General features: G+C 42.1%; 1 protein-coding gene and 3 long non-coding RNA genes across 6 annotated transcripts; 1 reads left to right on the forward strand and 3 right to left on the reverse strand.

The window, feature by feature from the left end:
* Window positions 1-404: 404 nt before the first annotated feature.
* tmem161b (transmembrane protein 161B) lies at window positions 405-55,041 on the reverse strand. The gene is made up of 12 exons (XM_033017247.1): window positions 54,816-55,041; window positions 47,835-47,938; window positions 37,246-37,329; window positions 34,325-34,422; window positions 29,001-29,157; window positions 25,789-25,940; window positions 21,335-21,395; window positions 20,497-20,637; window positions 12,171-12,284; window positions 11,382-11,556; window positions 9,471-9,567; window positions 405-4,015 (listed from the first exon to the last, which is right to left on the reverse strand). The coding sequence occupies exons 1-12, from the start codon at window positions 54,816-54,818 to the stop codon at window positions 3,738-3,740; spliced, it is 1,464 nt and encodes a 487-aa protein (XP_032873138.1). The 5' UTR covers window positions 54,819-55,041; the 3' UTR covers window positions 405-3,737.
* Window positions 55,042-82,535: 27,494 nt separating this feature from the next.
* LOC116970763 lies at window positions 82,536-90,365 on the reverse strand. The gene is made up of 3 exons (XR_004411305.1): window positions 90,355-90,365; window positions 86,563-86,564; window positions 82,536-82,649 (listed from the first exon to the last, which is right to left on the reverse strand). It is a non-coding gene; the product is annotated as an uncharacterized LOC116970763 (long non-coding RNA).
* Window positions 90,366-182,102: 91,737 nt separating this feature from the next.
* LOC116970764 lies at window positions 182,103-472,551 on the reverse strand. 3 transcript variants are annotated; one of them, XR_004411308.1, is made up of 7 exons: window positions 471,780-472,551; window positions 462,524-462,573; window positions 381,266-381,374; window positions 264,303-264,381; window positions 215,648-215,787; window positions 188,384-188,484; window positions 182,103-182,289 (listed from the first exon to the last, which is right to left on the reverse strand). It is a non-coding gene; the product is annotated as an uncharacterized LOC116970764 (long non-coding RNA). The 3 variants fall into 3 exon arrangements; XR_004411306.1 differs by lacking the exon at window positions 471,780-472,551 and adding an exon at window positions 464,547-465,497 and having other exon boundaries at window positions 182,105-182,289; XR_004411307.1 differs by lacking the exons at window positions 188,384-188,484; window positions 471,780-472,551 and adding an exon at window positions 464,547-465,492 and having other exon boundaries at window positions 182,107-182,289.
* On the forward strand, window positions 299,534-321,162 carry LOC116970765. The gene is made up of 3 exons (XR_004411309.1): window positions 299,534-299,572; window positions 315,404-315,410; window positions 321,150-321,162. It is a non-coding gene; the product is annotated as an uncharacterized LOC116970765 (long non-coding RNA).
* Window positions 472,552-525,820: the final 53,269 nt, after the last annotated feature.

The raw sequence follows: 525,820 nt of genomic DNA on the forward strand, positions 1-525,820 counted from the left end.
TTGGAACTGGAGGTATATTCAGGCTAGATCAGGGTCTGATTCGTACAGAAGTCTGGAAATGTCATGTTTAATATAAATAACTACTTCTCCAGATTTGTTTGCTTTAGATAAAACTTGATCAAAATTCTGGATTACTCCACTACAACTCCATATTCCTCAATATGACAGAAATAAATGGAATTGCAAACTTGCATCATTTAGGAGAGATTTACATTGTAAAATGTATTAAGTAGGTTAAAAGAACATCTATCTTACGTAGACAAAAGTGCTGGAGAAACTCAGCGGGTGAGGCAGCATCTATCTTAGGTAACCAGTTCAGTACAGTCCTTGAAGTGACCAATTTCCACTAGTTTTACCGAAACATATCATACCGAGAAACAGATGAACACAAGAAAATACCCTGCTGCATTCAAATCAGTAACAATTATTTTATTAAAAGGCATCAAGCCACTTTAGTGCATTTCAGCACAAATTAAACACCAAATGCAAATACATTTCTCCAGAAAGGCCTCAGACATTTACCGCTGGCAATGGATAGCTAACCATATGTCAGATAATATCCAATTCTATTTTCTGATTGGCGTACCAACATTAGGACTATGATTCAGAATCAAAATAATGTTCAAATGCTCTCCTAGTATCTTGACCACAGAATATTGAACCTCAACCACTTGATACCACTCGGGTCAAGATAATTTTTGACACTGAATATTCACGTACGAAAAATGAGACATAGTCTTTAATATTTTTCAAGAACACTATATTCTTTGCTTAATTACATATCATATAAATTTATTTGACTCGCCTCCAATCTACAATCGGCACATAGGTGGGATTTCAGCTTTGCCTGGTCACAGTTGAAGGTACTTTGTTTTGGTGATGGGAGTGTCTTAGCTAGTTTGAGTTGCAGTCACCGAATCTATCTTGTTCACTCTCAGTTCCATGCCTGATGTCACTACAGATCACCTACAGCATTGTAAACATTGCAAATGCTGACTTCAGCTACCATAGAAAAGTTCCTAACAAGCTAGATGAACTGGGAAAAAAAAATTACATTGTCAATGGCTTTTGGTAGAACAATCAATGAGTTAGCAATTTTCACTAACGTGTCAGTATTACTTGAAAAATATACTATTACTTTATTTCTATCTTTTGGGTGAAAGAGGGATAAATAACTACATATTTTTGCCTATAACGAACAATTTATAGTGCATAAAGTTAAACAAAGTAGAGACCAATTCCAAATACAGATAATACAGATTTCAGTTATGACTTCAGTTCCATAACTATGATCATACTTTAAATTTAAAATATTCACAAAGGAAGTTGTAATTACATAAACAAAGAATAATTTATTTGCTTGGAAACATACAGCTGTATAGTGTAGTAGCCATTACAAATGGATATTAGTTTGAGATCAGTCCCATTACAAATGATCAATTAAGATTACTTGCTACTTCTAGCACTCTATTCTATCAAGTGGATTTCAATTTTACTTGTCTGATATGTTTTCATTATTTAATTTGCATTATAGTAATTGCACTTTTAACTTTCAAAGTAGTTAAATAAATATGGAATTTGCCTTTCAAAGAAAAATCATAAAAATGGCCAGAGATGATAGTTTACCAATAATGTATTAAAAATGTGCTTTGTACCGCAATAATGCAACTACATTTTGTACTGTTTGATCAGACTGTGATCTGTCTGGAACAGCACCATTGGAAGATGCTACACACAATTTGTATTTAAATGATAAAATCCAATAGGATTATTGGAAACTTGAAACAAATGTATTATTTGCATGTCCTTAGCCAACTGGATTAAAATCTATAGCCTGAGGGCTATTTCAAGTGTAGCATTCCCATCCATTGCTTGCCATAGAATGTAAAGTTTCATGTTTTTCCTGAACTTGTAGCACATAATTGGCTCTCAAAAAAGATGCCACTCTACAGCAAGGACAAAATAAAGAACAAACAAATATTCTTGGCACATTACATTTTCTCGAGGAAATATTAAACATTGCTGAATCAATAGCTGAAATTCAACTTAACGAAGGGGTAGTGAAATAGTTAGCATGTATACACTGTATTTAATGATCAAACATGTAGTGAAAAATCAAAAGTATTGTCTCAGCTTTTGAATTTGATAATATTTTAAACATTAGAGATTCAATAATTAAATAGCTAGTGGAGGCTGCTCTAATCAAAGTAGCATTTTCTTCATTCATTTCGCCTCATATTATACAATCTCCCACCATTGTCTTTTGCAATGTTTTCAAATGTGTAAACTGCATGGTGCTGTTACAGGCAGTGAAGTGCATATCACAAAGATTTTAAACATTTAACCTGCAATTTTGAGGCTTTGATCAAATTGAATGGCGGTGCAGGCTCGAAGGGCCGAATGGCCTACTCCTGCACCTATTTTCTATGTTTCTATATGTTTCTATGTTTCAATCTACAATGGTATTCAGTAACATAATTTGTGGTGGAAAGGTTAAGATGTTACAGTATCAAACAAAGAAAAATAAATCCATCAGCTTGCAAGTTAAATTTCATTCACTGGATCTGACAATTATGAATTCCAATTCGTCCATGTGATGCAGTCACATAGCTGAGGTGCTTTCTCAAATATGTTTCCTTCACTAATGCAAGACACAATATCAGAGCTTCATTGTATTGCAGGGTTTTTTCAGACAATGACAACAAAAAATAAAATCACTATTTTAAAATACAATTCATTCACTTAATAGCAACAACAAGCAACAAATCAAATTCTCTTACAGCAACAACCACAACTTCAAAGAAATTTGTTCCCTTAAAAATCTGAAATATTTAACCTTTACTGTAATATACAGTAGTTATATTCACATTCCAACTGTAAAGGTTACCCTACAGTGAAAAATGCTGGACTTTCCAACAAAAGGATAAACAGACGGCTCAGTTATTGCTACGAAATCTGTCACTATCAGTTGTTGTTCAAACTGGAGTTTCTTAGCTCAACATTTACAACCAACTAATGTTACAATTGTAACAATGTTACGCTCAATATCATTCTGGGCTCAGAATTGATAAAAAATAAAGCACATATGCAACTGTGTGGGTCAGCAGGGGAGAGGAATAGACTCACCCATTATCTTAATGTTTGAATAATTATGCATATCAAGTTAGTGAACATGGAGAAAAATTTGAAGGGACAACAAAAGATTAAGATTCAAATCACGCCACACATTAACTAGAATGTCATTTTGCAAAGCTAATTCTAAAAATAAGTTTATTTACTTTGCTAACTTTTGGACATAAAAATCCGATCAGGTATACATAGAACATAAAATTAAAATTGATGTGGAGTTGGCGAATTAAGTCTATCGATGTTTCATCTTATTCATGGTTATACCATCAAATTGGCCCACTGGTTTGCCAACCAATTAGGCCAAGTAATCTTTTGTTGATAACCTCCATCAATTCTAAAGTTCCATCAAAGATAAATAACCCATCCATGGTATTAGTAACAAGACATCATCCCAGCTCCTAAGTTTCAAACTGTTAAGACATTTATCCACCCTGAGAACCAGAGGAAGCATTTAAAATGAGCAGATAAACTGTGCTCAGTACTTTAGCAATATGCTGTTTCTGCAACGGTTTAAAATATCCTTTTGTTTTAATCCCCAAAAAATGGCTTTGATTTTATGTTCAGATCTAGGAAAATATTTGGACGTCCAGCTTTGTCATGCTAGTCACTCATGCGATTGTCAGGTACTGATGGTAGAACAAACCAAAAAGACTTGTGGAGAACAGGCAAGCTGCAATCCACCAGGTTAGAAAGGAGAGGAGGCCTCGGAAGAGCAATGGAGTGAAAACATTCTGCAGGCCATCCAGTGCCATTGTTATTTGTGCAACTGTCAGCTTCTGGTTTTCATTGTCTGCAAGGGCAGGTGATTGGACAGAGTTAAAGCCTTCAACGATCTCCTTAGGAGACACATACGAAGATTCTGAGAGGAGTCCCCAGGAATGGTGACCTGTTTTATGAAATATAAATGAAAGTCATTTTCCAATCGTTACTTTCAAACTCATAACATTTTCAATTAACAAAGAAACATGCAAAGAAACAGATAAAGGCATTATTGCCCCAATAAAGGTAAAAAAAATTACAAAGATTATCACAATCTCAAGAGATGAATTTGAATGATATAAATGCAAAACAACAGTCTGCTTGTTGGAAAGATTAAATAACCTTACAATATTTATAGAGTCATAGTTATACAGTGTGGAAAAAGGCCCTTAGGTCTAACTTGACCACACCAGCCAACGTCCCAGCTACACTAGTCCCACCTGCCCGCATTTGGCCAATATCCCTCCAAACCTGTCCTATCAATGTACCTGTCTAGCTGTTTCTTAAACGTTGGGATAGTCCCTGCCTCAACTACCTCCTCTGGCAGCTTGTTCCATACACCCACCACCTTTGTGTGGCAAAAATACCCCTCAGATTCGTATTAAATCTTTTCCCCTTCACCTTAAACCTATGTCCTCCGGTCCTCAATTCACAAACTCTGGGCAAGAGACTGCGCATCTACCCGATCAATTCCACATGGTTTTATAAGATCACCCCTCATCCTCCCAAGCTTCAAGGAATAGAGGCCCAGCCAACTCAACCGTTCCCTACAGCTCAGACCCTCTAGTCCTGGCAATATCCCCGTAAATTATCTCTGTACCCTTTCCAGCTTGACATCTTTCCTATAACATGGCGCCCAGAAACACAGAACTGAACACAATACTCTAAATGAGGCCTCACCAAAGTCTTACATAACTGCAACATGACTTCCCAACTTCGATACTTAATAATCTGACATATGAAGGCCAATGTGCCAAAAGCCTTTTTGACCACCCTATCAATCTCGACCTTCAAGGAACTATGCACCTGTACTCCTAGAGCCCTCTGCTCTACAACACTCTCCAGAGCCCTGCCATTCACTGTGTAGGTTCTGCCCCTGTTAGACATCCCAAAATGCAACACTTCACATTTCTGTGTTCCATTAACCAGTCCTCAACATACCTGGCCAATCGATCAAGATCCTGCTGCAATTTTTCACAACCATCTTCACTATCTGCAAAACCACCTACTTTTATATCATCTGCAAACATACTATTCTTACAATATATGTTCTCATCCAAGTCATTGATATAGATAAACAGTAACGGGCCCAGAACCAAACCCTTAAGGGGCTTTCCCACTGCGGCGACCTAATCCGCGAGTTCTGGCGAGTTTGCCCTCGACTCATACTCGCAGCATGGTCGACACGAGGTCGTAGGAGGTTTTTGTAACTCTCCTTCATGCTCCAGAGTAGCCCCCTCCAGCATCTCCTCCAAACTCATCTATTGCATCCGCTGCTCTAGATGTCAGCCGATCTACATCGGTGAGACCAAGCGGAGGCTTGACGATCGCTTCGCCGAACACCTCCGCACGGTCTGCAATATCCAACCTGACCCCCCGGTAGCTCAGCACTTCAACTCCCCCTCCCATTCCGTATCCGACCTCTCTGTCCTGGGTCTCCACCATGGCCAGTGCGAGCAACACCGGAAATTGGAGGAACAGCACCTCATATTCCGCTTGGGGAGTCTGCATCCTGGGGGCATGAACATTGAATTCTCCCAATTTTGTTAGCCCTTGCTCTCTCCTCTCCTTCCTCAGCCCTCGGGCTCCTCCTAATACTTTTTCCTTTCTTCTCCCCGCCCCCCCCCCCCCCCCCACCCCACATCAGTCTGAAGAAGGATTTCATAGAAACATAGAAAATAACTCCCTCTTAAATATAGCCAATGAACTGGCCTCGACTACATCGGTGAGACCAAGCGGAGGCTTGACGATCGCTTCGCCGAACACCTCCGCACGGTCTGCAATATCCAACCTGACCCCCCGGTAGCTCAGCACTTCAACTCCCCCTCCCATTCCGTATCCGACCTCTCTGTCCTGGGTCTCCACCATGGCCAGTGCGAGCAACACCGGAAATTGGAGGAACAGAACCTCATATTCCGCTTGGGGAGTCTGCATCCTGGGGGCATGAACATTGAATTCTTCCAATTTTGTTAGCCCTTGCTGTCTCCTCTCCTTCCTCAGCCCTCGGGCTCCTCCTAATCCCTTTTCCTTTCTTCTCCCCGCTCCCCCCCCCCCCCCCCCCCCCACCCCCCATCAATCTGAAGAAGGGTTTCATAGAAACATAGAAAATAACTCCCTCTTAAATATAGCCAATGAACTCGACTACCTTCTGTGGCAGAGAGTTCCAGAGATTCACCACTCTCTGTGTGAAAAATGTTTTTCTCATCTCGGTCCTAAAGGATTTCCCCTTTATCCTTAAACTGTGACCCCTTGTCCTGGACTTCCCCAACATCAGGAACAATCTTCCTGCATCTAGCCTGTCCAACCCCTTAAGAATTTTGTAAGTTTCTATAAGATCCCCCCTCAATCTTCTAAATTCTAGTGACCCGATCGGCCTGAAACGTTTGACTATTTCCTTCGCTCCATAGATGCTGCTGCACCCGCTGAGTTTCTCCAGCACTTTTGTGTACCTGAGGTCTTCTACATAGTTGAAGGAGGTCTTCAAAATGACATTTTTTCCAAACTCTTCTAAACTCGCCAATTAGGTCGCCGCAGTGGGACACCCCCTTAAGGCACACCACTAGTCTCAGGTCTCCAGTCCGAGAAGCAGCCTTCCACCATTACCCTCTGCTTCCTTCCATGAAGCCAATTTTCTATCCATTCAGCTATCTCTCCTTAGATCCCATGTGGTTTATGAATGATGTTGTTTAGTCTGATTGAATGTATGTGATCACCTTGTTTCCATATCCCTTAATTCTTTCCCCACAAACACCTGCCCCAGCTATTGTTCACAATTGCCAAATTGTCTCCATCAATCTCAAACTCTGACAACTGTTTCACTGTGCTGCAAAGCTGCCCTCCTGTCCATGCCACAGCTTCTGCCAGCAGCCATGTTGTATGGTGCTTCCCAGAGTTGAGACCACTGACCCTCCTACCCTATGGTATACCTGCAAACCACCCTCCCACTTTGAGCTGCAGTCAATGCCCATCTTTCTGTACAGTTCATGTTGTGCTCTCTAAACATATCCACTTCTCCCAAGATTAAGCTGCATTGATTTCCCCTTTCTGAATTGTTAACTAAATCTGGAAATAGTTGATATGGATTGTATATAATGTGAGAATACAATTATTTAAAAAAAAACAATCACAAATAAAAATCCAATATGGCTTAATTGATTTGTATACAAAATTTGGAAATTGCATAAAATTGCAGTGGAAGATCTGCCCTCAAATCTGTCAATTGACAAAATCTCACGCTACTCAGAAGGGATGGACCATGAATCAGGAATGAAACTTAGCTAAAAGCAGGCATTTCTGCAGTTACAGAAACTGTGCGTGCAACTAGCCAACAGAGGGCTCTCTCACACGTTCTGTAGCAGTGGCTCAGCAAAAGATTGGATTTTACAATATTTGTAACATAAAAATTGCATTGTTTTCAATTGTTTCCATATCATTAAAGCAGAATCAACAAATTGGTGTCAAAGCTACAGCTTTAAACAAAATACTTGCAGATTTTGATAGAAGTAAATAGCATGCAGCAACACAGTTTCCATTTCCACTTCTCCCCTAGCTACCTAGTTTTCATTCTCCTTAGAAACTGCCAGTTTGGTGGAGTACTATTGCATGGATGCATGCAAGCCCCATGGCAACATTACATATAACTGTGTAGCCCTGCTCAAAGATTGCTGTCATATTGTTCTTACCTCATGTTCATACAGTACGGAATCAGGTCCAGCAGCCCAATTTGCCCGTGCTGACCAAGATGCCCCATCAACACTAGTTCCATCTGCCTGCATTTGACCTATCTCTCTAAATCTTTCCAATCCATGTACCTGTCCAAATGTTTAAATATTGTTATAGTACCTGCCTCAACTACCTCTTTCTGCAGCTCATTCCATATTAGGACATTATTGCCATAGAGGGAATGCAGAGAAGGTTCACCAGACTGATTCCTGGGATGTCAGGACTGTCTTATGAAGAAAGACTGGATAGACTTGGTTTATACTCTCTAGAATTTAGGAGATTGAGAGGGGATCTTATAGAAACTTATAAAATTCTTAAGGGGTTGGGCAGGCTAGATGCAGGAAGATTGCTCCCGATGTTGGGGAAGTCCAGGACAAGGGGTCACAGCTTAAGGATAAGGGGGAAATCCTTTAAAACCGAGATGAGAAGAACTTTTTTCACACAGAGACTGGTGAATCTCTGGAACTCTCTGCCACAGAGGGTAGTCGAGGCCAGTTCATTGGCTATATTTAAGAGGGAGTTAGATGTGGCCCTTGTGGCTAAGGGGATCAGAGGGTATGGAGAGAAGGCAGGTACGGGATACTGAGTTGGATGATCAGCCATGATCAGATTGAATGGCGGTGCAGGCTCGAAGGGCCGAATGGCCTACTCCTGCACCTAATTTCTATGTTTCTATATAACCACTACCCTCTGTTCAAAAAAATATTATTTTTTTTCTGCTCTCACCTTAAACCCATATCCATTGGCTCTTGATCCCACTACTCTGGATAAAAGACTGTTCTGTCACCTTATCTATTCCCCACATGATCTTATACATCTCTAAGATCAACCCTCAACCTCCTGTGCTCCAAGGAACATAGTCCTAGCCTACCCAACTTCTCCCAATAACTCAGCACCTCAAATCCTGGCAACACACTCATAAATCGTCTCTGCATTCCTTCCACCGTAACATGTAAACAGACTTTCCAAGAGAGACAATCGGGCAACAAATGTAGGCAGAAATGTTGCATTTTCCTTCATGGTAAACTTGTAATTGCAGTGAATTAAACACTATGTTGGCTGATATCACGAGAGAACTAGATAGGGCTCTTAAAGATAGCGGAGTCAGGGGATATGGGGAGAAGGTACTGATTGGGGATGATCAGCCATGATCCCATTGAATGGTGGTGCTGGCTCAAAGGGCCGAATGGCCTACTCCTGCACCTCCATTCAATGTGATCATGGCTGATCATCCCCAATCAGATCCCCAATCTATTGAATCAAACTCAGGATATTCAGGTAAATTATGGCCAAAGAGCAGGTAGATTCTAGTTTTTACCACCCAACTACCGAGGGAACAAAATTAACAAGAATTGAGCAAAAAAACTGTTGAAGGAACTTCGTGGTTCAGGCAGCATCTTTGGTGCGAAATGGACAGACAATATTTCGGGTCGAGGCTCTTCATCCACCTTAAGGGATCTGACCCAAAATATTGGCCATTCATTTCCCTCCACGGATGCTGCCTGGCCCTCAGTTCTTTCTGCAGTTTTTTTGCTCCATATTCCAGCATCTGCAGTCACTTGTGTCAATCAGGAATTAAAAATCATCAGTATTTCATACCAACAGAAGTTGAATTGAAAATGAACCAACAAATCACTTACCCATGGTTTTTAAAAGCAGTGTTGTATGAAGAAGCATAATCGCAGGTGCCACATATTGAAGTGCAATTACACAAAGATAATAAAAAACCCGGGCAACCTTTAAGCAAGAAAAACAACTTTATTTTATCTTCATTGACAGGCTGTTTGCCTTAAAAACAAAGCATGCCTTTGATACATCACCATCTCAAGCTCAATTCTTAGCAAATATTATTAGTTATTATATTGTGATTCTTCACTAAACTCACTGACAGAATGGCATCCTCTAATATGTTCCTCATCAAAAACATTTCAGATGTTTGTATAATATGAAGCTATCTGTTTTTCCCTACCTTTACAAAATTTACAATGTTCAAACATTAACACACCAGTCCATATAAATTGTCCATTCAGCACTCAGCGTGGGAGCTGACTGTGCAGTTATTACAAACTCATGTTTAAGAATTCTCCAGTGAGTGCAAAACACCAGCATGGTACAGTAAAATCCAAATTCCTCTCCCATGCTAAACATTATGACAATTTCAGCATTTTTAGTACAGTCCGCTGGCATCTGCCATTTCACTGATGGCAACTTAAAGAGTTTTTGTTCCTGCACAAGCGTGCAAAATAATCCTAACATGGAATAATGTTGACAAATAGTGACAATATTCCTGTCATTGCCTTGCAAAATCCTGTTCATTCTCTCAAGTATTTTCCTTTCTAGAGAAAGTTAAAACGTAATCAACTTAATCCGTCAGAGTTCTGTTTACAGAACTCCGACTGCACACCTGTACATGGTACTAACACCATCATCAAGTATGCAGATGATACAACGGTGATTGGCCTCATCAGCAACAACGATGAGTCGGCCTATAGGGAGGAGGTCCAGCTCCTAGCAGCATGGTGCGCTGACAACAACCTGGCCCTTAACTCCAAGAAGACCAAGGAGCTCATTGTAGACTTCAGGAAGTCTAGGGGCGGCACGCACACCCCATCCACATCAACGGGACGGAGGTGGAACGTGTTTCCAGCTTCAGGTTCCTGGGGGTCAACATCTCCGATGACCTCTCTTGGACCCACAATACCTCAACTCTGGTCAAGAAGGCTCACCAGCGTCACTTCTTCCTGAGGAGACTGAAGAAGGTCCATCTGTCTCCTCAGATTCTGGTGAACTTCTACCGCTGCACCATCGAGAGCATCCTTACCAACTGTATCACAGTATGGTATGGCAATTGCCCTGTCTCCGACCGGAAAGCACTGCAGAGGGTGGTGAAAATTGCCCAACGCATCACCGGTTCCTCGCTCCCCTCCATTGAGTCTGTCCAAAGCAAGCGTTGTCTGCGGAGGGCGCTCAGCATCTCCAAGGACTGCTCTCACCCCAACCATGGACTGTTTACCCTCCTACCATCCGGGAGGCGCTACAGGTCTCTCCGTTGCCGGACCAGCAGGTCCAGGAACAGCTTCTTCCCTGCTGCTGTCACACTACTCAACAATGTACCTCGGTGACTGCCAATCACCCCCCCCCCCCCCCCCCCCCCCCCCCGGACACTCTTCCCACAGGAAAAACACTATGACTGTATGCATGTAAATAGATTTCTTTATTGAAATCATATTCTATGTCGCTCTTCCAGGGAGATGCTAACTGCATTTCGTTGTCTCTGCACTGTACACTGACAATGACAATTAAAGTTGAATCTGAATCTTAAGAATAAATCTCTCAGTGAGCATGCAGGATGAAACAGTCAAAGTAAACATGCGTTACAAATGTTCCCCTATAAATTCAACACTATCACAACATTTAGTTAGCTTGCCCCAAAGTCACGGCTTGTGTTCTCTTTTCTCTAGTATCAACAGATCTCTCTCCTGCCATTTTCCTGTGCAACACTTAGTTGCTCGCATTCACCTTAATCCTTTTGGTATTCCCCATTTTCTTACCATCTTTTGCAGATCCTTCGTACTGATCCGCCCTGCCTCTTTCTTCATTTGTTCTATACTCTTTTGTGCTAAGTTTAGGTATGCTTGCAGGTGTTGGCGAATTAAGGCCAGTCGGAGAACACAGAGAAAGATAATAATCCACAGTCGCAATGAGTCATATGTAGCCTCTGACATTCTGTAAATCATTTAACAAAAGTATTTTTTAAACAAATGAGAGTCACAAAAATCTTGATTGGAATCTGTGAGTATAGCCCCTTCATCAAAATTCAATAAAATAAATGATTTTGTTTGTCTTGTTCAAAAAAGATGAATTTTTATGTTGATTTAACTTTTAGCTCTGTTGAATATCAAATGATAAATTAAAATAAGAAATGAATGTAATATAATACAAGACTGTTTTTCCTCAACTAAGATAGTTCAATAAGTTTGGGTTTACCACCTTCATGTTCAAATGAGAGGAAATCAAATAAATGTAAGGTTGAGTTTTCATCATGATTGCAACATGCAAATTATTTCTCAGCAATATCAGGATGTAGTTAATCAGGCTGACCTTAACTTAGCATAAAAGCCCATGGAACCGAGCAATGAATCACTTTGGAGCTACAGATCAGAAGATCATACAGATTCAAAAGCCAAATCTTAAATTATTTTGTTTTGTTAAGGCTCAACAAATAGAAACTGGTTATTAAAGCTAGTGCACTGTAATGTCAAACTAGTGAAAATCACCAAAGGTAATATTCTTGAATGGAATTTGTTATGCAAGAAAATTAATCAAACAAATATACTTACAAACCAATATTTTCTTTACCAAGTGGGGGATTCACGATATAGTCCTTTGTGATAGGTTTTACCCACAGAAGTACCATGATTAGTGGTGAAAGGAAATTCATATGAAGTAAAGTCCTAAAAAATCCAAACAATGACATTTATTATTAGTGAATATTTTGACCAACTAGAAAAGCATTTTTTTAAATATACTTAATTACATTCATGAAGAATGATTCATTAACTATATTTTAACAAATGCATCCCAGGAACTGGTGAAAATACTTTGATCTTAAGCAAATCCATAAAGCCATGATAGAAACCTAAATGTACCTACCTGCACCTGACAGCATCTCACAGAACTGCTAACAACTATCAGCCATTCTATGGCTTGTGTGTAGGCACATTGAAACTTCTCCAATAATGAACAATAATGAAACTGCTCCAATAATAAACTCAACCTTCCAATAGTAAAGAAAAGCGCAAGATACATTTTGCATGGTTAGGATTATTTTACTTTGCATGTTCTCCAAACATATTAGATATACCATACATAGATGCAATCAGTGCAAACTGATGTACAATAGATAGAGCAAAGGGGAATATGCAGAGTGCAGGATATAGTTCTCAGCATTGTAGCACACCATTTCCATAGTTCTCAGATATAGGACAGGATATGACTAGTAGCATAGATACATTTGAACAAATGGGTGTGGCGAATTTAGATTTTCAGAACGTTTTTTGAAAAGGTTCCATGCAAGGGATTGGTCAACAAAAAGTTAAAGGTCTTGGAATTATGAGTACTGATGTGGACTGAGAATTGGTTAACAGAAAGAAAGCAAAGAATGAGAATAAAATGATCTTTCTCAGATTGGCAGACTGAAGTAAACAGTGCATGTGCTGATCTACATCAATAATTTGGTTGAGGAGAGCAAAAGTTCACAAATTTGCTGATGATACAGAACTATATGGGATGCAAATGAGGAGGGAGGGGTATAAAAATAACATGCAGATATTGACAAGCTGCATGAGTGGGCAAGAAGATAGCAAAGGGAATAGATACAATGTTAAAAAAAAAAGTGAAATCGTCTATTTTAGGCCATTAAAATTAAAAATTAAAATAGATTATGTTTTAAATGGTGACAATTGGGAACTTTGATGTTAAAAGGTACTAAGACAACTTTGGACACGTCATTGAAAGTTGAAATGCAGATAATAATTAGAAAGGCAAATGGTATGTTGGCCTTTATTAAGAGAATATACAAGTACAAGGGTAAAGATATTTTTTTTCCAATTCTACAGAACCATCATTTATTTTCTTGAATGGGCACATTCACATATCAGCAGTAAGCTAATATTTCAGAAGTTATTCAATCAGTACAACTCACACATCCTTTCCCTTTTTCTTCACATGTATAAATGTTCTGGAATCTGGACAACTTTAGATCGGCCACCATTTATTGTCCAAGTCTAATCAAGAAGGCTGTGCAAAGCTGTCTTTTAGACTCGCTACACTCTGATATATCTAGTTCTAGGTGACCATAATGGTGCAACCGAGTGGGCTTTACAAACACAATAACTGCTAAAAACACTCAGCATCTGTGCCAAAAGAATTAATGCTTCATGCTGAAGACCTGTGGACATTTAACAGACACCATTTGGCATATGTTTAGAAGCCAGACAAAGGTGGCTAATTTCTTCTTAAGGCATCAGAGAACCAAAACAGGTATTGGTATATTATTCGGCGAGACTAAGTGGAGGTTGGGCGATCGTTTCGCCGAACACCTCCGCTCAGTCCGTAATAACCAACCTGACCTCCCGGTGGCTCAGCACTTCAACTCCCCCTCCCATTCCCAATCCGACCTCTCTGTCCTGGGTCTCCTCCATTGCCAGAGTGAGCAACAGCGGAAATTGGAGGAACAGCACCTCATATTCCGTCTGGGGACCTTGCGTCCGGATGGCATTAACATAGAATTCTCCCAATTTTGCTAGTCCTTGCTGTCTCCTCCCCTTCCTCAACCCTCTAGCTGTCTCCTCCCACCCTCCCATCCGCCCGCCCTCGGGCTCCTCCTCCTCCCCTTCTCCTTCCTTCTCCCCCCCCACCCCCCATCAGTCTGAAGAAGGGTTTCGGCCCGAAACGTCGCCTATTTCCTTCGCTCCATAGATGCTGCTGCACCCGCTGAGTTTCTCCAGCAATTTTGTGTACCATTGGTATATTATTGTCCTGTGCACAGAGATACAGTGAAAAGCTTTGTGCGATATCCAGGTAACTCACAAGTGCAATCTATAAATATTGGAGAATTATGTAGATACAAGGCTGTATATCCACCTATCACTCGCCAGACTTTCTCCTGCCCCCCATTCTTCCAGTGCCTCTTGTCCCTCCCCCTGACCCGCCAAGTTACTCCAGCACTGTGTCTTTTTTGGGAGAATGAGGTGTTGGATGCGCAGTTTGGAGAGGTGAAAGGCATAGACCAGGGGGACTCGATCCTTGTTTTGTCTGGGGGGGGGTGGGGGGGAAACAAGAGCAGAAGTGTGGGAAATAGGGACTACAAGTATGAGGGCTCTACCCACAACAGCACAGGAGAAACTACAATTACAGAAGATGGACTGGTGGGGTTAGGTATGGGGAGCAATTGGACAGGCTGTTACTGTTTTTCCTGGAGATGATGAGGCCGAAGGTTGATATTAGAGGTTATAAAACTAACAAGTTATAAAACTAAGAGGTTATAAAACTAAGAGCATAGCTATGATAAATAATAATGGTCTTAAATGGCAGATAATGCACTTTCTCCTCAGGTAAGCAAATCTAAAATGAGAGGCCTATGTATAAGGTGAGGAGGGAATCGTTTCACTTAGAGGATGGTGACGATATGGAACGAGCTGCCAGAGGGTTGAGGCAGGTACAATTACAATGTTTAAATGCTATTTGGACAGAAACATGGATTGACAAGGCTTCGAAGGATATGAGCAAAATGCAGGCAAAGTGTTTAGTATTGATAGGCACCTTGGTCAGTATCGACAGGTCGGGCTGAAGGGCCTATTTCTATGCTGTACAACTAAATGAATCTATATGTGCCTACATGGAAAATAAACTAGATTAAATGCAATTTATTACAACACAATTTCAATGATAAATAGTTTAGGCAGGAGTCATGCTTATTTTGGTCAGGATGAGCTAACTTTCATGTTCAGTGTACTGTATGATAGTTATGTAGCATCTCTTTCACATGAGTAAGCATCACCATGATCCAAGAAATGCAAACTTTTCTTTATGACATAAAAGGAGGCAATTTTAACCCATTTAGTCTACACTAGCTCACAAAGCAATCATAGACTCCCAACTTTTTTATTCTCCCCAGTAATATATTCTTCCCACATTCCCATCAAGAGAGAGAGAGAGGGAGGTGCAGAAATATCAGTGAAACAGTAATATATTTTCTGCTGTATCAATGGAAACATCAATGCATGTCACTCTCAATTTGCATTTTGATGTTCTAATGATATTGCATGCAAACAAAAGCTGTAGCTAATTTATACACCAGTTATTGGAATTAATAAATAATCAGTTTCAATAATGTCAATTGAAAGATTACAAAAACTAAGTTTTCAGAAGATAAATGCTCTCATCAAATAATTCTATATGTCCTTTACATCCAACTAATAGAAACGATGATGCTTTCATTTAAGGTATCATTATAAAGATTACAAGAGTAAGAGTACAAAAGGTTACACTGCAGGGAAGGGTTAGCCTCGAGTGGAGCCTAAATCCACGACCTTCTCCTCTCTAGGCTTGTGGTGTTAAAATATTACATTTGTTACCACTGAGTCAGAGTTGATACCTTCAAACGAAGTTCACAATCTGCTTTCCAAAACATATATTACTTTTCCTATATTTGTTATTTTCCATTTCTGCTTTCTGTTGACTTAGTTCAGTGTCATGATTTAAAAAGCATATTATTGAGTCACCTGTAGGACAACAGTAGTACAGGTGCACAACCTTTTATCCGAAGATCCAAATAACGAAAACCTCCGAATAGCGGCCATTTTTTCGGTCCTTGAAGAAAGGTCCTTGAAAACGTTCACCGAGGGCGGCCCGCAGAGGTGACAGCGGAACCTCCGGTCGGTCCTCGAAGAAAGGGGAACTAAATCCCCATTCATAAAAGAGAAGGTGAGGGTATATTGCGCGGGAGGGTTAATAATTGACAATATGCTGCTGCCTGCCCGCTGAGTTAAAAAGTTCCCACGGTAGACTCACGATACACAGTGTTTCGTGAGTCTTGCATGGGAACTTTTTAACTCAGCGGGGCAGGCAGCAGCAGATTGTCGCTCCCTTCAGTTTCACCCCACCTACACCCCTCTGCTTCCCGGCCATGTGTGTGACCCCTTCCCTCTCCTCTCCAGCTCCCCGCCCATTGCACCGGCGCGGGGGCTTTGCACTGTCACCGGAGACGTCAGGACCAACGGGACACCGACCCCAGGCCCACCGCAAGCACGGAGATCCCAGAGACCCACAGCCAACAGCAGCCCAGCCCCGTTCCAACTCCAGAGGAAAACTGCAAACTGGCCGGAGACGTCAGGACCACCAGAAGCCGTTCCCCGAGCTGCGCCCCCTCATCGGGACACCGACCCCCAGGCCCACTGCAAGCACGGAGATCCCAGAGACCCACAGCCAACAGCAGCCCAGCCCAGCCCCGCTCCAACTACAGAGGAACCTGGGTTGCGGATGACGGGGCGCAGCTCGGGGCGTCGTAGGGGCCCATCGGGGAGCGGGTTCCTGTTGGTCTTGACGTCTCCGGCCACCTGCCATCCTCCGGGAACCGTACCGCCCTTGCAGGAGAGTGGGGTTGTTTGCAGTTGCAGAGGGAGGGGGCAAGGGCGGTACAGTTCCCAGTCTCAGCTCCAGTCCAGGGGGGTGGCCGGAGACGTCAGGACCAACGGGACACCGACCCCCAGGCCCACTGCAAGCACGGAGATCCCAGAGACGCACAGCCAGCAGCAACTCCAGCCCAGCCCCGCTCCAACTCCAGAGGAACACGTAGGGGCAGAAGCTGATGGTGTGCAAGGTACGTCTTGTTCTTCGGGTGGCGGATGAGGGGGCGCAGCTCGGGCTGTGGGCATACTGCCACTTGTCGCCGTAGCGGCCCATTAGGGAGCGGATTCCTCTGGAGTTGGGGGGGGGGGGGGGGGGGGTATTGTGCTGTTTGATCGCCCCCCTGCTATCCCAGGGACAGGGAGACACAGCGGCTTTTTAGACTGGTGGGCAATCACTTCCAAAGTTCTGCCCACACAGTCAGTACACCTCTCCTACACTGCATTTCATACAAACATTTATTCTGCAAGAAAAAACTACATTGAAGGCTCAAACTCGCGACCGAGTTTACTGCCGGGATCAAGGCGCAAACTCGCGACCTTGCGGATATGAGCCGAGCACTCTACCACTGAGCCAGCCATTAAAATCTACGCTAAAAAAATTCCATTCCGAAGACCGACAAATTCTGAATTACGAAAAGTGTCTGGTCCCAAGGCTTTCGGATAAAAGGTTGTGCACCTGTATTGTCAAAGGGTTGTCACTCACGTTTGTACCGAGGTTGACAGGGGAAAAGTTATTATGGAATGTATACCGCGGCCACATTCCAATCAGCACAAAACCATCTAAAATAATGGGAATGTACTCGACAAAGACTATATAGTGCAGTAAACACAAAAGTAAAGCTGAATAATTTGCAATATTAAATTGCAATTACAGAATGTATAGCTGCAATTTGACATCCTTGGAAAATGATAAATTGGGTCTAGCTTGAGAGAACAATTTGCAAAAACCAAAATTAACACATTGTGACTGTATATGGATCAACAGGTATGGAAGAGCTGCAAAAGGTAGATCAAAGGCCAAGGATGGTTCAAACGGTACAGTGGCACCTGTGGCCAGATTGGTTACTCTGGAAGTAGAATTTCACTACCATGTTAGAAATGTTGACTCCAAACTGCAAGCATGTTCTACAACAGTATGATGGTTAAATAGTTGTGAGGGAAAAACCTGCACCAATAGGATATTTACCCCTTATGCTTCACTTACAGCTAAAAATGCTTACATTTGCTGTAGTGCTGAGTAATTTGCTTAACTTCTAGGCCAAAGTAAATTATAGGGACCCATATCCATCCAGATCCAAAATCTGGGGCATGGATTTAAGCATTTCACAGGGGAGGTTGGAAAGGAAAATAAGATTTGCCTATAGTAGAAATTCAAAGCTTATTGCATGAAAGGGAATAAAAGGCAGAACCCCTCACTCTATTTAATAGGCACTTGTTTGTGTACTTGCAAGGCTGTGATCTGTAGAGTTAAAGATCCACTGTTGAATTAAGCTGGGGGAGCATTAACATCTTGTAGGGTTTTTGCCAGCCCGACTGGCAAAACCCCCCAGTTAAATGGTCGAAACATCATTCAGCAAGAAACATCATTCAGATAAGGAAACCGAGGACAAGCTGATGTACAAGAAAGTATGAATGTTGGAGTGGTAGACAGCTTCAGAACATCAGAATATAGTCTGCAGCTAATGAAATATTCAAAGTACGGTCATTGTTTAAATGCAGGAAATCGACTAACAGGACGGGACGACAGATGGCACAATGGGCTAAGTGTTCGGCTGGCAACCGGAAGGTAGCTGGTTCGAATCCCGCTTGGAGTGCATACTGTCGTTGTGTCCTTGGGCAAGACACTTCACCCACCTTTGCCTGTGTGTGTCCTTGGGCAAGACACTTCACCCACCTTTGCCTGTGTGTGTGAATGTAATTATGTGAAGCACTTTGGGGTCAATGCAAGTTGACTAAAAATGTGCTATATAAATAAAGAAAGAAAAAAAACATGGAGGGCAATGGACAAGCAACACCATATTACCAGTCTTGGTTATGTACTTGCTGTACATAAACATACAATTGACATAAATGTGACATCCAAAACGGACCAGCATGAGAATCCAAAAGGTCAGTGCCAATATATTGTTGCCATCCAATAAGAATATTAATACATAAGAATATTAATCATGTTTCTAAACATCTAAACCACATTGTCATTGGAAAGGGACACAATGCCTGAAACACCAATGAAATTCTTCTTGCGCAGCAGAATAAATCATAGCTCTTGACCACCTTGTCAGTTATGATGCAATGATTAGTCTTCCAATACGAGAAAGATTTATTTACACTGGTAACAGGTGCCCAGTCTATCGAACTTCTCCCTGAATAGAAGTGGAGATCTTAGTCATAGAATCAATCCTCAAGAGAGATTGTGCATCCATTACAGGTCTGAGGTTTACTGATGTTTTGAAGAATGTTGTAAAGAACAGTAACAATCACATTTCATGGAATATTAATTTTAGCAGGGATCCAATCAGAATGGGATAAAACCTCACTTGGTAACCAATATTAAAATAATTCATAGGGCTGAGTGCATCAATTAACTCATTGTAATGTTCCAGATTCAATCCTGTACCTGCACAAGAACTCTAAACTGATGCACCAGTTTCAGAATGTCAATCACACATCAGTGATAATGTCAGATCTCACCTTTAAAAGCACCACTTTGCAGGAACAAGTTGACATATCCACCAATGATTGTCTCTTTAATGATCAATCTGGATTGAGAGAAGGTAGAGTCTGCATCTATTCTTCCTCAGCACAAGTACTTTGTTTCAGATAGTTGAATCTGAAAATTAGAACTAATGAGTTGGTTCCAATGATGCATGTCGATTTACCTCAAGTTTATTGAAAAAAGGGACAAGTCATTGGCCTGGCACAGAACTTGCTGTGCAGTGTGGCAGACATAAGATAGTTTTTGTCTTTAACTTCTTTTAGGTTTAGGAGATAATTTTGTTTTGCATCTGATCTGGAATATGCAGCAAAACTCATGCATTATAATTATAAATAGGGGGAATAGTGTAACATAAACTAACTGAAACAAGTCTTCCTGAGAATTGAACTGATTTTCCCACTGGTTTGTGCCTACACCGTGCTGCACAAATCCTTTTTACAGAAGGTTAATACAAACACAAAACCAAAATGATGATTAAGGACTGATGGATGGCAAGAGCTACTTACACAACATGCAAGATATTAAAAACATTGGATGATGTTTCAAAAGAGCACCCAGAGTCCGCAGATTCATTTGGCTTTGATTAAGATACGAATATAAAAACAAATAAATTCTCCACTGCTAATTATTTATATCAGATTCTGGCCAAGACATGCAATTTGCTTAGACTTAAAATTATTGTAGATAAATGCAATTTTGTTTTGTTCAAGTAGTGAAGCTTCAGTTAATTTTAAATATAATAATTATAAAGTTTCTTACTGCGTTAACTTGTCTTTTGCAAGATTCAGGGCATCCAGGTGCATCTGAGCCAGTCGCAGGCCAGGAAATGTCAGAAGAGCGCCAATGAAAGCACAAAGAACAGCCAGGACCATTTTAAAGGTCAGTTTTGAGATAGGACCTCTGGAATAAATTATTAAAGAAAATAAAAACAATCACGCATACAAATAGTGGAAATGATTCATCCAAAAGGTATTACAAGATGAAATTAAAAAGATGAAGCTAAAACATTTGTTGGGTACAGAATATTAAAATCTAATTAGTTACCATAAATTACACAAAACTTCAACTTTAGATGCTGATTCATCGACTAAGACATTTGCTGACAAAAGATACTACTGTAAAATCAATTTTTGATTTAATGGCATTTTAGTGACACATTTGCAAGTGGAAGTTCTAAACTATAAGCACCTTTTTACTCAAATATCAACATGATAAATCGAGGTAAGCCAACTTCAAAATTCCTCTTTGGCAGATTGAATTACAAAGTGTGTAAATTTTAGCAAACATTTTCTGAATGTCAACTGTTTTTGAATAGAGCTTTAAACCACAAAATGGAGACTGCACATGGCTACATTAAATCTTCAGGTTTTAATTTTTTTATATATTTTGCACACTGGAATAAATACGGAAGTGATACTGGTATTAATTGCATCTATAGACATATTGGAAAGAAAATCAACAATAACAATTTGATAAATCATTAATTTAATTGTCATCTGAAAAGCAAGGTTACGTTAGTATTCCCATGAATAGTGGAATAAACTGACAACCAAAATATTAAAGCAACAATCAAAAATGTAAAAATTATGAAACCTACTGGGATTGCAGGCCTTGTTTCTCAAGAAACTGCATAGCACCGCCAGAAAAGTTTGAAAACCCTATACATGGATAATGGGAAAAGACAGAAGAAAAAAGTTAATTTGAGAGGAATTTCATTCTGTTTTTCATAAACCATCGAGGCAATTTCAATAGGCACATGAAGTGTGCTTTTTACAATGCACAAAGCTAGTGCACCTTGGTAAACCTAACAATTCCATTGGGCTGATTTTTTGTTTGTTTTAAATACCAACCCATAATTAAAGGGCAATGGATCAACATTTTCCATCTGCATTAATGTAAAGGGAACAATTAAGTTCTCGTAAAATTCTACAAAAATAAATTATCTACCTCAGGAAATAATAAATCAACAAATGGTATCCGAGTGAAAAGACCACCTATTGAAAAAGTAACACCAATAAGATGTTGGTGAGGCTTCACTTAGAGTATAATGTTCAGTTTTAATCAGCCTGCCATACAGCTGGAAAGAGTGTAGAGAAGATTTACTAGGATGTTGCCAAGTCTCGAGCGTCTGATTTATAGGAAGGGAGTTTATTCCTTGAAGTGCAGGCAGCTGAAGGGTGATCTTATGTAGCTGGACAAAGTCACGTGGGGAATAGATACAGTGAATGTAGTCTTTTTCCAAGGGTGGGGGAGATCAAGAACTAGAGGGAAAAAAAGAGTGCTGGAGTAACAGTGGTTCAAGAGGCATCTTTGGAGAACAAGCGTATGTGACATTCCTTCAGAGTAGAATGCATAGGTTTAAGATGAGAGGGAAAGATTTAATAGGAGCCTGGGGCTGACTTTCCCCACAGAGGGGGTGATATGCATTTGGAATGTGCAACCAGAGAAAGTAGTTCAGGCAGGTACAACAACAACATTTAAAAAAGATGTGGACGGCTATATGGATAGGAATGTTTGAGCAAACGCAAGTGAATGGAGCTAGCTTAGTTGGAGAACCTTGGCCACATGAACAAGTTGGGCTGAAGGGCTTGTTTCAGTCCTATATTGACCATATCAACAGAAGATAGGACAAAACTGCACCAAAGGAGCCATCTTGTCTATGATTTTATAAACTATTATTTCCTTAATGGGTTTTACATAACCTAGACAAATCTTATCATAATAATTTTCGTTCAAATACAGATGGTCAGTCATTCAAATACCCGTTTATTAAATATATATTTTTTACACATTATATTTTATAAAGTACAAAGTACACAAAGCAGGTCAATTTTCCACTCGGTGAACTAAGTTAGAATCAGTATTTATTTTCATTTATTTATGTTTGTAGTTAGGTCAGGTGCTTTTCAGTTCTCATCCTCTAATTCTCAAATACACACTCTTACATAGAAACATAGAAAATAGGTGCAGGAGTAGGCCATTCGGCCCTTCGAGCCTGCACCGCCATTCAATATGATCATGGCTGATCATCCAACTCAGTATCCTGTACCTGCATTCTCTCCATACCCCCTGATCCCTTTAGCCACAAGGGCCACATCTAACTCCCTCTTAAATATAGCCAATGAACTGGCCTCAACTACCTCCTGTGGCAGAGAATTCCAGAGTGTGAAAAATGTTTTCCTCTTCCCATCAGAAAGATTTATTTTTTAAGTTGCAATTATAAAATCTAATCTAATCTAAAGGAATCTAATCTAAAAGGGTTTTTTTTCCTTCCTTAAAACTTAAAAATAAAATATTGGGGTAAATCAATGCTGTAGAACAAATAGATAAGCAATACCTTTCCTTATGATTTGTGGATGCAACATATTTTAAATAAACATTACAATCCAACAGCGAGAAGGTGTAAAGGTTCAAACTTTAGAAGGCACTCAACCATTTAAAAACAATCAAATAATAATTCAACATTGATGGTTGAGCAATGAATAGAAAGTTGAATAAATATTGCCCAGAATATCCAGAACTCCCAGCTCCTGTCCAGTGTAATGCCATAGGATTTTACTTGTATATACAATATCACATCCAATAAATGGCATGTTCAACAAAGCAGTAATCCATAGAGGTGCCTCAATAGCAGGCTGGGGATATTAGAGGTGACAAATTAGCCGATTTACTGCACTATTTGGATGTTATTTCTATTAATACCCTAATACACTTTTAATTGTGTTTTAATATGCTACATAGCAGAATAATAAATTTTCCAGTGAGTTTCAATTGACAAGGAAGCTGGGCCAGCCTCACTTTAAAGGGACAGCAGGAGCTGTATTTGCCATACATTAAAGGGAGAGCAGTCGCTCTGTCTGCCATGCGTTACAGAGAGGCCAGTAGTTGGAGCTGCCCAGTGTTAAAGGGAAACCAGGAAATAGGGCTGCGCAGAGTTAAAGGGAGGGCAGGAATTAGTGTCTGGTGAGCCAGTAGGAAAAGATGAAAGTTCTCCAAAGAAGCAACAGTTGTACCACAATCTGGTTATTAAGTTCTGATCTTCTACCCTCAAAGCTATTCTTCTTTAAAGGGTTTAGAATAAGTCTGCTGCAAATTAAATCTCATGGTCTTTCTATGGAAACTATGCCTCAACAAAATCATTTTGGTAGCCCAGAATGACCACGCTAGTCCCAGTAACTACAGCTTAGTTTGGTTTAGTTTAAAGATACAGCGCGGAAACAGGCCCTTCGGCCCACCGAGTCCGCACCGACCAGCGATCCCCGCACATTAATACTATCCTACACACACTAGGGGCAACTTTCACATACACCAAGCCAATTAACCTACATACCTGTACGTCTTTGGAGAAACCGAAGATCTCAGAGAAAACGGGCACGGGGAGAACGTACAAACTCCGTACAGGCAGCATCCGTAATCGGGATCGAACCCAGGACTCTGGCACTGCAACTGCTACAAGGTGCAGCAATTCTACCGCTGTGCCACCGTGGCCACCCATTCACAATCGCACTCACAAGGTTATACTTGCATAATAGAAGCTGGTGACTTCTGCACAGTTGTTAACTTTTCAGGCATACATTCACTGTTTTGTACAACCATGCAACATGTTCAAAATAATGCCATTCCCTTCATTCTTTTGACAGGACCATCTCTCTCTAGTTTGGAAATAATAGCTGTTGGAATTGGTTATTTGACCCTTGACCACCGAGTTCTACATTACTGGGAATATAGTGACAGTCTCTTACAACAGTGCAGGAGTCATTTACCAATGTGAAGTATTCAAAGGTATACAATACGAATAAATAGAATTATAATTACTGTGGTGGGTTCAATTTTTATCCTAAACTTTGTTCTAGTTAAAAGAAAAGAAAATATGGGTAGATATCACAGCAAAGATAAAAAATTACGCAACTCATTAAAATTATGTACAATTTAAGATTGAATTATATAATTTTATATAAGACAAAGACAGCTTTCTTGACATTCAATAATTTGTTAACATAATTACCAGAAATTGTGTAGTTGTGCCTAAGTAGTTTTGATGCTAAACCAGCTGCACTACTATTTTCCACTGCTTTGTTAATCTCTGTATATTTGTCATTACAAACTGATTCACCAGACTGATTCCTGGGATGTCAGGACTTTCATATGAAGAAAGACTGGATAGACTTGGCTTGTACTCACTAGAATTTTGAAGATTGAGGGGGGATCTTATAGAAACTTACAAAATTCTTAAGGGGTTGGACAGGCTAGATGCAGGAAGATTGTTCTCGATGTTGGGGAAGTCCAGAACAAGGGGTCACAGTTTAAGGATAAGGGGGAAATCTTTTAGGACCGAGATGAGAAAATCATTTTTCACACAGAGAGTGGTGAATCTGTGGAATTCTCTGCCACAGAAGGTAGTCGAGGCCAGTTCATTGGATATATTTAAGTGGGAGTTAGACGTGGCCCTTGTGGCTAAAAGGATCAGGGGGTATGGAGAGAAGACAGGTACAGGATACTGAGTTGGATGATCAGCCATGATCATATTGAATGGCAGTGCAGGCTCGAAGGGCCGAATGGCCTACTCCTGCGCCTATTTTTCTAAGTTTCTATGTTTCTATTACCTCTGTGTGAAATTATCAGTATCGTAACATGTACAAAACACTACTGATTCCTTGTCAATTCAACTTAATCTGGCCAACCTCAATCCAATGCCTGTGCATACTTGCTGGTAATTTCATCTCATCAGTTTCCTCAGGTTCTCCTTTCGTACTATTTCCCCAATACTTACTTACGCTGTCAGGCACCAATTTATTGGTATCTGACAAAGGCAACTTAGTGCGCAAGTGTGCACCCGAGGGAGAGAACAATCGACAAGGAGAAAAGCATCTCGGAAGAGTAATTGAAAAAGGGAGCAGCATTGCAGGAAATTAATTCGTGAAAAGTATATGAATAGATTCTAAAGATTGATAGTACTGCAAACATGGAATGGTATTATTAAAAAATATGATATTTCAAAGTACTGTCATTAGTTAAAATGTTTAAACATTTCAGCATTAGCAGCTCAAGTACCTGTTTCCAATCCAAACTCCAAGTAGTTCTCTGTTACAATTAGGATTGCCATTGCTTTTACAAAGAAGAAGCAGCCAAATGTGATGCAGACTGACCTCTCCCCATCTTCTTCCACTTTGAAGTAGTGAGTGGTCATAGAAAATAATACCTTACTGAAAAACAGTTATTAAGGAAAACGAGATCAAATAAAAGTAACATTTCAAATAACTACCATGCAAAAAAATTGTTCAGCGTGATATATAGACATTGTGCCAAATAGATATTGATTTCTCAGAATTTCAGTGTTACAAATGATTCCAGCCAACGTACGTTACTAAAACATCAGATATTTCATTGCTTCTGGTATTCATAAAACAAACCTAATCAATCTTTTTTTTCCCTTCCCTCTTTCTTTCATATGAATACTGTAAATGATAGTGCTGTTTTGTTATGAACTACAATTCAGTCTCTAGAGGGAATTGCATATCAAGTTTCCTTGAGATAATGTTTATGCTGTGTTTTTGGTCTTCAATCGCTTGATAGCTTTCTCGTACCTACAAGTTAAAAGATGTGTTACTCTGCAAGTGGCAAACTTAAAAGGATTAAGAAAGAAGAATGTTTGCAAATAATAATCGAGTATGAAAAACCACAGGTTTTCTAGTTGTTGGCTTCAGTATGAATTTGTTTTAAAGTTTTCAATGAAGTTCATTGATAGTTAATATCTGTATATTTGTCGTTCCTTTGTGTAAAATTATCAGTATCGTAACAAGTACAAAACACTACTGATTCCTTGTCAATTCAACTCGCTCCTGCCAACCTCAATCCAATGCCTGTGCATACTTGCTGGTAATTTCATCTCATCAGGTTTCCCCAGGTTCTCTTTTCGTACTATTTCCCCAATACTGAATTATTTAATCTTGTAATGCATATTGTTAAAGCAGTGAAATGCATTACGTGCAAGTTGCCAACTCTTAGCTCCACGGTTTCTACAATAGGACATTTTTGTTTAAAGTGGCCACATTTGTTCTCGGCCTCATATTTTCCTCTATTTAGCTACTTGCCTTCACTCTAATTTAACAGCTCATTTCGTTAAATTTTCTTAAGTTCTATCAGTTCTCATTTCTTACCAGTTCTAATGTACTTGAGGTGAGATCCTGGCCACTAACCATCCTTCTGATCCACTACAAACTGTTCCAAAGCTAACCAAAGTCTACCAATTTTTTCTAAATTCAAAGAAAATGCAATTTTGTAGAAAACTAAAATTCCAGCAGAAGAATAAACTACCTTAGGGAAGAATCAATTCTGCATTATATTTCCAAATAAAACACTTGCACCATTCATTGAGTAGACAATTATAAGCACATGTCATAACAGTGATACGGTTTAATTTATTTTCTCCAATGTAATAAAAGTTTTAGGTATGTCCACACAAAGGATTTTGCACACTCTGTCTCAACGCATTCCGCGACTTTATATTAAAATAGAACACTACATTTAAAAAAGGTTTTGAGAAATAGTAATTTAACCACATGTGTTGCAGTAAGAACGATCAACCTTGCAACACTGCATCTAGGGAGTAGCATTACATTCCTGAGGGCATTCTGGGTACGATTATATCGCCATGGATAGATTGCTTGCCTGCTCAAGAAAGATTTGGCTCATAAATAAAATACATTTACACAAAGCCAAAAAACATAGAATAATGACCATGGTGGAAGGAGTTACAGGACTGTTATTCAATCATGGAGTTCTAATAACATCAAAAACCACCAGAGAGCACAAAACAATGTTTTAAATACAATCTAATGTACCCTCCATAACAAGGCACAACAGTTCTATGCAAATCTCATCATCACTTAGTTTATAAGTTCTGAATAGCAAATGTTTGGGAATAAATTTTAAAATATTCACACCTAATTTTAGGAAATTAACAATAAGTAAATACCACCTGGCAGATGAGATTTTAATAATTTTGTATATACCTTTAAAAGTTCACCACCTAGCTTCAGGGATAAACCCCCCACCGATCCAGTCTCCTCCATCACTCATGTCCTCCAGTCCTGATAACATCCTTGTGAACCCTTCCTGCTTCCTGACCAGAACTGCAAGTGTGGTCTCAGCCACATTTTGTAAATTTGTAACATGATGTCCCAACACTTGTACTTAAAACCCTGACCAATAAAGGCACTACTCTGTCTACCTCTGTCACCACTTTCAGGGAACTATGTACCTCAAAGTCCCTCTGTTGTACAACATACATCTGGGTCCTGCCACTTACTATATATCTTCTCTTCTGATCCCACCCACTACTCCCTGTCAAATGGCTATTTCTATACAACCACTGGAGATTCAACATATTTTCCATTTCCAACATCCATGGTCCCAGCCAGTCTTTCCAGGTGAAACTGTTTACACAGTCATAGGGTGATACAGTGTGGAAACAGGCCCTTGGGCCCAACTTGCCCACACCGGCCAACAATGTCCCAGCTTTAATTTAATTCATCATTACACCCCCACATTGACCTGTCTGTGACATCCTACATTACACCATGAAGACCCAAATCAAACTCAAGGCACAACACCTCACTATCAGCCTGGCCATGACTCAATATATTAGTCTCCAACTTCAGATAACGGGTACACAAAAATGCTGGAGAAACTCAGCGGGTGCAGCAGCATCTATGGAGCGAAGGAAATAGGCAACGTTTCGGGCCGAAACCCTTCTTCAGACTGAAGAATACGGGCTCAGATAACGGGCTCTTCCTTTCTATTTGAGAACTAAACATTTTGCAATTATTCCTTTATCTTTCTTTTTTTTTAATGTACATAGTCTGGCCTGTGGGCACGTCACAGTATGCTAGACTACACAACATTACACAAATTATAAAACATTAGGAACACATTACACAGGCAAAGATGACTAATCTGATTTTAAATGCCACATTATTTTGCCTTATCAAATAAATTCCTTCAGTTCTATCCTTTCCACCTCCCATACCCATTCTGCACTCAGGATCAACGTGTATCCCTTTTGCTCAGTTATAACCTTTGCAAAGAACCAAAACATTAACTGTTTCTCTGTTCACAGATCCTGCCAGTCATGTGAAATTTTCCAGTATTTTCTATTTTTATTCTAGATTTCCAGAATCTGCATTTTTTTTAAAATGTTCAAACACCAAAATAATCTTCTTTGTCTTTCTGTAGGAATAACACTTCAGCAATCAAAAGGATACAATACAAAGGTAAGGACGAGCAGGCACCAAACAATACTAATATTCATCTCATTACGGGGATTTGTCAGACTGTAGTATACTTCTGTGATGGCGTAGACAGCTGTGGCCGATACTGTGAAATCCACCAGCCACTGGAACTCGGGGAAGTAATGCAAAACTGTAAGAAAAACAATAATTAACCAAATAAATATTTTTGCAGAAAAAAAACTTGTACATTATTTACACTATTTCTAGTTTTTAATGGTTCTGTATTTAATTCAAGTTGTCATGGATAAATTTACACAATAATGTGGATCAAAATTTATTTCACTTTTCATACATAATCCAGTTGATCAAAGTACACAAATAATGTTTACTTTCCAATCTATTATCACAGGCAGATTTACTTGTTTGAGTCAGTACTGCACTTTAAAAATGACATAACCATATAACAAACAATATAATAATTACAGGACGGAAACAAGCCATCTCGGCCCTACAAGTCCGTGCCGAACAACTTTTTTCCCTTGGCACATGGACATGGCACAAAGTGAATTTCCAGTTGAAAATACCTGTGACAAATTCCAAGACAACATCTAATAAATATGTTTAAGAAGGAACTGCAGATGCTGGCAAATCGAAGGTACACAAAAATGCTGGAGAAACTCAGCGGGTGCAGCTGCATCTATGGAGCGAAGGAGATTAGGCAACGTTTTGGGCCGAAACGTTGCCTATCTCCTTCGCTCCATAGGTGCTGCTGCACCCGCTGAGTTTCTCTAGCATTTTTGTGTACCATCTAATAAATATGGTACAGATAATCTTTCAACTTCCACCACAAATGTGATTTTAGAACATGCAGGACCATTTTGGAAGCCAAGTCTTGGTGCCTACTATTTACTTATTTACCTTATTGAACCTTAGTTAGAATATAAATTACTTTGTTGAATTCTTTGTTCAATATAATATACTCAGTGTTCAAAGTCTGATTGAAGCCTTTTCCTGAATTGTACATTCTTCAAGTATTCTTTCACATTTTTATGTGAATAAACCAATGAAGATTCCAACCTTTTACAATTTTTATAACTTTTTAGTAATCCCTTTAGTCTTCCAACCCCTGCTTATCATGTGTCTAAAGTATCTACAATACTTTATCATGTGCCTCCCTATTAAACATAATTAATTTTACATTTTTGTGGGTCTGCGTTGGTACTTTAAAGGATTTTATTTTAAATCTTGTCCAACTCAAGCTTCAATTAATCATAGAACCTTTATCGATAGAGAAGATTAGGGAGAATCCAAAGAGATTTTATGTTATGGGAAAAAGAAAATAGGGCCGCTCAAAGATGAAAGTGGACATTGTGCGTAGAGCAGCAGATGGGCGAGGTCCTCAATGAATATTTCTCCTCTGTTTTTACTGTGGAGAAAGACATAAAGAGTAGGGAACTCAGGACCGTTAATGAGGATATTTGGGGAATAGTGAATAATAATGGCAGAGGTGGTGCTGGATGTCTTAAAAAGTATGAAGGGAGATAAATCTCTGGGTCCTGATCAGGTATATCCAAGGACACAGTGGGAACTCAGGGAATAAATTGCAGGGAGCCTTGGCCAAGATATATGCATCTTCACCAGTCACAGGTGAGGTCTCGGAAGACTGGACGGTGCCTAATTTTATGCCTCAATTTAAGATGGGTGGCAAAGAAATATCTGGCAACTATAGACCAGTAAGTCTAACATCTAGACCAGGCTAGTAGCAGGAGGTGATCCTAAGAGATATGATATATATGCATTTGGAAAGATTTAAAGGTTAAGGATAGTCAGCACAGCTTTGTGCATAGGAGAAGATATTTTAGGAATTTGATTCAAACACTCAATTTCAAAGAAGTTGCCAAGAAGGTCAATCAGGAGAGGGCAGTCGATGTAGTCGATATATGGTACGGTTCAACATAGTAGGCTGCTCAGGAGTAGGCTGCTCAGGTTAGTTCACTCTGGATCCAGGGAGGGCTAGCTAACTGTAGCTCTAGTAGCTGTAACTGTAGCCAACTGTAGTGGAAAGTGGTGAAATAATTGGACAAAGTCAGCATGGATTTACGAAAGGTAAATCATGTCTGATGAATCTTATAGAATTTTCCGAGGATGTAACTAGTAGAGTGAATAGGGGAGAACCAGTGGTAGTGTTATATCTGGACTTTCAGCAGGTTTTCGACAAGGTCCCACATAAGAGATTAGTATACAAACTTAAAGCACACGGTATTGGGGGTTCAGTATTGATGTGGATAGAGAACTGGCTGGCAAACAGGAAGCAAAGAGTAGGAGTAAACGTGTCCTTTTCACAATGGGAGGCAGTACCGCAAGGCTCAAGTGTTGGGACCCCAGCTATTTACAATACATATTAATGATTTGGACGAGGGAATTGAATGTAACATCTCCAAGTTTGCGGATGACACTAAGCTGGGGGGCAGTGTTAGCTGTGAGGAGGATGCTAGGAGGCTGCAAGGTGACTTGGATAGGCTGGGTGAGTGGGCAAATGCTTGGCAGATGCAGTATAATTTGGATAAATGTGAGGTTATCCACTTTGGTGGCCAAAACTGGAAAGTAGACTATTATCTAAATGGTGGCCGATTAGGAAAAGGGGAGATGCAACGAGACCTGGGTGTCATGATACACCAGTCATTGAAAGTAGGCATTCTGGTGCAGCAGGCAGTGAAGAAAGCGAATGGTATGTTAGCATTCATAGCAAAAGGATTTGAGTATAGGAGCAGGGAGGTTCTACTGCAGTTGTACAGGGTCTTGGTGAGACCACACCTGGAGTATTGCGTACAGTTTTGGTCTCCAAATCTGAGGAAGGACATTCTTGCCATAGAGGGTGTGCAGAGAAGGTTCACCAGACTGATTCCTGGGATGTCAGGATTTTCATATGAAGAAAGACTGGATAGACTCGGCTTGTACTCGCTAGAGTTTAGGAGATTGAGGGGGGATCTTATAGAAACGTACAAAATTCTTAAGCGGTTGGACAGGCTAGATACAGGAAGATTGTTCCCGATGTTGGGGAAGTCCAGGACAAGGGGGTCACAACTTAAGGATAGAGGGGAAATCCTTTAGGACCGAGATGAGAAAAACATTTTCACACAGAGAGTGGTGAATCTCTGGAATTCTCTGCCACAGAAAGTAGTTGAGGCCAGTTCATTGGCTATATTTAAGAGGGAGTTAGATGTGTCCCTTGTGGCTAAAGGGATCAGGGGGTATGGAGAGAAGGCAGGTACAGGATACTGAGTTGGATGATCAGCCATGATCATATCGAATAGCCGAATGGCCTACTCCTGCACCTATTTTCTATGTTTCTATGTATGTCTCCCAGGTTCTGCACACCATTCTCTCTCACCTTGACAGCCAGAAGGGGGGCTACGTGAGGATGCTGTTCATAGACTTCAGTTCAGCCTTCAACACGATAGTCCCCACCAGACTGGCTGAGAAGCTACTGGAATTGGGGCTCAACACCCCCCTGTGTGCCTGGGTCCTGGACTTTCTCACCGCCAGGCCCCAGGTAATCAAGATGGGAGGAAATACTTCGAAGTCCCTCACCCTGAGCACAGGATCCCCCCCAGGGTTACGTCTTCAGCCCCCTACTGTACTCCCTGTACACACATGACTGTGTGGCTAGGTTCAGCTCCAAATCTATAATCAAGTTTGCTGATGACACTGTGGTGGTGGGACTGATCTCCGATAACGATGAGAAGGCCTACCGGGAGGAGGTGGCTGATCTGGAACTCTGGTGTGCAGATATAACAGCCTCCTCTTGAATAACAAAAAAACAAGGAGCTGATCGTGGACTTTAGGAGGGCACATCATCCGAGGATGTACACACCATTGAGGATAAATGGGGATCCTGTGGATAGGGTGAGCTGCTTTAAATACCTGGGAGTCCACATCTCAGAGGATATGACATGGACATCACACGCTGCAGCACTGGTGAGTAAGGCAAGGCAGCGCCTTTACCACCTCAGGCAATTGAGGAAATTCAGAGTGTCTCTGAGGATCCTCCAGTGCTTCTACTCAGCGGCTGTGGAAAGCATCTTGTCCGGAAACATCACGATTTGGTTTGGGAATTGCTCTGCCCAGGACAAGCAGGCTCTGCAGAGAGTAGTGCGTTCGGCCGAACGTACTATGGGAACTTCACTCGCCCCCCTGCAGGAACTATACATCAGAAGGTGCAACACCAGAGCCAACAAGATCATGGGAGACCCCTTCCACCCCAGCAACGGACTGTTCCAGCTGCTACGGTCAGGCAAACGCCTCCGTTGCCATGCTGTGAAAACGGAGAGGATGAGAAGGAGTTTCTTCCCAGAGGCCATTAGGACTGTAAACTCCTATCTCACCAGGGACTAACTTTACTGGACCATTTTACAGTTGTATCGTGCCTTTTCAAATTGCTGTTTTTTCTTTTTTTCCTCCCACAAATATGTAATATGTGAATAAGTGATTCTGTTCCATTCCGTTTTTTTGCATAATCCACAAGCATTGGCACTTTTCATTTCACTGCACATCTCGTATGTGTATGTGACGAATAAACTCGACTTGACTTGACCAGTATTTACACCTGCATTAAATAAATGAATCTGGGCAAAGATACAAGCCCATTTAGCTTCATGCAAACAATATTTGAATTATTGCGAGATAATTTCTAACACAATGAAATTCAATTTCAAAGAAAACCAGGCAAAGTCTGAAAAATATAATTGCAATGTTGTAAAATCTATCTCATCGTTTGGGGGTCCACACGATCTGAGGGATATAATCAGGTATCTTTGAATACCAGCTACAAATCAAATAAATCAACAGTGAAAAGAAGAAATGAAAAATAAGTTTTCCTACAGGGTATTGAAATTCCATGTTCATGAATTGACATGTAGTATAGTGAAACTAAAAGGCAAGAATGAGATCTTTGACATTTAGAAGCACATCTCAACAGTTAGCATTGTGCACTGGAGTAGAAAGTGTGTGGCATCAACAAAAATAAATTGGGTTATGGACAAGAACTGTCAATGGCATGGAGCTTGCTGACAGAAGCTAGAAAAAAGGCTAAAAACGAGGCAGCTTCTTTTACAGAACATGGGTATCAGAAAAGTCCAGTGTACAACATGCTTGAAGAATGCTATAGCAATGACTTGGTTGAACCTGGTGAATAAACAACATAAATCAGTTAAAGACAGCAACTGACCAGAAGTGATAGGTTTTAATACATCTCTGTCACATTCCTCAATTATAATTCAACATTTTAATCACCATACAAATCGAAAGAGAATTTTCAATACACTCATTAAATGTGCATCTTCAGGTGTATATCCTACCTTGTGTATCCATTTCTGTGATGCTCTTTGTTTCCAAATGCAGATTGATATCCTTAGGAACAGTCAGCGGCTTGCTTTCTATGTGCCCATTATATTTCCTGGTAAAACCATAATACAAGCGGCTGTAAGTCTACAATTGGAAACCTGCATTCTTTTGTGTAAACAGACTAACATGCATCCAAATGTTTATTTAACTTCTTGGGAGTGAAATAAACATTCTTACTATCACCATAATTTGCTTTTATGGAGAGAGAATTAATAACAAATATAGGGTGGAAACAACATTCCTGGCCACACACTCATCTCCCTGCCACCTTCAGGTAGATGGTACAGGAGCCTGAAGACTGCAACAACCATGTTCAGGAATAGCTACTTCCCCACAGCCATCAGGCTATTAAACCTGGCTCGGACAAAACTCTGATTATTAATAACCCATTTTCTGTTATTTGCACTTTATCAGTATATTTATTCATGTGTGTATATATTTATATTATGGTATATGGACACACTGATCTGTTTTGTAGTAAATGCCTACTGTGTTCTGTGTGCTGAAGCAAAGCAAGAATTTCATTGTCCTATACAGGGACACATGACAATAAACTCACTTGAACTTAAACATTCTATGCATTAAACTAGATGGAGAAGGACAGGTAGAGGAGAAAAAAGTGGCAGGGCATGAGGAGTTCAAAAAAATAATGTATGCAGAATGCATAAAAGGCTAAAGTCAAAGGACAGCACATGGGAATCACGAGCATTATGGAGCTAGATGCAGGACAGATAAGGAAATCAAGTATAAATGTTTTATGCTGGAGGAGAAAAATACATGATCTGTATTGTGATTGAAGTATGTGAAATCTGTCGTGGGGAGAATATAGGATTGGATACACAATTCAGGTTAAACACAGGTTATTTTGCAATCCTGAGAGTGAGAGAGTGGTAAGAAAAAGGGAGAAAGGAATGGGGCAAAAAGGAGGAAGACAAAGGGCGAGAAAAACGAGGGATTAGCATTTATCTTATTATCGTGTGAGAAGACAGAATCACCTTGACATCTTAAGAACATGCACTGTAACTCAAGAGATAAACTTGTCAGATTGATGGTTACATTTGACAAAAAAAACCTTTTAAACTTATTAACTTTATGCTTTTATTGATTCTCTGGCATTTTAAGAGACTTCAACCCAAAGCAGTGTTGCAAACTATTGGGCTATGCTTTTCGTGGTAATTTCCTTTACTTTCTGATAAATACTCGATTTGAAATTAGAGGTTTCAACAGAGGCTGATGGTAGTGACACTGGACCACTGGGCCACCCAAATTATAAACTAAGTAGGCTTCATGTAATGAAGCAGAGGATGGAGGTGGTAGGTTGTTTATCAAACTAAAGGCCTGTACTAGTAGTGTGCCTCAGGGATATGTGCTGTTTGCAATTAATATCAACGATTTAGATGTAAATGTACAAGGCATGTGTAGTAAGATTGCAGATGAGACTAAAGTAGATGGTATTAATAGACAGTGGAGATGGTTATCAAAAATTGCTGCAGAATCTTGATCTGCTGGGCAAGTAGGCTGACGAACAATAATTGGAATTTAATGCAGATAAGTGCAATGTGTTGCATAGAAATATAGAAACATACAAAATAGGTGCAGGAGGAGGCCATTAGGCCCTTCGAGCCAGCACCGCCATTCATTGTGATCACGGCAGATCATCCACAATCAGTAACCCGTGCCTGCCTTCTCCCCATACCCCCTTGATTCCACTAGCCTCAAGACCTCTAACTCTCTTTTAAATGCATCCAGTGAATTGGCCTCCACTGCCTTCTGTGGCAGAGAATTCCACACACTCACAACTCTCTGGGTTGCGTTTTGGGAAGACTGTAGGAGCTTCACATTAATAGGAACCGTACGGACAACCTTTTCACTCAGAGTCGTGGGTATGTGGAACATAGAAACATAGAAAATAGGTGCAGGAGTAGGCCATTCTGCCCTTCTAGTCTGCACCGCCATTCAATATGACCATGGCTGATCATCCAACTCAGTATCCTGTACCTGCCTTCTCTCCATACCCCCTGATCCCTTTAGCCACAAGGGCCACATCTAACTCCCTCTTAAATATAGCCAATGAACTGGCCTCAACTACCTTCTGTGGCAGAGAGTTCCAGAGATTCACCACTCTCTGTGTGAAAAATGTTTTTCTCATCTCGGTCCTAAAGGATTTCCCCTCTATCCTTAAGCTGTGACCCCTTGTCCTGGACTTCCCCAACATCGGGAACAATCTTCCTGCATCTAGCCTGTCCAACCCCTTAAGAATTTTGTAAGTTTCTATAAGATCCCCCCTCAATCTCCTAAATTCTAGCGAGTACAAGCCGAGTCTATCCAATCTTTCTTCATATGAAAGTCCTGACATCCCAGGAATCAGTCTGGTCCCAGGAATCAGTCTGAACGAGCTGCCATAGGAGGTAGTTGAGATATGTGATATAGCAGTATTTAAAAGACACTTTGATAGGTACATGGGTTACCATTTACACCCTGGGAAATAGATTCTGACTTTCTACCCTATCAATCGATGCCTCTCATAAATTTTATAAACTTCCGCCAGGTCTTCTCTCAGCCTCCAATCCTCCATAAAAAAACTATCTAAGTTTGAAAAACAACGGAATTGGCACCCAAAATTAAGATAGCGAAATAAAGAATACAGATCCATCAGATGGGAGAGCCTTGAAAGAGTAAAAAATCCTGGACATTCAGAGGAGCCTTGAATATTTTATATTCTGAAAGGTTAATCTAATGTCAGACAGATGAATCAGTTCAGTTTAGTTTATTGCCACATGTACCGAGGTACAGTGAACAGCTTTTGTTGCGTGCTAACCAGTCAGCAGAAAGACAATACATGATTACAATCAAGCCATTTACAGCATGGGATTACCTTTCTTTCTTAGATTTAGCTTTCTGTTGTTTTCCAGCAAGGACTTGCAGTTGTTCTTCTGACGGATGCTGGTACCATTGCAGGCTGCAACAATACAAATCAAATATTTTCCATTTTTAATACAGCATTTACTTTCCAACAATCAGCATTTTAAATAAATACAATCGAATGATGCATTATTGATTGTAATTGCAACTTTATGTGCAATGATTATCCCAATGTGTTAATTAGAGCGTATTGGCCATAAGGAGAGATTGGACAAACTTGGATTGTCTTCTCTGGAGCGGAGGTGTCTGGGGGAGACCTTAAGCAAGTATGTAAAATTACGAGGGGCATATATATATGGTAGATAACCATAAACCTTTTCCTGGGATTGATTTGATGAAGAATGGAGGGCATAGCTATAAGGTGAGAGGGGCAAATTTCAAAGGTCATGTGCAGGGCAAGTTTTTTTTAAACAGAGTGATGGGTGTCTGGAACATGCTGCCTGGGATAGTGGTGCAGATAAGATAATGGCATTTAAGATGCTTTTGGATAGGCACATGAATTTGGAAAGCATGGAGGGAAGCAGATCATGTACTGTTAGAGAAGATTAGTTTAACTTTGCATCATGTTCAGCACAGACATTGTGGGCTGAAAGGCTTGTTCCTGTGCTATACCTTTCTATATTCCATGTTCTAAGAAGAACGTAGATATTAAGTGCTTTTTTGAGGGTAAGTGTTGAGGTTTCAGCAAAGTGGTTATGCGGAGGCTTGGAGCCCATTAAATCAGTTGTGTTATTATAGCAAATTAACTTTTTTTTAAACTCATTATCACAATATTGTAAAAACACATCTGTTCACTAACATCCTTAAGGGGTGGAAATCTATCATTCCTATTGAGGCCAACGTGATTGACACAGTTGGAAGCACTCATAGCCAGAGAAATTAATAAATAAAAGAGGGGGATGTCCTAGAGAGATCAAGCAACATTGCCAACATACTGGCGAGTCTTTCGAAGAATGAAAAATGGTTGCACTGAGACATGTAATATTCTGTGTTGCATGGGACAGGGCTGCCAACTCTCACGCATTCAGCATGAGACTCACGCATTTGACGAAATTCTCACGCTCTCACGCTGAAGACATAAGTTCTCGCGTTCAAAAAAAGTTTTAGATATATATAAATAAATAAAGTCATGCTCCTCCATTCACCAATGAGAATAGTTTTCTGTCGGCAGAATAGTTTCTATCGCTCACCATTTAAAATGACAATGTAGACAAAAATGCTGGAGAAACTCAGCGGGTGAGGCAACATCTGTCTGAGTTTGACCATTCTTCAGACTCAAGCATTTCTCCAGCATTTTTGTCGACCGCTCTATGGATGCAGAGAACTAGACCCTTCTTAAATCTGACGAAGGGTCCAGACTCAAAATATCACCTGTCCATTTTAGTTTAGTTTAGAGATACAGCGTGAAAACAGTCCCTTCGGCCCACCAAGTCCACACCGACCAGCGATCCCTGCACATTAACACCACCTGTCGGGACCGGCTGGGACTACAGCTTCGGCGGCGGTGGCACAGCGCTGGGATACCAACAAGGAGCGGGCGATGCCTACCGGGTCGCCGTGCGGTAAGCTCCGGAGTGCTTTGGTCGCCGACTTCCAACATCGCGGAGCTGTGGCTGCGGGCGTTCGGCCGCGGGCGGCGCTGGATTTGGATTTGGAGCGCCGCAGAGCCAGAGATCGAGTTCGCCGGGGTCGGAGCTCCAGCCGGCGCGGCCGGAGGACTACGAGTGCCGCGGTCTCCGGGGAGGGGACAGCCACTCCAGACTTTTCCAAGCCGCTGAGGAATGTTTCATCCGACGTCGATGTTTCATCTTTACGGCAAGAGGGCCCTGAAAATCATCGGACTGGCTGCACGGCCACAGATGGGCCCTGACCTCGGGATGTTTCACAGAGGAAGAGGACTTAACTTTCTGGTGCCTTTCCCCCGCAGTGGAAATGTTTTGATTCTGCTGTGGGGGGATGTTTGTGTTGAACTCTGTAATATGTTGTGTCCATTTTTATTCATTTTTTTAAAAAACCTTTTTCTATGGTTTGCAATGGAACTTATTATTATTTAAATTATGTGAAGCGCTTTGGGGTCAATGCAAATTGACTTAAAATGCGCTATATAAATAAAGTTTACTTACTTACTTACTTACCCTACATATTTAATAATGATGATATCGCAAAAAGGGACTTTCTCCATAGGCACATTTGCTGAAGTTATACCGTGCATTAATTCAAATGAACGTAATTTCAGATTTGATCATGCAAAAAACAAGCTTTTTAAGGTAAAAATGGGAATATTTAAAGAAAAAATCCTTGAACAGTAAGATACCAAAGAACAAGAAATAGCCCAATACCAAAGCAAATAATGAAGTAGTGCACAAAGTTATTAGAAGCTAAGAAAGTTCTTAACTTTAGAAAGATCTCTGTATGGAATCATTGGGAGTTTCATCCCAAACCTAGTGCAGATGAGGCTCATCACTATGCCCACTAGATAAGAGGGTATTAGCTATGAGGAGAGGTTGTTTAAACATTGTTTGGTTTGTCTGGAACATTAGAGAAACCTGATAGAGATTAATGAGATTTGAGGCATAGATAAGGTTGAGTCAGGATCTTTTCCCCAGTGTGAAATTGTCAAATACTAGAGGGCATCGCGTTGACAAGCAGGAGAAAGCTTAATGAGATGTGTGGGACTTTTACCCAGAGGTGGCAGTGCCTGGAAAATGATGCCAGGAAGAAAATATTCGATAGTGGCGTTTCAGAAGCTTAAATAGGCAGATGAATATGCAGTGAATGGAAGCCAATGGATCATGTTCAAGCAGAAGGGATTAGGTTAATCTGACAATATGTTCAGCATTGACATCCCAGGCCGAGGAGCCTGATCTAGCACTACATTGTTCATAGTTCTATGTAAAGGGCAATGCAACATTCTCTTTGCCATATGGATCACAATTAAGTAAAATCAAAAGCCAGAAATGTTACTCTTAGGACTGACATTCAGATTGGTTGAACACAAATACTAAAAACTGATCAGAACAATTAAAATTAAAGGAAGTATGTTAATGTTCTGAATATATAATTGTTAATATGGGCTAAAATAGTAAGATTAAACAAGAACTTACCAGTTTGAAGTTTGATCTTTATTTTATGAGGAGTAACGTTGAGGGATTACGTGAAGAACCCGCCAGGCCGCATGCGTGTCAATCTTCAAAGCAGCGGTGTGAAATCACAGATAACAGTAAATGAACTGAACATAGTAAGATTAGAGAAATAGGATACCAGTTGAACTTTATGATCGAGGGTGGGCGTGGAGGGCACGTAATCCCTCAACGTTACTCCTCATAAAATAAAGATCAAATTTCAAACTGGTAAATTCTCGTTTAATCTTACTATTTTACTTCGGTGTCACGTGAGTGACTACGTGAAGATTTTAAAGCTCTGTGATTTCATGCCGTGGAAACAAGTCCAGGCATCATACACAGCATAAGTAGGCCAATGATGAGTGAACATTAATATAGCATTCAGACATGACATTGATATAGACATGTTGATGCTATTAATGAACAATAGTGGGAATCGTAACCGCCCTCAACCTGGAGGAAGTATGAACCATACCTAACATAGAGATGGCAAATACCCCCGATCTGGCAATGGGTTTATTCTGAATATTTGTACAGATTAATAGTTTGACCATCCTGCAGCAGCTAGGATGTGGTCCATGAGCCTGCTGCTGAGGTATAGTGGTCGGTAGAGTGGGACTCAATTTCAATGTACACTCCTGTATATGCCAGACCCATTTAACCCTCTGGAGAAGATTTGTAGTGATTCCTTCTAACGAGGTTTTATGTAACTAACAATATTGCTAGTCAGAGTCTATGAGGCTCTTAGGGACCTTGACATACTGGTGTAGATGCGTGTTCACACGCAACCCAAGGTCCATGGGATATGCAACATCTAGTTTGGTCTGTGTCCCTGTCTACTCTGCTTGACTAATCATAAACAAAACATGTTATTATAGTCCACAGATATGATCATTCTATCCAGTGTAGCAATGACTGGACCCGTAGCGATGTACTCAATGCTATGGCATAACCACTAGTACGTGAGTTTGACCAGGACAGGGATGTTGCTGGTGCCTATCGGCGAAGTGACGTAGCACAATGTTAAAAATGCATATCTCTGTGTCCTTAGGCCTAGGAGGTTTTTAGTTGACGATACCCTTCATAATCTAGACGTCAGAGGGTGAGACCGGAAAGAGTGGTTTATATTCTCCGCAGCCAAATGATGAGGAGGTACTTCAGGCACAGTAAATGGAATTTTAACTTGATGTTATAATCCCATAAAACTGAATTTTAATGTTTCAGTCATCCGTGCCGAGTTAAACGTAAAGAAGAATAAACAATACTTCCCATCTCCTATTCGGTTTGTTGCTATTTGGTGCTATCCCTGCAATCTGCAGTGGGCACTCCTAATGCTTATGGTTAGACAACCCAAGCCGCAGGAAACAGTCTCTCAGAGTCTGTAAGTCTATGAATTGATTATATCATGCAGAGGATGGTTTCAACATCACAACTGAACCAGCATCTTTTTTATCCGGAAATAACCATGTGTGGTTTTATGCTCATTCCCCACATCAGCAGGACTCATGGGTATATAACCCAGGCAGGGACTATGAAACCTGGAAGCGGGAATCTTGCTGAATTTTGCAAGACCCGTCTATTGAGGCCAAATGGAGGAAGACATAAAGAACATTCCTCCCTTGTGTAGCGAGAATGCACCCTTTGCCACTAATATGCCTTGTATTTTTTGTAACTGTTGATTGAACCTGGATGCAAGCATCTCAATCGTTAGTGTTCCATCGATCCACAATGTTATTAAATGCTTTGTGATCACACATTCATTCTGTGTTGTCATTGATTTTGCATGATAATACACCAGTGTTAAATGCGGTTAGGTAAAACTATCACCGGATACTTTGATTTGATTGTACCTTTGTGATTAACATATACCACCACCAAAGTGTATCACCTTGGACTTGTGCATGCAGGTTATGCATATCCACATGCCCTTTAATGCACAAAATGCACCTTGTGTCCATTGGCAGTTGATACCATAACTGAACACTTGATAACTCATGCTAATCCCATCTGCCTCTGTAACTAGAGATGATATTAGTAAATTACCCATCTTTGGGCAATAGCATCAGTTTGGAAATGACTGAAGATTTACAGATGAGAGGTTTTTAGAGGAGCAAAGCTGAATACTGTTCGTCCATCATTGTGACTTTGTTAGTTTCAGCTGAGAATAGCAGAGGTCTAATCTTTTGTCTTAGAGCTGATCCCAGACAAATAAATGGTTTGATTATATCCCAATAATCAATAGTTTCAGTTGGTATCAACTTAATTTGAATTTAATTGGACGGGTGAGAACCTCAATTTCTCAAATATAGCAATGTGGCTGATAAGGCTAATTTAGTAAAATACAGTATGTTCAATATCATCCAGATTGGCCAAGCCACTTGTTTGTTAGCTGTGTGCAGTCGAAGCACTGATTGTAGTGATTTAGTAATAATCTGGAAACTGAAGTTGGCCCATTTTGCAACGCCACCGAATGTATCATTGCCTCATCCAGTTAAATTTCAAATATCTTCTGTGAAAGGAAATGATCACATGGAAGTTATTCAGAAATGTCTATACTGCACATGCGGGTTGAGGCTGTTGACATTGATCAGTCCACATCCCATATTGCGAGCCTGCCTTGAAAGGCAAACTCCACCATACCTGTTGTGCAGTGTAAACTAATCTTATGTTATCCCAAACCAGTGTAAATATTCAAACCAGTTTAAGATTACCAACTTGTATCCGTGACGGGAGACGTCATCGATGTGGCTCCATACCTTTATCCGGATGGGAGGACTTATGCAACCCGACCCAGGAGCTGCCTCAACCATGTGTGCTTGATTTTGCTCTTCTGCTCCTGGGAGGTAGAGGAGCTCGAGTACGAGGTTGGCGCATCTTCCAGGAAGGCCGTTCTGGGCTATGGCCTAAAAAAGACCTTTGTTCTGGTTGTACGGCCTTCAAGCTTTCACCAGCTTCAGTGCATCGTGGTTTGCTGGTGGGTGCGTAGGGGTGCTGCCGTCGAGGATGTAAAGTCTTGCGTGATGATGTGGCCTTCCTGAGCCCGATGGCCCTCGTCAGGCTCCTGCTGCTGGTTGTGTTGTTCCTGCACCCCCTGCACACTTGTGGTATCTTCAGCCAAACCCCTGTCTTCAGTCAGCCCAGAAGTGACTCCTAATGCTCCCCTCTGTCGAGGGAGATGCATTATGCAGCCCTTAATAAGGTGCTGCCTTGGGCGTCCATGGTGACTAAACTCCATATACCGGAGCATGTCACATTGGAGCTTCTGCACCATCAACCGCTCCATGCAGGATATGCGATCACAGTTGCTCTCGCCGGGGGTGAGTCTTCACAGCCCGACTCGTCCGAGTCTTCGGCCTATCCGACTTCTGCTTGGCCTTCCCACCAGTCTGTGGTGTCGATTCCGACTGTGCAGGTGCCAGGTCGGAGACTGCTGATCAATAGCGATCCAGGTGCAGTCTACCGCTGCTGACTGCCCGCAATTCCGCGGTCCTCCACAGTCAGTCTGGATGCGGTCCATTCCTGTAACATATTCTCACAAAATAGCATAAAACGACCTTCGAGTAAGGAATTTACCTGCATGTCCTTTTTAAACCTTCTGCTGCAGGGGCAACGCTCCTCCCGAGCCTGGTCTCGTGGTCGTAGTTTGTTACAGCTGGGGTTCCCTCTGTGCTCCTTGTAGAAAGGCTTCCATTGCGGGTATTTCTCCCCTGAGCTTTCTCTCCGCGGTCCCTTATAGCAGGGCCCTCCCCCTGATCTGGGTATCCCCGCAGTAACTGCAGCCGGGATATCCCCGCGGTCCCTATAAAAGGGATAGCCGCGTTACAAAGTCGGGGGGGGGGGGGGGGTAATCCTACTTCGGGGGGGGGGGGGGGTATATGAAGCTGCTGGTTTTATTGCCAGCGGCTCAGTAGCGACTTACCGCCGTCCGCTCCTCGCATCCCCGGTCTACGGAGCGGGTTGTCCAGGTGCCTCCGGCTCCAATATGAAGCCGCTGGCTCCACCGCCAGCGGCTCGAAGGCGAATCCACCGCCGCCCGCTCCCCGTGTTCCACGGTCTCCCGAGCGGGTTCTCCACCAATATGAAGCCGCTGGTTCTACCGCCAGCGGCTCAAAGGTGAATCCACCGCCGCTCCCTATCCGCATTCCGAGCGCCTAGGTCCGTGGGCGGGATACCCCGTGACCGGGGTTCCCTGAAGTTCGAGACTGGGGTCTCCCCTCCGTCCAAACTTTGCCCCGGACTTTTAGCAGGACCTCCAAGTAGGGGTTCCTGCAAGAAGATTTAACCTGAAAAGTTTTTTAAAAAAACTTACCTCAGGTCTGTTGCTGGCAGGTGAATCACGTCCAACCTGCCAGTCGTCACGCAATGCGAAAGACGATATGACACGCATGCGTCCTGGCGGGTTCTTCACGTAGTCACTCATGTGACTCCGAAGTAAAATAAAGTCATAAAATGGAGTATCAGGGCATTTGAAAAACCTGTTTGGTCAATTTCTATGCAAAGCTGAGAGCTGCAAATTGGTGCCAGGAAGTCTAGGTCCTAGATTGAACTATCAGATAAGGTGAGGTCCAGATGTCCTCACAATTGTTAAAATGTACGAGTACTTTGCAGAGAAACCCCAAAGGTGTTGCAACGGCATTAGCATGATAGGCTGGCTGCAGAAGGATTGTAAATACTGTTAATAATGTTGTACGGTGTTTATGTTACTGTTTAAGGATTGTCTGAAGTGTGAAGCCTTGTTTGAATTGTTTATACTCCCCGGGTGAATGTTGCATTACTTGGGTCTGACTTCTTTCAAGAAGCTTCTGTAGAAACATGGTAATGGGACACCACAAACCCCCGGTCCATGTCAACTCTCACCCCATAACCTCCACGAACTCATTTAAGTTTCTAGGCACCTATATCTCCAATAATCTAAAATGGCACATCAATGCAGACCACGTCATCAAGAAAGGTCAACAACGTCTATATTTCCTCAGACAGCTCAAAAAGTTCAGAGTTGATAAACACCTCCTGGTCCGTTTCTATCAATCAATCATTGAAAGCATCATCACCTCCTCAATCACAGTCTGGTACGGTAACACCGATAGTCACTCACTACACAGAATACAACGCATTGTCTCCAAGGCCTCCAGGATCATCAACTCCCCCCTCCCCTCAATCCATTCAAGTTATCTCCAACGTACCTCACAACGGGCAAAAAAGATCATCTCGGACCACTCCCATCCAGCAAATCACCTTTTTCAGTCTCTCCCTTCGGGGAGGCGCCTCAGGTCACTTGCTACTAAAACCACCCGCTTTAAAAACAGTTTCTTCCCCTCAGCAATAAGAACTCTCAATTCCGTCCAATAATCAGACAATAATATGACTTTTGATGTATACAGTGTCTTGTCTATGGTCTTTGTTTGTTCTTTTGCACTATGTATTGTTGGTGAGATTTGTGATTTGTGATGTGGTATGGATGCACTTTATTACAGTGATCTGTGTTATTAGTGGTATGTAACAAAAGCAGTGTACCATCATGTACCGAACCCAAATACCACCAACCCTGGTTGCGTGGCAATTAAAGATTCTATTCTATTCTATTCTATTGTAATTGGGTTGGGGGACTGTCAATAACACTTTAATGTAATCGATAACTGTGATTGGTTTGTAGGGGTACCACACCCATGTAGATCTGCCCCACAGGGTTCGATGACCTATAAAAGGTAACCCCCACGAGGTTCGTTATCGATCTTCTGGAGGAGCGCTTGGGACTGTGCAACCTTTTGGAAGTATCTGCTTGCATGAGGCTGAAGGGCTTGGACAAGCAGAGACAAGGATCGATCACGCAGTGTGGCTAGGTATCGTATAGGGAATTAGTAATTGTTTCATAAAACAAAAGATTTTGTTTTCTGCGAAGGATGCGCAGCATCGTCAAGGACTGCTCTCACCCCAGCCACAGACTGTTTACCCTCCTCCCATCCGGGAGGCGCTACAGGTCTCTTCGTTCCGGACCAGCAGGTTTAGGAACAGCTTGAATCTGATTTAGTGGTCCAGTGCTTGACTCAGTGTTTTACTGAACTAGACTAAGGGGGTTCGCTCTAGGAGCATAATTACATAATGTGGCAAATATTTATTGTTATGTATGGTAAGCGGTGTCATAAAAGTCAGTATTCTTAGAATACTACTCCATGAAAAGATTGCTATACTTTTGTAGTTGTGCATGCAAGTGGGCAAGGAAAGATTTAATCTAAATTCTTCCTTAATAAGTACAGGAGATGAGGGAATCATTCCAAACTAGATGAGATTATAACAGAACAGATAAATTAAATAGCACTGTGCATCAAATCAGATATAAAATGTCCATGGAGAATGTCAAGGGAGGTTTTGCTGATAAACGATTGATATTTTGTTCACCAGCAAACAGGTAAGCGGGCTGTCTACATTAACCCTAAGTAACTAGTAGAAACAGTAATAACACAGATGATCATTCTGGGGATGAAATCTCCTTCACTAGAAGTTTCAGATGGGTGGCATTTAAAAATAAAACAACATTTAAAAAGGAAGAAAGAGAATTTTATAAATAATTTGTTTAAGAAAGAACTGCAGATGCTGGAAAATCGAAGGTACACAAAAATGCTGGAGAAACTCAGCGGGTGCAGCAGCATCTATGGAGCGAAGGAGATAGGCAACGTTTCGGGCCGAAACCCTTCTCCATTGGATAAATGTTCAAATACCTGTTGAAGATCATTTAAAATTTGAGCAAAGGAAATTGTTAAATGATAGCAATATGAACATTATGTTAAAGGAGACAATATAAAATAGAAAATGGATTTGCAAGATCCAGAGTGTGCTACCAACTAAAAGGGGATAGGTAAAGAGAATGTCAAAAGAATTGGCAAAGAAAGCCAGGATCCCAACAAAAGCCACAGACTGCTGACCACTTCACTGGCGCTAATGTTTTATAATAATTTAACATTCACATGTACATTTTACCTCTATTTTCTTTACTGATTGTATGAGTATTATGTATTATGATTCTTCTTTTGTTTGTTATTAATCAGAAATATCTTCTAGTTATACCCCAAACACTGGGCTGTGTTTATCTGACAAACTTCCAAATGTTATGATTGTTTCAAATGTCTTCACCTGTTGTACCGTACAAACATCTGCAAAATTTGATTTGTCTTTTATCCTCTGGACCTCAGAAAGATCAAACCATTTTCTCCTTAACCAATATTGTGTGCAGTAATAAAACTGAAAGAAAGACAACCAGTAAATTGCACAAACATGCTTCTGATTTCTTATGTCATGCACACTGGTATGGTTTGAATGGTGTAAGATGGAAATGGAGGAATTGTTAAAAATCCATTTAGATTCAGCAGCTGCAAATGCCAAAAAAAAAAGGCCCACAACCAACATTTAAAAATAGTCTCCATACCTCCCATTGCAAAGCAACCAACGAGCAAACGAGTAGTGGGGTGTAATCTTCTGTATGATGCTGGCCATTACCATAGTAACCACCAATTGAACGCCTATCACACCCTGGAATGGAAAAGTATCAAGGTGAACAATAGCTTTTTTATAAATTGTACAACTAAAATGTATTTAAAAATTAACAGCAGCAGCCAAAGTATTTCTACATGTCCGTGCATTGATATCTGTCTTGACAAGCAACAGGTTACTCACTTTGTAAAGCATCCCAACGATGCAGATTGGACCCAAAGCTGTTGTGCTACAATCAGACTAGCTCAGAGCATTAAAACAGACACTGATACAGAGCTAATCCATGGAAAATATTCTGCTTGGAATCACGGGATGGCAGTTCAGGTCATCGGCCTGAAATATTAACTTTTCCAAACTACTAATACTTCCAGTTATACTGTAGAAAGCCTGGTTAGGTTTTTGTCACGTTAATCCTTGTGATTGAGGCAGTGCAGCGTAGGTTCACGAGATTGATCCCTGGGATGGCAGGACTGTCATATGAGGAAAGATTGAAAAGACTAGGCTTGTATTCACTGGAGTTTAGAAGGATGAGGGGTGATCTTATAGAAACATATTAAATCATAAAAGGACTGGATAAGCTAGATGCAGGAAAAATGTTCCCAATGTTGGGCGAGTCCAGAACCAGGGGCCACAATCTTAGAATAAAGGAGAGGTCATTTAAGACTGAGGTGAGAAAAATCTTTTTCACCCAGAGAGTTGTGAATTTATGGAATTCCCTGCCACAGAGGGCAGCGGAGGCCAAGTCATTGGATGGATTTAAGAGATAAAGCTCTAGGGGCTAGTGGAGTCAAGGGATATGGGGAGAAGGCAGGCACGGGTTATTGATAGGGGACGATCAGCCATGATCACAATGAATGGCGGTGCTGACTCGCAGGGCCGAATGGCCTCCTCCTGCACCTATTTTCTATGCTTCTATGTTATTATGTTAAAAACAAATATATAGATGTCAGAACATAACAATGAAGACTAGCATTCAAACACAAGTGTGAAGCAGAGATTAATCTAAAAATATTGTCAGAACTTCTGGGTCAAATTTATATATAATTATTTAATTAGAGGCAGAGTCACACAGCATGGAAACAACCCCTTCGGCACAACTCTTCCATGCTGATCAAGATATTCCATCCAAGCTTGTCCTATTTTGCTGTGATTCGCCCATATCCCTCTAAACCTTTCCTATCCACATACCTGTCCAAGCATCTTTTAAATGTTGCTATTGTTCCGTCCTCACCCACTTCCTTTGGCAGCTCATTCCATATACCAGCCACAGGTGGGCTAAATCACAATGGGCCAGAATATAGAAAAGAGATAGAGAACCCAGTGACAAGATGTCAGGACAATAGCCTCTCCCTCAATGTCAGCAATATGAAGGAGCTAGCTATTGACATCAAGCAGCGTGGTGGTCTACATGCCCCAATCAGCATCAATTGTGCCAAAGTGAAATGGTTGAGAGTTTCGAGTTCCTTGAAGTTAATATTGCCCACGATCTGTCGTCGCCAGCCAAGAAGGCATACCAACACCCTCTGTATGAAAAGGTTGCCCATCTAGTTTCCATACCTTTCCCCTCTCACCTTAAACATATGCCCTCTAGTTCTTGATTTTGATACACTGGGAAAATGACTATGTGCATGCACCCTATCTATTCCCCCTCATGATCCTATACACCTCTACAAGATCACCCTTCAACCTCAACCTTGTATGCCCCTGTCCCCCTTAGGAAACCTGAAGGGAAACCTCTGGAGACTTTGCGCCCCACCCAAGGTTTCCATGTGGATCCCGGAGGTTGCAGGTGGTTGCCGGAGGTTGCAGGTAGGGAGACTGACAAAAACCTCTGGGAACCTCCGGGAACCGCACGGAAACCTTGGGTGGGGCGCAAAGTCTCCAGAGGTTTCTGTTCAGGTTTCCTAAGTGGGACAGGGGCATTACATAACAACTCCATTGCTGTACTCAATTCTCTGACTGATGATGGCCAGCATGAAAAAATCCTTCTTCACCACCCTCTCCACTTTCAGGGAACTATTCCTCTGCTCTACCTACCCTATTTAATAGAAGATTGCAAGAGCTCACTAGGAGATTTTAAAGTTACCCTGATTATGAGTGTTCAACATAGCTAAAGGTTTACATACAATTATAATTCTTACATTTTTATTTGGGATATATAGAGAGAAAAACAGAATAGCGATGAAAACTGTCCACCCAGATCAAGTAGATGTCATTTTATTTACCATCATTGTGAATTACATAATTCTAATCCCTTTTCTTCGAATCCTTTTGTATTCATACATTATCTAATCTAATCCTGTATGTTTCCACACTAACTGTGAGGATTGAACCAAGGTCTCTGGCTCTGAGACAGCGACTCAACCAACTATGCCGCTGTGCTACCATTACCACTCCCCAGTAAAACTGGCAACAATCACATCACCTCACCATTATAAAAGCTACTTCCTGAGAAGATTACGGAGATTCGGCATGTCAGAGGATTCTCCTGAACTTCTACAGGTGTACAGTAGAGATCATACTGACTGGTTGCATCGTGGCCTGGTTCGGTTACTTGAATGTCCAGGAACGGAAAAGACTGCAAAAAAGTTGTGACCACTGCCCAGTCCATCACCAGCTTTGACCTCCCCACCATCGAAGGGATCTATCGAAGTTGCTGCCTCAAAAAGGCAACCAACATCATCAAAGACCCACACCATCCTGGTCACACTCATTTCACCATTGCCATCAGGAAGAAGGTACAGGAGCTTGAAAACTGTAACGTCCAGGTTCAGGAACAGCTTCTTCCCTACAGCCATCAGGCTATTAAACACAACAACAAATAAGCTCTGAACTGCAACAGACTATCATTATTATTGCACTATATTTATTGAGAATGAATGTGTGCATGTGTATACACACACTGAACTTTTTTTCTTCTCCCGTTATGTACTATGTTTACATATTCTGTTGTGCCAGCGCAATAACCTGGCCCTCAACACCAGCAAAACCAAGGAACTGATTGTGGACTTTGGAAGGAGTAGGAGGGGGACCCACAGCCCCGTTTATATCAACGGGTCGATGGTTGAAAGGGTCAAGAGCTTCAAATTCCAGGGCGTGCACATCTCTGAAGATTTTTCCTGGTCCAAGAACACTAATGCAATTATCAAGAAAGCTCATCAGCGCCTCTACTTCCTGAGAAGATTACGGAGAGTCAGTTTATCAAGGAGGACTCTCTCTAACTTCTACAAGTGCACAGTAGAGAGCATGCTGACCGGTTGCATCGTGGCTTGGTTCGGCAATTTGAGCGCCCTGGAGAGGAAAATACTACAAAAAGTAGTAAACACTGCCCAGTCCATCATCGGCTCTGACCTTCCTTCCATCGAGGGGATTTATCGCAGTCGCTGCCTCAAAAAGGCTGGCAGTATCATCAAAGATCCACACCATCCTGGCCACACACTCATCTCCCTGCTACCTTCAGGTAGAACGTACAGGAGCCTGAAGACTGCAACAACCAGGTTCAGGAATAGCTACTTCCCCACAGCCATCAGGCTATTAAACCTGGCTCAGACTAAACTCTGATTATTAATTACCCATTATCTGTTATTTGCACTATATCAGTTTATTTATTCATGTGTGTATATATTTATATTATGGTATATGGACACACTGATCTGTTTTGTAGTAAATGCCTACTATGTTCTGTTGTGCTGAAGCAAAGCACTAATTTAATTGTCCTATCAGGGACACATGACAATAAACTCACTGGAACTTAAACTTGAACTTGCTGCAGCAAGCAAGAATTTAATTGTCCTATCTGGGACATGACAATAAAACACTTTTGACTCTTGAAGTCATAGGAGCAGAAGTAGTCCATTTGGTCCATCGAGCCTACTTTGCCATTCAATCATGGCTGACCTATCTTTCTCTCTCAACCTGCCTGCTCTCCCCCATAACCATTGACACCCTTATTAATCAAGTACCTGTCAATCGCCGCTTTAAAAAATACCAAATTCTTAGGCCTCCACAGCTGTTTGTGGCAATGAATTCCACAAGTACACCATCCTCTGGCTTGAAAATCCTCCTCATCCCCTTTCTAAAGGTATGTAATGTTATTCTTATTATATCATTATAGATATCTTGGTTGGCATGGACGTTGGACTAAAAGGGCCTGCTTCCATGCTGTATACCTCTATGGCTATAAAAGCAAGAGTTACAGGACTCGTCTTTTCACCAAGCCCTTCCCATGACCAATGCTCTGAACACTCTTGCCAGGTAAAACAACAATTGACTGGTAGCGCTTTCAAGTCTTGTTTGACCTTGGCCTTCTTCACACTCCACATTGAGGACACTGAATGGAGATGGGGCGATTGCTTTGCTGAACATCATTCATCGATTTGCAATCTTTTGGTCTTATGCCATTTTAATTCTCTACCCAAATTCATAAGATCATCAGTGATAAGAGCAGAATTAGGCTATTCGGCCCATCAAGGCTACTCCGCCATTCAATCATGGCTGATTTATCTATCCCTTCTAACCCCATTCTCCTGCCTTCTCCCCATAACCTCTGACACCCATACCCATCAAGAATCTATCTATCTCTGCCTTAAATATATCCATTGACTTAACCTTCACAGCCTTCTGTAGCAAAGAATTCCAGAGATTCACCACCCTCTGACTAAATAAATTTATCCTCATCTCCTTCCTAAAAGAACATCCTTTAATTCTGAGGCTATGACCTCTAGTCCTAGACTCTCCCCTAGTGGAAACATCCTCTCCACATCCACTCTATCCAAGCCTTTCATTATTCTGTACATTTCAATGAAGTTCCCCTTATTCTTCTAAACTCCAGCGAGTACAATCCCAGTGCCATCAAACGTTAATCATAGGTTAACCTACTAATCCCTGGGATCATTCTTGTAAACCTCCTCTGGACCCTCTCCAGAGCCAGCACATCCCTCCTCAGATATGGTGCCCAGAATTGCTCACAATATTCCAAATGAGGCCTGACCTGTGTCTTATAGAGCCTCAGCATTCCATCCCTGTTTTTGTACACAAGCACTCTCAAAATAAATGCTAGGATTGCGTTTGTTTTCTTTATTACCAATTCGACTGGCAGATTAACTTTTTGGGAATCCTGCACCACCAATTTCTGATTCTCTCCCCTTTTAAAAAATAATCTATGCCTAAGGTGCAGGAGTAGGCCATCGGCCCTTCGAGCCAGCACCGACCGCCATTCAATATGATCATGGCTGATCATCTAAAATCAGTACCCCGTTCCTGCTTCCCCCACCCCCCCATATCCCTTAATTCCTTTAGCCCTAGGAATCAAGAGCTAGATCCCTTAATTCCTTTAGCCCTAGGAATCAAGAGCTAGATCCCTTAATTCCTTTAGCCCTAGGAATCAAGAGCTAGAGCATTACTTCATGCCACATAAGTATCCCAGCCACCACTTTCATGGATTCTCTTCACTCTTTTCTCCCCTCTCACTTGCCTCTGTAGTTCCTATGAACATTACCAGTGTCTATTTAATTAAAATTTCAGAAATATTTTACTGATTAAACATTGATATCCAAAGAAAACTATTTGAGAAGTATTTTTAAGACAGGGGCATACAATGAAGCAAAATATTCAAGAAAGATTGAATTTTGGCAAGAGATCAAGAACACCTGATAGAAAATAGCATGCATGACACTGAATGACCCTCACCGTAAACGAAAGGCAACCCTTTCACAAACAATTCGCTACATCGCACACTCTAAATCGACTTACAATTTCCTGACAAAGTTTACTATATTTTTGAAGCGTAAAGATGGCTTATTTCTGACATTGAGGGTGCGCGTCCTCGCATTTCCCCGACCATTTCTCGCCCCCCTGCTGTTGCCTAACTTCCTGAAGGTAACCTCTGCTTTCGTTTTTGGCTCTCACACTGAGAGGTCACTGTCACCTTCTTTCACCGATGAAGTCTCGACCTGAAAGGTCACCTATTCCTTTTTCTCCAGAGCTCCTGCCCGCTGAGTGACTCCAGCGGCATTCTGTGTCTGTCTGTCTGTCTTCGGTTCACTTTGTTAATGTGTTGTGAGGGAGAGGGACCCCTCTCGTCTGAAGAAGGGTCTCGACCGGAATCGTCACCCATCCCTTCTCTCCGGGGATGCTGCCTGTCCCGCTGAGTTATTCCAGAATTTTGTTTGTGTGTCTATCTTCAGTATAAACCAGCATCTGTAGTTCATTCCTCCTAAGGTCGTAAGGGATAGGAGTAGAATTAGGCCAATCGGCCCAACCAGTCTACTCCGCCATTCAATCATGGCTGATCTATCTCTCCCTCCATTCTCAACACCATTCTCCTGCCATTATCCCCCTCCAATAACCTCTGACACCCGCACTAGTCGCAGAGTTGTGAATTTATGGAATTCCCTGCCACAGAGGGCAGGTGGAGGCCAAGTCACTGGATGGATTTAAGAGAGAGTTAGATAGAGCTCTCGGGGCTAGTGGAGCCAAGGGATATGAGGAGAAGGCAGGCACGGGTTATTGATAGGGGACAATCAGCCATGATCATGATGAATGGCGGTGCTGGCTCGAAGGGCCGAATGATGGCCTCCTCCTGCACCTATTGTCTATTTAGATTAGATCCTTTATTTGTCATTCAGACCTTTCGGTCAGAACGAAATGTCGTTGCCTGCAGCCATACATATAATAAACACCAAAACACACAATAAACACAAATTAACATCCACCACAGTGAGTTCACCAGGCACCTCATCACTGTGATGGAGGCAAAAGTCTTGAGGTTACTGTCTCTTCCCTCTTCATTCTCCCTGTTTCTATGTAGTCAAGGTGTGCTTCATACACCCCTCTGTCTTCCCGCAGCCCGGGATCCACAACCACGTCGACTGCGGCCAGGACTAGATCAGATCAGACCAGACTAGACTAGACTCACCATATTGCCGGGTGTCTCCGCTCGGGGAAGGTGGGTGCAGGGACCATGGACACGTCTCGCCGTTCCGGGTCAGGCCGTGTGTGTCCTCTGTGGTGTGGAGCCTGGCCAGGCGGTGTGGGGCCGGGCTGTGTCGTGTGTCCGCTGTGGGCTGTGCTGTGGGGCCGGGCTGGGCTGTGTCGTGCTGCTGTGGAGCCGGGCTGGGTCAGGCCGTGTGTGTCCGCTGTGGGACGGGCTGGGCTGCAGTGGGGCCGGGACCGGCTTGAATCAACACACCGGCGCCGTGTCTGTGTCCGCTGTGTCGTGCTGCTGTGGTGCCGGGACCGGCTGTGCTGCTGTGGAGCTGGGCTGGGACACGCCGTGTGTCCGCTGTGGGCTGGGTCGCGCTGCTGTGGGGCCGGGCTGTGCTGGGCTGGGCTGGGACAGGCCGTGTGTCCGCTGTGGGCCGGGCTGATGTGGGGCCGGGCTGGGCTGGGACACGCCGTGTGTCCGCTGTGGGCTGGGCTGTGCTGCTGTGGGGCCGGGACCGGCTGGAATCAACACACCGGCTCCATGTCCGTCTGTCTCCGCTGCAGCTGGAGGTCACCAAGGACCCACGCCAGCCGGCATGCCCCCGCCTCCGCCTGCACAACCCGAGCAATACCAAAGATACACCCGCCCCCCGCGCTAACCAACATCATCACCAGCTCAGCCTCGAAAATATAATTATTCCCGGCTTCTCTAAAGAGCAGAAGATGGGACAGACACAAAATGTTGGAGTAACTCAGCGGGACAGGCGGCATCCCTGGAGAGAAGGAATGGGTGGAGACCCTTCTTCAGGCCGAGGGGGAGACTAGAGATAAGGAAGGGCGAGGTGTGTAAACGGCAGGTTATGGTGGGGAGCGGGGAGACCATCGCGGAGGAAGTTGGGCAGCAGATGTCTTCCACATGATGGGTGACGGTGTCCATCCGCGACAAGGTGGTTGAAAGGCCCCCGGCGGGCGACGACAGCGAGTTAAAGGGGCCGCGCGGCCGCCATCTTGTTGAGGTCGCCATCTTGGTGAGACCGCCATCTTGTTGAGGTCGCCATCTTGGTGAGGTCGCCATCTTGGTGAGGTCGCCATCTTGGTGAGGTCGCTGGTCCCCACCAGATTGAGGGCAGCGGCATCAACACGAAGCTCCTGCAATCAACGTCCTTCTGACCAAAGATTATACAGCTCTGCTCTATAATCTTTGCTTCTGACGACCCTGCATAGTTATATCCACCTTCACCGCCCGCTCCCGTTTGCATTTGCCCCCAAAAGGACAATATTGTTTTATTTTTGCAGAGCAATAACAGTTTGTTTGTTTGTTTGTTTGTTTGTCTTTTTGCACAAAGTCCACGAGCATTGCCACTTTTCATTTCACTGCACATCTCGTATGGTGGCCGATTAGGAAAAGGGGAGATGCAGCGAGACCTGGGTGTCATGGTGCAGCAGGCAGTGAAGGAAGCGAATGGTATGTTAGCTTTCATAGCAAAATGATTTGAGTATAGGAGCAGGGAGGTTCTACTGCAGTTGTACAGGGTCTTGGTGAGACCACACCTGGAGTATTGCGTACAGTTTTGGTCTCCAAATCTGAGGAAGGACATTATAGCCATAGAGTGAGTGCAGAGAAGGTTCACCAGACTGATTCCTGGGATGTCAGGACTTTCATATGAAGAAAGATTGGATAGACTCGGCTTGTACTCGCTAGAATTTAGAAGATTGAGGGGGGATCTTATAGAAACTTACAAAATTCTTAAGGGGTTGGACAGGCTAGATGCAGGAAGATTGTTCCCGATGTTGGGGAAGTCCAGGACAAGGGGTCACAGCTTAAGGATAGAGGGGAAATCCTTTAGGACCGAGATGAGAAAAACATTTTTCACACAGAGAGTGGTGAATCTCTGGAACTCTCTGCCACAGAGGGTAGTTGAGGCCAGTTCATTGGCTATATTTAAGAGGGAGTTAGATGTGGCCCTTGTGGCTAAAGGGATCAGGGGGTATGGAGAGAAGGCAGGTACGGGATACTGAGTTGGATGATCAGCCATGATCATATTGAATGGCGGTGCAGGCTCGAAGGGCCGAATGGCCTACTCCTGCACCTATTTTCTATGTATCTATGTATGTGACGAATAAACTTGACTTGACTTGACCTCAATGCTACAGAACTCAATGTTAAATCTTGTACATAGCCAGGCGGTTACACTTGAGCTGCCAGAGTGTTTCATTGATTGCGCACTGATTGGTTGTAAATGTAATATGTTATGTACTCTGTTCTTTTTTTCACTGCAGTCACCCACTGGAGAAGTATTTGCATTGGGGGAAAAAATAGCGAATTCACCCACCAGCAGCTCAATGAGTTCATTAAAATCCGTCTCATGACATTCAGTTGACGGTAAGTCAAGGCGATATGTAGATGCAGTATAATGTGGATAAATGTGAGGTTATCCATTTTGGTGGCAAAAACATGAAAGCAGACTATTATCTAAATGGTGGCCGACTAGGAAAAGGGGAGATGCAGCGAGACCTGGGTGTCATGGTACACCAGTCATTGAAAGTGGGCATGCAGGTGCAGCAGGCAGTGAAGAAAGCGAATGGTATGTTAGCTTTCATAGCAAAAGGATTTGAGTATAGGAGCAGGGAGGTTCTACTGCAGTTGTACAGGGTCTTGGTGAGACCACACCTGGAGTATTGCGTACAGTTTTGGTCTCCAAATCTGAGGAAGGACATTATTGCCATAGAGGGAGTGCAGAGAAGGTTCACCAGACTGATTCCTGGGATGTCAGGACTGTCTTATGAAGAAAGACTGGATAGACTTGGTTTATACTCTCTAGAATTTAGGAGATTGAGAGGGGATCTTATAGAAACTTACAAAATTCTTAAGGGGTTGGACAGGCTAGATGCAGGAAGATTGCTCCCGATGTTGGGGAAGTCCAGGACAAGGGGTCACAGCTTAAGGATAAGGGGGAAATCCTTTAAAACCGAGATGAGAAGAACTTTTTTCACACAGAGAGTGGTGAATCTCTGGAACTCCCTGCCACAGAGGGTAGTCGAGGCCAGTTCATTGGCTATATTTAAGAGGGAGTTAGATGTGGCCCTTGTGGCTAAGGGGATCAGAGGGTATGGAGAGAAGGCAGGTACGGGATACTGAGTTGGATGATCAGCCATGATCATATTGAATGGCGGTGCAGGCTCGAAGGGCCGAATGGCCTACTCCTGCACCTAATTTCTATGTTTCTATGTTTCTATGTAACCAGATCAGATGCAATATGAACTGTGTCTAATCAATCACAAAATGCGAACTGAACTTCTATCCAATATTTCACAAGATATTTCACATCCGACAAACGCAACACACTCTTTCTGAATCTTTGGCACTCCCTACAAATTCTGTATGTTAGTAGCAATGTTACAAAATTTTGAGATTTTAAAAATCAAGTCTGCAATTTATCCCATCAGATAAAGCATAAAAAGAAGTTTAATTTGACACCTAATTCACTTTCATATCTTCAGTATTAAAAAAGTCATGGCCATTTTAAGGACTTTCATCACTGTGAAGAGATGCATGGTAGACTCACTGTGGTGAATGTTAAACCTGTGTTTATTGTTTGTTTTGTTATTTTATTCTATGTTATGACTGCAAGGCACAACATTTTGTTCAGACCGAAAAGTTTGAATGACAATAAAGGATACTTTACTTCATACTTGGAATTAAGCATCCATTGATTCCACTAGACCCTAGAGCTCTATCTAACACACTCTTAAATCCATCCAGTGATTTGGCCTCCACTGCCTTCTGTGGCAGGGAATTCCACAAATTCACTACTCTCTGGATGAAAAGGTTTTTTCTCACCTCAGTCTTAAATGGCTTCCCCTTTATTCTAAGACTGTGACCCCTGGTTCTGGACATGCCCAACATTAGGAACATTTTTCCTGCATCTAGCTTGTCCAGTCCTTTTATAATTTTATATGTTTCTATAAGATCGCCCCCTCGTCCTTCTAAACTCCAGTGAATGCAAGTCACCCACCTTCTCTCATCCAGTGCCTTTGGTGTAACATCTTGCTGTAGGACACTCTGTAGACTTTTCATAAAAGAATAACCATCGTCATTTGAGTTACATTTCTAAAGTGAATTTATACTTCCGGTGGCGCTGGTGCCAGCAGCCTCCACCTTCAGCCCGGTATCTTTTTGTTTTTTTGTTTTTTTAGTTATGTTAAAGTGTGTTTTTATGTGGGGGGAAGAGGGCGCGACTATTATTCGAGTCACGTCCTCACCCCCCCAGCGGCCTACCTAGTGGATTGGCGCGGCCTTTCCTGCCGGGATCGACCTGAGCTCCAGCAGCGGCGGGACAGCGCTGTAACATCGCGGGGCTGGCGATGCCTTACCGGGGATCGCCGTCTGGAGCCCGGAGTGCTGGACCTGCTGCACCGACATCATGGAGCTGCGGTTTGCGGAGCTCCCAACGCGGGCGGCGCTGATCAACAACGCGGGGTCCTGCGACTCCGCCCGGCTCGGCCTGCGGACTCGGGAGCTGCACACTCCGGCTGCGGGAGGCGGCTGATCAGGAGGTCCGGGCCGCTGAGGAGGAGGATGTTCATCGTCGGGGATCGGCGTCGGCGTTCCACCAGCCCGGCGTGAGGGCCTGAACATCGGGCCACCCGGTGCGGCGACTGCGGGTGCTCGGAAGGCCCAGACCACGGATGAACATCTGGGAAGATCGGAGGGGAGGCTGGCTGGACTATGGTGCCTTCCTCACCTTGGTGCCACTGTGTTATGTTGTGTCGTGGACTTTCTGTGTTTGTGCTTTTCTTTTTTTTAATTCAATTTTATTTTTAATATGTTTTATTATTTATTATTTATTTATTTTTATGATACTGCCTGTAAGGAAAATTCATTTTGTTGTCTCTAATTGAGACAATGACAATAAATTTGAATACAATACAATACAATAGTATGAAAAAATAATGAAATAAATAAAATCATTTTGAATGTTATAAATTTCACTGTTTTAAAATTTAAAGCAAAGCAGGTATATGAATGAAGACAGAATGGACTTTCTGATATCAGAGCCGTGGCAAAACTGAAGTTGATGGGTACCAACTGGAAAGCCCTCCAATGCTTGGAGTCGTACCTCATGTAAAGGAAGATTGTTGGGGTGTAATTTTGTAAACACTGACTATTGCTACACAAATTCATCAGGGCAGTGTCCTAGGCTCAACTATCTCAATTTACCTTATTGATAATCTTCCTTCTGGCCTTAAGCCTGAAGTAGGACTGTTCACTGATGATTCTACAAGCGCCTTTCCATTTTGAACTTCCGTAGAATGTAAGAAATCCATGCGTGCAAGGCTCGGGCAATATTCAGTCATTGTCTGATCAAAAGCAAGTAACATTTGCACCACATAAACAGCAATTAATTACCAACTCCAGCTAGAGAGCATTACTACTTATATTGTAATTAACTGTGATCACTGTCACAGATTTCCCACCATTCACATCTAGGATAACATTTGGGCAGTAACAATTGAACCAGCGCATAAGTGGTGTGGCTGTGAGAAATAGCCAAAAAAGCTTAAAATTAGGTTTTCTGTGATGAGCAGCACACCTAATTTCCCCAATGCTTTTCCACTGTTAGAATTGCCTGGGTGAGTCAGCTGCATCAACACTTTAAAAGCTTGAATTCAGGACAACATGGTTCACTGTGTTGCCGACCCTGATTTGTCCTGGCCTTTTCTTGCTTCCAGTTCCCACCATCTACAATCAGTCTGCAGAAGGGTTCCAACCTGAAACGTCACCTATTGATTCTCTCCAGAGATGCTACCTGACCTGCTGAGTTATTCCAGCATTTTGTGTTTGTAACTTGAATGGACAATCTGTCCATAACAATCAATCTGTCCATCATTGGCACATTATGATCATAGCTTACCATCAACAAAAGTATCATGTCACCTAAGGACCCGGAACTGCACCTCAATACCTGCAAGGTCTATGAGCCAGAGGGAAAATGGCAGCAGATTCCCTATTAAGTCAAATATAATAGCAATAACCCCATTACAATGAGACTTCAATAATCTGGTACATGGACAGTATTAGAATACATTTTTCCCAAGAATCAGTTAAGTTTCAAAAGAGTGCGTGAACAGAGCCATGTGACTAGAATTGACACGGTGTGCAATGGTTTACAACTGGTGTGACATTTAACGGAATGCACAGAGAACACATATAGATCACATTTTGGGTCGAAACCCTTTTTCAGACAGTGTCTTGGTGTCTGAAATCGATCTCTATTTGAAACAATGACAGGACACCCAGCAGAAATAGGGGAGGCAATGACGGGGAGGAAATAGGGGAGACTAAGACTTTTGCCTCCATCACAGTGAGGAGGTGCTTGGTGAACTCACTGTGGTGGATGTAATTTGTGTTTATTGCATGTTTTGTTATTTATTATTATTGTGTATGACTGCAGGCAACGGAATTTCGTTCAGACCGAAAGGTCTGAATGACAATAAAGGAATCAAATCAAATCAAATCAAAATCAGTGTTCAAAAGGGAACTGCAGATGCTGGAATATCGAAGGTACACAAAATTGCTGGGGAAACTCAGCGGGTGCAGCAGCATCTATGGAGCGAAGGAAATAGGCGACGTTTCGGACCGAAACCCTTCTTCAGACCTTATCACAGAGGGTGTGCAGTTAGAGAGGAGGTTGTGAAACTGTCTCCGGAGAGGCCCGAAACGTCGCCTATTTCCTTCGCTCCATAGATGCTGCTGCACCCGCTGAGTTTCCCCAGCAATTTTCTGTACCAAATCAAAATCAGTGTTTGATATCTTCCTTCCCACCAGGACCCCCCTGATCTATTCTTTCCCCACTTTTCTGCTCTTACTCCAATTGACCATTACCTCTTCATCTCACACCCAACCCTCATCCTTACCCTTACCCCTTACTCCAATTGACCATTACCAACCTTCATCTCACACCCAACTATTCATCGCCCCTGATTCGTTCTTCTGTACAAATTTTCAACGCCCATTTCTATCCTCAATGAGAGGAGGCTGCAGAGAAGGAGACATTGTGGGTATTTAGTGTAAGTTTTATTCAATCAAGCATACATTGGTTTGCAATGCAGCAGAACATTAGTGATTCCCACACACCAAGCCACATGTAATATACCTCCAGTTGCATTTGTACAATTACAATGTTTGATACCCAGCTCACTATTCAAAGTTGTACTATCAGCACCATTAGAAAAAACTTTATCGGGTAGTTGCGATCTGTTTACACCAGCAATTACAGTATATGGAAATAGTGTATGGAAGAATACTTTAAATTTTACATTTAAAGATTGCAAACCTTTACTGACCTGAATAACATCACTCTTCAACCTTTTAATGCCTTGACCATACCTTGGATTTTACTCTCCCATTTGCCCTCAGAGTCCTACAGGTATCTCTACTTCTTCACTCAACATCTATTGTCGAGTGAAGAAGGCCCCGACCACAGGTAAACAAAGGAGGAAGATGACTGAATTTTATTGCCTTCCATCACAGTGAGGAATATTGATTCCACTGTGGTGGATGTTTATGTTAAATGTTATTTTATGTGTGTGTTGTGTTCTTTTCACTTAGTATGTCTGTATGGTAACTCAAATTTCACTGTACCTTAATTGTTTAAGTGACAATAAATGGAAACTTGAACTTGAACTATTACCTGGACACTCCTAGCAACTACTCGATCTGGTATCCTTTGCAGCTGGGTGGAAAGATACCCAAGAATCAGTATAATAGGCTGCTCATCTCATTTAGGTGGACTTGCTCAAAATGTAATTAATTGTCGAGGAGGACTGAAATAGTCTCAAATGCATGCAGCTTTCAATTTGACAGTATAATTCAAGTTGCACTGATACCACAGCAACTAAGGTTGGCTGAAATTTAAACTCCCAATATGTACCAGTGTCTTCAGTGTTAAAAAGTGTTTGCGAATAGTTATGGAGGCTTGTTCAAAACCATGAGAAAATCTTACTGTTGGGTTGATCAATGCCGCGTAAATGTAAATATTGGGACCTACTTTCATAATTAATGTAACACATTAATAAAGATTTATTCTTCCCATGTTTTATTTCAGCTTTTCAGATCAAGCACTATGTTTTTTTGATTTTCAAATAAAGTCACTGAAAAAAAATGTGTTAAAAGAACAATCTAGTTTTCTTTGTGGCAGTATCTTTGGTGCTATGCATTGATGGTTACCAGGGAAATGAGCGGGTTGTTTAAGCCTTTGATATCATCACTCACTGCCGTCATTCACATAAAAATCTGGCTCGTGTTAAGACTCCAGGATAACAGGATTTGCTGACCCAGTTGCTTGCCAAAATAAAAATATCACTGGAATACACTTCCGCCCAGCGTCAGGTGACTATTTTGCATGTTGTTCATCTACTGTTGATAAATTGCATTAAATGTCTAATCTTTGAATAATAATTGATTAGAATTATGATTCCAATCATGAAAATGCACAGGAAAAATGTTAAAACCCTCCTGTGCACCAGTTACAATTAAATTTAAATGTCCATAAAAGATTGATTGGAATATTACTTTCTAGAATTTTCAGAATGTCATTCTTGTCCATGGGAACAGTTATAGAGTAACGTTTTAATACATTGGTATATAGGGAGCTCATTGAGTAAGTGGTTGGAGTACTGTTCCTTCGCCATAGGCTTGTGCTTGAATCAAATCAAGATGTATACCTCTTCAATACCTGTAAAGATCACATATGAAATTAGACACAGATTGCTGGAGTAACTCAGCTTCTCTGGGTAAACATGGATAGGTGATGTTTTAGATTGGGACCCTCTTCAGACACTCTTGTTTCTACATATGAAATCAGTTAAGGTTGCACAATCAGTTGCTTATAGGCAAGGACATGTGGAATGAAGTGTCAATATGTTGTATATTGTCACAGCCACAGCAAACATAACGAAGAAAACAAAAAAAACAAATCATATTGGTGCATTGAATAAACTTAATAGGAGAGCACAAAAAGTTTTAGAGTACAACTGATTTTGAAAACATGTACAAGGTACACTTGATTCTGTTGTTGCAAATTTCCGTCAATACCATCCTCTTGAAAACATTAAATTCATATATAAACCAAGATATTGTAATATTTATATAGATTCAGCAGCTGGTATCAGTGCATTGTGGAAGTATCCTATTTTCAATGGTGCTATGGATTAGTCCAGGCGTGATATTTCTTGCAAGAAATAACTCGTCATCCATATGAAATGGACAACGCATATTCTAGGGTCTCATCGTCCAATGTCAAGAGAAAATAAAATATCTTACAGCAGCAACATTTTACGATTGCTGAAATGTTTTAGCATTCTGACCCATTAGTGATTGATTCGTAACTGTCTCTGGAATTGTTCAAGCAAGGAATTCAGTTGCATTAAAACTACTAACTAGTAGTTCAAAAGAGCACACAACCAGCTCCTGAAGGTGACCTTAAATGCTGGCATAGCAGTGATGCCAAAATCTAAAAATAAAAAAAAACTTATCCAGCACCTGAGGAAAAGTGCCATTTTATGTCGGAGGCAGTGACAGGATTTGATATCTTTTCGACTTTAACCTTCACCGCAGAGCAATGTCATTGTAAGGCCACCACAGTCCTGGAACATTTAAGTCCATACCAAGTTGCTGTTTAGAACATTAAAAAAAAAAAATTTAATTTAATAATAAACAGACCTAGGGCAAAATATTTCATTTTTTAATTGGATGCCAATTTTGATAAATGAGAGGACACAGCTAATTGTTCAAGTTGCATGTTTTGCAAATTTTAGAGCTTTATCCATGACACATTGCAATAAGGACAATGGCTATAAGGACATAAGCGTGTAATCACATGGACATTATGAATCATTAAGTTCAACTTTGTAACATGAAGACAGTCAAATACTATCTGTTTTGGATGGGTATCACTGAAAGGGAGAGACCAAATGACTTAAAGTAGTGGACACCCATTATTCTTTTTCTGTGTCGGCAAAGCCACACATAATCAGAAGGCCTGAATATACAATTAGAGAAGCAAAAGTTTATAATACAGTTTAAGAATAAGGGGTAAGCCATTTAGAACGGAGACGAGGAAACACTTTTTCTCACAGAGAGTGGTGAGTCTGTGGAATTCTCTGCCTCAGAGGGCGGTGGAGGCAGGTTCTCTGGATGCTTTCAAGAGAGAGCTAGATAGGGCTCTTAAAAATAGCGGAGTCAGGGGATATGGGGAGAAGGCAGGAACGGGGTACTGATTGGGGATGATCAGCCATGATCACGTTGAATGACGGTGCTGGCTCGAAGGGCCGAATGGCCTACTCCTGCACCTATTCTCTATTGTCTATATTGTCAAAACTGTGATCATGGCTGATCATCCACAACCAGTACCCCGTTCCTGCCTTCTCCCCATATCCCTTCACACCTCTATCTTTAAGAGATCTATCTAACTCTCTTGAAAGCCTCCAGAGAATTGGCCTCCACTGCCTTCTGAGGCAGAGAATTCCACAGATTCACAACTGTGTGAAAAAGCTTTTCCTCGTCTCCGTTCTAAATAGCTTTCCCCTTATTCTTAAACTGTGGCCCCTGGCTCTGGGCTCTTCCAAAATCAGGAAAATGTTTCCTGCCTCTAGTATGTCCAAACCCTTAATAATCTTATATGTTTCAATAAGATCCCCTCTCATTCTTCTGAACTCAAGAGTGTACAAGCCCAACCGCTCCATTCTCTCAGCATATGACAGTCCCACCATCCTGGGAATTAACCTTGTAAACCTACGCTGCACTTCCTCAATAGCAAGAATGTCCTTCCACAAATTAGGGGACCAAAACTGCACACAATACTCCAGGTGTGGTCTCACTAGGGCCCTGTATAACTGCAGAAGGACCTTTTTGCTCCTATACTTGACTCCTCTTGTTATAAAGGCCAACATGCCATTCGCTTTCTTCACTCCCTGCTGTACCTGCATGCTTACTTTCATAGACTGATGAACAAGGACTCCCAGATCCTGTTGTACTTCCCCTTTTCCCAACTTGACGCCATTTAGATAGTAATCTGCCTTCCTGTTTTTGATACCAAAGTGGATAACCCCACATTTATCCGCATTAAACTTCATCTGCCATGCATCTGCCCACTCCCCCAACCTGTCCAAGTCACCCTGCATTCTCATAGCATCCTCCTCACAGTTCACACTGCCACCCAGCTTTGTGTCATCTGCAAATTTGCTAATGTTACTTTGAATCCCTTCATCCAAATCATTGAAATCAGTGATGAATCATCCAATCAGTCATGAATCAATACTTTTCCAGCGTTTAGAAGAAGCATTGAAAGGGGCCAAGCTACAACATGTACTCTGGTATGGAGACAGCATCTGTTATCCAGAAGGGCTCTGTCCCATCACCAGAGGCTGAGTTACTGAGGCTTGACATAGCTGACAGACTGCTCCCATTCCTGGGAATAAAATAACCAACATGACAGATGCATTGCCCTCACTCATTTACTAGCTGCAGAACCTGCCAGTCTATGACAGTATTGGTAGGAATAACCACCACACAATGTTTATCAGAACAAGCTCCACCCTTCACTCTGAGGACATCCTCTTTTGTGAGGAGTGGCATTGAATGGATCCAGAAAAAGATCTAGTAGATCGAAGCTGGCTATGTCTGAAGGGTTCTTGGTCACCATAACATCAAACAACACGGTTCCATATTCCTGCCTGTCAATATTATCTGCTATGGTTCATTGAACAGAAGGTGTCAAGAGCTTTTAGAGATATTGATTTACAGTCATCTAATATGATTTTTGAGAAATAAGACCAAGGGGAATTTGGCAAATTGAATCCAGTATTAACTTGGATCGAGGGCTGCTTTTGTGATTGAAAGCCTGGGGGAAGTGATGCACTGCAAAGATCAATACTGGGACCCTTTAGTTTAGTTTAGTTTGTTATTGTCACGAGCACTGAGGTACAGGAAAAGCTTTTGTTTGCATGCTATCCGGTCAAAGAAAAGACTATACAGGATTACAATCAAGACGTCCACAGTGCACAGATAAAGGGTACGACAAGGCAGGTAAAGTTCGATCAAAGATAGTTTAATGGTCTTCAATGAGGTAAATGGGACGCCAGAACCGCATCAGGTGTGAGGACCTTTCAGTTGCCTGATAACAGCTGGGAAGAAAGTGACAGGATCTGGAGGTATGCCTTTTCAAACTTCTGTACCTCTTGTCTGATGGGACTGGGAAGAAGAGAGAGTGACAGAGGTGAGACTGGTCCTTGATTTTGCTGGTGGCCTTGCCATGGTGTAGATGGAGTAAATGGAATGGAGGTTGCTTTCATGATAGTTTATTAATATTTACTCTATTTAAATATTAAAAATATTTTCATCTTTACTTCAAATGCAACCAAGGCCTTGCTTATCCTTATCCATGTAACTTCTTCAAAACCTCTGATAAGCCAGCTTTATATCCTGTCCTGTGATCATAAACAGATATAATTGCTCCATGATTTGGTGGCTTTGCTTACAGCTACAAAATCTCTAACTATTGGAATTAACTCATTAATCCTCGCAAATCTTTTAAGGCAATTTTTCTAATCTGCTTCTTTGACCAAATGTTTTGAGATTTGCCTTAATGTCTCCTCACAGTGCTACGTATCAAATATCGTAAAATAAAATTCCTACATTTGAGGATGCTTTGATACCAAGTGGCTGTTTAAATCCTGAGTTGATGATGTTAAATGCCTATTTCCTCTATCATTGATGATCCTGCTCACCTCTTCTGGATTAGGGGGTATTAGAAACATAGAAACATAGAAAATAGGTGCAGGAGTAGGCCATTCGGCCCTTCGAGCCTGCACCGCCATTCAATATGATCATGGCTGATCATCCAACTCAGTATCCTGTACCTGCCTTCTCTCCATACCCCCCGATCCCTTTAGCCACAAGGGCCACATCTAACTCCCTCTTAAATATAGCAAGATATAGCAAATACTAGACCAAGTACAGACCCGTTGGGTCTTTTCCCCCAACGTGCGGTTGTGGGGGGGGAGGCGGCATGCAGCATCACACACTAACAACCCCCCACTCCCGCACTCACGCTAATGGAGGGGAGGAGGGGGGAGAGAGAGAGAGAGAGGGGGGGGGAAGGAGAGAAGGAGGGAGAGGGGGAAGGAGAGAAGGGGGGAGAGAGAGGGGGAGAGAAGGGGGGAGAGAGAGGGAGTGCTGAGAGGGGGGTGAGATGAGGGGCGGGGGAGAAGTGGGGAGCAGGGGTAGGGGTGTGTGGAGGGGAGGGGGGTTTAGGGGAGGGACGGTGGGGGAGGGGATGGAGGGGGGAGGAGAGGGGGGAGAGGAGAGGGGGAGAGGAGAGGGGGGAGAGGAGAGGGGGGGAGAGGAGGAGAGGGGGAGAGGAGGGGGAGGGAGGGAGAGGAGAGGGAGGGGGGAGAGGAGAGGGAGGGGGGAGAGGAGAGGGAGGGGGGGGGAGAGGAGAGGGAGGGGGGGTGAGGAGATGGATGGGGTGGAGAGGAGAGGGAGGGGGGAGAGCAGAGGGAGGTGGGGGGGGAGAGAGAGTGCCTTTTTACTTCAACCCAAACCCAAACAACCATTTGCAGGCAGTGCTTTTTTACCTCTAACCATATTTTCATTTTCAAACCAAATTAAGGGTACTCACAGTGCTGTAGACATTAGTCAGTGTCATTCAAAGCTGTGATTTGAGGCACACGACTTGCAGAGACTGATTGAGGCACACCACTTCCTGGTTTTATAGTCCCTCCCCTTCCCTCCAGCAGGGGCAGCAGAGAGAATGGGGAATGTTGTAAAAACATTAATATCTCTGTCAATTTTCATCGACGGGAAAAATCCTCGGCACACATGCGGCTGGAGGGGGGCTCTGAGCGAGGTGGCCAAAAATGACGGCCGTAGGTGGCGGCGTACTCTCGGAAACCGCAGCACAGAAAGCCAAAACCGGTCAAGAACAGAGTTTTAGTAATATAGATATTAGCTATAACGTGTGGTTGAACAGACTTGAATTTTTTTCTCTGGAACGCTGGAGGTTGAAGGGAGACCTGATAGATGTATATAAAATTATGAGAGGCAAAGAAAGATACGGTTGAAAATCAGAACCTTTTTCCCAGGGTGGAAATGTCAAAGATGAGAGAGCATAGCTTTAAGGAGAAAAGGGACAAAGAAGAGCAGGGCAAGTTTTTTTTCATACAGAGGGTGGTGGCTGCCTGGAAGCCACTGCCAGTGGTGGTAGTAAGGGGCAGATATGATAATACCATTTAAGAGGCTTTCAGAGAGGCATCTGGATATGCAAGGAATGGAGGGATATAGATCAAATGCCGGCTGATGAGATTAGTTTACCTCTGCATTGTTATCACCACAGACATTATGTACCAAGGGGCCTGGTCCTGGCTATACTTTACTATGTTCTGTGTTCGGGTTAGTACGGGTGTCAGAGGTTATGGGGAGAAGGCAGGAGAATGGGGTTAGAAGGAGGAGATAGATGTCATGATTAAATGGTGGAGTAGACTTGATGGGCCGAATGGCATAATTCTTCTCCTTTCACTGATCTTGTGATCTTCCATCCCGCTTCCTCTGCACCAATACCATACAATCTTCTCACTTTCACAATGAAGTTGCTATAAACATGAATCTCAGTCTTCTCAATTCACTTTTAGCACCACCTAAGGCATCCAACTTTACAGCATCTGAAGGCTTTTAACTCAGCATTCATTGCAGCACTGAGAAGAAACAACCCAACATCTAAGTATTGCAGTTGAACTGCAGACCATTTGTCTGCCACCCTCTCTTCCTTTAAACGTTTCCAAGGTTTGATGTCACATTAACACACCTGTCTGAATTTTTGAATAACACAGAATGGAAACAGGTCCTTTGCCCAAATGAGTCCATGCCGGCCATTAATCACTCATTATGGACTGAAGAAGAAGTTTCTCCAGCATTTTTGTCTACCTTCGATTTTCCAGCATCTGCAGTTCCTTATTAAACACTTTGTCTACTCCACTGCGAAATCTCCTCAAGGTATGCCTACTTTGAAGAAGTTCTCCTCCTCGCTCCGGAGACAGTTTCACAACCCCCTCTCTAACTGCTCCCCCTCTGTGATTCCCCCTTCCCTCCAACTCTACGCCCAGCGCTCCCTCAGCCCTCGGGCTTCTCCTCCTCCTCCTGTTTCCTTTCTTCTCCCCGCCCCCCACCCCCCATCAGTCTGAAGAAGGGTTTCGGCCTGAAACTTTGCCTATTTCCTTCGCTCCATAGATGCTGCTGCACCCGCTGAGTTTCTCCAGCATTTTTGTGTACCTTCGATTTTCCGGCATCTGCAGTTCCTTCTTAAACGCACCGTCTATCTATGTTCTCCACAGATGTTGCCTGACCTGTTAAGCTACTCCATCACGTTCTGTCCTTTTCTTGATCACCCATTCACACTTGTTGTATGTTATTACACTTTTGCATCCACTCCCTACACATTGGGGCAATATACGGAGGCCAATTAACCTACAAACCTGCCCGTCTTTAAAATGTGGGAGGAAACCAGTGGACCTGGAGGGAACCCACTCGGTCACAGGGAGAACATGCAAATTCCACCCAGATAGCATCTGAGGTCAGAATCAAACCAAAGTCTCTGACACTGTGGCACACAGGGAAGTTTGTAATGCTGTTGATGCTATGCTGAAACTTAATCCAACCAAATGAAACAAAATCCAACACTGAAGCTTCCTCAAGAGATGCTGAGCTAGGAACCAAGAGCTAGGAATGAGTGTTAACCCAAAATATACCTTTAGTTGGTAAGGACAGGGCAGGACAGACGGCCTCCTTGACTTCGTTTCAAAGGTGCTTTGCCCATAAAATGCATTCAATTCTAGGGCTGGAGTTAAACTAGTGTCTTAAAGAGATTTAGCATAATCCTAGTTATTTTGCTTTGTTTTATAATCCAAGTATCTTGTATGTTTTATTGAGCATTTTGTCAGCAGTCACCCTCAAAAATCTATAAAGTAGTAAAACAAGCTTAAAACTTCTGATGACATATTCAGCCAATAATTGATATCAAAACAATGGATCATTTGGTAATGTTACCAAAGTTTGGGTCAATAATTTGTAATTTCAACAGTAATTTGAAGAAGAAGAAATGAAGGCAAAGAGATTTAGTAAAGGAAATCCAGAGCTCTGGGATTAGATAGTTAAATCCCAACCAACAATAGAGGGATGAAGGATATTCTCAGATACAGTTCTAAGATGATTCTAGGACATTAGATGCTAAACCAAGGTGGATTTTGAATTTGTTCCTGTGTTGAGACCCAACAAAGATCACCTTACACAATGGCAGATGTTTAGCAGAGTAAATGTAAATTAATGTATGAGCCAAAAGCAGCATTAACTATCCTATAGATGAATATGTTGGTCCACTTAAAGCACCAGTTATAATTTTTTGCTAACATCAAAATCTTTTAAGGGCAAATATTTAGATTTGAAAAGAGTTACGAATATGTATCTAAGCATTTCCAAATGGGGGTTCCCCTCTTCCATTATAGATGAGGCTCTCACTAGGGTTTCCTCGATATCCCACAGCTCCGCTCTTGCCCCCCCCTCCCCCCATTCGTAACTAGGACAGAGCCCCCCTTCTCCTTACCTTCCACCTCATCAGCTGTCGCATACAACATTTTCGCCACCTCCAACGGGATCTCACCACTGGCCACATCTTCGCATCTCCACCCCTTTCTGCTTTCCACAGAGACAATTCCCTCCGTAACTCCCTGGTCAACTCGTCCCTTCCCACCCAAACCACTCCCTCCCCAGGTACTTTCCCCTGCAACCCGCACCTGTCCCATTACCTCCCCAATCGACTCCATCCAAGGACCCCAACGTCTTTCCAGGTGAGGCAGAGGTTCACTTGCACCTCCTCCAGCCTCATCTACTGTACCCGCTGTTCCAGGATGTCAACTCCTTTACATCGGCGAGACCAAGCGCAGGCTCGGCGATCATTTCGCTGAACACCTCCGCCTAGTCCGTCTTAACCTACCTGATCTCCCGGTTGCTCAGCACTTCAACTCCCCCTCCCATTCCCAATCTGACCTTTCTGCCCTGGGCCTCCTCCATTGTCAGAGTGAGGCCCAGCACAAATTGGAGGAACAGCACCTCCTATTTCGCTTGGGTAGCTTACACCTCAACGGTATGAACATTGACTTCTCTAACTTCAAATAGCCCTTGCTTTCCCTCTCCCTCTATCCCCTCCCCCTTCCCAATTCTCCCACCAGTCTTACTCTCCGACTACATTCTATCTCTGTCCCACATACTCCCCTGACATCAGTTTGAAGAAGGGTCTTGACCCGAAACGTCACCCGTTCCTTCTCTCCAGAGATGCTGTCTGTCCCGCTGAGTTACTCCAGCATTTTGTGTCTTCCTGACAATTTCCTGATTGTCCATTCTAACTGGATTCTTATACTGCCTGGCTGATTTTTATAACATACAACTGCTCCTCATCACTTTTTGTCTACCATTTCATTTTAGCTCTCTACCCAAATTGGTAAGAATTTCATAATTCTTGCAGTTAGTAGCAACATGCCAACATAGTGATTTTGAGAAAAGCCACTCACAAAGGCATACAACTCTGAATGTGTCACTTTTTAAAATTCCATTATGATTTTATTTAGAGAAGTGGGGCAACCGACAACAATGAAGCCATGAAGTGCTTTATCTTATAAGAATGAAAAGGTTTTATAGATAGCAAACAGATTTGAAAAATATATGCCTCACTTTTAAAATTACAGCTCTAAATTTGAGGGAATGACACTACAACTGTAAAATGAGATCTTCGGGTTCAGAGGGCTGGTTCCACATTTCACCCCCCCCCCCCCCCCCCGCCATCTTCCTTCCTTATCAGATTATTTTTTCTCCATAAAATCTCTCCAGCGATGAATGCACCTGTCAATCCCTCCTCACCAAAAACACTTACCAGTTCTTGCCAAATCTTTTCCCCTCACCTCTCTCTACCAGCTCTCTACCCTCTCCTTCATCAGTCTGAAGAAGGGTCCTGACCTGAAATGTCATCTCTCTACACATGTCAGGCTGTTGCCAACGACTACTATTCGGTATTCGACACCATCATCCCCTCTAAAGTTAGCGTAATATTCAGGGAACTGCATTTCAGCATGTTCCTGTGCAATTAGATTCTTGACTTTCTCAATCAGTAAAAATTGGAAACAAGACTTCCTCCTCAATGACTATCAGCACAGCGGAAGCTCATGACTGCCTGCTGAGTCCCCCCCGCTACTCTCTATACCCATTTCTGGAACTCTCTGCCACAGAGGGTAGTTGAGGCCAGTTCATTGGCTATATTTAAGAGGGAGTTAGATGTGGCCCTTGTGGCTAAAGGGATCAGGGGGTATGGAGAGAAGGAGGGTACGGGATACTGAGTTGGATGATCAGTCATACCATATTGAATGGCGGTGCAGGCTCGAAGGGCCGAATGGCCTACTCCTGCACCTATTTTCTATGTTTCCATGTTTCTATGACTGTGTAGCCAGACACTGATCCAATGCCATATTTCAATTTATTGATGAAACCACGATTGTTGGCTAAATAAAGTGTAATGATGAGTCAGAGTACAGGTGGGAGATCAATAATCTGATTGAAAGGTACCAGAGCCACAATCTTGCTTCTAACATTAGCAAGACCAAAGAGCTGACTGCCATCTTCAGGAAGAGAAACCTGAGGATTTGTTGCTTCATGACCTGTTTCAGTCACTCAAACTCAAGATGGTGGCTACTGAAAGTGATCCGCGTGGACATCACGGGTATTAATTTTCAAGCAGGTAGCTAATATCATCAAAGGCCTACATCACCCTGGTCACGCACTCACCTTGGGACCATGGGCAAGAGGCCTGAGAACCATTACCACCAGATTCAGGAACAGCTTCTTCCCATCAACCATCTAGCTCTTGAAGTACTCTACATAATCTTAACCACAAACCTAGCTGAGGAGAGAATCACAATGTACTCTGGTTAGCACTATTACGATCTGGTTACCTTGTATAAATAATAATTTATTATATTATTTTTATTTGTATTTTTACCTATGTGTTCTCTCTAGTTTTAGACTGCCCTGTGAGCATCCACTTTGTCTAAGCCCTCCATTAATTTATAAACCTCATGGTAACCCCTCAGCCTCTTTCGCTCCAGGGAAAACAGTCCCAGCCTATCCAGTTTCTTCTTATAACTCAAGCTCCCCAGTTAGAAACATAGAAAATAGGTGCAGGAGGAGGCCATTCGACCCTTCGAGCCTGCACCGCCATTCATGGCTGATCATCCAACTCAGCATCCCGTACCTGCCTTCTCTCCATACCCCCTGATCCCTTTAGCCACAAGGGCCACATCTAACTCCCTCTTAAATATAGCCAATGAACTGGCCTCAACTACCTTCTGTGGCAGAGAGTCCCAGAGATTCATTGTGATCATGGCTAATCGTCCCCTATCAATAACCCGCGCCTGCCTTTTCCCCATATCCCTTGACTCCACTAGTCCCTAGAGCTCTATCTAAGTCTCTCTTAAATCCATCCAGTGATTTGGCCTCCACTGCCCTCTGTGGCAGGGAATCCCACAAATTCACAACTCTCTGGGTGAAAAAGTTTTTTCTCACCTCAGTCTTAAATGACCTCCCCTTTATTCTAAGAATAAAGAAGTTCCAGCAACATCCATGAGAAACTTTGTTTCACTGTTTCTAGCTTAAACACACCCTTCCTATAGTATAGTAACCAGAACTGCATTTAATATTCCAGATGAAATTTTACCTATGTCTTGTGCAGCTAAAACGTGATGTCCCAACTCCCAACCCTATCCAATAAAGGCAAGCAAGCCATGCACCTTCTTCAATACTTTATCTTCTTGTGTTTTTTTCTGGGAACTATGCATTTGTACCTCTAGGTCTCTCTATTCTACAATACTCTGCCGGTTTCTATCCTTCATTGTATATGCCCTGCCCTAATTTAACTTCCCAAAATGCTTTATTTATCACTTGTATGAGTTAAAATTCATCTGCCATTCCTTTGTGCAATTTCTCAGTCAATGTAGATCATGTTATAATCTTAGACAACCCTCTTGATTCTTCACTATTCCTCCAATTTTGGTTTATCCACAAACTCACTAATCATGCCACCTTAGTTGAATTCATGACCAGTAGGTACAGTCAATTGGATCTTGACCCTCAAGTCTTTACTATTCACTAAGAGGTTGCAGAGTCTAATGAAACGTAAGAAAAGGTAATACTAAAATTTATTTTTGACTTTCAGTTGTGGTGAAATAGTTTAAGAAGGAACTGCAGATGCTGGAAAATCGAAGGTAGACAAAAATGCTGGAGAAACTCAGCGGGTGCAGCAGCATCTTTTGAGCGAAGGAGATAGGCAACGTTTCGGGCCGAAACGTTGCCTATCTCCTTCGCTCAATAGATGCTACTGCACCCGCTGAGTTTCTCCAGCATTTTTGTGTACCTGTGGTGAAATAGTTTGCCTTGCAGTTGAGCGTTGGCAACTGAGGTGGAGGCTAATTTTATGGGAAGCTGGAATCAATCAAAAATTAAATCCGAGATTCCAAAAATAAGCAGCTTTTTTTTATTCTGGAAGGGAATCAAGAGAAAACCATTGCAGGATCATCTTTAAATACCGGGCTTAGACAAGGTAATGATACGAAATTGGCCAAAAGGGCCACGTATATCACTGCAAAGTCAGTCATCACGTTCAGTAATAAAGTTCTTTGGTTGTCGGGGGGGTAGTGGGATAAGGATGGGCACATTGTGTTTTGAAGATCCAATAATCTCCAAGATTGAATTGTGTCAAAAATTCACCTAAAGTTGTCATTGGTAAACAAAGCGTTTATCGTGGGATCTTGCTGTACGTGGGCGCGGTATCGCTTGTGTTATCGGTATTATATCTGATGGAAAGGTTGCACCTCCAGTTGCAGCTAAACGATGCATGTGCAACTGAAATATATGATATTTTTTTTCCTTGGGATTTGCAAATAGCTCCCTCAGAATCTCGCCAAGTTTTGCAACATCAAACCTAATGATTTAACATGGACAATATATCAAACTTGACTGGCAGTGTAACGCCTATCTTCGGTTTAAACCAGTTCCTTCCTACATATTACATAATGACACACTGAACTAACAACTATTGCAGCTGAAGTCCAAATTACTATTGCGTCCGATATTTACCAGTATATGGAACGTAAAATTGGTTATTTTCAATATTTTAGACCAGACATAATTTATTTTGGTTTTAAAAACAATGGGTTTGAGCAAATTGTGGGATAAATTAGTTGTTTTATCTCATTCTACATCATGGTCTGTTTACTGATTATTGAATGATGCCTGACAAGCTTTCAAATCCATAAACTGCAACAACACCTTCCCTGCAAGAGGTTCAGCCTTTGAAATCGTTAAAACAGTTAATAAATAAGTTGTTTTTAAAGTCAACCTCCGCATAGACACAAATGATAATTGGATATAAATATCATTTAGTGTGCGAATATATAGTACAATCCAGTGGGTGGGAATGATCCGATCATCTTCGGAGACATTGGCGGCTGTGTTTTTCATTTAGTTGCAACGTAAAAAACTACGCACAGACATCGTTTACTTGGGGTTACTTTATTTGCGTAGATATGAAGCAACAACAACCAAGGTATGCAGCGCTACAGCTGACAGTCATTGATTTCAGTATTAGCAGAGGGCAGTGCAGTACAGTAATATGAATAGCTGAGATCTTTCAGCACACGGAAGGCACAATGACCCAAATACAGTATGCATGAAAATAATTAGCATTTCATGACTGTATGTTAATTAGTTTGATAGATCTGCGGTTTATACCAAAAAGCTGGAATATTCACCAGTATCTTACCTTCGTGACAATGCCATTTCACATCTGCATATATTCTAACCTTTTAATTGTCTCACTATGACAAGTAATAAGTACATAAATAAATAAATGATTTCATCGTTAAATATTTTATATTACAGAATTAATTCGTGCTCGTTTTGATTTAATACCTACTGGTTGTAAAATAGTTTTTTGGGGGGGAAGTAAAGCAAAGAGCTAACGAATACAAAACGACACGTAGCATAATTTTACAGGCGAAGCCGAAAATGCAAAGATTACATATTGGTGCGTGTCATGGCTTCGTGCTATCATTTCAACGAGCTAGCATTAAATTGGGGACCGTGTTTTCATGCCGCTCATATCTCTAAATCTTCCTCCACCACCAAGGGAGCATGTTTTAATCTGCATTTCGCACTCGACGTGACCACATAAGAAATAATTCGATATTGTACATTTTATAATGTTACTTCTCACGTCCCAGAAGGGAAAAAAGGATAAAGCAACATCAATCCTCAGCACCCGTCCTATAGGATATGGCTTTGGTGTTTTCAAAATGTGAAACAATTCGGGAGAGAAACGTTTAGAATTGTACATAATTGGCAAGTAATGCAAAGTCTGACAAACCCAGAGGTAGAAGATGCTGCCTGTCCCGCTGAGTTACTCCAGCTTTTTTGTGTCCAGAATTGACCAATACACAGATGAAAGCACACGTGTATATTCCGATGTTGTTGTGCTCATGTGCTCCTGCATATTGTCTGGATACTTAGATATATGTTGTGTTCGTAGTTAAATCCTATCGTACAAAATATAATACAACATAAATATCCTATGTGTTCTGAACAATCTCAATGCCCATCGCAGTTATACTTGCAAATATTTAAGTTCCCGTTCACTAGATCTTCGCAGACTCTCGACACGTTCTTCATTTTATTTTGTCAAAATGCTTTACTCTGAAATATTTAGCACAGGTTTTGCATATGTTAATTTTTTTTTCAAGTATCCACATTTGCTAACGAAATAGAACGCCGCTGCAGAACAGAATATCTAACGAGGATTTAATGAAATGTAATGCAATGTTCTGTGTAGTTAATTATTTGTTAGTTGGCGATGCAATCAGCATGCTGATTAAGGTTGCTTGGTTTCACCAACATTAACTGAATCTACGCCGAATGCCCTTGTTTAATGCTTTGGGGGGTTCCGAACAGCAAAACGGACTTTAGGAGAAAAAAAAGGTTATCAAACAAAGGTGAGTACCCAGGTGTCAGTATATGCAGATTTAATGTATCATTAATACATTATATATTTCAGCATTCTCAGTGGAGTGTCTATGCATATGATACGTATAATCTCATTTTGGGAGGTGTCTTCTTTTCAGGGTCTGCCTTCGATAGTTTTTTTTTAAATGGAATTCTACCAAATATGTAAAGCAGATCCTGATCCAGTATAGATTATTATTATCAATTTGGGTAACCGAAACACCAACCGAAACACCAAGCTTACATCAGCACAGAAGCATTCGTGGCCGTACATAAATGCAGAATATCACAACATTCATTAACATATTGCATAATGTTAAAGCTATATAAACTGGAATCATATTTCATTTTATGCATTTCAAAAAAATCGCAAAAAGGATTCTCTTTAGTTCTTGTAATATAATCGAATTGGATTAATTACTATATCACAAAGAAAATGACATTTTTTTGTAACATAGCTGATGTTAAAATGTGGTTGCAAACAGACTTATTTAAATGAAATCGACTGCTTTGTTTGATAGCAGCGAAACCAACCTCCTTTGAGAAAGTAGATGTATATCTCATATAAATGTCATTATTATATTCTTCATCTAAGATTGTTCACTTTAAAAAAGATTGAAATGAAGAAACTTGAATATTGATATGTATGCTTCCACTACTACTGTGTTACAGTTGTAATGACATGTGTGTCATTTCCGGCTGGTTAAAGTAGCCGAGTTCCAGGAACTGAACACCAAATAATTCTGGGAATCTTCTATAGATATTTCCAATTTAATGCTCTTGACATATTAGTTATCTGTAGGCCCAAGCTTACTGGGTTCCCACTTTATAGTGTAATCAATTCTGCAGAACATTTATTTAATGCGCGTGGTTATTTATACCTTGCAAATGCTGAAAATCTAAAATAAAACAGAAAATGGTAAAAAAAAAAAATACTGAGCAAGTTAGGCCGCATCTTGAACTGCTGAGTATTTCCAGCATCATCTGTTTTTTTTTTAAATTTTGCATTAAATGTTTCTCTGTCCAAAACGAAAATTATATACCCTACAAAAACACAAGGTGGAGCGAAGGGGTGCAACATAAGGGTAGGTGTGCCCTGGGCAGTTGTGTAATTATGTGCCGATGTTCTACACAACACAAAGAACTAAAGCTGACTGCAAATCCTACACAAAATCAAAAATACATACACCAGAACATCCCTGCAAGGACAACATTTAGAAAGTGACCAGGACACGCCTTTGTGTAAAGAATGAATAACAAAGTTGACCATGTTTATACTCAAGTTGAGACAGCGATGAAGCTTACCTATGGAACATATACAGTGGGCTGGTCGCTAGGTGAGCGCGGACGCCTGCGAGCCAAACTGATCTATTGGGATTTCTCACTTAATTGATCAAGTCTCCGCTGTTATATACACAGATAACTCTTAACAAACCGTTAACACGCAAGAAGCACAACTGATTTAAACTCTAGTGTAAGATGACATGCAAGGGTACTCTCTGCTGGGATTTCCTTCTGAACCCCCTTTTCTTTCCTTCCTCGTTTAAACCGCTCATTAATTTAAATATTGGACTAAGTTTGTGGTCATTTGTTCCAATGCCTCTCATTGCGGCCAGTTGTCTCATTTCTTTAATTACTCCCCTGTAAACTGTCCTGGGACATCTTATAGTGTTGAAGTGGCTGAACTTGTTGTCACTAGAAATAGCCGTTTTAGGAAGCGCGTTCTATCGTGATACCACGATAGCGCCAGACCAATGTCGAAGCAAAACTAAACACCTTTCTGGTTTAATTCAAAGACAGCATAACGTTTGCAAACAAAAGACTTGTGTACAATTCGGGAATTTAATTTCACAAGCCATGAAACGGTTCCCACATTATTCAAATCATTTCTTTTCGTAAGATAATTTAAAAAATCTAGATGGAACTACTGATGGTGCTAATTAGTTTATATATGTGTCGCGGGGAACACATGATATTCTGCAAATGTTCCAATGTAAGAACCTGTGGAAGATTTGGTTTTCACCTGTGATCTTTTTTGAAATATTTGTGTGGAACTGTATTCAGCTTAATCAAGTATTTCACATGCATGCAGCTCAACTATGTTCCAGAGACATCACGTGTTACTACAAACCACCCTTGTTTAGTAATAAACTATCGTATTAATATATAACAACTAATAAATTAAATAGTTCTCATATTCATTTATACAACAATGCTGTTCCGTTGCTTGCATGTGTTATGAAAAGCATTTTTTTGGTTGCAAAATCAGTGCGTTTAATATAATTTATGCATGCATTTCTACTGTCATTAATTCTAGTTTCCGGTTTCAAATTGCACTACTGGCTTCGTTAAATATAGAAACTAAGAATGCGGATCAACCTCTCTAAACGATTGCATATATATTGAGGTCTATCAATATAGGATCCACCGTATCAAAATTACGCCATCAAATGGCATAAAATTATTTAAATATCCGCCACGATGGGCATAAAATAAAAGAAGATGTGTGTTGTATAGAAATCCATATTTTCCAGGATTGGGACAGTTTGGTCAACCCCATCTGAAATAATTCTAACTTGATTGAACCATGTTCCTGAATAGAACGCGTTTTAATCAAATTCGAACCTAAATCCCTGAAATGAAACGAGAAACAATTTTACAAATACTAATAATCCTGACAGTAAAGATATCCAATGTCAACGCCCCAGTTAAGTGTAACTAATACTCTGCGGTCTGGATAGTAACTGCGGGGCCGATTACAAAACGTACCTCAACTTTAAGGAAAATTATCCTGAAACGAAAACATCGTTTATAAAATGAACGATACACTCTATAACAAATGCTTAAGTGACAATACTCAATGAATATTTAACTCGGTATTTTCCTGTTGATATTGTTTCAACAAGAGCTTTATCTTAGTTTTTCATCTTTTGACTCCATGCAAATAATTATTTAAATGGTAAAATATTTAATGTACAGAGTGGGAAAACTGCTCTGTCTTAATATAAGGCAATTATGCCCGAACTGGTTACAAGAGCAAAACGTCACAACCTTTTTCCTAAGGTGTTGCGATATAAAATGGTAAAATGATTAGATTTTGGGCACTTCATTGTGGAATACTCAGCCTCTAATTTTGCTGTTTGGCGTCACAGCTAAACTACTGTACATGGATGGAAGTAACTATAAAATTTAATCAGTAGTGACAGAATTAATGTTTGTCAAATACACTTAAAAGCATGGTTTTGCCATCGACCCGTATTGCATTTTCTCATTAAAGAAACTAAATTCTCATAACCACGGCGATTAAATGGAAACAATATCCATCGGTATAATCGTAAACTATCGACGCTACTAACTTTAGAACCAAATAAGCTAATGTGGATGTATTCCGAAGCATCTTGGAAAACTCTTAGTATCTATGACAACATTTATTTAGAAGCAAATAGACATTTACAAAATATTTTTCAGGTATAAACACTAGAAAATTAGATGTCCACAAGTTATCTCCACCCTCTCACCGCCCCCTAAAATATAAAATAACAATTGTATGAAACTATTTGCAGGCAATGCGTTAATAAAGTGATTCTCATAATGAACTATTGTGAAGAGTAACAAAACCAAAAGACTATGGTGAAAAGTTGAATAAGTCTGACATATGCCTTTCTAAATACTTCACCGTTGCTTTCTCCAAAACTTTAAGTACACAATTTTCCAACCAAGTATCAGGGAGACAGAATCAATGAAACGCAGAATTTAGTTTACGTATTATTGTATTAAAACATTCATTCCAAAACAAAACGTCGGCACATTTGAATGCGCAATGGCGAGGGCACAGAAAACTTCGAGCATTCTCACCAAATAATAAATTGGATGTCTCCGTTCAACTAATTAGTATATTTCGACCAGAGAAGTCGTTATGCCCGATATAATGATTTGTTGTGTCCAGGCCACTTGCCATTAACTTCTATGCCTACATATAATAATGGACCTTGCCCCCCCTTCATTTTCTTTTTGAGGGTAACTTTATTTGTTTATCCGTTATTATCATAGATGGTCACTGAATTCCACTTTTCTGCGGGAACATTACCGAATTATTGAATGCACAAGCATAGCCAAATCTCTATCGACATCTGCGAATCTCAGAAAGGTTGAATCTAAATGGGATTTTGCAACAAACTTCATAACGTCTGGACATTGTTGGACTGCGTTGCCGATATTTTTTGAGGTCGGGGTGTTGTTGAGAGGGGGGTGGGGTTGGTACTCGCAAAAGAAATAGTAGCAATGGGACAAAGGCGCAATCTTTCTTTCCCGGTATTTATGAGATTCCTTTACAGATAGGATGACTGCGAGCTGGGTCCCCGCAATTTATTTTTTATGCTGAAGTTGTGAGTCTGACTATCAGTTTTGCAGTGAATCACTTGGTGGTTCGTTATAGATACCCTAGCATCCTGCAGTTCGCTGTTAACTGTTTGTGATGAGAAACCTGACACCAATTTCAAATCATCGACCCCTTTTGAAAACTTCCAACCGATGGAGACTTGGAGACTTGGCTTTGTGTTGTGATTTAAAAAATAAATTAAAAAAAGCTTCATAAACAAGCTAGAACATATTTGACATCTTCTCAAATAATTATTCCACCACAAATTCGGGTTATTTTTAATTAGGTTTTCTATGGGACTGCATGTACAAGAGTCTGACAAAACTGAGGGGACAACATTGGTATTTCAGGACAGCCTGACATGTTATTCGAAGTTCTCAAGGAATCATTTATATTTCACGGTCCACTGAGCAGCTGATTCTATATTGTCTGTTAGCATAACAAAAGAGCGAGCCTGTGAACTTCAGAAACCTTTCGACCTCTTAGCTGCTGGCATGAATAGTCCCCAGTCCTGGGTATAAAGAGCGCAAACCTCCCATGTTCGTGGCTAAATTGTTAATCAGGGTAATTTAATATAGTTTTCAATATGCCTCATCTCTCATTTGAAAGCATTCACAGACTGCTCTTCATCCTACTCCCTTCCAAAAAAAAAAAATACACGCAATTTGAATGAAGCAGCTGCAAGTCCACAACTCAAAACTGTCCCTTTCAAAATGACTCCAGTGTTCCGAAAGTTATCCCACAGTGGATTTAATGTCCATACAGTGTGAAACAAAAAAGTTCCAAACGCCTGCCTGGAGGTTGGCCACATTCTGATGGGAACTAAAGCCTATTGTACTTGGTTAAGATTTAACACTTTTAATCAAATTTTTTTTTAAAAACACCCTTAAATTTGCGTTCAGAGTTGCTAAGCTATCAACAATTTTGAAGCCCTTTAAAAAAATATGTGGTTAGTTCTTTGGGGTAAATATTATAAACGTTTTCATTTGGGATGCAGACCATTGAATTTCGCGGAAGAAAGTGAGAGCAGGGCGAAAATAATGTTGGAGAAGTCTATAAACTCAGTGAATATTGTCAGTATTTGGCATTTATACCGATTTCCCATTTGGATATTTAACGTTTTTCATTTTTGACGTTAGACGTGCAATCTCCAAAGTGACTATTACTAAAATATTGTACAGAACACCACTTCTTCGCCACCGCCACTCCCGCCCCCCCTCGCTCCGCCCACTAACAACTTTCAATAACTTTCTTATGGCTGATTGTTGAATGAGCAAAATCTGGCACCTCGGACTTTGGCTGATTATCCTCAGAAAAGTTTCATAATGTATCGATGCTCGCACAAACAAGCGTTGTCCGCCGTTTTGCTTGTTCATCGGACGAACTGCCCGAAATTAAACTTAAACCAGTCCTGCCTTGCATACTGTGGCCTTCTTTAGCATTATATCTAAATCTTGAGTGGATAAAATGTCAATTGCGTTAATGTACCGTCCGTTGTGTGACTCGAAAATGAATCTCTAAAGAAATCTATGTTTTTTTTAATGCGCTATCGTCCTTGGTTAAACCTTTGGGGAAATGAGGAACAGGAAATTTAGAAATGCAATTCTGCTAAATCAAGCACAAAAAAGAAAGACCTTTGAATGGTTTGAATTTTGGCAAGGTGTTTATCGTTTGTGGCGCACTGCAATCAGCCTTAAATTGCTGTAGTCAGTGGGGTTTTTTTGCCACTCAGATGCATTCCGAATGGTATTTAGCTCTGGTAATGAACATAGACATCAGAACAATTATATTACAATCCCTATGGGAATGACAAGAAAAAATTGGCGAGACTGATGAGGCTTCGTCTAGACTGGCCCTTTGTGGATCAGCTGTTTTCCTTATGTTTTATTGTGGGTCTATCAAGGTCTTTGGGTGGTTAGTACATTGACACCAGTTCTTCTATTTGATTGATCGATGTGAGTGGAAAATAAGTTAGTCTGTTTTATTTTGAGTAGACACTAAACAAAGAAAAGTTATTCCTTAATACATGCGCCGCAATGTGTAAGTGGTAAATCTGCGAAGAAAACTATACTTCATTTTCAGCAAAACTGATCTGTTTTGTACAGAAAGTATTTTTGGAATACACGTTATGAAAGATGATGTGGATATAAATAAGAGTAATGAGGGGACGTGTGGGTTAGGGTGTATTTGGTTGATACTAAATGGTGCTCAGGCCAAACTACTTCATCAAAACCAACGGTAAATTATTAATAACCCACGTCCATGTTGCCTTAAAAGATTATAGGGAAAAGCTTGTAAATCTGATATTTTAAAAATGCTCCAAGCACAACTTTGTATCTAAATTATAAAATACCAAACGCTCTAGTAAGACTGCTTAATAAGGAAAAGAGCGTTTTTTTTAAACTCATCATTTAATTTTAAAATTTTCGCGTCTGCTATCACTGCATTAAATCACTTCTGATGGGATAGATTAATTATCAACACGCACCCCAGATTATGTTAAATTTATAACTAATTGCAATGGATTAGTTAGAGAGAGCAAAAATGCCATTCAGACTCCGTCAAACTAAGTACAACATTTTTGAGTTACCCGGCGTTGTGTTTTAATTGCCATCTACAATTAATCTTGGAATCGCAGCTCCAGATGAAGATAGTGACTTCACACATTTTACCGAAGAAGAAAATGTATACAGACGTTTGAGGACTTTTATTTCTGAGGAAAAAAATGTCACCCTTCTAAATATCGAAAGATTTAGAGTTTGTCTTTTTTTTTTTTAAATGTGGGTGCTTATTAACCATATGGCCTACCAACGGGGTTATTTATCTTCTGTAGCTACGATTCCACGCATGTTATGATGTAGTATATAAACCGAGTTTCTTTTTATTTGAGACATTGTATTAATTGCAGTTATGTCAAAAAGAGCTGTGTTGGGTTAGCATATGGAGAGGTCAATTGATAAAAATATTTTGTTAGGATTAACTACAGAATTCTTAAAAACCTTCATGAAACCTGCTTCTGGTTTCTAGCGAGCCACCTGGTCATTCGAAGTCAGAACCAGGTTTATATTTAAAAGTGCTAAAATAGAAACATTTAAAAAAAATCTCCAACTTTGTTTGAACAGAAGTTATTTGCCAACAACATCTCCCCATGGAAGATGTTATCACCATTCCCTCGAAACTCAAATGTGTATCTTCTGAGACTTGTCAACTTTACACATAGTTCACTTGGTTTCAAGTAGGTCAAGGTGACAGGACTTTGGGGAGTCTGCATTTTCATACTGTTTTTGTCGAAGGTCTGTCTCTCTTTATTGGTGATTTGGAACAAATTTCAATGCCACGCTGAATTCGCAGAACACTCATCATGTGAATATTCACCGGATCTTGAGGTGATAGCGCCCAATATGTATTTCATTTACGTAAACAGAACAGGTCTACCTGAGTCTTAAAACCCTGCGAAGTTGCTGATTTATTAATAAGCTTCTATATCCAGTTGTCACGTTTACAATAGCGACCTTCACAATCTGAGGCTGAGGGTGGCTGGTCGTTTATTTGTGTCGGCTTTCAGTGTGAATTCGGTGGGGTGCGATGGAAACGGGATGAAACATTTTGTTTTAAGTAACACTGCGCCTTCAGTGAAAGAAACCCTGTGCATTATTAAAATGTTTAGAAAGAATGATCACATGGAGGCATCAACAACCGGGCTCCCGTGTTCATTAGCGCTCGCACTCGTTTCCATTCGAGTTGAAATCATTTGCATATTAATTCCCATGTTGTTTCCGACATGGCACCGTAATATTGTGTGACTGCACTACTCAGCGAATGGCGAGAGGACCGCCGCTTTATTATTGAAAGAATATAGCATCAGCAGGACTCTTTGAGTTCAATTCTATCCTGTCAGAGAACATTATACAGAATGAGCGAAGCACAAATGTGAGCTATAAATGCAATCTTGGGTATATGCATAATATATACTTGAACGGTTTTTTTTTCTCTTTGACTGGAAACGGATATGTAAATGGTAGCATCCACTTTAATTTCATACACTTGTACTTGGCAAATGCCATTTTGTCAGCATAGAGGAAATGATTACCCTTGTGGGGAATGCGTCTGCACACGATGGCGTGATTTTGCGTAATAAAACAACCCATTTCACGTATTGTCACCAAGTTTCTTCTGGAAAATAATTGCAATTGAAATAAAATTCTACAAAACATCTTTCAAATGTTATTTATATATATTTTTAGTTCTAAGCTGCTCATAGTATTGGCTACATCACGTGGTGATCCTAGCTGTATGAGAAGTTTATAAAAACGCGTTTTTAATCCCTAAAGTCTCTATAAAATATCCCACCAGCGTTAACAAAAGGGCCGCAAAATAATGAGTTTTTCACGTAAAAGGCTATTTTTGCGTGTCATTGCAAAGTCGCTTGAAAAGGCATTAGAATTGCGCTGTAAACATGAAATGAACCTCAAGACCTGGTCGTGAAGGGCCACAGCATGGGTGGGTTTTTTTTAAATGTACTTGGGTAATGAGTACCTGAGGGTGACCATTCATAGGGCATTTTAGCATGACATGTCGGATTCAAGAACACACCCCTTGCATTGTGTGACTTATCGGAGATTCCTAGTTTCCGTCTAAATGACAGAAACACAGACATTTCGTGTGTAAAATGGAAGTATGAGAAACAGCTAATGCTGGAATCTTGAGATGGAAAAGACATGGAGGAAACCAGCGGGTCAGGCAGCCTTTGTAGAGCAGACTGATGGAGTAATGGGATTGGGGTGGGAGAGAGTTGGAAAGAGACTGAGGGTGGGGCAACGCCTGGCAAGTGAGAGGTGGGGTTAAATTGAGGTTGGGGGGGGGGGGGGGGGGCAAGATGATTGGAGATGGCCAGAGTAAGTGACAAATGCCAGAGGTGAAACAGAGACAAAATAATGTCATGTATGGAAAGAAGAGGAGGTATGAAATGTAAAGTTGGCAGAAGGTATAGAGATGGAAGGAGACAGGAGACAGGGGAGTGAGGGTGAATAAAAGGGAAATTTGAGACTCTGGGATGGGTGTATAGAAATATAGAAAGAGAAAACAGAAAAATAGGTGCAGGAGTAGGCCATTCAGCCCTTCGAGCCAGCACCGCCATTCAATACCATGGCTGATCATCTAAAATCAGTACCCTGCACCTGCCTTTTCCCCATATCCCTTGATTTATTTAGCCCTAAGAGCTAAAACTAACTATCTCTTGAAAGCATCCAGTGAATTGGCCTCCACTACCTTCTACAGCAGTGAATTCCGCAGATTCACATATCTCTGGGTGTAAAGGTTTTTGCTCATCTCAGTCCTAAATGACCTACCCTTTATTCTTAAACTGTGACCCCTGGTTCTGGTCTCCCCCAACATCAGGAACATTTTTCCTGCATCTAGTCTGTCCAACCCTCAAAGAATTTTATATGTTCCGATATGATTTCCTCTCATCCTTCTAAATTCCAGTGAATACAAGCCCAGTAGACTTATTCTTTCATCATATGTCAGTCCCGCCATCCCAGGATTTAACCTGGTGAACCTACGCTGCACTCCCTCAATAGCAATAATGTCCTTCCTCAAATTAGGAGACCAAAATTGCACACAACCTCACCAGGGCCCTATACAATTGCCTTAGGACCTCCTTGCTCCTAAACTCAAATCCTCTCGCAATAAAGGCCAAAATGCCATTGGCTTTCTTCACTGCCTGCTGTACCTGCATGCTTACTTTCAGTGACTGATGTACAAGGCCACCTAGGTCTTGTTGCGCCTCTCCTTTTCCTAATATGACACCATTCAGATAATAATTTGCCTTCTTGTTCTTGCCACCAAAGTGGATAACCTCAAATTTATCCACATTATACTGCATCTACCATGCATCAGCCCACTCACCCAACCTATCCAAGTCACCCTGCAGCCTCATAGCATCCTCCTCGCAGCTCACACTGTCACCCAGCTTTGTGTCATCCGCCAACTTGGAGATGTTACATTTAATTCTCTCGTCTAAATCGTTAATATATATCGTAAATAACTGGGGTCCCAGCACCAAGCCCTGTGGCACCCCACTAGTCACTGCCTGCCATTCTGATAAAGACCCATTAATTCCTACACTTTGCTTCCTATCTGCCAACTAGTTCTCCATGGATGATAATACCCTACCCCCAATACCATGTGCTCTAATTTTGCACACTCATCTCTTGTGTGGGACCTTGTCAAAGGCTTTTTGAAAGTCCAGACACCACATCCACTGACTCTCCCTTATCCATTCTAATGGTTACATCGTCAAAATTTTTCAGAAGATTAGTCAAGCATGATTTCCCCTTCATAAAGCAATGACCAATCCTGTCACTGCTTTCCAAATGCGTTGCTTTCACATCGTTAATAATCGACTCAAGCAACTTCCCCACTACCGATGTAAGGCGACTTGGTGTATAATTCCCTGTTTTCTCTCTCCCTCCTTTCTTAAAAAGTGAAGTTACATTGGCTACCCTCCAGTCCATAGGAACTGATCCAGAGTCGGAGAACATTGGAAAATGATTTCTCGGGCCACCTCTTTAAGTATTTTGGGTTGCAGACCATCAGGCCCTGGGGATTTATCTGCCTTCAGTTCAAACAGTTTACCCAACTGGGAGGGGAAAGGAACAGGATGACTAGGGTGGTGGGAGAAATGTGTACCCACAGGGATGGGGCCAAGGAAAGTGTTGGAGCTAAGGTGCAAACCCAGGCCTAAATATTACATTGAATGGTTTTGATGTACTCAACCACCTCTGGTTGGGAGAGAGTTGTGCTCATGTCTGATGTTGGCTAGGACAGAGACAAAGACTTATGACTTTTGCCTTCCATCACAGTGAGGAGGTACCTGGTGAACTCACTGGGGTGGATGTTAATTTATGTTTATTGTGTGTTTTTGTCATTTTTACTATATGTAGGACTGCAAGGCAACGAAATAAAGGCTACTTTGACTTTGACTTTGACAATTTTACCAATCAGTGCGGTAAGACAAACACTGATTTAGGAAGAGTAATCTCCACACTTCCTGAAATGTGTAGGGAGGAACTGCAGATGCTGGTTTAAACCAAAGAAAGACACAAAATGCTGGAGTAACTCAGCGGGACAGGCAGCATTTCTGAAGAGAAAAATGGGTGACGTTTCGGAAGGGTCTCTACCCGAAACGTCACCCATTCCTTCTTTCCAGAGATGCTGCCTGTCCCGCTGAGTTGCTCCAGCATTTTGTGTCTATCCACACTTTTTGAATACAGGAATGTGTCCAGGTGCTTAACGGATTGAAACCCTGATTGTTTTGAAGTTGAAATGGATCTGAGGCTGGTCCCTGTATCGATTCTCTGCTTTGAACTGGAGTCAGGTTGGTTCTGATTCTAGATCTACACTGCCATTATTGGTTTGACATTATTGTGAAACCAAAATCATTTCTCATCAATGCAAAGGCTTGCATTGGACAGCCGCACATTGTTATAAGAGAAACAGTAAAGAAATTATGATTTATTTTGTGGCCAAGCTAAAAGTGACAATCAATGAAAACAATGCACAGATTGGATGTCAATTTTGTTTCAGGGGGCCTTTATCAACATCAGCATTGGTTCAACATAATCAATGTTATGGTCCTGGTATTGTTCAGAAAGTAATGCATAATGAATATATGTCAATTCCATATCTATCAGTACAAGCTTCCATCATCAATGTTAATTGTCTTGCATGTGTAGGAAAGAACTGCAGATGCTGGTTTAAATCGAAGGTAGACATGCAGAATCGAATGGTGGAGTAACTCAGCGGGACAGGCAGCACCTCCGGAGAGAAGGAATGGGTGACGTTTCGGGTTGAGACCTTTCTTCAGACTGTTAATTGTCTTGGAACCATTCTTGTAGGAAAACATTCTCTGGGACATTTATGATGCTAATATTCTGAAAAAAAATATTTCAAAAATCTTTGCAGTTGCACAGTGTTTTCAGTATTACATGCATTTCTGGTCACAACATGTCAGGAAAGACATCTGGTTAGATACATGAATGGGCAAGACATTGAAGGATATGTAGAAATGAAGGCAAATGGGGTGGCACGGTGGCAAAGCATTAGAGTTGCTGCCTTACAGTGCCAGAGACCCGGACTTGATCCTGACTATGGGTGCTGTCTGTATAGAGTTTGTACGTTCTCCCTGTGACCGCGTGGGTTTTCACTGGGTGCTCTGGTTTCCTCCCACATTCCAAAGACATGAGGTTTATCGATTTATTGGCTTCGGTAAATTGTCTCTATGTGTAGGATAGAATCTGTGGAATTCTCTGTGGAATTCTCTGCCTCAGAGGGAGGTGGAGGCAGGTTCTCTGGATACTTTCAAGAGAGAGCTAGATAGGGCTCTTAAAGATAGCGGGGTCAGGGGATATGGGGAGAAGGCAGGAATTGAATGTGGATGATCAGCCATGATCACATTGAATGGTGGTGCTGGCTCGAAGGGCCAAATGGCCTACTCCTGCACCTATTGTCTATTGTCTAAGTGTATGGTGGATGATTGGTCACTGCACACTCAGTGTATCTCTTAACTAAAGTGAGATTATTATAGATATGTATGATGTTTCGGCAGACATGCATTGGGCCAAAGGACCTGTTTCCATGCAGCACAGTTGCATGACTGAGATGTGTCGAATGATTAACTCTTTGAATCTATATTACACAGGTATAGCCCATGACACCTGGAATAACATCAAATAACAGAACAAAATCTGTAAAAGTCATCTGCTCCATGGAGAACTAGTTGGCAGACAGGAAGCAAAGTGTAGGAATTAATGGGTCTTTATAGGTTTGACAACAGATATTTAGAGATTTGGAATGAGGCTTCTAAAGTTTAGAAACCTTGCCATACCCTGAGTGCATCGGCAGATTGATAATGGCAATCTGCATGAACTATCATGCAATCAACAGAAACCTAATCATTTGATTTTTCAAAAACCTTACACTATCTCCCATTTAGACAAAAAATGCTGGAGAAACTCAGCAGGAGAGGCAGCATCTTTGGGGAAAAGGAGTAGGCAACTTTTCGAGTCGAGAACCTTCTTCAGTCTGATTCTGGATCTACACTGGGTTGAGATGGGTGGGCGGCGCGACTCACGTCGCAGCGGCCTCTGCAGTCCGTCTGTCGTTTTTTATTTATGTTTTTTTTAATTTTATTTTTTTTGTCTCGTTTGAATGTAGTTAAAAGTGTTTTTTTTTATCTGGGTATGTGTGCGTGGGGCGGGGGGTGGGGGAAACTTTTAAAATCTTTCCCCTGCACGGAGAACCCGACCTTTTCTCTGTCGGGTCTCCGTTGTCGTTGGGGCCTAGCACCGTGGAGCAGCCTCCAACCGGAACGACCTGGGGCTCCAGTCGCGGAGCTGCGGACCTACTTACCATCGCGGAGCTGGCCGAGTTCGGAGCGGGTGGAGCAGTGGTGGCGCGCTGCTGCGACCCGACCCTGGAGATTCGGAGGCTCCAACTGCAGGTCTGGTGGACAGTGACACCGGGAGCCCGCGGGTCCCTGCTGGGAGACCGCTTTTCGGGGCCTCCGCAACGGCGACTTCTCCCGCCCGAGTTGCGAGGTTGAAAATTACCTGGAGCGGGGCCTTACATCGCCCGGCGCAGCTTGAATTGGCCGCAGGACTTGCTGGCGCACGCCGGGGGCTCCAACACCAAGACCCGGAGCGCGGCCTTGCATCATCCGGCACGGCTTTAATGGCCGCGGAACACTTACCATCGCCCGCCTGGGGCTTTGACTCTGACATCGGGAGCAGAATGAGGAGTGCAGGGGAGAGATAAGACTTTGCCTTCCATCACAGTGAGGAGGAGATTCACTGTGATGGATGCTTGTGTAAATTGTGTTGTATGACTGCAGAAACCAAATTCCGTTTGAACCTCAATGAGGTTCAAATGACAACAAATAAATTGTATCATTTTATTGTATCACTGCCATTATTGGTTTGACATTATTGTGAAACCAAACCAGATTTTTCCAGCATCTGTTGTTCCTTCTTAAGCACTACCTCCCATTTTGTCGCTTGTTAGGATTCTATCCCTTTCAGTTTCCCCATCTCTGCAACAACTGATCTCAAGTTGAGGCGTTCAGGGCCTGTCCCATGAGCATGCGACTCCATGCGGCAAGCGCGACTTAACATGGTCGCTTGAGCCGTACGGCCTCGCGGGGCCGGTCCCACTTCGATAGTCGGAGCCGTATGGAGTTGTGCGGAGCTGGTCCCAACATCGCGCGGGGCTCCGAAAAACTGACCGTGTTCAAAAATTACGCGCGGCAACGGCCTGCCGGCCCGCAGCCACATTGAGGCCGTACGCATCGCCTTGACGGGCGTGCGCAGCGTCTTGATGCCATACGCAGCATCTTGACGACGTACGTCACGCACGAACTTCCCGTGGACTTCGCTCGAACGTCACGTCACTCACACGACCTCCGCGCGGCCCCTGCTTCCGGTTTGGTCGCGCTCGCCGCATGCAGTCGCCCTTTCCTCTCTGGGACTTCAAAATTGTCCTTTTTTAAAATTTGATTTGATTTGATTTAATTTATTGTCATTGTCTTCAATGAAGAGACAACAAAATTATTTTCCCCTTACAGTCATACAAAAAACCCCCCTCAAAACACAGAACAGAGTAGTCCACAACACAAACATCCTCACAACGGCACCAACGTTCCCCACTGTGAGAGAAGGAACCAAAGTCCAGTCAACCTACTCGCAGATGTTCCCCAATGTTCACCTGTGGTCGGGGCCTCCCGAGCACCCCGCAGTCGCCGCTAAGGACGGCCCGATGTTCAGGCCCCCTCGCTGGGAACCCCTCGTCAGCCACATTCCACCGGAGTCCGCGGCTCCCGATGTCCACAGGCCGCGCTGGGCGGAGATTCGCGCTGGCGACCCCCGGCAAAGGGTCCCAAGTCTCCGCGATGTTAAAGTCAGCGCCGCCCGCGTTGGGAGCACCGCACCCACAGCTCCGCGATGTTGGAGCAGCGGCCCAGCACTCCGGAGCTCCAAGCGGCGATCCCAGGAAGGCCTCACCCGTTCCGCGATGTATCCAGCGCCTTGCCGCCGCTGATGAAGCTCTGGCCCTTGTAGCTAAAGGGATCAGGGGGTATGGAGAGAAGGCAGGTACAGGATACTGAGTTGGATGATCAGCCATGATCATATTGAATGGCGGTGCAGGCTCGAAGGGCCAAATGGCCTACTCCTGCACCTATTTGCTATGTTTCTATGTTTCTTCCCGTCCTCTGGCATTTTGCTCTGCAGCCTCAGGACGGAGATGCAACACTTGTCCACTACACTAGTTTCCTCACCACCATCCAGGGATCTAAACACTCCTTTAAGATACAGAAGACATTCATATGCCCCTCCTCCAAGCATGCCTATTGCATTCGGTGCTCTTAATGAGGCCTCCTCCACATGCTGAGACCAAGTACAGACTAAGTGGTTGCTTTACAGACCAGTTGCGCCCTGTCCACAACAGTCAACTTGCGCTCCAGTTGCAGACCACTTCAAATTCCCTTCCCATTCCCATGTCTGACCTCAACCTTCTAAACTTCCTTGTTAAGGCTAAAAGCAAATGTGAAGAGTGCACCACAGGCGTAGTATACAACCCAATGGTTTGAATGTAGAATATTCCAATTTCAGGTAATTCACCCTCTGTGTGTTGCTTTCCCACTCCTGATGGTCCATCTGGGTTCTCTATCCCTTTGTTTGACTTTGCCATTCCTCTCTGCCCATCACCCACCCACCTATTCACCTGGGGGTTCTATTTCCCTGGCCTACCCTTCCCATCCCCTCCCCTATATAGTTCCATCTGCTAATCATCACTCCCTTATCTGGTTCCACTTAACCTTCGTCTCTTCCTTCCTTCCCCCCATCTACCTTGCTCCATCCTCTCACCATTCCCCACCTCACCTGGTTCCACAGGGCTCCACGGAGGCGCTGCGGTAGAGTTGTTGTCATATAGTGCCAGAGACGCGGGTTTGATCCTGACAACCAGTTCTGTCCATACGGAGTTTGTACGTTCTCTCCGTGACCGCATGGGTTTTCCCTACATGTACAGGTTTGTCGATTAATTGGTTTCGGTAAAAATTTTAATTTATCCCCTCGTGTGTAGTGTGTACAAGTGTAATGGGGATCGCTGGTCAACACATACTCAGTGGGCCGAAAGGCCTGTTTCAGCACTGTATCTCTGTACCTCTAAACTCAATTAAACTAATCATTCAACTACTTACCCTTTCTCACCCCTTTCTTTCACCTCTTTAAACTGGTTATCTTCCCTCTACGCTCTCAGTCCAAATGAAGGGCCATGAATCGAAATATCAACCATCCATTTGCCTCCACAGATGCTGCTTCACCCATTGAGTGTCCCTGTGCTAGAATACCTAAAAGACATATTTGCGATCTAGTTGAGGGTTTGTCAAATCACCATCTTCCATCCTATCTGCAAAAGATATGGGCAACTATGAGAGATGCCTGCCTTTTTACACATTTTGTACCTGGAGATTGTATTGCAGATGTTAGTTACATTGTCAGAGTGTCAATGATAGTCTGAGGCCACCCACAGAATAACAATCTAACATCAGTGATAGAAATAAGAGTCAGAATATTGTGTGGTGAACACTAAATTAGCCACTTTTAATTTTCTTGGAACTTTTAAAAATCTGATGAGGGATTACATGATTTTACATGATTTAACTGTGCACATTTCAAACCAGTTTAGTGGGGCACATTCCTTGAAAATAAGAATTTGTATTCAAGAATTCATATCAGAAAATATGTTTGCAGCTATACAGGAATACACCTCATTCAGGAAATGTGTTACCTTCCAACAGATATCTATATAATTAAAAGTCTCAACTTGGCCACTTCTTGTCGGCTCTGTATATTGATTTTAGAAAAAACGCTGCCCTATATCGCTGTGATTTTTGGCCATCTTACTCACAGTCCTCCTCCGCGGAGCCAGCCCCGAGGATTTTTCCCATCGATCAAAAAAAAGTTATGAGTGTTTAACAAACCTTGAGATCAGCTGATTGGTCATCTCGCCTGTCAATCACCGCAATGAAGGTAACGTCCCTTCCGGAGGGGTTCTGGGGGGGCAGGACTATAAAACCCCAGATGCCTGGACGTGAGTCAGTCACTCTACAAGATTGCGAGGGAGAGGCCATTCTAAACTGTGAATCAACTGAACTGTGAGTCTGCAATGTACTTGCAATAAATGATTTGTTAGCCCTAAATGACAATGCCATGAGTTGTTTGGCCTACTGCCCTGCCTGTGCTTGAAAGTGCAATTCTTAATTGGAAATGAAATGAAATGACAATGCCATGAGTTGTTTGGCCTGCTACCCTGCCTGTGCTTGAAAGTGCAATTCTTAATTGGAAATGAAATGAAATGAAATGACAATGCCATGAGTTGTTTGGCCTGCTGCCCTGCCTGTGCTTGAAAGTGCAAGTCTTAATTGGAAATGAAATGAAATGAAATTACAATGCCATGAGTTGTTTGCCCTGCTGCCCTGCCTGTGCTTGAAACTGCAATGCTTTATTAGGTCCGACTGTGTTTGGAAGGAATAAATGCTTTATTAGGTCCGACTGTGTTTGGAAGGAATAAATGCTTTATTAGGTCCAACTGTTGGAAGGAATAAATGCTTTATTAGGTCTGAATGTGTTTAGTCCAAAAGTCCCACTCATTTCGTGACTTCCGCTTAGTGGCAGGTCACTCTGTATGCGTAATTTCCGGTGAGTGCAGAGGTCACACTGATTGCGTAATTTCCAGTAAGTGCAGAGGTCATGCTGATTGCGGAAGTGCCGCTGACTGCGGAAGCCCCACAATGGAGAGGCCGTGTGAGTAGATTCAAGAAAGTTTACTGTCATATATATGGTGTGTGACTCAGTGTGTGTGAATGTGTGTGTGTGTGTGTGTGTGTGTGTGTGTGTGTGTGTGTGTGTGTGTGTGTGTGTGTGTGTGTGTGTGTGTGTGTGTGTGTGTGTGTGTGTGTGTGTGTGTGTGTGATGAATGATGATGGAAAATTGTTTTTCAGACTGGAGGCTTGTGACTAGTGGTGTGCCTCAGAGATCGGTGCAGGACCCACTGATGTTTGTAGTTTATATCAACGATTTGGATGGGAATATACAAGGCATGTTTAGTAAAGTGGTGGTATTGTAGATAGTGAAGGTAGTCATCAAAAACGGATCTTGATCAGTTGGGCGAGTGGATTGGGGAATGGCTAATGGAGTTTAATGCAGATAAATGAGTGTTGGAATTTGGGAAATGAAGCCAGGATAGGACCTTCACAGTGAATGGCAGGGCCATGGGGAGTGTTGTGTAGAAGAGCATGTATGAGTGTACGTACATAGCTCCTTGTAAGTGTTGTCACAGGTAGATAGTGTGGTCAAGATGGCTTTCAGTACATTGGCCTTCATCAGTCACGGTACTGAGCACAGAAGTTGGGGTGATATTTTACAGATGTTGGTGAGGCCTTTGTAGTGTCATGTTCAGTTTTAATCACCCTGCTATTCAAGCTGGAAATAATGCAGAGGAGATTTTCAAGGATGTTGCCAGGACTCGAGGGTTAGGCTAGAGGAGAAGGTTGGACAGGCAATAATGTTATTCCTTGGAGTGCAGGAGGATGAGAGGGAATTCTTATAGATGTGTCTAAAATCATGAGGGAAATAAATAGGGTGAATGCGCAATATCTTTTATCCAGACTAGGGTAACGAGAACTAGACGACAAAGGCTTAAGGTGAGTGGGGAAAGATTTAATAGGAATCTGAGGAGCAACCTTTTCATAGAGAGGGTGTTGGGTAAATGGGATGAGCTGCCAGAGGAGGCAGGCAGTTGTGGCAGGTACTATGACACCATTTAAAATAAATTTGTATAGGAACCATGTAGAGGAATATGGGCCAAATGTGGGCAGGTGGGACTTGCGTAGATGGGGCGTTTTGCTCAGCATGGACAAGTTGGGCTGAAGTACCTATTTCTGTGCTGTATGACCCTAAGACTCTATGGCTCAACGAGTCTGTAACCAAATCACCACATAAACATGGGTTCCACATTATCACAGTCATCGTGTTTCAACAGGTTGCAATGCAATTTAAATGTAGCAAAAGCAAAACTCTGCATTTCAAAGTCAATCCATCGTGGTGTGCTCCCTTGAGGTTTACTGAAAGACCAATCACTCTTGTCAAGTGCATAGTAAGGTGGCTGGGTTTTCTTCAGTCTCTTAACTTCCATGGTTCCAATGTTTCTGTTTACTCTGTAAGAGTTTTGGTTGGAGATGCAAGGAACTGCAGATGCTGGAATCTTGCATGGAACACAAAGTGCTGGAGTAACACAATGGATCAAGCAGCACATTTGAAGAACATAGATAAGTGAGGTTTGGGGTCAGGACCCTTCCTCAGAGTTTTGGTTTATCTGCTGGAGACAGACGTGGAGTTGCAGAATTGCCGTGCCCAGTACCCTTTGTTTTGATCAACCTGAAATAAAAAAGAAGGCAGTTTAGATAGTATTTCCACTTATCCATATGGTTCCGCCATTAGCAGCAAGTGCAACTGTAGTGGTAAATTACAATTACTTTGTAGGTTAAACCAAAGACGCTGCAGAGGATGTTTACGAGAATGATAGCAGGAATGATTTTGGGTCGAGAGCCAAAACGACACCCATTCCTTCTCTCCAGAGATGTTGCCTGTCCCGCTGAGTTGCTCCAGCTTTTTGTGTCTATCTTCGGTTTAAACCAGCATCTGCAGTTCCATCCTACACATAATTATTATCTTAAGCTCTTAAGTTCATAAGTTCTCGGAGCAGAATTACGCCATTCGGTCCATCAAGACTAAGCATCTTGACCCGAAACGTCACCCATTCCTCCAACCTCATCTATTGCATCCACTGCTCTAGATGTCAGCTGATCGATATCGGTGAGACCAAGCGTAGGCTTGCCGATCGTTTCGCCGAACACCTCCGCTCGGTCCGCAATAACCAACCTGACCTCCCAGTGGCTCAGCACTTCAACTCCCCCTCCCACTCCGTATCCGACCTCTCTGTCCTGGGCCTCCTCCACGGCCAGAGTGAGCAACACCGGAAATTGGAGGAACAGCTCCTCATATTCCGCTTGGGTAGTCTGCATCCTGGTGGCATGAACATTGAATTCTCACAATTCCGTTAACCCTTGCTGTCTCCTCCCCTTCCTATCTCTCCCTCAGCCCTCGGGCTCCTCCTCCTCCTTTTTCCTTTCTTCTCCCCGCCCACCCCACCCCCTATCAGTCTGAAGAAGGGTTTCGACCCGAAACGTTGCCTATCTCCTTCGCTCCATGGATGCTGCTGCACCCGCTGAGTTTCTCCAGCATTTTTGTGTACCTTCGATTTTCCAGCATCTGCAGTTCTGTCTTTAACACCCATTCCTTCTCTGCAGAGATGCTGCCTGTCCCGCTGAGTTATTCCACCTTTTTGTGTCTATCTTTAAGATAATAATTATTGTGGAAATAAAATTCAATGGTAGCTGAAGCACTAAGAGAACACCAACTTGCTACAGCATAACTTTGATCACTGAAGGGAATATTTGTGCTTCAACTTTGGTATTATAGTACAGCAAGCATTCCAATGCTGAAATTTAGGTACAAGCAGACACTGAAGATAACATTCTTGGAGAGGAAAGCTCTGAATTGCATTACAAAACCCTTAATAGTTAAAAGTTTTACATGTGAAGTGCAAATCTCTGGCCCCAGTGTTACCTTCTTCAGGCTGATTACAAAGTACATCCAGAGCAAGGAGCAGATGGAACGTTGCTAGCCAGGCAGGTAAATTAAATCTTTATTTCAAAATGCCTGAAATATTTGATGGCTGACAAATAAATAATTTTAAATTATGGTAAGCTTGACGTATTGTAGGCACTCTAAATATGGTGACATCACCATGATTCATATCAATTGGCATCAAAACACTTCCAGGAAGTAGGAATAAGGTTTAGGAGAAACTCAGAAATGAACATTAAACCCAAAGAGATGGAAGGAGTAAATAGCGTTCACATTGCTTAGAACAAGGCCTGTGCCCTTGGAAAATGTTTTCCACAGAGCTTAGTGTTTGATTCAATGTAGGAGAACTTTGAGTCCCATTTTCCTCATTGGTACTTTATGCAATACTAGATGACCTTGTAAATAAGTTAAAAAGTGAATTTCATTTTGCTGGGAAGGAATGGCTGCTTGCGCCTTGGGTTCTGAATATGCTAGCATTCAGAACGAGCCTATGTACTACTACCCACACCATATTTGGTATGTATCTGATTTATACTACTGGAAGGTATATGCATTGAAAACTTCCAGACACATGCATCAAGTCCAAACATAACGTGGATAGCTTTACAAATAAATTACAGCAAAGCTTGAGTAACACCATCTCATAAAAGAGGTATTAAAGTGGTTGAGAAAGATGTACCAAGGTTAATACTTCAATAGCATGAGTGCCTTTTTGGTAGACAAAAGGGTGTCAGTACACCTCTTTAATAAACATACATGTCACGTGGCTGGTAAACAAAATAATGGGATGTTTAACCTTTTTGAGATGCCAGTACAAAAAACACTGAATATCAAACACACACGACCAAAGAACTTCAATGAAAATTCCTGACTGCTATATGAGAAATAATGTCTCTACTCAATGTTAAAAGTATGTAGAAGGGAGGACTGGGATTATTTGAAAAAATGGTGGGAGAGTTTGAGATGCTGGAATAGGTAGCTAAGAAATGTTTTCGTGTCCCCATTTCTGACATTTTGTTAAATGTGGTCATTCATAGAGTCATAGAATCTTGGAGCGATTCCTAGCCTCTGCCTACCGTCAAGAATCCATTTTAACAATAATCGTACCCTAATCCATTTTATTTTCCCTGCATTTCCATCAACCATCCCCTAGATTCTACCACTCGTGTATACACTAGGGGGCAAATTTACAGTGGTTGATTAATCTACAAGCCTAATTTTTTAGGGTATATGGGAGGAAACCGAAGAAACTGGGAGAAACCGATGCAGTCACAAGGGCAGCCTGCAAATCTCACACAGTCAGCACTGAGATCAAACATAGATAGACATAGAAACATAGAAACTAGGCACAGTAGGAGGCCATTCGGCCCTTCGAGCCAGCACCGCCATTCATTGTGATCATGGCTGATCGTCCCCTATCAATAACCCGTGCCTGCCTTCTCCCTATATCCATTGACTCCACTAGCCCCTAGAGCTCTATCTAACTCTCTCTTAAATCCATCCAGTGACTTGGCCTCCACTGCCCTCTGTGGCAGGGAATTCCATAAATTCACAACTCTCTGAGTGAGATTTTTTTTTCTCAGTCTTAAATGACCTCCCCTTTATTCTAAGACTGTGGCCCCTGGTTCTGGACTCGCGCAACATTGGGAACATTTTTCCTGTTTCAGTTTTCAACTTTTCAAGTTTAAGAATAAGGGGTAAACCATTTAGAACGGAGACAAGGAAACACTTTTTCACACAGAGAGTTGTGAGTCTGTGGAATTCTCTGCCTCAGAGGGCGGTGGAGGCCGGTTCTCTGGATACTTTCAAGAGAGAGCTAGATAGGGCTCTTAAAGATAGCAGAGTCAGGGGATAATGGGAGAAGGCAGGAACGGGGTACTGATTGTGGATGATCAGCCATGATCACATTGAATGGCGGTGCTGGCTCGAAGGGCTGAACGGCCTACTCCTGCACCTATTGTCTATTGTCTATTGTCTAAGACGGAACATGGGGATCTGGAACTGTGAGGGAGCATATCTACTAACTGCACTAATGACCTGATCATGCTTACTACAGTTGTATAAGTTATAATTGAATTTTAAGTACAACTTTGATTCATATTGAGACTATGATTTCTTCAGATCATTCATCTTCAAAAGTTACAGTCAGCCCATTCATTATCTTAGTGATGAGCTGCCACCTTCATATTCTGCACTGGGTTCCTTTTGATGACCTGAATCTATCCCATCACTTATCTAATACACCCTTCACATGCTTCAGCTAAGGACTATACATTAGCCTATTTGGTTGTTGCCTTCCTTTGGCTTCTGTCTTAAGCACAGGACTTAAGCACAGGAGTAGCATTCATAATTCCTAAATTTCAAATATTGTAATTCTAATGCCCATGGTAACAATTGCGAAGGGCAGGTGAAATGTTAAGTTGACTGCATTGAAAAAACAGACAAAATAAACATCATAGCAAAGATCTACAACAGTTATTTATCCCATTTTGTCATGAACAATATAATTAAGTCTGAAGAAGGGTCCCGACCCGAAATGTCACCCATCCTTTTTTTCCAGAGATGCTGCCTGACCCGCTGAGTTACTCTAATGCTTTGTGTCTATCTTTGGTATAAACCACCATCTGCACGTCTTTGTCTCTATAATTAATTTTGGACTGGAATTTGTAATTGAGAGGAAGGTAAAAATGTCAAAGTTCTTTGTAACTAACAAGAACATTCCAGAATGCCCAATTAATGTAAGTGATTTTTATTTAACCTCCACAGGTTCTGCAATTTTTAGAAATCAATCTGACGATAATGCCATTGATTTGAAACAAAGAAATATTAAGTTTTGTTTCTGTAGGTGGAAGTGTTTTTATTGGCATACTAAGCCATAATTACTGCCTAACAACCTTTTTATATGCCTATGTTGTCTTTCAAATGTATATTTAAAGAATCACGTATTTTTAAAAGTCTATATATATAAACTATACTTTGTTATAATATTTCAATTTCTGCGGCAATCATTAGTATGTTCCAATATTTATTTTGTTTCTCACAAAAGTTAAGCTTGTGTTTTATTTTTCTTCTGGTTATGCCATCTGAGAAATCCTCAATGCTGATACTGCTGGATGCATAATGTTCCCTAGAACTAACAAATACAAGGAAACAACATCACGGAAGATGACAGCCATGCTTAAGTATCCTTGTGGGAATCGTTCTTCAGTTGTAAAACCCAGGTCAAAGTCTTTACATCGTCTCTGAACTAACAAATTAACTCGAATTCTGAAATAGTGCATCCAATTTTCCCATGGGGACTGTAATAATTTTCATGTTGAAAATCACCATCACCATCCCGGCTTCCAGGGTCCATTGAATTTTGCCCCTGTGTTGCCGACCCTGCCAGCACTTGTCTATCTTGCATCATTTTACAATGTTACAGTCATCTTAATTGAGCCATGGAGCCACAGAGCCCTTTGGCCCACAAAACCATGCCATCTACATGAATTCCATTTATCAGCGCTTGGTCCATAGCCTTCTCTGCCATGGCAATCCGAGATTGCATTCACAAAAAGAGCTTGTTAGAATATTCATTTCTCTCAAAAGTGTTATGGATCCTCTCAAGCAACGTATGTTATTGAGTTAAAATAAAACCTTCTCCGAGGCAACAAAGAAAATATGATTGTTTGCTAAATGATGAAGCCTGCGATTTCAAAGCGTAATGGCCGCAGCAAGATATTTTGGACATTATTGCATTGCAGTGTTTGCCTTCAAAAACCCATGCTGTTATAAAACTGCACAAATAATCAGCTTTCATGGGTTTACTGCCAGCCATATTGAAAATTCTACAGTGCAAAGCTGCAGACTGTAAGCAAATTTCAGAACCTCTTCCCTCGTGCATCATTTAGATAATTTTTTTTCCAGCTTATTTGAAGCTCAGTGCTGAACTTCCTCGTTTTGAGAGTTGGTGCCAACCCATTCTGTCCCCTGTTATGAATTCTACATTTCAGATTTATTTGGACATGGCTGAAACACATTTTGATATCAGTTTAAAAAAAAGCAAGATGCTTTGCTCATTTGTTTCCAATCATAATGAAAAAATAGATAGAAATCATTTTAAAATAAAGATGTTTTGTTTTTACATTCATCCGTTGATTGCTAATTCATATATTAAAAGTAATTTTGTTTTTTTTTTACATTTGCTTTGGACATATGGAATTTCATATGTATCGCTTAATCATTGGCCCAGATATTTTATATTTAAAATTCTTAACTCTTTTTTTTTTTAATAATCTTTTTATTAGAGGCAGGTACATATCATATTAAAAACATTTCATGTATATCATTCCTACATTACTAATATTATCAATTGACATTAACTCTGCTTCTAGTATTTTTTTTTTACATAGATAGAAAATAAGAAAGAGAAATAAAAAAATAAAAAAGTATAATGAAGAAGAATGGAATAATTTACTAAAAATACAACTTTGGAGATAAGTTCGTAAATTATAACATTCTTAACTCTGGGGCACTTATTTTATGTCACAACTCTACAAAGCAAACTGGGTTTCAAAGTATTGCAGGACTACAGTGATATGATTTTGTTTACATTTAGTCTGCTAAATAAAACTGCAGTGGGTTGAAGGTTACATGGCCGCACACAGCAGATATGGGAAATAAATTAATTTCTACCCTCAAAATGTACCAGGCATAAGTCATTCTCAGCGTCACATGGTTAATTCATGTCTGAGACTGTAATTATGCCATCTGCAGACTTGCAGAGGAGGATTGACAGCCAGCCAGTAATGGTTAAAATATTAATCAGGCAAGAGTCCATTCCTTAAAATGCTACCTTCAATATCTGAGCAAATTCAGCAAAAGTACAAAAGAACAGATAAGAAATGTTTCCAACAAAGATTCCAAGTGGATAAAAACATACATTGTGTACACGGTTCAGTGTTCACTGATCAGATTTCTCCAGCATATTACTGTACATTTTGATGGTTTTTTGTGTTTGCTATTATTCTGCATAGAAGCAGAGCCTCGTTCCTTTGGCCTTTCTCTGTTGCAAGCACTTTGTGTTTGCTGTTAAGAGCCTGCCCCTTTATTTTTGTTCCTAATCATATTCACTATGTATACACTTTTACCTAAAATATGAAGCAATTGTTAATGAAAATGTATTCATATGATTCATCCCTACAAGATTGACCAGCTTCAAAAATTAATGAATATCCCTTGGTGAAGCTATTCTCTTTTCTGCGATTATTTCAGAATTTTAACACCATATGTGACGGCAGGCAGCATTTTAAAAAGCACCAAATTCCTGAAAATCAGACTAGGGGGCAGTGGTCTTCTTTATTGTTCCTTACTCCACTAATGTTAACGTTGCATACCAATCTTATTTGCACGCAAATCCTGATTACTTTCAATAATTTATTTCAGCCAATTGTAGAGAGTGATGGTGACAGAAAGTGTAAAAAAAAAAAGCATGGTTGGCTGCCAGGTTGTCAAAGCTAGATTCCCAGACTATGATATGGAAGACCTTGCTAATGAAATACTGCACAAAAAGAGTGGTCTTTTTGGTGATGCAGAACACCTATGACTGTAATGGACAGGCAATTAGCCCAGCTATCCATCTGGGACCAGATAACTCAGGATTACAAACAGGAACTGATAGAAATCAGTAAAAACACAGCAATATGGGGAAAATCTGGCAAGACTACAGTGTTGCTATATTTATGAATTTGGCATTTTCACTAGCAGCTTTTTTACCGAAAGGAAATAAGACACATAAATGGTGTTGAAATTAGCTGTTTTGCATTGACTCAGAAATATGAATATCTCACCAATACATTTTGCCAAATGCATGGCATTGTAATATTTAGGAAGAATTGATACAAAGACAACCCAAGAATGCATCAGGAGCTTGAATAGTACTGAAATTATGATATTATAAAGAAAACATATCACCATATAAAAATTACAGCACGGAAACAGGCCATCTCGGCCCTTCTAGTCCGTGCCGAACAATTATTCTCCCCTAGTCCCATCTACCATCATCCCATAATACATGAATATGTTTATCATGGCTCTATTTCTTCAAATGTTCTATTATGAGAACAATGCACATTAATGGTTATTAGATTGCATAATGATAAAATATAGACATGGCTGTATGTATTTGTGTATTAACAAATTTCCTCCATTTACAAAACAGAAAAAAATAGTTTGAATGAAATGAAATATAATATCAGTTATCCACATTGATATTTGAACAACATCCTGCTAACTTTCAAGCCAAGTTTGTGGATTACTGGAATCATTCACTTGTTATCACACTGAAGGAATTTTTCAGTTTATCAAGTCAGATCTTTGTAGTGCAATACAAACAATTCCGCCCCTAATATCCTTGCAAATATTTCACCTTCAGCCATTTATACAATTCAAGCTCAGGTTTCAGCATAGACTTCTTACTGTCGTGTACTGAGGTACTGTGAAAAGCTTTGTTTAGCATCCACTCAGATCAGATATGTCATACAGAAATACAAACAAGTCAAATTCAAGTACAATAGATAAAGCCAAGGAGAAGATACAGGGAGCAAAATATAGTTCTCAGCATTGTAGCGTATCAGTTATATAGACAAAGTCCAATGTGAATTGGATACTTAAGGGCCTGTCCCACGAGCATGCGACTCATGCGGCAAGTGCGACCTAACGTGGTCGCTTGAGCCGTACGGACTCGCGGGGCCGGTCCCACTTCGATCGCCGGAGCCTTATGGAGTTGTGCGGAGCTGGTCCCGACATCGTGCGGGGCTCCGAAAAACTGACCGTGTTTTCAAAAATTCTGCGCGGCAACGGCTTGCCGGCCCGCAGCCGCCTCGACACCGTACGCACCGCATCGACGGCCGTGTGCAGCGTCTCGACGCTGTACGCAGCGTCTTGACGTCGTACGTCACGCGTGAACTTCCCGCGGACTTCGCTCGAACTTCACGTCACTCACTCGACCTCGGCGCGGCCCCCGCTTCCGGTTTGGTCGCGCTTGCCGCATGCAGTCGCATGCTGGTGGGACCGGCCCTGTACGGGGATCACTCGACCTCCGCGCGGCCCCCGCTTCCAGTTTGGTCGCGCTTGCCGCATGCAGGTCGCATGCTGGTGGGACCGGCCCTGTACGGGGATCACTCGACCTCCGCGCGGCCCCCGCTTCCAGTTTGGTCGCGCTTGCCGCATGCAGGTCGCATGCTCGTGGGACAGGCCCTTAACTCTAGCTAATGGAAGGACCATTCAGAAGTCTCATAACAGAGGGGAAGAAGCTGTTCCTGAATCTGGTGGTGCACACTATTAAATCTGTACTTTCTGCTGGATGAGAATAAGGAGAAGAAGGAATGTGTATAGTGGGACAAGAGTTTGATTATGTTGGCTGCTTTTCCGAGGCAGTAAGAAGTGTAGAAGGAGTCATTGTTGGAAACTCTGGTCTGAGTGATGAACTGGGCTACATCTGTAACTTTGCACATTCTTGCTTTCTTGGGCAGAACTGTTCGCAAACAAAGAGGTGATGTAACCCAACAGTATGCCCTATATCCCCTCCCTCGACTCTGTCCAGGGACCCCAACAGTCCTTTCAGGATAGGCAGAGGTTCACTTGCACCTCCTCCAACCTCATCTACTGTATCTGTTGTTCAAGATTTGGACTCATACATCGGTGAGACCAAGCGTAGACTGGGCGATCGTTTAGCTGAACACCTTCGCTCAGCATGCCTGAACCAACCTGATCTCCCGGTTGCGAAACACTTTAATTCCTCCCTCTTCCCATTCCCTCACTGACCCTTCTGTCTTAGGCCTCCTCCATTGTCAGAGTGAGGCCAAACGCAAATTGGAGGAACAGCATCTCATATTTCGCTTTGGCAGCTTACTGCCTAGTGGTATGAATATTGATTTCTCTAACTTCAAGTAACCCCTGCATTCCCTCTCTCTCCATCCCTCCCCCACCCAAGTCACACCTGCTTATTGTTCTCACCTATAATGTATTCAAGAGAGAGTTAACTACAGCTCTTAGGGCTAACGGAATCAAGGGATATGGGGAGAAATGGGTTACTGATTTTGTATAATCAGCCATGATCATATTAAATGATGGTGCTGGCTCAAAGGGTCAAATGGCCTAATCCTGCACCTATTTTCCATGTTTCTATGTTTTTATGTTTCTAGAAAACAGCTAACATTGGCCTGTTTCCTTTATCTTTGTTACTATTTTGCATATTTTCCATTCATTTGTTCTATATTTCTCTACATCAATGTCTATCACTCTGAAATAAATTTAGAGTGTCTCTGAGGATCCTCCAGTGCTTCTACTCAGCGGCTGAGGAAAGCATCTTCGTCCCCTATAGGATAATCGTCCCCTATATCACGATTTGGTTTGGGAACTGCTCTGCCCAGGATAAGAAGGCTCTGCAGAGAGTAGTGTGTTCGGCAGAACGCACAATGGGAACTTCACTCGCCCCACTGCAGGAACTATACATCAGAAGGTGCAACTCCAGAGCCAATAAAATCATGGGAGACCCCTTCCACCCCTGCAACGGACTGTTCCAGCTGCTACGGTCAGGCAAACGCCTCCGTTGCCATGCTGTGAGAACGGAGATGTTGAGAAGGAGTTTCTTCCCAGAGGCCATTAGGACTGTAAACTCCTATCTCACCAGGGACTAACTTTACTGAACCACTCTACTGTTTTTTTTAAATTGCTGTTTATTTTCCTTTTTCCTTCCGCCCACAATATGTAATATGTAAAAGAACATGTGATTCTGTTCCATTCTGCTTGTAGTTTGTTTGTTTGTTTGTTTGTTTGTTTGTTTGTTTTTTGCACAAAGTTCGCGAGCATTGCCACTTTTCATTTCACTGCACATCTCGTATGTGTATGTGACGAATGAACTTGACTTGTCTATATTTCTCGTTTCCCTTTCCTGTGACTTTCAGTCTGAAGAAGGGTCTTGACCCGAAATGTTACTCCTTCCTTCTCTCCAGAGATGCTGCCTGGAGTTACTCCAGCATTTTGTGTTTATCTTCGGTTTAAACCAGCATCTTCCTACACAGTATGCTTTCTATGCTGCATCACCAGAGGTTCATGAAGGTCCTTGGAGACATGCCAAATTTTCTCAGACTCCTTTGGAAGTAGAGGTGTGGGTGTGCTGTCTTGGCTGTAGCATCAATGCTTTTGGTCCACACAGATCATTTGTAAACACATTTTAAGGTAATATTTCCCAGATCAAAGATCTTTCCTGGAGATTTCTTTGCACAGAATATTAAATTACTAGCCTCTGGTACATAATCATTCCACAAATGGGAGCTGTATCTCCCTATTGACCTCATCTAAACCAGTCAAGGTTTTGTATAACTCTGTTAAATCTTCCCTCAAACTTTTACTTTACAGTGAACAATTGTAAATTGTTTTCTGACTGGACGTCTATGACCAGTGGTGTTCCACAAGGATCATAGAAACATAGAAAATAGGTGCAAGAGGAGGCCATTTGGCCCTTTGAGCCAGCACCGTCATGGCTAATCGTCCCCTATCAATAACCCGTGCCTGTTTTCTCCCCCTATCCCTTGACTCCACTAGCCCCTAGAGCTCTATCTAACTCTCTCTTAAATCCACCCAGTGACTAGGCCTCCACTGCCCTCTGTGGCAGGGCATTCCATAAATTCACAACTCTCTGGGTGAAACTATCAGTATTGATACCTGTTGTTTGCCATGTTAATGAGTTGGATGAAAACGTCGATGGTTTGGCAAGTACGTTTGCAGTTGACGCAATATGTGATGGAGCTGAGAATATTGAAGAATGTTGTTAAAGGATACAGTGGGGTGTAGATCAGAAGAGAAATTGGGTGGAGAAATGGCAGATGGAGTATGGACAAGTATGAGGTGATATACCTTGTGACGTCAACTGCAAGCGGAATTATCAGTTATTGGGAGGATCATTAATGTACAGAAGGATCTTGGCATGCAGGTTTCTAGATTCTTGAAAGTGGCAACTCAAGTGGATAGGGTGAACAACATGCTTTTCCTCATTAGTCAGGGCATTGAGCAGAGAGGTTGGGAAATCCATGTATAAAACTGGATGGGAGTATTGTGCGAAGTTCTGATTGCCACACTATAAGAAGGATGTGGAGGGTTTGGGAAGGGTGAAGATAATAATAATAATAATAAATACTTTATTGATCCCCTCAGGGAAATTCAGATGTCCAGAAGCCCCCAACCAACATAGATTCAAAACGAACGCAGACAGAAAATACATAGAATACAACGTGGACACTACCTGAGAGCAATAAATACTTAAAAAGACCAATAATTAACAATTAAAAATTAAAAATCTCAAAATGCATCCCCCTACAGCCTAGCGGTCCGAATTATAAAATCTAATGGCTGCAGGGGTGAAGGATCTCCTGAACCGCTCCGTTCTACAGGGCAGGGATGCTGATTAGATTGGAGAGTATTGACTATAAGGAGAGGGTGGACAAACATATCTTTTTTTTTAGGATTGGAGGCTAACATGAGACCTGATAAGATTATGAGAGGCATAGATAGGGCAGATAGAGTCCTTTTGGCGAGGTGGAAATGTCAAATACTAGAGGGCATTGCTTTGTGAGAGAAAGTTTAAAGGATATTTGCAAGCAAGTTCTTTACATGGTAAGTTGTAGGTGCTTGGAGCGTACTGCCACGGGAGATGGCAAAAGCACATACGATAGGAACATTTAAGATTAATTTGGACATCCACATGAACAGGTAGGGAATAGACAGATACAGACCATGCACAAGCAAGAGAATAGTTTAGACTGGCATCATGGCCAGCACAGGCAAGACGGGCTGAAGGGCATGCTCCTGTGCTCCACTGTTCTATGTTTGAAAACAAGGGGCTGATATCGTATATTTGACCGGGCAACTTCAGAACTTATTATGAGTTATTCAAACGTTTTCTGAAGTCCGCAGTGTGTGCTAAAATTTATAATGAGCATTATTCCAGGACTGATTTGCAGTTTGGAATAACCATACTTTATAAAGAGTTTAATCAATATATTTTATCGTAGTTTTCACCGATTGCTACTTTTTTTACTGATGTGAGCAGAAGGGAGTTCAATGCAAATCAGCCTCTGGATCTTCCATGAAACACCTGAATATTGTGTACTGTATGTGGATGTGCAGAAATTAGTTCATATGGGAGAATACCATGACTGGGATTGCTGGAAAATATCTCTCACAGAAGCTGCACATAAAATCACAGTGCATGGCTCACTGTAGCAGTGTGTCACTGTATCATGCCTCATAAGTATCAGTGTGAAAGATAATTCTATCCATCCAGTTCAACTCTCCATAAAGACCAATGTTCCTACATTTATGCGTTTAGGATTTTGATTCGTGAAGAATAAAACTGCTTGTGCATTGTCCAGAGGTGGCTGGAGAATGCAAGCCATTTCATATATAAAATGAATTGGAAGTTGTAGTATATTTAATATCAGCCATAAAAGGGTGACCATGGTTTTAAGACTTCTACCTCATTAGGCAGTGTCATGTGATTGATTGCACCCTGGGTTATAGCAATTGTTTGTTGAGGCTTGCTGAACCAGTCCGAGGGCCCCTTAGCAAAAAGATTCACGCTGTGCTTAGCTCCTGATCTGTGAGTGTGTTCAGTGCTCAACTATAAGGTTACACAAAGAACCAGATGCTACATTGATGAAAATGATGGGCGTCAGAAAGTGAGACTAAGTGAGCTGGGAGCCTCAATCAGATTCCAGAAAAGCATCCCAAGTCCAAAGGTTTGTATATGCAGTTGTTGGCTGCCAACGTTTTATCCCAAAGTCAAGTCAAGTCACATTTATTTATATAGCACATTTAAAAAACAACTCTCGTTGGCCAAAGTGCTTTACATTTGTTATAAGAATAGTATAAACAAACAAACTACATACATATATACATACAGCCCTCGCTCAATTATCAGGAAAGGCTTGGGAGTACAGATAAGTTTTTAGTCTTGACTTAAAGAAGTCGATGGAGGGGGCAGTTCTGATGGGAGGGGGGATGCTGTTCCACAGTCTAGGAGCTGCAACCGCAAAGGCGTGGTCGCCCCTAAGCTTATGCCTAGACCGCGGATAGACAAGGGATAGGTTGTAAGTCATTTGGTTGTGTGCAGCAACAATACAAGGGTAACCGTACATCAACACTGTATGAATATTTGTGAAATAAGTGAAAAAGAAACACAATATAGCATTCGCCAATAATCGAAAATCAAAATATAGGCAACAAACGACAGAAATCTGAAATAAATTAAAACAATTTCTGCAAATCAGGCAATATTTAATCAACGGCTTTTAATCAGAATTGTGGGTGGGAGAAAATATATGTGCTTTAAGTTGCAGAGAGAAGTGGCAGAGAAAAGAAAAGGAATGACTGTGATAGGGTAGAGACCAAGATTGTTCTTGTGAAGCAATGTTTTCAGAACCATCTAGTCAATAGACAATAAACAAGAGAAAGCTGGAAATATTCAGAGATCATAGAAACATAGAAAAATAGGTGCAGGAGTAGGCCATTCGGCCCTTCCAGCCTGCACCGCCATTCAATATGATCATGGCTGATCATCCAACTCAGTAGGGCCACATCTAACTCCCTCTTAAATATAGCCAATGAACTGGCCTTTTGTGGTAGAGAATTCCACCGATCATTTGCGGAGAGACATTAAAACTGAGTTAAGGCGGATGACATTACGTCATAACTGGACATTTCTTACATTTTTTTAGTTTAGTTTAAGGATGCAGCACGGAAACAGGCCCTTCGGCCCACCGAGCCTGCAGCGACAAGCGATCCCTGTACACTAGCACTATCATGCACACTAGAGGTCATTTACATTTTTTACCAAGGCCAATTACCTCACTAAGCTGCACGTCTTTGCAGCGTGGGTGGAAACTGGAGCTCCCGGTGAAAATCCATGGGGAGAACATAGAAACTCCGTACAGACAGCACTCAGAGTCAGGATCGAACCCGTTCTCTGGCGCTGTAAGGCTGCACCTTTACCACTTTGCCACCTTACATAACGAGTCGTCTGAAATTGCTGAATTCATTAGTGTCCCACTTGTTTTTCAGCTTTTCCTACTTGTTCCAGTATTATTGCCCTTTGGTCCTTCTATTGTACTTGAGTTTGACTTGATTGTATTTATGTTTAGTATTTCTGATATATTTGGGTAGAATGCAAAGTTTTACACTGTACCTCAATACACGTGACAATAATAATCCTAAACCTTATTGAGTTACCTCCTTTATCACCATTTACAACACATGTGAGTGGCACAATGGAATGATCGCCACATAGGTATATGAGTGCAATTCCAACAATACTCAAGAACCTCCATTTCATCCAGATTACAACAGCTCTCATGATGAACAATCCTTCACCGGGATTGTTCTGTCTGAATTTCCCTGAGGGGATCAATAAAGTATTTATTTATTATTATTAAATAATTATTTATTCTATCCACCCTAAACATTTATTCTCTTCACCGCATGTGCATCATAGTTGCAGGTAATACCGTGTACAAAATGTACTGCACTTCCTCATCTAGGCTTCTCCAGGAACGCCACAACCACCGAGAAGGTTCTGCACATACTTTAGGAACATTACAAGTATATACTGCACCGCAAACTGGAAACTCCATTTCATGTTGCACACGATCACAATTTGGAAATATATCGCTGTTCCTTTATCATCAGTTGGTCTAAATCCTGGAAACTCAGACCCAACAACACTGTGAAAGTGTCTTCTCTTGGAGGAGCAGTGGCTGAAGAAGGTGGTTTACATTATCATAACAATGGTAAATAGAATTGGGCTTTAAATAGACACAAAATGTTGGAGTAACTCAGTGGGTCAGGTGAGGAAGAAAAGCAATAGGTGATGTTTTGGGTCGAGACCCTACTTCAGACTGAGTCAGAAGAAAGGTACAAAGAATGAAATGAATGAAAGGCATGAAAGCCCACAATGGTCCATTGTTGATTGTGGAAATGGTGATAACGAATGGATACAACTGTGAAACTCCCCTGACTCAGCCTGCACAGGGTCTCGACCTGAAACCTCACCTATTCCTTCTATCCAGAGATGCTGCCTGACCCGTTAAGTTACCCCAACATTTAGTTTCTATCTTTGGCGTAAACCAGCATCTTTAGTTCCTACCTATATATTTGGCCTATAAATAGATGTTTGAAGTAAATGGGATGTTTTATGATGCTAATACATTTGTCCATGTAATGGACGAACATCACAGTGGACATAATCTATTTACCTGGGTGAATGCGGATTCTGCAATACTCAAGAAGCTTGACATCATACATGATCATATCATAATCGCTGGTTCGAAGGGCCGAATGGCCTTTCCCTACACCTATGTTTCTAAATGGCAGCATTTTGAGTTATGTGGAATGAGGGCAATGTGTGTTCACAGATCGTTAAAGGTAGCAAGATATGTTGTCTTTTTGATTGCTTTTGATAACTAGCTGAACCATGGACAGTCTGAAGAAGGGTCCCAAACAAAAACGTCACCTATCTATATTCTCCAGACATGCTGCCTGACCCCCTGCGTTACTCCAGCACCTTGTGTCTTTTTTGTAAACCAGCATCTGCAGTTCCTTGTATTTGTATTTACGGAGTTTTATGTTTTGCATTGGAGCGGGTACAGGAAAGATTTAAAGACCTGACTTGAAGACTTGTTGTAAGGAGAAACTGAAGAGGCTTGGTTTACTCCCATTGGAATGTAGGACGCTGAGAGGTAATCAAGAGGGACTTGCCACGGGAACTAAAGGGGAATCCCATGTCCCACCCACTGAATAATGGCCTGTCCCACTTAGGCGATTTTTTAGGCAACTACAGGTGACTGGTTTGTCGCCACATGTTCACCAGTGGCCGCCGGGAGTCGTCTCCTCAGTCGCGCAAAAAGTCGTAGCGCCTTTCTGGTCGCCGCTAAATTTTCAACATGTTGAACATTTTTCGGCGACAATGGATTTGATGCCAATGAGCATAGCTTAACTTCTCCTGACATAGGTGCTGTCGTAGGTTGCCGCCAGAATGACGTAGGTTGTCGCCGGTTTTTCGGTGACTTACTATGACTATGACAGTCGCCAGCAGTTGCCTAAAAAATCGCCAAGTGAGACAGGTCCATTACACAGTGACAGCAACATTTTTGGATCCAGGACTAAGAGTAGGTGGTGCACATAGTTGGGATAAAAAAAAAAAAAACTGCAGGTACTGGAAATCTATATAACTAAAAGTCTCATCTTGACCACTTCCTGTCTGCGCTGCATATTGATTTTAGAAAAATCGCTACCCTATATCGCTATGATTTTTGGCCATCTTACTCGCAGTCCTCCTCCGCTGCGGCAGCCCCGAGGAATTTTCCGATCAATGCAAAATAGAAAAGTTATGAATGTTTAAAAAATCATGTGATCAGCTGATTGGTCCTCTCACATGTCAATCACCACGATGAAGGTAACGCCCCTTCTGGGGGGGGGGGGGGCAGAATAGATGTTTGGACGTGAGTCAGTCACACTGGAAGATTGCGGGGGAGAGGCCACAACTGTGATTCTGCTGTGAATCAACTGAACTGCGAGTCTACCGAACTGTGAGTCTGCAATGTACTTGCAATAAATGATTTGTTAGCCCTTAACAGGAAGCAAAGAGTAGGAGTAAACGGGTCCTTTTCAGAATGGCAGGGAGTGACTAGTGGGGTACCACAAGGCTCAGTGCTGGGACCCCAGCTATTTACAATATATATTTATGATTTGGATGAGGGAATTGAATGCAACATCTCCAAGTTTGCGGATGACACAAAGCTGGGAGGCAGTGTTAGCTGTGAGGAGGATGCTAGGAGGCTGCAAGGTGACTTGGATAGGCTGGGTGAGTGGGCAAATGCATGGCAGATGCAGTATAATGTGGATAAATGTGAGGTTATCCACTTTGGTGGCAAAAACAGCAGGAAAGTAGACTATTATCTGAATGGTGGCCGATTAGGAAAAGGGGAGATCCAATGAGACCTGGGTGTCATGGTACACCAGTCATTGAAAGTAGGCATGCAGGTGCAGCTGGCAGTGAAGAAAGCAAATGGTATGTTAGCATTCATAGCAAAAAGATTTGAGTATAGGAGCAGGGAGGTTCTACTGCAGTTGTACAGGGTATTGGTGAGACCACACCTGGTGTATTGTGTACAGTTTTGGTCTCCAAGTCTGAGGAAAGACATTCTTGCCATAGAGGGAGTACAGAGAAGGTTCACCAGACTGATTCCTGGGATGTCAGGCCTTTCATATGAAGAAAGACTGGATAGACTCGGCTTGTACTCGCTAGAATTTAGAAGATTGAGGGGGGATCTTATAGAAATTTACAAAATTCTTAAGGGATTGGACAGGCTAGATGCAGGAAGATTGTTCCTGATGTTGGGGAAGTGCAGGACAAGGGGTCACAGTTTAACGGGAAATCTTTTAGGACCGAGATGAGAAAAACATTTTTCACACAGAGAGTGGTGAATGTCTGGAACTCTCTGCCACAGAAAGTAGTTGAGGCCAGTTCATTGGCTATATTTAAGAGGGAGTTAGATGTGGCCCTTGTGGCTAAAGTGGCTAAAGGTATGGAGAGAAGGCCCCCTATGGCAGGATACTGAGTTGGATGATCAGCCATGATCATATTGAATGGCAGTGCAGGCTCAAAGGGCCGAATGGTCTACTCTTGCACCTATTTTCTATGTTTCTATGTTTCTATGTTAATGAAAATAAAATGAGTTGGTTGGCCTGTCCTGTACTTGAAACTGAAATGGCAATGGAAATGAAATGAAATTAAAATGAGATGAGTTGTTTGGCCTGCCCTGTGCTTGAAACTGAAATGGCAATGGAAATGAAATGAAATGAAAATGTGATGAGTTGTTTGGCCTGCCCTGTGCTTAAAATTGAAATGGCAATGGAAATGAAATGAAATGAAAATGAGATGTGTTGTTTGGCCTGCCCTGTGCTTGAAACTGAAATGGCAATGGAAATGAAATGAAATGAAATGAAAATGAAATGAATTGTTTGGCCTGTCCTGTGCTTGGAACTGAAATGGCAATGAAAATGTAATTAAATGAAAATGAAATGAGTTGTTTGGCCTGCCCTGTGCTTGAAATTGAAATGGAAATTGAAATGAAATGAAAAAGAAATGAGTTGTTTGGCCTGCCCTGTGCTTGAAATTGAAATGGAAATGGAAATGGAAATGAAATTAGTTGTTTGGCCTGCCTGAAACCACTCATATCAGCCCACAAGGCCCCTATTAGCCAAAGAAACCCAGCCCATTTTGTCCAAAATTCCCGTATTAGCCCAGGAATAGCATTTTAGCCCAAAAGGCCTGTGCCAGGCAAGGAAAAGTCCAGAAAAAGTGCCTTTCACTAAGATTTCACTCAGCATTTTTTTAAAGCCCCTTCAGCCCATCAGGCCTGTACTAACCCAGGAGTCCCTTCATCCCACCAGTATGTATTTCCCCTGCAAGTATTAAACCTCACCCCAGTATTTTTCTCCCTCCATTCATTGGCTCCCTGTGAGATCCAGGCTAGGATAGACTTTTCTCCTTCATCGCTGTGATCCGCAGAAAAAGATGAAAAATGTCTAAAATTGATTCTCCACCCTCTCCCCCTTCTCTCTCACTGAGTCTCTCACCTGTTTTGGGCAGAATTTCTGACAGGTTCTGAGCTGCCAGCCCACGAGGCCTGAGTGACTGAGCTGCCAGCCCACCAGGCCTGAGTGACTGAGCTGCCAGCCCACCAAGCCTGAGTGACTGATCTGCCAGCCCACCAGGCCTGAGTGATTGAGCTGCCAGCCCACCAAGCCTGAGTGACTGAGCTGCCAGCCCACCAGGCCTGACTGACTGAGCTGTCAGCCCACTAATCCATTTGGCCCACAATGTCCATACTAGCCATGTGGAAACCAGTCCCTTCAGCCCACAACACCCATACTAGCGCTCCAGAAGCACCCCCCCCCCCCCCCCACTGGCCACCAATATTGGAATTGGTGGAGAGGTGGAATATTGCATTGGGGGACCAGCCCTCCCATGTAAACATGGGACCCAACGGATCCCACTTAACTAAAAATGCTAGAAATACTCAGCAGCTCAGGTCCGGTCCACCATTGAGACAAAATCCTAAACTCCCTCCCAAACAGCAGTGTGTATATACATGCACATCAAGGTGGCTCATCTGTAGTTGTTCAAGAAGACAGCTTACCACCACCTTCCCGGGTGAGGGATGGGAAATTAAAAGCTGGTTCAGACTGTAATGGGCCTGATATTTTCGGCGACTGTCATAGTCGTGGCAGGTCGCAGAAAAACCGGCGACTGGTCCCCTCTACGACATTGTCTGAAACAATGTCTACAACAACCTACTTCAACGGCAAGCTACCGACAACCGGGCGAGCCATAGGATGTCCACCTACGACCACACCTACGACAACCTATGTCCACCTAGGTCGACATGCTACTACAAGGTAAGACAATTCAGTCACTGGTACCTGTCGCCGGTTGACGTAGGTTGACGTAGGTAGTCGCCAATGGAATTCACCGGTCAGCACTGGCGACAATCTAGATCATCCTGGCAACAGCACCTACCTCAGGCTACGATCGTTGGCGTCAAGACCACGGGCGCCGACTGTCGCCGAAACGGTTTGAACATTTCAAAATCCAGCGGTGACCAGAAAAAGGGTACGACTCTTTGGGCGACTGAGGAGACCATACAGGTGACCATGTGGGGACAGCCTAGTCGCCTGTAGTTGCCTAAAAAATCGCCTGTGGGCAGGGGCATAAAGCCCACACCCCTTGAATGAATTAAAAAATACCATTGTGAGTGTAAGGAGCCTATCCATTGGGAATCTTGCTATAGTTGGAGTGAGGTCAGATGCCATTTAATATATTAGCATCTCAGAAGACAATCAATGTCTTATTCAATTCAGCTGTTGAGGTACGGCAGAAGAACCTTCACTCAACACCCTCATAAATTTTTGAATGTTATGACCTAATAACTCACATCCAGAAGCATGAAGAACCAATCGCCTATTAAATTGTTGAGCTAAAAATTTTACTATGGAAATATAATGTAGGTATGATTTACACTGTGTTAAGGAATAGTTTTGATTGCAGACCTGCAGGGATTTAAAGTAACATTTTTAATACTCCTGGGGTCAAATTTGCAAAGGCATTTAAAGTCTAAAGCTAAAGAAGGAGATTAGACTTGGAGCAGCAGACTACGAAGCAGTTGAATATTGTGGGTCAAACGTCATCTGGTTTGGATTACATCATATTGTTGATGGGGAAAGTGGAGACTTGAGGAACTGCAGTTGTTGGATTCTTGAACAGAATGCTGGAGGAGCTCAGCGGGTGAGGCAGCACCTGTGGTGGGAATGGAAGGACAACGTTTCGGGTCAGGACCCATCTTCAGTCGATGAGAAAACATCAGGTCACATGAGTCGGGGCATCAAAGGGAGACAAACCCATTATCATTTTCAGAGCAACCACTCAGCTCAATTGTGCCCTGTTATAACAGCTCAATATTGCGATATATTGTGGCATAAATCACTGGTTTGCAAAGGTAGACAGCTCAGCAAATACAGCTATGGCAGTACATATGAATTCAGAGAGCATAAAAACAGTTTTATGATGCAAACATTAAGGGATGATTGATGTAAATGAGGACCACGATGATTTACTTAAAATGGCATTTATGCCACAGGCATTTTGCCAAAGGCAAACACAGCAATTTAAAAACCTCCATGAATGTGAATGACAATGAGTTAAAGATTAGTGCAGATAACATTACACTGTTCAGACATGGCGATGGTGTGCGTACCTGGAGATGTTTAGTAATGTTTCTTTAACTGAGCAGCACAGTACCATGCACATACTCAGGTAAGTACTCAAGACATTGGACAAGAATGTACAGTACATAACTGCCCTTTGCAAGCAGCTAACCAAAGATCACTCAAGTCAAGAGTCAAGAGAGTTTAATGTCATGTGTCCCAGATAGGACAATGAAATTCTTGCTTTGCTTCAGCACAACAGAACAGAATATAGTAGATATTCTCACCCCCGATCATTCTCTTTTCTCCATTCCACCATCTGACAGAAGCCACAAAAGCTGGAGAACGTATCATCAGCTTCTTCCCTGCTGTTATCAAACTCTTGAATGGACCTTGAGAATAAATTTCCTATCTAACAATCTACTTTGTTAAGGCCCTTGCATTTTTCTCTGCACATTTGCTGTAGCTATAACACTATATTCTCTCTCTGTTTCGTTTCTCTTTTGCACTACATAGAAACATAGACATAGAAACATAGAAAATAGGTGTAGGAGTAGGCCATTCGGCCCTTCGAGCCTGCACCGCCATTCAATATGATCATGGCTGATCATCCAACTCAGTATCCTGTACCTGCTTTTTCTCCATACCCCCTGATCCCTTTAGCAACAAGGGCCACATCTAACTCCCTCTTAAATATAGCCAATGAACTGGCCTCAACTACATTCTGTGGCAGAGAATTCCACAGATTCACCACTCTGTGTGTGAAAAAATGTTTTTCTCATCTCGGTCCTAAAAGATTTCCCCTTTATCCTTGAACTGTGACACCTTGTTCTGGACTTCCCGAACATCGGGAACAATCTTCCTGCATCTAGCCTGTCCAACACCTTAAGAATTTTGTAAGTTTCTATAAGATCCCCCCAAAAACTTCTAAATTCTAGCGAGTACAAGCCGAACTACCTGACATATTTAAGTATGGTATAATTTGGTTTGGTTAGGTTTTTCCACTACAGTTTCTATGGAAAGATGCACGAGGAACAGCAATGTTTATCACGCACGATTTACCTGAGGAAACGGAGTCATACTATAGGCCATAATTTCAATTAATTCAGATTTACTTTCCTGTATAGTCCTGCCACAAATGGAGAAACCGAATGCTCTGCTCATGATTGTAATCATGTACAAGTATTTTCACTGATTGGATAGGATGCAACAAAAAATCACTTTGCTGTACCTCAGTACACGTGACAATAATAATAATAATAATAATAATAATAATAATAATAATAATAATAATAATAATAATAATAATAATAATAATAATAATAATAATAATAATAATATTCTAAACTAAGCTAAGCTAAGAATTATGCTCCTGTCTGGCCCACACTGGGTGAGACCCTATCGATAACACTAGTTATTCACAGGATTAACTAGAGCACAGGAAAGGGAGCTGAATCAGAAAGTATGTGTTTGGATGAGGTAGAAATGATGTTAGTTCTGAATAGTTGATAATGCTTTTAGGTCTGAAAATGCTGGAAACATTCACCAGGTCAGCCAAAATCAATGGAAAGAGAAAAACATTTAACATTTTAGGACAAGTGCCTTTGTCAGTTCTTTCCCTACAAAATATTAAACTCTTGTCACACAGAGCCTCAAATGTCACATAGAGCCTCAGATATATCACCGAGATTTATGGATCTAAGAAGAATTTGGTAAATGGTGATGGCAGGGAGATGCAGAAAGGTTCACTTGGACTTGTTGCAAACCGCATACAATTCAAACTGTAAGAGGGACTAAGTTATGATGCTTAGGATCAAAGAGAAAGTGTCTGAGAGACCAATGGAGCTGCACATTAATCTGTGGCGACAGGTCCAAGAGAAATTCTGATGAATCCCGAAGGAGTTGACCAGTTGATATCTTTGGAAAACCAACTGAGGCTTCACACATTTACATATTTGTAATTTATGAACTTTTTTCTTTTCTATTTAAAAGGGGGAAGCTGTGTGAAGCATTTTGCATTGGCTGTCTTCTTCTTCTGTTGCATGTCTTTTAGACCTGCAGCTCCGTTGGTGCGAGCCAGGCCAACGTGTCATCGTCCAGGTCAATCAGACCTTGTTCGCATTCGGTGGCCGGTGTTTGGGGCAACTGGTGACGATGTGCTCCGCTGTCTGTGTTGGGTCCCCACACTCGTAGGAGGCACTGTCCACGAGGCCCCGCCTCTTCATCGCTACTCCATAGCGTCCGATGCCCGTCCTCAAGCGGTTGAGGATTGTCCACTGTTTTCGGGGCAGGTCCTGGCCAGGGACATCCATGGGGTCATCCATGTACTGGTGTAGCCTAGATGGTTCCGCTGACTTCCACTGGTCTCTCCATCTCGTCTTGACCCAGGCGGCCTTAGAAGTGTCAGCCGGTGTGCATTGGCTGTAAAAGGGTGTGTATGGCTTTATGCACAATGCCATTGATCACAATGCCATTGAGCTGTGACAATTGTATGCAGAGTCCCGACCAAAAACATTGCCTATCCATGTCCTTCAGAAATGATGCCTGACCCACTGAGTTACTCCAGCACTTTGTGTTCTACTTGAGGAATGAGTCGGGAGATGTGTCTATGCCAAGTGCCTGTCTCTTCCAAGTGTCTGTGTCTGTTCCATTCCCCATCTGCAAGAATACCCAAATAAACTAACCACTATTGAAGTTCTAAGTTAGTTAGTGGTAAGTTAATGGTTTTGTAGATGGTGAAGATGGTTGTGAAAGATTGCAGCAGGATCTGGATCGATTGGGCAGGTGGGCAGAGGAATGGTTGATGGAAATTAATATAGAAAAGTATGAGGTGTTGCATTTTAGGACGTCAAACAAGGGAAGGACCTACACAGTAAATGGTAGGCCTCTGGGTAGTGTTGTAGAGCAGAGGGATCTAGGAGTACAGGTGCATAGTTCCGAGAAGGTCGAGTCGCAGGTAGATAAGGTGGTCAAAAAGGCTATTGGGACTTTGGCCTTCATCAGTCAGAGTATTGAGCATAGAAGTTTGGAGGTCATGTTGCAGTTGTATAAGCCGTTGAAGAAAATGGCATTTAAAATATTGTGTTCAGTTCTGGGCACCATTTTATAGCAAAGATATTGTCGGGCTTGAAAGGGTTGAGAAAAGGTTTACGAGGATGTTGCCAAGACTAGAGGGTGTGAGCTATAGGGTGAGGTTGAGTAGGCTGGATCTCTATTCCATGGAACGCAGGAGGATGAGAGGAGATCTTATAGAGGTAAACAAAGTGATGCGAGGAATAGATTGGGTAGATGCACATAGTCTTTTGCCCAGACTAGGGGTATCGAGGACCAGAGGACATAGGTTCAAGGTGAAGGGGAAAAGATTTAATAGGAATACGAGGGGTAACTTTTTCACACAAAGGGTGGTGGGTGTATGGAACAAGCTGCCAGAGGAGATGGTTGAGGCTGGGACTATCCCATCATTTAAGAAACAATTGGACAGGTAAATGGATAGGACAGGTTTGGAGGGATATGGACCAAGCGCAGGCAAGTGGGACTAGTGTAGCTGAGACATGTTGGCCGGTGTGGGGGCGAGTTGGGCCGAAGGACCTGTTTCCACAATGTATCACTCTATGACTCTATAGAAGTTCTAACTTTAGAAACAGTCTACACTTACTGACCAACAGCCAGAGCTGAAAATTTTATGTCATAATTTGCAGTGATAATGATTGAAAATTATGAGTATGGAGATTATGAATTGTAAGTAAGTTTGCATCGTAATTGTGAACTTTGTACAAATGTCATAATAATAAATAATGTGATTTAATATATCAGACCACTTAAGGAAGTTGTTCCTTGCTGGTGCAGCTCAGCGGACCTCTTCTCTGGATCCAAGATGGTGCCCAAGGCAAGCGACTCTTGTGTGCTAGTCACACAAAGCGGATCTGCAATCTCATAGTACAATTGCTCCACTCTTTTAAATCTCTACTCCGACAGCAGACACTGTCTTTAGGTGGCTCAATTGTAAACAGTATAGTCTTTCCACTGGTACACAAAAACGCTGGAGAAACTCAGCGGGTGCAGCAGCATCCATGGAACGAAGGAAATAGGTGACGTTTCTGGCCGGTTACCACACAACAAAAGCCTTTCACTGTACCTCGTTACACATGACATTAAACTCAACTCAACTCAACCCCTTACTGTATCAATCCCAATGAGTGAAAAGCAAATACCTCTGCTTTCTGAAGATTTTGTGTAATTCTCCCATGATATAAGAACAGAGGCTTCTAACCCAGATCAACAAGTTATTTACAGAGCACACGGAACAATAACCGGCTCCTCTCCCTGCGCTGTAGAACGGAGAGGTTCAGGAGATCCTGCAGCCATTAGATTTTATAATACTGACCGCTAGGCTGTATGGGGATGCTTTGCATTTTTAATAGCTAATTATTGGGTCTTTTTAAGTATTTATTGCTTTCAGGTATTGTCCATATTGTATTTTATGTATTTTTTGTCTGCTTTCGTTCTGAATGTGTGGGTTTGATGGTTGTTGGCTTCTGGACACCTGAAACATTACATCTTGCCCCAGGTGTAGCTTGTCAAGGGCAGACTGAGATTGTGGATACGTCAGCCAAACCAAGCTGTGTAGAGTGGCAAATATTGATGGTAGTGGAATCTACGTGTTTTGGAGCCTTTGTAACTTCACCTGCTGCTGCCCCTGAATCTCATTTTCCCCACCTGCTTGAAATGTTTCTCAAAATGATACACATTAGCCCAACTACATTTTTAAGGTGGAGCCTTGCCTTTATCTGCAGGGACTTACATTGTATATCAACTAACTTTTTAATTCTGCTTTTTATTGTTTCCTTTTCAATGGCTGGAGGTTGTTTCTGCAGAACTTATTTCAACTTTATTTTTCAAGGTATTTGGATTCCTCTGCCATCAGAATTGTTCGGTTTCCAGGTCAACATTGCAAGTTTTAGCTTCCTTGACACTAAGATTTACAGCTTGCCATAGAGGGAGTACAGAGAAGGTTCACCAGACTGATTCCTGGGATGTCAGGATTTTCATATGAAGAAAGACTGGATAGACTCGGCTTGTACTCGCTAGAATTTAGAAGATTGAGGGGGGATCCTATAGAAACTTACATTCTTAAGGGGTTGGACTAGATGCAGGAAGATTGTTCCCGATGTCGGGGAAGTCCAGAACAAGGGGTCACAGTTTAAGGATAAGGGGGAAATCTTTTAGGACTGAGATGAGAAAAACATTTTTCACACAGAGAGTGGTGAATCTCTGGAATTCTCTGCCACAGAAGGTAGTTGAGGCCAGTTCATTGGCTATATTTAAGAGGGAGTTAGATGTGGCCCTTGTGGCTAAAGGTATCAGGGGGTATGGTGAGAAGGCAGGTACAGGATACTGAGTTGGATGATCAGCCATGATCATATTGAATGGCGGTGCAGGCTCGAAGGGCCGAATGGCCTACTCCTGCACCTATTTTCTATGTTTCTATGTTTCTATGTTACATCTAGATTTGGCACTATTCCAGGGATCATTCTTATTTGATATCCTGCTGCATTCCTCTTTGTTCCTTCCATTATTTATCCCAAATATCCTTTTTTGGGACCAGTTTAGTTTAGTTTAGATTAGGGACACAGCATGGAAACAGGCCCTATGGCCCATTGAGTCCACGCTGATCAGCAAATACTCGTACACTAGTTCGTACATTCTCTTCGTGGCCACGTGGCTTTTCACCGAGACCTTTGGTTTCCTCCCGCACTCCAAAGACGTACAGGTATGTAGGTTAATTGGTGTAGTGTATGTGTAAATTGTCCCTAGTGTGTGTAGGATGGTATTAATGTGCGGGGATCACTGGTCGGCGCGACTCGGTGGGCCGAAGGGCCTGTTTCCGCGCTGTATCTCTAAAACTAAAAACTAAAACTACACAAGTTGCAGAAGCCAATTAACTTACAAAATCTGCACATCTTTGGAATTTTTGGAGTTAGCACAGCCACCTCACAATTCCCGGGACCAGGTTCGAAGCCTGCCCGTGGCAGTGAGGTGCATGCATTTTCCATGTTCCTCCCAAATCCCCAAAAAACTTGCGAGTTGTCTAGTGTCTCCTCTAAATTTAGTTGTAGGTAAGTAGCAAGAAAACTGAAAGGGGAGTAATTGGACATGACTGAGAAAGAATAAGGTATAGGGAAATAAGATGAGAGGAATAAGACTAATGGACAAGGTTCCCTGAAACATTATGTGGGCTGAATGGCCCTCAAATAAATTATCAGAAGATCCTGGAAGGACCTACACAGTGAAGGGTAGGGCTCTGGGGAGTATTGCACCTCAGAGGGATCTAGTAGTAGAGGTGCAGGTTCCTTGAAATTGGCATCATAGATACTGTAGATAAGGTGGTCAAGTAGGCTTTTGGCACATTGGCCTTCATCAGTTAGAGTATTGAGTACAGAAGTTGGGAGGTCTTGTACAGTTGTAGAAGACATTGGTGAGGCAACATTTAGAGTATTGTGCTCAGTTTTGGTCACCTGTTATAAGAAATATGTTTTTAAGCTGGAAAGGGTGCAGAGAAGATTTACAAGGATGTTGCCAGGACTTGAGGTCCTGACCTGAACTATAGGGAGTGGTTGAGCAGGCTCGGACTTTATTCCTTGAAGCGCAGGAAGTTGAGGGGTGATCTTATAAAGGTGTACAAGATCATGAGAGGAATAGATATGGTAAATGAACAGTCTTTTGCCCAGAGTAATGGAATCAAGAACCAGAGGACATAGAAACATAGAAACATAGAAACATAGAAAATAGGTGCAGGAGTAGGCCATTCGGCCCTTCGAGCCTGCACCGCCATTCAATATGATCATGGCTGATCATCCAACTCAGTATCCTGTACCTGCCTTCTCTCCATACCCCCTGATCCCTTTAGCCACAAGGGCCACATCTACCTCCCTCTTAAATATAGCCAATGAACTGGCCTCAACTACATTCTCTGGCAGAGAATTCCAGAGATTCACCACTCTCTGTGTGAAAAATGTTTTTCTCATCTCGGTCCTAAAGGATTTCCCCCTTATCCTTAAACTGTGACCCCTTGTTCTGGACTTCCCCAACATCGGGAACAATCTTCCTGCATCTAGCCTGTCCAACCCCTTAAGAATTTTGTAAGTTTCTATAAGATCCCCCCTCAATCTTCTAAATTCTAGCGAGTACAAGCCGAGTCTATCCAGTCTTTCTTCATATGAAAGTCCTGCCATCCCAGGAATCAGTCTGGTGAACCTTCTCTGTACTCCCTCTAGGTTTAAGATGGGAAAGATTTAATAGGAACTAGGGAGGCAACCTTTTTTACACAAAGGGTGGTAGGTATATGGAACGAGCCATTGGAGGAGGTAGCTGAGGCAGGTACTATCACAACATTTAATAAACATTTGGACAGGTACATGGATAGGATAGGTTTAGAGGGATATTGGCTAAACACAGGCAGGTGGGTCTAGTGTGGATGGGGCGTGTTGGTCAGCGTGGGCAAGTTGGGCCAAAGTGCTTGTTTTCGCACTGTGTAACTCTATGATACTATCACTCTATTACATCCCCTGATAAAAACTGGAAATCAAATAGAATTTGTTATTCCGGGATTATTCCATACTCCCAAGGAAACAGCTTTCTTTTTATCTTCACTATACAGTATGTATAATTAATAGACAAAAATGTTCAAAGGAAATATTAGTGAAATAGCCAAAAACATGCCATTCAGGAAAGGTTGAAAGGACACACTTTGGGAAGACTGGTCCTGGCCATATAAACACATCCTTAAAGATGTTATGGCACATTGGTAACATGATGAATAAGGTAGCTTACTTAGATTTATGTATAGAAACAGAATATAAAAGCAAATGTGCTAAAATGCACAGTGCTGATGGACAGGATGTGCTATTATTGATTTAAAAAACAAGTTATCCTGATATCCTGGTGGCAAAATTGTTGGAAACTTTAGTTTTTAGATTTAGAGATACAGCGCGGAAACAGGCCCTTCGGCCCACCCTTCGAGTCCGCGCCGACCAGTGATCCCCGCACATTAACGCTATCTACACACACTAGGGACAATTTACTCATTCACCAAACCAATTAACCTACTTACCTGTATGTCTTTGGAGTGTGGGAGGAAACCAATGGTCTCGGAGAAAAGCCACGTGGCCACAAGGAGAATGTACAAACTCCTTACAGAAAGCACCCATAGTCAGGATCGAACCTGGGTCTCTGGCTCTGCAAGCGCTGTAAGGCAGCAACTCTAGCGCTGCGCCACGGTGCCGCCCAATAAAAACCAATAGATGGCAAAAAATCTGCATTAAGAGAGGAAAACAGATCTGGGTCACAAGAAGAAAGAATGGACTGCAAGGTGGCCACAAATGTGGTCCGAGTCATATAATGAACTGCAGAAGGCAAACAGGACAATGCCCTACACAGTAAATGATAGACTAGGAAGAAAGGTAATGGAACAGCAAGGTCTGGAAGCGACTATCCATGGATTATTCCAACTAGCAAACAGATTATGAAGGCAATTATGAAGGTACATGAGATTCACAAAACAATGAAGTCATGCTAGAACTGCATAAAAAGTTCATTTTGTCACACCTTGAGTATTATATTATTGACTCACCAGGCTGCAGCAAGCATCCAATAACTGCAATGTTGTCTCACTTGGGGAATTATAGTAAGATGAAGAAACTCTCTTGGCTGGGTTTTTTTTTCTCTTTTAATTAAACAAAAGAAACTGAGGGGAGATTAAAATCAGTGAATACAATTATGGAAGGTTAAGAAAGTGCAAACACTAAAGGATCTATTTTTCTTAACGGAGGCGTCAGTAACTACAGGACAGTGGTAAATGGTAGAAGAGTTAGAGATTTGAGAAAAAATATTTCACTCAATGAGTGGTCGGGTCTGCACTGACCAAAAGATGAATGAAAGGCAGAAATCCTCACCAAATGGAGGAGCACTTGAATCGTCATAGTGACTATTCCAATCTAAGGATTGGGAAGTGGTAATATTTTAAATTCCATTTAAATTGATTACCGACAGGCTGATCTGGGTGTCCACTTTTTGTGTCATACATTTGTACATTTCTATAATGTACATGATATACCTCCGCTGGATGTTGTGAGTAATTCTGAACACCATACCAGGACCTGATGAAGGACTTCTCTCCTGACTCAGTCTGAAGAGGGGTCTCGACCCAAAACGTCATCTATTCCTTCCCTCCAGAGATGCTGCCTGACCAGCTGAGTTACTCCAGCCTTTTGTGTCTATCTCCCTATGAAGGATGCAGGTATACCAGAATGGTACCACAGCCAAGTGACTTTAAGCATGAGGAATAACTGAAAAATATTACAGCTGTTTTCTTTGGAACAGAAGGAGTGAAGAGCTACTATGAAAGTGCTGCTCCCTAATCTTTTGGCTTCAGAAGAACAGCATAATTAAAATGTATTTTAACCAACAGTACATCACCTGCCTCTCTCTGTGCTTGCTTGTAAATGTTAGTATTGCAGAGTATGTTTGCTCAGTGTGTCCTTAACCTCGAATGAAGGATAGTATGGCGCAACACAAATTTGGATTTAAATCCAACTACGGGTTGGGTGAGGTGGGTGGGGGGGACGAGGGGCAGGTATATCTCCACTTTTTTCTTTTTTTTTTTCCTTTTCCTCTCTTATACCTTTACTCACTCTTTGGGTAGACTACTTTGGTAGTCTACGGGTCCTATCTTTTCACTTTTCACCTTTTCACCTTTTCCTTCTACATAGAAACATAGAGACATAGAAAATAGGTGCAGTAGTAGGCCATTCGGTCCTTCGAGCCTGCACCGCCATTCAATATGATCATGGCTGATCATCCAACTCAGTATCCTGTACCTGCCTTCTCTCCATACCCCCTGATCCCTTTAGCCAAAAGGGCCACATCTAACTCCCTCTTAAATATAGCCAATGAACTGGCCTCAACTACCTTCTGTGGCAGAGAATTCCAGAGATTCACCACTCTCTGTGTGAAAAATGTTTTTCTCATCTCAGTCCTAAAAAAATTCCCCTTTATCCTTAAACTGTGACCCCCTTGTTCTGGGCTTCCCCAACATCGGGAACAATCTTCCTGCATCTAACCTGTCCAACCCCTTAAGAATTTTGTGCGTTTCTATAAGATCCCCCCTCAATCTTCTAAATTCTAGCGAGTACAAGCCGAGTCTATCCAGTCTTTCTTCATATGAAAGTCCTGACATCCCAGTAATCAGTCTGGTGAACCTTCTCTGTACTCCCTCTATGGCAAGAACGTCTTTCCTCAGATTTGGAGACCAAAACTGTACGCAATACTCCAGGTGTGGTCTCACCAAGACCCTGTACAACTGCAGTAGAACCTCCCTGCTCCTATACTCAAATCCTTTTGCTATGAATGCAAACATACCATTCGCTTTCTTCACTGCCTGCTTCTCTTGTTTTCTCTCTTGATTTCTCTAATTTTCAGGTGAAAAGGTCAAAATTGAAGCTGTACAATAATTGTATAATTTTACATGCCAAATGTTTTATTCTTGTACAATTGCTTCTAAAAAAAAAAAAAAAAACCTTGAATGAAGCTCATGACAGGACATACAGACTGCAGGCAAGAGGGAAAATATCCAGTGAAATATCTTCACATGAAGTCATAGGGACACAACTTAGAAACAAAAGAGGGGGCTGGGGGTGCACCATAGACCTTCAAACAATCAATGGGAGAGAGAGGAGCAGGTATGTATGCAGAGAGATATAACAGTAATGTGGTTATAATAGCAGGGGATTTCAATTTCCCCAATTTTAGTTGTGATTACCTTAGTGTGAAAAGCTGTTAATATTTTGAGCCAGTACATGAAATGTCCTGCGATAGGAAGGGGGGGTCACTGGATCTATTTTTAACAAAAGGGCAGCACGGTGGCTCAGCGATAGAGTTGCTGCCTTACAGCACTTGCAGCGCTGGAGACCTGGGTTCGATCCTGACCATGGGTGCTGTCTGTACGGAGCTTGTACGTTCTCTCCAAGACTGCGTGGGTTTTCTCCGAGATCTTTGGTTTCCTCCCACACTCCAAAGATGTACAGGATTGTAGGTTAATTGGCTTGGTATAAGTGTAAATCGTCCCTATGTGTGTAGGATAGTATTAATGTGTGGAGATCGCTGGTCGGTGCGGACTCAGTGGGCCGATGAACTTGTTTCCGTGCAGTATCTGTAAACTAAACTAAACTAAACTACACTAAACTAAACTAAACTAAAAGCAACCGGGCAAGTGGTTGGAATATCAGTTGTGAAGCAGTTTGGAAATAGTGACTGTTACTCTCTATGTTCCAAGGTCATTATGGAATAAGATAAGGGACCCAAAATTAAAATTCTGAATAAGGCAATTGCCAATTTCAATATTGTAAGATGGGATCGAGCAAAGGTAAACTGTGGAGAAAGCAGATTTTGATAAGTTCTTGATTAGTAAAGTCATAGTGGTTATGGAGAGAAGGCAGGAGAATGGGGTTGAGAGTGGAAAATAGATCAGCCATGATCGAATGGTGGAGTAGACTCAATGGGCCAAATGATTTAATTCTGCTCCTACATCTATGGTCCTCCCTTCCATCGAGGGGATTTATAGCAGTCGCTGCCTCAAAAAGGCTGGCAGTATCATCAAGGACCCACACCATCCTGGCCACACACTCACCTCACTGCTACCTTCAGGTGGAAGATACAGGAGCCTGAAGACTGCAACAAACAGGTTCAGGAATAGCTACTTCCCCACAGGCATCAGGCTATTAAACTTGGCTTGGACAAAACTCTGAACATTAATAGCCCATTATCTGTTATTTGCACTTAATCAGTTTATTTATTCTTGTGTGTATATATTTATATAATGGTGCACAAAAAAGCTGGAGAAACTCAGCGGGTGCAGCAGCATCTACGGAGCGAAGGATTATATACCATTTATATAATGGTATATGGACACACTGATCTGTTTTGTAGTAAATGCCTACTATGTTCTGTGTGCTGAAGCAAAGCAAGAATTTCATTGTCCCATCAGGGACACATGACAATAAACTCACTTGAACTTGAACTTGAACTTGGTCTTATAGATCATATTTGCAAATCCTGGTATTTGCAAGTAAATCAATACCCGACAAGAGGGAGTCATTCAAAAATTGAATTGCGAGACTCCAGAGCCAACATTTTCCCAAAGTATGAAAAATAAAGATGACATGACCCCAAACAGCCCAGGATGACCTGAGGTATTGAAGATTGGATGGACGAAAACAAAATGGAGGCCTGTGTCAGGTAAAGTGGACTGAACATTGTTGAGGCCTATCAGAAGCCTAGATAGTGGAAGGGGTAGTTGAGAAAGTAGGTCACAAAATACCATGATTAAGAAATATTCCAAAGCATTTTAGACAATAGACAATAGACATTAGGTGCAGGAGTAGGTCATTCGGCCCTTTGAGCCAGCACCACCATTCAATGTGATCATGGCTGATCATCCCCAATCAGTACCCCGTTCCTGCCTTCTCCCCATATCCCCTGACTCTGCTATTTTTAAGGGCCCTATCTAGCTCTCTCTTGAAAGCATCCAGAGGACCTGCCTCCACCGCCTTCTGAGGCAGAGAATTCTTAAACTCTTATTCTTAAACTATCATTTTAAAGTATATTATGTGAAGAATTGTAACCAAGCAAAGAGTAGGGCCAATTGGGGATCAAAGGGGCAATTTGTGTGTGAGGACATTCAAAATCTTAAATATGAATATTTCTCATCTCTTTTCACTAAAGAGAAAGATATCGTATTTGCTGAATTCAGCGAAGGGGATAGTGAAATCCTGGAACGTTACCTTCAAAAAGGAGTTATTAAATGTTTTATGAGAGCTTAAAGCTGGATAAATCCCAAGAGCCTATTGAGCTCTATCTGAGGCTGCTATGGGAAATATGGGGCTCAGGCAGAGATTCTGATACCTTCACTGGCTGTGGATGAGGTGCCAGATCAACAGATGAATAGAAAACATGCTATCTTTACTTAAGAAGGACAGCAAAGTCAGGTCATTTCAGGCCTGTGGGTCTAACGTCAGTTATTTCTGGAAATTATTTTCTGGGGCATTTTGGTTGTGAGAAGGTACTGGATAGGCTGGGTTTGTTTGCCTTAGAATGGGGAAGGCTGATTGGGGACATTGAGGCGTACAAATTGTCTGTTGTATATCGTGTTTTTAACCTTTTGTGAACAAAGCACCCAGGCAAATTCCTCGTATGTATACCTACGGCCAAAAAACTTTAAATTAATTTATTCATTATTCAATATTATGAATGGCATAGACAGGATAGATTGTAAGCAACTTTTCCCCAGAGCAGGGTTATCGAAAACCAGAGGTCATACTTCTAAGAGTAAAAGGGTTAAAGGCGACGTGAGGAAGAATCTTTCATCCAGAGTCTGGATAAAATGTGGTACACCCTGTCTGAGGGGGTGAGGAAGGTTGGAGTCACTCACTATTTTTAAGAAGTCGCCAGACAAGCTCTTGAAGCACCAACACATCGAAAACCTTGGGTCAAATGATGGAAATTAGTGTGTTGGCAGTTGGCATGGACATGGTTAGCTGAAGGGTCTGTTTTTGTGCTGTATGAATCCATGACTCTTGCTTTTGAAAAAAAAGTGTTCAGGAAACTTCTGAGATACTTTCGAAATAATTATTTCAGTTATTGCAATGAAAGATGTCTGGCTACAGGTGTGCTTGATATTTGAGAGTACAGATTGCAAAGGTGACTTAAGGCAAACCAGTCTTGCAGTGGGGATGTCAGATAAATGTTCAGACATTTAGTGACGCATGCAAAAAATAATTCTGCTTATTTCAACGTTTTGGCCTTTAGAGATGAGGGTGCAATCACTTACTAGTTTGACCTGCAGTCTCCGCCAATTTACGAACCTACTTGCATTACTCCTGCTTATCAGTGCTGGAAAATGGGCACTCTGCATTCTGGAGCATGTGGACTGCAGATAAAGTCACTCATTGAAGGCATTGGTTCAGAGAAGATTTACGAGGATGTTGCCAGGTCTAGAGGTTCTGAGCTATAGGGAGAGGTTGTGTAGGCTGGGTCTCTATTCCATGGAGTGCAGGAGGATGAGGGGTGATCTAATAGAGGTGTATAAAAACCTACCATATTCTGTTGTGCTGAAGCAAAGCAAGAATGTCATTGTCCTATCTGGGACACATGACATTAAACTCTCTTGAATCTTGAATCGTGAGAGGAATAGATCGGGTAGATGCACAGAATCTCTTGTCCAGAGTAGGGGGATCTAGTACCAGAGGACATAGGTTCAAGGTGAAGGGGAAAAGATTTTAGAGGAATCTGTGGGGTAACCTTTTCACACAAAGGGTGGTGGGTGTATGGAACAAGCTGCCAGAGGAGGTAGTTGAGGGTGGGACTATACCAACATTTAAGCAACAGTCAGACAGGTACATGGATAGGACAGGTTTGAAGGTATATGGACCAACCAGGCAGGTGGGACTAGTGTAGCTGGGACATGTTGGCCGGTGTGGGCAAGTTGGGCCAAAGGGCCTGTTTCCACACTGTATCACTCTATGACTCTATTCCCTTCTGTACTGGTGCCAGGGAAGAGCTTTCCAACTGGTCCCTCTCCCTTGCTCCTCTGCCACAGCCTTGCCTTTCACACTAAGGTATTATATTGAGTGTGTACAACGACTGGTTAACTACTGGCCTGCTTTGGGTATTGATCTGGCTGCCCATTTCAAGCCTTGTTGAAGAAAAGAGTTAACTCTGTATTGTCCCATTGCCCCATTTTTCATTCTGGTATCAGAACACTGTACCAACTTGTACCAATGTCATGTGGCAGCAGATACAATGATCCACAACACCTCATGATAATGGTTAAACATACTTTCAGATACACTGCAGCTGAGGCACTAGTTTCTGAGATTTAGGCTTCAGAAGAACAGAACAAAGAAGATTGCATTGACAAACATTTTAGCTCAGCTTTGCCTCCCTCTGTGTCCTTGCTTGATATTTTTATTTTGCTAGTGTGGTGATTGTGCTCTTGTTTTGGAGTCAGTTTGAAGAGAACCTATACCCTTCTCCAGATACCTGAGTATATAATCCAGGCTGAAGGTCCACAGCACCATCTTTCTGTTGAAGCTGATTCTCCCTCTGCCCGATGAATTGAATGCAGAATGCTCCATGGCACTAATTGAAGATAAGCCTCAGCATTCATCTGCTCTTCTGGGCAACATTTATCCCCCCGTCCACTCCGTCATTCAATCATGGTTGATCTATCTCTCCCTCCTAAAGGGGCTGTCCCACTTGGGCGACCTAATCACAATGAATGGCGGTGCTGACTCGAAGGGCCGAATGGCCTCCTCCTGCACCTATTTTCTATGTTTTTCTAATGTTTCTCATTGGCGAGTTTTGAAGAGTTTGAAAAAATGACATGTTGAAGACCTCCTTCGACTATGTTGAAGACTAGCTTCGACTAGCTGTGACTAGCTACGATTAGCTACGACTAACTTCGGGAAAATTGGACACCGAGGAGTGGAGAGTGAAGACGATCTCCTTCGATCTCCTTCGATCTCCTTCGACCTCCCTTCAACTATGATGAAGACTATCTATGACTACCTTCGACTACCCTCCATTACCTACGACTAACATGCCGACCTAATACGACCTACTAAGACTAAACCTACGAGTAAAAAAAGTATCGATTTTTCCCATGGAGACCTTTTTTTACTCGCGGGCATTTTTTTAACATTGAAAAAACCGCCGCGACCTAGCTGTGGCCTCGAGTACGCGGAGACCACTCTCGAGTATGAAGGAGAGTTACGAAGACCTCCCACGACCTTGTTGCGCCATGCTGCGAGTATGAGTCGAGGGCAAACTCGCCAGAACTCGCGGATTAGGTCGCCCTAGTGGGACAGGCCCTTAACCCCACTCTCCTACCTTCTCTCCATAACCCCTGGCACCCGTGCTAATCACGAATCTATCTATCTCTGCCTTAAAAATATCCATTGACTTGTCCTCCACAGCCTTCTGTGGCAAAGAATTCCACAGATTCACACCCTCTGACTAAAGAATATTGGAAATGTGTAATAAGAACAAATATGCTAAGAATTTTCAGCAAGACAGGCAGCATCTATGAAGAGAGAAATACAGAAGATGTTTCATGCTCACAATCTTACATCAGAACTTTTGGATGTTCATACATCAGGCAAGAGAAAATTATCTAGAAATTGGATTGCACCATCTGTTTAGTCTACAAAAGCATGGTTGAGCTAGTTGGTTTAGTGGTGGTGAATGAATGATTGAGTATTGGTTATCAGCATGCTTCAATGATGAATAATGTATTTTCTTTAATTGAATTCAAAATATTGTAGTGGACTGCTTGCATTTGGTGCCAGTCCTGGGCACTTTTGGTTTTAGTCAAAAAGTAAGACCATAAGAATAGGAATCTGATCATCTTCCACAAACACCATTTTCCTGTTCTTCCTCATCGACATTGATTCCTCCAATATGCAGGAAAATATCGATCAGTGTTTTGAAAGCAATCACTGAAAGAGGTTGTAAAAATGTTCTGCATTTTGAGTGAATCAAATTTTCATTATGTCAATCCTAAAGATCCCACGCCTTTCCTTGAAACAGTGACCCATTATTTTTAGACTGCTTAGTTATGGAATAATTTCCCCTGCATCCACCCTGTTGAGTTCGTGAAGAATTTTGTTCATTTTATGGTTATAACCATCCGTTTTTCTAAACTCGCCATAGAGGGAGTACAGAGAAGGTTCACCAGACTGATTCCTGGGATGTCAGGACTTTCATATGAAGAAAGACTGGATAGGCTCGGCTTGTACTCGTTAGAATTTAGAAGATTGAGGGGGGATCTTACAGAAACTTACAAAATTCTTAAGGGGTTGGACAGGCTAGATACAGGAAGATTGTTCCCGATGTTGGGGAAGTCCAGAACAAGGGGTCACAGTTTAAGGATAAGGGGGAAATCTTTTAGGACCGAGATGAGAAAAACATTTTTCACACAGAGAGTGGTGAATCTCTGGAATTCTCCGCCACAGAAGGTAGTTGAGGCCAGTTCATTGGCTATATTTAAGAGGGAGTTGGATGTGGCCCTTGTGGCTAAAGGTATCAAGGGGTATGGAGAGAAGGCAGGTACAGGATACTGAATTAGATGATCAGGCTCGAAGGGCCGAAAGGCCTACTCCTGCACCTATTTTCTATGTTTCTATGTTTCTAACAGATGCCCAGCCTCTTGAACTCATATTTTGAAAGATCTACCATTCCAGAAACCAGCACAATGAACTGCTTATCCAAATATTTCTTAAATGCCATTATTGTACATGCCTCCAACTCCCCCTCAGCAGCATATTCCAGGCACTTACCACCATGTGAGTAAAAAACTTGCCACGCACATCTCCTTTAAACTTCGCCCATCTCATCATAGAGAAATGTCCATCAATCATCAAACATCAACATCAAAGAGTATTTAATATTTCCATCCAAGGAAATAGGTTCTGACTGTTTGCACTATCTATGCCTCTCATACATTTTATAGACTTCTATTCATCTCACTGCAAACTCCAGTGCACCAGAGAAAACAGGGGAGAGACAAGACTTTGCCTTCCATCACAGTGAGCAGGAGATTCACTGTGATGGATGTTTGTGTGAATTGTGTTGGTGTGTGTCTTGGTTCTTTTCTTGTTGTATGACTGCAGAAACCAAATTTCGTTTGAACTTCACATGAGGTTCAAATGACAAATAAACGGTATTGTATTGTATTGCATCTGTCTGTCCAATCTCTTCCTGTCGCTAATACCCTCTAACCAGGCATCATTCTGGTAAACCTCTTCAGTAGCCTTTCCAAAGTATTCCCACCCTTCCAGTAACAGGGCAACCAGAACTGCAGGTAATACTCATAATAATAATAATAATAATACATTTTATTTATGGGCGCCTTTCAAGAGTCTCAAGGACACCTTACAAAAATTTAGCAGGTAGAGGAAAAACATGTAAGGGGATTGAAATAATTGGTAGAGACATGACTAGTACACAAAGTAAAGACAGAATACATTTCAAAACACAATATGAGGCAATTAATGCACAGATGAAAAGGGAGGGGGACGTGGGGCTAAGGATAGGCAGAGGTGAAGAGATGGGTCTTGAGGCGGGACTGGAAGATGGTGAGGGACACGGAATTGCGGATCAGTTGGGGGAGGGAGTTCCAGAGCCTGGGAGCTGCCCTGGAGAAGGCTCTGTCCCCAAAACTGCGGAGGTTGGACTTGTGGATGGAGAGGAGACCGGCTGATGTGGATCTGAGGGACCATGAGGGTTGGTAGGGGGAGAGGAGGTCAGTGAGATATGGGGGGGGGGGGGGCAGATGGTGGAGGGCTTTGTAGGTGAGGATCAGGATTTTGTAGGTGATCCGGTGGGAGATGGGAAGCCAGTGAAGTTGTTTGGGGACTGGAGTGATGTGATGCCAGGATTTGGTGTGGGTGATGAGTCGGGCGGCTGCGTTCTGGACTAGTTGGAGTCACCCCAACCACAATCCTATAAAGTTATAAATGTTGTTGTCTGCTCATTCAGCTTAACTATATCCATGGCATACATCAATGACTATAATCATACACCATTAGACATTGGTCTGCGATTTATTAAGCAGTGGTGATGCTATGGGTGTTGCAACTTAATGACCTCAGAAGTTTCGATTGTTATGGAACTCAATTCACTCGGGCTTTTGTTTTAATGAGAAGCGAACATTTTTCAGATTATTTGAGAGACTCACAAATCAATTGTGCAGCTAATATTGCTAATTTTGACCTTCAGTGTAAACGTCCTCCCACGACTAAATTGTTCCCAAGAAGGAAACACCTTGGGGAAGCAGAATAGGTTCAATGCATAAATGAACCTCTGGTGTCACAATCTCTGGATACATTATGGGGATGCTACTAGGTGATCAGAAGCCACAATATTGCACCAGCACTAACATTTAAACCTGTTAATTTGTGGCCTCTTTACTAGAATAGAAGATTAAATCCTCCAGTGAACTTACTGTAAATGATAGTTGCAAAGCTAACTTTACAATAAACTACTGCTAAAGCAATGTGAACTGGCATTTGAGGCTTTGAAAAGCAGAATTATTATGATGACATTTCTCTGGTGAATGTAAAAATAAGTAGTTACCATCATTATTTTGTGGATGATCAGCCGTGATCACAATGAATGGCAGTGCTGGCTCGAAGGGCCAAATGGCCTCCTCCTGCACCTATTTTCTATGTTTCTATGTATTATCAAAAATATTTCCTCTCTATCTTAAGCCCTACTCCTACCATAGCCTGAAGGAACACACAGTACTGCCAATAAAAAAAAATCTGGTTTGAATCCCAGGGGACCAAGTGGAGCTGGTTGTTAGGTTTATTTTTTAATATTTTATGGATTTTCCATTGTCCTTTAGTGAGTGCTGCTCTATACTTAGCATTGCTAAATACTAATTACTGCTTCAAAAATGTGATCCTTTTTCCACAATCACAACAAGCACCTTTTTAACCGTTTTTATATTTCTGCGGCTCACATTTGCAGCTGCAAGTCTTCAGATGAGAGCATTTGCAAGTCAACATGGAACGGAGCTGGTTATTATATTGCTGTTTCACCTTGGAGCAACTACCTGGAGGCTTCAGATTTCCCCAAGGAAAAAATATGTACACTCCCCTTGTCAAATACCTCTATAGTGAGGGTGCCATTACACTCTGAAATCTGAGGAAAGACATTCTGAAGAATGTCTTTCCTCAGATTTCTAATCTGCCCCTAATCTGAGGAAAGACATTCTTGCCATAGAGGGAGTACAGAGAAGGTTCACCAGACTGATTCCTGGGATGTCAGGACTTTCATATGAAGAAAGACTGGATAGACTCGGCTTGTACTCGCTAGAATTTAGAAGATTGATGGGGGATCTTATAGAAACGTACAAAATTCTTAAGGGGTTGGTCAGGCTAGATGGAGGAAGATTGTTCCCGATGTTGGGGAAGTCCAGAACAAGGGCTCACAGTTTAAGGATAAGGGGGAAGTCTTTTAGGACCGAGATGAGAAAACATTTTTTTTACACAGAGAGTGGTGAATCTCTGGAATTCTCTGCCACAGAAAGTAGTTGAGGCCAGTTCATTGGCTATATTTAAGAGGGTGTTAGATGTGGCCCTTGTGGCTAAAGGGATCAGGGGGTGTGGAGAAAAGGCAGGTACAGGTTACTGAGTTGGATGATCAGCCATGATCATATTGAATGGCGGTGCAGGCTCGAAGGGCCGAATGGCCTACTCCTGCACCTATTTTCTATGTTTCTAATTTTCTCCTTTTCAAGGGCTCAAATTTGCAACAGGAGTGATGTGAGGTTAATGTAAAATATAAGGTTGATTTTTGGATAGTAAGTAAAGATTCCTTACTAAATATAATGCATGAACTGGATATGTTCTGTACTATTCATATTCCATGCTTTCTAAGACCATAGCTTACATATTGTATTTCATTTTCATTGTGCAGTTCACAACTGGTGTAAAAAGGGGAAAAGAAATGGGAAGTCACTCTTTAATCAATACATGTTCCATGAGCATTTGATTATACATAGGTTTATAACATTAGCTACTATACATCATACAATTTGTCAGTCTCCCTACCTGCTTCCACTACCTGCAACCTCCGACATCCACCTGCAACCTCCGGGAACCGCACGGAAACCTTGGGTGGGGCGCAAAGTCTCCAGAGGTATCCGTTCAGGTTTCCTAAGTGGGACAGGGACATAAAGCTGCATAAATTAGTAAATTTGGTCAGAAGGAAATTGATGCTGAGAAGGAGGGAGCTCTTACCACTCATTTCCGTTATATGGTGGATGTTATATTATGTGTGGAGACAGCAGAATGTAGCAGCTTTGGACAGAAAGTCAGCTTTGTGATTGTCTGTTTGTTCATCAACTGCAGGCATGTGTGACTGGTAATCTCAAAATCTGCTTCATAGAATTTAACATCAGACTTTGAAAATTTTAGTTGATCAGTTGATTGGATGGATTTTATGGCTGAGATACATCTCATGAACTTGATCGAACACTGTAAAGAAGTGACCAGAATAACTGAAAAGCAAACACCAACAAAACGATGATATCCAGAAAGACAGCCCTTATCATTCCTTATAAGGGACTGTATTTTGAACACCAATACACAAAAGCAAAATATTGACAGTCTTGAAAAGGAGTCTGTGTCAAGAAACAAGATAATGAGCAGCTACTCAAATTGGCAGGATGTTCATATACGTGGGGCAATCCTGCAAGGATCTGTGCTATCACATCTCTTCAGTGTATGTATAAAAGGCTCAGATGATGAAATTGGCATTATCACATATTTAAGTATTCAAATATTGCAATGATGGCATTGATGGCATTGGTGGAAGTTGTGACTAAATGTCTTGGACCCAAAACATTATTTTCCCTCCACAGATTCTGACTGACTTTAGTGTTTCTAGCCTTTTCTATTTTTATTTTAAGGTTCCAACAACTGCAATATTTTTGTATTTTCAGCAAAGGTGATAAGATTAAATAAATATGAACAAATAAAACAACAGTCAAAACTGTGACAAATGATTTCAATATCAACTTCCACTTTGGACTTAAAAGGGAAAGAAGAGAATACTTTCTAAATGATGATAAGTGTAAATAGCCAAAGTACACAATCTGAAGTTCAAGATCATCTTTAATCAGTATCCATATTATAACGGTACAGCAGGTCGTTAGTTGTTAGTACATCGTGACCTCTTCCAAGACTGACTAATGTAGGAAGTGGGTGTTAGCATGAATCATACAATGGGGTGGGTTTAGTGATGCTATTCTACTATAATTGGCTTTCATGCATAAACCAATCTACTATAAGCTACAAGCAAATAAACTTGTGGGTCCAAGTAAATAAATTGTTCAAAATGAAGGGTAGATACAAAAAAGGATTAAAGGAGTGTAATGGCCAGTTCTCACGGTGCGACCTGAAGCAAGATGTCACCCGAGTGAAGTGGTCGTGGTCCAGCACGAGTTCCGCACGATATAACGGGGGGTAGATAAAGAGTTCCCACGGTACTCGGCAATTCTGTCATGTGTGCGAGTGACTTGTCCGTCTCCCGATCTTTCCCGTTAATCGTGAATGAACATCGTGGACTGTAGTGTAGTTAATCATGTGGCACAAATGATGTCACTTTTTTTCACACACTATATAAATATCCTCCGTTCGTAGAATTGGCTCATTTGCAGACATGCCTATACAAAGTTGGTTCGAGTACAGGCTGGTTGTTATTTTCATTGACGTGCTGTATGCATTAGCGCAACATGTGCATCGAAAACGCTTGCGTGAAGGCAGAAGGGTGAGATTAATTAAAAAGAGAATTAAGAGGAAGTCTCACTGGGTTAAGCCCATGTTTCAACGGAGACCTCAATTAGGACAATATGAGCAACTGCTTAATGTGCTGTGCGAAGAGGATAAAAGTGCATTCAAAAACTTTGTCAGAATTTCACCCGAGCTCTTTAATGAGTTAAAGAATAATTTGGGACCTCTGCTGAAGAAGACTGACACTGTAATGAGAAAGGCACTGGAACCAGGGTTGCGCATAGCAATCACACTCCGCTACTTGGCCTCAGGCGATTCTTATAAAAGTCTATCTTACAACTTTCTTGTCGCCACCAACACCATCTGTGGTATTGTCAGAGAAACCTGTGAGGCGATCATCCAATTTTATTCAGCTGAAGTGATGGAATGCCCCAGTACACCAGATGCGTGGAAGAGAGTTGCACTGGGGTTTGAAAACAGGTGGAACTTTGCTCACACATGTGGGGCTTTGGATGGCAAGCATCTGGCAATTCGTAAACCACCCGGAGGTGGCTCAAATTATTTCAATTACAAGAAATTCCACTCAATTGTACTCATGGCGGTGGTTGATTATAACTACAACTTCCTGTATGTGGATGTGGGCACACCTGGAAGTGTTGGTGATGGCCGTATTTAGAAAGAAACCTGGCTTGGAAAGAAAATGGAAGGTGGAACAGCAGGCATGCCTGATCCAGAACCTCTGTCAGGAGAAGACAGCCCGGACATCCCATATGCGATGGTTGCTGATGAAGCCTTTGCACTACGGCCCTGGATTATGAAGCCATATCCACAGAGGAATCTAACTAGGGAACAGAGGATCTTCAATTACAGGCTGTCTACTTCAAACGAAGAGGGTGTAAAAGCTGTCCGCCACTACTTTTACATTGCAGCTGCAGGGAACAGACAGACTTATAAGATAAATTAAAGGTGACTGCAAAAACAACACTTTTACATCTGTAGCACTGTATGTTTTTAAATCATGGATAACATTAAATTGTTCTCCTGTACATAAACTAATATATTGTTATAGTTACTCGCATGAGCACCGGGGATACTCAGCAGCCTTCGTCTCCAGCAGGTTGCGCTTTCTCTCCCTATTTTTATAATCCTCTCTGGATTTGTCATAGAGAATCTCATTGCATTGGTACCACTCCACCAGTTCCCCCTCTTGTTCCCTGTTGAAGTTATATGGCCTTACCTTCTGCCATCTTCCCTTTATGTTATCGTCTGCTGAGGATATTGTGGAGGCAACAGCTACTGGGGAGGCAATCTCAAATCCACCTTGATCACCCTCTCCCTGCTCCAAGGAGCCCACAGGCAGTGGTATCTCTGGCATCTCTCCACCTGTCTCTCTTGCTGAGTCTTCTCCTCATTTACCTGCATGGCTAAAAACTTTCTGACTTTATTTGACCCCTTTCTTTGCGCTTTTCTGAGAGGCATCTCTGCAAGTCTTACTGTGAAAAAGATTATCAAACAATGACAATTAGGTGGGACGTCCTCGATGGACACATGGTCCATTGGCGATATTGAGACCACCTTTTTTACTCACCTTATGTCCCTTCTGTCAAGCCTCCGGGTTTACCGTTCGCAGGAGTTCCCACGGTACCCGCAAGTGTCATTACGGATATCGCACGGATATCGCGCTGGCATCTGCGTTCATACAATGTTGCAACGCTGCTCAAGTCACTCTTGGAGAAATTCAAAAATGTTTTAATTTTCTCCCGACCTTACAAAGTCACACGACTACCTGCCGTTAGCGCCACGGAGGTCCTCGGTGGTCCACGAATGCCGTACTGCTATCGCAGAAGGTTCCCACGATGTTAAATCTTGTTAAGTCTTGCTTCAGGTCGCACAGTGAGAAAGCCCTTTTAGCCTTTATATGGGGAGAACTGCAATATAAATCAATAGAAGTTATACTCTTGGGGACTCTGAGATAATCAGACATAGTCCAAAAATTAGAGCCAATTTTCTTTTGGCATCAAACAAGGAAACATTTCAACTTACAAATGTAAGTAAGTGGTAACGTTTGGAACTCTCCTTTACAAGAGGAAATTAAGATCAACTGACAAAGTTACTGTAAATTCAAGATTTATAAATTTGTGTCGGTAATGTCGTTTGATGGATATAATGAAAAGCATGTAAAATGGCTACCGAGTGGCAATGGTCTCTTTGAATGGTGGTGCAGACTCAAAGGCTAAAGGGCCTGTCCCACGAGCATGCGACTGCATGCGGCAAGCGCGACCAAACCGGAAGCGGGGGCCGCGCGGAGGTCGAGTGATCCCGTACGAGTTGACGTGAAGTTTGAGCGAAGTCCGCGGGAAGTTCGCGCTAGGCGTACGGCGTCAAGATGCTGCGTATGGCATCGAGACGGTGCATACGGCGTCAAGACGGTGTGTACGCGCGGGCCGGCAGGCCGTTGCCGTGTGGAATTTTTGAACAGTGTCAGCTTTTCAGAGCCCCGCGTGATGTCGGGACCAGCTCCCCACAACGCCATACGGCTCCAGCGATCGAAGTGGGACCGGCCCCGCGAGGCCGTACGGCTCAAGCGACCACGTTAGGTCGCATTTGCCGCATGCAGTCGCATGCTCGTGGGACAGGCCCTTAAGTTATCTGCTCCTGTTCCAACGACAGATTGCCAATTGATTGGACAGATTTTTTCAGGATTGTTTATAAAGGAAGGAAGAGAAGAAGAGAGACAGGAATGCTTAGCGAGAGAGGTTTACAGGATGGCTCTTGACAGCTGAGTGCCATAGGCATGGACTGGCAATGAGGGAAGGTCAGAACTAGAGGGACAGTGATATTATTCAGGGATCTATGATCATAAAGGATTTAAAAACAAGGGTAAGACTTTTTAAATTGAGGCTTCCTAATTGGAAGCCCAAGCATCCTGTCAGACATTTGAGTAACATAATTTAATTTTGGACCTGAACCGGAGAATTGTAGATGATGCCTGCCCTACTCATGCTTCAATGTCTTATGTTCTGAGGTGGAGGCGATGTTGCAGAGGTAGGAAAAATAAACTCATGATGTTGCTGCCTTGCAGGCTGAAACTTATTTTCAAGTCAAAGAGCTTGCAATCCATCTATTTCATTTTCAGATAGTTACCAGGATGAGGTGTGCAGCTGGTGACTGAGTCTGAAGTCAATGCCGGTGGTCTTTCTGATATTTAGACAGACACATTTTCCATTTCTATGACAATAATTTATGAACAGTGGAGGGATTGGCAGAGGTGGTTCTGAGCAGATGATTGCAGTGAGCATAAATGAGAACTCATGCTTTGCCTTTGGTTGATTTTGCGATAGATTTTAATGTATTGTATGAGTAAGATGAAGCTACCCAATGGATCCTTGGGGGATACAGAGGTGTGAGTGTAGGAATGAACAGAGAAGTCATTTTTTTCCAGCGACTCAGGGGATATGGGGAGAAGGCAGGAATGGGCTACTGATTGGTGATGATCAGCCATGATCACATTGAATGGCAATGCTGGCTCGAAGGGCCGAATGGCCGACTCCTGTCTGTTGTCTATTGTCTATTGTATATTCCAACAAGTGTGATTGTACCCAGCTGGAGGTCAGTAGAGGGGCATTGTGGGAGGAAGGTCAAACACTGAGGAGAAGGGCAAGGGTCAGATTACTTTGATACAATAACATTAGCTATTAGACTCAACTTTGATCAAAATGATTTTGGTACCGTTAGAGTCCAGAAACCCCATTCATAAGATTCAAACATAGATACTATCCATTTAAAATCAAGTACAATCGACAGAGCAAAGGGAAGAGCACAGAATATAGTTCTCAGTATTGCAGCATATCAGTTCCTTAGACAAAGTCCAATGCCCTCAATGGGGTAGAGGTAGATCGAACAGTACCCTAGCTTATCAAAAGGCCGTTCGTAAGCATGACAATTAAGGGGAAGAATCTGTTCCTGAGTGGTGGCGCACGCTTTCATGCTTCTATACTTCCTGCAGGATGGAAGCAGGGAGAAGGAGTGATCAAGGTGGCAAAAATCTTTGTTAATGTTGGGTCCTTTTCTGAGGCAGCGTGAAGTTTTGATGGAGTCAATGGTGAGAATTCTGGTATGTGTGATGGACTGAGCTACATGCATGGTGATTTCATGGTGCATTATCTGATTTGTTTGGATAGCACGGATAATTTCACTGTACCTCAGTGCATGTGACAATAACAAATCTAACCCTATAGCTGGTTTCCGCAAGATAATATTTATTGTATGCTGGCGAGGAATATAGAATATGAGATTAATTTAGTGAGATGTGAGAGAGAGGACAAAAAGATAATCAGGAGGAGGAAATGAATCAAATGAACAAAAGGGCAAGATTTTTAGATACATTAATGTATGTAAGACAAAACTTTTAGCCTATAGAAAAACCACTTTTGTATTTAAAGTTCAATTCTTTCACTCCTGTTAAAATTGGTTCATCCTCTTGCAAATGTGCTGTCAATAATTTGTATTTATATTACATTATCCACACACGCCTATTAACAAGCCACATCATGGATGCATCTGCAAGAAATCTGCCAATGGAATTCATCAATAGATGAAGAGAAACTGGCTGTCTTTCAACATTTGAGTTGTCATTCAGGAAGAAAGCTCCTTGCAATGAATGGAACATCTTATTTCTCATAACTGAAGTTGGCGAGAGCAGTTTCACTTACTATTTAGGATGGCAAGTAAACATCAAAATGACAACTGTATCTCCCCTCAAAAATGTGGACATTACTTGCTCATCACTTGAAAGCCAATTGCATAATAGGCTGAAAAGAGGAAACAAAAAGTACTGGCAGAAGCTGAAGTAGAATGATCTGATGCTGTAAAACAGTGGGGGGCTTCAACTACTCTGTACATTCTCCCTGAATGGTTTTGTGCTTCTTTTTGAACAAGGGAATCTGGCACCTTAATGGACAGGGAAACTGCCAATTCAGTCATCAAGTTACAAACCAAAGAGAATAATTAAAAATTGCAGGCTCATTACCCTTTATTTCATGGACTAATATTTTTTGAGAGGTCACCAATATTAATTTTTCTCTGCAGAAACATTTTCATAGCCTCACCAGCCATAATATGGTTTGATTCTGATAAAATTAGACCATATTTTGATTCCCCTGTGTATGTGCTATTGGTACCTTTCATCTTAATGCCAGGGAAGCTGCATTCTTCACTCCTCTGAAAATGTTCTCTTTTGTTTCTGCAAGAGTCCTTTATTGCCAATATTTTTGGATTTGACTCCTAGATGCCACCTGCTTTCAAAATCTCTTGAACACCTTTCTTTTCTCTGACCTAATCCTCTTCACATATCTCTTCTGGCTCCCCTTTCATCCTCATGCTCAGCATCTGCTGATTTTCTTTTTCTCTGAGGTATCGTTCAGTTTACAAGGACCATCGGTGAAAAGTTTTTTTCAAGGTTTAGGCAAGTGGTAACAATATAGAAATAATATTTTATAGCAGAGAAGAAGGCTACAACCCACTTTATTTGTGTCACTCTTTGAAGGAAATATTCTGGATTTTCATTTTACTAATATTTATCCATTTTTGAAATGTTTATACAATTTTTCTTTCAAGATTGTATCTTTTCTTTGTAGGGTATTCTTGTTGTAAAATGGCTTTCCTGAGATCATTTTATCTTTATAGTGTTATAGTGTCACCTTTTACTTTGCGCTTTCACTACTTTAGCCTTTTAATCTCTCCTATATTCAATTCTATCACAGAACCTCTCCTCTTTCTCTCAATCTAAAACACATTTCTTTTCTTCCATCTTTACAATGTCCTTATGAAAGGATGAAATGCCAACTCTGTTTCCTTCTGAGGTGATGCTTTCTGACCTCATCAGTAATTCCAGTTTTATTTCACATTTTCAGCATCCACGGTATTGCATTTCTTTAAGGACAGAATGTTTTACCTTTTGTACTAAAGAAGTTCAGTTTCCAATAGAAATCTGATCGTTTCATGGTCATATTAGTGATACTAGCATTGCACCAATGTTTATTGTTCATTATCTGAATTTAAAGTTCTCATGGGGGTATTTGGTGTTGCTTTGTTTTGGTTTATTTGTGTCAAATGCACCGAGATACAGTGAAAATCTTTGTTTTGTGTGTCTTGGCAAATCATACGATGGATGAGTACATTGGATAACGCAAAGGAAAAAATAAATAGGGTGCAGAATGTGGTGTTATAGCTACGGAGGAAGTGCAGATAAAAAAGCGTCACAGCGAGGTAGGTTGGTAGATTGGGAAACTCATCCTTAGCATATAAGAGGTCCCGAGTCCGGGAAGAAGGGTCTTGACCTGAATGTTGATATGTTTCTATAAGATTCCCTCTCATTCTTCTAAATTCCAGTGAATATAAGCCCAGTCGATCCATTATTTCATCATATGTCTGTCCCAAAGTGTTGATGTGCTTTCTTGGCAGTAACATCAATGTGGTTGAACCAGGACAAGTGGTGGTGATATTTACTCCTTGAAACCTGAAGATAATGCCTCTAGGTCAATAAGTCAGGGATCTGGCTGCTGGTCTAGTAACAACACACTGGGCTCTCACAAGTTGACAAACAAGAGGAACATGAACCGATAAAGCAGTGGCTGAAAAATGGCGCCTTTTGACAATGTGAAATTTCTCTCTTTTTGTAATGTAGCCTCATGATTTAACCTCTTATATTAAAATAAAAATTGAAAGGAATCATCAATGTTAGTTTGCGTAGGAAAGAACTGCAGATGCTGGTTTAAATCGAAGGTAGACACAAAATGTTGGAGCAACTCAGCGGGACGGGCAGCATCTCTGGAGAGAAGGAATGGGTGAAGTTTCAGGTCGAGATCCTTCTTCAGACTCTGACGTTTCGGGTCGAGACCCTTCTTCAGACTAGCATAAATGTTAGTTTTCAGGGTCTAATATCTCACAAGCACGAGAATGAAGTGGCAAGAGAGTAAACTTTCAGGATGGAGGTAGAACAAGAAACTCGACTGAGAATTGGATACAACAAAAAGTTTAAATTGCTGATTTTGTTCATTCAGTTTCAAAGAAAATATGTTTTTCTCAATGTTTATTACATTAGGATAACATGCCAGAAAGTGCTGGTGGTGATATTAGGAGGTGAATTCGTAACAGATTTGACTTCATTACCCATCCCTCCCCCCCCCCCCCCCCCAACCCCCCCCCAGGCCCTCCCCCTGTGTATCACATCAAATCCTTGCTTCATAAAAATATTGTTCTGATTATCAAGATTATCTATCTGATGGGAATGAGAGCTGGTGCATTGAAAATGACAGCTCATAACATCATATTTCTGCTCATAAGCCAGATCTGATCTGAAGTAAAAATTGGATCTAGAAAGGCATCATGCTTTAGGCAGAAACCACCTTTAGAAATTGTAGTTGGAATTCTATCCTCGTACTGGAATGGTATTGGAATTTAGAATTAATCACTACTGGCATTAAATGATCTAAGCCAGATTTCTTAAAGGAGAAATGTGAATACTAGCCCTGGAGCCTCACAAAACATCTAGGTCCTGACAACCTTTCTACCTGTTACTCATCCCATTCATTCCTTGCACCCTCATAACATGTGCCTCCTTCTCTGGCCTTTCAGATACCACTCCCGGTTTAGGACCATGCTTCATTATGGTCTTCACGTTTCTTCCTCTGCCAAACCCATCGTGCCATAACAGTGAGAGCTTCAAACAAGACCCATCCATCCATCCATGGAATGTCAACCATGATTCTGAGGATTCTTGGCTTTATCCACCAATCTCGACAAAGTAAAAACCCATCAGTAAAGACTGGAATCAAAGCTGAGAATATAATAATGGAGCCACAAACAAACCTTGCATCAGGTTTCAACCCAGAAAGTGGGCATGCAGGTGCAGCAGGCAGTGAAGAAAGCGAATGGTATGTTAGCTTTCATAGCAAAAGGATTTGAGTATAGGAGCAGGGAGGTTCTACTGCAGTTGTACAGGGTCTTGGTGAGACCACACCTGGAGTATTGCGTACAGTTTTGGTCTCCAAATCTGAGGAAGGACATTATTGCCATAGAGGGAGTGCAGAGAAGGTTCACCAGACTGATTCCTGGGATGTCAGGACTGTCTTATGAAGAAAGACTGGATAGACTTGGTTTATACTCTCTAGAATTTAGGAGATTGAGAGGGGATCTTATAGAAACTTACAAAATTCTTAAGGGGTTGGACAGGCTAGATGCAGGAAGATTGCTCCCGATGTTGGGGAAGTCCAGGACAAGGGGTCACAGCTTAAGGATAAGGGGGAAATCCTTTAAAACCGAGATGAGAAGAACTTTTTTCACACAGAGAGTGGTGAATCTCTGGAACTCCCTGCCACAGAGGGTAGTCGAGGCCAGTTCATTGGCTATATTTAAGAGGGAGTTAGATGTGGCCCTTGTGGCTAAGGGGATCAGAGGGTATGGAGAGAAGGCAGGTACGGGATACTGAGTTGGATGATCAGCCATGATCATATTGAATGGCGGTGCAGGCTCGAAGGGCCGAATGGCCTACTCCTGCACCTAATTTCTATGTTTCTATGTTTCTAAAACACTGAGCAATGCCTTCCATCCATATATGTTGCTGGACCCACTAGGTTCCTCCAGCTGATTGTTATTGCACATTACAGCAATGTAATCCTTGCATCTCAAATAAAATAATGTCCTAAAGATGCAATAAACATTCATAATCATAATCATAATAGTACTTGATTAGCCAAGTATATTTTGCAACATATGTGGAATTAGATTTGCCATACAGCCAAACCAATGAAGAGCAACAAGACACCCAAATAATATTTTAACATGAACATCCACCACAGTGACTCCCCCATATTCCTCACTGTGAAGGAAGGCAAAAAAAAGTTCAATCTTCTTCCCCTCTTTGTTCTCCCGCGGTCGGGGCATTCGAGCCTTCCGTTGTCGGGGTGATCTTGTCTCCTGCAGTCTGCGTTGGGGCGATCATGCTCCCGCATCGGGGGGGGGGGGGATCTCAGCTCCCTGCACTGAGAGATCGGACCCCGGGTCAGGGCTGGTGGAATCTCCTGCGACTTTGGAGCTTCCCGACATCAGTCTCTACCCGAGACTGCGAGCTCCTCGATGTTGAATTCCGTAGGCCGCTGTTGGAGCGTCGATCCCAGGCAAGGAACCACGGCCCCGCGGTGGGGCTCAAAGTCCGTCCCGAGCAAAGCCACCAGCTCCATGATGTTAGGCCACAGAGCGACCGGAGATACGATCTGGAAAACAATCGCATCTCCGGGCAAGGTAAGAGATTGAAAAAAGTTTCCCCTGACCCCCTCCCCCATTCCCTACATAAAACAAACCAGAGAACATTAACAAATACTTTTAAAAACACACTAAAAATAACAAAAACGATGAAAAGACAGACACTGTTGTCGAGGCTGCCATTGCTGACGGTGCCACCCAGCATTTTGTGTCTACCTTCGATTTAAACCAGTATCTGCAGTTCTTTCCTTCACAGAGAAGACTTACTGTTGATTCCTGAAAAGAAGGGATTTCCATATTCCATTATGACAAAGAAGAAGACCATTTGGCCCAAGAGTCCTTGTCCAAGGTCAGCTTGTTCCACGGGCAACTATAGTGGTTGTTTAGCATTCATCATTCACTTACAGTTTTGTCTGTGCCTTTACTCAGACATTTTCTTCTCCTTTAGACATCATACCTTTCTCACTCATTTACAACTCCTATTTACCGTTTGTCTTAATTCATCGTGCTCCCTTGTCCTCTGAGTGGATTGCCCTTCCCTCTTCTAATTTCCACCCTCAATGTGAAATCCACAATCCATACTCATGACCACTTATGCCCCTGTCCCACTTAGGAAACCTGAACGGAAACCTCTGGAGACTTTGCGCCCCACCTAAGGTTTCCGTGCGGTCCCCAGAGGTTCCCGGAGGTTTTTGTCAGTCTCCCTACCTGCTTCCACTACCTGCAACCTCCGGCAACCACCTGCAACCTCCGGGAACTGCACGGAAACCTTGGGTGGGGCGCAAAGTCTCCAGAGGTTTCCGTTCAGGTTTCCTAAGTGGGACAGGGGCATTACCATCCGTGAAGTCTGCCAGCTCACATATATTACCATATAACCATATAACAATTACAGCACGGAAACAGGCCATCTCGACCCTTCTAGTCCGTGCCGAACACGTATTCTCCCCTAGTCCCATATACCTGCGCTCAGACCATAACCCTCCATTCCTTTCCCGTCCATATAACTATCCAATTTATTTTTAAATGATAAAAACGAACCTGCCTCCACCACCTTCACTGGAAGCTCATTCCACACAGCCACCACTCTCTGAGTAAAGAAGTTACCCCTAAACTTCAGTCCCTTAATTCTCAAGCCTTGTTTGAATCTTCCCTACTCTCAGTGGGAAAAGCTTATCCACGTCAACTCTGTCTATCCCTCTCATCATTTTAAAGACCTCTATCAAGTCCACCTTAACCTTCTGCGCTCCAAAGAATAAAGCCCTAACTTGTTCAACCTTTCTCTGTAACTTAGTTGCTGAAACCCAGGCAACATTCTAGTAAATCTCCTCTGTACTCTCTCTATTTTGTTGACATCCTTCCTATAATTAGGCGACCAAAATTGTACACCATACTCCAGAATTGGCCTCACCAATGCCTTGTACAATTTTAACATTACATCCCAACTTCTATACTCAATGCTCTGATTTATAAAGGCCAGCACACCAAAAGCTTTCTTTACCACCCAATCTACATGAGATTCCACTTTCAGGGAACTGTGCCCAGTTATTCCCAGATCCCTCTGTTCACCTGCATTCTTCAATTCCCTACCATTTACCATGTACGGCCTATTTTGATTTGTCCTGCCAAGATGTAGCACCTCACACTTATCAGTACAAGCGTGTACAAGCCGAGTCTATCCAGTCTTTCTTCATATGAAAGTCCTGACATCACAGGAATCAGTCTGGTGAACCTTCTCTGTACTCCCTCTATGGCAAGAATGTCTTTCCTCAGATTAGGAGACCAAAACTGTACGCAATACTCCAGGTGTGGTCTCACCAAGACCATGTACAACTGCAGTAGAACCTCCCTGCTCTTATACTCAAATCCTTTTGCTATGAATGCTAACATTCGCTTTCTTCACTGCCTGCTGCACCTGCATTCCTACTTTCAATGACTGGTGTACCATGACACACAGGTCTCGTTGCATCTCCCCTTTTCCTAATCAGCCACCATTCAGATAATAGTCTACTTTCCTGTTTAGGAAAGTAGACTATTTAGGAAGGAAGAATGAAAAAATAATAACTATTTAAATAAGTGAGACAAGAAAAATCTTCAATGCAAATGTATCTGTGAGTATCTGTGAGTCTTAATACAGGAAATGCAAAGAGTTAGTATGTGGGAAATTCGGAAGGCTAGTGGAGAGTTCGCAAATTGGTAGATGTATGGAATTATAAAATATAAAAGTAGGTAAGTCTTGATACAATGTTACAGAACATTGTTGGGGTTGTAGCTGAGATACTGCTTACAGTTTTGTGCCACATTTAATAAAGAATCTATTCGCATTGGAGACAGTGCAGGGGTTTACACAAAATGCTGGAGTAACTCAGCAGGACAGGCAACATCTCTGGAGAGAAGGAATGGGTGACGATTCGGGTCATAGACTTCTTCAGTCTGAAGAAGGGTCTTGACCTGAAATGTCACCCATTCCTTCTCTCCAGAGATGCTGCCTGTTTTTTTGAGTTACTCCAGCATTTTGTGTCTACCTTCGATTTAAACTAGCATCTGCAGTTCTTTCTTACACAGAGAAGATTAATGGGCCTGTCCCACTTACGCAACTTTTTCGGCTTCTGCCGCCACCTGTCATAGGTCATTGCAGGTCGCCGAAAATGTTCAACATGTTGAAAATTCATCGGCGACCAGAACAAGGTACAACTCTTTGGGAACTATTCACGACCATACAGGCTTCACCCCGCGACATGTCGTCAGGGTGTCGCCTATATGGTCGTGAGTAGTCTTCTCAGCCGCCCAAAGAGTCTTAAGGGCCTGTCCCACTTGGCCGTCATTTATGCGACAGGCCGATAGTGACTGACCCGCAACGGTCGCGCGCGTCATCATGCGTACGCACAGCCGTCTGGAGCGCGTGACGTCATTTGAAGATAAACACAAAATGCAGGAGTAACTCAGCGGGACCGGCAGCTTCTCTGGAGAGAAAGAATGGATGATGTTTCGGGTCGAGACTCTTGTTCAGTCTGAAGAAGGATCTCGACACGAAACGTCACCCATTGCTTCTCTCCAGAGATGCTGCCGGTCCCACTGAGTTACTCCAGCATTTTGTGTCTATCTTCAATCGCCTTGGCCCCGCTCTGGGAGTAGAAGTGGGGGCGGATCCGGACCGCAACGGCCGTGAGCCCCAGGCCGAGCTCGGCGATCGTTTGCCTGCTTCTGCTGCTGTTGGAGGTGAGACGTTGCGTCGCGCCAGGGTCTTGGGCCTGTCCCACTTTGGCCGTCAGTTCTGCATGAAGATTTAATGCAGGACGAAGTCCATACTCCTCCACACCACTCCATGCGCCCGTCCCGCGCTATCCACGTGCTACCCACACGCTAGCAGGTCACATAAATGGCGCGCGAATGACGGCCAAGTGGGACAGGCCCTTTAGCGTCTTTCTGGTCGCCGCTGAATTTTCAACATGTTGAAAATTTCCGGCAACCTGCAACGTCCTATGACGGGTGCCGGCAGTCGCCGAAAAAGTTACGTAAGTGGGACAGGCCCATTACTGTTGATTCCTGAGAAGAAGGGATTTCGTATTTCATTATGACAAAGAAGAAGACCATTTGGCCCAAGAGTCAATGTCAGCTTCCAGTACAATTGCATCCCCTCATTTATTTTCGAATTATCTCCACACTCCCATTTACTCAACTATATGTTTATATTGGCGCGTCATCCTACCATGCACATGTTTTGGGATGTGAAAGGAAACCAGAACAGTCAAAGGAAACACATGGCCAGAGGAAGATTGTGCAAACACTATAATGGACAGTAACAGATGGCAGAAATGAACTTGGGTTGCTAGTGATATCAAGTCCAGTGGTTATGCCGCAATACCACAATACGTTGATGCAGGACTAGAAGTTAATGTACCTTTTGAATGGTGGCGCCATAGAGTGTGGCAGCCTCGCCTGCAGCTGTTAGTTTTTCACTCTTTTTAAAAATTGTTAGTTTGTTAAAAGTTTTGTTTTGCAGGCCCTTTTAGTCTTCTTTATGTGGGGGATGGGGAGGGGGGAAGGGGGAAAACATTTTTTACCCTGCCTGGGCGAGGACGCGTCCTTCCTCCGAGCCGCATCTTCGCCCCCTCCTCACGACCTACCACCTGGATTGCAGCGCTGAGTTTAAACACCGTGGAGCCTGGGATCTTTCACTGAGATCGCCACTATTGGAGCTCCGTCCAGCGCGGCCTGTGGACTTCGGGAGCCGCGATCTTTGGTAGCTAGCGGGCGTTTCGGAACTCCAAGCCGCTGAAGAGTGTTCTTCCGACGCCGGAGTTCCATAATTCCTGCGAGATGGCCTGAAACATCGGGCCGCCGTAGCGGAGACTGCAGAGGCCTCACTAGGCCCCAACCATGGTTGAACATAGAGGAAGTGGACTGCACTTTGCTGCCTTCCCTCACAGTGGGAACCATTGTCGGGGGATGTTTTTATGTTTAATGTTAAATTCTTTAATGTTGTGTTTATTTTTATTGGTGTGCTGCAATGGCAACTCAAATTTCACAACTCCAATTGGAGTATGTGACAATAAATGTCCTTTGTCCTTTTGTCCTTTGTAGGACTCGAAGTTGATGTAGGAGTAGAAGTTGAACAAGTTGGGTCTGCATTCATAGAAGAAAAATTCTGAAACATAGGCGATTCTGGGAGGAATTGACAGGGTAGATGCTAACAGGATGTTTCCTTTAGGGTTTATTTCCTGAGTAAACATTCACCCAATTCAGTTGGAGATGAGGAAGAATTTCTTCTCCGAAGGTTATGACTCTTAGAATTCTCTACTCTCCCAAACTTTCATGGTTATCAAAATATTTAGTCAAACATGTCGAATTCAGAGATAAATATCTTCTTGTGTTCCACTGTAAAATAATTTGTTGTACAAACATTGTTTTTATGTTATCATTTATATTGAAATTATATAAGACCAACATGATTGAAGTTGCAGAAAAATGGGCCGGGTGGAGAAACAAAAGTAACATTAAAAAGTGCATATGATGAAAATCTAAAATAAGAATAAAGTGCTAAAAACACCAGCAGGTCATGTGCGGAGAGAAATAGAGACCATTCCAAGACAGCAACTGGCGTGGAAGTACAGCAGGCAGTGAAGAAAGCTAATGGAATGTTGGCCTTCATAACAAGAGGATTTCAGTATAGGAGTAAAGAGGTTCTTCTGCAGTTGTATAGGGCTCTGGTGAGATCACATCTGGAGTATAGTGTACAGTTTTGGTCTCCTAATTTGAGGAAGGACATCCTTGTGATTGAGGCAGTGCAGCGTAGGTTCACGAGAATGATCCCTGGGATGGCGGGACTGTCATATGAGGAAAGATTGAAAAGACTAGGCCTGTATTCACTGGAGTTTAGAAGGATGATGGGGTATCTTATAGAAACATATAAAATTATAAAAGGACCCGACAAGCTACATGCAGGAAAAATGATGGGTGAGTCCAGAACCAGGGGCCACAGTCTTAGAATAAAGGGGAGGTCATTTAAGACTGAGGTGAGAAAAAACTTTTTCACCCAGAGAGTTGTGAATTTATGGAATTCCCTGCCACAGAGGGCAGTGGAGGTCAAGTCACTGGATGGATTTAAGCAAGAGTTAGATAGAGCTCTAGGGGCTAGTGGAGTCAAGGGATATAGGGAGAAGGCAGGCACGGGTTATTGATAGGGGACGATCAGCCATGATCACAATGAATGGCGGTGCTGGCTCGAAGGGCCGAATGGCCTCCTCCTGCACCTATTTTCTATGTTTCTATGGTTCTACTCCAACCCTTAATCAGCACGAAAGAGGAAACAGGTTAGTACTAAGATGCAGAGAATGTTAAGGGAGTTAAATAAATGACAAAGGAAATATCTCTAATAGGGTTCTAGTAGATAGGGTTTATATGCATTTGGAAGGACAATGACTAAATAGGCTTTGTCAACATGGCATTGTGCATGGGAACTCGAGCTCATGAATTTCATATTTGTTTCTTGAAGATGTGACCAAAATGATTAACAACAAGGATTTTTTCTACATGACAGTTAGTTAGGCTTTTCGCAAGGTCCTGCATGGTAGGATGGTCCAAAAGGTGAAATCACATGGGATTCAGGATGAGCTGGCTAATTGGGTACAAATACCCTACAGAATATTTCCACACATTTTTATTTCCATTTATAAGAACATAAGGTACGGGACACAAATTGCCAACAGGGTTTTGCTGAGGAAGGTCCCAACCCAAAAGGTCGCCTGTCCATGTTCTCCAGAGACGCTGCCTGGCTTGCTGAGTTACTCCAGCACTTTGTGTCCTTTTGTGTGAACAGGCATCTGCAATTCCTTGTTTCAACATGAAGTACAGTTTGTTTGGTAGCAAAAGAGACTGCAGATGCTGCTGAGCAAAATACAACCAAATGTAGGATCTCAGTGGGTCAGACAATATCTATGGAGGGAAAAGACAGATAATGTTTCAGGTCATGACTCTTCTTCAGACCATTCACCATTTCCCTCTGCAGATGCTGCCTGACCCACTGAGTATCTCCAGCCGTTTGTGTTTTGCTCCATAAAGTTTATTTCCTGTGTTATAGTAAAAAGTTAACTAGCATGTGTTTGGATGTAACCAGATGTTGGAGTTAATATGTTGATGAATGTGGAGTACAGAAGCAGTGAAGTGGCTGAAACCTTGGGTGAATAAGAAGGATCTGCATTAAAACAGATAAAAAATGCCGTGAACTCTAGGCAGTGTGATAATTATTGCAGCAATGTGATCGTTGTAAAATCCATGTCGAGTGGATTGTCACCAGACTGACAGCTACATAATTGTGATATGGCAGATTCTGCAGATGTTGCAGCTCCTGGTACCTGCATTAAGAATAACCTCAAGGGACAAACACCAGGCCCACTGCATCTTTATAATAATGATGTCACGTGAAATAGAGTTGGCCTGAATCTTTTTTTTTTTAATTAATAAGTTTAAAACCTTTATCTTAATCGTAAAATGTAAAATGGTACTTGTGTTTATTGTGCAAGAGATTGTGGTGATTAGGTACTTTTAATAAGCAGTTTAATAATGGAAGATGCTGTTGTTGATTTCATTCCAATGTCTTAAATAATAAATAACAGTTCTCCAACCTCAACTCAATGCAATTCCGTTTTATGTGTCACTAAAGAGTAGTCAAATAAACAGGGAGAACTGTGGAGATAGCAAAACATGCGATCACGGAGAGATAAGCTGTAGGCGAGTGATGTGACAGCTGGAAAGGACACGGAATTGATGATGGCACCAGGTTTTCTGCAGCGGAAAAAAAATAACAGTATTTGTTGCCTACATATTGCTGATCATAAAAGCTGCATTATTTAAAAGTTGATAAACTTCTAAGTAAGGTCATTACTTTTGAAATAAGAAACCAGGATTTAAATGGATGCATCCGTTCCATTTTGGAATTCTTCATTGGCAGAGGTGGGGTTGGGAATGACTTATTTATCCTGCAAATTTAAGGAATAGAGGATGTCTGCACTTGAATTATTTTAATGGAAGATGGGCGTTGATGCAAGAAGTTACTGTAACAGCTGAGGGGACCACACCTGGAGTATTGCGTACAGTTTTGGTCACCTAACCTGAGGAAAGACATTCTTGCCATAGAGGGAGTACAGAGAAGGTTCACCAGACTGATTCCTGGGATGTCAGGGCTTTCAAATGAAGAAAGACTGGATAGACTCGGCTTGTACTCGCTAGAATTTAGAAGATTGAGGGGGGATCTTATAGAAACTTACAAAATTCTTAAGGGGTTGGACAGGCTAGATGAAGGAAGATTGTTCCCGATGTTGGGGAAGTCCAGAACAACGGGTCACAGTTTAAGGATAAGGAGGAAGTCTTTTAGGACCGAGATGAGAAAAACATTTTTCACACAGAGAGTGGTGAATCTCTGGAATTCTCTGCCACAGAAGGTAGTTGAAGCCAGTTCATTGGCAATATTTAAGAGAGAGTTAGATGTGGCCCTTGTGGCTAAAGGGATCAGGGGGTGTGGAGAGAAGGCAGGTACAGGATACTGAGTTGGATGATCATTCATGATCATATTGAATGGCGGTGCAGGCTCGAAGGGCCGAATGGCCTACTCCTGCACCTATTTTCTATATTTCTATGTTTCTATGACCAAGTAAAGTCTTATGGGAAGGAGGTCTGTGATGAATGCAGACCAGGTTCTACTACGTTACATTACACATGCACACACACATACATACACGCACCCACAAGTGCGCATGCACACGCACACGCACACGCACGTGCACACACACACACACACACACACACACACACACACACACACACACACACACACTCACACACACACACACACACACAAGTATACGGATGTGTGAACATGTAAAAATTAACGTGAATGCAAATCATAAGCTGACATCCACTTATCTTTGGGCGGCAGGTAAATGGGAAAACAACCACCTCTTGGATCTCCTCCATGTCACTCACTATTCAGATATGAGAATATAACTTTCAGGTAAATCCTTAATCTGGACTGCAGGAAGGCAGCCAACACCACCTTCTGAAGAGCGATGAGGAAAGGACAATGGAAACTGGCCAAGCCAACACTGCCCAGAAACCCGAAAATGAATAATTAAAATAAAAACTCCCCTTCACTTAGTCCCCATTCAGCACACATCCATTTCACTCATTCCCCAGCATTCTCCCCTTCAATCATCCCCTCTCTACATTCCTGTCTCAGTTCTCTCTCCCTTCACCAACCCCCTTCATCTTAGTCCCTCCATAATATGAGAAAAATAGGAATATGATTACATCATACAATGTGCAGGAAGGAACTGCAGATGCTGTTTTAAATCGAAGATAGAAACAAAATGCTGGAGTAACTCAGCGGGACAGGCAGCATCTCTGGGGAGAAGGAATGGGTGACGTTTTGGGTCAAGACCCTTCTTCAGACTGAGACTGAAGAAGGGTCTCGACTCAAAATGACACCCATTCCTTCTCTCCGGAGATGCTGCCTGTCCCGCTGAGTTACTCCAACACGTTGTGTCTATCTACATCAAACAATTCCTTGTTTCTGGAGAACCAGTCATGAAGATCATTGCTGGCCTCTACCGTGGAAAAGGATTATGAAGAGAATAGACAAAAGACAATAGACAAAAGGTGCATTCGGCCCTTCGAGCCAGCACCGCCATCCAATGTGATCATGGCTGATCATCCCCAATCAGTACCCCGTTCCTGCCTTCTCCCCATATCCCCCGACTCTGCTATCTTTACGAGCCCTATCTAGCTCTCTCTTGAAAGTATCCAGAGAACAGGCCTCCACCAAAGGCAGAGAATTCCACACTCACAACACAAAAGTGTTTCCTCATCTCCGTTCCAAATGGCTTACCCCTTATTCTTAAACTGTGCCCCCTGTTTCTGGACTCCCCCAACATCGGGAACATGTTTCCTGCCTCTAGCGTGTCCAAACCCCTAATATTGTTATATGTTTCAATAAGATTCCCTCTCATCCTCAACTCCAGAGTATACAAGCACAGCCGCTCCATTCTCTCAGCATATGGCAGTCCCGCCATCCCGGGTATTAACCAACGCTGCACTCCCTCAATAGCAACAATGTCCTTCCTCAAATTAGGGGACCAAAACTGCACACAATACTCCAGGTGTGGTCTCACTAAGGCCCTATACAACTGCAGAAGGACCTAATTGCTCATACTCAACTCCTCTTGTTATAAAGGCCAACATGCCATTTGCTTTCTTCACTGCCTGCTGTACCTGCATTCTTACTTTCATTGACTGATGAACAAGGACCCCCAGATCCCGTTGTACTTCCCCTTTTCCCAACTTGACGCCATTTAGATAGTAATCTGCCTTCCTGTTTTTGCTACCAAAGTGGATAAACTCACATTTATCCGCATTAAACGTCATCTGCCATGCATCTGCCCACTCCCGCAACCTGACCAAGTCACCCTGCATTCTCACAGCATCCTCCTCACAGTTCACACTGCCACCCAGCTTTGTGTCATCTGCAAATTTGCTAATGTTACTTTGAATCCTTTCATCTAAATCATTGATGTATATTGTAAATAGCTGCGTTTCCAGCATCGAGCCTTGCGGTACCCCACTAGTCACTGCCTGCCATTCTGAAAGGGACTCGTTAATCCCTATTCTTTGTTTCCTGTCTGCCAACCAATTTTCTATCCATGTCAGCACTCTACCACCAATACCATGTGCCCTAATTTTGCCCACTAATCTCCTATGTGGAACCTTATCAAATGCTTTCTGAAAGTCCAGGTACACTACATCCACTGGCTCTCCCTTGTCCATTATCCTAGTTACCTCAAAAAATTCCAGAAGATTAGTCAAGCGTGATTTCCCCTTCGTGAATCATGATGGCTTGGACCGATCCTGTTACTGCTATCCAAATGTGCCGCTATTTCATCTTTTATAATTGACTCCAGCATCTTCCCCACCACCGATGTCAGGCTAACTGGTCTATAATTCCTTGTTCTCTCTCTCCCACCTTTCTTAAAAAGTGGGATAATATTAGCTACCCTTCAATCCACAGGATCTGATCCTGAATATGTAGAACATTGGAAAATTATCACCAATGCATCCACGATTTCTAGAGGCACTTCCTTAAGTACCCTGGGTTGCAGACCATCAGGCCCTGGGGATTTATCAGCCTTCAGTCCCATCAGTCTACCCAACACCATTTCCTGCCTAATGTGGATTTCCTTCAGTTCCTCTGTCACCCCAGATCCTCTGGCCACTAGTATATCAGGGAGATTTCTATCCATAGAAACATAGAAACATAGAAACATAGAAAATAGGTGCAGGAGTAGGCCATTCGGCCCTTCGAGCCTGCACCGCCATTCAATATGATCATGGCTGATCATCCAACTCAGTATCCTGTACCTGCCTTCTCTCCATACCCCCTGATCCCTTTAGCCACAAGGGCCACATCTAACTGCCTCTTAAATATAGCCAATGAACTGGCCTCAACTACCTTCTGTGGCAGAGAATTCCAGAGATTCACCACTCTCTGTGTGAAAAATGTTTTCCTCATCTCGGTCCTAAAAGACTCCCCCCTTATCCTTAAACTGTGACCCCTTGTTCTGGATTTCCCCAACATGGGGAACAATCTTCCTGCATCTAGCCTGTCCAACCCCTTAAGAATTTTGTAAGTTTCTATAAGATCCCCCCCCCCCCCCATCCATGGACAGAGGAGGGCAAAAGATTCAAAGATGAGCTCAAACCCTCCTTGAACAAATTATCGACCTTACATAAGTTTCTTTCACCATCTATCGAAGAGTCTTCAGATCACACATTGGCTCCATCTGTCACCCACAAAACTGGAGTTGAAGCAAGATATCGCCGTCACAAAGAACAGCCTCAGAAGGATTATCTTTCATTTTAGTGCTGTTTTCTGCTGTTTTAGGAGGTGCAGGAGGAGGCCATTCGGCCCTTCGAGCCTGCACCGCCATTCATTGTGATCATGACTCGATGGGCTGAATGGCCTAATTCTACTCCTATATCTTGTGGATGTGAACGTGTAAACTATTTGAGATGCCATCTTTTTGGTGTGATATCAGTATAAGGCTCCATCTGCTATGTCAGATGGTGATAACAGTTTATCACCAAAAGATGGAGAATTTGAAGAAGATAAATGAGATTCCTCAAACAGCATCGTAATATGAATCTCTCAATCAACATGACCTTAAACCAACGATAGACACAAGATGCTGGAGTAACTCAGTGTCTCCAGCAGCATCTGGAGAAAACGGGTCGATGACATTTTGGGTCGGGAACCTCTTCAGACTGATTGTAGTGGAGAGAGGGGGGGGACTGGAAGCGAGGACAGAAAACATGACACATCGAGGCCAGCAACAGATGACCTCAAGCAAGGAGGTTCCCTGATTGTTGGATAGAGATGGTGTGAGCCCAGGAGGGATACATTGTCACAAACTGTGAAACTAGTTAATCGTCATTCAGTGGAGGAAAAGGAGAAGTGGGGAGGGGGGGAGGGGGGAGAGGGAATGGGGAAAGGAGGTATTTCCACGTTACCTAAAATTGGAGAATTCAATGTTCATACTGCTGGTTTGTAAACTACCCTAGCAAAATATGAGGTGCTGCTCCTGCAATTTGTCTGTTGCCTCCCTCTGGTAATGGGGGAGGTCCAGGACAGAAAGATCAGTATGGAATTGGGAAGAAGAGTTAATGTGATTAGCAACCAAGAGGTCCGGTGGGCCTTGTTGAGTGTAAGTGTTCAACGAAACGGACATCAACTCTATGCTTTCTCGCACCAATGTACAGGAAACCACATCGGGAACATGCAGGAGATGAGGTTAGAGGAGGTGCACGTGAATCTCTGTCTCACCTGGAAGGACTGTTGGGGTCTCTAGACACATTTGAACACATTACACCAATTCTTAAATCCTTACATTGGCTCCCTGTATGTCAGAGAATTGATTTTAAAATCCTGCTGCTCACCTATAAATCACTACATGGTTTAGGGCCAAAGTATATCACTGACATGCTTCCACTATATAAGCCTTCTAGACCTCTAAGATCTTCTGAAACCAATCTGCTAGTGATTCCCAGAGTAAATACAAAACATGGGAAAGCAGGATTTAGTTACTATGCATCAAATAGCTGGAATAAACTTCCTGAAGATTTAAGACTTGCCTCAACTTTGACCACTTTTAAAACAAGACTGAAAACTTTTATGTTTACTTTAGCTTTCAGCTAAATCTTAACTACATTGCACTTTTAACTTTTGCACTTTTTATAATGCATTTTTAATTTTGCTTTTCTTTTCTTTTAGTTCTTCTATTTTATTTCACTTTATTATTTCATTTATTGTATGACATGTTTTTATGTGAAGCACTTTGAGTCTGCCTCGTGTATGAAATGTGCTATATAAATAAAGTTGCCTTGCCTTGCCTTGCCTAGACGGAGTCGAGGGAGGAAGTATAAGGACAGTTGTTGGGAATGTACATGGGGAGGGTGTGGTTTGGGTCAGAAGGAATGAGTGAGCCAAGTAGTTGGGGAGGGAATGGTCTCTGTAGGAGGCGGAAAGGGTGGAGATGGGAAGATGTGATTAGTGGTGGGATGCCGTTGGAGGTGACAGGACCTTAAATCAAATTTGGTCAAAATGTCCTACCACTGGTGACCAGCTTACTATTGAGTTTAGAAGGTTGAGGGGGGACTTCATTGAAATTAACAGAAACTTACAGAATAATGAAAGGCATAGATGGAGTGGATGTGGAAAGGATGTTTCCACTGGTGGGAGAATGTAGGATCAGAGGTCACAGTCTCAGAAATAAAGGGTGCTCTTTTAGAAGAGATCAGCCATGATTGAAGGGCAGTGTGGATTCGATGGGCTGAATGGCCTAATTCTACTCCTATAACTTGTGAACCTGTGGTATTAGAAAAAGTCTGAACTCACCTTTTACGATTGTTGTGTGCCGTGGAGTGCAGGCCTGACCTCAACGATAGAGCCTTGCAATGAGGCAGAACCTCGTACACACATATAGGAAAAGGACCAGGCAAAGCCTGCCAGAGAACAGCCTTCTGTCAGAACTGTCACGAATTAAACATTTCTGATTCAGGAACACAGTTCCATCACCGTTGAATCTATGGTGCCTCAGTCTCCCAGCCTCCTGACTGCCAACCCAACGTCCCCCTTTCTAAGCTGCATTATTTCTCGACTGTTTGTCTCTTGCTGAACGTTCTGCAGGGTCCATGCCCAGGAGCAGATCAGTCTGTTAGTCCAAGGTATATAAAAATGCTGGAGAAACTCAGAAGGTGAGGCAGCATCTACGGAGCGAAGGATTAGGTGACGTTGCTTGCACTCGCTAGAATTTAGAAGATTGAGGGGGGATCTTATAGAAACTTACAAAATTCTTAAGGGGTTGGACAGGCTAGATGCAGGAAGATTGTTCCCGATGTTGGGGAAGTCCAGAACAAGGGGTCACAGTTTAAGGATAAGGGGGAAATCTTTTAGGACGGAGATGAGAAAATCATTTTTTACACAGAGAGTGGTGAATCTGTGGAATTCTCTGCCACAGAAGATAGTTGAGGCCAGTTCATTGGCTATATTTAAGAGGGAGTTAGATGTGGCCCTTGTGGCTAAAGGGATCAGGGGGTATGGAGAGAAGGCAGGTATGGGATACTGAGTTGGATGATCAGCCATGATCATATTGAATGGCGGTGCAGGCTCGAAGGGCCGAATGGCCTACTCCTGCAGCTATTTTCTATGTTTCTATGTTTCTATGTTGCGGGTCGAGACCCTTCTTCCGTAAGTCCAGCTGCTTTCTGGTGGGACATTTCAATTCAATATTGGAAGTTTAGCAGTATCTCCTCATTCTCAACCTTTTCACGTTTTCTTCCTCACGCACCCCATCCATGGAGGTGCGCTACATACCAAAGGGATTGAGCAATCGACAGAAGAATGTATGCTTGTGTGTTTATGCTTGGTTTTTTCATGTTATTTATTTTAGTTGTTTATTTCAGATATTTCTCTTTTACATACATGTTTACATGTTATAATGACAATAAAGAACCTATTATTACTATTATTATTTCTCCATAATCATTAGAGTCTGTGATCATTGTTGGGCCAAATGGTCTAATTCTAAGGAGTAGGATCACTCCAAAGACGTACAGGTTTGTAGGTTAATTGGCTTGGTAAATGTAAAAATATTCCCCAGTGGGTGTAGGATGGTGTTAATTTGCAGGGATCGCTGGTCGGCGTGGACCCGATGGGTCGAAGGGCCTGTTCCCGTGCTGTATCTCTAGACCAGACTAAACTAAACTAAATTAAACTTATCTTATGATCTTATGCCCTTAGTCATTGTTCACTCTATTAGCTTCGAAATACATCGTGGCAACAGGCCCATCAGCCCACGTAGTCCGCGGCGACCAGCGATCCCCGCACACTAACACTATCCTACACACTAGGCACATTTTACAATTTACAAAAGCTAATTAACCTACAAACCTGTTCGTCTTTGGAGTGTGGGAGGAAACCAGAGCACCCGGAGAAAACCCATGCAGTCACAGGGAGAACGTACACACTCTATGCAGACAGCACCCGTAGTCAGGATCCAACCCGGATCTCTGGCACTGTAAAGCAGCAAGTCTACCTCTGCGCCACCATGCCTAAAACAAATTGTACCTCAATGTGTGTGGAGATAAAGGCTGAATATTTAATACTTACTCGCACACATCACTTTGGAGTCCGATTCAAGAGTATCACTGGCTGCCATTTGGAGAGAATCCCTCGTGTAGTGGCCACTTGGCCTGTTTTGCATGTCATTGAGGGTGGCATGTGCCTTTAAATTTTAGACTGCCCGTTATATTGTGGGTGGGATTTATGACGCGTGTTTGGGCGTGTTTGGAGCTTAGATGCTTGCGCAGGAGCTTAGTTTTGAGATTAGTTTGGAGAGACCATGGGGAAGGTTTAACCCTTCTACCATGCGAGCCACATGCCAGATCTTGCCAGTGTTACGGAGACACGAGGAGTTTTCTAATGTCTAAAGTAATAAGCTGGAGTTCGAAGAAGATTGTAGTAATGAGTCGGAAGAAACTTGGATGTATCTCACTGTTTACTATCAACAATATTCAATTCAATTCAATTCAATCCAATTCAACTTTAATGTCATTGCACAAATACTGAGTATGGGTACAACGAAATGCAGTTTTGCGTCAGTCCGTAGTAGTGCAATATAGAAATTAAAAAAAAAAAAAAAAAAAAAAAAAAAAAAAGAATATACAGAATAATAAAAAATACAGAATAATTAAACAATGGGGAGGGAGGGACCGGAGGAATCTATCGGCAGGACTCCGAGTTCAGCAATGCGACAGTATGATTGTAGAAGCTGTTCCTCATCCTACTGGTACGAGACCTGAGGCTCCTGTACCGTCTCCCTGATGGGAGGAGGGCAAACAGTTCATGGTTGGGGTGGGAGGGGTCTTTAATGATCTTCCCAGCCCGTCTCAGACACCGTTTTCGGTGGAGGGCATCCATGGCAGGGAGAGGGGCACCGATGATGTGCTGCGCGGTTTTCACCACCCGTTGTAGTGCCTTCCTGTCCGCAACAGTGCAGCTGCTGTACCATACCGTGAAGCAGGTGGTCAGGATGCTCTCGATGGTACACCGGTAGAAGTTGGTCAGGATCTGGGGGGACAGGTGGGCTTTCTTGAGCCTCCTCAGGAAGTAAAGGCGCTGCTGTGCCTTTTTGATCAGCTTGGAGGTGTTGAGGGACCAGGACAAATCCTCCGAGATGTGTACCCCGAGGAATTTGTAGCTGGAGACGCGCTCCACCTCAGTCCCGTTTATATGGATGGGGGTATGTCTGCCCCCTCTGACCTTCCTGAAGTCGACAATAATTTCCTTCGTCTTCTTGGAGTTGAGGACGAGGTTATTGTTGGCACACCAGGTTGTCAGGTGCTGGACCTCCTCTCTGTAGGCTGACTCGTCGTTGTCACTGATCAGTCCTACCACCGTGGATGTCGTCAGCAAACTTAATGATGGCGTTGGATCCGTACTTAGGGATGCAGTCGTGGGTGAAGAGGGAGTAGAGGAGAGGGCTGAGCACACAGCCCTGTGGCACGCCGGTGTTCAGTGTTATAGTGTTACAATAAAGCATTTATTCATCAAAAGACTGTGTTTTGAAGCCATATCTGAGAAGAAGCTCTGAAGGTCTCTGTGAGTGAGCTCACATGCGTTTCGAAGACTATTCTCATCCAAATAGCAGCTAGGGTGGTAAAGATATGAAACTCTACCGCTATACCTGGTTTCCCACTTGGACTAAGTGTGAAATGCAATTACGATATGGCCTTAATAAAGATAACTTGTGGTTTGAAATTTAGCCAGTTGAAATTGCAAATGTTGTACCAATATGGGGAGAGTCAGTCTTGAAATAAAATATCTCAATGTCAGTAAAATAAAAAGTGATAAACTAACCTTCATACTAGAGCAGAGATTCTGATACCATGGTTCTTCAGATAAATAGCTCATATTTTGCACATGGTTGAGTTATGGCAGTGTCCCCATGAATTGTTTCCTCAAATTACCAAGATGCAAAATGTAATCTTAATTCACTGTGGTTTAAAATAAATCAATGCTTTAAAGCTACCAATATCTACTTTCAAAATTAACCTTTTATTTTCATCTTGTAAGTTGTAAATTGTCCATAGTGTATAGGACAGTGCGAGGGTAGCTAATGTAACCCCGCTTTTTGAAAGGGAAGGGGGGGGAGAAAACGGGGAATTACAGACCAGTTAGTCTAACATCGGTAGTGGGGCAAATGCTGGAGTCAGTTATTAAAGATGGGATAGCAGCACATTTGGAAAGTGGTGAAATCATTGGACAAAGTCAGCATGGATTTATGAAGGGTAAATCATGTCTGACGAATCTTATAGAATTTTTCGAGGATGTAACTGGTAGAGTGGATAAGGGAGAACCAGTGGATGTGTTATATCTGGACTTTCAGAAGGCTTTCGACAAGGTCCCACATAAGAGATTAGTATACAAACTTAAAGCACACTGTATTGGGGGTTCAGTATTGATGTGGATAGAGAACTGGCTGGCAGACAGGAAGCAAAGAGTAGGAGTAAACGGGTCCTTTTCACAATGGCAGGCAGTGACTAGTGGGGTACCGCAAGGCTCAGTGCTGGGACCCCATTATATATTAATGATTTGGATGAGGGAATTGAATGCAACATCTCCAAGTTTGCGGATGACACGAAGCTGGGGGGCAGTGTTAGCTGTGAGGAGGATGCTAGGAGGCTGCAAGGTGACCTGGATAGGCTGGGTGAGTGGGCAAATGCATGGCAGATGCAGTATTATGTGGATAAATGTGAGGTTATCCACATTGGTGGGAAAAACAGGAAAGTAGACTATTATCTGAATGGTGGCCGATTAAGAAAAGGGGTGATGCAACGAGACCTGGGTGTCATGGTACACCAGTCATTAAAAGTAGGCATGCAGGTGCAGCAGGCAGTGAAGAAAGCAAATGGTATGTTAGCATTCATAGCAAAAGGATTTGAGTATAGGAGCAGGGAGGTTCTACTGCAGTTGTACAGGGTCTTGGTGAGACCACACGTGGAATATTGCGTACAGTTTTGGTCTCCTAATCTGAGGAAAGACATTCTTGCCATAGAGGGAGTACAGAGAAGGTTCACCAGACTGATTCCTGGGATGTCAGGACTTTCATATGAAGAAATACTGGATAGACTCAGCTAGTACTCGATAGAATTTAGAATATTGAGGGGGGATCTTATAGAAACTTACAAAATTCTTCAGGGGTTGGAATGGGCAGGCTAGATGCAGGAAGATTGTTCCCGATGTTGGGGAAGTCCAGAAGAAGGGGTCACAGTTTGAGGATAAGGGGGAAATCCTTTAGGACCGAGATGAGAAAAACATTTTTCATACAGAGAGTGGTGAATCTCTGGAATTCTCTGCCACAGAAGGTAGTTGAGTCCAGTTCATTGGCTATATTTAAGAGGGAGTTAGATGTGGCCCTTGTGGCTAAAGGGATCAGGGGGTATGGAGAGAAGGCAGGTACAGGATACTGAGTTGGATGATCAGTCATGATCATATTGAATGGCGGTGCAGGCTCGAACGGCGGAATGGCCTACTCCTGCACCTATTTTTTACGTTTCTATGTTTCGATGTCTACGGGGATCGCTGGTTGGCGTAGGCTCGATGGGCCGAATGGCCTGTTTCCGCGCTGTGTCTCTAAACTTATAGAGTGAACGGTGACTTCGCTTTTTCATCTACATAATGAAAAAACTTGAATGGTTTTGTTTTCAGATTGGCACAAATATAATCAGGGATTAGGAATTAGTGAATGAAAGCGTTTATGTGTAATTGGCATCCAGTTTACTTTATGATAATTGTGTCAATTACAACTGCTCATACAATTGGTCAAGTTCCTCCTCAAAGCCAATTCTCCTGCTTAAGTCATAAACATTTATTATGAAGGAAAAATATATATGTAGTTAATCTTCTTCACAATTTTGTTTTTAAGATTGGTGGTGCTTATTTTGGTCAATTGTTTGACATTGTCCTATGTATAAAATATTCATATATCACTGGGTGTGTTTGGAATAAGGCTGTTGACGAGGGAAAGAGTTAATAAGTGTGCAATCACATTAGGATCGCTATTAATACTAATGATAATACCGAATGCCAAATGTTAGGTACATCCCAAAAGAGGTTTTTTGAAAGAATATATAGCTAGTCCAATCAAGCAAGGGGCTACAGTAGCTCTTGTGTTGGAAAATTAACCTGGCCAGGTGATTGGTGATTCAGTGGGACAACATTTTGTGAATGGTAATCATAACTCCTGATGTGTTAAAATCGTTATGGATAAGGATGATAATGGACATAGAAACATAGAAAATAGGTGCAGGAGGAGGCCATTCGGCCCTTCGAGCCAGCACCGCCATTCAATATGATCATGGCTGATCATCCCCTACCTATAACCCGTGCCTGCCTTCTCTTCATATCCCTTGACTCCACTAGCCCCTAGAGCTCTATCTAACTCTCTCTTAAATCCATCCAGTGACTTGACCTCCACTGCCCTCTGTGGCAGGGAATTCCATAAATTCACAACTCTCTGGGTGAAAAAGTTTTTTCTCACCTCAGTCTTAAATGGCCTCCCCTTTATTCTAAGACTGTGGACCCTGGTTCTGGACTCGCCCAACATTGGGAACATTTTTCCTGCATCTAGCTTGTCCAGTCCTCTTATAATGTTATATGTTTCTATAGGGTGTCCCCTCATCCTTCTAAACTCCAGTGAATACAAGCCTAGTCTTTTCAATCTTTCCTCATATGACAGTCCCGCCATCCCAGGGATCAATCTTGTGAACCTACGCTGCACTGCCTCAATCACAAGGATGTCCTTCCTCAAATTAGGAGACCAAAACTGTACACAATACTCCAGATGTGGTCTCACCAGAGCCCTGTACAACCCCGGGGGAATCTCTATAAATTATGGGAAGATAATTTAAACAGGATAAGGTAGGGGCTGTGAATGTAGATTGGGAGCGGCTATTATTGGGTCAATAAACATCTAACATTGAGGATGTTTAAATGCCAGGTGGTCAGAATCCAGGACCAACATGTTCATGTGGGTAAGAAAGAAAATGATGGCAAGGTTCAAGAACCTTGGATGACAAAAGATGTTATACTTTTAGTGAAAAGGATAAAGGAAATATAAGGAAAGTTTAGGAAGCTAAAATCAGACAAAGCCCTTGAGAAATATTAATAAAAGCAGGATAGAATCTAACTAGAAATAAGGGCCAATGATTTCCCCTTGCGAGCTGGATTAAGGAGCATTCCAGGACATTTTATACATGCATTAAAAAAAGAGGGTGGCAAGAGTAATGGTAGGGGCACTATAGATAAAGGATAACCATATAACCATATAACAATTACAGCATGGAAACAGGCCATCTCGACCCTTCTAGTCCGTGCCGAACACGTATTCTCCCCTAGTCCCATCTACCTGCACTCAGACCATAACCCTCCATTCCTTTCCCGTCCATATAACTATCCAATTTATTTTTGAATGATAAAATCGAACCTGCCTCCACCACCTTCACTGGAAGCTCATTCCACACAGCTACCGCTCTCTGAGTAAAGAAGTTCCCCCTCATGTTACCCCTAAACTTCTGTCCCTTAATTCTGAAGTCATGTCCTCTTATTTGAATCTTCCCTACTCTCAGTGGGAAAAGCTTATCCACGTCAACTCTGTCTATCCCTCTCATCATTTTAAAGACCTCTATCAAGTCCCCCCTTAACCTTCTGCGCTCCAAAGAATAAAGACCTAACTTGTTCAACCTTTCTCTGTAACTTAGTTGCTGAAACCCAGGCAACATTCTAGTAAATCTCCTCTGTACTTTCTCTATTTTGTACTCCTCTATAATTAGGCGACCAAAATTGTACACCATACTCCAGAATTGGCCTCACCAATGCCTTGTACAATTTTAACATTACATCCCAACTTCTATACTCAATGCTCTGATTTATAAAGGCCAGCACACCAAAAGCTTTCTTTACCACCCTATCTACATGAGATTCCACCTTCAGGGAACTGTGCACAGTTATTCCTAGATCCCTCTGTTCAACTGCATTCCTCAATTCCCTACCATTTACCATGTACGTCCTATTTTGATTTGTCCTGCCCAGATGTAGCACCTCACACTTATCAGCATTAAACTCCATCTGCCATCTTTCAGCCCACTCTTCCAACTGGCATAAATCTCTCTGTAGACTTTGAAAATCTACTTCATATAATGTGGTGTCCACATAGATTTTAGAGCAGCGTTCAACAAGAGCTCTCATAGTAGGATGATCCAGAAGAATAAAGGACATGAGATCCATGGAGACTTAGAAGATTGGATTCAACACTGGTCTGGCCACAGGAGACAGAGGCTAGTGATGATTTGGTGTTATTTGCCAGGAGATCAACGGTGTTGTACAAGAATCAGTGCTGGGACTTCTGTTCCTTGGATATATTGGATAAACATGTCGATGGGCTAATCAATAGGCTTGTAGATGGAACACAAATCGGCAGAGTTGTAGATAGGGAGAAAGGTTTTCTAAAGATACAGCAGAATATTGACTGCAAAAATGGGTGAGAAATAGCAGATGGAGATGAATTCATAGAAATGTGAGATGTTACACTGGAAGCATTGATGTACAGAGGGATCTTAGAGTGTGAGTTCCGAGCTTCTTTTAAGTGGCAGCACATCTAGATAGGGTGGTAAATATGGTATATGGCATTCTTGTTTTATTGGTCGACACATTGAGCATAAAAGTAGGAATGTTGTGTACCGTTGTTGGTGAAACGCAAATTGGAGGAACAGCTTCTCATATTTCACTTGGGCAGCTTATGATATGAATATTGATTTCTCTAGCTTCAAGTAACCCCTTCATTCCCTCTCTCTTTATCCCTCCCCCATCCAAGTCACAGCAGCTTCTCGTTGTCACCTAGCAAATAGCTAACAATGGCCTGTTTCCTCTATCACCATTACTTTTTTGCAAATCAATGATTTAGATGAAGGGATTCGAAGTAACATTAGCAAATTTGCAGATGACACAAAGCTGGGTGGCAGTGTGAACTGTGAGGAGGATGCTATGAGAATGCGGGGTGATTGGACAGGTTGGGCGAGTGGGTAGATGCATGGCAGATGCAGTTTAATGTGGATAAATGTGAGGTTATCCACTTTCGTAGCAAAAACATGAAGGCAGATGGTATCAAGTTGGGAATCTAAATGGTATCAAGTTGGGAAAAGAGGAAGTACAACGGGATCTGGGGGTCCTTGTTCATCAGTCAATGAAAATAAGTATGCAGGTACAGCAGGCAGTGAAGAAAGCGAATGGTATGTAGGCCTTTATAACGAGAGGAGTTAAGTATAGAAGCAAAGAGGTCCTTCTGCAGTTGTATGGGGCTCTAGTGAAACAACACATGGGGTATTGTGTGCAGTTTTGGTCCCCTAATTTGAGGACGGACATTCTTGCTATTGAGGGAGTGCAGTGTAGGTTTACAAGGTTAATTCCCGGGATGGCGGGACTGTCATATGCTGAGAGAATGGAGCGGCTGGGCTTGTATACTCTGTAGTTTGGAAGGATGAGAGGGGATCTTATAAACCTATAAAATTGTTAAGGGTTTGGACACGCTAGAGGCAGGAAACATGTTCCCGATGCTGGGGGAGTCCAGAACCAGGGGCCACAGTTTAAGAATAAAGGGTAAGCTTTAGAACGGAGATGAGGAAACACTTTTTCTCACAGAGAGTTGTGAGTCTGTGGAATTCTCTGCCTCAGAGGGCGGTGAAAGCACCGTTCTCTGGATACTCTCAAAAGAGTGCTGGATAGGGCTCTTAAAGATATTGGAGTCAGGTGATATGAGGAGAAGGCAGGAACGGGGTACTGATTGGGGATGATCAGCCATTATCACATTGAATGGCGGTGCTGGCTCGAAGGGCCGAATGGCCTACTCCTGCACCTTTCGTTCATTTGTTCTATATCTTTCTATGTCACCATCTATACCTCTGCTTTCCCTTTCCCCCGACTCTCAGTTACTCCAACACTCTGTGTTTATCTTTGGTTTTAAGTAAGTAAGTAAGTTTATTGGCCAAGTATTCACATACAAGGAATTTGCCTTGGTGCTCCGCCCACAAGTAACAACATGACATACAATGACAGTTACGAATGACTCAGAAAACACTAAACATTAATGATAAAACACCATTGATCAAGCATGTGAACCAACAAAATACCAGATCAAAGGGAGACTACATATTTTACTTCGGAGTCACGTGAGTGACTACGTGAAGAACCCCGCCAGGACTCATGCGTGTCATATCGCTTTCACGCTTGCGAAACGACAGGCGGGGTGGAGCGTTCCCCCGCACCGGTAAGTTTGAAACCGCGACCTGCAGGTAAGTGATTTACTCTGCGGTAGTTTTTGTCCCCGCGCTGTTTTTACACAGGGGGAGAAGCTGGACAAAATAGTGTCCACAAGTGCTGCGAGTAAAGCTGGCTGGGGAGGACCGCGAAGTTGCGGGAGCCAGCAGCAGCTGAAGGCACAAGCCCCGTAAGTGGGATCAGCTGTGCCGACTTTTGGTCCCGCGCCGGCCAGAACACCACGGCCGGGCGGGAGACTATTCAGAATGGGGCCGTCGACTTTGACAAGTCGAAAACGGCAGGAGGTGGGGTGGAACGACGTTCCCCCGTAGCGACAATTTAAACCAGGACCTGCAGGTAAGTGTACACTGCGGTCTTTTTGTGTTTTCCCATGCTGATTACAGGTAGGGAGCATGGAAAAGTCGAAGAAACCAACGAGGGCTGCGACAAAGCTGGTGGGCCAGCAGCGGCCAGCGGCACTTGAATCACCTATAATGGGATCAGCTGTGCCCGATGTCGCCTCCGCACCGGCCAGATCCACTCCGCGGCCGGGCGGTAAGGCAAAACAAAAAACCATCAAAGTCGTGGACTCAGATGAGTCCGACTTTGAGCAGCCGCGGGCGGCCAGCGACCGTGAGCGCTGGAGCCGGATGGAGCGGTGTGTGGAGCATTTGCTCCAACGTGACAGGCTCCGGGAGATGGAGTCGAGTCACTGTGGGCTCTATGTAAAACCCACAGCAGCACCTCTTGTAGGGCTGCACAGTGCTTCTCCCTCGTCAGAGGGGAGTACTGGGGGTCAGTTCTGGGCTGATCCTGAAGAGGGGTTTGCAGAACAGAAATCAAGTGTGCAGGGGGTGCAGGAACGTGAAAATCTACTGGACATGGTGTCCAACTTCATACAGCCAGACCAGACTGGCCAAAACCTGGAGGACACCTGACACCGGGTAACTGTATATCCCTGAATGTTCCTGTAATAAATAATTGTATATGGAAACTCCTAAACAGCGGGGATAACAGCTTTCACCCGCACAGTGGATAAGAAGGACATGTCGCAGGACCAACAGGATGCACTGGCACTGCTTTGCAACACACGGCCATAGACAGCACCCTTACGCACCCACCAGTAGAACAAGACCGACTGGTGAAAGCTCGAAGGTCCGGTACACCAAACATGAGTCTTTCTTAGGCCATGGCCCAGACCGGCCTTCTTGGAAGATACGCAAACCTCCAACATCAACCAAACCACAAACCCAGACACCGACGCCTCAACATCAACAAAGGATTTACAAAAAGAAGTAAACCTGCCACTGGTAACTATGGAGGTAGGTGGGTCTGGTTCCCTACAAATTGCAGGGAGCATGGAGGTTGGGGGGGAGATTACTTTCCTTTCTGGATGCATGGAGTATGTTAACTACCGATACTTATATTTTAAGCAGTATCCAGTTCAACATATACCGAACCGAATGTTCGTACTTTCCGGTAAAGAAAAATCAGAAGCGCATGCTGAACTGGAGCGGCTTTACGCAAAAGGGGTAATTGAAAAATCCCAACACGAACCGCTAGAATTCGTGTCCAATATCTTTACCAAAAACAAAAAAGATGGTGGTTGTCGCATCATCATAGATCTGACCAAATTGAATACATTTGTACAATATATTCATTTTAAAATGGAAACCTTTGTTACTACTAAACAATTGATTTCCAAAGGTTACTTCATGGCTAGCATCGATTAAAAAATGCTTACCATTCAGTGCCTATATGAGGTGACCACAGATGTTACTTAAAATTCAACTGGATGGGACAACACTGTCAGTATAGAGCGCTGCCAAATGGGTTAACATCAGCCCCCAGGCTGTTCAATAAATTTTGAAACCAGCCCTAGCGTTTCTACGGAAACGAAAACACATGGTCATGGCATATCTAGATGACATACTTATTGTGGGCAAAACTTTGGAATTGGCCAAACAAACTGTAACAGCCACAAAACAGTTATTTGAAAAACTGGGGTTTATTATCCATCCAGTTAAATCTAAATTAACGCCTTCCACTACTATAGACTATTTGGGGTTCACCATTGACTCAGTTCACATGTCGGTGACTTTGCCAAAGGGAATGGCTATAGACTTAATAGAGGCTTGCAATAACCTCATTGACATCAGTAACCGTCCATCAGATTGGTAGCAAAAGTAATTGGCAAAATGGTGGCTGCTTTTCCAGCCACACAATTTGGACCTTCACATTACCAAAATTTACAGAGAGCAAAAATACAAGCACTCAAAATCAATGCTGGTCATTTTGACAGACCAATGAAGCTACCAATCAAAGCTATAACGGAACTAAAATGGTGGATAGATAACATTTGGCTTTTTTTCAATCCAATCATTATTAGCAACCCTTCTATGGTGCTACAAACTGATGCCAGTGCACTTGGTTGGGGTGCCACCAATTCCATCTCCAGCTGTGGAGGTAGATGGACTGCTCAGGAGGCATCATAATTACTAACACTGGGCATAAATTACCCGGAAATGTTGGGTGCATTCTATGGCCTAAAGTCATATTGTACTGGGTCATATCACCAGCATGTTAGACTACAGATTGACAATACCACCGTTGTAGCATATACCAACCACATGGGTGGAAACAAATCGACATCATGTGACAATCTGGCTAATACAATTTGGCAGTGGTGTATCCAGAGAGATATTTGGATATCAGCCACTTACCTACCAGGTAAACTAAATTTAGTGGCAGACACCAGGTCACGCAAATTTAATGAAAACACCGAATGGATGTTGAATAAAAAGTATTTGCTGATATTACAGCACGAAATGGAACACCAGATATCGATCTATTCGCATCCAGGCTTAATCACCAGTTATCAAACTATGTTTCGTGGGAACCAGACCCTGGGGCAGCGGCGACAGATGCATTTTCGCTGCATTGGGGGGGGGGGGGGGGGGGGGGGGGGGGGGGGGAATTGTTTATTTATGCATTCCCTCCTTTCTGCCTCATCAGTCGGGTATTAAGGAAAATACAGCAAGACTCTGCGTCTGGTATTTTGGTAGTACCCGATTGGCCTACTCAACCATGGTTCCCAGTGATACTGAACATGGTATTAGAACCATGTATCACCATCCCAAATAGACCAGACTTATTGGTTCATCCCGTAACAAGGGATAGCCACCCATGCCATAACTATTTGAATTTATTAATTTGTAGAGTTTAAAAATACCACTACTACAGCTGGGACTGACGGACCGAACAGTGAACATGATTTCGGCGGGCCACAGACAGTCCACCAAAAAACAGTATCTGGTCTATATCAGGAAGTGGGAGATGTATTGTCACAAAAACAGCATCACCTACAGAGATATGAACATCCCGTCTGTTCTGGAATACCTGGCAGGCCTCCATTATGATAAGGGGCTCAGTTATAGTGCCATCAACTGCGCCAGAAGTGCCCTATCAACTTATCTATGTCAAGGAACAGAGCGTCACTCTGTTGGGACTCACCCACTGGTAACAAAACATATGAGGGGAATTTTTAATACCAATCCCCCAAGAACCAGGTACTCCCAAATATGGGATGTGAGTATTGTCCTGAAGATGCTCAGGAATTGGTCTCCAGCAACAGCTCTGTCCCTACATAGACTGACATTAAAAACAGTCATGCTAATGGCATTGGTCACGGCACAAAGGGTACAGTCATTACATAAATTAAGACTGGACAACATGACTTCTTCATCTGAAAATATTACGTTTCATATTTATGAATTAGTAAAGCAGAACAGACAGGGATCAGCGGGCCTCAATATAGAATTTAGGTCTTACCCAACAGATGATCGTCTCTGTATGGTAAGACATTTGTCGTTATACATCGAGAACACGAAAATCATCAGAGGCAATGAGAAGGCACTTTTAGTCAGCCATAAGCAACCACACAAAAGAGTGACGTTCCAGACCATCTCAAGATGGCTGAAACAGGTTCTAATACAGGCTGGGATGGATACTAATATTTTTAAATCTCATTCCACCAGGGCTGCAGCTACATCGGCAGCTATGCAGTTGGATGTACCAATGGACCAAATCCTCAAGGTAGCAGGATGGTCAGGGGAAAAACATTCCAACTATTTTATCATAAACCAGTCATTAAACCTGGAACATTTGCAGAAACAATTTAAGTTCTGTAATTTAATTACCCCATACATAGGGGCTATAATTTGTGTTAATCAATTCATGGATTTCAATGTCGGATTCATGTCTAAAATATGTTGACACAATTCCTCCTACAGTCATTAAGGCAGATGTGATGCATGGACTCGTTTCCACGGCATGAAATCACAGAGCTTTGAAATCTTCACGTAGTCACTCACGTGACTCCGAAGTAAAATAGTAAGATTAAACGAGAACTTACCAGTTCGAAGTTTGATCGTTATTTTATGAGGAGTACGTTGAGGGAATACGTGCCCTCCGCTCCCACCCATGATCATATACTCAACTGGTATTTCTTCTCTAATCTTACTATGTTTAAGTCATTACAGTTATCAGTGATTTCACACCGCTGCTTTGAAGAATGACACGCATGCGTCCTGGTGGGGTTCTTCACGTATTCCCTCAACGTACTCCTCATAAAATAACGATCAAACTTCAAACTGGTAAGTTCTCGTTTAATCTTACTATTTTTCGCTGTTGAGTAGAGCAACTACTCGTGGATAAAAACAGCTTTTATGTCTGGTTGTGGCAGCTTTGACAGTCCGGAGTTGCCTTCCAGAGGGAAGTGATTCAAAGAGTTTGTGGCCAGGGTGAGAGGGGTCAGAGATGATCTTGCCCGCTCGCTTCCTGGCCCTTGCAGTGTACAGTTCATCAATGGAGGGAAGGTTGCAGCCAATAACCTTCTCTGCTGATCGGACGATTCGCTGCAGCTTCCAGGTGTCGTGCTTGGTGACTGGACCAAACCAGACCATGATGGAGAAGGTGAGAACAGACTCTACGATGGTCGTATAGAATTGGACCATCATTGCCTGTGGCAGGTACACAAAATTGCTGGAGGAACTCAGCGGGTGCAGCAGCATCTATGGAGCGAAGGAAATAGGCGACGTTTCGGGCCGAAACCCTTCTTCAGACTGTGGCAGATTGTGCTTCCTCAGCTGCCGCAGGAAGTGCATCCTCTGTTGTGCCTTTTTGACTGTGGAGTCGATGGTAGCCCCCCACTTAAGGTCCTTGGAGATGATGGTTCCCAGGAACTTAAAATACTCCACAGATGTGACTGTGGTGTTGTTGATGGTGAGTGGGGTGAGGGGAAGGGGAGCTCTCTTAAAGTCTACAATCAATTCCACCGTCTTAAGAGCATTGAGCTCTAGGTTGTTGAGTTCCTGTCTGTAGGCAGATTCCTTCCCATCCTGGATCAGTCCAATCAGGGTTGTGTCGTCCGCAAACTTGAGAAGCTTGACAGAGGAGTCTGTGGAGGTGCAGTCGTTGGTGTAGAGAGAGTAGAGGAGAGGAGAGAGTACGCAGCCTAGCGGTGCTCCTATGCTGAGCATTTGTGGGTTCGAGATGTGCTTTCCCATCCTCACCTGCTGCTTCCTGTCTGTTAGGAAGCTGGTGACCCACCGACAGAGGGGTTCAGGCACAGTCAACTCAGAAAGTTAAACCAGCATCTGCAGTTCCTCACTACACAGTTGTTTAAAACTTTGATTAGGCATCTGTGGATGTATTGTGTAAATCTGGTTGTCTCATTACAGGAAGGATGTGGAATGTTTGGAGTGAGTGAGTGGAAAAGAGATTCACCCGATTAGAGGTATTAGTTATAAGGCGAGGTTGAAAAAACAAAATAATTGTTTTCTCAGGAGCATTGGAAGTAGTAGAGCCTCCTTATAGAAGTATATAAAATTATGATAGGCATAGGTAGGGTGATGGAATCTATTCCCAGGATGGAAATATGAATGTGAAAGGGGGAAAATTTAAAGGAAATTTGTAAGACAATTTAGCTTGGACAGAGAGTGGTAGTTTTTTGAAATGCAATGTTGGAGAAGCTGGTGGAAACAGATACAATAGCAGCATTTAAGAGGCATTTAGATAAACCCATGAACAGGCGGGGAGTAAAGAGATATATACCATATGTGGGCAGATGGGATTGGCATAAATTAGCATCCTGGTTTTATAGATGGGTGGAGGTTCCTACTGTGATTTACTGCATTCTATGTGTGCTTCTACAAGTGACATTTTTAATTTGGACAATTAAGTATAAGGACATACACTACCACAGAATATTAAGTCCATTCAAATCAAATGTGCCCAATTCTCAAAGATATTTGAGAGCAGAATTTTCAGCCGATGACTTAGACAGCAGCGCTCATGACAACCTTGAATAAAGCTCGTCGCAAAGGTCCTAAGGCGGGATCTTCCACGTTTCTAACACTGTTACCAAGAAGGCATCAATTCACAGATCCTCAGCTCCGAGCAATGTTGTTAAACTAGCCCAGCAGCAAATACATTAAAGACTTATCACAGATGGCTCATGTACATCAGTTAGTACAATTCATTTTAATTAACTCTGTTCCTGTTATACAGTGCTAAATAAAAACTGCAGCATCTACATTTGATTAAAATAGAGGCTGAAAAAAACATACAAAACTGGAATAGTCACTTAAAGCACAGGCTGTTCCCATGATTCTTTAACTAAATACAAACAAACAACACAACCAAACTCAATGTGTATACCTCAGTGTTAATTAGCATTAACTCTAATAAACGAGTGGAGTTCGCTACTGGTTCCGTGGAGTTATGATAATGAGCACCATGAGATTTCTTATATGTCATTCCTACCATAGTAGGCTTGTATTCACTGGAGTTTAGAAGGATGAGGGGGCACCTTATAGAAACATATAAAATTATAAAAGGACTGGACAAGCTAGATGCAGGAAAAATGTTCCCATTGTTGGGTGAGTCCAGAACCAGGGGGCCACAGTCTTAGAATAAAGGAGAGGTCATTTAAGACTGAGGTGAGAAAAAACTTTTTCACCCAGAGAGTTGTGAATTTATGGAATTCCCTGCCACAGAGGGCAGTGGAGGCCAAGCCACTGGATGGATTTAAGAGAGAGTTCTATAGAGCTCTAGGGGCTAGTGAGTCAAGGGAAATGGGGAGAAGGCAGGCACGGGTTATTGATAGGGGACGATCAGCCATGATCGCAATGAATGGCGGTGCTGTTTCGAATGGCCGAATGGCCTCCTCCTGCACCTATTTTCTATGTTTCTATGTTTCATACCAATTGTAGAGCAGGATTCAAAATGAAATACAAAATGTACAAAAATAAATGGTGTATTGGATACTCTGATTAAATGCAGTTGCATATCTGGATTACAAACAATGTTTTATGAAGGGATTAGGGGAATATTGCAAAATTGAGGGTTCAAATCATTATAGAAATAGACCATATGTTCCGCAGTATCCATAATCCAACATACTATTTTGACAGAATTAATTGTTAGAAAGACAGGCACAGTAATTGCAGATACTGGAATCTGGAGCTACAAAGTATCTGTCGGTAAACTCAGTGGATCGAGCAGCTTCAGTGAGGGGAAAGGAATTGTTGATGCTTCAGATTCAACCCGAAACATCGACAATCCCTTCCCCCGACAGACACTGCTGAACACATTGAATTCCTCCAGCTAATTGTTTGTTAATTATTAGAGAGTCTTTTTTCAGAGACTGAAATTAGATTCACCCACACAAATCAAAATACATGTATCTTTGTTTCCATTTATTAAGACAAAAATTGGATTGGATTAGATTAGATTCCTTTATTGTCATTCAGACCTTTCGGTCTGAATGAAATTTTGTTGCCTGCAGTCATACATATAATAATAAACAACAAAACATACAATAAACACTAATTAACATCCACCACAGTGAGTTCACCAGGCACCTCCTCACTGTGATGGAGGCAAAAGTCTTAAAGTCTCTGTCTCTTCCCTCCTTGTTCTCCCTCTGCGCTGAGGCGATCCAGGCTTCCGTTGTTGTGACCCCGCCGGATGATGGTAAGTAAGTCCCGCGGCTCAACCGAACTCCGCGAACGGGGCGGTTCAAGCTCCGTGGCCCGGGGTGGTAGAAGCTGCCGAAGATGCCGCCCTCCAGTCCAGCGGACGCAGCTGTAGTTGTGGGAGCTCCGGAAAAACAGGTCACCAACCTGTGACCTGTGAGCTCCCGACGATGTCGTCCACTGGGCCCCGAATTCAGGTCGCCGCCGAATTACAAAGTTTATATCAAGCATTGTTGAAATAATTGACAAAATATTGCTGGTATATCATCATGTTGGACACCATTGTTGAGATATGTTACTTCATTGACCTAAACAAAAACAACAGATTTTATATTAGATGGGTTATGTAAGTAAAGAGTACTCCTCAAACTGTCCTGCAAAACCTGGCCAAATATGAAGAAACCAATCAAAAACTTTACAGTTGATTTCTAGCATTTTGTAACTTTATGATCAGATCTTTATACTATTGAGATAATCCATACCAAAAGTAATTCCATAATGCCATATTTACACAGATGTATTACATATTATTGTTGTACACAAGAAAGCCGTTAGTGAATTTGGAAATAATTTAAGGATTAAAACAAAAAGATATAAATATTACAATTTAAAAGAATCAGGAAATTATGGCTTTAGACATTGACTCTTGAAATGTTTTTGTTATTTTTACATATTAAAACTTGCATTCAGACAGTGTCTTTCAATGTCTTTACAAATTAACACATCTGTTCAAAGCCAACACAGTATTTCCAAATCTTATTTTTTTATGGAGGTGCAAGGAAATTTACCTCCAATTTGTGCAAAACAAACTTTTACAAGCAACATTGTGATATTGGAGTTCACTTAATATTTAGATCAATGGATTGGCTGCCATTATGCATGTAGTCTTCTGTATTCACTTGAAATATCTGATGGGTAGTTGTTCCAGGATTTTCAGTTTTTTTAAATTTTGTCTCCACCACATTCTCTGACAGCTCATTTCATATAACTGTTGCCCTGTAATAGCTATAACATTTCTCTGCTCTCACCTTTTCGTTTTGGACACCACACACTAGGAAAATGACTGCCTATCCATACCCTATCTATACCCCTCCATATAATAACCATATAACAATTACAGCACGGAAACAGGCCATATCGACCCTTCTAGTCCATGCCGAACACATAATCTCCCCTAGTCCCATATACCTGCGCTCAGACCATAACCCTCCATTCCTTTCCCATCCATATAACTATCCAATTTATTTTTAAATGATAAAAACGTACCTGCCTCCACCACCTTCACTGGAAGCTCATTCCACACAGCTACCACTCTCTGAGTAAAGAAGTTCCCCCTCATGTTACCCCTAAACTTCAGTCCCTTAATTCTCAAGTCATGTCCCCTTGTTTGAATCTTCCCTACTCTCAGTGGGAAAAGCTTTTCCACGTCAACTCTGTCTATCCCTCTCATCATTTTACAAACCTCTATCAAGTCCCCCCTTAACCTTCTGCGCTCCAAAGAATAAAGCCCTAACTTGTTCAACCTTTCTCTGTAACTTAGTTGCTGAAACCCAGGCAACATTCTAGTAAATCTCCTCTGTACTCTCTCTATTTTGTTGACATCCTTCCTATAATTAGGCGACCAAAATTGTACACCATACTCCAGAATTGGCCTCACCAATGCCTTGTACAATTTTAACATTACATCCCAACTTCTATACTCAATGCTCTGATTTATAAAGGCCAGCACACCAAAAGCTTTCTTTACCACCCTATCTACATGAGATTCCACTTTCAGGGAACTGTGCACAGTTATTCCCAGATCCCTCTGTTCATCTACATTCTTCAATTCCCTACCATTTACCATGTACGTCCTATTTTGATTTGTCCTGCCAAGATGTAGCACCTCACACTTATCAGCATTAAACTCCATCTGCCATCTTTCAGCCCACTCTTCCAACTGGCATAAATCTCTCTGTAGACTTTGAAACTCTACTTCATTACCCGCAACCCCACCTATCTTAGTATCATCTGCATACTTACTAATCCAATTTACCACACCATCGTCCAGATCATTGATGTACATGACAAACAACAGTGGACCCAACACAGATCCCTGTGGCACCCCACTCATCACTGGCCTCCAACCTGACAAACAACCATCCACCATTACTCTCTGGCATCTCCCATTCAGCCACTGTTGAATCCATCTTGCTACTCCACCATTAATACCCAACCATTGAACCTTCTTAACCAACCTTCCATGAGGAACCTTGTCAAAGGCCTTACTGAAGTCCATATACACAACATCCACTGCTTTACCCTCATCAATTTCCCGAGTAACATCTTCAAAAAATTCAAGAAGATTAGTTAAACATGACCTTCCAGGCACAAATCCATGTTGACTGTTCCTAATCAGACCCTGTTTATCCAGATGCTTATATATATTATCTCTAAGTATTCTTTCCATTAATTTGCCCACCACTGACGTCAAACTAACAGGTCTCATAATTCTTCGAGCTCCATATGGTTACCCTTCAGCAGTTTGCAGAAAATCAAATTGTGAAAGAAATCGGCAGGCCACCAACCTGCATTTATGTCCTAGGGTTATTGATGCTCAGATCATAAGATCCTTCCTCAATCCACAATAATCTAACACCCCCATCTCCCAAAATCCCTTCACCTTTCCATACTGACGAGAACTCTCATCCATCAATCACCTCACTGAAGCCTGCACCATGAAGAAAACACTTTTTCTCACAGAGAGTGGTGAGTCTGTGGCATTCTCTGCCTCAGAGGGCGGTGGAGGCAGGTTCTCTGGATGCTTTCAAGAGAGAGCTAGATAGGGCTCTTAAAAATAGCGGAGTCAGGGGATATGGGGAGAAGGCAGGAACGGGGCACTGATTGGGGATGATCAGCCATGATCACATTGAATGGCGGTGCTGGCTCGAAGGGCCAAATGGCCTACTCCTGCACCTATTGTCTATTATCTATTGTCTAATCACCTGATTAAAAGCCCTCTCAAACACTGACAACTCTCAAATACAAAATCATGAGAGGAATAGATCAGGTATATGCACCAAGTCGTTTGGCCAGAGTAGGGGAATCGAGGACCAGAAAACATAGGTTCAAGTTGAAGGGGAAAAGATTTATGGATTCCTATTAAATCTTTTCACACAAAGGGTGGTGGGTGTATGGAACAAGCTGCCAGAGGAGGTCGTTGAGGCTGGGACTATCCCATTGTTTAAGAAACAGTTAGACAGGTACATGGATAGGACAGGTTTGGAGGGATATGGACCAAGCGTAGGTAAGTGGGACTAGTGTAGCTGGGACGTTGGCCAGTGTGGGCGAGTTGGGCTGAAGGGTCTGTTTCGACACTGTATCACTCTATGACTATGACTATGACTGACCACTTGACCAGAGTCCTCCTTGTACCAGTCACCCTATTTCCAAATGTGTAGGAAGGAACTGCAGATGCAGATGCAACTGAAGGAACTTCACACTGAAGAAGGGACTCGACCTGAAACGTCACCCATTCCTAATCTCCAGAGATGCTGCCTGTCCCACTGAGTTACTCCGGCTTTTTGTGTCTACCTTCACCCTAGCTCCAAATCCCCCAACCACTCTTGCCCTTATCTTGTTCGGAGAAAGCCTGGCAATTGCAGGCTACCTCCTCTCACAGGCAACTGTTCCATTCACTAATCCTATGTTCTACCCCAGCCATCTCTCCCCGCATCCTACCACATGTGACTGTGGCCTCGGACATAACCGGCTTGGTTACCATCCTTCCACACAAAGAAGCGCAGCCATTGTCCCATGCAAGGCCAATTCAAAAGTTCCTGAAGCCTTCAGTATTTCTAAGTGATGTCCCATAACGATAGTAGACATTGATGTGCTTGCAGCAGTGGTTTAAAATAACTCTGCAGGCTTTGAAAGAATTCTAAGCCACTCAACATAACTTTTTAAATAATTTGCTAATTATAACCAGAATATTTATCATAGGTAACAAACATTGTGCACAGTGAAACCAGCATATTAGTGTAGCAGGTTTTATTTGCAAAGCATTCATGTATCAAAATATTTTTTTTAATATATAGACGGTTGCATCTTTCTTCTAAAGGAAGCAATGTTCTACAAGTCCTGAGGTGCTTCATTTACTCCATACAAATAGTATTGTTATGAACTTCTTTACAGCACATTTTAAGTCCAGCAAGAATGTACTTATGCTGGAGATGGAACAGAATAAAATTGAATACAGTAAACCTAGTCTTAAGCATGCTATTGCAAAATCAATTCCCTTTTCAATAAAAATCAAACTTCTCAAAAAAGTATTAAACATAGAATATATATTAATTATTTTCAGCCTTCAGTGAAGTGTTCCTTTTTAGGGGGAGTTACATGTATCAACTGGTGTCCATTCCAACACAATGAAAATTACAGCCCATTGAGTGTCACAAAAAATAAAAAATAAACTTCATGCCACTTTCTTCTGAGGATCTTATAAAGTTTTTCGGCATCTAGATTTTGTGATTGATTAAAGGGACCGATTTGATTAAATACATGTGAATAATTGTATCAAAATGCAAACAAAATTGCAATACTAAATTTGAAATGAAAACTGAGAATTCTGGATAGACTAAGCAGGACAGGTCAGGATTACTGGAGAAAGAAACAGCATTGTTGTACAAAGGGATCTTGGAAATCAAGGACAAAACTTCCTGATATTAGCAACACAAGTGGCTTTGTTTCACTAGTATTGTGGTTGTTGATTAATTGCATTTTTTGTTATTATATATTAATGGGCCAGTCCCACTTAGGCGACTTTTTAGGCGACTACAGGAGACTATTGCATTCGCCACATGGTCGCCACATGTTCGCGGGGGGTTGCCGGGGAGTCGCCTTCATGGTCGTGAGCTGTCCCCGCATTCTGGGAACTAGTCGCGGCTTCATTCTGGTCGCCGCTAATTTTTCAACATGTTGAAAATTTTTCAGAATGAAGCCGTCATGGAGAGTAGCGAGAATTCTCGTGCCGTAGGTGCAGTGGTAGTGGGTCACCAGGAGGTCGAAGGTTGTCGTCGGTTCTCGTAGGTTGTAGCCGGTGCTGACTGGTGTATTAGTATTAGTATTAGTATTAGCTGGAAGAGAACTTTACATTACGTTTATCTGGAGTATTGGATGTTGAGGGGAAACCAGATAGAGGCATGTAAAATTATGCATAGTTTGGATAGGCAATCAGAATCTTTTACTCAGGGTGGAAATGTCAAAGGCTGGAGGCATAAGTTTAAGGTTAGAGGGGGAAGTTTAAAGTCAAGATATATTTACAGTGAGATTAGTGGGTGCATGGAATGTGCTGGCTGGGTTGATAGTGGAAGTAGAATCGATAATGGTGTTTAAAGACTTTTAGATTGGCACATGGATATGTAAGGAATGAAGGAATAAAGACCACTTGCGGGCAGAGGAGTTTAACGGCATACTGTTCGGCATGGGCATTCTGGGCTGAAAGGCTATTCCTGTGCTGTGCTTTTCTGTTCTAGAATAAAACCAATTAAAAATCTTAACTCTGGTTCTTAACTTTGAATTTATCTCCCCCTCTCTCCCCCTCCCCCCCCCTCTTTCTCTCTCTCTCCCTCTCTCTCTCTCTCCCCTCATTTATTTCTGAAAAATCAATGTACATTATACTATATACCATGCTCATTTCAGTAAAAGCTTGCCAACTAGTGAGTCATGCCATCCGTGGAATTCATTGCCACAGACGTCTGTGGAGATTGTCAATGGATATTCTTAAGGTGGAGATTCTTGATTAGTATGTGTGTCAGGAGTTATGTGGAGAAGGCAGGAGAATTGGGTTGAGGGGAAAAGATAGATCAGCCATGATTGAATGGCAGAGTAAAATTGATGGGCCAAATGGCCTTATTCTGCTTCTATAACTTATGAACTAATGCAACATCCTTTAGATTGAGCAATTGAAGGTTCTGAATGATCCTTAAAGAATTAAAAAGCCAATGTGGTCTCACATGTGATGTGACGCTGATTCAAGGCTTTATTCCCAGTGTACTTGAAAGAGAGCATAGAGCATCTTACATAGAAACATAGAAAATAGGTGCAGGAGTAGGCCATTCGGCCCTTCGAGCCTGCACCGCCATTCAATATGATCATGGCTGATCATCCAACTCAGTATCCTGTACCTGCCTTCTCTCCATACCCCCTGATCCCTTTAGCCACAAGGGCCACATCTAACTCCCTCTTAAATATAGCCAACGAACTGGCCTCAACTACCTTCTGTGGCAGAGAATTCCAGAGATTCACCACTCTCTGTGTGAAATCTTATAGATGAGAAGCATGGCTCTCAAATTTAACTAGGTGAAACACAGCCCAAATCTCAGTTACAATGTTTCTGTGCTCAAATAAATTACTAATACTCACTTTCCTGAATCAAATGTGAAGATTATAGATTGGAAATTCATTTTCGGTTTCCTTGGATTAATGAGGTGTTGGAAGAGTCAAGCATAAAGTCAGAAGAACAGCTGGAGAGTAAAAGAAACAAGTTTTATGCAAAGGTCAAATAGTTTTGCCATGAGGCAGATTTTCATTTTTCACCACCTGGTTGGTCGACTATAGGCATGTTTAAGAAAGAACTGCAGATGCTGGAAAAATCGAAGGTAGACAAAAATGCTGGAGAAACTCAGCTGGTGAGGCAGTATCTATGGAGCGAAGGAATAGGTGACGTTTCGGGTCGAGACCCTTCTCCAAGGACCCAAGTAGTCTTTCCAGATGAGGCAGAGGTTCACCTGCACCTCCTCCGACCTCATCTATTGCATCCGCTGCTCTAGGTGTCAACTGCTATACATCGGTGAGACCAAGCGCAGGCTTGGCGATCGCTTCGCCCAACACCTCCGCACAGTCCGCTTTAGCCAACCTAATCTCCCGGTGGCTCAGCACTTCAACTCCTCCTCCCATTCTGAATCTGACCTTTCTGGCCTGGGCCTCCTCCACGGCCAGAGTGAGTCCCACTGCAAATTGTGGGACTCTGCAAACCCCAGCGGTATGAACATAGACTTCTCCAATTTCAGGTAACCCATGATTTCTCCCTCCTTCCCCTCCCCTTCCCAGCTCTCCCACAGCCCACTGTCTCTGCCTCTTCCTTTCTTTTTCCTTCCCCCCCTCCCATCCACACATCAGTCTGAAGAAGGGTCTCGACCCAAAATGTCACCTATTCCTTCGCTCCATAGATACTGCCTCACCTGCTGAGTTTCTCCAGCATTTTTGTCTACCTTCGCCTATAGGCATGGGTCATAGGATGGAAATCAGATGAATTCTAAATGACTGAGCAGTGTAGTTGGCCTGACTACTGCCCAGATAGTAAATGGGAAATCTATCTCTTCTGCCCCGACTATCAAATATCAATTATCTGTGCTGCTCCAAAGATTAGCCGTGCTGCATGAGAAGAGACTGCAAATATTGCCAAAAGAGGCATTAAAAGATCTAAAACAGACAACTGGAAACCAGTAAAGGACCTGTCCAACTTGGGCGACCTAATCTGCGAGTTCTGGCGAGTTTTCCCTCGACATACTCACAGCATGGTCATTACAAGGTCGTAGGAGGTCTTCGTAACTCTCCTTCATGCTCAAGAGTAGTCTCCGCGTACTCAAGGCCTCAGCTAGGTCACGGCGTTTTTTTCAATACATTAAAAAATGGCCATGAGTAAAAAAAGGTCGCCATGGAAAAAATCAATACTTTTACTCGTAGGTTTAGACGTAGTAGGTCGTAGTAGGTCGGCATGTTAGTCATAGGTGATCAAGGGTAGTCGAAGGTAGTCGAAGGGAGGTCGAAGGGAGGTCGAAGGAGGTCGTCTTCACTCTCCACTATTCGGTGTCCAATTTTCCCGAAGTTAGTCGTAAGCTAGTCGAAGCTGGTCTTCTACATAGTCGAAGGAGGTCTTCAACATGTCATTTTTTGCAAACTCTTCTAAACTCACCAATTAGGTCGCCCAAGTGGGACAGCCCCTTAAGTCTACAATCTGGAAACCTTACTTTAACTTCATGTAAATTAACTTAATGACAAAAATGTTTTATACCTCTTAACTTTTGGAATTATTCCTTGGAGATCGCTAGTCATGAAGATACTTCTCAGATGAAGTGAAGTAAATAACATCTAACATTTTCATTGTGCTAGTCATATATGAAACATTAATAGCCAGTATCATTTTCAGAGCTACTTTCACTGAAAATTTATCAATAGTATAAACACTTAACTGTTTCTCCTGCCAGGTTATGGTAGAGAAGACCAAGATGCTCTGAGAAAACTCCAGGATACTGCCTTAGATCCCATATAACCATATAACCATATAACAATTACAGCACGGAAACAGGCCATCTCGGCCCTTCTAGTCCGTGCCATATCCCTTATCACATGTGAACATCAGCCATTTTAATTTTCAGTCAATCATCAACTTTCCTTAACCATTTCAGTATAGTTTAAATGATAATTCACCTGTCATAAGGCAGAAATATTAGTTTCCTGCCAAGCTTTTAGTTTAGCCACATAAGAACATGCATAGTAATGTTGCATCAACAAATTTCTGCTATCAATGTCCCACTCAGCCTCAGCCAGGGGAAAAATAAACTTTTGATAATGTTACTTCAAATGTTCTAAATTCTGAGTTGATACGCCTGGACAGTGAAACAATACAATACAATATTTATTGTCATTTGAGCCTCAGCACCGTTTCCACAGCCATACAAACAAAGACAAATTCCTACAGACATACACACAATTTAATTCACACAAACATCCATCACACAATGAACCCACTGTGATGGAAGGCAAAGTCTTTTCTCTCCCCTGTTCTCCATTTCTCTCCCGATGTCCAAGCCCCAGGCGGGCGATGATAAGTCCCACGGCCATTTTAGGCCGTGCCGGGCGATTTACGGCCCCGCTCCCGGTCTAAAAGTCACAATGTTGGAGCCCCCAGCGGGCGCTGTAATGTCCCACGGCCTTGAAGCCGCGCCGGGCGATGTACGGCCCTGCTCCGGATCGTTCCAACCCCGCGACACGGGCTGGAGAAGTCGCGTTGCGGGAGCTCCGGGAAGCGGTCTCTCCACCCGGACCCGCAAGCTCCCGATGTCCCAGTCCACCGGACCTGCGGCTGCGTTGCTGGAGCCTCCGAGCCCCAGGAGTCGAGTCGCAGCAGCGAGTCACCACCGCTCCCCACGGTCCGAGGCCGGCCAGCCCCACGATGGTGAGTAGTCCGCAGCCTCCCGAGCCCCCGGGTCGTTCAGGTTGGAGGCCGCACCACGGTGCTAGGCCCCAACGACAACGGAGACCCGACAGGGAAAAGGTCGGGTCTCCCGGACAGGGAAGAGATTTTAAACAGTTTCCCCCCCCCCCCTCCCCCCACATATACACATTTAAAACCAGTATTAAAAAACACCAACACTACATTTAACTAGACAAAAAAAAAAAAAAGACAGAAAGGCTGTTGGGGTCGCTGCAACGGATGAGCCGCGCCGCCTTAGAGATAGAAACTGTCCAAAAGCTACAATTCCACTTATAGCATCGGGTTTTAGAGATGGCTTGGTGATTTATTGTTTTATTTCCTTTCTGCTGAATCTCTGCTAATCTCACACCATGTGCACTGTACTAAAAGGCCAAGCTGTCCATTTGGGAGGAGCCATCTTGGGGAACGGCTGCTAACCAGCAGCCGTCCGTTTAATTCGCTTTTTTTAAAGGTTTTGAGTAAGTCCTGTGTTTCGTCCGTTGGAGCAAATGGACTTTTTAATGTGGGGGGTAGGGGGCAATTTTACTTCTAGGTCCCTACCTGGTCGGTGAGGCAGCTTTTTCTCCGGGCTGCCCGTCGACCCGTCCTCGCGGCCTACCAGCGGGCTTGGAGCGCCGTTTCCTGGCGGGGACCGCCCAGCACCTCGGCCTCGGTGGCGGCACAGCGCTGGAGCGCCATCGCGGAGCGGAGCGGGCGATGCCTTGCCTGGGTCGCCGCGCTGGATCGACGCGCTGGAGCTCCGGTGAGCTGTGACCGCCGAGTTCAACACCACCGGGCTGCGGGTCTGCGGAGCGGACGGCGCCGACTTCAACATCGGGAGCCTGGGAGCTCCAAACCGGCGCGGCCTTGTTGGCTTCGGAAGCTGCGGTCTCCAGCTAGGAAGCAGCCGTTCCAGGTGGCCCAGCCGCTGAGAGGACTCTCCCGACGCCGGGGCAAGACCACCCGGTGAGAACGGCCAGGAACATCGGGCCTCCGTAGAGGCAATAGGCCTCAATAGGCCTGACTTTGGGTGAATTTGGGGTTGGGGACTGGGCATTGTGCCTTCCCCCACAGTGGTATCCATTGTGGGGGGATGATTTTTATGTCTGTACGTAATCCTGTTAGTCTTTGTCCAAGATGGCTGTCGTGAAGGGAGAGTGGACGCTGGCGCGCTTTAGCTGCCGCTGCTCTCTTTTCACATTGTGTTTTTGATTTTTTGTTTTTGAACTGAATTCTGTTTTTAATTTGTGTTTCTGTGATGTCTTTTTTATTTATTTGATTCTGATTATATGTTTTTTATTCCTGTTAATCTCTGTAAGGTGTCCTTGAGATGTCTGAAAGGCGCCCAAAAATAAAATTTATTATTATTCTTATTATTATTTCTAAGCCTACCAGTGATCTATTACCATTTCCTTACTTGCACGTCAATCTTTTCTCTGATTTCAACTTATCTTTTATTAAAAAGTAGAAAGTTGGAAATCTGAAATATCAACAGAATATATTGATGATTCTCAGCAGGTTGGACAGTATCTGCGGAGAGAGTTACATTTCAGATCAATGGCTGTTCATCAGAACGGGGAAAGTGATCAGCTCCTAAACCCTGTAACAAGTATACCTGATCTGTGATGCAATTCTTTCCAATTAGAATTTCTCTGCCTGCTTCTTTCAACCACTAGCTCTTTACCCTGCTTCTAAAGCACCAAGTCATAGAAACATAGAAACATAGAAAATAGGTGCAGGAGTAGGCCATTTGGCCCTTCGAGCCTGCACCGCCATTCAATATGATCATGGCTGATCATCCAACTCAGTTTCCTGCACCTGCCTTCTCTCCATACCCCTGATCCCTTTAGCCACAAGGGCCACATCTAACTACCTCTTAAATCCAGCCAATGAACTGGCCTCAACTACATTCTGTGGCAGATAATTCCACAGATTCACCACTCTGTGTGTGAAAAATGATTTTCTCATCTCGGTCCTAAATGACTTCCCTCTTATCCTTAAACTGTGACCCCTTGTCCTGCACTTCCCCAACATCGGGAATAATCTTCCTGCATCTAGCCTGTCCAACCCCTTAAGAATTTTGTAAGTTTCTATAAGATCCCCCCTCAATCTTCTAAATTCTAGCGTCATCTCTAAACCCCGATGCTATGTGGAATTGTAGCTTTTGGACAGTTTCTCTGTCCAGGCGTCTCATCTCAGAATTTAGAACATTTGAAGTAACATTATCAAAAGTTTATTTTCCCCTGGCCGAGGCTGAATGGGTCATTGATAGAGGATGTACTTCAAATATATTCTTCATTCTGTTGTGCTCTCTCTGTCTCATTTAGACCATAGGGTTCCGAGCAATATTTATTCACAACATGCCAATACTAAATTGATCAATGAGGATTAATCAATTATTACTGACATTTCAATTCACTTTTGCCTTAAAAACTAATACAGGTGCACAACCTTTTATCCGAAGATCCAAATAACGAAAACCTCCGAATAGCGGACATTTTTTCGGTCCTTGAAGAAAGGTCCTTGAAAACGTTCACCGAGGGCGGCCCGCAGAGGTGACAGCGGAACCTCCGGTCGGTCCTCGAAGAAAGGGGAACTAAATCCCCATTCATAAAAGAGAAGGTGAGGGTATATTGCGCGGGAGGGTTAATAATTGACAATATGCTGCTGCCTGCCCGCTGAGTTAAAAAGTTCCCACGGTAGACTCACGATACACAGTGTATCGTGAGTCTTGCGTGGGAACTTTTTAACTCAGCGGGCAGGCAGCAGCAGATTGTCGCTCCCTTCAGTTTCACCCCACCTACACCCCTCTGCTTCCCGGCCATGTGTGTGACCCCTTCCCTCCCCTCTCCAGCTCCCCGCTCATTGCACCGGCGCGGGGGCTTTGCACTGTCTTCACGTCGGCGATGACAGCAGGTCAGTGCCAGTCACCGGAGACATCAGGACCAACGGGACACCGACCCCCAGGCCCACTGCAAGCACGGAGATCCCAGAGACCCACAGCCAGCAGCAGCCCAGCCCCGTTCCAACTCCAGAGGAAAACTGCAAACTGGCCGGAGACGTCAGGACCACCAGAAGCCGTTCCCCGAGCTGCGCCCCCTCATCGAGACACCGACCCCCAGGCCCACTGCAAGCACGGAGATCCCAGAGACCCACAGCCAACAGCAGCCCAGCCCAGCCCCGCTCCAACTACAGAGGAACCTGGGTTGCGGATGACGGGGCGCAGCTCGGGGCATCGTAGGGGCCCATCGGGGAGCGGGTTCCTGTTGGTCCTGACGTCTCCGGCCACCTGCCATCCTCCGGGAACTGTAGCACCCTTGCAGGAGAGTGGGGTTGTTTGCAGTTGCAGAGGAAGGGGGCAAGGGCGGTACAGTTCCCAGTCTCAGCTCCAGTCCAGGGGGGTGGCCGGAGACGTCAGGACCAACGGGACACCGACCCCCAGGCCCACTGCAAGCACGGAGATCCCAGAGACCCACAGCCAGCAGCAACTCCAGCCCAGCCCCGCTCCAACTCCAGAGGAACATGTAGGGGCAGAAGCTGATGGTGTGCAAGGTACGTCTTGTTCTTGGGGTGGCGGATGAGGGGGCGCAGCTCGGGCTGTGGGCAAACTGCCACTTGTCGCCGTAGCGGCCCATCGGGGAGCGGATTCCTCTGGAGTTGGAGGGGGAGGGGGGTATCGTGCTGTTTGGTCGCCCCCTGCTACCCCAGGGACAGGGAGACACAGCGGCTTTTTAGACTGGTGGGCAATCAGTTCCAAAGTTCTGCCCACACAGTCAGTACACCTCTCCTACACTGCATTTCATACAAACATTTATTCTGCAAGAAAAAACTACATTGAAGACTGAAACTCGCGACCGAGTAACTGCCGGGATCAAGGCGCAAACTCGCGACCTTGCGGATATGAGCCGAGCACTCTACCACTGAGCCAGCCATTAAAATCTACGCTAAAAATTTTCCATTCCGAAGGCCGACAAATTCTGAATTACGAAAAGTGTCTGGTCCCAAGGCTTTCGGATAAAAGGTTGTGCACCTGTAGCTGGAAAGAATAGCTCAAACTTGTATCAATGATGTAGCTAATGCATTATTTATATGATTTACCCCTTGTTCTGGACTTCCCCAACATCGGGAATAATCTTCCTGCATCTAGCCTGTCCAACCCCTTATGAATTTTGTAAGTTTCTATAAGATCCCCCCTCAATCTTCTAAATTCTGTATTTCTGTATTTTCCTTTGGATCATTTTTCTCCAAAATAATGTTTAAATTGAAAATTTGGAAATTATATTCATACTATGTGAGTGGATTGTGTGGTGTTAGCAGGATACTTTGACAGTCCCTGGACTGGAGTTCAAACTTGTACCAACCCAAGAATATAATTCTTTGCTTGTCCTCTCAAGCATAATAAGAGTAAATCTTTCTCAGGTAGGCAGCCTGTTAGTAGCAAGGGTACACAGTGCTGAACACCAGAGTCCCATCTATTCACAATCTACATCAATGGTTTGGCTGAGGAGAACAAATCCGTCAGGTCAATCAGTCTGAAAAAGGTTCCTGACCCAAAATGTCAAATATCCATGTTCTCCTGAGATGCTGCCTGACCTGCTGAGTTACTCCAGCTCAGTATGGAGTAACTCAGGAGTTACCGGCATGGAGTAGACAAGTTGAGTGTCTTTCTTCCATACTATAACTTTATGGGCATTCTGTGACATTTACTTGCAGTGCACTTGAGATAGAGTAAATCAAATTCTGTGACTACCATTGCTCCAGCCAGCTCAGTATAATGATTTATGACGTTGCTAGCTGTTCCAGTTGACTGCTTGACTGCGACTCTGTTCTCACCACTGAGCCCGTTTTATTCTGTGTTTTGAACTATGAAAATCAGTATCGCCCATTCACTGTGAACTGTCAATGGAACTGGTGTGTTACAATGCTGAAAACTATATTCTGCACTCTGTATCTATCCCTTTGCTTTATCTCTTGTACTTGAGTTTGACGTGATTGTATTTACGTGGAGTAGATCTGATCGGTTTGGATAGCATGAAAAACAAAGCTTTGTGCCTCAGTGCATATAACAATAATAAACTCTGAACCAGCTTCATCACAAGCTGGGTAGCACAATGGCACTGCGGTAGAGTTGCTGCCTTATAGTGCCAGAGACTGCGTTCAATCCTGACTACTATGGCTCTTTATATGGAGTTTGTTTGTTCATCCTGTGACCATGTGGGTTTTATCCAGTTGCTCCAGTTCCCTCCCACACTCCAAAGACCTTACAGGTTTGTAGGTTAATAGGCTTTAGTGAAATTGTAAAATTGTCGTTAGTGTGTGGGATAGTGTACAGGTGATCGCTGGTCGGTGGGGACGCAGTGGGCCAAAGGGGCATGTTTCAGCACTGAAGTGTAAAACTCCATCTCACTCCAATTCCTCTTCAAACTTCTCTGCTTCCCAGTTCAGCCAAAAGGAATTATGACCCGAAATGTTAACTGTGTTTCTTTTCCCACAGATGTGCCTTGACCTGTTGAGTATTTCCAGCATGTTGTGTTTTTGTTTCTTCTTCAACCTGCATCAGGAACCATCTTTCCCTTCAGAATACAGATGGCTATATTTAAGCCTTTTTAATGGCATCATAGGAATTGTTCAATATGACTTCTTAATTATTCAATAGGGGTCCAAACATGATGTTTCCTTTTCCAAACTGAAAATATTTCCGTTATTCATCTTCAGTTCCCACAGCTCACCATTCCCTTTCAAGGATGGTCCATTCTAACAATAGGTAAAATCATAGATTGGCAGTTACATCAAGCATTATATTTATTCCAACATATGTAACTTTTATAGTTACAAATATTTCCTGAATATGTCTTCAATTGCACTGCTTTTCCGGAGAGATAATGCTTAATGTATGGCACAAAACCAAGCAGACGGCTACAGTTTTGATCTTTATACTGTTGTGCTGTGTTTTGAAAACTTGATTCATCTGGGTTTCATTTCATTTTACCAAACTACAGCATGTAAACGATATATATATCAGATTACCCATTATTCTCAGTTATGCAATGAAATTTAATGTGGCCATCTGACCTCAACTTAGGCTCTAACCTGCTGGTTGCTGCACTATGATTCTTACATTGACATCGAAAGGCAATGGTCATTAAGAAAGTGGATTGAATTACCATATCCTATACCTCCCCCCCCCCCCCCCAAGCAAACAAAAATAAAAGGAAATGCAGCAGATATTGCAAATATAAAAGAAAAACAAAAAATACGCAAACAAAAATTTAGCTGCTTAGCAACATCTGTAGAAGGAGAAGTGGAGTTATGGGGCTGTCCCACTGTACAAGTTCACCCAAGAGCTCTACCGAGTTTAAAAAAAAACAAACTCGTGGAAGCACGTAGAATGTACGTAGCTGGTACGTCGGAGCTCAGGACGTCTCTTAGCGGCTTGTAACGCTAGCGGAAGGTACTCAGGAAACGCGGTAAGCTTGGGAAGACTCGGGAAGATTTTTCAACATGTTGATAAATGTCCACGAGAGCCCCAAGGACCTACGAGCGGCTATTACCATAATTCACTGAGTTCGAATCAGAGGAAACTCGGGAAAACTCTTGAATTAACTCGTACAGTGGGACAGCCCCATTAATATTTCAGGTCGAAGATCTTTCATCAGATCCTTCATCAGATGCTGCTGACCTGTTATCTACTTCTAGCTACCTCTTGCACTAAACACTATTCCCTTATCAAGTGTCTATACACTGTAAATGGATCGATTGTCATGACACACTGGCCTTTGTGCATCCCCAATCCTGGGCTTTACACTCTTCACTTCAATTTAATGTTTCATGTACCTTGTGTTTTATGACTGTTGGCAGACCAATTTCCCTCCTGGGATAAATAAAGTACTATCGTATCTTATTGTATCGTATATTATATGCATTGTCTTTCTGCTGACAGGATAGCACACAACAAAAGCTTTTTACTGTACCTCGGTATACATGACAATAAACCGCACTGAACTGAACTAAACTGAATGCATACAGGATTTTCTGTGTTTATTTCTCTTTTCTCTGGGACTGGTTAGATGACAATGGCATACTCCACTAAAACAGTGTGAGCCATTTGGGAAAGATGAAGCTCTTTTCTATTTAACAGTCACCTCTATCAAAGTTACTATCGGACACACTTTGTCAAAGGAAAGCTCAGATACACGGAGTAACTTTGATTAAATCGTTTCATCAGTCAATTCACAAACCTCTACCTCTCGGAGCTCTGATAACAAACTCACCAAAGCTGCACCATAATGGAAGGTTTTATTTAATGGCACAGAAATAATCACTGATTGACTCACCAAATTTCCGATTTCATCTTGCAGACTGATATCTTTCACTTAGCTCTAACGGTATAGGTTGAGGTACTGATGCAATTACCATATTTATAAAAGGGGGATCCACAGCTCTTTGAGATTGAATAAATAGATCAGGATGTTGCATGTCTCTAATCCGAGTTCAATGAAGAGGATAAAGGGCCTGTCCCACGAGCATGTTACTCCATGCGGCAAGCGCGACCTAACCAGAAGCGGGGGCCGCGCGGAGGTCGAGTGAGTGACATGAAGTGCGAGCGAAGTCCGCGGGACGTACGGCGTCGAGGCGGCTGCGGGCCGGCAGGCCGTTGCTGCGCGGAATTTTTGAACATGGTCAGTTTTTCGGAGCCCCGCGGGATGTCGGGACCAGCTCCGCCCAACTCCATACGGCTCCGGCGATCGAAGTGGGACGGGCCCCGCGAGGCCGTACGGCTCAAGCGACCACGTTAGGTCGTGCTTGCCGCATGGAGTCGCTTAGGTTGCGCTTGCCGCATGGAGTCGCATGCTCGTGGGACAGGGCGCTTAGGTCGCGCTTGCCGCATGCAGGTCGCAGGCCCGTGGGACAGGCCCTTAACTTTCTTCACTTTAGCTGCTGCGCATTCTAATTCTAAGATATGACTGGCCTGAATAAAAAATCCCCACACACAAATATACAAAGTACAAATGCAAGCATGCAACATTCCCCAAGGCTGCCCATCTCCCCTCCCCCAACACAACCCCTGCCAATTCAGGGCAATTAGTTATGTCAGTTGAATCACTTGACCTATTGAACCATCAGCATCATGTTATTGAACATAATCCCTATATATACAAAACTTCCTGGGGCCCTGTAAACTGCTTTGCTACCATGGACATGATTGCCTTGCACAACTATCTGTGTGCAAATTGTGCCAGTGAGTGCTCAGTGTAGCACTGGCTTTTGTAAACATGATCGCGCCTTCATTACCAGCCCACAATGCTCCCATAACAATCCCGAGAGAACGACAAATATCACTCCCACAGTTGCAGTATGGGCATTTGGAACCACCCTTGACACAGAAACTAATGCAGGCCTCCTGCCTAGTTCATCAGAAACAGGAGCTGATGTCGGCCTTTTGACACTCAACCCTTTTCTGACTTTCAGCAAGAGTGTGGCTGTTCTGATTGTGTTGTCTGCTTCTTTTGTCGGCCTGCACCCATAATCTTCAACTCCCTAAAGGTTTAAAATGTGTCTCTCCTGGCATGTATAATTCTAAAGATTCATGAGCCTCTGAGAGACGTTCCTTCTCCTGAAGAAAGTGAATGGCATGTTGGCCTTTATAACAAGAGGAGTTGAGTATAGGAGCAAAGAGGTCCTTCTGCAGTTGTATAGGGCCCTAGTGAGACCACACCTGGAGTATCGTGTGCAGTTTTGCTCCCCTAATTTGAGGAAGGACATTCTTGCTATTGAGGGAGTGCAGCGTAGGTTTACAAGATTAATTCCCGGGATGGCGGGACTGTCATATGCTGAGAGAATGGAGCAGCTGGGCTTGTACACTCTGGAGTTTAGTAGGATGAGAGGAGATTTTATTGAAACATATAAGTTTATTAAGGGTTTGGACACACTAGATGCGGGAAACATGTTCCAGATGTTGGGGGAGTCCAGAACCAGGGGCCACAGTTTAATAATAAGGGGTAAGCCATTTAGAGCGGAGACGAGGTAACACTTTTTCTCACAGAGAGTTGTGAGCCTGTGGAATTCTCTGCCTCAGAGGGCGGTGGAGGCCGATTCTCTGGATACTTTCAAGAGAGAGCTAGATAGGGCTCTTAAAGATAGCGGCGTCCGGGGATATGGGGAGAAGGCAGGAACGGGGTACTGAAACATAGAAATATAGAAAATAGGTGCAGGAGTAGGCCATTCGGCCCTGATCATCCAACTCAGTATCGTGTACCTGCCTTCTCTCCATACCCCCTGATCCCTTTAGCCACAAGGGCCACTTCTAACTCCCTCTTAAATATAGCCAATGAACTGGCCTCAACTACCTTCTGTAGCAGAGAATTCCAGAGATTCACCACTCTCTGTGTAAAAAATGTTTTTTCTCATCTTGGTCCTAAAAGACTTCCCCCTTATCCTTAAACTGTGACCCCTTATTCTGGACTTCCCCAACATTGGGAACAATCTTCCTGCATCTAGCCTGTCCAACCCCTTAAGAATTTTTTTTATTTTTTATTTTTTTAAATTTATTTTTATTTTTTTATTTATTTTTAAAATATTTTTTTTAAATTAGAAGTACAGTAAATTACATTAATACACATCACATATATCTTATTACATTTGTTGTACCACTTCGTTTTTCGAGCTTCAATAGGTAGAAATAAAAGAAGTAAGGAAAGTGAGCAATAATCGTGAAGGTGCAGGAAAGTGTTGAGAGAAGAAAGCCCCTTGGTATTAGAAGAGACTGGGAACAAGAACCAGCTATAAAAATTTCAAAAGAGAGCTGGGATAAACACTTACTATATGTGCATAAATGCTCGATCAACGTACGCACTGCTCTAATTCAATTTAAAACATTACATAGACTATATTATTCAAAAACTAAAATAAGTAAACTTTTCCCCAATGTCTCACCCACTTGTGATAAATGTCAGTCACAAGAAGCTACCATAGCGCACTCTTTTGTTTTTTGTATTAAAATCCAAAAATTCTGGAACTAAATATTTGAAATCTTCACAAAATTAATTAAAATAAAACTTGTACCAAAAGCAGAATGGATCATTTTTGGAATATCGGAAGGTAACCCCGAATTAAACGTGTTTCAAAAGAACTTACTTAATTACGGGCTAATAATGGGGAAAAAAGCTTAGACTCAAATTTTGGAAAAATGCTCCAATACCAACAATAAAAATGTGGATTTCAAACATGTTCGAAACACTACACTTGGAAGAGATGAGACTCCTAGCAGGCAAAGCAGACCACTTCCAAAAGACGTGTTCTGCATTTATGGAACTATTACAAGTATAAGGTGCAATAGTAATTTAAAATATAAATGGTACCAGGATCTGGTAACGGGGGTATAAAATAAAAAATAAAAAATAAAAATACGGTTGGTACATCCTTTTTTGCGGAGTTTTGTGTTATAATAGAGCGATTGTTTTTTGTTTTTTTTCTTTTCTTTCTAGGGTCTATTTTCTTTCTTTACTTCCTTCTCTAACTTCTTCCCCCTTAAAATTTTTGTAAGTTTCTATAAGATCCCCCCTCAATCTTCTAAATTCTAGCGAGTACAAGCCGAGTCTATCCAGTCTTTCTTCATATGAAAGTCCTGCCATCCCAGGAGTCAGTCTGGTGAACCTTCTCTGTACTCCCTCTATGGCAAGCATGTCTTTCCTTAGACTAGGAGACCAAAACTGTACGCAATTGAATGGCGGTGCTGGCTCGAAGGGCCGATTAGCCTACTCCTGCACCTATTGTCTATTGTCTATTGTCCTCTCCTTTTGAATACCAACCCTGCATTCTGAAACCATGCCTCTGAGATTCTTCAGACTGAAGAAGGGTCTCGACCCAAAACGTCACCAGTTATTTCTCTCCAGAGATGCTGCCTGTCTCGCTGAGTTACTCCTCCTTTTAGTGTCCATCCATGGCAGATACTATTTCCCTAACCTTACACTCATCCCTGGAACATCTGGATAACAAAGACATCCATATCAGACTTCTACATATTGACTATAACATCGCTTTTAATGCCATATTTCTCCCCAAACTCATCTGCAAACCCTTAGACATAGACATCCTGGGATGTCAGGACTTTCATATGATTCCTGGGATGTCAGGACTTTCATATGAAGAAAGACTAGATAGACTCGGCTTGTACTCGCTAGAATTTAGAAGATTGAGGCGGGATATTATAGAAACTTACAAAATTCTTAAGGGGTTGGACAGGCTAGATGCAGGAAGATTGTTCCCGGTGTTGGGGAAGTCCAGAACAAGGGCTCACAGTTTAAGGATAAAGGGGAAATCTTTTAGGACCGAGATGAGAAAAACATCTTTCACACAGAGAGTGGTGCATCTCTGGAATTCTCTGCCACAGAAGGTAGTTGAGGCTAGTTCATTGGCTATATTTAAGAGGGAGTTAGATGTGGCCCTTGTGGCTAAAGAGATCAGGGGGCATGGAGAGAAGGCAAGTACAGGATACCGAGTTGGACGATCAGCCATGATCATATTGAATGGCGGTGCAGGCTCGAAGGGCCGAATGGCCTACTCCTGCACATATTTTCTATGTTTCTATGTTTCTCTAATTCAGCTGGACTCATCTCTGCAGCTGGATCTTCGACTTCTTGACCCAAAGATCACTGTCAATGTTCCAAGGTAATTCTCAACACCAGCGTCCAGCAAGGTTGTGTATTCAGCCCTATACTTGCTACACACTCAAAATTGTGTAGCCAAATCCCTGCTCTAGCCATATTTACATGTTTGCAGATGAGTTCATCACATAAACCAGCCTCCCCCCAATGACTCCGAATACAATTCACGCTATCCTGGGAAAGCAGCCAAAATAACTAAAGATCACTCACACCCTGATCATTCTCCCACCAGGCAAAAGATACAATAGTTAAGGGCCTGTCCCACTTATGCAACCTTTACAGGCATCTGCCGGCACCTGTCATAGGTCGCCAAAATTTTCAACATGTTGAAAATTCAGCGGCGACCAGAAAGACGCTACGAATCTTTGGAGACCTCTCACGACCATACAGGTGACCCCTGGCGACATGTTGCGGGTGACCTCTCACGACCATAGGAGACCTCTCACAACCATACAGCCTATGGTCGTGAGAGGTCTCCAAAGAGTTGTAGCGTCTTTCTGGGCGCCGCTGAATTTTCAACATTTTCAACTATGACGTGTGCCAGCAGTCGCCTATAAAGGTCGCGTAAGTGGGACAGGCCCTTTACAATGCACTCAAATACACCTGGATAATTTCCGACTTTCCCCAACCATTTCTTGACCTCACTATCTCCATCGCAGGTGATAGACTACTGACCGACATCCACTATAAACTCACTGACTCCCATGGCTATCTGGACTACACTTCTTCCCACCCTGCTTCGTGTAAGGAATCCACCTCCTACTCCCAATTCCTCTGTCTATGCCGCATCTGCACCCCGGATGAGGTGTTCCACACCAGGGCATCGGAGATGTCCTCATTCTTCAGGGAACGGGGGTTCCCCTCTTCTACTATAGATGAGGCACTCACCAGGGTCTCTTCTATACCCCGAGACTCTGCTCTCACTCCCCATACCCCCCCACTTGTAACAAGGGCAGACTCCCCCTTGTCCTCAACTTCCACCCTACCAGCTGTCACATACAACAAATAATCCTCCGACATTTTCGCTACCTCCAACGGGATCCCACCACTGGCCACATCTTCCCATCTCCTCCCCTGTTGGCTTTCCGCAGAGACCGCTCTCTCCGTAACTTCCTGGTCAATTCGTCTCTTCCCACCCTAACCACCCCCTCTCCGGGCGCTTTCCCTTGCAATCGCAGGAAATGCTACACTTGTCGCTTGACCTCCCCCCTTGACTCCATTCAAGGACCCAAGCAGTCGTTCCAGATGCGGCAGAGGTTCACCAGCACCTCCTCCAACCTCATCTATTGCATCCGCTGCTCTAGGTGTCAGCTGCTCTACATCGGTGAGATCAAATGTAAGCTTGGCGATCGTTTCTCCGAACACCTCCGCTCGGTTCACAATAACCAACCTGATCTCCCGGTGGCTCAGCACTTCAACTCCCCTGCCCATTCTGAATCCAACATTTCTGTCCTGGGCCTCCTCCACGGCCAGAGTGAGGACCACCGTAAATTGGAGGAGCAGCATCTCATATTTCACTTGGGCAGTTTACACCCCAGCGGTATGAACATTGACTTCTCCAATTTCAGGTAGTCACTACTTTCTCCTCCCCTTCTCAGCTCTCCCTCAGCCCACTGTCTCCGCCTCTTCCTTTCTTCTTCCCCACCCCCCCCCCCCCCACCCTCACATCAGTCTGAAGAAGGGTCTCGACCCGAAACGTTGCCTATTTCCTTCGTTTCATAGATGCTGTTGCACCCGATGAGTTTCTCCAGCATTTTTGTCTACCTTTGAAAGCACTACCACCAGATTCAGGAGCAGCTTCATCCTCACTGTTATCTTGAATGGATCTCTCTTATACCACGGATGAATTCCTGATCTTCCAATCTACCCCGCAGTGGCTTTGACATTTTTTATCTGCACTTTCTCTGTAGCCGCAACACTGTGTTCTTTAATCTGTTTCTTTTATCTTTGGCACTACCTGATGTACTCATGTATGGTATGATTTGCCTGGATAGGATGCAAAACAAAGTTTTTCACTGTGTCTTAGTACAGGTGACACCAGTAAATCAATACCAGTTTGTGATGAATTACCAGCAACAATAAGCAAAACCAAGTCAAATCATCTAGACAATGCATGTTGGGCACTCAGTAGCTGAAAACTTGTTCCTTCCATCACCAATCTCTTCTAATTAATCCCCACCAATCTATCCAAAGCAGAGTAGTCACAACACATGCATATACAATATTAATGAATTACAATGCAGGTAGTGTTCCAACTTTGAACTGCCTGCTTATTTCAAAAAGCTTTAAGGGCCTGTCCTACAAGCATGCGACCTGCATGCGGCAAGCGCGACCAAACCGGAAGCATGGGCGCGGAGGTCAAGTGACTGACGTGAAGTTCGAGCGAAGTCCGCTGGAAGTTCGCGCGTGACGTACGGCATCAAGACGCTGCGTCCGGCGTCGAGACGCTGCGTATGCCCGTCGAGGCGGTGCGTACGGCGTCGAGGTGGCTGCGGGCTGGCAGGCCGTTGCCGCGCGGAATTTTTGAACACGGTCAGTTTTTCGGAGCTCCGCGCGATGTCGGGACCAGCTCCGCACAAGTCCATACGGCTCCTGCGATCGAAGTGGGACCGACCGGCCACGTTAGTTCGCGCTTGCCGCATTGAGTCGCATGCTCGTGGGACAGGCTTTTTACTGCCTTCCCAGAACTACCTGTACTATTGATTGACTGGACACATCAGCAGGGTGCCAATATCATGAGTGGCTCGGTTTATTTAAAGATCGGCAACACTGCAAATTGCTAGCCTTTGCCTCTTTTAAAAGGGAGCTGTATTGAAAGCAGCAGCACATGCAGTCGATAAGGGAATCTGAATTGCAAAACATTGCGGAATGACAAAGCCTGGGAGAGGGGGAGGATTCCAAAGTTTCCAGACGCTGCTCAGGAAGTCTTGTTAAGAGAGACATTGTCAGAGGGCAAGAGAACTGTGAAAACTGTAACGTCCAGGTTCAGGAACAGCTTCTTCCCTCCAGCAATTATGCTATTAAACACTACAACCTCAAATAAGCTCTGGACTACATAGATTGTTATTATTGCATTATTATTGTTTGTTTGTATTTTATGTGTATGTATGGCGTGTGTGTGTAAAAACACACACTGAACCTCTTTTTTCTAAATTATTATATTGTTTACTGTACTATGAATACATATTCTGTTGTGCTACTGCAAGTAAGAATTTCATTGTTCTATCTGGGACATCTATATACTATTAAAAGTCTCATCATGTATGTATGTATACGTGTACGTGTATGCGTACGTGTCTTTCTACCTTAGTCAAAACGCCACGCGCTAATGCAGAAATTTTCACAGATTATTAATGACAAAATAAACTGCTTCACTTCACATTTCATGCTGTATTTCACAAGTTATAGCGTTTGAAAAATAGTCAAAAGCAAGGACATGTTTGCCAGTGTGGGCAAGTTGGGCCGAAGGGCCTGTTTCCACACTGTATCACTCTATGACTCTATGACTCCTGCTCTGCATTTCAGAAGCATCAGGAAGTCTGTTAATGTCCAAGAATTTGGAGGAGTCTATAATTAAGTTGCCAGAAAGCTGTGCACAAAGTATAACCATCGTCATAGTTATACAACACAGTGCCATTTGATCCAACCATGATCCAACAAAGACTTTGAACATCAGTCTGAAGAAGGGTTTCGGCCCGAAACGTCACCCATTTCCTTCGCTCCATAGATGCTGCTGCACCCGCTGAGTTTCTCCAGCTTTTTTGTGTACCTCCAACAAACACTTGATGGTTGGATCATTCCAAACCTGTTTTAATCCTATTTTATTCTTTCCACATTCCCGAATTATTGCCAGGATTATCGGAGACGAGGAAACACTTTTTCTCCCAGAGAATTGTGAGTCTGTGGAATTCTCTGCCTCAGAGGGCGGTGGAGGCCGGTTCTCCGGATACTTTCAAGAGAGAGCTAGATAGGGCTCTTAAAGATAGCGGAGTCAGGGGATATGGGGAGAACGGTACTGATTGGGGATGATCAGCCATGATCACATTGAAAGGCAGTTCTGGCTCGCCATGGTCACATTCAATGGCCTACTCCTGCACCTATTGTCTATTGTCTATTAATTCTATCTCTAGGCAGCACACTAAGAACAATTTTGAGTGGCCAATCTTCTTTTTATCGAGTCCACACACAAGATTAGAAGCTGTTCAGCCAGAGCTCAACACACTTCTCGGCAGCTGCATACAATGGTCTCTCGCTTGTCGTTTCTTGTGCTTCTTGTGCGTGGTGGTGGAAAGATTGGTGGCAACAGGGCCGCGACGTGAACACTCTTACTTTGACCCCAGTGTCCAATTAACTGTGGGAGAAAACTAGAGCATTTGGGGCAAACCTTTGCAGTATTGTGGACAATGTTACAACCTCCACACTAAAGCATTGGAGTTCAGGATTGAACAAGGTCACCAGCATTGTGAAGCTACAGCTCAGCTAACTGTGTCATTCAACCTCTACCATATTCTTTCCAGCAAGGGAGTGAAGGCCAGCTTGGTTGATAAATACCGTATTGTAGTGTCTGAGAGTCCACAGATTTAACTTCAGCATCAACGGCATACACCCATTATGTGAGGGTTACTATGGAAACTCATGAATAACTCTGATTACTTGTCTGGCAATCTGCTCTTGAGCAGGCTACCACAGGATTGCTGAGATGCTGCCCAGGGTGAAAGGCAGCTGATCCAATAGACAATGGTGCAGGAGTAGGCCATTCAGCCCTTCGAGTCAGCACTGCCATTCAATGTGATCATGGCTGATCATCCACAATCAGTACCCCGTTCCTGCCTTCTCCCCATATCCCCTGACTCCGCTATCTTTAAGCGCTCTATCTAACTCTCTCTTGAAAGTATCCAGAGAACCGGCCTCCACCGCCCTCTGAGGCAGAGAATTCCACAGACTCACAACTCTCTGTGAGAAAAAGTGTTTCCTCATCTCCTTTCTAAATGGCTTACCTCTTATTCTTAAACTGTGATCCCTGGTTCTGGACTCCCCCAACATCGGGAACATGTTTCCTGCCTCTAGCGTGTCCAAACCCTTAATAATCTTACATGTTTCAATAAGATCCCGTCTCATCCTTCTAAATTCCAGAGTGTACAAGCCCAGCCGCTCCATTCTATCAGCATATGACAGTCCCGCCATCCCGGGAATTAACTTTGTGAACCTACGCTGCACCCCCTCAATTGTAAGAATGTCTCTCCTCAAATTAGGCGACCAAAACTGCACACAATACTCCAGGTGTGGTCTCACTAGGGACCTGTACAACTGCAGAAGGACCTCTTTGCTCCTGTACTCAACTCCTCTTCTTATGAAGGCCAACATGGCATTCACTTTCTTCACTGCCTGCTGTACCTGCCTGCTTACTTTCAGTGAATGACCCCCAGATCCTGTTGTGCTTCCTCTTTTCCGAATTTGACACCATTTAGATAATAACCTGCTTTCCTGTTTTTTTTTGCCACCAAAGTCGATAACCACAGATTTATCCACGTTAAACTGCATCTGCCATGCATCTGCCCACTCTCCCAACCTGTTCAAGTCACCATGCATCCTCATAGCATCCTCCTGACAGTTCACACTGCCACCCAGCTTTGTGCCAATGTTACTTTTAATCCCTTCATTTAAATCATTAATATGTATTGTAAATAGCTGCAGTCCCAGTACCATGCTTTGCAGTACCCCACTAGTCACTACCTGCCATTCTGAAAGGGGCCCGTTAATCCCCACTCTTTGTTTCCTGTCTGACAACCAATTTTCTATCCATGTCATCACTCTACCCCCAATACCATGTGCTCTAATTTTGCCCACTAATCTCCTTTGTGGGACCTTCTCAAATGCTTTCTGAAAGTCCAGGTACACTACATCCACTGGCTCTCCCTTGTCCATTTTCCTAGTGACATCCTCAAAGAATTCCAGAAGATTAGTCAAGCATGATTTCCCCTTCGTAAATCCATGCTGACTCGGACCGATCCTGCTACTGCTATCCAAATGTGCCGCTATTTCATCTTTTATAATTGACTCCAGCATCTTCCCCACCACCGATGCCAGGCTAACTGGTCTATAATTTTCTGTTTTCTCTCTCCCACCTTTCTTAAAAAGTGGGATTACATTATCTATATTCCAATCCATAGGAACTGATCCTGAATCTAGAGAACATTGGAAACTGATCACCAATGCGTCCACGATTTCTAGAGCCACTTCCTTAAGTACCCTGGGATGCAGACCATCAAGCCCTGTGGGTTTATCAGCCTTCGGTCCCATCAGTCTACCCAGCCCCATTTCCTGCCTCATGTGAATTTCTTTCAGTTCTTCTGTCACCCTAGATCCTCTGGCCACTAGTACATCAGGGAGATTGTTTGTGTCCTCCTTAGTGAAGACAGATCCAAAGTACCTGTTTAATTCATCTGCCATTTCCTTGTTCCGCATAATAAATTTGCCCTTTTCAGTCGTCAAGGGTCCAATTTTAGTCTTAATTAATTTTTTCCTCTTCACATACCTAAAGAAGCTTTTACTATCCTCCTTTATATTCTTGGCTAGCTTACCTTCGTACCTCATCTTTTCTCCCCGTATTTCCTTTTTAGTTATCTTCTGTTGCTCTTTAAACATTACCCAATCCTCCTGCTTCCCGCTCATCTTTGCTACATTGTACTTCTCTTTTATTTTTATACTGTCCCTGACTTCCCTTGTCAGCCACGGTCGCCCCTTACTCCCCTTGGAATCTTTCTTCCTCTTTGGAATGAACTGATTCTGCAGCTTCTGTATTATTCCCAGAAACACCTGCCATTGTTGTTCCACTGTCATCCCTGCTAGGGTATCTTTCCAGTCAACTGGACCAGCTCCTCCCTCATGGCTCCATAGTCCCATTTATTCAACTGTAACACAGACACCTCGATTTACCCTTCTCCCTCTCCAATTGTAGATTAAACTTGACCATATTCTGGTTACTATTGGCTCCTTAACCAAGTTCCTTTATCAAATCCTGTTCATTACATAACATTAAATCCAGAATTGCCTTCTCCCTGGTAGACTACAATACAAGCTGCTCTAAGAATCCATCATGGAGGCACTCCACAAACTCCCTTTCTTATAAAGTGGTGTAATCTGTCCTACTGAGTATTACAGGGATTCTCTTGAGTAGCGCAGCAAGCGGAAGCATTGTTCAGCAAGATAATGATCTGCTTTATTTGTTGAAGTAGCACCACTATATAGATGTGCTGCTTTGGAACCATCCATCATGTTTTGTCACTATCTACCTACTCTTTTTGGTTTGCTGAGTTGGCGCGAATGGAACATAAAATGGATGCTAACTATCCCAATTTTCCACCAACAGAAAAGAAAGCTCCAACCAGACAAATTAGTTATATGTTGAAGTAATAGTATTCTCCATGGTTCAGGTACAAAAGTGCACTTTATATTCGCCTGGATTTCTTTAAGCGGAAACCTGTGAGCAGGAAACCTGTGAGCAGGAAAATACCTGGCCATCAGCAAAGTGTTGTTGTGGCTATCAGTGGTGCCATGTCACAGAATAAGCATTAATATGGCGATAAAACAACTAAGAAGTCAGGAAAGTCATTGCATTGCATCATTGTCTGTGAGCTACCAAATTATAAGTTGCAACACCGGGTAAAATGAAAATGGAAATTTAGCTCATATTTTTCTTTTTACGTCCTCTGATTGTCTCTACAATACACGGCTGTTAACCGTTTCACACATGGAACAGAGTAGTCACTGGCAATATTTATTGGCCATTATTAATGAGGAAAAAGTGTCAGGCTACCTTATTGAATCCAGATGATGAAGATACTGCAGGATGCTGACACAGTAGCATTGAAGGAAAGCATGTGACCGAGAAGGGAACTTGCAGGTGGAGGCACGCCAATGTTTTGTTCTTCTGGATGGTAGAGATCGTGGGTTTGGGAGGTTCAGATAAAGGCAGGAAAAAAACAAGCTTGGGCTAAACTTCGATTTTCATGAGAAAGTAAACAGCAAATGGCAAGACCCTTAACAGCAATGATGTGCAGTGGGATTTTGGGATCTAGGTCCACGACTCACTGAAAGTGGTAACACAAACAGATTGAATGATAAAGAAGGTATATAGCATGATGGCTTTCATTGCTCAGGGCTTTCAGTGTAAGAGTCAGAAAGCCATGTCACAGCTTTATAAAACATTAGATTGGCTGCATTTGTGTGCAGTTCTGGTTGCCCCATTACAGGAACAATATGGAGGCTTTCAAGTGGGTGGAGAAAGGGTTTTCAAGATGCTGCCTGGATTAGAGGGTATTAGATAAAAGGAGAGGTTGGAGAAAATTGGATAGTTTTTCTGGAGGTTTGGAGGTTGAGGTGTGACCTGATGGATGTATATAATAACTTTAATAATAATAATAACTTTATTTATAAAGCACTTTAAACAACTGCAGTTGCCACAAAGTGCTGTACATGAGAACTCATGAACAAAAAGCTGTTACAAACAATTAAAAACCATTAAAAACCGTAATACGAAGGACTATAAAAAACACACTAAAAATTAAAAGACATTAAAAGCACTAAAAACAGGAGCAATGCCTCAGCCAGTGTCGAAAGCCAAAGAATAAAAATGTGTTTTTAGGGAGGATTTGAAGATGGACAGTGAGGGGGCCTGTCTGGTGTGCAGCGGCAAGGTGTTCCAGAGTGCCGGAGCAGCAACAGAAAAGGCTCTATCCCCTCTGAGCTTCCGCTTAGACCTTGGTACCTCGGTATGAAATTGTGAAAGGCATATAGATAGGGTAGACAATCAGAATTATTTTTTTATGGCAAAAATGGCAAATACAAGAGGATATAGATTTAAAGTCAGAGGCTGTAAGTTTAAAGGAGATGTGTGAGACAAGCTTTTTTCTCTCAAAAAGAGTGATGTGTGCCTGGAACTTGCTACCAATGGTATTGGTGAAAGCAGATACGATAGTGGTATTTAAGAGGTTTTTAGGTAGGCACATAGATATGCAGGAAATGGAGAGATACGAGTCACATGCAGGCAGAGGAGATTGGCATTGTGGTTGGCCTGAGGGTCCTGTTCTATGCTGTACTGTTCTATGTTCTATCTTATATAGGCTAGCTTCAAAACAGACCAAGCAGCTCAAAGTGGGTCATTTATCATCTTAGCAGAAGAAATCCATTCCAGTTAACTATGCCATGGGTAGTTTCATTGCCATCATTACCAATGCCAACATTATCCTATATTCTACAGCATTGTACAGTATTGGTGCCTTTATTCAAGGAGGGATGCAGATGCATTGGAACCAGTTCATTGAAGATTTAATGTGCTAATAACTAGATTCTCTGGCTTGCCTTATGAGGAAAGGTTAAATCAGCTAAGCTGATATCTTTCACGTTCACAAGTTCACGCTATAGGAGTAGAGTTAGGCCATTTGGCCCATCAAGTCTACTCCACCATTCAATCATGACTGATCTCTGCCTCCTTATCCCATTTTCTTGCCTTCTTCCCGTAACCCTTGTCATATGTTCTAATCAAGAATTTGTCTATCTCTGCTGTAAAAATATCATAGAAACATAGAAACATAGAAAATGGGTGCAGGAGGAGGCCATTCGGCCCTTCGAGCCAGCACCGCCATTCATTGTGATCATGGCTGATTGTCCCCTATCAATAACCCGTGCCTGCCTTCTCCCCATCAGCCCTTAACTCTACTAGCCCCTAGAGCTTTATCTAACTCTCTCTTAAATCCATCCAGTGATTTGGCCTCCACTGCCCTCTGTGGCAGGGAATTCCATAAATTCACAACTCTCCGGGTGAAAAAGTTTTTTCTCACCTCAGTCTTAAATGACCTCCCCTTTATTCTAAGACTCTACCCCCTGGTTCTAGACTCACCCAACATTGGGAACATTTTACCTTCATCTAGCTTGTCCAGTCCTTTTATAATTTGATATGTTTCTATAAGATACCCCCTCATCCTTCTAAACTCCAGTGAATACAAGCCTAGTCTTTTCAATCTTTCCTCATATGACAGTCCCGCCATCCCAGAGATCAATCTCGTGAACCTACGCTGCACTGCCTCAATCACAAGGATGTCCTTCCTCAAATATCCACTGACTTGGCATCCACAGTCCTCTGTGGCAATGGGTTCCACAGATTAACTACCCTCTGACTAAAGAAGTTCTTCCTCATCTCCTTTCTAAAAGAGCGTCCTTTAATTCTGAGGCTATGACCTCTGGTCCTAGACTCTCCCACCAGTGGAAACATCCTTTCCACAAACACTCTATTTACGCCTTTCATTATTCTGTCTGTTTCAATGACGTCCACCCTCAACCTTTAAACCCCAATTATGAGGCAAAGATTCACGTGTTTTTGGAAATCTCTTCCTCTGAAAGAGGTGGAAGCATAGTCACAAAGTCACATAATGGAAACAGGCCATCCAAACCAACTCGGTCCTGCCAACCAATTTGCTCATATTTGGCCCATACCCCTCAAAACCTTTTCTTTCCAGTACCTGTCTGTTTCTTTAAAATATTGCTTTTGTAGCTCTGCCTCCAATACCTCCTCTGGAAGAATGCTCCATATATCCACCACCGTCTCTGTGAAAAAGTTGCCTCTCAGGTTCCTATTAAATCTTTCCTCTCTTACCTTAAAAATATGTCGTCTGATTCTTGATTCCTCCAGCCTGAGTAAAAGATTGTGCATTAACTCTATGAGTTCCCCACATGATTTTATGCACCTCTATAAATTACCCCTTAGCCACATGCGCTCCAAGAATTACAGTCCTAGCTTGCTCAATCTCTCCCGCTAGTTCAGACCCTAGCATCCTGGCATAACCCTTGTACATCCTCTCCGCACACTTTCCAGCTTAATGCCATTCTTCCTATAGCAGGTTGACCAAAACATAGAAACCTAGAAAATAGGTGCAGGAGTAGGCCATTCGGCCCTTCGAGCCTGCACCGCCATTCAATATGATCATGGCTGATCATCCAACTCAGTATCCTGTACCTGCCTTCTCTCCATACCCCCTGATCCCTTTAGCCACAAGGGCCACATCTAACTCCCTCTTAAATATAGCCAATGAACTGGCCTCAACTACCTTCTATGGCAGAGAATTCCACAGATTCACCACTCTCTGTGTGTGTGAAAACACCAAACACAATACTCCAAATTCACCTACACCAAAGTATAACTGTAACATAATGTCCCAACTTCTATACTCATTACCCTGATGGATGAAAGCCAATGTACCAAAAGCCTTCTTTACCACCTTACCTATCTGTGACACCATTTCCATCGCAATGTGCACCTGTACTCCTAGATCACAACGTTCCACAATTCTCTCCAGCCTCTTTTGGGGTTGTATTCAAATGGTTTCATTAAGTCTTTAAATGTACACATCACACTCATAATTACTCAACAGCTATCTTTAGTGAATATTACTGGAATGCAGACACAAAACACAAGAGCAACTCAGCGGGCCAGCATCTCTGGAGAAAAGGAACAGGTAACATTTTGGGTCAGAACCCTTTCTCAGACTCCTGAAGGTGTCTGAAGAAAGGTTTCAACTTGTTTCTATTCTCCAGAGATGCTGCGTGACCTGTTGAGTTGCTCCAGCACTTTGTGTCTATCTTCAGTAGACACCAGCATCTACAGATCCTTCCTACACATTACTACAATATTTGACTTTGAGTTTAGTCATAGAGTTTAGGAGCAAAGAGGTCCTTCTGCAGTTGTACAGGGCCCTAGTGAGACCACACCTGGAGTATTGTGTGCAGTTTTGGTCCCCTAATTTGAGGAAGGACATTCTTGCTATTGAGGGAATGCAGCTTAGGTTTACAAGGTTAATTCCCGGGATGGCGGGACTGTCATATGCTGAGAGAATGGAGCAGCTGGGCTTGTACACTATGGAGTTTAGAAGGATGAGAGGGAATTTTATTGAAACATATAAGATTATTAAGGTTTGGGCATGCTAGAGGCAGGAAACATGTTCCTGATGTTGGGGGAGTCCAGAACCAGGGGCCACAGTTTAAGAATAAGGGGTAAGCCATTTAGAATGGAGACGAGGAAACACTTTTTCTCACAGAGAGTTGTGAGTTGTGGAATTCTCTGCCTCAGAGGGCGGTGGACGCAGGTTCTCTGGATGCTTTCAAGAGAGAGCTAGATAGGGCTCTTAAAGATAGAAAGGGCTCTTAAAGAGTCAGGGGATATGGGGAGAAGGCAGGAACAGGGTACTGATTGGGGATGATCAGCCATGATCTCATTGAATGGCGGTGCTGGCTCGAAGGGCCGAAGGGCCTACTCCTGCCCCTATTGTCTATTGTCTATAGTCTATGATTACGTGTACTGAGGTACAGTGTAAAGCATTTGTTGCACACTAACCGATCAGCGGAAAAAGATATGTAGCTCATGTTAGATGTAGCTCGTCTAACTAGAGTGTAACTAATTATTTTTAACATTGCAGAAAGGGCTATGCTTCAAAAGTACTTCCGTGACTTTAAAGTGGGTTAGGACGTCTTATGGAAATGAAAGATACTATTTCAATGGAAGTATTTTCTGTTATGTTTGTAGACAGATATCCATGCACTTTCATGGATTGCTCACCTGCAGAGGCACTTAGAGAAATATATGTCCCATCATACTAACATCTACAAAGATATCCATGCACTCCCACCCTCACACATCTGCCCATAGAAGTGCTCTCGTAAATAGTCACTTATTCTATTTGATATATGTATAAATATTAGGATGAAAATGTCACTAACCTTAAATAGAACCGTTTTCATTCCTTTGGGTTCTGCCCCAGTTTCACTGCCATTATGATCCTAAAATTGCAACTTCATTTCACATTGTCTCCAGGTGTAATATGGTTCTAGAATCTGCTGCATTTTAAAGCTCAGGTTTTCTGAAATGAAGCAAAATAAAATGTCAATAACTTCTTTATGCAGTTACCACTTTATTTAATACAATTTGCAGAATAGCTGGTTTTATAATTGAATAAAAAAATTGGTACATCAATTAATGATGTTAATTAATTTTTAGAAGAGTAAACAGAAATTTAGTTGAAATAATATTACAGACATGAATTATAAAAATGAGGCAACTTATATGTATGTATTTATATAAAATTAATATTAGCGGTGAGTTGGCAGCCTGTTTTGAAGTCAGTGGAAACAAAAGGAGCGATGTAAAATGTATTATACAATCAGAACACAATGTGTTCTATCAGCACAGCATATATTTTTTATAGCTATTCCACTGGTAAAATATCCTGGGCAGATGAAGATACATGTCAATGTAATCTTCCATTTACTTCACATTATTTCACATGTTCTATTGAAACATCAGTTTATAGAATTCTTTGTTTTGAAATTACACCTAATCTTAATAGAGCATACTGACTGAAGATGATTTAAACATTTTAAAATATCTCAGAGCCTAGGAAGTACTGAGATACAGAATATGTTTATTCAGAATGCCTGATCTCATGGGTCAAGCATTATGAATTTTTACTTTTTAAAATGATACATATCTGTCAAAATGTTTTGACATCACAGCTACTGCATTGAAGGATAGTGATGTACATGACAAATAGCAGGGGAAATTGCAAGTGGTCCACACTACACCATCCTTTGCATTTCCTCCCTTTTATTTGTAAGAACTACACTCAGGATGTTAATTAAGGTCCTCTCCTATGGGTTTCAGTACAGAATAATCATCCAACATACTTTAATACAGCAGAAAAATTGTTACCCTATGCTGGTGTATGTGAAAGCTGTTTAAACCCGACACAATCATAGAAACATAGAAAATAGGTGCAGGAGTAGGCCATTCGGCCCTTCGAGCCTGCACCGCCATTCAATATGATCATGGCTGATCATCCAACTCAGTATTCTGTACCTGCCTTCTCTCCATGCCCCCTGATCCCATTAGCCACAAGGGCCACATCTAACTCCCTCTTAAAATATAGCCAATGAACTGGCCTCAATTACCTTCTGTGGCAGAGAGTTCCAGAGATTTACTACTCTCTGTGTGAAAAATTAAGAATTTTGTAAGTTTCTATAAGATCCCCCTCAATCTTCTAAATTCTAGCGAGTACAAGCCGAGTCTATCCAGTCTTTCTTCATATGAAAGTCCTGACATCCCAGGAATCAGGACAGCAAATATCATAACTTGTGATATAACTGCAATTAAGTAACACATTTAGCATTTTCAAAATGTCTTAATGAATTAAACCTATAATTAGCAAATGTAAAAAAAAGCAGTCTGATAAAAAGATCGAAAACTGATGGTTAGAAATTGACAGCCAACCTTATATTTGGGGCTAAGGATAGAAATATTAAGGCTACTGTGTTTTCTTGACCGTATAAACTTGATAGAATCTTGAGGAGGATATAAAAGGACTCCTTCAACCATCAAGTGACACAAGGAGGAACCTTTATATAGATACTTTTCAATGAATAAAATGGCATATTAAAATCAAAACATAGGAAAAAGTCATGCTTATTATTCTAACCCCACCCCCTCCCCCACCCTTATAGAAGTTGGTCTCATTTTCAAGCTCCTTAAGACCACTGATAAATTGTTCCAATTTTTATCACATTTTGATTTAAAAAAAACCTTCCTTCTATCTGGCTTAAAATATATCCCATTAATTTAAATTCACATCCTACGGTACTCCATTTTTGACATAATTAGAAGTAATCTCGTGGGAGTACTTTATCCAAGCCATTGAATATTGTTATTCCGCAACAAAGTCTCCTCTTAAAAGATTTAAAAGTCGATTATACTTTCCATTCAAAGTTTTATTCTTACTAACTCTTGGGCGGTGGGTGCTAGATCAGAAGTTGTTTCCATTTTTAATTGTCCTTGAGAAGGTGACTTGTGGTTAAGGAGCTTCCGAGGTGTTTGGGTTAGGTTGTGTGTTCTATGGGTTTTGGCCAGTGACAGTGAATGTACATGGAGCTTGGTGTCTTATCATTCTAAGTGATATTTTTGGTGGGTTTCGGGCATGTTGTTGAAGAAACCTTAATAGGTTCCTGCCGTATGTCTTGTAACTAGTATATAATGCAACTACAGTATATCATTGATGGAAAAGTGAAAATTAAAGATCATGGATGGGGTGGCATTCAAATGGATTGCTTTGTTTTGAAAGGTATGAATTTTAAAATGTTGATGGAGTCCGATGCATCTGGATGTGTACAATTGAGATGTGCCTGTTGTAAATAATGTACCAACTGTTAGGAGTCGGGTAGTTAGCGACTTAAGAGAGAACATCCAGCTTCTAACATCCAGAACAAGGGGGCACAGTTTAAGGATAAGAGGGAAGTCTTTTAGGACCGAGATGAGAAAAACACTTTTCACACAGAGAGTGGTGAATCTGTGGAATTCTCTGCCACAGAAGGTAGTTGAGGCCAGTTCATTGGCTATATTTAAGAGGGAGTTAGATGTGGCCCTTGTGGCTAAAGGGATCAGGCGGTATGGAGAGAAGGCAGGTACAGGATACTGAGTTGGATGATCAACCATGATCATATTGAATGGCGGTGCAGGCTCGAAGGGCCGAATGGCCTACTCCTGCACCTATTTTCTATGTTTCTATGTTTCTAACCTCTAGTAAGGTGGGGGAATTCTTCAAAGTTAATTTCACATAATTTCAAGGGTGGAGGCTTATTATTTGGCAATGTTTCATGCAATTCAGGGTGTAAAGGGCTGTTGCAAATCCATTGAAGTCAGAATGCAAAATCCTTTCCCCTTTGATTGTGGATTCCTGTAAGATTCCCGCTTGCACTGTGCAAAAAGCCATGTTAAGAAAGCTAAGTTGCAACAGCAGTGAAACTAAAGTCACAATGCAGTTGAGTGAGCATAATTGATACTGTTCTGATCAGACATTTACACTTCAAACTTAGTCTTGTACAGCATCGTATGGATGCGACACATGGGAGAAATGTGTATTTAAACTTGCTAGGAGGCTGAATGCTTAACAAGACCATGAGAGACATCTCCAAAGTGACGTTTATCTTTCAGGCCACATAAAGAATTCTCATTTATTATATTCATTCAAGGGATGTCTCAGGATCGGTATCGCTGGCCAAGCCAGCATTTATTGCCCATCTCTAATTGCTCATGAGAAGTGGGTGTGAAGTCTATTCTTGAATTACTGCCATATGCATGAGGCTGGTACTATTCCCATTGTACTAGTTCCAGGACTTTGATCATCAATGATCACAGAATAATGTTTTGGTCCCTAGCTGGGATAGTGTGATTTCAAAGGGAATTTGAAGGAGTTGGCAATCCTTTACGTCAAATAGAACATAAGAGATAAGAGTAGGATCATACTGTAGAACCCATCGAGCCAAATCCACTTCGTAATTAAAATCATGGCCGATCTGATCCTAATAATAAATGATCAACGTAATATTTCCATTTAATACATATAGCACTTCATTCCCATACAGCCCAAACATCTGTCTATCTTGGGATTTAATATGTTGAATTACTCACCACTTACAGATTTCTGGAGAAGGATTTCCAAAGATATATACAATTTCCAGACTCCTCCACCATGTGAAACATCTTCACAGCATTGGATCTATAAAGCCTCCTCAGCATCTGATGTTTCAATGAGATTCATTTATGCAGGCCTATGTTCCAAGTGCTGGGAATAACCCAAAATCGATTTCTAACTAGCATGGACTTTATGGACTGAATGGCCTCCCACTGTGCCATACATTTCTGTGATTTTCAGCTTCTTCTTCTGAGGAATTCTGAGGAATTAAGGACCATTATTTCTCTGGAATATTTTTACACGTCTTCATTTCTTCATCTAAAGAATAAGATGAATCGAGCTTCACTGCACCATTTTGAAGGCATGTTTTACCTTCATTAAATCGGAACAAAAACTGGATGTGATACTCCAAGTTTACTCTCACACCAAACCCTTTACATGTGCAGCAAGATGCCACTACACTTGTAAACTGCCCGTTGACATAAGAGCCACTCTTAATTACTCATTAAACCAGCATGTATACACAACTGTTCTCTTAATGTTAGGCACTCGTTAATACAATTTAAAATACTGGAGAGACTTTATTATTCAAAGTCTAAACTGAATAAGATCTTCCCAAATGTCTCCTCTATTTGTGATAAATATCTCCTTCAGGAAACAACCATAACCCACTATTTTGTCTCCTGTATAAAGTTACACAATTTCTGGAGGGGAATTTTTGAAATTTTTTCTAAAATAAATTTGGACCCCGACACAGAACTGATCACACTAGGTAGGTCAGAAGCCTGTTCTGAGCTAACATTATTTCAAAGACGTTTCCTTAACTATGGCCTGATAACTGCGAAAAAACGAATACTTAAATCTTTGGAAACACACATCAGTCCCTACAGTGAAGATGTGGATTACAAACATGTCCGAGACACTACATTTGGAAAATATTAGGCTTGTCTTGGCAGAAAAAACAGATCAATTTTTCAAGACATGGACACCCTTCACTGAATTCTTACAAGGATAATATGGCGTAATGCAAATTTAGAGGGGGGGGGGGGGGGGAACGAGGGGTAGGTATATCTCCACTTTCTTTTATTCTTTTTTTTCTCTTATATCTATATTCACTTTTTGGCCACACTTCTTTGGTTAAAAGGTTAAAATTGAAGCTGTACAATAATTGTATAATTTTAGATGCCGAATGTTTTATCCTTGTACAACTGTTTCTAATAAAACTAATTAAAAAATAAAAAGTAAATTAAAAAACCCAGCATGCTAACATTCGGAATTTGTTTTATGAAGAAACAAAATCTCCCAGAACAACATTTAAGATCCTCACAATATTCACATATGTTTTAATCTTCCTACCAAAGTAACAACTTTGCAATTCTCCACATTGTGCACAATCTGCTGCTTTTTTTCATTCTTTTTGATGACAGAGCTTTGGCAAGAGAGGAAGAAACATATTCAGTGCCTTTTGAATGGAATCTCCATTTTAACCTGTCCTCTCTGCATTCTTGTTACATAGCAGTTGTTTTCAATGCATCATATAGTGGAAGCAACAGCCATAAACAATTCAAATGTAATACTTTGCTTTTTTAATGGTGATTGTTGTAAATGGTCTTGAGAGGCTACCACCACCTCTGGAGGGAGCAAGAATAATAATCTATTCTTCAATCATTTTAGAAGTTACATGTCACCACTGGAGCAAGAACAGTGGTCACCCATTACTGTTGCACTAATTGACTTGTTTGGACATTATGCGCTGAGGTATTTCTATATAGTAATATTAGATAGAATATCAGTAAGCTTTGCGATCCAAACCTCAGTTCATGGCTAAAATTGAATGCAAACATCACAGCGATGTGTCTTGGTCCAACCACATTGACACCACAGCCAAGAACATATACCAATGCCTCCACTTCGTCAAAAGACAAAGACAATTCAGCATTTCTCCTTTGACTCGTACCAATTTCTACTGATGCGCTATATCAAGCATCCCATCCAGGTGCATCAATGAGACATGAGAGAGTTAAATTTAGCTTTTAGGGCTAATGGAATGAAGCGATATGGGGAAAAAGCAGGAGCAGGGTACTGATTCTGGATGATCAACCATGATCATATTGAATGACGGTGCTGGCTCAAAGGGCCAAATGGCCTACTCCTGCACCTGTGTTCTATGTTTCTATGTCTATATGGTAACTGCTCTACCTAAGGATGCACGAGGGGCAAGTAAGATTTTGAGGCTTATGGACCAAATGCAAACAAATGGACTATTTCAGCTAGGCATCTTGATGGGCTTGGACAGGTTCAATCAAAAGGCTTGTTTCTGCACTGTATAATTGTGTTTCGGTCTATATCCTCTTAAAAATCTACTACAACACAGCAAGATAGGTGATTAATGCCTTTTCATTTAGATTAGTTTAGTTTAGTTTAGAGATACAGCATGGAAACTAACACTTGGGCCCACCGAGCCCATGCCGACCAGCAATCCCAGTACACTCGCACTATCCTACACACTATGGATAAGTTACAATTTACCAATTGACTTACAAATCTGTACATCTTTGGGTTGTGGATGGAAACAGGAGAACCCGGGGGAAAACCCACGCGTCGACGGGGAGAATGTACAAACTCAGGACAGGCAAGCCCCGAAGTCAGGATCAAATGTGGGTCTCTGGCATCGTAAGGTAGCAATTCTACCGCTGCGCCACCGTGCTGCCCCTTATTAATTTAGCGTTAGTAATTAATTATGGCATTTTATTTTCATGTATTGTAACAGGAAAATATACTTATAAAGTCTACACTTCCATTCATTTGAAATACTTCATCGTATAAACTAATCACTATAAACTAATTACAACGGTTTCCACCTATCCCTCGCCAATCACCACTTAACACCGAATTACAGCCTGACTGCAAAAGACTGCGGCCTCGTCCACTGCCCACCCCCTCCGTGCTGCACAACATCACTTCTTCATCATCAACAGTAAAAATAGAGGCTGTTCAGAAGACAGAAAATCCGTAAATCTCCAGGAATGGACAATGTTTCCCCTCTACTCTCAAGCTGTGTGCCGTACAACTGGCACCGGTCTACACAGACATTTTCATTCAGTCCCTACAAATATGCCTGCTTCAAAGGCTCCACTATTGTCCCTGTACCCAAAAAGGCAATGATTGCTGGTCTTAATGACTACAGGCCTGTTGCACTGTAGTCCTGAAGACACTCGAAAGGCTTGTTCTGGCCAACCTTAAAAATATCACAAACCCCCTGCTGGACCCACTGCAGTTTGCATATCGGGCCAATAGATCTGTGGATGACGCAGTCAACCTGGGCCTGCACTTCATCCTCCAGCACCTAGACCGCCAGGGGACCTATGCGAGGGTTTTGTTTGTTGATTTTAGCTCTGCATTCAACACTATTGAGCCAGAGCTACTACACTCCAAACTTTCGGTGGATCACCAGCTTCCTGACAGACAGGAAGCAGCATGTGAGGCTGGGAAAGCACATTTCGGACCCGCAGACCCTCAGCATAGGAGCACCGCAAGGCTGTATACTCTCCTGTCTCCTTTACTCTCTCTAGACCAATGACTGCACCTCCACTGACTCCTCTGTCAAGCTTCTCAAGTTTGTGGATGACACAACCCTGATTGGACTGATCCAGGATGGGGAGGAATCTGCCTGCAGACAGGAAGTGACACAGCTGGAGGTCAATGCTCTTAAGACAGTGGAATTGATTGTAGACTTTAGGAGGGCTTCCCCTCCCCTCACCCCACGCACCCTCAACAACACCACAGTCACATCTGTGGTGTCTTTTAAGGTCTTGGGAACCATCATCTCCAAATACCTTAAATGGGGGGCCACCATTGAATTGAATTGAATCCTTTATTTGTCATTCAGACCCCACCATCGACTCCACAGTCAAAAAGGCACAACAGAGGATGTACTTCCTGCGGCAGCTGAGGAAGCACAATCTGCCACAGGCAATGATGGTCCAATTCTATACGACCATCGTAGAGTCTAACCTCAACCTTCTCCATCTTGGTCTGGGCTCAGCCACCAAGCACGGCACCTGGAGGCTGCAGCGAATCGTTCAATCAGCTGAGAAGGTTATTGGCTGCAACCTTCCCTCCATCGACGAACTGTACACTGCAAGGGCCAGGAAGCGAGCGGGCAAGATCATCTCTGACCCCTCTCACCCTGGCCACAATCTCTTTGAATCACTTCCCTCTGAAAGGCAACTCCGGACTGTCAAAGCTGCCACAGCCAGGCATAAAAACAGCGTTTTTCCACGAGTAGTAGCTCTACTCAATAATCAAAAATCTGTAGCCTCCTTTTGCTCTGGTATTTTATTTAATTCACATGTTTAATCGATAATGTGTTATTATTAATGTTTAATGTTTTATGTGTCATTCCTAGCTGTTACTGTTGTCACTTGCGGGCGGAGCACCAAGGCAAATTCCTTGTATGTGAATACCTGGCCAATAAACGTATTCATTCATTCATTCGTTCATTAAAGGACAGCACCAAGTGAAGAAATTCCCAAAAGGAGGGAAGGTTGCAGCCAATAACCTTCTCAGCTGATTGAATTCCCAAAATGGAGGTAAAATTCCCAGAATAACATGATTTAATTAGAATTTAACATATTTGGTCACTTAATGTCACTAACTCTGTATAGATTAAAGCTACAAATAGATAGAAATACAGAACCAACTATCGACCTTGCTGTCTTTTAATTTAGACATATTAAGCAGTTATTTTACAGGTTTAATTAGAGTATATATTGGATCAATATACAAAAAAAATGTACTGTTAACAGTAAAGATCTCATTTTAATCCATTTATCAGAAGAAGAAAAGAAATGTCAAGAACATCTGAGGCCTTGAAATTCTACTTTATGAAGATTAGCATCCAGATGCTTATTCCATTTCATATGCAATTCCTTTGTCAGCTGTTTTAACAGGCATTACCCCAATGGGAATAAATACAAATATGAATGGGAAAAACACTGAAAACACACACAAAATTAGTCCATTGGGACATCATTCTGCAGACCCTTTCAATTCTGGAGACATAACTATTTGAAATTATAGTAATATCCATGGGCCAGTACCCTTCTATTTTATAGGCATTCATTTGCATTAGAAATACACTGATTGTGACACAGTCGCTGATATAATGCTAATAGTATTGCAGTCACTTCAGTCAAAAGAAGTCAGAAATGCCACCATTATTTTATTGATATGCTTTTATTAAAATGAACATCATTTGTATGTAATACCCATTGAAGATATAATTGAAGAACAATGGGATGAGGGAAATCAAAAGTGTTCAAACGTGGGCATAACATGCTTGCTCCAAGCTTGAAATCTTTCTTTTTTAAGTCACTTTATGAAATAATTTACCATCCAGATACTGCAGCTCAGGAGATGAACTCCTTCAGCTATTTTTTGGAAATTGTGGATTAAGGTTCTGAAGACGAATAAGAGGAACTCAATGGGTCAGGTACCATCTAAATGTTTTGCTATTTTGCAGAACAGCCAGGGAGTGGATAAAATATTTATTTGTCCACCAAAATTATTAAAAGCAGCTTAGCAGATCATAACCACTATAGAAACATAGAAACATAGAAAATAGGTGCAGGAGTAGACCATTCTGCCCTTCGAGCCTGCACCGCCATTCAATATGATCATGGCTGATCATCGAACTCAGTATCCTGTATCCTGTCCTGTATCCTGTACCTGCCTTCCCTCCATACCCCCTGATCCCTTTAGCCACAAAGGCCACATCTAACTCTCTCTTAAATATAGCCAATGAACTGGCCTCAACTACCTTCTGCGGCAGAGAATTCCAGAGATTCACCATTCTCTGTGTGAAAAATGTTTTCCTCATCTCGGTCCTAAAAGATTTCCCCCTTATCCTTAAACTGTGACCCCTTGTTCTGGACTTCCCCAACATCGGGAACAATCTTCCTGCATCTAGCCTGTCCAACCCCTTAAGAATTTTGTAAGTTTCTATAAGATCCCCCCCTCAATCTTCTAAATTCTAGCGAGTACAAACCGAGTCTATCCAGTCTTTCTTCATATGAAAGTCCTGCCATCCCAGGAATCAGTCTGGTGAACCTTCTCTGCACTCCCTCTATGGCAAGAATGTCTTTCCTCAGATTAGGAAACCAAAACTGTACGCAATACTCCAGGTGTGGTCTCACCAAGACCCTGTACAACTGCAGACCCTGTACAACAGCGAGCTTCCGCTATGCTATTGTGGAAGCTTGCTGTATGCAGATTGACTGCAGTACAACTGCAACAAATCTTCAAAGGTATTGTATTGCTATAAAGCACTTTCTTATATCCTGAGGTATTACAGAAATTGTAAAGATACCCAAAGGCTGGACTGGGGAAGATCAGGGGAAAGGCATCAGGAAGATTTTTGTATCTTATTGATCCCATAGAAACTGCGTGAGTGAAACGTCTCTGTAATGTGCATAATGATCTTTGTGTTCTTCTTGACATTTTTAAACTGCTGTCGAATTACATCGTTGGACCCCAATTACCACTCTGACCTATTTCCTGCCAGCTAGAGGAGGTCAGAAGAGGAGATGGCAAGTCCATTTTTTGTTTTCATTAGTGGAGCCAAGCAGTTTCTAACCCTTCAAAGAAAGTTTAGGGATCTCCTGTTACTATCTTGCCAGAAGCATTGAGTTAAAAAACAATTATAATGGAATAAGCAAATAACACAATTGGCAATGTATTTGGATGCAGATTGGTTGCAGTGTGTGGTACACATTGTATGACACTTTTGTCTTTGACCTATAAAATGTAGCATAGAATCCTTTGTAAATGTTTATAAAAAATAATAGTAGCGGTCCCAATCCACGTCTCTCCCGATATGACAACTCTGACATTCCCTTCCATCAATCCAGCAAATCTCTATGGCAAGGACATCCTTTATTTGGAAAGAATCCCAAAAAGTCTCAACAAGGCCCTAAACAATTAAAATAAGACTTCTGAAGTCCAACAATCAAACCGTACCATTATATATGTTAGACAACATACCATTTGGTTTAATTTCCAGGAATGCGGGACTGACATATGATGAAAGAATAGGTCGACTGGGCTTGCATTCACTGGAATTTAGAAGGATGAGAGGTTATCTTATGGAAACATATAAAATCATTAAAGGATTGGACAGGCTGGATGCAGGAAAAATGTTCCCGAGGTTGAGGGAGTTCAGAACCACGGGGTCACATTTTAAGAATAAGGGGTAGGTCATTTAGGACTGAGATGAGGAAAAACTTCTTCACCCAGAGAGTTGTGAATCTATGGAATTCTCTGCCACAGGAGGCAGTGGAGGCCAATTCACTGTATGTTTTCAAGAGAGAGTTAGATTTAGCTCTTAGGGGTTAAGGGGTCAAGGTGTATGGGGAAAAAGCAGGAACGGGGTAGAGATTTTAGATCATCAGCCATGATCATATTGAATGGCGGTGCTGGCTCAAAGAGGCGAATGGCTTACCCTTACAAATTGGCATTCAGTGATGTGTACAATTACACTCAGCCACTTTAACATTAAATCTACCTAATCTTTCACCCTTTGACGTACTCTGATTTCCTGTTATGTTCACGTGGGATGACCTAATGTTTTCCACATTATTGAATCAACCATGCTTTTGCTCACCTATTCACTTCATCCTATCTCTGAAGCTTCCTCTGCACGTACAAACCTGCCAAGACCTCAGATTCAGATTCAACTTTAATTGTCATTGTCAGTGTACAGTACAGAGACAACGAAATGCATATGTCAGTCCCGCCATCCTGGGAATTAAACCAAATGGTATGTTAGATAATGGTAATGGTAAGGTTTGATTGTTGAACTTCAGAAGTCTTATTTTAATTGTTTACGGTCTTGTTGAGACTTTTTGGTATTCTTTCCAAATAAAGGATGCCTTTGCCATAGAGATTCGCTGGATTGATGGAAGGGAATGTCAGAGTTGTCATATCGGGAGAGACGTGGATTGGGACCGCTACTATTATTTTTTTTAAACAATTACAAAGGATTCTATGCTACATTGTATAGGTCAAAGACAAAAGTGTAATACATGCTCGACATGCTCGAACAACAAACTTGGAAGTATGATATTTGATCTTCTCAGCCATAGTACCATAGACTCATGCAGCACAGAAACAGACCCTTCAGCCCATCTCCTCCACACTGACCAGATGTCCCTTTTGCCCACGATTGGCCCAAATCAGTCTGAACCTTTTCCATGTATCTGTCCAAATGCATTTTTATGCTGTTATTGCATCTGCCTCAACTAGAAGAGACTCTGGAAGTGTGTTCCATATAACCACCACCATTTATGTGAACAGGTTGATCCTCAGATATCTATTAAATCTTTCCTCTCTTAACTTAAACCCATGTTCTCTGGTTCTTGATTCCCCTACTCTGGATAAAAGGCCCTCAGCAGCTACCCTGTCTATTCCCCTCATGATGATACACCTCTATAAAATCAACCCTTACCCTCCTGCGCTCCAAGGAATATATTCCTAGCCTTCCCAACCTCTCCCTGTAACTCAGCCCCTCAAGTCCAGGCAACATCTTTGAAAATCTTCTAACCTTCCAGCTTAATGGCATCTTTCATTGAACAAAAGTGAACACAAGTGCGACCTCACCACATTTTTTTACAACTGTAGCATAACTATAGCATAATGTCCCAACATTCATACTCAATTTCTTGAATGATAAGGACCAGTGGTCCAAAAGCCATCTTCACCACCCGATTTGTGTGTGACGCTACTTTCAGGGAACTGTGTACCTGTATTCTGCTCTCCAGCACTCGCCCAATCACTGTGATGGTTGCGGCCTGCTTTGATTTCCCAAAAGGCAAATTCACACTTACCTGAAGAATTTACAATTATACCAAGCCAATTAGCCTACAATCCTGTACGTCTTTGGAGTGTGGGAGGAAAGCGGAGATCCCAGAGAAACTGGAGATCCCTTATCTAACTACTGATTCCATTTTTATCATAAGGTCGTAAAGGATAGGAGCAGAATTAAGCCATTCGGCCCATCAAGCCTGCTCCGCTATTCAATCATGGCTGATCTATCTCTTCCTCCTAACCCCATTCTCCTGCCTTCTCCCCGTAACCCCTGACACCCGTACTAACTAAGAATCTATCTATCTCAGCCTTAAAAATATCCATTGACTTGGCCAGCACAGAATTGGTGGTAAAGAATTCCACAGATTCACCACCCTTTAACTAGAGAAATTCTTCCTCATCTCCTTCCTAAAGGAATGTCCTTTAATTCTGAGGTTATGACTTCTACAGATAGACTCTTCCACTATTGGAAAAATCCACTCTATTCAAGCCTTTCACTATACTGTACGTTTCAATGAGATCCCCCCTCATTCTTCTAAACTCCAGTGAGTGCAGGCCCAGTGCCGTCAAATGCTCATCATATGTTAACCTACTCATTTCTGGGATCATTCTTCTGAACCTCCTCTCCAGAGCCAGCACATCCTTCATCAGATATAGACAATAGACAATAGGTGCAGGAGTAGGCCCTTCGAGCCAGCACCGCCATTCAATGTGATCATGGCTGATCATCCCCAATCAGTACCCCGTTCCTGCCTTCTCCCCATATCCCCTGACTCCGCTATCTTTAAGAGCCCTATCTAGCTCTCTCTTGAAAGTATCCAGAGAACTGGCCTCCACCGCCCTCTGAGGCAGAGAATTCCACAGACTCACAACTCTCTGTGAGAAAAAGTGTTTCCTGGTCTCCGTTCTAAATGGCTTACCCCTTATTCTTAAACTGTGGCCCCTGGCTCTGGACTCCCCCAACATCGGGAACATGTTTCCTGCCTCTAGCGTGTCCAAACCCTTAATAATCTTATTTGTTTCAATAGGATCCCCTCTCATCCTTCTAAACTACAGAGTATACAAGCCCAGCCGTTCCATTCTCTCATGATATGACAGCCCGTCATCCCGGGAATTAACCTTGTAAGCCTACGCTGCACTCCCTCTATTGCAAGAATGTCCTTCCTCAAATTAGGAGACCAAAACTGCACACAGGTGTGGTCTCATTGGGGCCCTGTACAACTGCAGAAGGACCTCCTATACTCAACTCCTCTTGTTATAAAGGCCAACATGCCATTCGCTTTCTTCACAGCCTGCTGTACCTGCTTGCTTACTTTCATTGACTGATGAACAAGGACCCCCAGATCCCGTTGTACTTCCCCTTTTCGCAACTTGACACCATTAGATAGTAACCTGTCTTCCTATTTTTGCTACCAAAGTGGATAACCTCACATTTATCCACATTAAACTGCATCTGCCATGCATCTGCCCACTCACCCAACCTGTCCAAGTCACCCTGCATTCTCATAGCATCCTCCTCACAGCCACCCAGCTTTGTGTCATCTGCAAATTTGTTAACGTTACTTTGAATCCCTTCATCTAAATCACTGATCTAATACACAGAAACTAAACAACCTTGGAAGAAGGTTTGCGGGATTTATGAACAGACAGAATTAAAATGCCACGACAAGTACCAAATGCAAACAAAAAGCAGCAAATGGAATGCCTGCCTTTTGATATTAAGTGAGAAGAATTTCTGCATATCCGGTGGAGCGTGAGGACAAGAGATTCTGTGCAACAACCCAATCTATTCCTCTCATGATTTTATACCCATCTATAAGATCACCCCTCATCCTCCTGTGCTCCAAGGAATAGAGACCCAGCCTACTCAACCTCTCCCTATAGCTCACACCCTCTGGTCCTGGCAACATCCTCGTACATCTTCTCTGAACCTTTTCAAGCTCGACAATATCTTTCCCATAACATGGTGCCGTGCCCAGAACCATACACAATATTCTGAATGTGGTCTCACCAACGTCTTATACAACAGCAACATGACATCCCAACTTCTATACTGATAAATTGATAAAAGTACATCTAATGATGAAGGGTCTGGGCAGATTGGATAGTGAGAGACTATCCCCTTTATTGAATGGTCATTTAAAGGCCACACAGTTTATATTGCAGTTTCAATTGTGCATTCCAAACTGACTGGGATCACTACTTTGTGCCAAACAGCCTTCCTGCATAATCATGTGATATGTTCCGAGGGTCAAGCCTATTTTCTATGTTTCTATGTTTCTAACAAAGGTTGTGTCTGTGATAGGATGTCAAAATGGCTTAATAGGGATAATTATCAGTATATTGAAGCTGCTAGACCTGAGTAATGAATGGTGGGACTTGCCTACAGGCTAGACATGTATGTGTAAGATAACAAATAAAAATCATAACATTGAAAATGCTGAAAAAGTAAACAGATAAGGCGGCATTTGTGGAAAATGCTGTATTTAATGTTTCAGATGAAGAACCTGAAAAAGAGACATATGTATGGGTTATTCTGGGTACCAGACAAAAGTGGCTGAAACCAAGGGGATGGCTCTAAATGAGTGAACCCATGCAGCAGATGGCATAACATAGTGTGGTTGTGTAATTTGTGGCTAAAGTGGTCCTGGCACACTGGCTTACTGTGACACCGAGATGAAAATAAAATAATGATGGCATGTGAAATGGTTCTGATGTAGACAAGAAGAAAGCATGTTGCCCACATTGGAGAATTATATGATTAATATGGAAACCTGAAATGCACTTGCATGAAGAAGTATCTTCTATTTATCTTAAACTATCATTATCCTAAAATCCAGCACCAGATCACCATTTATTTAGATCATATTCTCTGTGACTGTGAAAGCTATCCTGATATATGCAGTTTTCTATTCTGGTGTCACCTTAGTAAAATTTGATCACATATTTTCTCACACCAATATTCTTTTCACATATGGAAATATATGTACCTTAGATCTCTCTAATTAACTAAAAATGAATTGCTGGAGTAATTCAGTGGATCAGGCAGCATCTCTGGGGAACACGGATGTGATATTTTGGGTCGGGACCTTATATTTGTAAACCAGCATCTGCAGTTCGTTTTCTCATTATCTATCCCATTTAGATACTGCTTATTTCGTAATATATATCTTCCTTGTTCCTAAACTGTACTGCCTCGTATTTATTTATATCAAACTTAATTTGCCATATTCTTGTACATTTTAACACAATTAGCAGAATCAAAAGCAGGCAGGACAAGATCTTGAAATGAACTATTCGCAGATCAATAGTAAAAAAATGGTACTTTAGGCATTACGGGAAAAGGAATAATTAACCATTGCAAGGTAATTAAACCAAGAGAGGAAAATAATGTAATGTCGGAGTAAAAACATTAAATTAGAGAACTTAATTCTTTACACAAACACATGGAGTGCAAACTGACTCGACTGGAGCCACTGATTCAAATCGGAACATTAACATCTGGATAGACTCGGCTTGTATTCGCCAGAATTTAGAAAATTGAGGGGGGATCTTATAGAAACTTACAAAATTCTTAAGGGGTTGGACAGGCTAGATGCAGGAAGATTGTTCCCGATGTTGGGGAAGTCCAGAACAAGGGGTCACAGTTTAAGCATAAAGGGGGAAGTCTTTTAGGACCGAGATGAGAAAAACATTTTTTACACAGAGAGTGACGAATCTCAGGAATTCTCTGCCACAGAAGGTAGTTGAGGTCAGTTCATTGGCTATATTTAAGAGGGAGTTAGATGTGGCCCTTGTGGCTAAAGGGATCAGGGGGTATGGAGAGAAAGCAGGTACAGGATACTGAGTTGGATGATCAGCCATGATCATATTGAATGGCGGTGCAGGCTCGAAGGGCCGAATGGCCTACTCCTGCACCTATTTTCTATGTTTCTATCTCTGAGATCTGACATAAAGATAGACAATAGACAATAGGTGCAGGAGTAGGCCATTCGGCCCTTCGAGCCAGCACCGCCATTCAATGTGATCATGGCTGATCATCCACAATCAGGAAAACTGTGGAATAATAGTCAACTTTTGTGATAAAATCATAGCAATGGTAAGAATATATGAAGAGGTAAACAACAAGTGAAAAGTAATCTGGTTGAATGAAGAAATAATATATTTTTTAAATATAGTGTAAGATGCAAGAGGTTCTGTTTAAACCCTGCGTACAGCTTGTGGTAGAATGTATAAATGATGAAATTAGATTAGCATACAGTAAAGGAAGCATGGTTTTAATGAGAGGCTTTATATAGATAAGGATAAGCAGAATAGTTCATGGCTAAAATGGAAAACTATTCTGGTGCATATACTGGATACTTTTCATCAACAATATAACCTAAAATTAACATTGAAGCAGGCTATATTATGTTTCTTGAATGATTAATCTGGTTTAATCAACAGTATAACAGTGCATGCATTTCTCTAATTACATTATTAAAACATAACATTTATTGTTAGAATGTTAGAAAAAAAGCACCCAAAACATAAAAATCCATGTGGATGTTGGTAACTGGCGTGCAACAGATGTTTAAAGTTGTTATTCTTACAGCGAAGCATTAATATGTGCTCAAGAAACACTCATTTTTTTTCGGGGGGGGGGGAGGGGAGATGAAAGTAAACCTTTCCAGGACAAAGAGGGACTGCTGGATTCTGAGTTAAAGGGACAGTCATTGCCTAAACCACCAATATGGAGTCTGTTACAGGATGAGCATGAAATCTTCTCCAAAGTACGACGCATATCGAAACATAGAAACATAGAAACATAGGTACAGGACTTCAGTAAGGCCTTTGACAAGGTTCCTCATGGAAGGTTGGTTAAGAAGGTTCAATGGTTGGGTATTAATGGTGGAGTAGCAAGATGGATTCAACAGTGGCTGAATGGGAGATGCCAGAGAGTAATGGTGGATGGTTGTTTGTCAGGTTGGAGGCCAGTGACTAGTGGGGTGCCACAGGGATCTGTGTTGGGTCCACTGTTGTTTGTCATGTACATCAATGATCTGGACGATGGTGTGGTAAATTGGATTAGTAAGTATGCAGATGATACTAAGATAGGTGGGGTTGTGGATAATGAAGTAGATTTTCAAAGTCTACAGAGAGATTTATGCCAGTTGGAAGAGTGGACTGAAAGATGGCAGATGGAGTTTAATGCTGATAAGTGTGAGGTGCGACATCTTGGCAGGTCAAATCAAAATAGGACGTACATGGTAAATGGTAGGGAATTGAAGAATGCAGGTGAACAGAGGGATCTGGGAATAACTGTGCACAGTTCCCTGAATGTGGAATCTCATGTAGATAGGGTGGTAAATAAAGCTTTTAGTGTGCTGGCCTTTATAAATCAGAGCATTGAGTATAGAAGTTGGGATGTAATGTTAAAATTGTACAAGGCATTGGTGAGGCCAATTCTGGAGTATGGGGTACAATTTTGGTCGCCTAATTATAGGAAGGATGTCAACAAAATAGAGAGAGTACAGAGGAGATTTACTAGAATGTTGCCTGGGTTTCAGCAACTAAGTTACAGAGAAAGGTTGAACAAGTTAGGGCTTTATTCTTTGGAGCGCAGAAGGTTAAGGGGGGACTTGATAGAGGTCATTAAAATGATGAGAGGGATAGACAGAGTTGACGTGGATAAGCTTTTCCCACTGAGAGTAGGGAAGTTTCAAACAAGGGGACATGACTTGAGAATTAAGGGACAGAAGTTTAGGGGTAACATGAGGGGGAACTTCTTTACTCAGAGAGTGGTGGCTGTGTGGAATGAGCTTCCAGGGAAGGTGGTGGAGGCAGGTTCGTTTTTATCATTTAAAAATAAATTGGATAGTTATATGGACGGGAAAGGAATGGAGGGTTATGGTCTGAGCGCAGGTATATGGGACTAGGGGAGAATACCTGTTCGGCACGGACTAGAAGGGTCGAGATGGCCTGTTTCCGTGCTGTAATTGTTATATGGTTATATGGTTATATGGTTAGGAGTAGGCTATTCGACCCTTCGAGCCTGTACCGCCATTCGATATGATCATGGCTGATCATCCAACTCAGTATCCTGTACCTGCCTTCTCTCCATACCCCCTGATCCCTTTAGCCACAAGGGCCACATCTAACTCTCTCTTAAATATAGCCAATGAACTGCCCTCAACTACCTTCTGTGGCAGAGAATTCCAGAGATACACCACTCTCTGTGTGAAAAATGTTTTTCTCATCTCGGTCCTAAAAGATTTCCCCCTTATCCTTAAACTGTGGCCCCTTGTTCTGGACTTCCCCAACATCGGGAACAATCTTCCTGCATCTAGCCTGTCCAACCCCTTAAGAATGTTGTAAGTTTCGATAAGATCCCCCCTCAATCTTCTAAATTCTAGCGAGTACAGGCCAGCATTTTAGGTAAGGCATTATGCCTTCTTTAGGAAGAGATTTCAGCAATTCGAATACATCCCATTCACTCCCAACACTCAACTTTCTGTTTAAAACCTGCCATGCCCGCTCTCATCCCCAAACTCCTACTCCCAGTTAAGTGTTCAAGTTGCTGTCAACTATTGAACAGAGCTTCCCTTAGAGAACTATCAGTTTAATGGCTTCTAACACATCAATAAATACTTTTTAAAAATGATTTTGTGCTTCTCGAATGAATCTTGAAGTAGTGAGTAGTTAATGTACACTCTTCATTGAAGGCCCAGGATTCACAACATTACTCTTTGCAGAATAAAATCATTCCCCCAAGACCTGTATGAATTTGAAGACTATCCCTTGTGCATCTACATAAAAGCACATATTTCATAGCACATTGGGATTTGGGTGACCTAGTGCTAATTATTAGGAGACATTTTAAATTAACCAATACCATACAGAATTAAGGGAAAAAGACCGTAATAAAAGTTGAAGAGATAACAGATTTGACTATTAATGCCAAGACATTAGATTAACACATGCCTATTCATGCAATTGCAGATTAGATACATATTTGATTGGAAACCTGGTGAAAATGTCAATGTGCATTTTGAATGCAAATCACACCTTTGTCATTATTATTCACTAAAATCCATGCATCAAATCAAATATTGCCTCATGTTTTCATGCGCTGAATATGTCCTAGCAAATGCAACAGTGATTAATTTGCATTTTTTTCCCAATCTTGAACATTGCATCCAATGTTCACCATGTGATCCCCTCTACATTGGAGAAACCAAATGCAGTTTGGATGATCACCTTACAGACCATCTGCATTCAGTCCACTGGAGTGACCTTGAGTTTCCGGCTAACTGATACCTTAACTCTGACTCGCGTGTCTGTGGCTTCCGGTAAATAGAGGTCCAACACAATGTTTCATTTGCCCATGCAGCAGCCTCTCGGCTAAATATCAACTTCTCCATCTTTAAGTTACACTGCCTTTCCCTCTATTTATATCAGAACTTGCCAGTTCTGCACACAAAATGCTGCAGTAACTCGATGGGACAGGCAGCATCTCTAGAGAGAAGGAATAGGTGACGTTTTAGGTCGAGACCCTTCTTCAGACTGCCATCCATCCATGATTTAGGTTCACTGTATGTCTTTCCATTTGTGTAGCTTGGCCTGCTCTATATGTCCCATGAAACTATACAATACAATACAATATTTATTCCATGTCATTTGAACCTCAGTGAGGCTCAAACGAAACTCTGTTTCTACAGCCATACAAACAAAACAATTCCTACAAGACATACAAACAATTCAATTTACACAAACATCCATCACAGTGAATCTCCTCCTCACTGTGATGGAAGGCAAAGTCTTTCTCACCACTGTACACCATTTTCCCCGATGTTGAAGCCCCAGGCGGGCGATGGTAAATCCCACGACCATGTTAGGCCGCGCCGGGCGATGTACAGCCCCGCTCCAGGTCTAAATGTCACAAAGTTGGAGCCCCCGGCGGGCGTTGGAATGTCCCGCGGCCGTTAAAGCCGCGCCGGGCGATGTACGGCCCCGCTCCGGGTCGTTCCAACCCCGCCACTCGGGCTGGAGAAGTCGCGTTGCGGGAGCTCCGAAAAGCACTCCCACCCGGACCCGCGAGCTCCCGATGTCCCAGTCCACAGGTCTGCACGCTCCGAGGCCGGCCAGCCCCACGATGGTGAGTCCGCAGCTCCACAGGCTCCGCGACTGGAGCCCCCAGGTTGTTCAGGCTGGAGGCCGCTCCACGGTGCTAGGCCCCAACGACAACGGAGACCCGACAGGGAAAAGGTCGGGTCTCCCGTGCAGGGAAAATATATTAAAAGTTTCCCCCCCCCGCCCCCCACATATACACAGTTAAAAACAGTATTAAAAAAACACGGCAACTACATTTAACTAGACCAAAAAAAAAGACAGCCGCTGCAACGCGAGTCGTGCCGCCAACACAAGCATTATGTGATATTAATCCATTTGGTCTCAACTTATCAGAGTTTTTCTGCTTGTTCCATCTAACCTCCTCCATCGTCTCCACAACTGAAGACTCTTGTTTTCTCTCTTTCCCATTTCTGACAAAGGGCTTCAGACTTCAAGCATCTGTTTCTTTTCCCACACATGCTGGCTGACCTGAGTGTTATCATCATTTTCTGTTTATTTTTATTCTGTTTTTAATTTCAGCTATCAAGCATCAGTTAGATTTTATTTTGTCTCAGAAAGTTGCTTGAAGACGATATTGGGTTGGGGATTAAAGATGAAGTCAATTGATGACTCAGTGTTGTGCCACAACCCAAATAGTCAATCCAAGCAATTGGATGAGCACCGCAGTGTATTTCCTCAAACTATGCTGAGCAAACACGTTTCTTCCCAATTGAAGTTCAGCTTTGGACAACCACACTTTGGACTAAGTTGCATTATGATGGAATTACCATTTTTCCCATTGGTTTCAATTCTAGATATTTAACATGTAACAATATACATTTGCAATTGCCAGAATCCATTTTGTAGGTTGACTATGCAGATGATAGCGTGTCCAGTGACTGCAATCTTTTTTATAGTAAAGGCCAAGGTATTGAACACCTGCTTTGCTTATCACTGTATTGCAATTGATACTCTGTGTGGAGAAGCTTGATTTGTCAAGATCATGGATTGCTATAAAAGCTCATCCTTACTTGTCCCTTGCTCTGAGCTCAATGCTCAACCAGGATATCTTGCCAAACAGCATGGATTTGCAGTTGATAGAAAGAAAATGCTGGAGTGACTCAGCGGGTCAGGCAGCATCTGTGGAGAATGCTGCCTGACCTGCTGTGTTACTCCAGCACTGTGTCTATCTATGGTATAAACCAGCGTCTGCAGTTCCTTTCTACACATTGATATTCAGTTGCTCAGTTTGACATAATGTAGCTGAGTGAGTCACAGAGCACCAGCCTAGAGACAGCAAATCTGTCGATAATGTTTCTATGCACAAAGTAATTTTCATGAACACAGTTGTTTTTGATGAAACATAGAACATAGAAACATAGAAAAATAGGTGCAGGAGTAGGCCATTTGCCCTTCGAGCCAGCACCGTCATTCAATAAGATCATGGCTGATCATCTAAAATCAGTACCCCCTTCCTGCTTTTTCCCCATATCCTTTAATTCCTTTAGCCCGAAGAGCTAAATCAAACTCTCTTGTGGAAAACATCCAGTGAATTGGCCTCCACTGCCTTCTGTGGCAGAGAATTCCACAAATTCACAACTCTCTGGGTGAAGAAGTTTTTCCTCATCTCAGTCTTAAATGGCCTGCTCGTTCGGAACATTTGCATTTTTCAGCTTGAAATTGTGCAATATGGTGCATACTGTAGCGAGTCTTTTAACTTACACTTGAATGCAATATATATGCTTTAAATTGGATTGGAGCGTTTTTGAAAGGGGGGAGGCTGTGCGATCACTGATCACTGGCCTTGGGGATACCCGGTGAGCGAGTGGAGCAACCGAGTGGGGAGAGGGTGTGGAAGAAGGGTGTCCCCCCTCCCAGGGTAGGAACTTTTTGAAATTTGATGTATTAAAATCATGTTTTAGTGCACTGTAGAAGTATGATTTCAATGTTTTTTGTATGAAGTATTTTTAAGAGGTAAATTTTTAAGGGGTAACTTTATCCACACAAAGGGTGATGGGTGTATGGAACAAGCTGCCAGAGGAGGTAGTTGAGGCAGGGACCATCCCAACATTTAAGAAAAAGTTAGACTGATACATGGATAGGACAGGTTTGGAGGTATGGACCAAAAGCAGGTGGCGTAGCTGGGACATGTTGGCGGGTGTGGGCAAGTTGCACCGAAGGGCCTGTTTTCACACTGTATCACTCTATGACTACATTATACCTCCACCATGCATGAATGCTTCAAAATCAAGTGATCGAGTTTTATTGCCATATACTCAAGCATAGAAACATAGAAAATAGGTGCAGGAATAGGCCATCGGCCCTTCGAGCCAGCACTGCCATTCAATATGATCATGACTATTCATCTAAAATCAGTACCTCTTTCCTGTTTTTTCCCCATATCTCTTGATGTCGTTAGCCCCAAGAACTAAATGTAACTCTCTCTTGAAAACATCCAGTGAATTGGCCTGCACTGCCTTCTGTGGCAGAGAATTCCACAGATTCACAACTCTCTACATGAAGAATGTTTGTCCTCATCTCAGTCCTAACTGGCCCCCCCTTTATTCTTAAACTGTGACCCATGGTTCTGAGCGCCCCCAACATAGGGAACATTTTTCCTGCAGTTACAGTAAGTGAAAATCTAGCAGGCAAGCAGGATGCTTTCACCAACCACCCCCATTTGAAGTCCACTATCTTCCACCGTATCTACCCAGTGCTTGGTACTTACTTCCAGCAGCCACTGGTTGTCCTCCAGGATGCACCGAGCCGCAGCCTGATCCATGCCGGTCACCTGGGCGAATTCGGCACAGAGACTCTCACGGCAGCGGCGCAACACTTCGACACCTCCGACGGCCCGGGACTCTTGCACTGAGGCTGCTCCATGGCCGGAGCTGCAGTGAGCGACTCGCCAGCCCGGAAAACACTCTCCAGCCCCACTCCCCATCCGCATCTGTCCCCGCCGCTGCTTCTGCTTCCAACACCCGCGGCCCATGCAGTTGATAAGAGTTTTGAAATTTACGTTGATCACAGAATTTCTCACAACAGAGCGAGAGAAATTTGTGATCAGCGTGAGAATTTGGTGAAATGCGTGATTCTCACGCTCAATGCATGGGAGTTGGCAGCCCTGCCTCTCTATCCCACTCTCCCTCTCCCCCTCTCTCTCTCCGTCTCTCTCTCTCCCTCCCTCTCTCTCTCCCTCTCTCTCCCGCTCTCCCTCCCTCCCTCTCTCTCCCCATCTATCTCCCCCCCTCTCTCTCTCCCTCTCGCCCCCTCTCTCCCTCCCTCGCTCTCCCTCACTCTCCCCCTCTCTCGTCCCCTCTCTCCTCTCTCTCCCCCCTCTCCCTCTCTCTCCCTTCTCTTTCTCCTAACTCGCTTCCCTCTCTTTCCCCTAACTCTCTCTCCCCTCTCTTTCCCCTAACTCTCTCCCCCCCTCTCTCTCTCTCTCTGCACCTCTTCTCTCTCTCTCCCCCTCTTCTCTCTCTCTCCCTCTCTTCCCCCCCTCTCTCTCTCTTTCTCCCTCCCTCTCTATCTCTCCCTCTCTCTCCCTATCTACACACTCTCCCCTCTCTCTCTGTCTCTCCTCCCACCTCTCTCTTCCCCCCTCTCTCTCTCATCTCTCTCTCCCTCCCACCTCCCCCTCCCCGGCTCTCTCTCCCCTCTCTCTTTCTCCTCTGTCTCTATCTCCTCTTTCTCTTTGCCCCCCCATCTCTCTCTCTTCCCCCCTCTCTCCCTCTCTCTTGTACCACCCCTCTCTCTTCCCCCTCTCTCTCCCACTCTCTCCTACCCTCTCCTCCCTCTCCACCCCCTCTCTCTTCCCTCATTCTTCCCTCTCACCCCTCTCTCTCTTCCTCTCTCTTCCCCCCTCTCCCACCTCACTCTCCCCCTCTCTCTCCTACCTCTCTTCCCCCCTCTCCCTCTTCTCTCTCTCCATTCACGCCCCCTCTGTCTCTCCCATCTGTCTCCTCCCACCCCCCTCTCTCTCTCCCCACTGTCTCCCTGTCTCCTTCCCCTCTCTCTCTCTCCACCTCCAGTTGAGAGTCTGTCCCTTCGGCACAGAGACTCTCGCAGCAGCGGCAGCGGCAGCGGAGCTTCCGACGGCTCCGCGGCCCGGGACACTTGCACTGTCCGGAGCGCTCCATGGCCAGAGCTGCAGCGTCAGCTCCGCAAACTCTCGACAGCGCCGCAAACACTCGCAAGTCCCGGCTCCCCGCATCTGTTCCCGCCGCTGGTTCTGCTCCCATCCCTCCCGCGGCCCCGGCTCTCCAACACCCGCAGACCATGCAGTTTATCCGAGTTTTGACATTTTTTCGGTGATCACAAAATTTCTCACCACTGAGCGTGAGAAAGTTCTGATCAGCGTGAGGGCGTGAGAGTTTGCTTGAGGGCGTGAGTCTCACGCTCAAAGCGTGAGAGTTGGCAGCCCTGGTTTTATATGTTTCTATAAGATCCCCTCTAACCATTCTAAATTCCAGTGAATACAAGCCCAGTCGACCCATTCTTTCATCATATGTCAGTCCCGCCATCCCGGGAATTAACCTGGTGAAACCTCTGCTGCACTCTCTCAATAGCAATAATGTCCTTCCTCAAATTAGGAGACCAAACTTGCACACAATATTCCTGGTGCTGTCTCACCAGGGCCCTGTACATCTGGACCTCCTTGCTCCAAAACTCAAATCCTCTTGCAATGAAGGCCAACATGCCATTAGCTTTCTTCACTGCCTGCTGTACGTGCATGCTTATTTTCAGTGACAGGTCTCGTTGCACCTACCCTTTTCCTAATATGATACCATTCAGATAATAATCTGCCTTCCTGTTCTTGCCAAAAGTGGATAACCTCACATTTATCCACATTATACTGCATCTGCCAAGCATTTTCCCACTCACCCAACCTACCTAAGTCACCCTGCATCCTCATAGCATCCTCCTCACAGTTCACTCTGCCACCCAGCTTTGTGTCATCTGTAAATTTGCTAATGTTACTTTTAATTCCTTCATCTAAATCATTAATGTATATTGTAAATAACTACGGTCCCAGCACTGAGCCTTGCGGCACCCCACTAGTCACTGCCTGCCATTCTGAAAGGGACCCGTTAATCCCTACTCTTTGTTTCCTGTTTGCCAACCAGTTCTCTTTCCATGTCAATACCCTACCTCCACTACCATGTGCTCTAATTTTGTACACTAATCTCTTGTGGGACCTTGTCAAAGACTTTTTGAAAGTCCAGATACACCACATCCACTGGCTCCCCATTCTACTTGTTACATCCTCAAAAAATTCCAGAAGATTAGTCAAGCATAATTTCCCCTTCATAAATCGATGCTGACTTTGACCGATCCTGTCACTGCTTTCCAAATGCGCTGCTATAACATCTTTAACAATTGACTCAAGCATCTTCCTCACTACCAATGTAAGGCTAAAGGGCCTGCCCCACTTAGGCACCTTTTTAGGCGAGTGTGAGAGACTCTGCGCTCGCCACATGGTCGCCACATGTTCGCTGGTGGTCTCTGGTGAGTCTCCTTCATGGTCGCGAGGAGTTCCCGCATTCTGGCATTCCCGCACTGGTTGCAGATGCTGGTTTAAACAAAGGCAGACTCAAAATGCTGGAGTAACTCAGCGGGACAGGCAGCATCTCTGGAGAGAAGGAACGGGTGACCTTTCGGGTCGAGACCCTTCTTCAGACTGATCACAAACTAAACTCCCTTTCTTTGACTCCATCTACATTTCACGTTGCCTTGGCAAGGCCACCGGCATATTCAAGGACCAGTCTCATCCTTGCTCCCATCAGGCAAGAGGCACACGTTTGAAAACGCATACCTCCAGATTCAGGAACAATTTCTTCCCAGATGTTATCAGGCAACTGAACTGTCCTCACAACAACTAGAATGTGGTCCTGATTTTCCATCTAGCCAATTGGAGACCTTTGAACTATCTTTAATCGGCATTTATCTTGCACAAACTTTGGACCCTTGATCTGTATTATGTGGATGGTTCGATTGTAATAATGTATAGTTTTTCTTTGAATGAACAGCATGCAACTAAAAGCTTTTCACATTATCTCAGTCCACATGACAATAATAAACTAAACTAAACTAATTTCGTCCCCAGCAAATTAACCACAGCTGTGAGGGTAACCAAGGAATGTTGAGCTCTTGAGAAGCTGCTGGCCCACTGTCATGGTAAGTTTTCTGCAAATTTGTTGTAGGTTTTGCTGAAGAAAGGGTTGAGGTTTACAGAGCAGAATACAATCGAGATCTAATGCAGTTGAAGACCAGATTGTCAGCCTGACAGTAAACTCTCAGCATGGGACCTCAGCAGTTAAATAAGAGTGTGAGGCAGCTCTCGTATTACCTATCTGACTGTGCACAGAACACAGGGAGGGGAGTGCTCAAGGGAATAACAACACAAACAGATTGGTCCCAATAGCATAGCCGAAGAGATTATCTTCATCTCAATTTGCTAAGCCCCTTCTTTACTATTACTGCACTAATTCCTTCTCCTAGCTAGATGCAGGAAAAATGTTCCCAATGTTGGGCGAGTCCAGAACCAGGGGCCACAGTCTTAGAATAAAGGGGAGGTCATTTAAGACTGAGGTGAGAGAAAAACTTTTTCTCCCAGAGAGTTGTGAATTTATGGAATTCCCTGCCACAGAGGCCATATCACTGGATGGATTTAAGAGAGAGTTAGATAGAGCTCTTGCGGCTAGTGGAGTCAAGGGATATGGGGAGAAGGAAGGCACGGGTTATTGATAGGGGACGATCAGCCATGATCACAATGAATGGCGGTGCTGGCTCGAAGGGCCGAATGGCCTCCTCCTGCACCTATTTTCTATGTTTCTATGTTTCCAACTCATCTTTCCCTTCCTGCTGGCAACCTGAAGCAACACGGATGCCTGACATGAATCTTGTCGTTCCTTGTTACATTCCCCATTAATTCCCTGGTCATCAATTGATACATTGTGATAATGTTGCTCATTTGCAGAACATGAAACACTTTCTGGAATAAAAAAATTGGGATGAAGCAAAGCCTTTATCATCGTGTGGGATGTTGGCTGAAGTGTGTAACGGGCAACCCAGATGGCTGAGAATAGGAGTCATGTAAACTTCCTGAATATGTGACATTATCAAGAGACATTTCAAGAAATATGTCAAATGCAGTTGACAAAGAGGCCTTGGTTCTAAAGGAAGGCCTGAAGCTTGTCACAAGTCCACTTATCACTCCCTGAAGCTTTAGGAAACAAATTGTCCTTACTAATCGACGTGGCTATTCTGTCTGGAGGTCTCTTATCTGTGAGTAAGAAGCATCAATATCTCCGTAATGCTACTGTGCAGAGGTATACTGAGAACTCTGGCAGCTGATGCCTTTGGTAATATTGGAAGGTCAGAAGGTTCGGGGTGACAGAGACCTTAATTCTGTAGGCTGAGATGTCCAGGCATAATGGTGGGTTGAGACACAACCAAGATCATAGATCTACATCTCTACGTATTATTCCTTGGCAACTGATCTTTAGCCCCATGGATGTTCATGGGTGAGAGCAGCATAACTCTTTCCCCCCTGCTCCCACACGGCTCATGGAATGTCTCATTTGTTCTAATGCCTCTCCAGTAACTCCATCTTATGTAAAACACAACGCCTGACAACATCGAAGCACGCATGGCGAGGTGATATATTTCACATGGTGGTGTGAAAACGCACAGCACCAGATTCAGCGACAGTTTCTTCCCCGCTGTTATCAGGCAAATGAATCATCCTACCACAACCAGAGAGCAGTGCTAAACTACTAAATCTACCTCGTTGATGACCCTTGGACTATCCTTGACCGGACTTTGCTGGCTTTACCTTGCACCAAACGTTATTCCCTAATCATGTAAATGGATAAATTGTAATCATATATTGTCTTTCTACTGACTGGATCGCACGCAACTAAGAGCTTTTCACTGTACCTCGGTACACACGACGACAACTAAACGGAACTGATCTAAACAAACTGATCTAATAAAATAGGAAAATGGAAGTGTGGCGCGCCAAGTGTCACTTTGAAAGTTCGCAACGTCCTTGTGGATGCTCAGTCAGTTTCCAGAATATTCTTCAAATGACTACGGAAGTGTCTGAGGATGAGCAGCACTTTTTAACAGTGCAATTGCAGCGAATGGAGTGATGTATAAACATGGTTCTCATCGTGATTAATGACTTGTCTAAACCATGGAAGAGTGGCCCAATTTCAGCTGGCAATATTCCGAATAAGCATTGTAGGAAAGATGATATCATTTGTTTCGTCCTCTATGCCTTATAGGTAGCCATGAACCACAACCAGAGGAGCTGGTTCAAATCTTTCAAAAAACATGATTCTCACAAGGTTTTGTGACACATTTTTCTCACAAAATATTAATATTCACAGGTGCAGTTTTGAAAGACACAATGTTTCTGGGAATATACTGAAACATATTGATGTAACTTTTAAGAGGACATTTAATGGTTTACAAGGGAGGTGACACAATAAGCCTTCAGCTCCATCCTAATTTTCACTCAGGGGAGGTCTATGTACATCCAAAAACAACCTGGATATTTGGTGTTTAAAACTCCATGTTCAAGCACATTGACTAAAACTGTTTAGAGCGCTAAAATTCTGACGAATTTAGCAAATGTACATTGAATGGCAACACATTCAGTTTTGTTTATTAAAAAAAAACAGAAATAGTATATTTTCTGATAATTTCAGTACTGTAACATTTCCCTCATCACAATTTGCATAAATATTACAACTGCATTTGATATTAGCAGGGAAGATAATAATGAGAAAAAACTTTTTCACCCAGAGAGTTGTGAATTCATGGAATTCCCTGCCACAGAGGGCAGTGGAGGCCAAATCACTGGATGCATTTAAGAGGGAGTTAGATAGAGCTCTAGGGGCTAGTGGAATCAAGGGATATGGGGAGAAGGCAGGCACGGGTTATTGATCGGGGACGATCAGCCATGATCACAATGAATGGCGGTGCTGGCTCGAAGGGCCGAATGGCCTCCTCCTGCACCTATTTTCTATGTTTCAATGAGCTCTGAAAAAAAGAAGTAATTTTGGCTGTTTCTAGGACTTCCAGTACGGGTGGGCGGCGCGACTCACGTCGCAGCGGCCTCTGCAGTCCGTCTGTCGTTTTTTTATTTTTTGTCTCGTTTGTATGTAGTTTTTATTTTATTTTATTTTATTTATTTTTTAAACTGGGTATGTGTGTGGGGGGCTGGGGGGGGGGGGGAACTTTTTAAAATCTTTCCCCTGCACGGAGAACCCGACCTTTTCTCTGTCGGGTCTCCGTTGTCGTTGGGGCCGAGCACCGTGGAGCGGCCTCCAACCGGAACGACCTGGGGCTCCAGTCGCGGAGCCTGCGGACCTACTCACCATCGCGGTGCTGGCCGAGTTCGGAGCTGGTGGAGCTGTGGTGGCGCGCTGCTGCGACCCGACCCCGGAGATTCGGAGGCTCCAACCGCAGGTCTGGTGGACAGTAACACCGGGAGCCCGCGGGTCCCTGCTGGGAGACCGCTTTTCGGGGCTTCCGCAACGGCGACTTCTCCCGCCTGAGTTGCGGGGTTGAGGATGACCTGGAGCGGGGCCTTACATCGCCCGGCGCGGCTTTAAATGGCCGCGGGACTTGTTAGCGCACGCCGGGGGCTCCAACACCAAGACCCGGAGCGCGGCCTTGAATCACCCGGCGTGGCTTTAATGGCCGCGGGAAATTATCATCGCCCGCCAGGGGCTTTGACTCTGACATCGGGAGGAGAACGAGGAGTGCAGGGGAGAGACAAGACTTTGCCTTCCATCACAGTGAGGAGGAGATTCACTGTGATGGATGTTGGTGTAAATTGTGTTGTGTCTTGGTTCTACTTGTTTGTATGACTGCAGAAACCAAATTTCGTTTGAACCTCTGGGTTCAAATGACAACAAATATATTGTATTGTATTGTATTCAGGACACTCTAAAGCAATTCTTGCAAATTAAATATTTTGGAAGCGAGTATATTATGGATTTTCAGGAAAGCTCAACAGAAATTGTTTGCAAAGATGGTTCCCAAAAAACAAACCAGTGGTAGATGACCGAATAATCTGATCATAATGGTTTTGATTGAGATATGCATGATGTTACTCTTCCAGATGTATGCCTCAGACTGGAGAAGTATGGATAATTCTGCATATATTTTGTGCTGAGGTATCTGGAGGAAGACTATGCCATAACCAAAACAGTCAACCCAAGCAATTGGATGAGCAGTGCAGTGTATTTTCCCAAACTAAGCTGAGCAAGCACGTTTCTTCCCGGTTAAAGATCAATTTTGGACTCTCAATGTACTTAGTTGTATCATGATGGAATGAACATTTTTCCTGTTGGTTTCCATTTACAGATCTTTAACATGTAACAGTACGGAATGTCAATTTGCAGTTGCCAGCTTGCATTTTGAAGATTGCTTTTGATCCTAGGAGGAATAAAATCACAGAACAGTTACCACATAAAACAGGCTATTCAGCCCATTATGCCTGTGCCAGTCAAAAAGAGAACTGTCTGGCTTAATGGCATCTTCTGGCAGTAGGTTGATGGCACTGAATGTCACAGCTCTTCATGCACACATCTAAGTCGTATATATCCAAGTGGGTTTCTGCATCTACCATGCTTTCAAACTGTGAATTCCAGACCCCAACACTCTCTCTCTCTCTTCTTTCTGAACTTGCCACCAATTATTATAAAGCTACGTCATTTGGTTTTTGGTCCTGCTGCTAACAGAAATAGGTCTTTCCTATTTACTTTTCCAAGGTCCCCCATGTTGTTGTATGCCTCAATTACATTTCCTTTCAACCTCCTATGTTCCAAAGGAAACAACCCAACTCATCAAATTTCTTTGGCCCTGTGCTTTGAATAAACCATGCATATACACCCAGATCTCTCTCTTCCTTGTACTTATTTTGCAATGGTGACCTTGAGTTTATATTGCCTCTTCATATTTATTCCTACCAAAACACAAAACGTTCACTTCTCATCATTAGCTTTCTTAGACCGACTATCCTAACTTTACATTTGTTTCTCTCCATCTCCCTGGAAGTCTATTACTACCCTCTTCACGGTTCACTACATCTCCAGGTTTTGTGTCATCTGCAAATTTGGAAATTGGGCCCTCTATACACATCCAAATCACGAGAAATATATTAAAAACAAGCAGAGGTCCCAGTGAATAGCTCCAACACATACTTTTCTCTTGGCCAAATTAAAACTTTTCACTCCAACTTTCTGTTTTCAATAGATTAGATTAGATTAGATTAGATTAGATTAGATTAGATTAGATTCCTTTATTGTCATTCAGACCTTTCGGTCTGAACGAAATTTAGTTTCCCTGCAGTCATACATATAATAAAAAATGACAAAAACACACAATCATCACAAATTTAACATCCACCACAGTGAGTTCACCAAACACCTCCTCACTGTGGTGGAAGGCAAAATCTTAAAGTCTCTGTCTCTATCCTCTTTGTTCTCCCTCTGCGCCGAGGCGATCCAGACTCCAGATGTTGTGACCCCACCGGGTGATGGTAAATCCTGCGGCTCAACCGTGCTCCGTGAACGGGCCGGTTCAAACTCCACGGGTGGTCGCTGCCGCCGCCACGGTTCCGGGGCCGAGTCGGGTCTCCGTTGCCGCTGCCGCCTCAGCTCTGAGGCCGAGTCGGGTCTTCGCTGCCGCCGCTACAGCTCCAGGGCCGAGTCAGGTCTCCGCTGCTGCTGCCGCCGCCGCCACAGCTCCGGGGCCGAGTCGGGTCTCCGCTGCCTCTGCCGCCGCCGCTACAGTTCCGGGGCCGAGTCGGGTCTCCGCTGCCGCTGCCGCTGCCGCTACTGCTCCGGGGCCGAGTTGGGTCTCCGCTGCCGCCGCCGCCGCCGCCACAGCTTCGGGGCCGAGTCGGGTGTCCGCTGCCTCTGCTGCCGCCGCTACAGCTCCGGGGCCGAGTCGGGTCTCCGCTGCCGCTGCCGCCGCCACAGCTCCGAGGCCGCCAGCTCCGCCATTAGGCCTCGGCGCAGACGGAGACGGGGACGGGGAATACGACAGAAAAAAAGTTGCATCCCCCGAAGGAAGAGACCAAAACATGTTTCTCCCACCCCACCCACACACATACACAACTTAATAAAACAAAATTAACTAAAACATGACAAAGAAACAAAGAGAAAGAAAAAAAACAGACGGACTGCAGGTGGGCCGCAGCTGTTAAGCCAGCGCCGCCATCTTGGATGGTAGTAATGGCCCTGTCTCACGGTGCGAGTCCACCCACGAGTGATCCTGAGTTTAAAACAATTCAAACTCGTGGTAATCACGTAGAATTCACTTAGCGGGAACGTCGGAACTCGTAACGCTAACGGCAGGTACTCGGGAAACTTGTTAACTCGTTAAAATCTTTCAACACGATGAAAGATTTCCACGAGTCAAATTTACTCTTGAAGTAAAAATGTTAAACTTTTAAACTCGTTGTAAGAACCTAGTAGCCCGTGAGTTTACCGTAGTGACTCGTGAGTCTACCGTGGGCGCTCTTTAACTCAGCGGGACAGGCAGCATCTCTGGAGAGAAGGAATGGGTGACGGGATGACGTTTCCAAAATTCTGCTGCATCTTTGTGTTACTCCAGCACTGTGTGTTCACTTTTTGTCAACCAGCATCTGCCCTTTCTTGTGTCTGACATTATTTGTATCCGTGGCAGTTAATTGTTGCTCCCTTCAGTTTCGCAGCAGAATTTTGGGAGACCGGGTTTTACTTAGAGAATGCTGCTACTACCCATTTTATTCCACAGCTCTAGATCTTGATGATGTCTTATCCATATATGGCATATCAACTACACTTTCCCCATTGACCCACTCTCTTCCTCTATCTAATTAGCATTGGTTTTCTCTGGGTTCTCCGTTTTCCTCCCACACTCCAAAAACGTGTGGTTTTGTAGGTTAATTGGCTTTGGTAAAGATTGTAAATTGTCCCTAGTGTGTAGGATGGTGCATGTATTGGGTGATCGCTGGTAGGCACGGGCTCGGTGGTCCGAAAGGCCTATTTACGCTCTGTATCTCAAAACTAGACAAGATTTTCCTGTAACAAATTTCAGCCTGGCTCTCTCTAGTCACACTTCACGCCTTCAAATAACTGTTTAAATCATAAAACATGTTCTACCACCAAGGTTAAACAGATTGATCTGTAGTCTACTTCCACAACCTTTTTTGAAGAAGAGTGGAACATTTGCAATTTCCAGTCCTCTGGCAACACACCAAAATCTATAGGTTTGAAAGATTATGACCAGCGCGCTAGTATTTTGTTACCTTCCTTCCATCAACAGTACAAGGTATATTCCATCTGGATAGGCTAATCTACCTACTTTAGGTGCAGCTAGATTTTTTAATACCGCCTCTTTATTGAATTTTTAGCCATCTCATTATCTCATTTCCATTTCTTTTGTTGAGACATTCGAAGGACGTTGTTTTCTTGGTAAATAATGATCTGAAAGTTTTCATTTACTACCTCAGCCATGCCTTTTGCCTCCATAATTAGCTTTCTATTTTGTCTATGATCAGTCCACCTCTTCAACTATAACCCCTTGCTTGGCATATGCCAACAAATCATTTTTCCATTCACTAATATGTTGTTTTTTCTCAAGCACTTCCATTACATCTTTTATTTTCTAATATATTTCCCTTCTGAACTTACTGTAATCAGACAGCCAAGGACTTCTGTTAACACCCTGCCATTTATTTTTTCTATTCTAGTTTACTATCTGTTTATTTTGTGAGGGCGGGGGTGGGTGTACCTTGGGAGCAATGGCTTTCATTTTCCCACCCTTTTCCCTCATGGAACTGCACCTACTCCACAGATGAAACACATTCACCTTAAAGGCTTCCATTGTTCACCTACAGATTTTCCTGTTAAACTTTGATACCAATCACCGAATATAGATTTGAAAAATTCTCTTTTAAGGGGCCTTCTCTTCTATTTCTACTTTCTACTTTCTCTTTTTTATTTAATTTTTTAATTTTTTTATATACACACTTCATGTTTTTCTACTCTCTACCATCTATTTTTCCACTTTTTCCCCTTCCTATTGGTTTCTTTTTCTTGTCTTGCTTACTTCCTTCTCATAACATAAAACTAGAGGTTGTACATAGAATGGATTACGGTATGACATAGTTGGCACCTAAAATTAGGTGCCACTGTATTGTTTTGTACTGTATTAACTTCTAATAAAATAAACAAAAAAAAACAAAAACAAAAACAAAAACAAAAAAAACTTTGATACCAATTTACTCAGGCCAGATCCGTTCTAATCCCATTAAAACTTGGTGAATTTGGTGAAACTGGAAGGATAACAACAGGCTTTGATCTTAGTAGTGTTCACATTAGCATCCCAGGGAAAATTGCAAGTGATTTTACAGTGACATTTTCCAAATTCAGTAAACAATTAAATACATTTCAAAATCTAACTGCTGTGTAATAAACCTGAAGAGTCCTTGTTGTAGTAATATCCTAAAAATTAAATTCTGTAATTTGTGATGTATAATATTATAACATCGTCTGTAATCGACCTTGATGTTTGTAAGATTTCAAGTGTATTAGAAATAATTATTAATTGCAAAAATATGTCAGCAAACAATATCCCTGACAAAGGATTATGTATTTGTTGATGGGACATGTGGAGCAAGAAAACCCCCCAAAATATCTCAATGAACATTACTGATTCATTCTGCCCATGTAGATGTAACAGTACAAATGCTGACAAATCTGCACACACCTGGAGTATTGTGTGCAGTGTTGGTTCCCTCATTTGAGGAAGGACATTCTTGCTTTAGAGGGAATACAGCGTAGGTTTACAAGATTAATTCCTGGGATGGCGGGACTGTCATCTGCTGAGAGAATGGAGCAGCTGGGCTTGTACACTCTGGAGTTTAGAAGGATGAGAGGCGACCTTCTTGAAACATATCTTTTTTTTTTTTTTTTTTTTTTTTAATTCTATTTTATTTTTAATATGTTTTATTATTTATTTATTATTTATTTATTTTTATGATACTGACTGTAAAGGGAAATTCATTTCGTTGTCTCTAATTGAGACAATGACAATAAATTTGAATACAATACAATACAATATAAGATTGTTAAGGTACACAAAAATGCTGGAGAAACTCAGCGGGTGCAGCAGCATCTATGGAGCGAAGGAAATAGGTGACGTTTCGGCCCGAAACGTCACCTATTTCCTTCGCTCCATAGATGCTGCTGCACCCGCTGAGTTTCTCCAGCATTTTTGTGTCCCTTCGATTTTCCAGCATCTGCAGTTCCTTCTTGAACACATAAGATTGTTAAGGGTTTGGACACGCTAGAGGCAGGAAACATGTTCCCGATGTTGGAACATGAACCAGGGGCCACAGTTTAAGAATAAGGGGTAAGCCATTTAGAACGGAGAAGAGGAAACACTGTTTCTCACAGAGAGTTGTGAGTCTGTGGAATTCTCTGCCTCAGAAGGTGGTTGAAGCCAGTTCTCTGGATGCTTTCAAGAGAGAGTTAGGTAGGGCTCTTAACGATAGCGGAGTCAGGGGATATGGGAGAAGGCAGGAATGGGGTACTGATTGGGGATGATCAGCCATGATCACATTGAATGGCGGTGCAGGCTTGAAGGGCTGAATGACCTACTCCTGCACCTATTGTCTATTGTCTATTGTCTAAATCCAGTTGTAATGAGTCGACTCGAAAACACATCAAGATACAACACATATTTTTTAAATCTACATACAGCAAGAATCTGCAGTCATCACATCTTCTAACTAGCGTAAGCAAGCTCTTGATAATATGAAGTACATAGTAGGCGGAGTCACTACTAACAAACACTATAATTGGCTAGTATGAAATAGCCAATCTACATCCCTCCTTGTAGAACCAAAAGAAGCATCGGTGACTAAGCAATATAGGAGGGATGATAATAACACGTTTGCAGAATTACACAAAATCGCCGTATCTAACGGGTGGCCTACAAACCCTTTCCGGCCCGTGTGCGGTATGAGTCCGCCTCACCTCCTTTCAACGGAGAAGAAACCAGGGAGGGAAATGGGGAAACGGCTGGCGGCCGGATGAGATAGGCGAGCTAAACGCTAAACGCCACGTGGAGTCTGCAGTGGAAACAATAGGCAGTAGTGGGGACGCGGGACCAACGGTGCGAGTGGATACAAAACGCGAGACATCGGGATACGGAGTCGCAGGACGCTGTTCCTTCACTGGAAGGATATGTTGACGGTTGTGTCTGTAGATGGCTCTGTCCGCTTCGACCAGATAAGAACGCGGCTCTTTGGCAGGGCTATAGATGTGTCCCAGACGTGCTTAGCCCTTGTTTGTCTGGAGACGGACCACTTGTCCACGAGCGAGAGGTTTAAATGGCTTGCTGGACTTGTCGAAGAAGCGTTTCTGCGTGTCTCGTTTGGATTGTAGTTGCTTCTGAACTGCAGACCCCCCCACTGGCCACCTATATTGGAATTGGTGGAGAGGTGGAATATTGCGTTGGGGGACTGGCCCTCAATGGGTCACACTTAGTCTAATATTTATTAAATCTACATACAGCAAGGATCTGCAGTCATCACATCTCCGAGCTGAGATTCATTCTAACTAGTGTAAGCAAGCTCTTGATAATATGAAGTACATAGTAGGCGGAGTCACTACTAACAAACACTATAATTGTTTAATTGATACCTCCGGAAGTGGCGGCGCTGCCTTGCAGCTGCGGCTCGCCTGCAGTCCGTTTGTCTTTTCTGTTTTTTGTTTTCTCTTGTCCCATTTTTTTGACTCTTCCTTCGGGGGGGATGCGACCTTTCTTGCCGTATCCCCCGTCTCCGTGTCCGTCTGCGCTGAGGCCTATCGCGGAGCTGGCGGCCTCCAACTGCGACCAACCTCGAGGCTGCGGAGGCAGAGCCAGGACTTACCAACGCGAGGCTGGCCGACTTCGGGGCTGTGGTTGTGGGGCGACCCAACTTCCGACCCGACTTTGGAGCCTCGGCGGCTCGGCCACGGGCCTGTGGACGACATCATCGGGAGCTCGCAGGTCACAGGTGGTGACCTGTTTTTCCCGCAACTTCAGCTGCGTCCGCTGGACTGGAGCTTCGGCAGCTTCGACCGCCCCGGGCCGCGGAGTTTGAACCGGCCCGTTTGCGGTGCATGGATTCAGCCGCGGGACTTACTTACCATCACCCGGCGGGGTCACAACATCGGAGGCTTGGATTGCCTCAGCGCAGAGGGAGAGCAAGGAGGGAAGAGACAATGACTTTGGGACTTTAAACTGTGTTGAGTGTTTGTTATTTATTCTATGTTATGACTGCAGGCTAAACCATTTTGTTGCACTGAAGAGTGCAATGACAATAAATTGAATAAAATAAAAAATAAAATAAAATAAAAATTGGCTAGTATGAAATAGCCAATCTACACCAGTATATAGGCTGGGGGGTGGGAGGAGGCAGCAGAAGGGCTGAGGAAAATTTGTTCGGTGTCGGAGATGGGGAGGTCGGGTGGGATGGTGAACACCCGGCAGGGATGGGGGTTGGGGCCGGAGGAAGTGTCAGGCCATCATCTGGCAAGAGGGCCTGAAACATCAGGCCGCCGTGGCGGTGACTACAGAGGCCTCAATAGGCTCCGACCACGGGTAAACATAGAGGAAGTGGACTGAACTTTGGTGCCTTCCCTCACAGTGGGAACGTTGATCCCGCTGTGGGGGAGATGTTTTTTATGTTTTATGTTAAATTCTATAGTGTTGTGTTTATTTTATTTGTGTGCTGCAATGGCAACTCAAATTTCACTGCACCAATTGGTGTATGGGGCAATAAATGTCCTTTGTCCTTTGTCCTTTGTTATTTAGGCCCTGATACGAATCGCCCTTGTCTTGTCTGCTGATATCGGGCCTTAAATCATGGCAGCGGCCACATTCTAATCGATAACAATCCAGAAACATCCACTCTCAAGTTAATCAAATCCATTATTTTTTTCCACAATCTTGTCATAAGACCATCTTAATCATCTATATTTTGTGTTAGTGTCTATCCATGATCAATATTTTCATACTAAATATCCACTACAGTTTTAGTCAGATGTATTGTGTAAAAAAATAATGATTTAATTATCTTGAGAGTGGATGTTTCTGGATTAATTTATGGGAATTAAACATTAAATTCCTTCCATTTGGCATATAAATTCATGACAAAGTGAGATTTCAAAATCATGTTATATTGTGAATTGTTGGGTGAATGGGATCCGTTTATTATTTGTTATTTGGATACTTTGGCTATTTAAAAATGTTAGCCTTTCCTTAGGAAATGGATAGATGTTTAGATTAAGTAATCGAATTTAGATGATATTAATTGATTAGATGAATTTAATTGATTTGATGAAACTGATGAATATGAATTTTTTGGGGGAATTTACTATTTGTTTTAACGTTTAAAAAGCATACACGTTTTGTAAACGGCTTTTGGAAGCAGATTTGATTCAGATTTTGCAATATAATTGTCAATAAGGAACAATTCTTTAAGAATTATTTTCCAACTATTCTTGCTATTAAGGGAGTGCAGCGTAGGTTTACAAGGTTAATTCCCGGGATGGCGGGACTGTCATATACTGAGAGAATGGAGTGGCTGGACTTGTACACTCTGGAGTTTAGAAGGATGAGAGGCAATCTTATTGAAACATAAAAGATTGTTAAGGGTTTGGACACGCTAGAGGCAGGAAACATGTTCCCGATGTTGGGGGAGTCCAGGACCAGGGGCCACTGTTTAAGAATAAGGGATAAGCCATTTAGAACGGAGACGAGGAAACACTTTTTCTCACAGAGAGTTGTGAGTCTGTGGAATTCTCTGCCTCAGAGGGCGGTGGAGGCCGGTTCTCTGGATGCTTTCAAGAGAGAGCTAGATAGGGCTCTTAAAGATAGTGGAGTCAGGGGATATGGGGAGAAGGTTGTAACGGGGTACAAATTGGGGATGATCAGCCATGATCGCATTGAATGGCGGTGCTGGCTCGAAGGGCCGAATGGCCTATTCCTGCACCTATTGCCTATTGTTTATTGCCTATTATATAGATTTTTTTTTCTTCACTCAAGTGGACCCCATTTTGTGAGCACGCCCCTTCATGTTTTCCTTTCTAATAACTGTTGAAGATTAATTTTACTTTTTATTTTCAGATTCTAATCTGAGCATGAGTAAAAGATTTGAATGTGGTGCTCGCAAGCGCAAGAGAAAGAGACTTGAAAATGATACGGTAAAGAAGTTAAGCCCAATCACTGCTTTCTTGGATCAGCCACTGACAGAGGCAACAAGTGCCAGCGGTGAAGGGGATACATTGATACTAACACAAGGAAATCAGTCTGGTGGAGCTATCTAGCCAACTACTAGCATTCAACCAGAAGAAAACCTCCCTGAAACAGAAACAGCGAAGCAGGACGTGGAACAGTAAGCTGAATATGAGGAAGCAGCCATGATGCCGGCTCAAAATGAAAATATAGAACTGATTCAGGAGTCACTTAATGGACAGGGAGGCTAAAGAGTGACAAGAAAATAATGTGGATAGTCAGAATTTTCAGCTCACACCAGCTCTCAAGTTCAGCATTGTTGTAGACCATTTTCACATTCCAGGCGAGTGTATAAAAAGCAGTCTAGGTTTTGCACAAAAGCTCTTTTTTATTCAACAAATTTTCGGTGGGCGGCGCGACTTTCGTCAGCAGCGGCCTCTGCAGTTCGTCTGCGTTTTTATTATTTTATGTCTATGTTTTTATGTAGTTTTTGTTATTTTTTGTTGGGGTATGTGTGTGGGGGGGGGGGTGGGGGTGGTGTGGGGGGGGTGGGGGTAACTTTTAAATCTCTCCCTGCACGGGAGACCCGACCTTTTCTTTGTCGGGTCTCCGTTGTCGTTGGGGCTGCAACGAGGAGCGGCCTCCAACAGGAAGACCGGGGGCTCTGGTGCCGACTACTCACCTCACCGTCGCGGAGCTGGCCGAGTCCAGAGCGGGTGGAGCTGTGGTGGACGCTGCTGCGACCCGACCTCCGGAGATTCGGTGGCTGCAACTGCGGGTCTGGCGGACGGCGGCACCGGGAGCCCGCGGGTCCCTGCTGGGAGACCGCTTTTCGGGGCTTCCGCAACGGCGACTTCTCCCGCCCGAGTTGCGGGGTTGAAGAGCACCTGGAGCGGGGCCTTACATCATCGCCCCGCGCGGCTTGGAATGGCCGCGGGACTCTGCGAGCGCACGCCGGGGGCTCTAACATCAAGACCCGGTGTGCGACCTTGCATCACCCGGCGTGGCTTTAATGGCCACGGGACAATCGCCATCGCCCGCCGGGGGCTTTGACTTTGACTCTGACATCGTGGGGGAGAGTGCAGTGGAGAGATACGTTTTTTTGGCCTTCCATCACAGCAATGTGATGGATGTTTATGTAAATTATGTTGTGTCTTGGGTCTATTTGTTTGTAATGTATGGCTGCAGAAACGACATTTCGTTTGGACCTCAAGGGGTCCAAATGACAATAAATTGAATTGTATTGTATTGTATTGTATTGTAAAGTACAAGGTATTCCAGACTCGGATGATATAGATGATGCCAAACATAGATCTACTGTAACAGACGTTGGTTTGTGGACAGAATTATCTCATGAGGACATATCCTATTGGGTAGAAAGGGGCCCTCTCAAGTTCAGCATCGTTATGGACCATTTTCACATTCCAGGCGAGTTTATAAAAAGCAGTCTAGGTTTTGCACAAAAGCTCTTTTTTATTCAACAAAAGTCAATGGAGAAACTTATAGCCGAGAGTGGCTTGTGTATTCTCCCTCAAAAGGCCGGATATATTGCTTTGTTTGTAAACTCTTTCCAAACATTGCATCTTCTGCTACATCTTTAGCTTCTGAAGGGTTTGATGATTGGCAAAACCCCTGTCTTATCCAAACTTATGGAAACTCAGAGAAGCGCAGGAATGCCATGTTGACCTACTTAACAAGAAAGCGAGGGCAAACGTTAACTTCAACGTGGGGGTGGGAGATTGGGAGGGGCCTCACAAGTGGAATAGCCTAGGGTCTCTCTTCATCTAATCCGGCTGCCCGCCAGGCTTTGTCCTGGCCCTCCTCCCTTCCAGCTTTCTTTCTCCCCCCACCCCTAATCTCAATCATTCAAGAAGGGTCCCAACCTGAAACATCACCTATCCATGTTCCCCAGAGATGCTGCCTGAGTTCCACCGTCACTTTGTGTGTGTGTTTTTTTAATGAGTGAAGAATCCAGTTTGCATTTCATGAAAGTGAACTTTCTGTATCTGAGCATTCTTGAAATTTCATGAAATTGAAGTTTTCTAATATTATATTTATTCATTCAGAGGTTGTGGACATCATTGGTAATGCAAGCATTTATTCACCTTCTGGGATTGTTCCAGTTTGGAAAATACCTCTCCTGGCAGAATTTCAGAAATCAAACCAGCATCTTTTTTTTTAAACGCGAGTTTCTTTTTTGGAAAATATATATTTAGATTATTACCTGATGGCATCACAATTTTTGGCCACTAATATAATTCACACAACCTAAAAATATAAGCGTACACTTCTAAGAGGTGTGGGCATACGCTGATATGTACTTTTTAGTTTAGTTTTAGAGATACACAGTGCTGAAACATGCCCTATGACCACTGCGTCTGCAATCGAACAGCAATCCCCGCACATTAACACTATCCTACACACACTAGGGACAATTTACACATATCAAGTGTAATTAACCTACAAACCTGTAAGTCTTTGGAGTGTGGGAAGAAACGGAAGATCTCTGAGAAAACCCACAGTCATGGGAGAATGTACTAACCCCGTACAGACAGCACCCGTAGTCGGGATCGATCCTGGGTCAGCAGCTCTACCACAGCGCCTCCATGCCATCGTTCAGTGATTGTTCATGAACTGAGGAGGGCATTAAGAGTCACCACTTTGGTAGGTCTGGAATTGCTATGGACCAGATTAGATAAGGCTGGCTGAAAGGGTCAAGAGCTTCAAATTCCTGGGCGTGCACATCTCTGAAGATCTTTCCTGGTCCGAGAACACTAACGCAATTATCAAAAAAGCTCATCAGCGCCTCTACTTCCTGAGAAGATTACGGAGAGTCGGTTTGTCAAGGAAGACTCTCTCTAACTTCTACAGGGGCACAGTAGAGAGCATGCTGACCGGTTGCATCGTGGCTTGGTTCGGCAATTTGAGCGCCCTGGAGAGGAAAAGACTACAAAAAGTAGTAAACACTGCCCAGTCCATCATCGGCTCTGACCTTCCTTCCATCGAGGGGATTTATCGCAGTCGCTGCCTCAAAAAGGCTGGCAGTATCATCAAAGACCCACACCATCCTGGCCACACACTCATCTCCCTGCTACCTTCAGGTAGAAGGTACAGGAGCCTGAAGACTGCAACAACCAGGTTCAGGAATAGCTACTTCCCCACAGCCATCAGGCTATTAAACCTGGCTCGGACAAAACTCTGATTATTAATAACCACTTTCTGCTATTTGCACTTTATCAGTTTATTTATTCATGTGTGCATATATTTATATCATGGTATATGGACACATTTATCTGTTTTGTAGTAAATGCCTGCTATTTTCTGTGTGCTTAAGCAAAGCAAGAATTTCATTGTCCTATACAGGGACACATGACAATAAACTCACTTGAACTTGACATATTATTGGACATTAGTAAAAAAAACTGAAGAAGGGTTTCGACCCGAAACGTCGCCTATTTCCTTTGCTCCATAGATGCTGCCTCACCCGCTGAGTTTCTCCAGCATTTTTGTCTACCTTCGATTTTCCAGCATCTGCAGTTCCTTCTTAAACAGTAAAAAAAAGTTTTTTTTTACAACAACATAGAGGTTCCTAATTATTTTTAAGATTCCAGGCTTATCTCATTGTTATCATTTTAATTCCCAACCTGCCAAGGTGGCATTCAAATTCAATTCTCTGGGTTAATCATACAAAACTCTGGCTGCCAGTTGAATAAGATGATCACCAAACTAATGTACCATGCTGAAAATCCTTACTGTAATTTACCTGTTAATAGTGACGTGGTGAATAGATTGGCTATTTTTTAATGTTTGATATGATAGACTGCCATCATGCATAAACAGTTAAAATCCATTTTGAGATAGTCATCTAGAGCTCCCAACATGGATTTTCATTTAAAATCACAAACAGATGAAGCATCAAGTAAGTTCCTCGGCTTATGTTTTTAAAAATGCAATTTTGTATTTTCTTACTGCCCTCTGATTTGCACCCAGCTCCTGGAGGTAGCAACAACGGATGGTGTACAAGTACTGATCAAAGTAAACATAGAAAATAGAGGATGCCAATCGGCCCTTCGAGCCAGCACCGCCATTCATTGTGATCATGGCTGATCGTCCTGATCGTTGGGACGACAGATGGCGCACTTGGCTAAGTGTTCGGCTGGCAACCGGAAGGTAGCCGGTTCGAATCCCGCTTGGAGAGCATACTGTCATTGTGTCCTTGGGCAAGACACTTCACCCACCTTTGCCTGTGTGTGAATGTGTGTGAATGTGTGTGAGTGACTGGTGGTAGTCGGAGGGGCCGTAGGCGCAGATTGGCAGCCACGCTTCCGTCAGTCTGCCCCAGGGCAGCTGTGGCTACAGAAGTAGCTTACCACCACCGAGTGTGACTGAGGAGTGAATGAATAATGCGATGTAAAGCGCCTTGAGTATTAGAAAGGTGCTATATAAATCCCATCCATTATTATTAATATTAATAAACCGTGTCTGCCTTCTCCCCATATCCCTTGACTCCACTAGCCCCTAGAGCTCTATCTAACTCTCTCTTAAATCCATCCAGTGACTTGGCCTCCACTGCCCTCTGTGGCAGGGAATTCCATACATTCACAAGTCTCTGGGTAATCACATCATGTTTGTTCGAGGTAGTATTGGGAAACTTATCCCAATTTTTGTCATCTCTGCAGTGAGAAACAGGGACCTTGGTTGATTTGTTTTCCTCTATCTTTCAAGGATGCTCAGAACATCCGCTGACTAGTTGAATTCAGGGGCAAAAACTGATTGGAGACCTTCCAAGATTGCAACGTTCAGTTAGAAACCTTCTTCACCAAGCATTGGAAAGCATGTTTGAGTTGATTAATTTAAAAAGTGGTTGATAAAATCTTTTAAGAATTTTCAATGGAATGAATTAATCTGTCTTAGTGCAGTTCCAATTCTGCAGTGATTGTATCCTGCAGTTAGAAGTTAATTAAAAGGGGATAGCAGAATATGTTTGTGTGGTATGGCAAAATATGATTGGGAAGTGACCAAACTTATGTAACAATGCCTGTTTAATTCAGTAAACTTGCATTTATTAAATAATCCCAATTCTCTCCTGTAGTTGGGTTAATTATGTTAATACAGGGCAAAAACCAAAAACAGTAAGGTGTTACTCTTACTTAGAGTTGATATCAAACCCAATACTGAAGGTAAATCTCGATACTATATTGCAGATTTCCTCTACAGCACAAAGTGGATGACATGGCTTCAAAGGGCATTATGGCTTTAATTAAAGTCACCTTGATGTTGTTTTTAATCTATCCTCAGGACTTTATGAAAAATGCCTCTGTTATTTTGTACCAAACATTTTTAATAGTTTTTAATGTTGTCATGACTAAAATAATTATTACACAGAAGGAGGCCATTCAGCCTACTAAGTCTGTTCTAAATCCCAGGTAAAGCAATCTTGTAAATCCTAGTCCCCCCAAGCTCTCTCCATAACATTTTCACATGTGTATCCAATTCTCCTTTGAAAAGCCTATTTGATTCCATTCCCATCAGTCCAAGAGGAAGCAAAATCCAGATCATAGTTACCCTCTATTTAACAATCTTCTCACATCCCCCTTGAATCTTTTGGCCATGATTTTAAATCTGGGCCCAATGATTCTTGAATCATCCACTAATGGGAGCGGTTTATCTCTGCTTACTCCATCCAAACCAAATATAATCTTCTGCATGTCCAGTTAAAATATAATTGAAAAGGATCTACTTCTAATTGACATTGATTTCAGAATATGGAGCTGCTTTGTCATCAACTCATTTAGTTCTGGCATCTTCCATCCTACTTCTGGATCAGTTACAATACAACCAATTGTCTGTCTGCTAGAAGCTGCCTTGGTTGCCAGGGCCAGTTTGAAAGGGACGAATCGCACAATTGTGGACTGTTCATTCAGAGATCAACAGTTTGGAAAATTCTTCATTTGGCTGCTAGGCAGGTCCCTCATCTCTTCCCGCTTTCTTGTCCCACAGACAGACAGACAGACAGACAGACAGACAGACAGACAGACAGACAGACAGACAGACAGACAGACAGACAGACAGACAGACAGACAGACACACACACACACACACACACACACACACACACACACACACACTCTGGTACTTTGTGTCTTTTTGTTTAATGAATTGATGTTAAATTTATATTTCAGGAAAGTAAACAATATGTATCTAAGCATTCTTTCATGAAATGGAAGTTTTCTGATTATTCATTCAGAGGTTGTGGACATCACTGGCAATGCAAGCATTTTTTCGACCTTCTGTGAGTGTTCCAGTTTGGAAAATACTTCTCCTGGCAGAATTTTAGGAGTCAAACGAGCATCTTGATTTTTTTGAAAAATATATATATTTCGATTATTGCATTGATGATGACACAACAATGACAATATTTTATATCACAACAGTGACAACTGCATTGATGACAGCCAGTAGTATGCATACAACATAAAATATATACATACACTTCTTAATACAGCCAAGACGCTGTAATTTCATGATTGTTGGGTGCTAAGCTCACTATCTGTCCTCTCTCTCTCTTCAGTCCACACCTCTGTCTGTCACTTCAGCTATGTTTTTGAGAGATTACTATTAGAAATAGAAAGCTCCCAGCCAGAAGAGAAAGAAATCAGCACACATTGACCCATTATATAATATAAATTTAAAAATATTTTAATTAATGTTTATTCTGGATACAGTATATTAACTATTTTTTATATTGCTACTCAGTGTATTTGGTGTCTGTAACATGCTTTGGGACTTTCTGTGTATTCACTTTTGCTTTGTATGTTACTATTTTTAGCATATATCTCTGCATTGTTAATAGTTATGTTAAATAATTACAGCTACTTGTGAACAATAAAACCAATCAACTAGTGCAAGATGTTGTTCTCCGTTCGAATAGTGGGATTGGTTATCAGAAACTAGTTGAAAAAACTAAAATAAACCCTTGGCAATTAATATTAGAATAGCACTACCACAGTACAGAATGAATGTATTCACATGTTTCTAGTCCCAAGGTGACCTTATTGTATTCACAGAGAATACTATAGAATACTATACTTTCATTCTATAGAAAGAGAAACTCCAGATTGTGTTTTTCTATGCCTGGTAAATCCAAAGTGAAATTTGCAGTGACATTCATCATACCTGGAAACAATGCTTTAGACAGGACGTAACATATCCTCCAAATTTGCTAAAGGCTTTTATGCTTCTAACATCCCAAGGTTATCAAATAGCTTCAATTAAAGAAAAAAATACACTCCTTCATGGAGGAGTTTAGTTTAGTTTATTTATTTTTTAGTTTAGAGATACAATGCAGAAACAAGGCCGTTCAGCCCACCAAGTCTACGCCAACCAGCTATCCCCGCACACTAACGCTACCCTACATACACTAGGAACAATTTACACACACCAAGCCTATTAACCTACAAACCTGTACGCCTTTGGAGTGTGGGAGGAAACCGAAGATCTCAGAGAAAACCCACGCAAGTCACGGGGAGAACGAACAAATTCCGTACAAGGCAAGCACCCATAGTCGGGATCGAACCCAGGTCTCTGGCGCTGCAATGCACTGTAAGGTAGCAACTCTAACACTGCGCCACTGTACTGAGATCTCAAGAGAACGTGCTGTTATGGTTTGTAAATCTGTTATGGTAGTCTTCTTTGTAACTTTTCGCACATTTTCACTTATCCTGCAGTTGTCATTACGGGACACCCCTAGTTATGAACACCTGACATGGAGACTTGTATCTATGAATCATCTCTCCTAATATTAATAAATTCAAAAGTCCGTGCAGATGGCAGAACTAGTTTCTCTTCTCTCGCTCCAATTTTAACGATTTATTTCTTATCAGTCTTATGTACTTTTGATTCCATTCATTAAAATACTTTGGAGATACTCTTACCACCTTGAGTGAGTATTGTGTATTTTCTGACCTGTGGACAAAATTGTCTGATGACTTATCTGTAAAAATGGAACATCCATGTGTCTCCATCTTGGAACCTTATCACTGGCCTCAATCATAATTGCCCTGAAGGTATCTGGGAGTGACCCAAGATGAGACCTTACTCTTCAAGCCTTTTCCTATGACCAATTTCTGTGATGAACCAAACATGTGGACAAATCATCTCTAACACACCTCAACATTTTGGGGCAATCCATGGGCTGACTTTGAATAAAATTGCAGATGGCTGAATATCTGAAATAAAAGCAGAAAAATGTTGGATACACTCTGGAGCTCAGGCAACAATTCTAGACTGGGAAATAGACTTAATGTTTCAGGTCACAGGTCACTACAGAGTGTTTCCAACATTTTCTGTTTTTGTTTAAGGAAAGATTTTAATGCATAAATAAATCAGATATTCGATAAACTGAAATTCGGGGACTTTAAAATACTATTGTTAATTTGTGCCCATATTGTGTTTCTAGCTAAAAAGGTATTTTGTTTTATAATTGACATTGACTCTTGATCCCAACTTATAGATATTTGCCTGGCATCCCTTTTTCAGAATGTAAAGTCAATTTCACAGTAATTTTCTCACACCAGAGAGGACAATTGTTAGCATGGATAATTGAGCTATTCGTTCTTTTCTATAAGTTAGGTTCCATTTTACCTCTTCCCACAAGTACTTACATTTATGATGTCACTTTACAGGGACAGGCAATTCTGTGTTCTCTCGCCAAAGCAACCAAACTCCAGGCATGTTGAGTGTCTGTCGGAGACAATGGGTATATTTCATGTCAGTTGCTGGACAATCTTACAAATAAGATCATAAGTTGCAGGAGCAGAATTAGGCCATTTCGCCCATCGAGTCTACTCCACCACTCAATCACGGCTGATCTTGCCCTCTCGACCCCATTCTCTTGCCTTCTCCCCATAACCCCTGACACACGCACTAATCAAGAATCTCGCAATCTCCGCCCTAAAAATATCCATGGAATTGGCCTCCACAGCCTTCTGTGGCAATGAATTCTGCAGATTCACCACCCTCTGACAAAATAAATTCCTCCACATCCCCTTTCTAAAGGTATGTCGTTTTGCCCTTTTATTCTTAGGCTAAGACCTCTGGTCCTGGACTCTCCCACTAGTGGAAATGTGCCAAAGGCCACTCTGAGAGTTTTGGACGTATTATCTTCTGTACTTCAGGTCCTTTGCTTCAGCATAATATCAGAGACCCTGGGGTTGTAAACTCTGTGCGGTCGTATTTCTGGAGGATTCAACATGTCTTCTACTGCCCCTTCCTATCTATTTCGATCAGTGAACATGCCATCTCATGGTACATTCCCACTCCGCTGGCAATCAGCAGCATAATATATCGATCTCCATCGTTTTTGAGAATACTGCCAAAAGATTTTCAAATAATTTATTATGATTAATGTACCCATGATTTTTATCTTAGTTTGTTTGCAGCACTGAATAATTACTCTGTACTTTGATGAGATATAGTGTTATTCTTGAAATTTAGCCTAAAATTTGGCCCAGTGAAAAACATAGAAACATAGAAAATAGGTGCAGGAGTAGGCCATTCGACTCTTCGAGCCGGCACCGCCATTCAATATGATCATGGCTGATCATCCAACTCAGTATCCTGTACCTGCCTTATCTCCATACCCCCTGATCCCTTTAGCCACAAGGGCCACAGCTAACTCCCTCTTAAATATAGCCAATGAACTGGCCTCAACTACCTTCTGTGACAGAGAGTTCCAGAGATTCACCACTCTCTGTGTGAAAAATGTTTTTCTCATCTCAGTCCTAAAGGATTTCCCCCTTATCCTTAAACTGTGACCCCTTGTCCTGGACTTCCCCAACATCGGGAACAATCTTTCTGCATCTAGCCTGTCCAACCCCTTAAGAATTTTGTAAGTTTCTATAAGATCCCCCCTCAATCTTCTAAATTCTAGCGAGTACAAGCCGAGTCTAAAACAAGGTTGATCCAGGAGGGGAAAAAAGATGGATAGGGGGTGGGGGCCAAAGGTCACTGGAAAATAGAGTAGCAACAATTTTATTCTGGAGGAACAAAGTGAAACATTCCTGCTTCTCCTGACCCAACAAAGTAAGTTTAAAGCTTGACTTTGCTGAGCTCCTCTGATATAGCAGAGGTTTTATTGGAAGTTGCATCAACAAACTATGCCTCACAATTCCAAATTGCACTGTGGTCTTATATGTATCACAGATTCCTGATTGATTCTCACTCGATTCAAGCAGGACTTCTAGGGTGGTTATCTCTGGGTTGCTTGCAGTACCTCGTGCTAGTGACGGTAGGAACAGGGAGATTGGGGATCTGAATGTGCGGCTGAGGAGTTGGTGCAGGGAGCAGGGATTTAGATTTCTGGATCACTGTAATCTCTTCTGAGGTCAGGGTTACCTGTGCAAAAGGGACGGTTTGCACCTTAATTGGAGGGGGACCGACATTCTGGCAGGCAGGTTTGCTAGAGCTACACAGGTGGGTTTAAACTAATCAGTGAGGGGGTGGAGTCAACATCGTGGAAGCGTATGCGTGCAGTTAACGGGAAAGGGAGTGTAGGAAAAGTCACGTTTAAACTAACAGGGCAGGGGGATGGGAACCAATGTAATGAGACAAAGGGACATAAAAGGAGGACAGAAGCAAAAGGTAGAAGGGAGATAAGAAAAACAAACCTGAACGCTTTGTGCCTTAATGCGAAGAGCATTCGTAATAAGGTGGATGAATAGAATGTGCAGTTACTAATTAAGGAACATGATAAAGTTGGAATTATGGAGACATGGCTCCAGGGTGACTAAGGTTGGGAGATACACATGCAGGGGTATTCAATATGCAGGAAGGATAGACAGAAAGGAAGAGGGGGTGGGTGGCATTGCTGGTTAAAGAGGAGATTAAGGCAATAGCAAGGAGATTGGATGCTGTAGAATCAGTATGGGTAGAACTGTGAAATAGCCAAGGACAAAAAACGCTTGTTGGAGTTGTACACAGACCACCAAACAGCAGTAGGGAGGTTGGGGATAGAATCAAGCAGTGAATTAGGGATGTATGTAGATTGGGCCAACCAAATTGGTAACAGTGCTGAGGAGGAGGATTTCCTGGAATGTATATGGGATGGTTTTTTAAACCAATATGTAGAAGAACCGACTAGAGGACAGGCCATCCGAGACTGGGTATTGTGTAATGAGGAAGGATTAGTTAGCGATCTTGTTGTGCAAGGCCCCTTGGGCAACAGTGACCATAATATGGTTGAATTCTTCATTAGGATGGAGAGTGACATGGTTAATTCAGAGACTAGGGTCCTGAACTTGAAGAAAGGAGACTTTGAAGGTATGAGACGGGAATTGGCTAGGATAGACGGGCAAATTATTCTTAAAGGGTTGACGGTGGAGATGCAATGACAAAGATTTATAGACCGCATGGATGAACTACAATAATTGTTCATCCCTGTCTGGCGAAAAAATAAAACGGGGAAGGCGGCTCAACTGACTAATGAGGGACATCGAGGATAGTGTTAAATCCAAGGAGAAGGCATATAAATTGGCCAAAGGAAACAGCAAACCAGAGGACTGAGAGAAATTTTGAACTCAACAGAGTAGGACAAAGGGTTTAATTAAGAGGGGGGAAAGAAAGCGAGGGGAATATAAAAACTGACTCTAAAGGCTTCTTTAGATATGCAAAAAGGAAAAGATTAGTGAAGGCAAATGTAGGTCCCTTACAATTAGAGACAGGTGAATTTATAATGGGAAACAAAGAAATGGCAAAAGAATTAATATGAGTACTTTGGTTCTTTCTTCACTAAGGAAGACACAAACAATCTCCCAGAAATACCAGGGGACAGAGGATCTAGTGGGAGGGATGAACTGAAGGGAATCCACATTAGTCAGGAAATGGTGTTCGGTAAACTGCTGGGACTGAAGGCAGATAAATCCCCAGGGCCTGATGGTCTGCATCCCAAAATACTCAAGGAGGTGGCCCTAGAAATCGTGGATGCATTGGTGATCATTTCCCATTGTTCTCTCGACTCTGGTTCAGTTCCTGCCGACTCGGTGCTGGGACCCCAGTTATTAACAATATATATTAATGATTTAGACTAGGGAATCTCCAAGTTTGCAGATGACACAGAGCAGGGTGGCAGCGTTAGCTGCGAGGGGGATGCTACAAGGCTGCAGGGTGACTTGGATAGGTTGGGTGAGTGGGCAGATGCATGGTAGATGCAGTGTAATGTGGATAAATGTGAGGTTATTACCTTGGTGACAAGAACAGGAAGGCAGATTATTATCTGAATGGTGTCAGATTAGGAAAAGTGGAGGTGCATACTGGGTATGCTTGTACATCAGTCAGTGAAAGTAAGCATGTAGGTAGAGTAGGCAGTGAAGAATGTTGACCTTCATTGCGAGAGGATTTGAGTTTAGGAGCAAGGAGGTCCTACTGCAGTTGTACAGGACCCTGATGAGACCGTACCTGGAGAATTGTGTGCAATTTTGGTCTCATAATTTGAGGAAGGACATTATTGCTATTGAGGGAGTGCAGCGCAAGTTCACCAAGTTAATTCCCAGGATGGCGGGACTGACATATGATGAAAGAATGGGTCGACTGGGCTTGTTTTCACTCGAAGTTAGGAGGATGAGAGGGAATCTTATAGAAACATATAACATTCTTAAAGGATTGGACAGGCTATTTGCAGGATAAATGTTCCTGATGTTTGGGGTCCAGAACCAGGGGTCACAGTTTACGAATAAAGGGTAGGCCATTTAGGACTGAGATGAGGAAAAACCTCTTCACCCAGAGAGTTGTGAATCTGTGGAATTTTCTGCCACATAAGGCAGTGGAGGCCAATTTACTGGATGGTTTCAAGAGAGAGTTAGATTTAGCTCTTAGGGCTAACGGAATCAAGGGATATGGAGAAAAAGCAGGAATGAGGTACTGATTTTAGATGATCAGCCATGTACTACTCCTGCTCCTATTATTCTGTTTTCTATGTTTCTAAGCTATCTCACAGTGCCAGTGATCTGGATTCAATCCTGACCTCCAGTGCTGGCTCTGTAGAGTTTGCACGTTGTCCGTGAGACCATGTGAGTTTCCTCTAGTTGCTCCAAAATCACACACTGGTTCAGGCTAGAATGTAAACTGGCCACTTTAAATTTGTCCTAGTATATAAAGTGATAGAGCATAGTTGGGAGTTGATGGGAATCTGGGGAGAATAGTGAAAATTCAACGTGTAGGAAGGAACTGCAGATGCTGGTTTACATCGAAGATAGACACAAAATCCTGGAGTATCTCAGCGGGTTAGCCACCATCTCTGGAGAAAAGGAATAGGTGTCGTTTTGGGTTGAGACCATTCTTCAGAAGAAGAACATCACCTATTCCTTTTCTCGAGAGATGCTGCCTGACCCGCTGAGTCACTCCAGATTTATTTTGTGTCTATCTTCAGTAAACATTCAGTGCAGGTTTGTTCTGTGACTAGCATAGACTTGAGTAGCCTTTTCCAATGTTGGAGGAAAATATGCAAATATGGCGTCAGAAATGCAAGTGTTTTTATATCTAGCCTAATCCAGCAGCAGAGAGTTCAATTGGTGTTGTTCTACTGTTGCACAATCCAAAACATTTTTGTTGAGTACTGTGTGAGTTTATGTGTCATAATAATTTATCAAAGATTCCCAGAGGTGGCAAGCCAAATTTTGATTTGAAAAGCATTTTGATTTATTGAGAAAACCTTTACGGAGAGCCACAGAACTAAATGCTGATGCCCCAAAATTGAATTGTATTAGCATTATGTAAAGGAACCTTGATTTTTTTTCCCCAACCCAAGATATGAGAAAGACCATTTCTTGGTTGTTTCCTGTATGGCATGAAGTTTTGCCTCACGTGTCACTTTTTTGATCATGTTGGGAAATCTGGACCTTGTTGCCCTGAAGATTGAGCACTTCGGGTACAATGAGGTCTCAACACACCTGCAGCATAAATAAATTACAGACCTGCATCCTTGGGCTTTGCACATTTAACAAACTCCTTGGCCTGATCGCCAGGCAATACTTCAAACCGTCATTCTGCAGCCTTATTCCAGAAATCCTCCCCAAACCCTTTGTTGTGGTGCCCCCAACACTCAGGTCTCCCAGCGTTATGGTGGCCCCTTGATTCCTCATTCCCCAAACAAGGGATCAGCTCTACCATTCTCAAATACAACATGCCACTCTCTCTCCCTACTCCATCTCTGTCCCCATTCAATATGTTCTTGGCTCCAAGCAACCTGCCACTGGGTTTCTTCCAGTAAGTAATGCGGCAACCATACGATAACCCACTTACACTATATGCAATATACCAATGCAATACCCACTTTGTAATAAACTAGGTGATGAATCATATATGGGTTACACCATGGAAGGAGGCCATTTGGCCCATACTATTCTCTGCAACAGCAATCCAACCGATCGCACTCCCCTGCCATCTCCCCATAATGCTGCAATGTCTTTTTCTTTTCAGGTACATATCCAATTCCCCTTTGAACACGATGATTGAATTAGCCTCAATTCAATTTGCCTCAACTACTTCCAGGTTCTAACCATTCACTGCACAAAACGGTGTTTGCTTATGTCACTTTTGATTCTTTTGCCAATCACTTTTATTCTGCGTCCTCTGGGGCTCAACGTCCTTGTCGTCCTATCTCCCGCACACACCAAATGCTGGCCCTCCCTTTTCCTTTGTGTGCAACTGAAGTTTTTTTTAAAGTGGGACTAACAACTATCACATTTGTTGGTGGTGCCATTCCAGCAGTTTGCAATAGTTGCATTAAAATTCCTAGGCATAAACCTTCGTCAGTATATCATATTGTAATGTGTGTTGAAGTAATATTGTGAATTTTAACTTGTATAATCTTGCAGAGGGAGGCAGAAACCATGCAATGTTGGACGGACTCGTGAGATGGTCACGTGACCTACTGAGACATACCAACGCATACGATAAAAGAGTAAAGATTTTCATCTTAGATAAAATGCAAATTGTTGACTTGCTTTTAACTATTCACAGTGTCATCAAGACAACAGATAATAAGCAATCAGTGGAAAAGGCACAAGAACATTTGTAAATTACTGAATATCTATCTGTCTTTATTATGAAATAATTTCAATGTCTTCCATTTTCTCCCAGCACCAATAAATGCAATTAAAAATAAGGGTGCCAGTGCATATAGTAGTTAGTCATGCTGGGATTTCCTTAAGAATTCTTATTAGTATTCAATCACAAATAGAGAAAAATGTAATTGATATAAATAAAAACAAGCATTTAGCAAGTTTTAGTGGAAAGAAAAGGTTAATGAAATAATCCACATTTATGAGTTTAATACTATATTAATAAAAATTTCACACATAAGCTATTGATGTGATGCCAATTAATCACGCAAATGCACACAAATGCCAAATTTGCACGGGATTTACTTTATTGTTGAGGTAAGGTTAATTTTTGAGATGTAAAAGTGACTTGCTATATGGACACACTAAGTCATTTGAAAATGTTTATAATGACAAAGTTATTATTATAGCATTTGATAAAATTATAGGTTATAATTAATAATTTACGTCAAACGGTAAGAAATCTTTACTGTTCTGAAAATTAATCATCTAATGCCAAGAAGAAAAGTTTACTACTTATCATTCTAAGCATGCTACCCTGCTCCCAGCTTCAAATCAAGTTCAGTCTGCAAAAGGTTAATTCAATGAAAGAGAATGCTCCATAATAATTTACATAATAATGTCACTGGTGTACGGTGACAGCTGCACCTCATGGGAGCGAAAGCTGAAGACTCTGTATTCAGAATTTTTAATAATGCAGAAATTGTTTAAGGACATTGGTAAATAGTTGTCAAATATCTGGATAACTAAGAAAGAAGGGAACCAGATAACATTTGTGGAAGAATTATTTTAAGACAAGTGGATGTTACTTAAGATTTCAGCCTGAAGTGAAAAAACGCAACCAAGTGCTCATCGTTGGTTAAACCTAGTTTTCAAGTGTGTGGTAGATGGAGCTTTTGAATGTTTATACAAATATAGACAGTGTTTAACTGTGGCATTTGGCACATTCCTGTGCTATAAGGTCCGTTCATTGCATTTCAAGTGGACGTTGTAATTCTTATTCCTTTCTAAATTATGTTAAAACACATTCATAAATCTTAATTTATGTAATTTTCTTTGCATCGCTAAAGAAATAGTTTCCCCAAACAAAAGCACAAGTAAAGACAATTCCGTGAAGAGATTTGCACACAGAACCTCACACAGGGAGTTAATTAAATGTGTGGACTTTGTGAGCAACTGTTCAGTCTGAATAAGGCCAAGATGTAAACAGCAGCAGTATTGTGCATGAAACCCATTGAAAAGCTTCATAATTCTCTCCGCAGCTCTGCTGCTTTTGTTTTTTTTCCCCCCTCACAAAATGGCGTTGGTATCTTATGTGTGCCAGCAAATGGCTTTCCTCAATTTTCACATGCAACTGTGATTCCTGAGAGTCACCTGATTATTTATATGCTAATTTGGTTGTGGTATCCATCACTTTTAGCAATCCATTTCCAGCAATCCACAGTGCTGTTCATGCTTTTTCGAGAGGCTCCATTTAAAAAAAATATCAAACACAATAAATCGTAGTAGATTTGTTTCAGTTTATTGTTTCAAGTTTTTCTGCAAGATTTCCATTTGTAAACTATCCAGATACATAGTGCAGCATATTTAACAAAATTATTTTTTATTCAGTATGACAAATGTATCTAGTTACCTTGCAAAGATAAATTGGCTATGCAGGATATGCAAATGATATTTACTATCTAGCATTTGCTTTATCTTCTCACACACATACAAGCTTATTCTCAGTCAACTTCAGAAAGCCTATTAGCAGCCACATCTAAAACCATAAGTAGAAAAAGCATCAAATACTCCACGATGATTGTGTGCAGCTGAAGCATAACTCATTACAGCAACATTTGTTTTTAGTTAAAATGCTCCCTTTGTATCCAGATTATTTTTAGGATACAAATGCTATCTCAGAGCAAAATTGAGCAATGCTTTCAAGAAAATACCAGTTTAGTTGCTGGTCTGCCCTAACTGACCTGAGCAAAAATTGAACTTGCAAACAATCTGTGTCCATCAGTTAAGGAATGTAAAGATGCAACTATGGTCCTTGCTTCAAATTGCTCTGTCATTACTATACACAATTCTGAACATGGGGACCTTGGGAAGAATTAGTCTTGACCGTGATAATAATGTCCATAATTGATTTATCCATTATTCCATCAGGCATAAAAATATAACAGCCGGAAGGTTATTCTATATAACATTAGCATATAGCACTATACTAAAAAAACTGAGTTAGGCTGTATCTTCAGTACTGCAAGCATGTCTACTCACCATATAACAGAATAGATATGATTACTCGAAAGAAGATGCAGAGGAGATTTATGAGGATGTTGCCGTATGGAAAATTTTAGCTATCTGGAAATATTGGAAAGGCTGAGTTACTTGATTTGGGGGGAACAGAAGTAATTACAAGCCAGGGAGTCTTGCATCAGTGAAAGGGAAATTGGAGAATATTCTAAGCAGCAGGATTTATGTTCATTTGCAAAGCTAGGGACTGATTAGAGATTTTCTGAGGGGAATATCCTATCTCACTAACTTGATTACATTTTTTTAGAAGGTAACAAGGGAGATTGATAAAGGCAGAGCGATTAATGTTGTCTATATGGGCTTCAGTAAGTATTTTGACATGGTAGGATGGTCCAGTAGGTTAAGGCACGTGGGATCCAAGGTCTGCTGGCTAATTGGATCCAAAATTGACCAAGTGATAGGAGATAGAGGGTAGTTGTGGAAGCCTGCTTAGATTTTTCTGATTTGAAGTCTTTGACTAGTGTATCACAGGGATCAGTGCTGAGAACTTTGCAGTTCATAATATGTATTAATAACTTAGATTTGAAGATAAATCATATGAATAATAAGATTGTGTATGACAGTCTTGTAGTGGACAGTGAGGAAGGTTGTCTAAGAATAGACATAGACATAGAAAATAGGTGCAGGAGTAGGCCATTCGGCCCTTCGAGTCTGCACCGCCATTCAATATGATCATGGCTGATCATCCAACTCAGTATCCTGTACCTGCCTTCTCTCCATACCCCCTGATCCCTTTAGCCACAAGGGCCACATATAACTCCCTCTTAAATCCAGCCAATGAACTGGCCTCAACTACCTTCTGTGGCAGAGAATTCCAGAGATTCATCACTCTCTGTGTGAAAAATGTTTTTCTCATCTCGGTCCTAAAAGATTTCCCCCTTATCCTTAAACTGTGACCCCTTGTTCTGGACTTTCCCAACATCGGGAACAATATTCCTGCATCTAACCTGTCCAACCCCTTAAGAATTTTGTAAGTTTCTATAAGATCCCCCCTCAATCTTCTAAATTATAGCGAGTACAAGCCGAGTCTATCCAGTCTTTCTTCATATGAAAATCCTGACATCCCAGAAATCAGTCTGGTGAACCTTCTCTGTACTCCCTCTATGGCAAGAATGTTTCCTCAGATTAGGAGACCAAAACTGTACGCAATACTCCAGGTGTGGTCTCACCAAGACCCTGTACAACTGCAGTAGAACCTCCCTGCTCCTATACTTTTGCTATGAATGCTAACATACCATCCGCTTTCTTCACTGCCTGTTGCACCTGCATGCCTACTTTCAATGACTGGTGTACCATGACACCCAGGTGTATGACACCAAATTTATTGGTGTTGTGGATAGTGAGGAAGGTTGTCTAAGGGTGCAGCAGGACAACGATTAGTTGGAAATTTGGGCATTAACAGGTGGAATTTAATCCAACCAGAATGAGGAGATGCACTTTAGGGACTGAAATCACGATAAGGCACATGCAGTTAATGGGGTATGGGGATCATGTAGGAATGTTGATGAACAGAGAGACTTAGGAGTCCAAGTCCACAGTTCTCTGAAAATGGCAACACAGGTGGATAGGGTGATGAAGAACATATATTCTATGTCTCCACATCCTGTCAGGACACAGAATATATGTTGAGGCATCATATTGCAACTTTACAGATCACTGCAGAAACAAGGGACTGTGGGTGCTGGTTTACAAAAAAAAGGGCATAAAGTGCGGGAATAATTCAGTGGGTCAGTCAGTATCCCTGGAGATAAGCGACATAGATAAGTCCCATTCATTTGCTATGTCGCTCTTCCAGGGAGATGCTAAATGCATTTCGTTGTCTCTGTACTGTACACTGACAATGACAATTAAAATTGAATCTGAATCTGAATCTGAATCTGAATCTGACTCTCTCTCCCATCGATGCCTCTCATTATCTTGTATACTTTTATCAGGTCGGGACCCTATTGCAGACATAGAGGAGTCTGAAAAGGGTCCTGGCCTGAAACATCACCTATCCATGTTCTCTGGAGATTCTACCTGACTTGCTGAATCACTCCAACACTTTGATCTTCTTTTTCATATAACTGGTTCGTGCCATACGTGGAGTATTGTATGTAGTTCTGGTCACCCCACTAAAGAAAGCATGTGAATGCACAGAAGAGAGCGTAAAGGAATTTCACCTGGATAGAGTCAAGGAGTATTACAGCATGGAAAGAGGCTCATTAACTCAACTCGTTCATGCCGACCAAGATGCCCCATCTAAGCCAGTCCCATTTGCCCGCACTTGGCCCATATCCATCTAAAACGTTCCTGCTCAGAATGTTAGTTGATTTGGGGTACTTTAAACACGGGAAGAGATTGGATAAGATGGGCTTGGTTTCCCTGGAGCAATGGCGACCTGATAAAATTTACAAGATAATGAGAGGCATAGATGGGAAAGAGAGTCAAATGCTTCTAGCCAAGGTAGGGGTATCAAAGACATAAGGGCATGTTTTAGTGCGTGAGGCAAGAATTTAAAAAGAGATCCAAGGGGGAATGTTTTTATTTACATAGAGAATGGTTGATACTTGGTACACACTGTCAGAGGAGATGATGAAATCAGATTAGATTACTACATTTAAGAGGCATTTACTTAGATACTGCAGGAAGATTATTCCCGATGTTGGGGAAGTCCAGAACTAGGGGTCACAGTTTAAGGATAAGAGGGAAGTCTTTTAGGACTGAGATGAGAAAATCATTTTTCACACAGAGAGTGGTGAATCTGTGGAATTCTCTGCCACAGAAGGTAGTTGAGGCCAGTTCATTGGCTATATTTAAGAGGGAGTTAGATGTTGCCCTTGTGGCTAAAGGGATCAGAGGGTATGGAGAGAGGCAGGTACAGGATACTGAGTTGGATGATCAGCCATGATCATATTGAATGGCGGTGCAGGCTCAAAGGGCCGAATGGCCTACTCTTGCAACTATTTTCTATGTTTCTATGTTTCTATGTTTCTAATAGACATAATAGTGCAGTTCATGGTCCTAATACGAGTAAGTGGGATTTGTGTTGAAAGACAAAAAGGTCAGCATGGACATCGTGATCAAGAGAGAGTGGAGATAAGATGTTGGTCTGTGATTAAGTAAATTAGAATGACTTTCCTTCTTAGCAAAGGGTGGTTAAAACCAGAAGGCATGCTTTGAAAATAATGAATAAAAGGATTTAGAAGGTTGATGAGTGAAACCTTTCCACCCAGAGGGCTCTGAAACTCACTGCTTGCAAGAGCTGTGGGGAGTGAAACCTTCAACAAATTTAAAAAGATTGTGACGTGCACTGGAGAACATCACCTGCAGTGGGACATGCCTAATGGCATTTGGCCGAAGAGCTCAGAGTCAACTAGCACAGGCACAGTAGGTTGAAAGTCTGCCATAGATTGTCTACGGTATTCACGTTTAAAGGATGGCTGCTCAAGTAGACTCTCAAAGGATGGCTGAGGCAAATTTAATGTTCAAGTATTTACAATAGATCATTATAATCTTATCGTGCAACTGGCCAAAGCCATGGCACAAAACAGAGTTAAGGTTTAAGTCAGCAGTTAGTTACTAACCAAAAAGAGCAATGTATAAAAACTTACCTTGACAGTACTCAGGTTGGTTTGCTCAAAATGCAACTTCAACTAAATTCTTGCTACATCATGAAGACCATTTACCAAGATCAGAAGTAGGCTCCAAATCATTGGTTATGCCCCTGTCCCACTTAGGAAACCTGAACGGAAACCTCTGGAGACTTTGCGCCCCACCCAAGGTTTCCGTGCGGTTCCCGGAGGTTGCAGGTGGTTGCCGGAGGTTGCAGGTAGTGGAAGCAGGTAGGGAGACTAGCGAAAACCTCCGGGAACCGCACTGAAATCTTGGGTGGGGCACAAAGTCTCCAGAGGTTTCCGTTCAGGTTTCCTAAGTGGGACAGGGGCATTAATCATCCTCTTCTCAAAACAAACAATATCATTTAGATTTATCCTGCCTCTCATGCAAATGACAAAAGAATGAGTGATAATTGATGCATGGATCCCTTCTGAATTTACCGTACCCTCACTCACCCACCCCCCGCCCCACCTCCTCATCCCCTTCCCCCCTTCCCCTCCGCCATGACCACAACAAACCAACTTGGCTTCCCTATGCTGGCAGATACAATTGAGAAAACAGTTGATGGTGAATCATGCACAATTTCACCTTCTAAATATTTGACGTATTGGTTGCTTTGGAAAAAACATTTCCATCAAGAAAATCAACCAACCAAATTATTACAGATAGTCCGTAGGACGCATTTTATCCCAATATTGGTTTACCATTGTTCATTAGACATTGTTGTTTATATGCTCATCAACCTCCCTTTATGCAGATGCAGGAGGAGCCATCTTGGGGAACGGCTGCTAACCAGCAGCCATCCGTTTAACTCACTTTATTTTGGAGTTTTAGTAAGTCCTGTCCTTTGTTTGTTGGAGAATGGACTTTTTAATGTGGGGGGAAGAAGGTAATTATACTTCTAGGTCCCTACCTGGTCGGTGAGGCAGCTTTTTCTCCGGGCTGCCCCGTCGACCCGTCCTCGTGACCTACCAGCGGGCGTGGAGCGCTGTTTCCTGGCGGGAACCGCCCAGCACCTCGGCTTCGGTGGCGGCACAGCGCTGGGGCGCCGCGCTGGATCGACGCGCTGGAAATCCGGTGAGCTGTGACCGCCGAGATCAACACCTCCGGGCTGCGGGTCTGCGGAGCGGAGCAGGCGGCGCCGACTCTAACATCGGGAGCCTGGGAGCTCCAAACCGGCGCGGCCTTGTCGGCTTCGGAAGCCGCGGTCCCCAGCTAGGAAGCGGCCGTTCCGGGTGGCCCAGCCGCTGGGAGGACTCTCCCGACGCCGGGGCAACACCACCCGGTGAGAACGGCCAGGAACATCGGGCCTCCGTAGAGGCAATAGGCCTCAATAGGCCTGACTTTGGGTGAACTGGGGATGGGGACTGGACATTGTGCCTTCCCCCACAGTGGTAACCATTATGGGGGGAGGATTTTTTTTTTGTGTGTAAGTAAACATGTTAGTCTGTGTCCAAGATGGCTGTCGGAAGGGAGAGTGGACGCTGGCGCGCTTTAGCTGCCGCTGCTCTCTCTTCACATTGTGTTTTTGATTTTTTGTCTTTGGATTGAATTCTGTTTTTAATTTGTGTTTTGGTGATGTCTTTATTATTTATTTTATTCCGATTATATGTTTTATTATTCTTGTTAATCTCTGTAAGGTGTCCTTGAGATTTTTGAAAGGCGCCCCCAAATAAAATTTATTATTATTATTACTATTTATACTTATCCTTTAACCCTTCCTCCTAGATAAACATATTTTGATACTATTCAATGTCACACCCTCCATCTTGCCATTTCATCTGGCCTTGCTACTCCAATCACAACCATCATTGAAACTTCACTCAATTATTGCATTCTGATTTCATTGTTCAATCATATTCCTCTTTCAAACCCAACGTGTTTCTGCATCTTGAATACAATTTCTTGAATACAATTTTGGAGCAAAATCTTTGAGATTTTTACAAAATTATTTAAGATAAAACTTGACCCTAACATTGAAATGATTATATTCGGATCAATGGAAGATGGGAATAAACTGAATATGCTTCAAAAATCCTTCCTTAATTATGGTTTAATAACGGCAAAAAAACTTAAATTTTGTAAAAATACATCCATACCAACGTTGAAAATGTGGATTTCAAACATGTCGGAAACCTCACATCTTGAAGAAATGCAACTCCTCCTAACAGACAAAGCAGACCAATTCTTAATGATTTGGTCTCCATTTATCGACTTCTTACAAGCATATGGTGCAACATAACCGTAGTAATTAACCGTTTCAGGATCGGGTGAAGGGTGGTCAAGAATAATAAATAGCTATTTCTCCTTCAATCTCCTGTTTTCTATCTCTTTTTTCTCTATCTCTCTATTCCCTCTCTCTTTTCTTCGTTCCTTCTTCTCACTGTTCGGTATCATGCACTTCTCTATTTTTCTACTATTCTCTTTCTTTTCTTTCTTTTACTGCTAAAAAATAAAATAAGAAGCTGTACATAAAATGTAACATGTCAATATATATTAGGTATCTACAAGGTACCACATTATTGTACTTACTTATGTTGTGTCTTGGGTCTATTTGTTTGTAATGTATGGCTGCAGAAACGACATTTCGTTTGGACCTCAAGGGGTCCAAATGACAATAAATTGAATTGTATTGTATTGTATTGTATTACTTCTAATAAAAAAAATTAAAAAAAGAAAACAATTTCTGAGTAATTCCCAATCATTGAACCTTTACATTTCCAGCAGTCAAGTTTCTGGTCCATTATTCCTTGCGATATTTCCTACAATGCTTTTAACTCACTCTTGGATACATTTGATTTCATTGTCCCCTATAAGACCATCGCCTTCTCTTATCCTGGCACAGTAGACAGCTAATCTACATTTTCTTAAATCCAATGGATTAAATCTAACGGACATAGCTTTTTACACCTTCCCAGAAAATTATCTTAACCATTCACTATCAGATTTGGCTGGACTATATGAAACAATATTGGGCCGTGCTTACATTGCTAAAACTCATAATTGGTCAAAGATCATCCACGAGACTATCAATAAATGCAAATTACTTTTTAATTGATTGTTGAGTGGATTGCGGTGGGGGGGGGGGGGGGGGGGGGGGGGGGGGCGGGCTTCACCCCAATCACCAACCTCCAGGATGTTTACTTTACCTGTAATAAAGCTGGTGAGAATACTCATACCTTTCTCATTCTCAAGCCTAGCTAGTCTTGTTTTTTTTCTCCAAATTTTTCATGTATTGGCTTCTTTTGTCAGCTTATTACCTCTAACAAATCTATTTAGGATGGGTTTTTTTGTAATCACCAAAAATTGGTGCTTTGTCAACTCTACCAACCCTTCAATGCAGAGTACCATATTTTGTCAGGGGAAATATTTTGCCCTAAGTCAGTGCTCTCTTTTAATTTCCATCACTATCCATAGTAATGTTATAATCCTTCTACAATGCTGGAAACCCCATATAAAACATGTGATAGCAAAAGTAGCACGGAGTATTGGAGTGATGTGGAAAGCAAGGCATGTTTTGAATGAGAGAGCACTGTATATTCTGTACAGCTCACTTGTGTTACCGTATTTAAATTACTGTGTGGAAGTATGGGGCAACACCAACAAAACCACCTTACAATCACTAAGCACACTACAAAAAAGAGCTATTCGTATAGTAAACAATGTAGGATATCATGAACACACCAATATACTGTATTTAAAATTACACACCTTAAACATTAAGGATCTGGTAGAATTCAAGACTGCACAAATAATTTATAAAGCAAAAAATAAACTGCTACCTGTAAACATACAAAAACTGTTCAAAGACAGAGAGGGGGGTTATAACTTTAGAGGGAAACTAAACTTGAAACAGCATTATGCTTGGACCAATTTAAAAAGTATGTGTATTTCCATTTGTGGGGTGGTTTTGTGGAATGGTCTTGACAAAACGATTAAACAAAGTATGAATATAATGCAATTTAAAAAAATGTACAAAAGATATATCTTTGAAAAGTACAGTAATGAGGAAGGAGAATGTAAATCTCACAAGTGTTAATGGTGCTTGGTCTTTTTGTTCTTTTTTTCTTAATAGCTTGATTGGAGTAGTTTTATTTGAATTGTCTGTTTAGTTTATTTTATTGAATTTTGCATTTGTTAATGGTGAAGAATGGGGGTAGGACTTGACAAGCATAGGCTTCTTCCTATCACTTTTCGAACGAGTCTAATGTGTATTATGTTGAAATTGGCTTTTGATTTTTTAATTTATGTATGTACATGTGTATGTGTGTATATGTGTATATGTATGTATGTATGTATATATGTACATGTATATGTATGTATGTGTGTATGTATTTATGTATATATATATGTGTATATATAATTTTCCTTTTATTTATTAATTTTCATCTTTTCTTTTCTTCTTTTTTTTTTAATCGTTCGAAATAAAGATATCATATCATATCAATGATATGAGTGAGTGGTTTTCCTTGAAGTAGGTGAGGATAACTTAAATCCAGAACAAACTGCAGAACTGTTTAAATAACATTTCAAACAAAAATATATCTACCAATAAAATACTTCCTTTTCTCAATGTTGTCCCATATATTCTATTATAAACTTGCAAAAGGCATTGGCATAGAATGTAAATATGATGTGCACAGGAATTGTAATACACAAATAATGTCTTGCAGGTTGCATCTGAAATTCACGTATGCATTTTAGTCACATTCAATTGCCGCATTCAACCAATGTCAACTGCACAGTGAATTTGCTTACATTAATCTGGTATAATTTCAGGAATTCAAAGCATGGCATAGTGGAAGAGTTGCTGCCATACTGCGCAAGACATCCTGGTTCGATCCTGACCATGGTTGTCGTCTGTATGGAGTATGTACATTCTCCCTGTGACTTGCATGGGTTTTCTCCAGGAGCTCCGGTTTCCTCCCACACTCCAAAGACGTACAGGTTTGTAGGCTAATTTTGGTAAAATTATAAATTGTCCGAAGTGTGTGTAGGATAATGTTAGTGTATGGGGATAGCTGGTCCGAGCGGACTCAGTGGGCTGAAGGGCCTGTTTCCACGCTGTATCTCTAAACTAAACTAATCTAAACTAAACTAATCTAAACTAAACATTAGCTGAATCTAACTCCATTGATTGAAGTCATTTGTGCATAGTGCTTATTATCTAAAATTTGAGAAGCTTGCCTCAAGCTATATCGGAGTTTTATGGTGAGAAGACAAAGATTTAATGGGAACCTGAGGGTCAACTTTCTCACACAAAGGGTGGTGGGTATATGGAACGAGCTGCCAGTGGAGATCATTCAGGCAGGTATTATGATAACATTTAAAAGACAGTTGGACAGACACACAGATAGGAAAGGTTTAGAAGGATATGGGTCAAACGCAGGTAGGTGGCACTAGTGGAGATGGGGCATCTTGGTCGGTGTGGGCAAGTTGGCCAAAGAGCCTGTTTCCATGCTGTATGACACTATGACTTAAGGCAAGAGTAGCCAACCTGATTTTCTGATGGCGCTCTTGATTTGGCTGGTCAAAGAGGTGGACAGGAGGAGTAAAATACTCTGAGCTCAGGCATTCAGGTAGCTATCGGTATTTATTCCAAAGTGTTCCCAGGAGCAAGATGCAGTGCCAGAGAAAAGTTTAATTCCTTATATATGTGGTCTAAATCAATAAATGAATCAGCAATTCTCATCTCTCAACAAATGCTTCACTCCCCATGCTATATACCTCCATCATTCATCTGGCAGTCATCTTCAACAATCGTGACTCAGGCCGAGTATTTCTTTGCCTCACGGCGTTATTACGCAATTACCACTACCACCACACATTATCTAGATCTCACACCTTAAACGCACACATCGTTACTCACTTTAGCCTTGAATACCTAAGGATGTTTTATTTCATTCCTGTATTATATGAATTTAAGTAGTTGTTGCAGTAATTGTTGATAAATGGTTGACCAGAAAAGCAAAAAGAAGCAGATTTTATAAAGATGTCTTAGTGAAGGGGAGAAACCAAGTGAGATGAAGAGATGAGTATTTCAAACTTCAGGGTCCCAGCAGCTGAAGACATTGCCAACAATTTTAGAGTGATGAAAACAGAGAATGGGGAAGAGGCCAGAATTGGAGAATCACAAAGACCTTGGAACAATGTAAGGATGGGCAAGAGTCTGGGGGGGGAGGGTTTAAAAACAAGGATGAGAGCTTTAGAATTGAAGCATTTCTATTAGGGGAGCCAGCATAGGGCAGCTAACTCAAGAGCAATAGACTTTGGTTACAGTCAACAGAATTTTTGAAGCAGTCTTGGTGGGAGGACAATTGAATAGTCTAGAGTGAAAATAATGAAGGCGTGGATGATGGTTTCATCAGTACAAGATTGCTCTCTACAAAACAAAGAGATGAAGAAAACATTGAGAATATAGGCTTATTTTTAAATAGCTAAGGTTATGGAATAGTTGTTTAAATTATGTAAGCATAACAAGAATATTTTCATGCCAACCCCTAGCTTTTCCTTTTTAGCTAGCATTTCAGGTTGAACGCCCTTCAATATATGGCATGTTAACTATGGTTTCTTTCCGCAAATGCCACTTGACCTGCTGAGTATTTCCAATATCTTGTTTGAATCGGAAGCAAGGTAATTGTTGACCAAATTACTGCAGCGAGAGATAAACCTTAACATACTGAAGATATTATTCATGATAAGTTTATTCCTTGAAGTGGATATAAATCCTGGTACTGAAGGTGAGGTAGAATTCAATAGTGTATTGAGTCAGGATGTCACAGGTTGTAGTGTCTTCAGAACTAGAAATAACTGTGATGCCTGAGACGAGAATACATCTAAAAAAGTAGGAGAATGCCAGTCAACAAACTGAATAAAATATTTCTATACCGACACGAGACACTTTTTCAAACAGAATGGTATAAATGTATGTAAATATGTGAGTGAGTCAGGTGCAAGTATGATGCAACAATACCATAATATGAGTTGTCATTAGTTTGCAACAATGAGTGGCCGGAAGCTTCGGCTCTTTCCTGATTATTATTGATAGCACTTAACAGTTCTACAGTAGTGCCTTACAGATTACCGCCCAATACCTTTTAGATAGGCGCTGGGTATAAAAGGATATGGATCATGTGTAGACAGAAGAGATCAGTTCCACTAGTTATCATGTTCGGCAAAAAACATTGTGGGCTGAAGTGCCCATTTCTGTGCTGTTCTGTTTCAATGTTCTATGTACACAACACATACAGCGCAGAAACTGGCCCTTCAGCCCACCAGGGACAATTTACAATCTTTACCAAAGCCAATTAACTTACAAACCTCCACATTTTTGGAATATGGGAGAAAACTGGAGCATCTGGGGAAAACCCACTCAGTCATGGGAAGAATGGCTGATCATCCAGATTCAATACCCTGTTCCAGCTTTCTCCCCATATCCCTTGACTCCCTTAGACCAAAGAGCTATATCTAACTCTCTCTAAAATACATCAAATTACATACATTGCAAACATGTTGATTAGATGACAAAAGGCATTCAATTATTTACTTACTTTGATATTTTAAATTTATTCTTTGGTATTTTAATGTGTTATTGTGTTTTAATGATGTATCATCAGTGGATGTAGTGTACCTGGACTTTCAGAAAGTATTTGATAAGGTCCCACATAGGAGATTAGTGGGCAAAATTAGAGCACATGGTATTGGGAGTAGAGTGCTGACATGGATAGAAATTGGTTGGTAGACTGGAAACAAAGGGTAGGAATTGATGGGTCCCTTTCAGAATGGCAGGCAGTGACTAGTGGGGTACCGCAAGGCTCGGTGCTGGGACCACAGCTATTTACAAAATATATTAATGATTTGGATGAAGGGATTAAAAGTAACATTAGCAAATTTGTAGATGACACAAAGCTGGGTGGCAGTGTGAACTGTGAGGAGGATGCTATGAGGATGCAGGGTGACTTGGACAGGTTGGGTGAGTTGGCAGATGCATGGCAGATGCAGTTTAATGTGGATAAATGTGAGTTTATCCACTGTGGTGACAAAAACAGGAAGGCAGATTATTAGCTAAATGGTGTCAAGTTGGGAAAAGGGGACATACAACAGGATCTGGGGGTCCTTGTTCATCAGTCACTGAAAGTAAGCATGCAGGTACAACAGGCAGTGAAGAAATTGAATGGCATGTTGGTCTTCATAACAAGAGGAGTTACGTATAGGAGCAAAGAGGTCCTCCTGTGGTTGTACAAGTGAGACCACACCTGGAGTATTGTGTGCAGTTTTAGTTCCCCAATTTGGGGAAGGACATTCTTGCTATTGAGGGAGTGCAGCGTAGGTACACCAGATTAATTCCCGGGATGGCGGGACTGTCATATGTTGATAGAATGGAGCGGCTGGGCTTGTACACTCTGGAATTTAGAAGGATGAGAGGAGATCTTATTGAAAAATGTAAGATTATTAAGGGTTTGGAAACGTTAGAGGCTGGAAACATGTTCCCAGTGTTGGGGAAGTCCAGAACCAGGGGCCATAGTTTAAGAATAAGTGGTAAGCCATTTAAAACAGAGATGAGGAAAAACGTTTTCACACAGAGAGTTATGAGTGTGTGGAATTCTCTGCCTCATAGGCCGGTGGAGGCTGGTTCTCTGGATGCTTTCAAGAGAGAGTTAGATAGGGATAGCGGAGTTAAGAGGCATGGAGAGAAGGCAGGAACGGGGTACTGATTGTCGATGATCAGCCATGATCACATTGAATGGTGGTGCTGGCTCGAAGGGCCAAATGGCCTAGTCCTGCACCTATTGTCTATTGTCTTGTTTCGGTTTATCGATTTAGGTCACATGTATCAAGGTACAGTAAAAAGCTTTGTCAACTCCCTATTCAACACAAGGTGTCAATTTGTTTAGCCCTGCTTGCATATCTGACCCAGATAAGTATGGAGGGCAACTATAGACAGTTTGATCAAAACTTTAGTTGATCTTTAGTGCAATTATTTCAACAGATAAAACAAACAGGATACACAGCAGGTGGTGTTAAATTGACTTTCTATCACATTTGAAAGTAGCCCACAATGTATTATGTTGTATAGAACTAAAAAAACCTTCTTAATAAAAATTCTTGCAAACACAATGGCTAACATCACCCATTTGTTTTATCCAGAGATGCTGCCTGTTCCGCTGAGTTACTCCAGCATTTTGTGTCTATCATCGGCTAAAATTACACCAACATTCAAATATACAGCACATCATTTAAAATTCTTCCTGTTCCACTTGCATTGAATATTCTAAACCATTTATTTGAAACAGGTTAATTAGTGCCCTACTGAAATGAATGAAATATTTCTGATGAACCTTTGTAATAATATTGGAACTGAAAATGGAGACACTTATGCTTCTATTAAAGGAATTCTGCAAAATAATCGATTAAAAGGTGGTGCAATACTGGCATTTTTGGCATTGTCAAATGTCAGTTATATTCATTCGCATTTAAAGGAAATGACTCAGTACTTCAACGCGGTGTAAACTATATTGCCACCGAACTGTCATTCAATGTATAAAAATAAATGCTCATTTGATTGTTTGTAGTATAAACTTACAGGAATACATGCGGATGTTTTGGATATGAATGCTACTAGGTGTATTCACAAATCATAATAATCGCAGCTGAATGTGCATTTCTCTATATGCATGTAAAGACACATCCATAATCTTCTCTCTTGAGGGGGCTGCATGTGATTTGCGATCCATCGTATAAACATGTCATTGCCAGCTAAGAGCTGCAAATATAACCATATAACAATTACAGCACGGAAACAGGCCATCTCGGCCCTTCTAGTCCGTGCCGAACACTTACTCTCACCTAGTCCCATCTACCTGCACTCAGATCATAACCCTCCATTCCTTTCCCGTCCATATACCTATCCAATTTATTTTTAAATGATAAAAACGAACCTGCCTCCACCACTTCCACTGGAAGCTCATTCCACACAGCTACCACTCTCTGAGTAAAGAAGTTCCCCCTCATGTTGCCCCTAAACTTCTGCCCTTAATTCTCAAATCAGGTCCTCTTGTTTGAATCTTCCCTACTCTCAGTAGTGAAATGTAATTGTAGCATAAGGGATCTAGAAAGGATCTATAGGTTCTCTCATCAGACATCTGATAGGCAGGCTGGGATTATCTTTGTGCCTTTGCTGAAAGGAATCTATGTTAAATCTGTTGACCCTAGTACGAAAAGGGTATACCTTGTTGTCTATCCAGATAACATTTTATGATAGAATCTGATTTCAAAAACAGGGACTAAAGAAGATTTAGAGTATGATCGTTCATAAAGTTTGAGTAATGGCCTGAGCTTTGCTATTTGTAAGAGATAGTGACCTGACAACATTACTCAAAGTTTAAGTAAGTAAGTAAGTAAATAAGTTTATTGGCCAAGTATTCACATACAAGGAATTTGCCTTGGTGCTCCGCCCACAAGTAACAACATGACATACAGTGACAGTTACGAATGACTCCGAAAACACTAAACATTAATAATAATAAAACATTAATGATAAAACACCATTGATCAAGCATGTGAACCAACAAAATACCAGATCAAAGGGAGGCTACAGATTTTTGGCTGTTGAGTGGAGCAACAACTCGTGGATAAAAACAGTTTTTATGTCTGGCTGTGGCAGCTTTGACAGTCCGGAGTCGCCTTCCAGAGGGAAGTGATTCAAAGAGTTTGTGGCCAGGGTGAGAGGGGTCAAAGATGATCTTGCCCGCTCGCTTCCTGACCCTTGCAGTGTACAGTTCATCAATGGAGGGAAGGTTGCAGCCAATAATCTTCTCTGCTGATCGGACGATTGGCTGCAGCCTCCAACCATACCATGGCTTCTCAATGGTGGTGCAAACTCAGAAATTGCTGCTACAGAATAACAGTATCATTCATGCATTTCTGGTATAAGATTAAAAGTTGCTGTAAAAAAAAAACACTGGAAGAAATCAGTGGGTAATGCCCCTGTCCCAATAGGAAATCTGAACGGAAACCTCTGGAGACTTTGTACCCCACCCAAGGTTTCCGTGCGGTTCCCGAAGGTTTTTGTCAGTCTCCCTAACTGCTTCCACTACCTGCAACCTCCAGCAGCCACCTGCAACCTCCGGGAACCGCACGGAAACCTTGGGTGGAGCGCAAAGTCTCCAGAGGTTTCCGTTCAGGTTTCCTAAGTGGGACAGGGGCATTAGGCAGCGTATGTAGATGGAAATGAACAGATGTTTTGGTCACAACCTTTCTTCAATTCCCTCATCCAGGGAAACTGGCAGGGAACATTAAAACTGACTGCAAAAGTTTTTATAGATATGTGAAAAGAAAGAGATTAGTTAAAACAAATGTAGGTCCCTTGCAGTCAGAAACAGGTGAGTTGATCATGGGGAACAAGGATATGGCGGACCAATTGAATAACTACTTTGGTTCCGTCTTCACTAAGGAAGACATAAATAATCTGCCAGAAATAGCAGGGGACCGCGGAGTTGGAGGAATTGAGTGAAATCCAGGTTAGCCGGAAAGTGGTGTTGGGTAAATTGAATGGATTAAAGGCCGATAAATCCCCAGGGCCAGATAGGCTGCATCCCAGAGTACTTAAGGAAGTAGCTCCAGAAATAGTGGATGCATTAGTAATAATCTTTAAAAACTCTTTAGATTCTGGAGTAGTTCCTGAGGATTGGCGGGTAGCAAACGTAACCCCACTTTTTAAGAAGGGAGGGAGAGAGAAAACGGGGAATTACAGACCAGTTAGTCTAACATCGGTAGTGGGGAAACTGCTAGATTCAGTTATTAAAGATGGGATAGCAGCACATTTGGAAAGTGGTGAAATCATTGGACAAAGTCAGCATGGATTTACAAAAGGTAAATCATGTCTGACGAATCTTGTAGAATTTTTCGAAGATGTAACTAGTAGCGTGGATAGGGGAGAACCAGTGGATGTGGTGTATCTGGACTTCCAGAAGGCTTTCGACAAGGTCCCACATAAGAGATTAGTATACAAACTTAAAGCACACAGCATTGGGGGTTCAGTATTGATGTGGATAGAGAACTGGCTGGCAAACAGGAAGCAAAGAGTAGGAGTAAACGGGCCCTTTTCACAGTGGCAGGCAGTGACTAGTGGGGTACCGCAAGGCTCAGTTCTGGGACCCCAGCTATTTACAATATATATTAATGATCTGGATGAGGGAATTGAAGGCAATATCTCCAAGTTTGCGGATGACACTAAGCTGGGGGGCAGTGTTAGCTGTGAGGAGGATGCTAGGAGACTGCAAGGTGACTTGGATAGGCTGGGTGAGTGGGCAAATGTTTGGCAGATGCAGTATAATGTGGATAAATGTGAGGTTATCCATTTTGGTGGCAAAAACAGGAAAGCAGACTATTATCTAAATGGTGGCCGACTAGGAAAAGGGGAGATGCAGCGAGACCTGGGTGTCATGGTACACCAGTCATTGAAAGTAGGCATGCAGGTGCAGCAGGCAGTGAAGAAAGCGAATGGTATGTTAGCTTTCATAGCAAAAGGATTTGAGTATAGGAGCAGGGAGGTTCTACTGCAGTTGTACAGGGTCTTGGTGAGACCACACCTGGAGTATTGCGTACAGTTTTGGTCTCCAAATCTGAGGAAGGACATTATAGCCATAGAGGGAGTGCAGAGAAGGTTCACCAGACTGATTCCTGGGATGTCAGGACTGTCTTATGAAGAAAGACTGGATAGACTTGGTTTATACTCTCTAGAATTTGGGAGATTGAGAGGGGATCTTATAGAAACTTACAAAATTCTTAAGGGATTGGATAGGCTAGATGCAGGAAGATTGCTCCCGATGTTGGGGAAGTCCAGGACAAGGGGTCACAGCTTAAGGATAAGGGGGAAATCCTTTAAAACCGAGATGAGAAGAACTTTTTTCACACAAAGAGTGGTGAATCTCTGGAACTCTCTGCCACAGAGGGTAGTCGAGGCCAGTTCATTGGCTATATTTAAGAGTGAGTTAGATGTGGCCCTTGTGGCTAAGGGGATCAGAGGGTATGGAGAGAAGGCAGGTATGGGATACTGAGTTGGATGATCAGCCATGATCATATTGAATGGCGGTGCAGGCTCGAAGGGCCGAATGGCCTACTCCTGCACCTAATTTCTATGTTTCTATGTTTCAGACTGAAATCATCTCCTTCCACAAATGCTGCCTGACCGACTGATTTCCTCCAGAAGTTTGTTTTTTACTCAAGCTTCCAGCATCAGCAGTCTTGTGTGTCTCTGGAAGTTGCTAGAAATAGGCATTGCCTCAGTATTTAAAAATACCACAGACCAGTTAATGTCTGAGATCAGCTGCCTGACTAGAATTCACTCACGCATCTCTGGAGAAAAAAAGTGCAAGATTGTTGAAAAAAAACTGTGTGACTTGCATTAGATCTGCCTGGCTAGAATTCGCTCACAGAACTCAGGAAAAAAAAGGTGCAAGATTGTTGGAAAAAATGCAATATAGCAATTTTGTACATATTTCTGTGCGAGTTAGCATCTTCTGGAAATTCACTTCTTTGCCTTTTGGCAGGATTTGCATTTTGTTAACTACTTTCCTACAGGGTAAAGTCTCAGAAATGACACAACAGTCACGCAACCAAAAAAACAAAATCTGCAGTGAGATTTCCAACTTCACGGGTGTGAAAACAACAATTTTGAATTATATACCGAATGAACAGGTTTCACAAACTCCATATTAATACCAAAAATACTGGAAACATCCGTAGAAAGAGAAGACGCGTTGATTCTTCAGGTTGAAGACTCCTCAATAGAACTGGGAATCAGAATAATGTGTTACTTTTAAGTTGAAAAGATGTGGGGGAGAGGCCTATGAGAACAGAGGATATACTAGGATTCCCAAATGCAGCCAGACCCATTCAATGTTTCCAGTACTTACTTTTTTATTTACATGTTATTGGCCACTGCAATTGTTTGATTTTCATTTACTGATCTCATTTCCCCAGAAGGCTGTGCTCTTTAATTGGCTAATATTCAGGCTACATTGGCTGCTACAGAGCTGCTGCCTCACAGCACCAAAGACCCTAGTTGGATCCTGACCTTGTGTACTGTCTGTTTGGAGTTTGCGCGTTCTCTGTGTGACTGTGTTGGTTTCCCCCAGTATTTTCCCAGATCCCAAAGATTTGTGGGTTTGTAGGTTAATTGCCCTCTGTAAAAATGCTCCACGTGTCTAAGGGGCAGATGAGAAAGTGGGATAACATAGAACTAGTATGAAGAGGTGATTGATGGTGGGCATGGACTCATTGAGCAAAAGGGCCTGTTTCCATGTCATATCTCTAAACTACATTGGAAACTCAAGAGACTTCAGGTGTTGGAATCTTCAGCAACAAATAAAGAGCTGGAGAAACTCTCCTCTCCACATTTCTCCCCACTGCTCCATCTGTCTGAAGAAGGGTACTGACCAGAAACATTGTCTGTCCATTTCCCCCTACAGATGCTGCCTGTTCAAACTACATTATTTTCCCTTATTCAAATTTACTGCACTACCACAACTTGAAGTTTGCTGCTCACTGTCTAATAGAGACGTCAACTAAATTCCACTCTTCATTTACATTTTCTTTAGCTCATACACGAGTTCATGCAGAGACCTGGGCAACATTTCATCCAGAGCACCAAATGATCCAAATGTTCCAAATGATCTCCCTGGCCTTCTTTCCAAAGAATATCTCCTCCAAACATTGTTCATAACCAACGAGTCCAAGTTCTTTTGACGGTCTGGAAGTGCACTCTCATTTCCCCCAATTTTTGTTACATCCATTCACTCAGTAGCAATATTCCTCATTTATTCTGATGCGTTCCTCTCAGAGGTGGCTGCAAAGATCACGACTGCTGGGCTTCATGTTGGCAACTGCAAGAGTACATTATGGGGAATGCGACATTGAAACCAAAATGGCAATTACACAAGGAGATCTGACAATCCCTGTTCTGTCAACTTTGCAATTGAAGATCTTTAGCTTTGTGTTTCTTTCAGAAATGTCATTACAGAGATTTATAATGTTATTTTACACCAAAGAAACAATGCAGAGAGAGAGAGACGATTGCTCCACAGAGTTAAAACGGAGAACTGGGAGATATGCAACCTCTATTTGCAGTCAACCATATTATATAATGGATACACAATGCTGACTGAAGAAGGGTCTCGACCCAAAACATTACCACTCCTTCTATCCAGAGATGCTGCCTGTTCCGTTGAGTTACTCCAGCATTTTGTGTCTATCTTTGGTTTAAACCAGCATCTGCAGTTCCTTCCTACACATTTTATAGAATGGGTTATTTTATCTTCCATCTTTGAGTTCTGATAAACCATCTACCTTTGTACATTATCTAAGATTTTTCCTCATGGGTTCTGAAGGACATGTACTTTCAATATACTTTTAATGTTTTATTTTTTATTGACATAATGTTTGTTTTAGCATGAATTTTACTATCTTCTTCACAATTCTTTCTTGCTTGTCTGTCAGCAGTTGAGGTAGCTGGGCATCCTCCTTCCTTTCCAGTCAACATTGAAGATGACCAAATGATTTTCCTTTACTTGTAATGCTTAGTAACTGATCTCCACTTAGCATTATTTGTCTTTGCACAAACCCTCTTTACAATCCTCCTTGCTGTAACAATACATTTTTGTTGCTACAAGCTTCTCAGTGGAGTGGAGTTAATCGACAAAGATGAATAGGAGACTGACCAACATATGTCTTCTCCACTACAGCAATAAGATTATCCCAACCTCTGTCATCAGATTTTGTTCAAACTATGATCTTCATCATTGTCGACTCCTTCACTGAAGTAGGAAGGCTAAAGGATGGGCTTTACACTGCAGATCTGGCAGACAAATGTCCTCTTCCAACCTGCTCCTGATTCATCATACCATTCCTACAAGATCCATAGCAAGACAGAAAACATGAACTAATTTTCATATCTTGGGAAAAGGCCAATGCTAATGTTGAAATTCACAATCACTACAAGTGCGTCAACGGGGCTTTTGGATGACTGAAGAAAATGTGTTCACAAAGACCTCAAATTTCACCCCGGGCTCATAGTTTACTGAGGAACATCGATTGCCTGCTCTTTTGTATGTGTTGGAGACATGGACCGCCAATAGTAGGAATACTAAAATACTGGAAAATTAGCACCGTTTCAGAATTGGACTGGAAACAGGCCATCAATAATCCCAGGGCACTGCCTAGGAAGAAGAGGTCATCACTCATGATCTCACGCTAAAACAGCATTACTTCAAGTCAAGTTTATTGTCATTTCAATTCAATTAAGAACTTATGCAGCCACTCAGTCATGTTTCGCTGCTGTAATGGGTTGATCCCTAATCTAATTTTTATATATCTTTGACCCCTTTGAAATATTTAAAAGTTGTTAGGTGATTAAAATCAGTGCTATCTTGAACACCACAATGGCCAATTAACATTCAAGGGTTACCTAAAAAAATAAAATTAAAAAATGAAATTTGACAACCTGTATGAGAAAATACCTGCGCTGTACTATGTTACATATCAGTAGCTTATGATTTGCTGCTTTCAAATGCTAGTCAAGCATTGCGTTGAATAAGATTATTTTGTTGACCCATACAACACATATACATTTGCAATATACTTTAATTATATGTTCAGATCCAGAAAATTCATTAATATTGGAGAAAGCCTCCTTTAAAAACAGCATGATTAGTGATAACTGTGTAGTCTGATACAATTATAACTTGAAGCTGAATTAAATGTTAAAATAGGATGGGATCTTTTTATTCCAATAACTGAAACCTATTCCACTGCCTCCTCCGTTTCAAAACTCTAGAGGCAGAAAATGAGCCGTTGGCATTTATCTCAATTACCCGCTCATTGTCTTTTTATAGAAATGTGATAACAGCACAAAGAGCTGCTTGATATTTTATTTCCCCATTGCACCAATGAAAACATTATGAATGAGTACAAAAAAAGCAATTATTTACATAGAATCAGAAAAATAACCGTTTAAGTTTTTCTGTTTCTAACAATTGAAATGTGCTCAAGAATCATGCTGACTGTGCAGAACACTAACTGGGACATTTTTGTGCTCTGCCTATAAAAGTTGCCTTGCACAATGAATGGCCCCCATTTTCTGCACCAAACCAGAAGTACATAAAAGCCTTACTGTGTTGCAACTATCTGCAAAGAGACTAGACATTGTCACTGTTATAAAAATGCAACAGAACCACCATTGTGTCCAAACAACACTGCCTGTAATAAAGCTAGTACTATTCGTCCTGTCATCAATATCATTTAATGTCCAATTTCCCTCCAAACTAGACTAAATGATGGATTTTCCAGTTTCCTCTTGATTTGTATAAATTGTATTAACTGTAGTAAAGTTAATTTACAACAGATTTAAACTTATGAACAATGCTCATGAAGCGTGTTCCAGTATATTACAGCAATTTCAGCAGGACTAGCCAAGAGGCTTGAGTCTGGAGATAAGTTTAACTGAATTGTACAATTAGCCTTATACAAATACACGCAGGCAATTAGGGATTTTACTTGTCAGTGCTGCATGGCATAGAATTTCAATGGGTACAATATCAAATTAAAGATGTCAAACTTGAAATTAAGTTTGGACATATCCACGATCCTTGGTGTGAATATCTATATCAGATACTTTTACCACATTTCTTCCTCCTAAGAGGAAGGACTGATCTGTGTCCTGAGCCAAGTTTATCTTTGTGCAGAGCAAGGATTCTATTGAAAAGAAAGATCAAGCATTTTTGGTTTGCATCTTGTTACATGCTGACAATGAATTGTATTGAGGTAAACTGTAAATGGAGACGAGCCAAGTAGGCATTTTTACCTATGATAAAGTACAGGTTGGTGAATGAAAGAACGCATATGTTCCCTATAAACAAAGGCAATATCATTTAACTGTTTAATTCCCATTCGATAGTAAATCATACTTTTTCTGAGTAAGTAAGTAATAGCCCTGTCCCACAGTACGAGTTCATTCCAAGAGCTCTCCCGAGTTTAAAATAATCAAACCCGTGGTAAGCACGGAGAATGAACGTAGCGGGTACGTCGGAGCTCGGGGACGTCTCTTTGCGCTAACGGCAGGAACTCGGGAATACTCGCTAACGGCAGGTAAGCATGGGAAGACTCGTGAAGATTTTTCAACATGTTGAAAAATGTCCACGAGAGCCCCGAGTACCGACGAGTGGCCATTACCGTAAATCTCAGAGTTCGAATCAGGAAAAACTCGGGAGAGCTCTTGGAATGAACTCGTACCGTGGGACAGGGCTTTTAGTAAGTTTATTGGCCAAGTATTCACATACAAGGAATTTGCCTTGGTGCTCCACCCACAAGTAACAACATGACATACAGTGACAGTTACGAATGACTCAGAAAACATTAAACATTAATAATAATAAAACAGACTTTGATCAGACTTTAGTCTCCAGTCTTTTGATGATTGCCAACTTCAAATGTTATACTGGCCAGACTTTTTCCCGCTCATCTCTTATTTTCCAAATCTTTCATCCCTCCCTTTCCTACTCCAATCAGTCTGAAGAAAGAGCTCAAATCAAAACACCACCTGTCTACTCCCTCATCAGATGCTGCCAATCTCGCTGAGTTCCTTCAACACTTTGTGTTTTTGTTCAAATATCATTCATTTGTTTCTCCCTTTAGAAACATTTTATTGAGAAAGCAAAATCTTTGCAAACGCTGAAAATACTCATTAGGTTAGACAGCCACTGCAGAGAGACAACAGTTAACGTTTCAGGTTGATCACTTTTCATCAGGACTAGGTAAAAGTAGAAAATGAGTGTGCTTTAAGTTGCAGAGAAGGATTGAGCATAAGGAATGTTTGTGATAGTATGGAATCCAAGAAAAGCTGACATTCAAATTTTTAGTTTACTCTAGAGATACAGCGTGGAAACAGACTCTTCGGTCCACCGAGTCCACATAACCTACGATCACCCCAGACACTAATTCTATACTGCAACAACAGACAATAGACAATAGACAATAGGTGCAGGAGTAGGCCATTTGGCCCTTCGAGCCAGCACCGCCATTCAATGTGATCATGGCTGATCATCCCCAATCAGTACCCCGTTCCTGCCTTCTCCCCATATCCCCCGACTCCGCTATTTTTAAGAGCCCTATCTAGCTCTCTCTTGAAAGCATCCAGAGAACCCACCTCCACCGCCCTCTGAGGCAGAGAATTCCACTGACTCACCGCTCTCTGTGAGAAAAAGTGTTTCCTCATCCCCGTTCTAAATGGTTTACTCCTTATTCTTAAACTGTGGCCCCTAGTTCTGGACTGACCCAACATCGGGAACATGTTTCCTGCCTATAGCGTGTCCAAACCCTTAACAATCTTATATGTTTCAATGAGATCCCCTCTCATTCTTCTAAACTCCAGAGTGTACAAGCCCAGCTGCTCCATTCTCTCAGCATATGACAGTCCCGCCATCCCGGGAATTAACCTTGTAAACCTAGGCTGGACTCCCTCAATAACAAGAATTTCCTACCTCAAATTAGGGGACCAAAGCTGCACACAATACTCCAGGTGTGGTCTCACTAGGTCTCTGTACAACTGCAGAAGGACCTCTTTGCTCCTGTATTCGATTCCTCTTGTTATAAAGGCCAACATGAAGGACAATTTACAGAAGCCAATGAACCTACAAACCTATATTCCTTTGGAGTGTGGGAGAAAACAGGAGCTCCCGGTGAAAACCCATGCAGTCCCAGGGAGATCGTGCAAACTCCATACAGACAGCACCCGTGGTCAGGATGGAACTTGGGTGCTGTAAAGCAGCAACTCTACCTCTGCGCCCCTGTGCCACACGAATGGTGATGCTTTTGGTTGAGAGAAGTTGGTGAAAGCTTGCAATATACAAGATTGAAGGAGAACATTGAGAAGAGTGGAAGTGGAGAAACATGCTAAAACTGGGAAATGCAGCACAGCACAGCTGCTGGAAACCTGAGGTAAAATAGATGCTGGATAGGTCAGTCAACATTTGTGGAGGATATGGACTGATGGCATTTTGGGTTGGAACCTCCAGCGCTTTGCTTTTTGCTTCTTATTTACCCTCTACAATTTTTGGACGTACACTTCAAGATCCCACTGTTACAATTCTTGGCATCTGACTATTTATTGTTTATTTCATTATCTTGTTGGACGCTCCTGTCCCAAATGAAATGTTTTGCTTGTTTTTGTATCTTTACCTTACCAGCCCATTCATAGCTTCTAAGACCGATAAACCTTTTTCTTCACTATCAGTTACCCTATTAAAATTGGTGTCATTGTTAAACTTGTTAATTGTTCTTATATATTTAACCTTACATCATGAATGTAAAACAGGAAAAGCAAGGGATCAAGAACTGGGCACAGGGAAATCCAATGTAGAGCACCGTTCAATTACTAAAACTTGGACTGACTTTTACCCTTTATTTGATCTCACAGAATCAATTCTTAGTTGAACTTGCTGCCATTTATTGTATTAATTAATATATCATGCCGAATGGCCCTTGATTAATCAGTGCCTGTCCAACTTCAATGTTATTATACACTTTCCAACATGTTGCCAGTCCTGGCATCACTAATCTGTAATTCCTCAATTTATCTATTTTTCCATTAAAAAAAATATTATCACATCAGCAACCTTTCAGTCCTCTGACCTCGCATAAACAAACAGCATTGAAACATGATGATTAGGGCTCTCATAGAAACATATAAACATAGAAAATAGGTGCAGGAGTAGGCCATTCGGCCCTTCGAGCCTGCACCGCCATTCAATATGATCATGGCTGATCATCCAACTCAGTATCCTGTACCTGCCCTATCCATACCCCCTGATCCCTTTAGCCACAAGGGCCACATCTAACTCCCTCTTAAATATAGCCAATGAACTGGCCTCAACTACCTTCTGTGGCAGAGAATTCCAGAGATTCACCACTCTCTGTGTGAAAAATGTTTTTCTCATCTCGGTCCTAAAGGATTTCCCCTTTATCCTTAAACTGTGACACCTTGTTCTGGACTTCCCCAACATCGGGAACAATCTTCCTGCATCTAGCCTGTCCAACCCCTTAAGAATTTTGTAAGTTTCTATAAGATCCCCCCTCAATCTTCTAAATTCTAGCGAGTACAAGCCGAGTCTATCCAGTCTTTCTTCATATGAAAGCCCTGACATCCCAGGAATCAGTCTGGTGAACCTTCTCTGTACTCCCTCTATGGCAAGAATGTCCTTCCTCAGATTAGGAGACCAAAACTGTACGCAATACTCCAGGTGTGGTGTCTCACCAAGACCCTGTACAACTGCAGTAGAACCTCCCTGCTCCTATACTCAAATCCTTTTGCTATGAATGCTAACATACCATTCGCTTTCTTCACTGCCTGCTGCACCTGCATGCCTACTTTCAATGACTGGTGTACCATGACACCCAGGTCTCGTTGCATCTCCCCTTTTCCTAATCGGCCACCACTCACTACGCACTCGTTGCCTATTTCCTTCGCTCCATAGATGCTGCTGCACCCGCTGAGTTTCTCCAGCTTTTTTGTGTACCTTCGATTTTCCAGCATCTGCAGTTCCTTCTTAAACACTCACTACGCACTATGCACTCCCTTGCTTCTATTAAAAGGTTGGAATAGATTTTATCCAACTGTTGTTATTTATCTACTTTTAAATATGCCCTTTACATATGTCCTATCTCTATATTTATCATTGGCTATATGATCCCTCAATTATACATTCATAACTTTATACTTCAATCTCTACAAGTAGGTTATTGTTTGATTGTTTGAGTTAACGGAAGGCTCAGGTTGAAACTATGGGGCAGCTCGAAGAAAAGTTGAATAACAGATTACATTTTATGATTAAGCCTTAAAGATTATGGCTGCTCTGGGGAAAGAATGAAGCAAAACCATGTCAATATGGGATCTGGAACAACAATGGACATAGAATATTACACAGCCTTCAGACTAAAAACAATGTATCTGGCCTACAAGATGCCAGACCATGCATTCAGCACAGCCCCAAGAAGATGAACCCAAGGAGGTTAGATGATTTAATATCAGCTATCATGTCAGTTCTCTTTAGAAGTTAACATTTTTGAAGATTGCCATTTGCCAAGATTGCATTTATCAAGTATTGGTATTGTTGAACTTAAGTTTGTAAAACAGTAAGAGGGGTGATAGTAGTTATAATAATAAATAAGAACAAAGCAGGAGGTATTGATGTGTAAGAAGGAACTGCATATCTCTCTACATCATCGTCTATATCTCTCGTTTTCCTTTTTCAGTCTGAAGAAGGGTTTCGACCAGAAACGTCACCCATTCCCGCTCTCCAGAGATGCTGCCTGTCCTGCTGAGTTACTCCAGCTTTTTGTTTCTATTTTCAGGAGGTACTGATGATACATCGGGTCTATTTGTTCATAAGAAGTTCCATGTATGACATCAGAGATACCAGTCAGAAAATAGAAAATAGCTCTGATTCCTAGGTGGGTTTTGCTGTTGCATTTTTCCCAGATTTTACACTAACTATAATGTTTATGTCCAATAACTGTCATTAACCAAAGCAAACTGTTCAACATCATTGAGCCCTATCCATCCCTGATGAATGCTTATGAACCCATTTCCTCTCTGAAACAAAGACCACCTTAACCTCTCTACTGCCCTAATTTGACAAAATGAAGCAACTGACAATTTTGTCAAAATTGAGTTATTGCTTGTTTTGGGATATTTGAGATATGCTCCACAGAATGGTGAACAAAATAAGTCTTCTCTGAGTACAATTATGAAAATATTTATACCAGAGAAGTAAGGAATTCCATCACAGAGAGCTGAAAGAAAAACTCGTTTTCCTCATTTACAAGAAAACGCCTTTCTGTCAGTTGCTCCCTTTTGTCAAAGTAGGGCAGTGTAACATTGCCCAGATTGGTCTTGTTTCAAACTATCCCTGCTGAAATTATCATTCCTGCATTTGTTACAAGCCCATGAGTTTCATTGCCTGCCTTCCATCCTCCACTCTACCTTAAAACAATAATCTCATTCAAAATAATTCTACCCATAACCTTAACTGCGAGTCAGTATATTAATGTGACACATTAAAGGTTATAGAGCTGTGTATAGAGCAGGACAGAAGTACCTTGGAGTATCCTTCCACAGATTCCTAAATGTAGTAGAAAAATAAGGTGGCCAAAATGACATTTAGGATACTTTCCCCTTATTAGTCAAGGTATAACCAAGATGTTAAATTAAGAATGTGTTACTACTTCGGCCACAGCTTGATTACTCTCACCACATTACAGGGAAGTGTTTATAGAGGAGATAGTACAAAGTAGATTTTTGAGGATATTGCCAGAACTAAAACATTATAGCTATAAAGAAAGCATGAATATTAAAAACCCCCCATCATTATTGGCATCTAAGTTTTTGCACATACCATGCCTATTATAAGAAAATTGGTATATTTGTTACCTGATGCATCAGTCACAATAATGTTTTGCTAAATTAACTTAGAGTGGTCAACACTCTGTTAACTAGATTTGTTTTATTTTCATATCGTTTCTGTAAATGGTGCATTCTGGTGACATGGGATAGTTTCATTACAGGTTGGGGAAATCTGCACAAACATACACTTATTTTATACTAAGAGCAGGAGGAAGGCACAGGAAGAGCAGGAAGCAGGTGGCACAGTGGTACAATGAGTAGAGCAGCCATCTCATGTCTCTGATGACCAGGTATCATATCTCATCCCTAGTGTTACCTGTGTGGAGTTTGAACATTCTCATGCATGTTTTTTTTCTGGGTGCTTCAGTTTTCTCGCACATCCCAAAGATGTGCTATTTGAAAGATTAATTGGGCGCTCTCAGTTGCCATTCCGGTAATATTGACCATGAGTATAAGTACTATGATCTTTTCCATAATCTTCCTCATCACACTATTTGCACCTCACCTCCAATAGGTTTTTTACTAAAGTTGAACTAACATACAGGACAAATTGAAAACCATTGGACCTACATTACTACATATAAATAGCACTTGCTTATGTGCACATTCAAAGGCTGAATGCAAAGTCATGGCCGATTTCTTTGTTAAACATTAGGAGTGATGGGCCTTACAATGAGCCAGGGTCCTCAGCCAACCTGTCCCTACTGCATTATAATTCCCTTTGACAATCAAGGTTCATGTCATGACCCTGGCATATGTGGTCCCATTCCCATATCTAGATTGTTACTTCTCAGTGAAGAGACACAATATCAATAATGAAATTCAACTTGTATAGGAAGGAATTGCAGATGCTGGTTTAAACCGAAGGTAGACACAAAAAGCTGGAGTAACTCAACGGGACAGGCAGCGTCTCTGGAGAAAAGGAATAGGTGATGTTTCAGGTCCGAAGAAGGGTCTCGACCCGAAATGTCATCTATTTTATTTCTCCAGAGATGAAATACAACTTCATCTGCGTTGTGCCAGCATAGCCTCTGGCCAACTGGGCAAAGGGTTGAATGAGAATCAAAACCAACATTCTCACATTGATCAAATGAAGCCTAATATATGCTCAAGTAAAAGTATGGAATAATCTGACACGCTGTTTGGGACTCAACATTGAATTCAGACATTTCAGATAACCAACATGCTAACTGGTTCCTGTGAATCTATGGCCCATAACTACTTGAAGCATAATTGATAAAAGAAATAGAGGAAAGATGTTGAATAATTTTCCCACTCAATATATAGTAGGATTCTGAAGCTCATTGGTTGAAAGGTTGCCTGAGGATGAGCCCTCTTCATTTACATAGATAACTGCTTGATGAGCCACAACCTAATGCCCCTGTCCCACTTAGGAAACCTGAACGGAAACCTCTGGTGACCTTGCGCCCCACCCAAGGTTTCCGTGAGTCGCCAGCGGTTTGGTCACTCGCCTGGAAAGCCTCCACTGAAGCGTGAGCTGCATCTAATGACCAAAGATCCTACAGGATCATTGCTACCGACCACACACACACACACACGCACTCACACACACACACACACACACACACACACACACACACACACACACACACACACACACACACACACACACACACACACATCGCGAAGGTGGGGGCCAGGGACAGCGGAGGAGCGCTATCTGCGCGATGAAGAGGAAGGTAAACGGCTGCCACAGAGCATGGTAAGTCCTTTAGAGAGCGCGGGAGGGAGGGAGAGAAGGGGAAAGAAGGGGAGAGAAGGACAGAGAAGGGAAGAGAGAAGGGGAGAGAGAAGGGGGAGAAGGGGGAGAAGGGGGGGGGGTGGGGGGAGAAGGAGTGGAGACAGTTTTACGAAGTTTAATAAAGTTAGCGGGTATTTTACCATCCGGCGGATCTTCTAGGTCCTGAAAACCAAAGAACCTGTAGATCTTTGCTGAAAACTCCAATGAGCCAATCAAAATGACCGGTCAGCGAAGGAGATGGTCTTCGGCTGCCTGTAAGTAAATAGCGATCCCACTCCACTGGCTTCGACCAAACGGCAACCTATGTTTAGCCAAGGCCGGTTTTGAATTTGTTGAAATTATCGCAGGAACATAGAAGAAGCCTCGACTATGCAGAAACCACTTTCGACCATTAGGGAGAGTGACCAAAACCTCCGGGAACCTCACGGAAACCTTGGGTGGGGCGCAAGGTCACCAGAAGTTTCCGTTCAGGTTTCCTAAGTGGAACAGGGGCTTAAAGGAGCAGGTTGAAGAGCCAGGAGGTGGTGTTAACTTAAAGGATCTTTTTGGCTGGCAAGGACAAAAATGGGTCCCCAGCTCTCCTTTGTATTATGGATTTTTATAATTGCACAATGTTTATGCATTTACATCCATCATGCATCCAGGAAAATAGCATTTATATTTTAACATGTTCTGTAAAAGGTGTAAGCCTTTATAACATTGTTTTGTGCTTTTTTTAAATGTTGAACTACAATATGTAGGTATGTTGCAAAACCTACCTTAAGCGTCGCTGCAGATCTGTCCCAGCCCGTGTGTGCGATTTTGGCGTCGTTTAGAGGGGGGCGGGTTTAAAACGGGATTTTCCCTAGGCTGTTCAAATCGAGCTTGTTCAGCCTAGTTAGTTGGTGACGAAAAATCGCTGGGAGATTCTATCGCTGGAGCTATTTTTACTTTTAACGGTTTTATTTTATTATTATAGTAAGTTAAAAATTAACCTCTAAACCCGCGACCGCCGACAACGGGCCGGATCTTATACAGGGGACAACGGAAGGTAGGTTGTTTATTTTTACATTAAAAAGGGCTTCTTAAGATCCCTTTATACAAAGTTTTATGTTGCGAGTAGCTAATTTGGGGCCCATTATATCCCGCAGTATTTTTCTGGGCATTTGGGGGTACAAATCTACCGCAATGTGAACATTCTAAACCAGCGTGTTCCACAGGATCCCACTCGAAAGCTGATTTAAATGGCCATTAATTTACAGCAATTGAACACTAAATTCCTTCCATTTGGCCTATAAAATGAATGTCAATGAGATTTTAAAATCATGTTTTATTGTGAATTCTTTGTGAATGTTATTTGGACATTTAGACTATTTAAAAATGTTAATCTTTTCTTAAGAAATGGATAGAAACATAGAAACATAGAAATTAGGTGCAGGAGTAGGCCATTCGGCCCTTCGAGCCTGCACCGCCATTCAATATGATCATGGCTGATCATCCAACTCAGTATCCCGTACCTGCCTTCTCTCCATACCCTCTGATCCCCTTAGCCACAAGGGCCACATCTAACTCCCTCTTAAATATAGCCAATGAACTGGCCTCGACTACCCTATGTGGCAGAGAGTTCCAGAGATTCACCACTCTTTGTGTGAAAAAAGTTCTTCTCATCTCGGTTTTAAAGGATTTCCCCCTTATCCTTAAGCTGTGACCCCTTGTCCTGGACTTCCCCAACATCGGGAGCAATCTTCCTGCATCTAGCCTGTCCAACCCCTTAAGAATTTTGTAAGTTTCTATAAGATCCCCTCTCAATCTCCTAAATTCTAGAGAGTATAAACCAAGTCTATCCAGTCTTTCTTCATAAGACAGTCCTGACATCCCAGGAATCAGTCTGGTGAACCTTCTCTGCACTCCCTCTATGGCAATAATGTCCTTCCTCAGATTTGGAGACCAAAACTGTACGCAATACTCCAGGTGTGGTCTCACCAAGACCCTGTACAACTGCAGTAGAACCTCCCTGCTCCTATACTCAAATCCTTTTGCTATGAAAGCTAACATACCATTCGCTTTCTTCACTGCCTGCTGCACCTGCATGCCCACTTTCAATGACTGATGTACCATGACACCCAGGTCTCGCTGCATCTCCCCTTTTCCTAGTCGGCCACCATTTAGATAATAGTCTGCTTTCCTGTTTTTGCCACCAAAATGGATAACCTCACATTTATCCACATTATACTGCATCTGCCAAACATTTGCCCACTCACCCAGCCTATCCAAGTCACCTTGCAGTCTCCTAGCATCCTCCTCACAGCTAACACTGCCCCCCAGCTTAGTGTCATCCGCAAACTTGGAGATATTGCCTTCAATTCCCTCATCCAGATCATTAATATATATTGTAAATAGCTGGGGTCCCAGCACTGAGCCTTGCGGTACCCCACTAGTCACTGCCTGCCATTGTGAAAACGACCCGTTTACTCCTACTCTTTGCTTCCTGTTTGCTAGCCAGTTCTCTATCCACATCAATACTGAATCCCCAATGCTGTGTGCTTTAAGTTTGCATACTAATCTCTTATGTGGGACCTTGTCGAAAGCCCTTATGTTTAGATCTAGTAATTGAAGTTTGGAATTAGCTACAATTGGGTAACTAACTAATTATATGCTTTTATTTCAGGTCATCCAAGTAAGATTGTTTTATATTAAGAATGCTTCAATCTGTGATAACTGAAAATTTCATTCAGTTCCCTTAATTTTTAAGAAAGTTATGGGCTTTTGACTGTCCACGATTCGCAGACTGTCACAGCTTTTTTGTTATGTCCATAGAAAATCAATAGGGAACAAGATGCTAATTTCCGAGTATGAAAATGGCCATAACTGTTTTAATACTTGAGATATGAAAGCGAATTAGGTGTCAAATTAAACTTATTTTTATGCTTTATCTGATGGGATAAATTGCAGACTTGATTTTTAAAATCTCAAAATTTTGTAACCTTGCTACAATATTATGAATTGATTCATGTTAAGAATTTTTTGGCATTATTTAGAACTGATAACATTCAAGTGGTAGAATTTTCCACTTTTGATGCATGAGATTCGGTGATGGTGGTAAATAGTTAAAACAATTTTCTGCAATGCTGAATCGATTTTGCATCTCTGATAGTCAGCTCACACTTTGCTATTGAGTGTTTGCTATTTCAGTGCTGTAATAAAAAGGCATTGTTATTGAAAATAGAAAGGTGAAGCATTTATCCCTTTGGCAAAGATAGAGCCAGATACATAACCAAACTAAAATATTATTTAACATCTTCCCTGAATTTTGAAACTTAAACTGTATATGCTCAATGTTCAAAAAAATACATGAAAAAAAAGATCTTTATTCCACACAACAAACCCTGTTTCTAATTGCTATCTTTATTTCTCCCAAGTTGTATTGATTTGAAAAAATTATAAAACTGCTGTGAATGAATGAATGAATGAATGAATGAATGAATGAATCTCTTTATTGTCATTGCACATGGTACAACAAAATTTAAAAGTCAATCCCACGGTGCGATTCACAAGAGCAATTTTAAATATATAAGAAAAGGTAAAAATATATACATATTAAAAAAAATTACAGATAAATAACAATAGCAGCTGAGGTAGAACCATTCAGTTGAATGTGAGTGTTATTTGTTATTTTGCATTGTTAAGTTCACGTATGGCTATGGGGTAGAAGCTGTCTCTGAGTCTGTTTGTGCGAGTTTTGAAAGACCTGTACCGTCTGCCAGAGGGCAGCAGGTGGAACAGGTTGTGTCTAGGGTGGGAAGGGTCCTTCAGGATGTTGGCTGCCCTGCCAAGGCGGCGAGAGCTGAAGATGCCCTTCAGGGAGGGCAGTGGGCAGCCAGTGATTTTTTGTGCGGTGTTGATGACCCTTTGAAGGGCTCTCCTGTCCACTGCAGAGCAGCTGGCATACCATATGGTTATACAGTACGCCAGCACACTCTCGATGGAGAAGGACACCAGCAGCTTCTCCTCCAGGTTGTTTTTCCTGAGGATCCTCAGAAAGTAGAGTCGCTGCTGGGCCTTCTTGACTGCTGTGGTGGTGTTTGTAGTCCAGGAGAGATCCTCTGTAATTTGTGTGCCCAGGAATCTGAAGTCTGAGACCCTTTCCACACAGTCCCCATTGATGAATAGGGGTTTGGGGTCTGCACTGTTCTTACGGAAGTCTATGATAATTTCATTTGTTTTTGTGGTGTTTAGGATGAGGTTGTTGTCTGAACACCACGCTGCCAGTCTTTGAACTTCCTCCCTGTAGGCTGTCTCATCTCCTCCTGAGATACGTCCAACCACAGTCGTGTCGTCCGCAAACTTGACGATGGTGTTGGTGGAGTGGGTGGGGGCACAATCGTGGGTGTAGAGGGCGTAGAGGAGGGGGCTCAACACACAGCCCTGTGGGGAGCCGGTGCTGAGTGTGATGGGGGTGGAGAGGTGATGGCCCAGTCTGACGGTCTGGGGGCGGTTAGACAGAAAGTCCTTGATCCAGAGGCAGATGGGTTGGGAGAGTCCTAAATCCATGAGTTTGGTGACCAGTCTGCTGGGGATGATGGTATTGAAGGCGGAGCTAAAGTCAATGAAAAGCATCCTCACCTAGCTCCCCTGGTGTTCGAGGTGGGTCAGTGCAGTGTGAAGAGCAGTGGCGATGGCATCCTCAGTGGACCTATTTGCTCTGTAGGCAAACTGGTGTGGATGGAAGGTGGGCGGGAGGCTGGCTTTGATGTGCTGCTGATCCAGCCTCTCGAAACACTTCATGATGACTGGTGTGAGAGCGACCGGTCGGTAGTCGTTAAGGCCGCTGACAACAGGCTTTTTTGGTAGTGGGATGATTGTGGCAGACTTCAGGCACGGTGGGATGATGGATTTGGACAGGGACAGGTTGAAGATTTTCGTGAAGACCTCGGAGAGCTGGTCTGCACGTTCCTTCAGAACCCTTCCTGTCACGCCATCCGGGCCGGCAACCTTCCTCGGGTTCACCTCCCTGAGCACCCGCCTCACTTCATGCTCCTGCACAGTGAGGGTGTAGTTGTTGTTGTTAGGGGCTGGTGGGAGAATGGTGACAAACTCTTCTGGTTCTGCCTCGAAGCGAGCAAAGAAGCAGTTCAGCTCCTCTGCCAGTTGGCCGTCGTGCTGTTGCTGGGCTTGTAGTTGGTGATGTGCTGGATGCCCTGCCACACCCGCCGTGGATCGTTGTTGTTAAAGTGAATGAACAGCCCCAATGAGCATTTCCTGATTATTGTGTTTTTCTCACAAGGTCAACAGGCCCATTAATGCAAGAAGCAATGGCAAAATATCACACTGACGAGGAGAAAAATTATATGCCCTCTTTTAAAATTTTAAACCCTTTCTCTTCTGAGAGTGTAGGAGTGATGGTGACATTTGTATGGATGTGTGTGATCCTTTGTGACTTTCACAAGAAGCTATCAAAGATGCAACAATAAATGGGGGTTCAGTATTGATGTGGATAGAGAACTGGCTGGCAAACAGGAAGCAAAGAGTAGGAGTAAACGGGTCCTTTTCACAATGGCAGGCAGTGACTAGTGGGGTACCGCAAGGCTCAGTGCTGGGACCCCAGCTATTTACAATATATATTAATGATCTGGATGAGGGAATTGAAGGCAATATCTCCAGGTTTGCGGATGACACTAAGCTGGGGGGCAGTGTTAGCTGTGAGGAGGATGCTAGGAGACTGCAAGGTGACTTGGATAGGCTGGGTGAGTGGGCAAATGTTTGGCAGATGCAGTATAATGTGGATAAATGTGAGGTTATCCATTTTGGTGGCAAAAACAGGAAAGCAGACTATTATCTAAATGGTGGCCGACTAGGAAAAGGGGAGATGCAGCGAGACCTGGGTGTCATGGTACACCAGTCATTGAAAGTGGGCATGCAGGTGCAGCAGGCAGTGAAGAAAGCGAATGGTATGTTAGCTTTCATAGCAAAAGGATTTGAGTATAGGAGCAGGGAGGTTCTACTGCAGTTGTACAGGGTCTTGGTGAGACCACACCTGGAGTATTGCGTACAGTTTTGGTCTCCAAATCTGAGGAAGGACATTATTGCCATAGAGGGAGTGCAGAGAAGGTTCACCAGACTGATTCCTGGGATGTCAGGACTGTCTTATGAAGAAAGACTGGGTAGACTTGGTTTATACTCTCTAGAATTTAGGAGATTGAGAGGGGATCTTATAGAAACTTACAAAATTCTTAAGGGGTTGGACAGGCTAGATGCAGGAAGATTGCTCCCGATGTTGGGGAAGTCCAGGACAAGGGGTCACAGCTTAAGGATAAGGGGGAAATCCTTTAAAACCGAGATGAGAAGAACTTTTTTCACACAGAGAGTGGTGAATCTCTGGAACTCTCTGCCACAGAGGGTAGTCGAGGCCAGTTCATTGGCTATATTTAAGAGGGAGTTAGATGTGGCCCTTGTGGCTAAGGGGATCAGAGGGTATGGAGAGAAGGCAGGTACGGGATACTGAGTTGGATGATCAGCCATGATCATATTGAATGGCGGTGCAGGCTCGAAGGGCCGAATGGCCTACTCCTGCACCTAATTTCTATGTTTCTATGTTTCTAAATGTTACAAGGTATTCAACTTTGATGGTCATCATGAAGGGTCTCGACCCGAAACCTCACCCATTCCTTCTCTCCAGAGATACTGCCTGTTCCGCTGAGTTGCTCCAGCATTTTGTGTCTACCTTTGATTTAAACCAGCATCTGGAGTTCTTTCCTACACATGGTGGTCAGCATGTTCTGTTGCCAGTTGACACTCATACAGATGCCATCTCAGTAAGCAATCAGGGGGACACTGCCTGAAAATGCTCTTTCCCAGCTCAAGGGAACTGAAATACATTTTACAACTCTAATTCAACTTGCTGAGATCAGTCTACAGAAGGGTTTCGACCCAAAACGTCATCTATTCCTTTTCTCCAGAGATGCTGTCTGACCTGCTGAGTTACTATTGAGATCAGCTACCCCAGTACAGAAGAGGCCATCAAATCTTGGCTATTTTGTGCTTGAGGTTCATAGTGCCAGATAGGATATACTGGGCTTACATTTTACTTTTGGTAAAGTATTACTTACTCTATCTAGCCATCAAATAAAAATGTGTACATCCAGGCACCACATTCCACAAGTTGCTCATTAACGATTGAAAATAATCTGAAATTGCTATGCACACATGAGCTGCAAATAAAAACTGATAAATACATTTGTTCTATAGTTCATTGACCAAACAGTTAAATTGTTGGATGACCTTCAAGTCAAGTCAACTCATGTCTATTGTCAAATACACAAGCACAGTGATGTACAATGAAACTCTTGTTTGCAGCAACATCAGAGGCATAGAGACTTAGACAATGTGCAAAGCATCAATTATACATAAATTATACAAGACATTGAAAAGAAAAAGTGTGCAAGGAGATATTAGTGCAAAACACATTAGAAAACAAGTCCATGATAGTGCAAGAGTTACTTGCAGATGATGGATGCCACCTTTTACAGGTAGCACTTCATGTAAATACTTTCAATGGTGGGGAGGACTGTGTCTGTGATAGACCTGAGTCCACCACATTTTGCACCCTGTTTTGTTTCTGTGCATTGGAATTACCATCCCAGGCCATGATGCAACCAGTCAGGATACTTTCCACAATGCATTTGTTGAAATTTGTTAGAGTATTCACTGACATGCTGAATCTCTTCATACTTTTAATAAAGTTGAACATGGTTCAATCTTATTTGTGATTACTTCTTGTACTGGGACCAGGACAGGTCATCCAAGATGTTAATACCCAAGCTGCTAACTCTCTCCCACTGCCCCACTAATGACCTATCCAATATGGGCTTGCAACCTCCTCTTTAGAGTTGACTCCCTGCCATAGAGGGAGTACAGAGAAGGTTCACCAGACTGATTCCTGAGATGTCAGGACTTTCATATGAAGAAAGACTGGATAGACTCGGCTTGTACTCGCTAGAATTTAGAAGATTGAGGGGGGATCTTATAGAAACTTACAAAATTCTTAAGGGGTTGGACAGGCTAGATGCAGTAAGATTGTTCCCGATGTTGGGGAAGTCCAGAACAAGGGGTCACAGTTTAAGGATAAGGGGGAAATCTTTCAGGACTGAGATGAGAAAAACATTTTTTACACAGAGAGTGGTGAATTCTCTGCCACAGAATGTAGTTGAGGCCAGTTCATTGGCTATATTTAAGAGGGAGTTAGATGTGGCCCTTGTGGCTAAAGGGATCAGGGGGTATGGAGAGAAGGCAGGTACAGGATACTGAGTTGGATGATCAGCCATGATCATATTGAATGGTGGTGCTGGTTCGAAGGGCCGAATGGCCTACTCCTGCACCTATTTTCTATGTTTCTATGTTTCTTTCCCATCGACAGTTAGTTAATTAGTGTTGTTGACCTTGAGGGAGAGGTTGTGGAGACAGCACTCAACTAGGTTTAGTTTAGTTTAATTTAGAGATACGGCATGGAAACAGGCCCTTTGGCCCACCGAGTCTATGCCAACCAGCGATCCAAACACACTAACACTATCCTACACTCACTAAGGACAATTTACATTGTATACAAAGCCAATTGGCCGATAACCCATCTGCTCATCACAAAAGTATCACCACAGGAATCGTGACATTAAGACTAAAGTAAGCACAGGCACATCCATGGAACAAGAGTACATACATTAGGCTGCTGTTCATCAACTAAAGCTCGAGAACACCATTATCCCCTGCAAGACTTGGCCTCTCTACCTCCCTTTACAATTGATCCTTATCTTACTCATGTGCAGACCTCTATCAGTGAATATTGATGACATTTCCTCTGAGATTTCATCAACAGTGGTGCACCTCAAGGCTGTGTGCTTACTCCCCCCCCACCCCCCTGCTCTAGTCTATTTACACCCAAGACTATGTGGCTAAAGGGCCTGTCCCACTTTCACGGTCTAATTCACGACCTTTTTTACTCGTGGACATTTTTCATCAGGCTAGAAAAACGCCCCGACCTACTTGATGCCACAAGTGCCTACGACTAGCATCACAACCTACCTACGACCTCCTACGACCTCATGACGACCATGCTGCGAGTATACTCCAGTTTAAATTCCATTTGGAATATTTTGGAGGACCAAGAAACCAAGAACCAAGGGCGAGCTCGGCAGAGGTCGTGAATTAGGTCGTGAAAGTGGGACAGGCCTTAAGCAGACCTCCAAATCCAATTAGCCAGTAATGTGCACAATTTTGCAGAGAGTTCAAGTTCAAGTTCAAGTTCAAGTGAGTTTATTGTCATGTGTCCCTGTATAGGACAATTAAATTCTTGCTTTGATTAAGCACACAGAAAATAGTAGGCATTTACTACAAAACAGATAAATGTGTCCATATACCATGATATAAATATATACACACATGAATAAATAAACTGGTAAAGTGCAAATAACAGAAAGTGGTTATTAATAATCAGAGTTTTGTCCGAGCCAGGTTTAATAGCCTGATGGCTGTGGGGAAGTAGCTATTCCTGAACCTGGTTGTTGCAGTCTTCAGGCTCCTGTACCTTCTACCTGAAGGTAGCAGGGAGATGAGTGTGTGGCCAGAATGGTGTGGGTCTTTGATGATACTGCCAGCCTTTTTGAGGCAGCGACTGCGATAAATCCCCTCGATGGAAGGAAGGTCAGAGCCGATGAAGTGATAGTGTTTTGTGCCTGCCAGAAAGATTTACCAACTTTTGTGGCATGGACTTCTCTCTTATGGTGACAGTCATTATCAAAGCAATCCAAGGCATCCAGCAACCATGATGTCATCAAGCTGGCTGTGTAGCTGATTACATTGCAGAACTGGTACTGTCAGCAAACCAGGAAGGAAACTGCTTATTTTCAGCAAATATTGTCAACATTTTATGGAGTGTGAAGTAAGCATTGGAATGCACCCATGAGATTAAGATAGAAATTGAAATTTAAACAAAACTTTTTATAGAATAAAAACAAAATGTTCTTTTGAAATCAATCATATTTTTAAATCTTTAACTGAGGGAATTGTAAATTCATAAAAATTAAATGTTTAGTGCTGAGGAAAGACTAAAAAAGTTATTACATAGTGCACTATTAAAATTCATGCAATAATGTGAAAAGTGACATTCAGAAAAAGAACCATTTGTTAAAATGTGTTTTTGTTTTGTTCAATTATTGTCTTTCCTTGAGTAGTCCTTGAGAAGGGTGGCATGGTGGTGCAGGGGTAGAGTTGCTGCCTTGCAGCGCTGGGGAACTGGGTTCGATCCCAACTACGGGTGCTGTTTACATCGCGTTTTTACGTTCTCCCCGTGACCTGCGTGGGTTTTCTCCGAGATCTTCGGTTTCCTCCCACACTCCAAAGATGTACAGGTATGTAGGTTAATTGGCTTGGTAAATGTAAAAATTGTCCCTTGGGTGTGTAGGATAGTGTTAATACGTGGGGATTGCTGGTCGGCATGGACCCAGTGGGCCGAAGGGCCTGTTTACCCGCTGTATCTCTAAACTAAACTAAACTGCTCTAAGAAGGAAAACTGTCCAAACAAAGGGTATATTTATTGGCAGAAACTGGGAATGTTCTGTGGGACCATGAGTTCCAAGCAATCAGTACACATTTATTGATAACATTTTCTTCCATTTTTCACTAATCCTTCTATCATTTAACTGAAATCTATGCATCCATGTCATTGTTATGTGGAATAGCTAATTCTCGCTAAGTTGTTTATGCCTTAAAATGTTGTGTACCTTAATTAAATCTTCCCTCAGTCTGTGTCAGATTCAGATTCAGATTCAGATTCAACTTTAATTCTCCTTGGAAGAGCGACATAGAATATGGTTTCAATAAATAAAACTATTTACATGCATACAGTCATAGTGTTTTTCCTGTGGGAGGAAGGGGGGGGGGGGGGTGTGGTGATTGGCAGTCACCGAGGTACATTGTTGAGTAGAGTGACAGCCGCAGGGAAGAAGCTGTTCCTGGACCTGCTGGTCCGGCAACGGAGAGACCTGTAGCGCCTCCCGAATGGTAGGAGGGTAAACAGTCCATGGTTGGGGTGAGAGCAGTCCTTGGCGATGCTGAGCGCCCTTCGCAGACAACGCTTGCTTTGGACAGACTCAATGGAGGGGAGCGAGGAACCGGTGATGCGTTGGGCAATTTTCACCACCCTCTGCAGTGCTTTCCGGTCGGAGACAGAGCAGTTGCCATACCATACTGTGATACAGTTGGTAAGGATGCTCTCGATGGTGCAGCGGTAGAAGTTCACCAGAATCTGAGGAGACAGATGGACCTTCTTCAGTCTCCTCAGGAAGAAGAGACGCTGGTGAGCCTTCTTGACCAGAGTTGAGGTATTGTGGGTCCAAGAGAGGTCATCGGAGATGTTGACCCCCTGGAACCTGAAGCTGGAGACACGTTCCACCTCCGTACCGTTGATGTGGATGGGGGTGTGCGTGCCGCCCCTAGACTTCCTGAAGTCTACAATGAGCTCCTTGGTCTTCTTGGAGTTAAGGGCCAGGTTGTTGTCAGTGCACCATGCTGCTAGGAGCTGCTAGGGGCTGGACCTCCTCCCTATAGGCCGACTCATCGTTGTTGCTGATGAGGCCAATCACTGTGTAGGAAGGAACTGCAGCTACTGTTTTATACGAAAGATAGACACAAAATGCTGGAGTAACTCAGTGGGTCAGGCAGCATCCTTGGAGAAAAAGAATAGTTGTTGTTTTCAGGTCGGGTCTGTTGAAGGGTTCCGACCCAAAATGACACCTATTCCTTTTTTCCAGAGATGCTGCTTGACCCACTGAGTTACTCCAGCATTTTGTGTCTATCTTCCCACATTCTCTTTATTTGAAATAAAACAAGCCAAGCCAAGCCTAGCCACTTTCTCCACTTAACTATCATTCCCCTTGTCATAAGTCTCATAAATAGAATCTGCAAATTTTCTCATTATCAATCCTCTGCTCTAACTTTGGCCTAACTCCCACTCATGTAATCTATATCTCAGCCATTAAAGGCAGCTATAGAAAGCCCCTCTTAATTACCTTATTGCCCTATCCTGTTACATTCAAGAGTCTATGGACATACTCTCCAATGACACCTCACTCTCTGACTTGTTAGCAACCCAACATTTTTGTGCAATTGCTTGCATTGAACTTGGAGAGTTAATTGAACTCCATTCACCACTTGTACAACCACTCCATAGTTATTTTTCTGCAGCCCAGAACATCCTTCAACACTTGTAACCGAACTGTCAAATTTAGTATCGTCATTAAACTTCTTAATCATGGTCTTTAGATTTATTCAAATAATTTATGTATACCACAAGGAGTTTAATATTGATCCACGTGAAACTCTTTTTTTATACAACCCATCAGTCTCTAAATATTCAGTCAACTATTACTCTTTGCATTATCACCGAGTACCAATCTTACATCCAATTTACGTCACCTCCAGAGTCCAGTGCAATTTTATTGTGGGATTTTGTCAAATGATGTACTAAAATCTGCTTTAGCTGGATCAAATACAACACTGTCATCAATAATTCTTGTTATTTTCAGAAGAAATTCAATCAAATTAGACTGACCAAACCTTCCCTTAACAAAACTTTATTGACCATCTTGGATGAGCCTGTTCCTCAGTACAAGTGGATCTAGGTTGGGCCTAGTAGTGGGCCTTTAAAAACAGTTTGGCCACCATTAATAACTAGGCTGAAGGTACAAGGTCCATCTCTTACTCTTACTCTTTTTTTAACCAACAATACTTCATCAGCATGCTTCCCATCATCTGCCCCACATTTGCAGCTAAATAGCATTGGAAAATAATGGCCAATCTCCTTATTTTGTTAAGATCTTGGGATACATTTGTCAAGGCTGGTAATTTTGGATCGATTTTTAACCCTCTTTCACAATGTTTATAATTCATCCGCCTTAATATCAATGCATACATCATCCCCTCCTCTGTGAAAACATGCAAATATTCATTCAGAAGTTCACACTCTCTCTTTCTTAACATTCAAGCCATCTATATAGAACTTTCGGGTCATCTATGACTTTAGTTCCAAAATTTTGATGTACCTTCCAATTTCATTCTTAATCATTCTGAGTCATTCGTAACTGTCACTGTGTGTCATATTCGGAGTGGCGGCGCGGCTCTGGCTGCAGCGGCTCACCGGCAGTCCTGTTTGTTTTGTGTTTTTTGTGTTGTTTATTTCGTTTTGGTTAGTCTAGTTTTGGTTTTTAGTTTGTGTTGGGGGGGTTGAAACGGGGCTTGCTGTCTCTCCCTGTCTCTCCCTGCGGGGGAATGCGACTTTTTTGTCGTATTCCCCTTCTCTGCCTCCGTCTGCGCTGAGGCCTAATGGCGGAGCTGGCGACCTCGAGGCTCAGGAGGCAGAGCCCGCCAGGACTCGCACTGAGCTCGCTCCCGCGAGGGCGGCCCGGCTCGGGGCTGGAACATTGCTTCCGTGAGAGGCTGTGACACTCCCGTGAGGGCGGCCTAGCCCGAGGAAAGAACGGTGCTCCCGTCGGAGTGGCCGAGTTCGGGGAGGTATGGCGTTCCCAGCCCGAGGGAGGAGCGGCGCCCATGTCGGGGCGGCCCAGCCCGAGGGAGGAGCGGTGCCCATGTCGGGGCGGCCCGGCCCGGTGAAGAAGCGACGCCCAAGTCGGGGCGGCCCAGCCCGAGGGAGGTACGGCGCCCATGTCGGGGCGGCCCAGCCCGAGGGAGGAGCGGTGCCCATGTCGGGGCGGCCCGGCCCGGTGAAGAAGCGACGCCCAAGTCGGGGCGGCCCAGCCCGAGGGAGGTACGGCGCCCATGTCGGGGGCGGCCCAGCCCGAGGGAGGTACGGCGCCCATGTCGGGGCGGCCCAGCCCGAGGGAGGTACGGCGCCCATGTCGGGGGCGGCCCAGCCCGAGGCTGAAGACGGCACGGTACTCACGTGAGGGTGGCTGGGACGGTGTTCTGGCGGTGGTGGCCTGAGTCCGGGGTTCGGCCGCGGGCCAGCGGCTGCGTCTGCAGGACTGGTGGGCGGCAGCTTCGACCACCCCGGGCCGCGGTGTTTGAGCCGCGGGACAGTTTTTAACATCGCCCGGTGGGGTATCGCCTCAGCGCAGAGGGAGAAGAGGAGGGAAGAGACTGCAGACCTAAGACTTTTGCCTCCATCACAGTGAGGAGATGCTGGGTGGACTCACTGTGGTGGATGTTAATATGTGTTTATTGTTGTTTTTTATTGTATTGTATTGTATGTATGACTGCTTCAATTTAGTTCAGACTTCGGTCTGAATGACAATAAAGGCTATCTAATCTAATCTAATCTAATATTGTTACTTGTGAGCGGAGCACCAAGGCAAATTCCTTGTATGTGAATACTTGGCCAATAAACTTACTTACTTACTTAATTAATTTCACCCCTGCACTATCTCACCTCATCCAAGTTATCTCTACTGTTAAGGTCACATTATCAAGCCTTAAACCTCACTTTTTGGTTTCTTGGGCTCACAATTAGGGAATATAAAGACAACATATATCTTCCAAACTTGACAATCTCCATTTTAAATGCATCCCACAGCTCTGCTCCTGATTACTCTCACATAATTCTTCCCAGTCCACATTTGCTGAATCAAAGTAAAACCTAGCTAACAATAAACAAATAAAAAACAGGTACTAGGTATCTGAAATTAAAAAAATGAAAATGCTGGAAACACTAAATCAGGCAAAATTCATGCAGAGAGAAAGAAAATTAATGGTCTGTCATTGATATTTCATCAGAGCCAGGAAAAGTTAAAAATGAAACATGCTTTAAATTGTTGGAATGGGGTGAGAGGAGGAAACAAAAGGGATTGTGTGTAAAGGAGGCTGCGAGAGAGGGAATGACACAAAACGTGACGGTGCTGGTAAGGAGTGGGTGATTATTCATTGCTGATCTGCCTGGAGGAGATGCAGCAAAGGAGATGAATGAGGGAATTAAAAGGAAAAGCTGCAACTATGGGAGGTAAAATTCTGCAGATGCTGGAAACTTAAATTAAAAGGGAATTTTGCAGATGTCCAGAATGACAGGCTGTGTCTGGAGAAAGAAAACCTGAACTAACATTTCAGATAGAAGAACATTCATCAGGCCACCTGAAATTGCCAAATACAACATTGTGGACTGAGTGTTTACAAATTACCTGGTTGGGAAATTATTTAAGATTTTCAAGCTTTTCAAGGCTTTGGTGAAACAGTGCGAGAGACTTAAGACAAAGAGGTCGGAGTGGGAGTGGGATGGAGAATTAAAATGTCAGGATCACCTAATAAAATGTCAGCCACGGCAAAATATTACCTCAATTGAGAGCATTTGCACATATTCTATGTTTAGCCTTTTTCATAGTATGTTAAATCCAGCTTAACCAATGCTACCTCAAATAAGATCGTCAAATAACCTCATCCACTAGACTAGGTTAATTCCTAAATTAAGTTGAGTCTGGACCTGTTGACACCACACAAAGTGCTGGAGCAATTCCGTGGGTCCAGCAGCATCTGTAGAGTAAATGGATCAGCGATGTTTTGGGTTGGGACCCTTCTTCAAACCAACCCGAAACGTCACCTGTCCATGTTGCCTATCCATTCAGACTGCAGAAGGGTCCCAACCCAAAACAGCACCTCTCTAGATATGCCTTCTACATTTGCTGCCTGACTCGCTGAGTGATTCCAGTGCTTTGTGTTTTGCTCATTGCTTCCTTGACTCTTGTTGAGTTTGCTGTGTACTTGTTGATATGGTTTTCCTGAATGCTTATTTAGGGAGTATGTGGTTATGGCCATTGCAGAAACGTGGTTGCGAGAGGGACGATTGGCAGTGCAATGTTGCGGGGTTTTGATTTTACAGACGTGATCGAGAGAGAGGCAATAGAGCTGGAGGAGTTGTGCTACTAATCAGGGAGACTATCACGGCGGCACAGAGAGGACATACATAGAAACATAGAAACATAGAAAATAGGTACAGGAGTAGGCCATTCGGCCCTTCGAGCCTGCACCGCCATTCAATATGATCATGGCTGATCATCCAACTCAGTATCCTGTACCTGCCTTCTCTCCATACCCCCTGATCCCTTTAGCCACAAGGGCCACATCTACCTCCCTCTTAAATATAGCCAATGAACTGGCCTCAACTACCTTCTGTGGCAGAGAGTTCCAGAGATTCACCACTCTCTGTGTGAAAAATGTTTTTCTCATCTCGGTCCTAAAGGATTTCCCCTTTATCCTTAAACTGTGACCCCTTGTTCTGGACTTCCCCAACATCGGGAACAATCTTCCTGCATCCAGCCTGTCCTACCCCTTAAGAATGTTGTAAGTTTCTATAAGATCCCCCCACAATCTTCTAAATTCTAGTGAGTACAAGCCGAGTCTATCCAGTCTCCCTTCATATGAAAGTCCTGACATCCCAGGAATCAGTCTGGTGAACCTACTCTGTACTCCCTCTATGGCTTTCCTCAGATTTGGAGACCAAAACTGTACACAATACTCCAAGTGTGGTCTCACCAATAACCTGTACATCTGCAGTAGAACCTCCCTGCTCCTATACTCAAATCCTTTTGCTATGAAGGGTGAAGGGTTTGTCCGCTGATGTACTATGGATAGAGCTTAGAAATACGAAAGGGTGAACATCATAAATATAATTCATTCTTCGGACCTTAAGTTAGACGTGGTGAACATTTGAGGAGTTACAGTTCCTTGTTTCTATCTTATTGAATGACAGAACTGGCTGCCTGCTCTTGCTCTTGCCTTTATGGTAAATGCAGAACAATCGTTGCAGTATCTCGAGTGGTAGTTACTCACTGTTAATCTGTTCATTGTGCTTGTATTTAGTTTCACCGCGACCACTCTACGCCACACTGCATTACAACCTTAATCTAAATGAGCCCATGATCTTAACTGTAGCATTGTGGTGAAAGTGAGTGCCTTCGACATTGGCAGGTTTTGGCTGGGGGCAATATCGAGGTGATTTGGTAAGACTGGATAATGGGCATCAAGCAGAAAAGTCTTCTATCGTATGTCAAGCACTATAAATGTATTAATTTCATCAGCAGTGGCTGTTCTTTCTTCTTTTATGTTATTTTTAGTATGTGTTCAAAGTATGTTTTAGTGTTCCTTGGGTTGTTTTATGTGGGGGAGTTGGTGGAAACTTTTTCTCAATCTCTTACTTCGACGGAGATGCCATTTTTCCCCATATCATATCTCTGTCCTCACTGCGGCCTATCATCGTAGAGTTGGCGGCCTTTCTTGGAGACCGTTCCAGCGCTCCAAGCCACGGGAGTCTGCGGGACTAACATTGTGGAGCTTGCAATCCCTTTGTCGGGGATCGAAGCTCCAACCGCGGGACCTGTGGGCTTTAACATCGTGAAATCCGCGGTCTCTGGTAAGAAGAGGCCGATTCGGGAGCTCCATGCCCGGAGAGAGTTTCAACCGCCCCGACGTGGGAGTTTCGATCACCCCGACGGGGGCTTCAATCGTCGGCTGCGGGGGCTTTGATCGCCCCGACTGCGGATGGTTTGACTGCCCTGACCGCGGGAGAACAAAGAGGAAGAAGTTGAAACTTTATTGCGTTCCAGCACAGTGAGGAATGTGGAATCCACTGTGGTGGATGTTTATGTTAACTTTTATGAGTTTGTATGTCTTGTGGCTTTTCACGTAGTATGGCTGTACGGTAACTCGAATTTCACGTGACAATGGTTCATGTGACAATAAACTGATCTTGAAACCTTGAAACCCTTGAAATCTTGAAACTTCACCAAAGCTGAAGCAGTCCATGCCTACATAGAAACATAGAAAAATCGAAAATAGGTGCAGGAGTAGGCCATTCAGTCCTTCGAGCCTGCACTGCCATTCAATATGATCATGGCTGATCATCCATCTCAGTATCCTGTACCTGCTTTCTCTCCATACCCCCTGATCCCTTTAGCCACAAGGGCCACATCTAACTCCCTCTTAAATATAGCCAATGAACTGGCCTCAACTACCTTCTGTGGCAGAGAATTCCAGAGATTCACCACTCTCTGTGTAAAAAATGTTTTTCTCATCTCGGTCCTAAAAGATTTCCCCCTTATCCTTAAAATGTGACCCCTTGTTCTGGACTTCCCCAACATCGGGAACAATCTTCCTGCATCTAGCCTGTCCAACCCCTTAAGAATTTTGTACGTTTCTATAAGATCCCCCCTCAATCTTCTAAATTCTAGCGAGTACAAGCCGAGTCTATCCAGTCTTTCTTCATATGAAAGTCCTGCCATCCCAGGAATCAGTCTGGTGAACCTTCTCTGTGCTCCCTCTATGGCAAGAATGTCCTTCCTCAGATTAGGAGACCAACACTGTACGCAATACTCCAGCTGTGGTCTCACCAAGACCCTGTACATCTGCAGTAGAACCTCCCTGCTCCTATACTCCCACCAACATGTGGCATGATTTAGACATTGTGCAAACACGGGCTGATATTTAAAATACAATATTGATTTCTCCACCAAGAGCAGAGCAGGAATGCAATGTGGGTGATCAACAAAATCACTGCACCCTCCAAATCTTTGACTTCTCCCACCAACATACAGGGAAAGCAGGTGGATGAGAACAGCAACAACCGCAGGTTCTGCCGTTCTGATTCAGAAATATATCACATTTCTTTCATCATCACTAGATCTAAATCCTGGCAGTCTCAAACCAACAAAACCCCGTTATCTGTTATCAAACCAACAATCGCTGTTATCAGGCAACTGAATCACCCTACCACAACCAGAGAGCAGTGCTGAACTATTATCTACCTCTTTGGTGACCCTTGACTGAACTTTGCTGGCTTTACCTTGCACTAAATGTTGTTCCGTTATCATTTATCTGTACACTGTAAATGGCTCGATTGTAATCATGTATAGTCTTTCTGCTGGACAGCGCACAACAAAAGCGTTTCACAGTACCTCGGTACACGTGACAATGAACAATAAACAAACAATACTCTCAGTATATTTACTAGAGTGGTTACAATGTTTCAAGGCAAGGACATCCTTGTGATTGAGGCAGTGCAGCGTAGGTTCACGAGATTGATCCCTGGGACGGCGGGACTGTCATATGAGGAAAGATTGAAAAGACTAGGCTTGTATTCACTGGAGTTTAGAAGGATGAGGGGGATCTTATAGAGACATATAACATTATAAAAGGACTGGACAATCTAGATGCAGGAAAAATGTTCCCAATGTTGGGCGAGTCCAGAACCAGGGGCCACAGTCTTAGAATAAAGGGGAGGTCATTTAAGACTGATGTGAGAAAAAGCTTTTTCACCCAGAGTGTTGTGAATTTATGGAATTCCCTGCCACAGAGGGCAGTGGAGGCCAAGTCACTGGATGGATTTAAGAGAGAGCTAGATTAGGGGCTAGTGGAGTCAAGGGATATGGGAAGAAGGCAGGCATGGGTTATTGATAGGGGACCATCAGCCATGGTCACAATGAATGGCGGTGCTAGCTCAAAGGGCTGAATGGCCTCCTCCTGCACCTATTTTCTATGTTTCTAAGAATTGGGCTAACCACCTTCTGTGCGGCGGTGGAATTATTGGTGGAAACAGGGTCGCGACGTGAACGCTCTTTCCAAATAAAGTAAGACAAACCTATCTGATGCAGCTCAGTATGGATCTCCTTTACTCAACAGGTTGCACACAGAGAGATGGAGTGAAGGAGAATTTGGTGACCTACTGTGTGAGCATACTAGCAAAGAAATGCTAAAAGGTGTACCACAGGCAGAGTGTAAGCAGTTGGGTTGGGATGGATTGTGTTGGAAGAAACTGCAGATGCTGGTTTAAACCGAAGATAGACACAAAAAGCTGGAGTAACTCAGCGGGACAGGCAGCATCTCTGGAGAGAAGGAATGGATGACGTTTCGGGTTGAGACCCTTCTTCAGACAGAGATGGACATGGGAGTAGGGACATTTTAAGACAAGAAGATTGCCGCTGATTTTGTGGGAACCAGAATGAGTAATTATACAACGCTGTTGCTGAATGGCTGTTTATTCCTTGGAGTAGGGACAGGACTTGTCAATCACTAATGTCAAATAATTAGGTTCACAAATGGAATCAGGGTTTTATTTATGTTAAAAATGCCTATCTCTGGCCCAGAAGGCAGTGGAGACCAATTCACTGGATGTATTCAAGAGAGAGTTAGATATAGCTCTTGGGGCTAATTGAATCAAGGGATATATGGAGAAAGCAGGAACAGGGTACTGATTCTGGATAATTGGCCATGATCATATTGAATGGCGGTGCTGGCTCGAAGGGCCGAATGACGTACTCATGCACCTACTTTCTATGTTTCTATTAACCTATAGTAATAAATCTCAGTCCAATTACCAACCCACTCAGAAATAGAACCATCAGCATGGATGAGTCATTTCTTGAGTCAAGAAACAGAGAAAGCAGGGACCAAAATCATCATCTTTGAAAACAAATGAAAGATCGAATTCTGTAAACTTTATTTTATGTGCATGAAGATATTTAAAGTTATTGCCAAATGCTAAATATAAATTACCAACTGCTTACAAACAAACAACACCTCTGAGCTTCTTCTTCCTGCGTATGGCGTGCACAGCTTAAAGTTGTAGGACAACTTGTTCTATTTCATCTTATTTGATTGCGTACACTGGGTTGATTGCATTCGTCGAAACAGGGACGGTTGCAATCTCCCCCCCCCCCCCCCCCCCCCCAACTCCTCTGATAAGGGTGGTTCAATGATAGAACTGTTGCTTTAAAACTCCAGCGAACCATCTCCAATCGTAATCTCTGGTGCCCTTTGTGTGGAAATCGCACATTTTTCCTGAGACCATGTGGGTTCCCTCTGGGTGCTTTTCCTTCTCCCAACCCATGGACATGTGTTCATAAGTTCATACGTTGTAAGAGCAGAATTAGGCTATTCAGCACATCACGTCTACTCCACCATTCAATCATGGCTGATCTATCTTTCCCTCTCAAACTCATTCTCCCCTTCTCCCCTTTACAGATATGGGTTTTTTTTGTTGGGCACAATAACATAATTAATTTCTTGGATTCCTGTTGTTGTCATTTCTCTCTATTGTGGTTCAAAATTGAACCGAGACTTTAGTCATCAGATGCATTTCTGTGTCACATGAATTTATGTTGCACAAATTTTTGCAAAGTTGATTACAATCAATATTTACTGTTTATTAACAGTAGTTACTGATTTAGAAAACTCATTACTAATACAGTCAAGGGTTATTTTTACATGTTATACGCACATGGGTACATTTTGGGAATGGACGTCGACAAAATGCAATACAGTGTGCCCAAGTATTCTTGTGCCCATGCTTCTGTGTATAAGGAAAATATGAGTTTCCAATTCAATGAAAATTTATGGGAACAATGATAATAGAAATCCAGACTCGGGACAAATTTTATTCCATTTGGTAACAATAGTGATGGTGCAGTGGTGAAGCTGGTAGGGCCGTTGCCTAAAGTTCAAAGAATCAACGTTCATGAGTCAAAGCTCTCTGTGGATGGGGAACTGTCAATGCTTGCTCTTAATATATGGGATAAGTTAATCCTTCATCTCATTTGAGTATTGGAGCAGGGAGTTGTACAGGGTCATGGTGAGACCGCACCTGGAGTATTGCGTATAGTTTTGATCTCCTAATCTGAGGAAGGGCATTCTTGCCATAGCGGGAGTACAGAGAAGGTTCACCAGACTGATTCCTGGGATGTCAGGACTTTCATATGAAGAAAGACTGGATAGACTCGGCTTGTACTCGCTAGAATTTAGAAGATTGAGGGGGGATCTTATAGAAACTTACAAAATTCTTAAGGTGTTGGACAGGCTAGACGCAGGAAGATTGTTCCCGATGTTGGGGAAGTCCAGAACAAGGGGTCACAGTTTAAGGATAAGGGGGAAATCTTTTAGGACTGAAATGAGAAAAACATTTTTCACACAGAGAGTGGTGAATGTCTGGAATTCTCTGCCACATAATGTAGTTGAGGCCAGTTCATTGGCTATATTTAAGAGGGAGTTAGATGTGGCTCTTGTGGCTAAAGGGATCAGGGGGTATGGAGAGAAGGCAGGTACAGGATACTGAGTTCGATGATCAGCCATGATCATATTGAATCGAAGGGCCGAATGGCCTACTCCTGCACCTATTTTCTATGTTTCTATGTTTCTATGTTTCTATGTTTCTATGTTTCTATGTTTCAATCACTGAAGCAAACAAGCTGTTGGCCCTTACACTCAATATTCACAAGACAAGGGTCCTTTACCAAACAGTCCCTGTTGCACCCCAGTGTCCTCCAACAATAAAAGTTCACAGCAAGACCCCTGGAAAAATGGACCATTTTCCATTTTTCAGGAGCCACCTCTCCGTCAACAACTCATTGAAAATATTTCGCTCCATAGTGGGAAAAGAGTCTATCAAATGAAGGATCGTAAAGAAATCAAGAAGTCCTTGATTTTCATCCTTGGCTTTTGGATGTGTTACTGGAGGAGATAGAGAGGAAGTCAGAGGTCCTTTGTGCATTGGGACCGACAAAAAAATCAAAATCATAATCAAGTCGCAGATGGAAGGTGTCAGCACATTGCAAGTTCATCGGTGGAATGCTTCAAAAACTTTAATAGCCTCAGAGGTGAGACTGAAATCAGTTGTTCCCCAAACCACATCTCCCAACAATGACACCGCTGTTCTATGTAATCATGCCCAATTGAAATCCAACAGCAATCTCTGTCAATCACATATATTTTCAAACATTTAAGTGCCTGTACACATCTGAACCACACATAGCACTGCTGCAAAACATACACCCTCATTCCACACGTGAAACACCTAACAAATATGCAAAGGACAAGAATGGAAGGGACATCATCCACGCTATATCATGCCCACTTCTCTCGAGCAATTTACCACATAATCAACATCAGAAGCAGCAGACAAGCAGACAACGCTCTGCATAGGAGCACCGCAAGGCTGCGTACTCTCCCCTCTCCTCTCCTCTCCTCTCTCTACACCAATGACTGCACCTCCACAGACACCTCTGTCAAGCTTCTCAAGTTTGTGGACGACACAACCCTGATTGGACTGATCCAGGATGGGGAGGAATCTGCCTACAGACAGGAAGTGTCACAGCTGGCGTCCTGATGCCGTCGCAACAACCTAGATGCTCTTAAGACAGTGGAATTGATTGTAGACTTTAGGAGAGCTCCCCCTCCCCTCACCCCACTCACCATCAACAACACCACAGTCACATCTGTGGAGTCTTTTAAGTTCCTGGGCACCATCATCTCCAAGGACCTTAAGTGGGTGGCTACCATCGACTGCACAGTCAAAAAGGCACAACGGAGGAAGTACTTCCTGCGGCAGCTGAGAAAGCACAATCTGCCACAGGCAATGATGGTCCAATTCTATACGACCATCGTAGAGTCTGTTCTCACCTTCTCCATCATGGTCTGGTTTGGCTCAGCCACCAAGCACGACACCTGGAGGCTGCAGCGAATCGTCCGATCAGCAGAGAAGGTTATTGGCTGCAATCTTCCCTCCATTGATGAACTGTACACTGCAAGGGCCAGGAAGCGAGCGGGCAAGATCATCTCTGACCCCTCTCACCCTGGCCACAAACTCTTTGAATCACTTCCCTCTGGAAGGCGACTCCGGACTGTCAAAGCTGCCACAGCCAGACATAAAAACGTTTTTTATCCACGAGTAGTTGCTCTACTCAACAGCCAAAAATCTGTAGCCTCCCTTTGATCTGGTATTTTGTTGGTTCACATGCTTGATCAATGGTGTTTCATCATTAATGTTTTATTATTATTAATGTTTAGTGTTTTCTGAGTCATTCGTAACTGTCACTGGATGTCATGTTGTTACTTGTGGGCGGAGCACCAAGGCAAATTCCTTGTCACAAACATAGTCACAAAATGGTGGAGTATCTGAGCGGGACAGACAGCATCTCTGGAGAGAAGGAATGGGTGATGTTTCGGGTCGAGACCCTTCTTAAGACTGATGTCAGGGGAGTGGGCGGGACAGAGATAGAATGTAGTCAAAGACAGTAAGACAGTAGGAGGGAAAGCAAGGGGTATTTGAATTTAGAGAAGACAATGTTCATACCTCTGGGGTGTAAGCTACGCAAACGAAATATGAGGTGCTATTCCCCCAATTTCCACTATGCCTCACTCTGACAATTGAATTGAATTGAATTGAATTGAATTTCCTTTATTGTCATTCAGACCTTTCGGTCTGAATGAAATTTCATGCCTGCAGTCATACATACAACAATACAATAATAAACAACAGTAAACACAAATTAACATCCACCACAGTGAGTCCAACAAGCACCTCCTCACTGTGATGGAGGCAAATATCTTAGGGCTGCAGTCTCTTCCCTCCTCTTCTCCCTCTGCGCTGAGGATGGACTTTAGAGTGATTTTGTGCCGTCATTCTACACCTCCACCCCCACCAGGAAGGTCTTAAAGCCCTCAGTTTCTTCCTTGACCACAGAACCAGCCAATTTCCGTCTACTATATTGTATTGTATTGTATTGTATACCTTTATTGTCATTTTCCTGAGTACTCACATACCCAGAGGTAACAAAAAAACGTTACTCAAACCAGTGTCCATTCAGTGTGCAGTAAAAAATAAATAGAAATAAAAATACATATATCATGAACAAGTTTAACACTACTCTCAACTAAACATCAACAAGCATTCCGATCGGCAGCGGCACGACAGTGGCTCTGTCCAGGTTGGTGGTTGGTGCGCGATACTTTGGCAGGGGGCAAAGTCCGTTTAACAGTCTTATAGCCTGCGGGAAGAAGCTGAGGAGCATCCTGCTGGTTTTGCAGCTAATGCTCCTGTACCTCTTCCCAGATGGCAGGATGGAGAATATGTGATGCGATGGGTGGTAGGGGTCTTTGATGATGGAGATCGCTCTGTTGATACACTCTCCTCTGCATAGCAGATCTGGTCCTTACGGTTAACAACTTCTACTTCTACTTCGATTCCTCCAACTTCCTCCAAATCCAAGGCATAAGTATGGGCACTCGCATGGGCCCCAGCTGTGCCTGCCTCTTTGTTGGGTACATCGAACAATCACTGTTCCAGGCGTACACGGGCCCTATCCCCAAACTCTACCTCCGCTACATTGACGACTGCATCGGTGCTGCCTCCTATATCCATGCAGAACTCACTGACTTCATCAACTTCAGGACAAATTTCCTTCCTGAACTCAAATTCACTTTGACCATCTCCAACAACTCCCTACTGTTTCTGGATCTCAACATCTCCATCACAGGAGACAGACTATTGACTGACATCTATTACAAACCCATTGACTCCCAAAGCTATCTAGACTACACTACTTTCCACCCTACTTCCTGTAAAGACTCCATCCCCAACTCCCAATTCCTCCGTCTACGCCGCATCTGCATCCAGGATGAGGGTTTCCATACCAGATCATCGGAGATGTCCTCATTCATTACGAAACGGCGGTTCCCCTCTTCCATTATAGATGAGGCTCTCGCTAGGGTCTCCTCGATATCCCGCAGCTCTGCTCTTGCTGCACCTTCCCCATTCGAAACAAGGACAGAGTCCACCTTGTCCTCACCTTCCACCCCATCAACCATCGCATACAGCATATAATCCTCCAATATTTTTGCCACCTCCAATCGATCCCACAACTGGCCACATCTTCCCATCTCCACCCCTTTCTGCTTTCCGCAGAGACCGTTCCCTCCGCAACTTCCTGGTCAACTCGTCCCTTCCCACCCAAACCACCCCCTCCCCAGGTACTTTCCCCCTGCAACCACAGGAAATGCAACATCTGTCCCTTTACCTCCCCCTCAACTCCATCCAAGGGCCCCGACAGTCTTTTCAGGTGAGGCAGAGGTTCGCTTCCACCTCCTCCAACCTCATCTACTGTATCCACTCTTCCAGGTGTCAACTCCTGTATATCGGCGAGACCAAGCGCGGGCTCAGCGATCGTTTGCTCAGTCCACTTTAACCTACCTGATCTCCCGGTTGCTCAGCACTTTAAAGGGCCTGTCCCACTTAGGTGTTTTTTAGGTGACTACAGGCGACTAGGCTGTCGCCACATGGTCGCCAGGGTTTCATGGTGTGCCGTGAGTTGTCTCCTCAGTCGCCCAAAGAGTCGTAGCTTTTTTCTGGTCGTCGCTGGATTTTGAAATGTTCAAAAATTTTCGGCGACAGTGGGCCTGACGCCAATGTGCGTAGTTTGACTTCTCCTGACGTAGGTGCTGTCATAGGTTGTCGCCAAGATGACGTACGTTGTCGCCGGGTGACGTAGGTTGTCGCCGGTGCTGACCGGTGAATTCTATTGGCGATTACCTTTGTCAACCTACATCAACCGGCGAAAGGTACCGGCGACTGAATTGTCTTCAGTTGTCGCCGACAGGGTCGTAGCTTGTCGCGGGTAGACATAGGTTGTCGTAGGTGGATGTCATAATGTGTCGCTGGGTCATTGTTCATAGATACATAGATACATAGAAAATAGGTGCAGGAGTAGGCCATTCGGCCCTTCGAGCCTGCACCGCCATTCAATATGATCATGGCTGATCATCCAACTCAGTATCCTGCACCTGCCTTCTCTCCATACCCCCTGATCCCTTTAGCCACAAGGACCACATCTAACTCCCTCTTAAATATAGCCAATGAACTGGCCTCAACTACCCTCTGTGGCAGAGAGTTCCAGAGATTCACCACTCTCTGTGTGAAAAAGTTTCTTCTCATCTCGGTCCTAAAGGATTTCCCCCTTATCCTTAAGCTGTGACCCCTTATCCTGGACTTCCCCAACATCGGGAACAATCTTCCTGCATCTAGCCTGTCCAACCCCATAAGAATTTTGTACGTTTCTATAAGATCCCCTCTCACTCTCCTAAATTCTAGCGAGTATAAGCCAAGTCTATCCAGTCTTTCTTCATATGAAAGTCCTGACATACCCCAGCGGTTTGAACAATGACCTCTCTAACTTCAAATGGCCCTTGCTTTCCCTCTCTCTCCATCCCCACCCCCTTCCCAGTTCTCCCGCCAGTCTTACTGTCTCTGCCTACATTATTTCTCTGTCCCGCCCACTCCCCTGTCATCAGTCTGAAGAAGGTTCTCTTCATGAAACGTCACCCATTCCTTCTCTCCAGAGATGCTATCTGTCCCGCTGAGTTACTCCAGCATTTTGTATCTATCTTCTATAATTAACATGTTATGTAACTATTTAAAGTCTATTTCTGTCATTTATTAGTTTATTTACCAATTGCCTATAATAAAACGAAATTTACTGTTTATTATCATTTCTCTACTTTATTCAAAAATGTTCTTCATGTTTTAACTACCAAAAATTAAGAGCCAATGGTTCAGGATCTTGATACATGTGTTCATACAATGTTTAATTAAAATGATAATTGAAACAAAACTGCAATAGTTTTCCAAATAATGATCATTGACAAGCTAAGATTGTGATATAAAAAGACTAAAACTTCAGTGTTTTTGGATTCCTGTAAAAAGTCCAATGTAAGTCCACAAAGTTTCACAGGAACTTAGAACCAAACAGAAACAATTGAGAAACAATGCTTTCGTTTCATCTGTGTATGTAAGTACTCAGTTAAAATGACATTAAAGTAAATACTGAATACTGAATACTGAAAAGATTATTGGAATTGTCATAGTTTGTGTTGGATTAACTGATCTGAGTGAGGGGAAAGATATTGGCAATCCAATTGTCCGTAGCTGGGGAAAGGAAATAAAAAGTATATATAACATCTTTAAAATGCATTGATAGCTGTGTTGCCCACATTTGATACAGGTCTATCAAGTTTACTGCTAATATTATGTAGTTATTGGGTTGAAATGAACACTGGGTTGCCACAGTGTAATGCTTTCTTTCATATTTTCACACTGTGTTTTTGATTTTCTGTTTTTGGATTGAATTCTGTTTTTAATTTGTGTCACTGTGATGTCTTTAATTACTTGTTTTATTCCGATTATATGTTTTTATTCCGATTACTATGTAAGGTGTCCTTGAGATGTATGAAAGGCGCCCATTAAATAAAATGTATTATTATTATTATTATATTGAAGTACCATTGTCTGGTATGCTTTGTACTGCAATGACATTGAACACTATACAGGTGCACAACCTTTTATCCGAAAGCCTTGGGACCAGACACTTTTCGTAATTCGGAATTTTTCGGCTTTCGGAATGGAAGATTTTTAGCGTAGATTTTAACGGCTGGCTCAGTGGTAGAGTGCTCGGCTCATATCCGCAAGGTCGCGAGTTTGCGCCTCGATCCCGGCAGTTACTCGATCGCGAGTTTGAGTCTTCAATGTAGTTTTTTCTTGCAGAATAGGAGAGAATAGGGAGGGTTAGGCTGGGATCATTCTCTGCGAGATGATCTTAGTGCGGGAGACAAGTGTAGGAGAGGTGTACTGACTGTGTGGGCAGAACTTTGGAAGTGATTGCCCACCATTCTCAAAAGCCGCTGTGTCTCCCTGTCCCTGGGATAGCAGGGGGCGATCAAACAGCACAATACCCCCCTCCCCCTCCAACTCCAGAGGAATCCGCTCCCCGACGGGCCGCTACGGCAACAAGTGGCAGTTCGCCCACAGCCCGAGCTGCGCCACCCCAAGAACAAGACGTACCTTGCACACCATCAGCTTCTGCCCCTACGGGGAGCGTGTTCCTCTGGAGTTGGAGCGGGGCTGGGCTGGAGTTGCTGATCTGGGATCTCCGTGCTTGCAGTGGGCCTGGGGTCGGTGTCCCGATGAGGGGGCGCAGCTCGGGCTGTGGGCGAACTGCGGCTTCTGGTGGTCCTGACGTCTCTCAGCCGCTGTCCAGGGGGGTGGCCGGAGACGTCAGGACCAACAGGAACCCACTCCCCGATGGGCCGCTACAGCGACAAGTGGCAGTTCGCCCACAGCCCGAGCTGCGCCCCCTCATCCGCAACCCGGGTTCCTCTGGAGTTGGAACGGGGCTGGGCTAGAGTTGCTGCTGGCTGTGAGTCTCTGGGATCTCCGTGCTTGTAGTTGGTGTCCCGTTGGTCCTGACGTCTCCGGCCACCCCCCTGGACAGGAGCTGAGACTGGGAACTGTACCGCCCTTGCCCCTTCCCTCTGCAACTGCAAACAACCCCACTCTCCTGCTCACCTGCAAGGGCGGTACAGTTCCCAGTCTCAGCTCCTGTCCTGTCTCAGTGGCCGGAGACATCACAGCCCGAGCAGCGCCCCCTCATCCGCAACCCCAAGAACAAGACGTACCTTGCACACCATCAGCTTCTGTCCCTACGGGGAGCGTGTTCCTCTGGAGTTGGAACGGGACTGGGCTGCTGCTGGCTGTGGGTCTCTGGGATCTCCGTGCTTGCAGTGGGCCTGGGGGTCGGTGTCCCATTGGTCCTGACGTCTCCGGTGACTGGCACTGACCTGCTGGCATCGCCGACGTGAAGACAGTGCAAAGCCCCCGCGCCGGTGCAATGGGCGGGGAGCTGGAGAGGGGAGGGAAGGGGTCACACACATGGCCGGGAAGCAGAGGGGTGTAGGTGGGGTGAAACTGAAGGGAGTGACAATCTGCTGCTGCCTGCCCGCTGATTTAAAAAGTTCCCACGCAAGACTCACGATACACTGTGTATCGTGAGTCTACCGTGGGAACTTTTTAACTCAGCGGGCAGGCAGCAGCAGATTGTCAATTATTAACCCTCCCGCGCAATATACCCTCACCTTCTCTTTTATGAATGGGGATTGAGTTCCCCTTTCTTCGAGGACCGACCGGAGGTTCCGCTGTCACCTCTGCGGGCCGCCCTCGGTGAACGTCTTCAAGGACCTTTCTTCAAGGACCGAAAAAATGTCCGCTATTCGGAGCTTTTCGTTATTTGGAAGTTTGGATAAAATGTTGTGCACCTGTATTACAATATGTTTCAGAAAAATGGCAAATCTTCCACAAGGTATAAAACCAGCTCATTGGATGAAGAGCTCATCAAAAAGCTGAAATGCAGGTAATCTTATTCGTTTTGATCAGTTTTCGCTGTAATATGAGACCAAATTGACAACTTTCACTGGAGGCCTTGGTTTCTGACTTTCTCCTGAAATCACATGTCTTGGCTAGCTCAATAGATATTTCCCCTTAACCTCTGTCCATTATGGGGAAATATTTGTTGAGAAAGGATAAAAAATATGCATAATTCTAAATATTAAATAAACACTTAGTATTTTTCTTAAAATCAATACTTTTACTGGGAAGGTGTTATTGATAAATTAATAAAAATGAGAACCATTAATAAATAGGTTCACACATTCTGTAAATCATGTCTTCAACTGGAAGAGCTAGTTATTTGAGACAATAATTTTATAAATTGTCCATGAAGTGATGACATTTATCAATGTGTCACGTACAACCAGTTTAAATAGGGGTATTTTTAAATTGTAGCTAAATAAACCAGAAATAGTGTTTTTAAAAACCTAAGATAAAATCCTACTATTCAGCTTTTTTTAAATTTCAGAATGACTATAAATTGGTGGCCTACCAAGCTTTATTTCCTTAACAGAATTAAAAAAAATAAAATAACTATTGTAAGTAAGGCATATAAATTCAACAAAATTGTGTAATGTTTATGTACTGTACCTAAAACTCTTTTTTGTTAACCTGTTTTAACTTTATTTTTTGTTGCTGTACCCATAGTCCATGCACATACAGATGATGTCATGCAAAATGTTACTTGCATTGTTTATGAGATGGCAAAATTACCCTTTATAGTATAAGTAACAGAATTCAGCATGCTGTGACTTGCTGTTCCATGCAAAGATAAAACTTTTATTAGCCTTTAATGCTGGAAGTGCAATGGAACAATGAGATGTCCGTAAATCACACAAACAAAACGATTAATTAATTTGCAAATTAAATTTAATTCTAAAAAAAACAATTAATTTAAGTTATTGGCAGCTTTTTTAAATTATTGATTGACATTATGAATATCTAAACCTCAATTGTACAAATTTCCCAACCTACAAGTACTGTGAGCAAGTACAAGGGGTCACAGTTTAAGGATAAGGGGGAAATCTTTTTAGGACCGAGATGAGAAAAACATTTTTCACACATCTGTGGAATTCTCTGCCACAGAAGGTAGTTGAGGCCAGTTCATTGGCTATATTTAAGAGGGAGGTAGATGTGGCCCTTGTGGCTAAAGGGATCAGGGGGTATGGAGAGAAGGCAGGTATGGGATACTGAGTTGGATTATCAGCCATGATCATATTGAATGGCGGTGCAGGCTTGAAGGGCCGAATGGCCTACTCCTGCTCCTATTTTCTATGTTTCTATGTTTCTATGTGAGCTTCTAACTGTGCTGCATATATTACTGACTAAACATACTTTTACATAATACAATGTATTAGTCAGTAATATATAAGATCATAATCACTTCATGGAGAAATATATCAAAGTTACTTTCAGCAATTCAAGATAAAATAAAAGGCATATTGATGAATCTACCACACACTAGATAACAATTAAATATTTTCCACCATTAATGAGTTCCAATATTTTCGCAACTATTGGAAAATAATTTCTCAATTTATATAATATCAAATATAAGATAAACACAGGACTACAACATCTTCAATGAGCCAAATGCTTTGTATTAATAGACAAGTGTAGGCCATAGTAGATACCTTATATGAATACCTGTTGCAGTCTGTCCCAACCAGCAGCCCTTGTGACTAATGGTAGAGGCCCTGCTGAATATCTTCTACTGACGATATGTTCAATTTAATCCATGATTCATTGATGATGGCTAGTTTATCTCAGCTAAAATGGGAGTATGGATTTTACAATTTCTCTCAGTGCCCCTCATCATCTAAAATAAATAAAAATCAGTGCATCCTGCTTTTGAAAATCTCTGTTGAAAATGTCATGCTTCGTGCAGTATAGTTGTACATCTTTGTATAGATGTTTGTCTCTTTGCCTGCACATGTTATAAGGTCGTAAGGTCATAAGTGATAGGAGTAGAATTAGGCCATTCGGCTCAAGTCTACTCCGCGATTCGATCATGGCCGATCTATCCCTCCCTCCTAATTCCATTCGCCTGCCTTCTCCCCATGACCTCTGACACCTGTACTAATCAAGAATCTATCTATCTCTGCCCTAAAATATCTACTGACTTGTTCTCCACAGGCTCCTGTGGCAAAGAATTCCACAGATTCAACACACTCTGATCAAAGACATTTCTCTTCATCTCCTTCCTAAAAGAACGTCCTCAAAAGAGGCTATGACCTCTAGTCCTAGACTCTCCCATTAGTGGAAACATCCTCTCCACATCCACTCCACCCAAGCCTTTCACTATTCTGTATGTTTAGAAACATAGAAAATAGGTGCAGGAGTAGGCCATTCGGCCCTTCGAGCCTGCACCGCCATTCAGCCACAAGGGCCACATCGAACTCCCTCTTAAATATAGCCAATGGACTGGCCTCAACTACCTTCTGTGGCAGGGAATTCCACAGATTCACCACTCTCTGTGTAAAAATTTATTTTCTTATCTCGGTCCTAAAAGACTTTCCCCTTATCCTTAAACTGTGACCCTTTGTTCTAGTCTTCAATGAGGTGTCCCCCCCATTCTTCTAAACTCAAGCGAGTACAGGCCCAGTGTCGACAAAAGCTCATCAACAGTTAACCTACTCATTCCTGGCATCATTCGTGTAAACCTCCTCTGGACCCTCTCCAGAGCCAGCACATCCTTCTTCAGATATGGTACCCAAAATTGCTCACAATATTCCAAATGCGGCCTCACCAGCGCCTTATAGAGCCTCAATATAACACCCCTGTTTTTGTATACAAGCCCTCTTGAAATAAATGCTAGCATTGAGTTTGCTTTCTTTCCTATTTGTGATTTGACTTGCAGATTAACAGAGTCCCTGCTTTCTCTACACTACCTGCCCTTCCACCTATCCTTTGTATCATCTGCAAACGGCCACAAAGCCCTTCAATCCCCTCGTGTCTATGTACGTACGGTATCTATATATGTCTATTTGTGGTTATTTGTGTGTGTGCATTTCTATGTATTTTTATTATGTGTGGGCATATATGAAGAAAACATTACTAACAACACTTACAGAGGCAGGTTTTAATATTTCTCTGACTTGTGGTTAACTCTCTAGTTGTAAGGTATCATCAATTTATGTCAGCAACTGATTGTTTTTGTTTTACAGATGTTTCAGAGTTTACATGCGTCTGGTGTTCCTTTAAATCTGCAAAGAGGGAAGTGGTTGGTGCTTAAGGACATAACTTGGTCAAAGCTTTTACACAAAACAAATGGCCAAGACCCGAGTACAGTAGGAGATGTTCTCCTTGGAAAGGGCAGATATAGTTTAGTTTAGTTTAGTTTAGAGAGACAGCATGGAAACTGGCCCTACGGCTTATCTCAGTCTGAAGAAGGGTCTCAACCTGAAACGTCACCCATTCCTTCTCTCCAGAGATGCTGCCTGTCCCGCTGATTTACTCCAGCATTTTGTGTCTACCTTCGATTTAAACCAGCATCTGCAGTTCTTCCCTACACACCTACAGCTTACCAAGTCCACTCTGACGATCGATCATCCAATCACACCAGTTCTATGTTATCTCACATTCACATCCACTCCCTACACATTAGGGGCAATTTCCAGAGGCCAATTAACCCAAGCAGCCACAGGGAGAATGTACAAACTCTACATAGACATCACCGGGTGTCAGGATTGTACTCAGGTTCCTCGTGCAGTGAGATAGCAGCTCTTTATAAGTCCTGCCCCTGGTTCGTCCACCAACATACTAGGGTGAATTTGCAGAGGACAATTGATCTACAAACCTGAACATCATTGAGATGTGGAAAGAAACTGAGAGACCCAAGAGAAACCAATGTGGTCACAGGGAGAATGTTCCAATTCCACATAGACAGCCTCCAAGTCAAGATCGAACCCGGATAGCCGGCACTGTGAGGCAGCAAACCATGTGGGTAAATGTGAAGTCATCCACTTGGTTGGAAAATATAGATCCATAGTATTCTCTGAATGGTGAGAGACCAAAAAATGTTGGTGCTTAGGGATTCTACATGGGTCACTGAATATCATTATGTCAGAAAAAGGGTTTCTTCCTATCTCCTTCACTCCATAGATGCTGCTGCACCCACTGAGTTTCTCCAGCAATTTTGTGTACCATTATTATGTACATCCAGCAAGCAACTGGGAAAGCAAATTGCCTGTTTTTCTTTATTGCAAAAGGATTAGAGTGCAAAGATAAATATGTCTTACTGCAATGACATAGGATTTTGGTATGACCATGCCTAAACTATTATTATCTCCACCCAAAGATGAATATACATGTTAAAGTGGGAGTGTAACGAATCAGCTGCATCAGTTTCCATTCAGAATGTTGTTTGAATGATTTGCATGCTTTTTCCACACAAACACCAGGATCAAACTGAAAATATCAATGTCAATACTGATAACTGATACTTGGTTAAAACAATTGCTTCAGATATACTGCAATTGGTTTCCTAATCAGAAGAAATCACACTACCAAAGAATGCCACGCTCAACTACATTCAATGACATGTAGAAAGACTTGGTGATGTTTCACTGAACACTCGTGCTCTGTCCGCAAAGGCCTACTGAATCTCCCGGTTGTTAACTATTTCAACTCCTCTTCCCTTTCCATGCTGTCCTTTCTGTCTTGGGCTTGTGCTTGTGCTTGTGCTGTGCCTCACATGCAAACAGGAAGAATGGCACCTTCTATTCTGCATGGGGAGCTTACAATCCAAAAGTATCAACATTGAAATTTCCAATTTTAGGTACCTGTAACTACCAAACCTCTTCCGCTCTTCCCTTCCCTACCTCTCCTGTGCACCACCTGGACTTGCAACTACTTCTCCCAACCCCCTCACAATATTCCATCTACAATACTTCTAGCTTCAACATTTGCCACTCTTCAATCATCTTTTCTCATACCTTCTGTCTTTCTGCCTTTGGCCTTTGTCCAACCATCTGTCTATCACCACCACCCCCCCCCCCCCCCCCACCCCACCACCCCTCACCTATATTATATTATATCTCTAAATATGAATATACATGTTCAAGTGGGAGTGCAACAAAGATTATTTCCCGGGATGGGGAGGAGATAATCTTATGAGTAGTGATTAAGCAAATGCCTCATGTGCATGGTTCTGTAAAATAAATATATATAAAAAGTTTTTAAAAAGTGTCGATATTTAAAAAGTTCTAGCCTCGGTTTTGTTGATTGTTGAGTAATCTTATGGCCTGGGGGATGAAGCTGTTGCGTGAGAGTGAGGGAGGATTCGCATCAAACATGCACCATTTTCACAGACTTGACAAGACGGATGCAGAGAAGATATTTCCCATCGTGGTTGTCTAGAACCAGAGATCACTAGCTCAAGATAACAATGCACAGATGTCACGTGGGGGGGAACTGACAGAGATTAATCCCCAGCAGAATCTCAAGACTGTACTGGAAGCGATTCTCCTGCCCAAATCTCTGTGAGAACAATATGCCAAACATCTGCTTTTCAGGAAGAAGACCTTCAACAGAAGCCCACCACCTGCTCCAACCACTCTACACCTCGAAGAGCCGCAGACTGGCTAGTATTAAGTGGTGCTAGCCTCTCACAGTTTGGACCTCCTGCTGAGAAGTGCAGCCACTCAACAACACATTAGCCGCTCACAGCTAGGATGTTAATTAGCTGACACCATGGACTTGGCACGATGCCTGCTTCAGATGCTGTGCGTGTGTGGACTAATTGCAATCACAATTTCCGTACTCTTTCAGAGTAGATGAAAATTAGCCATAAGGAAATTTAAGAAAGAAAATGCAAAAAAAGTAATTGGTGGGAAATAATGCTTTTAAAAGGAAATATATTAAAGACGCATGAAAACTTTTTATTTGTGTTTAAAGTGCATTACTTCACTGCACTAACTCACCTGAAGTGGAGCTCAGCTGTACACGGATTGTACACGCATTAAACAGCCACCTGTTTCAAGCATTCATAGACTATCTGTCCCTCGGGTGACTACTTAATATTGTATAGGATTTCCTGTGTAATCACATTAAAAAGCTTTATCTTTAAATTATGCAAACTTCATCTGTGTTCAACATTTGTAGTCAGCCTTATAAACTGATAAGAGAATATGTAAGTCACAGATGTATGCTCGGTACCAGAGAGTTATTGGTGAGCAATAGTATGAAATTACATGTACAAAGACATTAGGTACAGATATTTTGTTACCCTTCTGTGACAAGAGTTAAAATGAAAGGTCTTTGAAGTATACACTCTCTGCACCCAGGCGTTTTACTTTTTACTGTAATTTGGGATTCATTATGAATATATGTCATACACATCAAATTTAACGTGAATCTTTTTCATTTAGAAGTGACTGCTATTATAAAATGAATAAACATCCCGTCCAGGAAAACTGATCTCTATTCTCAGTTGTTAGTCTCTCGTGGGAACCAGCTGTGATACAATGAATAGAGCCTATCTATTGTTGTAACTCTGCGTACTCTGGACAAACCCAGATTTATGTCTGTCAGGCTCGCTGCTCCTTACAACTTGGTGGTTGCTGGTCAAAGGATTTGAAAACAGGAGAGAGAGAGAGAGAGAGAGAGAAAATGTGTTTTAATTTTAAATTCTATTTACAGCCTTCTCTTTACAGGCGTTTACAGTTTACGGTGTGAAGGGCTTCTAAGGAACTGCAAAGTAATCCTGGGAACAAATGTATGTAAAAAATAAAGAATTGTCACCATGCCTCCAGCAGCACAAAGTGAAAGGGAGTGAAAGGGAAAAAAAGGGGCACATGAATCAATCAGAGAAGGAGATCTGCTCTGAATTAAGGAAAGCTGATTGGAATTACGATAGGCTTTGTTCATAACTGCAAGGTACAAGGAAAGGACTTTTGATTGGGACAGAAAAGGGGATTTGGGAGTGCTTGGTATGCTTAGTGCCACAGTGGCTCAAAGTCCATGTGAAAATGTGTTACTGCCTATTAATCATTATTGTGCCCCTGCAAAGGAGCTGTTACAATGATGACTATATGTCATTATATTCCCACTGTAAGCAACGAATCAGGGAGCTGGGAAAGTTAAGCAAGACTGTCTGGCAAAGTTTGGAGCAGCAGAATCTATTTAAATAAATTTACATCGCATTTTCTGTTTTCACTTGTATGGGAATCATACTTTAAAATGAACCAATATGTTGTGTTCATGGGGCTTGGTCTTTTATTCTCCTGTCTCAGCATCTTCTCCCCAGGTCAGCCTCAGTCAACACTGACAGCACGCTTTTCTCATAGCCTCTTTCTCATAGCCTTTGGTTGCTTTCAAGTTCAATTTAGCACAATGAAGTTGTTATGCATGACAGTTTTGAGAGCAGAATAGGTGGTGTTTGAGCCCTCTGTGTTGGTACAAAGTGGGCTCATTCTCCGCAGACCAGCTCAGTTACTGAAGCTGTGCTGGTGGGACACGGCAATGGTCTTCCAGAAGTTCCCATCCTGACCAAAACAATTAGCTTCAAACTGCAAGAAGCCGTAGGGTCACCCGTTCCTACAATGAGACTGCACCACTTAATATGCTGCAGTGGATTTCAAATTCAAGTTGATTTACCTTGTTGTATTCCTCTCCTTTTTTTGTGTGGCTTTATTTGGAGATATTTAGTGGAATAGTGAAAAGTTGCAGTTTATAATGAATTAAGAGTTAGACAAGAAATTGGATCTTCTGGTTTGCTGATGTTTGAAGGATTGGGGGAAGGGCAGGGAAAGAAAGTTGTGACATGTCAGACATGATTGCATGAGACTCTGTTGCCTTCTACACTGCCCACAGGTTTTTCTTACAGATTTCAGAGAAGATGTCTCTTCAGCTAAATATCAGAGATAAACTAAACATCAGACATTCACAGAAGGGCTGCCAGTGCAGTTTCCAAGTTTTATTCCAAATATTAGCTTAGAACATGTGAAATCTGATATGGCTTAAATGCAACTGTTTAACTTAAGCACATTTTCCAATTTTAGAAAATAGTCCCACATTTACATTAATATCCACATAGTCCCACATTTACATTAATATCATAACACTTCTATGTGTTTTGTTAAAATATTGCTTTAATAAATTGTATAAGCATGCAGTCTCCTAAAAGTACTCAGTGTTTTCTGGATCATTTAAGAGAAGAAAACTTTATCAAACACAATAGACAATAGATGTAGGAATAGGCCATTCGGCCCTTCGAGCCAGTACCGCCATTCAATGTGATCATCCCCAAATAGTACCCCGTTCCTGCCTTCTCCCCATATCCCCTGACTCCGCTATCTTTAAGAGCCCCATCCAGCTCTCTCTTGAAAGCATCCAGAGAACCGGCCTCCACCACCCTCTGAGGCAGAGAATTCCACAGACTCACAACTCTCTGTGTGAAAAAGTGTTTCCTCATCTCCATTCTAAATGGCTTACCCCTTATTCTTAAACGGTGGCCCCTGTAATCATGTAATGGTTTTATTAGTTATAATCAAAGATGCACATTATGAAGAAATAGTTTTGGACAGAAAAACTGTTTCTATCGGTAAGGCTGATAACAATGCCAGACTTCTACTAATTTTGTGACCCAACTAAATGTTCATTAGGACTGAAATATAAAAGTAGGTTAACATTTCAGTGAAAGGCCTTTATTAGAACTGATAAAGTGTCACAAACAAAATCCACTCTGCATTTTGATGGCAATTGTTTTAACTTGAACCACCATTTTTCTATTGTTTAAATAGTAATCTGCTTTCAGTAACTGTTCGTACCATTTTCCCTCTTGCTATAGTAATCTTCACATAAGACATTGATGGAAAACTAGCAAAAACTATTCTTGTAAATGGAGGCTAAATGGAATTGTACACAAATGTTTTATATACTTACTGCATACCCCAGTGCTGTGAAAAAACAGTAAAACTTGCCTTCAATGCAAAATTCTGACAGATAGATAGATTCATGAGTGCTGTTTTATTTGGGACCAATGAAGCTCAAAGTGCCTTAAACAATGGACCTAATCACCATTGGTACCCTGACCTAGACTTGCATTTCACTTCTTTTCATTGCACAGTCTTATATCATTTCTGAGCAATTTGACTTCCCTAGGTTCTTTATGAAACCTGTGAGAAGATAAATATTATTTTACCACTTCTTCCCTCAGTTCTGTTTATTTTGTGTGTTCAAACTGTTGGGTTGTCTCAAAATAAAGTCATTACAAGTTTATGTTAGCACTTTCCAGAGGCATTTCTAAACATCGATGAATACACTTTTTTTCCTTTATTTTTTATCATGGTTACACTTGATGTTCTTCCAAAATTCCTTTGCTTAAATAACACGAGGAGGGCATAATGTGAATCAATATTGGACAATTCCATCAATATCATGTTCCATATGCATCAGAGTCCATGCATCTAAAGTGCAATAGCATTCATTGATTGCTGCTCAGTAGATGGCATAAAATATTCTTAGATATGTCAGTGAAGGGAAGACTCCTCCGCATTATAGGTTCTGACAGCTGACATTGAACCATAACAATTTTCACCATTTCTGACTTTGCTAAGACTTTAGATATGCACAGCTGATGGACATCCCCACCATCCCTTTCATCTTCCCTCCAGTGTCTCAACAGCATCCTTCCATCCTTAAAGCGCCCAACGAGAAATATTTCTCTATGTCTCTATTATCTAATAACTATAAATATACAATTATATTTAAAGCTTTAATTTGCTTTTTTACATCACCATTGAAAACTGTCAAAGCAGTCAGCAAGATAAAGAAGGTTAAGTATAAGGAGCTTAGAAGAACTCAATAATCTGTTGTGCTTTATATTACGCTTTGCATGAGTATTTTCAATGAAAGGTAACCATGGTACTCTGCAATATGATGGCATACTCCATTCAAGGATTTTTTCTTCTTGCTTTCAAATGCAAGGTATTAATGTTGCTGCCAGTACCATAATCAATAAGATATGTTTCAAGTCAAGAATTATTAAAAATATAGAACAGTAACGATCACATCTGTATTACACAGCATTCCTTAACTTATGCGTACAATTTTATTTTTAATATGCATATTGAAGGGCTGAAAACAAAATATAATATGGTCCATATGTGTCATATTTACTGGTAAGTCACGCAAAGCTAATCAACACTTTAACAGTAACATGCATTGCTTACATACGTGCTCATTTGGAAGGTAAAATATCTCATTAAAATGTTGCAGTAAAAGATGAACTAAACACCTGTACATTCTGCATTGGAAACTTGGTTAAAGAAGCATTGATAACATAAGGAACAGGAGGTGATGGAATCTTCAGCAAACTATAAAGTGCTGGAGTGATTTAACAGATCAGCTGGTACCCGGACGGGACGTCGAAGGTCGAGAAGCCGAAGCGAAGAAGTGGAAGCCAAGATACCGAACGGACACGACGCCAAAAAGCCTAATAACCGAACGGACATGACGCCTAAAAGCCAAATAACAGAAAGGGCACGACGCCTAAAAGCCAAATAACCGAACGGACATGACGCCTAAAAGCCAAATAACAGAAAGGGCACGACACCTAAAAGCCAAATAACTGAAAGGGCATGACGCCTAAAGCCAAATAACCGAAAGGGCACAACGCCTAAAAGCCAAATAACCGAACGGACACAACGCCAAAAAGCCAAATAACCGAACGGACATGACGCCTAAAGCCAAATAACCGAAAGGGCATAACGCCTAAAGCCAAATAACCAAAAGGGCATTACGTCGAAAGGATACAAACCCGAACAGACTCCACGCCGAAAGGACATGATGCCGAAAAACCGCCGAACGGACATTGCATCTCCGGGGACGGAATTTGTCCGAGACCTTGTCAGCGATTGGTCCAAACCCCTCATCCATCACATCACTGGCCGGGGGAGACGGGAATTTAGGATGAGAGGGAATCTCATTGAAACATATAAGATAATTAAAGGTTTGGATATGCTAGGGGCAGGAAACATGTTCCCGATGTTGGGGAAGTCCAGAACCAGGGGCCACAGTTTAAGAATAAGGGGTAAGCCATTTAGAAAGGGGATGAGGAAAAACTTTTTCAAACGGAGAGTTGTGAATTTGTGGAATTCTCTGACTCTGAAGGCAGTGGAGGCTAATTCCCTGGGTGCTTTCAAGAGATAGTTAGATTCAGCTCCTAAAAATAGCGGAGTAAGGGGATATGGGGAGAAGGCAGGACTGGGATACTGATTGTGGATGATCAGCCATGATCACAGTGAATGGTGGTGCTGGCTCTGAGGGCTGAATGATGCACTCCTGCACCTATTGTCTATTGAATGCATCCAGTGAATTGGCCTCCACTCCCTTCTGAGGCAGAGAGTTCCACAAATTCACAACTCTCTGTGTGAAAAGGTTTTTCCTCATCTCCGTTCTAAATGGCCTACCACTTATTCTTAAACTGTGACCCTTGGTTCTGGACTCCACCAACATCGGGAACATGTTTCCTGCCTCTCGCATGTCCAATCCCTTAATAATCTTTGTTCAAGAAGGAACTGCAGATGCTGGCATACCTTGAGGAGATATCGCAGTGGAGTGGACAAAGTGTTTTCCGTTGCAACCGCAAGAAATGCAACACCTGTCCCTTTACCTCCCCCCTCGACTCCATTCAAAGACCCAAACAGTCGTTTCAGGTGTGACAGAGGTTCACCTGTATCTCCTCCAACCTCATCTACTGCATCCGCTGCTCTAGATGTCAGCTGATCTACATCGGTGAGACTAGCGGAGGTTGGGCGATCGTTTCGCCGAACACCTCCGCTCGGTCCGCAAGAACTTACCTGACCTCCCGGTGGCTCAGCACTTCAACTCCCCCTCCCATTTCCAATCCGACCTCTCTGTCCTGGGTCTCCTCCATTGCCAGAGTGAGCAACACCGGAAATTGGAGGAACAGCACCTCATATTCCGCTTGGGGAGCCTGCATCCGGCGGGCATGAACATTGAATTCTCCCAATTTCGTTAGCCCTTGCTGTCTCCTCCCCTTCCTTAGCCCTTGAGCTGTCTCCTCCCATCCCCCAGCCCCCGGGCTCCTCCTCCTTGCTTTTTCCTTCCTTCTCCCCGCCACCCCCTATCAGTCTGAAGAAGGGTTTTGGCCCGAAACGTTACCCATTTCCTTCGCTCCATAGATGCTGCTGCACCCGCTGAGTTTCTCCAGCATTTTTGTGTACCCTTTAATAATCTTATATGTTTCAAAAAATATCCTCTCATCCTTCAAAATTCCAGTGTATAGAAGCCCAGTTGCTCCATTCTTTCAACATATGATAGTGCCGCCATCCCGGGAATTTACCTCGTGAATCTACGTTGCACTCCCTCAAAAGCAAGAATGTCCTTACTCAAATTTGGAGACCAAAACTGCGCACAATACTCCAGGTGTGGTCTCACTAGCAGGGGCGGAAACCGCTATCAAAACATAGGAGGGGACACAATTTCTTGGTGGTCGCACACGCACGCGCACACACGCGAGGCTGCGGAGGCTTCGGCCGTGGGCCCTGTGGATGGTAATATCGGGAACAGACTTGGTTGGTGACCAACTCCGAACTCTAAGAACAGCAGCTTCATCCACCCCGAATCGTGGGGCTTGAATCGGCCCATTCGTGAGGCCTTTCATTGCTCGGCGCGGCTTAAAACTGGCCGCGGGATCTTCCATCGCCCGGCAGGGGCTTCAACATTGGGAGCCTCGATTGCCTTGTTGCAGCAATTTGGCCGCGGGGCGATGGAAGATCCCGTGGCCGATTTCAAGCCGCACCGGGCAATGAAAGGCCCCGTGAACTGGTTGATTCAAGCTCCGCTCTATGATCTTTGCTCCACCAGGATGTCTCCCTCCTCCAATCACCATGCTCTCTCCTCAGTCCCACCCCCCTACTTCCCACTCTGACCGAAAACTCCCTCCTCCAATCATCGCGCTGAATCATCATGTACCGTCCCCCCCACACTGCCGACTGACGTCTCTCTCATCCAATCAGCGCCCTCCATCATCAGTTCGACCCCCACTGTCTCGCGTAAAGCGGAGATTTTTAATAGATTTTTTCACTGAATTTCAAAATCCGGATTACAAAATACGGGGGGGATTGTCCCCCACCTCTCAAAACATGGATGGGACGTGTCCCCCCCATCTCCCCCGGGATCTACGCCCATGCTCACTAGGGCCCTATACAACTGTAGGAGGACCTCTTTGCCCCTATACTCAACTCCCTAGTTATGAAGGCCAACATGCCATTAGCTTTCTTCACTGCCTGCTGTACCTGCCTGCTTACTTTCAGTGACTGATGAACAAGGACCCCCAGATCCCATTATACTTCCCCTTTTCCCAACTTGATACCATTTAGATAGTAATCTGCCTTCCAGTGGATAACCTCACATTTATTCACATTAAACTGCATCTGCCATGCATCTGCCCACTCACCCAACCTGTCAAAGTCACCCTGCATGCTATGAGATTACATTTATTCAAAATTGAATGCCATAATAATATGTAATGCAAAATAATATGATAAAAGAGTACTGATTTTCAACCACCTTGGGATAGGATGCAGCGGTTCTTCGCGTACTGGTTTGACCTTCCTTGATCTCATCAAACAGTAGATAATTTTTTATTCTCGTTTTCTGCGGAGAAATGTATTTCTCTAACACAATAGAATAAAAGCTGCTCAAACAGTTGTCCAGTCCTTGAATATAGTTTCTACATCACTCCCTGGTGGAGGAAATCAGTCGTCATGCTCATATAATGTGCCAGTGCAGAGATTTCTTCACAAATACCTGAATACTTGCTGCATTTTAACAGTGACAAAGCATGAAAAGATTAGTCCTAAGTGGTGAAAGTTCCAGTTTAAAATTTTTTCCATATAACATATAACCATATAACAATTACAGCACGGAAACAGGCCATCTCGGCCCTTCAAGTCCGTGCCGAACACGTATTCTCCCCTAGTCCCATCTACCTGCACTCAGACCATAACCCTCCATTACCTTCCCATCCATATAACTATCCAATTTATTTTTAAATGATAAAAATCGAACCTGCCTCCACCACTTCCATTCGAAGCTCATTCCACACAGCTACCACTCTCTGAGTAAAGAAGTTCCCCCTCATGTTGCCCCTAAACTTCTGTCCCTTAATTCTCAAATCATGTCCTCTTGTTTGAATCTTCTCTATTCTCAATGGGAAAAGCTTATCCACGTCAACTCTGTCTATCCCTCTCATCATTTTAAAGACCTCTATCAAGTCCCCCCTTAACCTTCTGTGCTCCAAAGAATAAAGACCTAACTTGTTCAACCTTTCTCTGTAACTTAGTTGCTGAAACCCAGGCAACATTCTAGTAAATCTCCTCTGTACTCTCTCTATTTTGTTCACATCTGTCCTATAATTTGGCGACCAAAACTGTACACCATACTCCAGAATTGGCCTCACAAATCCCTTGTACAATTTTAACATTACATCCCAACTTCTATACTCAATGCTCTGATTTATAAAGGCCAGCACACCAAAAGCTTTCTTTACCACCCTATCTACATGAGATTCCACCTTCAGAGAACTATGCACAGTTATTCCTAGATCCCTCTGTTCAACTGCATTCCTCAATTTGCTACCATTTACCATGCACGTCCTATTTTGATTTGTCCTGCCAAGATGTAGCACCTCACACTTATCAGCATTAAACTCCATCTGCCATCTTTCAGCCCACTCTTCCAAATGGCCTAAATCTCTCTGTAGACTTTGAAAATCAACTTCATTATCCACATCACCACCTATCTTAGTATCATCTGCATACTTACTAATCCAATTTACCACACCATCATCCAGATCATTGATGTATATGACAAACAACAGTGGACCCAACACAGATCCCTGTGGCACCACACTAGTCACTGGCCTCCAACCTGACAGACACCCATCCACCATTACTCTCTGGCATCTCCCATTCAGCCACTGTTGAATCCATCTTGCTACTCCACCATTAATACCCAACAATTGAACCTTCTTAACCAACCTTCCATGTGGAACCTTGTCAAAGGCCTTACTGAAGTCCATATAGACAACATCCACTGCTTTACCCTCATCAATTTCCTGAGTAACCTCTTCAAAAAATTCAAGAAGATTAGTCAAACATGACCTTCCAGGCACAAATCCATGTTGACTGTTCCTAATCAGACCCTGTTTATCCAGATGCTTATATATATTATCTCTCTGTACCCTTTCCATTAATTTGCCCACCACTGACGTCAAACTAACAGGTCTATAATTGCTAGGTTTACTCTTAGACCCCTTTTTAAACAATGGAACAACATGCGCAGTACACCAATCCTCCGGCACCATTCCCGCTTCTAATGACATTTGAAATATTTCTGTCATAGCCCCTGCTATTTCTACACTAACTTCCCTCAATGTCCTAGGGAATATCTTGTCAGTTGACCGGATTCTCAGATAATAATAATAATAATAATAATAATAATAATAATAATAATAATAAATACTTTATTGATCCCCTCAGGGAAATTCAGATGTCCAGAAGCTCCCAACCAACAAACCCACAGATTCAAAACGAACGCAGATAGAAAATACATAGAATACAATGTGGACACTACCTGAGAGCAATAAATACTTAAAAAGACCAATAATTAACAGTTAAAAATTAATAATTGCAAAATGCATCCCCCTACAGCCTAGCGGTCCGAATTATAAAATCTAATGGCTGCAGGGGTGAAGGATCTCCTGAACCGCTCCGTTCTACAGGGCAGGGAGAGGAGCCGGTTGTTGTTCCGAGTGCTCTTTTGACTCTCCAGAATTATATGGAGGGGATGCCCGGGGTTTTTCAGGATGACCTGCACCTTGTGCCTCATACGCCTCTCAAGCACCTCCATCCCAGAGTCTACTCTCCCCTCCAGCACTGAGCTAGCTCGTTTAACCAGTTTGACCAGCTTCCTATTGTTTTTTGCACTAATGCTGTTGCCCCAGCAGACAACAGCGTAGAAAATAACGCTTGCAACCACTGTGTTGTAAAACATGTGCAGCATATCCTTACACACATTGAAGGATTTGAGCCTTCTGAGGAAAAAGAGTCTGCTCTGGCCTGATGACCAGCTTCTCAAATTTGCTTTTTACTGATTGTTTATTAAAGCCCATGCAGTCCATGCTCATAATATTTACCTACAATTAAACTAGATAAGTTTATATCAAAGTTGCATAAACATTTTGCATGGATGCCATGCTGAAACTGGTTATAATGACCAAAACATATAGTATAATGCAGTTGTTAAAGCTACAACATAAGTCTTTGCAAGTGAATATTGAAAATAATGCTCAGTGATATTGTCTTGTTTACCTTCTTTAATTCACTTTTAAGGGGATGCAGTTATTACTGTTATAATGATAGAGCTTCATGTATTGGGCTTTCTGTCTTCGAATCGCAATTTTCATCCATATTCATTTTCAGCTTAGGATGGCAGAGAACAATTATTACATGTATTTCATGTAATAATCTTAAGAATCTTAAGAAAGAAATTAGAAAAGCTAAAAGAAGATATGAGGTTGCTTTGGCAAGTAAGGTGAAAGTAAATCCAAAGGGTTTCTACAGCTATATTAATAGCAAAAGGATAACGAGGGATAAAATTGGTCCATTGGAGAAACAGAGTGGGCAGCTATTTGCAGAGCCAAAAGAGATGGGGGAGATATTGAACAATTTATTTTCTTCGGTATTCACCAAGGAGAAGGATATTGAATTATGTGAGGTAAGGGAAACGAGTAGAGTAGTTATGGATACTATGAGTTTCAAAGTAAAAGAAATACTGACACTTTTGAAAAATATAAAAGTGGATAAGTCTCCAGGTCCTGACAGGATATTCCCTAGGACATTGAGGGAAGTTAGTGTAGAAATAGCCGGGGCTATGACAGAAATATTTCAAATGTCATTAGAAACGGGAATAGTCCCCGAGGATTGGCGTACTGCGCATGTTGTTCCATTGTTTAAAAAGGGTTCTAAGAGTAAACCTAGCAATTATAGACCTGTTAGTTTGACTTCAGTGGTGGGCAAATTAATGGAAAAGATACTTAGAGATAATATATATAAGCATCTGGATAGACAGGGTCTGATTAGGAACAGTCAACATGGATTTGTGCCTGGAAGGTCATGTTTGACTAATCTTCTTGAATTTTTTGAAGAGGTTACTAGGGAAATTGACGAGGGTAAAGCAGTGGATGTTGTCTATATGGACTTTAGTAAGGCCTTTGACAAGGTTCCTCATGGAAGGTTGGTTAAGAAGGTTAAACTGTTGGGTATAAATGCAGGAATAGCAAGATTGATTCAGCAGTGGCTGAATGGGAGAAGCCAGAGGGTAATGGTGGATGGCTGTTTGTCGGGTTGGAGGCAGGTGACTAGTGGGGTGCCTCAGGGATCTGTGTTGGGTCCTTTGTTGTTTGTCATGTACATCAATGATCTGGATGAAGGGGTGGTAAATTGGATTAGTAAGTATGCAGATGATACCAAGATAGGGGGTGTTGTGGATAATGAAGAGGATTTCCAAAGTCTACAGAGTGATTTAGGCCATTTGGAAAAATGGGCTGAAAGATGGCAGATGGAGTTTAATGCTGATAAATGTGAGGTGTTACACCTTGGCAGGACAAATCAAAATAGGACGTACATGATAAATGGTAGGGAATTGAAGAATACAGTTGAACAGAGGGATCTGGGAATAACCGTGCATAGTTCCTTGAAGGTGGAATCTCATATAGATAGGGTGGTAAAGAAAGCTTTTGGTATGCTAGCCTTTATAAATCAGAGCATTGAGTATAGAAGCTGGGATGTAATGTTAAAATTGTACAAGGCATTGGTGAGACCAAATCTGGAGTATGGTGTACAATTTTGGTCGCCCAATTATAGGAAGGATGTCAACAAAATAGAGAGAGTACAGAGGAGATTTACTAGAATGTTGCCTGGGTTTCAACAACTAAGTTACAGAGATAGGTTGAATAAGTTAGGTCTTTATTCTCTGGAGCGCAGAAGGTTAAGGGGGGACTTGATAGAGGTCTTTAAAATGATGAGAGGGATAGACAGAGTTGATGTGAGCAAGCTTTTCCCTTTGAGAATAGGGAAGATTCAAACAAGAGGACATGACTTCAGAATTAAGGGACAGAAGTTTAGGGGTAACATGAGGGGGAACTTCTTTACTCAGAGAGTGGTAGCGGTGTGGAATGAGCTTCCAGTGGAAGTGGTGGCGGCAGGTTCGTTGGTATCATTTAAGAATAAATTGGATAGGCATATGGATGAGAAGGGAATGGAGGGTTATGGTATGAGTGCAGGCAGGTGGGACTAAGGGAAAAAAAATTGTTCGGCGCGGACTTGTAGGGCCGAGATGGCCTGTTTCCGTGCTGTAATTGTTATATGGTTATATGGTTATATGGTTATATGGCTATCCCCTGCAATAGAAAATCCCTTCCTTAACTTTCCCACCTTCCCATCCTTTCAGAAGAATCTTCTTACAACCCATCGCTTTGACCCAACATCCAGATGTCCTATCCAGTCACTGTATGTCATTCATTTTCCTCTGCCCCTCTTCAAAGAATATTTAAAACAAAATATAGGAACAGGTAATTGAATCCCCTCATTGACTAAGAACACGGCTGATCCATGACCTTAATGCCTGCCGTTTCTCCAAATCTTTTGTTTAGCAAAATATCTCGAACAAAATGCAATCGATTCCAGACAACTGACCTACCGTCATTTGGCAATTCCACAAAAGCATCTCAAATTTTTACCTGTGTCTTCGTGTAGCTGCATTAAGAAATCCCAAGAGGTCTGGCTCCAATGTTTGGGCAAAGACTTTCCGCCACTCAAATCCCCATCCCACCCCACCAATCTGAGATACAATAACCAATAGGGTCTTGAGATCTAGAAATAGACTTTAATATATTGGACAAAATTAGTCCATTAACCCATAATTTTCAAAAGTCTGGGAAATGCAACCTTTGGTCCAGCTGGAATCCAGATAAATGAATATTACATTCTCTCCAAGGACAATAAGATATGACCAGAAATGCTCATTGAAGAAGGGTTTCGACCCAAAACATCACCCATTCCTTCTCTCCAGAGAAGCTGCCTGTTCCGCTGAGTTACTCCAGCATTTTGAGCGTATCTAATGGTCAGTTCTCCAGGTATGGTCTATCCTTGGTATTATAAGCCAATGGCATTATTCCCATCCTCTGGTTATCATTTATATTAGCTATATTAGATGGCATCTTAGTCATCAACCGAGGTTCTCTGTGCTTGTCAGCCATGCCCTTCACCCTAACAGGAATGTGCCATCTTTTGAACCTTTGCTATCACACTTTTAAAAACCTTCGACTTGCCAGACATCCCTTTACCTGAAAACAGTCTCACCTAATTAACTCTGCACGTTCCTATCTAATTTCTCCAAAGTTATCCTTGCTGCACTGTAAGACCTTAACTTGTGGACCAGTTTATCTATCTAAATAACTATTTAAAAATTCATAGATTTATGGGCACAATCCCAAAGTGCTCCCCCCCTGGCACTTCAGTCAATTGCACTGCCTTGTTCCCTGAGGGGAGGTCCATTGCTGTGCCTTTGCTAGCAATGCCCTCACTTTATTGATTAAGGAAAGTTCCACCCTGTCCAAGCCTTTTTGCACGATATTCTATCCTTTGTAGGCTCAATGTAGATTTAATATTTGCCAACGCTAAATCAATTTGTGATCATGTTGGCAGTTTGAAAAAGTCACATCAAAGTCACCAATATGGTGAATAGGATTGCCCCCAAAAAAGATCTTGTAAGCACTCACTAGTCACAATCTGTCAATGTAATTACTGACCCATTACATCACTTCTCTGTCTACTGCCACTCTGCATTTCCAGACCTGGTGAATTAATCATCTGCTATCCTCAGTTTTAGCTGTCAGTTTCTGGTGAGAGACTTTATCAAATGCCTTTCATGTCCATCTGAATAACATCCACATATATACCTCTGGCCACTACTGTTAGCAATGGAATGAGGTTTTCCCCATTGGCACAGTCTGAAATTTTATCCAAATTGTTTTTGAAACAGTGCTGATTAAGTTACAGTCAGATTTCCACTAAATTCCGTTATCCCCCAATCTAAGATCACCACAACTTAATAAATTATAATCATTTATTTTCTTGTTTGCAATAGGAAACTGTTCCTTTATAAAAATGACACTTATTTGATCCAACTTACAAAGAAAATGATTTTATTGCCAAAGCTTTAAGAAAGAACTGCAGATGCTGAAAAGATGGGAGGTAGACAGAAATGCTGGAGAAACTCAGCGGGTGCGGCAGCATCTATGGAGCGAAGGATTAGGTGACGTTTCTGGTCGAGACCCTTCTTCAGACCGCCTTCAGCTTATTACCAACGCTGGTATTTTTTATAAGCATCTGTACATAAACTACTTTAACTCAATCATACAGAGACATTAATGGTATTTTGGCAGATTATTCCAATTTCTTGGTAAAGTATCCATTTAAAAAATATATCTTACTAATAATTGTTTATGTTAATGGATTAGCAGTCCAGAGGCCTGGACTATCATTTGGAGATGCAAGCTCATATCATATTTTGACAAATTGGAAAACTAAATCAAATAAAATGTTTCCTTCATTTTTAATTTATTCACTGGAGATTATGGAGAATCTGGAGATTGTTAGAAAGATCTCTACTTATTGTTTATCTCCACTATCACCTTTGTAATTCAGAGTGATGGTGGAGAGCCAAAGGTGGTGGCGAGCTGCCTTCTTCAACCATTGTTAACCTCCCTTCTTTAGAAGGTCTTTAACTAGGCAAAGTTTAGAATGATATGGCCCAAATGCAGGCAAACAGATTCACTGTAGATGTGCAAAAAGGTTGACGTGGTTGACATCCTAAAGGTTAGCCAAAGGACCCATTTCTGTGCTGTAAAAATCTATTAGTCTCTACGTCTCTACGACCTCCTGTTGAGTAGACTATTTGGGTTTCAGATGCAGTGGTGATGGAGGAAGAACAATATACCTCTAAGTCAGGACAATGTTGCCTTGGAGAGGAACATAGATGATTGCGTTCCCTTGTATTTGAAGCTCTTCTCTTTTTTGGTGGCAGGAGTTTGCAGGTTTGGGAGCTCCTGCCGGGGTCATCTGACACAGTATCTGCAGTGCATTTTGAAAAAGGTACGGGCTAAGTAACTAAGCACTAGTAGTGGAGGGAATGAGCGCTCATTGGAAACCCTAAGTCCCGAGTTTTAGCCCTTCACCACTGGCATTGAATTAGCAGATCCGATCACAACAGAAGATCAAATGAAAGATCATCAATTTGAAATGTTAGTGCATTTTCTCTCTCCATAAATGATGCCTACCCTGCAGACATTTACAATACTTTCCGTTTCATTTCAGATGCTGGTACGTGACTCAACATCTTTTAACTAAAGGATGAATTAAGCTAGATCCATACAGGTAACGGGTACTCATGCAGAAAGCAGAGGTGTTGAGATGCTAGTTAAAACTTGGTTGTTTCATCCTTCATGGATTGCTGGTCCTTCAACACTCTGTCTGCCTATTACACATAAAAAAATGATGACTTAAGTGAGCAACCAAAGGAAGGTTGAAATGATATCTCATCAAAAATATTTATGTTTAAGAAGGAACTGCAGATGCTGGAAAATCGAAGGTAGACAAAAATGCTGGAGAAACTCAGCGGGTGCAACAGCATCAATGGAGTGAAGAAAATAGGCAACATGTCTTAATATGATCGGTGGGGGCGCTGCAAGCCGGCGCCCCGTCAGCAGCGTGTCTGTTTTTTTTCACTTTTTTAGTTTTTTTAGTATGTTTTGAAGTATGTTTTTAATGGTTCTTTGTGTGTTTTGTGTGGGGGGTGATGTGGGGGGGTAAGGGGGAAACCGCTTCGGTCGCCTCCTCCATGGAGAGGCGACTTTTTCCAGGTCGCCTCCCCCGTGGCCTAACAACGAGGATCGGCGCGGCCTTTCCCGAAGTCGCGCCTGGGGCTTCAGCGGCGGGCGCAGCATGGACTCTCGTCGTGGAGCGGGTGAGCCCTCGCTGGAGGGGAGCGCTCCGTTTCGCTGGTCCGAGGCAGCCGGCAGCCTGAAGCCGCGGTCTGCACAGCTCCAGCTGGCGCGGCATCTGCAGCCCGGGATCCCTCGTGGGGGACCCGGGGGAAGAAGGAGCTTCCACCGCCGGCCCGCGGCCAACTTCTACCGTGGGCCCGGCATGGACTTACCACCACCCCTGGAGGGGAGCTTCGACCGCCGGCCCTGCGGTCTGCGGTGCTTCTGGCTGCGGCACGGCGGGGACTTTACATCTTCGACCGCCGGCCTGCGGCCTACACCATCCTGAAGCCGCGGTCTCCGGTGGGAAGAGCCGACTATGGACTGGCTCTGGACTCTGGTCACGACCACGGGGGAAAATGGAGGAGGACTGGCCAAATTTTGTGCCTTCCACCACAGTGATGAATGCTGTGGTGGATGTTTGTGTTAGAATTTTATTGTGTATTGTGTGTTCTTTCTCACTGTATCGCTGCTGACAAATTCATTTCACTTGCACTTTATGTGCAATGTGACGAATAAACCCGTATTGTATAAGAAGGGTTTCGGCCCGAAATGTTGCCTATTTCCTTCGCTCCATAGATGCTGCTGCACCCGCTGAGTTTCTCCAGCATTTTTGTCTACTCTCATCAAAAATAAACTGATAAACAACTACATGGGAAGAGATTAGAAATTTCCCATCTCTATATGCATCAACTTCCTGCTATTATTACCCGAACTTTTTGTTCTCATGTTTCTGGATATTCAGGGTAACTTTTCTATTTCCATTTCACCCAGCTGTTTTATGCGCTGCTTGTAAAACTGTTTAGAATTTGGCTGTGTGCTGTAAGACATATTTCTTCCTATTAAATGCAGTACATTTTCTTTATTGCGCTATAATGTCCCTTTTCTGATTCCCATCTTACTCCTGTAACGGTTCTCATGGCCAGCCAATACTACTTTCCTCTCAAACACTCAGCTATTCTCTTCATTACCTTATACTTGGATACCATATTCGCGACCTACAAGCCATGATTGCTCTTCATAAGAGGACCACTTCACACACACACATAACAATGCAAAATAGAAAAGCAAATCTCACAACTATCTCCTGAAGATTCTCTGAATGTGAATGGATTTTGAGATACCTATTATGCATTAACTATGATATACAATTCACAGAATCACAAAAGGCACAGCACAGTCGGCCATTTGGCCCACCAAGTCCATGCTGGATAAATGCAAAAACATAGAAACAGAAACATAGAAAAATAGGTGCAGGAGGGGGCACATACGTGCATACAGACAAAAATAGGTGCATGCAGACAATGTTTCCCCCTCTACCCTCAAGCTCTGTGCCAAACAACTTGCACCAGTCTACACAGACATTTTCAACTGGTTGCTGCAAACCTGCACTATCCCTGCCTGCTTCAAAGTCTCCACTATTGTTCCTGTACCCAAAAAGGAAAGGATTACAGGTCTTAATGACCACAGGCCTGTCGCACTGACCTCTGTATTCATGAAGGCCATTGAAAGACTTTCTAACACCACAGTCTCATCTGTGGAGTCATTTAAGTTCCTTAGAACCATCATCACCAGGGACCTTAAATGGGAGGCCACCATCGACTCCACAGTCAAAAGGGCCCAACAGAAGATGTACTTACTTCCTGTGGCAGCTGAGAAAACATAATCTGCCACAGGCAATGATGTTCCAGTTTTATCCTACCATCATAGAGTCTGTCCTCACCTTCTCCACCATGGTCTGGTTTGGCTCAGCCACCAAGCACGACATCCGGAGGCTGCAGCGCATCATTTGATCAGCAAAGAAGGTTGTTAGCTGCAACCTTCCCGCCATCGACGAACTGTACACTGCAAGGGCCAGGAAGTGAGCGGGTAAGATAATATCTAACCCCTCTAATGCTGGCCACAAACTCTTTGTAGCACTTCCTTCTGGAAGGTGACTACGGACTGTCAAATCCGCTACAGCCAGACATATAAACAGGTTTTTCCACGAGCAGTAGCTCTACTCAACAGCCAAAAGTCTGTAGCCTCCTTTTGCTCTGGTATTTTAATTTCATTTTTCACGTATTTATATTATGATGTTTTATTTTTAATTGTCTACTGTATATTGTGTTGTTACTTGCGAGCAAAGCACCAAGACAAATTCCTTGTATGTATACATACTTGGCTAATTAAAAAATTATTCAATTCAATTCAATTTAATTAATTTTGGCCTTTCGAGCCAGCACTGCCATTCAATATGATCATGGCTGATCATCTAAAATCAGTTCCCAGTTCCTGCTTTTTCCCCATATCCATTGATTCCTTTACCCCTAAGAGCTAAATCTAACTCTCTTAAAAACTTCCAGTGAATTGGCCTCCACTGCCTTCTGTGGCAGAGAATTCCACATATTCACAACTCTCTGGGTGAAGAAGTTTTTCCTCATCTCAGTCCTAAATTACCTACCCCTTATTCTTCTGGTTCTGGACTCTCCCAACATCAGGAACATTTTTCCTGCATCTAGCCTGTCCAATCCTTTAAAAATTTTTATATTTTTCCATAAGATCCCTTCTCATCTAAATTCCATTAAATACAAGCCCAGTCAACCCATTCTTCCATGATATGTCAGTCAAGCCATCCCAGGAATTAACCTGGTGAACCTACGCTGCACTCCCTCAATAGCAATAATGTCCTTCCTCGAATTAGAACAAAATTGCACACAATACTCCAGGCGTGGTCTCATTAGGACCCTGTACAACTGCAGTAGGACCTCCTTGCTCCTAAACTCAAATCGTTAATATATATATTGTAAATAGCTGGGGTCCCAGCACAGAGCCTTGTGACACCCCACTAGTCACTGCCTGCCATGCTGAAATGGACCCGTTAATTCCAACTCTTTGCTTCCTGTCTGCCAACTAGCTCTCTATCCATGACAATACCCTACCCCCAATACCATGTGCTCTAATTTTGCTCACTAATCTCTTGTGTGGGACCTTGTCAAAGGCTTTTTGAAAGTCCAGATACACCACATCCACTGGCTCTCCCTTATCCATTCTACTTGTTACATCCTCAAAAAATTCCAGAAGATTAGTCAAGCATGATTTCCCCTTCATAAATCCTTGCTGACTTTGTCCAATCCTGTCACTGATTTCTAAATGCGCTGCTATAATATCTTTAACAATCGACTCAAGCATGTGCCCCGTAACCGATGAAAGGCTAACTGGGCTATAATACCCCGTTTTCTCTCTCCATCCTTTCTTAAAAAGTGGTGCTACATTGGCTACCCTCCAGTCCACAGGAACAGATCCAGTGTCGAGAGAACATTGGAAAATGATCACCGATCCAGTTTGTTCCACTGCTCTTCCAATTGCTCTGCAAATTAGTTATTTTAAATCCAATTTCCATTGAATATCATGAATAATGATGTTTACACTATACCTATTGACAGTACTTTGCACATTGTAATGACTCAGTACATACAAAGTATTTCTCATTTTACTTTGGTTCTATGTCTTCTGGTTCTCACCGCTTATACCAATGAGAAAAGTTTCATTCCTAATCTGAGGAAAGACATTCTTGCCATAGAGGGAGTACAGAGAATTTTCACCAGTTGATTCCTGGGATGTCAGGACTTTCATATGAAGAAAGACTGGATAGACTCGGCTTGTACTCGCTAGAATTTAGAAGATTGAGGGGGGATCTTATAGAAACTTACAAAATTCTTAAGGGGTTGGGCAAGCTAGATGCAGGAAGATTGTTCCCGATGTTGGGGAAGTCCAGAACAAGGGGTCACAGTTTAAGGATATGGGGGAAGTCTTTTAGGACCGAGATGAGAAAAACATTTTTCACACAGAGAGTGGTGAATCTCTGGAATTCTCTGTCACAGAAGGTAGTTGAGGCCAGTTCATTGGCTATATTTAAGAGGGAGTTAGATGTGGCCCTTGTGGCTAAAGGGATCAGGGGATATGGAGAGAAGGCAGGTACAGGATACTGTTGGATGATCAGCCATGATCATATTGAATGGCGGTGCAGGCTCGAAGGGCCGAATGGCCTACTCCTGCACCTATTTTCTATGTTTCTATGTTTCTATTCTATCTATTTTGTCTAAATATTTCAGGTTTTATAATGCCTCCGTTGGGCTGGAGCTACTCAGCATGTTAGGCAGAGGCCAGGTCACTGGATGGATTTCACTGTGAGGCAGTATCTGTGGAGGGAATTGGACAGATCATGTTTCAAGTTAATCCTCTTGTTCAAACCGATGGAGGCTCCTGACCTGAAACATTGGCCCTTCATTTCCCTTCAGAGATGCTGCCCGACCCATTGAGTTCCTCCAACTATTTGTATGTTACTTTATAATGGTTCAAGATGACTTCCTTCCACTTGTATACTGAGCTTCTATTTATAAAGACTGGGAATAGATACTGTTTTTTTTTTAAACAGCTTTCTCTAACTATTTTGCCTTTCAATTTGGTACATTAGTGTAGAAATAGCCATATAACCATATAACCATATAACAATTGGGGCTATGACAGAAATATTTCAAATGTCATTAGAAACGGGAATAGTCCCCGAGGATTGGCGTACTGCGCATGTTGTTCCATTGTTTAAAAAGGGGTCTAAGAGTAAACCTAGCAATTATAGACCTGTTAGTTTGACGTCAGTGGTGGGCAAATTAATGGAAAAGATACTTAGAGATAATATATATAAGCATCTGGATAAACAGGGTCTGATTAGGAACAGTCAACATGGATTTGTGCCTGGAAGGTCATGTTTGACTAATCTTCTTGAATTTTTTGAAGAGGTTACTAGGGAAATTGACGAGGGTAAAGCAGTGGATGTTGTCTATATGGACTTTAGTAAAGCCTTTGACAAGGTTCCTCATGGAAGGTTGGTTAAGAAGGTTCAACTGTTGGGTATAAATGCAGGAGTAGCAAGATGGATTCAACAGTGGCTGAATGGGAGACGCCAGAGGGTGTTTGTCGGGTTGGAGGCAGGTGACTAGTGGGGTGCCTCAGGGATCTGTGTTGGGTCCTTTGTTGTTTGTCATGTACATCAATGATCTGGATGAAGGTGTGGTAAATTAGATTAGTAAGTATGCAGATGATACCAAGATAGGGGGTGTTGTGGATAATTAAGAGGATTTCCAAAGTCTACAGAGTGATTTAGGCCATTTGGAAGAATGGGCTGAAAGATGGCAGATGGAGTTTAATGCTGATAAATGTGAGGTGCTACACCTTGGCAGGACAAATCAAAATAGGACGTACATGGTAAATGGTAGGGAATTGAAGAATACAGTTGAACAGAGGGATCTGGGAATAACCTTGCATAGTTCCTTGAAGGTGGAATCTCATATAGACAGGGTGGTAAAGAAAGCTTTTGGTATGCTAGCCTTTATAAATCAGAGCATTGAGTATAGCAGCTGGGATGTAATGTTAAAATTGCACAAGGCATTGGTGAGACCAAATCTGGAGTATGGTGTACAATTTTGGTCGCCCAATTATAGGAAGGATGTCAACAAAATAGAGAGAGTACAGAGGAGATTTACTAGAATGTTGCCTGGGTTTCAACAACTAAGTTACAGAGAAAGGTTGAATAAGTTAGGTCTTTATTCTCTGGAGGCCAGAAGGTTAAGGGGGGACTTGATAGAGGTCTTTAAAATGATGAGAGGGATAGACAGAGTTGACGTGGACAAGCTTTTCCCTTTGAGAATAGGGAAGATTCAAACAAGAGGACATGACTTGAGAATTAAGGGACAGAAGTTTAGGGGTAACATGAGGGGGAACTTCTTTACTCAGAGAGTGGTAACGGTGTGGAATGAGCTTCCAGTGGAAGTGGTGGAGGCAGGTTCGTTGGTATCATTTAAAAATAAATTGGATAGGCATATGGATGAGAAGGGAATGGAGGGTTATGGTATGAGTGCAGGCAGGTGGGACTAAGGGAAAATAATTGTTCGGCACGGACTTGTAGGGCCGAGATGGCCTGTTTCCGTGCTGTAATTGTTATATGGTTATATGGTTATATGGTACATTCACCTCCAGATCTCTCTGTTCTTGCATCCCTATAAAGAAAACTGAACCCTCTTATTTATACTGCTTCTCTTTGTTATCCCAAAATAAATGCAACTGAGTGCATTTCTTGTACATTTGTTTGTTGTTTCCACCATCCTGTTGATATCTTTATAAAATCTACTAAAATCCTCCTCATAGATGAGAGATTTCCAAGTGTTGTGCCATCAGAAAATGTAGACATGATGTCGCATAAACAGAGACCCACACACACCACCCTGGCCACACACTCATTTCACCCCTGCCATCGGGAAGAAGGTACAGGAGCCTGCAAACTGTAATGTTCAGGTTCAGGACATGCAGGAATTGGTAAAAAATAAAAATAAAGCTGGAGTAACTAATCAGGTCTGGCAACATCTCTGGAGGACATGGAAAGGTGACGTTTCATGTCAGGTCCTTTCTTCAGACGAATAGTAGGGGGTTTATCAATGTCGCATATACCAAGGTACAGTGAAAAGTTTTGCTAGCTATCCAATCAAATCAGATCATTCTATGCATAAATACAGTCAAGACAAACTCAAGTCCAATAGGTGGATGAAATGGAAAGACACAGAGTGTAAGATATAGTTCTCAACATTGTAGTGCACAGGTTCCAGAGCCAAAGTCCAATTTCCGCAATGGGATAGAGCTGAATGGGATGAGGCCCTAGCTTATAGAAGGTCCATTCACAAGCTTGATAACAGAGGGGTAACAGCTGTTCCTAAATCTGATGGTGCGTGCTTTCAAGCTTCTGCACATTCTGCCTGACAGGAGCAAGGAGAAGGGGGAATTACTGAGGTGGGATAAGTCTTTGATTATGTTGGCTGCTTTTCTAAAGCAGCGTGGTGTAGATGGAGTCAATTGTGGTAAATCTGGCCTCCGTGATGGACTGGATGACATCCACAACTCTCTGCATTTTCCTGTGGTCTTGGGCAGAGCTGTTCCCAAACCAAGCTGCAATACAACCCAACAGTATGCTTGCTATAATGCATTATGCAGAAGTTCCTCCATCACCTGAGGAAGTAGAAGTGCTTATGTTTCTTCTAGGCTGTTGCTTCAATATGGTTAGTCCATGACAGATAATTAGTAATATCTACGTCAATGGACTGTGCTGCATTCACAGCTCACTTGTGGTCTTTCTTATGGTCTTGGGCAACGCAGTTGCCATTCCAAACTGCACCTGGATAGGATGCTTTCTATGACAGTGGAGTGAGGAGGTTGTGAAACTGTCTCCGGAGAGAGGAGGAGAACTTCTTCAAAGTAGGCATACCTTGAGGAGATATCGCAGTGGAGTCTGAAGAAAGGTTTCGGCCCGAAACGTCGCCTATTTCCTTCGCTCCATAGATGCTGCTGCACCCGCTGAGTTTCCCCAGCAATTTTGTGTACCTGCTTTCTATGACAGTTCTGTAGAAATCAGCAAGAGCTATAGAAACATAGAAAATAGGTGCAGGAGTAGGCCATTCGGACCTTCGAGCCTGCACCGCCATTCGATATGATCATGGCTGATCATCCAACTCAGTACCCTGTACCTGCCTTCTCTCCATACCCCCTGATCCCTTTAGTCACAAGGGCCACATCTAACTCCCTCTTAAATATAGCCAATGAATTGGCATCAACTACCTTCTGTGGCAGAGAATTCCAGAGATTCACCACTCTCTGTGTAAAAAATGTTTTTCTCATCTCGGTCCTAAAAAATTTCCCCCTTATCCTTAAACTGTGACCCCTTGTTCTGGACTTCCCCAACATCAGGAACTATCTTCCTGCATCTAGCCTGTCCAACCCCTTAAGAATGTTGTAAGTTTCTATAAGATCCCCCCTCAATCTTCTAAATTCTAGCGAGTACAAGCCGAGTCTATCCAGTATATATGAGACATGGTGAATTCCCTTAGCTTTCTGAGGACGTAGATGAACTTAGTGTGTTTTCCCAGCCACGAAATCAATATGGTTGGACCAGGACAACATTTTTAGCAACATTTACATCTAAGAACTGGAATCTTAACAATTTTCACTTTAGCACTATTGATATCGACTGAGACATGTTCCTGAAATCAATATCCTGCTCCTTCACTTTGATGACATTCAGGGAGATGTTGTTGTCTAGTCACCATGATACCAAGCTCTCTATCTCCTTCCTTGTCTCATTTAAGATCCAATTTAGTTTATTGTTTATTGTCACGTGTACAGTGAAAAGCTTTTGGTGCGTCCAGTCAGCAGAAAGACAATACATGATTCCAATCAAGTCATTTACAGTGTATGGGAATAATGTTTAGTGCAAGGTAAAGCCAGCAAAGTCTGATCAGGGATAGTCTGAGGGTCACCAAAGAGGTAGATGGTAGTTCAGCACTGCTCTCTGATTGTGGGAGGATGATTGATCCAGCCACTACAGTGGTGTCATCAGCAGATGTAAAAGGAGTTAGAGCAGAATTTGGCCGTGTAGTAATGAGTGTGTTGGGAGTATTGTAAGGGACTGAGAATGCAGCCTTATGGGGCACCAATATTGAGAATTATCATGGAGGATGTTTTTATAGCCTATCCTTACTGATTTCAGTCTATTAGCCAGATGGTCAAGAATCTAGTGCCAGATTGAGCTGCCGAGTCCTATGTCCAGGAGATGAGTTTGGTTGGAATGATTGTGTGTTGTACTCAATAATCGAAGTTTGTCAATAATAGAAGATTTCCTTGTTAACAAATGTTCCATAGGACCAGAAATATGGTGTTTACTTTTAACCTTTTGCAGTGGTAGGTAAATTGCTGTTTTTCTTTGAAACTGGGATTATAGTTGTCTTTAGTTTAGTTTAGTTTAGTTTAGAGATACAGCCCTTTGGCCCATCGAGTCCGCATCGACCAGCGATACCCGCACATTAACCTTTCCTACCACTAGGGACAATTTACACACACAACAAGCCAATTAATCTAATTGTCTTTCGACGTCTTTGGAGTATGGGTGGAAACCGAAGATTTCACGGTCACTGGGAGAATATATAAACTACGTACAGACAGCACCCATAGTCAGGATCGAACCCGGATCTCCGGCAATGCAAGCGCTGTAAAGCAGCAACTCTACCGCTGTGCCATCGTGCCGTCTTCTTAACGCAGGTGATAACGTTATATTGGAGTAGGGAGAGGTTAAAGCTGGTCCACGCGGAATCTGAGGAAACAGCCAGGGACTTCATCAGAACTAGTCACTTTCCACAGGTCAAACTGAGGAATATTGATCTGACTTTTGTAATGTAGCCCCTGGGTACAGGTGCACTTGAGGCTATTAGATGGGTGATCTCATCCACTGATCTTCTGTGCAAAATGAATAGATAATGTATAAAGCTTGTAAGGGAGGGAGGGATGAGCTGCTGCTAGTGATTCTGCCTGATATTGGTTTGTAGTCCATTATAGCATGCAAGCCTTGATTGCCACAATCCACAGGTGTCAGTGTGATTAGTCTGGGGCTCTAACTTGGCCTGGAATTGGCTCTTGGAGTCCACAATGCCATCGCAATGGTCATACAGGTCATATTTAGATCTATTCGACAAGTTGAACACCTCAGCAAATAATGGGGGTTTTTAACACCGACTGTTAATTCTTTCCTTAATTTTGATTACTAACGTTTTTCCCACCATTGAGTTTAAACTGAACTGTTTAAAGTAGCTGATTTTATCCTTGCATTGTTCTTCAAATAAGCTTGTAACATTTGTAATTCTTTGTTCCTCAAATACCAGCCCTGTAACTGCATATGTTTGGAGACAAATAGCCAATATCTCCATGATATCCTCCCTCAGCAACCTGGAATGGTTCCCATTTGGATTGAGTGATTTAACATATGTGGATAAATCACTTTATCATTTCATTTTAACCCATCTAGTATTGCCATCATGTCTTCCTTTGCTGAGATTCTAGCAGTAAATTATTCTGTGGCAGAGACTATGTTTAGTACATGCCCTTCATCTCACAAATAGATCATCTTGTCCTTGTTCAACACTTCTTCTCCTAACTCATCAAAGAAGATATGAGGATTTCCTTATTAACACCTTCTGGACTTTCTATAGCCAAATGGTTCTCATGTGTTATGAATCTGACATCTGTCATATGCCCTTTTTCTACTTTATTTTACTGTCAACCAAGAAGATCTGGTTCTCGTTTGTCCTACCTTTCCCCACATGAGAATGGACAGATTGTATCATCTCCTCCTTGAAGGTTGCCAATTCTTCGATGATAGTTTTCCCTGCCAATCTTTGATTTTTCATTCTTTTGAAATTGCATATCTCCTTCAAGCGATCCATATCCTTTTCTGAGGCTATTTTAAACCTTTAATAGTATACTTGCTATTTCCTGTCAATTCCCCCATTGATACAAACTTAATCTGCCTTATCCTCCAGAACCATGCCCATCAAAGCGTCTTTGCCCATGGGTCAAGAAATATTTTTTTTAATATATGTTGCGCATATTTAATTTTATTCAATCCCCATTATCTACGAAATGGCTTACAATGCGTTATGATGTTTATTAAATAGTTTGATAAGTATTATTGTGCTTATGACTTTCATATCATGATATATTGGCATAACAAAGCTTCAATTTAAAGAGATAAACCAGTTAGATAATTTTTGCACAGCATTAGGGTTTGGGTTAGAGGCAGGGAATGAGGACTGTATGGCTCATAATCAGATTGTATAATCAGGACAGTTTCCACTGTTTTAAAATGCTCGAGAATTGAATTGCCTTCTTGAATAAAAGTAAAGCATGCAGTTAAAACCATCAGAAGTTTCCCAAAAATATTTCCTAACTTTGTTGAAGTTTATGTGGCAAAAATCTCTTATGTAGCTATAACCTAATCACACCAGGATTCTAGCTGTAAATTCTTATATTTCATTTGTTCATTTCAATACACTTATTATTAACAAAGCAATTGTTATTCCGTTCTGGATAATCTGGGAAGATGAACTTGGGCCTTCCTGAACAGTAGTAGATTGTGTATTCACAGTGTCTAATAAATGCTGGTAATTCAGGAGTTCCAGTGTAATATAATGAGAGGCAATATTTAACTAACCTAGGGTCATTTTTATTTTTGTCTCAAGTCATGCAAGAAAAGGTTATACCTCCATGAAGTGTCTTTTCTAAAATCATAGAAAATGAAATATTTGTCAAAGTGCAAAAATTAATATGAACTTCAATTTCTATCAAATAAAGTCTAATCACTAGTGACTAAAAATACTGGCCTGGATCGTAGTCACTATTGTCACAGTGTAAATTTCTTGAAATTCGTGGAGTCTACTTAAGAGCAGTTAAACATGGCAATCCAAAAGATGATGTTAATGTTATACTGCTTAATTAAATGTTGCACTAGTGCAAGCTACAGCAATGCAATCGACATAAGATCAATGATTTAATGTCATCATCATTTCTCGTGCATTAATTGTACAGTGAAAGCCATTATGTTTTATTGAATGAAGTGTTACTGAGTTTTTGAGAGTGTACCAAGTTATAATAGCTGCTGAACAATCACCTTGGACTCACCTGGAACACTAATTCCCTCCATTCCATGACAAAAAAAATCAGAGCTCTTATGATAAAGATATATTGTTTATTGTAAAGAGGTTCTTCTGCAGTTGTATAGGGCTCTGGTAGGTCCACATCTGGAGTATTATGTGCAGTTTTGATCTCCTAATTTGAGGAAGGACATTCTTGTGATTGAGGAAGTGCAGCGTAGGTTCACGAGATTGATCCCTGGGATGGCGGGACTGTCATATGAGGAAAGATTGAAAAGACTAGGTTTGTATTCACTGGAGTTTAGAAGGATGAGGGGAGATCTTATAGAAACATCAAAGTGGATAACCTCACATTTATCCACATTATACTGCATCTGCCATGCAGATGAGGGGGGATCTTATAGAAACATATAACATTATAAAAGGACTGGACAAGCTAGATGCCGGAAAAATGTTCCCAATGTTGGGCGAGTCCAGAACCAGGGGCCACAGTCTTAGAATAAAGGGGAGGCCATTTAAGACTGAGGTGAGAAAAAACGTTTTCTCCCAGAGAGTTGTGAATTTGTGGAATTCCCTGCCACAGATGGCAGTGGAGGCCAAATCACTGGATGGATTTAAGAGAGAATTAGATAGAGCTACAGGGGCTAGTGGAATTAAGGGATATGGGGAGAAGGCAGGCACGGGATATTGATTGGGAACGATCAGCCATGATCACAATAAATGGCGGTGCTGGCTCAAAGCGCCGAATGGCCTCCTCCTGCACCTAGTTTCTATGTTTCTAAAGTCTATTCAAGATTGACCTATGATAGCTTCTACTTTAAACCTATTTGCTTGTCTGATGTTTATTATGAAAGGATGAAAAGATTAACAATAATTAGTGCTTTCAGTTCTTAGATTGTTAGACATGAGAGTTACACATTCTGACTGAAATGTCACCTATCCATGTGATCTATCCATGTTCTCCAAAGATGCTGCCTGACCCGTTGAATTACTCCAGCACTTTGTGTCTTTTTTTTTAAACCGGCATTTGCAGTTCCTTTTTGCTATCCAGTATGTTTGGTAACTTTACTATCCCGGATTCCTTATGCCCTGATAAATAGCACCAGCTTGAAAGTCACATTGAAATAGGAACATCTACAGAACAGAGGCACTAAATCTTTGTGAGCAGTTTTGTTCAAGGCCAGTGTCGATTGCCAACCTTTCTTTGCTGATTGTGGTTACACCTGGTCCAAAGTGTTATAACATTACCACGGCAAAGAGTAACATTATTCTGGTTCAAGAAAATATTTGGTAAAATAAAAAGGTAAAAATGTTGTTTGTATAAAAAACCTTTACCTTGTGTTGGGTTAATTTTACTTTTTAAAAATCCACCCAAAATCCAAAATGTATTCTTCATATTGATTAACTGTGAAAAAAACCCAACGTGTGATTTTGACGGTTTTTTTTACATGTTATTTAGTAATTTAAAAAAAAGGTTTATTAGGAGCTACCTCCTATCTGTAGTAGCAGCTTCTACTTTATTCTTAAAGTAGGTATAATTAATTGTATAAATAATCAAAATAAATAAAATAATTCTATCAGTAGCTGCAGTATCTACTCTTGTACTGCATACCTTTCTCAGTGTATCTTTTCATAATAAAAACATTACATGGCAAATAAAAAGGCATTGGTGCAGGATTTTTAAATATTATCTGGTATGATCTGTTCAAATCAAGCTGAGTCGCACTAGGCGATATGTTAACTTACTTTATAAATGTGCAATTTGAATATTATTTGCAAATAATCTGCCATTACATTTTTGAAACACAAGATATAAACATAGTGTTTTTCTCAATTTAGTGATCAATGCATAATTAATACCATGCCAAATGGTAAAACTAATTGTTTTTCATTTGTAACATTGAATTCTTAGTACAAGAGCACTCGTGGATATCATCTTATGCAGATCACATAAAGGAAATGAATGCTTCTTTGCCTAAATTCCTGCTGGTAGGGAAACTGTTCCGTGATAAACCCAATGCACTTAGATAAGCTGAAACTAATTTAAATCTATTTTTTTTTAGAAAGCAACTGTATCTAGCTTTTTTAACTGCAAAGTCATTTTCAATTAACCTGTCATGTTATTAGAACGTTTGGGAGCACCTGAACATATCAGTTACATTCCTTAAGGTAAATGCAATGCTTTAAGTTTATGCTTAACATGTTCACTCTTGATAATTACGTCGTGTGGGCCTAACTAAAGTTTCTCATTGAAATGAAATCATAGTGATCAAATAAATAGTTGTACAAATTGCCTTTTTGCATTTATCTTCATGAATTTAAAAAAAGCATGTGAAAATAATCATCAAACTTCAACAGAGTACTTTGAACTAGGATGTGTATTGTATGTCTGGTAATTTTCAACACATCCTCATTTATAGAATTGCCTCACTGTAATGTTGTCCAATTGTCTTCTGTCGAAATTGGATGATAGTGGCTACTTGAATTGTGAAATTCTGCATTGTAGCATAACTAAATATGGGCCTCATTTTTTTTACAATCCCCTGTTCAGTCAGCAATGGAAGAATTTAATTGATGCCCCTAACATATCTCATTGGATGTTTGTTTTTATCATTGATTTTTTACCTTTATACTGGGGAAAATATATGAAAAGTGGGAGGGGACACATTTACATTAATGTTAGCAGAACTATTTGCTTCTGAATTTTATAGCCCTAAAGTGATTAGCAGGGCCATGTTAATTTGCCAATAAATCACTGACTAAAGGACTGACAAAATTAATTCATAGCACAGTGGAATAATACCCAAGGCTGATATTGAGCAATAGATAGAACAATCTGCAAAATTGTTTTTTGCAAAGACAGCTAAATACTACAGCTAAAAAAGTGTTATGAAAATGGATTCAATATAACTCAGATATCATAAAACCTGCTGTAGATATGACAAAAATCATGAAAATTGTGGAAAATATTATTCATTTTTTGCAAAACTCAGCATGAAAACTGAGGTATTTGTATATGTTGCCCACTATACTGATGAAAAGCTTTGCCCACAAACAAATCCTAATGCATGTTATTGTATTTTTACTTTCGTTAAGCTCCAACCATGTCTTTGCCTCGGTGTTGCAAGATTTGATGTGGAAATGCTATGACAGGCTTGGCTTCTCCCAATGCAGCTGGCTGGCACTGCTGATGCCAAAAGCCAAAGCTTGTTGTAATGGGATCATGGGATACTCGTTCAACACAGTTTGTCTGTTTGGTTCCCACCCGCCTCTGAGCACTCGGCTCTTGTGCCTCAGTCCTCTTAATGAGAGCTACAGGACAATAGTAGCATTGTTTCTTCTGTTTGGAATCTTGTGTTAAGAACAATTGATGTTTACCCAAGCATTTGCCCTGCCCAACCTCTATTGTTAATTACTTCTAGAGCTCCTTATTAACTCTGCTTGTGTTCCAGTACAAAGATCTATTGAGCCAGAGTTTGGACATCTATGTCTACTGTATTGCTTTGTCTGAATTTTCATCACGCTTACAAGCACGTTACTAGCATAATTTGTGCACATCGCATCTACACTATGCAAAATGGTTATATGCAATGTCCTTACATGAGAAACTAACATCAAATAATTCGGCAATGATAGAGCACTACGGGAAAAAATATAGGCTTGAATCATCTAATATTTTAATTGACCTTGATAATCTTAGACAGTAACAACAAAACCTACAGTTAAAAGAGCTACAGACACAAAGCCTACTTAGAAAATATTCAAATGACCAAGATTTCTGCCTCACTGTCTACCAAAGAAAATAGAATATTTCCCATTTCTTTTTCACATTTTCTGATAATTTTGCGTAGTTGAATAGATCTATTTTTTGTCCCTCTCAAATAAGCTGCCAACGCTATGTAAAAGAGTGTCATGAATATGCATATTTATGGACTTCTACAGTAAATGTTCCAAGTTATCTAATGAGACATTTGTGAGACAGTAACATACCTCAATAAGAAGTAACAGCAATAATACTAATTCTTTATTTTCTCGTATTAAATATTCATAACATTTCCAAAATACACTTAAATAATTTTCAACACTTTGCCAATAAACTCTTTCAATTAATTTGCGAATTTTTTGGTTTTGCATTTAAAGAATTCTCTACTCCCACCCAAAATGCAGACTTTGAATCTAGGTAGGTTTGTCATTCCTGTTCAATAAAGTAACATGTCTTTAGGTTATTTTTGTAAAGACGAATTGATGTATAATTACCAACATATTAACAATGTATTAGAAATGGCAAATACATTTATACCAAGAGATCACAATGTAAATAAAAAATTCAAATTGAAAATGCAATGCCATATCGAATTTTGAATCATTTTTGGGGAGCAGACTATTTTTCCCAGCGATTCCAATGTTAACTATCTTGAGTACGAACTTTTCAGAATTAGAAATACTGTAGTTAATCGTCTGGTATCACACTGTGGAATCTTTAGTAGTTGTACAAGAAAGATATATTTACAAATGGATTGAATATCCTGCAACACATTCGATTGGTGCTGCACGCCACAAATTTTATGCAATTTCATGGCACATTTGTTTTCTACCAGCTGACCAGACTTTATTTGGGGTCTCATTTTTATATCCTCATATTCTGTGACACAAACATGCACCAGACTTTCACTATTTATAACATTTAATTAATTGGCCAAATGAAATAAACTAGGTTACTAATATCCTCTCATTATTAATGTATTTTTATCAAGAAATAATTAGCATGCACATTTGTATTGTACAGCACCTATTCTTAATAGTGCTTGACTTTAGTAAAAATAGTATATGCTGGCTCTTTGCATTTTAATGTTCTGCAGGAAGCTTCCACTTGAATGAACAAAATTTATATCAACCATAGAGAGTGCTTAAATCTCCATTGACTTTTAGTTAAATGCATTATTTTACAGTACAGTGTGGATTAAATACAATTTATATTTCCCACAAAATATGATACCAGCTTTGAAAACAGATGCTGCAATTCAACTTTCAAGTCCTAGGGTCACACCTACATAATTGGCCAAACCTCAATATCACAGGACAACCATCCTAGCATGAATATATCTCGATTATAATTAGTGGGACCTGCTGAGAAGACATGATGATAATGGAATAATAATACATGAGGATATGCATCAGCATGATAGAAACCAGAAATACTAAACATCACATACAACACAAAGGGCATAGCTGTAAACTGGATGTTGTAACATTAATATTGTCCTATTCCAATGACAATGCATGTGAATAGCATTGTACTCTATTAGCACTGCAATGGGTGAAGCTATTAATAGATTTTGGTAACTGACTTTACTAAAAACAATAATCGGTTTTGTCAGCGTATTTCAGTTAAAAGTTCCAATATTAGAATCTAATTAGTAGCGGTGCATATAGAATGTAATAACCACCATCTGGGATGAAGCTTAAAACTACATGGATTTTTAATTAACATTTTTACACACAACAACTATATTGCCAACAGTTATACGTGAGACAGATTTATTTTATAACTCACACATGAATAAGATGTTCTTACTTATTTTAAAGAAAAAGAAAGGGTAAAAAGCTGGCAGGCAAATGAAATTCCATTAAACCTAAGACTTGAATGAAATATAATGGGTGTATATATTTCAATTTGTTCTGAAAAGCATGGTAGACCTTACATGTAAAAACTAAATTCATAGAGAAATCACATTTTATTCTTGACTAGGTTGTTTCAATATTTACAAGTTCCAATTTTACAACCTATTTTTTACTTTAGCCTTTCTTATCAAGAAATAGTATTGATTATAAAACTTGATCTATGAATGATTAAACATCTTGCTTATTCAATACAGTATTAAAATTAAATACTATTACTCTACAATCTTGGGATCAAGTTTTATTCATAAAACAAAGAAGACTGCACACTATTGCACTATAAATACCACTTCACCAGAGTTGCTGATTGCCACTGCTAATATGAAAAGCGGTATTTAACAGGGAATAATTACGTATGTATATTTCTATCTTTCTTTGATGCCTTTATTAAAAATCCCAAAGCCACAACTAAAACAGTGTATGTGTGCATATGTGTGTGCATGTGTGTTTGTGTAAGCACATGTACACACGAGGTGCATTTGCATGTCTGTGCAGACCAACAATGATTCTCTGTTTCAAACTGTCAGGCCTTAAGAAATGAGGGCATCTAATTGAACCATAAAATATGTTTCAAGGATAAATCATATGTTTCATCCATATTTGATGTGGAATTAGGAGAGTTGGGTAAGTTTTGCATGACAATTTAAAATACTGTCCTATGAAAGAAATCATATGTAACATGATTACACTGAAGGTTCACTTGCAAAATTAAATGTTAAGTGACCAAGTAAGTGCGGACCACATTCATACAAAATTCAGTTTGGCATATTTGACATTAATTTAAATGGTCAACAGAAAAAAAACAGAGTTGAATTACTATGCCCTATAATCTTTGGATTGAAATAGAAATGTAATAAATAATTGTTCGGCATCTGTACATCTTCAATTATACTTACAAAACCGGTTATCTGAACTTATCAAAACTTCTCACAGTTTACAGGTCAGCACAAAGTTTAATATCCAGTACAGCCCTCGCTGAGTCAGTACCAAATCCTGTTGACTATCTTTGCATTAATAGCATCAATAAACATATTTTTTTGTCCCATTCCACTGTAGCATACAAAATGCCACATACTCATTCGAACGTCAATAAGCCATACGTAAATTGATTTCCCTGTACATTATGTCACGTGCTAAATGGAAACACTAATTAACATAAACTTGAGAATTATACTTATATTTTATATTATATTTTAAGAAAAGCAAATATCTATCACCGAGACCCTTGTGAATTGAGCTAAGATCTGCTTTTACATTGAATGACCTTACAATGAATCCTATGCTTTAAATATAAATAAAGTATTTTAAAAGTATGGTTGTTTCGATCCTTTACAGTTGATCAGATTCCCAATGTAGATCAGAACAAACAAAAGATACTGATCAAAACATGGGTAAAACGTACGCATGTTAAATATTTCTATTGCATCTATAAAATCACATTTTAATAATAAAGGAATGAACAATAAAATTAGGGGAAAGAGGAATACAATGATTAGAAGTGACCTGAAAATAGTTAACATTGATAACTGCAGACAGTTGATTAAGTGGTAAAATAATAGTGAAACCAGGCTAAAATGAAAACAGTTAAGAATTTTGAAATTCAGCTATCTCTTAAGGCATTATATATTATAAAAAATATCCCAGCACCACATTGCAAACATTTATTTGCTGAAACCCGTACATCAAACATACTCTATCCTAGCATATTTTATCTACAACACAAACAAACTTTCCTTTAGGTCCGTGAACCAAATAATAAATGTCAGTCCTAAATCCTCTATGAAAATCATTTCAGCTTAATCCTCTACATTCTGCAGCATGCAAATAAGCACCAAGGCCCTCAGTCTGCCGTCATAGATTCAGCCAATTTACAGACACTGAATTATGTGCTTTGGGCTTTCTCTGTGCCCCTCCCCCATCTCTGAACTTGATAGCAGCTGCATACGTTACAGACAAAACCACAAACCAAGGTAACATATCATATATTGCATGCTGTAAATTAACTTTGCATTTGATGCAGAGAAACTATGGCCATACCAAGGAACAAATAACATTAGCATTCATTTTCTGAATTGTATGTACTGTGGATTTAACCTATTATGTGAACACACATGAAACCATCATAGTCATATCTCTTTGCACAACTCTAAACATTCTAGCATTAGGCGCATTTCATTCTTAATGTACATCATGAAGAAATGCAGAATATTTATGTGTTAATGAGATGCACAGTTCATAAATTATTGAGCTAATTTTGAAGGATGGTTTGCGATGTAGTTATGCACAATCCTAACAATGTGTGTGGATTGGTTTTTCTAGTAGCTTCAAACCAAGAACAACTGTAAGTACACGTTTCTCTTTTTTTCACCCAAATTCTTCCACTATTATCATTTTTATAACTTGCTGCTTTTGTGGTTTGGAAAATAAATACATATACTAGGAAAATATACATTTTGCTCCTTAATATTCATGAATTTATTTACAGTTCCCTATATTGCAAATCTCTCTTCCAACTGCATTTCGGTGTTTTGCATTACTGTCATATCTATATTCCTGTGGGAATCTTCAATAAGATTTTTGATAAATCAAGATTTAACAGGCAAATATTGCTATAATGTATTCCATATTTCCATATTACAGTTCTCTATTTGAAATGAAACATAACCATAGAACTCTATTGTTTAGATTCTTCACTACACACATATAATAAAGGCCTACACATTAAATTTTGATTTTAGCCCAAACTTATTTTTAATTGGTTTGAAGGGTGCCATTTTGGGTGAATATTTTAGAGATGATTAATGGCTAAGTTTTGACAGGCTGAAGGCAGTGTCTTTTTATGTTTACAGTTTTCCATTGTACCCTCATACCCTTTCTCTTTCATGTGCAAACATTTCTTATTATTAGAAAACAGGAACATTTTAGAGCTCAGATTTCAACAATTATCCAAGTCAATGATTTTGTAGATTTCAGAATTAGTATTTCCAATCTTAATAGAAGAATATTATTTGGTAAATTTGACCTGCACAGTGAAAATAAATCTTAAAAGCTTTTACCAACCTAGATATTAACTTCTGCTCAACCCAACAAATGCTCTGATACTTAAGTCACTGCCAACAAGATGAATGTAAATAAACATGCATCATTTTATATTTGAATTGAAGTGTTTGTCTGATAAACACATTGTTAATATAACGGGGAAAGGTGTGGAAGACAGTCACACCTTCTATAATCCTATCTTTTACTAATTTTCCTCGATTGTGCATTCAAATCTAGATATGAATGCATTAACAGCCAGGCTGCTCATACTGGTAAATTTAAAGAACTGTCAAAATTCTTGTTGTAGATTTTCATATTGATGAGAAGTTAATTAAAGAATATTTTCCAGTCATGCCTGTGTGTACTTCTAGTCAATACCATTATATTACTATGCTTTCCCAAAGGCAGATTGAGATTTGTTTAAAATAATAGTAATATCAGTAAATGAAAATGTTCTGTTTACAACTTTACATCTATGTTTAAGTATTAGCAGCTATTCATTATAGTGATAACCTGTGTTTGTTGGGGGGGGGGCATTGTAACATTGGTGGGAATAATAAACAATTGGGAGTTGACCTGTAACTGTAATAATCAAATTTTGTTCACTTTCCACGAGTCCAAATTTCGCATTACTATATTAGATGCCATAGACATATTATTTCCATTGAATCTGAAATTATTGTCACATCAATGATCATAGCAGCACTGGAATACAAAATATTTAAATTTAAATGCATATTTGCATAGGAAAAAAGGTATGTCAGCAATTAACTTAATTAAGTTAATACAAATGTTCAGTGTTTTATCCTGGTACTGTTCACTGGAGACAAAAAAAAAACAAGCGTGTGGTTTCAGTTTAGTTCTATGTCACATCACTTACAGTGTGAAAATGTAAAATTAATTACCGCAATGAAATACAAATGAAATGTTTGTAATACATTAATTTACTGTTACAACATGGGTAGTGTAAAGCAAAAATTGTTTTGTAAATTATAAAAAAATAACCATAACATTGTCAGACAGGTATAGCAGGTCTTTGTATTGCATTTGTGTATAATGTTGATAGTGAATAAATTAAAATACATGACAAAAGGATGCAAGATTGAACGCAAATTATTATGAATAGGATAAGCAATTCAGTTCGGATAGCTTTATTACTTGTTGCTAAAATCTTTGTTGTGTCCTAAGGAGGTTTATTGAAAATTTAAATTGTTCTGCATTATTATAATTTTAGGGAATGTGATATGTAGAGACTAGCATCCTCCTTTTGTGTTTTAACTTTCTGCAATTCTTTGATTCCATTCCATGCAGAATTATAACAATGATGTGGATCATCACCTTGACTGCAAATTTGCAACACAGTATAAGATTATGATTATCTTGTGTTCGTCACGTTACGTTTATAAGCATGTTGCTACAGGCCGAAACAAATTCATTGCATTACAGGTAGCATGTTAATATTTCACTGACAGCTAATTGCTATGGTTTTGGCATCCTTCCTGTGCAAATCGAGTTGTTGATTGTATTGCTGCTATAAATCGTGACCACCAGATAGTTACTTTGCCTCCCATAAAGGGGAGGTCCATTGTCACTGCAGCAGGTTTTGATAGTAATTCTAGCTTGGGAAATGCCAAAGAAAGGCATGTGGAAGAGAAGAAGCTCCACTATTGTCAGGTTTAGCACTTTCAAAAGATGCTCCTTGACCTGTCGAGTATTTCCAGCATTTTCTATTTTTAGCTAAGATTCCTAGTATCTGCAGTTTTCTCTGAAATTATCAGAGCAGCGAAAGTACTTACTGAAGTGGTGAAATGGAGGAGAGATGGCCTGCATTCACAAAGGACTGGATGCACTCCAGTGGAAACACAAATGCCAACTTTTTACACCGAGGAATATGAGCAGAAACTTGAATGCCTTCACATAAGTGGTAATGGTCAGTCCATACATTGTTAAAAGCAAACTGTTTCCAATAACACCAGCCTCAGGTGCAGCTGATTGGAGAATACCTCACCATTTCCTGTCAAATACCACTATCATTCGGAAAGAAAAATATAATAGACGTCCAGTTATATTCCCTATTTTACTAAGTCAGCACTTCACAGATAATTAAGTATTTTCTGAAGTTTAGTCATGGCTATAGTGCTGGACACTTAAGCAGCAATATGATCATGCCCAGGCAACCATTTTGGTAGAAGGGTCTCGACCCGAAACGTCACCCGTTCCTTCTCTCCAAAGATGCTGCCTGTCCCGCTGTTACTCCAGCTTTTTGTGTCTATCGTCGGTTTAAACCAGCATCTGCAGTTCCTTCCAGCACAACTATTTTGGTACTGTTGATTATGGGATAAACACAAACAGGAAACTAGGGATAGTTCAGCAAATCTTCCTCAAAATTGTACCATCTGAGAGGATTCACTTTGACATCTCCTGTGGTAAATGGTACCTTCAACTGCCTAGTTCTCCCACAGGACTTTACTGATGTTTGTTGCTCAGGTTTCTGAACTTGACCCCACCACGATCTTCTTAAAGGCATGAGGACAGCACTTGCTGCATCATAGTAGTCATGCCTAACACTGTAATGCTGCATTGCATCAACATCTACTCAGAGCTGCAGACTCTGAGCTTATGTTTCACACTTTGCACGTGATGCCAGACATTCAACCATGACAGCCTCATCACCAACACAGAATGCACCAGTCACTGATACATTTCCCTTTTCCTGCCAAGAAAGCTGACGCACAACTGGTGGGAACTAGGTATTAACCACAGGGACAAGCAAACCTGGTGATTATGGTTGCCTATTATTGCGTCTTGTTGACATCAAAACTGAAAACATTGATAGTGATGCATGTTTCTCAGATCCCAATCCTATTTGTTCACATTCCACTTCCCCCTCGACCTCCGGACTATTCAGATTTACAAGCAGCAGCATGTGTTAGCATCAATTCCTACCTTCACATATTTTCCAGCAACACAATATAAACCATGAGTCTTTTTTATGGTACATTCCTGACAACTATGACCTTGCCAGGGAGTGTAGAAGCTGCAACAATGCCAATGATGCACTGAGTATTGTACAATTACATACTCATGGACATGACCTTAGAATCTGATGGTATGTGGAGAGACTGGGCACAAGAGCTCACATCTGGAAGGTACACAAAAATGCTGGAGAAACTTAGCGGGTGCAGCAGCATCTATGGAGCGAAGGAAATAGGCAACGTTTGGGGCCGAAACCCTGGAATCACACTGGAGAAGGGTTTTGGCCGAAACGTTGCCTATTTCCTTCGCTCCATAGATGCTGCTGCACCCGCTGAGTTTCTCCAGCTTTTTTGTGTACCTTCGATTTTCCAGCATCTGCAGTTCCTTCTTAAACAGCTCACCCTTGGGGCAAGGGACCAGGATAGCATAGGGCCAGGCAACTGGGGAGTATGGTCCTGTTGCAGAAACATGTGGATGGGAACTTTAATGGGACAATAAATGGGAGCGCAGGTATATGGGACTAGGGGAGAATACGTGTTCGGCACGGACTAGAAGGGTCGAGATGGCCTGTTTCCGTGCTGTAATTGTTATATGGTTATTATATGGTTAATAAGGAAGCTACTGTTGTATGCACAAATAAATTATTAAATTGGAAACCCAACAGAAGATTATATTCACTGTGAAGGAGTCTAATATTGTTCAACATCAAAAAAATATGTTATGTACAGAACGTGAAGCTCCTTGCCACCAGTGTTGAAGAAATTATTAAGGCAGATCATTACCTGAATGGTGTCAGGTTAGGAAAAGGGGAGGTGCAACGAGATCTAGGTGTCCTTGTACATCAGTCATTGAAAGTAAGCATGCAGGTGCAGCAGGCAGTGAAGAAAGCAAATGGCATGTTGGCCTTCATAGCGAGAGGATTTGAGTATCGGAGCAAGGAGGTCCTACTGCAGTTGTACAGGGTCCTGGTGAGACCCCACCTGGAGTATTGTGTGCAATTTTGCTCTCCTAATTTGAGGAAGGTCATTCTTACTATTGAGGCAGTGCAGCGTAGGTTCACCAGGTTAATTCCCGGGATGGTGGGACTGACATATGATGAAAGAATGGGTCGACTGGGCTTATATTCACTGGAATTTAGAAGGATGGGAGGAGATTCAGAGAGTTGTGAATCTGTGGAATTCTCAGCCACAGAAGGCACTGGAGGCCAATTCACTGGATGTTTTCAAGAGAGAATTAGATATAGCTCTTTGGGCTAACGGAATCAAGGGATATGGGGAGAAAGCAGGAACAAGGTACATATTCTGGATGATCAGCCATGATCATATTGAATGGCAGTGCTGGCTCGAAGGGCCGAATGGCCTACTCCTGCACCTATTTTCTATGTTTCTAAATGGCAAATTTGCTTTGTTCACTTCAACTACAAAGCAATGTTTGATGATCTATAACTTAGCTTCGGTTACAGTACGGAAAATCTGAATCTGAATCTGAATCTGAATCTGAATCTGAGCACAAGGCGCGTAGTCACCCAATGTTTGAGTGCTGGAATGAAAGCTCAGACTGCTGCCATGCAAGGTCAGTTTACAGCAGATTCTGCCATCATAGATATGGAAGGTGCAACGAGATCTAGGTGTCCTTGTACATCAGTCACTGGAATACAAAGTGCAGAAATGTTTGAAAGCCCGATATTTCCTATGTCCCCCGAATGAATTAAAAAAAGCCCAGCATTTTGTCACTTCATCCAACCTTCTATGCTACAACTGATAACTAGAAAAGCTGAGCCAGTGTGAACGGCAGTTTCTCCATCAACAATGAGCCTCCCAATATCTCCCAATAATACTCCAATTGCCCATCCACCCCCATCATTCCACCAGTGCTCTTGGTGGTCGATCAGCCAGCTGTCTCTGGCCAGATATTGCAAAATCTGGGTCGACATTGATTTTGGGTCATCTGAGACCATCTACAATATCTTCTGCTGAAAGTAACTAAATTTCCACCACATGTGCTTTTGCTCGCAGGACAACAATGCATAAGAGTAACAGATTACTGCACTTCTGGACAGGTGCCTCTCCGCATACAGTTTGACATGTCCAGAACAGTAAAGAAACTGGTTCCTCAGCGTTCTTTGAGGCAACATGCCTTTTATCATATGCGCATATTGGACATAAATGGCACTGCATACCACGGTCACCGTCCATGTCATCAGAAGTTAGATCTTCCTGTCCCATAGCCAGCCTTCAGTTTACCATTATGATTCAAATGTAGCTGGTGCAACAGACTGCTACAGAATGAAGATATTATGGCAAGATCGCAGGCATTGACCTCTATATTTCAATGTCTATTCATACACCAATGAGTATTAAAGGAATGGCACAGTAGCACAGTATGGTCTCCGCAGATCTCCAACTACCTGGTTTATTCTTGACCATCACTTGCTACCTATGTGGAGTTTGCACGGTTCTTGCTCTGGCTACATGGCTTCCTCATGGTATTCTGCTTTAATTCTGCATCAGAGGGAATTTCCAATTCCGGGGTGAATAGGCTGCTGTCTATTGGTCCTAGTATGAATCTAAGTAGTAGAACCTGGGGATAGTCGATGATAATATGGGGCAAATAATATGGCATTAGTGCAAAATTAATGTAAATTGCTGCATTTGGTGAGCCAAAAGATCTGTTTTTGGGCTGTACGACTCTGTGAGTTGAACCCTGTGGTTTGCTATTTAGGGCAGATTTGTCCTGCAAATGTGGTTCCTACCTTCCTTCCAATTTTTGCTACAGCTGTCGATTTTAATGCAGACATTCTTATTCGAGCACCAGCATCTTAAGTACGATTCTTTACTGAGGTTGGGCGAGGAGAATTAATCCCTGAATTCCTTGGATGGATAAGGAGTGGGAGAGCCTTCTCCTACCCATCATCATTCCTCTTCCATTAATCCATCCCTCTCAGCATTCCCTTTCACATTCAGGGCGGTACCGTGGAGCAGCGGTAGAGTTGATGTATCACAGCGCCAGAGACCCGGGTTTGATCCTGACTATGGGTGCTGTCTGTACGGAGTTTGTACGTTCGCCCAGTGATGCTGTGGGTTTTCTCTGGGTGCTCCAGTTTTCTCCCACATTCCAAAGACGTGCAGGTTTGCAGGTTAATTGGCCTCTGCAAATTGTCCCTAGTGTGTCGGGCAGAACTAGAGTAAGGATGATCGCTAGTCAGCGCGGAATTGGACATTTGGAGAGGGAGCACTACCATTCTGCTGCTAATCTCATGCTCAAGCCCATGTAGTTGCAATGCTATACTCTGGAATTGCAGTCATGGAATCAGATTGGCATCATAATCCATCTATTCTCCATATTTCCAATTGACATTCGCTGCACGCAAACCCTCATCAATGTAGCAACTAAAAACCAAAAATCTGAAATAAAAACAGGAAATGCCAGAAACTCAGCAGCTCAGGCAGCATCTGTGGAAAGAGAAATAGAGTTAATGTATCACGACAAAGACTTTTCATCATAATTGTTTCTCTTTCCATGGATGCTGCCTGACTTTCTGAGGGTTTCCAGCATTTTTTGGCTTTAATCTCATAAAATGATACTTAGACTTAGACTTAGATCCTTTATTTGTCATTCAGACCTTTCGGTCTGAACGAAATCTGAACGTTGAGCAATTTACCCTGCAAATGTGAGCGCATGTTTTATGCACCATTTTGGAGCTCCAAGGGCACTCAAAGTGTCGGTCCCAATTTCAAAGCCAAATGTGCTTCATTTATGTTGAAACAAAAAAATATACTGCTGGGCCTAATATGTACAATATGCATTAATATCTGTGCATCTCGAATTCTTGTGACATACTATCACTACATAATGGATCCACAATCAATGAAATACAAAATGCCTGTAAACATTATCCAAGGGACACAAAAGAGGTCAGAATATTTTTTTGACGTGTTGGTTTACTTTGCTTCAAACCCTTAAAAATTAGTTTTATTTACCATGCCTTTGCACATCCAGATTTATCCATTCTGCAGGCTCCTTTAGCTGCAGGCATGTGGAACTTTGCAAGGACCAATACTGTCAACATACACTCAGCTAGACATACATCACTTCATAGTTCTTGCTTTCAGCACTGTTACCTTAGATTGGCAGAGCGGACCACATGCTGTTTTAATTCCAGGAATAATTCTGAACAGCCAGTTCTGTCATTCTTGCAGTACAGAGATGATACTAGTTTTATCTTCTATGCTGAAATGAATAATTAGAAATGTATTTTAGTAAGATGATATGTATAAAATTCTTTCAATGCACATATATTTTAATGTTACACTTTTTAATAACCTGCAATTTACAAAAAATAATCTTAGTACTTATTCCTTTGAATTTGATTGTGCTACTATTGTGATGGCACTGTGCATTTTTGACCCTGCCTTAATAATTTGCCACTTTATGACATATGCACTCGATAGATACACTCTCCAAAATGGAGCCTAGGGAGGGGATGTGTAATTGCCTGTGACCCACTCCACAAAGACATCTGTTTGTAATCTCAATGAATGGATGAGAAATGAAAAGGTTCTAGATCAAATCTGTTGCTAGGTGCAACGGCCTCCTCTCCTCTGTCTTGATTGTGCGCTCTATTGCAGAAGTCATCGGGAAGGATGCGGGCATAAGAAAAGTGACTTTCTCAAACACTAGAGGCACTCAGGTCAAAACCTCCTTCTAACTGGATGGTGAGCCATTTATTCGCAGACTGATGAATATCTGAAATCATTTCAATACGCCTTGGAGATCAAAATGAACTGAAATCAGCACAAGGCTATGGGGAGTCTGCAGATGCTGGAATCTTGAACAAAAAACAAAGTGCTGGAGGGACAGTGGGTCAGGCAACATCTGTGAAGGGAATGGATAGACATGATGTTTCAGGCGGATGAATTAGGGGGACAGAAATCTGTTAGAGAGAGGTGGGGGGTGGTGGTGGAGTATTGCACACACTGGGGTGTGGTGGGGGTGCAGGGGAAATGGAGGGGGCAGATGGTTACTTGAAATTGGAGAATTCAAAGTTCATACCATTGGGTTGTAAGCTATCCAAGCGGAATAAGAGGTGCTGCTCTTCCCCAGTAGGCCTCGGTGGATAGTACTAAACTGTTTGGTGAAACGATCGCCTCGTCTATGCTTAGTCTTGCTGACAAAAAGGCCACATTGGGCGCGCCGAATGCGATAGACGAGGTTTGACGAGGTGCACATAGAAACATAGAAACATAGAAAATAGGTGCAGGAGTAGGCCATTCGGCCCTTCGAGCCTGCACCGCCATTCAATATGATCATGGCTGATCATCCAACTCAGTATCCTGTGCCTGCCTTCTCTACATACCCCCTACATGAACATCTATCTCACGGAAGGACTGCTGTGGTCCCTGGCTGGAGGTGAGGGAGGAGGAGAAGGGACAGATATTTCATTTCCTGTAGATGCGGGGGAAAGAGCCTAGAGAGAGGGTGGGTTAGATTGGAAATGGTGATCAAACCAAAGAGTTGCAGAGAGAATGGTTTTTACAGAAAGGGGTGGGGATGGGAAGATCTGTCTGGATCTGGAGACTTGTGGGGTGAAAGATGGGGAACAGGAATCTTTATCCTTGTTCTGTCTGGAGGAAGGGGGAGTTGGAGCTATAGTGGAACTGCAGGGCACAGAGGAGAAACAAGTGGGGGGTCCATCCACAACACGTTTTACTAAAGATAGAGGACATTTAAATGTCCTAGAGTGCAAAGTCTCATCTTGGGAGAAAAAGCGGAAGAGGCTGAGAAATTGAGAATAGCGCCCCTGTCCCACTTAGGAAACCTGAACGGAAACCTCTGGTGACTTTGCGCCCCACCCAAGGTTTCCGTGCGGTTCCCGGAGGTTGCAGGTGGTTGCCGGAGGTTGCAGGTAGTGGAAGCAGGTAGGGAGACTGACAAAAACCTCCGGGAACCGCACGGAAACCTTGGGTGGGGCGCAAAGTCTCCAGAGGTTTCTGTTCATGTTTCGTAAGTGGGACAGGGGCATAAGAGTCAGCATCCTTTGCGAAAGGCAGAATGGGAGGAGGTGAAGTCAAGGTAGCTTTGGGATTCAGAGAAAATTGAGGCTATGATCATCAGCAACTGTCCTAACTTGTTTCTTCTATATCATCAGGTCCAGTTACTTGACGGTGCTGGGAATATGGCTCAGAATGGGTCATATTGGGAATGTGGCAAGATCTGAGCCCGGCGTCTAGCCAAGATGAAACAGAGTTTGGGACTGGCAATAAGCATTCACTCAGTTGCAGGAAGAAACTGGCCATCAAGTGTCAGGTGTGCTCGGCATTGCTGTTCACAATGCAAGTTAACCACCCTAACCACCTGTACCTCCTGCCTGTGCTGCACCAGTCATTCAAGCCATTAAGCCTAGTTCATCTGTACTTTTGAAAATGAACAATGCCTGCAGAGATGTGATATATAACTCTCCAGGGAGAGAGGGAGAGAAAGAGAGAAGTGTACCCAACATGGTCTTCAGAATGGTGCCACCTTTATACATGACCACATCAAGCTGTGCATAGGTTATGTAAATGCCAATTTCATGACATGCTAAGGTTCTCTCTCTAGTATTGTTCTGGTAGCGTTAGCATGAACCAAATGGTCCCCTTAAATGTTGTAAAATAAATTAGCCCAAAAAATGGAATTCTCTGTGGAATTCTCTGCCTCAGAGGGCGGTGGAGGCAGGTTCTCTGGATGCTTTCAAGAGAGAGCTAGATAGGGCTCTTAAAAATAGTGGAGTCAGGGGAAATGGGGAGCAGGCAGGAACGGGGTACTGATTGGGGATGATCAGCCATGATCACATTGAATGGTGATGCTGGCTCGAAGGGCCGAATGGCCTACTCCTGCACCTATTGTCTAAAATGAGGCTAAATAAGTTTCAATGAAATGTTCCCTTCAATGTACATACAATATTGTTGTGCCATGTAGAAAGATGTTACCATTAGTCAGGTAAGAAGTGGTCTGCATGGAAAATCCTCAAGACTTTATGAAAGCAAAATAGTTCCCTGGGCAGATGAAGAAAGTCATTTGGCAGAATGCCTCATCCCAAGAACATTCAAACCCCTCGTCATCCCCCAATCTCCTGGTGATGAGTCTGTCATCCATCTACCTCTGCAATGCACATTTGCAAAGAAGGCTTGGAGAGACCCAGTGGTCTTCGTACCAAAATGACAAACTCTGGCCTTTGGCCTGTATGAAACTTGCTGTATGCTGAGGAATGTACTGAAGATTGGTGCCTGGCACTACTAAGGTGCACGACCACAGTTAAGACACCACTGCCCAAGCACATTGAAAGGCTAGAAGCCATGTTTAAGATAAAAAACCTCATTATAGTGCATGCTCATGAATATATGGGCATGAAAATTGATATCATGCCTATATAAACTAAATAGGATGATGTGGCTTGAAAGAAATAATGACATCCTGGATTTTATACTTGAAAATTTTATAAGGTAATATTTTTGAAAAAATACCACTCATTGCAACATTACATCCGCAAAACAATTTATTAAAAGACAATAAATGTTAATGGTCTATAACTTACAGCAGCAACAGACTTATGTTACAGCTTTAATATATTACAAAAGCACAAAATCGGGAAAGAATTAACACCAGCCAAAGAGATATTTGGGCTGACAGCAAAAGCTTGGCCCCAGAGCTACGTGGCTCAGGGAAGGAATATCCAAAAAAAGACACAAAATGCTGGAATAACTCAGTGGGCCAGGCAAATCCAAGCTTAAAGCACAAGCAATTGGTCATCAGTGGAAATAGGACAGCAATGGGGAACTGGGGGTGTTCACTCAACCTGAAATTGACAGCAGCTGAGTTTTTGGAGGTTTTTAAGTCTGGAAGGAGGCAGAGAAGATTGAATGAATAAGGACTTAGAGAGAATTGAACATAAGCTGCGAAATCAATGATTTAATTGAATTGTTTACCGAAGACTGAAGGTGCCAATGATACATTTTTCTAAAATAAATGTTTTAATTGAAGCTTTAAAGCGATGGTTCATGCTGCATGGTTGATTAACGTATGGCATCTCTGTGTGGTATCTCAGCTGCACGGAGGCGGAGAGGAGAGCTCTTCAGCGCGTCGTCCACAGAGCGCAGAGGATCATTGGGACCCAGCTACCAGCCTTGGGGGGCATCTACCACACACGGTGCCTCAGGAAGGCCGTCAGCATCCATAAAGACTCCTCACACCCTTGTAACGGACTGTTCGAACTACTTCCCTCCGGCAGACGTTACAAGGCCTTCTACGCCCGAACCTCCAGACTCAGAAACAGCTTCATTCCCAGAGCTATAGCGGCTCTGAACCGGCCCTGCTGAGTGCCCCCCATCCCCCCTGGACTGTCTCCCTCAGATGGTCACGTCGCACAGTTTATTTATTTATTTTTTATTTTTTGACGTTGGTTGGAAGCTGCAGGCATACGAAATCTCGTTGCACTGATGTGCAATGACAATAAAAGATATTATTATTATTATTATTATTATTCATGCTGAAACAATGGGATGGCAATTTGCATCCGTGATCACAGTACAGCAATGTAACCTGCTCTCAGAAGACAACACTTTACAATAGACAAAGCAGTATCTTTGATGTTCAAGAAGGAACTGCAGATGCCGGAAAATCGGAAGTACACAAAAATGCTGGAGAAACTCAGCGGGTGCAGCAGCATCGTAGATGCTGCTGCACCCGCTGAGTTTCTCCAGCATTTTTGTGTACCTGCAGTATCTTTGGTAGTCTTTGTGAAATTAATTCTGTTTCCTGCTAACATGCAGGATTGCACCCCTTAAAAAGAGCCACACTGCACTGCTCCAAATGGGTGTGAGTAATGCAATGGTGAAGATAGGTGGAAGATGAATGGAAACCAGCATCTGGGTTGATGATCATGGCCTGCTGGCTGAACTTTACAAGAGCTGCGGTAACTATGAGGCAGAGACTAGGAATGCTTTCATGCTCCACCATGCTATGGAATAGGCATGTGACGATCCCACAAAATATGGAGCAATGCTAGAAGATATTTACGCTAGTATTTAGAAGATTGTGGGGGGATCTTATAGAAACTTACAAAATTCTTAAGGGGTTGGACAGGCTAGATGCAGGAAGATTGTTCCCGATGTTGGGGAAGTCCAGAACTAGGGGTCACAGTTTAAGGATGAGAGGGAAGTCTTTTAGGACCGAGATGAGAAAATCATTTTTTACACAGAGAGTGGTGAATCTGTGGAATTCTCTGCCACAGAAGGTAGTTGAGGCCAGTTCATTCGTTATATTTAAGAGGGAGTTAGATGTGGCCCTTGTGGCTAAAGGGATCAGGGGGTATGGAGAGAAGGCAGGGATGGGATACTGAGTTGGATGATCAGCCATGATCATATTAAATGGCGGTGCAGGCTCGAAGGGCCGAATGGCCTACTCCTGCACCTATTTTCTATGTTTCTATGTTTCTATTTCCATATTTATAACCTAAGATTTTAGTTTTAGAGATTGGCATGGGAACAGGCCCTTCGGCCCATTCATAGTAGTTCTATGTTATTCCACTTACTCATCCACTCACCAAGCACAGTGGGTCATTTACAGAGGTCAATTAATCTACAAACCTGCATGCCTTTGGAATTTGGGAGGAAACCAGAGCACATGGTGGAAACCACTGCAATCACAGGAAGTACATGCAAATTCCACACCTCTCCTACAGCCCCAACCCCCTTCCCTACCACAAAATAGATCTACTAATTTTCTGAGTTTGAGACACAACTCGCACCCCACACTTTATTTTCTGGCCAGTCAAATAAGAGGTCCAGTGACATTGCAGAATTGAAAACAGTTGCACTCTTTCAAGAAGTTTAGATTTCCTGTCTCACCACTGAACATTCAGGAACGTCCTTCATTTAACTCCCACAATCAACTATCCCAAAATGCAGCCAATGATAATGGCACTGAGCAATTAAACCTGGCCCTTCCAACCCAGGGCTTCCAGTGTATGACAGAGGAAACAATTAGCAAACTTTGTTTCAGCAAAAAACACAGTATATACAGTATATTGCATTGGACCTAACAGGCATTGGATAATTACTGTTTGACCATATGTCCCTTATGGGTAGACTTAAAAGTGGAGACAGGGAATTGTATAGCCAAGCAGGGTCTGAAGAAATATCCTGACTCAAAAATCAACTACCCATATCCTCCAGAGATGCTGTCTGACCTGCTGAGTTTCTCCAGCACTTTATGTTCTATGGGTAGAGTTAGCATTAACTCAGATAATTTGTTTACAGAGAAGTACATAATATCTTACAAGCTCTTTTTCTTAGGCAGATGTCTCCAAGGTACTTTGACAAATACATTTGATGGCCTTATTTCCTGAATGATTGTTGTAAGCCGACACTTGGTATTCGTGGAATGTGTCCTGAACCAAATGTGCCATGGGTCAAGTCTGGTGCATTGTGGTGTACAATTATTTGGAGGAACTGTCAGTATGTCCTCTTGGAGCATTCTGTACGTAGGAAAGCTCCATATTCATCTAGGTTTCTCTGGATTATCATTGCATACGGGATAGCGGAAAGCTAAGTTTAGTTTAGTTTAGAGATACAGTGCGGAAACAGGCCCTTCGGCCCACCAAGTCCATGCCAACCAGCGATCCCCGCGCATTAACACTATCTCCACACACTAGGGACAAATTTTACATTTACCAAGCCAATTAACCTACAAACCTGTACGTCTTTGGAGTGTGGGAGGAAACCGAAGATCTCGGAGAAAACCCACGCAGGTCATGGGGAGAACATACAAACTCCGTACAGACAGGTCTCCTGCGCTAGGGGTGTGTGGTCGGGGAGGGGGGGGTGTGTGTGTGTGTTTGGGGGGGAAGTGGGGGGGTTCAAGTCCATTCGCTTCAAGGCAGCAGCTCTAACGCTGTGCCACCGTGCCACCCTATAAGCAGTCTATAAGCAGAATGAATATACGCTTATAAGCAGAATGGTGACACTGGTGAAGTCTTCTTCTATGAGTGGATCCTGGATGTTTCTCTAAGGAGAGGAACATTGTCTTTCAGTAGCTGATACTTGTTTGGTCCACTGGAGTTGGAGGGAAGAGTGTCCATGACTTATTAAGTTTTTACATGAGCCCTTGTGAAATGAGAATTATTATCTGTGGTTGTCTGTGCAGCACCTAGACCTTTATTGATAGATGTGCATATGTGGCCTTGAAATGGATAAATGTATGTTAATATGTACGCTATTGGATATTCCCCGATTGCAGGTCCAGAGGGGTTTACAATGCCTGTGTTTTGTGCTTCCTGTTGCTCTTCCTGCACCTTTGCATTCAACCCAACCTACATATCATCTTTCTCCTCTAATGTCTTGTTTTTGCTCTGCTCTTCTTCTTGTGTATGGCGTGCACAGCATATAGTTGAAAAACAACTTGTTCTATTTGATCTTATTTGATTGTGCACGCCAGGTTGATTGCATTCGTCGAAACAGGGCGGACCACGTGAAGGTTGCAATCTCCCACCCCTTTGCTCTGGCGAGAGGCCTTTAGGCATCAGTAGGACTTTCCTGTGGCTCTCTAGGCAACAGATGATAAAGTATGGAATCCTGTTTGGTGAGTATTGGCAGATACACCCTGATTGTTTAGTTCCTAAATTGAAGAAGTCAGTCATCATCTTGACCCAGCTTGTGGAGGAGATCCTGTGGCTTTTACTCTAGTGGTATTCAAGCTCCAGTGATCAGGAACGGGAAGGACTGCTTGTGAAAGGAGGGGGTAATTCTCTCAGCAAAATCCCTCCCTTTATACATAGCGGCACCAAACGTGGTGAATAAACAGTTGCTTTATTCAGACATAATATGTTCGAAATACATACATGTTTGGTCCTCTAACATATTGTCATTGCTGCTGCAGCTGAGCGAGGGTGTTGTCTTGAGCTCAGCTACCTGTCGACTTATGATCTCCAGGTGAGTACTAGGACACTCCCCTTAACCCATAACGTCACGTGACAGCCCTCGTAACCACTGACGAGGGTTCGAGCATAAGTGGTCTGATGCCACAGCATCTATATATAACTAAAACATTGATCTTGTTATCTTCCGGTTTGGCGGTCTTTCTATTTGCGTAAAAACAGTTTGTGATAGCGCTATGATTTTTTGCCTCACCGTTCTCCTGTGCTGCGAGTTCACCAAGTTTTGTTCCAATCAGTTGAATGGCGTAAAAGATAGCGAGGTTTAAAAATCTTAAAAACCGCACGTGCGCAGATCAATCTCTTCTCCTGCCAGTCAGCGCCGTGCAGATTAGTCTCTTTCCCTGTCACTCCCCGAGACGGTCCGCCCCTTCCTGCGCCATCACGTCTTTACTGGAACTGAGGATGGCCAGCGGAGGTTTCCAACCGGACTTTCGGAGGGACCCAAAGCAACCCAGCCCCAAGCAGCATTCACGCCCCCAGCAGCAGCCCGGCCCCAAGCAGCAGCCCAGCCCCCAGCAGCAGCCCAGCCCCCATCAACAGCCCCGCCCCCAGCAGCAGCCCCGCCCCAATCAGCTGCCCCGCCCCCAGCAGCAGCCCCGCCCCAAGCAGCAGCCCCGCCCCAAGCAGCAGCCCCACCCCAAGCAGCAGTCCCGCCCCAAGCAGCAACCCCGTCCCAAGCAGCAGCCCCGCCCCAAGCAGCTGCCCAGCCCCAAGCAGCAGCTCAGCCCCCAGCAGCAGCCCCGCCCCAAGCAGCCCAGCGTTGGATACCAGACCCAGTCCAGCCCAGAGTCGGAGACCCAGCCCAGAGTCAGAGATGTCGCCAAACTGAAAGCAGAGACTCTGATCCCGGCGGAGGAGAACGACCAGCAACCAGCACCCACTGTGAGTACCTATTGCACCACCAATTCCAGCCACTACCCCCTCTGGACCCTCTTGCTGGCTCCTTCTCCCCCTCCTCCATGATACCCCCTCTCCTCCATAGCTCTTTCCCCATCTTTTCTCCGAGCTCACTCCCCCCCCCCCGACCACACACGCCTCTCCCCCACACAACCCACTCCACCCACACACCCCTGCCCCCACAAGCCACCCTGCACACACCCCCCCCCCCCCCACACACACCCACTGCCCAGCCCACACACACCCCCGCACAAACCCCCCGCCCACACGCCCCCTCGCCCACAACCCTCCCGCCCCCACACACCCCCCTCCACAACCCCCACAACCCCCACAATATTGCATTGGGGGAACGGGTTTCGTTGGGGACCAGGCCTCCCATGTGACTGGGACCCAACGGGTGCCACTTAGTCCAGTCCTTTACAAAACCCGAATAAGTTGAGAACATCAGATGCAGCTTAGAACGCGATTTAATTTCTACTAACAATGCTTCAAATCAGCATTGAATGATGAATTGTCAGAATGCATATTGAAATATGTCAGACATGCCAGTACCATGTGCAATAGGAGGTACCTGCTTGAATTTCTGGAATTATCCAGGAAAAACACATTATCACTTTATATTGTTTGTGAACAATTGATGTTCACACCCAGACTGCTAAATAAACAGTATTCTTTAATCAAATTGCTAAGCCAAGGTGTTTTACTTCAATAAATTGATCACGTGAACATGTTTTTAAAAATTTGAAACTATAGTCTATATTTTCTGTCAGACTATTTTCAAACGTGGTGTTTGATAATTCCACCAAAATGTATGATGACGATAAATCTTAATCTTGGAAAATTATTTAATTATAACTGAATTGTTTTTGGTTATATATTAAAAAAACGTGAAAACAATTTCTTCCAACCAATGTTGTAATTCCGTGACATTCGCACATTTCTTAAGCATTTTAAATATTATTGGTAACGTTTTATTAATGGAAGAACTGTAGTTATTAGGGGAGGCCTTATAGATATTTACAAAATTATCAGGGGCATTGGTAGATAGTTAAAACCTTTTTTTTTCCAGGGCATGGCAATCTATGACTAGAGAGTACAGGTTGAAGGTGAGAGGGGAGAAATTTAAAGGAGTTCTTCGGGGTAAGCTTATCCACACACAGAATGGTGGTTATCTGGAATGAACTGCCAGAGGAGGTGGTAGAGGCAATCACAGTTACAACAATCAAAAGGCATTTGGATAGGTACTTAGATATGAAAATGGATAGAGAGGTTCTGGCCTATTGCAGGCTAATAGAGTCAAAATTGATAGGCATCAGGGTCGGAGTGGATCAGATGGGCCGAAAGGGCCTGTATGTGTGCTGTACAATTCCGAGATTCTATGAATGAATAGATAAAATTCTATAAATCCAACAAAAATGTTGTCCTTAAATCAGGTTGAGAAATGTAGCTTAATTTCCTAAAACTATTTTGAAAAGTTATTTTGGTTGGATTTAATTATCTTGCAATTCTGAATTATTTTTTTTACAGAAATAATATTTTCAAGGAAACTTCAAAGCAGAAGATTGATAATGGTCAAAACCAAAATATACATATGTATTAGTTTCCTAGACTTGTTTGCATGTGCAAGGTAGTAGTCTTATCATTCCATTACATCTATTCTCCTCAGCCACAAGGCAATGTGTCTTGTATCCCAAAGACCAGCATTCAATGGAACATGATAATGTTAAGATCCCTTGTGTTATTACAGTTACATGTTTTTTTATTTAAAAAAAAATGTGGATTCGATTTAGATCCAAACCAATGGATTAAAAATAACGATCAAAGGAATGTTGTTTGTGTGAGCCTCTCAAGAAATGAATGCATTTATTTTAGCTTTTGCTCAATGTTCCATGAGAAGGCCTTCTTAAAGACAATAATTAATCTTAAGGTTGAATAATTTGCTTGACTAATTCCGGTGACATTTCAACTGTATAATAGAGCCACACAAGTCATTTTCCCTGAGGGGTCAATAGGTTCTTAGTATTTTAGTATTTTAACAACCAGGTTCAGGAATAGCTACTTCCCCACAGCCATCAGGCTATTAAACCTGGCTCGGACAAAACTCTGATTATTAATAACCAATTTCTGCTATTTGCACTTTATCAGTTTATTTATTCATGTGTGTATATATTTATATCATGGTATATGGACACATTTATCTGTTTTGTAGTAAATGCCTACTATTTTCTGTGTGCTTAAGCAAAGCAAGAATTTCATTGTCCTATACAGGGACACATGACAATAAACTCACTTGAACTTGAACTTGAACTTGAAGCAAGTTAGTATAATTTCAGCAGAAGTAGTTCAATATAGGGCATGTGTGGCTACTCATTCTGAGCACAAGAAAATACTGAAAACCTTGGAATTATGCAGGACCAGGAAGATTCAGCACTCCATATACTGAAATCGATAGGCACTGGGGGAGATGTATAAAAAACATTTTAAAAATGACTTATGGAACTGGAGCTTTTATCTCAAGAAGCCTGAAATACAAAGGGTGGAAATTATAGTGCAGTTATTTAAAGCTCTTGTTGAACCACATCTGGATTATTGCACACATTTCTAGGTATTGCACCTCAGGAAAGATGTGTTGGCTTTGGAAGATGTGTTGCACAAAATCACCAGGATGACACACAGGGTTACAGGATGAGGACAAATTGTACAGACTGGGCTGGCATTCTATTGAGCATTATAGGTTAATGGATGATCTAATCGCAGACTTTAAGTTGATGAAAGGATTTGACAGAATAGCTGGAGAGAAACTATTTCATTTGCTTGAAGAACAATGAGATCTAACCTCAAGCCACACAGAGGTATCTCCCAAATCCTTCATTATACAATGGATAATGGAAATATAGAACCCACTCTCCCAAACGTCTATTGACGTCCATTGAAAATTTGAAAATGAAGAATATATGATGTTTGTTAAGCAAGAACATTAAGAATATAGATCCAAGCAAGACAAATGTTGTTGAGATAAAAATCAACCATGATCAAACTGAATGATGGAATATGCCCGAGGAGCTAAGTGCCCTACTCCTCTCCCTGTGCCCAGGAGAATTGTCTTCCAGCAAAATAATTTATTCTCAATTTTACAATTTTCTATGATGTAATTTAAATTTAGAATCACTGGATAACTAATCCATCAGCACAGGCTTTATTCTACCGTACTCAATTTCAATTCAGCTGCTAGTGGAAAGATCACAAAAACTAATGGTTCTAATCATAAAGGCTAAAATGAGAGTTACACTGGCATAGTTTAAGCTAATCTATTGAGACTCAGACTGCTGGGCCAGAATGAGCAATAAGCTGCACTGAGCTGGCATGTTGATGTTGACACTATGTAGTAGATGTCTTCCATGCTTCAGCATGTAAACCCCATGACTTGACAAACAAAAAATTAATCAAAAAGTTTGAAATGGATTAGTAGATTTCACATTATTGCTTCTTTACACCTTCCGTCTTGCCATTTTTTATGTTGATTGAGATGTTTACGGAATGTGGGGAATGACATCAAAGCCATGGTTTACAGTGCCAAATCTCAGCTGTTCCAATTTTCAGAGAACATTGTTGGTAATGTGAGGATTATATTTCATAATTATTCACATTCGGTTTAAATTATAAATGTCTACAAATACATACGTTGGTTTATATACATCTTTCCTACATCAGTCAATATGTCAATAGAACAAATATATAGCAAGGTTCTTTGTAATATTCACCAGTTGGGCATTTGGTGAATTGGGCTGAATTTACTAACCATTCTGCCCTACAATTGTCTAAGGTTGGAATTTTCATTTATCATCATAGTAGGAGGTGCATTTACCCTGATGTTATTAAGAGTGTTTAATTAATAAACAATAAGATCTGAGAAATAAAGAAAGACACTTTAAATGTTATGAATTAAAAATATATAAATGAAATAATCCAAAATACAGACATATAAAAAAACCTTTGTTTTCCTTTTAATAGGGACAATGATTTGTGCCCCAATCCTGCCTAACATAGGAATGGCGAAGTGGATCCATCTGTTGCTCAGCAGGTCCTACACTTACGGTGGGTTTCTGCAAACCCAAGCCTTACATTCATGGAAGCAACCAAGTGCTGGATATAACATCACTTACAACAAGCACGATTTCACTCAACCTCACTTTGAAATGTTGGAAGGAAACTATCTCACACCACAAGTCTGTCACCCTATGTTTACATTATTTTCCTTGTTCTCTTTTACATAGAAACATAGAAAATAGGTGCAGGAGTAGGCCATTCGGCCCTTCGAGCCTGCACCGCCATTCAATATGATCATGGCTGATCATCCAACTCAGTATCCTGTACCTGCCTTCTCTCCATACCCCCTGATCCCTTTAGCCACAAGGGCCACATCTAACTCCCTCTTAAATATAGCCAATGAACTGTGGCCTCAACTACCTTCTGTGGCAGAGAATTCCACAGATTCACCACTCTCTGTGTAAAAAATGATTTTCTCATCTTGGTCCTAAAAGACTTCCCTCTTATCCTTAAACTGTGACCCCTTGTTCTGGACTTCCCCAACATCGGGAATATAATCGGGAATTTTGTTTACTTATTTCAATTTTCAGTCACTGTCCCTAATTCAACCATCGCTTATTTGGGATACCTTGCATGTTAAAAAGCTTTCCTCTATTGTACATACCAAGTGATTATTCCATTTGTCAACCATTTATTTAATTCATTCATAGTACCATCTGTACCAGCCTTCAAGAAGCTATATATATTTTTCCCTCAAACAATATTGTGAAATAATATATCCAGGTTGTGACTTTCTCCCCTGACTTTCCAAAGAAAGGCTTTTCTGGAACAATGGCAAGAGTGCATCAAAATTCTGGTATATTTCCAGGGCCACATTCCTTTTTACATCCACATATATATTGTTTTATATTTGTATATAATATGACAAATAGGAGAAGGAAAATAGAATCTGGCCCTTCAAGCTTGATCAGTCACTCATCAAATGTATGTCTGTACTTAAAACTACATAGGATACTGCAGGCCGCTTGATAGGCACCTCATCCGCAACCATTCACTTACTCCACCAACAAAGCCACAGTAAAACATAAAAGACACAGTAGTGTCAGTTGTACCATCTGCAAGATGCATTGCAGCAACTCACTAAGACATCTTAGATAGCATCTTCCAATCTCACATCCCTAACAATTAGAAGGACATGGGCAGCAAAAATATGGGAACACCACAACTTGGAAGTTGCTCTCTAAGCCTCACACCATCCTGAATTGGATATACGAAATGGAACCGCTAACAATGGCCTGTTTCCTTCATCATCATTACTTTTTTGCATATCTTTCATTCATTGTTCTTTATCTCTCCACATCACTGTCTATATATCTCATTATCCCGTATCTCTAACCAGTCTAAAGAAGGGTCTCGACCTGAAACATCACCCATTCCTTCTCTCCAGAGATGCTGCCTGTCCCGCTGAAATAACTCCAGCTTTTTGGGTCTATCTCTGACATGGATATATAGTATATTGCCATTCTTTCACCATTGCTGGATCAAATTCTCAAACAGCATGTTGTGTGTGTACCCACATTTTAAGGATGGCAGCAGTTTAAGAATGAAGCCTACCAGAGGAGGATGGGCAATTAACTGTTAGCTCAGCCCAAAAAGCCCACATAACCTGAATGAATAAGAATACCTGCAAGTCCTGAATAAAGCTCTTTCAAAAATTCTTGCTTTTGTTGAAACAGATATTGTTAGACAATGAATTTCATTGTTTAACTTCCTTAAATTCTATTATTAAACACATTGCATTCACTTGGATTCTAACTGCTGCCACTCATTTCACCTGACCCCACCCTAACACAGAAAAAAACCTTTATTCTTTTTGCCTTTCCACCACCTTATGTGCAACTTAAAATGACATTTTTTTAAATCTCTTTCCTCATTCTGATGAAGAATTTCTAAACTTAAACATAAAATATTTCTATTTCCATATTTGCTGCCTGATCTGCTGAGTTTGCAGCATTTTCTGCAATTTTTGTATTGTTTTCATTTAATTTTAGACTTCAGTGGCTGCCTTCAGCTAGTAGGCTGTTCAAAATACCTTTGTATCCAACCCCAAACATCCTAAAAAGACATTAAAAGACACAAAATCAATTCAAAAGGTAAACGCTAGAAGTGTATAATAGTTAAACCTATATTTAGATGTTCTATTATTAGTGTTGCAATTTTGTTATGAAAAGGCCATTTTGAAAGAAAGGATTTTTCGTCGACAAACCAATATGGATCTCTATCATAAATGTCTACATAGACAGTCACAATCTAAATACCATTGAATGACCATTGCTGGTTTTGTATCATTGGCATTTCACTTGTGATACTAAAAAAACAAGTTCTCTGGTGAGGAGTGGCTCTAGGGCAGAGAATTCAATTGCTGACTTTGGGTCATATTATTTCTAGACAACATTTTATTTTGTACTATTAGTAAAAGTCAGGTGAGTTCAACTATTTATCAGATTCATAAATAACTTGTTGGATTGCCCAATAATGAGACACGTGATTAAAAAAAAAAGTAATAGAAGTAAATAGAAATGTCTCTGAAAATGGATGCAGGAATCATGCTGAACAATTAAGTCACCTGTAATTCCATTGCAACCAACCATTTACCTGAGTGTTATTTGCAACCGGCACTAAAATTGCAGGACATTGAACTATCACCTCAGCAGGGTCGTGGTTTCATAATTGGGTTAACATAGAAACATAGAAATTAGGTGCAGGAGTAGGCCATTCGGCCCTTCGAGCCTGCACCGCCATTCAATATGATCATGGCTGATCATCCAACTCAGTATCCCGTACCTGCCTTCTCTCCATACCCTCTGATCCCCTTAGCCACAAGGGCCACATCTAACTCCCTCTTTAAATATAGCCAATGAACTGGCCTCAACTACCCTCTGTGGCAGAGAGTTCCAGAGATTCACCACTCTCTGTGTGAAAAAAGTTTTTCTCATCTCGGTTTTAAAGGATTTCCCCCTTATCCTTAAGCTGTGACCCCCTTGTCCTGGACTTCCCCAACATCGGGAACAATCTTCCTGCATCTAGCCTGTCCAACCCCTTAAGAATTTTGTAAGTTTCTATAAGATCCCCTCTCAATCTCCTAAATTCTAGAGAGTATAAACCAAGTCTATCCAGTCTTTCTTCATAAGACAGTCCTGACATCCCAGGAATCAGTCTGGTGAACCTTCTCTGCACTCCCTCTATGGCAATAATGTCCTTCCTCAGATTTGGAGACCAAAACTGTACGCAATGCTCCAGGTGTGGTCTCACCAAGACCCTGTACAACTGCAGTAGAACCTCCCTGCTCCTATACTCAAATCCTTTTGCTATGAATGCTAACATACCATTCGGGTTCATCCATTTGTAATGTTATTTAATTTTATTTATTTTTTTGTGTTAGAAATATGTACAATAATGTGGCACCACAGTACCTAATACTTGTTGACATATTACATTTCATATACAACTTCTTATTTTTTAATTTAATAATTAAACAGGAATAAGGAAGAAAAGAGTAGAAAAGAGGAGGTTGACATAAGTGGTGCGTGAAATAGAAAGGTGGGCCGAAAGAAGAAAGAAGAAAGAAGAAGAAGTAGAAAGAGACAGAGGCGGAAAAAAAAAGAAGGAAAAAAAAGGAAAAAGGAGATTGAAAGCGATATACCTATTTTATGTTCCAGGCCACTCGCCACCTGATTCTGATACATTTTATTTCTATGGTTGTGTTGCACCATATGCTTATTATTCAATCTTTTAAATATGGCCTGAACAATTTAGATCCAGCTGAGACCTCTTAATGGGCAGATACTTTGGAGCTGCTTTTGGTATAGAGAAGTATCCTGGAATTAAAACTAACAAAGGAGACATTCAATCATGGCAGTACAATAGCAGGACCAGAGGCCATATCCTCAGAATACAAGGGCATACCTTTTGAAAGGAGATTAGGAGGAATTTCTTTGGTCAGAGGGTGGTGAATCTGTGGAATTCATTGCCACAGATGGCTATCAAGGCCAAAACAATGGATATTTTAAAGGTGGAGATGACCATATTCTTGATTAGTAAAGGTGTTGAGGGTTATGGGGTGAAGGCAGGAGAATGGGTTTGAAAGGGAAAGATAGATCAGCTATGATTGAACGGTGGAGTAGACTTGATTGGCCGTATGGCCTAATTCTGCTCCTAGAATGTATGTACACGAATTTATGAACAATAAAGAGAACAGGCATCCTAAACTTTCTGGTATTTCACTGTTAGCTTTAACCCAAGAAATTGCAAAGTAAGAAAGATGGTCTTTAACTTTAGGGAGCTGGAAGGCATTTCAGACACAGACTGCCAAGTTAATGGCAGGTGATAGCTGAGGCAGCAAATGCAAGTAATCAAGCCTGAGGATGCAGGTGCAGCAGGCAGCGAAGAAAGCTAATGGCATGTTGGCCTTCATAAGAAGAGCAAAGTATAGGAGCAAAGAGGTCCTTCTGCAACTGTACAGGACCCTAGTGAGACCACACCTGGAATGTTGTGTGCAGTTTTGGTCTCCAAATTTGAGGAAGGACATTCTTGCTATTGAGGGAGTGCAGCATAGTTTCACAAGGTTAATTCCCGGGATGGCAGGACTGTCATATTTTGATTGAATGGAGTGACTGGGTTTGTATACACTGGAAATTAGAAGAATGAGAAGGGATCTTATTGAAACATATTATTAAGGGATTGGACAGAGGCAAGAAATGTTTTCCCAATGTTGGGGGAGTCCAGAACCAGGGGCCACAGTTTAAGAATAAGGGGTAGACCAGTTAGAACGGAGAAGAGGAAAATCGTTTTCACCTAGAGAGTTGTGAATCTCAGCCTCAGAAGGCAATGGAGGCAAATTCTCTGGATGCTTTCAAGAGAGAGTTAGATCGAGCTCTTAAAGTTAGCGGAGTCAAGGGATATGGGGAGCAGGCAGGAATGGGCTACTGATTGTGGATGATCAGCCATGATCACAGTGAATGGCGGTGCTAGCTCAAAGGGCTGAATGGCCTACTCCTGCACCTATTCTCTATTGTCTATTATTGTCTATTGACCTAGATGTTCTGCTGCAATAAAGGTTCAATGACCTCTGATGCATGGTGAAGGTTAGTCAATGCAATTGCCACTTCAACTTCCTCCAAATGTAACACCAGACAATTAAAAGAAGAATAGGAATCCTCAGAACCTTCTGGCAATATGGTAGGATGAGGCAAAACAGAGAGGTTTTTGAGAAACTCCATACTCCATAAATACAAAAGGTGTAAAGATGTCGGGAGTCATAGAGTTGGAATGAATCATTGAGTCATAGAACTATACAGCTTGGAAACAGACCTTTTGGACCATCTTGTCCATGACCACCAAACTGGAATTCTGGGCTGGTCCCATTTGCCTGCCTTTGGCCTATGTCCCTCTAAATCCTTCCTATCCATTTATCTGTCCAAAAGTCTTCTGAAAGTCATAAATGTATCTGCTTCTATGGCTTCCTCTGACAGTTCATTCCAATTACAGAGTATGAAAAAGTTGCCCCTAAAGTTGCTCTTAAATCTCTCCCCTTAAGCTTATGCCCTCTAGTTTTAGAATCCTCTACCCTGGGAAAAAGACTGAGCTTTAACTTCATCCATAACCCTCATGATTTTGTATACTTCAATAAGGTCTCCCCTCAGTCTCCAGTGCTCGAAAGAAAAAATGTCCCAGCTTATTGAGCCCTTCCCTATAACAAGCACACAATTCCCAATAATATCTCGGTGATTCTATTCTGTACCTTATCCAACAAGATGACATGATTCCTACAGCTGTGTGACCTGAACTGTAATCAGTACTCCAAGTGCGGTCTCATCAACAATTTGTACCGTTATATCTAGATGTCCCATCTTTTGTATTCAATACCCTTCCCAAATAAGTTAAGTATGCAGAGCACCCTCTTCACCACTCTATGCAACTGAACTACCTCTCTGTTATTCAATACTCTCCAGGCTCCACCAATTACTGGGTAGTCCCTTCATTGGTATGACACATGAAAGAGCAACATCTCACACTTATGAAAGTTCAATGTCATTTGCCATTCAGATTCAGATTCAGATTCAAACTTTATTGTCATTGTGCAGAGTACAGTACAGAGACAACAAAATGCAGTTAGCATCTCCCTGGAAGAGCGACATAGAATATGAGCAATAAATATATTCACGTACATACAGTCGTAGTAGTGCAATTGTTTCTGGGGGAAGGAGTGTCCGGGGGGGGGGGGGGGGGTGACTGGCAATCACCGAGGTACAGAGTTAAGTAATATAACAGCCGCAGGGAAGAAGCTGTTCCTGGACCTGCTGGACCGGCAACGGAGAAACCTGTAGCGCCTCCCGGATTGTAGGAGGGTAAACAGTCTGTGGTTGGGGTGAGAGTAGTCCTTGACGATGCTCCGCTCCATCCCGTTAATGTGGATGGGGGTGTGCGTGCCGCCCCTAGACCTTCTGAAGTCTACAATGAGCTCCTTGGTCTTCTTGGCGTTAAGGGCCAGCCTTAGTCCACCTTCCAACTGATCTTCCTTGGTCCACATTCCCAGCTGATCTAGATCCTGGGATATCATAGATATCCCTCCTCATTTTCCATGTTAGGAGAATAGTATTTAGAAAAAATGAGTGCTATTCATGGCCATTTCACTTTTAAACATGATCATGATTTATCTACTCCTTCAATGGCATTTTCTCTGCCCCATCTCCATGAACTTAGACTCCCAGAATATCTAGAAATCTATCAGTCTCAGTTTTGAATCAACTTGATGACTGAACTTCCACAGACCCAGTGTGTGGAGAATTCCAAAGATTCGCCATCCAATTAGTGAAGATTGTGACCATCACATCTAGATTCTATCGCAAGAGAAAACATCCCACTCATCAAGCCTTGTAAGAGTTTTGTAAAGTTCATTGATATTTTTTTCAAAGGTCTCTGGAGAATACAAATTGAGTCAACTCAATATATCCTTTAATACCAAGGCCTTGCATGATTGCACCAAAATATCTTTACCCCTAGATGATTCTCGTACGAGGATTCTCTTGTAAAACAAGGTCATCTTACCACTTGCCTCCTATTCAATACATATTGGCAGTAAATAAGCTTTGAATTTCAGAGACTTTGCATGTCGACTTCTGAATCCATTTTAATATCAACATTACCCTATCTGTCAACATTTAATAAATACTCTGCTTTTCTATTTTATACAGTAAAGTGGATAACTTCATTTCTAACCACATCTATAGCATCTGCTGTTATCTTGCCCATTCATTCAGCTCATCCACCTACTCACAATCTTACAGAGAACGGTACAAAAACAACTTCTTCCAGCAACCATCAGGCTAATGAACACTACAAACACTAATTAAAAATGAACTATGGAGAAATAATGAACTCCAGATGCTGGTTTACAAAAAAAGATACAAAGCACTGCAGTAATTCAGTAGTCAGGCACCACCACTGGAAAAACTGAATAGGTAAAATTTTGAGTTTGGACCTTTCTTTAAACCAGATCATAAACATGGAAACATAGAAAATAGGTGCAGGAGTAGGCCATTCGGCCCTTCGAGCCTGCACCGCCATTCGATATGATCATGGCTGATCATCCAACTCAGTATCCTGTACCTGCCTTCTCTCAATACCACCTGATACCTTTAGCCACAAGGGCCACATCTAACTCCCTCTTATATATTGCCAATGAACTGGCCTCAACTACCTTCTGTGGCAGAGAATTCCAGCCATTCACCACTCTCTGTGTGAATAATGTTTTTTTCATCTCGGTCCTAAAAGATTTCCCCTTTATCCTTAAACTGTGACCCTTTGTTCTGGACTTCCCCAACATCGGGGACAATCTTCCTGCATCTAGCCTGTCCAACCCCTTAAGAATTTTGTAAGTTTCTATAAGATCCCCCCTCAATCTTCTAAATTCTAGCGAGTACAAGCCGAACTATCAGCTATCTTGATTGCAAAAAGGACTTTGGGATTTTTGCACTAATACTGGGGCTTTTAATTTATTGATTATTTTTGTTTATTATGCTATCTATGAGTACTGTGTTTACAGGCTAGTTATGAAGCTGAAATTAAGAATTTCATTATTCCGTTGTTGGTGCATTCATAGTTAAACACTCTTGACTTCTAACTAATTTTGTGTGATTATTAAGTCTTGAAATATGATATTCAGCTCTCTCTGCCATTGTTGATATAGATCATGAATATCTAGTGTCCAGGCTCCTACCTATGTGGTTACAGCCAGCTGAAGATAATCCATTTATTCCCATTCTTTCATTTCAGTTTAATAAACAATTCTCCATGTAAGCATATCAATTTCAACTCTGCATGCTCTGAACTCATTGACCAAGCCTCTGTGTGGGACCTTTTCCAAGTCCAAATACACCACATACCACACCACATTGGTTCCACATGTCTAAATAACTAGTTGTATCCTCTATGGATTTCAGTAGCTTATTCAAACACAATGCTCCTTGCATAAATCCATGTTGACTCTGCTTTATCGTGTTGTTCTTTTCTATAAGTTCTGTTATTATATCCTTCAATATAGACTCCAGCATCTTCTCCAGCGCGGCTCTCAGGCTAACCAGTAGGTAGTTCCCCATGTTCTCTCTCCCTCCTTCTGAACCTTCTGAATTTGTAGTCGGCAGGGCAGTACTCTGCATATCGCCAACTTGGATGTGTTGTGCATTCTAACGTGCTGTTAGTGCCCCCTTAAAACTGTCTAGTGAAGTTGATTTGACTATATTGTTTTCCAGTTTATTCCATTCCCTTAAGGTTCTTACAAAGAATGAGTTCTTATAAATATCTGTCGTGGCGAATGGGATTTCTATTTGCATATCATTACTCTTTCTTGTTCTCCTTTCTGTTGGGTATGTTATGTATCTATCTGCAGTTATGCCCACCATCCCCTTGTGAATCTTGTATAACATGGCTACTCTGTTCCTTGCCCTTCTTGTTTCCAGCGTTTCCCACTCCAGGTCCGACAGCATCTGGGTGACACTGCTACCTCTATTGTAGTTCCCGATTCAAAAGCGTGCTGCTTTCCTCTGTACCCCTTCTAGTTTGTTGATATGACCAGTTTTGTATGGGTCCCAGGCACATGAAGCGTATTCCAGTAAGGGTCTAACCAATGTTGTATATGCTGTGGTTTTCACTTCCTTTGGGCAGAACCAGAGGTTTCGTCTAAGGAATTCTAGTGTCCGGTTGGCTTTAGTGACCGTGTTGTCCATGTGTTTCCCCCCACGAAAGCTTGCTATCAAGATGAACTCCAAGGTTTGGTTGTGAACTTGTACGATGAAGTATTTGTCCACAGAAGACGTAGTCTCGAGTAGGTGGTTTCTTCTTGTTTAAAATTACCATAATTGAGCATTTGGTTGGGTTGAAGCTCATCTTCCATGTGTTTTGCCATAATTCCAAGGACTTAAGGTCTTCTTGTAAGGAGTTCGTATCCTATACATCAGTGACAGGTGTATATACAAGACAATCATCTGCGAAGAGTCTTGTTTTACAATTTATGTGTTCAGGTAGATCATTAATGTACGTCAGGAACAACAGTGGCCCGAGGACCTGCCTTGCGGTACTCCTGACAGTACTTGTTCTTCTAAAGAAATGTTTCCTTCACAGGCCACCCTCTGTGTCCGGTTTGTGAGAATGTCCCTAATCCAGTTATGTAGACTATTTCTGATGCCATAGTAATCCAGTTTTCCTAGGAGCCTTTCATGAGTAACTTTATCGAACACTTTCGAAAAGTCCAGGATTGCCATATGTATAGATTTCCCCTTATCTAATGCCCTTGTGATGCCATCAATAGTGACAATAAGTTGTGTTTCCATTGAGCGTTTTGCTCTGAAGCCATGTTGTGAGTCCACCAGTATCCCATTCTCTTCAAAATGGTCCATGAGGTGAGAGTGTATGATGTGTTCCAAGATCTTACATGTAACACTGGTCAGTGAAACTGGTCTGTAATTCTCAGGCGCAGCCTTATTGCCCTTTTTAAATATTGCACAGATGTTTGCTTCCTTCCACTGTCGTGCTAGTGACCCACAATCAATTGAGGACTGGAATACATCTGTGAGAATGGGAGCTATTTTTGATGCAAACATCTTTAGAAACCAATGTGGCAACTGATCTGGGCCCGCTGCTTTGTTTGGCATTAGGTTCTATAGTTGTGTTAGTACTCCTGCCTCATGGATCACTAGTTCAGGGATATCCTATATGTTACTGGTTCCCATCGATGGAATGTATGACTTGTTTTCCCTCGTAAATACATTGGTGAATTGAGCATTAAGTGCTTCGGCCTTCCCTTTCCCGTCACTTACAGCTGTGTTGTTCACCATGAGGTCTGCAACTCCCTTCTCTCCGTTACCCAAGCGTTTCATATAAGACCAAAATTGCTTGACATTTCCTTTCATTGCTGTGGTGAGGTTGTTTAACACAAAGTCTTGTTCGGCTTTATTCAGAGCTTTCCTTAATTCCTTCTGGCAATTTACAAAGGAATCCCAATCTTCTTTGTCTTGTGTCTTCTTTGCTTTATTGGACGCCCTCTGCTTCTTACGTCTGAGTCTGTGGTGATGTCTGGTGAACTAGGGTAGAGTATTTGCTTTGGCTGCTCTTTTTTCTGGAATATGTCTCTCCATGATCTGCTTTATTTCAGCTCCAAAAGTGTTCCATTTCTCCTGAATAGAAACATTCCCCATTGAGAGGTAATGGTCCCGTAAAGCATCCAGGTCTGGATTGACCAGTTCCTCGTTTGCCTTCCGCCATAGAAAGTATTTCCTTCTAGGTTGTCGTTTCTACTTGGCTGTCAGATCCAGGTCAACAACAACTATGTCATGGTCGCTTACACCTTAGTACCCTGAACAAGACTGGTGTTATTTGTGAATACCAAGTCTAAAATGTTACCTCTTCATGTTGGTTTATTAACCTGTCAGAAACATAAAACATAGATAATAGGTGCAGGAGGAGGCCATTCGGCACTTCGAGCCAGCACCGCCATTCATTGTGATCATGGTTGATCGTCCCCAATCAATAACCCGTGCCTGCCTTCTCCCCATATCCCTTGATTCCACTAGCCCCTAGAGCTCTGTCTAACTCTCTCTTAAATCCATCCAGTGACTTGGCCTCCACTGCCCTCTGTGGCAGGGAATTCCATAAATTCACAACTCTCTGGGAGAAAACATTTTTTCTCACCTCAGTCTTAAATGGCCTCCCCTTTATTCTAAGACTGTGGCCCCTGGTTCTGGACACGCCCAAAATTGGGAACATTTTTCCGGCATCTAGCTTGTCCAGTCTTTTATAATTTTATATGTTTCTATAAGATCCCCCCTCATCTGCATGGCAGATGCAGTATAATGTGGATAAATGTGAGGTTATCCACTTTGGTGGCAAAAACAGGAGAGTAGACTATTAACTGAATGGTGGCCGATTAGGAAAAGGGGAGATGCAACGAGACCTGGGTGTCATGATACACCAATCATTGAAAGTAGGCATGCAGGTGCAGCAGGCAGTGAAGAAAGTGAATGGTATGTTAGCATTCATAGCATACTCAATAGCAACAATAGCAAGAAATCTGAGGAAAGACATTCTTGCCATAGCGGGAGTACAGAGAAGGTTCACCAGACTGATTCCTGGGATGTCAGGACTTTCATATGAAGAAAGACTGAATAGACTTGGCTTGTACTCGCTAGAATTTAGAAGATTGTGGGGGAATCTTATAGAAACTTACAAAATTCATAAGGGGTTGGACAGGCTAGATGCAGGAAGATTGTTCCCGATGTTGGGGAAGTCCAGAACAAGGGGTCACAGTTTAAGGATAAGGGGGAAATCTTTTAGGACCGAGATGAGAAAAACATTTTTCACACAGAGAGTGGTGAATCTCTGGAATTCTCTGCCACAGAAGGTAGTTGAGGCCAGTTCATTGGCTATATTTAAGAGGGAGTTAGATGTGGCCCTTGTGGCTAAAGGGATCAGGGGTTATTGAGAGAAGACAGGTACAGGATACTGAGTTGGATGATCAGCCATGATCATATTGAATGGCAGTGCAGGCTCGAATAGCCGAATGGCCTACTCCTGCACCTATTTTCTATGTTTCTGTTTCTATGTTTCATCCTTCTAAACTCCAGTGAATACAAGCCTAGTCATTTCAATCTTTCCTCGTTTGACAGTCCCGCCATCCCAGGGATCAATCTCGTGAACCTACTGCCTCGATCACAAGGATGTCCTTCCTCAAATTAGGAGACCAAAACTGTATACAATACTCCAGATGTGGTCTCACCAGAGCCCTATACAACTGCAGAAGTACCTCTTTACTCCTATACTGAAATCCTCTTGTTATGAAGGCCAACATTCCATTAGCTTTCTTCACTGCCTGCTGTACCTGCACACCAACTTTCAGTGACTTGTGTACAACGACACCCAGGTCTCTCTGTACCTTTCCCTTACCTAACCTAACACCACTGAGATAATAATCTGCCCCCTTGTTTTTGCCACCAAAGTGGATAACCTCACATTTATCTATATTATACTACATCTGCCACGCATCTGCCCACTCACTCAACCTGTCCAGGTCACCCTGCAACATCCTCTTCACAGTTCCCATCATACTTCATCTTTTCAGCCCGTATTGCCGTTTTGTTTCCTTTTATTGTCAAATGAAAGTTTCCCAATCCTCTGGCTTCCGGCTACTCTTTGCTGTGTTATACATATTTTCTTTTAGTTTTATTCTATTGCTAACTTCTCTTGTCAACCGCAGTTGCCTCCTACTCCCCTTAGAATCGTTCTTCCTTTTTGGTTCAGTCCAAAACCCACTACAGCCCCCAGTAGTAGTTCAGCTGTATCCTTGGATGCAGATTGATCCTGCACTTATCGTTGAGTCTTCCCAATTAATATTAGGCTGATTAAAGTCACGTGGAAGTACTATATTGTATCCCTATATTGTATCTGACCCCTCTACTAAATAGTGGGGTCAAGTTTTATTGATTCAATCCACTGAAACCATTCCACAATCTATAGAAATTTTGAAGTATTTTCTAGCCCTAGAGCAACTTCCTTCAAAACTCTGATATGGTAATATTTTTATCCTTGAAATCTTTTAGCCTTCATGCTTACCAACTTCTCGAATACTTTAATTTACCAATTCTGATTTCTTTCACTTTCACATTCTCACGGGAGCTTGGTTATCTGCTATTTCAGGCTTTTTGTGTCTTCCATAAAGACAAATAACAAGGAGTTATCTAATTTATCTTCCATTTAGTTCATCTCAATTGTAAATACCCCTATCTTTGTCTATAATGGGGCAACATTTGTCTCTTAAGGGCCTGTCCCACGAGCATGCGACTCCATGCAGCAAGCGCGACCTATCGTGGTCGCTTGAGCCGTACGGCCTCGCGGGGCCTGTCCCACTTCGATCGCCGGTGCCATATGGAGTTGTGCGGAGCTGGTCCCGACATCGCGCTGGGGAATCCGAAAAACTGACCGTGTTCAAAAATTCCGCGCGGCAATGGCCTGCCGGCCCGGAGCCGCATTGAGGCCGTACGCACCGCTCGAGGCCGTACGCAGCATCTCGACGCCGTACGTAGCGCCTTGGCGCCATACGTCACGCGCAAACTTCCCGCGGACTTTGCTCAAACTTCACGTCCACTCGTACGGGATCACTCAACCTCTGTGCGGCCCCACATCCGGTTTGTTTGCGCTCGCTGCATGCAGTCGCATGCTGTTGGGACAGGCCCTGTACAGGGATCACTCAACCTCCGCGTGGCCCCCGCGCAGACCCCGCTTCTGGTTTGGTCGCGCTTGCCGCATGCAGTCGCATGCTCGTGGGACAGGCCCTTTAGGCTTGTACTTTTCACATATCTCTCGAAAATCTTACAGTCTACTGTATGTTTCAGTTTATTCACGTATTCCACCATTGCTTTGATCATTTCCCTGGCATTCCTTTGCAGAGTTCAAAAATGCTCTATATATTGCCATATCTGGCAACTTTAGAAACCTTTAATTTCGCCTCTCAGGCATGGATGGACCTTATTTCCATTTGAGATAGTGTACCTCAAAGGAATATATGTTTCTGCAAATGATGCATTATTTTTTTAAATGCTAACCATTGCCTGCCCCCTAATATACTTTCCAAAATATTTTCCTGTTCAACCACAACCAACTCTCCTCATAATTTAATGTGTCATTTTGTTTAGATATAATTCTCTAATTTTGGACTGAACTATATTACATTCAAACTCAATGTAACATTTGATCATACTGTAATCATGCTGCCCTGAAGGTCTATTTATTACAAGATTATCAATAACCCAATCTTATTGTACAACAATAGTTGGATCCACAACAGATTGATCTGGAGGTCATCCAAGAATTATCACATTAAGTAGTTCTCCAATGTATTACAATTTATTAGATTCAACTCAACACATAGGTTGAAGTCAAGATTAAAACAAAATTTGGAAGGCAAAGAGAGTGTATGAAGCATTACGGTAATTACAACTAAGGCTCCACCTTTCCTTGGTCATCGTTGCTTTTGCATAAATTTAATTCATATGTGCCGTTTATATTTCTCGTTAACCTTTCTTTTTTCAAAAGAGACGGTCCTACTGGAGACCAAAATGGTACACTGTGTTTTGAGATTGAAGACAAATATTACTCTAAAAGCCCTGTCCCACGGTACGAGTTCATTCCAAGAGCTCTCCCGGGTTTGCCCTGAATCAAATTCGGAGATTTACAGTAATGGCCACTCGTCGGTACTCGGGGCTCTCGTGGACATTTTTCAACATGTTGAAAATCTTCACGAGTCTTCCCGAGCTTACCTGCACAGTTAGCGAGTCTTCCTGAGTACCTGCTGTTAGGGTTACGAGCGGCTAAGAGATGTCCCCGAGCTCCGACGTGCCCACTACATTCATTCTCCGTGCTTACCACGAGTTTGATTTCTTTAAATCTCGGGAGAGCTCTTGGAATGAACTCGTACCGTGGGACAGGGCTTTTAATGCAGAGTTCTGTGGTTTGCTTCTGTTCTCGTGAAAAAATACAACAATACAGTTGTACAAAATGCAAAAGCATGCAAAAGAGAGAGGAATGTCAGAAAATGGTTAAAGTGATTGAATGTTTTGTGGGGGTAACAAGGAAGGTCTATGAGGTTAGTGCATTTGATACAGGAAAGTAAAAGTGCATTAGAAAATTGGCTCAGCAGGAGAAATTCAATATGAGTTACAGTGACTGAAGGTAACTTGAGCTCACTACTAAATCCGTTGTATCCTTTACCTTTTCCTGGTTTATTGGTTATTATTACTGTCGCATGCACCAAGACATCTACAGAGGAAAACAGTTTATGTTGCGTACTATCCAGGCAAATCTTCCCATACGCAAGTACATGAGGAATTGCAAAAGAGAAAATAAACATTGCGTAATAGTGTTGCAGCTACAAAAAAAATGTAGATTTTGAAAAGTGCATGTCCCCAAAGACACTTATAATTTCTACAGATGGAGCACAGAAAGCATCCGAGCAGATTGCATCACAGTTTAGTACGGCAACTGCTCTGCCCAATATTGCCAGGGACTGTAGAGCGTTATGGATGTAGCCCAGTGCATCCATTATGCAAACCACTGGCCAACCCTCACATTGACTCCATCTACACTTCATACTGACTTGGGAAAGCAGTCAATTATCAAGGACCACTCACACCTTGGTCATGCTCTCTTATTCACATTTCTATCAGGCAGAAGTAGAAAAAAACCCTTGAAAGCACATACGTACTAGCAGATTCCAGAACAGCTTCTTACCCATTGGTATTCAACTTGAATATATCTCTTAGTTCCCTAGGATGTATTCCCAATCACAAATGGGATAGAAACATAGAAAATAGGTGCAGGAGTAGGCCATTTGGCCCTTCGAGCCTGCACCGCCATTCAATATGATCATGGCTGATCATCCAACTCAGTATCCCGTACCTGCCTTCTCTCCATACCCCCTGATCCCTTTAGCCACAAGGGCTACATCTAACTCCCTCTTAAATATAGCCAATGAACTGGCCTCAACTACCTTCTGTGGCAGAGAGTTCCAGAGATTCACCAGGGATGTGTTCCCATCTTCCAATCTACCATGTTGCGGCCCTTGCACTAGTTTTATCTGCAGCTTCTTTGCAGCAGTGATTCTATATTCAGCAGTTTGCTTATTTTATCTTATGCTTGACTTGTTATACTCATTTATGTTATGACCTTCCTGGATAGCATGCAAAACAAAGTTTTTCCGCCCTATCTCAGTTTGGGTGACAACACTAAACCAATAATAATGACGTAGATAGAAAGATTGTGAATTCAGCCTTAGCAGATGAAAGGTCTGTTCACGTGTCTGATAACAAAGGGGAAGAAGCTATTCTTAAATCTAGTGGTATGTGCTTTCAAGACTTTGTATTTTCTGTCCGATGGGAGAGTGGAGAAGAGAGAATGACCAGAGTAAGAGTGATACTGATTGCGTTGGTTGCTTTGAAAGCTAATGGTATGTTGACCTTCATTACAAGGGGAGTTGAGTATAGGAGCAAAGAGGTCCTTCTGCAGTTGAACCGCACCTGAAGTTGAGACCACACCTGGAGTATTGTGTGCAGTTTTAGTCTCCAGATTTGAGGAAGGACATTCTTGCTATTGAGTGAGTGCAGTGTAGGTTCACGAGGTTAATTCCCGGGATGGTTGGACTGTCATATGTTGAAAGAATGGAATGACAGGGCTTGTATACACTGGAATTTAGAAGGATGAGAGGATATCTTATTGAAACATATAAGATTATTAAGGGATTGGACGCACTAGAGGCAGGAAACATGTTCCTGATGATAGGGGAGTGCAGAACCAGGGGCCACAGTTTAAGAATACGGGGTAGGCTAGTTAGAACAGAGATGAGGAAAAACTTTTTCACCCAGACAGTTGTGAATCTGTGGAATTCTCTGCTTCAGAAGCAGTGTAGGTGTTTCTCTGGATGCTCACAAGAGAGAGTTAGATAGATCTCTTAAAGATAGCAGAGTCAAGGGGATATGGAGAGAAGGCAGGAACGGGGTACTGAGTGTGGATGATCAGCCGTGATCACAGTGAATGGCGGTGCTGGCGCGAGAGGCCGAATGGCCTACTCCTGCACCTATTGTCTATTGTCTATTGATCGAGTTGTTGCCACTTTGGTAACCAGACTATGGTACATCTATACTTCTTTTCTCACACGTGAGGACAATGATACAGTTGAATGAGTGCGAGAGAATGCAAGAGTGCATGAAAAAGAGTCTTTGACGGTTAAATGTGAAAGGAAAGTATGTTTAAATGGCAGGGCCCTTAGCAGCATTGATATACAGAAGGATCTTGGCGTGCAAATCCACAGCTCCCTGAAAGTGGCAAAACAAGTTGAAAGGATGGTAAAAAGGCCTACATGGGACGACAGATGGCACAATGGGCTAAGTGTTCGGCTGGCGACCGGAAGGTAACGGGTTCGAATCCCGCTTGGAGTGCATACTGTCGTTGTGTCCTTGGGCAAGACACTTCACCCACCTTTGCCTGTGTGTGAATGTGTGTGAGTGATTGGTGGTGGTCGGAGGGGCCGTAGGCGCAGATTGGCAGCCACGCTTCCGTCAGTCTGCCCCAGGGCAGCTGTGGCTACAGAAGTAGCTTACCACCACCGAGTGTGACTGAGGAGTGAATGAATAATGCGATGTAAAGCGCCTTGAGTATTAGAAAGGCGCTATATAAATCCCATCCATTATTATTACATTATTACATTGATTTATCAGTTAGGTTGCTGAATATAAGGGTCATGAAACTTTTGTTTTATATAAGTGTAACCATATTTGGAGTACTGTGTGGATGTCAGGATGTTGCATGGATTAGAGAGTATTAAACGTAAGGAGAGGCTGGACAATCTTGTATTGTTTGCACCAGGGCATTGGAGACTGAGTGCAATTATGAATCAGTGTGTATTTACAAGAGTGGCCAAATACGAGGGGGTATGGCCTGAAGGTGAGGGGGCGGGGTCGAGATTGTTTAAATATGATTTACAGAACACGATGTTTTAAACACACTGTGCTAGGTAGGTATGCTGCCAGAGGAAGTGGGAGAAATGGATATGATAGCAATGTTTGGGAGACATTTAGACAGACACATGAATGGACATGGAACTCAAGGATATAAATTACGTGCAGGCAGATGTGCAGTTTAAATTGGCATCATGATCGGCTTGAAACATCGTGGGTCAAAGAGCCTGGTCCTATGCTGACCTGTTCAATGATTTAGTGAGTATAAAAGGAACACATGTAGGTCAGTTTAGAGAAGTGTGGGGGAATGGAATGGAGAGGGCAAAATAAAAAAACTGGAATGTGTGCAGAAAGGATTTGCGATGATGTTACTGGGATTGGAGGGCCTGAGTTATAAGGAGAGGCTGGGACTTGTTTCACTGGAGTGTAGGACGCTGTGGGATGACCTTATAGAGGTCATGAAGGGCATGGATAGTCAACATGGATAGTCAACATCTTTTCCCAGGGTAAGGGAACTTATAACTGAAGCAAGAGAGGAAAGATTAAAAGGGGACTTTAGGATTAGGTTTTTCACACAAAGAATTGTGGGTATATTGAACAAGCTTGTTCATAGCAAAATGATTTGAGTATAGGAGCAGGGAGGTTCTACTGCAGTTGTACAGGGTCTTGGTGAGACCACACCTGGAGTATTGCGTACAGTTTTGGTCTCCAAATCTGAGGAAGGACATTCTTGCCATAGAGGGAGTACAGAGAAGGTTCACCAGACTGATTCCTGGGATGTCAGGACTTTCATATGAAGAAAGACTGGATAGACTCGGCTTGTACTCGCTAGAATTTAGGAGATTGAGGGGGGATGTATAGAAACTTACAAAATTCTTAAGGGGTTGGACAGGCTAGATGCAGGAAGATTGTTCCCGATGTTGGGGAAGTCCAGGACAAGGGGTCACAGTTTAAGGATAAAGGGGAAATCCTTTGGGACCGAGATGAGAAAAGCATTTTTCACACAGAGAGTGGTAAATCTCTGGAACTCTCTGCCACAGAATGTAGTTGAGGCCAGTTCATTGGCTATATTTAAGAGGGAGTAAGATGTGGCCCTTGTGGCTAAAGGGATCAGGGGGTATGGAGAGAAGGCAGGTACAGGATACTGAGTTGGATGATCAGCCATGATCATATTGAATGGCGGTTTCTATGTTTCTATGAGAAAGGCAAGGCAGCGCTTTTACCACCTCAGGCAGCTGAGGAAATTCAGAGTCTCTCTGAGGATCCTTCACTCCTTCTACTCTGCTGCTGTAGAAAGTATCCTGACCGGAAACATCTCGATCTGGTTTGGCAATAGCTCTGCCCAGGACAGGAAGCCTCTGCGGAGAAATGTGCGTTCGGCCGAACGCACCATGGGAACTACATGTGAATGATCAGACCCACACATAGAGGTTATAACTCGTAGTCTTTATTGCGTAACAAGCGGAGGGAACACGACATGGTGGCGGCGCGGCTCTGGCTGCAGCGGCTCTCCGGCAGTCCTGTTTGTTTTGTGTTTTTTGGGTTGTTTATTTTCGTTTTGGTTAGTCTAGTTTTGGTTTTTAGTTTGTGTTTTGGGGGGGGGGGGGGGTTGAACCGGGGCTTGCTGTCTCTCCCTGCGGGGGAATGCGACTTTTTTGTCGTATTCCCCTTCTCTGCCTCCGTCTGCGCTGAGGCCTAATGGCGGAGCTGGCGACCTCGAGGCTCAGGAGGCAGAGCCCGCCAGGACTCGCACTGAGCTCGCTCCCGTGAGGACGGCCCGGCTCGGGGCTGGAACAGGGCTTTCGTGAGGGGCTGTGACGCTACCATGAGGACAGCCGGCCCGAGGAAGGAACGGTGCTCCCGTCGGAGTGGCCGAGCTCGGGGAGGTACGGCGTTCCCAGCCCGAGGGAGGAGCGGCGCCCGGTCGGGGCGGCCCAGCCCGAGGGAGAAGCGGCGCCCAGTCGGGGCGGCCCAGCCCGAGGGAGGAGCGGTGCCCGGTCGGGGCGGCCCAGCCCCGAGGGGAGGAGCGGCGCCCAGTCGGGGCGGCCCCAGCCCGAGGGAGAAGCGGCGCCCCGGTCGGGGCGGCCAGCGAGGGAGGAGCGGGCGCACCGGTAGGGGCGGCCCAGCCTGAGGGAGGAGCGGTGCCCGGTCGGGGCGGCCCAGCACGAGGGAGGAGCGGCGCCCCGGTCGGGGCGGCCCAGCCCGAGGGAGAAGTGGCGCCCGGTCGGGGCGGCCCAGCCCGACGGGAGGAGCGGCGGCCCTGGCTCGAGGCTGAGACGGTGGCAGTACTCACGTGAGGGCGATCCGGCTCGGGGCTGGAACGATGCTCCGGGGGCTGGGACGGCAGTTCTGGTGGCGGTGGCCTGAGACCGGGGTTCGGCCGCGGGCCAGCGGCTGCGTCAGCAGGTCTGGTGAGCGGCAGCTTCGACCACCCCGGGCCGCGGTGTTTGAGCCGCGGGACAGGTTTTAACATCGCCCGGGGGGTATCGCCTCAGCGCAGAAGGAGAAGAGAAGGGAAGAGACTGCAGCCCTAAGACTTTTGCCTCCATCACAGTGAGGAGATGTTGGGTGGACTCACTGTGGTGGATGTTAATATGTGTTTATTGTTGTTTTTTATTGTATTGTATTGTATGTATGACTGTTTCAATTTCGTTCAGACTTCGGTCTGGATGACAATAAAAGGCTATCTATCTATCTATATATGGTCTGCATCAAATCTAAAGAAAGAGAATGACACACTGGCTTCAGGACTAATGTGCCCAGGATAGGGATGAAGATCTGGACTGGACTACATAATGAATGTGTGGGATGCATAATCTGTGTGGTGATATATATATAGTCAAGACATACTAATCTACACTATACTCCCCCCCCCCTGCAGGACCAAACCACCAGGAGGTGCAGATCCAGAGCCTGCATGATCATGAAGGACCCCTACCACCCCAGCAATGGACTGTTCCAGCTGCTACGGTCAGGCAAACGCCTCCGCTGTTACGCTGCGAAAACAGAGAGGATGAGACGGCGTTTCTTCCCACGGGCCATCAGGACTGTAAACTCTGATCTCACCAGGGCGTAATTACCGTTGTGTCTTTTAAAGAAAATGTAAATACTGGTTCTGTTCTGTTGTGTTGTGTTTTGCACAATCCCGCAGGCATTGCCACTTTCATTTCACTGTACATCTTGTATGTGTATGTGACAAATAAAGTTGTCTTGACTTGACCCCCAGCTTCTGTCTTACTATTGAATATTCTCTTAATGGTAGACACATCAGTTCTGTTTAAGTTTATTGTCACGTGTACCAAGGGACGGTGAAAAGATTTGTGACTTTGAGCAGGCATTCTCTTTTCTTTTCTTTTCTGGCAAAGAGTGTGAAGCGAATCGGTGAATATTGTGCCATATTTTGGATAATGTGGATGTGTTGGTTGAATAACTGCAGAATAATGCTAACCATTCCATCACGAGAGCCAAATAAAACAAAAACACTTTCTGCAACCATCTTTATCACTTTTCCACATTCCTGCAAGGCCATGTGACAATAGACAATAGACAATAGGTGCAAGAGTAGGCCATTCGGCCCCTCGAGCCAGCACTGCCATTCAATATGATCATGGCTGATTATCCACAATCAGTACCCCATTCCTGCCTTCTTCCCATATCCCTTGACACCGCTATCTTTAAGAGCTCTGTCTAGCGCTCCCTTGAAAGCATCCCGAGAACCAGCCTCCATCGCCCTCTGAGGCAGAGAATTCCACAGACTCACAACTCTCTGTGCAAAAAGTTTTTCCTCATCTCCATTCTAAATGGCTTATTTTTAAACTGTGGCCCCTGGTTCTGGACTCCCCCAATATCAGGAACATATTTCCTGCCTCTAGCGTGTCCAAACCCTTAATAATCTTATATGTTTCAATAAGATACCCTCTCATCCTTCTAAATTCTAGAGTATACAAGCCCAGCCACTCCATTCTATCAACATATGACAGTCCCGCCATCCCGGGAATTAACCTGGTGAACCTACGCTGCACTCCCTCAATAGCAAGAATGTCCTTCCTCAAATTGGGAGACCAAAACTGCACACAACATTCCAGGTGTGGTCTCACTAGGGCCCTGGTACCTAATTACAATCAACGGCAGCTAACTTATAGGTACCAAATGCAGGGGAGTTGCTTTATGATGGAGAAGGAAGTGCTGACCATGAAAGGGTTAGTTATTATTGTCGATAATTAGTGACAGGCTTGAGTACATAGAAAATGACTGTATACACTTGCCTAATATTATTTCTCATATTCTTGTTTCATTTCCTTGCACAATTTCTTCTGATTTACATGCTATAGTTAATGAAAGCATGCATGTGTAATTTTTGTGCCTCTGCTCAACACAATACTGCCCTGATATTTTTCTCCTTTCAGATAACTACAAGCTGTAAGCTAGCCAGAGAGTACTGGAAAGCCGAAAATATAGTGAAGATGAAGATATGTTTCATGAGCTATTTTATTTTTTTTGCCCAAAGGGGATGTCTTCACAAATGACTACACTGAAATCTATTTGGCATGGGATTGTCAATTCAGTCTCTCTATTATTAGCCCGTTTTAGGGAAACACAGGATACTGCAGATGTTGGAATCTTAAACACAATACAAACTGCTTGAGGAACTCAGCAGGCCAGGCAGCATCTGAGGCGAGAAATGGACAAACAAATTTTGGGATCGGGGCTGAAGAAGGGTCTCTACCTGAAACATCATCTGTTCATTTCTTTCTGCAGGTGCAGCCTGACTTACTGAGCTTTTTGCTCAATAGCTCTATTTTGTTGATTCCGCCATCTATTATCCTTAAGCTGTGACCCCTTGTCCTGGACTTCCCCAACATCGGGAGCAATCTTCCTGCATCTAGCCTGTCCAACCCCTTAAAACTTATAACATTCTTAAGGGGTTGGACAGGCTAGATGCAGGGAGATTGCTCCCGATGTTGGGGAAGTCCAGGACAAGGGGTCACAGCTTAAGGATAAGGGGGAAATCCTTTAAAACCGAGATGAGAAGAATTTTTTTCACACAGAGAGTGGTGAATCTATTGAATTCTCTGCCACAGAAGGTAGTTGAGGCCAGTTCATTGGCTATATTTAAGAGGGAGTTAGATGTGGCCCTTGTGGCTAAGGGGATCAGAGGGTATGGAGAGAAGGCAGGTACGGGATACTGAGTTGGATGATCAGCCATGATCATATTGAATGGCGGTGCAGGCTCGAAGGGCCGAATGGCCTACTCCTGCACCTAATTTCTATGTTTCTATGTTTCTATACTAATTCCATCTACACTGTTTATAATATATCCTTTTTTGTGTTATCAATAAATTTGAATATAGAAACAAGAAACTGTGGGTGCTGGTTTCCAAAAAATGACAAAGTGCTGGAGTAATTTAGCAGGTCAGGCAGCATCTCTGGAGAACATGGATAGGTTATGTTTCAGGTCTGAACCTTTCTTCAGACTTCTTCAAAATTGAATATGTAGCTTGATCATCAAACTTGTTTATAAATATACTTGCATCCTGATCACTTGAATATCTGACCTTTGTCTCTAAATATGCTGTTGCATTCAACAAAGTTTCCAACAGGTTTCCAAAAGATTTGTTTTCAATTCCATTAGCTCATAGTTTCCTGTGTGGGTCACCATCACAAGGATCATCAGAAATTGATTACCCACTGCTAACCGTCTGAATGGAGTTGTCTTGTTAATGTGTTAGTTGGTCTATCGTAATTGTGCACTGGTAATTTTGTAATAACACATGATAGGAGTCAGATATTTTTATCGACGCACTTTAGATATATTGTGCATCCTGTGTTATCCTCCACGGTTAGTTATATTCTGTTCTGAGCCCTCTACATGCTTCATAAAGATTACTATTATCCTGGTGCCAAAGGAAAGTGAGGCAGCATGCTTTAATGATTCAACTATGGCTCTGCCATCCACTATCAAGTTTACTTACTGTCCCAATAGATCCACATCAAATGCCAAATACTTGTCCCGAAACTCATTTCTGGAACACCTACATAAGGACTCCTAATTTAGACCTATTTATTGACTCTAGCTCTACCTTCAACACCATAAACCCATGGCAAATGAGTGGACCTAGATGGAGCTATTATTGACTTCAGGAAGCATGGTGAAGCACTTGCCCCAATCAACATCAATGGTTCGTGGTTGAGAGCGTGGTTCCTTGGCATTGATATAACCATATAATAACAATTACAGCACGGAAACAGGCCATCTCGACCCTTCTAGTCCATGCCGAACACGTATTCTCCCCTAGTCCCATATACCTGCGCTCAGACCATAACCCTCCATTCCTTTCCCGTCCGATATGAGCAATGATTTGTCGTACACCAACGCCTCTACTTCCTGAGGAGGCTGAGAAAATTCAGCATAACTGCAGTGACTCTTACAAATTTCTACAGATGACCATGGAACACACACTGTCGGGTTACATCATAGTTGTTCAAGAAGGAACTGCAGATGCTGGAAAATCGAAGGTAGACAAAATTGCTGGAGAAACTCAGCGGGTACGGCAGCATCTATGGAGCGAAGGAAATAGGCAACGTTTTGGGCCGAAACCCTTCTTCAGTCTGAAGAAGGGTTTCGGCCCGAAACGTTGCCTATTTCCTGGGTCACATCATAGCTTGGTTTGGGAAGAGCTTTACTCAAGACAGCAGGATATTGCAGAGGATTGTACATGTGGCCCAGTCCATCACACAGACCAGACTTCCCACCATTGAGTCCATCTACACTTCATGCTGTCTTGGAAAAGCAGCTAACATTATCAAAGACTTGTCCCACCCTGGTCATTCCTTCTTCATCCAGCAGAAGGTACACAGAGGCTTGAAATGATGCACTACTGGACTCAGGAATAGCTTACTTTCTTTTGTTATCAAGCTGAATGGTCCATCCATAAGCTAGGGCACTGTCCAAATCACCTTCACCCCATTGTTGACATTGGACTTTGTCTATGAAGTTGATGGGCTACAATGCTGAGAACTATATTCTGCACTCTGTATTTTCCACTTTACTCTATTTATTGTACTCGAGTTTGACGATTCAGGAATGGATGACATTAGTTATGTGGACAGGATGGGGAATAAATGGAATTATAAGGAGATCCAATGGAAGTATTAAACTCATGAAGAATATGATAGATTAGGTAAAGATGGATTGTTTCAATTGGGTGAGAGTTAAGAGCTTGGTAAGGCAGAATGAAGATGATTGGCAAATGAATCACGGCAAATAAAAGGATTTACAGGGCTTTATGAAGAGGACAAATAAGTTGTACTTGCTGCATTGGCCTTACGAAGTTCACTTTTTAATCAGTAACATTGCTTTAATTCTGAAAGCCAGCTACCCCCATATTTATGGCTTGCATATCGAAGTCAAGACACAAGTGTTTATTGAACATTTACTCACCATTTTAGAGCTCAAATGTAGATGATAAAGCAGACTGTTGAATAATGAAGGCATTGCCATTGCTGCCAGGATCTGGATCCTGGCTTGTGCATTGCAGTTTACATGATAACACACCAGTTTGACATTGAAAGAATAGAATCTCTTTCAACCATGCTCAGCATCCAAAAGCAATGTGCATGCACTCAATGTGCATGGCATTTACACTTTGAGAACATCTGCACTTCATGTAAAGGCATATGCTCATTCTTCCTGCTGCTCCCTACCAAGACAGAAATGGTGTCAGCTTTTTGATGACAGAGTATTGGTGATCTCTCATAGGTAGTAATAGATAGAAAACTGGAAAATCCTCAACATATCTTCCTCCAGGCTATAAGGAATATCTATCTATCTATTATTATATAAACGTCTGTGGCTGCCGCCTGACATCCGTCCGTCCGGCTGCCGGCTGCCTTTCTTCCTTTTGATTCGTTCCATCGTGTGATGTCACAATGCCCAATGTTCACATATGTCCAATCGGAATGGATCCATTTACATATGCCTATGCAGGAGCCCCCTCTCTTTCCCCCCTCTCCCCCCACCTCTCTCCCCCTCCCTCCACACTCGTCCCCCTCCCTCCACACTCTTACCCCTCCCTCCTCCTCCTCTCCGTCCCCATCCTTCCCCCCCACATCTCTCTCCCCTCCCCATCCCTCTCTCCTCCCTCTCTTCCACTTCACTTCTCTCCCCCCTTCAGGGAGGGGCCACTCTCCTGCCCCACTCTTTCCCCTCTCTCCACCCACCCCTCTCTCCTTCCCTCCCTCCTCCCCTCCCTCCCCATCCCCCCCCCCCCCCATCCACATCTCTCTCCCCATCCCCCTCTCTCACCCCCTACCCCGCTCTCCTTTCCCTCCCAAATCTGTCCCGTTTCCTCCTCCTCCTCTCCCCTCCCTCCCCTCTTCTCACCCCCCCTCCCCCCACCTGTGTGTTTGGGGGGTGGTTAATGTGAGTGTGATGCCTCAGCCCCCACCCCCCCGCAAACGCCGTTGGGGAAACAGACCCAACGGGTCTGCACTTGGTCTAGTAACGTATAAAGTTCATTGTCATAAAACCCATGATAATTCTATCCTTACTGTGCTCCGAGATTACCATTGTTGCTATAACACGTGTCAGATTTTGGTTCTGATCTCCTTACCAGCATCTCACAAACAGTAAGGAATGTGTTTCCTTGGTGATAAGGCACTGTGGGGCCCAAAAACAACTGGTTGCTAAAGAGATGGTTTGTGTGTCCAAAGGCCCTGCAATTCTGTTGGTATCCTCTTAGTTTTTTGCCCATCTTCATGGGTCGTTTGGCAACATTTCATGAGTAACAACATACACGGGTGAACATTCTACAGTAGTGGTAAGATGTTAAAAGACCAGCCATACAAACTCAAAGGTGTTAAATTTCCTTAACATTACCAATACCAAAATGTGCAGAATTTCCATGTACAATATTACAATACAATACTTTATTACATGTCATTTGAACCTCAGTGAGGCTCAAACGAAACTCCGTTTCCACAGCCATACAAACAAAGACAATTCCTCCAAGACATACAAACAATTCAATTTACACAAACATCCATCACAGTGAATCTGCTCCTCACTGTGATGGAAGGCAAAGTCTTTTCTCTCCCCTGCACCATTTCTCTCCTGATGTCGAAGCCCCAGGCGGGCGATGGTAAGTCCCACGGCCATTTAAGGCTGCGCCGGGCAATGTACGGCCCTGCTCCAGGCCCAAAAGTCATAAGTTGGAGCCCCTGGCGGGCGTTGGAATGTCCCGCGGCCATTGAAGCTCCGGGTCGTTCCAACCCCGCAACACGGGCTGGAGAAGTTGCGTTGCGGGAGCTCTGAAAAGCGGTCTCCACCCCGACCCGCAAGCTCCCGATGTCCCAGTCTGCAGCTGGAGCCTCCGAGCTCCGGAGTCGGGCCGCAGCAGCAAGCCACCACCGCTCCCCACGCCCCGAAGCCGGAAGGCCCCACGATGGTGAGTCCGCAGCTCCGCAGGCTCCGCGACTGGTCGTTCTGGTTGGAGGCCGCTGCACGGTGCTAGGCCCCAATGACAACGGAGACCCGGCAAGAAAAAGGTCGGGTCTCCCGTGCAGGGAAGAGATTTTTTTAAGTTTCTCCCTCCCCCCCCCCCCCGCCCCCCAAATAAACACACTTAAAAACACTATTAAAAAACACGAACAACTTCATTTAACTAGAGAAAAAAAAAAAGACGGACAGGCTGTAGGGGCCGCTGCAACGTGAGTCGCGCCACCGTACTTGTTTAAATGCTCTAATATTTAATTTAAGAATATATGTCAGTTTAACATCATAATTTGTCTTCCAATAAAATGTTGACTGATATCTTTGAAGCAAATTGGCCATTGTACATGTGGACTACAACTTTCATTTCGCTATTGTGTTCACTAACAGATGTACACTTCTAACTTCAAAAAGTTCATAAAAACTAGGAGTTATTAATATTACACTTCATTTTACTAAATAATCAAACAATCCCCTGAATATTATTCATACTTTACAATACGATACAATATGATATGATATGATACAATAAAACGTTATTCATCCCCGGAGGGAAATTGGTCTGCCACACAGTCACATCACACAACAGGGTATACGAGAAACTTGAAGTTAAAAGTGAAAAGAAAAAGAAAAAGACAAGCGATTGTTGACTGGCTGCCGTGTGCACATCGCCTTAACAGGAACAAACAAACAAAGAAACAAATGGTGGCGCAGTGGTAGAGTTGCTGCCTTACAGCACTTGCAGCGCCGGAGACCCGGGTTCGATCCCGACTATGGGTGCTGTCTGTATGGAGTTTGTACATTCTCCCCGTGACCACGTGGGTTTTCTCTGAGATCTTCGATTTCTTCCCACCCGCCAAAGACATACTGGTATGTGGGTTAATTGGCTTGATGTACCTTGTATGTGTAAATTGTCCCTAGTAGTAGGATGGTGTTAATGCGTGGGGATCGCTGGTCGGTGTGGACTCGGTGGGCCGAAGGGCCTGTTTCTTATCCCTTGGGCAAAGAATACTAAACTAGAGTGCCCCCGCCCCCCCCACACTGGGTCCCCCTTTGTTTTCCCACCGTCCCTCATGGCGATCCCCCCCACATTGGGTCCCCGTTGTCATCCTCTCACCCCCTCACGCTCATCGGCCGTTGATCACGGGTCGATTGTGAGGCCCCACCACTGCTGTGGCTCCTGTCACCATCGAGGCTTACACTGCCACCGCTGAGGCTCCCATCGTCACCTTCACTGAGGCTCCTTTGGCCCAGGCATGCCTCACCGCCCGGCTTATCCACAGTCCCCTCAGGAGGCCTGTGTGGTGAGTCGGGCCTACCGGGGAGTGTCCTGGTCGGCGCCACAGTTGTTCAGCAGGTGAATCGGGCCCGCACGGCTTCCTAGGGCACTGGCTCCCCGGAACACTTTGCACAGTAAACTAAACTTCATGTTACACCAACTTGAATTTATGATCACATGTAACTATAATATTAGTTATCAGTTAACTATTAGTTCAAATCTCAATGAGATTGAATTGCAGAACCAATGTGAAAGAAAATAATTTGAATGTTTTAGATTACATACTGGCATACTAGCAGTAAGCAATTACATCAAAAATCTATAGACACATTTGATGATCACTTCCTTGATCCCGAGTTCTTGATTCGTTTTGCCACTAGGTACAGTTTACTTCCTTCCACTCTGCTACACCCAGAATGACTTCAAATACCTCTATCATATCTCCTTGCAACCTTCGCTAAACCAGTGAGAACAACCACAGATTATCCAGTCTGTCTACATAAATAAAGCTGGTCAACCCATGAATGATTTTAATAAATCTCTTCTGCATCCTCTCTGAAGTTTATATTACTTCCAAAAGTAAGGCACCAGAAGTGGTGGCAATACTCCAATTGTGGCTGAATGTGGTTCATTGTGATTGCCTTTCTCTTACACTCTATATTTCGACTAAAAGGATGTCATATTTTTAGCCATTTTTTCCAAACATCCACCTTCGATGGATTATGCATTATAGATAATGCATTATGGATTATGGATTATGCACATATATTCCTAAATTGCTGTTTTATTGGCATTGTGCTCTTCAGTTTATATCGCCTCTTTTCATCCTTCCCATCAAAATAAAGCAACCTATTTCTCGGTATTGTTTCTTCTGCCTATTTGCCCATTTCATCAACCTGTTTCTATTTTCTTGCCATCTATTACTTCTCATAGAGTTATAGAGTGATACAGTGTGAAAACAGGCCCTTCAGCCCAACTTTCCCACACCAGCCAACATGTCCCAGCTACACTAGTCCCACCTGCCCGCGTTTGGTCCATATCTCTCAAAACCTGTCCTATCCATGTACCTGTCTAACTGTTTCTTAAATGTTATTCCTGTGTGTATATATTGGTATATGGACATACTGATATGTTTTGTAGTCAATGCCTACTATGTTCTGTTGTGCTGAAGCAAAGCAAGAATTTCATTGTCCTATCAGGGACACATGACAATAAACTCACTTGAACTTGAACTTGAAATAGACCCACCCTCAACAACCTCCTCTGGCAGCTTGTTCCATACACACAACCCCCATTATGTGAAAATGTCATCCCTCAGGTTCCTATTAAATCTTTTCCCCTTCACCTTAAACCTATGCCCTCTCGTCCTCGATTCCCCTACTCTGAGCAAGAGGCTTCTATCTTTACTGGTCACCATTCCCTCAGTTATGTCTTCTAAAATGTGGGAAAAGTGTGTAGTACACCCAAGTTCTAATCTTTAATACATATTAGGAAATGCAATGTTCTTACCACAATCCCAGAGGAATTCTATTGTATCATCCTCAAAGTTTGATGAACGACTTATTACCCTGATTCATTTTATACTAGAACTAGGGGACATAGTTGCAGAATAAGGGGGGGCTCTTTTAAAACTGAGATGAGGAAGAACTTCTTCACCCAGAGGGTGGTTAATTTATGGAATTCACTGCCCCAGGGAGCAGTGGAAGCAGAAACTTTAAATATATTTAAGACTAAAATAGATGGTTTTTTAGCTGCCAAGGGGATAAGGGGCTACGGGGAGAGGGCAGGGATATGGACCTAGGTATGGTTAGTATAGTAAGACCTGAGTGATCTCCTGGACAAGTGTCGATCGCCTAGATTGGGGTCGGAGAGGAATTTCCCGGATTTTTTTCCCGAATTGGACCTGGGTTTTTATCCGGTTTTTTGCCTCCCCCAGGAGATCACGAGGTTTTTGGGGTGGAGAGGGGTGATAGCGGTATAAAGGGGAGGGTAGTGTCTTGTGTTCTGTGTCTTGTGTCTACTGTTTGTGGGTAAGTGTGTCTGTTTAGTGTTCAGCCATGAGCGAATGGCGGTGCGGGCTCGACGGACCTGGTGGTCTACTCTCGCACCTACTTTCTATGTTTCTATGTTTCTATGTATACAGCATAGTTTTTCTTTTAAGTGCAGCCTCTTCGGTTCTATGGTTCAGTCTGGGTGGCAAGCATATTATTTAACATCTGATCAAATATCTTTTGGAAGTTAATACCTCAACCACATTTTCCTCTTCAAAATTGTCACTGCTTCATCATCAAAATAATTTTAGGATTATGCCTTCAACAAATCTATGTTGAATTTCTCTCGGCAAGCCTACACAATGTTAGTTACTATATTAATTATGTCCCTGGTGGTTCTACAAACAAATGTTCAAGACTGGTCTATGGCCACCAAGATTAGGCCTACACCCAGTTTAAAGGAATAATGGATTTCCAGTCTTCAGGCACTCACATTTACAAATGTTTGGATGATTAATGTCGGGACCACTAAAATTTCCTCTTTATTTCCCTCATCGATCGAGGATGCATTTTATTTGAACCAAGCAGCTATGCTAGCACCTACTCCTCAGCAATTGAGCACATCCAGCTTCTCAACTGTATCATCATTTGCTAAGACTCCTTTAGTGAACAATGATGCAAGATATTCAGTGAGGAGGTCAGCCATGCCTTATGCATCCATGAGTAGAGGTCCTTTATGGTCACTGATCAGCCCCATCTTTCCTCTCACGCACTTTTCCAGTTTATTTGCCCTTGGAGTATTTTAACATTCCCTTTCAATTTGCCATCTATTTTTCTCATTATCTCTCTTGTCCTTTTTTATTTTAGTTTTTGCTTCTCTATGAACATTCTGTAATGAGCCTGGTTCTCACGTGTTAACAGCCCAGCTCCTTCCATATGCATTTTAAGTCTGTTCTTTCTGTTGATCCAGGGAGCATTGGCTCATCACCCTGTCGTTCTCACGCACGGGAGGTCTTAAAGGCCATACTGTTTAATTAGCTCTAAAGTTCAGCACTTAAGTTCAATCCCAATTTACCCAGGTTAGTTCTGTTCTTTTTCCAATGAATTTGGCCCTCTTCCAATTGATCACTTTTGCCTTTTGTGGTCTATTCTACACCGTATGATATTATTTCTGGGATGTCCCCACTTATATATCTGCACCAGTGGCCTGGCTAATTTCCCAGAAACAAGTCCAGTAAAGCCACCTTCTTCATTAAGACAGAAACATTGCCTCATTTTGCCCTTATGTCATTGCTATCCCAGTCTGTATTTGAATAATTAAAGTCTCCCATTATCTTTGTGAGATGACTTTTGTACATACCTGTAGCTGCAATTTCCCTGAAAAATATGATCGCCATATCCCATCTCACTTGTTGCTGACCCTTTTGAATTGTCCCAGTAGTACTCACACCTCCATTGTTTCTGAATTCTAAAAATATGCTAACATATGTTCAGGTCATGCCTTTATTTCTCTTATCGGAAGAAAACAATTTAAATATGTTCAATGTTTGCTGAAAGTTATAACTAATCAGCGCAGGTATTTTAATTAATCTCCCTTGTGACTTTTCCAGCCTTTCTATATATTTTATATAAGATAGGAACCAGACATGTTCACATTACTTCAATGAAGATTTTCATAAGGTTATACATACACACATTTTCTCAATCTTCCCTGTTTTTCGGCACTTTTGCTACAAGATAAACACCAGTTCTTCACTGTTGTTTTCTAAAGGATTAACAACATGTTTTAGTGGTCTGAGAAATGACTACTGGAGATTCCAACAGATCTTTATTCAAAAGTTCGATATCCAGCATACAGGCTTATCAGACACGTCTGCCCACAACGGTGGTCAGCGCTGAACTCGCGCGCGCTTGTGAAAAACCGCGCGAAAACAACAGCACCTCCGCGGCTTCCGAACGCCGGGTTCGATATCTGCGTGTGCTAGGAGGCACTGCTACAATGTGTCACTATGTAATGATGCCCCTTACATTCTTGTTTTACCCCATTAAAATGCTTAGGTTTGGATGTAAACAATGATGGTCATGTAGAATAGGATTGATGTGGGTGGGGTGGAGATTGGATATTTGTTTTATTTATTTGTTTTATTTATTTAATTAGCACTTGTACAGGAATAAGGCAATCGACATGACAGCTATACAATTATTGTACAGCTTCAGTTTTAACATTGAAATCTAAGTCAAGAAGAAGAATAAAGAGAATAAATGAGAGAATGAAGTAAGAAGTAAAATAAATGAGAGAAAGGAAAAGACCCCTAAACTACCAAAGAAGTGCAAGAGGAAAAATGAGATATAAGAAAAAGGAAGATGGAGATATACCTCCCCTCCCCCCCCCCCCCACCTCACCCATCCCTAGCATCGGTTTTAAATTTGTGTTCAACCATTCTATTGCTGCAGAAATTCAGTGAAAGGCGACCATGTTTTGAGAAATTGATTTCCTTTTTCAGCCAAAACAAGCCTAATGTTTTCTAAATGTAGTGTCTCGGACATGTCAGTAATCCACATCTTCACTGTGGGAACTGGTGTCTTTTTCCAAAATTTGAACATTAGTTTTTTCGCCGTTACTAGGCCGTAGTCAAGGAAACGTCTTTGAAATATCGTTAGCTTAGAACAGGCCTCTGACATACCTAATGTGATCAGTTTTATATTTGGTTCCAGTTTAATTTTAAGCATTTTAGAGAAGATATCAAATATTCCCCTCCAGAAGTTTTGTGTCTTTATACAGGAAGCAAAAGAATGGGTTAAATTCGCTTCTTGGAGGTGGCATTTATCACAAATAGGGGAGATGGTTGGGAAGATCTTATTCAATTTAGTCTTTGAATAGTAAAGCCTATGCAGTATTTTAAATTGTATCAGGGATTGCCTGACATTGAGAGAGCAGTAATGTATGTATAGTAGGCTTTCCTCCCAGATATCCTTTGAAATGAATGAACCCAACTCGTCATCCCATGCTCGCCTATACATCTCAGAAGATGGGGTATTCACAATTAAAAGAGTGTTATAAATGTAGGATGTTAACTTGCTTGTGTCGGCATATCTATTCATACACTCATCTGGTATATCTGGACCCATAAAATGACAGTCTTGTGTATATGTTATCACATAATTTCGGATTTGAAGATATCTAAAAAGATTGCTTGCTTTCAAATGATATTTCTCTTGTAGTTCTTGAAACGAGTGGAAAATCCCCTTCTCATAGAGATCTCCCATCGTTTTAATTCCTGAGTTTTTCCATTGTGCAAACGCCTTATCTAAAGTAGACGGTTTAAATGAGGGATTGTTAGCGATTGGTAGGAGAGAGAAATTTCTCAGTTTGAGACTTAATTTCAACTGTTTCCAAATACGTAGGGTACTGTGTATTATCGGATTCTGCTCATACATTGATTTATTCAGATGTGTTGGAGAAAGAAGAATCGCGCCTATGTTTAAAAAGCAAACAATCTTCCCTCTCCAATTTTAACCAATTTATTTGTTGACATGTATCATCCATCCAGTAGATTATGTTTTTAATATTAGTCGCCCAGTGGTAGAAAAGGAAATTAGGAAGTGCTAATCCTCCATTTTCTTTAGATTTACACAAATGTCTTTTATGTATTCTGTGGGTTTGTAATCCCAAATGAAATTTGTGATAATAGAGTCTTGTTTTTTTGGATTGGATATTTGTAAGGGAAGGCCAGAAGACAGGGTTGGACTGCATGTTATGAAACTTTAACTGTATGGTGTGCAAGTTTTCCTCACTGAGGAAGCAGCGTGGTTAACAGACCTGGTTTCCAACTGAAACACTGCATAAATAGCAAGGTCCACACCCATGAGGTGGTTGAGGAAGGGGGGAGGTATCATCAAACCCACCATGAAGTGAGGCTTTAATTACTGAACCAAGGAAAGCAGTGGAGATGTAAAATAAGCTTGATAGCAGGAAGCAACATTGTGCTTCCTCCTGGACAAGACGTATTGTCATGAAAACACTTCCAATCTCCCCAAAGCTGTTTTCTATTCACTTCCTCTGATAGGAGAAAAAGGATAGAATGCAAGTTCTCAGCAGCTTAAACTTCTATCATCTTATCTGAAACTTATTATAACATAGAGGGATGCCACATGGAGCATCACGCCACCTCCCAAAAAAACAATCTCATATGTCCCATTCCCGCTCTTATTTCCTCTTATACCTGCTTTGGATTATTTCTCAATATGCTTCTCAATCTCTCTTTGATTCATTTTGCCATTAACCTACAATAGGAGGTAAATCACAGAAGATAATTAATCTATCATCTTGTTTTTGAGATGTCAAAGTAATTGGAGCATGATTGGGAAGTCCATACAGTCATGGGGAGAATATGCAAGATCAGAATTGAACCTGGATCCCTGGGAACTGAAAGGCTACAGCAGTAACTATTGTGCCACAATACCACAGCAGCATACACTATTGCATTTCCAGGAATATAGGAGTAAAATACTGAAAAAGTGCACCTAGTGACATATTCTGTTTCCAATCCTGGCCACAGATGAAAACAACAACAACTTCTCCTTATATGAACACACGGCACAGCAAAGCATCCCAAAACGTGCTTAATAAGACTTTGACCCCAACGCAAATAACATGCTATTGGGACAGATTTTCAAAAACGTGGTCTATTAGGTGTATTTCACTAAGCATATAGAAGATTAAAATGAGTATTAGGTGGCACTAGTGTGTTGGATAGTGCTAGCATATAGGGCAATCGTTGATCGGCATGGACTCTGTGGTCCGAAGTGCCTGGAAAAACAAGGCATACCAGCTTAGCAACTAAAGATTTGACTGCTCACAGCAGCATCAGGGATAATCAAGAGACCAGAAATGGAACACAGATATTTTGAAGGATTATAGAGCTGGATGATATTACTGAGATAGGGTAAACTGAGGCCAAGGTTGGATTTAAAAATAAAGGTGAGACTTATAAAATAAATTGTTGCTTAACTGGAAGACAATGTAGATTAGCATTCATCACTAGTGATGAATGAATAGGTTCCTGGCACAAGTTAGGACCAAAGCATGAGTTTTGTATGACCTCAATTTTACAGAGGGTAGTATGATGGAAGCCAGCCAAAAGTTCATTGGAATAATGAAGTTGAGAGGTAACAAAGGCATGCATGAGGTTTCAGCAGCAGATGAGATGAAGCAGCAATGAAGTCAGGAACCATTACATTAATAGATGAGCTTAATAGTTCTTGCAGAAATGGGTTCCAAAGGTCTCCTAGCCTAGTTTAGACAGATGTTAGGGAGAAAAGTGGATTAGGTGGCTAGAATTTGTAATTTGTGATTCAGAACGCAGTGGCTTTGAGCATCCCAATATTGAGTTTAAGGATTTTCTTATGGTTTGCTGTATATCACATAATCTGATTATTTGGAAATGGCTGAGGGATCAAAATTGACAGTAGTGAGATAGAACAGGTTAAACAACATTAAAGTTGAAGATGAGAAGAAAGAGATAGCCATCTTCATATGAACATCTCCCCTTTCCCCCACTTACAGTAGATATGTTACAAAAATTACCTTCAGCGGTGCTGCAGTTCTGCCACTGGCCGTGTGCGCGACCTTGGTGCCTTTGAGAGGGGGGGGGGATTAAAATGTTGTTTTCTCCTGCCTCTCGGAGGTGATTTTTCTCAGGCTGCTTAGCTGCTGCTGAGAAATCGCTCCGACATCTGTTCTATCAAGTTTTTAAAAAACATCGCTGGATAATTTAATTTCTGGAGTAAAATAAAAATCGACTTCTAATGCCGTCAACGCCGACAACCGGACGGATCTCCCGTACGGGACAAATAAAGGTAAGCCGTTTATTCTACATATAAACGTGCTTCTTAGGATTACTTCAATCCAAATTTTACATTGCGAAAAGGTGATTTAGGCCCCATACGAACCAGCAATGTTTTTCATGCTGATATGGGTTTTAAATTCACCGCAAACCGCAACGTTCTAATCGATCGCATTCCACAAAATCTCACTCGCAAGATGATTAAAATGGCCATTAATTTACGGGAATTAAACACTAAATTCCTTCCATTTGACCTATAAATTCATGACAATGAGATTTAAAAATCATGTTATATTGTGAATTCTTGTGTGAATGTTATTTGGACACTTAGGCTATTTAAAAATGTTAACCTTTTCTTAAGAAATGGATAGATGTTTAGATCTAGTAATTGAATTTTATAATTAGCTACAATTAGGTAACTAAATAATTATATGCTTTAATTTCAGGTCATCCAAGTAAGATTGTTTCATATTTGTTTCAGAATGCTTCAATCTATAATAACTGAAAATTTCATTCAGTTCTCTTAATTTTTAAGAAAGTTATGGGCTTTTGACTGACCTCGATCACAGCTTTTGTGTTAAGTCAATGGAAAAGCAATAGGGAACAAGATCCTAATTTCCGAGTATGAAAATGGCCATAACCTTTTTAATATATGAAGATATGAAAGTGAATTAGGTGTCAAATTAAACTTCTTTTTATGCTTTATCTGATGGGATAAATTGCAGACTTGATTTTTAAAATCTCAAAATGTTGTAACATTGCTACTTACAGCATTCTAAAGGGACTCCTGACTCCAGGACTCATAACTCCTGCGTCTTTGATTCCATCTCTTCTCATCATGCCCTTTCTTACAGTGTTTTCCACATGGAACTGCAGGAGGTGCAACACCTATCTTTTTATAGTCCCCTCTCCGACGATCCTGGAACCCAAACAGCCCCTCTAGGTGAAGCAGTGATTTACATGCACTTCTTTTCAATGCACATTTTGGGATCACAATGTGGTTTTCCCTACAATGGAGAAACTAAAAGTAGATACAATGACAGAGTTGCAAAGGAGCAACATTTAGCCCACCACAGTAACCCTGAGCTTTTAGTTGCCTGTCAATTTAATTCTCCATCTCACTTTTACTCTGACATATCTGCCTGCAGTTTCCTGCATTGTTATAACAAGGCACTACATAAACTTGAGGAAGAATAACTCTTCTTCCCTCTGGGAAACTGCAGTCCGTCAAAATTGATATCACATTCACTAAGTTCAGGTAACATTTTTTTTGGAACTGAGAGTTTGCTGCATATCATCCATATGTAAGATTGCTCCGTTTTTCTCCCCATTAGTTATGCCTGACCAGCTGGACACTTTTTACCTTCTGCATCTTCCATAGTTATTTTGTTTGCGTTGCCTCTCTCTAATGTGTCAATTAAATAACATCATTGACAACTTATCTTTGTGGCAATCTTGACTTCTTCCGAACATATATATTGCCTGTCTTACCATCCCTTCCCCACTCTCTATCCTGCTTAAAGCTCAGGAAGCATTGCTGGAGAAAAAGGATAGGTCATCTTTCGGGTGGGGATTGAAGAAGGGTCCCAACCCGAAATGTCACCTATCCTTTTACTCCAGAGATGCTGCCGGACTCGCTGAGTCACTCCAGCACTTTGCGCCTACCATTTGGACATGTGACTGCGGTCTTCCATGTCACACCCACTTGTTATTCCTTCATTGTCACCGGGTCACAGTCATGGGATCTCTCATTTTAAGTTATTATGAGAGCAACATCTCCACAAAGACTGTATCAGTTCACAGAGATAACACAACGTCAACTTTGCAGAGCAACTAATAAATGGACAATAAGTGTAACCTTCTAATTTAACACAAGTGAAACAAGTTTAAACTAAATAGCGGGGGGGAGGAGACAAATTGGAAATACAAGGATGGAGTTAAAGGGAAAGAGAGTATAGGAAAAGTTATGAAAGACACCAGAATTAACGGGGCAGAAAGCTCATGAAGGGATAGGAGAGTATGGCCAAGTGAAATAGGAATCAATGTGAAAGGTGAGGCGAGTAATGGATTAAAAGTATTTTATAAGAATGCACGAAGTATAAGAAGTAAAGTGGATAAGATTGAGGCTCAGTTATAGATTGGTAGATATGACACTGTGGGGATTACAGAGACATGGCTGCAGGAGGTTCGGGACTGGGAACTGAATATTCAGGGTTATATGTCCTATAGAAAGGACAGGCAGAGGAGGTGGAGTAGCTTTCTTGGAGAGGGATGTAATTCAGTGCCTAGCGAGGGGTGATATAGGGACTGACGATGTAGAGACGCTGTGGATAGAATTGAGGAATTGTAAAGGTAAGAAGATACTAATAAGTGGAAATAGGTGGTGTAAGTTGCAGCAGGAGTTAAAAGTGGCCTATTTCCTTCGCTCCATAGATGCTGCTGCACCCGCTGAGTTTCTCCAACATTTTTGTGTACCTTCGATCTTCCAGCATCTGCAGTTCCTTCTTAAACACATGTAACAAAGGTAATGTGACGAATAAAACTGATTGTATTGTACTGTATTGTATTGTATTGTATAATGCCACTGTGGTGATAGGGGATTTCAATATGCAGGTAGACTTGGAAAATCAGGTTGGTTCTGGACCCCAAGAAAGGAAGTTTGTAGAGTGCCTCCGAGATGGATTCTTAGAACATCTTGTAATGGAGCCGACCAGAGAAAAGGCAACTCCGGATGTAGTGTTATCTAATGAAACAGATTTAATAAGGGAACTCAAGGTAAAGGAACCGCTAGGAGGTCGTGACCATAATATGATAAATTTTAATATGCAATTTGAGAGGGAGAAGGTTAGATCAGAAGTGTCAGTGTTGCAGTTGAACAAAGGGGACGATGAAGGCATGAGAGGGAAACTGGCCAAGGTAGACGGGAAAGGGATCCTAGCAGGAATGACGGTGGAACAGCAATGGCAGGAAATTCTGGGCATAATCCGGAAGACGCAGGATCATTTCATTCCAAAGAGGAAGAAATATTCTAAGGGAAGTAGGAGGCAACCGTGGCTGACAAGAAGTTAGGGATGGAATAAAACTAGAAGAAATGGTGTATAACATAGCAAAGAGTAGCCGGAAGCCAGAGGATTGAGCAACTTTCAAAAAACAACAGAATGGCAATACGGGGTGAAAAGATGAAGTACCAGGTTAAGCTGCCCAAGAATATAAAAAAGGATAGTAAAAGCTTCTTTAGGTATGTTAAGAGAAAAAGATTAGTAAGACAAATGTGGGTCCCTTGAAGGCAGAAACAGGTGAAATTATTATGGGGAACAAGGAAATGGCAGAAGAGTTGAACAGGTACTTTGGTTCTGTCTTCACTAAGGAAGACACAAACAATCTCCCAGATGCACTAGAGGACAGAGGATCTAGGGAGACAGAGGAACTGAAATAAATTTACATTAGGTGAGAAATAGTATTGGGTAGACTGATGGGACTGAAGGCTGATAAATCCCCAGGGCCTGATGGTCTGCATCCCAGGATACTCAAGGAGGTGGCTCTAGAAATTGTGGACGCATTGGTGATAATTTTCCAATGTTCTATAGATTCAGGAACAATTCCTGTGGATTGGAGGGTAGCTAATGTTATCCCAATTTTCAAGAAAGGAGCGAGAGAGAAATCGGGAATTATAGACCAGTTAGCCTGACATCGGTGAAGGGGAAGATGCTGGAGTCAATTATTAAAGAAGTAATAACGGCGCATTTGGATAGTAGTAAAATGATTAGTCCAAGTCAGTATGTATTTATGAAAGGGAAATCATGCTTGACTTATCTTCTGGAATTTTTTGAGGATGTGACAAGTAAAATTGATTAAGGAGAGCCAGTGGATGTAGTGTATCAGTGGACTTTCGGAAAGCCTTTGATAAGGTCCCACAGAGGAGATTAGTGGGCAAAATTAGAGCACATGGTATTGGGGGTAGGGTATTGACATGGATAGAGAACTGGTTGGCAGACAGGAAACAAACAGTAGGAATAAATGGGTCCCTGTCAAAATGGCAGGCAGAGGCGAGTGGAGTGCCGCAAGGCTCAGTTCTGGGGCCACAACTATTTACAATATATATTAATGATTTAGATGATGGGATGAAAAGTAACATTAACAAATTTGCAGATGACACAAAGCTGGGGGGCAGTGTAAACTGCGAAGAGGATGCTAGGAGGTTGCAAGGTGACTTGGACAGGCTGAGTGAGCTGGCAGATGCGGGCAGATGCAGTATAATGTCGATAAATGTGAGGTTATCCACTTTGGCAGCAAGAACAAGGAGGCAGTTATTATCTCAATGGTGTCAGATTAGGAAAAAGGGAAGTGCAACGAGACCTGGGTCTGCTTGTACACCAGTCACTGAAAGCAAACATGCAGGTACAGCAGGCAGTGAAGAAAGCTAATGGCATGTTGGCCTGCATAATGAGAGGATTTGAGTATAGCAGTAAAGAGGTCCTTCTGCAGTTATACAGGGCCCTGGTGAGACCACATCTGGAGTATTGTGTGCAGTTTTGGTCTCCTAATTTGAGAAAGGACATCCTTGCTATTGAGGCCGTGCAGCGTAGGTTTACAAGGTTAATTACCGGGATGGCGGGACTGTCATATGAGGAAAGATTGAAAAGAGTGGGCTTGTATTCACTGGAATTTAGAAGGATGAGAGGGCATCTTATAGAAACGTATACAATTATAAAGGGACTGGACAAGCTAGATACAGGAAAAGTGTTCCCAAGAATGGGGGAGTCCAGAACCAAGGGTGCAGGCTAAGAATAAAGGGGGGGCCATTTAAAACTGAGATGAGAAAAAAAATGTCACCCACAGAGTTGTGAATTTGTGAGTTCTCTGCCACAGAAGGCAGTAGAGGTCAATTCACTAGATGATTTTTAAAAGAGAGTTAGATAGAGCTCTAGGGGATAGCGGAATCAAGGGATACTGGGAGAAGGCAGGCACGGGTTATTGATTGTTGATGATCAGCCATGATCACAACGAATGGCGGTGCTGGCTCAAAGGGTCAAATGGCCTCCTCCTGCACCTATTTTGTGTTAACACTGACTTTTATGCACTGGATTCCAAGATATAACTGCAACTCAGTTAGGAAACTAGCTTAAGGCCACTTGATGGGAAGACATTCCTATGTTGTGGTTTCCATCTGTAATGCCCCTGTCCCACATAGGAAACCTGAACGGAAACCTCTGGAGACTTTGCGCCCCACCCAATGATTCCGTGCGGTTCCCGGAGGTTCCCGGAGGTTTTTGTCAGTCTCCCTACCTGCTTCCACAACCTCCAGCAACCACCTGCAACCTCCGGGAACCGCACGAAAACCTTGGGTGGGACGCAAAGTCTCCAGAGGTTTCCGTTCAGGTTTCCTAAGTGGGACAGGGGCATAACTTTACAGTTTTCTAGCATTAACTGGGCCTCAATAGGTAGCACCTTTCCCTCTGAGTCATATGTCATATGTTTGCAGATTTATTATATCATCTTCCAGAGTGTAAAATCTTGGCCAAGGTTCCAACAGGGAATGTATCACTGTTCAATTTTGAACGAAGGTCCTGTCTGCTCCTTTTAGTAAATTAAAATAAAATAAATCCAATGGCACTGTTTCTGAGAGTGGTGATTTATTTTTCTGATGCCAAGCCTACTATTTGTCCTTCAAATTAAGATATATGAAACCGATTATCTGCTTATTTGTGTTTGTGGTAGCTCATTAAATACAAATTTGCCAGACTGAAGATGAGTTCCAACCTGAAACTCTGTCAGTCCATTTCTCCCGATAGATGCTGCTCTACCTGCTGCATTCCTCCAGCCCTTTGTTTTTAGCTCGGCTTTGTGTAATGTGGCCTGTTTCATTCATAGAGTCATATAGCATGGAAGTGGGCACTTCAGCCAACTCCTCCATGCCAACCATGATGCCCTATCTAAGCTAATCCCATTTAGGCACATGTGGCACATGTCCCTCTAAACCTTTCCAATCCATGTACCTGTCCAACCATCTTTTAAATGTTGTTATTGTACCTACTCAACCACTTCTTCTATCAGCACATTTCATATACCCGCAACCCTCTGTGTGAAAAGGTCGCCCCTCCCTCAGGCTATTAAATCTTTCCCTCTCACCTCAAACCTGTTCTCTAGTTCTTTATTCTCCTACCTTGGGTAAAATATTCTGTTAATTCACCCTATCAATTCCCATCATGATTTTATACACCTCTATGTGATCACTTTTTAGCTGCCAGCACTCTCAGAAATAAAGTCATAACTTGCCCAATCTTTTCCTAATAGCTCAGACCTCTGAATCCTGGCAACATTCTCTTAAATCATTGCTGCACTGTTTCCAGCTTAATAATATTATTCCTATCGCAGGGTGAACAAAACTAAACACAATACTTCAATGTGGCCTCACCAATGTCTTCTACAACTATAACATAACGTCCCAACTTCCATACTTAATACCTTAAAGGGGCTGTCCCACTTGGGCGACCTAATTGGTTTGAAAAAATGACATGTTGAAGACCTCCTTCACTATGCAGAAGACTTCCTTCGACCTCCTTCGACAATGTTGAAGATTAGCTTCTACTAGCTTCGGGAAAATTGGACACCGAATAGTGGAGAGTGAAGACGACCTCCTTCGATCTCCTTCGACCTCCCTTTGGCTATATGAAGACTATCTACGACTACCTTCGACTACCTTTGACTACCTTCGATTGCCTACGACTAACATGCCGACCTACTACGATCTACTACGACTAAACCTACGAGTAAACAAAGTATTGATTTTTTCCATGGCGACCTGTTTTTACTCGGGGGCATTTTTTAACATATTGAAAAAAACGCCGCGACCTAGCTGAGGCCTCGAGTACGCGGAGACCGCTCTCGAGCAGGAAGGAGAGTTACGAAGACCTCGTGTCAACCAAGCTGCGAGTATGAGACAAGGGTAAGCTCGCCAAAACTAGCGGATTAGGTTCCCAAGTGGGACATGCCCTTTGCAGGTGACAGCCAATGTATAAAAAGCCTTCTTTACCACTCTATCTATCTGTGACACCACATTTTGGAAACCGTGTACATGTAGTCCATAATCCCTTCCCATTATTTATACCTTCAATCAACTCACCTGGATTAGAAAAATGGCAGAAATTGGTAGAAATCGGCGCCGTAACAGACAAGCTGCTAATGCACTTGAAGGCACTAGCGATATCGCGATCCCCGCAGCTGCGGGAGCCTCTGACTACAAGCGTTCCCTCGATCGCTAGAGAGCACCCGACCCGACAGGGGATCACAGGTACGGTACCTGAAATCACTGGGAAGACCTCTGGAGCCGACGGGCAGGATCTCCCAGGAGCAACGGAGCTGGAGCTGCCGACTATGAGGCAATCCTCGTTCCAGCACAGGCTCACAGAAACAGCAGGTACAGTAAACACAGTACCTGGAAACAAAGGGGAAGCCTCCATAGTGTCCGGAAACGTGGCCGACGGGCAGGACTTCAGGCCAGACTGACGCGCAGGGGACTTCGACCCCCTCTCCCTACCATCCTCCTGGCCGATGTACAGTCCCTTGAAAATAAAGTGGAGGACTTAAGAGCAACGTTGCTTTACCAAAGGGAGCTGAGGGAATGCTCTGTGTTCTGTTTCACAGAGACATGGCTCACCCCCAGCTCCCCAAACTCAGCGGTCCAGCCTAAAGGTTTCTCCATCCATCGCATGGACCGTACACTGGCATCTGGGAAAGGGAGAGGAGGGGGCGTCTGCCTCATGGTCAACTCTGCGTGGTGTTCCGACGTGGCAGTCCTGTCCAACTCCTGCTCTCCACACCTCGAACATCTGGCGGTGAAGTGCCGTCCCTTCTACCTACCGAGGGAATTCACCTCCATCATCCTGACCGCGGTCTACATTCCTCCCCAGACAGAGGAACAACTCCAGGAATGTTTGGAGTCTGTAGACTGGGCAATGTTCAGGGGCTAGGCAATGGACCTGAATGAATACGCAACAGTTGCTACAGACTTCATAAAGAAATATATGGAGGACTGCATCCCAACATAAACCTTCCAAGTGTTTCTTAACCAGAAGCCTTGGATGAACCATGAGATCCGCATTCTCCTGAAGACCAGTTCCCGGGCATTCAGGTCTGGAGATACAGAGGTCTAAAAGAAGTCCAGATACGACCTTGGTAAGGGCCTTCAAAAAGGCCAAAAGGGACTCCTGCTCCAAGCTGGAGGATGAGACAGATGTTCGGCAGCTGTGGCAGGGCCTGAATGCAATCACCTCCTACAAAGCGAAATCAGGAGGCAACTCATATGTCAGTGAAGCATCATTCCCTGACGAACTCAATGCTTTTCACTCACACTTTGATAGGGAGAACACTGATGTGCCTTCACGAGCCTTCATTCGCCGTGATGGTATTTTGGTCACAGTCACAGAGGCCGACATCAGAAGATCCTTCAGAGGGGTGAACCCTCGAAAAGCGCCTGGACCTGATGGTATACCCGGTCGTGTTCTAAAAACCTGTGCGGACCAACTGGCTGGAGTTTTTACGGACATTTTCAACCTCTCACTTCTGAAGTCTGAGGTTCCCACCTGCTTTAAAATGGCATCAATTATACCAGTGCCCAAGAAGAGTAAGGTGACGTGCCTCAATGCTATCGACCAGTGGCACTAACGCCGGTGGTGATGAAGTGCTTTGAGAGGCTGATCATGGAGCAAATCAACTCCTACCTCAACAAAAACCTGGACCCACCGCAGTTTGCTTACCGCCACAACAGTTCAACGGTGGATGCGATCTCGCTGGCTCTCCACTCTGCTCTGGACCACTTGGACAACACAGCCTCATATGTCAGGCTCTTGTTCATTGACTACAGCTCGGTATTTAATACAATTATCCCCTCCAAGCTGGTTACCAAGCTCTCAGATCTGGGTCTCTGCACATCCCTCTGCAATTGGATCCACAACTTCCTCATTCACAGACCACAGTCTGTTCGTATTGGTGGAAATGTGTCATCCTCGACAACAATCAGCATGGGAGCACCTCAAGGATGCGTGCCCAGCCCCCTGCTGTACTCACTCTATACTCATGACTGTGTAGCCGGTCATAGTGTGAACTCCATCATCAAGTTCGCTGATGACACCACTGTTGTGGGACGTATCACTTATGGGGACGAGTCAGAGTATAAAAGTGAGATCGACCGACTGACCAAACGGTGCCAGCACAATAACCTGGCCCTCAATACCAGCAAAACCAAGGAACTGATTACGGACTTTGGAAGGGGTAGGATGACCCACAGTCCCGTTTATATCAACGGGTCGATGGTGGAAAGGGTCAAGAACTTCAAATTCCTTGGCATGCATATTTCCGAAGATCTCTCCTGGTCCCAGAACACTGATGCAATTATAAAGAAAGCACATCAGCGCCTCTATTTCCTGAGAAGATTACGGAGAGTCGGTATGTCAAGGAGGACTCTCTCTCGAACCTCTACAGGTGCACAGTAGAGAGCATGCTGACCAGTTGCATCGTGGCTTGGTTCGTCAACTTGTGCCCAGAGTGGAAAAGGCTGCAAAAAGTTGTAAACACTGCCCAGTCCATCATCGGCTCCGACCTCCCTACCATCGAGAGGATCTATAGCAGTCGCTGCCTTAAAAAGGCTGCCAGCATCATCAAAGACCCACACCATCCTGGCCACACACTCATCTCTCCACTGCCATCAGGTAGAAGGTACAGGAGCCTGAAATCTGCTACATCCAGGTTCAGGAATAGCTGCTTCCCCACAGACTGTTAAACACAATTTCAAAGAAACTCTGAACTATAACAGCCTATTGCACTTTATCTGTTTATTTATGAGTGTCTATATATATTCTATGGTATATGGACACAGTGATCTGTTCTATATTTATGCCTACAATATTCTGTTGTGCTGCAGCAAGGTAGAATTTCATTATCCTATCTGGGACACATGACAATAAACTCTCTTGACTTGACTTGATCTTCGAGCTCCTGTCATTCACTGTGAAGGTCCTGCCCTGGTTTGACTTCGTAACACCTCACACTTATATGCATCAAACACCATTAGCTATTCTTCAGCTCACTTGTCCAGCTGATCAAGGTCTGTCTATAATTCTGGTATTCAACCCCAATTGCCAACTTCTACGGTAATTAAGCAGACCCTCTTAGTTATTATTCGTGTTTAAGGTGATATTATCAGATGACTAGTAATATCATCTTGAATACAATATATCCTAACCACAATAGACAATAGGTGCAGGAGCAGGCCATTCGGCCCTTCGAGCCATCACCGCAATTCAATGTGATCATGGCTGATCATCCACAATCAGTACCCCGGTCCTGCCTTCTCCCCATATCTCCTGACTCCACTATCTTTAAGAGCCTCTCTGTACCGTCAATGGTTTCATTAACATCCAGTGTTCAGCACTGACTAGATGCTGAATTCCATCTATCACCACTAATCAGGAGAAAAACAGAAGCACTGCACTTTGCAAGACCCAGTTTTCTCTTCTAACTCCACAAAGTCTCTTCAGCATCGGCAAGATCAAGTGAAAGTGTCAAACCGCCGTTGACATAAGTGAAAACGTAACAACATTCAATGAGCCCAACATCCTAGGCAGCAATTTATTTGATCAATAAATCAACTATTGAATGTAGTATCAACTCTCAATATAACAATGTACCGGGACTGCAATATAGAAACATAGAAAATAGGTGCAGGAGTAGGCCATTCGGCCCTTCGAGCCTGCACCGCCATTCAATATGATAATGGCTGATCATCCAACTCAGTATCCTGTGCCTGCCTTCTCTCCATACCCCCTGATCTCTTTAGCCACAAGGGCCACATCTAACTCCCTCTTAAATATAGCCAATGAACTGGCCTCAACTACCTTCTGTGGCAGAGAATTCTAGAGATTCACCACTCTCTGTGTGAAAAATGTTTTTCTCATCTCGGTCCTAAAAGATTTCCCCCTTATCCTTAAACTGTGACCCCTTGTTCTGGACTTCCCCAACATCGGGAACAATCTTCCTGCATCTAGCCTGTCCAACCCCTTAAGAATATGATCTACAGGATCAATTCACTAGACCTCACACCCTTGCAACTACATTTCTTTTAAGGTGTTTAAAGCATCACTTTCAAACTCTTCACTAAGTCACACTCATCTGCCATTTTTTCATCCCCACAGATTCAGAATCCTGGAATTTCCTACTTAAAATGATAGCGAGAACACCAATTCCATAAGGAGTGCAATATTTCAAACAGAATATTCATCATCAGCTTTTCCAAGAAAGTGGGGCTTGGTTATGAATGAATACTTGTCAATTTTTATCTACATAGCATGAACAAGTATTAAAAATTGTGAACATTCAATAATACATCCCACAATTACGTAAATGCACACATTGTCAGTCATTTACCCTATTGAACAATGAAGGCATTTCAAAAGTAATTGATTCTTTGTAAAGTGCTTTGGGACATTCCAAAAATGAATGCATAATACCTATGGAACTGCATAGGTTTAATTCTTATTTTTGTATCTGTATGATATCTTAATAATTTTACCAATGTGGTTCTACAATATGATATAATCCCTCATCATAATCTCTCATATGACGAGAAATTAAACAATTGCTGAACCAAAATATATTAAAATAATAAAGACTATTAGAATTGTTAAATACTGTTAATTCAAAAAATTGCAACAAAATCAAATACTCAGTAATTAATGAGCATTTTGCTAAACTCTTTGCTTTATTCAACTGGTAACTAAGTAAAAACATGAGCTGTCATGAAAAAGTTTAAAAGTTTGTGTTAATATTACTCGAGACAGGACACTGGCATTTAAATAACTTGCATGTTTATAACCAGCTAGCTGTTCAGGTTTTGCTATGTTGGAAGCAATAAAATTGACCATCTATCACTACTGCTTCCCACCAAAGTAACTGTGGTGTAGTCAGTATCCACACACCTCATTATAGTCCATTCAAACAAATTCATATTCATTTCCCTTAAAAGCATCTCTTTTAATCTCTGATAGACATAAAAATGGTTATTTCCCCAAAACCTTGTGATGTTACATATTTAAACAAATTTTCTCATGATGTTTACATAATTGTAAATCTAAAATGTGTACATATTTAGCTTTTGGAAATGTACTAAAGCTTATACATTTTAAAATATGGACATTGTCAGAATAAGCAACCAGTTATATTACAATTAAGTTTAATATTTATAGAAGTAGACATATATTTGGATTTTTACAGATATTACCAACCCATTGTATGTATGCATGCATTCCTGATAATTATCCTATCATCTATAGAACGTAGATATTTTAGGCTGATATAACATTTACTAAAAATGTCAGAAGTACATAGTAGGGAGCCAAAATGAATAGCTGGTTTGAGTACATCAAATGAGTTCAAGCAATTATAATATATATGAACCCATTTATACTCTGGGGAATTGCTGATGCGTGTAAACAGTAATGTTAAATCATTTGATAAATTTCTCTTGAATATTATAAATAGAAACATTTACTGTGAAACAAGTGTATAAGGTAAGATAATTTAAAAATAAAATGAAATGTTTCAATTTGACTTGAAAAATTATTTAAAACCCAATAGTTTTTTATGGTGATTTGTATACCTACAACTACACAGAACTATGGAAGTGCAAGAGAAATAAAAATAAGTACATGCATTTATCTGATTTTAAAATAACTTACAGTGATATAACAGAATAAAATGTGGATGAGAATTATCATTGATTGTAATGCATTGTAATTGTACCACGAGCAATGCATGCTTGGTAAAGGTGCTAATTAAATAATTGATATTCAAGGCTATGCATGCTTATTGTTTATTGGCACACGCAATTCGAGAATGTGAAAAAGCGGACATTTTAAGTCGAACGTTTTGTTCACCATGGTTATTGTCATAAAATGGTGGCAACACAAGACCTGTACTCCATAATAGATTAATACAGTCTTTCCTAATAGTTTTAGCATACAGAAACATGCATATAGCTTTCTAATTAACCTTTAATTTCAGCAAAGAAAGATGTTATGAATTTCCACTGGTTTATACAGCATGCACATTTTAACCATAAGCTTTGTCATTTACATAAGATGATAAATCAAATTAGCATGATCCTCATACGAGTAAAATTGCTACTGCAGGTTTTAGAGCAATGTTTCATATTTCAGATGTTTTATTCTTCAGGAATGCTTGAATTGGCTTACAAGAAAAAGACAATTTTGTACTTTTTCCATTTAATCTACGTGCGTTATGAAAATGTATTATTTGCATAATTCGCAAGGCCAATGTTTGTAATTTTATTGCATAAAATAATTAGCCGTATTCAGAAATGCTAGTTAAAAAAAGGTATTTTGGTTGAAGGAACACTTCATATTTTGTAATCTCTGTTCCAGTTCCTTTACACGCTATTTCAATTATCTTTGAAATTTGCTGATTATGTTTAACAATTCTTTGACCACAGTCACATTTTTTCAAATTTAACTAAAGCTCTTGATATGGTGATCAAATCAGTTTGGTGAAAATTTGATCAAAATACAATAATTTTGTCATACCCCTATGATTTTAAAATCACATTATTAACTCGAGTTAGCTCATTGGATATTATCGATTTTTTTTCTTTCCACGATAACTAAGCACATAACAATAAAAAATAAGAAACAGAAACAGAAAGAAATGCCCCTCAGTCACTGGTATAAACTAAATAGCAAAACTATTCATGTCATGACTTTGTAAAGATTTTACATACCATATGCCCTGTTTACATATAGACCTAGATATAGGTTTGCTGTGATTAGAATAGAAAATTTTGAAAATAATTTAGACATTAGAATATCATCTACCTTACAGATATTTTGAATTAGCCTTGATACATAATTTATGTGTAATATATTACTCAAATCCTTTAGCCTTAAGAATTTGAATTATATTTCAAATACTATTATTGTAATTTATTTATTAGGCAAAATTTGTATAAATGTTCTTTGAAACCTATATCTAAGCTAGTGAGCAATTGGTTGACATGATAAGGATAATGAGTCAAGGTTGCTTTCAATCCTCAACAATATCACCTTGAATAAGCATGCATTCTTATTTACCGTAAGCTGATTTAACGACATGCTTAAAATGGCATGAAGGACAGTGTGGTTTTAGCCTGGAATGTAGATTCTCATATGCAAAAAGATTAATATGTTAACCGTATTTCAATCCACGAAATGGATTCTTAAACAGACAAATTTGCAACAACGCCAAAGAACCTACACTGGATTTTATTGCAGTAAAAATAAAATCATTTGCAAAATGGTTTGGAGAAAATAGTGATTTTTCTAGATTGCAACATAATTCAGGCCAACATTTCATTACACTAATTGCGGATCCCAGCACTGGCAGAGGCATCATCTTTTGGGAGAAACCTAAGACAGAGACCACTATCAAAAATGTATCATGGTGCCATTTGAGGAAGAGGAGTTCTGATGACTTGGCCTGTAGTCCTCGCTCAATCAATAACAATAAAACTGGTTAAGAATTTAATTTTGATTTTTGCTAAATTTCCTTAAATTTAACAGGGCCTGTAATTTGATCTAAAATGCTTTTAAATACCTTCAGATCGCAAAAGGTGGATGCAGATTTTTTTATTACATCATTATTCATATTATCTTTCTATGTCTTTTTAAAGGTTTATTCGACACATTTTTTCTACTGATTCTCATTGTTCATGTTTTTTCACTACATTTATTTAACTCGAAACTTATTTATGGTCATTATATTTTCCAGTGAATTGAATAAATAAAATCTATTACATGAATCATATTTTCAAACTGAATGTTAACTTCCAATGTCGGAACCAAAAAAAATGTATAATTATATAATGCCCATGTCATCCCATGTAGAATGTCCCAAAGTGCAATAATCAAATAGATTGAATCAGAGAGACACTAAGTCATCCTACATGGAAACAGGCCCTTCGGCCCAACATCTATCTATGCTAGTACATCCATTTGGTTGTATTTGGCCCATGTCCCGTGAAATCTATTCTATCAATACATGTGTCCAAATGTCCTTTAAATATTGGTCATTGTACCTGCTTGAAATATTTCCTCTGGCAACTCATTCCATATACCCACCACCCTGTGTAAAAGTTGCTTTTCAGATTCCCATTAAATCGTTTCCCACTCACCTTAAACCTTTGCCTCTAGTTCTTGATTTCACTACCTCTGGAAAAAGACCATCTGTATTAAACCTATCAATGTCAGCCATGATTTGATACACATTCTGTGCCCTGAAGTTTTGACAATATCTTTGTAAAACGTCCCTCCACTCTTCCCAGCTTAATGGCCACTTTCCTATAGCAGGTTGACTGAAATTGAACATTAGTTCAGCCTCACCAACGTCCTGCACAACTTTGTGAACTTTCAAGTACTTTAAGTGTAGCAGCCATTATGCACACAGCAAGTTGGTATTATTAAAAGCAAATACCCCATTTTTAGATGTGCTGAATTCTGGATCAATTGCACAATGAATGGCGGTGCTGGCTCGAAGGGCCAAGTGGCCTCCTCCTAGACCTATTTTCTATGTTTCTATGTAATTTTACCTTAAATTATCAGTTTCAGTGCATCGCATATTTAAATATTCAATATCAATTCATATTGCAAAATAATTGTCCAACAAAATTTACAAATTAATCTTTTAGTATTTACTGATAACTTTCAATATTTCATTTTGTTGCTCATAGGCTTATGAAGTAATATAAACATCTTGGTGTGCATTTATCTGGTGACCTTGGGCATGGAATTCAGACTATTTTAAAGTTAACTTTCATTGTGTATGATTTCTACACAAAATGTTCTTTTATTTGAACCATTGTTCATGAAATTATGAATCTTTTGTACAATAGTAGAATTCAAAATCCACATGTACTGAACCAAATGACTTTCTTCTGCTGGTAAATTTCTAATTTATCCCCAATTTAACATTTACCTCGCATCAAAATCTTAATACCTCTTACCCTATGAAAATCCCAGAACGATTTAAAAGATATTAACTCCTGAAAAGTGTTAACAAAATCAATTGTGTTCAACTTTTTGTTTGTTTTCTGAAAGGTAAATGCAAGCTAATCTTTTAAACAAAGCTGGGATTCTGAATACATAAAATATTGAATTACGCTCAAAATGATCTCTATCCTAGAGAGTTTTAAAATGTATCATTTATTGATGCTAAACATCTAAGCACAGTTTTTTTATTCAGTATTTGCTACGGCGTTGACTATTAAACATATGTAAAGACAGTGGAATCACACATACGACAAATTTCTGTTTCGAATCACTTAGAAAAACCTTTGTCTACCATATTATTTGGAAATATCATAATTAAAGTACTATTAAATCTACTGAAGTAATACTTAGTTTAAAGTTTAGCATAGTTACATTTCACAAGTTATTTAACATTCTGCATTTCAATAACAGGTTAGTGGTGTGATTCAAAATTTTAATTAATCTACAGTTAAATAAACTAACTGTTCATTAATCTTTCATTTAAATTAGACCAAAGGAACCAGATTTTGAATATTTAGCTAAATTTGTCTGAAGTTTTAAAGCAAACACAGTGGTCCTCCATAATGATGGATAACAATCATCTCAATTGAGATATGTGAGGTTTTTTTAGATGTGAAAGTAGTGTGCACACTGATAACTTAACCCATCTATTTTCTCCAAGCTTATCAGCTGATCTGCTGAGAAAAAAATTCTCAGAAATCATACATTGCAATTACTTATTTTCACAAAATATTTGCTGCAATAAAAAAAACACATTGGCTCTCCATATTTTTAAATAGTTGACTCATTAGAATTTTACTTCTGTGATTTTTGCAGGAGTTCAATACTGACAATTTCACTTAATATGAAAAGAACTGAAATATTCATTAGCATCTAATAAATTTAACAACAGATGGTTGCATCATTTGGCTGTTAAAACTATGTAGAATGTCCATACACAAGATTAAACCAGTGTTTAAAACAATAGTGAATAGATGAATCTTTAAAATTGATTTAATAAAATGTGGCATTTTGGCAAAGCCAGCATTTATTGTCCATCCAAAATCCCTCTGAATTTAGTGATAAACCAGACCTTCTGGTGAAAGCACTCTTTTGTGCTGTTAGGCAGGGGGTGTCAAGGATTTAGGCTTTATGACAATAAAGGTAAAGCAATATACTTCCAAGCCAGGATAATGTATAATTTAAAAGGACTCAGCAGGTAGTGAAGTTCCCTTGTACCTGCTGCCTTTGCCTTACTTCGAAATAGTAGTCACAAGTTTGGGAAGTGAGATTGGAGGTGCCAATGTGAATAATTGCAATGCATTTTATAATAACAGAAAATGCATCACAGGTTAGAGGCCCTGAATTTTCAATTTGGTGGATGTGGTGGCATGTTAGTAGGCTATTCTATTCTGGATAATGCAGCATTTCTTGATTGTGTATGAAGCTGCATGCATCCAGTTGAATGGAGAATATTCAATTAAGTTCTTGAACTTGTGCATTTTAGGTGATGGCAAGGCTTCCATGTGTCCAGGGTACATCAAATGACACAGGATACCAACCAATTACCAAGGATTGGCAATTTATATTGTTTGGAAAAAATATATTTAAACTGAATCACAAGAATTATGTTTACTGTCCTACAAATGTTTTTTCTTATTATATAACATCTTTGGTTGCCAATTATGTGTTGTATTAAAATTTTATCAACAGTCTGCAAATATAATGCATCCTCATAATAAAAAAAATGTAAGAACATATTATAAGCAATAACATTCAGGTGACAATGCTAAAATCATTGTCCATAAAATTGGGTGGAATGCCATTAAATATAATCGTGAAAAATATTATCCCTGTAATTCCCACCTCAGTTGAAGTAAAAATTAGTATTCAAGTTCACTAATAGGATTATAAGTGTGCATGATTTTGAAAAGCAGTGCCTGCTATGGTTTGAGTTAAAAAATAAAATAAAGACGATAGTATTATTTGATGGTGTAACTAAGTACAGGGTAACAAATTAAAGTCAGGTTGTCACGTTGAATTTAAATTGCATATTACTCAGTAATACTCAAGTGTAAGGCCGTGGTGCTTTGACTCCATATTTCTAAGCAAAATTATAAACAAAATTACTGCGTAACAGTAATCTTTACGTTGTGGAAGTATTATGTGTACAAAATTGTCTTGGCGCACTCAATTGATAACAAATGTTTTGGGAACTTTCAACTGAAAATTCAAGAAATACACTCCCTATTTATAAATACTTTTTGTGCTACTTCGGTGGGTTTGATCAAATATACAAACATATTTGCGTACACAGACCCACAAGAAGTAGTGCAATAGGCCTTGCCATATTAATCTTCCCGCAAGGAGACATAGTTTTTATCGGATAAGCACGAGTTTTAATTTCCTTGGACACGAGTAACACGGCCAACTTTTTAATTCACTGAACACTTGCATTGGGTTTGCAAGTCCAATTGAGCTGCCCACAAATCACTTGGACTGCACGAAATAACTTTAAAGAATTCCTCACTAATTCAGCGACATGATTTCAGTTATTTCAATCTTCAGTCATTTCAGCTCTATTGTAGCACGTCATCCAGTTAATTAGTACTGGAGTTTACAAGATGCCCAAAGATTCACATGAGATATTGAAATTGTTTCTCGGCGTAAGATTGGAAATACGGATTATCACAGTTCTGGAATAACCATTGGACTTTTTTTTTTAAAATACTACAAGAAATAGATTTCATAGAATCAAAGCACCCAGAATAATTTTATACATTTTAAGAATGAACTTGGAGAGAAGGAATGGATGACGTTTTGGGTCCAGACCCTTATTTAGTGAAGACTTCTTCAGCCTGAAGAAGGGTCTCGACCCGAAACATCACCCATTCCTTCTCTCCAGAGATGCTGCCTGACCCGCTGAGTTACTCCAGCATTTTGTGTCCGCCTTCGGTGTGAAACAGCATCTGCAGTTCCTTCCTACACATTCGGAATGGCCTTGCTATTTTTCATTACTTTAAAAAAATACAAACATATGTCAAAAGCTATAAGCTTTTTCCAGAGTAAATACTGCAACATCTTTCATTCATTGAGATTTCCTTTTTTTTTTTAAAGTTTACTGTTTTAGAAAAAGATCAACAGAGTTCCATTCCAAACTATCCTTGTGATTGAGGCAGTGCAGCGTAGGTTCAGGAGATTGAGCCCTGGGATGGCGGGACTGTCATATGGGGAAAGATTGAAAAGACTAGGCTTGTATTCACTGGAGTTTAGAAGGATGAGGGGGTTCTTATAGAAACATATAAAATTATAAAAGGACTGGACAAGCTAGATGCAGGAAAAATGTTCCCAATGTTGGGCGAGTCAAGAACCAGGGGCCACAGTCTTAGAATAAAGGGGAGGTCATTTAAGACTGAGGTGAGAGAAAAAACTTGTTCACCCAGAGAGTTGTGAATTTATGGAATTCCCTGCCACAGAGGGCAGTGGAGGCCAAGTCACTGGATGGATTTAAGAGAGAGTTAGATAGAGCTCTAGGGGCTAGTGGTGTCAAGGGATATAGGGAGAAGGCAGGCACGGGTTATTGATTGGGGACGATCAGCCATGATCCCAATGAATGGCGGTGCTGGCTCGAAGGGCCGAATGGCCTCATCCTGCGCCTATTTTCTATGTTTCTATGTAAATGCTTATCTTTCACAGTGTGATGGGGGGGGTGGGAGATTGCAACCTTCACATGGTCCACCCTGTTTCGACTAATGCAATCAAATAGAACAAAGGTACACAAAAATGCTGGAGAAGCTCAGCGGGTGCAGCAGCATCTATGGAGCGAAGGAAATAGGCAACGTTTCGGGCCGAAACCCTTCTTCAGACGTTTCGGCCTGAAATGTTGCCTATATACTTCGCTCCATAGATGCTGCTGCACCCGCTGAGTTTCTCCAGCATTTTTGTGTACCTTCGATTTTCCAGCATCTGCAGTTCCTTCTTAGACACTTGATCAAATATTTGTCATATTCTATGTCGCTCTTCCAGGGAGATGCTAACTACATTTTGTTGTCTCTGTACTGTACACTGACAATGACAATTAAAGTTGAATCTGAATCTGAATCTGAAATAGAACAAGTTGACCAACAACTTTAGGCTGTGCACACCATACGAAAGAAGAAGAAGAAGAAGAAGATGAAGACAGTGTGGGGATTCGCTCAATTCAGAGAATTAATTGAGTAAATGCATATGCCATTTCCGTATCGATACTAATTGGAATCGTGTTAAAAGGAGATTTTTTTTGAAACAGTAAGGAGTAATGCACCTTGTGTCTGTTTGCAAGCACAGTTTCCCTGCGCTTGGAGCTCGCGCTGCTCCGGGCGGGCGGGCGGGCGGGGCAGGCGCGCGTCCCGGGCCATCGCTAGGGAGACACCAATGAGCGGCGGGAGCGGCGGCTGTTCCCGCGCCAGCGACACGAGCGCGGCGCTAATTAACCGGAGCAGAGCTGCCGCGTTCACATCAGCCACAGGCGATAGCAATTAAACAGAGAGCAGCAGCAGTAGCAGCAGCAGCAAGTTCGCATTCCCCTGCCTTCGTGCACACACACACACACCCCCATCTTCTCAGTCAAACAAGTTCAAATTCAATGCAAGAATTAAACGCATTTGCAAGGGAGGGGGGAGAAGAAAATCAACTCTAGCCCGGATGCATAACATGAACTGTAATATCCAATGCATTTCTCCTCCCATCGCTAGTGTAAATTATCCGGTTCTGCTGATGTAATTCCAAGAGTGTTTTATTGCCGTCTGTCCCCCAGATAGAACAATGAAATCCTTACTCGCAGCAGCACAACACTTTATGAATCTGCTTCCAGACAAAATACATCATATAGTTGGCATCACTATCATTTTTACATAACGGATACAACATGCACCATCTGCAGAGAGAGAAAAACGTTCTGATGGAAGATAGCGACTTAATTATGTTCGACTTTACTCCAGCATTTTGTGTCAACGACTTAATTATTTCACTCATCTCGTCTCAGAGGCTGCTTCACCTACAGAGTACGATGTTTTCTTTTTAGGTTTCATAATTCGCCTGAAATTTGACGAGGCATTTTACGAACAGAAACGTTACTTCTGTTCCTTTTTCCACGGTTGTTGCCTGAGCTGGTGACTATTTACAACATTAATTTCCTACACCCTGCTGAATTTTTACTTTTGAATTATCCGCACAGCCGCGAAATGGGAAGAGGGGTCTGAAGAAGGGTTCACACCCAATGCCGGGGTCACCTATCCATTTTCTCCGGAGATGCTTAGGAAGGAACTGCAGATGCTGGTTTAAACCGAAGATGGACATTAAAAAAAAGCTGGAGTAGCTCCAGCGGGTCAGACAGACAGCATCTCTGGAGAAAGGAATAGGTGGCGTCTCCGCTCCAGAGAAGCTGCCTGACCCGCTGAGTTACTCCAGTATTTTTGATATAAACCAACATCTGCAGTTCCTTTTTTTAAAAACTATATGATATTACTATATTATATTAAACAGGAATTGGATTCCGAGACACCAAGCATTGTTCAAAGATAAATGTTTAAAAAGTATAAACACATGCCTCAAAATGAAAATTGCTTATGCCTATGTAGGACTCTAATTTTAACCTCCAGTTCACCCCATTCCACCACCGAATCTATTACCGTTCTGAGATACGGACCTTCTAATAGGAAGTTATAAACCTCTACCAGCCGAACCAAAATAGTGGTCCCCGATGGATCAGCAGCCACAAAGTTGGGTTCCCTAGCCAATGTTTCAGATTTGAATACAGGCCAAAGGAGATAATTGTTGATGGAATTCTTTTCCACGAAAGGCTGTAGAGGGCAAGTCAGTTGATATTATTAAGGCAGAGATAGATAGATGCTTTATTATTATTATAGGTGTCAGAGATTATGGGGAGAAGGCAGTAGAATGGGGTCAGGAGGGAGAGATAGATCAGCCATGATAGAATGGCGGAATATTGATGAACCGAATGGCCAAATTCTAACCTATCACATCATCTTGTCATTTTAACATCTGCGAATTGCGGACTTATTGTGGGCAAATCAGCTACACACGTTAAAGAAACATTTAGACAGATACATGGATAGGCCAGGTTTAATGGAATATGGGCCAAACGCAGGCAGGTGGACCCAGTGAAGATGGGACGTTGTTGTGGGCAAGTTGGGCCGAAGGGCATGTTTTCACGCTGTGTGACTCTATGACTATGACAACAACGACTGGTCTTCAATACAATTTTGAATGGGGTTGTCTAAATTTAGAAGATTGACATAAAAATCTGGAATAACTCAGCGGGATAGGCAGCATCTCGGGAGAGAAATACTGAGTTACGTTTCGGATCGAGACCCTTCTTCAGACTAAATATAGAGCTATGGAGACGTACAGCACTGAAGCAGGCACGTCGGCCCTATTTGACTATGCCGATCAAGATGCCTTATCTACACTCGTCCCATTTGCCCGCGTCTGGCTCATATCCCTCACAACCTTTCTTATCCAAGTACGTGTCCAAATATCTTTTAAATGTTGTTATAGTATCTGCTTTAACTACCTCATCTGGCAGCTCGTTCCATATACCCACCACCCTCTGATTTAAAAACGGTGCTCCCCCGGCTCCTCGCTTTCCTCCTCTCCCTTTATACAATACAACATTTATTACATGTCATTTGAACCTCAGTGAGGCTCAAACGAAACTCCGTTTCCACAGCCATTAAACCTATATCTTCTCATGGTTCTTGATCCCCCTATTCTGGGTAAAATACCTGCCATCCAAATATGTTTTTCTTTAAACCACTAATTTATCCAAGTTGTTGTAATCACCCTCTCCACCCCCCCCCCCCCCCCCCCCCCCCACCCCCCCCCTCTTTCCTCCGCTATATGAAAACACTGAAATCTTGAGCAAAACACACAATATGATGGGAGTTGTCAGCCGGCCAGGCAGCATCTGTCGAGGGAATGGACAGGAGATGTCCCGACCTGAAACGTCACCTGTCCATTCCCGGCCAAAGGTGCTGCCTGACCCGCTCAGTTGCTCCAGCACTTTGTGCCTTATTCCACTATTTGAGATTGGCATCTTTCTTCTGAATGTTACGCTTCATTCTTTATGAGAATCCTCCCACTACATTTGCCTGAGACAAATCCAGGGTGGTAAACTAATCAGCTTCTCCGAATTAAACACATTTCTATAGAATCCTAACTTGAAACTTTAACTCCCCCCCCCCCCCCCCCCCCCCCCCCCAATACACTGAATTTTGCAACTTACAATCTGTGGGACGCGGGGGGGTGGGATATCTATGTCCAAAGGGCCATATAATTAAAAAGCACAGATCAAATATTTCTACTTATTTAAATTCTATTCTGTCAACAAATTCTTAACTAGTTAACATTAATGGGGCATATGATATAAAACCAACCCAGCGAATAACAGTGTCTTTCAAGGCAAAACACTCTGCTTGTTAAATCAGCAAAAAAAGGTCCCAAGCATACGGGCAATGTCTACTAACTTACATTGTAGTTTCAATAAAGCAGTACCCCACCTAGATTTTTTAAAAGCCCTTAACTTTAATGATTCTGGAGATAATTTGGGGAAATATCAAAACTAAATTTCGTGCAGATATTTTCAGACAGCATTTTTTTCATTCCACTGCGTTGACATTTAGTACTGACCCAGTAAGGAAACAATGCCGCCATTCATAGCACTAGACGTAGATTTCAATCGACTTAAGCGGACACAATGAGATGTGGTCATTCAATGGTTACCCATATTGTGTTCTCAAATTTTCTCTCGGCAAAAGTATAATGACTCGGTATTGTATGGGTGCTTAGACAAGAGCTCAGAACAAGAGACACTAGTTTTGTCTGACGGTGTGAGAAAGTCGTGAAGGGATCTTTTCTTCCAGATGGTGTTAAATTCAGCTGCCTTTTTAACATTGGCCTTGCACAGCAATCTGCTGCTCCCTTGCCACAATAAAGCATCCCTGGTTCCCACTAGTTAACATGCACAAGCACGCAATCTTCAAACTCCCTCCAACTTGTTTTTAGTAGGCATTGAGATACGTATTAGTAGACTGTATATTAAAATGCAGTTGTGATACCAAACTGTGTCTGTTCAGAATAATTCAGATAATCCGCTTTTAAGGAAATTTTGCATTGCTTTGAAAATCTGTAAAAGAAATTGTATCCACAAGGCACTGAATTATAACAAAGTTAACGATCTTATGCATAAATTACTCTAAATGCCGCCTTCACTATTCATTTGCGCACGTCAATAGTTGAGGACCATTGTTCCCATATCAAACTATTTAGTTCCAAAACGGTGACCCATTACATATGAAAAAAATCTTCATTAAACTTTTATGCAAAAGAAAATAGCAGTATCTGAACGCCAACAGCAAACATTCTTTAAGCGAGTTTATGCATAGAAAAAGATCAGTCAAACCCCAACATCAGAATTCAATAATGGTTATGTCGGTTGTATGTTCTTTGTTAAATGCAATACCGTTTGGGCCCATATTTTAACATTACTTTTTAAGACTGATTTCCCCTTGATCTAAAAGGAAATAAAATGTACACTTTGTCATGCAAATGATTTTTTAAACAAACAAAGGCTGTAGGTAAACAGCAGTTAGTGATTACAACGCAATTGAATCATGAAGTAAACACACTCATTTACACTTTTACAATTCAAACGTTGTTTGTTTGTCCCAAACAATGCATTTAAGTAAACAAGCAAGTGTCATGGATGGCTATTACAGTAATAAAAGTTAAGCAGGCGTGTGCCAGACAGCTTGCCACAAAACAACATCTATTGGGATTTGAGTAAATAAAACAGAAGCAAGGTTCATAGTTTCCAACTTCTCCAAAGCAGGTTTGCCTGTGGGGTTATAGTGGCTCGTTATTAAGCGAAACCATTGTCCACCAGGGAAGATTACACTCTTTAAGTTCTAGGGACCAGAGCATGTGGTGATCCCAGGAGGCGAGGGCATAGTCTAGCATGCTGAGGGATGTGGGTGGGAAATGCCATCACATTTGTTTTAGAGATAGAGGGCTGCACTTGACAGTTTCTCGCTCCCCCACCCCCCCAATCCCAGCTGCCTCTCATCGACTGCGGCCGGGCACGACATTGCTACTTGCCCCCCGAGCGTGGGAAACGGAGCGGCCAGCCGTTCACATCTACTCAACTCCGTTTAACGGAAGCAATTAGGCGCAAGCTTCAGACTCCTCTCTCCTCCCACCCGACCCATTCACGTCTGCACACGTCCTAATTATTTCACTTTGGGATGCCAACGCAGTTTCCTAGATTTATCCGATCATCCTTAGAAAAAAAAGGAAGGGAAAAAAAGTGTCCACGTGGTATACTCCTATACGCTCTGATCGACGTGTTTCCCACTCCTTCATTTAATGTCAGTTTCATTTCCAATGCTACCAGAGTAAGACTTTTTTTTTTACAGTTTGACATGGAGGGAAGGCGATATCGTCTCCACCATGTCTTTCTGGTTCATTGCCTTCCTCTAGGAAACCGTGCTGAAGGAGCAAAGCATCTGTCCCTGCTTCTTGAATTAAAAAAAAATAACCACCAGTTCGGCATCTTGCTATTGAAATCCGTGTCCCCTTCTCTTCAGTCGCCTATAGGCAGATTGGTTTATTTACGCACCTTTTTTTTTGGCGTGCATATTAACACGTATTTTCCTTTCTTTCTTGGGAAGGCATGTGACTGCAAACGACAACTCGTGGATGCTTCTTTAAACTTCTGTCGCATTCTCCATGTTTTTTTTTAAAAATCCACTTGCTCGTATTTTCCAAACGCTGATACCAAATCATCCCATGAAGCCTGTTTTACTTACTAATTTGAAACTTTTTAAAATCCCACTCGTTTTTCAAATTCAATTAACCCCTCCCCCACCGACAGACGTGCAGTGAAACAGCCAAATAAAATAGTTCAGAAGCAATTGCTTAATCGTATTATCATTCTCTATTTTCTGTGAAGCAGTTTAATATTTCAGCTACAAAGTCGCGGTACGTTTTAATCTTAAAAAAAACAGATCTAACCAGGGCAAAACGTTCCGAGCAAGCGAACACATTATTTAACTCTTGTCTTATAGTTAGTTAACTTGCAACCACCGAGACTTTGCTACAGTCAGAATCACCAGTGATACCTTTATTAAAGCACATTTTCAGAATGAATTCTGTAGGCATCCCTTCTGTTCAACTTTATAAGTTTAGCTTCGGCGTTTCTCTTTGATGCACACTTCCATTATACGGCTTTTTTCTCTCTCTCTGCGTCTCCGAAGCTCCTCGAAGACCCTGGAAGCAGTTTTTACTTTCGGTTATCTAGCTTTATGACGGGCAAATACACTCATACAGCTAGATAACCAAAGACAACAACTAACTTCCCCAATCCTTGCGTTTCCCGGTGCCTTCCACTCACTTTTACACTCGTAGGTCTGTGTTCTGCAACAGATTTCGCCATGTTCACATTCTCATCATTCTCCTTAGATCACTTCTTGGCCCAGAGATATGTATCTGTGCACTGGCACTGAGAGGGTGTGTCGTCCCTCGGAAGTTTTTGCCCAACTTCAGCGGAACTTAATATTCACCATTAGCACTGCAGACTCCCGGTATTAATATCATAAGGAATAAGCTGCCCCAATCGGCGCGTTAGTCTCCATATGATCTGGACAGAGTTAGAGTGAGGTGCATCCATCTCTCCACAGGCCTCTATTTGCATTGTAAATCGCTTCATTCTCACAAAGACTGCGAGAAGACGTTGAACCAACAGCACTATCCAATGCAGCTCCACAGCGCAAATATTTTCTTTTTGCTTCTATCGCAGTAGAAACTGACATAACGATTAAGAAGCAGAATGCTATCGCCCCTGTTGGCTGCCGATCGTATCTTTTTTTTATATGGCAGCGGTGGCAGGTTGATTATAAATATACATATCTATAGGAAATCGGTCCCCATCACCGGCCGGAGAGCTGCAAAGGCAGATGCCGCCGCACCATTGCTGCCGCTACTAAGGGTCTGAAGACGGACCAGGGCCATCATTGGGATTGCGGTGCCGAAATCTGGACCAACCCGACGAGGTCAAAGGTCCCGGACCGCGGGAGACCAAGGTAATGATGATGTCATGAGAAATTTCAAGTACACGTTTATTGATATGCATGGCTGATCAGCCGTCAGCTCCCGCCGGAAACAAAGGGTCTCCAATTCCAACCCCCCCTCCCCTCCCCTCAAACCCTACACCTTGATTTTGTCGCCAGACCTAACATAGCTGCGGCCCCTTTTGCTTCCCTTCCCGCAAACATTGTGTGGACAATGCTAGCTCTGGAGGACTATTTCTCTCCTTGGACTGATTAAAGCATCTCTGATCGGGGTAACGTGCATTCTCCTTCAATTTCTGCTCCCTTTGCATTGTTGCTACGAGACATTTTACCATAGCTACAATAAAACTGGGCCTTGCTACTCGGGGAACTGGAGATTTGCGCTGTCTGTCTACGCAGCGAGTCCACACGCAAAAATTTCGCTCAGTTGTTTGTGATTTAATCGTAATAATCACACTGGCTCGGTACCGGGAATTTTCAATTCAAATCTACGATAATTGATCATCGACAGCTTGGAATGAGATCGGAGGTGAAAAGTTAACAGGATGCCTGAAAGCTGCGTATCAAGCTGTTCTTCGAATATGTTGATCTATTTTTCCTCTCCGGAATACGTGCAGTAAAGTATTGTATAAAATCTTCATCACCAGTTTGCTGTGTCATTTTATTTCTCAGCTCAGTGGAAAGGCTTATGAAACATATTAGTATCATGTAACTATCTACTTAAAAATAACGTTTTTCTTGGGATAACCGACAGATTGTTTTGTTATCAACCCACGATGCAAAGATTCCGAGAACAGGGTATGTTTCTACGTAAAAAAACCCATTTGCGTTATATTCCACTATTAGGAGAAAATGAGCTGGTAGAATGTCTGTGCAGAATTCCCATCACATTTATGGCTGGCGTTTGCCTGGTTACTTTGTTAAGCCAAAGACTAAACACACATGAGTTTGCCTGAACACTGAAAGATATGATCTGAAAGGTTGCCTTAAATAGCTGATTGGATGCAATTACCCCTTTCACTAGATAACAGATTTGCAGATTCACTGTAAACGTCCAGCCGTGAGTTTAGTTAAAGTCATTCCTGTAAAATCTCATTTTGAATCGAATAGTGCCTGCTTATTTTATGTACTTTAATGAAAACGACGCTGCATCATTTTCATTAATACAGCGATATATTCTGATGTTAAACTGTAAATTAAATGCTACAAAAACAATGGATGTGCTTCCAATGAACTAGACTACCCGCTTCCTTTCAATGAGGTATTATTTGAAGAAAATACCAAATGAACATTTGTGACCATTTTTATGATAACTCAATCACAAATCGGTAACATAAACGTTTTTAAATGGTGGACATTATGCACCCGTTTCTCTTCATTCTATAAAAAAAAAAAATACTGCATCGATGCTTAAATCACTGTTCTTTTCATTGTCACTTTAAATCTATTATTATTTCGGTGGTCAAGGTAGGAAGCATCGCCAATGTAAAACAACACGATTCAATGGTCTTAATTTTACAGCGGCAGAACTATGCCAAATCAGAACTTTATTATTTCCCTTTTCAAGGTGCCCACTATGGTCATGATATGAAAAAAATGGAACAACCGGTGAATGAATAATCATAGTCCGTAAATTGAATACATTAAACAGCTATAACTCCCACACTTAGTGATGGGACAGCATATATTCGTACTGCTTGATATTTCCAGTTCTAATCTTTCCTAACATGCAACAGTATCTAAGGAATGAGGCAATTAGACGTTTAACTAAAACAAACGAAAGGCTTCAAATGACACAGGCTGTGACGTTAACCGTTACGGCACTGCAGATAGGTCCATGTTGAATTAAAATGATGCCCACTGATCAGATTATACAACGAGAAGATTTGACATCATAACGGTCACTTTCATGGAAGCGAAACAAGAGTCCTGATAAAATGCATCAGTGAAACACACACACACACACACACACACACACACACACACACACACACACACACACACACACATATATATATATATATATATATATTATATATATACATACACACACACACACATACACACATACACACACACACATACACACACACATATATATATACATATATATTATATATATACATATACACACACACACATATACACACACACACACACACAAACACACACATATATATATATATATATATATACACACACATGTATACACACACAGACATATATACACACATATATATATACACACACATATATGTATATATATACATATATGCACAGACATATATACACACGCACACGCATATGCACAAACACACACACACGCACAAACACACACACACACACACACACACACACACACACACACACACACACACACATACACATATATATATGATAAAGTATCCCCAAATACAAAACATTTGCATTGGGTTTAAAACGTGAGAAAGGTAATTATCTCAATCGGTTTTTAACATGGTCTATTGTTTGCTCTTAAGAGAATGACAATGTAACCAATTATTACAATATCTGTAAGGTATCGAAGACTGAAGTGCCCACAGACAGATAGATGATATTTTCAATATTTGTGATCTCAGAAGGCCTATTACATAATGGAAATGTGCCAGCCACAATTTGCAGTGGCTTCACTGCTCTGGAAGGTAAACACTATTTAAAAATGCAAACTGTCCATAGCAGAAGACAGTACTATACATTATTGACAGTAATGACATTTATCAATACACATTCTACAAAAAAAAGAATGAACACGAGTAATATGGAATTAAACGTCAATAAGTAAATGTCTGTTAAAAAATAAGTAAAATAGGTTCCACAGAACGCTTCCAGCATTGTGTAAACATGGCTATGATAAGATATCTGGACATTATGATCAATAAGGGTGATATATACACTGCATTCTGTGAAAATATTATCCTTTGTGTACCAAAGTCTGCAACAAAGTGTGTATTGCAATGTGTAATCTGTCTAATGATTTAGTTTGAATGAATAACAACGGCCAATTTAACATGAATCCTCTCAGTCCTTAAATAAGACCAGTTAGCACACGAGCATGGCAACTAGACTAGGCCATTTAATCCCCCGAGCTTGTTCCGGATAGTTATGTGCTATTCACATTATATGTACACGAATAGCAATTTTCCAAGATGTATACGTAACCGGTTAACTGTGCCATTTTCAAGGGAGTCCTTTGGAGCCGACGTCACTAAAATATACTAGCTGCCAAAAATGATTGCAGAAATAATGACCACCTGTCACATAGGTTGCCTTTCACACGCAGAGGTGTGCTTTAATAGGGATGATAATTAAAGGCAATGCAAGGGGCAATAGACAACGTGACGATTATACACTCGTGTTTCATTAGTGAAGTTACCAATTTCGAAACTGCCAATCTTACCAGTCACATCACTCAATATACGCATTTGGCACAATAAAAAAGGGGTTAGACGACTTTATTAAATGCTTACTTTCGCCAGTTTTTATATTGCTTTTCTAATTGAATTAAGGATTAAGTGCAAGGAACAGTCTGTAAACATCGAAATGTTGGTTAGTTTTACCTTATTAAGGTTGGCAATTGATCTCCTATTAAGGCAAACTCACAGTTCCCTCCATGCAATTCGGTTTCTAAACCAGAACATCGACTATTTTAACTATAAAAGTGAGAATTCATATTCTGCCATAATATCATATACGATCAAACAGGTGCAGATAGTCTAAAGTGAATAAATCACAATTGAATATAGAATATAGTCATCGATTGCCCAAAGCATGATTTATCTATATTTGTACAATAGTCACTTTGAAACACATTTTAAATGTGTATCTGTATCACACACAAGTTTTACATTACAAAATGTCAACACCAGTGTGCAGATTGGGAGGTGATTGTCATATCACCGTGAAATCTTTCTATAGGTCTCTGGATAGATCTGTCGACATTGTATGGCATGGATCTAAAGTACCCTCGTGATCTGAAAATATTGCAACGCCTACACGCTAATATTCGGATTTCATAATTGCCTGTGAATGTTACGTGTGCTCGTGAGATTTATATGATGCATTGCTATAAATACATGGACTACATTCGACACCCTGCCGCCCTAATTTTGCTTTAGATAAATGGAATGTTAATTAAAGCAAACAGTACTGAGTCATCCGAGGAATCACCTATTTTTTGGAGCTGGGTGGTAAACTTACGACTAAACCACAGACCACAAAATCGAGATCTTGCTCATAGAAACAGGCATTTTGTGTGGTAAAGACCAGTTCATTTGGAGAATCTTTAAGCACGTTTGCCAACCTCTTGACATACATTATTTGCTGATCTATATAACATTAAACTTTGTTTTTCAATCTTCATTTATTGTAAATTATCAGTGGTATCATCCAATTTGATATTGGGACGCCCTTCCCTTTACCATAAGTGCATCTGCAATTTGAAAGGGATGGTTTTGTGTGGCCCAATTTATTAATGATATCCTACATGACCCAATAACAGAATACTACACCATTAACTATATTTTTCTGGCTAACAAGATTCACAATTTACATTAATTGGTATACAGTAAATACAGAATGTGCTTTTTACCGTTTTCCTCGGTATTATGTTTCAGAACATGCATCCGGTTAACTCTTTACCTGCAAAATATCACGAATTAAAGAGATTAGTTGATGCTCCCCAATTAAAATGTCAATATGTTTGACGTCCTTAAAACCACAATACACATTATATTAAATGGACGTCTAGTCTTTTGATAATATATTTGTGACATGGGAGATTTGAAAAATAAATAGCCCCACCATGCTTAATCCGTCCTTGGCTACTTAACACTGATGTTGAATAAAATCCATGAATATTCATTTGTATATTACGTCGCGAATTGGCACTCATCAGCCGGGTTTAACATGTTATTGCTGAGCACCGTTTTCAAAATAGCAAAGATCTATCATGGCTTGCAACAACCACTAATGAAATGGGTTGAAAACTAAACTGGTCGCGTTTACTGCCGGGTGCAGCAACTGCATTCAAGCAATATTAAAGCAGATCACTTGGGTTAAAGAGAACTCAACTCCAGAACAAGATATGAATAAAAAACGAATGTTTTATTTTTATGAGGTGCATTCGCGACAAGCCTTGCACCTTCCCCGATTGTAAAATCCAGCTATAGTATCAGAATTCTACATCTGCTCATGCATGTAAATAATATTTTATTATTTGCATTATGCTTTTGTTTTCATAGTGGTGGAGACATTGTTAAGATACAGTATAAGTGATATACGCGATGACAAGTATCAGCATAAATATTTGCTGCCAAGACACAGAATGCAGGCTTAGATCACTACAAATTTTAAAACATGAATGCGTGCCCTAGTTCTGCGTTTTCCAGTGAAAGGCTGGTCGCTACAAAACATTCCCTCATTTCTGCCCCGGCTGTCGAGCTCTGAAGCCTCTCTGAGTGCCACTGACCGTGGCCATGAGATTCAAACCAACACGGCCAACGTAGACTGCGTATCTCCCTCTCTCTGGAACAGAGCGTGGCAAATCTAATAATAAATAAACATCTCAGCAACAATGGCAATAACGTTACCAAGCTACTGATAGCAACATTAGATTAATATCGAATAGTATCTGGAATCACTGCCCTCAAAAACCATTCCTTGCACACACACGTTGGGATACCATTCTGCGAAGCACACAGGGCAAGCTATTCTGGTTTGTGGAAATATAACAATAACAAAATGCCACTTCTGCATAGTAACGGTAAAACTGCAAACTGAGCCATATCTCAGTGCTCGCCTATCAGTAATCTTGACTCGTAACAACTCCGGCGACTTCATAAATTACCAGAGTCCCAGAAACAGATTAGTATGAAATATTTCGAAGTCATAATTAAAACACCCACGCCATCGGCCAACTACTGTGGCCTTATCCAACCTAATAAATTGGAGCCAGATTTGTAGATAAAATAGCGTGAGGCATAATAGATCGAGATGGAAACATAGATATAGAACAAGATTGTGAAGCCCAGTGAATAAGAGGGCACATATCTGACCAAAGTGCGCATCTGATGAAGTTATGTACGGCCAAATATTAGAATTATGTACATGTGCAAAAAAATCCAATTACGATTTTTTTCATGCTGAGGAGGATTTCTAAATTATGAAATTGCAGCCTGTATTTCCTCCTGCAGTCGAGCCATGTAAACAGCCAACATCAAGTTCAACACCATACAAATAATTACCATAACCATTTCAAAGGACAGCCTTTCATTTCTAGCCCTCACATCAGTTCTCAGCGATGAAGTTAAATATTTTGCATTTAAATATTTAATTATCCAAATGTTACAAGCATTTTACGTTACCACTGGGAATGTTCTAAATGGCAGGCGAAACTCACCTTTTACTTCCAACCGACAAAATACGCTAACGTTATTACACCATATTGACGATTTATTACACAAAGCAATTAATATGTAATTGGCCAAATCATTAAAAAGAATCAAAGCCATCGATTTGCGTTTGAACTAAGATAGTTTAACTTAACGCCAGAATCGGCAATGGCTCGAAATGTCAAACTGTACCATCAGATGTAAATAGATTCACATACTTACAGGCTGCTGGAAGGTAAACTTCAACGTAGTAGGTTCATTGCTGAAATCTCGGTGCACAAAAGCCCCGCAGCTGAAAGCTCCTCTTGGCAAGTTTGGACTTCTTCATGGGTCCAGAAGCAACCAATGCCATTCCTCATCAATTTCATTCAAAGTAGGTGCTTACTTCCATAACATTATTCTGATTGAAAGGGCACTGAAATAAAGAGGACAACTTCCACCCTTTAAAGAAAAAAAAATAACTTTTTTTCCCCCCGTAACATTTTCTTCACTTCACCCAAACCCAAGAAGTAAAAAAAAAAGTGACGGCACTGTCTGCAAGTTTTTTTTGGGGGGCCAGGGTAAAGATTGTCCAGCCCCCTCCGGCGGGTACGTGGCCTGAAAATCAAATAACTTCCCCTTTTCTTTTGTTGCTGATGAACTGAAGCCCTATTGTTCATTCCTTACATGATCTGATTTTTTTTTTGTATGTGTAGAAGGGCCATTCCCAGAATAGGCAGTGCCTTCTCTTCTCATTTGGCAGAATAATGGATTTCGCCGCCACCAACAACCCCCAACCCCTCAGCACTCACACACCGTCTGACAGACACAACAAATAATACATTTGAATAGAGCCAAAACGCTGACAAGAAAGTCCCTTATTTTTTTTAAGAAAACATTTTTTCGTGCGTGCATGTGCTGGTTAGTATATGGGAGTTAACAGTCCCGTTGGGGTGGGAGTGGGGGGGAGTTCGCGTGTTTACGCTCCATTATTAGGCTTTTAATTGCTGAACTTTTTCTCCCCTCTTTCAAAGAGCGCCCCCTCTCTCTCTCTGGCTCTCTCCCTCTCTCCACACACATTGCTCCAGACATTGACCGCTGTCCATCGGATGTTGTGACGAGCTGAGAAGCTCCGAGTTCGCACTTGGCGCTCGCTCTTCAAACGCTTTGTTAGCTTTTTTTTTTTTTTGGGGGGGGGGGGGGGGCAGTTGCTGTTGTATCTTTATGTTTGTTTATTTATTTCATGTACAGTTGGCCGCTCCGAATCACTCCCTCTCCGACTCTCTTTTCTACTCGTGGCCGGTCGGGGGGAAAAAATATCGAATACAATATTTAAAAAAACATTTTCCCCCCTTTGCAAACTCTTGACTTGATACATTTATTTATTTTTTACCCCCTTCCTCCCCCTCCTCCTCCTCCTCCTCCTCCTCCTCCTCCTCCTCCTCCTCCTCTTCCTCCTCCTCGGGGAAACACATCAAATGCAGAGTGAAAAGAAATAGAACAAGATTCCCAGCCTGGAAACGCTGCCCTGCCGCTGATGCATCGTCATCCAGAAACAGCAACACAAGAGGCAGCCCAGATTTTCCCGCCACGTCCAGCCATTCATTCGTGTGTTTAAGACTTTGGGGGTTTTTTTCCTGTGGTGGGAACATATTCTCCCTCTCCGCCTTCGCCAAGCGGACATTTTGCCCGAAAGAAAAAGACACTGGCATTTTCTTCAGCATTTCCCCCCCCCCCACCCACCCCTCCCAGTTAAATATAATGCACACACACAGCAAGGGACCTAAGCCAAGGAAATAACTTGGAGACGTTTCACTGAAGGATTTTCCAGGCATCTGGATGTTTCCCCCTCAATGCACGCTCAGTGTATCGGCGAGGTCACGTCTGCTTACGTCACGTTAAGTGCACGTATGCTAACATTTAAAATGAAATTATTAGCAACAAGGAAAAAATATGCAAATGACCAGCTTCTTGTTTGACAGCCACTGAATTGCATGCAGCTTCCTAATTTATGTTTCAGCCTTTAATTTTTTTGTGTGCTTTCCAATAAGAAGACTGCGAGAATAGAGCGTACGGGAATGTTTTTTTCATATAAATAAGGACACTGGAGAAATATCCATGCGTAATAAGGCCGATGATGCGGCATCGCCTCTGCTGTTGGCTGTAACGTGCGCGTTATTTTTAATATGTATATCTCTGTAAGTGTTTGCTCACCTTTCTCTCTTACTGAAGCGATAGATCGAAAACGTTTGTTTCTGCATAAACACTCCAATGTATCATTGTTCCCTCTTTAAAACCTAAACCTACACATATGTATATATAAAAGAACTACTTTTGTAGATGTAGATTTTTATATTATAATTACGCGTTGGAATCCTGTATGAATATGTATGATTTTAACATTGCATCTAGAGCTTTTCACGTGTATCAGTGTACATTTTCATGTAAGATTACTGATATCTTTACATTAAGAGAAGTATTTTAGCTAAGCATTTGTAATAAAACAAAAATAAAAATCTAGATTTAGTAATATCACAATCTTTAGTTTTCCACACTTCAAATAGCCCTTCCTTGATTTCAATGGCCACGATTGCAATTGGCATTCTTTGGATCTGACAGAGATATTTTACCTCCAGTTCGCGCAAATTTCCATGTATTTAAATACTTAAAATACTAATAGCGTCTTGAATATTCAATGAGGTTCATCTTATAATCAACAATATGCCCGACTAGTTTACCGTTCTGGATATACAAAGATGACATAGGTTAAGATTTGCTATTTCGAGTAGTCATATTTCTAGTTGCACATTTAATTAAGTAGCATTTCTTCATACTTAAGGAAATCCACAAGATATATATTAGCGATCCCTATTTTTGCAAAATAATATAATATATACGACGTTGCAATTTTGTTTCGTAAATATTAACTCATTAGTCACCAATATATCTACAGAAGCTGCCGCACAATTCCAATTTAATCAGCACCCTATTCAAGTTTATTAGCACTATCTGTGACTATATTTAAAATCATTTGAGGAAAAACAGATAGACGAAGCAGATTTTATACGTATAGTGCTATATTAATCAGATATGTCCATTATATATTTTTAATATCAAATGACAGCACGCGATTTTAAACTTTGCATTCGCAGAATTACCGTGATCGTGTAGCACCGGTACTGGGAAATAGTTGCAGTGTTTCTTACATTCATGACCTTATTGTCTGAAGCTATTTTTGATTCCTCGCATACACCAAAAAAATTCTAGTACGCAAAATAGATTTGAGTATATTTTTAACTACAATGTATTCAACGATTTAATAAGTAGCCAGTTCTACCTTAAGAAGTACCGTTGCATCGTTTCTATTGCATGGTAGAGTTTGCCTGAGCATTTGTTTGATGTATTTTCTAATGTTATTTTGACGATCCGTTGGTGGGATATTTGGCGGTGACGCGATGAAATAAAATTGCGCTGATCATATGCATCCCTTGCGGTATATATTATATTAAAATAGTGAAACATTATGAAACGTAGGCCTTTATATCTCGCATTGGGTGTATTCAAAGAGTAAATGTCTTCGTGGATTTATATTTAATTCTAGTTCAGTAGTTTATAGTATATTTTGCATTGTTTTGGATGCATTTATACACATTCTTATATTTAGCACCAAATTTCAAACTTTCTTGCTGTGGCTAACAGTCCCTCGCCTATGAATTTCAAACAATGTATAATTTGGCGCACAGAAGTTTGAACACTGGCAAAAAGTAGTTTGTGTTGTTTTAGATGTAGTGTGTAGTAGTGATAGTTTAGATGTAGTAATATAAATCAGTTGGGTGAATAGTCAAATTATATGCCATTGCAAAATGATTATAATTTGCTCAACTCTATTCGGGAGATACAAGATGTTGACGAAATGAGTTCCAATTTGGACTCTTTGTACCGAACGTAACTCACTTTCGCTCAGATCACCTACAGTACAACTTGTTATTTATTTAGGACTTGTTAACTCCTCTGAAAAAGACCGGGATTTATTTTCTGTACCAATAGGTCACACACTGTGAATTTTATGCCGCTATTTGAGGGCATCGGAATATCAAGTCTCACACTAACTGCGATTTAAGACAAATTCGAAGTGCAGTAATGTTATCAATGGACATTCTGATTGGTCCGCAAATTGCACATGCTTTATATGACTTGAACTCAGTTCAGTTTAGATTTAGTTTTTACTGCTTTCCGTACTTACAGTCGTATTGGTCATTAGTTCATTGCACAGTCGCTGAGTTGGCGACACCATAATTTTGAGTGCACAGAATCGCATTCGTACAACATTAGAAACTATTGCAAACCAGTTTAAGGTTTAGGTTAAATTGGTGACAGGAATGTAAATTGGCACCGGTTTAGTAAATACAGTTTACAGTTACATCTGATTCAATACATCTTACTATTTAATAAATTAATGCAGCGATGTATCGATAATTATTATGCACCTAAAAATAAACTCATGTTATTATGTAAGTATTCCGTTCAGTTTCACCAATTAAAAGTGTCTTAAACAGCGTTTGTGATGTGTGATATTGTCGAGGAGACATTTACCAATCGGAATTTTTTTTTTAAACTGACTATATTTGGCTTATTTCTAAAAAAAATACACGCGCTGTACTTAGGCAACCTTGATGTTCTTTAATGCCATGGTACACAGCTGATATGTTATAATAACGACGTTCAAGATGCAATACTTGATACATATGTGTTATTCGGGTTTCGCTGCCTGAAATTTTACAAGTTTAACCAGGTTATAGAACTGGTAGTTGCAATAGGCCAAAATGGAAAATAATATCTTCAATTTTGAGATAGTGACATTGACATATTTCTTTATTTTGTTTCCGCTGTTACATAATGTAATAAATTTAATAAACCAAAAATAGATTGAAAAAAAAATTGAAACATGCTCCAATCAACTCCTTTTTTGGGATCTGTAACAGCGCTATAACATAGCCAATAGTATTTATGCATTCTATATTATAAGTAGTTGTCTATAAATTATTAATCATTATTGCTGAAGCTCACACACAGAAAGTATAACTGTCCATCGGAAGTAAGATCGATAACATATAGATGGAATGGTGTGAAAATGATTGTGTACACATATGTGCATATAAACGGACATTTAAAGCGGCACATACATCTGCAAATCCTGGGCTCTTGAGCAATAAAGTGCCAGAGGAACTCACTGGGTCAGGCGGCATCTGTGAAGGATGGTGTTTAGGGTTGGGACGTTCCACAGATGCTACCTGATCTGCTGAGATCCGCCAGCAAATGTTAAGGTGTTTCCTGTAAGTTGCATTGGGCTAAACATGGCGGACGTTTAAAAAAACATATTCGTTATCGGTAAAGGTATTGCCGTGGAGCCTTATTGAAATGAGTAAATAACCAGAAAAGGAACCTTGCCCAGAAAGACTGGTATCACCTTGATATGATTTGTAGAAGTGAATAGGCATCGGAAGTAGACGAAGGGCGACATCTTCTGGCAGCATATGCATTATAGTTTTGCAACAGTCAACTGGTTTTTACTCTTCCACTCAACAAGCCAGTTGCACCACAAATATATTTTCCAAACAATTTGCAAAAAACAAAGGAGAGTGCAAACATAAATACAAACAAATATGAACAATCACCAACTCTCACTGCTTTGGTAGCAGGCGAACGTTTACTTCAACATGGTAAACCGTAGTTACATACAATTTTAATATAATCAATGCTGATCAACATTGCCGCTGGCTAACTTCTTTTAAAAATTACATTCGGCATTTAAATATTCGGACCGAGTCAATATAGTGTCAATATCATCAATTTAAAATGTGGATAAAGTGAATAGTTGGATTCAGGAAACTATGATACACAACAAGAAAAATCCACATTAGTATTTTGCCGACGTAATTACCACAATACAATTCCTGTCTTGTTCTGGTATAGATATGTTTCACAGTGTTTTATAGATCATCGTTAGGAATCTCAATTTATTAACCGTTAATTTCTAAAACAATGTCAAAATTATACTTCGGTTTGTCTGTATTTCCATGCGTTTGTTTAGGGGTGATGGGGTTATTACTAAAATGTCAATGAAAGGCGACATTAGGGGAAGGACTCGGAAATACAGGACTGATTAAACTGCAGCAACTATTCACCGAGCCACTTATTGGTTTTCATAAAATAGTCAGGAGACTTGTTTTCTTTGCAAGATAGAAATCCATAACATCTCAATTCCAACGCAACTTTCATAGATTGTGATTGGAAACAAAATGTATCCCAAAACGTAATCCAAATGATCGAATTTAGATTCACGGCGCATTAACACATTAACATTTCAGACATTAGACACGACTTATGCATGTATATTGCATTAAATACGATATCTGTATTTAAACTATATGCATCATGTATAAAATAATAAACTATCCACTAAGCTACTAATGATTTTTCTATGGTAAACTCATTTTGGAAACTGCACATTTAGGCATAAATGTACCAAATAATGAAATGAAGAAAATATCAGTTGCCAAAACGGCCACAAAGAAGGAAATCGGTTCCGTCAAGTTTAAAGAATAAGTTCAACTGCTTCTACCATCTATCATCTCATGTTATATATGTACAGCCTTTAAAATATTCTGAACAAATAAGTTAAGCATCATAAAGAGTATTTCATTGGACAGTTCTTAACTTTATCAAAATATTGTGCATTTGGGGTAAACTAATTAAGATCGGCCCAATATAATATAGACCAGAAACATAATCCATGGATACGTTTTACTTCAATTAATGTTTTTTTTAAAATATATTACAATAAATATACTTTAAACACTATGTAAAAACAAGTCAAGATTGTAAGCAATTTAAGACTAACTATTGCAGCTTGAAAAGTTACTACCTCGAAAATGCCCCCAGATAAATAAAATTTACACCTATTCTCAGTTGTAGTTAGCAAACCTAAGTTCAAATTCTTTCAGTTAGCATGGAACATCTCAATTTCTATTTGGAATACACTCGATTTAACAAAAAATGCACTCAGAAGTCACACGCATATGAATGCAAAACACACCATCAGCCCTTAAATGCTGATGCAAAACACACCATCAGCCCTTAAAATTATGAACATGTGCAGTGTTGATAGTTATCCATTTGAAACACTTGGTGTTACTGTAAGTGACATCTCAGATTAGGGTTTAACTTGCATCTTTTGAATGTTTTTTTTTTCTAATACAAACTCTTAAATATCCATAGGGGATTATGCTGCATTTGCTAGATATGTCTACATTGTTTGATATGGAAAAAATAAAATCCCACATCAAGCTTTACAAATCAGTAGTTCGGACGATATACAGTAATGATTTGATCATTTCTCCGGTGTTACTGCATAGTAAATATTCATGGTGGATTGGAGGGGGGAAAAAACGTCGAGCTCCCAGCCCGTTTACTTACTGTTCAATACAAAGCGGCCCCTGGGCTCTACCCTCAGTCTTAGAACACTGGAAGTGTCTGAAATTCTGCCTGGTACCCTGTCTGGGACCATATATCCGCGGTCTTCAGAGTCAACGACAAATATTTTGAACGTTAGCCAAAAGAGACGTTCACTAACAATTACATGACGTTGGCCACTTATGGTTATTCGGTGCGGATCTGAAAGTTGACCAAAGGGTCCCAAATACAAAAGACTCCCTTCCCCAGTAAGACTTTGTACAACCACCCCACCCATCTTCCCACATCCCCTCTCCATTGAAAGCCTCTCTTAATACAGATGTCACAGACCTGTGTTATTTATGCTATACCACACTTGAAAATATACATTTAATTGTCAAAGCTTTGGAGACTCTGAGCATTTGTACTATTTGAAATGTTTTCTGTCGATGAAATATTAAACAGCGACGCTAAAGTGAACTTGTAAGAAACTACAAACAAGGTGTGTTGGAGATCTTCACCGCGAATTCAGGCTAGCATTTGACAAATAGTTATAAATGTATGCATCTGCCCCCCGAATGATTTTCATGTTAAACATTAGAATACATGCATTGCACGCCAGGTCACTTAAAACGAACTACATACATTGCTTTCGATAAGACCTACACTAGAAGTTCAGGTGCCTCCCGGGATGAAATGTGTAAAGTTCCACGTGTGCTTGAAATAAATACACGATGATGAGTTTGAAATCAGCCTGTCCTTGAAGGTCAAGGCTCGTGCCCTAGACTTGCATATGTATGCTCAAGGTTAATTATTCTGCAGCTTTCAAATGAATCACTTTACTTTACCGACAACAAACACGTTGCGACAATCCATCGGTCCAAGGGTAACCTTGTTAAAATAAACTTGTCAAATTGATTGGTTTTCGGTACTTCGTCCATGTAAACAATGCGCGATTTATATAAATAGAAACGACACGAAGAACAAGAGACATGGCAAGCAATATCATATTTAAATATTTTACAAAATTCACCCCCCCCCCCCCCCCCCGCCACGTATACACGGCCCCACCCATTGTTACTGTACTCCTGCAGCACATGTTTCTTATTTCGAATAAAGTGTTATGTTGATTATTCCTACAAGGATACATACTTTCTTCTGTCAAAATCATAACCTTATTTATTGGTGTAATATATTGATTTTGAAGCATTGCGACAGGGAATACGCCGAAAGAGGAATTAGTGTGGGCTTCCAATCTTACGTCTGTTTGATCACAAATTATACATAGAAAACTTCATAATCCAAAAGGAAATCTAAATAACGTTGCTTCTATCTTTAACCGATTGCTGAAGGCGTCAACAATGCTACACTTAGGGATTGTATAAATGTACACTTTTGAAGGATTTAGTGCTTTGTTTATCAAGGATGTTCGAAACGTATAAACTTATTTGGTTGTAGAAAGTAAAATAAGTAAAGAAAGCTATTTTACCGTTCTATTCCAACTCGTTGGAACTCGTTATTAATGTTTTAGTTCGTCGCTGAAAGTTTATTTACAGCCCATTATTGATAATTGTCAAGGTTTTCAAGTTCAAATAAGCGAGCACATTTCTAAAGTGGGGGGTAACAAAGCATATTTAGATTAGTAAAATACATGTTTTGATTGTCCCCTATTTCCCCAGTTTAATGGAAAATCAAAAGTTAAACGTGTTTACACTTTGCCTTTAACTATTGAATAGTTTAGAAATAATTGGGCAGGGCGGGAGATTATTTATTTATCCCCTCCCCAAAAATAATGACTGATATCGCAGATGTGTTGATTAAGTTTATAGTGAAGTGCTAGTGTTGAATTGATTCGGTATTCTGATTATTTTCGCAATTACAATAGGGTATCAACTCCGAAGGCTTATTTTCCAAAGCAGCCATATTTTAAGATGCAATTTACATTATTCGTAATGTCTTCACTAGCTTGTTGATATTGCTAATTCGCATTGACTAATTTTAGTTTTAAGATGGGACAGGAGATTTCAATTTCATGATTTTTAAAAATTATTCAGAATTTCTGAAAACGATAATTTTTTCACAAGACTGAATAATAGTTACAAATCAGTGCAACTATCAGCGAGCTTATATTGAATAGATGCTTGACTATTTTGATTTCCCAGTTATAGTTTACTTTCCACAGCCAAATATGTTTTCCATTGGTGAGTTATTTCATAAATTGTCAAAAATATTTCAGGTAATTCTCTGGAGAAACACGAATGAATACCAGGCATGGCTCGCCCTCAACACTCACAGATGTATCAAAAGAGATGAATAATGGGCTGCATTGAGAATTCAACAAGATACGCGTTACTAGGCTTAAAGAAAGTATATTTGTCGATTAAGCAAATTGAATGTGAAACGGTCGTTGCATTTTTAATCCTCAAAACATACTATGTTCAAAGGTGCCTTTTGCCTAGAGATATTGAGTTTATATACTTTTATGTTATCTAGAGTTTTTGAATAAGTGGGCCAGTGAATTGAAAATTAAGTATGTTCAGGAATCAATGAACACGGAGTACGAGGGCAGTTCCCTCCAAAAGTACACATAGTTTAGAACTAATAAACGATGGGAGTGCACGCTGCCGTACGAGCTATCGAAATACACCCGCGCCCTGATATTTTCTAACAAATATTTGAAGAAGCATTACTGTTTCTACATCTTAAATATGACACGGTGTGTAGCATTTTCATAGCTAGCGAAATTTCCTGAAGTTAACAGTTTGTACTATGTACTGATTGATTACAGTGAATATGTCTGCGAGAACGTTTCATTCTTTTCTTTCGCTGGGTTCATGTACATCAGCGATGTACAAATGAAATTCATGGAAATGAACAATTGGATTACAATGGATTTATATCACCCAACATTGGAACGGATTTTGTTAGTTAAATAATCGGAATTTAAAAATGGAAGATATCTTCAAAAACCACAGGAGAAACATAGGTGTTAGATTACACCATTCTGAGCCTAGATACTTTGATGAGGTCGTTTCTGCAAGTGAGGACCTGGACAATTAAACATTTTTTTTTGAAGACCATGTCAAAAGAGAAAGAAAGGTGGAACGTACATGTGAGCGCGAATAATGTTGGTACATACGTAGCAGATAAACAATTATCTACCACGATCATAGCAAAATGCAGATGGAAGGAATTGAACGTTGTATTTTTTCACACACTATAAAGACGGGAAGTAAAATAAAATGCATGGAGGAATATGTACAGTTTTGAGTCTAAATATGTCAAGTGAGGATTAAGCGGGTGAGCGTAACGTTCATAGACTAGATGTTAATTATTGAAAATCTCCACATCCGCAACTTTTATGATGTTTACATTGAAATTTAACACCAATGTTTCAAATATAATGGTTTGTATTGGAAATTATCTAAGCAATTAATAATAATTCATAGGTACACAAAAATGCTGGGGAAACTCAGCGTGTGCAGCAGCATCTATGGAGCGAAGGAAATAGGCGACGTTTCGGGCCGAAACCCTTCATAGTACGTGATGTGATATCGAGATGTATCGAACTGTACACACGCTGCTCGGAGGCACACATTAACTTTAATGACTCGGAGTGGATTTGAGGCACTTCCTGCCAGGCTATTCCTATACTTTCAGTCTGTAGAAGGGTCCCGACACGTAACGTCACCCATCCATTTTCTCCAGAGATGCTGCCTGACCCGCTGAGTTACTCCAGCGCTTTGTGTCTACCTTCGCTATGTACCAGCATCTGCAGTTCCTTTCTATATTATAACCAGGAATATTCCAATGGACAGGCTGTCATGTTTCTATTGAACTCACGTCGACTACGGTAAAATGAAATATCGCAAAAGATGGACAGATGTAAATATACATTTACACAGCCAATGTAAAACAAATGCATCCTCAAATTATTCAAGGCTTTTCGAACAAACACAAATTAAATGGGACAAGCTCTGAATAGACAATTATTACTTCACAGACCAACTTTTACAATTTTGGTGAAAAGGTAATGGTAAAACTGATGCACAGGGCTGTGGCGGCATTTGCTGTGATTGAGTGGATTCATGTCATTATTCACAGTGGGACACACATGAAATAGATTAACAGTCTCAGAACCAACACAGCAATCAGCGCACTAACATTGAAAGTGCTGAATTTTTCGTGGTTTTGCCATTGTTTCGCTCTGGAAATAAGAAGGTGGGGCTGCTAGGTTAAAACAAACTAAGTTTGAACCAAGAGTATCCAATTTACCTTTTCCACTCCAGTGTGAACGGGAGAAATAAGTTTCCTTTCGACACATTCTGCCAGCACTCGAATGGATTCACGCATTCCCCAGTATCTATACAAACCGTTATTACTGAAAGGAATAAAGCAACAATAATTACTGGAGTTTTAATTGGGGAGGGGGGGATGGGGGGAAGGGGGTGTTGATACATTGGCAGAAGAGATAGCAGTGATATGTAATAAGTACAGTTTCTTTATTCAGCGATCTCTAGCGGCAGATTGGAGAATGGACCCGGCGGCAGTTTGGCCATTACATTATCCAGCATCTATGCAACAGCTAGACTAACCTAGTGAACACTGACATCAAGCAACATCATTTACTAAGGACATATATTTGATTTCCAACAACAGTTTTACATGACTTGAATTTATTTGTGTCAAGTTATCAGTTATTCTCCGCTTGTTTTAATGATTAACTTTGAGTATATAATAAAAAAAACACTACAGCATTATGAAGACAACACAAAATGCTGGAGTAACTCAGCGGGACAGGCAGCATCTCTGGATCGAAGGAATGGGTGATGATTCGGGTCGAGACCCTTCTTCAGACAGACTCCTGCCCAACCCGCTGAATTACTCTCGCATTTTGTGTCTGTCTTCGGTGAAAACCAGCTCCTGTAGTTCCTTCCTACACATAGCATTACGAACCTAGGTCGAGAATATGATTAAAATAAATGCATACACTTGAAAGGCCAATCTTATATTTGAAAAGATGCTCGTCAACTGCAATTGTAGTTGAAGTCAGTAAAAGGAACATTTGGAACATTGGCATGACTCAGGAATATCCCTGAATTGATAATGAAAATCCTAACTTAATGACGAAATCCCGGTACGTGTAAACGGAAGGATATTCGTGTACAACAACCTTGATGGTGGACTATTAATGATGTGTAGGAAGGAACTGCAGATGCTGGTTTAAATCGAAGATAGACACACAATGTGATTTCGACTATGTAATCTTCGATTATTAAAGACAATCTCCAATAAAGGAATGGAAATAGCAAATCATCAAAAATGAGTATCAAAAGCTATACACAAGTTGAAACATGAGATAGTAAGTAAATTGTAAGTGAATTGTATGATATTTTTACATTTAGTTTGTTGTAGTTGAACATGACATTAATATAAAAATAATAAATCTGCTATACTAAAGTTTTCTTCTAACAAACACCTTGACGTTCTGGCTACTGGATAGCACGCAAACACAAGCTTTTCATTGCAGCTCCGTACTCGTGACAGTTATAAACTAAACTAAACTAAAGTTTTTGGTCTGGTTTGGCTCAGCCACCAAGCACGACACCTGGAAGCTGCAGCGAATCGTCCGATCAGCAGAGAAGGCTATTGGCTGCAACCTTCCCTCCATTGATGAACTGTACGCTGCAAGGGCCAGGAAGCGAGCGGGCAAGATCATCTCTGACCCCTCTCACCCTGGCCACAAACTCTTTGAATCACTTCCCTCTGGAAGGCGACTCCGGACTGTCAAAGCTGCCACAACCAGACATAAAAACAGTTTTTATCCACGAGTAGTTACTCTACTCAACAGCCAAAAATCTGTAGCCTCCCTTTGATCTGGTATTTTGTTGGTTCACATGCTTGATCAATGGTGTTTTATCATTAATGTTTTATTATTATTAATGTTTAGTGTTTTATGAGTCATTCATAACTGTCACTGTATGTCATGTTGTTACTTGTGGGCGGAGCACCAAGGCAAATTCCTTGATGGTGAATACTTGGCCAATAAACTTACTTACTTACTTATTTACTTACTTATATGTACATTTATTCACATGGTCTAAATTTCCTAGAATTCGACATTATTCCAGTGCTTAGCAGCAATTATGTGGAGCAAACAAAAGATTAAATAACCAAAAATCTGAATAACAAAACTCAAAGAAAAATTAACCAGGATAACTAAAACACAAATACACCTCATAGCGTATAAGAAGTTATAAAACCACCAGAATTCAGGTTAGTATAGATTGAAGCAAGCTTCTTGAGGGGTGATGTCATACTGAAGTGAAAGCATTCTTGAGTTAAGGTAGTGGAAGATTGAGTCCACTGGACAAAGTGGAGTAAGAAATATGGGGTTAAATTCGCTTGCAGTGCTGTACGGAAATACTCTGCTGGGGATGCCTCTTTTTGGAGGGCATGTTCATCCAAGAATCATCAATGAGCAATTGCTGACCATATCACATTGCTGAGTGTAGGTCTCACCTGTAAACAATTTAGGTGCTGCATCTCCGATGTTCCTGGTTCATGCCATTGTTTCATTCCACCAATAATTGAACTTCTGATGATATGGAAATAATTAAAATACTATCACCAAGCCCCAGAGTTGTGCAGCACAGGAAAGAGCCCTTTGGTCCACCATGTACATGTCAACCATTTTGCTCCACCAATCCCATTTGCTTGCATTTGCTCTGTAATCTTCTATGTCTCGCCTATTTAGACCTTAAATGTCTCTTAAATATAGTGATTATATCTAACTCCACCATCTCCTCTGGTAGTATGTTCCAAACATCAACCACTCTCTGTTTAAAGAAAGTCTCCTGCCATTCCCTTTAAAACTCCTTCCTCTCACCTTTAAACTATGCCCTCTTGGTGTTGATGTTCCTACCTTGAGAAGAGTTATACAACACATTGATAGGGCAGTCTGACCATCTACCTTATCTATGCCTTTTAAAATGTTACATATCTTTATTTTCTTGCACAATGGCTCCATCCTGTGTATGTGGAAACAAGAATATTAGACTGGATTTTGCAGTGGTGGACAATCTTTCAGTGAAAATTTGTAATTTGTTTTTGCAAATTGTACAGTCAAGTATAGTGGTAACCTTTTGAGAGTTTTGGGAATAGTGTGCATGCAGTGAAAAACTGTGTATCTCCTTTATTCATAGAGCTGAAGAATTGGTATTGAAAGGAATAGAGTTTGAATCTGCAGGTGCCAGAATATGTAATTCAATGTAAAATCATACACAGAAACATAGAAACATAGAAACATAGAAAACAGTTGCAGGAGGAGGCCATTCGGCCCTTGGAACCAGCACCGCCATTCATTCTGATCATGGCTGATCGTCCCCTATCAATAACCCGTGCCTGCCTTCTCCCCGTATCCCTTGATTCCACCTCTATCTAACTCTCTCTTAAATCCATCCAGTGACTTGACCTCCACTGCCCTCTGTGGCAGGGAATTCCATAAATTCACAACTCTCTGGGTGAATATTTTTTTTCTCACCTCAGTCTTAAATTTACAGACTGCATGGATGAACTACAACAATTGTTCATTCCAGTTTGGCAAAAAAAGAAATCAGGGAAGGTAGTGCATCCATGGATAACAAGGGAATTGGGTGAATCAAATTGGCAGGGGTGCTGAGGAAGAGGATTTCTTGGAATGTATGCGGGATAGTTTTCTAAACCAACATGTAGAGGAACCGACGAGAGAGCAGGCTATTCTAGACTGGGTATTGAGTAATGAGGAAGGGTTAGTTAGCAGTCTTGTTGTGCGTGGCCCCTTGGGCAAGAGTGCCCATAATATGGTTGAGTTCTTCATTAGGATGGAGAGTGACATTGTTAATTCAGAAACAAGGGTCCTGAACTTAAAGCAAGGTGACTTTGAGGGTATGAGACGTGATTTGGCCAAGATTGACTGGCGATTGATTCTTAATGGGTTGACGGTGGATATGCAATGGAAGGCATTTAAAGACTGCATGGATGAACTACAACAATTGTTCATCCCAGTTTGGCAAAAAAATAAATCAGGGAAGGTAGTGCATCCGTGGATAACAAGGGAAATCAGGTAAGTATCAAAGCAAAAGATGAAGCATACAAATTAGCCAGAAAAAGCAGCCTACCGGAGGACTGGGAGAAATTCAGAGACCAGCAGAGGATGACCAAGGGCTTAATTAGGAAAGGGAAAATAGATTATGAAAGAAAACTGGCAGGGAACTTAAAAAACTGACTGCAAAAGTTTTTATAGATATGTGAAGAGAAAAAGTTTAGTTAAAAAATGTAGGTCCCTTGCAGTCAGAAACAGGTGAATTGATCATGGAGAACAAGGACATGGCAGACCAATTGAATAACTACTTTAGTTCTGTCTTCACTAAGGAAGACATAAATAATCTGCCGGAAATAGCAGGGGACCGGGGATCAAATGAGATGGAGGAACTGAGTGAAATCCAGGTTAGCCGGGAAGTGGTGTTATGTAAATTGAATGGATTAAAGGCCGATAAATCCCCAGGGCCAAATAGGCTGCATCCCAGAGTACTTAAGGAAGTAGCCCCACAAATAGTGGATGCATTAGTGATAATTTTTCAAAACTCATTAGATTCTGGAGTAGTTCCTGAGGATTGGAGGGTAGCTAATGTAACCCCACTTTTTAAAAAGGGAGGGAGAGAGAAAACGGGGAATTACAGACCAGTTAGTCTAACGTCAGTAGTGGGGAAACTGCTAGAATCAGTTATTAAAGATGGGATAGCAGCACATTTGGAAAGTGGTGAAATCATTGGACAAAGTCAGCATGGATTTATGAAAGGTAAATCATGTCTGATGAATCTTATAGAATTTTTCGAGGATGTAACTAGTAGAGTGGATAAGGGAGACCCAGTGGATGTGTTATATCTGGACTTTCAGACGGCTTTCGACAAGGTCCCACATAAGAGATTAGTATACAAACTTAAAGCACACGGTATTGGGGGTTCAGTATTGATGTGGATAGAGAACTGGCTGGCAGACAGGAAGCAAAGAGTAGGAGTAAACGGGTCCTTTTCACAATGGCAGGCAGTGACTAGTGGGGTACCGCAAGGCTCAGTGCTGGGACCCCAGCTATTTACGATATATACTAATGATTTGGACGAGGGAATTGAATGCAACATCTCCAAGTTTGCAGATGACACGAAGCTGGGGGGCAGTTTTAGCTGTGAGGAGGATGCTCGGAGGCTGCAAGGTGACTTGGATAGGCTGGGTGAGTGGGCAAATGCATGGCAGATGCAGTATAATGTGGATAAATGTGAGGTTATCCACTTTGGTGGCAAAAACAGGAAAGTAGACTTTTATCTGAATGGTGGCCAATTAGGAAAGGGGGAGATGCAACGAGACCTGGGTGTCATGGTACACCAGTCATTAAAAGTAGGCATGCAGGTGCAGCAGGCAGTGAAGAAAGCGAATGGTATGTTAGCATTCATAGCAAAAGGATTTGAGTATAGGAGCAGGGAGGTTCTACTGCAGTTGTACAGGGTCTTGGTGAGACCACACCTGGAGTATTGCATACAGTTTTGGTCTCCTAATCTGAGGAAAGACATTCTTGCCATAGAGGGAGTACAGAGAAGGTTCACCAGACTGATTCCTGGGATGTCAGGACTTTCATATGAAGAAAGACTGGATAGACTCAGTTTGTACTCGCTAGAATTTAGAAGATTGAGGGGGGATCTTATAGAAACTTACAAAATTCTTAAGGGGTTGGACATGCTAGATGCAGGAAGATTGTTCCCGATGTTGGGGAAGTCCAGAACAAGGGGTCATAGTTTAAGGATAAGGGGGAAATCTTTTAGGACCGAGTTGAGGAAACATTTTTTACACAGAGAGTGGTGAATCTCTGGAATTCTCTGCCACAGAAGGTAGTTGAGGCCAGTTCATTGGCTGTATTTAAGAGGGAGTTAGATGTGGCCCTTGTGGCTAAAGGGATCAGGGGGTATGGAGAGAAGGCAGGTACAGGATACTGAGTTGGACATGATCATATTGAATGGCGGTGCAGGCTCGAAGGGCCAAATGGCCTACTCCTGCACCTATTTTCTATTATTCTATGTTTCTAAATGACCTCCCCTTTATTCTAAGAAGCAGAAGCAGAAGAAAGAGAATCAAAAACAGATGAAATCAGAGAGAAAAGGGGATTGACAAAAGCAAAAAAAACAAAGCTTAAAAAGCCAATTAATTGAAAACAGCAACAACAGTAATTAAAATTGGAAGGATCGATGCACTGTTTTCTTTAGAAGTTAATTTTCCACTCCAGAGCAGCTACAGTATTTAACCAGTCAAGTCCAACATCTAGTCCAGTATCATCACTCTAATCAACAGGCCTTAACATTTTGTTATGTGGTTGGTGGGTTTCTATCTGACAATTAAATTAGCTTCATCCTATTCTATGTATTTTAATAATGATCTCTTGGTCATACAATGTACGACTTGTGGTTTAAGAGAGTAGCTCAGAGAGCAACACTGAAAATCATGCTGAATATCCATTTAAAGGAGATATTAGCCATTTAGCTTTAAGTGCCAGCCCTATTGTTCAATATATTGGGAAATAACAATTTGAGATTACATGATTAACTATAAAACTTTAAATTGTGGTTTATTTTTCTCTGACATTGCAGGAAGTAGGTGAATTTTGTGTGGATGGCTTCATGATAACTAATTTAAATATAAACATATCGAAACTGTGTAAATTACCAAGGCATTTTCTTCTTCTTAATAGCAGAGTAAGTAATAACTCACTCCTGCTGAATAAGTTCCCTGCAAACATTTCCGGGAAGACTATACCAGAATCCAGTGTGGATTTGGTCAATGTTAAAGAACAAGAACCTATAAGACAAGAAAAATAAATAAAAACAAATGCTAGGAACACTCAGCACACCAGAGAGCATCTATGGAAAGAGAAACATCTATTGTTTCAAGTCCTAGACTCTTTGTCAGACATGGGAAAGAGATAAAATAAATTAGTTTTCTTTTGCAGGGAATGTGGGGATGGATAGACAAGGAGAATATGTTGTAAGGCAAAGACAAAGACCATAGGCAAAAGAGCTAATTATGTTAGAAGCCCATTATGTTTATTTTCTGCTTATGTAGTGCATTGCCAATGGCAAGGCTCTAGGTCATACTGACATGTTTAGCAGGCCAGACTTCACCAATAGAAACTGAAAGACTGAACCAACATGATGACAGACAGTGAGGCCCAGAACTAATCCAGGCAGAAAGAAAAAAGGAATTAGGTAAAGATAGAAAATGCAATAATTAGTTTGGAAGGCTGATGCATTCCCAGATGGAAGTGTTAATCCTGGCTAAATTGGAGCAGCCAGGACATTAAAATTGACTAAAGGCTGAGTAAAGTGCTGCTCGGCCATTTTGGTCAAGTTAAATGTGCCTTTGCAGAACTGGGACAAGCTGCGGAATGGTGCCAGTTTGTCTGTGGCCTAGATAAGAGCTGCAGAGAAAGAATGGGACATTTGCATATTCTTGCAATAAGGTGTAAATTGCATGGAACTGATTGGTTCAATGCAAACCAGATATACATAGTTTAAATAATGTTGCAAAGCCTTATTCGGATAGTTGTTGATTGGTTGAAATGTTAAGCTTTGTCTGGGTTGTCTGAATGCCAGGGCACATGTTGCATAGTTCATCTGTGTTAACTTCCATCTTGAAGCTTCGCCAGATACAATGTATTTGTTACTGTGTTATTGGGTTAGGGCACTGTCTATCATGTACTGTGTTAATCAATATGTGTTCTTGGACTGTACAGAGACCACCCCCATTTGGTTCGGCCCCTCAAGTTTCGGGGACCTATAAAAGGTAGCTCGCACGAGGTCCGATGTCGATCTTCTGGAAGAACGTTTGGGACTGCGTGACGTTTTGGAGTGTCTCTGCTGGCACAAGGCTAGAATGGCTTGGTCAAACAGATACAAGGATCGAACCCGCGGTGGTTAGGTATTGCATAGGGGAATTTGTGTTGTGTTATCCAAAATAAAGTTTAGTTGCTCAAGTGCTTGGAGGGGGGGGGGGGGGGGGGGGGGGGGGAAGGGGGGGGAGCTTAGAACGAGCTATTTACAGAAGAGGAGGTGTTCTTCTTCAAACCTGCATGACGCTTCATTATAACTGACAGATAGTTCTGAATGAAAGTGGGATGGGAATAAATGTAGCTAACACAACTCATTGCAGTAGGGGCGATCTGAAATATCGTGTATCCATGTTCTCCAGAGATGCTGCCTGACCTGCTGAGTTACTTCGGCACTTTGTGGATAGTCACAGACATACGGTTGGAAACATTACAACCAATCTGGGACAGCACGCTCCTGCAGTCAACAATGGCATAATGGCAGATTTTTACTGACGTTGGGATAAATATTGGACAGGAGGCTGGGGGGATAAATCGTTTTCTAAAATATGATGAGAAATTATTCTTTTCCATTCAAAGTGAGTAGTTTCATATCTTATCTGAAAGGTGAACCACTCTGCCAATGCAGCAGTTTCTCAGAATTTGCTATATTCATTTTGTTCAAATTATTTGTGTGAGATTTGAACCTATGTCCGTCTTGTCATTATTACATTGCTCTTTTTGGGAGTTTTCTGAATGCTAATTATTTCCCAGATCACAACAGTAACCAGACTGCAAAGTAATTTTGGCTGAACAGAATTATTGCTTGGTGCCTTTTGTCCAGTGAATCCTTTAACTCTGCAGAATTCTCGTGCATGACTGTCCTAAAATTAAATAAGTCAATGTTGATACCGCTGGGGTATAGACTACCCAAGCCAAATACCCAAGCTTGTCTCCTCACAACATCTACTGCTGGCTCCAGTCACAAATCTGAGTTTTTGAGTGATCTGTGCAAGGCATTCATTGATGCTGGAATTCCACTGTGGAAATTGGAAAACAAATCTCTCTGAGCTTTTTTAGAGAAATACACAGAGGACTTAAAGTTTTATTCCCCAAAATGTTGCATTTGACATGCTTAGCCCAAGGACTTCATAGAATTGCCAAGCACACACGTAGCTTGTTTCCAAATGTTGATCGTCTAGTTTCCAATGTCAAGAAAACCTTCCTCAAAGCACCGTCACATGCGCAGTTGTTCAAGGAAATGGCGCCCGAGATTCCGCTAACTCCTCAGCCCGTTTTGACTAGTTGGGGTACATGAATCTCTGCTGTACCTTACTATGTTGCAAATTTTGAAAAGATAAAATAAATCGTCAACTGTTTTGAAGAAGAAGAATCTGCAGCAGTCGGGATTGTCAGTGAAATCCTGCAGAAAAAGTCCCTTCACCACAATCTTGTATTTATTGCTTCCAATTTTGCTAACTTCCCCCAAGCTATCACTTCCCTTGAGGAACGTGGCGAAACATTAGTGAATAACTTGTACGTATTCAACAAAGTAACTGACGATATACGTAGAGTTCCCGTCGATGTAGGTAAAGACATACATGGAAAAATGTGAGAGAGTCATTTTAGCTCACAAAGATCTTGAAGAAATACAAAACATAGCTAAAGTTCTCATAGGTAGTTGTAATGCACAAGATATTGACATGAATATAGAGTCTGTAGCTTGTTTTGGGTATGCACCAGTGACCTCAGTTGAGGTAGAAAGACGTTTTTCACAACTGGAGCATATTCTGTCTGACAGACGGCATAGTTTAACACCAGATAACTTGAAAAAAATGCTAGTATTTATGTGCAACCAGGCAACTTTGATCATTTAATGTAGTATACCTCGGTATTATAATTTTTAACCATATTTTGTTCGTGGAAATAAATGCCCTTTTATGCCTTTTTTTTGTCAATAAATGCCTTTTTCGTGCCTTTTTTGTAATTTTATTATGCCTTTTTGCCTGCCTATTCCAGTGTTGTTAGTGCCTAAACATCCTGGCTCTACCTATCTGCATTAAACTCCATTCTTCAGCCCACTTGCCCAGCTGATCAAGGTCCTGCAGTAACTTTTGATAGCCATCTTCACGACTTACAGTATCCCCTATTTAGTGTCATCTGCAAACTTACTAATGAAGTTGTGCACGTAATTTGTTGATATAAAACCACAAACAATATTAGACATAGACATAGAAAATAGGTGCAGGAGTAGGCCGTTCGGCCCTTCGAGCCTGCGCCGCCATTCAATATGATCATGGCTGATCATCCAACTCAGTATCCTGTACCTGCCTTCTCTCCATACCCCCTGATCCCTTTAGCCACAAGGGCCACATCTAACTCCCTCTTGAATATAGCCAATGAACTGGCCTCAACTACCTTCTGTGGCAGAGAATTCCAGAGATTCACCACTCTCTGTGTGAAAATGTTTTTCTTATCTCGGTCCTAAAGGATTTCCCCTTTATCCTTACACTGTGACCCCTTGTTCTGGACTTCCCCAACATCGGGAACAATCTTCCTGCATCTAGCCTGTCCAATATTGGGCCCAGCATTGATCCCCGTGGCACAGCACAAGTCACAGCCCTCCAGTCCAAAAAATAACCTTCCACCACCTTTCTCTGCTTTATTCTATAAAGCCAATTCTGTATCCAGGCAGCTAGCTCTCTCTGGATGCCATGCGATCTAACCTTCCAGAGCAGCCTACCGTATAAATGCCTTGCTAATGTTCATATAGACAATGTCTACAGCCTTGCCCTTGCCAACCTTCTTGCTTGCTTCTCCGTCACCACATCTTGCCATTTAAGTGAACTTATTTTCACAATGAACACTTCTTATTCACCAGAGGAAACATCATCCTCACATTGTTCAAGAAGGAACTGCAGATGCTGGAAAATCGAAGGTGCACATAAATGCTGGAGAAACTCAGCGGGTGCAGCAGCATCTATGTAGCAAAGGAAATAGGTAACGTTTCGGGCCGAAACCCTTCTTCAGACCAAAATCCTCCTCGCATTTATACTTTAAGAATGTTTCAGTGAAGTCATCTCTCGTTTTCCTAAAATCTTGAAATAATAGGAGGAACTTCCTACCCGTTTCTTTATCACAACTGTTCAGACAATGCCACTTCCATTCAAAAGCATGACTGAAGCCTTCATTTTGTTTGTCAATGGAGTCTTCTGTTACATCATGCGGATGACACGAAGCTGGGGGGCAGTGTTAGCTGTGAAGAGGATGCTAGGAGGCTGCAAGGTGACTTGGATAGGCTGGGTGAGTGGGCAAATGCATGGCAGATGCAGTATAATGTGAATAAATGTGAGGTTATCCACTTTGGTGGCAAAAACAGGAAAGTAGATTATTATCTGAATGGTGGCCGATTAGGAAAGGGGGAGATGCAACGAGACCTGGGTGTCATGGTACACCAGTCATTAAAAGTAGGCATGCAGGTGCAGCAGGCAGTGAAGAAGGCGAACGGTATGTTAGCATTCATAGCAAAAGGATTTGAGTATAGGAGCAGGGAGGTTCTACTGCAGTTGTACAGGGTCTTGGTGAGACCACACCTGGAGTATTGCGTACAGTTTTCGTCTCCTAATCTGAGGAAAGACATTCTTGCCATAGAGGGAGTACAGAGAAGGTTCGCCAGACTGATTCCTGGGATGTCAGGACTTTCATATGAAGAAAGACTGGATAGACTCGGTTTGTACTCGCTAGAATTTAGAAGATTGAGGGGGGATCTTATAGAAACATACAAAATTCTTAAGGGGTTGGACAGGCTAGATGCAGGAAGATTGTTCCCCATGTTGGGGAAGTCCAGAACAAGGGGTCACAGTTTAAGGATAAAGGGGAAATCCTTTAGGACCGAGATGAGGAAAACTTTTTTCACACAGAGAGTGGTGAATCTGTGGAATTCTCTCCCGCAGAAGGTAGTTGAGGCCAGTTCATTGGCTATATTTAAGAGGGAGTTAGATGTGGCCCTTGTGGCTAAAGGGATCAGGGGGTATGGAGAGAAGGCAGGTACAGGATACTGAGTTGGATGATCAGCCATGATCATATTGAATGGCGGTGCAGGCTCGAAGGGCCGAATGGCCTACTCCTGCACCTATTTTCTATGTTCCTATGTTTCTATCATAGTTGATAAGCTGCTTAACTACACCCATTGCAGAATGGAGGGAGAAATCAAAAACAGCGAACAGTCAACCTAATAGCGGAACATTGTTAACATATATTGACTGTGTGGCTGTTGTCCCATTTCCAAAATTTCTGGGGACACAAAACTAATTGGGAACTGAGTGGTAATGAGGGTAATAAGGGTACAAAGAGACTTCAAGGGGATATAGATAAGCAGAGTAAGAGAGCAAAATGTGGTAACATAGAAACATAGAAACATAGGTGCAGGAGTAGGCCATTCGGTCCTTCGAGCCTGCACCGCCATTCAATATGATCATGGCTGATCATCCAACTCAGTATCCTGTACCTGCCTTCTCTCAATACCCCCTGATCCCTTTAGCCACAAGGGCGACATCTAACTCCCTCTTAAATATAGCCAAATATGGCCTCAACTACATTCTGTGGCAGAGAGTTCCAGAGATTCACCACTCTCTGTGTGAAAAATGTTTTTCTCATCTCAGTCCTAAAAGATTTCCCCTTTATCCTTAAACTGTGACCCCTTGTTCTGGACTTCCTCAACATCGGAAACAATCTTCCTGCATCTAGCCTGTCCAACCCCTTAAGAATTTTGTAAGTTTCTATAAGATCCCCCCTCAATCTTCTAAATGGAATTTAACATTTAATACTCAAGTTAATCCACTTTAGCAGGGAATGCCGAGGATTTTTAAATGTTGGGAGATGGGAAATGTTCTTCAAAGGGCTGTGGGAATCCTTGTCTCCATATCCTTGAAACTTAATATGCAAGTGTAGCAGGCCACCAGGAAAGCAAATAGCATGCTGGTCTTCATTGTGAGAGGGCTTAAGTACAAGAGTCTTAACAGAATTACATTGAGTCTGGTCAGATCGCACCAGTATTGTGTACAATTTTGGTCTCGTCCAAAAACAGTATATAGTGGCTTTAGAAGGAAAACTGCAAAGGTTCACCAAACTGTTACGTAAGATGGTTGGTCTGTCATGAGGAAAGGATGAACAGGTTAGACATCTATTCTGTAGAATTTACATGAATGAAAGGTAACTTCACCTAAATATATACAATTCATAAAGGGCAACTAGTTTTGAGGTGGGTTTCCCTGGCAAAATCATTTTGGAACCAGGAGTCACAGTCTCAAGATAAGAGATGGACCATTTAGGGTTCAAATGATAAAGTTCTTCATTTAGATAGTGATGAGCCTTCCTGATTTTTTCAGTGGAGGCTCAATCATTGATCATATTCAGAACTGTGATTGGCAGATTTCTGGATGTTTATGTAATCCAGGGTTATAGGCATAGGGCAGGAAAAGGACGTTTGAAGTGGAAGATCTACTTGAAGGAAAACAGTCATAAGGAGTCAAATGACCTTCTCCTGTCCTTAACCTACTCAGAATTATCCCAGGAATGAGTGGGTTAACATATGATGAGGGTTTGATGGCACTGGCCCTCAAACATTTTGGTGGTGTCTGTCTCAGGGTTTGCTGGATCTTGGTGGCTGGTGGTTATATTCACTTCTTGTTTATTATTTTACTGGCTTAGAAGGATGAGGGGACACCTCATTGAAACTTACCAAATAGTGAAGACTTAGATAGAGTAGATGTGGAGAGGATGTTCCCACTAGTGGGAGAGTCCAGGACCAGAATTCATAGCCTCAGAATAAAACGACGTTCCTTTAGGAAGGAGATGAGGAAGAATTTATTTAGTCGGAGTGTGGTGAATCTGTGGAATTAATTGCCACAGAAGGCTGTGGAGGCCAAGTCAATTGATATTTTTAAGGCAGAGATAGATAGATTCTTGATTAATATGGGTGTCAGGGGTTATGAAGAGAAGGCAGGAGACGGGGGTTGAGAGGGAGAGATAGATCAGCCATAGGTACACAAAAATGCTGGAGAAACTCAGCGGGTGCAACAGCAGCTATGGAGCGAAGGAAATAGGCAACGTTTCGGGCTGAAACCCTTCTTCAGACTGAGGGCCATTATTGAATGGCAGAGTAGACGATGGGCCAAATGGCCTAATTCTGCTCCTATCCCTTATGAACTAATGACTTTAATACACCTCGCAGCCTTCTTCCATTTCACAGACATAACCCTGAACTTAAAGTTGACAGTCACATTAACTTTCTATCTCATCACCATTCTGGAAGATTTCGAACCATGCTACGGTCAAGGAGGCTGTCAAAGCTTTTTGCTAAGAATTATTATTTTCAACACTAAGCATTATATCATCCTGCAGTATGTATTAAAATACAATGTAGATAGGAATTGGCTCAAACACGAATAAGACAACGGCCACCATCAATTTTTGAATCGCATTACCTGTAAGATTGTTGAATTGCCCGGTTAAAATAAAGGCATCAAAATTGACAAGACTTTGCATTCAACCATGTTGCTGATGTTTATAATGTAGAGCTCGGATCCCAACCCAAATTGGGTTTGGCCCAGGCAGATATTACTTAACATTAGAATGTTCCAATCCACAGTTCCATTCTTCAAGATGAATTGGGGAAGCAGGTTTGTGATACTGAAACTGTATTTTTACACATTTCAACTGCTGCAAGGAAGCATAGAACAATCAGTCACACATGCTAACTTCCCAGAGTTGAAGTGATGATTTATGTTGGCAACTCAGTAATGCTTTCTGCTGCAAAGCTGTCAAACTATGTTACATCACAAAGAAGCTGCTCAACATTGTTACATCACAACATGCATACAACTATTATAATGTGGCACAGCTGGTGGAGCCTCTGCCTCACAGCACCAGAGACCCGGGTTCGATCCTGCCCTCGGGTGCTGTCTGTGTGGAGTTTTCACCTTCTCCCTCTGACTTAGTTGGTTTCCTCCCACATCCCAAAGACGTGTGGGTTTGCAGGTTAACTGCCTTCTGTAAATTGCCCCTAGTGAATGCGAAAGAGGGATAACACGGAGTTTGTGTGAAGGGGTGGTCAATGGTTGGTGTGATCGGCCATGGGGCCTGTCTCCATGCTATACCTTTCATCCAATCAATGTCACAATACTGGAGTGCATCCTCATGTGATGATACAAATTGTTACAGCAATTTAATGGTTAGTAACTTATTGTGAGTAACTATGGTTAGTAACTCTTCTGCAGTTGTATAGGGCTCTGGTGAGACCACATCTGGAGTATTGTGTACAGTTTTGGTCTCCTAATTTGAGGAAGGACATCCTTGTGATTGAGGCAGTGCAGCGCAGGTTCACGTGTTTGATCCCTGGGATGGCGGGACTGTCATATGAGGAAAGATAGAAAAGACTAGGCTTGTATTCACTGGAGTTTAGAAGGATGAGGGGGAATTTCTTATAGAAACATATAAAATTATAAAAGGACTGGACAAGCTAGATGCAGGAAAAATGTTCCCAATGTTGGGCAAGTCCAGAACCAGGGGCCACAGTCTTAGAATAAAGGGGAGGCCATTTAAGACTGAGGTGAAATTTTTTTTTTCACCCAGAGAGTTGTGAATTTATGGAATTCCCTGCCACAGAGGGCAGTGGAGGCCAAGTCACTGGATGGATTTAAGAGAGAGTTAGATAGAGCTCTAGGGGCTAATGGAGTCAAGGGATTTGGGGGGAAGGCAGGCACGGGTTATTGATAGGGGATCATCAGCCATGATCACAATGAATGGCGGTGCTGGCTCGAAGGGCCGAATGGCCTCCTCCTGCACGTATTTTCTATGTTTCTATGCTTCTATGTGATATTTCCAATTTTACCAATAATGTTTAGTCTCTTCTTCACTTAACGGGAGATTGTAAATGCTAAACTGCAGTGTTTACAACGAGGCGTATATTCCACAATTTAGGTGAATCAGCTCTGGCAGGATTTCCTTTTGGCCTATTTGCCCTGAGATCATTGCTCTTAATTGTAAAGTATACTTGCTCAGTGAGTTCCTCATCTCCAATGAATTGCAAAAGTAGCGACTCTTTCACATGATACAAGTAGCTCAAACACAATATTAATTTTTATGCACACGTTCACAGTCCTAAAGGCAGTTAGCTATATATAATACAATCCTCAAAGGGGTGAAATGATGCAGAAGTAACTATTGTTCACAACCAAAATTACATTTACCACACCATTTGTTATTCCAATATCATTTTTTAGTATTGCAGCACAATAAGTGTGCAAATGCAGCTGAGTAAACCATCCTGGTGTTTACATAAAGGACATTGCCGATGAGATCAATAACACATATCACTTTGTCAAAAGTTAATCGTCAATCTGAAACAAGTAACGACAAATTAATTAAGAAATTGCTAACAGGGAAGATGATTCAATTGTAAAGTGGATTGCCAAGTGTAATCATGACCTTGTGTGAACACCACTGATGATGCACTTCTCCGTGGATGGTCACCTTGTCGTGGTGGAGAAGCTTGTGTGGTCCTGAGATCTTGAGAGCGATGCCGTCTGGAGCTATGCTCCTGGTAGGGCCACCCATGGCGGTAAGGTCGAGGGGGAGGTCTCTGACAAAGAGCAAGTGGCGGAAGCCTCTGAGAGAAGTCGGAATGGGGCTAGGAGCTGTGGATGAGGCCGAAAGCTAAAGGTGTGGGTTGAGCTGTGTCTGCTGCGACCACCCCCCCCCCCCCCCCCCGCCACCTTCCCACACCCCCCCTGTGTTCACGGGCTGCTGTTTTCCCCGGAGAGGGCTGCTGTGTTCGCGGGCGGGGGCTGCTGTGTTCGCGGGCGGGGGCTGCTGTGTTCGCGGGCGGGGGCTGCTGTGTTCGCGGGCGGGGGCGCGACCACCACGAGTAGCCTGGTGCCGATGAGTGCAGCTGGGACTGGGAGCCACTATAATGCAAACATCAATGGCCCCAGCACAGATCCTGGTGGAATTCATTGGTCACAGACCTCATGCCTGAATGTTATCCTTCTATCAGTAAGCTAGTTCTGAATCCATACGTCCAAGTCGTGCCAAATTAAAATAATTTAAATTTTAAAAAATTTAATTTTAATCCCTTCAACCTGTACATGCTGCATTACGATTCATTCCATATGAGTAAATTCTCCCTGTGACCGCGTAGGTTTCCTCCGGGTGCAGCAATTTCCTCTCACCATCCAAAGACCTGTGCATTCGTAGAAAGCATTTTACCGGGATGCATCACAGCTTGGTTTGTGAACAGCTCTAGCCAAGACAGCAAGAAATTGCAGCGAATTGTGGACGCAGCCCAGACTATCACACAAACCAACCTCCCTTCCATTGACGGTACACAAAAATGCTGGAGAAACTCAGCGGGTGCAGCAGCATCAATGGAGCGAAGGAAATAGGCAACGTTTCGGGCCAAAACCCTTCTTCAGACTGATAGGGGGTGGCGGGGAGAAGGAAGGAAAAAGGGAGGAGGAGGAGCCCGAGGGCTGAGGGATGGGAGGAGACAGCCCGAGGGCTGAGGAAGGGGAGGAGACAGCAAGGGCTAACAAAACTGGGAGAATATCACAGAGGGGGGGCAGTGGGGGAGGAGGTTGTGAAACTGTCTCTGGAGAGAGGAGGAGAACTTCTTCAAAGTAGGCATACCTTGAGGAGATTTCGCAATGGAGTAGACAAAGTGTTCAAGAAGGAACTGCAGATGCTGGAAAATTGAAGGTAGACAAAAATGCTGGAGAAACCCAGCGGGTGCAGCAGCATCTATGGAGCACAAAAATGCTGGAGAGTCCCTTCCATTGACTCCATTTATACCTCACGCTGCCTCGGGAAGACCAGCAGCATAATGAAGGACAAGTCATACCTTGGCCGCTCCTCCTTCTCCCCTCTCCCATCGGGCAAAATCAGAATCAGAATCAGAATCAGAATCAGAATCAGAATCAGAATCAGAATCATACTTTATTTTGCAACATACGAGGAATTTCATTGGCCAGGTCAGTCATACAATTAACAGCAACAGACGCAAAAACACATTTTAACATGAACATCCACCACAGTGACTCCTACACATTCCTCACTGCGATGGAAGGGAAAATAAAGTTCAAGTTTGTTCTTCCTCGGTCGTGGGCCTCGAGCCCTTCGTTGACGGGATGGTCTTGACTCCCGGTGGCGTTCTGGCCGTCCGTGTCGAGGCGTTCAGCCCCTGCATCGGGGTGATGTCAGCTCCCCCACGCCGGGCGATCAAACCTCGCGTCGGGGCTGGTCGAACCTTCTGCGGCGTTGGAGCTCCCGACTCAGCCTCTCCCGAGACTGCGAGCCCTTGATGGTAAGTCCGCAGGCTGTGATGGGAGTGATCCCAGGCAAGGGATCCGCTCCGATGTTAAGTCCACGCCCCGCGGTGGGGCTCATGACAGTCGGAGGCGGCTCCCAGCTCCAGCGATGGTAGGCCGCAGAGCCCGGAGTATGTGATCCGAAAATTAATCACATCTCCGAGAAGGTAGGAACTTGAAAAAAAGTTTCCCCCGATCCCCCCCCCCACATAAAACAAACTGAAGAACATGAAAACAAACTTTAAACAGACTCTAAAAATAATAAAAAGGTGAAAAAACGAACAGACTGCGGCAGGGCTGGCTATCTCCCCGGCGCCCCTGGTGGTCAAAAGGTATGGAAGTGTGAGAACGTACATCTCCAGATTCAGGGACAGTTTTTTCCTATAATCTTTGGTTTTTTCACAGCTGTTATCAGGTGACTGAACCATCCAACTGCAACCAGAGAGCAGTCCTGAACTATTATCTGCCTCATCGGTGACCCTCGGACTATCTTTGATTGGACTTTGCTGGCCTAATCTTGCCATTATTCCCTTATCGGTATCTGTACACTAAATGGCTCGATTGTAATCAGGTATTGTCTTTCCACTGACTGGTTAGAATGCATAAAAAGCTTTTCACTGTACCGAGGTACATGTGACAATAAACTAAACTGAAACTGAACTGAGATGTGCAGATTCGTAGGTTATTTGGCTTTTGTAAATGCTCCTTCCATTTCCCTTCATCTGGAAGGATCATTGCAGTTACAACATGAGAACAGTCTATGCTATGGGCCTAATTTGAGAGATTAATAAAATACAGGTCCACAGACACCTTAAACCTGTAAAAAAAAAAAAAGCAACATAATCCCATTTAATTTGATGAATTATCTTCAATTAACAATTTTACCGGGTATTTACCCAACAGTTTTACTGATTCTTGTGTGACAGGTATGAGAATCTTGCAACCTCTCTCCCCAAAGGACTAAATGTTGATCTGCAGCATTGCTACACTTAGATGTCATTCTATTTTTGGCAATGTTTCTGACAGCTAGGAGCTCATTCACTTTATGACTCATAGGCATCAACTGCTGAATTTCAGATAACGATTCATTTGGAAGGTAGGGAAACTGCTCTGAACTGGCATTAGTTGATAATCTTGAAGGGATTAATCATGATAATTTGTCGCCATTCTAGACAGATCACTCTTTCATTTTTGTACAACTTAGTGCATCAGAAAAGATCATTCTAAGCATCTGTCACACAACCAGCATTGGTAAGGACATGCTGATGACATGTGCCTGATGGTATTTTAAGTGCCACTGTGGCTAAAGTTATCTAAAAATGAAGTACTTTGGGATCTCACTGTTCTGAGGATACTTTGTAAATCTTCACTAAAACATTTAAAAAAACCTTGCCGTCACCAACCTGTCCCTGACACATAACTCACACCCTGAGAATCAAGATAGAATCATAGAGTGATACAGTGTGGAAACAGGCCCTTCGGCCCAAGTTGCCCACACCGGCCAACATGTCCCAGCTACACTAGTCCCATCTGCCCGCGTTCGGTCCATATCCCTCCAAACTTGTCCTATCCATGTTAAAATTGTGATTGTTTTGTTAAGTGAGGCATGTGAGTCAATTGAATCATGCTGAATCCCATTAACATTGGGTAGAGTCAGTGGTGGAGTGGGGCAGATGAGGACAGCAGTGGAAAGCCTACATACTATGTGTCCAGCTCTACTGAGGTGAACACAAATACTGCACCTGGATGATCATTTGCACAGGATACTTTTGGGGCAGCAACAAAGAATGGTGGCCATTTTGGTAAAGGGGCCAACCATACTGTGTGCTTGCGGAAAGAGTAAAGAAAATCAAAGCAAGCTTGTGCGGCATTCCTTTGCAATGGTAAAAAATGGCCACTGCATCAGACAAGACTTTTAATTAGTACATACATATTCTTTGTATGGGTGTAATTGCTATGTTGAACATAATATATGACTGATATCCTAGCTTTGGTTGTTCAGGACTTCACAGATCCAGAGTAAAGTGCTCGGCAAGAGGGTGCCATGGGAGGGGTAATAGAATAGAATAGAATAGAATATGTTTTATTGTCATTGCACAAAACTGAGCAACGAAATTCCATTTGCTTCTCCTCCGTTAAAAGAAATACAACACAACAACCAATACACAAGGTACACAAAATTGCTGGGGAAACTCAGCGGGTGCAGCAGCATCTATGGAGCGAAGGAAATAGGTGACGTTTCGGGCCGAAACCCTTCTTCAGACCAATACACATATGTACAGTTAATAGTAAAATAATAAATACATTTTTAAAAGAGTTTAAAAGAATTTAACGGTATTCCTCGAAGTTACTTCTTGCTTCCCAGTGTTCACTATTGGAGTTAAGCTCTTTTATCGCACATGGGTAGAAACTATTTTTTAGTCTACCGGTGCGAGCCTGCAGAGACCTGAGTCGCCTCCCCGAGGGTAGCAGAGTAAAAAGGTGGTTGGCAGGGTGGGATGTGTCCTTCTTGATATTTATGGCCCTGCGCAAGCATCGGGCCTTGTATATGTCATCCAAGGAGGGCAGGTTAGCGTTTGTAATGCGCTGCGCAGTTTTTATAATTCCCTGCAGCGCCCTCCTCTCAGCCACAGTACAGCTAGCAAACCACACCAGGATTCCATAGGTGAGGATACTTTCCACGGCGCATCGGTAGAAGGACAGCAGCAGCGGCTGTGAGATGTTAGCTCTCCGTAGAGACCTCAGGAAATACAGCCGCTGATGAGACTTCTTCAAGAGAGTGACGGTGTTCATTTGCCATTTGAGGTCCTGGGAGATGTTTATTCCCAGGAACTTAAAGCCGGTGACTCTCTCCACCATGTCTCCTTTGATGTATAAGGGAGCAGGTTCCTCTCTCCTCTTCCTCCTGAAGTCAACGACAAGTTCTTTTGTCTTTGATGGGTTTAGTACCAGGTTGTTTTTGGTACACCAGACAGTCAGTTTTTGGACTTCATCCCTGTAGGCAGACTCGTCATCGTTGTTTATCAGTCCCACCACAGTCGTGTCGTCCGCAAACTTGATGATCCTGTTTGTACTGTGTGTTGGTATACAGTCATAAGTGTATATTGTATACAAGATGGGACTCAGCACACAACCTTGTGGCGCTCCTGTGCTGAACGTCAGGACTGGGGAGTAATTGGACCCCATCCTGACAGTCTGTGGGCGGTCTGTTAAAAAGTCCTTAATCCATCCATGAAAATGAGGATTCAAAAGGACGGCACCAGAGACCTGGGTTCGATCTCAAATACGGGTGCTGTCTGTATGGAGTTTTTACGTTCTTCCCATGATAGCATGGGTTTTCTCTGAGATCTTCAATTTCCTCCCACACTCCAAAGACGTTTGTAGGCTTGGTATAAGTGTAAATTGTCGCTAGTGCGTGTAGGGTAGTGTTAATGTGCGGGGATCGCTGGTCGGTGCAGACTCGGTGGGCCGAAGGGCCTGTTTCTGTGCTGTATCTCTAAACAAAAACTAAATCAAAACACTTTAATTTTTCATCTGTTTGCCTATATGCTGCCTTGTATCTCAGTGGCTGAAGCTACCCTTACAAAAGTGCAGCACTGCAGTCTATGGCATGACCCTAATACATTCTAAAATGTACAGGACAACAATCAAGCTATGAGAGGAGTGAGTCAGTAGACTCCCTCTCCTTTTGTTGTATCATGTAGAAATCCCCGGAAGGAGTGAAGTTGAAATCAATAATAATTCCAGGGAATGTATTTAGGTTTTGTACAGGGTGCTGTGATGATTTCTGTCATTATTGCTTTAAAACTCAATTTTTACGGCCGGGATCTTTTTTGTCCATTGTCTTGGGCGTTTAGAAATTAGTTGAAGTTTAGCTTTTGGTGCCCGAGCAACGCATGTTTTGCTATTTTTCAGATTGCTTTGACTGGGGTGGAAGGGGTGGGTGGGTGAAACGTTGGGATCTCCACTTCAAACAGGTGGAATGATGGAGGCCATGAAAGCTTGTGTTCGTGTATTGTCTTTCTGCTGACTGGATAGCATGCCACAGAAGATTTTCATTGTACTCTGGTACACGTAAAACAGTCATGAACTAAACTAAATTAAACTTGATAATGATGAGAGAATTCCAGCGATCCCAACTTGCACTGTTTTTGAATTGTTTGGATCATTTCCACTTCTTCCCTTCATCATGCATTTTTTCCTCTTTCTCAAACACCTCTTCATCCATAGTAGGGGTCATGTGTTTTGCTACCAGCACCTCCTTGTGGATTCTCCAGCACACTACCATCAACAGCAGTGCTTTATGAAGAACACTTCAATATTTCTCCATGCTTGGTGTGTTTTTGGCATTTTCAAAGCCTGCTCCAAGTGATATCTGGTCTGCTGATGGCTCTTGCAGTTCCTCTCTAATGGCCTGGCAGAAATTCACGACTGCTTCTGATAGGGACGGGGATGAGACAGAGTATCCGTGACAATAATAAAGTAATCTAAACTAAAACTAAACTTGATATTAATAATGTCTCTTGAGATTGCCAAATTGCCTCTCCTGATGTGTATTCCACACATAGACTGACATGCTTCAGTTAACATAAAAGTCAACGGGGATTTAAGGTTCCAACACACCATCTCAAAAGAGAGTTAGATTTAGCTCTTGGAGCTAAAGGATTCAAGGGATATGGGGAAAAAGCAGGAATGGGGTACAGATTTTAGATGATCAGCCATGATCAGATTGAATGGCCTACTCCTGCACCTATTTTTCTATGTTTCTATCCCTTTTAGTACATTTAACCATCCCACAGATCCTATGCCGATCCGTTCATGGATGATAAGATGCAACCCCCACCCTTCTGTCTCCATAATATTTTCAATGACCAGTGTTTCACCAACATATTGACGAGCATCCATGACAGGTGCTGGGATCTAGTAAGATTCTGGTCATTAATAAACGATCCAGCAGACATGTCATCATGAGTGTTGGCTGTCTATTATCAGTTCATATACAAGATTCTGACAGCGAAATTCAGACTTCACTGATGTTACAAGTGTCTCTTTCAGTAGTTTAAAAACGCAAACTCGGATTTTTTCACTGCTTGCCAGTGTCAACCCATTTTGGAGAGCTTTAGCATCCTGTTAAGTGACATTGAAGCCATAATCCATCATATCTGCTCAGCATCTCACTACCATTTTAAGATCTGTTGTCTGTTTTCCTTCAACGTGCCCCGAATCATGTCTATGTGGACAGGGTCTATCCCAAAGTACAATGCTTCCAATACAAGTTTCCATTTTAATGCATAGGCCACAACGTATTCACCCATGTCAAATACATCTGTAAAAACTAAAACTACATTGTCTACTCAAGCGGGCAATATTGTTTCCTTTTGTGTTACCTTCAAGAATATTTACAAAATTCTTAAGGGGTTGGACAGGCTAGATGCAGGAAGATTGTCCCCGATGTTGGGGAAGTCCAGAACAAGGGGTCACAGTTTAAGGATAAGGGGGAAATCTTTTAGGACCGAGATGAGGAAAACATTTTTCACACAGAGAGTGGTGAATCTCTGGAATTCTCTGCCACAGAAGGTAGTTGAGGCCAGTTCATTGGCTATATTTAAGAAGGAGTTAGATGTGGCCCTTGTGGCTAAAGGGATCAGGGGGTATGGAGAGAAGGCAGGTACAGGATACTGAGTTGGATGATCAGCCATGATCATATTGAATGGCGGTGCAGGCTCGAAGGGCTGAATGGCCTACTCCTGCACCTATTATCTATGTTTCTATGTTTCTTTTTGTCCAATTTATATTATTTTAGGGTATCATTACAAATCCTTTGAATAATATTATGATCCAATATGATACGATACAATAGAACTTTATTTATCTCAGGAAGGAAATTATACGTCATTTAGAAACTCAGACATTTATGCCTGAACTTCCCTTTGTGTAATCACAATTCTTGAATGAAATAAAAAGGGACTTTGGTCCACAATGAATTCTGAAACATCAATAAATGCTGAAATTGCTATGCGCGGGTACGAGACAAATGTTTTTTTGCCTACTATCTTGAGTTAAAATGGAGCCAACAGGGGAATCCTGGAAGGGCATGCTCATGGGTCTGGATAAAAAGAACTATATTAATATTGCTTTTCATGGTTTAATAAGGACTCTAAGCTTGGTAATAGCAGTGCAGGTTTTAATTTACATCATTGCAAATGATTTGCCACGAATATTGCATGATATTTTTCAACTCGGCTGAACCATGAATCTTAAACAAATCCAACTGCACATGGCTGTAAATATCTGCCCTAATCTGGACAACCCAAATATAGAACCATACATTGGCCTTAAAATTACACATAGCACCACTTTTTCAAGCTCTGGATATTACTCTGCCCCCTTGAAAGGAGGAGTAGCAAGTACACCACATATTCATGTCAGAAGATGGCAACGTACAGAAAGTTGATCTTTAGCAATGTTGCCTCCTATATTCCAGCCACTGTGACAGATCAATGATAGTTTCCTTGGTTACAACTGGTATTCCCCATATCACCTGCTCTACTTATATTTGAGCCGCCCAATGGATGCACCATAGCAATAGATGTTTTAAGAGTGTTTGAGGTTTGAGAGATGTTTTGAGAGAGAACTCTTAATGATAGCGTAGTCAAGGGATATGGGGAGAAGGCAAGAACGGGGTACTGATTGTGGATGATCAACCATGATCATATTGAATGGCGGTGCTGGCTCGTAGGGCCAAATGGCCTACCCCTGCTCCTATAGTTTATTGTCTATTCTGACGGTGCAGAGTAGAATGATCCAGAGAAGGTCTCTCAATTGACTGTGACTTTTCACTCCTCAACATCCTGTCTATCATGCAAACTCTGGAGGAGGAAGTAAAATAATTGACTGGCCAAAGCTCAGGTAATCGAGACCATATTTAGCAAGTCCCAGATGGATGGCAAGTCACATGTCTGAATAGAATATACCAACAGGTAATAACAGATCATAAATATAAAAAACGGAAACAAAAATTAGAATGCGGAAGAAAACTAGCCAGAAATGTGAAAATATATTCAAACATTTATAAAAGGAATGAAGAAAGTGATAATGGGCATCTTGTGCCAGGCCCAGGATCAAACCGACAGGGAGATCCCCCTCCCCCCCTCCCCCCCTGATCAGCCCTCCCCACTCCCTGCCTTGTGTCCAAACACCAGAATCGTGGGACTAAAATGCAACAGAACTTGAGGGGCAGCCCCTTCAGATATTCGTACAAGGGCAGCAACCTCACGCACTCCATATACGCGTGGAACATAGTCTCTACCTCGCCGCAGAAAATACAGGATGCCGGCGAGCCCATGAACTGGCCCTGTGCAACACTCACCATCCCTCTCCCTCTCTCACTCTCTCTCTATCTATCATTCTCCCAGGCTATATGTAACTCTGAAGCTTATTGCATGCAACATTCACATTGCACGGAGGTGAGACATAGATCAGTTAATTTTGTTTCCAACACCTCCATCTGACATTTAGAACATAAAACAAAGAACAGCACTGGAACTTTGTGAGTGAATCTCAACCCCTGAATCTCCAAAATGTTTCCAGTATCAGGAATATGATATATTATACTCTGTTTGCCCAGGTGAGAGATTTTCAATAAAATTTAAATAAATTGACATTTTCAAGGATAAAATATCATGTTAATTAATTTATAACTGGCCACCAAAATATCCATATTCACCACTAGTTGATTGTAACTGACATGCATACCATTTGTAAAATGCTCTGCTATGACTCACCAACACCCAGTTAATCTTCCATCTCCACAACCAGAAAGGACAAAGACAGCAAACACATCGAACCTTCACTGTCTTCATGTTTGTCTCCTGATTTGGAAATGTATCTGTACTTTTTTCATGCCATTGGTTCTAGAACTCCCTACTTAATAAATCGAGCCCCAGTCATTCCCCTAAGTTGGTGCATTAAATCATAATCATATATTGGAGAGCAGGTGTGCTAAAGTGGCTTTAGAATGCTCATGCTCTGAGCTACAATCAGGGCAAGAATAGAGCTGTAACATTATGCCACTTTCAAATGTAGGATAGTAATATTCTCTTTTTCTTTCATCTGCATTCATACCTGAATATTATAGAGCAAGAGATGGAGTCTATGACTAGCGGCCATAGAGTCTGAATAAATGGACATACCTTCAGAAAGGAGATGAGGAAGAATTTCTTTTGTCAGAGGGTGGTGAATCTGTGGAAGTCACTGCCACAGAAGGCTGTGGAGGCTGTTAATGGTTATGTTTAAGGAGGAGATTGATAGGTTTTTGATGAGTCGGGGTGTCAAGAGTTATGGGGAGAATCAATCAATCAATCAATCAATCAATCAATCAGCCTTCATTGTCATCTTGCAAAGCACCAGTTGTACAGTGCAAAATGAGAAGGCGTTTCCCGGGGAATACCGCACATGAAACTTAAAAACATTTCACACATAATAACAGTAAAAACAATCCAGTCCCCGATGGAACAGTATAAATAGTTAAAAGCAGGTAAAACAGCAACATTAAAATGCAGTAAAACCAATCATTAAAATGTCCAGGGCAGCTGATTTGAGTGGCCTGTGCAAGAGTTATTAAAATGTCAGTGCAAAGCCGCAGAATCAGGTGACTGTGAGTACAGAGTGACTGTTTAGCAGCCTCACAGCCTGTGGCAGGAAGCTGTTTAGCAGTCCGGTAGTCCGGGCTTTGATGCTACGATATCTCTTGCCTGATGGCAGGAGATCCAGGTGTATGTGGAGGGGGTGCAGTTTGTCCTTAGCAATTCTCAGAGCTTTTTTCAGGCAGCGGCTCTGGAACAGTTCTTGTACCGAGGGTAGGGAGACGCCAATGATCCTCTCTGCTCCCCTCACTACCCTCTGCAGAGCCTTCCTGTCTGAGCAGTTGCAGGTGGAGTACCACGTATTCATGCAGTACGTGAGAAGGCAGGAGAATGGGGTCGAGAGGGAAAGATAGATCTGCCATGATTGAATGACGGAGTAGACTTGATGGGCCAAATGGCCTAATTCTGCTCCTACAACATGAAGATCATCTACTGGTTTCATTAGGGCACACAGAGCTGCCCTTGCTGTATGCAAGTGGTGGAGGTTTGACAATTCAGTATGGTGGAGATCTTGTCAACCACTGGCAAAGGGGACTCAATTGCAAGTTAACTGGGCTTTCCTTGCAGCAGATGGTATAATTTATAATGCAGAACAGAAGGACAATAGAAAATAAACAATAGGTGCAGGAGTAGGCCATTCGGCCCTTCGAGCCAGCACCGCCATTCAACGTGATCATGGCTGATCATCTCCAATCAGTACCCCGTTCCTGCCTTCTCCCTATATCCCCTGACTCCGCCATTTTTAAGAGCCCTATCTAGCTCTCTCTTGAAAGCATCCAGAGAACCTGCCTCCACCGCCCTCTGAGGCATAAAATTCCACAGACTCACCACTCTCTGTGAGAAAAAGTGTTTCCTCGACTCCATTCTAAATGGCTTACTCCTTATTCTTAAACTGTGGCCCCTGGTTCTGGACTCCCCCAACATTGGGAACATGTTTCCTGCCTCTAGCCTGTCCAAACCCTTAATAAACTTATATGTTTCAATGAGATTCCCTCTCATCCTTCTAAACTCCAGAGTGTACCAGCCCAGCCGCTCCATTCTCTCAGCATATGACAGTCCCGCCATCCCGGGAATTAACCTTGTAAACCTACGCTGCACTCCCTCAATACCAAGAATGTCCTTCCTCAAATTAGGGGACCAAAGCTGCACACAATACTCCAGGTGTGGTCTCACTAGGGTTCTGTACAACCGCAGAAGGACCTGTTTGCTCCTATATTCCATTCGAGGGAGACAGCTGCTCTGCTTTGTCTTTAGCTCGTAAGGTATGGCAGACTGCAAGATACAAATATTTAACAAGTAGCCATTCCAATATGTCACTGGTCAACCAACATCAAAAGACTAGGCTTGTATTCACTGGAGTTTAGAAGGATGAGGGGGTTCTTATAGAAAAATATAAAATTATAAAAGGACTGGACAAGCTAGATGCAGGAAATATGTTCCCAATGTTGGGCGAGTCCAGAACCAGGGGCCACAGTCTTAGAATAAAGGGGAGGTCATTTAAGTCTGAGGTGAGAAAAAACTTTTTCACCCAGAGAGGTGTGAATTTATGGAATTCCCTGCCACAGAGGGCAGTGGAGGCCAAGTAACTGGATGGATTTAAGAGAGAGTTAGATTGAGCTATAAGGGCTAGTGGAGTCAAGGGATATGGGGAGAAGGCAGGCACGGGTTCTTGATAGGGGACGATCAGCCATGATCACAATGAAAGGCGGTGCTGGCTTGAAGGGCCGAATGGCCTCTTCCTGCACCTATTGTCTATGTTTCTATGTTTCTAAAAAAGAGGAAAAAGAACCACTTCATCTCACGAAGGTTACTGACAATTATAAGGACATGCCACCAACCTCATGGATAGCTCTAAGGAGGACCACCATATTATGTCACACATATTGGACCTTTAGAAAGAGCAAACAGTTAAAAAACTAAGCACCTCATTTACTGTGCTTGCACCTCATTTTAGCATTGTCTTGAGAACTCAAATAGCAGGAGGTAGGATGAATGAAGGGTGCATTGGATATTAATGGATGCAGAAGTGTCCCTTATTATAACTGCATTTCTTTTTCAATACAGGACGGCAAGACAAATCACCAACATCAGCAACTTATTTCTTGCTGTTCAATTGCATCTGCCAGTCAACCAGACTGGTGAGTTAAAAGAATTGACAGAGGAAAGTCTGGCAATAAAAAAAACATCAGGACACAATGTAATGTGGATGCACAATGTTACTGGATCACTCTCACATATTTAGTATTACTCTGGCTATTCACACACCTTCCTGAATGAATTAGCAAACATTAATGAAAAATTATATATAAATATCTGATTTGGAAAAGATCACTAAGATGTTATTTAACTTTCAGCAGCTAGAGAAATGGAAACATAAGTATTTCAGACAGGTAAGACCTGGATGTGAGTAACTACTGTATAACATAAGGGAGTATTTTAAATTAATACCAAGGGCATAGACAGATGCACAGGAGCAGTTCATTGGGAAAATATACTGAATCTAGTGCAGGGCTCGAGTTGAGAAGGAGCATTATTATAAGAATGGGGAAAAAAATATCTTGCTCCCTTTGGGCTCAGTTCTTTAGTGAAAGGGCATGATTATTGAGTTACTTCCACTCTCCTGACAAATATTCTCTGGGATGTGGAATAAAACATAACACATTTTCAACAGTTAGCCTGTTAGCAAAGTGGGTATGGTCTATTTTAAAAGCCATCTGAACAATTTATTTTCAAGGGCTCCTGCGACTTGCCTTGAAGAATGGTGGATCACGCTCAACGCTACTGCTCCAATTCCAATGATATCGGATTTATATAACCCAGTTTTATTTTTTCAATTGAGTTCAACAAAGTCAGGAAGTAATTCAGAGCTTGATGTCTTCTGGCAATCACAGAGTGATCTTCTTGTGAAATGCAGTCTGCTCTGATACAGCCCCCGTGACAGATTATGGTTTGACTTCCCTTCATCCATGATGAGAGCATGCAGAGACTTCAACACAATCCCTAAAGCAGTGCAGCAAACACAGAACTGTAGATGCGTAAAACAGTCTTGAGTAAAACAGATTGTGCTGCAGTATCTTGGCGGGTCTGGCAGCATTTCTGGAGGAAATGGTCAGGTATATGTTTTGGGTCAGATCCGATAATGGTCCCGACCTGAAAAGTAATCTGTCCATTCCCTTCAGAGATGCTGACGAACATGCTGAGTTAGTCCAGCACTTTGTGTTTCACAGCCAAGCTGACCTCTGTTATAATGTCATATTCTTGTTCTTTCCCCGCATACCTGATTGCTTGTTGTGTCTTGAAACCTATCTACATCCCTGTTAACATACTGTATATTCAGTTACGGCCATTTTGCTACCTAAATGCAGGCAACAAGAATATTCTTTTCATGGGTGGCACAGCGGTGCAGCGGTAGAGTTGCAGCACTGGAGACCCGGGTTCGATCCCGACCACGGGAGCTCTTTGTACGAAGTTTGTACGTTCGCTCCATGACCGCATGGGTTTTCTCCGAAATCTTCGGTTTCCTCCCACACTCCAAAGACGTGCAAGTTTGTAGGTTAATTGGCTTGGTGTACGTGTCAATTGTCCCTAGAGTGTGTAATCTAGGGAGTTTTCACGGCAGTCGGGTCACGACCCATGACCCGTACTGTTGCTAGGCTACTCCAACTGGAGTACACGCGATGAACTGCAGGTAGGCACTTACCATTGTTTCCAGCGTAGCGGGCCCGTTAAAACCCGCCGAAATTGTCAATTTTTGCGCTGTAAATAATTATGGAAATCGGGATAAGCGTGAGAGACATTTAGCCTACTTCAGAATTCCAACAGTGAGGAGAAATGACGGTAGATAGAAGTGAGAGCTGAAGGGACAACAACAGACAGAGTGCTTGGCGAACATTGGCCGTTTGCTCACTGCATTTCATCAAGTAAGGCATTATTTGTGTTTTTTCTTGATTCCTTTGGCATCTAAAAAGTTTCAGAAGTGATTAATCTGGCTGTAATTTTTTTTAATCGCCCATGGTTCTCGTGGGTTTTTACATACAGAATGAAAACGCATCTGAAGAAAAATTTACAGCCAGATTTATCACTTCTGAGACTTTTTAGATACCCAAGGAATCAAGAAAAAACACAAATAATGCCGAACACCTCCGCTCAGTCCGCAATAACCTACCTGACCTCCCGGTGGCTCAGCACTTCAACTCCCCCTCCCATTCCCAATCCGACCTCTCTGTCCTGGGTCTCCTCCATTGCCAGAGTGAGCAACAGCGGAAATTGGAGGATCAGCACCTCATATTCCGTCTGGGGACCTTGCGTCCTTATGGCATTAACATTGAATTCTCCCAATTTGGCTAGCCCTTGCTGTCTCCTCCCCTTCCTTAACCCTCTAGCTGTCTCCTCCCACCCTCCCATCCGCCCGTCCTCGGGCTCCTCCTCCTCCTCCCCTTTTCCTTCTTTCTTTCCCCGCCCCCACCCCCCATCAGTCTGAAGAAGGGTTTCGGCCCGAAACGTCGCCTATTTCCTTCGCTCCATAGATGCTGCTGCACCCGCTGAGTTTCCCCAGCAATTTTGTGTACCTCCCAAATAATGCCTTACTTGATGAAATGCAGTGAGCAAATGCGATAATTCCCAATATTTTCAATGTTTACCAAGCACTTTAGCTGCTGTAGTCCCTTCAGTTCTCACTTCTCTATACCTTAATCTCGCTTCAGGTTTGGAATTCTAAAGTTGGGTACATGTCTCTCACACTTACCCCGACTCCCACAATTTTTTTTAGCGCAAAAATTCAACATTTTGGCGGTTTTTAACAGGTAGGAATGTACGCGTTTCTAGCATTAATAACATATACCGGAAGTGACGGATGTCTTCCAGTTTGATTTAGCGGCTCCGTGCGTCGAGCCCTATGACCCAGTGACCTTTCGTGCAACCTCCCTATAGTGTTAATTTGCGGGTATCGTTGGTCAGTGCGGACTCGGTGGGCCGAATGGCCTGTTTCCGCACTGTATCTCTAAACTAAACTAAACTGAACCTTGGTCCATGTGACATTACCTAAACTATCAAACATAGGTTCATCACTCTTGAAATGAGGACATTTCTCTTCATCTCATCCCTAAATATTTTCACCTGTATCCTGAAACTGAGCCAGGGGGATAAGTCATCACCAATGTTTTAGGTTGGGAAGATCAAACACTTGGGAATTTGAACTCTCAGTGATGGAATTACACTCCAAAAGAGTTTTGCAAATTTTAGTTTTTTTCACAAGAAAAGCGCAGCACTGTAGCAACTCCAGCAGTGATAGAAACACTGTGGTACACATCTTGCAGTTCATTATTACTGTCAGATTTTTGTAAACCATATGTCATGTTAATAAAAGCACCATAAAATAATTTAAATCACATAAAATACATCTGTAAATTGATTTTTAATCCATCATGACCATAAGAGATCTGTCAAGAGCATTTCAAGCGAGCTTTTCAAGAGAGTTTAATTGTCAAATGTATCGGAACAATGACATTTTTACTTTCTGCATCTTAACAGGCCCATTAATGCAAAAAAACACCAATAACTATTCAATAATCAATCGTTAATAACAGTAATTAATCTATTAACAGTAATCAAATTAATGACTGTAATACTGGGCAATCATTATCGTGGAAAGCCGAAGTTCGAAATGCAACAGCAAATTATTAAGGAAGTGGTAAGCGCAGTGCAACGTTCAAGTGCCTGAGGGTTGCTGGGAAGAAGCTGTACTTGCACCTCGTGGTCACGGCTTTTCAGGTATCTGTACCTTCTTGTTAATGGTGGAAGCAAAATGAGAGTGTGGCCAGGGTAGTGTGGGTCTTTGATGATATTGGCTGCCTTTTTGAGAAGGTGCCTCCTGTAGATCTCTTCCATAGGATCAGTAACTATGATGAACTGAGGAATGTCTTCCTCCTTTGTTCCCGGGTGCAAGGCCGTGATGCAACCAGTCACTATACTTCCTACTGTACACCTTAGTTATGCGTTATTCCAAGCTTATGTGCAGACACTTTTAGTGAACAAATAGAATTGTCGGTGAGCACACCAGATGATTTTCTAAAACAGTGGTCGCCATGTAAACACAATGTCCAAAAAGGTCAGCAAGATTAAGCTTGGAATAAGTGTCCCACATACTCTGTCCAGGGACCACAACAGTCCCTGTCCCTATATCTCCTCCTTCGATTCTGTCCAGGTACCCAGGCAGTTCTTTCAGGTTAGGCAGAGGTTCACTTGCACCTCCTCCAACCTCATCTACTGCATCCGTTGTTCAAGATGTGGACTCTTATACATCGGCGAGACATAGACATAGAAACATAGACAATAGGTGCAGGAGTAGGCCATTTGGCCCTTCGAGCCTGCACCGCCATTCAATATGATCATGGCTGATCATCCAACTCAGTATCCTGTACCTGCCTTCTCTCCATACCCCCTGATCCCTTTAGCCACAAGGGCCACATCTAACTCCCTCTTAAATATAGCCAATGAACTGGCCTCAACTACGATCTGTGGCAGAGAGTTCCAGAGATTCACCACTCTCTGTGTGAAAAATGTTTTTCTCATCTCGGTCCTAAAGGATTTCCCCTTTATCCTTAAACTGTGACCCCTTGTCCTGGACTTCCCCAACATCGGGAACAATCTTCCGGCATCTAGCCTGTCCAACCCCTTAAGAATTTTGTAAGTTTCTATAAGATCCCCCCTCAACCATATGAAAGTCCTGCCATCCCAGGAATCAGTCTGGTGAACCTTCTCTGTACTCCCTCTATGGCAAGAATGTCTTTCCTCAGATTAGGAGACCAAAACTGTACACAATACTCCAGGTGTGGTGTCACCAATATCCTGTACAACTGCAGTAGAACCTCCCTGCTCCTATACTCAAATCCTTTTGCTATGAATGCTAACATACCATTCGCTTTCTTCACTGCCTGCTGCACCTGCATGCCTACTTTCAATGACTGGTGTACCATGACACCCAGGTCTCGACCAAACGTAGACTGGGCGATCGTTTCGCTGAACACCTTAGTCGAGTCTGCATGGACCTACCTGATTTCCACGTCGCTAAACACTTTAATTCTCCTTCCTATTCCCACACTGACCTTTCTGTCCTTGGCCTCCTCCATTCTCAGACTGTGGCTAAACACAAATTGGAGGAACAGCATCTGACATTTCACTTGGTAGACAAATATGCTGGAGAAACTCAGCGGGTGAGGCAGCATCTATGGAGAGAAGGAATAGGCGACGTTTCGGGTCGAGATCCTTCTTAAGACTGATGTCGGGGCGGGGGGTTTGGGGAAAAGAAATGAAGAGGCGGAGACAGTGGGCTTGTGGGAGAGATGGGGAAGGGGAGCTTCCCAGCTCTCCCACAAGCTTCCCTTCCCAGCCCTCCCACAAGCTTCCCTTCCCAGCCCTCCCACAAGCATACTGCCTTCACCTCTTCTTTCTTTTTCCAACCCCCCCCCCCCCCGACATCAGTCCAAAGAAGGGTCTCGACCCGAAATGTCGCCTATGCCTTCACCCCATAGATGCTGCCTCACCCGCTGAGTTTTTCCAGCATTTTTGTCTACCTTCGATTTTTCCAGCATCTGCATCTTCTTTCTTAATCATATTTCACCTGGGTAGCTTATAGCCCAGGGGTATGAAAATTGATTTCTCTAACATCAAGTAACCTCTGTATACCCTGTCTCTCCATCCCTCCCCCAACCCATGTCACACCAGCTTATCGATCTCACCTAGCAAACAGCTAACAATGGACTGTTTCGTTTATCATTTTTACTATTTTGCATATATTTAATTAACTTGTTCTGCATCTCTCTACATCATAGAAACATAGAAACATAGAAATATAGAAATTAGGTGCAGGAGTAGGCCATTCGGCCCTTCCAGCCTGCACCGCCATTCGATATGATCATGGCTGATCATCCAACTCAGTATCCCGTACCTGCCTTCTCTCCATACCCTCTGATCCCCTTAGCCACAAGGGCCACATCTAACTCCCTCTTAAATATAGCCAATGAACTGGCCTCGACTACCCTCTGTGGCAGGGAGTTCCAGAGATTCACCACTCTCTGTGTGAAAAAAGTTCTTCTCATCTCGGTTTTAAAGGATTTCCCCCTTATCCTTAAGCTGTGACCCCTTGTCCTGGACTTCCCCAACATCGGGAGCAATCTTCCTGCATCTAGCCTGTCCAACCCCTTAAGAATTTTGTAAGTTTCTATAAGATCCCCTCTCAATCTCCTAAATTCTAGAGAGTATAAACCAAGTCTATCCAGTCTTTCTTCATAAGACAGTCCTGACATCCCAGGAATCAGTCTGGTGAACCTTCTCTGCACTCCCTCTATGGCAATAATGTCCTTCCTCAGATTTGGAGACCAAAACTGTACGCAATACTCCAGGTGTGGTCTCACCAAGACCCTGTACAACTGCAGTAGAACCTCCCTGCTCCTATACTCAAATCCTTTTGCTATGAAAGCTAACATACCATTCGCTTTCTTCACTGCCTGCTGCACCTGCATGCCCACTTTCAATGACTGGTGTACCATGACACCCAGGTCTCGCTGCATCTCCCCTTTCGGCCACCATTTAGATAATAGTCTGCTTTCCTGTTTTTGCCACCAAAATGGATAACCTCACATTTATCCACATTATACTGCATCTGCCAAACATTTGCCCACTCACCCAGCCTATCCAAGTCATCTTGCAGTCTCCTAGCATCCTCCTCACAGCTAACACTGCCCCCCAGCTTAGTGTCATCCGCAAACTTGGAGATATTGCCTTCAATTCCCTCATCCAGATCATTAATATATATTGTAAATAGCTGGGGTCCCAGCACTGAGCCTTGCGGTACCCCGCTAGTCACTGCCTGCCATTGTGAAAAGGACCCGTTTACTCCTACTCTTTGCTTCCTGTTTGCCAGCCAGTTCTCTATCCACATCAATACTGAACCCCCAATGCCGTGTGCTTTAAGTTTATAAACTAATCTCTTATGTGGGACCTTGTCGAAAGCCATCTGGAAGTCCAGATACACCACATCCACTGGTTCTCCCCTATCCACGCTATTAGTTACATCCTCGAAAAATTCTATAAGATTCGTCAGACATGATTTACCTTTTGTAAATCCATGCTGACTTTGTCCAATGATTTCACCACTTTCCAAATGTGCTGCTATCCCATCTTTAATAACTGACCCTAGTAGTTTCCCCACTACCGATGTTAGACTAACTGGCCTGTAATTCCCCGTTTTCTCTCTCCCTCCCTTCTTAAAAAGTGGGGTTACGTTTGCTACCCGCCAATCCTCAGGAACTACTCCAGAATCTAAAGAGTTTTGAAAGATTATTACTAATGCATCCACTATTTCTGGAGCTACTTCCTTAAGTACTCTGGGATGCAGCCTATCTGGCCCTGGGGATTTATCGGCCTTTAATCTATTCAATTTACCCAACACCACTTCCCGGCTAACCTGGATTTCACTCAATTCCTCCAACTCCTTTGACCCGCGGTCCCCTGCTATTTCCGGCAGATTATTTATGTCTTCCTTAGTGAAGACGGAACCAAAGTAGTTATTCAATTGGTCCGCCATATCCTTGTTCCCCATGATCAACTCACCTGTTTCTGACTGCAAGGGACCTACATTTGTTTTAACTAATCTCTTTCTTTTCACATATCTATAAAAACTTTTGCAGTCAGTTTTTATGTTCCCTGCCAGTTTTCTTTCATAATCTATTTTTCCTTTCCTAATTAAGCCCTTTGTCCTCCTCTGCTGGTCTCTGAATTTCTCCCAGTCCTCCGGTATGCTGCTTTTTCTGGCTAATTTGTACGCATCATCCTTCGCTTTGATACTATCCCTGATTTCCCTTGTTATCCACGGATGCACTACCTTCCCTGATTTATTCTTTTGCCAAACTGGGATGAACAATTTTTGTAGTTCATCCATGCAGTCTTTAAATGTCTTCCATTGCATATCCACCGTCAACCCTTTTAGAATTAATTGCCAGTCAATCTTGGCCAATTCACGTCTCATACCCTCAAAGTTACCTTTCTTTAAGTTCAGAACCATTGTTTCTGAATTAACAATGTCACTCTCCATCCTAATGAAGAACTCAACCATATTATGGTCACTCTTGCCCAAGGGGGCACGTACAACAAGACTGCTAACTAACCCTTCCTCATTACTCAATACCCAGTCTAAAATAGCCTGCTCTCTCGTTGGTTCCTCCACATGTTGATTTAGATAACTATCCCGCATACATTCCAAAAAATCCTCTTCCTCAGCACCCCTGCCAATTTGATTCACCCAATCTATATGTAGATTGAAGTCACCCATTATCACGGTTTTGCCTTTGTCGCACGCATTTCTAATTTCCTGTTTGATACCATCTCCAACTTCACTACTACTGTTAGGTGGCCTGTACACAACACCCACCAGCGTTTTCTGCCCCTTAGTGTTTCGCAGCTCTACCCATACCGATTCCACATCCTGCAAACTAATGTCCTTCCTTTCCATTGCGTTAATCTCCTCTCTAATCAGCAACGCTACCCCACCTCCTTTTCCTTTCTCTCTATCTCTCCTGAATATTGAATATCCCTGGATGTTCAGCTCCCAGCCTTGGTCACCCTGGAGCCATGTCTCCGTGATCCCAACTATATCATAGTCATTAATAGCTATCTGCACATTCAACTCATCCATCTTATTACGAATGCTCCTTGCATTAAGACACAAAGCCTTCAGGCTTGTTTTTACAACACTCTTACCCCTTATACAATTATGTTGAAAAGTGGCCCTTTTTGATTTTTGCCCTGGTTTTGTCTGCCTGCCACTTTTACTTTTCACCTTGCTACCTATTGCTTCTTCCCTCATTTTACACCCCTCTGTCTCTACGCTCACACATTTAAGAAACCCTTTCCCTTTAACTCCATCCTCCACTATCCCATTCGACACCCGACCCCCCTTATTCAGTTTAAAACCACCCGTGTAGCAGTGGCAAACCTGCCTGCCAGAATGCTAGCCCTACACCTGTTAAGATGCAATCCGTCCCTTTTGTACAGTTCCCCCTTACCCCAAAACAGATCCCAGTGATCTAAGAATCTAAATCCCTGCCCCGTGCACCAGTTCCTCAGCCACACGTTCAGGTCCCGTATCTCCCTGTTCCTGCTCTCACCAGCACGAGGAACTGGAAGCAAACCGGAGATAACAACCCTGGAGGTCCTGCTTTTCAGCATTTTTCCGAGCTCTCTAAAGTCACGCTGCAGAATATTCATCCACTTCTTTCCGACATCGTTTGTGCCGACATGCACTACCACCTCCGGATGTTCACCTTCGCCCTTGAGGATTTTCTGCACTCTGTCCGTGACATCCTGGATCCTGGCACCAGGAAAGCAGCACACCATCCTCGCATCCCGTCTGTTGCCGCAGAAACCCCTGTCCGTACCTCTCACAATGGAGTCTCCCACTACAATGGCGTTGCCTGCCTTAGGCCTTTTTGGTTTTGGCTCAACAGCCCTATTCGCATCACAAGCCAGTCCGCCGCCCAGTGTAAACACCTCTTCTGTCCCGACAGCTTCTAAGTGGGTGAACCTGTTCACAAGAGGTACAACCCCCGGGGACGTTGGCATTCCATGCTTCCCTCCCGTTCTCACTGTCTCCCACCTTCTCTCTTCCAGTACCTTAGGTGTAACAATCGTACTGTAGGACTTGTCGAGGAACGACTCCGTTTCTCGGACGAACCGGAGGTCATCCACTTGCTTCTCCAGTTCCCCAACACGGCCCTTCAGGAGCTCTACCTGGATGCACCTCTCGCATTTGTAGCAGCCAGAGGCACCGGCGGTGTCCTTGACCTCCCACGTACTGCAAGCATCGCACTGAATCAGCTTGCCTGACATCTCCTTCTTTTGTCTCCTCTCCGAAGACTCTCGAGCCAAAGACTCACACTTTTCTCACAGGGCCGCTCACTCACTGCCGCTCGCTAAGAGCAGTCTTGCTTAAATTGACTGATAAATTGCCTGATTTGCCAATTTACAAACCAAATTCCTCAGTTTTCAACTGTTTTCCCAGCACTGACTCACTTCTCTCCTCCCATCGTCTATATCTCTCGTTTCCCTTTCCCGTGACACTCAGTCTGAAGAAGGCTGTCGACCCGAAACATCACCCATTTCTTTTCTCCAGAGATGCTGCCTGTTCCGCTGAGTTACTCCAGTATTATGCATCTATCTTCAGTTTAAACCAGCATCCGCAGTTCCTTCCTACACATGTCCCACATCTATTGTGAGTTGATTTAGAACATTTCTTGACTGAATTTAAAAACAAAAATAAAGAATTGAATGTTTCACTTTATTGCCAAATGAGATGAAAGTTTATCTTCACTTTATCACCTTAATATTGCTTAATATTGCAGCACGTGTGAGTTCAGAGTGCATGTGTCACTCCTGTGGAGCATTTAAAAATGTCTTATGTTATGACTTAATCCTTGTGTAGTCCAAGTTGGATTTGACTTGATTGTATGTATGTACAGCATATCTGCTCTGATGCATTTCATGCAAAACAAATCTTTCTATTGAACCCTCTGCACACATGACTGCACAAAAGGGGACATGACTTGAGAATTAATGGACTGAAGTTTAGGGGTAACATGAGGGGATGACAATAATAAACCTGAACTCAAATCCCATTTTCATTTTTGCCTCCATTTCTGTATTTTTTTAGAAGTTGCCTCATTTCCATTGATACTTGCTTTTATGAAATGCTTGGAGGTGCCTTGTGATACTGTTACTGGCAATCAATGCAGTCCATATTTTAGTGATGGCTTGCCACAACCCTATGCCTGTATGTTTGAAATGTCGCAGGCAAGGGAGGTAATTGTAAAATGATTGGACCTTTCAGTTGAGCTTGTTCACAAAGCAATGCGACAGATTTCTCAAATAACTCAATCCAAGACAAAGAGGACACATTTCAATGAAAAGGCATGCTGACATGACAGTATTTTGAGCATTTTCTGTCTGGTGTGGGTCTGCTCTGACCACAGCTGCCATTTCTACTATTGCAACTCACTGAAGAGAAGGTGTTGTCATTGATAACACCTGGTACTTTGAAAAGATAATTACTCCCCCCAGAAATCCAAACTTAACGTTTGAATAAAATTGAAAATAATCAAGAATAAATTTCAAAGATTTAATATTCTTCTAAGTGATTGCACCAACAAACGGAACTCCAATGAAGTTAAACAGGTATTGTAATTTAGACTATTTGTATTGCATAGTGCTTCTTTCTTATTTAAACTTTAATCTGTGTAATTATTACTAATTTCCCTTCAGCTGTGACTGGTAATTAGTAACCTCTTGGCTGTCAAGTTTTTGCTATGAAAATTACCCTAATCATGTTCCATAATACTTTGACTTATGTTGGATAAAAGAATAAAATTAGAACCCATGCAAAAGCTCAAAACAGAAAATACTGGAAATCTATATTACTAAAAGTCTGATCTTGACCACTTCCTGTTGTTCTGTATATTGATTATAGAAAAAACGCTGTCACTCACGGCTGTGATTTTTGGCCATCTTACTCAGAGTCGCTCAGCTGCGCAGGACAAGAGGATTTTTCCCATCGATGAAAAATAAAAGACTTATTAGTGTTTAAAAAATGTTGAGATTTTCTCTCCTGAAGGCCACGCCCCTTCCGGAGGGACTATAAAACCCGGAAGTGTTGAGTGCCTCAGTCAGTCTCTGCAAGATGGGGGAGCGAGAGGTCACGTCTCTCATTCTGAGCTGTGAATAACACTGAACACATGTCTACTAAATTGTGAGTGGTTTCACTGACCTGTCAGTGCCCTTAATGTGGTTTGAAAATATAGTTTGGAAATGCTAAAGCTGTGTTGCCTTTGGTTTGGAAATGCTAAAGCTGTGTTGCCTTTGGTTTGGAAATGCTAAAACTGTGTTGCCTAATTAAAGTTGCCTTGCCTAATTAAAGTTGCCTTGCCTTCTATATAATTAAAAGTCTAATCTTGACCACTTCCTGTATGCGCTTTATTTTGATTTTAGGAAAAACTCTACCACGCACGGCTGTGATTTTTGGCCATCTTACTCAGATTCCCCATCCGCTCAACAGGTGCTGAGGATTTTTCCCATCGATGAAAAATAAAAGAGTTATTAGTGTTTAAAACAATGTTGAGATTCTCTCTCCTGTCAATCACGCCATGAAGGCCGTGCCCCTTCTGGTGGGAGGGAGGAGGGACTATAAAACCCAGGAGTGTGGGCATGGCTCAATCTCTGCAAATGGAGGAGGGAGAGGTCATGATTCGCTGTCTTTGGTGGCCTTGCACCCTGCTTGAAATGGTATGAAACTGCACTTGAATTTGGTGGCCTTGCACCCTGCTTGAATTGGGAAGTAACTGCACTTGAATTTGGTGGCCTTGCACCCTGCTTGAAATGGAATTTCAAGGAATAGCCGTGAGTCAACTGCCAGCCCACCAGCCATGAGTGAGTGAGCTGCCAGCACAACAGGTTTGAGTGACTGACCTGCCAGCCCAAGAATCCATTCGGCTCACAAGGTCCATACTAGCCCTCTGGAAACCAGTCCCATCAGCCTACAACACCCATACTAGCGCTGCAGAAAGCACCCCCCCCACCCTCCCCCACTGGTGGAGAGGTGGAATATTGTGTTGGGGGACCAGCCCTCCCATGTGGTGCTGGGACCCAACGGGTCCCACTTAGTCTTGTTATCACTAGAATAAGCAAACTACAACTTCCCCGCCAACATTGGTGCTGGTCTTTGGAAATTTGGCCTGGAATAAAGTAATCTTGCACCCATATCTTGATGTGCTTATGCCCAGATTGAAATGCAATACTTGACCTATTGATGGAAACATTGCTTGCACTGGCATCTTTTGTCCTCCAGTGAAAACCCTCCTCCAATCTCTTTCGATAGTGGTACAACAAACAAGTGGCGGTACAATGGTAGAGCTGCTGCCTTACAGCGCCAGAGACCTGGGTTCGATCCTGACTACGGAATTTGTATGTTCTCCCTGTGACAGCGTGCGTTTTCTCTGGGTGCAGGTTTTTAGGTTAATTAGCCTCTAAATATCCAGTGTCTAGGATAGAACTAAGGTGATTCTGGATTCTGCAGGCCGAAGGGCCGGTTTCCTCTTTGTATCTCTAAACTAAAACGAAACTGTTGCATGATTTTCTACCATTTAGTTGAAAATTAAGTGTCTACACCGTCATGTTTTACTAATCATGTTATCCTGCAAACTGTACTATTTAAAGGGCCAAGGTGCTGTTCCTCCAGCTTGCATGTGGCGTCACTCTGCCAGCGGAGGAAGCTCAGGACAGAAAGGTCAGTAGGAAATTGGAAGAGGAGTTAAACTGGTCAACGACTGGGAGATCCAGTGGGCCTTGGCAGACCGAGCATGTTTGGCGGAACGGTTGCCGAGTCTATGCTTGGTCTTGCCGATGTACAGGAGGCCATATCGGGAATACTGAATGCAATAGAAACAGTTAGAGGAGATAGACAATAGACAATAGGTGCAGGAGTAGGCCATTTGGCCCTTCGAGCCAGCACCGCCATTCAATGTGATCATGGCTGATCATCCCCAATCAGTACCTCGTTCCTGCCTTCTCCCTATATCCCCTGACTGCTTTTTTAAGAGCCCTATCTAGCTCTCTCTTGAAAGCATCCAGAGAACCTGCATCCAACGCCCTCTGAGGCAGAGAATTCCACAGACTCACCACTCTCTGCGAGAAAAAGTGTTTCCTCGTCTCCATTCTAAATGGCTTACTCCTTATTCTTAAACTGTGGCCCCTGGTTCTGGACTCCCCCAACATCGGGAACATGTTTCCTGCCTCTAGTGTGTCCAAACCCTTAATAATCTTATATGTTTCATATGTGTGAATTTCAGTCTTACCTGGAAGGACTGTTGGAGTTCCTGGGTGGAGGTGAAGTAGGAGGTATAGGGACAGGTATTACATCTCATTACTGGGATTTCAACCCTCACCTGTAACCTTGCTATGGATGCCCCCGCTATACGATACATACCTTTTGGTTTGCAGACTAATACAGTAAGAGAACAAGTGTCTGTTGTCTGTCTTCTCCAGATCTCACAGTTGTCTCCTTTCACCCCTAGCTTTGTCACTTACTACACCGATCTACAACCTACCCCCCCCTCATCTGTATCCACCAATCACGCGTGTCCGGGGTTATGGGGGAAAAGGCAGGAAAATGGGGTTAGGAGGGATAGATCAGCCATGATTTAAAGGCGGAGACTTGATGGGCCAAATGGCCTAATTCCGTTCCTATAACATGAACTTATGATCACTGGCCAGGCTTTGTCACGCCCCATCTCTCTTTTCCAGCTTCCCCCCCCCCCCCTGAGTGTGGATTTGGAGGCTATGAGGAGGAATTCTGTTTTATTGCTGGTACCATGACAGTAATTTGTCCCAATGCCTTGTTGACCACCTTGAACTGTGTAAGGTTTCCAGGATCATCTTGTCTTTATATCAAGTGGCATCAATATCTTGTCCTTGTAAAGGTTAATTTTCAAACTGGAATTACTTGCCCACAATCCTAGCGAATTGCACTATTTTTCCTGAATGATCCTTCAACATTCCTTGATTTTAGCCGAGCTTAATATGGTATGTGAGACATCGGAAACACATGCTCCTCGACTGTGTGTTTAACATTCATTCTTTGACAGAGGATGAATTTCTGTTCCCTGCTTGCTCAATATAGATAATGTAATGAACATTGTAGCAGGAAATGGCAACGGTGTGGGTCTATGTAGGGTGGTGAAGATTGTGGGTCCCTTTTCACATTCTCAGCGGGAAACTAACCCTGCACAAAATTCAATTTGTATCCAATTATTTAATCTCTGTAATGTCTATATCACGTTAAACTTTTAAATCTCCTTGTTTTTCTTATAGTAAAGGTATATTCTGTCACACGTGTGAATTTTAAATTTTAACCATAAAAAATGTAAGAAGAATGTAAAATTAATGGAGATACATAGACAATTGGTGCAAGAGTCGGCCATTCGATCCTTCAAGCAAGCACCGCCATTCAATGGCTGATCATTCACAATCAGTACCCCGTTCCTGCCTTCTCCCCATATCCTTTGATTCCGCTAGCCCTAAGAGCTCTATCTAACTCGCTTTTGAATGAATCCAGTAAATCTGCCTCCATTGCCTTCTGTGGCAGCAAATTTCACAAATTCACAACTTTCTATGTGAAAAGGTTTTTCCTCGTAGCAGTTCTAAATGGCCTACCCCTTATTCTTAAACTGTGTCCCCTGGTTCTGGACTCCCCCAACATCGGGAACATGTTTCCTGCATCTAGTGTGTCCAATCCCTTAATAATTTTATATGCTTCTATAAGATCCCACCCTCTCATCCTTCTAAATTCCAGTAAACACAAGCCCAGTCGCTCCATTCTCTCAGCATATGACAGTCCCGCCATCCCGGGAATTAACTTTGTGAACCTATGCTGCACTCCCTCAATAGCAAGAATGCTCTTCCTCAAATTAGATCAAAACTGCACACAATACTGCAGATGTGGTCTAACCAGGCTGCTGTACAACTGCAGGAGGACCTCTTTGCTCCTATACTCAACTCCTCTCGTTATGAAGGCCAAAATGCCATTAGCTTTCTTCACTGCCTGCTGTACCTGCATGCTTACATTCAGTGACTGATGTACAAGGTCACCCAGGTCTTGTACTTCCCCGTTTCCTAACCTGACACCATTCAGATATTAATCCGCCTTCCTGCTTTTGCCACTAAAGTGGATAATCTCACATTTATGTACATTATACTGCATCTACCATGCATCTGCCCACTCACCCAACCTGTCCAAGTCACCCTGCATCCTCATGGCATCCTCCTCACAGTTCACACTGCCACCCAGCTTTGTGTCATCTGCAAATTTGCTAATGTTACTTTTAATTCCTTCATTTAAATCATTAATCTATATTGTAAATAGCTGCGGTCCCAGCACTGAGCCTTGCGGTACCCCACTAGTCACTGCCTGCCATTCTGAAAGGGACCCGTTAATCCCTACTCTTTGTTTCCTGTCTGCCAACCTATTTTCTATCCATGTCAATACACTACCCCCAATACCATGTGCTCTAATTTTGCCCACTAATCTCCTGTGTGGGACCTTATCAAAGGCTTTCTGAAAGTCCAGGTACACAACATCCACTGGCCCTCCCTTGACCATTTTACTTGTCACATCCTCAAAAAATTCCAGATTAGTCAAGCATGATTTCCCCTTCATAAGTCCATGCTGACTTGGACCGATCTTGTTACTGCTATCCAAATGCGCCGCTATTTCATCTTTAATAATCGACTCCAGCAGCTTCCCCACCACCGATGTCAGGCTAACTGGTCTATAATTCCCTGCTTTCTCTCTCCCTCCTTTCTTAAAAAGTGGGATAACATTTGCTTCCCTCCAATCCACAGGAACTGATGCAGAATCTATAGAACATTGGAAAATGTCACCAAGGCATCCACGATTTCTAGAGCCACCTCCTTGAGTACCCTGGGGATTTATCTGCCTTCAGCCCCATCAGTCTATCCAACACCATTTCCTGACTAATGTGACTTTCCTTTCATTGTTCCGTTACCCTCTGTCCCCTAGTACATCTGGGGGATTGTTTGTGTCTTCCTTAGTGAAGACAGAACCAAAGTACCTGTTCAACTCGCCTGCCATTTCCTTGTTCCCCAGAATAAATTCACCTGTTTCTGTCTTCAAGGGACCCACATTTGTCTTAACTTATATTTTCCTCTTCATAATGATTCAACAAGATAGGGGTATCCAGTTTATACATTCTGTGAAGCTATGCACCTGTGTTAGGACATGGTACTAAGTCACATTTCATTCCCTCTGTACCACAGACCATTGAAATGACTTCACCAGCTACATATGCTGTCTGAATGTATATACATTGCAACTTGGTGGGTTGAAAAACATCCAAACTCTTTTTTTTTCATTCTGGATTATTAGTAGCTCGTAGTTTTTGCCCTGAAATTATATCACTGCGATTTTTTGATCAGTGAACTATTATTGCGTATATGTGTTGTGATATGTTAGGATTTTAGGATTATACCTCAAAGATCAAATACATTTTTTAATACGATGACTCTAGTAAATATGTGTTTTATTAAATTATAAAATATTTTTTTAAATATTGTTTTAAAAAATTCTATTTTTACTCTAGGGACAGCTAGAGGAAGAAAGAGCAGACCTGCTCAATACAGAAGTAATCACGCATCCTTATCTAATGGGCTTCACTTTCAATCATTTGAAACTGAAGCAGAAAATCTGCACAGTGGATCTGTTGGCCTTCATTACAAGAGGAATCGAGTATCGGAGTAAAGAGGTCCTTCTGCAGTTGTACAGGGCCCTAGTGAGACCACACCTGGAGTATTGCGTGCAGTTTTCGTCACCAAATTTGAGGAAGGACATTCTTGCTATTGAGGGAGTGCAGCGTAGGTTCACAAGGATAATTCCCGGGATGGCAGGACTGTCATATGTTGACAGAATGGAGCGGCTGGGCTTGTATACTCTGGATTTTAGAAGGATGAGAGGGTTTCTTATTGAAACATATAAGATTATTTAAGAATTGGACATGCCAGAGGCAGGAAACATGGTCCCAATGTTGGGGGAATCCAGAAGCAGGGTCCACAGTTTAAGAATTAGGGGTAGGCCATTTAGAACAGAGATGAGGAAGAACTTTTTCACCCAGAGAGTTGTGAATCTGTGGGATTCTCTGACCCAGAAGGCAGTGGAGGCCAATTCTCTGGATGCTTTCAAGAGAGAGATAGATAGAGCTCTTAAAGATAGTGGAGTCGGGATATGGCAAGAAGGCAGGAACGGGGTACTGAGTCTGGATGATCAGCCATGATCATATTGAATGGGGCTAGCTCATTAGACCCCCCCTTAGATGTTCATTACAAAGTCTAAGGGGGAGTCTTTTTAATGACTGTTTATGGAAAGACAGCGTGGGTATAATTTGAGAGGGGAACATAATTAAAAAAAACTCAATGTCAGAACAACTCTTAAAAGTATGTGGATAGCAATCTGTGGTGTGAATTTGCGGAATGGTCTGGAACAGGAGATAAAACTTAGCACAAACATAATTCAGTTTAAAAAGATGTACAAAAACACTTGTTTAAAAGGATATTGGGATGAGGATAGGTGATTGTGATATTTATTATACTGATTGTATTGGGAAGGGTGATTATAGGGTGATGGGTTGTATATATGACTAAGATACTGTATAGTATATGCGGGTTTTTTCTTTTCTTTTTCTTTTTAGTATGGCTTTGTAAATATTTGATTAGTGTTTAAATGTAAATAATTTGGTGTACATATAGTGGCTGGTGTACATACGGTGTACATATAGCTGCTAAATGTGTATAAGATAATTACAAGCAGTTGAATAAGGGGTGGGAATTAATAAGCTTTGACTTCTTCCTGCTCCTTTTCGGACACATACGATTTCATTTATTTATAGATATTGTTTATGACACTTTATAAATATTTTTGTTTTGTTTTTTGTATGCTGTTTCACATTTGCTTTTTATTCTTTTGTTCTGTTCGAAATAAATAATAATTTTTTTTATTTTTTTTTAAATGACCAGTTTTCAGGCGTGGGTTGTTTCAGACTGAAGGAATAGGTATGGAACAGGGTGATGAAGTATGATCAATTGACTCAAGTATCTGAAAGACCTCAGAATTAAAGGACGTTAGTTTAGGAAGGAGATGAGGAGACATTTCTTTAGGTGAATCTGTGGAATGTTTTGCCACAGAAGGCTGTGGAGGCCATCAATGGATATTTTTAAGGCAGAGATGGATAGATTCTTGATTAGTACAAGTGTCAGAGGCTATGGGGAGAAGGCAGGAGAATGGGGTTAGGAGGGAGATAGATCAGCCATGATTGAATGGGGGATTAGACTTGATGGGCCGAATGGCCTAATTCTACTCCTATCACTTATGACATAGAAACATAGAAAATAGGTGCAGGAGGAGACCATTTGGCTGATCATCTAACTCAGTATCCTGTACCTGCCTTCTCTCCAGACCCCCTGATCCCTTTAGCCACAAGGGCCACATCTAACTCCCTCTTAAATATAGCCAATGAACTGGCCTCAACTACCTTCTGTGGCAGAGAGTTCCAGAGATTCACCACTCTCTGTGTGAAAAATGTTTTTCTCATCTCGGTCCTAAAATATTTCCCCTTAAACTGTGACCCCTTGTCCTGGACTTCCCCAACATCGGGAAGAATCTTCCTGCATCTAGCCTGTCCAACCCCTTAAGAATTTTGTAAGTTTCTATAAGATCTCCCCTCAATCTTCTAAATTCTAGCGTGTACAAGCCAAGTCTATCCAGTCTTTCTTCATATGAAAGTCCTGCCATCCCAGGAATCAGTCTGGTGAACCTTCTCGGTGCTCCCTCTATGGCAAGAATGTCTTTCATCAGATTAGGAGACCAAAACTGTACGCAATACTCCAGGTGTGGTCTCACCAAGACCCTGTACAACTGCAGTAGAACCTCCCTGCTCTTATACTCAAATCCTTTTGCTATGAATGCTAACATGCCATTCGCTTTCTTCACTGCCTGCTGCACCTGCATGCCTACTTTCAATGACTGGTGTACCATGACACCCAGGTCTCGTTGCATCTCCCCTTTTCCTAATCGGCCACCATTCAGATAATAGTCTACTTTCCTGTTTTTGCCACCAAAGTGGATAACCTCACATTTATCCACATTATACTGCATCTGCCATACATTTGCCCACTCACCCAACCTATCCAAGTCACCTTGCAGCCTCCTAGCATCCTCCTCACAGCTAACACTGCCCCCCAGCTTCGTGTCATCCGCAAACTTGGAGATGTTGCATTCAATTCCCTCATCCAGATCATTTATATATATTGTAAATAGCTGGGGTCCCAGCACTGAGCCTTGCGGTACCCCACTAGTCACTGCCTGCCATTCTGAAAAGGACCCGTTTACTCCTACTCTTGGCTTCCTGTCTGCCAGCCAGTTCTCTATCCACATCAATACTGAACCCCCAATACCGTGTGCTTTAAGTTTGTATACTAATCTCTAATGTGGGACCTTGTCGAAAGCCTTCTGAAAGTCCAGATATAACGCAACCACTGGTTCTCCCTTATCCACTCTACTAGTTACATTCTCGAAAAATTCTATAAGATTCGTCAGACATGATTTACCTTTCATAAATCCATGCTGACTTTGTCCAATGAATTCACCACTTTCCAAATGTGCTGCTATCCCATCTTTAATAACTGACTCTAGCAGTTTCCCCACTACTGATGTTAGACTAACTGGTCTGTAATTCCCTTGTCTGACCTTCTCAGAGACTAGTTAAATATACTGTATGAGATGTTTGCCCCCCCCTTCCCTTCATCATAATTATACAAGGGACATGACAACTGCAGATTGGGCGACTAATCTTTCAAGAATTATACTCTGTGATATTCTACTTTCTATTCATTGTTGATATAGGAGGGGAAAGTGAGTGAAATGAAAGCAGAGTTGAGTTGACAATTAGCCAGGACCTTGTTGAGAGATGGAATGGCCTGCAAGGGCCAAGTAGCTCACCCCTGCAATTAATTAATCTGATATAAGCTTAGTTTAGTTCAGAGATGCAGCACAGAAACAGGCCCTTCGGCCCATCGGGTCCGCGCCGACCAGCGATCCCCGCACATTAACTCCATCCTACTTACACTTGGGACAATTTACTTTATACCAAGCCAATTAACCTACAAGCCTGCACATATTTGGAGTGGGGGAGGAAACCGATGATCTCGGAGAAAACCCACGCAGGTCACGGGGAGAATGTACAATCTCAGTACAGACAGCACCCGTAGTCGGGGTTGAGCCCAGGTCTCTGGCGCTGCAAGCGCTGTATGGCGGCAACTCTACTGCTGCGCCACCGTGCCACCAGGTATATATTGTATTAACATATGCTGAGCTTTTGATGGCTTCGGCCCTGCACTTGCTGGAGTTTAGAAGGATGATCAGGGAATCTCATTGAAACTTACAGAATAGGGAAAGGCCTAGATAGAGTGGATGTTTCCACTAGTGGGAGAGTCTAGGACCAGAGGGCACACTCAGAATAAAAGGACATACCATTAGAAAAGAGATGAGGAGGAATTTCTTTA

This window comes from Amblyraja radiata, chromosome 3, assembly GCF_010909765.2.
Source record: "Amblyraja radiata isolate CabotCenter1 chromosome 3, sAmbRad1.1.pri, whole genome shotgun sequence".
Lineage (NCBI taxonomy): Eukaryota > Metazoa > Chordata > Chondrichthyes > Rajiformes > Rajidae > Amblyraja > Amblyraja radiata.

What these genes read in the sequence shown, in the direction of transcription:
- tmem161b (XM_033017247.1), bottom strand. An exon ending in CACAGAAATGGATACACAAG is followed by an intron (nt 29,158 to 34,324) that starts GTAGGATATACA and finishes TTTTTCTTACAG; the next exon opens with TTTTGCATTACTTCCCCGAG. An exon ending in CTCGTCCTTACCTTTGTATT is followed by an intron (nt 25,941 to 29,000) that starts GTATCCTTTTGA and finishes ACTGTTTTTCAG; the next exon opens with TAAGGTATTATTTTCTATGA.